We start from the raw sequence: 531,011 nt of genomic DNA on the forward strand, positions 1-531,011 counted from the left end.
TATAGCATAAAAAATCTATTTACAACACCAATAAAGAAGATCGTTTTTCTAATATTTAATTTATTTTACCTCAGAATGAATGCCGTTTACATTTCTACCGGCTATCGGTAAATGTTTATTCATATCTTCCCTCCCTATCGTTCTTTTTTCAAAAAGCGATAACGTGAGTCCGGTGCTGCCCTAGCATGAAACATCAAACACCGTTCAAGCTGAGTGGACATACTCTTACAGGTTCACGCTCGCTTCAAACCCTTCTGAAAGACAACTTGTTTACATTTTTCAACTCATCTCACTGAATAGCCTTTAGTAAACCACAGGAAATGTCGATCATGTTTGCTATTCATTTCTGGAATGGAAAACCAGAAGTGTACCGCGTAAAATATGCACGAGTTTATGCAGGTGTTAGATGACTTTCTAGCTTTGACAGTAATGGATCCCTTTGCGAACATTTTATTTGTATTTCTGTACCAAGAGTTGCAAATACCCTCGACGAGACTCACCTTTTTAAAAGCGCACAGGAATGTTTCCTCAAGATATTTGCCTTTAGATTGCCTTTTGTGTTTGAAAAGTGCAAAAATCATTGATTCATAAAAACTTCATCAAATAATCCTGATTTATGGAAAAAAGTCAAAGACCGGGTCAATCCCAAAATAAATGTGCATACTTAAATCAGCTTCACAGTTCAGCTATCACCTTTATTTCAATAGACGTAATGACGTAAGCTTCTTATAAGATAATTTCGATTAGACCCTTCCTAAGTTTTGTGAAGTAACCGGCACGTTTGAGTGAGCTAAACCATTTTACAAGGGTTGTATAATAGAAGCGCGGTCGGTCCTCGATTTGTTCCGACGGATTTTCTTGCGGTACGTAAAGACATCGCGACGTCGACTTGAAGAATATTCTTATTTATCAAAGAGTTCAGCTCTCGAATAATGTTTGTATAGGCACCGAGCGGGCCGTATGAATAGTTATTGATTTTGAAAATAGTATCCGCTTCGTTTTGAAATATGTATGTTGTAGGATTTTACAGCGCTGATTGCGGTTTGGAATGGGTTGATATTCTGAGTTTTTTATTTCTTGGTCTCCTACATTAAAATTTAAAAGCTACCTATACATAGTTTACTTATTCAAACTACTAAACTTATTTATTTGTTTTTGGGGCATGCTATTAAAATAGCGTTTACAATATTTTTTATTAAAGTACCTACTAATTAATAAGGATAATTGGTTACAAAAAATCACATTACTGTTCTAATTGATATCCCAGCTTATTAAATAGCATCTGGGTATACGGATCTGAGTAGTTCTCTCCCTTTGGCTCCCCCTAATAAAACAGTTCTCCCTACAGTTTTTGTTCTAGAACTATGTAAGTAGGTACGTAATATTTTTCCGCTTCTGGTCGACATGCAGAACTTTTCTTTCACAGCTGTTATCGGTTCTACAAGCAATGTGGCTTAACTAATTCTTTGAGCTATGACGGTAACTTTCTTTCACCAATTTTTCCCTCCCCGTATTTTATTAGTTAGGAGAAGTTTGAACATTGTTCTATATGCCTTGTTGAGTGAGTCAGTTTATGTATGAGGGAAAACGTAGGAAGGGGTGGACAACCCTAATGAATATCAAATCAGTAACAGTGATGATAAAACTTATGATTTAGTGCGGAAAACAAACGGTAACTTAAAAGTGGTTAAACTATTGTGTTCTAGTAACTACGGATGTCGTTATTTAAATATCTTGCCGCCTTTTTTTGTGTGAAATCATCAAATGACGTAACGTACTCACTTATGTATTCGCTTTTTACACTTCCCTTACGTACTGTCCTTTTTAAATATAATTAGGTATATTTCTTGATGTAATTTTTCGAATAAAATTTCAATATCAACTGCAATGCATCAGTGCGGTTTTATGGGTGTTTTTTCACTGGCAATATGGCTATCAATCAATCAAAGGATAATCTCACTACAATGAATGACAATAGCTGTCAAAGGAATTGGCTCGATTGCCGAGCCTTTACTTACAAATATTGGTTCCGTATGCCATTCGGAACTGCAACTGGGAAGCGGTTTGAATGGCCTTGCAAATCACAGAGAGAGCAAGACCAATCCCGATATTCTAGGCACACCCGTAGTTAATCTTGACGGTTTTCAGCTAGGAAGTTCTTTTATTGAGGTATTTTAGACCCTAGCCAAAACTAAAGTGTGGGGTTGATATTTAGATTGTACATAATTTGGGATAGGTTTACTTGTTCAAGTATAAAATCACACTATATGTAGGTAGTCATAGCCAATTGTAATTAACTGAGAACTGTAACACCTGCACAACTCTTCATACATAATGTAAAATAAATTAAAATATTATGATTTAAAAAATGTGCGTGAGACTTATATAAATTTTTATTTTTTATTGTAACTGATATTTCAATATTATTGAATTTTTATTTCAATTTATTATAAGAGAGTTCAGTTTTTATGTAAACTGTCTCGTTAAGTTAGTCTAAACTCAATTGTAGCACTAGACTTATGTAACCATAATAGTTAAGGTAGGTTCATAAAATTCAAGACAAAATAGGCAGTCAGGTGAAGATACAATTTATTTTACAACCTAAGTTTTCTATTCGTGATTCATACGAACCGTACTAACAGTAAGGTGTTAACTAAAGACGGAAATCTAATACATCTGCAGCGTCATAAATATGTAATTAATTTTTTTACACGTTTATTTCAAATATGCTGCTTGAAGAGGAAGAAAGTAGGAGGAGTAAAGTGTTATCTTTCCATATCAATGTACAGTCTTTCTAATTCCCTAATGCTTAGAAAATGTTTTGTTACACAAAATACCATACATTTCAGTTGTAAAAGAAAACACGTTTATCTAAACGCAATCTTTTAGTTCAGAAACTGAATCAGATATTACAGGACGTGCTTTCAAAATAATTACGAGCGCTTTTAGAAGTTTATTTAATAAAGGTGGCGGGACTAGTTACTGATAAGTCACAGGATGCGGGCGTTGGCGTGGGTGCGAGGAACCTGCCAATTACAGGTGCATCCACCCTATTCACCCGATGTTTCAGTGCACTAAACCGCCCTCGCATTCACTCGTACACTATCCAACAAATAAAAGCTGGGGAAACAGCCCAAGAAATACTTACGGGCGAACTCGTAAAATAATATTTTATTTTTATGAGAGGGCTATTTGTCAGTATTGCATTTATGTTACCAGTTTATTTGAAACTGGAAATTCATTCGGTGTATCAAACGTTTGCAATAAAACTATTATATAAACGTTAGCTTTAAGATTACATATATGATCTTCTTACTTACTAGACTTAGACAATGTATTAGTTTTGTGATTGTTTTCTAAAAAAAAGACCCACTTGATAATTGTAAAAATAAGTAAGACACTCTGTTCGTTGTAATAAATCATGTAATAAATAAAAGAGAATGGCTATTATTTAGCAATATTGAAAAACTCATCAATATTACAAGCAGTTTTGGCAAGACCCAGACGTTTCTAGAAATTACCATTTAAATAAGCAGCAGACGCTTTCTTAGGCTAATAAATTAATTCAAGACTATCTAATTCAGGCCTACACGCCTCTTTTAAACTTAAAGAATAACATTACTGAAATAAACTATATTGTTGGAATCTCCTCTCCGTCCCTATATTATTATGCTAATTTTGTTAAGAACTTATTATGCTTTAAGTCCAAAAGTTCAAGTTTTGGTTTCGTTGGCTTAGAATAGGAATGTTAATGTTTTAGTAGACTAAATTAAAATAAAGCTAGACTAAATTAATTGTAACCTTGTTATATGGCACTTAATGGTCTTACTCGTCTCTTGATTTTCATAGCAATGCAAGTAGGTATCTAGCCTCGTTTCAGTATATGTATTCTATGTATTGTAATTTATGTATTTGATAAATCAATGTGTGATGATTTTAAATACTTTAAATTTCAATTATTGTAAAGTTAGTTGGTATACAAAGAAACACAAGTAGGTAATTTAGTTATTATGTGAAATTCGTACATTGTAAATTATGTAGTCTCACATGTCTACTCCTATTACTCACTGAAAGGGGATCGCACACGTAAAGACAAATACATCACATTTGTTGTCGACTGTTCACAAAGTAGTGAAATTAAGCGTAAAACGTACTTAGCGTTTTATTCCGCTGACTTTAACGAATACAAAATGTCGAGAGCGGAATCTGGCCTATTTACATTTTGTTTAGGCCCACCTGACGCCAGCTAGAAGCGCCACGGGCTTGTGTGCCCATCATGACAAAGTAAATATTTTAATTTACACATTGCAATAATAAAATCTCAACTTTAGGATATAAGCATTAAATGTAAGAGTTCAAATGTGAAGTTTTATATATGAAAGGCTCTTATTTTATTATCATGACAGTACTAGGTCAAATTGCGTACAGTAAAGATAAATTAAGTCTAACCTCGTCTGAGACAACGAGAATAAAATTGTCCTGTGTTCTCTAAAGCCTTGAAACAATAAGTATTCATACGGTGACGTCAGCTGTAGGGAATGAATATTCGGCTAGATGTTACACGTGCTTAATGTGTTTTTAATGACCTTTCTTAAAATTTCTTGGAAATTAATATTGCTAAACTTAGCATTTCGCAGCAAACATAGCATCGTAGTAGCTTTATGGTTTTGAAGTACAATGAGGAAACATTATGTATGATCAGAAGATTTGATTAAAAATGTATTTTCCAGGTAAGTACTCGAATTTTCCATTGCATATAGGTGTACTTCAAAATAGCCTCTTAAGAAGTCTAAATGAAACCAAAATGTTGTGAGTGAATATTGAATATAATTCGGGACCATTTTTAACCTTCCAAAACGACAAACTTGATTCAAACAAAAAACAAAGACCAATAAACATGTCATCCTACATTATTGTATTTACTTCAACATAAATGAGAAATGATAACGGTGTCTTCGGCGAGTCTCCAAGAATAAACGACGACTAACAACGAGGGTCCATCGGGAGCATCTAGAAAGGACATTGGGCAGATTGGTATACCCCACCAATAGCGATGTCATACATATCATTGGATAGGCCTTTTTATGTAGAACAACATTTACTATGACAGCTTTGCTGAAATGTTTGTCCGTTCTGAGATATAGATCAAAAACTGGGCAAAAATTAAACTAAAGTTAACTTAATAATCTATTGATATCTCAAGCTTTTAGAGGAAAAACTAAGTTCCACTAAGTGTAAGTCCCCTGAGTCTTACCTGTTGTGCCCGTCAGGGTCCATAATTGTTACTATTATTTAGCATTTCAACCTTATACTGTAGGTACCAACTGGATATATGGACATAATGATAAACCCCACCAATAACAAAGTCATATATATCGATGGACAGGTCTTTTTAACTGGAACAACATTTACTATGACAGATTTGTTCTATTATTTGCTAAATAATAGTAACAATTATGGACCCTAACGGGCACACCATAGGTAGGACTCAGGAGACTTACACTTAGTGGAACTTAGTTTTTCCTCTAAAAACTTGAGATATCAATAGATTATTAAGTTAACTTTAGTTTAATTTTTGCACAGTTTTTGATCTATATCTCAGAACCGACAAACATTTCAGCAAAGCTGTCATACTAAATGTTGTTCTACATAAAAAGACCTATCCAATGATATGTATGACATCGCTATTGGTGGGGTATACCAGGTCCCATACATTTGTGCCCATTGTCCTTTGACCTAAGTTTCACTCGATAGTGCTTTCGGCCATAACTCCTGGTCAAAGGTATTTCGTAACTATTAATCAGCATCTCTCTAGTTGCCAATTATTTTCAGTTTAAGATGAATCTGATTTTGTTTTATTTTTATTTTACGAGATTTATTTAATTCTAATAGGTATAATTTCAATGCATGTAAGCTTGTAATTAAAAGTGTATTTATTTATTTTTTCAAATACATTGTATGGGTTATCCTGAAATAAATGATTTAAATTTTATTATTATTTATTTTTCGGTCTCTGTTCAATTGTACTTTCAAAATCAAATTATGCAATCAAAGTTTGATTTCTTTTAAAAAATTGTTTTGATCTCAGGAGGAACCTGGGTTCTTCTAGATTGCTGTGTTGAGTGAATGAGTAGGTACAATGCGCTCGTCTCTATTACCTGCATGTGAGCTTTTAATATTGAAGCGCTTCATATTGGAACCTTCACCTTTGTATAAGTACTCCTCTCGGAAAATAGGTGAGATGTTTTACTTATAATGTTAATAAAAAAAAGCTACCTTTTGCTGATAGGTAGTTAGTCCTAACAATTAATATTGAGGTAATTTTATCGCCTTGTGATCCATTATTCTTGATCCTAAACCATTATCTCTTGAATTTTTTTATTTACAATTTTATTATTGAAATCTCAAGTTAAGCTGCGATTTAAATATTTTCTCTAAGTCTCTGTAACAAAATGTGATTCAATTGCCCTCTAGACAAAGCCTTGAAACTTATGATAACAGAACTTAAAAGAGTCAAGACCTTTTTAAGCGGAAAATTGGTTATAAAAGAATCCGATTTCAACAAAATTCAATTTACTTTATTTACTATTACACGACACACAGAGTATGTGCTTTTAGAGATTTTGATATTTTATTTAAAAATTCTTAGAACAGAATAGATACAGGGACATACTCCCAATACTACCTAGAACTAAGTAATATATTATGTAAATGCTGAAATGCGTATATAATGTTAGTGTTTAAAATAAATAAGGCCACATTCTATGTAATGAAAAACCAAAGAAGTGCAAAAAAAGTCACTCATTACAAAATTACAAAGAGATAAGGAAATATAAGAAGCTTACAATACTTACGTCTTAACCCTGCTACTTACGGAGGTGCATTTTATCTTAGCAGCATTACACCGTGGCGTTGCAGTGTGGCGCGCTGAGCAATTGGTCCTTAGAGCTGAGTCGTGCCTAACGAACCGTAAGCGACTTACACGATGCAAGTATTGCAATGTTAACTAGGTATTCTTTCACGAAACACAACATCTTCTTAATTTTTCTCTAAGCAGAATAGTGCCTTTTGTACACCCCACATTTGGTTGCATCTTTATGCAGGTTTATTAAGTGTATGTGATAGGGAGGGAGTCTATTTTAAAACTTTACTGCTACTTAGGGATGCTAATGAGATATTATTAAAAAAAATAAGATGACCTAGAATTTGAAGCATGGACATTACTGTACCGACAGAAACTAGACAGTTTACAAGTTATGCTTCTTAATTTTGAACCAAATACGTAAAAATTTGACCAACAATAAACATAAAGAGCAGCGATAAAAACACAAAGTTGTTCAAATAAGTCAGTAAAGTCTATAAGTAAACATAAAGTGAGTGTAGTAAGTGCAACACATAAATAAAGCTCTTCGCCCAGCCGGTGAGAGTGGGGCAGTAAAGGTTAATACAAACTTTTTATCGATTAGCACTTTATCCTTTGTTAGACTTTCTAACAACCAACTAGAGACATGGTAATCGGCCTTTTACAGCTTAGCTGGGATTGTATCTTAAGGCGAAAGGATAGGCCAAACTACAAAATTGACCTCTTTTTGAAACACTTCTACCAGGCCTCTGTCACTCGACGTACTTGCGCGCGATAAATGCCTACCGCTCGCTGGGTTACCGGTAGCCCCACGCGGCTCAGGGCGCACAACAGTCACACGCGCCGCGCGCGCTCCAATATTATTATTTTTATTTCGTGGCATGTTATGCTGTGGGTTTTTATTAGGTTTTTAAGCTACCTAACAAACTGATGGATTATTTTGAATTGTGTTGATTTATATGCGACTATTGTAAGATTTAGAAACATTTTATATTTATGAACTTATTCTATTTTATTTTAAATAAATTAATACTTATGTACTTTATGATTTTAACAAGAGATCATTAGGTACTTATTTTACTTTAGATACCTACTTAGTTATATGAACTGTATTGTGAGTTTTAACTGCCTCGTTGGTCTAGCTGTCGCAAGTGCGGCTGCTGAGCACGAGGTCTCGGGTTCGATTCCCGAGTCGGGCCGAAATCGCTTTGTGGGTTTTAGAAGACTTTCACAAAGCAGCCCGGAGCCTGGAAGTTGGTGATTGATACACCCGTGCATCGGAGAGCACGTAAATGTCGGTCCTGCGCCTGATCTCTCTCCGGTCGTGTCGGATTTGCCGTCCCATCGGGTTATGAGAGTGAAGGAATAGGGAGTGCACCTGTGTCTGCGCAAATGTTTGTGCACTATAATATGTCCTGCGCAATTGGCTGATCTCCTTAAATGAGAACAGTCGCCGTAGCCGATAATCGGCTAGGAGGACATCATCATTGTGAGTTTTGTAGCTCAAAACACATCTCGAGTGTAAGTAGGTATAGTTCTGGTCCAACTTAATGACGACTCGGAACATTACGCGTGTCGCTACGCAGAAACCAATTTTAGGTATGTATCAACACTCGACGGAGTTGTACCATATGGGGTATGGCCAGGCCTCTGTCACTCGACGTACTTGCGCGCGATAAATGCCTACCGCTCGCTGGGTTACCGGTAGCCCCACGCGGCTCAGGGCGCACAACAGTCACACGCGCCGCGCGCGCTCCAATATTATTATTTTTATTTCGTGGCATGTTATGCTGTTGGTTTTTATTAGGTTTTTTAAGCTACCTCACAAACTGATGGATTATTTTGAGTTGTGTTGGTTTATATGCGACTATTGTAAGATTAAGAAACATTTTATATGTATGAACTTATCTAGTAATTCAATTTTTTTTAAATAAATGAATACTTATCTACTTTATGATTTTAACAACAAAGATCATTAGGTACTTATTTTACTTTAGATACCTACTTAGTTATATGAACTGTATTGTGAGTTTTGTAGCTCAATAAACATCTTGAGTGTAAGTAGGTATAGTTCTGGTCCAACTTAATGACGACTCGGAACATTACGCGTGTCGCTACGCAGAAACCAATTTTAGGTATGTATCAACACTCGACGGAGTTGTAGGTACCATATGGGGTATGGCACTTGTGCTCGAAAAATAGTTGGAAACCGCCTTTGATTTTGACGAAAGCTTTACTTAAGTACTTACCTATGCTTACGTATTAGGTAATATTTAGTAATAATATGAACTAAAGAAAAATATTCTTGATATTACTTTTTATTTAAAAACTCGTTTTTAAAAAGTCTATTTTAAAATAAGTATCCTATCGTTTTCCTACTTAAATATTAATAAATTGTAAGAAGCAACCCTAAGCACGGCCACGGCACGGTTGCGGTCACTGAACTGTGCGCTATCGCATTGGAATAACAATCAAGCGCTCGAGCTTTTAAGGTTCATTTTATAATGCAGCTAGGAATTTGTAGGTAGTTGGGGAACTTGTAGGTGCTTATAACAGTAGGTATGGACTTTTTTGTATGGAGTGATTTATCTGTTACGTAGTAACTATTATATAATCTGTGCTTCTACTACTAGACGAATGGACCAAATAATATAAAAAAAAAACCTGATGCGCATAACATATTTCATTTTCAATTTTAAGTTATTATTTTTAATTATGGTTATTGAGGGAATGATTTCCATGCGAAATAGATAAGATAAAACATAATAACATCACAAAAGTAACGAGGGTGCTATGATGAAACAATCATTTAAAGATTTTTTAGAGAAGCGAAAGATGAAAGACTTAGTTTTAAACCAAACGGTCTAAGGCTTAGGATACACAGACGATAAAAGACGATATAATGCAAAATAAATCCTTAATTTTTTTTTAAAAGGGCATCTTGTCAAATACCCTTAAGTATTTTTCTTTCTTTTAAAATGTTTGGGCCAATAGTCGAAAGATTACGGTACATTACGCCATAAGTCGCTCTAATGGCCCTATCGAACTTTGTTTTAAGAAAGTCACGGATTCACAAATAAAAGATGGCCTCAGTTTAAAGCTTATTTTATACGAAATCTCTTTTGTTTATTTCTTTCTTCAGAAGTCGATCCCTTTACATTTACGTGCTGAAAAAACAACCATAGTGCTATGCTTCTTGATTTTGATTGAATTGAAACCATACATTGAATTGTATACTTTTTACTGTTTTATATATTTGTTTACATATCTATTCATGTATGAAAACTAAAATATAATTCAATATTAAACATATACACCCACTCTTTTTTTGGTGGTTTTTTGGTAAAAATAATAAATCTTTTTATTCACAACACTCTAGATTATTACATAAGTAACCAATTATTACATTTATAAGAGCTTCGCGCGAGACAACGCAATTTTATCACATCTTATTCGTTGTTTATATTAAAACCGAAGTAATTTTGGGAGTGTCCAAATGTTAATAATAATAATACAGTCTGAGTAAAAGAACCCGAATGTCCTTCATAACTACATTGGAGATATAAATTATCTTCAATGTAGTTAAGTCTGGGTAGCTGGAACATTTTGATTGCTTTCGTACTAATTAAAACTAAGATAATTTGCGGGAGACGACTTTGACGAGCACCGAAAGATTACGAAATGGATTTAAATGCTTTGCTTAAAGAGGTAAAAGTTTTTTTTACTTTATAGAGGTAACTATTAATCAGTTAAATATTGATATTTTACTTTGCTAGAGCGATGTCAATTTAATCACTTGACATTTACGTTACTAAGGTCTCTTTGAAATAAGGTTCCTAATATTAGAAAACTATTTTAAGCTACAAAATTCAATTAAAAGCATGTTAAACTACTACGCAGTGTCACAGAATTATGTCAACTTGTCTAAATTTATCCGAAGAAACATCTTTCATAATAAGCGGACGTTATATTGAAAAATTAACTCGATCACTTATAGAATAAACAAAACTCTCACAATAGTCCTTGCTTTATTCATTATGATTTGTGAAAATGGCTTAGTCGTCGTAAAATCATTAGATACTTGGTCAGTAAAGTTAGAAGCGACGTTCACCGCCCCGGGAATGCTGGACGAACTCAAATTACTTCAACTACTAGACACCAACTCCTACAAATATTCATTTTAAAGTACCACGTTTATACTTAGAATGATAAAAGTTACATAAAATACTTGAATCTAACATATACTCGTACAAAGTCAGTCAAAACGACATAACTGCAGTTATAAATCTAAGTCCACGTTTAAAACAAACTGGGCACTACGCCCGAGTACATAAAACATATAAAAATATATAAAAGTAGCAACTATAAGCGGTCAGTTTGTTACACAACTTCTGAAAGGCAAGTTACATGCAATCTCGAACGTCAGACGTGAACTAGTTATTATGAACTTGGTTGGCGACAGACAATAATTAATTAATTTGTTGGTAAGGTATTAAGTTAAGAGCGACTTATGCCCGTTTTCACCAACAACCTCTTACCGTTTCCCTATCTAAAAGCTACTTTTAATAAGGACCCCTCCCAATTTGACACCTACCTAAATTCATTTTCACCACACTTGTACATGGATCCCTTAAGTAAGTGACAGATTACTAGTTCTACAAACGATAATGCAAAGTCGATATTTTATCGATAAAATGATTTTTCTCTACTTCTTAAGAAATAAACGTCTATCGAGTATATATTGCTAAAGCCTGTGAGTTTTTTTTCTTGTGATGTTATTTTAATTTAACTTAAACTACATTACGCTATGTTTTATGCAATAAAACAGTAAAGAGGTTTTCTATAGGTGAATTTTTACCTATGTCATTCGCGCGTTTGTCAAATTGACTGATGTGTTTGTGTACATAGAGTGAGGTTAATTTTGGGTTTATTATTGTTGAATAGATAAGTTTATTTTGGCAGAGAAGAGAAAACGAGGATAAACCTTTCTTGCAGAAGAAAAAGACAAGCTAGTGAAATTGCTGACGTCTCATAGAGACACAATATTAAACAAAAAACGGATGGGACCACGAACGAAGCCAAAAACAAAGCTTGGATCTAGTTACAAATAGTTTTAATGCGATAGGAACCGTTTACAGGTAAATGTGAATAATATCTGTGTAATATAATATAAGATATTGCCGTTCAACTGTGTTCCTTGTTTTACTGTCGACTTCATTGTATTTTTGCTCTCCATGAGTTGATGGATTTAAATATGGGGTTAAAATTATACATTTATTTAGTTTCAGGTGGTGCGAGAAATTGGAAAGACGTGTAAAAACATGCTGCGCCCAGCCCACCTCAAATTGAATTGGTGCAGGAGGATGATGATAATGTTTGGTACATCATATGAGGACTAATATTAAAATATTTGTTTACTATCTTTGTTTTAATTTATATATTTTATTATGTTCAATATTAGCCTACTTCTTACCTCCAGAGGGTATCCCCTATCACCTAGGAGATAGGCTCCTCCATATTCACCATTTTCGAATCATTGGTATCTACTGCAGTTTTGGTATTTAAGGCCAATTCAAACCTGAGCGATATTCGCTGCCGCTGTGGGTAGAGGTAGATACCGCACGGGTTTCGCTCAGGTATTTAGTATCAAGTATAGTTACCGGCACGGATATTGAGCTCTCGACGGAAGAGTGGGGATCGCTTTGCGCACTGTACACAAGGCAATAAACCAATAAATGTCTTCTGCGCAGGTTAAGGTCAGGGCTCAATATCCGTGCCAATAACTATACCTACCGCGGCTAGAGCGACCTGAGCGATATTCACTGCCGCTGTGGGTAGAAGTACATACCGCGCGGCAGCAGCGGCATGCATCCCGAACATCAACAGTAATATTATCGCATACCCACTGGGTTTTCTCTGTCGCAGGTGGTAGCGAATACCGCTTAGGTCTGAACAGTCATATTACCGCATACCCACAGGGTTTTCTCTGCCGTAGACGGTAGCGAATACCGCTTAGGTCTGAATAGGCCTATAGATGTCCCGGCCACCGCGAAACTACATCAGTGATTACCAGATTTGCATCTGTTATGGTCTATATATCTATGGGCATGCAGGACTACCTATTTTTGAATAATTCAGCGACCACGACCTAGCAAGTGCATTCATAGCAAGTGATAACCTATACTCTATATCTATACGAATATTATAAAGAGGAAAATGTTTGTTTGTTTAGTTGTAATGGATAAACTCAAAAACTACTGGACCGATTTTAAATATTCTTTCACCATTAGAAAGCTATATTATCTGCGAGTAACATAGGCTATATTTTATCCCGGTGCGGGCAGTAGCTCCCACGGGACGCGGGTGAAACCGCGGAAAAACGGCTAGTCTTATAAAAAAGTCATGATCATCGTACTTATTTCTCAGTCATCTGCTCTTTCACGTAAGATAGGTACGTCTTCTTCTAATGATTATTATTTTACATATCCACAACCTCCACAGCTTCTAAACTTTCTTAAAGTTTACGTTTCATTTTTTTTTTTGTATTTTTTTGCTTTTTAAACATGGTATTTTTGGTGTTACATAACATATAAAGGTACATTTCACTATCCACGGTTCAAAATATGTTTGTATTCTGTAATGATAATGATAGGGGTTGTTTAAGCAGGCATCAATCGGGCCCCCAAGTTGAAGTCAAATTTTAAGGTTATAATTTGACACCTAGGCTTTGGTGAAAATGAAATTCTTATTAAGTGTTCCGTAAATGCTCCCTAAATTTAGGTATTCGTTGGTGAAAACGGGCATAGACTCTTGAATGCATTATATTGCTTGAGACATTGTAACTGTTTGTTGATCAGACAATCACGATTCGGCAATGCCCACCCACCCACATGATTCCCTCGTGTTTCCATAACCATATAAACTTTATTCTCAGAAATGTAATGTTCGAATACACATGATCTTAATGTTCAGAACAACAAAGAAATAAGTTTCCGTTAGACGCCTGTAATAAAATATTTATCTTGTCATATTCATATGTTTACAAGTTAAAATCACTGCACTGCGGTATTCTCGAGTAGCTCTCAAGTTTACTCGGATATTTGAGGCCTCTGAGTCAAGCACCTAGAAGCAACCCTAAGTCAGACTTAGTTTTCTCCGTACAACAAAGCACTTGCGTAAATTTAACGAGCAGTCGAACTAACTCCTGTAACGACTAGGTATAGCAATTACTCGTGAACAACGCTCCATGTTGTTTATCGATTCCACAGTTTGCAATGAAAGAACTATGTTATCTATTTTACATACCGCTAATGAATTCCCTTTTACCGATTCTCATTGTTATCACGCATACTTTATGAATATGTAATCGCCACATTCATGTTTCATATCTGTGGGAAACAGCGGTCAATATACCCTTAGAACTATTTTGCAATAATATTCAAATTTAATCCTCCAATTGAATTGATACAAAAGACAATTAGTGGCCGGGAACCGAATTAATTTAATAAATCTGCCTCGGTAGACAATTCAAATACGGACTAAGCCGAGATAATCGTTATATTTCATTAATTTAGTTATGCCTTCATTACACGATTCGAAGTCCGCACCTATTCTGAATAGAATAATGAAAGTTACAAGAGTAATTCGGAACTGCTTTACCAAAGTGAGTTCAAAAACTGTGAGCGGACGAAATCGTGTAACACGAGGAAAGAGTTGCCCTATTACCGCAAACTTTCACGCAGATCTAGCTTACGGAGTTTACTCAAACGGTTTACGTTGTAAGTACAATGCCGATGAAAATACAAAAATATTTTACTGCTCCATTCTAAATTTTGTTAAGACTTCAAAACTTTTAAAGCTGTTTTCAAGTTGCATTGCGTATTTATGTTGTTGGTGAAATATCAAATGACTTTGTGAAGAACCGGATCGAGTCATCAATTGTATTTTGCGCTGAGGTTCAAAGTGTTACATTCTCTATTGAAAACATGTTTTAGTTTATTAGAACAATGTACCTAATACATTGTTAGTGAGAACAATTAAAAGGAATCCATTGTTAGGCATTCCTTAGATATTTAGGGGCTTACAGCTAGTGATTGTGAATAAGGCAGGGTGCAGCGCACGCAGGTACGAGTACACATAATTATTCACACGGCACAGGGCACGTCCGTCGTTCCGAACCGGCGTAATTTACGGGCGGCCTGATCTGTCGCGGCGGGCGCATCGTAAACCCGCGCACTTCACGTTCAAACTCACTATTTTACAAATGTACCAAAACGTGACGTTTGTTTGTACTCACAATGTTTTATTTTTAATTTATGGACCACTGAATTGTCCGACCGCCAACATGATCTGGTTATATATTATAAGGCTTTACGATTCTGACCCCAGCGTTCAAATGTTTTATGTCGAATCGCATTTACTAAGCTATTTTGTTAAAAACTCCCTTTTGTGTCCGCGCTGTCATTGTCAGTTTAAAAACTCTGCTTTCAATGCAGATACGAATAGCTGGATAGGGAGTTTTTACAAAATAGCACTGCAATAGCGTAAAAGTGCTTGTTTGCAACCGAGTTTCTGATCTACGATTAATACTATAAAATTATTTAAAGTGCGGCTAAAAACCGGTTGAAATCTTTATGGACATTGTGGTTAAAATTGCCATAAATACGTGGTCCGAAATTAATAAAAGTCATTTCGTTCAGGCTCGGTGAAGTAGTTATTATTTCTGAGCGGTTTTATTTATCATCGCCCATAAATACCACTGAAACCGAATTCGGACGCGTGGGTGGGACCCGGACGGCGGTTTCCTCGGTCCCTTTATATAACAGATTTGTCACAAAATGAAATATTCGATGCATTAATATTTATCAAATTTCTACCAGCTTTTATATAAGCGGTAAGCTGGCTGTGCTGCGGGTTATGGACTCTATGGTCCAGATTTAATTTTCCTGAAAGCGTATATTGGTGACCGTTTCCTTAGTTGTTATGGCTGTACGCTCTAACTGTCGGAAAAGTTCCACATAATTCTTGTAACTATTCGCCAGGATTATATGGTAGATGTGTATTCGCCGATTAGCTAAACCGTTCGTTTGAAGTCTACACCAACAAACAATTGAAAATCGTCTAAGAGATTACTCTGTTTGGTTGCTGCAATCCATTAATTCTCTGTAATAGAGAAATGTAGGACAAACGTGCAAACAAAGGTGTTTTAAGTTCACCAAGGTTGTTTAAAATTTTATCATAATATTCCGACCTCCCATGTACAAACATTTTCAAAAATAAGGAGTCAGTAAGTCATAGTTCAAACAGCCAGAACCACTGAAACTAAGTAATCGAATGTTCCAATAGAACTTAACGGTAGAAGTTGGCTAACACCCGCACGCCTTAGAACGACTTTGCTTGTATTTGCCGCTATTAGGAACTATTGGGATGTCATAATTGTGGCTTGCTCATTTTGTCTGTATCAATATTGCGGCAAAACAGTGTTTGAAGGTTCCTTTCAGAATATTGCTGATAAACAACTATTGGGAACAGTTTTGAAACGCAATGACCATGACGATTTAGGCTGCCCGGCCATGTCAGTTAATCGGTGACCTATTTTTTTAGCAGAAAGGTAGAACACACTGATAACAATAGTGCAACGCACACGTCCTACAAAAAGTTGGTCAGAAAGTCCTACAAAAATTGGCCCGGCCATCCGTCCTAACAAAAAGTCAGATATGGGCGGGCAGCCATAACCATCAAGCAAATTAGAAACAAGTTATCTGTTTCAGGCTTCTCACTGTAGTATTTCCCCGATGAGAAGGACAAGTGCCATTCAAAAAGTCGCCAAAATATGAACTAACAAATACCCGCACATCAATTTCCAATTTCGATTAATTATAAGAATTACGGAACTATAATAAACTCGCAATGTTACGGAACACCTACACAAGTTACACGCAATAATTCTCGCAGTATAGTTGATTTATTGTAATAACTATATAAGCAAGTTTTGTCGCAAAACAAAAATTAGGGAAACAAATCGGCTCCCTAGAGTTTCGTTATAGTGAAATAAAATACATTGCAGGACAGAATCAATTATGGAGAAAGATTTGAGAAGCCATGTCTGCATTTATGTGTCGCATTTCAGCGATGAAAAAGCTTTTTAACATTACGATGAGAGCCATTTTATATTTCCTGATGTAATAAATCAAATCTCCTTGGCGTAGTGACGTCCCCCCTGAAGCTCGGAGCCAATACTGAATGGATTTAATTCCGCGTTTCATAGATGAGAAAAAGAACGTTCATCATACCTAATTTCGGAAAGGTTTATATTTGATTGGTTTGTAGATACATTGGAGTAAATCGATTTTGCAACAGAAAAGCCGTATCGATGGATCTTTGTATGTAATGTTTTGGGTATCGATTGCTTTTCTGGGATATACTTCTACCGAATTTTAACCAGTAAAATGTTAGTAGCATACTTGTACAATTTTGACCTTTAATTTTAGAGCCGAAAAGCCGAAATTCGAAAACATTGTTACCAGACCTAGTTTGTTAAAACTGAATAGGTTTTAAGTTCACATAAGTAGTTTCATACCTCTGCGAAGTAAGGCGAAACGTGTTTTAATTCGAAATAGAGTAGCAAGTTGTGAAGCCAACTGGGAGGAACGGATAGCACGGTAGTACGGACGTGCGGGACGGTGACTTTCAACCCAGCACAATACATTACCGTTGTACGTGGCTTTAAGTTGATGCTCTGTCTTTAGTAAGAAACTGAGTTTTATATTGGTTACATTATTTACTGGAAGGTTGCTCTGTCAATATGAATTATGCAGCAAATACATTTTATGTACCTACCAAGTGCATTAAGTACATATTTATAAAGTTGTCAGTTATGTTTCAGTTATGAAACGTCCAGGAAAATCGGTAAAAGGGTAACTTTTTACAAGAAAAGCGTTACAGCGGAAAATTTAATCCGGGAAATCGAGAATCCATTGAGGAAAGTCATTATAAACGTCGATCATCCAAACATTTGAATTATTTCACTTAGTAATCTGCCTTTTGATGTTATTGCAAAATCTACTTAGGTAGGTACTACAAAATCATGTTGTCTTTTGACTACTTACGTCTAATGCCTAATAATTTGTAGCAGCAAAAAGGGTCTGAATTTCAAATAAGAATTAGGAAAACAGACCACGTTTGTGCCTAAAGTAATAATAGGTTAGGTTTTACATCATCCGCGTTTAATCCCTAACTGGGTAGAAGGATGTTTTAATTGAATGTAAATCTACGCGGTCTCACACAGGCGTCGCGCGTCCCTGTAATTCATATCATGTGAGACAGATGGCGCTGTCTGCCGCTGAAGTTGCTGCTGTTAGGATTAAAATTAGGACGTTATGAGTGAGATCCTAAAGGAACTCATTTTCAATGGTTGGGCCACTAAAAGTATTATTTATTCATTAAGATATTATATACTGCCAGCTGTTTGCCGGCGGTTTTACTCGCGTCCTGGAGAAATTTTTACCCGTACCCGGATAGAATATCGCCTATTATGTTACTGGGTAACAAAGTAGCTTTCCAACAGTGAAATAATTTTCAAAATCGGTTTAGTATTTTCGGAGCTTTTAAGGGTACAAAAATGACAAAAACCCTTTATTAATTAGTATAGAATGATACATAAACCTGTATATCCAAACCAGAATTCCAACTTTGCAATCTTTAAAAACTATTTCTAACTGTATACCTACTAAGCTGGTCATGATCAGACAATCTACATAAGTCAACTTGTCATTATTATTGTTCCACGAAACTGATATCACGGCTGCATTTGTCATAATCTTGAGATTAGGGCATGCAATTTCGGTAAAACAAAAATTACCGGTAAAAATTCGGTAATAAAAATATTTTTACCGGTAAACCGGTAAAACGGTAATTTTTGTAATTTATATTAATACTAGCTTCCGCCAGCGGCTTCGCCCGCGTGGTGTGTTGATAAAAAGTAGCCTATGTGTTAATCGAGGGTATCACCTATCTATGTTCCGAATTTCAATCAAATCGGTCCAGCCGTTTTTGTGTGATTGAATAACAAACATACATCCATACATTTTCACAAACTTTCACATTTATAATATAAGTAAGATATAAGTAAGATTTACCCAATAAGATTGGGTAGTCTTAAAGCAAGAACTAATTAAATATGCAAAGTATAAGGTGGTAAACGTTTTTTGTGTCGTGGCCGTAACAAAAAACATGTCAGTACCATCCGTACGCGTTGTCGCCGACGAAATGCAAGAGAAACGGCTGCGATGGTACGGACATGTAAAAAGGAGTGACACCTGAGGACATCGGCAGTGGGAATGTGATACTCAATCTCAATATACCCGGTCAAAGGCGCAAAGGCAAGCCGAAACCGTGGTGGTTGAGTGTCGTAATGAATGACATGAAAATCTGCGAACTCGAAGAGAGATGAGAAGATGTCTATTCAGGAGGATAGAGCGAAGTGGAAGAAGGAAGATACGGAAAGCCGACCCCGTCACAAGACGGGATAAACGCTAAGAATTACTGTAAAGAAATATATTTTTCATTGAAGTGAAAGCCTTTTTTTATGGTAAATCATCAAATGACAGACTCTCTGTCTAAAACCCATGTTTTTTAGTAGGCGTTTTATGGACCAGGGTCGCGGTAACTCTTTCGAACAATCCCGCGGCCCCGGCAGGCCTTGGCCCTGCTGGGCCCCACTGGGTTTGCTGACATCTCCCTGAGGAGCCCGTAGAACAACGCGCGCCGCTGACACGGGTCTGTTGTCTATGCAGACGGTGGAACGATGAGCCACCCGAACTCACCGCCCACAGACCGACGCCTATGGTGGCCGGGAGTCGTCTCTCGACCCTAGGCGCCCGTGGTGTCTTCCTGGTCCACTACAGCGGCTGGGATGAGAGGTGCTACTCGCCATCTCCTTCTCGAGCATGACTGCTTCGCAGAATGAGGCGACGGCTTCCCATTCCCTCTAGCTCCGGACCATGGCTTGAACCAGGGAAGGACGCGAAAGGTCGCCGCTGCCTATTGCCTCGACGACATCGACTTTAATTATCGACGACAACACGGCGGTACCCTTCCCAGGCAGTGCACACCTGGACTGTGTGCTCCACCGTGTCCTCAGAGCTGTCCGCATAGTGGTGAAGTAAAAGCCCTTGCTCAGTAAGGTCATAGACTAGGTAAAATAAGCATTAACTACATTTGTACCTAGTATGAGCTGACAGCTATGAGGAAAAACAGAATAACCGAATGAATACAATTTGTTTCGATTTTATAAATTAAGATGAGAATGAAGATTTGTATCTAACCTAGAGATAGTTAAGGAGCCACATAAGTTTACTTTCCTAAAAAACACCAACTTTAACACTCTTATAATACGTAATGTATGCAACATTACATTATATTCAGACTACATAACAAAGATTTGACGTTAAATGAACAATTGCTATATTTTATCAGAAAAACGTAAAAACCGGTAAATTACCGGTTTCATATTATTTTTACCGGTAATTTAAAACTCGCAAAAATGGGCGATTTACCGGTAAAAACGAAACCGGTTAACCGGTATTGCATGCCCTACTTGAGATGTCTTACGACATTCCCAGTGACGACAATGAGGAAATATTCCCAGAACATCCCGGCGTCTCGGAATAGCTTCGATGCTTTATTAATTGTAGCTCGGATTGTGCTTGAAGAACCTGCTTACTGAATATTATTACGAGAAATGCTTTATTACATAACAAATATTATTATTATGTAAGCACCGAGAAAAATGTGGTGTTTCCACGAAAGTTGCACTCAACGGTTGCAATTAATTTTACCAGGTTAAGTAAAATAAGATAGATTAAGTATTTATTCGAATATTGGTAGTTATTTTCTGTCTTTCTCAAAGGAGGGAATTTTTGTTTGTTGATATCAGCAACGTGTTATACTAGACTTAAGAATATCCCAGCCCTAACAGGGTCCACAATTGTTCATAGCTTTAAGCCAAACGTAACACCTGTAAAAACTTGTGGTAAGCAAAGAAAGGATATGAATACCCTTATGGAAGTTTAGTGCAATAATATAATCAGTTCTCATAGCAATTATCTACACATGTGCTAACTACAAAACCAGGAAGGCCCTTGTGTTTATAATCTCCGTACTCCTTCCTCAGTATCCGAAACCGGTATTTTCCAGATATCTAAGACAATGAGCCATACTAACGCCAAAATGAATGGTTATATTACCCAAACACGCATTGATCAGGTGCACGTGCAAGTGTAGATATTACGTTTTCAATGTCAACATTAGTCTTTAGCCTATCTTATACAGTGCCAATTGGTTCTTCCTCATCATTTAATAGTAATTTATACATGACTATAGTAACGTAGTATTTTTATACTATAATTATGTACCTAAACCTTCTTCGAAAATCACGCTATCGAGTGCTGAAGACCGCTTGAAAATCGATGCAGTATTTTTTCGAGTTTATTGCAAACAAACAAACACATAGACACGATATAAAATATTTAGATTTTAACATATAGGTAACATTGTATATAACTTTCTTCCCTTTAAACTGGTAATAATATATTTGGTCTACGAATCCTAAGACATTCAAAGACGAAATGGTTTACAAGTTATTTGAAATACATTATGTGTTCACACATGTAATAAAGACACTGCTAGCATTTTCTCCGTTGGAGACGATACGAGAAGAGACGATCAGTATGCAGAACAGATTGGTCCTTTATCCGGACTTGTCAGTCACAATGCCGCCGTAGTGGTCAGGCAAGCACGTACACTATTGAAACTTACCTATGCGTATAGGTCACTGACTCAAAATTGCCTGTAGAACCTTTTTGTAAAGCAATGTCATCCAGTTTAAAATTATGGCACATGCACGACAAACAACAAAAGGAAATAGTTACTGTTTTAAATCATATTGTCTCGCAGGTGAACAAACAAAAAACATTATTATTATGACCGCTCAACTATTGTTGGCTTATCATTTTAATATGCTGCGGCACAACTATCTCATAAATACTCATTTCAGCTTTACCGACATAATAAGTAGGTATTTCATTTAAGCAGTCCTTAATTAAATAAAGTTATCCTATGTTTATTAATTACACAAAATAGGAGCATTTCGTTATAAATATTCTCCTAATGAAAATGGAGTTACACCTACATATTTCTTGCGAAATTACTCATTACGAGTGGAAAGTTAGTTCACCAACAGTCCCAGCATTTCTTAACGTAATTTCCTACGTTATTTATACTTAGAATAAAGAAACAGAATGTTCACGTTCGTCGCCTCTGTGCGTAATTAGTGTAAAGCCACAGCTCCGCAGCTGCCTCCCACGCACCGCCGCGTGGTTTTATAACGTCACTTGCGACAGAAACTAAGCCTGTATTGCGTGCAAAGCATGCACTATACCAGCCCTAATAAATCTTTAGACGAATAAAGACTTTCCACATAGTTTCGGACAGCAGCTTTAGTGGGCAACCCTAAGTGCATATAGGATGCCGTAGCCAGCACGCGTAGCCACGTAGCAACGCAGCAAGCGTAACCATGCTCCACGAAAAAGCAGCTTAAACGTTCATTCAGATACATAATTTGATTATCCAGAAATAATTGTGCAACTGATTAATTAGTATTGAAAATACATAACTGATTTTATAATATTCGTTGATCATTTAATTTTGATTTAAATAAATAAGCACATAAGATTCACGAACAGTTATGTTTCGAGAGTCACTTGTTCACTGATTGAACGTTGTCGATAATTGTGCATTGTATGTAATGTTGTCGTGTACGTACAATTTAATTTTGGATTGATATTATCTTTAAATAATATAATGTATTTAAATTATGAATCTTATGTATTTAAATAGGCACTACTTTATTTTTCGAAAAGTTTATGTTGCACAAGAGTGTTTCATTTCTTATTCAAGTTCAAATCTTGAGGTTTAAACAATTCATTTTTTATTATCTGACTATTAAATAAATTAGTTTCATTTAGGTTATCTTTTTATATCTACCTAAACCTTGACTTAAAGGACGTGCAATGTACCATATGACATGTAAACCAGAGTTGGAACGAAATGAATAATAGTGTTTACGTGTTTACAATCCACTGCAGAGTTAGTGAGCGTACGCGGGCAATGTATGTGCCTGCATAGATTTATACGTCTAAGGTCTATTAAAACTTGGACGCTAAAGTGCCCGCACGTTCCTAAGTAAAATGTTAGGAACTAAATTAGTATTCCTTCGCCATTACGTATTCTAAATCCTAATGTTTGAATAAAAGAGGGATAAAACCGTGTAACGCAAGAAGCTTCCATTTTAAACGATAATTCCTCGTGAATCCTCTTGGTGTGAAACTGGACTGTAGCAAAAACTGTAAGTCTTCAACTAAATTATAATTATGTAAGATGTTTGAAAGACTTTAATTATTTCTGACTTTAAAATGTAGCAAAGAAGCGCCGCAGAACCAAAAAAATTGCATACTTTCACCGCCACCGATCAAAAAACGAATGAATAGTTCGCTGACGTAAGACTTGCCTTTTTCGCTTAAAACTTGAGAGTTCACGAAGTTCTTACGGCAAACTTGTAGAAGTTTTTTTCCACCGTGATCGAAGGCGGGCAGTGCATCACGTGTTGGCGGGATTAAGCCTGCAGGCGCGCAAGAAGCCTGCAGGAAAGCCATTAATTTTGTTCAGCGCCTTACAACTTACAGCGGACGCTAAGCCGCCGCCCCACTTTGACTGCATTACAAAAAGAATATTATGAAGTGTCTGCACAACGAAGCCGGATTACAATGAGTCGCCTTGAGCCTCTCCTCATATTGCTCACTTTGCTAAAGATTTCAGTCTTTTAAATTCTTTATCTGGTACTGGCCAAGTTAATAGATTACCTTTTTAGCTTATTACCATATTTCTTGGAACGTTCGCTACAGATCCAGTGCTGAAACTCCTTGTGGTTTGTTTTGTAATTGTGCTACCTACACAATACTAATGCTGTTAGTCATATTCAATCTTAATTATTAAAACTGTACTTAATATTTTGATAAATAAAACGTTATGATTTGTCTTATATTATTGTCACATCTCACCACTAATTGATCTGTGGTCGCTGTGTACAGAGCACGTGAGTGCATGCATTGGGCGCGCTGGTCGTCTCAAGGAATTTAATTTTTCCGTCGGATTCCTGACAGTGGCCGCGGAGTCACGACGTATTCAATTTACGGCTAGCTGACCCATGAATACAGATTTCTTGTACGACGATATTCAATAGAGCCGAGGCGATTGTCCCATATTTTTGTACAGATGAATAGAATGAGAAATGTCGTATTTATTTATTAAAGTTAGGTATATAATGTTTTTTATTTGGTGGAATTGGAATGTTTCTTTCACCACTTGTGCAGTTTGTCTGTTATAATATCATGCCTTCTAATATATTAGAAGCGCCCAATAATTAAATTTTATGTATTTGATAAATACATTACATAAAATGTAATAGGTATAACATAGTTTCCCCACAAATCTTAAATTAAATTACACCACATTAATATGTCGTCCATAAGCGGAATTCAAAGGCTTTTAGAGATAATAATTCTGCATTTAAATGTCCGACATTAGTACGTGTTATAAATGTGGGAAATCAATAGCAATTGATGGCTTCATTTCAGGGAGGAATCACTGCGTGTAATCCGTGGTCCGTCCAACCGCAATGTGCCAAATTATGACTATAGAAATGTATGATAATACCGCACCAAATCCAAACTAAATGCTTTTCATTCAATTACTAGTATAAGGGTGGGTTTTTTACGATAAGATTTAGGTCTTCTAAAAAATCAAGCAATGTTTAAATATTTGGCTATACCAAAAAAATCGGTGGATGTAATGTCGACTTCAATTGATTCGGAAAAAACAATTAAAACTTTTATGTCACATCTACACAACTGTTGGCATCTGTCTACAACGCGGTGTCACTTGAAACTGTTATTTTTGGACCCAAAAAAAAAACTTTTATTGTCTGAACTTTACTTTCGAAAATAATGTAGGCAAATCTGACATGCATGAAATTCTCTTTTATGAACATGTGCTATACAGGAGCAATTCTTTTTAAATAAAATTATATTAGTGTTGTAAGCACGCAGAGGTGTACTTCATTGTTCGCTATTGACCTTTTACTACCCCATAACTTGGGTCCCTTTCATACAGAGAAGCAATAATCCTCAACCGCTCAAGCAGGATAGAATAGTTATTAATACATTGCAGTTCAGGTGAAGTAATCGGAAGCTATTACTCCAGTTAGTTGCACGGCACGCCCATTCCTGCAAGTTTGTTATACGGGTTAGCACTGACACCTCGTTAGTGGTCGCAATCTCAACTGGGGCTGAGGTTTCCTGTTCACTGTAGTTTAGAATTAGACGATTTTTAGCACAATCCCGAAGCTATATTTATTGTGACTCAATCTTGTATGAATCATAAACTTGATTGACGAAAAGGAATCCATATACATAACTTATAGGTTAGACAATTTTGTAAAAGACAAACTTTAATGCCTTTTAAATCAGAATTGTTTTAATAAAATTAATATTTCATGTGAGAAATTATGTCAAAGAAACTGTTTTTACACGCTTTTTATTAGCTTCACCTGTATGTTTGTATATTTGTAACCGACTTCTTTGGGCGCGATTTTGACCCACTTCAAACGGCCAGATTTCGTTCAAACTTTGTAGATTTATTGAGGACCGATGACAATACACTAATTTGATAAAATTATTCCATTTTTAACCGACTTTCCAAAAAGGAGGAGGTTACACATACACATCGATTACTCCGAGGTTTATAGACCGATTTACGTGATTCTTTTTTTGTTCGACTCGGTATAGCTGCCAGTTGGTCCCATAGTCATCAGGTCAGGATCTGATGATGGAAACCCTGAGAAATCGAGGGCAACCTTCGAAAGTTGTAGGCATACATAGGGTAAAAACTTAACACTCAGGTGTACGCCTGAAAGCACTATTCAACTGTGAAGATTTGGAGCTGACCTGATGATGGAGACCAGAGAGGGTCGAGGGAACTCGACAACTGAATATGTAAACTACCTCGTGTTTGGGCTTAAATTATTTGTATTGACAAGACCTTTGCAACAGTGAAGGTTTGGAGCTGACCTGATGATGGAGACCAGAGAAAGTCGAGGGAACTCGACAACTGAATATGTAAACTACCTCGTGTTTGGGCTTAAATTATTTGTATTGACAAGACCTATGCAACAGTGAAGGTTGGAAGCTGACCTGATGATGGAGACCAGAGAAAGTCGAGGGAACTCGACAACTGAATATGTAAAATACCTCGTTTGGACTTATATTCTTTGTATTGATGAGAACTTCCCACTTGTATGGATAGTGATAACTATTCGTATCACTGAAAAGCTTTAAACAAAAAAACTAAAAAGTAGAAAATAAATAATAGTTTAAAAAAAACTAAAAAACACGCTTTTTATAGAAAACCGAACTAAAAATTAGAAAATAAATTTCAATGAATATAAATTAATAAAAGTGTGAATACAAAAAAAATATTTAAAAAAAAGCGTGGGGTGCATGGTGTCAATAGTTATAAACATTTTATTGACAGATATGAGTAGAGTGATTTTCATTTCGATAAGACCTTAAAAAGCACCCCACGCTTTTTTTAAATATTTTTTTTTGTATTCACACTATTATTAATTTATATTCATTGAAATTTATTTTCTAATTTTTAGTTCGGTTTTTTATCAAAATTGTTTATTCGCAAGTAACAATTTTGCGAATGCATCAAATCTCCCTGGCAACAGTTTAGTGCAAACATGAAGATTGAACAGAAACTGAATTTCAAAGTAAATCCTTTTCAAGACTTGCACCTACTTCAGTGATACGACCTGTGAGACATTCTCGCAGCTGAATATCTGTTAGAGAAAATAGTTTTCACGTTATAGCTTTAGAATGCGAAAATATATATTTTCTCTCAAAAATATAGTACAATTTTGTCGTGAACTTATTCCAATTTTTTTTTAAATAAATGAAGATTATAACCATAATTTTATTTAATGCATTTATGGTTAAGTAGTAGCCAAAAATTTACAATACCTACTTACTTTCGATTCGTTCGTTCAAGAATCAAATCCATTATCCGTAACCAGAAGAAAATCGTTCAAACTGTTCAAACATGAGAAGTTTCAATCGCGTTAAAATGTTTTCTTCAAATGAAAAGAGAACTGAAGGAAACTTAAGAAAACAGTTTTTTTCGGATACATTCCTTTATTGTTTTAACAGATTACGACTAGAATAATATTTGACTTCACTGAAATAGCGTTTATGATAATTGTGTTTGACAAACGTAAATGTAGAACCAAAGAAAACTGTTTTCTTTTATTCATTTCTCACTGGCTATCCGAATTGAATCAAATATACTCTTCCTACTTACCCCTAAGGAAAATAACTTGCATGATGTTATGTTGCGTCATAATCTTTTCTACCGAAGCTACCATATCTGCCTTTTACACCTACAACCAGTCACTACATACACTTCTACCACCTATTGTTTTTATAGCACTATTGTTACCGAAATAGCGCGAGCCACATGTACGATTGTGCCCCATGCGCATGTTCACGGCACTGTAATCTCTGATGCATGCAATTTCAAACGTTGTCCTTTTCATTTGTTTTTGCGATCCTTCAAGCGATATTGCTAGCCATAGATTGGGACGCACATATCATAGTTTTACCTTTTGCTTGCTTATTTGCACAACCGTACGCCTACATGCCAATATTTTCGCCCAAAAAAGTTGGACACCAGTGTTCCTACAGTTCACTTAGTTGAAACTCACTACTACCCAAATTGATTTTTGAGAATCTGAAATTGGTATACAGATTCTAAGACCCCTGCATAGGCTTCAATTGGAACGAGGCACATCATGTTATCAAGCGATTGTAGTGATATCGTACACAGGCATCTTAGTAGAGTGATAGAGGGAGCTGAAGGGATAATAATCCACCTGTACCGTCCATTTCTACGAGTAATTTGGTGACACACTGGATTAAATCATATTGCGAGGCCCCAGCAATTAACAATAATGCCTTGTCTCTCACTAATAGGAAATAACTATGTATGTACACGTACATACATATGTTTATGTAGGTACAGTCAGTATCTATTCCAAAACAGGGCTACAAATGACAAATTATTTGGGTTAAGAAATGAAATAGGCGTGAAACGACACAAAGTGCTTGAAACATCAAAGGAGAACAAACGTTGATGAGTGATTTAAAAACAATGGAGAGAGCAGATTTTTTGGTTCTTTGACTTTGTAATTGTCGTGCCATTGAACTGCCTCGCGTTTGTTTGCTTATGACTCATGAAATTAGCACACTGTTGCAAATGAGTCTATACGATCAATACAGCCGTCTATTTCAGACTGGCAAAAAGCAATTATAAACTATAGCTATAAACAATATCTTAGCATATAATATAGTTATGATACAGAAGTACATATTAAATAAACAATGACATCTCAAGTATGTGTTAACAGGAAGTGAACCTTAACAATTTGTCGTCACCCGATTCAGAGAACTCTTCAAAGTCGGAGATACGAAGTATTGGACAACTACTTTCAAAAATTCTATTGTGACTCGCATTTTTCTCAGTAAGGATGCACTTTTCTACATTCACTTTTTCAAAGTTGGAATGACATCGTGGAAGCCATCAGTCTGCTTTCGCGAAAATATCTCGGAAGCACAACAAAAAGAGATCGGTCCACAGCAGCCTTTCTTTTTACGCTTATGTGTAGTAAAAACATTATTTTTAAGTCCACAAACTTTAAACTTCTCTTCATGCTTTCTCTATTATAATTTTTGTCCCAAATTCACCGATAATATATTTTTTTCTTTCAATTTTTAAAGTAAACCGTTGTTATGAAAGGACCTTAGTGTTTACTTTGTGTACTGTGAAAGAGAAAAGTCTTTGGATTTTTTTTAGCAAGTATCATCTTATATGGTTCTCGCAATCAGAAAACATGTAAGAGCGGCGGGATACATACATACATTAGCCCCATACATTAGCCGTATGCTAATGATGCTATTAAACGTTACGCCCAAGATTTTGTATGATGATAAATTGTTTGCTTACTTACGTAAATATTAAAAACCAAGCTCGTACTTGGTTATCAACAAGAAATTTAGATTACTTCGATCTAGCTTCATACATTATTTTACGAAATTGATATTGCTACCAATACATCTATTTTTCATGCTACAAAACCCACTAATTGAGATTATATAGCCGCTTCTTAGTTAACCTGATTAAAAATAAAATATATACCTGGTGTATAGAATTGCAAATAAGTATATAGGTATATTTTTCCATAATGTACTATAAAAATGGCATGTAAAGTAGGACGCGCAGCCGTGACAGGAAAGTCAAGTGGAATGTGGTCACGGTGAATGCTCCAATTTTACATGTAGTAAGTAAGTATAAATTGGTCAACAAAACCCAATTAATTAAAGAACTCACATTTTTGTTTTGGTGTGTAAACTTACATACCAATAACTATGCACCTTATTACAATAATTTTGTTTTAGCCTAAGAAGCCACTTCACCCTTGCTTACAAAGCAAACTATTACAGCAAACTTAACGGTCGATATGTACCAATTCTGAATCCAGTATAAACGAGATCTTTATAAATTATTTTCTAGGTAAAATTAGCCCCATATTATTATAAGTAGGCAGTTTGACCAGCAAGCGATATCGATAGATACGTCTGAGCGTGCGTTAATGACCAGATATATTCTTGTCAGTTTACGGTCTTATCGGAATCGACGTCCCATCCATTATGATTGGAGTGCGGGCTCTGAGATCTGTCAGCAATTTGACGCAGCCACGAGAAATTAGGTTATGCAAATTGGATGGTTATTGAGCCGCCCCGCTTTGTCATTCAAGAAATGTCAAAGATAACACTGTTATAGCCGTCGAGATAAACCGGAGGAAAAAACACAATAAATTATTTTCTGATTTTTCAAATAGATTATTTTTGGGAGGCTCCGTTTTTGTATTTGATTCCTTCTTTAAATTATCAGCGAACATAAACAGGTGTCTGCATTAATATAATGAATGATTGAGTTAAATGAAATATGAGTATTAATTGAGAACTTTTGGCGCTGTATCTACATCTAGATATACACATAAAATGCTCTCTAAGGAAGTAGATGTGTACCCAGTAGGGTTGCAGATATATTTCATGAAGTGAAAACGTAATATGACAGAGGAGTAGGTATTACGCCGGTGCCATTGTCATAAATGTCTACTTAACTAGAGTGGCTTGCAAGGTGAAAGTAGGAAATGCGGTTATTATCGATAAAGTTACTTTATTCTCAAAGCCGCTGTTATCAGGTATTTTAAATTCCAACTGAGGGAAAAGCTGCGATACTTATTGTATTCAGGGTGCTAGGAAGTTTACTGCTTGAAAGGGTTGCCAAGCCTCCGTTGAGCAAGAACAGTAAGTGTTGAAAACGGTAATTTAAAGAGGCATATTATTAAAGTATATTCACCGACACTCAATTTGGTGATGACGACAAAGTTTGATATAATGGTTTCATCGTAGTTATTCATTTGTTGCACATACTTATAGGTGACTGTTTTTTATAATTTTCTTGAAGTATTTTGTTTTTCCACATTAAGCCGCCATACTTATCCACTTGGACATAATGCCTACTTATTCGTGTCTTAATAAGTATGTTCTAATTACCGCATGAATCTCAAGTAATTAACGCCTAGTCTCTATCCAAGAGTTGACAAGACATTGTGTGTTAGAAATCAAGAAAAGGCAGGCGTTTTAGCGCACCGTGGCAAGGTGGCAACCTCATGGCTCCGAACTAAACGGAGATTATTTGCAAGCACCGCACAACTGTGCTAACAACACTAATTAAATCACCTTTCGCTTGTTAGAACTTCACTGTTGTGATAGAAGGTGGAGGCCACGTAAATAAAGAAACATCGACGAGTAAGTAAATATACCTAGCTGTGGGTACCTTTCCAATTAAACAAAGGGTACGAAACTACAAAAGGTGGCTTTATTTACTAAACCAAGGGACTTTGTACTGACTATTTTTATAGCTGAAATACGTTACACTATTTTGTTTTGTTCCAAACGTTTAAAAAAAAGAACTTTATATTTTATTTTCCAGTCCATTACATTTTGGTTTACCTGCAATAAAAGCTCAAAAGTTATATTTTTAACATGAATATTTTTCTGGCAATGATTTTGAATTTTTTACACTGATATAAGCTATGAATTTATAATATTTACTGCAAAACATTTAAAATGTAATGTACCTAAAAACTGTAATTTTAAGCGAACATTTTCAATGAAATTATAACATTTTATTTTCATATTTATTACCTAACCAAATATCCTATTGTTGAACTAAACGATAAACATTATGACTGTATTACATGAAAAGTTTGTTATCCAGTTGCATAAGTTATTTTATACAATGCATCAGTTATAAAAAATAAACAATCATTTCATAAAGGTTTTAATACAAAAATGATAGGTCTTACATTAACTCGCCCACCGCTACAAATGTGCTGTTACAATCAATTTACCTTCAAACACCCGTAATACGTCAAATTGTTCATTCGAATCGCTTCCTTTGTGTTTTTCTAACCTATTTTCTTCTTTGTTATTTGATCGTTCACTCACCAAGAGCAAGGCAAATACAAATTAAAACTATTCGGAAAGTAAATCGACAAATTTTCCTGTTTGGTTAATGGTGAAGTTGAAAAACATATCTTGGAGTGTGTCTCAATGATTGCGGATATTTATATGAACACTTACTATTATTTACAGTGTCAGGGGGTGCCGTGTATCAAGGGTACGGCAAAAAGGCGTGTCTATAATGTGAGCCTCAAGTATTTCTTAACATCGAGTAAGTATCTATTATAAGAGCAAATAGAAATGGTATGAAGTGATAATAAGTGTTTGGGATCTATTACATCTTTTCAGTAATAAAACACAGTCTATCAGTTCTTTGTTTAATTCTTTTCTTAATATAATCCCTTTAGAATTTATTTCGTGCAATGACTATGTGCTTTTATGCGCTATGAAATTGTTCCACTTTACAGGTATCCTCGAATCCATCGCTGTTGACACAAACATTCTAAATTCACGAAAGCATCGTCACAGCTCGTCAATTTCATTCCTGTCTGTAAAATAGCTAACGATAGTACCTATAGTGAGATTTTCATCGAAATAGTCATTTTGTGGCTGTAGAGGGTTTTTACATCATATAGATGTATGTGAACATCAAGCATCGCACATCACCTACCAACCAAAGTTTATTTGGCTGCGCTGTCAACGCCGAAACAAAATATTATTCCTCTTTTATTTGTGTTTATTTTGCCGGGTCCGTTACAATGCTTGCGGTTACGGATTGACTACCCCTGCCTGCAGGCCCAGCAAAAACCTCGAACATTGCACACGGCGTAAACCACGACCCGTCGTATTTTTAATTAAATCCAATTTAAAGGACTACTATTAATATTTACACAATATATTGGTGGTTAGAACTCATTATACCTATGAGAAACATCTCATTCGTAGATAATGAGCTTTAACCGAGCAATCTCAACTGTATTACCTACTGATATTGCCAACCATAAATTAATATTTCTCGTAGTTGGAATTATGAACAAACCAATACTGATTCATAAATTAATTACAAGTTGTGTATTCAGCCAACGACGTAGAAAATAATTATATTACCTAGCTTTATAAAGAGAATAAATGAGAAAGATAAACTATAAGTACATTCTTTTCGCATTTTTAAATCGGAAAAGAACTCCGGCGAAATAATTTGGGAAAGCGAAAAACACTTAATGGCTGGCAAGTAACAGCTATCATTTAGTGTGACTGAACATTTTTGTTCACAAATTATCTCTTAAAAGCCGGTAGTATTGAGCATTAAATACATTTGAATTCTCTTTCGCTCAATTGCGGTTGGTACTAAGTGGTTCGAGACAAGTAGTCTGAGCATCACCGAATAATGTTCTGTGTAAATGGTGGAGGGTTCTCGGCAGTCGGTAGAGCATCCACTCGACAGTACATAACATCATCCCTCATAGACAGATGCTCATAATTATGCTTGTCGTATCATTGTGTTTATAATGAGCGATAACAACGACACTTGTGCCGGAGCCACTCATTCGACACGACTATTCTAGTCGGGATTATTAATTATTGTTGAAGCTTAGTCGTAAAGTGACTTATAACGTAAAAGGACTGTGATTGAATACACTAATATTTTTTATTATTTATTCGGTGTATTATAACTAGGTATGTATTTGTACATTAAATGACCGCAATCTTATCTTCTACAATAATTTGCAAATGCATCTGATAAATCGTCATAACACTGTTACCCTAACATGATTTTCCACCTTTAATGAAATAAACAAGCATTTCATTATCATCACATTTAAATCAGTCAATTTAACTGGGAGCGAGTATTTCGTGTGGCGGGTGGTTCGCTGTTGTACTTAAGTTCTCAGCCAGTCAAAGACGAGGAAATTACGTCTTTGTTTTTGTTAGAATATTAACTCGCGGACTAAGTTGTAAGTCGAACGCTAAATTGTGCTTGTTTAGTGCTGAGACAAATAGCGGTGTCTATTATAAGAGAGTTTAAGTCTTATTTAGCCTTCTAGGGGTGCCCCTACTTCGACGCACAAATAAAACGTAACGACTTGAGTTGAAAGTGTAGAATACGCTCAAAGTGGCCACGTACGACAATCATTTCAATTTTAAGTACGTAAAGCTTAAAGGTGTCTATTGTACTGCGGAGTGGAAAAATAAGAACTAAAACGGCATTAAATAAACTGCCAACTTCAAAGGACAGGGAAAATAATAAATGTGGAGAAAAAATGCTGGGCTTTATTTGCGTTGCTCGTATGTTAGAGTGAAATATTTGTCTATAAAGTAACCGGTCGGGCCGGCTGAATGCTAAGTGCTTCGCAAACGGGCGCGCATAAGCACAGATTGAAAATATAATTCATAAAGCTGAAATATTGTTAAACTGGTTTTTTTCGCGATTAAACTTTTACCTGAGGTTTTTCGTTTGTAATTAATGCACCGCGAACTACTCGAAACGTGAAAATCAAACACTGCGCTATACGAGAGTTTTACAAAGGGAGTTTTTATAATTGGAGTTTAATCGTTAAAATAAATGTGTAGTGAAGTGACCGGCGTAGTCGGAGTAATGCTAGAACTTTCAACTACTTCCTAACATTAAGTGTTTTATAATCGATTTTTCGTTTCGTTACGAGCGTTTGTGAGAAGTTTGCATTTTATAAGTGCTATTAACGATCGGAATCGATTAAGAGCTAGGGCATTAACGAGCACCTTAAGTCGCAAGTAGTCAACCTGAAAAGTAATTTAAGAACTGTAAGTATTAAAAATTTATTGCTAGAAAACTGCGATGTGAGATCGTAGACTCTGAGAATGAGAGGAAATTTTTATTATACCTCTTAGCTGTCTTCAAATCAGACGACGTTACCTAGTATTTCTAAGTCGTCAAATAAACAATTCCCTTTAAAAATAAGGTCTATTTTCAGGATATTATTTTTGGAAATCTATTTTTCCAATTACTTCGCTGAATTCAGCTTTCGAGACTAAGTGATATTTTCATGTCTTTCCTAGAAGTTTCCTGCTGTTTGTACCTACCTAAGACCGACAAGTAAACATATTAAGAGTATTTTCACACCAGCGGATTTTCGTCTCACTTTTTCCAAGAAACATCGCTCAATTCGTATCATGCGATTAATAGCAAACAATTGTAAACTAATCGACAGATTATGACCGCTCGAATTGTGTAACACATACAGGCTTGGTTTTGATACGCGCGACTGAAATCCGCTAGAGTAAAAGTGTGACTTTATTTGTTACACTTTGACAGTTAATAAAAAATTACTTTGTTGTAAAAATTGGATTAGATGGAACCGTTATTGGGAGAACATTAGCATTTTATACAGATTTCTGACGAAACTACTCAGGTAAATATAAGGAAAAAATCTAGTATACCCATATTGTAAACGTGATTTTAACTAAATTTTAACTAATAGTTGGCACTCTGTTAATGAAGTTCCCAGAAAAGCTTCAGTCAGCATTACTCGCTCCAATTTGTATTTAAAACAGACAGGTTGGCCCGCGGCGTTCCCTGTACTGTACGGAGCACCTAATTTTTGGAAAACGGGTCCTCGGCCATGTTATATTAAAGTTCATTATACATTGTTTCACATTATTAAAAGATCACTGCCAAACTCTGGAGTTCGTTTACACAAGTTTTGAATTACACATTGAAAAATTAAAATAAGGAAATAAAAAAAATATATTACTTATTTTCGGAGTCTAAAAAGAGACGTTCCTTAAAATAAAAAGTTACTTGGCCTTCACTACAAACTACAGAGAAACTATTGTGGTGTAACTACCCAAACACCCACTTATACAATATTTACAGTCTAGAAAATACCTGAGTAAGTATCGTTCATAAATGTCAATCGTCAATGACCCGTACAATAACAACGGTTCGGTAATTATGGGGACTGGTTTAAGAAAAACCTTTTACTCTCAATAAACGGAAAAACGCTATGATAAAGTCGAAAATAGTAGTTACTTACCATCCTATGAGAGCACCCCTGTAATTCATTTACTTCGGTTGACTCATACAAATTGCCGAGCTAATATATACCTTCTATGCTTTGTTTCTCGTTTCTGTTTTATTAATATTATTTATGTTGTTATTTTTCTTGTATCAACAGTAGATTGGTGTGTATTCCATTATTTGGATGTTTCTTTCCAATAATTGTTTGCTTAATATTAATCGAACCTTTGATCGTAAGATAAATGTTGTAGTGAACTACAATAAGCAATATAGATATACCGAGAAATATTGTAGTGAATAAGGAATTTAGATCAATAAACGCGTAGTATTTTTCTACGATTGCAAAAATATAATTTATTTAATTAAACTATCACCAACCATACCGACATATTAAAGACTTCCATAGGATACAAATTTAATTGAAAATTGGTGTAAAAAAAACTTCTGACGAGTATACTGCCGTTTGTAGACATGTGTACAAAGTACAGAAATTACACAAATTACAATGTGAAGGTGTTGTGTGTCTTTTAATGTGCGCCATCAAATAAGTAATTCAACCCGTACTCAACGTTTATTATTATGCATAAACTTTTTTCTAGCTTAAACTTCATAAAACTTAACAGAACCTTAACATTAAATAAATATACCTTTTCTGTATTCATTAAAAGAGTAACAATTTTCTTCGACACGAACTTTTAGTATCGTTCGAAGAAGCGACAGTTTAAATAACTTACAAGTAGTTACTTCTGTAATTAAACTAAATTGCAGTTAGCGTTTGACACCGGGTGACCATCGTGACTATGAAATTAACTAACTAGAAAGTTATTACACGCTTTTTATAATTGTACTGCTGTTTACTAATATTTATTCAGTTATGCGAACACTTTGATGTTGCCAGTAGCATAAGATGCAAGAAATAGGTATACATTTAGAGTACACTGCACAACTCCACACTGCAGACTAAGACAAATAGTCTATTTTTTTCACGCAATATCGCGACAGGTTTTGAAGGTCAATCCAGACTATAAAGGGTTGTCGACACCATAACACGACAAAATATAATTAAAGTGACAAGTATTATGATGGGTACACAGTTACTTTTATTTAATGGTAAAACAAAGAAAAGATGTACTTATTTAAAAACATTCTGTATAACTCCCTAGATCAGTCTTATTTTTTACTGAAACCTGTTGAAACGTGGTTGTAATATTTGTAAACGTAGACATGCGGAACACCCTTATCAAGCTATAGAAAATCAACTATGACAGGAAAACGAGTGATCTCATTACAGTTTTCTCTATATTTACGGAAATTAAAATATGTTGAATATCTAATAGTCAAAGTATGTTTATGAATCGCTTTTCCGTATCCCAACCACTTATCGATTTTGTTTTCTCGTTGGCCGATTGAATGCTAACTAAATTTAAAGTATTGAGTTATCCATAAGTTATACTATTGATGTGGGAGGCCATCTTTTACTAAATGTTGTGTAAATATTGCATTATTTTCTTAAAATTATAGGTATATAAAGTAAAAATAGTTTTTAGTAAATGGAATACAAAAACTGAAAGTATACCGACAAAACTATCAATATTGTCAATCCCTTTTTTATGAGTGTACTCTCTGCCTTTGTCTATAGTCCTTTAACAAACGAATAAATTTTACTTTATCCCTGATATCATAATATAAAAGACATTTTGAAATAAGCGTATTTTATGCTACGTGACCACATCTACGCACTTTAAAACCCAGTACAAAAATAGTAGTATTTCTACGTAAAATAACATTATTAGAATTCTTGTAACGCTTCACGCAATATAAATACTCTGAAAAAACGAGAGACCTATCTCATGCAAATCAAAGTAACGAGCCAGTCTTTTCACAAAAAACTTTCATATAAATAGTTTAATCACGTACCCAATTACATGGGCAAGTTGTCCACAAACATGAAAGCAACCGCGACGTCATGACATTAGTTTAAACGTGTAACAGTATTTCATAAGCCCCGAGTAGTTTCGAGACGGTCTCGTGTATTTATGAGCCAACTTGGCGAATCATTCAAAGGAAACGTAAGTCGCATACGGGAAAATTTGCTACCTCCGTGCGTTCGGAGACACACACAATTTACATTAGTTAAACTACTAGCGGCAATCTTAAGTTCAACTTGATTGCCGACTCTATTTACTGCAAAGAGTTTGGTAATTAAGTGCGATTTATGGGCAGGTGTGTTGATAAAGTCAGAAAGTAAGTTAAATACGGTTTAATGAATACTTAGTGATCTTCAAATGTGGAACTTAAAAGAGGACTTTCCAATAAATCAAAAAATTTAACAGGAAGAAAAACTTTTATTTAACGTCAGTAATTAGAAATGCAATTGTTTAAAAAAGTATCGATATTGACACAATACCCAATCTGATTACAAAAAGACTTTATAGAAAGCAAATGAAAACATTACATAAAAATGTTCAGTTAAAAATACACGGGCAGCCAGCGAGTAACTATAAAAAAGCGATGCATTTTCCAATAAAACCCCCATTGTATCGAGATTTTTTTTATTGTCTGTATTTATTGCAGAAAAAAAGATAAATGTTACGGGTAATTACTTCCACACACTTTGTTAAGTGACCATAGTCAGCAATTTATATTCTTTTTCGTTTGCTAGTTTATTTCCATAAAAAATCTTATTTTATAATCGAGTGTGAAAGTACGTGAATTTGAAATGATTAATGATAATGCTGCAACTTTGATAACTCTTATGTATGCGTAACGCTTAGAACAAATCTGTTAGATCTATTATGTGGGCACAGCGGTGCATGCGTTACTTCGCACATACTCGTAAATCAATGTCAAAAATGAAATTCGGCCTTTTTACGATGAATATTAATGAAACTTTGTAGGTTAGAGCAATATTTTATGAATGGACGGCAACTTTAAATTAACCATACATAAAAGCATGATCCTCCGATGGATTTTATTAAAAAATCGACTGATATGTATACCATGGTATTCCTTTTCACATGAGCTCAAAACATCAGTCGCAGATTTTTTTGCCGCTGGCTGTACGATTTTTTTGTGGCTAGTTCCCAGAATTTCATCCACTGGGCTTATGCAACCAGCTGAATTAACAAAAAAGCAAGCGAATATGTCATTGGATGAACATGACGTATATTTTATTAGCAGATTTTTATTTCAATATTTTATGCTCAGAGGAATTCTACAGTAAAGTATTTTTATGAAAAAAATATTTGCAATTTATTATGTTTGGGAATAAATAAGCACCCTTTTGCCTAGTTTAATATATTCAAAATATACTTCGAAACAACTATCTATAGAGCGTGGCCAAAGTTCTGAACTGAGTGTATAATATAGTCGTGTGTATGTTATTTCTCCATCGACATAGTAACACCGTTTAAACACAAATTAGACTTAACTACTTTAGGGTAATCGCTAGTTCAGAAGTTATAATTACCAACTATTTGTGCGTACGAGATGATAGCGGGTCCAGTACCCAGCATCCACTTGATAATATTAAAGCTAGACAAGTTGAATTCATAGGTATTGGCGAAATTTTATGCTAATTAGCTTGTCGAACATGAAAATATTGAGATTCTACTTTTTTTTTAAATAATTACTTGAATGATTTTTGAATAATTTATATAATGGCTGATCGTAGTATGAAAATCACTTAAGTTATAAACATTTTGCTTTCTTGATACACCTGAAGAGTTTGCTTATATGGTTGTACACGCTGAACTACGTAACCACGGGTACGATTTGAAAAATTGTTTAAGATTGGACTAGACTTATCGTGCTAATTACATTTTTATAATGTCAAAGTATGTGCAAACACTAAGTGCGGAGCACGAATGTCGATAACCATACGAATGGCAAGTATACAACGGATAGTCAAGTCTATCGTATATTCACAAACTGGATCTTCTATTCAAGTTCGGAGTTTCGTATTCGGAAAGCCCGGCCGGGATACATCGGGAACTGTTCCGTCCCTCGGCGATACACAAAATTTGTAAAGAGGTTGCCTCCACGATCCTCTCTCAATAGAGCCGAGAAGTAAACCATTTTGCACGAAAAGATAGCCAACTAGATCGTTTCATACAATAACCCCTTCTCGTAAAACCGGCCTAATATTAATAAACCCGATTTTGGCCACCGACTATCTCCAGGATCTTTTAATTAGCCGTATGCAAAATTCAATTGGGTCTGGTGCTGAAATCCGTTTTTATAATGCTATTAAAACCTCTTGGCGACGTAATATTACGATTTGGCAGACATTTGAGTTGCGCATTGAACTTACAATTGCTTTTATTCGTTTTTCATATATGTACTATTTGTTTTAATATTATTTGTTTCTGAAAAATAGTGCAGTTAACATTTTTGCATACAATAGAAAATACCAATCCAAGTGATAAAAAAATCCAATCTCATCTACACTTTCACAAAAATCTTTCCGCCATATTTCTTTCACGGAGACACTACTGAAGGCCAAAAGCGAACCCTAACTTACCCCACTTCTTCAGGAAAAACAAAAAGGGTAGGAAGGAAAATGGCGTCTGCGTATGTACCTATATGTGTGTCTATTGTCCGTTTAATGCAAAGTAGGGACGTGTATAATATCGAATTGCAGGAAAAAGGTATTTCAGTATTGCTAGCCAAAATGGAGATATTGTTCAGGTACTTTTTTTAGAATATTTAAAGATCTCGTACAAGTATGACTAAGACGTGTAATGAAGAAATGATTGTCGTTTTATATAGTTACAGATGGTGGAAGTATTACTCAAATGTTATAAAACTCATTCGGTTCTCCAGAAACTCACTTAATAAAGATTATAAGAAACAACAGTATATAAAACTATAAAAAACAGAATATCGAGTACCTAAAAATATGAGCACAGGTGTACAGGTTTATTAAGAATCCTGATCCTTCTATATATCTTTGTCTATCACTCTCTGTTCGAACTTTATGGTCAGTCGAACTTGACTTGTATGAAACATGCAGGCGGCGGAAACGGTGGCCAGCAATCCAGCATCAATGAGTAATACCTCGCCCGCGCACCCATTAATCTATCTTAATCATATTTCAGGTTGAGTGTGACAGCTGCTGTCATGTTCGCGAAAGATAATACCTAAGCTACGATTCATAGGATTATTATTAGATTAACATATTTTGAGAGAGATTTTTAAACGCTTAGTAGGCTTTTGAATGTAGGTAATATTCAACAGTTTAACTTTTGTATTTTTTTCAATAAATCTGTAATGTCTTTAACACTTTATAAATATTTAAACTTTCCAAAATGTAACAATAAAAACTACTCCATCATCGCTATATTATAAGTACAAGAACCCACCCCTAATATATCATCTTTTGATAATAATTTTATTTGCTATCAAAAGTTTCAAGTCTGCTCAATTATTTTTTATCAAAACTTAAACAAGCGTAGCCCCGGTTATTTGAAGCCACCAAAAGGCTTTTTGCTCACAAAACTTTACCGATTATACTTGAAACGTTCTGTAAAATAAGTGTTAAATTCATGACTAACTATAGCACTTCTGGAAGTAACGTAGTAATTTACATAAAACTATAAAGTAATTAGTCGAGTTCTTTGTGACGTCACCGAGCGAAACGGCTAAAAACAGGTTGTTACGTTCGTAATGCAAATTAGATTTTATAACAACAGACCTAAGTACTGTTTTGTTACCAAAAGCAGAAGTGTCGTTAAGTATGCTGCCATGAATGTACTGAAACCCAAATGCCGCCGACACTCGTATGTGATACGAGTGTATAAATGTTACTACAAGTTACTCTAATTGCAGATATAGCGAACCTTTATCAATTATTTTCCATCCAAAATTCAGGTAACCGCATAATATTTTGAATAAACTGGTTCCGTTAAACTGTTAAAATAATTGCTCTGATTCAAATTCTAGTTAACATAAAATCAGTTTATTAATTCATAGTAATTTATGATTGGAAGTATGAATTCAATCGAAACGTAATGTGTTTACGTCAAATAGTTACACAGCACTACAGGTATTTATAATAGTAGGTAGGTATACATACATTGCATATCGTATCACTTACGTTAAACTCACATCTCACAGGAGGCGAGCTTAATGCCATCAACGGGCGGGATCCGAGCTGCTTCTCAGAAATTTCTGATTGAATAACTAAGGTACCTACATACATGCACCTCAACCTGGGAATCGAACTAGCCCTGCTCACTAATCTGCTGACACTTTAGCAAACTGCAACCATTTAACACCGAATATTCCTATTTCATTTTATTTTTACACTGATTGTATGTAACAAAAATTAACAGCCGCGTTTTGAACATCGGGTCGCTTCGGTCAGTCAAAAATATAACTGAATATTTTTTTATAGGTCGTCAGATATTTTTAGCGGCAATAGAATTCAATTAATCTCACTGTTTCACCGAGTATTTTAGACCTGTCCACCCGTGATTGACGCCAGTCACACAGCAATATTTCAGTACCGAGCATTTTTTATGAATATGCAAAACTGTTCGTAAATTCTTAATTAGAAACTACCGCGTACAACAGAGTTATGGAAATGCAAATAGATTTTATTTTAAATGCTATTTGTTTAGCGCTCCTTACTTAGCTGTAAAATATTATTTATGCAATGAGATGTTTATTTATATTTGAATTATTTTAACATTTAGCTTTGTATTCGTTATTAAAGACAATATAATTTAATAACTGTAATGAAACGAATGTTTTCCCAAATGTGTTGGAATCAGGTTCCGATACAACTGGGTGGAGAATGAGTAATAGTGTTTTACTTGGAGCGACCAACTATCTGAGCTAAACAAACCAGTCTAAACTACAAGTTAAATCAGAAAAACTATTTTATTATTAAAGCAACCCAAATATTTACGTAAAGTGTATTCTTCCCCAACCAACATCTAATGGCCGACAATCGCATCGGCCGTTTAAGTAAACGATCAAAACAATTGTATCCGCTTAATATGTTACCGATTCAATAATTTGAACCGAATACTGTAATTGGAGTTGGTAAACAGTTATTACTCTCACTGGGGTTAATTAGTCTAATTTACTACTAACGAGGGTTTGGGACAAATGGTTCGCCATTTTAAATTTAACTTACCGAATAATGCAATGAGCTGACAAATATTCTCGTTTGATTTCACATTATTTATATCTAATTGAGTTTTATCTCCATTTGTCACGGCGCGACTGTGACAAATTGATATGCGAACGGTTTGGAAATCGAGTTACATCTAGCAGTAACTTATATTCAATGATCTAAAAGCTCTAAGTATCGAATAAAACGCTGTAGAAGTGTTGTTTTCAATATTTTTGAAATGCTGTCATTAAAATACCGTACATCAATATCTTTTCTTTTTTCTACATAATCTTCTGATTTGTGAGTTTTTCTACTTTACACTTTATTGGATTTTTTATTGAATGTATTATAATTTATATATTTTACTATCGAGATATTGAAAGTTTCGGAGCCTCGAAAACCTCAACACAATTCTAATATTGCTAATACTTTAATATTTCTCTTGCAATGCGAAGTGGAATGAGAATGTTTTTATTAGAAGAGATTTATGAGATTTATGCGCGCCGAAAGCGGTTCAGATGTTGCAGCTGAATGCTGGCGACAAGTATGGAATTTAATTTTGTCGTGAGAGCTTTTCTATTTGCTTACTGTTCGAGAATTACCGCAAGTGATATACTGGAGGATATATAAGAGATTTTATCTAGAATAAGATTTCAATCACCCCTACTAACCCATTTTATTACATCGTAAAATATTCAAGAATTCGAAATGAAATCTTATTTACTAAAAGCGTGTTACGGAATATTCTTTTTTTTTTTAATTACGTATTATTTATAGAAGCACCGTGTTGCGGAAGTTTAATTTTATTATTTAAAAATAAGGATAAATAAATGTGTTTTGAACTGGTTAAATAATTTAAGAACGAGGAATAAGCGTATAAGAAGTCCGCTCTCACCAGGAAAAATAAAACATCTATTTCGGAAAAATACACGTGCCATATAGCCATACTATTCAACTTTCCCTCAATATTTGAGGTCGGATTCGAATTAAAATGAAAGCTGCTATCATAGGAGGTTCGATGTAAGGCCTGTTGGAACCTTGCCAAATTAATTTATGGCTACGCAATGTAACATACTTTATCATAACATCATTTAGCAGTTTCAAACTGAGATGCGGAAATAACTTTATTTGTCTGAAAATGAATTCTGCAATGCATTCTGAAATTGTAACTCTAAATGCTACCATTATTTGATTGAATTTGAATATCCCTGAATGGGTTGAATACCTATAAAGTAATTTGTTGCTTGTTTATTAAACGGAAATGTAACTAAATGCTGTTCTACCACTAAAACGAAATTATTTCAAATTGTACGAAATTATAAATACTTTTTATTTTTATTTACAAAACAGCTTTTATGATTTTTATATCTCATTTTGTCGTGCAATGAGAAAATTCAGCTTACATGTTAACGTACCTACGACAGGAGTATCAATGTACCACATCATCACAGGAACGTCAAACGAGCTACGCATTACCGAAAGTGTTAATTAATTAAGCAATTACATGATCGCGATCATCGCTTTATCCGCAAAACCCTGACTGTACGATGACACGTCCAATCATGACAGCTCACCGACAGATTTACAATTAAGCTAGGCACACACTATAACATTTTGTCGCGCGACACGATTGTACAATCACCCTCTATAAGTATACAAATTACAATGTGCGCGCTGCCATACCAACTCATACGTAGCCGGATACAAAATGATCGCGCGATAAAAAATTATAGTGCACGCAAAGCCTTACAGATACATGAAACCACTATTCATAATTAAGTAGTTCGGTATTGATTGTTATGAAGCAATACTGGCAGTTTTCACAGTTTCATCTGTATGAAAATAAAAGTGTCCTTTAATTTTCCGTACGTCCATGTGTGAGTAACCAAATTCGAATATGGGTAAGCGTGGCATTGCAAAGACATGAAATAAATTGATTTCTGCATTTGTGATATTACTGAGAATTACATATTAATATTGTATGATGTAATGTATTTTGAGTCAAGACTGTATTTATTTTGTTTGTCTTTAAAAAAAAATCCTTTTCGGCATCAATATAATATTTTTTTATGAAATTATGTGCAAATTATATTATGATTTTTTAATTTGCTATAATTTATTTTCCTTCATTAGGAGGCAGATTTCATCCAGTGACGTAATCACACTTATATGCAGAATAGCAGGTAGCATCAGTATGCATCGTAATCCGGTGGATCCCGTCGGTAAAGTTTACAGCCCCAGTAAGCCGGCAGGTGGGTAAGACGCTGCTAAGTACGCTACCATTTCTTGTGGCCCGAGCGGTTCCGACCTGATCTGCGCTATGCTATATTGTGAGGCATTTACCGGGATTCAACGTCCTGCAGTTGCTGTGCGTTTGTATTTTAATTAATTTAAATAAAAACGAAATATTCTACAACACTCGTATACACAATAATTGGATATTATTTGAGTTCGTAAAACTAAATTAATTACTATCCCAGAAGTTTACTACATTACAATGCAATGCACTAGAGTTCAAAGTGTTTTTTTTTATATTAATTTTGTTTAAATAAAAAGAGGAGCTCCAACGACAAACGTCAAACATTCCGAATGAATAGGTAATGACTACGATTGCTACAGGTACTACGGTTACTACGGGCTACGCGCTACGAGCTACGATAGTTGCCCAAAAATAAAACTAACGCAGCACGCAGGGATTTCACACGCTTTTAGCGGCTTTTTTATTTCACCATATTGTTACCGTGCTTTGTATTAGATAGATATACTCACCTATTTTTACTTTATTGGAATTTGAACCTTGAGCTTTGTACATAAAATTGAATTTGCAAATACATTGAATTGCATGAATTCCACATAAAATGTGAAGCAAGAACAACATGGATTACTCAATATGTGAATTTATATTTGGCTTGACAAGAACACTGACCTAAAAAATAGTGTTGCCATATAATTCCGCAAAAGAAAATAGTGGGACATAAAATATAGTTATAGAGCAGAGCGCGACAATAACTAGATTTCCTGATAAGCACCGGCAATGTTTCTTGCTTTTACTTCCTTTTGGAATGTAGAAATAAAACGAGTTATCTAACCTGAGGAAATTCCACTACGTTTTGTAGCCAACAGAAATCTGGTTGTATCTTTTTTTATAAGGCCTCAGTTATAACGATGTGAAATACAGATTGTTTTTTGTTTACATTCCTTACTCATTTGATCACTCCCTCAAATTAGTCAGTTGTTTACTTGTAATGAGTGTCGAAGTGTGTTTTACCGACTCTAAACTCATTATGACAGTAGCGACTATACATTTCTTGTAATATTTTGTATACTCTTCAAATTTTAACTAAAATAACTATTACAATTTGTTCACAGGAAAACCCTTTTGCACGCAAAATCAATAAGAGTCCTAAACAAAAGAGTTTTCAGCCACTATACAGTTCTTTGAGGTAGCAAAAACTTGAATTCTCCGTCTGTGAGCCAATGAAGGTTCTTTACAGATTAAGTTAATGAGATTATCCGGCCAGAAAAAGGCGCACTTCTTTAATTTCCTTTGCAACGATTCAACGTTTTTCCTCGTTCTTAAAATACATAAAAGATACATTATATTCAAGCCGTGTTCTTGCAACAATCAAACGAGAACAAAGTGCCTCTTTACCTTACTCTCATGGCGGACCCACTTATTAATGTCGTGGGTTAAAAATAGTCACAAGAATGATCAATGACCGTTATACAAAAGGTTATCTCAACTGTAAAATATCTACTGAGAAGAAACTGTCGAATATAAACAATGGATCAATGGACATGAATGATTTTTGTTCTTTATTTAAACACGTGTACCTTTTATAGTTGACGCTATAAATATATAAGGAAAGAGTTGCTAAAGAGATCAAAACAGTTAATTATGAAGAGGAAACTCTTTTACAGTTTAATGAAATCCTTTATCATATATTTTATTGTAATTTTTATATTTTTAGGGTTCCGTACCTCGAAAGGAAAAAACGGAACCCTTATAGGATCACTTTGTTGTCCGTCTGTCTGTCTGTCTGTCTGTCTGTCTGTCTGTCTGTCTGTCTGTCTGTCTGTCTGTCTGTCTGTCTGTCAAGAGCCTTTATCTTAAGAACGCGTGGACGTATCAAGCTGAAATTCACATGAAATACTTGAGTCTATTGTCCCTTTAAGCAATGAAAAAATCAAACTTCTAAGTTAAAGCGATCAAAAGATACAGCAGTTTTACCGAAACCTTAGACGAATTTCCGTCACACGCTAGGGAATCAAAACCTACAAGGTACTTCCCGTGAACTCAGAATCTTGAAATTCGGCACGAAGCAACGTTATACCTATAGTACAGATATTAAAGTTTTGAATAAAAAGTGAAATTCATATCAAACACTTCTTAAATATAATTGCCTCTAAACTGTGAAAAATTTTAAATCATTCAAAGGTCATTGGGCACCTTAGTATGGAAACCATACCCACGGCGGATACGAACGAAATATAGCACAGTATAATGATAAAGGCTCTGATTTACTATGGCATTAGTCGCATCAATGTGAACCATGGGAATCTAGAGCAAATCAGGTGTAAACATCAAATATTTTCCTCATTTCAATGAGGAATTTTAACGACCACGTTTGACGGATTTGAGAAATCATTTCTTTGTAGTGAAAGAGTATGCTCACCGTTTATTTCCATTGTCATCAGGTCAGGGTCTGATGATGGAAATCCTGAGAAATCGAGGGCAACTATCAGAAATTGTAGGCATGCATAGGATTAAAACTTGATTCTCAGATGTATGTCTGGTGATTCTATCAAACAGTGAAGGTTTAGAGCTTACCTGATGATGGAGACGTGAGAAAGTCGAGAGAACTCCCTAACGGTATGTTTTAGTTACGTCGTGTTTGGGCTTATATTAAACCATTTAAACCATTTAAACCATTTATTTGCTACACATACACTTTACATTTATAGGACAACAAACAGAAGGAGAAAAATGATATGTAGCATATTATTGGTATTGACGAGAACTTTTCACTTCACACTTCTAAAAACAACAAGAAAACTGTTTATTTGCATCGGTCTAGATCTCGGTGGTTAAATAAATATATTACTAACAGCACCTAACATCTTTTTAATTTATTTCTTGCTTTTGTTTTCTTGTTGCTTTTTTATATGTTTGAAGTTGGATTTGTGTGCAAAATGCTACAAAATAAAATAAAGCCGATTTTATAAAACCAAGAAAGGGACAGAATTACACTTTTGTCAAGGCTCTAGAAACGTAAAGCCAGCAGACCCGAATCCTACTCTCTAGAAGTCGTTGTTACAATTCGACAGCTACAAGTCGTCAGGCGGTTTCGAAAAAAACCTGAAACTGGGGCTCGCAAGGTGATTAATCCCTCAAAAATAAAATATCCCATTCCTGCAATGGCTACTTTAACCCAAGTTAGTAGTGAATTCTCATCACCTAAAATAAGCTCCAACACAAGGTTACGTTATAAATTGTAAAGGAGTTCCCATAACTATATCTGATCTTTGCTATCGATCCCACAATGGCAGTCAAACCTATATATGTGGAAAGTCTTCGCCAATACGAATAAAATAAGCCCAAGCACGTGGTAGTTGTAACATACCGTTCAGGAGTTCCCTCGACTCTCTGTAGTCTCCATAATCAAATCAGCTCCAAACCTTCACTGTTTACCAGTACCCTCAAAAATACACTCACATGCCTGGTTGTGACTCGATGCGTGCCTACAATATTCAAGAGTTGCCCTCGATTTCTCAGGGTTTCCAGATTCTCATCAGATCCTGGTCATCCGAATTGGCATCTCCCTTCTTTATGAAAAGTCTTTAACAATAAAAACTAGCATTGCAACCTGTACAATCCTCTGAAACTGCTTGTCTTTTATATTTTTCAAACAATCCTGGACGTTCGTCTCCATGGAATTTTAATAAAATATTTATATTCAAAGAAACGTCATACCATTCTCCACAATTTAAAACTACTTTGATTCATGTCCGCCACTTTTTACAAAGCGGGTCAGATATGCCCAATGACCTTTAAGACATAATTAGTTATTTTCAATCAAACTTCTGAAAGATGACTATAAAATGTTGTATATAAATAACTTTAATAAAATAACTTTTACAAGGTACTGGCCTACTATTTTAGTTATATTATAAAATAAAAAATATTAACTACTTTGACTCTCACGAAATTACCATAACTATGATTGTTCTAAACCGAACGGTTGGCGCGACACTCACTTTTTATCTATACAGGATTTGTACGGAACCCTCGGTGCGCGAGTCCGACTCGCACTTGGCCGGTTTTATTTATTTACACAACGTTCCCTTGAAGCCAGTAGTGAACTACAATTCGCTGCAAGAATGAAGAACTCGTAACAAAACAGTATTGTGTCGCTGCACGACATCATAATGCAAGTATTTGCCAAGTCGCAACGTGCACCTCCGATAATAATAAACAGAATATCGATACATTCCCACCTTGTTAGCTTTATTTATTGCTCTATTACTTACCTATTTGTTGTGTAGAATTATACTGCAGAATTTAAAGTGCCAATATCAGTATACACTGCATACAAGTATGAACACTATTATTTGAGTGCTCGACTCGGCGCCACATATTACTTTGGCTTATTACTTCATATTAATGTGGAACATAAAGTAATGTTCAGACTGCCACCTACATTATCTAGCTTTCTAAACTTGGCGAGGAATAAGGCGCAGCGTGTCTGCACTCAGCTTGACAATTTGCTCTAGGCGGCGACTTTTGAATTAATGTCGTTGCAATGCAGCCTCGCCCGGAAAGTCAACTTTTTATACCATTTTTTAATTTAATCTCTTGCCCCACTGAAGGTTTCCACTTTGCAAAAAAATTAAGAAGATAAATTTAATGTCCTACTATAAAAACAGCTGAGTAGTTTTTAATTGTCACAAGCGGAAAAATAGTCAGTAGTTTTACCACGTTTACTCTTAAATACATTAACTTCCTTAGTGGCACTAATGAAGCATTTGTGTCAAATATCGCTAGTATGCGTGGCGGAAAGCTCTACTGAAATGTTAATCCAATAAGTAACAAGATAAATTTACTTAATTTTCTTAGAAACACAGCGGCTTGATCCGCTTTTCCAAACTCAATTTTGCGAAGATCAAAACGGGAAAGAGTTAACGTAACGGAGCGGCGACATGAATGCTTTCCAAGGGCCATTTCGGCAGATAATGCAATTTGTTACAAGTCGTTCGCTCGTTTGCTTTTATTATTAGTGGCTATTAGGGAGGCTGTAGGTCTCGGCGGCAGTCGCACGTGGATCGCGCGGCTGGCAGCGCACCGCTTCGCCCGGCAGCTGCGAACCGTCGCCGACGCACACCCCGCCCGACAGCTGGCTATTTAAATGGAGTATTTAAGCTGATTGCCATCATTACACTGTTGCTATTGAAAGGGTGCCTCCAAATGGATTGTACTTTAATTTTATTATACAAATAACGGTTAAAAATCGTAGTAAATTCTGTTTACATTATGTTAATTAATAATTCAGGTCCATTAATGTTTGCAATCACTCTTCGGGTAACAAAACACGATGAATTAACGGAGTTTCTTTGTAGAGTCTGCACCTTTGAATTTCACTAATCTACACAAGTTTATACCTACTTAAAAAAGCAATCTCGTCATTAGTTTGTTAATAAAATTACACAAAGTTTGATTGCCTCACCATTTTCTCCTAATCCGACATAAGTCAAAAGTTAAAACGAATACCTTCAAAGACTTAAACATTACGGAGTGATTGATTGAAAATGGAGTGATTTACTTGTAATTTAGTAAAAGTGGAGAGTTCTGTAAATAGTAGGTACAAATGAGTGTTTACGAAAGCGTCGGCAACAAAAAAGACCGCGCAATTTCGGATTGGAGTGGCCATTACCCGCGCCGACTGCGGAAAGAACGCTCGCAATTGCATTGAAAATGTCGCTTTTAATTTTTCAAAATGCAAAGCGTAAATTCGCATTTGTGGCTGGCACGATAACTGCCCGCCTAAAAGCTCCAGCGATGCAAGTCCCGGTGTGGCTTTGTTGCTAATACAAAGCGCTCGCTCACATACAGATGGTTTTGCAAAAACTTTGTCTCATCGCAGTTCCTCTTACCTACATGTTAATAACTCAGCTGTGTGTCACTGCGGATGGTCGCAATCGACATTTGTGGACATGAAACTGAGGCTCGTGACTGTAGAGACAATGTAAGAATACGGACTGAAATATATAAGTATATGGCGCTCAGTGGCGGGCCGGATCCCTGCAACATTCATCTCAATTGTGTGAGCGGCGGGCTCGCGACAGCAGCGCATTCCCGTCACGCGGCACGACGAGGTGGGAACTCCAGCAGCACTCGGGCCGCGAGCCTGCTCCTTTATGCCTCTTGATATATTACGAGCCGCCACATACTGACTTGGTAATATGGCTATGATTTATCCCCCCCGTCGCAGACAATCCTACACCAGAAGACGTGTTGTCGACGCACCACGCTGCCTCGTCCTGAGATTAATATTTCGCCGCTAATATTGGACGTGTAGTTTTTCTTCCACCAAACGTCATTTATTATGTTCTCCCCACTAGATATGTATCGGCTATGACAACCCAATAGAAAGGCTGGTTGACATAAAATATGATTCAAAAATATGTTTTATGAAATAAACATTTGAGTACTTGCTGATTAAAAGAGGAACAAATACCGAGCAAGATGTATCTTAGTATTGTGCTTTTATTCGACGTCTCCAGATTAAAAAGTGGGACGGGTACAATGAGCGGCACGGCGGCGGCGAGATTTGACGGGGGGCGGATGACGTCACAATGCGAATATGATGCTTGGATAATGTCGCGAAGAGCTTCTGCATGAGGTTACTTCGGAAGACTGTGTTGATGAACTACTGCCACTAGATTATACGCATCTACGTCGAAGTAACATTCATATCCCACATACGTCATCAGATAAACCGCTATGTAAAAGAAAATGTAGTATTTTTAATTAACTGAGAACCCTCATGTATTTTAAAGGCAGATGGAACAAGGTAACGCCGAGGTCGAGGTCGGCCGAAGGGCCGTCATAAGGATTTATTTTCTGAACATTACAGTAACGTTCACTCCATTTCTGCGAATTTCTCTCGATATGTACTAGGTATTGCAGTTAGATCTGCGCTCATAAAAAATCTATGCAGTTTATTTCATCTACATTTCCTGCCAGATTTGTTTTACCTTTGTAGTTGAAATATAGGTATATAATTTGAGCAGCGGTCTGTGTAAATCATAATGTAAGTGCTTTATTAATAAATCTATCAAGTAATATGAAGAGTTCAGGGCGGAAACTCCCCGACAATAACAGTGTGAGCGGGTCGTAACGTATGAAATGTGGTAATTTTAACATTATTTGAAAACATTGCGGTGACGCACGCGGAACGGCAAAATTGCTGTTATATGACGCTAACAGCCCCTAAATCCTAACCGAATGGACTTCAATAAAAGTCTCTCAAGTCGACGCCATTACTACAACGTTAAAAAAGTGGGACACGCTCGCGTCTGAAAAGATTTCCTTGCACTGCAATGAACAACAAGATTGCTGAAATATGACCGACGACGAGTGCCACAGATATTATGAAAGATGTTTGAACTTTTCAATTATGTGTCTGCACCCGTCCGTATCTGTGGAGGCCGTTATACGAGAGCTCTCTTTTATTATTTAACGTGTACTAGGTGAGAGAGGAATTTATTAGTTCTGGTTTCATTTGAATAGATGTTTCTATAAAATATTGTAAATGAAAGAGAAGGTTGTAGAGAAAGTGATTTAAAAACAATTTTATAACCATGCAGTCAATTAGACGGAGATACTAAAATAAGGAATTTACAACGGAGCAATTTATTCAACTTAAAAGAAAAATTGCAGGACAAAGGTCCGCCCCCAAAGAAAAGATCCAACTCTCACCGTCACACTATCGTTTAAAGCACATAAATCAAAGTGATTTACATTGTATTCCACAAGGATAGCGAGCTCGAGCAAACCGACCGAATAGCTCCTCGAGGCATTCCGTGCGGACCGTGGCACAATAGTCATGCCTGTGTCTGAAATGACAAACAAGTTAGTTAGCAGCACACAATAATATTGTAGGCGAGTTAGCGGCGCGCACTCGCCCAAGTCTGTCCGTCCTATTTACAGAGCCGGCGCTCACTTGACTCGCGCTTGGCCTCCGCAACGTTCAAGTTTTGCATTTCATTCTCAAGTTAGCGCAATTTGTGTTGCGCACGTCTGCATATTTCATGGTGCCCGCTTTTCTTTGTTAACTTATTTTGCATTTCTCACTCACCATCGCTCAATATGAAGCCGTATCCATTTTTTCTACATCCGTATTCAAAACAAACTAGTGTCAATTACATAGCATTGTTACTACATAATTTCATATCTTTGCCTTTGAATGAATGCTCGTTTGCGGATTTTCTATAGAACATGTGAATTGAAAACAAGGTCTAATTAGCATTCAACTGAAAACAATGTGAAGCTCATTTAAAAGGTCTATTGAAATAGAAGCCATCAGTTCGAAATGAACAATCCTGTCTGTTAACTTTACACAATTATAATTTTGAACTAACCAGTTTGGTTGGCACTTGTCCATTTGATGTTATTCATCTATTGCTGATTAAAATATTTTAACGGGATTAATATTTAATTAATATATCATGTGAAAATGTTTTGATTGTTTGTTGCAGATAACATCATAATTGAATTTGTTTTATAATGTAGGTGTAACGTAATGTTCGATGTAAGTTAGTATTGCTTTTTCAAAATGGCAAAAAATCTGTATATGCAGTTGAAGTGTATGAACAAACAATTGGTTGGACAGCAGGTAAGATGTCAGCACGGGATCTGGCGGGTGCACGGCATGACCGTGCAGTGTCGTGCCGCACTGCACCGCGCCGCGCCTCGCCGCGCCGCGTCGTGCCGTATACACATCGCGCCCGGATGCACACCCTGATTTATAAGCCGATATCCGGCTACACCATCTCTAGAAACTGTTGGCCATCGAAATAAATGATACCCTAGTTTAAAACGTTGAGTTGGGAATGGGTGTCATTGGGTGACCCTCTTTACTAGCGAAACTGTTTGTTTATCTTTTTGTTTGTTGTTTAACTCCAGTTACTCGTAACGTATGTTCTTTACAAAAATAATTGGACAACATGCTTCGGAGTTACTTACTTACAAGTTCTTTTAAATTGATTTTCGGCTTGAACGCGCTTTACATTAAAAAGAATTGTCCATAGATCGAACTTTTTCTTTAGAAGACACTTCTTTAACAAGAGAGAAGCAAAAAAGTTGCAAGTTAAAAAATAGAACTTTTAATTTAATCAGAAGTTGAAATCTTAATGAACGGATCATGGTTAGTTTCTTTGAGAAGGTTCGATATTATGTGGCGAAGATTTCCAATTACTTCTGGGTGCAATTAAGAGGATTCACTTTGCGACTTGCGCACCCGACAGATAAGTGCCTCCATACCGACCGTGGTCATTTATTAGTTTAATTAAATCCACACTCGTCTCATTCCGTACGTACTTTCCTACTTTTTAAGTTTATTAGCTAACCCACACGCTCAATGTTATTTATTTACGATAAATAAACGCCATTAAAGCATACTAGAAGTGGTTATCGTATAACTACATGGTGACAAACTTGCTACATAAAAAGTTTTCCGATTAAAAGATAATTCGTTTTTATGATCGGTAGTGGACGTTACGTACCTAATAATAATATGATGATCGATTCAAGATTGTGATATTTTAGTACAAACATCACCAAAATGGATCTGAGTTGGGAAAACAGAGATAACATCTATATAGTCATTAACATATAATATTATGTCAACAAACTGCTATTAGATTTCAGTCCAATAACCGTACTTGTGGAATCTTCCTTCTTATTATTATAGAACACTTATCAATATTGTACAGATTATTTGAAAAGCTATCCCTACGTACACAGCTACAAAGGTATCTGATAGAAAAACACTCTTAAACACATTTTTTGTAACCTTACAACCCAGAGACCGCTATAAAAATGATTTACGTCTATAACATAAACGAAATAAACTATGAAAATTTAATATCGTTCTAGTACAAAGTACTTGTATAAAGTGATTGTTATCACGCATGAAATGTGGTGATACCCAAAAAATTCCGATAACATTCTCGGCGTCACAAGAAAAGACTTGAAAGGAGTGAAGGCGAGCTTTGACACTAACGGCCCTCTAAATTCTCTCTGAATAGATTAAAAAAACCTTTTAATATAAGAAGTTTTAGCGGCTATGAACATTTTCTCCACGGATAACATTTTTCCGCTGGAATTACATATTTGGTGGGACGTTAAGCTTTTTATGTACCCACAGACGACATTTGTATTTATTTGAATACTTGTGAGTAATTGCTGGGAAAGTTACATTTACTTCGTTTTACTCTTCTGAGGTGAACAAACCTTTATGTAGCGTTTTCGTCTGAAACGACTTTACAAACTGTACGGATGAATAAGGTTTACAACAGTCTGATCAGGCGAGTAAGTAAAGCTCAGATAACACATAATAAACTTTGTTAAATGTAACTAATGAACTTTATCTGTCGCTTTACAGGTGCACATAGATCGAAATTTTTCAATAGAATCTGTAGACAAAGATAAAATTATTGGGACTGAAAAAAAACTTGTCTTGCTTTAAAATAATTATGTGGTTTGTAACTACATTATGTGTTATGTAAACAGTAATTTCCAACTAAAGTTAAAAGAAGTAATAAAACCTCGATTATGCCTAACTACTGAACTTGCTTATTTAAAAAAAAAACAATAATAATAGCAAATCCTGTGTCGTAGATCCTACAGTTAATAGCAATTTATTGATGTACTCGGATACACTGTTGTAGGTACATTTTCAAGGCGAACCATAAAACGTAACACCGCGCTCCATAAAGGTCAAAGGGTCGCAGGCGCGCTGTTACGAGGTAGCACCTGCAAGGACCCGAGGCGACGTATCTCCGACCTCGCTATCTACTCACGTGGAAATCTCACTCCAAATCTATGTCTAAACGCTTAAATCCTATCAATTGGATTTTCGGTGAACAGCTTGAAATTGACTTAGACATTCAGTATAGGTATATTTTGCTTGCGTAATTGTACCTATTTTACCGAGCTAACCCGATTTAGAGCTTGCCCTATTTCGAACCGTGTATGTTGATCGCGGGAAATTGAGTTATCTCAGGCAATATTTATCAACTGGATATAAAATAAGAGAAAACATACGAGAGAAACAAGAAGATCCACAAACAAAAATCAATTAAAGCAAACGTTACCGATAGTTAATAAACACTGCCATTTTATTTTATCAGCTCAGTAATTACACTGTCTAAAACTGCTGCAGGCCAAGCGAAATTGTTTTGATTGACTTTATAAACTAATTAACAACGAGAAAAGAGCTGGTTAAGAGACTATCCGACTTCCGAACGAGTTGTACGATCTCGAGAAACTTAACGATAATAATCAAATATTTTTACGTCGACTTAAGAGTCGGACACTTGAGTCACGTACGAGTCGCACCGGGGTCACATGTGTGAACGAAACTTTTAAAGTATCGAGCGATGCCATCTGATATTATCGAGTTCTTTTGTTGTCATAATGTAAGTAAATGCTTCGCGAATTGTCAACACTGTGACGAGCTCTCTGGACAAATCAAGTACACATATCTGAACTTACCGATAGGTAGTTGATATTTGTCCGAAACAGGTGCTTCAAACTTTTAGAAATTTATCACGTTTTGCCTACACAAATTTAGTGAAAATTTTCTCAATTAATTTTACTCACTGAGAGTTTACTAACAGAGAAAGTTGGGACAAGCCGACCGTCATTATTAATCTAAGTACCGTAATGAGATTCACCTTCGGCTTATAATTAGGAAAAACAAAATTACCCATTTGCATTAAAATGATTTAAACGCTCAAGTTTGCATCGCTTCGGAAGTATCCTTGCTGGCCTTGGGGCTTGGGTCGCTCCTTGTCAAATAATTGTCTTTTCAAAATTTGCTTTTGTGCTTCGCTAGCTTAACTGGTTTCATGTTGGAACAAAGCTAGGCCTGTTTGAAAGATGTTTGTGATGACGTACTTCCAAAGATTAATGTACCTAGTAAAAGTACCTGCAAGTTATTTTAATACGAGTACTGCTATGTTACGTAGTTATTGCCATTATTGCGGGTTGCGTATTATTATTATAACAATAAAAAGTCACTTGGAAGGTATGTTAAGTTGTTTTGGACCAATCTACGTCCTATCCCATAACCTCTAAACATTTTTCTCTGAAACTACAACACGACGTTTAAAACCCATTTCTCGGTACGGTGGGCGGCGTCGTTAATTCGGCCGAGTCCAATAAGTATGGAGTACGAAACAGCTTGCCAAGTTGGGTCAGTAAACCGGTTTCTTTCGGGGAAACGTCGTCAATTGGGACAGTTGTAACCGGGTCACATTTGCACGGGAAACCGATGCCAGCTTTGGATGCGCTAATTTTGACGCGACGCGAAACTACGTATGCATCTTACACTAACAAATTGCATTTTAGTGCCCTACTTTGCGAGCCTGTAAATTTTTTCACTGCAGACTTCTGTCAGCTAAGATGAATAAGTACTTGAACACACTTACGTACGTACTTTCTTTTTTATTTAGAGAGCTTTATCTACCTAGATTCAAAATAACAAACAAATATGCTTTACTTTTTTTCTAACTATTTACTATGGTATAATAATAAAATGTGATCTTATTTTTGTTTTGGCAAACTTTTTTTCTGATATATTTATTACGCACTACTCGGGCAGACATATATCCGTTGTTCTTTTTATAATTGCGAAAAAGGACCTTAAACTTTTCTGATCACATGAGTTTGACAAAGTCACATTAGCGTTTGCCAAGTTTGAACCCGCTTTGTGTTCGAAAAGCCAAGAGGTCACTGAAGCCTAACCTCTGGGCCATCACTACTTAAATAATTAAGTTCTGTCTTATCAATAAATTAAAGTCATGTGTGTAGGTTTCACACCTTAAGGTTAAGTAGCTAAAGAACTTTTAAAATAACTCAGATTAAAAGGCAAGAAATAAATTGGAGTTATTTACAGGGAATGTTACCAAAAATACTCGTGTATTTACGGTAACATATGTTCCCAAATTGAAGGGAAAAACGCTTAAATCACGCATGAGAAAAACGGCTAATAATGTATTTGTCAAGTGAAAAGATTGGCAGCTTAATAACCGGAAGATAAATTGATTTTGAGGAAGGCAATGCCTCGCGAATATTTATCACAATACCGACGACACGCCTACGTATGCCATTGTATGTTTTCCAAAGGTTATGCTGACGAATTTTAAATTAAATGTCAAATTATTAATAAGTAAAAATGAAAACGAAAATTAAAAATTACCAGCACAAATTACTTATGTCAAGAGGTTTATTGTAGTGCAACCAGGTGGAGGCTGTAAGCCCAATTGGGTATATTTTAGCAAAGAAAGGTCATCATACTTCATAAAGGATCAAAAGCAAATGTCACCAATTCTATGTACCCGCGTACACAAAAGGTAAAAGCTTACCTTTTAATTTATGTTCATGGTTCGTCGATAAACAAAATGAATAAACTTTTAGTTAACATAAAACGTTTGTACAAATGATACAACTTTTCCAATTTGGAAAACTTCCTGGTGAACGAACCGCAGACAAATTCGGTGTATTATGCAAAGCTTATATGGCTTCTCCTTTCGCAGCTTGATGGAATAAAGACACTCAAGAGAGTAATTAGTTCGTCCCACTATTACTTAGGTCACCCCTATATTTTTAACTTAATCTCTACCAAGAAGCATAAATATGATTTTACCAAGACTTTGCCTCTTCACAGCTGTAAAGTTAAATTATATTGCACCACAACACTTCTTATTAAATTAAAATGAAAAATCATTTTTTTCAGTTCTGTTAAACATTAATTGGTTTCAAGAAAATAGAGATTCACTTTTCTCAGAATTTTAATTTATTGACGCAGGGAAAGCGATGACGAAGCTTGTCGAATAAATCAAAGATAATCTTATAATTGAAAAGCTATTTCAAAGGTTTGGTATTTCCGAAATAAGCCACAGCGCTGTGTTTAAAAAACAACAGCTTTTTCATAAGGTATGTTCTTTTTAATAGGGCCCCGCTGCCATTCGCGGAACTCTTAATTCCATATTGTTCCTCTTTGTGTAATATAAAACAATGATGGCGGGCAGACTCGGTCTCTGTTTCAGGAACCAGCATTTATATTGAGACGAAATTTATTTAAACGACAACTTACAAACCATATGAGTGTAAAATTCTCAAAATTTATTTAAATTAACAATGTTTATTAATGGATTGTAATGTGTACTTGAAAGTATAGCTTTTGTCGTAAAAATGTTGAAGACTATGAAATATAGAAAATTTCCATGAGAAGTATTCATACTATGTTTTCTCTTATCACGAATACCTTCGCAGCTACGTCTTCTTTAACTATGAAAAGTACTATCATCACACTTTACACTATTGAAGTGTTAAACGCTTGTTTACGTTAACATAACCATTTCTATTATAGTTTCCGTATGTAGTCTGGAATGGATCTTACAATAGTTATAATTTCTTATTAGTGTCATGAGGGGATCTGCTTGAAGTATGAGAAGATTTTCTTTATTTTATACCCTCATAAAAGTGACCATTTCGCACCATAACGACCCTCGGCCCATGGTGGATAATGTGTCGTTAACGCCTGCAAATGTTACTGAGAGGGCCTGCATTTTTCGGTTTAATGTGTTATTTACATAATTGTTTTAAATTACCTCGAGACTCATTCAAGTCGGCCTTATTGAAAACTTAAGTTCTACGTACTATGTTCTTTTAAGTCCATATAGACTCGATTTTTCATTATTTTCTATGAAAGATTTAATCTATAGAAGTATAATACGTAGGTACTTACAGGGTCTTATTAAGACCATCACCATAAAGAAGCACAAAGGTCTTTACCTTTACCCCGTAAAGACCCACGCATATCAAATTATATTTGAAAATCCTTATTTCTTAAAAACAACGTTATTGCAGCCACAACAAAATTCAATCGGAATAGGAATTAGAGGCCCATGCAAATATGAAATTATTCAGGTGCCTACCGTATATAATGTATTAACGTAGCTTTATGGAAATCGAGGCCCGGACCGTAATAATTCCAACGTTTGTTTGTATACATGTGCTGCCTCTTACGCAATATCCATGGAAATATTAAACACAGGACAAACATCACTAGTTTTTTTGTACAACTATCAACATGCTGTTACAATATTTGTACCAAAAAAATCTATAACTTATCATAATACCTATATTCGTATATATAACATTGTTAACATTACCAACACTTCATCTGGCTATATACCCCAACCTGCCTATACGAAGGGTTACCTCAGACGAAAGGGTGAGCATATTGTGTCAGATAAACCTCGGGAGCCGAAACTCGGTCGCCTCACTTCCTGTGATTTGCATATCCATGGCTGTATCTCAAACTGCCGGCACACCTTTGATTTAAAGCGAATATGGATACAAACGACGAATAGTTTCAGCAAATGTCCAAACATTAAACAGGATCCTATAATTTGATTGATATCCAATTTTGAACTATGTTACCCCGACAGTTTGTCGTAAATCTGTCTTACAATATCAATATTGGAACAAATGTTCCTACGATTTATCCATAAAGGGACCTGAACTATCGTTGATGTAGAATTGAAGTGGAAATCGTAAAAATGGGAAACAAAAGGCTATCGTTATTGTTGTTTCAACTCAGTTTCCTTTGAAATGTCAATCTGACAGCTTTAGATAATATCCGCTCAACTCATAGTACAGTTTGATTTTCTTTAGCAAACTTGAATAGTTGAACTACAGCTTTAGGTCATCAATAAACACATCAGTAAATTCATAATAACATTTTCTGATATCAAAAAATCAAAGAAAATGAAACATATAATAATTTTGGAACCAGTCAGTATTTTGCTATTGTGTGTGCTAGTGGAATTGACGCTGAATAAAGAATACGAGAGAGGCTCATTATCAGGTAGGCTGATTATACTTAAATTACCTTCCACCAGAGGTTCCGACCGCTTTGCGGGGTATCTATTTCGCTCAACCAGATAAAAAAGCCTGTCTCGATAAATGAAGTACCTTATTAACGCAGGAAGAATTTTTCATATCGATCCAGTAATACCTAAGATTATCGGAATCAAGCAAACCAACTAACTCTGCAACTTTATAGTATTAAGCACAGATAAGTTAAGAGCTTTTGTAATAAAGCAACATACTTCAATTGGTCTTGTAATATAAATCCCACCCAAAACAAAAATGTGAAAGACTGCCAAGTTCGAATATGGGAATGCTTCGCCTATAAAAGAAGTGAGATCTGAATAAGTACCAAGTTCCATACACATACCTCAGTTAAAAATAGTTACTTTTTAATGATGTTACTTGGCAAGTTTTCATACACCTTGTTATAAACCTACTAAACGCAATGAATCAAGTATTTAATTTTCTATTAAAACTTGCCAAGTAATCATCATTAAAAAGTAACTATTTTTAACTGAGGTATGTGTATGGAACTTGGTACTTATTCAGATCTCACTTTTATAGGCGAAGCATTCCATATTATCGAACTTGGCAGTCTTTCACATTTTGTTTTGGGTGGGATTTCATTTATTTTGTAAGGTTGTTTATTTTATTTTTTTCTTATGATGAGGTTAGTTAAAGAAATGTCTCCTTTATACTATCTTTTAGATTTTTTAATATGTACTATGTTTCTTACAAAGAAATGAACTAGATTAACTATGACTAGATTTACCAACTGACTGACATGACATGTTATCATATATTATGTTCGTGGATCAAAGTTACACATTCGTTATTTTCGAAAGTGATTCACACTTGGCCGTTTTCAGATTTTACTTTACTTTGACTAAATACAAACCTTTGTACCATTCGAAGATATATTATATAAATATAGATAAATTTAGTTCGTTTTAGTTCCTTAGGGGTATAAATTTACACCGGGTATAAAACACCTTCATTATTTTGAAACCGACTCACACTTGGCCATTTTCAGATTTTTCCCTTTACCTTGACATAAAGACCTACCTCCATGCCAAATTTCAAGTCAATACGACCATTGGAAGTGGTCTAGGTTTTTGATGAGTGAGTCAGTGAATCAGTGAATCAGTGAATCAGTGAATCAGTGAATAAGTGAATAAGTGTATAGTAAAAATAGCGATTTTCTGACGTCAATATCTCAAGACCTACAATAGGTATATTAATGAAATTTTGTATTTTAGATAAGTGAGGGGGTCTCAACAGATACTAGAAATTTGATAGGCGTAAATAAAATAGATTTTGAGTTACAGGGGGGTCGAATTTGGCCCGAAATGGTTCGTGTAATATAACCCACGGCCGGTGTGTCGCCTTTTTTGCTCGAACTTGGCGGACACACTGCCGTGTGTCTAGATCAATCGATATCTCAACATAATGTTAGAACACGCAAGCAGTACTTTAACATCGCAAGTAATAAGGGGCTCATGTAACATTGATATTATAGCCCCTATGTGGTATGCCATCAGGACCCAAAACCCTTCACCTTTCTTACGTCAGTATTTTTAAAGCACCTTAACGGCCCTTTATGCGGTGAAAACGATTTTCTTTGTATCCTGAGCCTGTTCAATGAATAAACTGTTCGCCTTCCATATCATCAGTTTAATGTGATAGCTATGCAAATTATAAGCCGGAACATCTTGTCTCAAGTGCGTAACTGAGATTCTACGTATATGCTCGTTTTAGACTCAATGGTTTAGCAAGGGTTTTTGTAGATGGAAAATGTTTGTTCAACTAAAACACTCACACTCACAATGAAAATATATACCCCTCCGATGCATACATAGGTACACTCGTTGGAATCAACATCAACATAGGTAATCAAAATGATTGTCAATTCCATAATGTAAGCATAAATTCAGGTAGCAACATCAATAACTTTTAATATAACCTAGACCAAAAATATTGCTTTGATTGGTTTTTCCCTCAGCTTATATATAACTAAATATATTACGTAGCCGAACTAATTTTGTATACGTTCGGATGTTTAGTTCTATTTTTGGAAAGGTGGTAGCAGACTTTACGCGATTGCATGCTGTGACAACATAAAGGTAGGTACACAATTATTGAAGATCCAATGTCAATGGTTGGATCGAATTAAATTTTGATAAAGGTTCGTCACAGAGCCGTGGCGTGCCTGAACGTGATTATTGTAATAATTGGAACAGCGGGACTGCTCTTGATTATTCGCTTTCAGAATACAAATTAATGAAAACGATAATTATGAATTTACGATTTCAGCGTTAAATTTTTAATTAATCGTTTTCATGTAAACTTGTAAGTGGATCATGTAGTACGGTGGAGGTATGTATTCGCGTAGGTGTGTGGTGTGTATTGAATTATCCATATCGATTTAATTCGCGAAAATGCTTTTGACATTAATGACATTACATTACGTACTACGTAGTAACGTAGTGCGGGACAATGTAAATCGGTTTTAAATATTTTACTATCGCTATCCCAAAAGGGCATTTAGGATTCATATTGGATATATGTAACCTTTCAAAGCTTGCTTCGATTTGAGTTTTATAATTTTTATTACAATCCACCAACGCGAATTCGGTTTACCTAAGTAAAGTTGATAGAAATCGATTTTTAATTCAATAGGCAGAATTCATAGAGTGTATTCATATGCCGTGATAGGTTTTCATACAAAAAGGTTGGACCCAGATGCCGACCTCAAAAAGCTGTTTGAACAAGAAAAGAAAGTCAATAAGTTCAAACAATGTATAACCGTAAGGGCAGACTATTTCCTAAGGCAAGTCGCCAGTTTTTGTCACATCATTAGCCCTGGGGCATCGCTGCCGTCTTTCTGTTCCATCCAACTATGAGGCAAGCAAGTTATTTGGAACAATGTTATCTATTTTCGAAGGCAGCCTATAGTATAGTATGTGGTCCAAAAATGTTGCCCGTTACTTACCAATTTTATTTAAGGGTATTAAAATTCAAAATACACAACTGCTTAGTAGTCACCGTTGCAAACATTAGAGGAACAGCGAGCGAGTAATATTATACATTATGAACAAAAGGCATAACCGCTTCGTAAAAGTACTGTTAAAATGTATCAACTACACAATTCGTAAGAAAGTGCAATTTTGTTCGGATAGCTTTCAGAAGTGGTGCCGGTTCGGAAGCAGGCCCCAGAGACCCGCCAGCCACCGGCCCCGCTGAACATCCTCAACTCTTTATTTTCCAAGATAAAACTTTTTAACTACCTCATCCTATACTCACTTCGCTAAGATCGAGATTTAATTTTAAAATATGAGTTTATTATCCTTATTTACTGTTTTCCCTTACAAGGAAAATTATTTTCGTATTTTTCTAATAGTCTGTTTACAAGGGTAGGCAAACATTATAAAGAATAATTAGTTACAAAATCCTACATTATTTTATTCTGTATTTTTCTTTAATAGCGGTCTGCTCCAGCACAAAACAAAATACAAATTATTAATATCGACCTTTGTTTGGAGCTTTAGGTAACGAAAAAACGAAACAAATACGTATTGTGTATAGTTAACAACTTAACAAAATAAACATTGGCTTAAAGTTCAATACTACTGTTTAATAAGTTCTAAATAATAATCGTGTTTAACTGGTCTTTTGAAGTAACGAGAAACAGATCCAAACTTTATGAAAAACAAAACGAGATTCACAAAGACAAACACCAACAGCGTTTCGTCATAAAGCTAATGAAAATACAACTGATTGTAATGAAACTCGCTACGTTCGCTCATTGAAGTTTCAAGCACGAATTCTAATTTTACGGTTTTCAAGTCGAGAGTTATCATGATTTGTTTTCAAGTTGGGAAACAATTTCTAACATTTATTCGCAACGTATACCAATATAATTTTGTCTGTATGATAAGTTATAGCGTTAAATTGCCTCGAATATAATAGGGTACAAAGTTGGCTGTATTGGATCTCTCCGTTCAGTGAGAAACACGGTGAACAAATCAAGCCGGGTGTAGCGGCCACTCAGCTGTCACCGCAAATTGGATTGACTCCGCAAGATAGAAATATACGAGCCAAGCTCGCAGCCCATACCGCTCCCCACGGTGCATTTGGGGTGGCGACAAGACGAAGCACATGTTATCCACTATTGCCAAGAAAACTCATTAATGCTTTACATTGTTACTACGCGGTGGTACTGGCAACCAATGAATTTCCATAGAATCTACACGTAAAGAAAACACATCGAACAATGTCTTGGCACAGCAAAGTTTTCAATCAGATATTTTATGATAGGTATAAAACTAGGCATTCCTTTTTGTATTAACCCGCCAAGTTCGTGGAACACAAAAATGCTCCCTAATGAGAAAGTTGCTTTCTGGGCACTGTAATACCAAGTGAATATAAAATCGTAATAAAATATTTTATTACAGCAATGCTGCACCGAGCGTACGTGTTAGATAGTTTTGCCTTGTTCTATGTTGGGTCTTATTTACGATGCCCAGAAAGCAGGAGTTCAAACAAATTGTTGTGCAGATCCCTCCGGCTAAACCTCGGTGAATTGTCGACATAAAACGTTATGAGAAAACGCCTTAAACCGCAAAGGCTGCCTCCAATCTCTTGTTGCCGTATTTTGCATCTGGAGTATACACTTCTAAACCGAGTTTGGGGTCCCAAGACTCGGTATTGTCTGCACTGAATGACCATTCAACTTACTTACTGTGAATATTTTCTAAACTTGGAGCGGTAACTTACTGTGGATACATAAAATATACACGCAACGATGCTGTCAAGTGTTAGCTCCCTTCCTTCATTACATTATGGAAATGTTGTTTACCAACAACTATTTATTTTAATTTTCTTGAATGAGTATTCGGTTGTTTTAGTTATAAAGCACAAAGTAAACGATGCAGTATCCTTTGTCATACGTAATTTGATCTTTATGATTTCGAAAAGGATATTTAAATTTGGTAGGATTCCAAGTGGAGTCCTTGCCAACGTTCTCTAGTCTCTCTGGAGTTAATTTATGATGTCGGCCTGACAGTGAGCTAAATGCCGAGGATATAGTGCGAGGTGACGGTGACTTGTGACTCTACCGTAATCGACTTTTGGCTAAAGTTTAGAAATGTTTCAACTTCACTGTGAACGCGCATGCATGTTAGATGCATATTCAGTTTAGACATACATTTTCACACATAATATGTTACATAGGTACCAGAGTCAAGTTAAAATAATTTTACAAAAAAACATACTTTAACAATAATACAATGATAGCCAATATTGAGTTTTTCGGCGAGTTAAATTTACCACCCTGTACAATACGGATAAAAGCCAAGCCATAAACGTTACTTACATTACGTACGCCATTATGGACAAACAAAAACCATCTGATGGTCAGCGCAAGTTTGGCGCAAACATTAAATACACCGCCCTTATCGGCGTGCAAGCGAACAATTTGCATTACATTATACGGGGAATTACGTTACGCTGTACCTACATAATGGTGCGCAATGGTGCACAATGCTGCTCAATGGTCCACGAATTCCGTCCATCCCTCGATTCGTATCCTACAAGAGTAATCAATTTAGTTCATCGTAGGATCTTGCACAACTTGCACCATTGTGTAGATAACTTTACTTGACAATCTTCGAACAATCTGTGAATGCTGCAACCACCCAATACTGACGCCCATTTGTTTTTCTCCAATTCCCAGCTTAACATCTAAATAAATAAATAACAAATCAGCGTAATAAACGACGCTAATAAATCGAAATAAAAAGTGGTTGACTGTGTATATTGGCAATTCCAAAATACAATTAAACAGCAACGCCATCTGTCCGGATCGGGATCACTAAGGCTGGAGATTAATGATTAATCCGGCAACGTAATACTGTTACAGGGTATTATTTATGACTACAAGGGCAATGATGCGAACCAAAGTATCCATTTTCGACAAAGATTTATGTTGCAATCCAAGGTGTGAGTGAAACTGCGAACTATAGACGAACCAGTAGATTTGTCGACGCGCCGCCAGTCTGAATATTCATCACTATCAATCAAGTGCGTAAATAACATAGCGATGAGACAGAGGTCTCGTTATCGCTAAGGAGTTACGGTCTGCCCGAGAATAATAAAACTATATCTTATTCATTCATTAACTGCTCTAGTTTATTGGCGACGCTAAATTTTCTCAAGGTATCGAAAACAAACAGTCCTTATCCAGATAAATGTAATTATATCATTAATTCTAATTTTATTTTATGACAGCAAATAAAATTAATCGGTAACTAGATGACTTCGTTAGGTAATTGGTAATTGCTTATTTTTCATTGGTCTATTTGGTAAGCAAAAACTAATGAATTACATTTTTATATGACTACATATCTACCAGATTATGATCAGATCTAATGTTACTGGCTGATTGTGTAAACCTGTGATTGGCCACAATTGTACAAACTTATAGCTTGTGGCTTTATAGTTACTGATCAATTGCGCAGGAATTTATTGAAAATTATGAAAATATCCTTTGTTAAAATATTTATTTAATTAGAATTGATTGAATTTGATAAAAAATAGACCCAAACCAACAAACCAGTATCCAATGATAGTCGAGTTAACTAAATGAAACCACGAACAGATTTAACGACAACATTCTTTACTGTCGGCTAGCGACGGGATTATAGCGATATGCGTGTTTGTTATGAGTTTAGTTCCATGCACAGCCTCCTGATATCATCATGAGCTGGCTAAACTTCATAATTAATTCATCTACATATTCATATGAGGACAAATATCTCTACAGAACTTACTAATATCATACACTCGTACGCAAAAGCAAATAATAAAGATTTTCAAGACGAAATTGCTCGAAGCCAACTAACGGGGTTTGATAATACTCATATTAATAATTTGTTTAAAACTTTTTCAATTATAATAGAACCTTCTTGTATAATCATTTTAGCTCTGATTCATAAAGAGGTTCTCGTATCAATTGATAGTGGAAAATGTTACTGTTTTTCCAGTATTAGTCCTTGGTATTTCCAATTCTAGACACGAGGATGTGATATAAAACGTATGATAGCAGTTAGGAATCATATTTTTGGAAACGAAAATATCCTATAAACAATCCATTGGCGTAGGTGTTGTAACCAATCCCTTCGTATCCGAATGCCTACGCAAATTAAAATGCTGAATAAATCCTGAATAAAATTTATCCGAATTAAAAATATATTGTGGTATTTATCTGAATGAATATTTTATGAATACACGCTGTTAAAAATATAATAACTAGAGATAAAAAGAGATATAAGTTAGTAATTAAATAATTCTGTTATACAACGGTTTGCTGTCCTTGGCTGCAAACTGCAAAGTACACGCGAAAGTGTTTGTTTATTACCATTGAGAAGTGAAACAAAATACTCGGTGATTGCGGCCCATTAACCAATAATTTTTCACATTTTGTATCGCTGCGGGCTCTTCTGTAATTGACGGAGCATTAATCCCAATTGTGTATGCACAGTTTAATTTTATAAATGTTTTTATTTTTTACGATTTTAAAACAATATACTCGCAGTCGTTATGAAGTTAAACGTTTCTTTTGTTTATTTGAAGCCGCTGTCTCGTGAAGCCTTTCCCCGTTTTTATTTTTGTGTCATTCATTCCAATCTAATAATTGTCTCAGATAATCAGCTTAAACGTGTTTACTACATTTTAAAATATGACACATATGTATGTATATTACAAATTCTAATCTAGAGTTAAAATTAATACAATATTGCATTCAAACTCTAATGTAATATCACCGGTTTTGACATAGTAGCGTTCTCTATTCACACAATGTGCGAATTTAACATCGAATACGTAGGTATAAAATAGCAGCACCTATCTATTATTCGAACACACGACGATATTTGTATAGCTAAAATTGTGTGCCGTCTATGTGTGCTCAGCATTATTAGTTTATCTAAACTCTGCTCTACTGTCAGATTTGTACAATGTACTGATAATTTTCCCTCTATATATGTATTGTACCACTTTTGGAGTGCAGAAAACCCAAGTCAGCATTTAGGTAATTTGTAAGTTTGGTATATCATCTACAATGGTTGAAAATTGATATCTTAGAAAATGTAATGTAAAAGGTTTTCATTATTAGAAGTTATATTAATGGATATAAAAAACTACGTTCCTTATAACAAGAAAAAAACCAATTATTCTTATATTACCGACTGAAAAAGTGTACTAAAGTAAGTTTTCCTAATTTGTCTACGAAGCCCTAAAAGAAGGGTAGGTACTAGTGGTTTTTGTCAGAATTAGGTCCGGAATACCACGTAAAAACTTGAAGGCGTACACTTCACCCAAATTGTTTTAATCACGTTCAACTTGAGTACATACTTATTTTGAAATCTTATTAACTTCGGAATATTCAAACGTTAGTTTACATTAAGTTTCATTTAAAAGTAGTTCATAAATTCATGTAAATGTAACAGAGATAGAATATTATTTGAGAAGTCTTTAAAAAAGAGACGAGTTTCAGTATTCACCCGTTATTTTCTCAATTTCAATTTGTTACAATAAAACCACAGGGTTATTTATCTGCTAGAAGTGTGAAGGGTTTTGATAGAGGTGTGTGGTCTACATATGTATGTTTGTAGGTCTTAGGTTTCACCGAGAAAGGGTCTGAATTAAATTAATAGTGATCGATGGGACGTAAACTGTAAAATACGAGCGCGGAGTAACCTTCGCACTGCTTAAATTGTTTATTCGTGTTCTTTCAGAGTCGTTTAAGAAGTTAAGTCTATAGTTGAAGCTAAGTTACACGAAGTAATTTGACGTTTTGCAAACATCAAATAACAAACTTCTATTTAAGACATTGCTTATTCAGCTTATATTTAGCGATTAATCGTCCATTATACGGAACATTGAATTAAAAGGTAAGACAAACTCTGTTGAAGTTCTGAGCTTTATTGAATTTTATTTGTAAGTATTTCTCCTGAATTCTGTCTTGAGTGGGATTGCAAACACTTAAGTGAGTGTTTGTACATACAAAGAAACACAAACACTCAACCTCAGGAAAAATACCTGCAGATCATAGATACAAATAATACTACCAAAGAGTCGGAGGGGTTCATGGATACTTATGGTACTTCAACAAGTAACATATATACCAATAACGATGTCATAAATGATTATCACTGTCAAATCAATATCCACCATACTGTCATTTAAATGGTCAGTTCTTGGTCGTTACTGCATTGTTTTATAATGTAATTACCTACTATTTAATAATCTTGCTGCTCCGCTCAAATGTACTCGTATTTATACAATTTCCAATAATAGTGTACTAGTCTCAAAACAAATGATACTTAATGTAGGTGAAAACATTTTAACTAATGAATCCTCTTGCGTTCATCTCCAGGAACTACATTAGATAGCATAAACTCAATTATTGAATATTCAGTTTCAGCACCAGCTAGGCGTAAAAAGCCTTTGTTGACTTTCCATCTAAATAATTCCGTTGTATCACCTCAGAAGTTGATTTTGTATAATAACCAAGAATGTTACCTATAATAAACTTGTTGCTTTCCAAGTTTTCTATCATATTCTTATACAGCCTGCCTTATGTACCAGTATGCCATATAAGCCTAAGCTTGATATTGGGAAGGATTGTTTATACATATACAACATTGTACACTAAGTAGTTTTCTCGAATTCCAGGTGAAACAGAGAACCGCGTACCTAACATATTAATAACAATAATGTTGCATTTGTTGCAGTAAGACAGCAATAAGCACTCAATAATGTCTCATGACTTGCTGTGGATTCACTTCCAAAGATCACAAAACAGTATCTGTAAGTCTAATAAAAAGTTTTAAAAAGTCAATTGTTTTTCATAACAAACAAAGTCTAAAATAAAATCTTTTCCGCTTGAATTCAAGTACAGCGACAATAGTGAATCATTTTCATTTTTTTTTGTTTCTCTCTGACACGTAACAGATACCTTAGCCGATTGTCTTTTGTATGAGGAGACCTCGTGCGAGAGGAGTGACGACATTTCTACGTGGAAATAGTGTGTGTGGGGTGACAAGTCTGTCCATGACATCACTTGCAAAGGCAACTGACAACTTAATGTCAAATACTTTCGTCCCCTTCTTCTGCTGTCATGACGACTGTGTAACATAGTAATATGCACTTAATTTTCTTGTGATTTTGTCGTTAAAGGAGCAAAAGAGAACGGTTTTGTTATATCTACAGGTATTTATAAATATTATCCTGTTGATTCATAATAAGTAGTCATATTTCTGTGAAAAGTGGATCATCCGGCTCATTCCCTTATCAATCGGATTGTGATCTGTCTTTTCTTTTGAATCCTAATTAGTTTAATTTTCTGTTCCGTTATTTTGCGAACATTGTTTAATGTTTATGAAGTAGCTTCCGACAGCTGTGACAACTAGGTATGTCCCGTGAGAACTACACCGAACACACAGATAAAAAGTAGCCTGTAGCCTTCCTTGATAAATGATCTATCTTATACTGCAAGATTTCAAATCGGTCTCGTAGTTCCTAAAATTAGCAAACAAATAAATAAACCTTAAAACTTCAGCTTTATTAAACTGCACAGATAAAAAACGAAACACAAAGAATAACATGAAAAGCTCGCAAAAAAAAAAAACAAAACGAGTTCACCACTATCTTAACCCAGATCTAAGAACTATAAGTACGCAATGACCAGCAACAGAATGTACAGAAGTTAGTACAGTTTATCTCGGGAAATAACGTCATATGTAATGTGAAATATTGCTCTGCTTATCTGCAGCGGATGGAAATTGCACCGCTGTTGAGGTAACGGGTGCTGGCTTGAACGATGCACACAGGGTTGGTTCGCCGCGAATCTTAATTTCCTACAAATAAAATGCAAACATATTTGTTGGAGGTAGTCTGCTTCAGTACGGGCACTGATAGAGGATTATGCCAAATTGAAACGCTATTTTAGCTCTACGCTTGCTAGTTAATTTTTGTTTAACTTCATTTTTTATTCTATCTTTTATAGTCTGTACAGACTTTAGAAAATCTAATGTGTTTTATATTGGATGTAGTTAGCAGATTCTTATTTTACAAGGAGAAATAATGTTCATTTTTTGTAATTAAATATGGTCCTACATTTTGAAAATAGTAGCGTTTACATTACTGAAATGCTTTCAATCCCTATCTTCTTCATTAAAACAACATTTAACACTCTACTGCACAGCAAGCACCGTCTTATGAGAGTATACATTTTAAAAGCTCTTCAAGCACCTTACGATTTATACCCGTACTTAACTAATTAGTCATAATTAAAACATACACTGGGGAGCAATTTAATTTCTGAGTCCGTAGCTAAATGTACTCCTAGTTGATTGGATGGCGTTTCGATACCCGCAGTTTTTCTGGTCCCGCGGGTAATTCATTGCCAACGCGACACCTAACTTACCGAAGCCGGAGGGGCCAAAAACTTAATTAGTTCCTCTATAATGTAAATGGTGTACTCGAAGTTTATGTTATTAGCCTTTTGGCAATTTTGACTTGTGACTTTATAATAGATACAATATGATCTTATAATATTCGATTCTGTGTCATAAAAAATATATCAATCAACGAAAAATCATTTGATGCACCATTCTTTAATTACATATTTAAAATTTTTGTAAAGCTTTACCTAATTTTATTAACGCTAAAAAGTAATTTCTGTATTTATGGCCTCTGCATGAATAATAAGAATTTATGCTGAAACCTAAAAATAAGCAATTTTTTTTACCAATATTTGATTGAGGACACCTTGATAAAAATAAAATAAATTTCAAAATTAGTTTCATTTTAGCTTAATGTAACAATTTGAACTTAAAATTATTCGGTTCAACTTGACAGATTTAATTTCCAGTATCGTGCATGGTACGAAATTTAAATGACAAGGTTTTAGAATTGGTTTGATTGCAAGTCACGCACGGCTGCCGCGAATACCAGACCTAGTCATTGGACAGACATTCTGATAGACTGTCATTCAAATTCATGTATTATCTACCTTAAAACTATAATTCTGGTACCAACATTTAAGAATTAGATACCTTTAACAACAAGTACGACTAATTACTTTGAAAATGGAACGTGAATTCATAATTAACAGTTGTTTTAAGAAAAACGCACGTTTATGTTTTCGATGAACTTGGGTCTTAGTGTGCTGACCATGGGTCTTAGTGACCAGTTATGATTAATTTTAAATAACATAAAATGTACCCAACGCCCTAGCAACACTGCCATATCATAATGGTAAATGGCTTAGCCTTGGGATAAAATTATATCTGGTAAAGCCTCACCGTACTTAGGTAGTTTACCTTATAAAGTTTGTGCTTATATTTTCCGGGTCTTCGGGCGATAGACAAAACATTTTTCCCCTAATTGATTATCCTATTAGTATTATCCTAAATTATCCCTATTTTGTTGAAAATCCTTACTTACTCCTTACTATCTTTGCTAATATTAGGTACCTGTAAAGACGAAAAAATTATCTGTCTGTCAGCATTCATGCCAGAACAAAATTTGGTACACAGCATAGCCTAGAGCCTGAGAAATGACATTGGCTAATGATTTTATAAACTAATAAAAACAGTATAAATATAAGTGTCGTTTAAGTTTAAATGTTGGGTCTGATTTCAAATAGATTGAAGTTGACAACCCTATCCCAACCACACTTGATAGGTAAGTGGACCTACGATATGTGATTAGTTGTCAAGTAGAGCTGCTAATATATTTGTTCTAATTAAAATACATTTGATGCAGAAGTTTATGTAGTTCAAGAGTTATTTTGTTACACAGCATAAAATAACTTGCCAAGATATAGTAATAAAAGAATATTCATATAAACAGCTAGCGTGCCTACCGGAACCAAAATATGTCAACCACTCAGTGTTCTTGGAACGACTTAAAACGATATTTCTTTCCAAGAACTTCGTGATATTTATATCTAGATACTTCAACAACAAAATAAGATACAAATAAAGTATTACAAGTTAGTACAGTCACTTCACATGTTTTTATGTAAAAAGTTTCTTAAAATTATTATTTTGTTACAGATTCGATGGTGACAATTGGATAAAGTAAGTCTTGCGCCCGCGTCCCTCTCTCCACCCCCCGTTAAACGTCATGTCAACGTTTCTGTGATCCATTCCTGAATGAAATAAAATTTATCTCCAAACTAAGCTAGATCGCGTCCAAAATTGGATGACAATCAAAAGCAAAGCACTTAACAGGGCTTCTACCCACGAGTAGACCAAATCAATAGAACACACGTGTCACCAAAGTTGGAACGTAAATTAGAGAGCGAGCGATTTGGTTGAGACGCGCCAACATCGCCACTCAGACCTACCTAGTTAATGTCCTCCGCACTTTGCGATGAGAAACGACCACACTAATGGTTTGTTGTCGCAGTCCCAGTACTGTTTACATTCTTAGCAAAGTTGAAAACGTGGAATTAATATGATATCTTACATTGTAAAGGAACAACTCGCCAACTTCACGACACATTCTCTCTGTTTCACATCAACCAAGTTGTGTTTTGTTTCGAACTTATACTCGAATAGAATTTTAAAGTTCGCGCGGACGGCCAAACGTATGGCTAGGTGTAATAAGAACGAATGGTGGCCACGTAAAAGGTTACTTACGGTGAGTAGATACTTGAGTAAAGAATAGCCTCACCTGTTGTGTGAGAGCTACAATAACGCTCTTAACAACTTACAACTTCTATATTTATTATCTTTATTGTAGGGCGCAAATGTATAAATAACGTGTTTTTACTCTAAATGTATGGTCTTTACAACAACAGGAACATTTCAGTTGGCTGTTAATAGCAAGATACTTTGTTACCAGTTGGTTAAGATACTTAGCTTATCGGGAGATAAAATGAACATATGGGGTAATAAGCAAGTTAGAAGGCTATTAACGTAATGTGCCGTCATATCGTCAACTTGTTATCTTGGTGCTCATAAAGAAGCACCTCACCCGCCTCAGTAGGTACCCAAATACAATTCATAAAAATACTCAAAACTCAGGAACGGAATTCCCCCCTGTTTTCTTGTCCTACGTCAAATATTAAATTCCGACACCTCTCATATTAATATTCAAACCCTTTTTTCTTTCTCATTCGATGATAAAATTCTTTGTCTAAAAGTCATTTGAGGTGATTGCACAAAGCTCTCAGGTGTAGGGATTCCCTTTGAATCGAATGGTCTCGTCTTTTAATTCCAATAAGGCACTGGGAACTAGGTGTACGCTTAATTAAAAATGCCTTTCTTTTATTTGAATATGATAATTGCACTAGATATTGCTATTATTTTCCTCTATCAAGGAGTTCCAGTAATAGAACATTTATGTAATGCTTCTTACGCTTTAAAACCAACTCCAAGAAAGGCAAATTTTCGACGCAGTTTCTTAATAAACCAAGGATCGAACTTAACGGTCATACTTCCTTACAAGGAGAATCAAGCGTTTCCATTTTTATCAGTTTTGGAAATGTTGCTTCTCACTGGCGCGGGCGGTGAGATAATATCTTTCAGTCTCCTTCTAGGTCATCCACAAAAACTTAAGCTCTGAATTTAAGCTTGTATTTAACATAATGGATTATATTGTTTTAATCTTAATTAATGTAATCTTTCATTTATATATTTTGACAGTTACTTATACGCTTAGTAGGCTCATAATAGAGTAATCCAAATATTCAATTAGGGCTCGTTTATTTTTAGAACCTAAAGTACCTGCGTACTAACGTTAAATAATGTTATATTTAAAATATTTAACACTTCAAAAAATATATGATCCTCTTAATTTCTTTTGCTATAAATCAGGGAGAGGTCGTATAGGTCGGTTTCTGTTGAGTCATCACATTTTTTATACTGTCACAGACATGAAATGACATTGTTCGATCAGGTGCGGGTGGCGTCGGATCGTAAAGTGTGTGATCGCATCAGGCGCGATTTTAAGACCGGTTCGACGAACGCAGTAAGGGCGCGGGCGCGGTGTGGGATTCTAGAAGGATCTTTATTCAGCACATGTATGTATTTATCAGCGTGATTCTTTTAGAAAAACAAGCCATGTATAAGGTTAACCTACCATACCATAGTTTTGGAAACTAAAATTTTGTACTAAATAGTATATTCTTATTAAACACGAGTATCTTTAAAAAAATGACTACATAACGACAGCTCCTAAGTATACTGAGTCAACTAACAAATTTTGCGAATTGCACTTTTTTGTGTATTTACAATATTGTTATTGTTATTTGTGTTAATACACAAAAAAGTGCAATTCGCAAAATTTGTTAGTTGACTCAGTATACTTTAAGTGTGTTATAAACACAGAACTTACATACCTATCATTTAATATCTTGTATACTATTTTAGGTATCCAAACAAATGTACACAAAGTTTCCCTCAAATCTAGCTTTGCCTTACGTAACTTATAATTACCATTTGCACAAAGTAATTCAATAACGGGTAACCTAATTCATTCTAGTCGGTTAACTTAAACTTGGCACGCCGTTACTTGTAACTTACTGTCGAAACTTTAGTTAACAAGGTAAATATTGCTTCTTTAGTACAAAGGCAGTTTGATCTGTGGGAACAATTCCACGCTGATGTCAAAGCAAGGACGGAATGAGTTTGAAGGCATCTAGGAAGATAAACACATACAAATCGGAACATTGTATCTGCGAATATGTACATTTTATATTAGTAGCTCGTCAACACAAATAAGGGCTCAATCCTCCATACAGAATATGATTGTACATTTATCATTCATCATCCGGAAGCGGCGTCTGACTTGCGAAAGGTCTGAACTTAATAAATACTGCGGCTTCTGCTCAAATATTTGATACCTTTGGAATAAAACATTTTACTGCGTATTGCGGCGAACATAACGTATTAAGCATAGTATATCTAATCGTATCTCACATATCTTGAACTTGGCCGTTCAGAAAGTAGTTCTTGATTTAGTGACGAAGTTTGAATACAAAAACAGCACGCCTCGACATTCCGACACCATTTATTTCCCACTTTGGCTGGTCTTTTTGTCATCGATAAAGGGGCACTGAAAAAGTTCAACTCGTGCATTAGTGTGTTTTCGAACGTGACCAGGAGCAAAACTCGTTTACCAAAAAAAATATTTTATAGGCCTTTAACAACTTCAGTATTTGAGGCTCTATTTAGTTGTTAGGAATAAAACGATCTCGTAACTTCCGCATAATATTGGCGACCTTACATGTAAACACATGAAATGCGATTTCATTTTCTTGAAAGAGAAGTTGGAACTTAAGAATAAAAATCAATGTTTTAGCAAAATGTAGGTCGTATTCGAAACTATAACCGTATTTAGCACGGCTCTTACACATCTCGGGAATGAGATTAGTGCAGCTGTCTGCGCGGTCACGTAGACATCGTGTCGAGTGTCAGCGAGAGGCGATGTGTGGCGCGACTTGCGCCTCGGGCTTATGCCGGTGCACGCGCCTCGCCTCGAACGCCTCGAGACCTCGCGCCGCGCCGCCCGCCGATGGGTTTGCGTTTCCCACTTCCTACAAAATTCACTTGTCAATAATTTGTCGTCGTCGCCCAAGGATAAAGCGTAATCCTGCAGAGAGCATTGTTGTCATGTTTACAGATTTTTATGTTACTTTTACCTGTTTCTTGAAGTTTCTGTTAACTTCAGTTTTATGCTGCACAACATTTTCATAATATTTAACGGTTTATGCGCGATGTATTTTATATTTATAGAAAATATTACTTACATTATTAATTTGAATTACATATCTTCAATAAAAGATTATGAAATCAATCAAAATAGCTTAAAGCACCAATAAGATTTTATAATTTTATTAAGACTTATTTATCAACACAGCCTCAGCTTAACCTCCCAAATACACATATGTAGAATGGTGTGGCCATACCTATTACATTTTCCATTTTGTGATAAAATATCTCGCTTCTCTACTTCTACAAGTGGATATAACGACTGTATACTTACCATTAATGCGAAATGAATGCAATAGCACAAATTCGAGTAATAATACTACCATTAAAATTTAACAGTGTTGAAAATTGGCGCAATCCATTATGGTAAATGACCGCCCGTGATCAAATTGTCGCAAAATGAACATCACTAGTACATTTCATCTCCATTTTATTGGCAATTCAGCGAAGGGTGTAATTTTATCTTATTATAGAACCTCACAGTTCACCGACGCCTATCGGCAAATAACTGTTTACCGAACATCTGTGTAAATACATTTATGTATAAGCATGTACCTACATTGCGAACTACACAAATAACTACTGGCGGAGTAATCAATTAACAGCGCATAGTGTGCTACTGCTACAATATCCTTTCAGATCAGTGCAACTGCCAGTCCAATCACATTAGCCGGATTCATGTATTCCAGATAAAGTTAGCAAATCGTGTAATAAATTGCAAGTAACCGCCATATTAGTCTGGGCTACTTCGCCTCTGGCTTTATCAACGTAAGTAAAATTTTAATATTGAAGCTCCAAGGTAGATGGCTAAAGTTCTGTTCATCGAAAGATGCGAGTTCTTTGTGTATACCTACTGTCTGTCACGGGAGGAAAAAGAGGAAAAGTTGACGTCCAATCTGCTGCTTACTTTCAGAAATGAGAGCGTCGTCGGCCTGAAGACGCACGTAAAACTTTTGTCCTACCTATTTGTTGTGTATTTTTTCTTTGTTGAAACGAATTTTTAATGCAAGCTACTCATCTGAAATTCAGATGTAACAGCACTCATATTATTAACTGAGAGTTAAAGTTTAGTACTTTGAGCGAGATTTGACCCCCAAACATTCACTTAGGCGTCGTGTAGTGAGCGTCTTTTCAAGTTTACGAGCGCAGTTTCAGCTGCGCTATAAAATCGTCTTTACGTGTTAGTTCATAGTGTCACAACCATCTCACACAATTCTCGCTTTTTATGTCATTATTTGATGACTCGTTTAGGTCATATCAGTTGAAGGTACATTTACCTACGTATATATTAAGAATATATCATAATAGAAAATACAATAAACAGATAGGTACTTACAGTTATCCAACACACTCGGCCTTGTTTTGAAGTAGGTAATTCCTTCAAGATGTTCTGAGAAAGTGCAGTTAACCTTTAGCCGTTAACCCCTCCGGTCTATAATTCATGTTAACTTACTTAACATGTCTAAGAATTTTCGCTTGTTCTATGGGTGTGTAATGTGTATAGTAATTAACATAAATTTCCGGTAAGTTTCTTCAGCTTATTTAGTCAAAATCATAACTTTTTGTCCACCAACTGTTTATCCGAGAATACACACAATTACAAGGAATGAAATTATTAAATAAACGCTTCATTAACATTAATTTCTTCAATCAACAAATCATAAACTGCGTAAGAATGTGCGTAGAATCGTCAATTGCTCGGTTTCTCGGTTTGTCTGAAAACTTTGAAGCGGGGAAAGACATCCCAACAAATTTAGGATTATTTGACTGTACGACAATGGGTATTGTCTATCTTTAAATGGGTTGGGCTCGAGTCTGGGACAATGGGCTCATTTATTCCTTCCCTTAGGCGTAGACACAAACTACGGCTATAGGATTAACGGGTTGAACACAAGGAAATAAAATTACTTTTCGTGGACTACAGTACTCGTGAGGAGGTATTTATTCCGTAGCGACGTAATACAAACTACGGGAAATCTATTTCCCCCGCTTCGAGTTAAGTTTATTAATTGCATGAAGTAACCTGAGTATCGGAATTTAAAGTGTAAAAAAGCTGAGACTTTAAATTATGGGCTAAAGTGTTATCTATCTAATAAATGAGAAAATACAACCAAGAGTATAATATAAAATAGCAAATAAATAAATAAAAATAATGGTGATATTTTTGTGATACACATTAGATCTCCGAAACATTTCTTTCTTGGGTATACTTCATACAATATGTTGATATATAGGTATCCTACCCACGTTATGTATGTTCACGACGGTTAAGTAAGTGTCACGCACCTAAAATCTTGAGCAAGCTCAGATGAGTCGTAAAGATAACTTATGTAGAAGCGAGATTCGAAGCGATTGTGATCGCTCGACTCTAGCTCATTTTGATGGATATAAACATTGGAGACGTCGATGTGGACCGACTGATACATATCTTCAGTGGGAACTCATAAAACGCACCTCTTCAGCTAAACCGTCACAATTTCTTCCATCATTTTGAGGAACCCTTGTCACTTCCATTACGTTTCCGGCGTGGGAGGTCGTTCTCAACCGGCCGTCCTTCATTTACTGGAGTTATGGCCTTCTCATATTTCCTAAGTGGCGTGTACTTTAGTCTTGACGAATTTGGAGTCTCAACCAGATCGTACATCACTCTGTGGCGGTGCTACCTCACGAACAATTCAAACAGTTAAACCGTCCGGCAGCGACTTGCTGAGGCTTTACTACATGAATTAATCATGATAACATTGCGAACTCCTGCCATTCGCTCTTATGAGTCTAAGGTGGTAAATATTAGATCACGTTAAACTGCTCAAGTTAACTGTTTGTAACTAGCTACTACCGACCCACTTGGGCCTTTGTTCGCAAGATAAAGACAGATTTTACGGCTTTCCTACTCATCCTTTATAGACTTTCAACTTATACGCTTTGTTATGTGGGTAACAATGAAAGAACGAAAAAGGTTTAGACACACATTCAACTTAATTATCTCTATTCACTTTTTTGATACTGTAAATAGTAAGCCACAAACAAAGACTAAAAAATAAAAATATTTTTACATGTAAGTAAACAGTAGACGGACACATTACTGCGTACTTAGCAAAGCGAGTGCTCTAAAATAGTGGTATTATTAGCCACTCCAGCTCCGAGGGGCTCACAAAAGGCGAAAGTAGTAAGTTTATCCTCTCATACAAGTGAGGCACAAAGACAATAATTTATAGTGAGTCACAGCGAGTACAGGCACTAAGCCGCACCAGATTAACCGACTCAGGCCAAACCACACGCGAATTTAAACATAAAGACCTCTTTGTGCAGCGCTCGAAACGTATTTATCATAACATCCAAATGGAAGCTTAATATTTACTATGCTGCTATTTAAATACCCTGTAATATTAACAATCTGTTAACAGTGTTAAGCGGCCCCTTATTTACAATTATACCAACTTTACAACATTTATTCCGATTTCTGTTGTTTCTTTATGAATTAACGTTGCAAAGCTGTTTCGATATTTTAAATGTTGAAAGCCGCTCAGGTCAATTGGAATTATTTGTTATACTTTGAACATGCTGACTTTAACGAAGTTAAGGTATAATTTAAAAGGGTTATTTTAGCCTTTGTAATTGAGTTCAATCATTAGAGTGACTTTGATGAGCCGCCGCCGATAATGCCAATATTGCCGGCGGCGATGGACCAACAAAGCTGATGCTAATATTATTATTTATTATAATTATGTTTAGTTAGTCACTGATGGCGTCTATTTTTGCTACGCCGTAGCGGATGCTACGACTGCGTAGCCTGATATTATGAGTTAGCGTAGCCAATTATCCATTATTATTGTATACCATACCTATTAATATTATAGTGATAGCTAGTCTATTGACGTTAGTTACGAATATGTTTATTATAATATTCTTGAGTATATTTTTATTATTATTTTTCAAATGAACATAGGTATATTATGATTATTTAGATCAGGCAGAAAAAGTCACATCACATGAAGAATGTTAACAATTTCCTCAAAACATATTGAATACCAAAACCGAACAAGGCAAACATATTGAGTTCACAAACATGAGCATTGAAATATGTAAGTGAAAACCACCGGCAATCCCTTTATCCTCATAAATCTGAAACAATAACACAGTGGGTACAGCCGGTAATACGAATTACGAAATCAATTCCATTTAGGCAGGTAATCGAGAAGGAAGCAATTCTGAGTGATGTATTCGAGGTCGTCCGTTTCAGTGTGTCGATACCAAATGAAACTTACGAGTAGATACAGTTTATTGTTGCCTGACAAGGGTCGACAAGTGTGTAAAACAATTTGCCGAGTGAGTTAATTTAGAAGACGTTACGAAGAATTTTGTTTGCTTCTATAAAACTAATTAAACTATTACTAACTGAATAGTGTGAAGTGGACATGGGTATAACATTCGAATTAAATGGTCTGCTTTCTTAAATGTTTATTGCACCGATTTGGGCTTATATAAATGTAAGACTCACTCTTAGTTCTACATTATGAGATCATGTAGTTGATACTAAAATAACTCACTACAGAATAAACATTGCATAAACTAGCAAGTACTGAAGTTACACCTGACAGGATGATATCAGACTCAAGCGTATAAATGTCGCGCTCTGCTTCGAATAATATCACTTTCAACAGTGATGATACTAAACATAGATACGTACGGTTAGCACAAGAGAGATAGCTCGCGGAATCCGAGCGTTAATAAATAACTACCGAATGAAAAGTTATATCAGAACCACATTTCGTACATAAATTACAATTTCTCGCTAAAGTTTTACGTGCACGAAACTCGTGGTAAAATATATACATACAGTCATACGTACTATTATATTACGTTCTTTCTATACGTTTATTGGTTTATTTATACTTGTCAATACGTATTCATGCCACTCCCAGTTTAATAAATAACCCATTTCACTCAATTCAAACGTATGATTCTTTGTTGTTCTGTAGTAACAAGCTTTTCATTTTTTTTACGGTTTTATTTATTTCATAAAAAAATACACTACATAAATCTACATATATTGGCATATAACCTCACTTCTGAGAATTAATAATACAATACATCAACTTAGGTCTGAATTATTCCATCCAGCCACACTTCAAGATTCGTAAATATAAAGCAATTAGTAATGACAACACACTAAGCTAAACTTCGACCTCAAAATACATAACTCACTGTAATTAAGCTGAAAATCAGCACTTTTCATCTGTTAGAGTTACAAATAGAGACCCAAAACGCAACCCTTCACCACTTCCTGTGTGTTTTTGCAACGAAGAAAAAGGTGCGCACCTACCTCCCCAGCTTATGAGTTTATAATGTAAACACCGCAGAAAGTACATACATATGTATTTATAAAAAGAAGCATAAGTTGGACTCTAATTGGTTTTCACATCAAGCAAGACGACATTCGTTGTAAATCCTGAATTATAATATGTTTCTATTAGATAATCTATACTTCTATACTAATATTATAAAGAGGAAAACTTTGTTTGTTTGTTTGTTTGTTTGGTTGTAATGGATAAACTCAAAAACGACTGGACCGATTTTAAATATTCTTTCACCATTAGAAAGCTATAGTATCTGCGAGTAACATAGGCTATATTTTATCCCTTTGCGGGAAGTAGTTCCCACCGCGGTGAAACCGCGGGAAAACGGCTAGTCTATACATATAATAAATCTGTAGAAAAGTAATTTTTGTACATTGAAGAAATTGACAAAAAAAATAGCCAGCATGTTAAAGGATAACTAACAGAACCCATTTCCATCATTTTTGTCATTTTTGTCTGTTTGTCTGTTTATCTGTTTGTTCGTTCGGGATTCACGTAAAATCTACGAATTCAATGCAGACAATGCTTATATACAAAAATTCTACGTAACTTGGGGTATTACTTAGTTTTTGTTTCATCGAAATCGATTCACTCTATCAAAAGATATGATTAATTTTGTGAATTCAAGATGTAAAATATTACGACACGCAATCTGTTTGTCAAAACTGTACATTTGAATGTTGTATTATATTAGTTGATCGGCCTATTAATAACCTTTACACAGAAAATCACACCTTCATAAGTAACTTCGGAAGAAAAAAAAAATGAAAATTTTGTTTAGCCAAGGTTAAAGTAGCTCCATCTGTGGTAATCTGTGTTAAATAAAATACATAAAATTTGTCAAAGGAGCGAGGTGGTAAATGACAATAAATTACCATACATTCTTTATAGAGGATTATTATTCCAACAGATGGAGTTGTGTATTTTCCGTAATTCACCATATTTCAACACGTAGTGTAATTTTTCGATAGACATTTCAATAGTGTTTGTCAGTTTGCCGTGCCACATCAAAATCCAATTATAATTATTACCTTGATGAAAGGAAAATTAATAGTTCTCAGCCAAATTTAAAACGGTGCCATCTAAATTATTTTTTGAACATTATGTCAAAAATGATGACTTTGGTATAACAATTAATTATCATTTAAAGTTACAGATGGAGTTCATATCAGGATTTTTTCATAAACATAGTTTAGCTTATCTTCCACTAATGTGGTGGCCTTAAAACAAATTACTTTGAGTGAGTAGTATTAAGTAGACCTTAATTATTTTTTCTGATGCAAAATATGTAAACTTAATCCTAGAAGAAAGGAGGATCTGTCTCTCGCAAGCGCTGCTAAGCGTGGGGTAGGTAGGTAATGTAGGATTCTGTAGCTTTAAGAACAAGCCCAGATACAAAGTGCAGATAAGAAATGGGAGCTTTCTCGATTTAATACCATTCACACGTAAAATGCTTTATGCGTCTGAAAACGTACAAATTGCGCGTCGCATACCAGAGACATGCTTACTTTCAACTTCTGATCGCAAATACACTGGTCACGATTACGAACAGTCTCAGTAAGACCCGAGCTAAGCCTAAAAAAACACCTTTTATATAAAACTACGTTTGATGTCATTCAATCACAAAGACAGAATTGTTTTCTGTTGCAAATCCTATCCACCTGTATCCTATCCTAATCCAGCATGCATTGCAGGTGTGCATTGCACAAAAACCAATGGTATCCTATTCGAGAAGTCAAAAGAGTCGACCTGCCAACGTCAGCTTCTGCGCTAAGCAAGTGTTCTTAATAGTACCATCAGAATTACATTCATCGTTGAATGAGGTGAATAAATTTTCAGAAACCACAATAACAGTAGGAGCCAAAGCATATGATCGCTTCATAGAGCTCTGATTGGCCCCAGGTGACCAAGTCAGGTCTGATTTGTTCGTTCATCAGATCTTTGAAAGTGTTTCGGTGGATACTTACCTACTGTCGTCCTGTGTGACACAAAATATGGTATATAAACGTCCTCCGCAAGAGCGAAATTTTCCCGGTGTGCGGTAGTGACGCACAGTATACAACACTTATGTTTCTTTCGATTTGCTGGCTCCACCAAGAAATGACAAATTGCAAGCGTACATTTTGAAAATCTTGGCAAAACTGCAGGTTTCAAGTACGAACACATCTCACAGATACGTACATTTTGCCTATTCGTGAACTAATGCAAACATTTCGGTGGAGTCCCGGCTTAGGCCTCCCCCACATTAGGCGTGCGCGATCCTCGGGCGTGTGAGTAGCGCGGGCGCCGCGCGTGCGTCGCGAGCGCGCTGCGTGAGCGTCGCGTTTTGCTGCCCTGCGGCATTTACCTACAGCGCGCTCACGGCGCGCACGCGCCGCTCTCCTTGACGTTTAACTGCTAAGGCGTTTAGCGGGCGGCGGGGATAGCGGGCGAAGGGGTAAGAACGCAACTCGAGCGCCGCGTGCTCGCCGCGAGCGCGTCGCTTGGACTCTTCACACATGCCGCAGGGCAGCAAAACGCGACGTTCATGCAGCGTGCTCGCGACGCTACTCACACGCCCGAGGATCGCGCACGCCTAATGCGGGGTCAGCCTTACCATAGTGAGTAAGTGCACAAAAAATCCCCGTCATACAAGTGTTTCTCCCCAGTAGTGAAACTATCCTACCCTATGCGCGTGCTGATGATGATGACTCATTTTATCATCCATCCAGCTATTCCCCTACTATGTTGGTGTTGCCTTCCAGTCGCCGAATCTGTTTGAGTACCAATATTTTGCTTGGAGCGACTACCTATCTACCTATACCTAAGACGATATCCATGGTGAAACTGACAGACTTTCTGGCTTCTGATTAGTCGCAGCAGCTGCAGAAAATGTACAAATGACAGCTTTGTCAGACTCAAAGCATATAGACATAGATTATAACTGTTTCCTGTGAATATTACTTACGCACCATACGTAATAATTTTCCAAATTGGCTGACTAGATCCAGAGATATTCACAACGTCACAAACTTTACTTCTTTTGTTCAGATAAATGGTCACATCCACAACACAACCTTGATTAATGAATCTATGCGACTGCTAAGTGCTAATCCTAATTATACTGTCACGTGAAAGAATGCACCTACGGGATAAGTAGTATTTTGACTATTCTATATTGCCTACGCAGACGAAGTTGCGGGCAACAGCTAGTTAGTTAATAAAATTTGCAGAAAGCTTGCATCCGATTTGGATGTGAGATGTAATTCATTGTTATGCAGACACTCGTCTATTATATAACTAAGCTAATAACATTGATTCAAGTACTATTAAACATAATTGGCATTTCATGTGAGAAACTAGCTCCTGAAGTTTCTTGTTACTGTACTTGTGTGGTAACGCAAATATAAAGTTCGTACTACAAATTGGTCCAAGTCCGCACTGCACTGCCGACACAGTTTCTATCGCGAGGCTACACGTCCCACTGAACACTATGCGACTTACTGCATACTCTGCACTGGACTCCCAACTGTTAGGGTGCGTCCACATCTGGCGAATGTGCCGCGAATGCGTTTGAAAGCTGCGCGTGTGCAGCGCAAGCTCTCTTTAGCGCAAACTCATACAAGGCTCAAACAAAAATGCTCGCTCGCTCAGTTAGCGGGCAACTCGCAAACGGCTCGCGAGCTGCGCATTCGCCAGATGTGGACGCACCCTTACGGATAGGGATGAACCTACCAGAATAAATCCGAGAGGCCTTTAACAAACTCTTCGCAGTCACGTGAACAACATAGAAATATTTGGAATTCTTTTCAACGTCACCCGATACAGAAGGACCCTTGAGCACAATGGACTAGTTATAACTCGCGTCATAGAGTCAGTGGACTGCGAAACAGACCCTCATTATTGCGTTATCAGTGTCTAGTGGGACCCGGCACTATGCGGGTCAATCACACAATGCGGATCCAGATATAATAGTGCCTTACCCAAAATACTTTGAAGAAAAAAATATATGGTCGGATTGAACGACGCGATACCCAATACGTGCTTTGATTGTCTTCCTAACAAATTACTGCGTCTACAAAGACAAACAACCCAAGTATACAAACATTTGCGTAACAGATATTTCGGGGTTAATTTATGCTTTTAGCTTTGGCTGACTTTTCTTTAATACATTTTGTAGACGGAGTAAATGGTAATTCCTCCAAATAAATTGTTCGTATGAGAAACATCTTCTTGAGTTGAAATGTCTATATCAGCTTCAAATCACATCAAGTCATGTATATACTTAGACATTTTATTACTGTTAGAGACCACAACAATTGAATCAAGTTACAAAACATTTATAGATCAAAATTCACCTGTGTATAATCCATCATCGAACAAACCTAACATTATATTAATTAGCACTAAGATTGTATATGAACAACAATTACACGTAATCATTACGGGGCATATTTCTGAGAACTAATTGTCCTTATTCAATTACATCTGTTAATAGTTGAAGTAACCCAGCTATTTCTCCAATAACTGGGACCTTCATCTCGTGATTAATGATAATCTACTTACGTATCGATGTAATACGTTACACAGATTATATAAACGTGACTACATGAAACACTACCTTCGATAAACCCATTCATTTATAATAATTATTAGTTTATCGTTAATCAAATTTGTAGAGGGTTCAAGTATTAGTTCTTAATTGCTTTCTATTAAATTAAAATAATCTTGTTACAAACAGCAATTTGCTTTTTGATTGTTTAATGTTTTAATGGAGGATCATTGGATGCTGTCTATTCACTTATACGATAAAACCTCTTAACTGATTTCATTATACGATCATCTTTTCGGATAATTGAATCAATAAAATTAAAACATAGATTTCGAAACAATTTACTAAGCACGTTAAAAATGGTGATGGTAAAATAATATACTGCTATCAAAAAATCGTTTCAATTTATAAAAGAGAATTAGTTACTCATTGTTTTAAAATGACATAAAAATATGATACCGACCTAGATTCGTAGCTCTGAAGTGGATAAAATAATAGCCATTCAGTAAACCTCAATTTCAGGAGCCATTTTAACTAGCCACCGAGACTTTATTACAAGCTACAAGGGTATTATTTTCATATAACTAATGTATAATGAATAATTTAATAAAGAGAAAAGTGAAATATGACGTTGTAAAATTCCGTATTATCTCGGTCAACCGGACGAGGCATGTTTCACGGTAAATGTCGTAGCACACATATTAACTCAAAAAAGGCTCACCATATCAACACGAGGCGGTCAATCTTTTATAGAACTTCCTACTGTAACGCACACTAATCGAAATCATAGCGTAATCGCCTTGCCTCGGGACAATAGGTCGATATGATTAAGACATGTTTCCGAGTTGGTATGTGTGCAAAAACCTTAACACGCGGCTGAGAACGGATTCGTTGTGACGTCATAACGTCTTATAGACTGAGTCACATTCTATCACTATATGAGGCATTTAATGAACATGTTAATGAACTGCGTACTTAAACCGTTATTATTATTATGTTAAGGGTCTGTCTGGTAATATTTACAAGATTTGGTTACCAGATATATATTTGCATTGACGTTACTATTGTATCCTAGAACATAACCTAAGTTTAGACACTAGTGGATTTATCGCTCAGTTTTCCGTGTTACTACGCTAGCAACAACAAACAATTGATAAACAAACAATGGTGTAGAGAGAAACCGAGTGGAAAATCCGCTAGTGTGAAACCGCTGTAGTTGGGATTAGCGTGTAGCCAAACTGTAATTAGGCCATTTAACAGGAGACTTACTTACTTCTTAAAAAACCTCTAAAAACAAAAGAGAACAGTTTAATTTATTATGTTCATTCACAAAATAATACTCAGAGGAGATTATATTGCTCTATAACTTATAAAGGGTAGGACACATAAAAGCTTGTAGACCGGACATTCGCCCTTTTTCGGGACAAGTCATGTTGAAACCGAATTTTGCTAAAATGTGGTCCTATTTCAATATTAAGAACTAGCGAGCTTAGATACGAAGGTGTGGAAGGGTTGGGGTCATTGACCGTGAGATGTAAATTCCCTGAAAGTCCTCGCACAAGATTTAGATAGTTTATCGCTGTTTATGTAAAGAGGCACAGGACATTTTGCTTTTTACGTCACGTAGCTTATATTTCCTCTTATCTATACTTATAGAGATAATATTGTTTTGTTTGTACCCTAAAGGCTCCGAAATTGAACGGATTTGAAAAATATTTTCACTACAGGAAAGCCACATTCTTCCGGCTAAGCAGAGGCTACATTTTATCCCTATATGGACAGCAGTTCTCGCAGGATGCTGGTGAAACCGCGGGAAAACCGCTAGTCATCTTATAAGCGCGCACATGAAGCTAGAAACTTCTGTAAGGAGCAAAGAACTATTTAAACAGCATCTGCTAACTTACATATTACAGTATCAGCTTTCTCCCTCATAGTTCAAGATGTTCACAATTAAGACGAATAAGCTCACCGTTCCATACAATTTTCACACTTTCACACCTAAGCTTGAAAATGAATGTATTAAGCAGGTACTGAAGAATTATTATTAAATAGAGAGAATTGAAATATTTCAGTCATTGTCATTTTATCCTGTTGTTTATATAAATGCATGTTAAAGCTGTGTACGCTTTTAATTGTCTTGTGTGTGCTTTGAATTGTATTAAAGATTTTGATATGCTTTTTTATTTCACAACGAATTACTGAAAATACGTTATAATTCAGTGTAGATATTCTAATAACTAAATCATCGAGCAGTTTGGCCTTATAATCACCTATTAATGGCTATTGGCTATACCACGGTGTGATTACTTATTAAAGGCAATTAGCTCTCGCAATCCTATGCACTAACTAAAGTGGATTAACGGTTTCAGATCATCTAAATTAATAAATACCTACATACATCGAGCTCTTGTTAAAATACCCGCACACTGCAAACTTTTAGTTTTCAAATTTTGTTTGTTTTCATGAATCACTATGAAAATAAATCAAGATTTTTAATAAATATCAATCAACGCGACGGGTCGACTGGCGGTCGGCCGTTTAGTTTGCAGTGTGCGATTACTGTAATTTAAATAGTTTTGTAGAATGCATAAATATATAGCACCTAATCTCTTATTCAATAATAAATTACCTAATTTCTCCAAGCAAGGATAACACGTGAAATTAAAGGTCAAATCGTGAACACTGACTTGATATAACTGAGTAAGCATGGTTAATATTTCACAGTACAATACTCCTAGTGTTTGCAACAAGACATTAACAGGCGAGTATTATTATTTATGACATCAAAACACCACTACCTCTTAATATCCTTTGTTACAAGACTAGCTTCAGGTACTTTTATCTTATTAAAAGTTTCTGAACCTTCATAACGGACAAAACAAGTAACTTTCAATGAAAATTAAACGTTATTCGAGTTTTCTCCTCAGTTTTCCTACAACTGCGCTTATATCACTTGAAGAGTAAAAACTTCAGAGTTGGAAGTAGTGGGTGCACTATGTAAGACAAATACGACGTACAAGTGTTCCGGTGTTGTTCTACTTACGTGTGAACTTCATAAATAAAATGATAACCGACTCTTAATATCTTATTGTGGAATTAGCAAACCATTACCTACCTACCTATTGGCAAAAGGAATACATGTAGAAAAAAAAAAAGTATTCACCTTTCAACTCTAAATGCTTATCAGATCAGATAAGGATCCACTTACTGACAGCCCATACTTATATTTATGTACATCATTCGCTTTTAAATCTCAATAATGTCGTACGTGTCTGACGGCCAAAACAAAACAAGGATAACTCAAGCATGCTTACCGTATAACTCAAGATTTCATTCGTTTCGTCATTACTTCTTTTTATACAATTATTGTGTCGTTCTTAAATATATTGAATACACAACATCGACATCGATAAACAGGCGAAAGTGTTAGTAAAGTTATCGATAAAAAATTTGAGCGCTCACCACTCTATCCACTAGCAAAAATAATTATTATTTTTGCTTTAATTTTCGCACAAATTGTTTGTGTAGCCGAGTTCTGGACGATATAGAATGTTATAATTTAATCATAACATAGAAACAAACGGTTAGAACCTTTTCAGGTATCCAATTATGAAGTGCCTGAGAACATAAATCAGAATTATTTACCTATTCTTATTGTTTTCCAGTAAAACAACCACTACATAGAAACGAAATACATATTATGTTGCGCACATATAAAACTCGCCTTTTTTATTTAGGCATTCTATTGAAAAATTACTAAAATCTTTTTTTAAGAATGATACATGCTATTGGTGGTCACAAGTTATATTATATTTATCCGGGTACGGGTAAGTAGGTATTATTCTCGGGATGCAGTAAAACCACGCGTTGTAACTAGTTTATTATAAAATGCTTACAGCAACTATGGTTTTAATACTGCTGTAAAATTATTTTGCCGTAATTTTTGGTCCATGACAAAACATTGGTTATCAAAAATCAGAACGTGTAACATTGTTTATTGGGGAAATATTCACACGCACGCCTTAAGTATTAAAACGCTTGTTAAAGTGCATTTAGCGTGGGGAAGATGAGCTCTCAGGGTCAACCGTATTGCGGTTAATGTTGACCATAAAACATTCCCGCAGTTAGGTTGTGTGCACCCCGCCCTTGTGATCCCCGCTGATGTATTTACGTACCACGAATTATATGGAAGCTTGTTTACATTTTAATGAAAGGCGTGGGCTTGTAAATTCTCTGTTTATGCCCGCACTCGCGCCTGATCCCACAATTCCTCGTAGACTCGCGCGCTCAGTATTAAAGTTACGTCATGTGTAGACATCATGCCTCTCTAATCAAATACAATATAGTCTCAAGCTATTGACTATTATATCGACTACCATAAAGTAACGGAGTTATTGAAAGGCTCCGCAGTAACAGCGGGTGAACTTAAAATAGAATGCGGAATATCGTGCCCCGTGACCTTTTTTCAGGAATTTTATTTCGAAACCTCAAAGGAAAATCAGTAAGAAGCACATTACCGATAACTGTCGGCTTCGTTTCACAATAATACTGGTTTCCCTAATCTGAATATTAGTCTGTAGCAACGTCAACTATATCATAACGGAAAGGCACTTTCCGTAATGCACAAACTTGCCATTAGAGAACTTCGTAAGAATAAGATTTAAATGGAAGCCTGAGAATAAAGGGTGTTCTTAAATCACTAAGATTAATTTTCTGCGCACATAATTTATATCAGCAAACCAGGACGCGGGTCGACGAGACCATGAGGCAATTTACAAACTCGAAAATCGCGGAAGTTCGTTAATTATTCGGCGGGAGCGGGCTGGGGCGCGCCGGGACTCACGGTTATTGACAATTAAGACAAGGCCCGACCGCTTCACGCGCCTTATTGCTCTGCTTGCGGTCGCCCACTGCTCCCCGCGCCCAGATATTCACTATTCAATATAGTGCACCTATAAACTATAAGGATTTAGAGGGGTCATGCCACTATGCTCTGCTTTACAACCATTCTCAATATTAACGATTATTATGACATCAACTTGATGTAGGCTCTTATGTACCTACCTTGATTACCCTACCTTATCCTGAGATAAATTGTAGCCTAATTAACACCTTCCATAAAGTATACACAGCCAACAAGACATGCGAAATACGGCTTAATTACATCCACGTCGACATGAAATAAGCATTTTCAAAAAACTTTCGTAAAAATGAGTCGTCGTCTCATTCAGTTCCCCGGTTCAGTGTCAGCTATACATTACGCACACAGTAGGCCGTCGACTCTCGCTATGTAAGGGAAGCAGGAAACTGGTTACTGGCGTGCGGTAAACCGGTAGGCAACATTTAGGCTCGACATTCCTACGTAAATACGTCGCAAAAGGCATCAATGGTAGAATATTTATTATTTTTTAAATATCTGGATAATGTATATAGTATTTTATATAGCATATAAATATATGATAATACATAGAGTCGGTAAGGCTTCTCCATAAAAAAAAAGATGTTGAGAAGTAATGACTTTTAAACTGAATGTGGCATTACACTTCCACAATTAGATTTTTGACAACAAACAATTTTAAGAATTCAGTCATAACGTGTCGATCGCCGCTTGACTGAAAAACGCAAATATGAGAGGCGAGCGGCGCTACAAACGCACGAGACACGTAAGTTCAATGTAAACAACTAGCGTGGCTCCGAGAATCCCTCTCAAAGTAGGCCATGCATCGTATTATGGGTGGCTCCACTCTGTATTCATAGCGAATCTGGGACAGCGAACAAGCCAAAATGGCGAATATAAAAATGAGTTAAGTGATAGTAAACGACGCTCTGCCTCCAGATCCGATATTATAACTTCGCTGTCTAATAGATTCTAAAAAGAAACTTAAGACGAACATATTTAGTCTTGCCCTAAAAGTTGACCAACTTCTGCCATTTGTCGGCAGATAGGCTTCGGTAAATGTTATCTGTCTTGTTTATTAGTTACATTTGTACTAAGTATATTTATCGTAATGTGTTGCCATGTCGCTCTCGCAGAGTAAACAACATTATTTCGTTTATATCACTGCAGTGCTCGCATTTGAAATGGTAATCATCCCGTCGAGAGTTAAAAGAACATGTAACAATTCAAAATTATAGGGAGATTCTCAACATTTCATGTACATAATTATCATTCATATGCATACATTTGCCGCGAAATGTGAAGGCGCGCTTCAAAGTACTATTTTAAGCATGGAGCAATAAAATAAATAAGTAGAAGACAATTTTGCTGGGACTGAGCTTAAATCAAATAGGAACGGAACGCACAAGACGAAAGTTTATTACACAATTGACAAGTGAAATCGACGCCCATAAAATGTTACAACGACCGTAAAGATGTGTTTCAAGTTAAGCTAAAACTGTATAATGCCGAGGCAAATACAATGTCTACTTTAGTATGTACTAAGCCTGATAGTTTCAACCCTAAAACGGAATTAAATGAAATTAACAAGTTCACGACGAGACTTTATTAATAAACAGGTAGCGCCTTGAATTACTTACATAGAACGTAACTGCTGCCCTTAAAAAAAAAATACAGTTAATGGTACCAATAAAAAGTTTTTCGCAAACCATGAATAATTCAACTCTTACATTTTGATTTTATAAAAATTGCTCACTGAAAATATTCGAATGTATTGTAACTTATTATTTTGTACTTGGTCGATTCTGCATCCTTGCTGCTATAATGCAAGACTTGTATCATCACAGATCGCACACTAAAATATAAAGCACTGATGTGATTGTTATTCATAATTACATGTGGTTGAGCCCTGGAGTAAAACAGGGCTGCGTCATGGCACCCACACTCTTTGCCATCTATTTTTCAGTTGTTATGAGAGATGCCTTGAAGTACTGTCATGATCAGATACAACTTAATGTTCGTACTGATAAGGGCGTTTTCGATATTTCAAGGTTCAGGGCAAAATCTAAACTGACTAAGATCTCCATCCTCGAAATACTCTACGCTGACGATGTGTGTCTTATGTCTGACAATCTGACATATTTGCAAAAATACGTCGATGCACTTCATCAATCCTGCCAAAGGTTTGGTTTAGTCATAAGCATCGCTAAGACACAAATCCTCAAGCAACCGTCACGTGGACACGAATTGGATAATGATACTATAAAGATAGATGGTAAGCCACTAGAGGAAGTAACCCATTTTAAATACCTAGGAAGCAATATCAGACATGATAACACCCTAGCTTCTGAGATACCACTACGCATCGCAAACTCCGCTGCAACTTTTGGACGACTGAGTGATCGTGTTTGGAGATCCCATGACATAAAGCTGCAAACTAAAATTGACGTGTACAAGGCACTAGTAATGCCTGTGCTTATGTACGGCGCAGAAACTTGGTGCCTGTACAAGTCAGATATTAAAAAACTCGACACATTCCATCTCAGGTGTCTGAGGTCCATCCTTAGAATTAAGTGGCAGGATCGCATTCCCAACACGGAGGTGCTCCGACGGTCCAATATGTATGGAATGGAGGCGTTGCTAATGCAGCGACAACTCAGGTGGTGTGGACACGTCCTTCGAATGGACAACCACCGTCTACCTAAAGCGGTCTTTTACTCAGAGATGGCTGAAGGTAAACGGAAGCGAGGAGGACAATATCTACGCTACAAGGACGTGTTCAAAAGACATCTGAAGGCTTGCGGTATTGACCCTAATGATTGGGAGAGGCTTGCTTCAAATAGGTCATCTTGGCGCAAAAACATCTACCAAAATGTCAAGCTATTCGAAGCAAAAAGACTCGAGGCTTTAGACGAAAAGCGCCAATTACAAAAAGAGAGACCTAAGCCTTCGTACACCTACACTCTCAATGCTGCGGGTCAGTTGTACTGCAGCGCTTGCGACCGAGTCTTCAAATCAAAGCTCGGTTTAGCCAGTCACATCAGGGCTCACGCTAGGAGGTGAATTTGCCATGGGTCGCCGTTATCGAAATCGATAAGGAGCACTATATATAAATCCGTAACTTAATGTTAAAGCCCAGTGAGGGAGAAGCTTAAAAGAAAACAGTTAATATTTCTCTTGTGTACAATATACCTCTATTATTTGAATACTAAATTCAATTTCCTGTAGTATAGAAGACGAAATTATTTACACAAGTAGAAATAACTTGGTGTTTCAATTATTCTATTTCAATTGTCGAATAAAGTCATGATATAACCTGCGCCCGAAGCAAAAAGATTAATATAGACTGGATGAAGCCAGATAGCTGAGTCACAATCTCCACTTTATAAGGACAGGGATGGGTGGTATTGCCTCACGTAATTATGTACCCTACCTACGTACCTACGTGGTCGGATTATCTTGGGTGGAAACACGATTATTTTGTCTTGAAAATGTGTAGATTAGATCGCCCGATCCGTGAATACGTACTGTACGTGGCTTGGACGCATTAAGGTTCCAGATGATATTGCGCAGCTCAGATATCTTGGATAGTGATATAGATTTTAATATCAAGGTCTCACTATTACAAAGAAGTTATTCTATCAAAGATTATTCATGTCTATCATTAAGTATGGCCCGACCTACGAAGCGTAAACAACCAACTATGATAGGGTTAAATTCAATGTATAAAATATTTACGTTAATTAGGGCGTGCTTTAATAAATAATTCGTCTCCGCAACTTTCAATGCATAAATTAAGTCGGTCGATAATGAAATTATAATGATTTCCAAAATGGTTTTTGGAAAATTTGTTCACCGTCCACCCCATCATTAATACTAAAATCTTAATTGAAGTCACGTAGCTTTCGACACGACAAAGTGGGGATTTCATTAAAAATAAATAAAAAGGCACAAAACTTTCTCTTTTTATCTTATTGGATAGGAATTTCTGGAATTAAATTGAATGGTGTCGTGTTCATCATTAATCACGGGGGCTCTGGCTTGCTCGCGATCCTCTCTTATGAACTTTTTCTTTTTCATAAAAAGATATATTCTTGTTTATCAGTTTTTTGTGTGAATATTATGCTGTTTTATTTTGAGCCGTGTAAATGTGTAAAGAGAAATACAAAAAGGAAGTTATTTCGACAAAATACATGTATGTCACATGTTTAAAACATTTTGATGTGAGACCTAATAAATTATGCACTCAGCCGAACCAAACGATACTGGTATTACGCGAGCGCGACGACATCAGCGGCTGCTTCATGTACAATATACTTGTGTGATGTGTGTTATACACATGACATGTGAAATGATGAGCAAATACTAGTTTCAGTTAGGTCAGCAGAAATAATTTATCACTATTCTCATTTGTGTTTCTTTCTCATGTTTATCTTGCAATGACGTACGAATACTTACTCTTATTATAAATGAAAAGTTTTAATCATAAAAGTCATTTATATGTACACCACATCTCGATTTCCAGTAAAGCGGATTAGGAATATTCATTGCAAAATAAAACTGTGTTTGTATTTCATAACCATGATACAATCAGTTACATTCGTAATATTTCCAATATTCACTTATACCAGGATATTGCAAAACTAAAATCAACATTCAAATATTACTATATTCAATAACGTTTTGGTTAACTATGCGATATTGTGTGTTTATTTGGCTGAAACTAGTACTAAATTGAATAACCTATATAATATGCAATTTGTGCTGTCGTAATTATTGTTTGGCTTTTGATGCAATTTATCCTATTACGATGATATTAGCTGTTCAACGTGTTATTGCGGGGGTAGCATCCAAATATTGCGCTGAAGTACACGTGTAATATCAAAGAGGTACGTATACGCTGCAGTTTTTATATCATATAAACAGACAAGCAGACAAAAAATTCAAAATGATGGAAATGGGTTCTGTTACTTATCTTTTAACATGCTGGCTATTTTTTTTTGTCAATTTCTTCAATGTACAAAAATTACTTTTCTGCAGATTTATTATATGTATAGATTGATATAAAAAATTGATAATATAAATTCCAACGTAGTTTATTTTGCAAAAAATTCCCAAAACCTATCAAAAAATCACAAAACCCTTATTGTATACTCAATATTGACTGAGCGTGATTTCTACTTCCAATTTCATATTCGGTGAATTGAATTATTGGATTTTTTATATACGCACATTCCATTTACATCCTCAAACATGTTTCCGTTCATTAAAATTATTTATCTCAATAAACAATAAATACAATTCTGAAATCAATTGTAGTTACATATAACATACTAGAAACCTAAGTTTTTAATTTTCTTTCTGCCTCAGAGAATAATACTCGTAACAATATAGCTTTTTATTAGTTGAACACAAAGTGCGGTCCCGATAGATATTTTCTAATGAATATATTACAATGCTAGATAATGTGGTTTTATGTATTCATGCACAAAAGTTAGTGTACTGGGTAACTTTAGTTTTTGTATTATTACGTGACTTTTGTTTTTCTCAATAGGAAAAATTGACCTTTGGTGTCAACCGTAGATTTTTGTTTTAAAGAATTTAAAGATTCAGTAATACCTACATAGTAACGTTCTTGAGGACGCCTTCTCTAGATTCGTTTGGTACAAATATTATCAAATTGATAGTTTACTGATTGATATAAAATAAACATTTTCTCAAACTTTCTAGCAAGATCGCGACAATTTCATAAAACAATATTTTTCGTCCTTGGTCGGCTATTTTCTATTAATAAATCCTAGCACTTAACACTAATCCCTATTAGACGTTTCTGTCATGACGTTTAAACAATTGTGTCCATTCCAAGACCTTTTAAGATGGTTCCTAAGAATACAGAAATATTTTAGGGATACGAATTCCACTCAACAACAAGCTTCGTTCACAGTATTAAAGAGTCATCCATGTGTTACATCCAGTTTGACTATTTTTGTGATTCTCAAATCGGATCAGAATCTTTCCCCTTGCCAAGTTTACTGTTTATCCTTAGCAACAGCAGTGACAATATACAAGCGATGTGCCTTAGTTTAACGTCGGTTCAAAAATGTGGAGTTTAGAGCTAAGCTTATGCATTTGGCGTGGTACGAACGTGGGTACTTATTTGCCTTAATTGGCGTTATTTGTCAACTGTTAAAACGCATAATTATGATAATCTGGAAAAAAACTATTTTCCAATGTACAAATCCATGGCAGAAGTCAATGACCCTGAAGTGTGATCCAAACTCTAGAGCGTAGCGAGTTAATCTCATCCGAGCGATTGTTCATCAGGACAGCCATGAAACCAGGATCCGTTCTGAGATTATCGTTAAGAAATTCAGTAAGGCGATAAAGCGGTCAATTGTCTTCTCGTGGCTCAGCCTCGTCGAAGGCGCATCACGTAGGGTCGTATGCCGTGATCAGTTTTCAGCGCACCTGCAACCGCCGCTCGCATACTAATCCACAGAAATATTCATATTACGTGATAAAATTACCTTCAAAACTATATAACGAATAAAAATATCACCTAAACATCTTTTGTTCTAAAAGTGTCACAACTTTTGTAAAACCAAACAATAATGTTCCGATATTCATTGTGAATGAAATACAGAAAGGTTTTATGTCTTTTGTCGTATTGTTTTCAGCTATCCGATAAGTAGTAGGATTATCCGTATCAACAAAAGCTTATTAAATATTTTATGACAAAGTTACCTATAATAATATTTAGCGCAAAATTCGTTACTGACAATAAATTGTATCCCGTCTTTTATGTAATTAATCTGAGAAAGGATATTGTTATTTATTCATACCTTTTACAGAAGCACAACTTCACCTGTAGGCAGCTATTCGAGTTTTAAAGTAAAAATTTTAAAACTCTCTACAAATTCTATCTACCTACTTAACTGTTTATTTATTCAATTAGAAGGGATAACCTTTGTTACGACGATACTTGAACCATTTATGTAATTTGATATAGGCTGAAAGAATAAACAAGTGAAAAACTTTTAGCTCGCCTAAAACTGGCGACGTCCTCCTCATTTTGGGGCTTTTTTGTGAATCTTGGGCTAATAATACTAACTAATAAAGTACCTACATACATAACGTAGTACGAAACTGCACGATTATTTTATAGACTTAGTAATACTAGGTAACACATGACCGGACCCTACTAGATATAATTTAACTAAGAAAAACGAAAAATATGGCTCTTGGTAGTTGCAAAGCTCACAGTAAAATAGATTAAGTGTTTTTCCGCAGTCTGTGAGTGTAAGTGAGTGCGCGAGTGACTTTCAGTTGACACAGTTAAATAAAAACACACAATGCTAATGCAATACTGTCTCGCGCTTTGTAAATAGATCTCTCGCAAATTTGTGAGGACATCAAAAGCGACGCGCGTAACCTGTGAAATAAAAGTGAGTGTTTGAAGAGCCGTGAATTATGTAACGCGCAGCCGCCTCGCTGTCTTACCTGCATGGTACTCATTTACTCGCATGCGAGCAAATGGCTCGTAATGGCCGCTTTTTTATACCTTCGCCTTACTTTAAGTGCAAATTACACAAATTAAAAAGATCTTAAGGAGAAACGTTTGACACGTTCTAATGATCTTACTTGAATGTGGTGGGTACTAGGTTCGCATTTATAAAACTTAAAAATCTTAAAATTAATGGTTTCAGTATTTTGGGCGTAATATCAATTAATTTTCATGAGTTCTCATTAAATTGATCTTCAGAAACATTAGTTTCTGCTATAGAGTCAAACTTGACTGCCAAAGTAAAAATAAATCCTACCTACCTGCTTGTGAAGTATGAAAACTTATACAAGTCTATAAAATTCAGCCTATTAGTCGGCAAAAGTAAAGTACGAAGATAAGTTGGTAGAGGTACCTCCTTACGCGAAACATCTTATCCTATGTAATTGCTAGACAACTTCAAGCGGTGCAGAACTGTCCTGATCAGGAAGCAAAAGTCTTTAGACACTTTGCAAAGCGAAGCTTTTTTTGAAATTCTAATGCGTTGCCTAGTCTTTACAACTTTATTTCAACGCGTTGACGGTCTTAAGCGTACCTAGTTGGGGAACACTTTACAACTATTTTATCTTATTGTCGCCGCTCCAGTGTTTTGTATAAGTACGCCTTGCCTTCAATTTGTGTTCTGATTCGTTATTTAAATAATAAATCAAGGTGTTCATCTTTCAAAAGTGAATTTCTATTTGAATTGAAGCCTCCTTTCGATTATCCTCATAACATCGTACATCTAAGTACACTATTCAGTTCTGGTTTTCCTGTTGGTAGAAGCTTTATGTGCCTACTAAACGTTTGTTAGACATAAATGTTTTTTGACCAAAAATAAAACTGGGGCTTTCATCGAGTTTTATATGAAAGTAACTCGGACGAGGAAGATAAAGATACGAACTATTATTTTCCCTCCACCTATCAAATCGGAAACGATGGAAATCATCTATCAAACCTTCACATTTCCAAAATATATTTTTCCTTCTTATATCTCATGAAAGGGGTTACGTCAGGATAACAAATCTGGCAATATAACATCCTTCAGAGTTCAAAGCTCAGATACATGTTTATTTATTTAAGTTAAAGTTTAACAAAGGCACTCGACGACTTAGGTATATGTCTTTTCTAGGAAGCTAAAGTTTATTTTCACATAGTTTAGGTCACTACATGTATACTATATACGTACCTCAACTTCTGTGCTTTGTCATCTATAAATACGTGGAATCGAAATAGTTATCTTACCATCCACATTCGTATAATTTGTCTGCACTCAAGTGTGTAGAGCATTTGAGAATTGGAGATAACTGATATTCGAGTGAAATTCCAAGAAGGCGTGAAATAGTTCCACGAAATATAAAATACCAACCTTACCTCAGCGACCTACTTACTTACGAACATGGAAGAATTTGACGCTCCAGGAATTAAATCGTACGAAATTAAAGATATCTCTTAAAGCTACCCGCGATATTAAGCTCTTGCGGATCGGCAAACACAGGTATCAAAACCTATCACACATTCTCGTTAACAGAATGTGAACACAAAATAAAATCATTACAATTTAGATGAAATCTGTTTAAACCTCATATCGGGTAGGTAATGGAATCGAAGTTTTTATTTTAATACGTGGATGCAGTAGATGCATAAATAATTCATCGAAATCCCGTTCGAGGTCACAGTGCGGCTGGCAAAAATCGGTTTACGAGTGTGGGAAGTGGCGGGCGGCGGCACGGGGCGGGCACGCGGCGGGTACGCGGCGGTAGCGCGCCGGCACAGCGACGATGCCGCGTTGATATAACCCGGTACAGGCGGCACCACCGCGCAAACAAATTGGATGCTTAAAATTCAATTTGAAGGTTTCGCGGTCCGCTTCATTCGCTCTCCCCGTTCGTTACAAGCTGGACTCGCTCACATATACAAATGGAAACGCAATTATTTTGCCGTAACTTGGTATGTTTAAATGTTTATCGCTGTCGAGCACACTGCTTGTTTATATAATGGAAGTTAGCTTGTTTACATCGTAATCAAATAAATTAATAAAATCCTAACTCATCCAAGCGCATAAAACTGCCAAGTACTAAGATATAGGCATTACTTACTGCGTGTCTGTGTTATGAGTAAGCCTGGTTTATATGCACATAATCATATAGTATTCAAACATGTTTTTTTTTTAATTCCCACCCCTTTTCAAACTGGTACTTAACTTAAATTCTATTAAAGTTATAATGAAAATTTGTATAATACAACATCAGCACTTATTGTCGTGCTTAAAATCGCTGTGTTGTTATAGAAACTTCAACAAAACAAACTAAACGAGCTCTTAAAATAAAGCGCGGATTGTGGTGGGACTATCCCGAGAAGAATTTGAAGTTGAAATAACTACTAGACGAAGTTTCCCTTCTTCAGATTCACGAAAGTTTTCGGAATAAATTCAAGTTTCCTCAAGCTGAAAATTGATGAGTACTTCTATGAATTTAAATATTACCCGCATAATTTGAATTAGCATAATAGCAATAAATCCGTCCGAAGCCTTAGTTACGCCCGCTATAAATACCGGAATCCGACCAGCGCTGACAATACAATAAGCATTGACAAACTGGAAAGGGATGTAGGTTGCTCTTAGATACCTACAAAGTTATAAGTTGATGTTCCGTCGTCTCAGTGCCGTCTAGAACTTTTCTAATCCTGTATTCTTCGGAAAACTTTTCCAATATTGCGAACATAACAAGCTTACGTGTGAGCCTAATCCGACAACATCCGAGCAACGAGGGACTGCACAGAGTTTCCATGAGATTAACTAATTTATTCATATTAGGGGAGATGTTCCCAAAACGGGTAAGCTAAGGGAAGATGTTAAATAAAATAACCAAGAACATTACATGCGACTTGTATTTGTACACATAGGGTTGTTTATATAATAAACTTTGGAAAACATAAGATAGTCTTAGTAATCTTCTTCAAAATTCAGAAAAAAATCAAAAAAAATAAACCCCTTCGAAATACCCGCTTTGCCCTCGGGGGGGTCCTAAAACGGGTAGCGCCTTTGGGCAAAGCAGGTAATGAATGAATATATGTGATAAATGAATTAGAAAACGTATCTTAGCCTCCTATTATCCAGGAAATCTTTATCGTTAATAAGTTCCTTAATTATGTTAAACAGTTTTCTTATTTTGATCAGTCTAGATCACTTTTTTACTTTATTAAATGTTACATTTGAAATTATAATCCTACCAGCAGATAATTTTGTTAAAAATCAGAGAAAACATATTTTAATTTCTTTTTCACGCTGTTCCTGTACTTCTTCAGCTCTCTGAGGCATCCTTTGTCTTCGATTAGCTTTCTGTGGGATCAATTGAGGAAGTGGTCCCTCATTTCAAATCGGGTAGTCACCCGTTATGCCCCTATCCGTTTTGCCCAAAAGCACGTTTTAAATTTCAACTACCTTAACCTTAAAATAGTAAAAAAGGAGACCACTAAGTATTCACAATTAATAAGCATATAACATGCAAAATGATAATACAAAACTGCGAAAACCGTATCTTGCACCATATTTGAGTAGTCAGCACGAGCATAATCCGATTTTTTTTAACAAACTCTGCAAAAAACTTTTTTTACATCTAATCTCGAAAACGCTCATTCTAGGCGCCCGAGCCAACTGACCGTGATCGGCGGGGTGGTAGTGCACTGCTCTATACTCACAGGTTCACACTAAGACGTATAATATACGAATGGCAAAGCCTACCCGTTTTAGGAAGGGTACCCGTTTTAGGAACATCTCCCCTACCCGTCTGGAGCATGTACGGATATTTTTAATCCAGGGGATAATTTATGTGTTTGAATAAGCAACAAGTGATGTGCGCTCAGAATTAATGGCCTTTGATTCCGCTCGTCATACATCTCTCTGAATAGTGGAAATAGATTTAGTCGGTCCACCGTGAATTAATCACTCTGGGTGTGTGTCGAGGCAAATTAGACCACTGCAATTCCAAACACACCACCTCGCTTTGTCGCAAAGTAACTGAATGAACTAAATGAATGATCACGCGACGCTACAGCTCGGGAATCAGCACTTTCATTAACTTCCTACCTTGTAGTTCTCTCGGCATTTTCATTTATTCCTAGTTCAATTTATTATTAATCCTAGTCGGTTGCGTGAAAGCAGCCGTGTTGGTTTAGCTCAAAATGAAATACTTAAACTGGAGTTTTTGATATAAATTCAGCCACCAGTTTATTCAGCAATGAATACTCATATTTCATTTCCTTTTGGCAGGTAACTAAAATAAACTACATGGACTTACATCGTAATAATTAAAAACCACTTTGAAATCGTGCAAGTTTAAAGCTGCTTTTCATTTCAGGATGAACGCAACACCAATTAATGTATTTTAAATTATAGTGCTCGGGTTTTGCTTTTATAATAGGATTCATAAATTGCGTTTTTACAAGAAACCATGATTGGATTTCTTGCTAATTATTGTTTGATAGTTTACCTACAGGTATTTCGAAAAAAAAACATAGTAATAAATTTCAATTCTTTATTCGACACCATATTTATGCATTCCATTAAACACCAAATTGTAACAAAATGTTGATGTTCTGCTTAGAATCTTTCAAACTACATATTTATGTTAACCTAATTGTTTATAACAAATCCATAAAATTATAGTGCAACATTATTAAATATGTTATAACAACTTAATTATACAATTCCTCTAAGGATGTCAAATGATAGTTTTTCTTTAAGTATTTGCTTTAAAACACAGTCATAATAATTTAATATCCATTTTTATCGATGTGTAAAAACAATAATTCCCTAGTAACGAGTATTATGCGGGTACTCACAAATAGCATCATAATAACTGATGCTGCAACTATGTATTATTAAAATAATATCAGATATTAAAGAGCCCGTGATTTAAATCTTTTAAGCTCTACAACACTTGAGTTGAAAATAAATACTTTTATGTAAATATCCATATGAACATGCTAGAATATTAATAAATATCGAATCAAGTTCGCTTACAAAATTGCGCCATAAATTAATTACATACTAATTATTTAATTTCAGCATATTTTGTTCTTTTGACGATGCCAAATGAATAAGTTCGTAGGAACCCTGTTTGGCGTCCATTTAAATTTGACTCTTCCACTGGAAGGCCTCAAACTTAATAATATTTTTGCATGGACTTTGGCACATGATACATTTTTGGTATTTCATAATTCGTTAAAATATAATTTAACATAGGAAATAATTCAATTTAAATAACGGTCCCCTACACTAAAAGTCAATTCCAGTTTACCTATATTTTAATTTGTTTTACAATTCATCAATTATACAACAATGTAATAAATATAAATAAAATTTAATTTATTAAAGTTCACATTTTGTCACAATGTGGAAAATGGTGTAAGTTTAAATATTACTCACCATTAGTTAATCATCATCAATTCCTGTGAAGATAAAAATATGGACGAGTACTAGAGAATTATCTAACATTGAACAAGATGAGAGTGTAATATACTGACAGTCGGGAAGTATAAGCGAGTTCAGCGCTTTTATATCAATTTCCTTGAATGCGTAATCATAAGAAAATCTCCTAACACTCTTTTGAAGTTTATGTAGACAGATATATGATTCTTTGTAGATAACGCACGATCGTGGGTAATAGAGTCATATAAAAGAAATGTATTTCACGCACAATAACATTTTAATTGGTGATATCTTGAATTTCGGGCTCTGTCGTTTGATATTTTTACGATTCGATGAAAATGATTGGGGTCATGAAACGAACCCTGACGATACGAATACGTGCTTATCTGTGTTGTACAAACCTCCGGAGAGATACTCAGTGGGGCTTACTTTTAGAGGACCGAAGAGTAGACAATGTCGTCTATTACCCTGATTACCTTTTGAGACTTGGGAACAAGCGTGGACTAATTGCAATTAATGTGTAGAAACACTCAGTGTACTCGTCCATTAAGTAATAAGTTTTCAATATTTACTTATCAAAAACTACTCAAAATCAATACACCTCACTTAAAAGTAACTTTACAAAAAATTACAACATATGCGATGTTTTTTAAACAATTTTTATCAATAGTCATTTTACCCTACATACCTGAAACACTTCGTTTGATATAAGTATGTACAGCTAATGTCGGTTGGTTGTTAAGTCTTTTGTCACTAATTTATTGTTATATTCACATTTATTAAATACGTATATATTCACAAGAGCCTACAATTCCTTCGTTCTATACCCGACAGTAGAAATAAATTATAACTGGCATATTATTACCATAAAAGGCAACTTGTATGTTTATAATCCCTGTCGAGTCATATAAACAACACAGGCATAGAGTAGGACCCGAGCCAAGTTTGCCTTTCACAGTGAATATAGACTAGATCCCTTTCACACCAACATCATATCCCATCATCAAGAAATAGGCCATCAAAATGACTGTTTCAATATATCGCAGACAATAAATTATTATTATAATCTTCAGCCAGAAGTTTGACATAGTCAAACAGAGATTGTCCCATTCAGCTGAAAAATATTCGTGTAACACCAGGTACCGCATCTATTCATGGCATCGGTAATGTGAAAATGTTCTTCCATTATGAATCACATCACATCGAGCGCGACGCTCACTTTACCCGATTTTAATATTCTTACACACTCAATCCTTCGGGAAATGAAAACGTGGTCGCTATTACTACGTCCCAGCACGTAACCATAGAAAAATACGGTCTAGTCACAAGGGCCCCGGTTATTTTATTCGCTCGCACTCTTAAAATAATAAAATTAATTATTAGATACAAGTATATTTACACGTACACCAGATGAGTTCACACAAGTTCCTATGTACACGTTTGAATAGCTTCACACATCACAACTTAGTTCGCTTGTTGACTACGACCTCGGCGGCGGCGTCAAGGAACCCTCATACAGATATCTCCTGTATCTGTACACGCTTCTTCATGATGCCGGGCGGCGCGGGGGCGGCGGGCGCGGGGGGCGCGCGCAGGATGCCGCCCCCCTCCCCCTCCGCGCCCGCGTCGCCCGCGCCCTCCGCGCCCTCCGGCCCGAACTTCACCTGCGTGGAGCTGTCCACCACGCGCGGCTCGAACGTGCTGGTGCGCCCCACCGGGTCGCCCGGCCGCCCCTCCACCTTCTGGATATCGGGCTTCTGAGTGTCAATACATACCACGCTCCCCGCCTCAATAGCGCTGCCCACACTCACGTCAGGCATGGAGCTACGAGCCGCCCGGTGCTTCTCATCGTAACAGCTGTACTCGCCGAATGTCGGTTCACCGCAGTCCGATAACGTCCGCAGGTCAAATTTAGAGCCCACACCGCGCGGCACATGCGCAGATTTACATTCAAAACCAAAACCCTTGCCATCGAACGCGCGCACTTCATAATCGAGCTTGCCATCGTAGTTATCTGACGACGAAGAGCTGCCAGCCTCAGCCAGGTCATCCTTAGACCGACGCGGCCGGGAGCCACGCTGGTGATAGATCCCCGCGAAGATGAGCACATTTAGGAGCAAGAGGAAACAACCCACGGCGATGGTGACGGTGAGCGCGGCCGTGTAGGACTGGTAGTGGGAGGAGGCGAGGCGGCGCAGCAGCGCGTCATCAGGGTGGACAGTCGGCGCGGTGGCGTTCGGCGGGCACTCGGTGGAGGGCGGCGCGGAGGGCGCGGGGCGCGGGGCGGCGGCGCGCGGCGGCGCGGTGCTGCGCGCGCGGGCGCCGCCCTCCAGCTCCACCACGTGCGGCACGTGCGCGCGCGACATCGACTGCGCACGCACTGCGCCTGTACCGTCACATTACACATTGATTTATAGTATGAAACTGAAACAATTAAGTATTTAAAATATACGTGATTATATACCTTCGTAGTAGTTGGCGTTGTCCTCCTGGAAGTGGTGATGGCGCATGGCGGCGTCGGGCAGGTCGGAGCCGGGCCGGTGCAGCTGCGGGATCAGCGACAGCCACAGAGACATCTTGTGCCCGCGGTAGTGGCTGCGCATCTCCGGCTTGCCACCTGTGCATCGCCACACAATTGAAATAAATGAGTCCGACCCGCAGCCGCAGCTGTCACCAGACTGACCCTAAAGTTTCAAATATCCAAGCGCCTAGAGGCAACGCTGAAATATATACTAATGTGTTATTTTGTTGTGTTTACAAAATGCTGATCTTTGCAAATGCTTATACAAGGAAACTTTTAGAGTTACGATATATTTTAGTGTATTACTACGACATCGAATAGTGGAGCTATAAAAGAAAATCGGGGGACCATAAACTAGGAATCCGTATCATATTATTGGATAAACTAATCAGGAAGTTTTTCGGCGACGTAACAGCAATATATGAGGAGTTACTCACTGATCTCCATGTAGAGTTGGTTGATGGTGTCGTACGTGTCCCAGTACGGCGTCTGATCGGGGCCCAGACGAGGAGTCTCGCCCAGCATCGGACTTGGAGGTGGAGTTGCCGATGGGTCATTTGGATTTCTAAAAATAATCAGCTTATTTACTGCCAAAGAACATCATCATCCTCCGAGCCTTTTTCCCAATCATGTTGGGGTCGGCTTCCAGTCTAACCGGATTCAGCTGAGTACCAGTGCTTTACAAGGAGCGACTGCCTATCTGACCTCCTCAACCCAGTTACCGGGGCAACCCGATACCCCTTGGTTAGACTGGTGTCAGACTTTCTGGCTTCTGACTACCCGTAACGACTGCCAAGGATGTTCAATGACAGCCGGGACCTACAGTTTAACGTGCCATCCGAAACACAGTCAATGGTGTCTAAGATATACTTAGAAAGTACATACAAACTTAGAAAAGTTGCATTGGTACTTGCCTGACCTGGGATCGAACCCGCGCCCTCATACTTGAGAGGTTGGTCTTTACCCACTAGGCCACCACGACTTTTTACTGCCAAAGAACGATAATGTAATAATAGCAAGACTCGTGTCAGCGCCTATTTCATATTAATACTACTTTGGGATACAGGACTCGCTTAATTTCCAAATGTTCGATAGACAGGCCATTGATAACAAAGTGAAATCCTATGTAACCTGAGGTACGACAAATACATCGAATGATTGAATGCAACTGTATCACATTAGAAACCCATCTTTCTCATTATCGTTCTAACTCAAGGCTAAGATCCTTGAGCGTCCTCAGCTGTATTTCTAAAGACTTTCCACAATTGCTATGAACGATAGATTGTAAAATGTTTTGTGTTTAACTGGATGAAGGCAGTATAATATTATTTCAACAAACATATAATGTAACTAAAGTATAAAAAAGTTTTCTAGTTTTTGAAGTCTACATAATTGGAATAACATACTTATCAAATTATATTATACAAATTGTTTGTTCGAAACTACTTTTACTAAAATCTTTACCCATATCTGACGAAGTTGGAGATGTAATGGATGCACAGTTTGGACACTCGCTGCTCCTGCTGCGTGAAGTTTTGCTGATGATGCGTCAGAGATATCGGGACACCCAAGTAGTAGGGAAGCTCTTCACCGTGCACTGATCCTGGTCTCTGTACAAAAAATACCATTATTAAGTAATATCTTCTTAGGACTGCTCATTAAAACTTGGTCCTTATGTACAAGTTCAAAGGGCGAAATTAGGGTATGACGTCTTCTCCTGCCCCAGCTGGTCCCCTTTCATCCCGAAACCAACTGCAAATGTGAACTCGAGCTATCATATTTAACAACGCTTGAAACAAGATAATATTCGTAGTAAACTTCAAAGTGCCACCACAATTACGCGTATTATCCTCACCACTCCGCATCAAACTTGACCCCAATCTAAACCAAAAGCCCGCATAGCTCTATTAACAAGTCCATTGAAGTACTAGCACTAGGGTTGTCGAAATAACAAACAGGTGTATAGAGACAGTCCAATTCACCGCGACCGCACGTGCGTCGACACGTTCCGACAACCGCAGCCCTGTCAACGGCTGCTCTAACAACTAACGGCCCTTACCAATATTCTATCTATCTGTTGATTTGCTGACTAGAGATATAATTTTGACATTAGTCCCATACAAGTCATGTCAAATACACCTATCTCTAGCAAGCAAACATCATAAAGATACTATTTATAGATATGTATGGATAGAATTAGGATTCCTGAATAATATCAATGTCAATAACCCAACCTAACACAGGTAATATGAAAGCAAAAGGTTATTGGAGTACGTCAACCTGCACTCAGTCAATTCTGAGAATTTGAAAGTATTTTTATTGAGATACAATGAAATTTTCGCTTCTAGGAATGTCAACTTTTACAAAGTTTAAAGGCATGCACGAAAAACATGAAAAACTTTTTTGAAAGACCTAAAAATAAATAAGTTTTGAAACTCAGAGTCAGTACGTTGTATTCATCATATTGACCGTCCCCGTCAATCAGACGACTTTTATCCGTGTTTTTAGAAATGTTGTTTTCCAAAATATAACTGTTTGTTTGTCCATTCGGCTTAGTGAATCTTTTCAAACCGACTTTATGGCCGACATAAACGAAGATTAACAACTTTGGAGAAGAAAAGCGCTGCGCCACCACCCCGCTTGATAAGCCGTTGCCAAGATCCACGTTATGTTGAGTGTGCATGTCCACTGTATACATACTAACTCGATAATACATTATACAGTTTTTATTGAAAAGAAAACTTTATTAAAAATAAAGTTACATGCGAAAACTTGCAATATTTCAAAGATTTTCTTACACCTGTGCAAAAACACCAATTCTGTTTCTATTTACATAAAAAGTTTCACAAAAGTAAAAACAAAGCAGATCTAAATATAGCTCTGATATTAGCTTACTTGCGGATAATCCTTATCTTGGGAGAGATGGTGGAAATGCGTGAAGTAAGTGGTGCCACCTCGCAGCGCGTGTAAATAGCCCAGCCGGATTAGCGGCGCCGCGGTCCGCCCGTCACTTAGCACCTGTATTCAATTAGGAATTCGTGTGAAAACATTTTTAGAGGTAGAAATGTTGAGCTAAAAAGCGACATTTTTATATAATTTGGCGTTTTGTTTAAAAACTATTTTAAATGGTAATGCTACTAGCCTATTGGGTACTCTCCCGGTTGGCAACGATGAGGAAGAATTATTTGAAGCGATTTATTAGCTGTTTTTATTTTATGTGAACATAAAAAATAATTTATATATGTGTATAAATCAGTTTAAGAAGCCTGAGGTCCGGTTAAGTTAAAACACCCTAACGATTACTAAGGATTTACAATAATAACCAATTTGCAAACTACAATTTGCATGAGCTGAGACAAGCAATGGCGTCTGAATCATAACAATGTCTCGCTACTTATTAGGCGTTGCAAGTATTTTCCAATAAAGCCTTTCAACGCGCCCATCGTGTATTCATCGTGCGAGGGCGTCATTAACTCCCTTTGTACGACGAAGGAGCGTTCGGTGAGTAGCGAAAACCACTTGAGGCTTAAATTGAGATCGTCTGCGAAGCCGACGGCGCCAGGCCGCGCCGCTCCACTAACGTCAACTCAACCGACAGTTATCAACTTTCAGCAGTTTCGTATCGATGATGCTAATCGTATTTTGTTCTGTTTTGTTCACAAAATAGAAACAAAAACAATAAGGAAGTAGGAAACTCCGCGCTCTTTATATTCAGAGGGTCCTAACATAACTGCTATTCTTATATTCAAGCCTACGTGCACGGTTAATATCACATTCTTATTTCTATTTGTGCCAACTGTATTAGCTAAGCTTTTCTCAATTACGTTCGTAATGATGTTTCAGCTGTTTTCCTCTTCGAACGAGGCTTTTAGGGAACAAGTGCGTTTTAGTGTTGCCATGGGCCTAAGTGATGTTTTTGTTTTTAATAACAACAACATTACTTTGTAATAAAATCTCGGTACACAAGGATAATTAACTTAAAATTATGCGATAAGGGTATAAACTCGTAAGAGGGATGCTACAGTTACACGTGGCGTGGAATCAGGGTAGCTTGCGTACAAAGACAAATTGTGACACATTACACTTAGTTTATTAAGAAACACCGGCTAGGTCTGTTGTGAACAATAATACAGGGTGTTAGAGTGCAGTGTGCAGTGAGTTACCTCGAGCGTGGCGTCGCGCACACTGAGCGGGTTCTGCACGGGCTTGTCCCAATCCGTGTACTCGTTCTTCAAGGTCGAGTAGATCTCATTCAGGTGGTAATAGTACGCGTTCCGGACGAATGTGCGAAGAATGCGATCCCGTCGGCTCTCGTTGAAGCCAAACTCCAAGTCTTGGGCGTTAAATTCCAGGTAAGATTCTGCAAGGAAGGCATGCCTCTCATTTGCATTTATTTATCATACGCTTCGGGAGCCTCATTCAATTTATTCTGAAGTATTTAAACGGCATGTGAATTACAACTTCAATACTTAGGACTATAAATACAGCTTGTGCCGTTAAGTTAAATGAAACCCATAAAGCGAAATTAAAATAAATAGTCTAATTCATAAATTTGAATGGAGACGTAATTAAGACAGATATTACCGCCGTACATTACGCCTGTTTATTTGTACAACGAGTAATACATCTGGTACATAATGAAGACAGCATTACATGCGTGAGTACATTTGTGTCTTACGGTAACAAGCAAGAAGTTTCAGATATCATGAAAATGAATCAAGTAGGTAGTTCGAAGCTAGAAAGTAAATATGTATGTAAGGAACTCATGTATATTTTAACAGTTAGGTATATCAAGTAAATTGATTATGTTTGTTACCGGTGGTAGTGAGTCCGAACAGCAGTTCTCTGTGTGAGAAGTCGGCAAGTTCGTGTCCGGCGGCGTTGGCGACTGCTGCTGCGCCGGCGCCTAATCGGGAACTGTCGGTGGGGGGCGGGGCCTGACAAAATAAAGAATTAATATTGTAAAAGAATCTAATACTACAAAATCAGGGTTGAATCTTTGTTTTGTCAAATAAAAGTGAGCAGTATTTTTTTAACATGAAGACAATCATGAAGATGAAGACATTTGTTAATCTTGGCAGAATTATTAGGCTATCGATAAAAATCGTATTTATTTGTTTTACAATAAAATTGTGTATAAAATAAGAAACTCGTATACTCCTAAAAGCATTGATGCAAAAGAAAAAACAACTGTATTTTCAAGATTGTGTTATAAACAGGTAGGTACCTATGCTCATTATGCTAACCTGTGATAATTTTCATACAGTCAGTAGGAACTGTAATAGAATTCAAAGTGTTCTATAACTTTATACAGAAATACATGCAGAAACTTCTGAATTTTAAAACATTTAGTCAGTTTTACCTACATTCAACTATTAAAATAGTTGAACGCAATCGAGTTTACAAAGTTTCCGGAATTTTATATATCTGCCTCACAAAACAGATCTCAACGCATGTGGTATATGAGTTAATAGAAATATTTTATTACAGGTAATAAGGAAATAACTATTCTAGGCTTGAATTGTTAACTTTTAATTCCATACTCATAATAAGGATTAGCGATACAGGTTGGCTGTATAGCCAATGCAAGATCATAACAATAAGATTCAATTATGCACACATAATACCTATTTTCAAAACGTTCTCTAATGAGAATATTTGAACATTAAATTTTATATTGTCAGCACAGAAATAAAAGCTTTTCCTTGTGAAATAAGAAAAACTAAATGATAGTAACAGAAAAGAAAGCTCGTGCAAAATTGGAACTTGTTCATTTAAATAGCAGAAGAAGCCGCATTTTACGAAAAGATAGAAATACTTTAAAATACGAAAAACCTTGAAAAGTGCTTTTATATTAATTTTAAAGTATTTAAACTGAAAAGCTCTTAAACAATTTGTTAGTCACATTATACGTCAGGTGATTGTGTCTATTGTGCAAATCTATGCTATAGAAAATAATTTCTACAGCTTAATAAAATACGATAATTAAATAACCTCAAAACTGAAGTAACGTCCACAAGATTAAGGATAGCTTATGTGGTCGACCATCTTTATACTGTAACGGTTACAAATTTAAAGTCCCTTAGCAACATCTATTTGACCCAAACACAAGGTAGGAATTTTGGGTCAGACACATTCAATCCCTATAATACGTTCTCATAAAATCAAGATGGGTAGCTCTGTATCCCACTAACATTAATTGAAACGTATTAACATTAAGTATCCACTAACATTACAGATAGTGAACTCAAATTAGTATTCGAAGGCCAATAGTTAGGCATCAAATGTTATTCAGGTAGACCGTTATTAGGCCATGCCCGGCAAACTGTGGCAATCATGTGATATTCTAGACGGTTCCATATTCTAATTGGCTCTCGATGTTGATTGAAATGTAAATCCACAATTGTATTACCGTTACATCGGAATCAAAGTACGTCGCTTTAATTTTATTTGGTCAGCTTAATTTATACAATTTAATTAGTGTGTTTGTGTTACTTTGTTAAATATTTTAATGTTTCTCCGTATTTAGGTTTATGAATTCAAAATAAATATTTTTTACAGTTCTATACGATAATTACGCCTACAAACCAAATGTTAATTGGGTCCTGAACAAACAAATATACATCCCAAAGTCCAAATAATGCCAAACAGTAGTACTTATAGCCAAAATGTGAATAAAGACAAAGAGAAACGTTCACACAATCAAGCGTCATATTTTCCGCAACATTGATACTTTGACGCAGGTGCGACGTCAATTTGTTAACGAAAACATCCTGTTAATTTCGTCAAAGGGCTTGTTCGGCCGAAGCCAGTACATTAATTAGCGATGAATTTGCGAATGCGGCGCAAAAGGAAATCGACCGAAATACAGCTCGGCCGAAGTTGAAAACAGGCACGGTACGACGCTGCCGCTCATAAAGACTGATAGATTGAAAACATGCGCGATCTCTAATAAACCAGTTTGTGTGATGAAAGTTTCTATAACTAAAACTAGAATAAAACAATTTGGCATACTTAGTTTTTAATTACGAAGCAAAAAGTGCAATATATTTTCAAACGCTTCGGCATGAAGTATTCACAGTTATTTTATAGTTGAACTTTTGGGAGAGATGCTTAGGTGCAAACCCTACTTGACATTTCCCCTCACATTTTTGTTTAAAGTTATTCCAACTACACAACCTTATCCCCGTTTACCACACATGACAAAATTGTAAAAAAATATTATGTAAGTATTAGTGCATTAGACATGAGACTTACGGAAGGGTTAACGATAACAGTGCCGTCGACGAAAGGTGCGAACCCGGGCAGAAACCGCGGCGGGTCGAGCCTCACCGCTAGCAACTCAGCTAGCGGCTTATTTCTCAAGCACGGAGCCAGGTCATCCTCCAACAAGTCCCCATGACATCCCGTTTGTTCCGCCACCTACACATAGAAAAAAACCTTAAAGATTTGAATGAGGGACTTGAACTTCCTTCCCTTTCCCTTTTTAAAGTGTCACCTTTTTGAATTTCAACCTTCGTTTCCTGAATGCTTCAGTGGCTAAAGAAAAATAAAAAATGTCGCTTTTCCGGCATTCAACAAATTACATTGTACACACCGACGAAAAGTTATCCTTACGTAAAAAATATATAAAAATACTTTCACTTTTTCGCTCCAAATTGGATAAGTTGAATGCAAGGAAACTTTCCTCGTCTGTAATATGGGGTCCTTATTTTTTGAAACAATATCAACTCGCCGGTTACAAACGAAGCTCACACCCGATATTCTTAAACGTAACGATACCTTTCTTTTTATCGTGAGCGGTTCCCTCTGCAGCGCCCATGAACTCAGCCCCGACCCACTTAACAAGATGACGCGCTTCAGTAGTTCTGAAACAGATAACCTAATTTAATTTTGTCATTTTGAACAAGGATCACCCAGATAATGAAATCTTTTATAAAGAAAAACATTTTTATTTCTGTCTCCGTTTCTTGTTTTTTTTTTTAAATATAATGAAGAACTTTTTGAAACAAGTATCCTGTCTTAAACACGAAGATGTAACAAGCGACTTAAAGTCAGTCTAAAATTAAATGGCGTGCTATCCACAGTTATGAACAAAGGGATTTTTTTAATTTGTCTGTTGTAAGTAAATTAAATTAAAGAACTTATAAGAAGAGTCTCAAGTGGGATGTTGACCTTATTTTCAAATTACGCGGAGGAGGATTTCCTCTTGTGCATGTGTGTCTGATGTGACCCTTTTAATCGCATTAAGTGACGGAGGATCTAAACGGGATGGTGACACGAAATAATGAAATCTGCCCGGAGCGGTATAATTACGCACAATGGCTGTCCCACGCGCGTACGCTCGCACGTTAGCGGGCGCCACGCGCAACCCGCGCCCTACGAACCCTTCCTGTTTACGCTGACAGTTCATTAAAAATATTCCTAATTAATTTAATTTTATGACGTTTTGGGATAATTCAATATAATTACGGTCAGTATAAAATATGTGCAAAATATAATACCAGCAACAGTCGTTCCACAATGTTTTATCGCAAGCTGATTTGAAGAATGAAGGTTGATATTTTTAGGATATAAAAACATAACCCTTCTTGTTCGGGCAAAAAGGGACAGGAACCTTAATTGATTTAATGAGCAATTCATACCCCGAGCGACAGGCGAGACGGCGAGGAAGTTCGCAAGCGCTGCTCCCGTGCCGTGGCCCATGAGCGTGACCCGCTCGGGGTCGCCCCCGAACGCCGGCAGGTTCTCCCGCAGCCAGTGCAGCCCCGCCACCAGGTCCATCAGACCGAAGTTACCCTGTGCCGACCCCTTAGCACCAGTCTTTAAAAAACCTTTAACAAACAACCACCACTTAAAAACTTTAAACAAAGTGACATAATACCAACGATAATCTCCCGCAAATATACACTATTTCATAGCATAAAATGTACACATAAATACACATTACGGCGATGCCTTGCAGCTGAGAAATAGTGGCTCATAATGCAAAATATTTCACTGTCGCCTAGCGGAACAAGAGCTGGAAACAGTACGGAACCACTTCAATAAATTATGATATAATGTATTTTTTGCGCGACACACGAACATACTTGCCTAAGAAGATACACTTCAGTGGATAGCAATGCTTATGTAAATACGAAAACTTACATATTTCCTACAATCCCCCAGATGTGTCATCGTTATTCAAAGTTTCCTCTCACGAAAATTGTTCACAAGTGAATCAATATTTTCTATCACATCAATTTCGAGTAGTGACTTGGAAAACAAATATTTGGAATTGCGTGTAGGGTGTATATCATTTTGGTATTTATGTTACGACATTGTCACTTTCGTAAAATATTGTCCAGCAAATTGGATCTACTAAATTGATAATACAAGCTTGAATTTCATTTAGAAACTAAAACACTTAGAACCTACCAAGAATCTACCGTATTCTGTCATAATTTATTCAGAAAAAAATTGTCCTGCACACATTTTTTTCATTAAAATAAATCAATATCAGCTTACGACTTTAAAAACGGCATAAGGAAAAATTTTATTCGTTGCTGTGAAACGCAGAACTTTTGTTTTATTGTTTTCGAAATCGTCTTTTTACAGCTGCATCAAATGTCGCTCGCAGCTGTAAAATATAAAAATATAAGTCCACCTCTCCTAAAATACGATCATAATATTTTAAGGGTATATTTTATGTTTATTTAAAAAATCTTTTGCAACTCATTGTATCGTTTCATGTTACACGCAAAACAAAGATTAGAAATGCGCTTGTCAGCATCATTATGGTGGTTCAGTACAGCTATCCATTTCTAATTTACTATCAGATCTTCTTTTATCTTTCAAAGAATATTTCATATGGATAACTCTATCCAGTATCTATTTATAACCATTCAGAACTGTAATCCCATTAATAGCATCATTATTCGTAAAAAAAGTAGCAGCAACTTACCCAAAACACCTAACCTAAAATTGATGGTGACGACAACGATGTTTCCATTGGCCGCCAGCGTGGTGCCATCGTACGCATTCCCGGAGCTCCATTCATAAGACTCGCCATGCACGAACACCAAGCACGGAAGACCGCCGCTCTCCCCCTCCTCGCCCCCTGCGCGCGCAAACATTCATAAATGCGATTTCAGACAAGCACATACGTATATCATAGTAGCAAACCGCCCCGGCTTCGCACGAGATATTAGTATTTTCCCAGAATTTAATGGATGTTATTATACATATAAACCTTCCTCTTCAATCACTCTATCTATTAAAAAAACTGCTTGAAAATCAGTTGCGTAGTTTTGAAGATTTAAGCGAACAAAGAGACAGGCATATAGGGACAGAAAAAACGACTTTGTTTCATACTATGTAGTGATGCAAACAGTCGTTTTGGGATGCACTAGTTATAAATACGCGCTTCATAGAAAAGTTCTCGCTTACGACGCGACGTGTAGTGCGTTATGAAGGATTTTTGCGAACTTATAAGTGCATCAAGACTCGTAAGAGTTGCGATTAAACGCGTACTTGAATAAGTATATGCAGTTCCCGAACGATCTTATATGCTGGTACAAAACAATTGTCTGAAACGTTATTTTGGGCTCTTGATAATATATTTAGTAAAGGTAAACCTAAATAAATTAAACATGTAAGGAAGAAAACATGATTGGTAATTAACTAACAAAATTATCAGGTAAATAAAAAGTAAATATAAAAGTTGATGCTATATATAGTTTCGCATTTTCCTTGTTTATCATCTTATTTGATTACGATACCCTAAAAGCTCCAGATTATTATCACGAAGGAAGCTCCTCGTGGCAGCTTCTAATAAATTACGAACCGGTATCTGATACTATTAATTAACTATATTATTAGCAAGTAATCTAATGAGAAATATGAGGAAAATTGAACTTTAATATTAATCAATTTCTAAAGTCCAAAACAAAAGATTAAACTCACTGTCTAAATGTATTGATTATATAAAACTTTTAAGTGAAACTAAATAAGAAAAGCCGACCGAAACGAAACTGTGTTCACTATTTCGTCGATTCGATATACCCAATGACTTGATGGCCGAGAGATTCAACCAATACGGATCGCGTAATCTAATTGTTAGGAGGTTTCTCTCTGGGGCTCCGATCGTCTCAGTAATTTGGACAACACAGTCCAATACCACTGCGATTTCGTCGTACCATTCCATATCTTTATTTAAAGCTGCTTAGGAATGTACTCTCCAATATTAGGGAAAACAAACTCATAATTTCACACTAATGATAAACAACATGGTTTCACGCACAAATGGCTAACAAAACCACGGTTTTTGTAACAGATACACACAAAGTAAACACTTTATTCGGTTGAAAGGTTACAATACTATTTAGTTCAAACCATAATTATTTGACCGCAAACAATAAAACTTGTGCATTTTGCAGCTCACAGTAATATGTCAGAATAACAATAACGTTGGGCATTATACTCACGACTCACGGTTATTGATGTGACGAGTTCGCCGGCTGTCGACTGGTGGATATGGGGTGTCTCAGCCTCACTTCCGCACTGCTTGCAGGGGGCAGGATGCACTGCAATGCACTACGGAATTGAGGCCTCGACACCCTCCGCCGCGGATAGACCCCGCTTCCTCTTCCCGATGCATCTTCTGTGTCATCTTACGCGTTCCCGTAAGTGCTTGCTTTCATTTCCACACAAGTGAGTGCTGACGTATTTGCTTATAACCCGGGAAACGTTAAGTGCTCCGCAGCTGAACCGGCCTTGCATAAATTATAGTCGTGTCAAGTTTAGACGGAGGTAACTATTCAAAACTAACCCCTTAAAATGGGTTCTCGGGCTATAATTTTGGTTGGTACATGAATATGTAAGCATTCTTGGCAAAATATATAAGTACGAATTCAAGACATGTGTATCTATTAATTAAGATTGATATCTTATTGACTGAAACTTTTGTATACTTTGTTCCCATTTTATTTAGGCCTGACTACCGCATTCATCGTTATCATCATGTCATCTAAATTCCGAAGTTGTACCTGCTACATGATTGCCTACTTTAAATTAAATGTTCTATTTAGTATAAACTAGGTCGCGCTTTGTTTTCAGCTTATTTCGTCACTCTTTTTTGGTTGACTGAGCGAAAGCCCTTTTACGTTGACAGCATTATAAACTAAGTGGGTAGACGTGCATTTTCCGCACGATTTTAACTACAAAGGTGCTAGCTTTCATATCGAAACATAGTTCCCTAGCGAATGACTTCCCTTGCCGTGGACGGAATTTTTTAAGAAAACCCTTCATGCCAGGCTCGGAAAATAAACAGAACAAACTAGCACTAAAGGCATTATTCGCATAAGTAACGAGCCTTAGATTAAGTAACATTTTGCTTCCATCTACAAAATAAAATCGACCTGACTTTATTTTGTTATTTACAACATGGACTATTTATCGTGGATTTAAATACATACACTGCATAAAGCATATATTTCAGAAAGCCTTTCTAGATCTCTTGAAAGTATCTAACCCAATAAATATCTTTTACTTCGTGATATCCTATAGGTATCAAATAAGTGATTTCTAAAAACACAACTACAATCCAATTATTATTATACAAGAGACTACGTTTGCTACGACGCTACAACGCTACAGTGCTACGAATGCTACGAGTGCTACGGCTACAAATATCATGTTCGCCAAATAAACTAAATTCACAAAAGTTAAACATTACCCTTAATTACCATCGTTATCATCTTTCTATTAAGTACAGTACTTGTTTGCGTATGACATTTTCATTAACAAAGCTAATAAAACGCTTAATAAATCCTGCTCAGGGCACAGAAAACGTATCACATAAAATATCTGGCTTAATACATTTTTAAAGCGACATGTTTAACGGACAGTGAATTAACTGGAAAATGACGTGAATAAATTATATGAATAAACCGCTGGCAAGGATTAATGAGCAGCGAGCCCTCGTCGCCGTGGCCGCTCTATTATGTTGATACCATTGTTCTCCTCTATTAGACAAGTGCTACACGAGAAAGAAGAGGAAAAAGGCTTGGTGCACATTATATAAACATACATAACTGTCGCGTCGGTAATCCCCAAGGATTAGGCAGAGGTATTTCACTACACTCAGAGTTCACCGACTGCGATATGAGAGTGTATGCGAAGAGGGCAAAGGTATCGCCATTCACCGGGCACGTTGCCAACCGCGGAACTGTATTTGAGAATTTCCTAACTGTAATTCTCATATATCTGGAGCATAATCCGCTAGTTTAGGGTACAACCAGACGCTCTCGTTGCGGGTGTCGCACACACTAACATACGACGGCATTCCAAGACGATAATCAGGTAAGCATGTGCTTACAACTTAATAATCCTACAATTTAATTTACCATTAATTGTCACATCTGCATCTATTCAAAGCAATATAGTTTAAGAGTATCGCACTTTTACTTCCCAAGCCTGGCTTCAAAGCTAGTTTGCTTGCAAAAGAACACCAAACTGGCACAATGGTCTCTTACCCTGAAATTCTCAAAAAATACAAACAAAACTTACCATTAACAGGCACATAGAGGTTGACATACAAGCAGTCTTCGCTCTGGTTGGCGAGTACTGGCAGCAATCGCTCGAGCTGTCGGATGCGCGCGCGCGGGTGCAGTAACAACGCGTCATCGCGCGGCGCGGCGGCGGGCGGCACTTGCGGGCACGCCGGCCCCGACGCGTCCGCCAGCCGCGTCGTCCGCCACTGCGACGGCGTCACCGGCGGCATGTATCTACGTCACAATCGTATTATTAATCGTCAGTTTTCAGTTTCAAAGTTTATTTTTTAAAGCATTTTTTTATGTTTTTTGTGTATTTTAAATATTGACAAAAACATGGTTTGGTTTTCGTGTTAGTTAACATTTTATTTCGTGGAAATCAAACGATAATAATTCCAATCGTTGATACACCAATATTCCGATTTGTAAACCATAAATATTTAGATTTCTATGATAACAACCGATTCCCAGAAACACCGACAGCACATATTTTTGTACAGCAAAAATATTTTTACACGGCATAAATACGTAGGTATGTATGCACTCTATAAACGTATAACACCGAAAAATCGTTACATTTCGTTTCATGCGAAATATGTATTTTTAGAATATTTCGGCGTAAAGTTGACTATGTAAGCTGGGTTCCCTTCTCCTGACCATTACACATAAAGCTAAGTATACACTACCGTTGAGACGAATAGTTGTGTTTGTGTTAGAGTTTCACTCGCTGGCATGTTTCAAGATTGCTCAGTTTCAAGTTCAGAGTTTGTATTCATCAGCAGATAACTAGGCGAAATACACGAACTTCGCAAAGTAGTTCATCTTAGCTCATCTACTCTTATGTATATTTAGGAGTTTATACATAAACTTAGACTAATTTATATCTGTACTATATCTATGTAGAATGGGTAGAGTAAAAATAAGGTAAATATTGTCATCACAACTCAAATGAGCTTTTGGCGAGTGTACCTACAAATGTTTCCTTCTAACAATACATTGTTAGTTTTCAAACTAAAAATCTAATCAATATTGACATCTAGCAGCCATTTCTGAATATTGCCATTCACGTGAATTTTTGCGTGTTAAACCACTATTCATAGTTTTTTATTCAATATCTCATGAAGGAACATGTTTAATTTTAAAATTACTTTTCAGCTGGCTTATGAAAAGAGGGGTCGATAATACGACTAACGACTACAAGCACCGCGGTCATTATCAATTTGCAATTTGCATACTTCATTAATCATCTCTTGCATGTCGTAATCGTCTTTGCAAAATGAGTCATCCATAACGATGAGTCGTCGCTTTGGAAAATAATTTGTAGATATTCTTCTTAGTTCTTATCTCATATTACTTGCAAATTTAGAAATATAATTATGCTTACTACAAGGTATCATATACTACGTCATGTGCTTATGTCTACGTAATGTTTGAAAGAGAAATGTATTACCTTAGACTACCTAAGGGCGGTGTAGCATACGGCACTCCGAGGTAGGCCTCGACCTGCGGATGCGAGTGCACGACGATGCCGCGCAGCGGGCCGTACTTGGTGCGGACGACGCGCGTGCTGTACTTGTGCGAGGAGAGTGCGGCCGCGCAGCAGACGAGCCACGCGAGCAGCGCGGCGCGGTCCGCGCGCATCACGCGCTCGCGGCGGGCGCGGGCGCGGGCCACGCGCCGCCGGCTACGCGCGCGCCGCTGCGCATCACGCGGCCCGCCGCCCCCCGCGCCTCCAGCTCATCACACACCCGCCCTCACGCGCCCTCGCACACTGACATTACATACTGTTACGCACCAACATTCGGTAACACTGTTGCACTATTCAAACTACGAACGACACTTACCCGAATCATTGTTTTGTAGTACTACCGAAACTTTTACAAATGTTAACCATTTGCTTAACCTGAAACAATAAAAAAGCTTCGTTATCGATAGGAACCTGAGTAACGCTAAAGTAAAATAATTCGTAAATGGTACTAACACTCGACTATAATATAGTAGGAGCAAATTTTCATGAAATCTCCATTTTAATCAAATATGAGCGGAGTAAGCCGGACCACGGACAATGGAGTAGGTAACGGAAAATGTTTACCTAACGGACCTAACCCGACGTTTGTAATTTAATGTAACACAAACACGACAACAACGTCGCATTTCTAAACGAAATTTGCCGTTTCCGTGGCGGGTCCGCGCCGCGCCGCGCCGCACCGCCCAAACACCGCGCACCGCGAGCCCGGCTCGTGCAGACGTTCACTTCCGCTTCATTTATGTAACCAAAGACTGATTTTCATTGCAATTAAATGTGAACACAATTCAATGGGGTCTTACAAGCTCAAGTGTTTACTTCGTATATATAAATAGACTTTGTTTTATCGTGCAATTTATTAGTGGTTCTAATAGTATTGCCGTGGTTTTTATTGTTTACTTTAATTGAATTCTCTGTACCCTCACACATTATATAAAGAAACATTTTATAAAGTATACAACAAAGTATTTATAAAGTAAGTCAGTGAGGTTGTGGTACTTATGGCACGCCCTTATCCAGTAACATCTATCCATAGCTGTCCAGATTTTAAACGTTCATCAACACATAAAGAACTAAACAATCTTTGCATTGAACGTCACGTTAGCGTCACATAACACGGAGGCTACACGACGGACATCAATTATATGAAAGCAGACGTTTATTGGTGACACAGTGCTGGTATTTACGGCCGCATTTGGTTGCGCAAGTGGGCCACAAAGAGCGTACATTGTAGGGCTGTCAAACATTATATTATGTATATTTTATATTATATGCCGTAAACTAAAGCATATCTATAATAAAAAGGACAAGTTTCTAACGCACTACATAGGTTAATAAAATTAATATATTCCGCCAAATAAACAAGAACATAACCAAAAAGCATATCTCAATTTAAAAATATAGCTATATCCGCCCAAACTATCCCAAATACGGTATCTAAAGAATATATTTTTGAACGTTCAACTGCTCTATTTTGCAGTTCCCAAAACGCTATTTCGAATGTAAACAAAGTTGACAACCCTAGTGGCTAGTGAGGCACACAATCAATCACCCGCGTGACATGCAGAAGCTTTGTGAGCGACCCGCATTTTGTTGCACGCCTATTGATACCATGTCACCGCTGACCTTTCAATCTGAAATATTTTAATAAATATGAGTGTCTTTTCAGCCAGTAAAGGCAAAATTTCGTGATAAAAATCACCCTCCAAAATAGGTGCGACCTTTTAAAATTCATAACGGCTATCCCATGGACATTAGCCGCACCATTATGAATCTTGCGAAAGTCACCGGCATTAACGAAACCATTGCGAATGTTTTCATCAACAATGTGTTGTTACAGAATTGTTCAAAATGGAATTTTTAAATTGAAGGAATCTTTTAAATGATGCCTATTAACCTCAGGAATAAACAGAGCTTTATGTAAAAAAAATGTGAAAAGATCGAATTTTCTATAATTGTCAAAGTCAAAGTCAAAAACGTTTATTGAAACTAGGCTAGTTTTTACCACTTTTTCACGTCAAATAATACAAAAGGACAGCACCCCCAAGACGCCCCCCCTTCAATCTCAGTTTTCAATTGAGTCTCAATCTGCGATTACACACAGGTATTTGTACTGTCACAGTCAAGTAATTAAATCTTGAATATGTTAATAAATCAAATAAATATTAAATGAAATGAACTGATAAAATCGTTAATTATATTTGGGCAGTAACAGACATAATTAATAATGGAAAATATTACGAAATGAACAATGGTTTACAATTACTACATTCCACGTGAAAGCCCCATTTCGTGGAATCGAGGTTGTGCGTCTGATCCCTAAACGTTTCATGAATCTACGGGTTTAATTAAATATTACTCGTTTCTAAAATAGAAAGAAGCAATATTACTGGGTGAACAATTACAGAAATAGATCTTATTAATCTACTATCTATCTGTATCATTTGTTCGCAAAACGGTCATTACATGTTCATTAAAGACATTTAAGTACTTATTTCTAGGACATATAACGAAGGACGTGCTTACTTCATTTCAGTAATAGGCAATTTTAAAAACTGAACGAGAGCTCTTATTGGAAAGCTGATATACTGTTATTAATTGCATATTGTGGAGCTCTAAAATCTCGACGCGACGTTCTATTTTGGAAAGTGTCGGCATCAATCTGCGGGTAATATGTTAATCTTTTTAAGCGTGATCGAGCCCTGGGTGTCACGCTGCGCTCAAGATAACACGCCGATTACCTAGCCCGCGCTCCCGGGATCACTTGTGATCGATCGCCTGCCTACTCAACCGATGCATAAACGTTATAAGCGATAGCGAAAATATTACACTTACTTTAGGGAATTTCGTGAGTAACGTACACGGCGACCGTTAAAGAAAGTATTTTCCCTTTTCATAATTCAAAACATTTCCTTTTAATATTTTATCCCGTGTTCCAGTTAATAGAATGTTAAACTGTAAGTACTTGTTTTAACAAAGTAAAACATTTCAATTCAAAGTATAGCAGAACGTGCTGCGACCTCATAGCACACATTTGTAATTTGTGTTCCAATTTATTTGCCGAAGTTTCAATCCTCAAAGTTAGATTATCTAACTCGTCGCGCAGGTGTTCACAAAGTGTTAATTAATTTATATACACAAGAATTTATTTCGTGTAACATTTCATTGATAAATAATGAAAGAACACGTTGTTAATGACTATGTAGCGTGAATTTTAATTGGAGGGGATAAACTTTTGTAACTTCGTAATTGATGAAATTAACAAGTAACGACATTGAATTGTTATTGGTTTAATTACGTATTTTCATCCGAGTGGGTCGTTTTCAAAATTACTCCAGCAATTATGTTTGACACTTACAAATGCTTAGTTGGTCAATATTCATACACAGCATGTACATACATCACTTACGATTATCTACTTTGTTGGCACTGCAACTACACTAACAATCAGTACAGAAAGTAAATTTGAAAATAAAAGTTGTTTTTATTGCAATTACGCATTGAAAACCTAGCAAAAACACTGATTTTAAAAAGTTCTCGCAGCTAATTTATTCTGCATAAAAACTATCAAAATTCACTATCATATTTCCCTAATTTGAAATAAAAAATGACCAATTAAATGGAACGGAGCGTGCCAAGTCGCATAACGACGGTAAAACGGGAACGGCGTGCGCGGGCCGAGGCTGGACAAGTGGCGAATTGGCGTCATCAATCACCGCCGCCCGTCCGCCGCACAGCTTTAATGGGCACACGCTCGTCTTCCAGCCCCGACACGCTTCTCTGATCAACTCCACGTCGATTACTTCCGCAGAACATTCCGACTAACTGCCCAGTTACGTCATAAGCATTTAGATGCTCAATTGCTTCAATGATCATAAAACGGTTCAGATCCATTTTATTGCTCCAAGTTTTTCTCCTTTCAGTTTGAAATTGAAAGGGAAAGAACCGCATGAAAAATTAAAATTTAGCTAGCCATATTATTGTAAAAGTTCAATCTATACGATCTATCATTAATTCTAAGCACAAATTGAAACAAAAAACAACCAATTTTTATACCTTTGAGAACATGATAAAGTTGAGAACAGAAATATAACATTTTCAAAAATATACGTCAATTCCTACCTCCTACATTTGCATTGCAAATTCAGATGGAAATTCAAAGCGTCTCCCGGTTTAACTTTAACTGTCTACGGGATCTTAATGGACGCAAAAGTGCTAAACCTTGGTAGCTTTGAGCATTCCGCAACAACCACATCGGTTACGAGTTGACGCAATCTTATTTGAACGACTAATAATGTTTATTAAATAGAACTTCTATATACATACGTGAGATGCACAAAATTCAACAAATAGACTTGAGATTGAATGTTCTTTAATTTTTTTACTAAATTATAGTGAAGAAAGAGTGATTAACCTATTCTGAAGGATTGTCTTTTTCCATAAATATGGATTGCAAAAATACAAGTAAAACAGAGTAAAATAAATGCTGTTCCAATTGAAAATGAATATGTTTTATGGGCAAGGGGATTATGATGTATTATTTTCCAACTTACCAACATAAGAGCTACTACCAACAGCTATTATTATTCATGCAAAAGAAACCGCAAAGAAAATGTTATTAACGGCACTCAATGAAATTGCCTCAAAGCTATATTTAGATACGAAAGAAATTCTCCGACGTACTAATCAATATAATATTACCAGAATTCCTAACAACAAAGTTCGTTCCGTTTAAATTCTAGCGTTAGTGGTTACAAAATGTTTCACATAAACAACAAACTTTCGCGAAATTCTTATGAAATAATAAACGGACAGTCATCGAGCGCTCGTAAATCTTTTTTTTTTCTCCTTTTCTTTAGCGAACTTTTATTATTTGTCACCAAATTAGTTTATCATTTAATCAATAAGCTATTAAATTAAATGAATTACTGTATGTTATCTGAAATTGGGATATAAAAGCCGTGCATTCATAGTTAATTAAATACTATTTATTTAGACGTTTCTGTGCTTACCGATTTCTATATTATCAGAATTCCGCGAAATAGCTGTTCTAAATGAAGTGCCATTAATCAAATCTCAAAACCAACGGCCGTTTACATAATTCCAACCAACCGCGGCGCGCCGGCCGCTTACGACCGCTCCTATTGTAGAAGGTAATCCTTGATGCTGTATGAATAGACATGTGCGGATAGACGCGCTTATCGTTCAAATTGTACATCTGCAAATTCATAGAATAATTTATACATATTGTAAAGATTAAAACTACAAAGGTATATTTCAGCAAAGCCGAAGCAATTATGATCATTTTGAATAATTGAAAATGTATCACGCGTTACGCATGTCTTTTCAGTAGATGGACGAGGTGAGACAGGGTTTGCCTCATAAAGGTGGAGAGGCTCGGTCGATATCGGCTGTCGGCTCGAGTGGCTTGTGGGAAGAAATGCGAGGCTATTTGTGCTAGGCCTGCTCTCGCGTCGAGCACCCTCCGGTTCGACCCACCGCCTCACCGCACAAACTAGATTAACCAAGCGACCTTATAGACCCTATGTCCGGAATTACTATATTATACAGAGTTTCTCATAAAATTGAATGGAAAGTCGCTTGTGCAAGTTGAGATAATGATATTAGAAAGTTGGATCTTAATTTTATGAGAAATTTTATACGTAAGATACCTTGATAGCGACTTCATCTCAGTATTTACCTTCATTTAGTTTATGCAAAATTAATACACGTTCTTGAATATTAAAAGGTTTTCCTCGCTTCACATTTCATTAAAGCAAATGTGGAGAGTTATGTTATTTTACACATAAAATAACGAATAACTTGTTAAAACTTTGTAACACGTGAGTTTAAAATCAAAATATGCCCGTGCCTACTTCTCCCTGGCTTTAAGCTATCCGTAATAACGTGTATCATTTTATATCTACGCAGAGTAAGGAAACAAGTTTCCGACCGAGCCCGAGCACGCTATTAATAGAACTCCTCACTTAAATATGTCGGTTTCCCTTGGACGTAAATACCTATTTATAAAAGTAACAGTTCGACGCTAAAAGGTATTTGCTAAAGGTCAGAGTAAAAGGATTATGTAACCCAAACTTTTAATGAAAATCAAATGTGGAGCGTGTCACTGGCCCTTTTAGCGTAATCGGACCTCTGCACGACTCCATGGACTTTATAATCGCAGTTCGTACTGTAACTGTTGTTCAAACAAAAAGAAACATTCATTTGTTTTCCCCATAGTGTGTTTTATCTGAAAACGGATTGAACAAACTGTAAATTGGAAAAACAAAACATTGCTTAGTAAATCCCAAGTAGTTGTTACATTCTCGGGGCACAGACGCTGAGAACCGACACAAGAGCGGGCTGACCAACAAAGTCCGCAATACACGTAAAATCAATTTAACAAAGCCACTTTGAGCCGCACTGACCCTTCCACGCTTATTCACAAACACCTACGTCTGTCTAGTCAATAGTGAAATCTATCACGACTTGCCCATCTATGAGAGAGGATTTACACCTAAAACCATTTTTAAACCCGTTTTGTTCTTGATTTATTTTAGTTTTCTCTATATATAATATTTTCTTTTAAAATAATACTACCACTTTCTCTTATAACGTTGCCATTGAAAATATAAGGGGAAAATTTGATCTAAGGACAATTTTTAATCTAAAAACAAAATGTTTGTAGTAAGTGTCCATTGGTGTTTTATATTGAATAACTTGTATTCGACCATTTACTCACCTAACAAGATATATTTCACGGTACATTACACAAACTTCACTTATAATCAACTTATGAAACTTCTATTATAATAACATAACCAATAGTAGCAGCAGGCAGCATAAACAATATGAATTAAATGAAACGACTTCCCGCCAAAACCGAACACGTTTCTGATTTTAAATGTCACATAAAATTAGACGACGGAATTCGACGTACAGCCTAAATATATATTCATTCTTTTTTGTAGCTTGTTTTTCTTGCCATTATTTCTTTTGTCTTTGGTATAATATAATACTAGAATGACAAGTTACGAATCCCTGGCGAATGAAACAAGCAATTCTTCCTGTTATTTTTACCTTTCAAGAGCCCAAATATTTGAAATGTAAAAACAATATTCTTACCTCAGGATTAAGGTCTCTGCTTTTATATTTGAAAAAAAAAACAAATCTTACGTAACATTTTGTCTTGTGGTTTATACTAGGAGTTTATTTTTGGTTATAAATATTATTTATATTTTATTATGTGTATGGACAAGATAGGTTTATACTTGTAAGAAACTCGGAACTGTCAATACTAGGTATATAATTGGAAGAGCTGGGAAATAGGCAATGGGAAATAGGCAGCTTCTATTGGTCTCCCATGCCAAAATAACGATAAAAAATCAAAGAGTATTCAATAACCCCAGCACATTCGAAAAACGTAGTAGCAAGCAAAATACGATAGGAAACAAACACAAAGTAAGCAATATATCCCATTCAGGGTGGTACCTACATTCTCAGGACTCCAAATACGTTTAAAACCGAAAAAAATGTGTAACAGGTCAAAAACGTTAATATATTGCGCCCTTACCATGACGAAGAAAAAAGTTTTCAACAGAAAACACAGTTTCCATTTCTTTTAACCCTGTAATTCGACACAGCTCAATTAACGCTTTAGCCTTTAAGAGTTTACGAGAAGCCAATTGCTAGAACCCCAATTGATGAACCCATTCTATTACCTAAACATCCATTAAGCGAAACAGACGGATAAAAACAAACTTTATTTAACTTGATGAGGAAAAACAATTAAAAGCTGTAATTACTATTAACCCTTTAAATGCCAGCCCCGAGTTAAGTAGTTCAAGTAATCGTGCCCGCGACGCCAATGACGTCTTCGAGAACCGTAACTTATGTTTGAATTATTAAGAACAAGTTGTGCCGTGATTCCACCCTCACTTAATGACTCACGGTTACTTTAGACGTAATAAATGAACAGGTAGATGGTAGTTTATGGCCAGTTTATGAGAACCTTTTAACAAATTAACCTGCTAACTATTTAAGTGATGTTACTAAACACGTTGTGGAAATAAATGAGAAATTATTTTAAGCATCTTCTTGTGAGAATGGTGGCGACATATGAGGAAAGTAATAAATCCTCTTAATAATAAAACCGCATGGGCGTGTGTTCTCGGGGCGGCGGCGGTAGGTACCGACGCGTGTCACGTTGAGCTGAACTAACCGCGGCTGAAGCTGGACACATTGGGTGTCAACCCTTCACCACTGCGATTTACACTCCACTGAGTATTGTCTGTGATCCCGCTACTTTCTACTAGCAATTTTATAAATCCTATTTCAGAACGGTGAAACTGTTTTGACCTAAATTCTTTGACAGCCAATGTTAAAAATTCGCGTCACTGGATTGTTATTAAACCTTTATTTGGTTACATAATGCTACAATTGACTTTCATGAGTTGGATAGAATATGAATATGGATAACAATTCTGTTAATGTCATGACGATAATAATGTGAGGTTTCAGTATTTATATACACGAATTCATTTAACAAAAGCCATTTAAAGCAATGTAAAATTGGCTAAAAGATTGGAGTCTCCGATCGGCGATCACATCTCTAGTCAATCAGCCTTGCAATTCTCCTAATGGAAAAACTATTACTCTTCCGTCTTCCGGGAACAATAGAATAAAAAAATCCTCCCCGGTAGATACTTACTATGGTAATCTGTGTTACGATGTGTTCCACCGTGTCGGGCAATTTGTTCTACAAATGGTTTTTCTTTGGTTACTTATAATTATGTGGTAGAAACGTTTACGGCACGTTTTTGATGGCATTTTTATTTAAACTCTTAATAAACTTACCTACAATATGAATTCTATATTTATGTGAAATCCTTTACGTATTTTTTGCGGAAAATACATAAAACATAAACTCAATCGAAACTTTAATGTTTATTAGTATTATAATATAATTACTTCTAAAAGGTTGTATTTTCCAGCGTTATTTGCAGTTATTAAGTCAAACGCGGCAAAAATATTGCATAAGAGAATTCTTGTAAATAACCACGAACAATATTGGCTAATGCAGTTTCTTTTCAAGTCTCATCAGATTCACTTCGTTAACAAGGACACTGCAGCCATTGTTTTAATAAGATTACTTCTCTTTTTCGTTCACAATATGAACAAAATAATTGTCATTCTTTTTCTGGCATTACTGTTTATTAAATTATGTTTTTTCCTTTGTATTTTTGAAATGTATTGAGGTACATATAAGAGAGTTGTTCAAATATTTGATGTTCTTTGTTTTTGAAAATGATTATTCTGGTATTGGTTGTATACTTTACGATTGGTATGTTAAAATTATATTATGCAAATACATAGGTACATCTCTATGAAACAAATTGTCAATAAGAAGGAAAAGCAATGAACAAAACATTAAAGATGCGTGCGTATGTTTAAATAAAAAAACTTTTCTTACATTGCGAATTGTACATTTCAATAATAATACGAGTTTATTAGAATTACCATAAAGTTTGACAAAAATGCAAATGGCTCGAACAAGCTTCTGTTGTTACTCTATCTACAGGGAGGGGGGAACACGCAATTCCACCATGAGAAAGTTACACACTTGTATTTACAAAATAAGTATTCGATTCGTTTTATCCCTTATATCATTTAAGCATTCTCTAATGGTTTATTTACGTAGGGTATATTATTTTTAATATCATCACCATAAGTTTTGTGATTTCAGAGCGGTCTAATTTAAGAAATAATATTGAAAAAAAAAACGACAAGTGACATTTTCTATTAAAACTTAATCTCTATTCTTATAATATAAAAGATTAATTGTACTAAATATAACTTAGCCCTCTTATTGCTTTTGACTTAGGTAGGTATACTTCCCGAAACATTAAAAAATTCAAGGCGAACTCTTCGTGATTCCAATGGGACTGGTTTTAAATTAAACCCGCAGAAGTCAGAAAATAATTAAACAAGTTACAGAATTTTTACTTTTTTCAGGATATTACGAATTTGGAACGAGAACAAAGGAAGACAATAGCTCCGAGTTAAACTCGATTAAGCAAATCTGTCAAAAGTACTTAAAAAAACGTTCTAAGCCATTCTCATTCACTTGAATAACTTTATGAAAAATTGTGCAACATAAAAAGGTTTGAAAGATACTCTGACCCCGAACGGATCTTGTATTAGTTTTTACATAACCTACGCATATGTACACACATGGTCGTAGTGCAAACAATACAGGGCAACCTTTATCTGTCCAATGAGCCCCTAAAGTGGCGAGCTTTTCATGTAACAAAAACATTCCGTATTTATCTTATTCTTGTGAATAACAGATGTTCTGCGTCCTTACAATGCCATTTATCAGTGTCGCTTCTGTCTAATCATTCCAACGCACATTTATCACGACAGATATATGTATATATAGCATTCCACAACATCTTACCGTCATCATAAAAATGTGACTAATAGTCCTCTTTTAACTTTTTTATTATTAAAAGGTTTTGTCGTAGTCTCAGTGTACTGTAGGACATTGGGCTAGCTTGATACAAAGTATTATCTCCTCTGACATAAAAGGCCGCGCCACACCTTTTCGTAAACAATTACTGAGGCCTTCCGTATACCGTCTTTAAACGCTACTGACAGATTTATCTTGCTTACAGCCTGTTTACTTACCTGCCCGAATTTATTTTCAATAAACATTTCAGGTTTCGCTCGCATAAATCTCTGTAGAATAGTTTTGTCTTTAGAAAATCTTTAGACATTTAAGAAGTACTTTAGTTAATAATTGAATTGAAACTATGACTCGTACACATCAGTTTCTTTAATAAAATCATAGCAGCACAGCTTAAGTCTTGGTGTATCTGGATAAACTCATACCAGCCACCCGCCGAGTCTGCTACTTAGAGCACTGCGAACGCTACAAAATGGAGTCTTATTTTTAAAATCCCAAGAGTTTTTCGATATACCACGGTACGGCAAGAATTTCATCCCTAAAATATGTATTTTGTTTCGAAAATTCTCTCTTCTTGTTCAGAAAATATTTTACAGTGTAACAAGAAAGTTAATTTCATGTTGAGGAAAATTACGTGCAACTAATTATGATTGCAAGGAATATTAAATGTCATTATTTTAACCCTCTGTATTCTAGTCAACTAGGTTCTTTTTCTTCATTCTTCGAAAAAAACAACCATTGAAATGTTGAACATAATCAAAAGTTAAGTCGACCTTGTTATAAATAACTCGAACAAATCCCAGATAAATAATAATATACGTACTTGTACGAAAAAAGTAGAACTTCCACAAATCCTTATGACTGAAACTAAGTACCTACCTGCTTCATGTAATCCAGTTTCTTTGTCGTCGGATAAACATAGAAAATAAAACTTCCAAATCCCTAGCAATCCTGACGAAATAACTTAAACTAAATGTGAAGCAAAATCTAGAGAAGGTCAACACGGCCTTATACGAAAGTGTATCATCTTAAATTGTCCTTGAAGGTCGGCCTAACATTGTAAACATTAAACGGGTCGCATGACTGCATAAATTGACCATTAAATCATCCTTAGCAAAGTAGTAAATATATGTTTTTCACAATCTCGCTACCAAGATATTGTATCCTGAGCTTTCTACTCGGTGTATAATTTATTACAGCCAGTTTATTCTGCAAACTACATTTTTTCAAGTAACTGGATTTAATTTTGTATATAACTTTGCATAACATTAAAATATACATAGATGTATATGACTTACGGCTGTCATTGAACATCCTTGGCAGTCGTTACGGGTAGTCAGAAGCCAGTAAGTCTGACACCAGTCTAACCAAGGGGTATTGGGTTGCCCGGGTAACTGGGTTGTGGAGGTCAGATAGGCAGTCGCTTCTTGTAAAGCACTGGTACTCAGCTGAATCCGGTTAGACTGGAAGCCGACCCCAACATGATTGGGAAAAGGCTCGGAGGATGCGGTATATGACTTACGTTTATGATATTCACAGCCTACGTGCTAAAGCCAATAGGAACAACAAACATACATTCAAACAAAATAGGTAGATTCGTAGTAGATTATCGGAACATTTCTGGAAAATATCGATTTCCAATCATCCTAAAAAGCGTGCTTCATATTTAACCATGAAATGATACATTAAGAAATGTTTGAACATATTTCACTCTTAAAAATTCAAAGAAAAACCATTTCAAACCACAAACATTTTTATGTTTAACTTCGATATAACAAAAACTCAAAAAGGTACTATTCCTGATTGAGTTCTGATTGTGCGCCGTGAACAATGGCTTTATCAGAAAAAGGCCTTTATTTTTGGGCTAACAATTGGTTGCTGGCATACAATCAGAGTTTATTCAGGCAGGAGGCGCCTAACAGGACTAGAAGTACGCCAATAAGAAACTTGTTATCTTTTATCAATCTTTTATCAAGTCGCAAGGGATTTCGTAAAACCAATTAGGAACACAGTCATGCTTCGTAACAGTATACTGCCAAATTAGGATGCTGGACTTTAGGACAGCTGTCTAAATTAGGTGACATCACGGGAGAAACTGTGTCCTACGTGCCTCGAGCGGAACAACACGATACAAACTAAAACAGCTTCATTGCATGTGCAGCTAAGGTTGCTCAAACATAGGGCTCGTTTACTCGTTATCTAACTTCCAAAAACCGCATGCTCGCTAGTCTAACTAATAACATATTGTAACTTTTAAATGTAACTGTAAAATGTAGTTTTATTGTGAACATTTAGGGTAAACAAACCACGTACTACTCTCAAAAATGTTACTGTATCCGCTGACTTTCGTACATAATACTCTACGGATTCAGCTTCCGTACAGCTGTATCGCAACTCAGCAAACCCTATAATTGTATTTGCAGCTGAATATAGTTGCGTATAGAGAGGAGGCCACACAATGGCGATAAAAATAAACACAACAACACGCCCACGCTCCCGTGGCTTGTTGCTGCGATTTTCAAATGTATATTCAACTTCACGCAAAATTGGGCCCTATTGGTACACATAAACAACAAGTTCACAACAAACTTGCGGCTTAAATTGAATACTCCTACAACTTTGCATTAATTTTCCACTGTGCATATATCCGCATTATACTCAGGACATATTATATTGCTTCTTTATATTCTTTTTTGTACACTGAAAAGTGTGGAAATAATGTAAACACTTTTCAGTTCTTCAAAATCGGATTGCAAGTGAAGGGAAAAGTTCTTTGTTTCCGCAGTTTTGTTGAAATATTGAATTCGGGACTTTTCGAACGTATTACCGTTCATTCATCACACGAAGAGTTTGCTGAAACAAGTGAAAAAATACAAAACGTGTTCCTCTTGGCTCGTTCGTGGTCACTGGAGCCGATAAAGGGCGTAGTGATCTTTTTTCAATTTTTGTTTTACCTCGTAGCAATCCCCTGAAACTTTCGCTTGTTTGCATTTTTATGAAACCAGAGTCACATGATTTAGTTCCCTTAGGTCCCTACATCTGTTTCATGTACATTTGAAACTCATAAGAATCATCATTATTGTTATTTTCAGAATATATTTCACAATGTTGAATAAGTAAATACGGTTTAAAGTCAGAGGATTTTCTCTGCGACAAAACATTTTCCAGCAAATGTGACCACAACGTTGTGTGTAGATACGGTGCAAATTGTATATTATTACAGTAAGTTGGAAGCATCTGACTCGCTCTGCTAATTGTTATGTTATATATAATTATGCTTGCATTACTATTAATTTGTCGAATGTTCCTGTCGTATTATTATTGTGAATTAAGATTCATTTTACATGGACATGTGTTTATTATGTTATTAAACGATGTATGGGAGATTGACACGTTAATATCAGCATATATCTTACATAATCTCTTTCAATAGCTAACATAACTACGTATCTCTCTATTGATTTCCTTTTGCATATTATATCCTATTCACACTTGAAAGAAATGCTATACCTACATACCTACGTAATAACTAATTGATGTGCCTATAATTACCTCTAGGTTCTTCATTTTCTTTACATACTGAAAACCAGATCTTAAGTAAAGATCCATCCAATAGATATCCCGTCGTAGATAAGTACGCAGTGAGTTAACGTCTCAGCGCCAACTAATTACGGCGCAATACAGCAACATGTTTATTTAGGTAGGTACACAAGTTTACACTCTCCCCATCCCACCTTCTTTGTGTTACAAGCGCTTTAGAAAACAAATTCTTATCTTAAATTAGCCAATTACTTCTTGCGGCACTACAAACTCCCTGGCAACAAGCTTTTGTTACATCATTTTTACACGCTTTTTATTAGCTTCACCTGTATGTTTGTATGTTTGTAGGTTTGTATGTTTGTATGTTTGTATGTTTGTATGTTTGTTTGTAACCGACTTCTTTGGGCGCGATTTTGACCCACTTTAAACGGCCAGATTTCGTTCAAACTTTGTAGATTTATTGAAGACCGATGACAATACACTAATTTGATAAAATTATTCCATTTTAACCGACTTCCCAAAAAGGAGGAGGTTACACATACACATCGATTACTCCGAGGTTTATAGACCGATTTACGTGATTCTTTTTTTGTTCGACTTGGAATAGCTGCCAGTTGGTCCCATATTCATCAGGTCAGGATCTGATGATGGAAACCCTGAGAAATCGAGGGCAACCTTCAAAACTTGTAGGCATACATAGGGTAAAAACTTGACACTTAGGTGTACGCCTAAAAGCACTATTCAACTGTAAAGATTTGGAGCTGACCTGATGATGGAGACCAGAGAGGGTCGAGGGAACTCGACAACTGAATATGTAAACTACCTCGTGTTTGGGCTTAAATTATTCGTATTGACAAGACCTATGCAACAGTGAAGGTTTGGAGCTGACCTGATGATGGAGACCAGAGAAAGTCAAGGGAACTCGACAACTGAATATGTAAAATACCTCGTTTGGACTTATATTCTTTGTATTGATGAGAACTTCCCACTTGTATGGATAGTGACAACTATTCGTATCACTGAAAAGCTTTAAATAAATAACCTTTTACAAAAAATTAAACCGAGTTCCCAAAACACTAAAAGCAAAAAAACTAATTTTAGGTGCATCGGCCTAGAAGTCGGTGGCAAAATTAACTTAGTAACATCCATTAGACACCGACTTCTAGGCTTTTCAATTTGCAAAATATGATCTTTGTTAATTTATATAATTTTCATCTATAGTCGATAAGGTAAGAAAATTAATTAAAATTTTCTAGAATTTTTCTCTACAGACGATAAGGCAGGACTCGATGTTAATTTTTATTTCCAATAATTATCTTTAGCCGTTTTCTCTAATATTGACAAATTTTTGTATACTAAAGAGAATTTTAATTCTACAAAACAAATAATAGTTTGAAAACAAACAAAAAAGTAGAAAATAAATAATAGTTTAAAAAAACTAAAAAACACGCTTTTTATAGAAAAACGAACTAAAAAATAGGAAATAAATTTTAATGAATTTAAATTAAGAAAACAGTGTTAAAAATTTCAATGAATATAAATTAATAATAGTGTGAATACAAAAAAAAATATTTAAAAAAAGCGTGGGGTGCTTTTTAAGATATTATCGAAATGAAAATCACTGTACTCATATCTGTCAATAAAATATTTATAACTATTGACACCATGCACCCCACGCTTTTTTTTAAATATTTTTTTGTATTCACACTATTATTAATTTATATTCATTGAAATTTTTAACACTGTTTTCTTAATTTAAATTCATTAAAATTTATTTCCTATTTTTTAGTTCGTTTTTCTATAAAAAGCGTGTTTTTTAGTTTTTTTAAACTATTATTTATGTATAATTAGGTGCTAACGTAATTAATAATATTCTTTGAAACGATCCTAAACGACTACACATACAATTTATATGTGTTTATTCCCACGAAACATGGGTTTATCCCATAGACCGCCACAATCAGCAGTCTTGTGGGATAATACTGTAATCAACATGCTTGGCATGCGAGCTTCTAATTGTGTGTAGCATGATGGCCATGAATATATACATTTATACGTAACAGTTAATTACACCTTTAATCTAAACAAAAACAGTGGCATGTAGAAGCGAATGAATAAAATAATTAACTTATTAAAATCATTCACCTATGTGAGTTTAATAAACGAAGAAAGCGTTGATAATCGCTTAATCTGAATTAATCGAGAATCGCGATTGTTTCCCCTACGTTGTTGATGTTATCTATGGAAATAAAATCCGGCCGGGTAATTACTGGTAGCCGTTATCCGCATCGATACGACCGCGGCGGTACGACCTCCGCCGACTGCGCGCCGCTGTTTATTCGGTCGCACGACTGAACAACATAATGAGTTGGTATCAGCCGAATGCCACCAAAAACGTGCGATTGCTTTGACAGCGATTCAACTGCCTAATGTACCGTGGCGCACTGATGACTTCCACTGACACAAATCAACGGAATTTACTCCCACCAAAATGTACCGTGTAAGTTGCTTTTCTGGAAGTAACCATGTTTATTTTCGATTATAGTAGGCATATCAAAGTCAGAAATGACATCGATCACGTAAGTTTAGCCCGAAATAATAAAAACAAGCGAAATGGAGCCATCGCGACATAGTTTATTGTCATTGTTGTGGAAAGCGTAATGGGGAAAACTGTTCGGTTTTCGGTATCACGGTCATATTTCGGTTAGATTTTTCTGTACTTTATTTCACCAAATACATTTTTGATATTTTGTGAAAGCTATTGATATTGGCTTTCAGTTTCGGGATCGGATTGTTGGTTGTTTAATGTTGCTTAGAATCCATGTTGCGTTATAACAGCCAGTAGTAACATTTTATGTGTTACGTGTGTGTGCGCTGGGTAATTGACACTTTACCGCACAATGCTGATAGGCTCGCGTGATAGTTTGTCATCACGCTGTTAAAATTAGCTTTGGCCGGCAAACAGCCGAATCGATTACTGAGCTTTTAGTATCTAATCAGTGACATTCATTTATCTCTAGTGACTGGATCCAAGCACCATTTACTGAGTAGCCACTTTATATGTTGATTGGGTAATTTAACCAAAGCTTCGCTTGCTTCAAACGATTTCGTCCCTCGATTTAACTTTTTTTGGATAGCCACCTATTTATACTGATGTGAGAGATAATATTAATAAATCAAACTTGAGATTATTGCACGTTTGACAAAATGGAGGATTCATTTTCAAAATGGCGTGGTGTTAGTATTGGTATATGAGTGGAACACGACACAGAGCGGGATTCGAGTTTCGTGTAAAAGGGAATGGCAACGAGGTCAGCGTGTCTTCAGGGCGAGACCAATTAGGTAAGTATGGTACGACAAATACTTGGTGCAACCAAAAAACATCTGTCAAATACGAATTTGAAGCAGACAATGTCCGGATTACTAGCTAGTCGCACAAAGGGTAAGCTAGCTTAGAGATAGTTCTCTTTGAAGTCGCCGGACAGCAAAGGACGTTTGAATAAGCGCGGGTCAAAGGTAAAAAGGGTCGTAGACATCAAAGATAATTGAGAACTTGTTAAAAGATTTAACCGCACCCCGCAGAACAATTGTTGTAAGCAAAATTCTGAATAAATTATATTATTAGACTGCGAGATGCAATTTTAATTGTGCTCAGTGAATTTTCTTGACAAGTTCAGAAGATCAAAGATTTGTTTTAACGTCATTGTTTTAGTTGATGAATTAATAGTTTCATGAATATTAACCGAGCCGATTTAATTTGGCAAATTGTAGCAGACAAAACAAAGGCAATATCTTGAACCCATTTAACGCCTGACATAAGGAAAATTATTTTCTGGATGAAATGCCCCGCGGCCATACGAAGTGTAACTGTTTTACTAACAATAGTGTCGAAGTTTGTTTGGTCAGGGGAAAATAGGGCTGTCTCCGCCTGAGAATTATATTTCCTCTATTGTCTTTGCTCACGATTCTCTGTTATCTTCGATGTGATATTTTTATTAGGAGACGTGATCTGCATACCGACTGTTTATGTAACTCTCAGATATTCTTAAAGTATTTTGATTGTGAATCAAGATTAAATAGATGAACTTAATAACGTAATAATGCCACTGTAAAATAAATACAAAGTTCCTTAAATATTGAATAAACTAACATTCAAATTACACAAATTTACTCAAAACACACAAACTTTCATTGATAAACAATAACTCAGTTTCGTGCGCACATAAGTTCACTCTATTTACCGACTTGCACTAAATAAGCATTGACTGTCTCATCCAACATTAGGTCTCGCCTCTGAGACGAAGGCGTTCACTTAGGGGGAAGACTAATTGACTAATCAAACACAACATCGAATTTAATGGACCCTGTCGTATAAGCTTACTCGCTTCTGTACAATTACTAAATATTCCACTGTAAATAGACATATTTGAGAGATCTATATCCTACATATACGGAACTAAGGAACAGTACAATATGAGCAATATTTATTGCAGAGGTATCAACACAAACCGAGGACTAGTCGTAAACTTTATACACACAACTATAAAATGCACTATCAAACTTTATTACGCTTCAAGCAATCTATACTCGAACGCCCATACTATATTTCATTAGACGTCATTTTAAACAGCTGACTTAATACAATCTTAAATAGTGCTGATAAGATTGGTCTGCCCGAACTTATCCAGAATACATAGTTACAGCCTGGTCCATGTCGACAACGCTCATTAAGTTAAATGTTCTATAGTAAATACACAGATGGGTGTAAGGGAGTCAGTAGCAAGCTTAACGGAACACGGTAGCCGGCGTGTACGGCGGCGGTGTCGTGACTGATGGCTTTCATTAAAACCCTCCCGAATAAACCCGATTATCCCTCCGAGCTCGCACCTGATCTATTCCACCGATGCAGCCCTTTTAAGAATATCTCTTCAATCACAGTTGATGGATATTTTATCTTTTGATAATCTTTTTTGTTTTAAAGTTTACATGGCCTGTAACAAATCTAAGCTATCTACACTAGATGTTGTGGGGGTTCAGGGTGATGGGTGTTCAGTGAGCATCCACATTACTCACTGAACACCCCAAACAGACCCAAGAACGAGATAGCAGTACATCTGTAGTATCAAGATAGCCAGCACTGCCATTAGGTAAATATCCAGTAATTTAGCAGTTAGCTAACCTAACCGCGCATTAAACAACGGAAGCGGCAAACGTACTGCGACATATCTCTACAATCACCTCGTTTAACTAGCTGAGCTTCAGCTGCATACTCACTTACTACGTATACCTACATTTACCAGTGTTTACGTTGCACAGATGCTAACACTTTATGATACCTTTGTGATTAACTAACTGTTTATACTTAAAATAAAAGAGACATTCACTCCGTTTTTACAACTGACACGCTTGAAATAACAGACTCGACAGATGTAATGTAATCACATCGTTTACTACAAAGTCCAAAGCAACAATGTATTGCTCGTCATTCCGAGACAACCGTTGCTTGTTCAAATGTCCTGTAAAACGTAGCACAGACTGTGTCTTCATATTAGCATTCTTGCAATGAACTCCAATATACAATAAGGTATACTGTAATACTAACATCAAAAGGTTTAACAGAGACTCAATTGTTCATCACGTAAATATTAATTTCCAAACAAAGTATCGTACATCAATTAATCAAGGCATTCGTATTACCTCTCAAATGCCCTAATCAGAAGTTTGTTAAGGCGTTTCAATTTCAGGCGTAACTTGCACTCAAAATTTATAGCGAAGAAAACAAGAAACATTTCCCCGCACTCGTTACAAGGATTCCTTCAAGACGTAGCTTCTACCCTCCCTCGTAATAAGATTAAATTTTACTAATGAAACAGAAAATGAAAATTTCTTTAGCAGAAACGGAATATCCTAAATAACTTTCTGCCATTTGTCTTGCTAATGAATGAATTTTTTCTCGTACTTTTTGTCTTGAGACCAATGCACATCGTTTTTAGAATCGGTTTCGTATTTTTTCTTGTCTTTTACTTACGTACATACTTTGACTATATTTCTATTAATGATAGTCATTAAAAATGTTACAGTCGCTGGTCCTTATTAATATATACTAAACACAGACAGTTATTGCAAGAACATGTGAGTTCATAAAATATACCTAGACGTTCACAAATACCGAGAAAGTGTACGCAACAATAATTCTGTGAGTGGTTGTACTAAGTAAGAAATTATTGTATTTTAATTAGGTACTCCTTAAAAAAAGTCTTGGTTTACTCAGATACAAGTACAGAACAGTGGAGAAACAATGGGAATCATTTTATTTTATTTGGATCGATTAAGTGTACCGTAATATAAACCTGCATGTCTAACAATGGTCGGTAGATTATTAGCTCCCTTTTATTACATTGGAGAACAGGGACGTATAATTACTTTTAGGATTCGAAAATAAATATTTGCGACACTAAAAACGCTCAGAGAATAAACAACTACGCAATTTAGATCCAGGGATCAACTTAGGCTCATCCGTCGTGTCATGTAGACGACCCGGCAAAACTGACACAGGCTAATTAATAATTAAAACTCTAGGCTTCGTCATTTTATTTATTCTAATCCCGTATTAAAACAACACAAAAGTACTCCTATAAAACTGATAATGGTCTTCACTGAAGGGCGAGCCAGCAAAAAATTAATATGTATACGGCATCGCGTCACAAAATTAAATGTTGCCAACGTACCAGCATTTTAAACAAATGTAAATGTTCCCCCCAAGGAGTTGTGACTTACCCACAGCTAAAAAGTAACGACCTCTGAAAAGGGTTTTCTGCTCCCAGGAGGATACGCGACTCTAGTTCCGAGCATCGGATTCGGATTTTGCGTAAGAAATCATTACCCGATGTGAACAGTGAGCCGTAAAGTCTAGGTCGCCTCACTCGTGGGACATAACATAAATGACAGCCTGGCTACCCATATAAACGTGCTTTTTAAAATAAATCAATATATTGAACCTTACAAACAAAAGTTCGAAAACATTGAATAAACAAATTATCTTAATGAAATCAAAAACTCTAGAAGCAAAGGCGTTAGAAACACGTACAAACTAAGTTTAAAACACGTTTTATCTCATCTCGGTAAATCACAGCCAGCCAATGTTAAGGAATAAAAGAGGGCGCTCTCATTAATAGACCCTCAAACTCGTTTACCAAACACTAACGTTTATTTCTGTACAATCGCATTCTCGCTGCGCTCTCGCGTCCACAACACTCTCCTGAATTTTAATAGGACTCTAACTTCTTAATTGAAATTCTAAACGGAATTGTTCTTCGTGTCTATCAACATTCAGTTACGGATTTCGGGAGATCCTTATTAATTTTGTTTGTTCAAAGTAATAAACTGTGGGCTCGCTGTACGTGTCGCCGTGCCAAATAATTTTATTATAATCAAAGTTATTACCTGGCGAGACAAGTGCGTTGTTCTACAGCTGTGTCAAGCTAGGACGTACGTTGCAAGGTAAGAGCTTATTTATGTAAAGGAGTTATGTAAAATAGGTAGGTAGATATTTAATGTTTCATGAGGTTAATGCAGGCATACTCTTATATTCCCGCGCAGGAAAATGACACATGCTTAAGTGGTAGCTTTCCTACGTAGTCTATACTACTTTAGTCGGGCGTCGTAATATTAGCTTTTCTTATAATCCACATAAAGCATACCTTTAACTCTAACCTGCTCTCCTTGGAAATTCTGTAGGAATTAAAGTTATAACAGTCGACAGTTCGGGATTATCCGCACAAAACCTAGCGCTTGGCAGCCCTAACCAATATTGACAGAATTACGCTTAACCGCTACGTTTCCACTGCGATCCAGATATCTTATTAGCAGAATTGAGAAGCTGTTTGTATTCAGTACCGACCAGAAAATATTTAACTTTGGGTTAAAGTGAATTGGGTTCAGGAATTGGTGAGAATCGAGCGATTTGAAAAATATATTTGAATAAAGTATTTGTGCCAAAAAGTTGGATGGTTTCTATTGTGAATATATCTCTGGATATGTGGAAACATTAATCTATCCGTCTTGCTCAGCAAGAGACCTGTCCAAGTATTGAGTTAGTTCGATAACTATTTCTCTCAGTAAGTACTTCTAAACTTTGTATACCGCCTCTCCCAAACAATGTGTCAGTAGAAAACATTTTTAGCATACCAGAAAAGATGAGAAATTTTGGGAAACTGTATTCTAGGAGCAAATTTTTCATTAAGAAATTATAATGAATAAAATTATGAACTATTTATTTCTTTGCATATCATCGCGATAGGTTTCAGTCCGCAAGCGATAAAAAGTACGCTCTAGCTTTTGTTAAAATTGTCGAAACGATTTTGTCATTTAAAAAACATTCAGCGTGTGGGAGTACTGTTTGTGACGTCATTTAATCACGGTGACAAATGTACCGTCGCCGGCCGCTCCCGTCAACCACGTATCCCCACAAATTGATAATGCTCGATTGCTCGCTGTACAATATGACTTATCGTTATTCAACGTGTAATTGACAGTAGGATCACGGCTTCAGTATTCCCGGTTTTCCGGCAACTCGTTTTATAAATCTCTTTATTTTTAATTCGCTGAGCGTTAATTCCATCCTTATCTCTGGTATTTTATGTGTTTGCACTCGATTCCGGGCGCCATTTTCGTTTTTGTTTTCTTTCCCTTGTAGTTCTATTTTCAGCATTCGGGGGCTCGTTGTCGCTGTCAAGTTTTGCATGTGCGATCTCTTTTTATACATTGGAACGACTGTTACTTTGTGGGCATTGTTTGTTATCAAGTTGAGCTGTCGATTGCATCCGCGCGTTGAATATCAATGCTCGCAGTCACGAACAGTTTTTCGAAGCTCGATAAAGTTCATCTATTGTTGGTCAAACCCCGTGGTCCAACGTGCTCTTTTATGTTCAAATTACTTGAACTAAGAAACTAGCCAAAACAATACTCTTTACTCTTTTATTACGATAAGAACAACAATTATTTAGAACTTGTTTTATTCTTATCGTCATTCCAATTAGAGAACGTCTCGTTTTAATAGATAGAAGTCACAAGTACGTGTACAAAGAGAAAAAGTGATTTATTTTTCATGAAAAAGAAGGTGAAAGATAAAAAAAATACTTTAAGTACGTACTCGTATTTTAAGTGAATATCAAAACGATTTCTTTCGTAATGAGCCTTCATTGCTGCTGAAGTGGATTGCCTTTTATCGTAGAAACAGAAATTTATTTCTTACTGAGAATTGACTCAGATGTTTAAGCGCCACTTAAAGCTAAAAATATGGGTTGTTCATTAACATCATTTGCAGAAGTGCAGTCGTTATAAAGTATTTTCCAATAATAAGTCCATTAATTATTTTTATCACGGTCACCATTGCGCCGCAGTCAATTGGTCGGTTGTATCGTTTTGCGTCCGTAAACATCGATGAACGTTTACTTTGCTCGAGTTGTTTCTATCAGTATTTGAATGTGTTTGTTACAGAATGTTTCTTTTGAATATTAATATATTCTTAAGATGATTATTATTTTGTTTCAAGTATGTAGGGTGAGCTGAAACAAAGATCTTTTTAATAATGATTATAGATAAAACTCCGTAATATGAAATAAAACACAAATAATTCCGTGAATTCAGACCACATGACCTCGCCAGACAAGTAACGTTTCCATTTAAAACCGCGCGTTAATTAAAACCGAAAGCCTCTAAATCTTCAAGTAAAGTGGCTTAAACCGTATATTTTTAAATGAAACGATCTTTTCAAGTGGATACTTCAAATTTTATTGGATTAGGTACCTACCTACGCATAATGAGATTAGAATCTCATTTCAAAAGCCTTTTCTCTATCGATAACAAAGGATAAGTTTGAATGGGAACGTGCTGTTGATCGATTACAGGCGCTGGGTATCGAGAGGCCTCAATTCGGGTGCCGTGCGCCGCGCTGACCCCATGTCAGGGTGGATACAGGCACAGCCCGGCAAGTCAATTAGACACCTATAGTTTCTCCGACTGTATCGGACGTGACATGCTTGCTTATATGGCCAGCAAAAATAACATCGTCCCGAACAATCCTTAAATAATGAGGCGAAATAAACTGTACGATGGTACAGAACTTAATTGGACACTGACCGCATTCTCAACATATATTTTTCTTATCACGTATCTCGACCGAGATTAATTATAATTTTCAATTAATATGACCATAATCCGTTACCAAATAAGTCTTCCTTGGTACTCAATAGATCACTAGAGTTCTATAAATGAGATACTTTCTATTCCAGGGGTGGCATCTGGTTTCAGCTACGACTAGACCGGGCCATTATTTCCCAAGGGTCACTGAGCAACAGTATTCATCTGTATTGATACCTCCCACCGCCAACTCAGCTTATTTTGCTGATTTTCGCCTTCCGAAGCAGAATCTTGCGGTAGAATTTGAGTATCAGGAAATATATTGCAAAGTACTACATAGTTGCTACGGCGTAGCAGCCTCAGCGCTACGCCAGCTACAATATCGTAGTACATGTGCGTCAGGCGAATATTTCTGCTCAATAATGTTACTTTAGCTTTTAGGAGATTCTCTTTCTGTGAAGAAACTACATCAAAGTTTAGAAATACTAATAAATAAAAACAATAACGAAGAAGATCGAACTCGTCTAAAACAAATATTAACCCAGTCAAATATAAATATATGCAACTTAATCTGTAATATACAAAGATTTTGAGTAGGTACCATTAAAAATTTGCGTAATAGGAAATTTGATAATGGTGTACAGTAACTGGAGACACACACTCGTAAACTCTAGGAATATAAAACTTTACGATGTTCTCGGAGAAAATTTCTTTATTTTATTGCTGTAATAAAATTACTGTTGTTCATAGTTCTTACATATTATATATTCATCTTTTACTTGTGCCACATAGAAAATGTATACACAAAATAATATATGAAATGGTTTTATTAACATGTTATAACAAATTATAACTTGCAAATACGACTTCTACGTACTCATCTTTAGACAGTTCTTAATATTAATTTCTAATTATAATGAATTAAGTATTCGTGGCACCAGTCTCCGAATACTAAAGCCAATAGAAAAGTTTTATCAAATAACATGAAACTAGAACAGAAACAATTATTTGAACTCTTTGCAATAATAAATGAACGTTTTACGAGAACTAAATCTCTTCTCGAACATAAAATAAAACCGTAGAGAATTGTAATCGTTTTTATAATAGATTTCATATGACTTCTGTAATACAGGTTTTATGGTATTTTAATCATACTTTTTTATTATCCTTCTTCCCCAATGGTTCATGTTTTCCTTTTAATTACCTGTTTTACAGTAAATAGCTTTTGGGAAGTCGGTTAAAAAATAAAGTCACAACTCAAAATCCTACCCGCCTACAGATAATGTTTCAGAAGCAAATCAAAAATATCTGAATTATGATAAACAGTGAAGTGAAGTGAAAGTAAAGAGATCTACTCGATGAATAAATAGGGTAAATGTATAAAGAAACCCTATACCTACTCGATAAATATTATAGGTAATCCTTGTATCGCCAAAAAGACATCTAGACATTGGCAGGCACTGTACCGAAAAACGGTGAAGAAAGGAAAAATAGTACCATCAGAAAAGTAGGTCTTTAATAGAGTAATGTGTATTCATTACTCGAGCGATGGGAAATCATGTTACAAATGATACCTAAAGTAACAATAGGTAGTATATAGTAAGGTGGATATGTCGTAAGTTATTCAAACGTCATTCATCACGAGTGTGTTGGCAGAGATCATGCTAGCTTGCGTCAGCATATCCATACTGCGTCAGTCGATGTCTCTCGCAGGACTGACAGGTGACACCGCGTCGCCGGCTCAGGCTTGTGTTACCAATTAAAGTATATTTGAGTTAATATCATGAAAGTTTTTTCATATAAGCTGGGTTCAGTAATTTATTATAATAATGGCCTACTCAAGATATTTAATTCCATCACATCGTAACTGAGTCCAAGGCTCCGTTTAGTAATTAATATTTCTATGTACTTACATATATTGGGGAAAACAGATAAATAGAACTTTATGTGGCTTTCATCAATAGATAGAGTTATTCATGAAGAATGTTGAAGTATTTAATTAACATCTATAAAACCAGTGGTAGGTAGCTCATTGTAAAGTGAACAATGTAGAAATTGCGAAACTGTAGCGAAACCCAAAAGGAACGTAATATATTTCCTTTTCAAATTCCCATGGAATATCATTAATTAGTAACCACCAATTTGTACAAAAGGTTCACCGTTCCGCCAAAAATAACTCAGCTGTTCCCGTAATTTAATTAACAAACAGTAGGTATGACAAACTTAAAGAGTAATTATTCAAACTTTGGGTTACTTTGCTTGCCTTTGTTGAACCGGTTTCATTTCCGCGTCTACATTGATTAAACCGTTTTATTAGAAAAAGAAAGACCGAAAACGTGCGCAGATTCATTGTTTGTTGAAAAGTAATTTTGCTACTCAAATCGGTATAGGGTATTTAATGTTAACAAATTGAGCGAAATAAACATAGAGAAATGAAATAGAGCTCTAAAACATGATATTAGATGTTTGAGTTGAGTATAGTTTTCTAAAGGTACTACAACTATATATGTTATATTGTTACTAGGCCAAAGCAATAAGTATTTTCACTCCGCTCATTTTATGATGAATTCGCGGAATTTTTATATGAGTTCAGAACCATCCAACAGTTGCGTAAACAAACGTAGAAGTTAATCTGGTTTGTAGGCAGTGATCAAATAATTGGCGCGCTCGGGGCTGTTTGCCTCGCCACGCCAGCGCACGGCTCCACGTTATCATAATTGGTCCACCACTCACCAGCCTCCGACGACTCACTGAGCCTCACATGACCGCGCTGCCGATGACCAATACCGCATAATATCACCATCACACTACTGTTCAAACAATCAAAATTAATGTTCTATTGAGCGTGCCGATATCAGCAGCGCTTGCCGTTCACAAGCTATTTGAATACCTACTAACGTGCTTAGAACTCGCTAGATACGATAATACATACTAAAGTAGCCCGAACTACCCTATTGTTCCAGATTTCGTGTGGTGTTTGCGTTAAGCATATAACATTTAGTATCTATCCAAAATGTCTGGTCCTATATCTGGATCATCTTAAACAGGTGTGAGTATAAATGAAGGCAAAATTTAAGCTGGAAAATGTTAATTCCGAAATATAATACTGATTCAGAGCATTGCTGGACATCATACAGATATTAAATGCGCAACTTTATAACAATATATTACCGTAGTGATTTGTAACAGGCGTCATTGCCGGTTTTACGATAATATTTGCAAATTATCCGTATAACAACGCCGTAACAGTGATTTTGCGGTCCACGTGCGCCGTCCGAGCCTATAATAAAATATTTATTATCTGCCGCCGCACCAAATTGATAGTGCTTGTTACACACACACCAGAGTGAGCTGTGGCTGAGCCAAATCTGTAACTAATTTGAATATTAGTCCCCTATTGATTTACCAGTAACCAACCAAGACTGTAATAATAATATACGAACATAATTAGCTCGTGTAAGCAACCGCACCAACTATGTTCTAATCCCGCTTTCATGTGGTTCATACAATAATTTATAGTTGACGTTTACTGCGACACAACCACATCTCACGAACTGTGATTCCGGAATTTCGTGTTATTGAATTCGATATTCATACATATATGAGAAATGTTCACATAGTTTTACAAAATTCTCTACACTAGGTACAAATAATGCTATGCATAGGTAATTTTAGAAACGAATATGAAAAGAGCTAAAAACAACAAAACTGAAACAAAAATACTGGCTCCGACAACGCCAGCTAGCCCAACAAGCCGTTCCTATAATTTCCTCTCTATATGTAAAATTAGTCAGTTTTATAGGTCATAAAATAGAATTATATCTACGCTGCTTCATAAAACCTATGTTTTACATAATTTGTTTAGTCGTTTAGTGTTACGATAGGAGTTCGTAATGTTAGCATTTTGCTTTGTAGAACTACAGAAAGCGGACCGGCCAATGAAATATGTACTAGGAAATTATTTATAGTGTCTGTACTGTATATTTACGTGCTGTACTATGAATAAGTACTTGACTAATGACCGAGAAGTGGTGCGCCTCAGACGGTCAGTTCATTAATTACATTCAAGTTAAATTACTAAAGTACAGGACACTCCGAGCCTGTACAACCAGCCTGCTTCAAGATTGTTACGAACTATTAGGTACACTCCTAATGTACATAAGGATAGACTATGTGCTGCAGCTATTTCACCTATTTACTGTTCTACAATTTTTACTTTGGCATGCCTTATGGCAGGTATGGCAGCTGAAATAATTTATACCTAGTAGTTTATAATACTATCTTTATGAAGTGTTTAAAAAATTGTGAAACCTCAAATATCCTCATACCTCAAATAATCTATATCTCAAATAACATATATCTTTGTCAGGCCGTTACAAAATAAAGCGCGATATCGCTACATGACATTAACATGATGAATTTAGAATTAATCATGTTTAAATAATAGTGTTAGCGTTCAACAGGTAATTTGAATAAATTATTCCTGGAATACTAATATTGTAAATTGTGATCCGATATATTGCTTGATAATATTGAATTATCATTTATCATTGAGTCATAAACCATAATATCGACATATGTACACCGGTAGAAATTTCAACATCAAATCGAAACATGATTAAATAAAACCACAACTATTTAGCGTCTAACTACAGGAACATTAAATTCGTAAACTATTTGATTACATAACTTCGTAAACTGAAGCAATGACCAACAATTATTATCATATTTAAAGATATAAGATCACAAATATAGCACATTTTATATATCAGTAACTACATTGAGCTTTCGTTATACATAATATTACACCAAGACCAATGAAACGGCTGTACAAAATTATCCAAATATGTATGAAGTCATTGAATCGAATCATACAGCTACATCGAGTGAAGTAGATGTACGCGCGACACTCATCACTTAACATCGCACGGTCGTGCGGCAGCAAAAGTAAACCACATTACCGACGCGACGCGGCGCCGCCCGCTCCTACGTTACCAATAAACTTGGTACGCCAAAGGTTCCCAAAATTGTGTTCCGTAAGAAAGTAAACCAGAGATCCGTGTGAGTTCAATAAATGGGCAAAGGTGGTGACAATCTAAACAGCATTGAACAAAACAGCTAAATACATCAAATTGCTGGACAAATCGATAACTGGTTGCTGGAACCAATTACATAAATTATGAGTTATAAAATATATGGACCTAATTAATCGTAGTACCTACATCTAAAAACATTAGCTGCCTCCTCTTCATTAATATGGATTTAAAAATAAAATGTTTTTGGTGGGTGTTCGATAACATTAAAAGTTTGGGAACCCGAGCACCACAAGCCACGGTAGCTCTGCATGCGTATTGACTCATACGATACTCCACAACTCCCAATATCCAGAGCCGTTTTTATTATCTTAGTAGCGTAGACTGTTAGCGATCAAATGGCGGCCCTAATAATGTGAATATAACAATACGTGATAAAATAACACGTAACCTGCGGTTCACTACCTCGATGTACTTGAAAATATCCTATTTCACAGAACTTGGTAAACTTAAAAGTGTTAAAATACAAACCCCGACCTCGGCTCGTATTTTACGATGATTTTAATATCAACAACAAACAGAAATTTGAAACCAATTTTATTGTTACTACCTTGAAAATAAAACTATAAAACAATTGACACGAATGACCAAACTTTACGTGGGACATTAAAGAATTTACGGCGCTTTCAAAAATTTAACCATGATTATGTCGTCGAACGGAACAGGTAAAAGTGTAAAAGTGATGTGCTCGATCAGTTACAACGACCTATAAAGTATACGCGGACTGTTCTAGAATGAAACGTTACTTTATGGAGCAATAAACAGGAGCACTCGTTTAGTGGAACCGCAGACCCAAAACATAAATACGTATACTTGTTATATTTTGTTCTGTTACACACAATTACGCGCGTCCCTTTACCAGAACGTTTTTAACCTAGTAAACAGCAACGACCCTCACAAACAATACGTATGAGTGCGTCTACATAGCAATGTATTCCAACTATTGTTGTTAGAATTCTACACAAGTTATAGCAGTGCTGATATCGCTAGTAATATCTGGATAGTTTCTCTAGTAATAAACGTCGCAAGTTGCCTACTTTATAAACAATAAACAATGTTCGTAGGACGCGTTAAGGAGAAGGTATAGGTGAAACATGAACATCGTCATCAGTAATTACCCCGAGCCCGCACATAGGCTTCCAAACAAACTTCGCTCGAAATTCGTTCTAACAAGATTTCCCCTCCTAATGACTCTCATAACAAATAAAACTTGATTATCAATTGGCCTACTTAAGCAGATTTCTCGAGGAACTTTATCAAACTATGACGAAGGCAACAGTCCCCGGGAAACGCGAATTAAATTGCTCGCTTCGCACACTAATTTGTGAATAACTATGTTTTGTGACATGCTGAATTGCGTTTATATTTCAGTGTGATCTGGCTGTACTAGTATTAGTTCATCAAATCTTTATAGATTTCTCGAGAGCTTAGTATTTATGCAAGATACTTGCGCTAACAAATAAATGTTTATTTCGGGTATATCGTGCGTGTAGTGTACAAAACCATAAACGGTTCGGAATAAACCTGGCAATGTGAAGAGGACGTAAAAGTTAATCATGATTCGTGTTTCTAGGTATTCGGAGAATGTAATATCGCAAGACATGCCTATTCTTATTGTTTTTCTTTACGAGGATCTTTGTAGCTAGCGCAGTAGATAATTATTAATGTTAATAAGCTTCCAAACTATATCTTGACAGCAACATATTCGGTAGTTACGTCTATAATTTTTTAAAAGGAGTTTTCTTTAATGAAAATGGAAAATGTAATTCTTTTGCGCTAATAAGAAAAAAAAACAATCCCTTAATCCATTTGAACCAATCAAAGCCATTATTTATATTAAAATCAAGATTATGTACATTTTAACCGAACAATAATAAAGATGAGGAAAAACAAGAGGAAAGTAAATAGAAATTACTGAATTTTCACAAAACAAAATGGTGGCCCCTCCATGAACGTGCCCGCCATGAAATCAATGGTTCCATGTTTTAAAGCAATGAAGATCCCCCCTCATGGGATAATGTGTGCGGATGCAATAATAATAACACTTCGAGTGACACAGTTTTTCTGCTTATTAAAATGTCGGAGTCTTTAGCTGGAAAAGTGGTAGATTTGTCGCACAAACATGCTACTTATATGGACAATAGGAGAAGAATGTATCCTACATTACGTTGACATCATACATTAAATATAGTTTACATACATGTATTACATATAGATACATTGAATCAGATAGTTTTCATGCAATAGATACAAATATTATCAGTTGCATGCGTAACAAAGCCAGAACATAGTTTAATTAACGAAATTGATTACACAATATGTGCCTAGTGGGCTCCCAAAGTAAAATAAAAATTACTATTTAGAGTTAAAATGCATATCAAAAATGCATGACATTTATTTCAAGTTGTGTTCTCTGTAACTTTTGTAGAGGTACTCTCACGCGTCGGCGCGTCTTAGTTATGCAAAATTTTAACTTAATGGAACAACTTTGCTTGTGACATTGTCACAGCCGGTGTTTTGTATGTGTAGCTGCGGCTCCACTATGCAGATCCCGCTCTTCGTGATTAGCATCGCACTATCTTAGCGACGTGCACCAAACTTTGAACTATACGTGCTCATTCAAAATGTTGTCTTGTATATAGCACTACATAGTCCAAATTACCATAGCTAATGCAAAGTTTTAATACTCCAGGTTCTTTTAGATAGAAAACTTGTGTCATTACAAATTTTCAACTCAACTTGACATAAAAGAACGAAATTGAGAGTTGAAATTGACTTAACTATCTTGTCGAGTCAATTGAAAAATTTGCTTTACCATATTTCAATAGAAGATTTAATTAAATGACCAATATTTTTCTAGAGTGTAAAGAAATATTGCACTGAATTTCAGTAAATAGTAAGAAAAAAGGACTACTATTTCGATTCAACTCGTACTCCCAAGCTTTCCAAATGCCTCACCGAGGTCGAATGTTAATGCGACTTTATAAATCACAGATTGTCGTATTACTTAACCTTGGCGCGCGCACAATTCCAATTGTTTTTAACGAATTTATTAAAGGACGGGTGTCAAGTGGCTTCTAGCAAAAGACGGATTAAGGAGAAAATATATTTTGACTGAAGAAAAGTGTGCGGAGGAAAAAATGTTAAGTGTATTCGTACCGTTATACATAAGACACAGAAGGTCAGTTCTGTTACAGTTAAATTAACTGACATCTTTAACATGCACCCAGTGTAACGAGGTTACGCGAGGGTTAAATTCAGGAATCAATTAGTGCGCGACGCAGCGACGTACCATGCCGCCCATAATTCATAAGACGAGCTGAAGAGTGAGCCCGCGCTATACGTATAATGCCTACCCGTATGAGTGCTATTTAAAGGTGTCTAACTAGATATGAAACTTTGGTTATTTGGTACTCTTACTACCACCTATATTTTCCATGTATTAATGAGTACTTCAATTAATAAACTCTTAATTAAATCCAGGGCAGCAAAAGGCCAACTGTCGGTCAGCTTCATATAAGGATACCGATACGAAACGAGTATGTATAGGTACATGCTTATATTATTCAAAGCAATTAGAACCCGTCCCTTTTTAGTGGCCCATTAACAAAACCGCGGCTCACGAAAATTTTCATAATTCCATTGTTTACCAAAAATCTCCACGAATAATTCTTAGAACAATGGGTAATGCAGTTTAATGTTTGTGTAAAAGTAGGCACATCAACTTAATGATGAATCCCATTATACATTACAATGGAATAGTAAGGTGAGCTACCTACATAAATTCGCTGCTGGAAGCCATTACATCCCAAATTAGTTATAAGTTTTTATCGCGGCCTACGCACTTGCTACGAAAAACCGTAGCACTGGTAGCATAATTTAATGGCTTGAGTTCAACTTTACGGACAATTTATAAAGCTTCCTTTAAATGAGGACATCGGATATCACATTTTTTTCAGAAAAACCAACAGAACTCTTACGAAGTCATGAAATGTGATCATAAATTTTTAGGGAACCTCGAGCCTAGCGAAACGAAGTCGCAAAAATTCTTATCTTTATGGACACAATTTTAAGGTATTCGGATACCAGCCGCGGTTGTATTATGAGCAAGTATAACATCGGAAGCTCCACGTTCATAAATACTGATACGAAGTCTGACAAAGCCTAGCGTTTTATTCATACTCTTTGTTAGTGTTATTTATGAGCATTGATTTATGGACCATATTTTCAAAATAAGCATGGAACGTGATAAATTTAGCTTAGCCTCCAATACAGCTGCAGTCTAGCGTCTTAGGCATTACGATACAATGTACAGGATTTAAAGTAAATAGGTTATAGAAGCATGTCTCACACGAGTCGGGTGACTTGAAAAACTTACCCCATTATTTACGTACGCCAATGCGAATGTGAATAAACAGCAGAGGCACGCGTGACTCGAATGAATAGCTACATAATATTCACAAGGACGATACCGTGAAAGTTTTACGTTCCAAAAATATTTATATTTTATTCAATACCGATACCTCCTCGTAAGATGCTTTGTTTGACCTAAAAACAGGAAAGATTTCGAGCACAAGCGGATGTTTATATTGTATTATAAACGTCGTGAACTTGGGGGCAATATCACACACAATGTATCGTGTGATTCGCTTCGCTTCTAATGCAATTCTAAAAATATATGTGTAGAGGGAGCCACTTCTATTCCAAGATCTCGTTTAAGATTCTCGTGTACGTGACCTCTATGAAGGACAACGCCACTAAACAGGGAATGCAAGGACAAAGGAAAGTTAGTAAAAAGCTAAACGACAGTCTTATCCAGAATTCAATTATTATTTCAAGTACATTGAACATTTTCACGTCATTAATTGTAAAGAGGTAATAGGAACTCGGCAACGTATACAAAATTCAGTGCCTGGAAGTTTTGGGCTTGCTGAACTAGTTATTAAGGTAAGGTAATTAGGACGTCGCATTCATAATAGGTGTGTTAATTTTAGACTTAAATTTAAATTAAATCATCGCATTTCAACATTTATAGATTTGTTAAGAAAAACTTTTTATATGCTTTCTTGTGTACTGCAGAAACGGCTGCACCATGAATTCAAAAATTAAACAAATGCATTTCAAATTCACAATAAAGTTCGACACAGTTTGTCTCATGGCTCCTGTCGATACAATGTGTCTTTCGACAAAATGTTGACAAGGTGAGACGACTCTCGCCAACTTGCGACTGCACGTAATATCTCACTAGTTGAACATTCGATTTTTATTTTTTCCAAAATCGAGTGGCGGTGGTAATATTTGAGAAGTTAATAGGCCTGTATATTGGCGTGATGCTACGTCACTAAATATACCTATTTGTTGCCAACAACCCTTTCGATTGTGCTATAACATTTTATGACTAAGGGCGCTGAATTTATTAGATTTGAATACAATTTCTTACAAAACAAGAATAGTTTTGATTTAGTAATTAAGTTTCATCATCTTCCGAGCCTTTTCCCAACTTTCACCTAGTTAACAAAAGGGACTTTATCAAATAATAAATAAAAAATAACTATATAAATTAAGAATATTTTTTACAACCAATATTTTTTCCTTAAAAAAACAATAAGGTATATCATAACAAAAGCCTTCAAATTAATCTACATAATTTTAATATGATGTTTTTAAATCAGATTTGTTTCTAATTTGCTTAAATTACCATAATCACGCTTAAAACAATATTGATGACTCCACCTGGGAAGAAGATCTTACTGGTTTACCGACCAAAAGCAGTTTGAATTTCGTGAGACTTGAGGTATTAATGTATTGGATCGTAAATTGAATATTTTCGCGTGTACTGGCTTGGTGTGTCGCAGCAGCGGGAGCCACGGTGAGTATTATCGTCCCCGACGCATTCATTATTCAGCTGCGAATGGCGATCGGAAGCAACGCGCCGACCTGTTCGCATATTCCATTCATTCGCTCCTTTTGCCAATTCACTCTTTAACACCTTCTTACGGTTCGATTCACGACCTGAATAAAATAACGAACCGAAACCTCATGAGAGAAGATTGAATGCTCACCACGACGAGCTCGTAATACAGATAGCGACTTTAAAAGCGGACACGGATTTTGTAATAATTAAGTTAACAACGAAACTGGCAGGCGGCCGCCAGCTTTATCTTCGTAGACCCTTAATTTTCTGGTTTCCTCATTAATTAATACTGGATTACGTTCCAAGTGCTATTAATCTACATATATACGATGCTCTATAAAATATTGCGGAATGCACTTAAAAGTCTTAATTAAATTTCAAATACAATGGTTGGAAGCTCTTAGATCTGAGTGTTCCCCACTAAGTGTCCTTCATAAAGTGCCCTTCACAGAATACAAGAAAGGGCTGCGAGGTCAATATTTCCATAATAATTGTAGTGAGAAGGCTGATTGGTAACCGGTCTGGCGCTGTGAGTGCCCTTAGATACTACTAATCTGCCTTATTTAATCAAACAATCTCATAATTTATACAAGCGTAGCATGATGAACTACTTAGAAACAGCCGCCACTCATCCACGTTCCATGTCAACATTAATTCCCTAATAAATTGTTTTTATAGAAAACACAATGTTTCTAACCGAGTACTTGATTACTTACGTATACAAATAAACACATTGAACAAATTACTGTATTGAATTAATTTAAGTGCTCAGGGTCTCTAAATGTTTACGTCAATGCTCACTGTACAGAGCACGGTCCGCTGGGTTACTTGTTTAGTAAACATTTAATTGAATAAAATGCTTTAGGAGTAGAACTGCTAATTCGTTTCACCGCGACCGGTGGGGTCGCAGCACTCTAAGAAAAGGTCCCCGGTCCGCAATACGAACTGGACGGAAGGTCGGCAAACGAATTTTTAAAGTACCCTGTGGTCGTGAGCGACGTGACGCGAATCACGCCGGCCTCCGCCTGCTATCTATTTGTTCGACCAAATTTTCTCAAGATACGTACCTAAACTCGTAATTTTCACACAAAATTGAACCGCGGGTGTCATCGGACGATTTATTTTGTGGACATGCTTGGGGTCTCGTCTGGAGATAAGAACGTCTTCAAACAGATACTGTTCAGTAACACGACTGATGGAAACTTGCCGCTCCCCAGGGCGACCTCTCCTTTATTTCACCAAGTTATAAAAAGTAATGAGGTATTTTATGTCTATGGCTGGTGCGCTCTATTGTTCGAAGTTTTCCAACTGAAACGGGATTCTCAAATAGATTTTTGTCTCAACGTCTTATTAAGTTTATTGCAGATACCGATAAATAAGGATCTTAAGGCATAGCAATCCTGAATTTGTTGAAAAATCCCTGCAGTTTAGTAGCTTTAAACCCCATTTATCTATCAATACCATGAGCGCACAAAGAGCAAGTAGGCAATTTGTCTTTTTTCGCAGCTCCGTGAGGGTGACTCACTGCTCCAACTTGGGCAGAAGACAAGAAACGCTCTGAATTATTTTCAGTATCCTTCCTTACTTGTATTTCTTGTGTTTTTATGCAGACACAATTACTATGGCACTAAACATTAATGTTTATATACAAAAGAATAGATATTGCCACGACAATTATGTGCAATACTGCCAATAGGTACATCTCTCACACAGACTGAATGTTAACAGGTAATCACAAGGTAATACATATAAGGATTTGATATGAGGAAAATTTTCGGTTGATTCTACTTTGCCTTATCTTTGTTAGATATTTATAACTAAGAGAAGTTAAATAAAGGAGCTTACGAGTCCTTCAAAGAAAACAATAACAAGTTAATTTTAGCGTCCGAAGATAACACGCTTAGTCTCAGCGACAAATACAAAAATGGAACTTCTAAAAAGGTCGGTTGAGACACGGCTCAGCTCCGGGACCGTGTATCCCGACACCGACACCGTCCGCTGTCCGACACTCGCGACATCGAGACATTTCGCAAGACATGCGACACACGCATAAATTCTCACGCAAATTTGAACCCGCGACGTTGTTACAACGAACATTTTTAGGCTAACAAGTCCCTTTCCACGTACATATACCTACTACAGAATTTCATGGTAATTTGCCAAATTTCTGTGTAAAGTAAAGCCAAATGAAGCTGAATTGCTTTAGTTGAATAAGTAAAGTAAATAAGCTGGCAAATACCTAACGTGTGACTAATGATACTACTTACAACTACTGCTAATGTCGTTGTATTTCTGTGTAATTTTCTGACATGATAAATTGGTGTTAGTACTTTCTTGTTCCGTGACCTAATGAAACCACCCACATCGTGTATTAATATGGCATATACTGACATAGGTTTGTGGCAACATGTACTATATTCGCATACCTATAGGTTGTAATGCTAGAACACAATAAGTAGTTCGAATTTAAAGAAAATGCTTTTCCTCAAGTTATGATATGAAAAACTGCATACTCTGGTTTAAAAAGAAAGGAAGAAATTGGGATAAAACAAAATGTTTCGTATTATAAATTAAGACATTTATCATAAACTGAATCTCTATTTTCATCCTACAATACAAATCATTCTCATCGTACAAGGAAAATCCGTAAAGAAAAAGGTAATACATAAGTTACATTTTACGACTTAAGTATCAGGGCGGGAATACCTCGAAAGGTTATACTCTTCATTCCTTTAATAAAAAAGCTGCGGCTTAGTTATAAGCTGTTTATGAAGAACCATTCAAATCCATTTCATCTGGTATCTCTGCGATGTAAGTACAGTAAAGAAATCTGCTACCCTAAGTGCCAATAAAGAGTAATCTAATGATCCTTAGAAGTAAATCACGGGAGGGTCGGTTATCAGCGGACAGTAACGGCGGCAATATGTAATTGTAGTGTGATAAGAATAATGAATGGAGACGCTCGCGTCGTGAGGTGGCCGCCAGTAATTAACACAACCGCCGCGTTGGACACGCGAGCGCCGCCGCCCGCACAGATAACCTAACCCTACCCTTATCACTACACGCTCCTTACCGTTTGTCATAAATTTTATCACTCCGATGAGCGGACGTAAGCGAGACCTCTTTTTTTCGGATTCTCTCTTCCACCGAATTAACGACCCGTGAACTCGTGAGCAACGCTCCCAGCGTCTGTTTTATTTTTTCAGTCACAAACACGATCACTTCAAAAGATTACAGGCACCTCTTTTTACTTTGCACCACAACACCAACTTAAGCTTTCAGACATCCTCTATCTATGCTGGTATCAAGCATTTGAAAATTTGGTAAAGTGTGTAAATAAATAAAGTTTCTCACTTTTCAAAAAATATCAAGTTAATGTCAAGATAATAAATGAATTAACGTCGTTACTACGAGTTTTCAATAGTTTACAAGTGATAACACTAGAGCAATTCCTGTGAGAGAGGCGATTTGAGGTTGTGCTCGTGTTGTCGCGCGTTGAATGTCAAACGTTGCGACAGAAGGTTCGCGTCGCGCGGAGGTCCCGCGGCTCTCGGCAGTCGCTTGGCTGGCGGCCGGCTGCGGACTGCGCGGGTGGGTCGCGCTCGCTCGGCTCGCCGCCGCCCGCGCACGCGCCCCGCGGGGATCGATACACCCCGCCCAAACCACCGGAGCGCCCGCCGGGGCCGCCCTCACGCACACCGCCACGCAAGCACCCCGTCGCCACACACGCACACGAAGCGTGCGCTTCTCTCGCGTGCCTTGATTTTTTGAGTCTCCTCCACAGTCACCTCTTAGTCAAGTACAAACTGAAAACTTTCAGATAACTGTAGAGCAGCCCCACAATAGTTTTCAATCTAGTTAAATACACACAAATTGTTCTTCTTTATTGCACTCTTGAGTTTAATTTAAATTATAACTTGTATTTCAAAAACTGATTTCATTATAGAACCAGAAAATTGTGTCGAAGTCGCAAAAACCATTGAATGACCGTTGTAAGTCTCCAGTGTTTCTTCAAGCGGGGAACATCAAACAATATTTTAATATTACTCGGAATATGTACATTCATGCTCGAAAGCGTTCAAGTGCTCGCCCTGCTACTTACATCGCCAGACCGCTCGACTTGTCGACTACACGATATTACATCGTCTAGTTTATCTACGCCATAAACATATCGGTTTACTGTGTACCAAATATAGCAGCATCGAGCATCACCACGTGAACTCTGAATACTTGACACGCAAATTTATAATTTACGAATATATAGAGGTAGAGTTTAAAATGTCAATGAAAAGGAACCTTAATTGTTTCAGCGAAAACTGGAACGAATTAATAACAACAAACCTTGGCAATCATATTTATGTATACAGAACGTAGTCTCACGCCTAAGCTCGGTTAATTCCATTACCACCTTTCTGTTGGTTGCCATTTTCTTTTATGTGCTGCTGTACGTAATCTCGTGCGACTCGCGCCAGTTGGAGGAAGTGACTACATGAAACAAACGCGCTTACATTTTCATGTTTAAGTTGGTAATTGGCTTAATTTATTTACGCTCTTCTCCCCATTCTCACAGCAAAGCTTACGTAATGCCATTAAAATACTATAAAGAGCTAACAATATAAAGATAAGGATTATGATGTATGAAAAAACTAAAAAACATTTTATTGTTCCATCGGCTCTTATATCAAGTGTCACCATCAATTTTAAGGCACACAAAGTGCTCGACCCCACGTCACGCGTTTATTCGATAACTTATTACGATACAGTTATGTCTGTGTTATTTATTTGTACGCGATGAGTTATGACTGTATCTGTATTGTATTAGGAAAGTAAATGTTACAGTTATTTTGTATTAGTGCGTTCCGCGAATCATAGGGGTGGTGTACACGTAGGAAAGCAATCGAAATTTATTGCGCGCTCAATCAGCTCCCGATAACCGCTCCCTCCACCGCCGATACACCGTTACACTAAATCGGATAGCAAGGAATCAGTCTCGTGGAGCATCGCAATCTCAAGATTTCGTTTAGCGATCAAATGCTGAGCTAAATCTCGAGATTCTATTAACTTAAACTTTCAGGGATACATAATATTACGATATATGCAAGAAGCAAAAAACTTAGCTTGTGCAAAATATAATATTTTACAACCAATTAAAAATAATCTTTGTTACCCTATTAATCAGTGGTCCCGATCGCTCGTAATCAGTCTGAGCTAACAAGCATATCGTTAAGCACAGTGCATGTCGGTCTCGTGGCCATTACTTACCGGTTATTGAAGCTGATATAGGATCGTTTGATGTGTACCCAATCTGTCAGGCAGCCGAGCGCCGTAGGTCACTAACAAATAACAATGCATCGCTATCAGATGACGTTGATGTTTTCAGAACGTTTAATCTTTACACCTATCTGCATATTGTGTCTCACGTCTATTGTACGAGTGAGTACTTATGAATATTCATATAAATTAGCTTTTTACTTTTGGACTTCTTTTGTGCTATTTTTGGAAACATGTGATATAATCAGTAGAAGAACTTAAAAAAAAAAACTAGTAATTAAAACACGTCAATCCAAGAATCTGAGCCATACCTAACTGAAAATCTACAAATGCTTACATACATACATCAAACCGGATTAACTCCATAAAAAGTTCATGATGGCGCACTCAACAGTTGAAGTATCAATACGTTAGCATAACACATCTTAGTCGTGGGTAACGTTCCTAATCAAGAAGTTTCATCAAATAAATATCCCAACCAGCTGTCCCGTAAAAATCACAAAATATTCATCTCGGCGGTGAGGAGGCATGCGGGAGGCGCGGCCCTCCGCATTACTCCGACAAAAACCTCCACTAAACCAGAAAAAACTTCCATTCAACTGCCTAAGGAGTACATAAAACGTGATGAAAGGACACCCTGGAGCCGCAGCAATATGAACACTGTTTTTCTTTCGTTCGATAATCTTTTATACAGTATCTCTTAGAGCGAACAGTCTGGCCCTTGTTATTAATTGAGAAGCAACCAAGTTTATAGCCTGAGCTCATTTTACAACTCAAGGTAATACATAACCTAAACTAATTTACAATATTGTGTTTGGTCTGCGTATACCGATTAATTTTAAACGATAAATAGGTCACAGGCTGTTTACACCTATCAGAATAAACATCATAAACACATGAAAACCCTGAAATGTGTTGAATTACGTGTTAGCGTTTAACAAGTTAAACATTTCCAACTCCATAAAACTCGAGTGAAATTCTGTCATAATGATAAAATAAAATACTGAATTAGAGAAATATCATGGAGCTCATTTTTCATACGGCTAAACAGAACACCTGTTACCTACCTGCTTTCAAACAAGGCACAATTGTCATTTAATTTAGACACGCCGTACGTCAGCTGTTGACTCATTAAATAGCTATTTTAACCCTTGATAAAAGAGGATATTAGGTTCAGTCTATTTATATGAGGGCTATTTTAATCTGGTAGGTAAATGATGACAATTCTACACGTCTCAGTTATTAATTTAACCAGATTAAGTTACATGTAACTGAATATTTTGACACTTTCCTGCTGCTTTTTCTTTTATGATCCAGTAATAAATACACCGACGATTTTTTGTGACAATACATTCCATTTTCTTTATTAACAATCTTCTAAGCTATAAAAGTTTTATGTCGTATGAATTATGTGTATATACTTACTTATACTTTTATGTATTCTAATATATCATTCGAGTATGAAGTATAAGTGCTATGAATTATTAAAAGGACTAGATCATTGGTTGAGCGTATAGAAAATGTGCAGAATATAAATAAAACTACATAAATGTGCTTCTATTTTTGGTAACATAAACTACTTGTGTCCCAAAGGATCAACAAACTAAAATATCATCATGAAGGTTTGGTAAATAGAATATATCAGTGTATAGAGTTCAAACATTATCCCAAACACGGGCGGGACGTGACCTGGTCGCGCGCACGCGAGGACGCGGCAACAGCTGCCTGAACTTACGAGGTGAGATGCTAAACATCATACAATACTTTCCAATGCGACCCAAACAATGGAAATCGCTAAATAATGCCACTTTTTCAAACCTTCGATGTTCCAAATGTTTGTAATGTCCCATACATTATATAGTGTCTTATGTTTCGGGGATGTTTTTTTTTTTTTTTTTTAATTAGCCTGTGCTGTCCCACTGCTGGGCAAAGGCCTCCCCCAAAGCCTTCCACTTTTCTCTATCCCTCGCTGCTTGAGCCCAGTCCGAGAGGAAGCTGTCCAAGTCTTCCCTCCAGCGTTTCCTTGGTCTCCCTCTCGGTGGCCTACCATCCTCCGGGATCCACTTTGTGGTTATATTGGCCCTCGGGGGATGTTTGGGAAGGATAAAATATTTTGCATATTTAAATATTGTATAGAGGGTTACGCTTTGGGATCTAGTTTCGTTATAATTGCTTTCCCAGTTAATCACTCTGATCGTGTTCAAGGGTTTCATCTGTCTTATGTGCTCTTGACACTCAGGAAGTTTCCCATTCCAAATCCAAATGTCAGGGATAATGGCGATACATACAGCAGCACATACTTATTCTAGAGTTCATTGCTATCACTGACGCAGGTAAATCAATCCACGCGATACATGTCCGTGTGTCTGTGTTCCAGGGATAAAAATAACATAACTTCGTCCCACATACATCCTCTTATTTATATTCCCAATTGTAACATTCACAGAGTCACTTTGCATACCAAATTCTTCACGCATAAAAATGTTTATTGAATTTAATCAATGAAACCTTGGAATAACTAAAAACTCATTATGTGGCAGGTGTTTGGGCGGACGGCCAATAAAACAACTTTTATTGGTTTTTCTTTTACTGTTTACTTATTCCCTTCTATCGTACTTAAACATATTTTGCTAAAGTATTCAGTGTCACAGAATGTATTCAAAGATTGCCCTCAATAGCATTTTTATACGATAAATTCATCTTTAAAGGAACGGCGCTATCGTAAAAGCAACAACCTAAAAGCATTAACGAGAAAAAAAAACAAAATTGCGCTTTATTTTCACACCTGTAGCTTTAAAAAAAAGGAAGACCAACTAGATGAGAGAGTAATTAATTTACCAGCCTATTTTTAAAATGACGTGACTTTCGTCGGTGAACTCATAAAAGAAAATAGCCGTGAAAACCTTAACGACAGAGATTGCCTTCCATTTTCATTTTCACATTTACGGGTGGGAAAATCGTCTCAAATTTGATTTATGTCTTTGACGCACAAATGTTAAATATGAAAAACTGTTAACATTGTAACGAATGTTAAGAAAAATGGGAGTGGCCTGATTTAGCTTATTTCATAGTAGGTACTACATAAACACTCAAAGACGAGAAACATTCAAATTCGTTCAAGTTGAAAGGATTAAAACATTTCACTGATCATTGGAGAAATCGACACAGACTATCGGTTAATATAGATAAACGCTTGAGCACCTCGCCAGAGTACCTTTATATTCGCTATGCGCATTTTATATCAATCTGCGGAACTAATCCAAGTAATGGATAAACTGGATGTGTTTTTCAACAATAGAAACAATTACGTTCGTATGCAGACGCAATAAAACTGTTTATATTGTTTGGTAAAGTGCCGCACGCATACCGTATTGTTTTACACAAAAATATTTTTGTTTCAAATTGACCACTATTTCAAATAAATGGCCAAACTTTTAATAGCGACATTTATAGCACAGATTCAATGGGCTCACGGCTTAGTGGATGACAAAAGCCACATTAGGCAACTCCAGATCAATAAACAGCATTGGATATTAACTAGCGGCGCGCGAGCGATGCACGCTTGGTGCCGTCACACGTCATTGCGTTTGTTTCAGTGTTCACGAACATCATTCATTTTTCAGTCCATTTGATGTGTATTTCTATCTAAGCCCTTTCATATGATTCTGTTTCGTAAAAGCCTTTGTGTTCATCAAAATTTCGGATCACTAATGAAAGAACGCATGTGATGTCCTAGCAACAAGATACACGTCGTTAAAATGCCGTTTTCAACTAAATAAGTGTATCAGGTCGTTATGTTAACGTTGCAACTATAAAAAGGAGTATTAATTTAGAATGTCGTAAAGGTGAGTTTACGGGTACAATATTTGCGTTGGCGCTGTAAGCATAACTGTAACGTTGGGTATCGCAGCGAGTGCTCGAGCGATATTTGCCGCGTGCTCGAGTCGCGCGCTGTTTGCCCGACAAACACTCCCGGAGCGAGCGCCCCCGCCCCCCTGCGCCGCGCTAACCATCAGGCTATCACCTGTCGCGCTACTTAGCGACAAAGAATTTCACTCATTTCTATTTTTGATGGGTATAGGGATGTTGGTGATTGTCCTAGCTACGCAAAGCTAGGGTGAAGGGTGGCTTGCTTTAAATATACGCATATAAAGAACTATTAAGCCAGAATCTGAAACTCAGACTCAAGGAGATTAGAACAGAAAACCAAAATCTTATTCACGATCGTCGATGTTTTAATATGTGAAAGTTAATACATTTTGCTCGATACGGTAAACTATCTCATACATACATATATTCCCAGCCAGATTCATAACCTTTTCCTCGCGCCAGTGTTCTGGTAAATAAAATATTGTGTCATACCTCATGTGTTGTCCAAATTGGACAATAACTTTAAGCAAACAGCGAGGTGATAACTCGTTATATTTCCGATTCCCTAGCGATGAATACAATGTACATCAATAACATTTACCTACTTCAAATAAAACGTACTAATTACACAAATAGAGGACAGCGTCGCGTTATAGCTGTTAATTTGCAATGCCGCCATTTCCTCTGTTATTACCAACTAATTCTGAATTAAATTCTGAGTCATGGCTGTTGAAAGCAGTTCCTGAATTGTTCCGAACTTCTCACATAGCTTTTCAGTTAGTGCGCATGAATTTCGAGATGTTTTCTTCACACATATCTGTTAATCCTTCTGTGTGTGTATGTCCGCCATATTTCATTTTTGGGCCACTGGGTTATGCGTTAGTCAGTTCATCAGTCACTTTCAGATTAATAGTATAGTATGATATTATTTTTAGTCTCACAATGTCGAATGAAGTTTTGTTTTAAATTATTTTTGTTTAACAACTCAGCACCAAACATGTGACCGCATACGAAATGAAATAACAAAATATTAAAGTTTTTGGCACAAACTCTGTATGTTGTCCTGCGGTGCTCGCGTTGTGCCGACTTCCAGAATAACTTGTACATGTACATCGCCATTTTCATGCTGATTTTAAAATTAAAGTAAACCAACTACACCAGTTTGTTATTCCCTACAAAGAGTATGCCAAGCTTTTGTCTAGTCCTAGGTTTATAGACATACGGTAGTATGTTTGCCCCAAGCAAGTGTTTACTATACGTACTTCAAATAATATACTACATATAAGACAAGGATATACAATATAATAGCTAGTATACTACAAAGGCTGTAGAAACATAAAAAGGAGACAATTAACGCTAAGAAACACTTGATCAGCATCCAGCACAACGCTTGATGTCAATTGTTATTAAAACATGTTTGTCATTCCTCTCGGCGACACACAATGTGATACCTTCGGGAATAATAAGCCGTCTCAAGTAGAATGTTTACGTTCCGGCGTTGTGTTTGTAAGCAATGTGTGCAAAAAATGTAAACCAATCGAGGCGAGGAATGCGTCGCGTGCCACCGCGCCACCGTCACTACTTCATCTCACCGTTTATTTTCCAAACACGACACAACCCAACAACAACTGTGTTCGAATTTTCCGACAACACCAAAAAGGCACACTTGACGTCATCAGTATTCCCACTAAGCGTCGAACGATGGAGGTATTCATTTTTCATTTTCCCATCATCCACTTTTTGTTTTGATTTAATTTATTTTCTCATCGTATAACCATTTTTTGTTCCTTTAATTTGTATCTGTCATTCGTGTTCGTTGGTTATTGATTACGTGTATTGGTTACTAAGGCGCACAAAATCATAAAATATACCTATACCTATAATAAGTCATCGGCAATATATTGATTGTCCGCTTGCTTAATTTGATTGAACACGGTCTACTCTCATACTGAAAATATAAGCGATCACCATTGCTCAAAGCAAATTGGATAGCCATACGCTACAAACTTCACCGAAATGTGAGAAAGGTGAGATTATCCAAGAGTGTATTAGACATTGGCAATGAGTCGAAGATTATCATCGACTGATAGGCTCGTGTTTCACTTTGTCATCGCGTGCATGCAACACTCGAGTCTATGACACGCATTGTGGCAACAAACTCCGGATAGCCGAGCACGAGCGCAATAACCTGGTAAAGCGTGAATACATAATTAATCCCTCAAACTTTCCGTCTCTGGTAAACAGTTAACCAACTTAAAATGTAGGTTACTTTCATCCCGGCTAACTCACCTACTGCAAACTACCCACATTTATGTAAAACTGAACACAAAACTTTCGCACCAAACTTTTCGCTCACGTTTTTTTACAAAACAACGGTTTAGAAAGAGTTGCCAGGATAAACTCGAGTGCTGTTTATAAAAATAATCGAACTCTGGAGAGTTAGTAGTTCCACATACGTGTTGTTCGGCGCGGTAATTATAATATTCACTACGTCGATCGCTCGATAGCAAAGCTCTTGAGCTGACACAACACAATGAGTATGCAATTGCCAGTATTTCACTACGACACGTTTATTTTACTTCCTGGCTCACAATTCGTTATGTAGGAGACAATGAAAGGAATAATTTGCCCATGAATATTAATGAAGCAAGGTTCTCACTCGTCCTGCCGCTTACGATTTTACTGCGTATCAATATAATAGCTTCTTAGTACCTGCCAATAACGATAAATCCATTAGATTGATTTTATCTCGAGGCTTTCTATTTTGAATTACAAAACGAGACGTGGATCAATGTTTTATCACTAAATATAAAATAGAATAGAATTTCTCCATAAAACTTAAAATAAATGAGGAACTACGTTTTTAATTTTTAAATTCAACGTGAGAGCAAATTTAAGTAATCAGCGTGGTATGAATGAGTAGCCGGCAGCCGCGTAGCCTCTAGCCGTAGCGGTAGCTGCGGCTCATAGCTATCGCTAAATGTTTGCTACGTCAACATCGTAGCAGGGACTACGCGCGCTACGATACGACCACGCGACCGTCCGAGCCCAACAAAACATTATTAGACGAATGAACAAGCTCAGTGCTTTCAGCTTTTTAAGATAATTAAGAAAAGATACAAACAAAGACAAATATAATGTGCTGTTTCACAAGATTTAATATTCCGGTCTTTGTATTTATACGAGAGCGTACCTTTACTTTTGTTTTATACCTTAATAGTAAAATAAAACTTGCCGTGTTAAAGTAAGGGTTTGGGCATGAGTGTAGGAGTGAGCGGCAGATTTGATGGAATAATAAAGGGAAGTTTTATAGTGTTTCGTGGGGTGTATAAATCTGTGAGCGGCGGACACAGATGCGTGCGCGATAGCCACTGTTTGTTGACAGCACTGATAGCATCGCCTTATACCTCCACTTTATCTTTTTATGGATGTGCAAATATACATTATATGGAGAAATATGGATGCCAAAGAGGTTTCTTTCGAATTAAGATAAAGGTTGGCCGTCCTTTTTCGATGGTTTATGTCTTGGTATCGAAAAATGATTTGACTTATTACTTGTACTGCAAATAAATATCATAAACATTGAATTTATGTTTTAAATAGAAAGCTGAATCTCATGACACAGTTTATCCTATTATGTGAAAATCTAACTACACTCAGCGGCACGGAATTTGGCCCAAACAAACACAAGTAGATATCAGCCTAGATAGCCGTTGTAAATTCTAATTTCATATGACATATTGTCAGTAATTTCATAATTGTTAATTAAAATACAGAAAAATGTGTGTCTGTTTAACTTTTATAACACTAGAAACAGATTACGTTGTTGGAACACAAAGCAGAAAGTTAAGTTTAAATTCAGATAGAAATTGCCGAAGTACTAAGCACGTTCCAAAAAAAAAAATGATTATGATCGTTTTTTGTTTCTCTTTTATTCACAATTTGATCTGAAAATTACCCTTACTGCAGCTCAAGTTGCTCAAGTAGTGTTGCTAAGACGTCAAGGGCGTACGCAGCGGAAGATGGTTGAAACTTTAAGTGCACCGAGTACATGTAAAAAATATGCATAGAAAATGTATGACTAGACTGGGCTTTACACAAGAAAACCAGAAACTGGCGTTGTAAGGTGTTCGTCGGCGCACGACGACCGATTTGTCGTACGTGCAATAATGAAAAATCGGTTTCTCACTGCGTTAGAGATACGCCAGCCTTTGCAAACAGCAAGAGAAGTCAACGTCCGTAAGCACACAATAAGAAGAAGGATGGAGGAACGGGATCTGCGTAGTCGAAGACCAAATCGAGGCCCGGAACTTCTCCCGCACCATCGCATAGCCAGACTTAGGTTTGCAAGAGAACATGCAAATTGGACGCATGACCAATGGAGTAAAATTTTATGGACCGATGAATGCAGAGTCTTCTTAAGTGCTCCAGACGGCTGTGAATGTGAATGAAGAAAGCGCGGAGAATGGTTTCGTCCCATCACTACCAAGCAAACAGTCGGTTTTCATGGTGGGTCCATCTTGGTTTGGCGAGGCATAAGTTCAGAAGCCCGTACTGAATTATTGGTTGTCGAAAGTCGTCTGACAACAGTGCGGTATATTGAAGGGATCCTTCAAAATCATGTTTTACCATGTAAGGGATTCATAGGAAGTGAAGAATTTCGTTTAATGCAGGACAATGCTCGACCTCACACAGCTCTTTGCGTAATCGATTACTTGTTCGAGGTCGGTATTCAAAAATTAGATTGGCCTGCAAGAAACTCAGCCATGAATCCTGTAGGACATGTCTGGAACATGCTTAAAAAACAGGTCCGAGCAAGTCGTAACCCACCACGAACTCTCAGTGAACTGAAAACCGCGCTGGTAGCTGCCTGTGAGGAGATCTCTCAGGTGGAGATAAAAAACATCATCCAGTGCATGCCAGATCGTATGCAGGCAGTCATCAGATCATGAGGAAGAAACACCCATTATTAAAATTCGACAACTTTCTGTTTTGTTAAAAATGTTGAATTTAAAAGTTTATGGTGATTATTGCGGTAAAGGACTCTGTTTTGTAACTCAATTAAACTTAGTGAAAATCCTCACAATTCGGTTGTTCGTTAGTCATTTTCTTTTGAAAAATGAATAAATTAAACAATTTTAAAATAAAAATTTTTCATTTAAATAATGGTTATAAGACCCAAATGTGCTTGGGCCAGATTCCGTGCCGCTGAGTGTATAATTTCATTGAGTTTGCAACCTGTTTCAGATAAAAGGAGTCAGCGAGAAACAATTAACAAACCCATTCAATAAACTATTCACCTAAAACTCGATGTAAATTGAGGCATAATTCAAATAAGTATGAAGCTCCAGTGTTAGTACCAGCAGGTGCTGACTCGACTGCACTAACAGGAGGAGGGATCAAACATAACTTGAGTTTAACGACCGCAGCGAATGCTTCAAACGTTCACACATAGTTACAGCCACATCATGGACACAAAACTCAACTCGTCATTAAACCTTTACTTTACTTCCAATAACATTCAATCTAAGGGAAATTGAATTTAGAATAAACATTGAATAGTTAATAGATTTTAGACAAGGTATGAAGCAATCATAACCATAGTTACTCCCTCTTTTGATTAGGTGGTCGTCAACGCATTTTCAGAACAGCCCGGAGACTGGGTCCCATATCTGCTAAAGTGTTTACAGACACACATTTTTAATAGTAGCATTAGCTAATTGTGATATTTAATTGTATAAATACGTCAGAAATCACTACTTCTATATTTAAAAGTTACTTTGATTAATTGCAATATGCAATAGCAATAAAAAATCTTCACACAAAATATTTTTTTTATTGCTTTAAAAAGAATATACAATATAAGGACTGATAAGCAATCTTATTACTAAAATAAGGATACAAATTAATGTCAGTCCTCTTCGCAAATTCACACTCAAGTCACATTTATTCTATTTATTCACAATAGCCGTCGTAATGAGCAAACATTAAGGTTTTAAAAATCACATAAATCTGCACTCCCAAGGGCTTCATATTTTCATAATTCAGATAAAACTTTATTTATTACGCTGATTTATTTGTCCATGTATCTGACATTACTCGTATTTTTTTGAAATACGCATTATTTTACCGAATTAATTCACGAACTTTATGTGAAACTTCAAACGATGTGCGTGTTCATACATTTTAATGTGGGCACTTTGATGTATGTGCTCTCGTGAATGCGATCAATAAGGGCTGAAGTGTCGCAGTCTTGTTGATTAGATATGACGTGCTATAGGTGCATTCGTATCGACTCGCTAATCTCGCATAGCGGAGGAAATTACTGGAAGGTCTTTGCACGGCTCCTCTTTTGCTAGAGCTTATTCCAAGCCACTATTCATTCGAGCACGAACACGCCAGGCGGAGGCGTCGTCGCAGACGGCAACTCGACAAAGATCAAAGGAGAGTACTTTTCGATTAAACGCCGCCGCTCCTCATAATTTCTTGAATTTCAAACGGGCACGCTCTGCTACCTTGACAATTTTCAGCATTAACTCTGACAATTAAATTATCTTTAAATAATAAGTGACACTTGTACCCCGATAGTCAATTATATCGTATCAACTTTTATGGCTTTGATTTCAATTTTGTGTCTATAATTAAACCTTCGAACAGTAATCAAAGCTGGTGAAGTTGGTACTTAATACTCCGCCGTTGGAAATATCGACAGTACTTAATGAACAGTTACTTTAACACTAAAACAAATTATCGCTTAAACCTTGGCGAGTAACGTCCAATTAATGCAAAATGAGAAGACGACTCCTATTACGACATAAATTTCGTTCGTACTCCGCTTAATTGAATCACGAGACGCTATGACTTAAATAAACAAGTGACAACTAAATCAATAGAAACATTCATTTACTTATAAATAAATTCGATTTCAGTGAAATACACGTGACATGAAGGAAAGTTTTCTTATAAAAAAGTTTGTATGCCTAAAATATCTACTTCTACGCTACAGATAATAACGTTTCCAAGAATAGGCTTACTATAAATATACCAAACCACTGATAAGTTCTAGTCATATAAAAATGTTCAATTCATAGGCTACGGCAAAAGACAAGTCTGCTCAAAAGTATACTTTTCCAGTTATGTAAATAAATACAGTACCTATCCATTTTTGGTTTTCTATAGTGTGATTTACTGTTTTACAATCTTTTATAATCCTCAAAACATAAAAGACAAAGTACAAAGTAAATAGAACGCCATTTTGTGTTAAAGCCTCCAATATGCAACTGTATATCGGAAGATGATACCATTGGACCTCCACTGCATTTAGGTCGCATATCTTTATACCATCTATAGTAAATAATTCAAGCTGTTGTACATTAAGTAGATACCTTTTAGTACCTGTTGCCGTCCCAGTCGCGAATAGTTTCATTGTATTCAATGCACGCTAGCGTAATTTACGATGCGCTAGTCCCGCGATCTGAACTGAAACCATGCCAGCTGCTCTATTATTGCCTCCTAAAATAAACATAAGTTGGTACCTGGTCATTTATATTCTTTTCTGAATAAACTAATCTCGTATTCACAATGTTCGGGCACACCTCCTAGCAGACTTATTTGTACAAATAGCCGTCTAGACTGTAGCCATAACCTCGCAGTTTTTATTATCATTTGTCTCATTCTCATTACATCTCGACACGGCGAGAATTGTCGGGATGGCTCACAGTATTATACCTCTGCTGTCATCTGCTACAGCTGTGTTTAGCGTTATTTCTATTGTTGTAATTGTGATTCATTTATTCAGCTATTACTTAATGTTGGCATTATAAAGGAAATAGGTAATATTCGTGTTCATTTGTGTATGTTATGTACCGAAGCAAATTTTGTGGTTACTAAAATATTCACATTACACATAATAATCAAGACTATAGACATACGAGTATTATTCGCATTGTTATTGATAATTTCAGCCGTTTAATCAAAACACTAGTAACTAACTACTATTCAAAGTCGTAAGCGTATATTTCCTTACACTAACTGAACTTAATATTTGTATTAAGTAGCGTGCAACAACATCGGCCAGAAGCCACGTTTACATGTTACAAATACCCGATAACCCGATATATGGCGCCACTGGATAGATTAAATACCGAGCCAACTTACCCTGTTAAGGGCGTAACTGCATTATACGTGTATATCTATCCTTAAAGATACAACAAATATACTGTGCTAGTGGATATTATTGACTGAAGGACAATATTTGATGTCAACATCGAAAACAAGATTTTATATCCTTCTCTAACCCAGATATATTTTTACCCAAATTGTCCAAGATTTCAGATGATGAAGTACGTAATAATAGTTATTTTTCTTATTAACTATTTTATGACAAATTTCTCTTTAATAAATGAGCCTACTCTCACTCGCAAAGAAATTGATACCTAATGAACAATAGCCAGCTTTAAAAACTATGTTAGAAAATATTAACGCGTATACATTGACACTTACAAAACTACATGAGGAGGAAGGCGGCCGTTTTTATTATGTAAATAAGTTTTTGTGCTGACCATAGTGACAAAAGCTTTATGAATAGACGGTCCACTAACCAAAGTGATGGACTACCAGATTGGAATATCATAATGTTGAATGGCGTAAGCACAAAGCTTTGGATGGTGCAAAAACATTAATTAAAATTGCATCGTATACAGATGAATGTTAGCATTCACTACGCCGCTCTGACAACTGAATATTTCAACTTTCCGGAAATTATGTTGATTGAAATATAACGCCAACTACATTTTATTAAAAGGCATTTTAATAATGGATAGCTCTGTACCATTATAAAGAAACAAAATAAACACAAAATATTTATTTGATAAAGATACAAATGTAGGTATAATCACGTCGTAATTTTTGAAAGCTTCTTATGCGGTTTTACCTTGACACTTTGTTGTAAACATGTATATTATTACGTAACGTAATTGTGTAATTATATACGTACTCACGATACCACTTGATCTTTTCACAAGGCCGGGGACCTCGCCTGCGGGCGTATCCTTGGCGCGAATCTAGGTACGCATAAAACTCAACTGCTGAAACTTGAGTGCCGAACTAACTCTAAAGTGGAAAGATTGACTTCTGACTGCACGACGGAGGTCTTAGCATCACCCTGTATGTTTATATACGGAGTTTACGTTCTACTAACACTAGTTACTACAACTGTTAGTACAGACTTACGTGCAGTTTGTACTTTAAAAGAACTTTTGTTTCACTTCTTTGCTATCTTGAACCGATCATTCATAAAGCTACATTCAACTGTTAAACTGTATCGATTTTTATAGTAGACTGGTATTGATCGCTTGATGACAAAACAAAGAGAAAATCCCACAGATAGGTTCGCCTTTCCCGGATCATTAAATTTCATTACGGAGTCACCTCCTTCAAACCCTGTGGATTGTTCGAATAACCATAAAATGCTTAAATGGGATCTTAATTACGGATCGAATTAAAGACTAGATAACTGGTATTTTCATTTAATTAAAGTTGACCCAAATAAATATAGAACATTAATAAAAATACTTAATATTAACGCCGTCGAGCATGCACTTTCTTTATTGCGATATATTTTCGGCGTAGAACTTTTATGTCCCACATAATGAATACAAATAATAATTCAGCAATAAAACTGTATCTACAAAGACATAACAAAAAACAGGAACAAGGTCTTCCTTGTGGCGATGAAATAGCGTGACAAACGGAACGCGCACAACCCGGAATCAATCCATCCCGATTTTTTTCCATTTATTGTCGTCGAGTCCGATGCCGACAGATAGAAATACGAGAAAATTATTTTATTTGTGTTGGAAACATTTTTGTATACGATACGATACTTCGTTCATTAGATATATAAATAGAAACGGATTGTTTTCCTGTGTACAAAATTAAACCTAACTCAAAATAGGAAGGTTCGAGTTATTTTCGATGGCTAGCAAATATACCAGCTTGATTGGAAATGTTTGGGTGATATATATGGAAAGCAATAGTAGGCGCTAGCGTCAGGAGGCATAGTTGGTCATTACTGGCAAATGAAGTGAGTGCGCGCAAATGATTCGATGGCCGCCTGATTATGCCGGGGAGGCTATGCTTGATGCGCGCCCTACATCCCGCGCAGTTATGAGCGTACGTTCATTTGCAAACACACGATGCTCTGCGCCTAATGCTTTAATTAAAGCCTATATATTCTGGTGATTTACTTGTTGCGCCTTGAATGATGAAATGTTTGTCATAGTAAAATAATATCACGTATATTTTTTATAAATAGCACTCAGTTCTCAAAATTCGAGTGCTTTTCCCCACACCTGATTTCATGAATAGTTCTTAGTGATTTAGGGTACTAATAGCATGAACATATATTGTTAACGTAAGCCATTTAATTAACGCAGACAGGCTTATATTATAACAGAACCAACTCTCATATGTGTACTATCTACCCGATACATTAAGACAATACGGCTAACCCAATAATACTACACGCAAATACCCTGAACATATAGGATAAGGGGCCTTTCACAGTGATTTGATTTTTAAGATAACATCAAATACATTTTCGCACACCAAAGAGGAAAGTATAGCGTGAAGATTAGCATGTAGATACATCATATCCCTTTCCGCTTTGCACTCCACAACGCGGCCTCGGGCGCTCTCGATATCTTGTCGATATGAAACTGTCGCTCTAGTCGGCTTGCTCAAAATAACACGCACGCACCTATTACGCAGAGAAAGTAAAGTTTGTAACTAGCTCCCCAGTATTTCACAGGAGTTCTTTTAAATAAGATCTTCAGTAAATTTTTCCTCATGAAAGTCTTGTAAACAAACTTTGAATCATGTTTCATAACATCTTAGCAGTAGTAGTACATCTATTTATATTATATTTCAGTAGAAATACTTCGAAATGGAGCGCCTATTCTCAAACTTTGAGGAGTGTGGACATATTGTTTGAGTCCGTAATAGCCGCATATGGCCACACGTCTCAAATAATTGTATTTTCATTCTAATCTAAACGTTATAGATATTTACCTACATAGCAAATGTAGGTAAATATCTATTAAATATATAAAAATCAACTGCCTTTGATTTTATTGTGTCATACAACTGTTTCTTTCGCTAAGGTAATATTTATTCAGTTACATAATGAAAACTAGTCGAAGATGTCTGTGACAGAAATCCATTTCCCAATAGCGGCCGCTTTATGAAATGCAGACAGAGGTGCACTTGATAAATATGTTCCATCTGCATTCGCTTGCCGTTTGCAGTTCACTGGCGAACACAGGTCCAACAATAGCTCCACAAATCACTCGCTTTTATAAATCTGCTGCGAGAGCTCCTCGCGAGCCACCATAACCATTTTGCATTTCATGTTAAGGAGTTAAAAGGTTTTTATGTAACATAAATATTCGTTTTTAGGTAGGAATATAATCTTGCTTATACATATTTTTTAAACTAACACAATTATGTCGACGTGAAATGCAAAGCGTTTCTAATGGTTAGTCCTAGTATGTCCAGTAATAGCGTGCAATAACTTGTATAGGCGAGGTATCCTATCGTTTGGGTTAGCTATGTAGGGCGGTAATAAACGCGTCTGCTGTCAGACCGAAACTAAACTAATGACCAACTCCGTCTTGATTGGATAAATTTCCAGAAATAGAAACAGCCATGTTCCATCGACGTGCGGACCAAGTTCTTCATTTGCGGTTGAACTGGCGATGTCTCATATAATCTCTACGTGATGGGAATAACCCGAACCGACTTTATATCATTGTCGGCTACTGACAATTATTGAACTTAGCCTCACTAGCGGCCAATGCAGCACATTGGAAACTAACTGAAACTGATTGGTCGATTGTGCTGATTTATTTCATTTATTTCTAGGAATATAGTGTGTTAATATCATGCACATTACGTACAATATAAATATAGACTTCGTTAGCGTTAATTATTTTGTTCGCATGTATTACAAAAGCAACACAACCAGTCACAAGACAAACTGCCATGTTTTGTAAAACGTTTTAATGATGGGGGGAATATTTACGCAATCTCAGCAATATATTACAACACTACGTGCCCCGAGATGATTTGCGTGTTTTCTGTAAGTTCGTCCTGAATAAAGGGTCTGAGGGAAAATCTTGAGTGACGCAGGTCCGACAGCGGGGATACATTTTTGTCATTCTGCGCCTTTGCATTAGTCCTCCTGCCAGAGCCATGTCAATGGTCATTCAAAGAAAATACTACAACATGCGACACTGCCGAATGGGACCGCAAGAACGTATACAAAGGGATCCGCTAGTTATTTAGATTGATTATTTGTAGCTCTTGAATTGCGAGCAATGGATACGATAGTTTCATTATAGACGCATATGTTTAGGATAAATTGATTCACTCAACATAAATATTGTGAAGACATAATTTTCTGACTATGAACTATGTTGTAGTCGCTTTCTAGTCTTACAGGATGCAACTGAGTACCAGTGTTTCTAACCTCCTCAAAACAGTAACCCGTGCAACCAAATATCGCTTGGTAAGACTGTCTGACAGACATTTCTACTACCAATATTGGCAGCATTGCCCAGATATATTAACATGTGCGGCTGTTACTGATCTAGGAACTCCTCTGTTATTGTTTATCCGATTTGCACATCACACGTATCCAACAATTACCCGGATATTTTATCCTAATTGTTTATTTGTATAAACCTCAAATTATTTTAGGAAAATTTCATTACGTACCCCTATTTAGGACCTATTCGAACAATTTAAACATCTCGAACATTTGGGAAGGGTTCAATGGGAATTTGTAAATAGGTAACAATACGACCTAAATAAACATTATGGCATAATTCTAACATCCAAGTTAGCTTATCGTAAATATAAGTCCCAGTAATCTGCGCTGGTTCAGCGACCGACGGTTTGCCAACGTTAGAAACGGAAATTATTATTAGCTTTTGTTTATGCCTCTTTTGCATTTTATTTTGCGCATGTACTAAATTTAAATTTTAGAAATTTTGCACTTTCAGAGTGGTTTTTAGCTTCGAATTGAAGAAATATGTTTTTCTGTTTCTAATGAGGAAGAAAAATCACCAATTTTATTCCACGTTTTTTACTATTCATAACATACGTATATCTGACCGATTCATATTTAGCTTTACTTCATATCTGCTCCCTCCGTAATAATAAAGCGTGCGATGATCTGCGAAGACGAATAGAGAAGCTACATGCGTTTGACATGCGGTCGGTAAGATATAGCAAGATCACTGCTGCTAATGTGTGGGGCGGTGTATCGGAGTAATTAATGTTAGAATATTCTACATCAAAATACACCCCATCTTCTCTTGATTTGAATAAAAATACCCCTGAATATATCATTGACTAAACCTGAATATGCAGTGTACAGTTTACACAAGTTATAGTACTACAATTCGTATGTATATAAACATTAGAATTATTGTATTTTATTAATGTGCTTTCCCTTTTACTTTTGATCATCTCAATCGTTATTCCTGACCTTTCAATTGTATTGACTTCTAACAAATCATTGGAGTGAGAGTGAACGGCCATTACATTTCAAGTTTATTTTCGTAAATTAATTCAGTCAAATCCTGTTTCCCTGAATCGAAAACATCAATAGGAATACTTTTGATAAACAAAAAGATATTAGCAAGACGATGATAATACCTATTTACTGACTTCAAAAAGAAAGATTTTTAATTCGAATGTTTCTGTGTGCATTTCACCGTATAATCGTAATCGGAAATGGGTGGCATAAAATAAAACCAAATCAAAGGAGCTTTCGGCACGTTTTCGTGTCTTATTTTCATTTCAATAAGAAGGTATGACGCTTTATACCAATTTTGTTCTTTGCTTTCACATTATTTTTCTTTATTAATTTGTCACACAGATACAAAAATAGAATAGCAAATATATATCTAAGAAGAAAGGATAAATTAAAAAGTTCCATCTTTTAAAATGTATTGTCGTTTTCGGTTGAGTCAAATCTGGCGAGTTGCATGCAATGTGCATTAAGCGAGGAGATATCGCAGCGCAAAGGTTTTAGCAGATAAACTGTCTCTGGTAACCGTCCCCCAGGGTAATCTCGGAGCAGAGTGGCAACACTCGCGGCCCCGCGAGTCACCTTAACACCTGCTTGTCTGCTACAAGCATTCTAAATCTTAGCACAAGCTGCACGAGTAACAATGTCATGATTGTATCACTTGACTTCTTTATTAAACTCATTGGTCTATTCAAAACAGAAATGCGCACATAAATTCTATCTTTATAACCAACCCTTCAGTACTAAACTATGTACTTTCTACATTTCCATTACGCCGTAACTGCATAAAAAAGAAAGAACTTGAATAAAATCCCTCATCTTACTTTCCTTTTAAGGGAGGATCCGAGAGAAATATAACGTCGAAGTAGAAAGATTTTATTGAGAATTATTTGGTTGCGTGGAGGGATGAAGGCGATGATGGCGGCGGCGGGCGCATCGCCGTGTGCTTCACTAACTAAGTTATGGCTGGCCGGGGACTCCGCGAGGCTCGTTTCCTCAGATTTATGTTAACTCGTTTAATTACACAGGGCCAGCTACGATCTCAGAAACTTTAAAAATACCAGAATAATTTGACCCAGAAAACAGTCGATCAAACGAGGGTGCCAATTACTATATTTTTACTTGAACTCACAATTTAATGTCCAGATAACTAAGCATTGAGATGGCCATTTACTCGAGTCGATTTATTAAATAAATGGATAAGATCTTATAGTAGAATTGAGTGTGTATATATTTAACACATAATAAAGTGGGTGTAAGAACCTATAAAGTTTTATGTGAACCGTAAAAGTAGGCACGCTGGTAGAGAGGTCAGCCTTAGATGACATTGTGCTGAGCGGCTAATAGCCTAGTAAATTACTTTTACTAATATTAACAATCACCTTGGTATTACCGAAAAATAAAATATAATCGTTATGTTTATGGTTTACACGTTACGACGCGATCAAAGTATTTTTTGGTCGATATAGAAAAAACTTTTACTGTAAGCTCCTTTTTGTTGGAGACATAAATACTGATAGCATGTTTTATGTTTGATATTCGAAGATATTTAAAATGAAAGAAAGATATAAAATAAAACAAAGCAATAGATTAAAAACTGCAATTGTAAATCATAGAAACGTTCACACAATAGTATCTTTAAATACCATTAGTTCCTGTATCTTTCCGCAGCATGAGCGAGTATGGCGCGCGTGCTAAATCTTTACGTCACCATTTATTACGACTAACGCCCTTATATATCTGCGCGGACAGGAATAAACTGGAAGGCTCTGCCTAGCCCCTCTCGGCCTTTATTCATGCACACGACACTACAAGCACGACTCCTTTCATCTTGTAAAATATGAACCCACTTGCCTTCTGATTTCGTGACAACTTTTCTGACTCACTGGGCGTAACATGAACGGCACAGACAACTGACAGAATACAATACAAAAGCCATCCTTGACATGACCTAATTACAAAGGCTCTTGGCTAAAGGACATTTTTCTGGGTACCTATTTAGTATTGCACACTTCGTTCAGCATTGGTATGACAATAATATAATCGACTCGTGACCTTCCCCGATCCTTCTCCCAGGAAAATTGGTTCCAATCCCGTTCAAAGAGGTCAGTATGTTACTGATTTCCATTTCATTTTATTATTACATACCCAAGTATAAATGTTATTGGAAAACCGTATTACCGCCGAAGCCATGATTTTGAATACGTTTAGTTCTGGATGAGAAATCCGAATTTGAAAGTGTATTTATTATCTGGTCTAAATTACTGAACTAAATGTAAGATTTTCTATCTTAATATATTGAAGCTAAATTCATATAGCAAATGAAAGTAATCAATTGATAGATGAAAATAATTAAAAAGTATCATCAACACAGATCAAATAATCTTTTAATCACTGGTTTAGTAGTTCGGTTTTCCGTCTACACAGCTATATGGCACACACACACATGCTCACACATACACATTAGAAGCATTAACGCGCATCTAGTTTCGGGTTAGTTTAATCTCAAACAAGCAGATCGCGTTACTGCCCAAAGTCCTTTTGTCCTTCAGCTCACATTCCACCAGATGAGTCCTATATATTTGTCTTAGAACGATTTTCTGAACGTATTCTATTTGAGTAGCGATTTTACTGCTTCTAGTTAAATGTCTACGTCGTTTATTTGATAGAGTTCGGTATCACGTTTGTTTTCATTGAAAGGGAGACGTTGTCAATACAATATTATAGTTTATTTATATATCTGCACACTCGTACATCGAGTTGTATCCAGTGATTTGCATTCCAAATGCGCGAATTCAAAACTTGTAAAGACATAAAGTGTGTAATAATTTATTTACAAAATCAAGACAATATATACACGTTATACTATAAAATGCAGACAACTTAGAAGACGAAAGAAATAATTCACTTTTCTGATTATTTTTTAATCACAAATATAAGTTTTAAACTTCAAATATTAGAAAATAAAAAACGATGTCATTACAATCAAATGGCCTTAATTTTTAACGTCACATAAAAAAATGTAGCGTTGTTTAGAAATATTAATCATAAAAGTTTATATATCATCACAAAGTTCGTCATAAAACATCATAAACTGTAAATTGAAAACATTCCATCAGCGGAGATTTATGAAATAGATTTTATAAATACAATGTTCACAAAACAATTGTATTCCTATTTGTATTTTTCTGCTTTCATCGAATAAACTAAAGTTTTGTGCTGCAAATCAATGAACCTCGCATTTTATTATTGTATCAAAGTAGGAGCAGTTCATAGTATCGCCAATAATAACTAAAGAACAATTGATGATTCGTTATCTAATTATAAACAACAAGTATAAGATATTAAGTTATGTGAAAGTCGTACAAGTATCGTATATATTTATAGGGTCACCAAACTAACCTGTAATTATTTTGTTTTAATTGCGCTTTAGCTTGGTTATTAAAAATAATTTTAATCTTAAACCCTAATATTTATCGGTACCTAAATAATAAAATATTTATGAAGAATTGAAGAAAAGATTTATTCATATGACTTGACACTAAACTCGTAAGTTTCCAATGACATGTCGGAGACGTTTGTGAATTTCTATATGCACGACTCTCTGTAAAACTAATCTAGAACATGTTCTACCATCTACAACTCACTTTAGTAAGCATCTTTGACTAATATTTATTCCCTCACACCACCAATTTACAAGCAAAATGAAGCCAAAACAACGCTGTCTAATAACGAACATTTCACTACAATTCCTCTGAAACATAACTACAGCTACAACAATAACAAACATTTATGTAGATGGATTATAATAATCCCCTCGCTTACTTGTAATATGTTGCTAATCGCAATGTAATGTTTAAATAACGGTAGTCGGAGCGCCGTCCCGGAGGTGAGCGCTTCACGGCACCTAAGGGAAATAATAAGGCAGCCCATTCCTGTAGACCTACCGAGCGATCTGTGCAGTCGGATAAAGTAGCAACTAAGATTGACAGCTATTTAGGTAAATACCATTACATTTGGAAAATTCAAACACCCATTCAATCAAGAAAGTGTTTTTATATATCTTTCTTTAGTAACTGAGGACATTGAGATTAGCTTCATATAAATAATGTCACGTACCAATTTATAATCGATCGTTATTATAATCCAAAATTTGTAATAGGTATTGCAATTCAAAATAAAACAGTACAAAGGTATCAAACCTGTAGGGTCGATATGAGGAGTTAAATATCATGCAATGACAACATCAAATCAAAACTGGCAGTGACTGACTTGCACGAGTCGTTTGGTGCGTCTATAATATTGCGTTCTGCGTATTTGTTTACGTTCATTGCTAATTCGTCATTCCAGTAAATATGTAATGGGCAAATGGACTATTTTCCCTGAAATTGCTGTTGAATAGCCATGGTTATGGTGTTCACGCTGTATTGTATTCTTAATGTTGATATTTGTTGAACTCGAATAAATATTGGAGTTACACAGATCGATATATAAACTGTTTACTTGCAAGTAGTTTCTGAAAGTTAGTGTCTGTAAGATTTTATATTCACTAGTTAGTTAAAGTTGTATTTTTCACTTTCACACATATATCTATTTTCATTGGCAGCAAGCATTCCTTCTCAAAAATTCATTCACGATCACTCAATCGACGCATATGGAACTCTGCTTTAGATAACATTTTGATATAGCCACACTATTCCTAAGAGTCGATCTAAACTATTTATATTCGTTTGAGTTTTATGGCAGCAGCCGCCAGATTCGGCTGAAGTCAATCAGATATGCTATCATGACCGTTCACCGCTTATACGAGAACACGCCTCGTCTCCCTGCCAAAGTGTATTATGGCGAGTTCACAACACGAGTGCGATACCAAACTGTTTTCTTTTATTTAGGCATTAATCTAAGAATGAATGAATTTCAGGTCCGTATCTTATAAATCAATCTAAGTTATTTCAATCCTTTAAGTTCACTTAAAATACTTAAATCAACCCCAACAATCGTAGTTCCCGTTAAAATAACTCATCTCCGGCTAAATCATAAAAGATCAGCACATGAAGTACGTAAAGCGTGTTTGCTGTGTAAAATAAAAGCACTCGTCAACTCGGTCTGTCTCAGAAACAACCAGTCAAACATATCCCAGTTGGGGGAGCAATAAATTGTGCAAACAAGTTGTCTGTTACGAGTGCTACGCTGCTGTCGTAGCATCTCGTGCACTTGACTACGCCGTAGCAAGAAAGCGCAAGATGCCACGGTACATACAAACGAGCTTGCTGTCCGAATCAGAAATATTACTTTAATACGTAGAAGTAAGGATGCAATGTGAGGAAACGAAATAAACTCTATTTATTGAATTTTGTACAGTGCAAACTTCTAAAAGCTGCAAACTATAAAAGTATATTTTTCAAATCCGAACAAATGGATGTCACAATGTCCTCGTGCATTAAATGATTCGTGTCCGAAGTGAACATTTCACAGTACATAACGACCTCAACTGATATTTTGTTGTTGTATTGTAAAAAGCAATAAAAAGATCCGGTCGGCAGGATGGCCCCCGGCCAACTGGCGGCTTCGTCGGATTGCGACGCTCTTAACTCAATTCAAGCGACGCTATGACCTACACTAATTCTACTAACACATTAAACATCGACGAGTTTAAATTAGCTCTATTTTATAAATCATTTTCGACAATCCTATTGGTTTAATTAGTCTACCACTGTTGTGAATAGGGTCTTCAGTGGTGCAGATTTCACAAGCAGTGTCAGCGCAGGACGTCTATTACCTGCGCACCGGTTACAACTATTACAGCAATATGTACTGAGCTAAAAGATTGCAATAGTGCACAAGTGTTGGCTATTTGTTATTCCTTCGCCTACCAGCTCCAATAAAAGCCGTTTTCCTCAGTTGCTTCACGCTATTTGCCCGAGGGAAAACCAACGTTTCAGTTCATTTGTTTATTTTATACCCAAAGCAATATAAACACAAAGGAATATTAATACCAATTACTTACTGTAGGTACATGCAGAATAAAAACATAACGCGGTTAATAACTGTTCTTGAAGTAACACTGACTTTTAAAGTAAACATCAAAGCTTCATAATGAAATGCATAAAATATAAGCGCAGGTACACACACCTACACATACGCATTGTTTTGTTGTATATTTTAATAAATCCAACGAGCACAGGTATTCGTTTGTGAGATATTTTCGTCGAGTTGTGAAAAACAAACAAAAATCTTTGCTTATTTACAGAATGTCATGACTACACAATGGACCTTCGAATTATCCGCTATTTACTCGAAGTTGGAGATGTCTTCGATAATATTTTCAAGTGCGGGGATATTCGAGCTTGTAATACAAGCAGGCTTATATTTTCTGCTATTGTTCTAGGAACAATTTCCTGATATGAAACCCTTTGTTATAGTGTGATGCAAGCAGTTGGCTGGCTGCCAGCTCCCCTACATGTTTCATATTTCACTGGATCAGCGCGGCTTACAATAGCTGATGTAACGTTTCTTTAATTTTTGCGCCATGCAAATACGCTGTCTATCGCCCACTCAGCTTTTAAAACGCAATCTGACATACGTGCCAATCCCATTTTACTAGTATTAGAAAATGAACTGTTGAATGAGTTTCAAGTAACAACTTACCTCTCAATTTACAACTTGTCTCTAACTTGATTCGTATCGTTAATTAATGAGTGGATGACGATGTGATTGTAAACCAAAGGATTTTACAAACAAATGGCCACACGCACGCACGCCTATTGATCCTTCTAAAAGTAGGCCACCTAACGAACCATTATTGTGCTTACGATGGTAATGCACTCTTTTCTTGCAAATAGGGACCAAGTGGAGAATTTCTCGAGTCGAGTGGATTCATTAAAGCGAATACTTCACATTCGATCGAGAGGTAATGGCATTGCTTAAACGGAAGACGGTATAGTAACTTGCATAAAAGAGAACCGTTCACAAAGGAAAGGCGGTTTTCAACAAACCGTTGTCCGCTTTAGATCTCTACATTGACTTCTTTATTGTATGTAAGTATTCTTTTGTCTAGCGCTATCGGAACCTTAGTGCTCTACTCGTCCCAAAATATAGCTGCGGGGCGTGTTTTGTCCGTCCTTGACGGATATATTTCTTTTATTTTGTCTGAATACCGAATAGAATTCCTGCATGATTACTGAACTGTCAAATGTTATACGTCCTCTTTGCCTTCAACATATCAGATATTTCATAGGTAAAGCCAGTGGCGGATTTACCAATAGGCCAAGTAGGCCAGTGCCTAGAGCGGCAGATTTAGAGGGGCGGCAAATTTAGCAAATTTTTGTTTTTATTGTTTGTATTGTTTTTAAACTTTTAAGTGTAAAAAAAAATATTTTACATGCTGCTGTTTTTGACCCCCGACGCAAAAAGAGGGGTGTTATAAGTTTGACGTGTCTGTCTGTCTGTGGCATTACAGCAACCGTACGAATGAACCGATTTCAATTTAGTTTTTTTTTTGTATTACAGGTGTTTTACGGGCGAGTGTTCTTAAACATGTCTGATGAAAATCGATTGAGCCGTTTAAAACTTACAGAGGTTTTACGCTTTTAAGTCGGGGGTTTTTTGTTTTGCCTGTCGAATAAACTTATTAGGCAGTATTGTAGCGTGGGGGGGCAGGGGGCAAATGCCCCGGGACGCACGATTTAGGGGGCGGCAAAATTAAACCATAATTTTTACTTAAAATAATAAGTAGATTAGCAATAAAATTTCAGAAAAAGCCGCCCGCTTTGTTCATGTCCTGTCAATTTTCGGGTGCACCCTTTGCATCCCCAAAAAAATTCGCGCTCGCTGCGCTCGCGGCTCCATGTCAAATTTCTAAATTTATCTTTGTTTAATTGTTGAGGTACTCAATTCCGAAAAAAAAATTTTTCGCGCACGCCCTTATGGCTTTTTGTTCAGTTTGGCTTTTTATGATATGTTTACTTCATAATAACTCTTGGGAAAAAATCGCGCTCCCTTCGCTCTCGGCTTCTTATACACTTGCACTTAATTTCTATGCATATCTTACTTTTTGACTTTGCTTTGTTAATTTACAGTGGTTTTTATTTATTTCGTGTCCCTAGGCCTTAGACTACAATATTTTCGCGCTCGCTTCGCTCGCGCTCCTTACGTATGGAATGTGTCTTCTACCTTGACTATTAATATCTTTTAATAAATTTAAACATTGTTATAGATATTTAAGTTCGTTAGTTTGGGTTACTCATAAACTTTTCTAAGCACTTTGATATACATATTAATCACAATCTTTCAATACATAGGGGCCACTTAGTTAATGAATGCACAAGGGCTACACAAACTTAAGCTACATAAGAGACGCCTTTGGCTCCAATTACTTTTTCAGACCATAAACTATAAAAATTTCGCGCTCGCTTCGCTCGCGCCTATTTACATTTGCTTCTTTCCTCTATAGTCGCGCCAGCGAGCGCACTAAAATATGTATAAATCAGAATCTGTTCAGTTCATCGGTTGTAGTGGTATTGTTAATGACAATTGTTAACCTGAAAACCAGATTCCCAGAACCTTTTAAGGGCTGCATGTGCCAATACATAATTGTACCCAAAACTTGGGGGCGCCAAAATTGCCTCCTGCCCCGGGTAGCTGATAGCTACGCTACGCCACTGTTGTAAGGTCAACGTTAAACTCTTCAGTACATAGCGGGTTGCAAAAATAATCTAGTAGGTAACTGACAGAAATATTATTAAGTTTACAATCATCATTACTAATAACGGGATTAAACTAACGTATTGAATTTCAAAAGTCAGTAGGGGCGGCAAAAATTGAATGGCCTACTAGCGGCAAATTTGCAAATCCGCCACTGGGTAAAGCGAATGTTCTCTTTTTTGACATAAATATTCGATTTGAAAGTATAATCCCTTGTAAAGATATGGCAAATAAACTAATAAAATCTTGGGTAAAATACAAGGTCCTTGTAAACGGCAGCCAAGCGATAAGACAGACCGGGGTTAAACAACTCATATATGTACATATTATATTGGCTGACCACGTTGCAGTATTTTTGTTCTTCGTGAAAACTTTTATTCTCATTTCATTTCAATGTGTTTTAAAGCATTTTTTTGCAGGCTGTATTTTTTCTTTATATTTAAATCATAGCCCTAGTCGCTCTCGCAGGAGTTACACATAATATGTACAACACATGAACATTACATATACATGAGCTGTACATACGAACTGCGTACGAAAAATGCCTAACGATCTGAATAAAAAATGAGTGTTTATCAAAACCAGTGAGTGCTCACCCATCCAAATACAAACCAATTTGTTGTTACGTACTTATCGAGCTCGCGATAATATTTGCAACGATTTTATATTTGTACAGAAAAACAACTACCTAATGTTAAAAATATAACAACGGTAATTTAATTTCAAAAATTTTCCTATTTGATAAAAATAAAAATGCATTTAGCGATATGAAAAACGGAGGGTTAACATTTAACGTGAAATATGGATTTAAAAACACAATGGTCATTCACCTAAGCTCATTATCTAAACTGTAAATAGCTATATTGCACTTAATAGTTACAGTTATGGAAACTTATTAGAATGACCTTGTTTTTACTAAGTAGGAGTACGTATATAAGTGTACATTTCATACGAGGAGGGTTGCAAATCACGTATCGAGGGCGCGGCTGTTATCTCTCCGCTCAAGTCATTGAGACAAGCGCCTACCGTGGGAATTGTAATGATGTCGTGTTTTAATGAGCGCCTCCCTTACTATAAAGCCATGGTAAATCATACAGATATCCCTTAACAGTACGTGGTAAGTGTACAGTATGTGATTATTATCAGTTTGCAGCGTCAGCAATCTTAATGTCTAGTGGGATTAGTGTACTTGGATCAACATTGAGTCTGGTGCCTGGTACTTGACAGTGTTGGTGACTGTCTTTAGAAAGGCACATCATGCCATCTCTGGTTGCCGTCATTACAGTTTTATGCTGCCAGGTTGCGGGAGTAAGCCTCTGGCATAAAGCTTAATTAATAAACACACTATGATCAGAAGATCAATCAAATGCTATCAATTACCTCAGTAAGAATTGATTCTTTACTGAGACATAACCAGACCCCTTGAATCCCCAAAATGCACGTAGTTCTAGGTCACGCCAGGTTTGATAACCTTTACCATTTGAAATGCAGTCACTGAAATAAATTGTAGTGCCCACCTTTTCTCTCATATCAAGTCATATTGTTTGGATGTCTGTACATACATACGATGTGATATTGCTAGAAAGTCTGTTCCTACCAGTGAATATTGTAAATGAAATGGTTTTCAACTTGCACACTTTTTTTGAAGCCGCTAGATGATGTCTGAAACACTCTACTATCATCCTAATACATATACTTGATATCTTTATTTGGGGAACAACATATTTCCGATACAAGAGAAGGAGAACCTTTGCCACTATACATCCACAAATCTCCATAAGAAATAAAACCAAGGGTCCAAATAATATATGTTTTCCGGTAAAGGACCGATGACCAAGACCCATGGGTATCGTTAATGTCGTAAATGACCGTATCTATTTTTGGACGTTCGGTTGAGTCGCTTCTTTACTTTGACCCTAAATACCTCTATTTGTTTATTTCTGGTTTATTTAGACGACATACTAATACCTTACTACAATCGCAAAAATAAAAGATTCAAAGGAGTGCAAGAAAAAATGCATAAAATACTTTTATTTATCTATGTATTCTTAATGTCCTCCTAATTTCTCTCGAATGTATTTTTCAAGACTTTAAGTAGTACAAATTACTAAATAGTTACTACGTAGCTATATGTGCCTGTGTTGTGTAATCATGTCAATCAAAAATATGTATCTAAACTTCGTTTATAGTAATACAAAACTCATCAGATGAAAAATATATCTTTACATTTCTACAAGGGTTGCCAAGGGATCTACAGAAAATATTCTTATTGTAACTTATTCCAAATATGAGTTCATTTGTCATGAAATATCAGAGGTTCATAGGAATTCACATAGGATTATATGAGATAGAGCGAATCGGAGACGTACGAATATTGAAATAGGTATTATTCGAATTCAATGGCTTTCTTTGACGTGGCTTTCAATGCACACATAGATACGTAACACTTGTAACGTCATTCAAGATTTATTTCAATCTTCTTCTATAACGAAATATGAAATTGATTAGAGAAGAACGTGCACTAAGAATTTGTTTAAAAGAAAATTCGAGCGTGCCAAATTATACTGAACGAATTTTGCGATGTCAACAATTCTACTTTCAAAGATGGTATGCATATATAAGTACCTACAAATGCATAAGCAGTCGAAGAAGTGGTCGTAAACGGACTATCAGCGAGGAGGAAATAGGGCCATAGCCGCGAACGCACGCACGGAAATGAAGCCGCCCACAGACGCTTCCTCGGCTTGCACGCAGCCGTTTGTTAACTCTCGCCGGAATAGATACCACAGCTTCTGTGCTCCTGCATGTCTAAAATAAGTGAACAAAACATAAAACATTTAACATCAACGCGGCACCGTTCTGTAGCGACAAAAGCAAGATTGAGCACATACATTACATACCCATAGAACGTATACAATACCTTACGAGTATCTTATCAAAGTACCTGTATAACGTTTTACACCAATACTTATAATGCCACGCTTTATGACCGGGCAGCCGTAAACAAGCGTTATCATATTGCGAAGAGGACTGACAGGACGGAATGTCAGATAACTGAGTCATCATCCTCTCATTACATACCTTTCCTCCAACCGTATGCCATGGCATAAATAATAAATATACTCATTCCTTTTCCATCCGATAATTAAGCTGAGCCATGATCAAGCGCTTTTCCAGTATTTATTAGCCAATTTAAAATCGATCGGCATTTAGAAAATTTATTTCTGAGGCTTTCTTTATTTCATGATCAGAGCCGCTTACTCGGGAGTGGTTCAGTTTATATTCGACGGTAGTATCCGTACGGCACATTTGCTTCCAATTCAATTCTGTGCTCGGCTCGTTGCAGCAGTGAATGAGCCATCGCTGAGATTGTCTCCTCGCCCGCGCCGCGCCGTGCGTCCGCCGCACCGCGCGGCCCCGCTCCGCGCCGTGCCGCCCCGCATCCGAGACGCGACAAATACCTTTATGCCTTCACCTGCGAGTAAATCCGTTTATGCCATTATATAACGGTAATGTACGCGTAAATTACCTACTTGTTCCTTGGGGTGCGATGATTCAATAGAAGTACCGCAATTTGAGAGTAAAAATTCTTAGACGTTTTTATTACAGTGTAAATATTACAGAGGAAAGGACTGTTGTAATGTAAATTTAATGGAATGGCATCCATTTATGACCACTCTGTAGATGTTCAGTACTCCCACGATATATGGATTGCACTCTCGTGCCCTACAATAATAAATAGTCCACAAAACAACGTGCTGAAAACTTTTTGCCATTCAACCAAACGTGTGGAAACTGCAGTAGATACCCATTACACCGCTAGTTTACTCCACGAGATAGCTGTACCTACTTCCTATCCTTTTTCTATAAGTTGCAACAAAAACAGGGGCAAAATAATTTTCATTTGCAACGGTCTACTTTCGCAAATAAAAAGTTGGGTTTCTCAAACCAATCTCGATTAAATGTGCATTTTCAATAGTAACGACTTCTGATCTAGCTGGTTCGCGTAGAGCCGAATCTGGTACACTGCCAAATTCGTTCGTCCTGCTGCTGCGGCGATTACTTGCAGGACATGTGTGTCCTCTATGTTAACCATTCTCCTGAAATTCCAAATTCAATTTAGTTCAGGAATACTGTAGGTATATGAAGAAGCAATATGAAGTTTGAAATGCAACATAGGAAGCCAGCGAATACCAATATTGTAGATACTTTTTTATGTTTGGGATGTAATCGTACCACCGAGCCCAGTGAGTGGCTGGACTTAGCTGACCACGTCGGAACACAATCAGTTCAATAGTAAATCTAGATCGGCAGAGAAATAAACCCACTGTCTACAAAGATAGATAGGTTACGCCTCTTTGTGGTTGCCACAGTAAGATCTCGGACTATACCAGCTTGTGCTTAGATATTCTCCGAGAGCTTTCCATAAAATAAATTATTTTACCTCAATTCATTGAGTTTAAAAAAATAATTCATAAGAAAATTAAGACTTACTGCTATTAAAAACTCCGAACAGAAAATCCAGAACCAACAAATGAATCTGGAAATAGAACGTGACGCCATAGCAACAGTAAATCTCCTAAATAAAATATGAAAATTTATATACATGGCGCAATAAAATATATGTACATACGTTACAAAATACGAAACAGTTTATCAGTTCTATTGAGATACAATGTAGGGGACAGGTACTATAGGTGTCTGAAGGCTTCGGAAGGAAGCGTCCAATCAAAGAGCCATTGCAGTATCGTTTCGGAGAAAAGTTGCCAGATCCACTAGCCCACTCTCACCTCGGCAAAAGGAGGACTTCCTCAGACTTCCTGCCAGTACAGATGGATGCCCCAATCAGGTAATAGAGGACCTCTACTTGAATTTAATAGAGGTCTTGCTCTAATGACCAGCAACGGTAACATTACTATGTATAAAAAACCTTCAACAACGATTCTCAGTAAATATTTCAACTTCAAACCCTTTGCTGACAATTTGATCTTTCGCACAATTCCTTACTTTTCCTTTCTCTAAATCATTATGACATAATGATTTATGTGACACAATATAATGAATAGGCACAAATGGGAAGCACCGCGGCTATCAAATTATGTTCTTTGAATTTTACGGCGGCGTGGCAGTAAGGTAAATCAATACTTTAGGGAATTAGCACTATGAAAAATTATGCTAAGTACTATTCATTAAAATGAATTCGCAATTAACTTAACAATTTGGGTCGCTTCATTTTCAACACTTCATTTTTCCTCGTTCTCTCATCTGGATGCAAATAAGCACTTTCACAGCGTTCTATAGCGGCCATTTTTCGCGTCATTGGTTAAAAGATATTTTAAATATCTATATAAATGTCTAACGATTTGATTACTTTGCGCCGTAGCATACCCGTGGGGACTATTTTAGTAGAGACTGTAATGAGATTTTTCGAAACAATAGGTTTTCGGAGACGAAAGAAATTTTAATAAATAATAATCTTCCACGCCGATTTCGGCAACGGCGACCACTTCGACCCTAATGGCGTGCGTGTGCTCTCATGTGGCTGGAGTATCCAATTTTGTGCGTGAAAGTCCGCGCACACTGCGGACATGTCAGGGTACCAGCCACAAAGTTGTAGTTGATAGCTACAGGTGGTCGAGCTTTCAACTCATCTCGTTTGGTATCCAACTCAGAAAGCCGGCGTGCTTCAAAGTCAAAGACTTTGGCTTTAACGCGGCTTCTCCAGTCTCTGCGGTTGGATGCCAGATTCTCCCACTGAGATGGTTCAATGGAACAGCTTTTCATGTGGCGCTTCAGCACATCCTTGTATCGCAGCAGCTGTCCGCCACGTTTCCGCTTGCCCTCCTGCAACTCGGAGTAGAGGATGCGCTTGGCCACTCTAGTATCCGGCATGCGCAGTACATGCCCGCACCAACGAAGCTGTCTCCTCATGAGGTATGCTTCAATGCCACCTACATTGGCTTTCCTCAACACTTCTGTGTTACGCACACGATCAAACCAACGGATATTTAATATTTTGCGCAGACATTTGAGGTGGAAGCGGTCTAGTTGCTTGATGTGGCGTCGGTACGGTGTCCATGTTTCCGCTGAGTAGAGTATACAAGGCAACACAACTGCCATATACACAGAAACCTTTGTGGATATCTTTAGGTCATGGGAGCTGAAGACCTTCTTGTCGAATTTGCCGAAAGCAGCGGCTGCAGCACCAATTCTGCTATTGATTTCGGCGTCAAGGTCGCACTTTGATGTTATAATGCTCCCCAAATATCGAAATTTATCGACCTGCTTCAGCACATCTTCACCAAGCATAATGGTCAGTTCTTGACCTCCGTGATTGTCTAAAGACATCACTTCTGTCTTTTTGATGCTGATTTTTAGACCAAATGTACAGCACTGCTTGTGAAGGTTCGTGACTAGCTGTTGCAGGACTTCAGGGGATTCAGCCACGAAACAGAGGTCATCTGCATACATAATGTCCTGTATATGTGCATGGGACACCTTTGTGGTCGCCTTGAGTCTATTCAGATTGAAAAGTTTGCCGTCAGTCCGATAACGAATACGAACTCCTTCAGGAGAAGAAGTCAATACTTCCCGGACTACAACTGCGAAATATAATGCAAACAATGTGGGAGCCAGGACACAACCTTGCTTCACTCCACAGGTGACGGAGAAGAAGCTCGATTGGTCATCCTCAACCGCTACACAACATTTCATATCATCGTGCAGGAGTCGCAGGAGTCTTATGAACTTCTCTGTACACCCCAACTTTCTCAGTACCTTCCAGAGGGCCTCGCGAGGGACGCAGTCAAAGGCTTTTTCCAGATCAATAAAGCAGAGATACAAGTGCTGTCCCTGCTCTCTACTTTTTTCCTGGAGTTGACGAACTGCGAATATTGCCTCACAAGTTCCTCTGTCTGGTCTGAAACCAAATTGGGTTTCCGGCAGAATCTTTTCAGAGAGGTTCCTGAGGCGGTTCAGAAGTACTCTGGCGAAGACTTTTCCAGAGACAGAGAGCAGTGAAATACCGCGGTAAGAACCACATTCCGACCAGTCGCCTTTGTTCTTATAGAGAGCCCTGACGCGTGATAACTTAAAAGTTTCAGGAACTTGTTCTTTCTCCCACATAAGCACAAACATTTCCCAGACGCGCGAATGCAGTTCCTCGCCGCCGTACTTCAGAAGTTCACCTGGTATAAGGTCTAGGCCAACCGCACGCTGATTTTGCTGTTGTTTGATGGCACAAAGCACCTCATGTTTAGACAAGGCATCATCCAATTCTTCTGCTATTTGAAGTTGAGGCAAACTGTCTATGTAGTGTAGATCAGCTGTTTGATCTACATTAAGTAGCTTATTGAAGTGTTCTGCCCAACGATCTAACACTTCATTTTTGCTTTTCAGCAGACTTTTACCATCTAGCGACTTCAGTGGTACCTTTATGAAGTTGGTGGTACCCAGGAGATTGCGAATTTCGCTATAGAAATCACCGAGCTGATTACTATCAGCAAGCCACTGGATGTATTGAGCCTTGTCTTGCCACCATTTATCTTTAGTGTGTCTCGTGAGTTTACGCAACTCACGATCACTCTCTCTTATAAGTGCGCTGTTATTACTGCGCTTGAGAAGTTCTCGGTGTTTGGCAATAGCATTAGAAAGAACTTCGTCGTTCTCATCAAACCAGTCTTGCTTGGGTTTATTTTTTAGACCTATGGTGTTAATGGCTACGTCAAGAATGGACGACGATAAAGCGTTCCAGTCTGCATCAATATCACCGGTATTTTGATGAGAGTGTATATCACATGCCAGCGTTTCAGCGTATTTGCTTCGGGGTCCCGGATGTTTCAGTTTCTCAATGTTTATGTTTTGAGGCTTTTTCCTGCTAGCCCTGAATGGTCGCCGAAGGCAAAGACGCAGTTTGGTGACAATTAGTCTATGGTCCGTCCAGCAATGAGCACCGCGCATAACACGAGTGACTAGGACCTGAGAGATGTCTCGCTGCCTCGTGATGGCATAGTCAATGAGGTGCCAGTGCTTAGATCGTGGATGCATCCACGTAGTTTTGTGCTTAGCAGCAAGGCGAAACATGGTGTTTGTGATTGCAAGTTGGAATTGAGCACATAAACTAAGCAGCAACTGGCCATTAGAGTTGATGTTGCCTACCCCATGTCTACCCAAAACTTTAGGCCACGCTTCATAATCTCGACCAACTCTAGCATTGAAGTCCCCTAACAAGAGAATCTTTTCTCTGTTCGGTATTTTATGGAGACATTGTGTAAGTTCTTCATAAAATTTATCCTTGATGTCGTCAGAACTACCTAGCGTCGGTGCATAGACACTGATAACATTAAAGAAATTGTCACCGTCTAAGTGAAGGCGCAATGTGGTTATACGGTCCGAGATGTGGATTGGACATTCTTGAAGTGTCTTCACAAGACTATTCTTGATCACAAAACCAACTCCCGACCTTCTTGGTTCTGTTGCAGCAGTGCCCTTCCAGTAGAAAGTGTAGCCACCGCCATGCTCGACTAGCTCGCCCTCATCGGCAAGGTGGGTTTCGCTTACAGCAGCTATATCAATGTTGTAGCGGCGGAGTTCTCGAGCAACTATGGCCGTTTTCGTTCTGGGCAGGCGTTTGTCTCCCGGTCGAGAAGGGTGCGAACATTCCATGCACCAAAAGTCAGTAAAGGTGTTTTAAGTTTATTACTATTGCGTCGACCACGAATAAAAAGATGCGGAAGCAGCCGTGGTTACTGCTATCCAAAGAGTGTTTGGGGTGAGCATTTTTTTAGGGCACCTTTTCTAGCCCCCTCCCAGGCTGAGCAAGGAAAGCAGTGCTCCCCTAAAAAGGGCTGCTTTGTCGCTCTGGGTGCTGCCGGATTCCCTCTGTCCCCCCAGCTCAAAGAGAAAACGACCACGGCATGTACTCACACCCCCAGAGCCGCTAGTGTGCAGGTCTCAGACAAAGCTCAGGTTGCATCAGCCCGAACCTCTCTACCTCAACCTATCGCCACTAGTCTTCGCCAAATCGGGGTCCATTATACGGAAGCAGTCAGATGCGCAGGATATATTATAGTGCTCAAACATACGCGCAAACGCAAGAGCACTCTCTCGTCTAACATCCCTTTATCTGATGGAACGGTGAACCGCTACGATCGGAGAGATGTTAGATGCAGCAGTTTGACATACGATAAACACGATCCCTATCGCTGCCTCTAGGCCTTCCTGCGATGCCTCGGTGTCTTGCCACCAGTGGTGGTCTGCTATTTAGCCAAGACACAATTTCGGGGGATTTCCGATCAGGCTTGGGAGATGTTGTTACCAAGCGCCCGCGCCGACGGTAGCCGCCGCGCTACTGACGACGCTCGCCGCCGTGCTCGGCACTGTGCACGACACTGTGGCGCCCTCCAGCGGACACGCCAGGTACTGTGGAGAGCCTGCTCTCGCACACGTCCGGCGCCGGCGGTGACCGCCGCGCTACTCGAACGACGAAACTACGACGACTCGAGACGAAAGAAATTAATGTTCAGTTAGAGCATGGAACTTAATGAACGACCATTTAGGAAAATTGATTAAAATAGAAAGTTGTAAAGATTTCTTTGATAATAAATCGCTGTTGCTTTTCTAATTATATTGGGTCATTAAAACTACGTTCTTATTCTTCGGGAAAATTCATTTTATTTTACCTAAATCATAATTTTAGCTACGAGGTGTGATGAACTACAAGTCGCGGCCTATGCATGAGATCCGGCCGAAGAGTCGCCACAAAGAGCCACTACAGTCTACAGCAGATTCTTTTGATCTCAACTCTATAAAGCGGAACGTTGAAAATATATTTGTTACAGTTATAAAAGTTTTCCTTTTCTTAGTTGGTTTGCTCTTCGTGCTTAAAATGACAGCACCCAAAAAACTTACGTAATGAACAAAGTCACACATATTCGTTGATAATACCTACCTACTGCTACCTATTAATAGACGCTTAAAAGCTTGAAACACTAATAGTGAGGAAAATGTAGTCAGAACAGGACGACGCCTAACGTCATAGCTACCTATAGCATTTTACCCACCAAATGGAAAGCTTTTAGCTTGTAAACGAATTTCTATAGTATTCACAACGAGCGTGCTGACTGGAGACGCACAACACACGACTAGATTTGAAAAGTGTCTTTCAGATAAAATTTTGTTGGCACTTATGTACGTACGTTTACAATTCCATTGCAAGCTGTTTCGTTATTTCCCTTGGGTTTATGTCGATATTCCGCGACACTGACATTTTATAGTATTCTAAATAAACGTTCGCGTAATAAATATGAATAGTTACTTGTACTCATACCTACATAGAAGATATTCAAAATTCGAAACTATGGGTAGCTTTTATAATGTAGAACACAGAACACGTATTTTTATATTTACATTATTATAGTCTACAAAATACGTCACTGACAAAACAAATGACGATATGCTCGCGTATTGTGAAACGCAACTTGTCCGGAAGAAGGTAATTTATAGCGGGCGAATTTTAATTAAACTCGAATTAAAGCTGCTGTCGACGGAACCACAGTGAAAAACAAACCCCATTATTAACACACGGTACTCTACGTACCACATGCTTCACAGGTAAATGTAAGTTTCAACGTGCGATGCAGTTGAATTTATAATTCGACACATGGAAATGAAAATAAGCTCATTTTTTAATGTTGTGAAATATGAATGAGTGTTTAAGAATTTTAACTCTCGCCGCGAGTTTTAACTGTAGCAAAGCGCGTTACTGCCAACTATTTAATATTTAAGTTTTCATTCCTCTCATCAATTTCAGACAAAGTAACTACAGAATAGAAAAGAAAAAATACCTACGTCAAGTAGTCTGAGGATGATTTTTATGTGAAAATACAACCTATTTGAAAATCTTTACAGTTTATTTTATTGCTTGTATTTATTTCTGATTTTATCAAAAGCTGTTCGAATGATAACCCACTAACCACAACAAAGTAAGAAATATAGACATGGCTATGTTGAAACGATACACGTAACGAGATCCTTGTGGAGTAGCGCGGTCCAAACACCGTCCCCAGAGACAGCGGACCCTTCCGAGGTAACTGTTGTGGAAATATCTATGCCTACTCCATTTGCTCGCCAAAGCTTTTATACAATTTGTACCAGTACGCACGAGTGCCAATATAACACGAGCACGTGGCCCTACCTACTCATCTTATATTCTGTTATCATCTTCAACTAACAAACAGCGATCGAGCCGCTAACATGTTAAAGATTACTTTATTATTTATTCATACATCGGCATGAGCTCATCTCATTTTATCATAAAACCTGACAAATACCTAGTATACCTACTAAAATTCAATGGAAAATTACGAAAATTGATGGTAACTACATACGAACAAGCATAAATTATAATCTAGTAAATAGGTCAGATTCATTACAAGGCCCGTGATAATTGATGACTTATCAAAAGCAAGTAATTTATTATAAGAAAGTTAGGCAATTAGCGCTAAAAACACAAAAACCAGACACGAGGGAGAACGTTATCGACGACGGCATCCATTCCAAAGTTCCATTAGCCGCAGCGGGCATGGGACCGCAGCGTTTGCACCTACTAATGGTACATGCTAGACATGTACGTATGTACGACAGACTCTCGATAAAGAGTTATGTGTAAAGAAAATGTAGACCGTTCCTTTTCATTCCAAGTTGTAATACACTTTGAAGAACTTAATTTAAACTCTTCTATACTTAAGTACATAAACGTACATAATTAGTTACATTTAATCTATACAGCGGCGGCCCTAGCCATTGCGAGGCTACGTGCGGCAGGTCTATGCGAGGCCCTTTGTCCTACGTGAAAAGTCTGTTGTGAGCTAGGAGTTATTTTCTTGTTAATAAAAGAACTTACAAGCGGCGCTACCTTCTAGGTTCGGCTAAAAAAGGATGAAAAAAAGAAAAGAAGTGCAAAATAAAGCACCCGCAGTTTTGAGTTTTGGGACATAAAAGTACTCTAATCATGTTAGAATGAACGGTACCGACAAGCAAACAGCCGCGAGCGTAGCGAGCGCGAAAATTTTTGAGTTTTGGGACATAAAAGTACTCTAATCATGTTAGAATGAACGATACTGACAAGCGAACAGCCGTGAGCGTAGCGAGCGCGAAAATTTTTGAGTTTTGGGACATAAAAGTACTCTAATCATGTTAGAATGAACGATACTGTCAAGCGAACAGCCGTGAGCGTAGCGAGCGCGAAAATTTTTGAGTTTTGGGACATAAAAGTACTCTAATCATGTTAGAATGAACTGTACTAACAAGTGAACAGCCGCGAGCGTAGCGAGCGCGAATTTTTTTAAATTGTTTGTTTAAGGACTCAAATTAAACTCGGAATTAAGCATATATAAAAAGAATCCGTGACTGGATCGAGAGCCAGTTGTTTTTGTTACGTTGGTGTTCCAATTTTTTTGTTAAATTGAGAACTCAAAAAGTAAACGCAGAATGAGAAATAAATAAAGAAAAATATTTTATTTCTTGGACCAGATATATATGTATTTTTTAATTATATTTTTTTTATATGAGTGTGGGTTGTAGCGCGAGGCCCCCCCAAGCGCGAGGCCCTGTGCGAAGGCACAGTTCGCACACCCCTAGGGCCGCCACTGAATCTATACCCACAGCTTTTGACTGCGTGTGTTACGCAGTAATATAAATCTTAGACTGTCACGGCGTGCACGGTGCACAACTTCTGGAGTCGACCTGCTTATTCCAGATACGTATCATCAGGACCGCTAAGAACGGTTTGTGGAAAACTTTTTCTTCTAGCAACGCCCTACAAGAACACAAGAACCAACAAGACGGATAGTCGCAAAAACAAGGAGTTTTAAATTAGTTGATGCTTGCTTGTTTTAAATGTTTTGTTGACGGTACTGGTACTTAGTCCTAATTAGGTCTCACTATTATTGTAGTACCAACGAGGTATTGGAACTTTATTCCTTTACATTCCGAAAAAAACTAAAGTTATAAACCTTAATTAGTTCCAAGGAAGCTTTAAACACACATGAAATAAAGCGACACTCTCCTTTTGCGTATGTTTTCCAACCATTTTGGAAGAAAAGAGGTGATGGGCGTTTCTCCACTGGACATTTGAGGACTGGATCCGGCCCTGTATAAGCACCTCACGAACGATGATACTGTGTCGATATTACATATATCTACATAATGCTTATTTCTAGATATCAATAGGTATAATAGGTAACTATCTAGGTACATACCTTACCTCCTTCCCGAGGAACAGCTGACTCCATTAACTACGCACCTACTGTACGTCATAATGAATTATTTCTGAAATTTGCATAATTATCGAATTAACATTGTTCCGCTTCCAGCTGGAATCATTTTAATGAGGGGAATGTCCTCAGTTCTCTCTTGGATCCTTTTTTTACGACTTCCAATGCTGCTTATTACAGAATAAATTTTAAAGGAGTGCGCGAGGAAATTAAATTTGGCAGCGAGCTATTTTAATTAGAAGCTGAAATGGAAACTTTTTACACAGCATTCGAGAATATGGAACGGGAACCATAAAAGTAATCTCCTTTACGATCTCATTTCAATCTGACTGCAACATTCTGATCTGTTAGTATGTAAATCAGATCTGCAAAATGGAGGCACGAAGTTGAACGCGATCTGCGCAGTAGTTAGGTACAATGTTTACAGGAGTCAGGATGCGATGGGAACAATAAATGCTTCTAACATAATGAACCCTTTTATAGTGCTAAGTAATCAAATCACATTAATTAAATACGGTAAACAACAATGTTTGGTAGGATCCAAACTGGTAGGTACTGAAGGATAGGTACCTACTGCAACTGCACCCCGGTGTTGATTCGTTAATCCTTTCATCCTTTCATCTTTCGATGTTGTCAATGAACTTGGGCCTCAGACAAGTACGTAATGCGTTTATGGAAAAAGGGGATTTGATTACGGATTTATTGATAACTAGAGTTCCACCCGGGGCTTCGCCCGCGTCGAGTTCTGTTATATCGCGTTTCCAAGAGGACTCTTCAAAAGTCCGGGATAAAAACTATCCCATGTTCTTTCTCAATGTCAACTCTATCCCTATACCAAATTTTATTAAAATCAGTTCTGTGGTTTACACGTGAAAGCGTAACGGACAGAAAGAGAGTTCCAGACTTTCGCATTTATAATATTGGTTAGGATAAATATTAGCCTTACCCATTAATGAAATACATTAGTTTTGGTAAAAGTTTATTTAATATGTTACACCTATTTACATTTTCATGTTTTAACATCAAGTGTTTATATTCTAAACCTCGTATTTAGCACCAGGTAATTATCTAACAACAATTCAATAGAATAATGGCTGATGTAAGACATCTAGCTTCACATTATTCAACGTAACTTTATAAACGCTTTTTTTTATACTAACATAATGTAATTTTAAGTCAATAAAATCAGTAAAGATTATTCAAAATTTATTACGGTAACGTGTGCTAAGAAGATTGTCGACTGTCATTGATTAAAATGTTGTTTAAAGGTGGATTTATGTATTTACCTACCCATGCTTCTTACAATAAAACAATAGATCCTAAAACTAAATTATTCTTATATCACACAATATTGCTAAATATAACAAAGCTTACTTTATATCGTTTACTTGCACAACATTAAACGAATATTCTAAGACAATTATAACTAGTTCACAAAATTAAAAAAAAATGCATCATAACTCAAAATGAGCTGGTTATGTACTATAGCGGCATAATCTTCACTCTTAGCGAGAAGAATTTAAAGCGAGGAACGCGAATATCGCACTCACTGGCAGAAAAACCGCCTCGGACGAATGATTTCGTTCATGCTCACAATAAGAGTAGGTATAGTAAAGTACAGTAAATATTACTGGTGAATTGCTATTACGAATCTCCTGATAGAAATGTAAAGTTCTGGTCGTGAGGTGTTATTGTCCGAAGTTGGCTATGCGACTCCACGATGGTCAAAATGTCTGAACAAAACACTTCGTCACACATGCGAAGCTTCAAATGGCTTTAGAAGTGATTGACAATAACTGTTAAAAATATACTGAATCGTCGTCACCGAGAGGCGCGTGTTAAGAATATATTGAATCGCCGTCACCGACTGGCTCGGCATCGGCGCGCATACTCTGGGGCGACTTGATGCAGCCACTGCGGCTGTATGGCGGAGACCGTGAGCATGTAGGTGCGGCTGGTGCTGAGCAGCTCGGTGTACAGGAGCGCGGGGGGGGCAGGTCGGACTGCGTGCAGCGCGCTGGCGGGGTGCAGTGCCGCAGCCGCCCCCGCCGCCGTCACGTACCGCCCCGCCCCCGCCCCGCCCGCCCCACCCACGCCGCGCTGCCAGGCGCAGTTCGTGAATAGACCGCATAGCAGACATTTCAGTAGCTGAAATTGTAATAGGAAAGTTTACATTTTAGATTTTAATCAAATTATTTGTCTGTATTTTATCCTTGAGAAGTTTAGTCAAAATCACGATATAGGTATGCATAATACTTTAGCTTTTCACGTACGTTAGGGTGCGTCCACATTTGGCGAATGCGCAGCACGCGAGCCGATCGCGAGCTGTCCGCGAGCTGCGCGCGTGCAGTCACTGCAATAGTTCGGTGCGCCTCTTTAGCGCAACTCACGCAAGGCTCGTATAGAGCGCGCAAGCGGCGCGCGATCTGCGCGCAATCAGTTCTCGCCCTTACAGTTCCGTATATTGGCTCAGTACTATCGAAGATGGCAGACGTCGCGCGCCGCCTGCGCGCCGCTCGCGTGCGGCGCTTAGGTCGCGCGCGAGCTGCGCGCGGGCCAAGCAGAAGCGGCGCACGAACAAAAGTGCACGCGCGCAGCTCGCGATCGGCTCGCGTGCTGCGCATTCGCGGCGCATTCGCCAGATGTGGACGCACCCTTACGTTACAAACTTTTTATCGTCCCACTCCTGAGCACAGGCCTCCTCTCATACGGAGAAGGACAGAGCATAAATCACCACACTTGCTCAATGCGGGTTGGTGACTTCAGACTATATAGACCAGGTTTCCTCGAGATGTTTTCCTTCACCTTTTTATCAGCCATTGGTGTCTAAGATATATTCATTGTAATCTATAAATATAAAACACCAATTACCTGATCGTAAGCCTGACCACAACTAGACACGGTCATGTTAAGTTTCTGACAAATCGCAAGCAGCTGTTGACGCACCTCGCACGCATACGTCAAGTTCTTGTGGTTCAAATAATTTTCTTTACACCATTGCTGGAAAAATACACACCATTTTAAATAATGTTCAATTGGGCAAAATTAGAAGAATTTTATATGGCCATAGGTTTTTACCTTTTTCAAAGGTGCTTTACAAAAAGCTTTGAACACATTGAGTAGGGTGATGTGGTCTCCTAAAGGTGACAGGAACTTCTGTTTCACTTTAAAAGCTTCTTCCCTTTTATGCATTGGTGTATGGAACACGTTTTCACTGGATAACACCGATATTAAACTTAGTGCCTGGAATGTAAATAACAAATATAAATTATGTATCTTTATTTATCAAGGGTGCATCCAGTCCGTAACAAAGGTTGTGGGCACATCAATCAGATGTGGCAGAAAATTCAGTCTTAATTGTTTTCGAGACAACGATATATAATAAGGCTTGATAGCCTTACTTCCTGTTGTAGTGATCTACAACAGGAAGTAAATAGGGAAACTATATGTATAACTGATTAAATAGGAGGAATACATGAAAGAGGACATAAGAGAGTATCTAAGGGAGTACATAGGTGTACTACATAGAAGGAGTACCAAAGTGTGTACATAAGGATTGCATTCTTCGTGTGCACATATGTCTGAATTGTTTCCACATTCATGTTCCCATACATTTTTGAGTACTTCTTACATTTTCTGGGGTACATACCTCCTCCAAACAATTATATTCCGGCGCACTCAACAGAACCTTTGAATATTTAGGCTCTATTGGAAATGTTGACATCTTCTTCCCAATAACGGTCAGTTTAGGGTTGTTCTCATTGTCAATAGCTCCTGAAATAACCATAAAATATCCAGATATCAGTGTCATATTTTAGATCTGTATTACATAGCAAAAAATTTGAACAAGACTAGTCTTTTTCACACCTATTATTGATTATTACCTAATTCCTTAAGTATGGACAGCGAAGCTTTGACAGACTCTGGTGGCGGCGTGTCAATCAGTGGGAAAGTACTGGGCTCTGCACCCGCCGCTATCAGCAGCAACAGGGTCGATGATAACGGACACCTGGAATGGAAGTCAGTAAGATAAACGACCTAGTAATAGTTTGTAGGGAGAGAACGTAGGAATTTAATAAGTTAAATCATCCTCATCAACATAACCTTTTATCAAATATAGCTTCAAGTCTCATCAAAAGCAGCTGAGTACCTACCAGTGTTTTAGATGGACTGACTGCCTATCTGATCCCATTGAACCCATCAGACTTATTTAATTATTTTTATCACTACTTTATATTCGTGAGTAATTCAAATTGTGAGTTACTCACGAATTTGAGTTTGCTATTGCCTATATCGTGACTAATAAAAGAAAGAAAAGGTACTTGAGTAATGTTTCAAAAATGTTGTCAGACGAATGTGTAGGAACAAAGACAATAAATAAAATTCAGAATACACGTCACTTGTTACCTAAGTATCTCTGGCGTGTGATGGTGGGGGCGGGCGCGGAAGTCGTCGGCGGTATACAGCCGGTACGCGGCGCCGGGCTGCGTGCGTCCCGCGCGGCCGGCGCGCTGCCAGCCCGCCGCCTGCGACGTCGCGCACACGCGCAGCCGCTCCGCGCCCGTGCCGCCAGACCACGACCTGGCAAGTGAACAAGTAATATGAGCGAATGAACTCGAGACCAACGCGAGCAAAAATAATAAATACAAATATGGTTAAAACGAATCTTAATTGTGAGATGACAGCAGAGTATGGAAGGAGAAAACATGCTGAACCAACCCCAAATTTAATTGCCATACCCTAACTAAATGGCGGATATATTTATGATGATCATCAATAATTTTATGACTCAAACTTTGAACTTTCAACATGTAACAGTTTTTTGTTTCAGTAAGGCATGCTAAATAAGGAATGCTCTATACTAAATTCAAAATCATGAACTGGCTGGATAATTTTAGGTTCATCCTTAACCATTATAAACAGTGTTTGTACTTGTCCACTCATGATTTTTTACAAACCAGTTGCTACTTACTAAACATACCTTTCTTTCACAACGCCAGTGTCGATGACGCACTTGATGCGAGGGATAGTGACAGAAGCCTCAGCTATGTTAGTGGCCAGTATGATCTTGCGAGTGCCGGGCGGCGCTTCCCGCCACACCTGCAGCTGCTTGGCGGGCGGGAGCCCTGCGTACAGGGGACATACCCTAATAGGGGGACCTGTAGCTTCCTGGAATGTTCGATCTAGCATAAAAGCGAATACAATGGTAATTATACTGCAAATTGTTCAAAATTATGATATTCATTACTACACTAGAGATTTTTAAAACTTTATACATATAATTTAATAAATATATTATTACCTTTGCTATCTGTTTGATATTGTACATGACCGTCTCAATTTCTTCTTGTCCCGTTAGAAATACGAGAAAATCGTGGCTGGAAAATATTACAAATAATGTTTAGGAAATTTCTTGTAATGGGTGTATTAACTACATACAGTGGTATAAAAGTATGTTTCTCTCTTACTTAGCAGGAGTAGTAGCATGAAGTTGGAATATCGTACACACTGCAGCATACTGATAATCCTCTTGTTTCTTCTTTGAATGATAAATGGTAACTGGAAATGTTCTGCCTTCCAAATATATTACTGGACAATTTTGGAAATATTTTCTAAAGGAGTCAACATCCATAGTGGCAGACATTATGATTACCTGAAAGAAGAAAAGGTTGTAATATAGTGGATGACTGTGATACAAGTACAATAATACTTGCTAAACATAATATTGTAAATATAAAAGAAACTGTGTCATGATTTCATGCCAATACTGAAATAATTTAAATAAAATTTGTATGAAGTAGCATCTTTGGGAAACAGGTGAAACTTCAGGGAGCACGCTATATTTATTACTATACTAATAAGGGAAGAATTACCTTTAAGGGATTTAACTTCTGTTCATTTCTATCTCTCTGTGCTAGTTTGACAATGCCAAACAGTACATCTGTGCTCACAGTACGCTCATGTGCTTCATCCAACACGACTACAGAGTATTTCTTGAGCAAGGGATCTAATATTGCCTCTCTGAGCAACATACCATCTGTTAAGTACTTTACTTTGGTTCTCGGACTAGTCACATCTTCAAACCTTACAGAATACCTGTAAATAAAAGTCAATAAAAATCAGTAAAAACAACCAATAATTACTGAATTAATTATCTAAAAGTCAGAATTCAGATTCTTTACCCAACAATGGATCCAATCTCAGTGTTCATTTCAGCGGCAACTCTAAGTGCTATTGTGATAGCAGCCACTCTGCGAGGCTGGGTCACTGCAATAGCACCATGGCCCTCCAGACGCTGTTCATGAATTAACTGGGGGATCTGTGTAGTTTTACCACTACCAGTCTCACCAATTAAAATCATTGTGTCATTTTTCTTTATCTCTTCGAGAAGTCTGAAAACAATTGTTCATTGACATTAGAGATATTACAAAAAGTACTATCATAGTACATTGTTTTAACACCAAAATTTTACTATGAGTTATACATTTATTATACTTTTTCAGCCACAAAAGAAAGTTCTTGCCGCACTAATAACCGCATAGACGAGCACTGCCACAATCATCTGGCCAAGATGCTCTGTGGCTAGTGATATATAATACATTTATTAATATGTAAGTAATAAAGCTGAGATTAAATAAGTAATTTGAAATAGCAAATACCTGTTCCGAACCATGTACACAGGCAATTGCCGCCTCGCCTCTTGTAAATCCTGTGCAGGCTCATTGACAACCTTATCTTCTTGAACATTATTACGGCCATTTGTTTCAACTTTTATATTGTTTGTTGTGCTGACATTGTTAGACAACTTAATCTTCTTCACTTTTATGTTTTCAACAGCATGTTTTCTTTTCAAGCCATTGGATTTCACACTATTTCCCATGCCAACAGAAGCATATTTTGAGTCCATTTTTACGAGTGTGTCTGGAAAGAATGTGTTTACTATAAAATACATAAACTACATTCTGTTAGTGCCATTTATATGTCATGCTGCTACTAGCAGTAATCTCTTGTAGTGTGAGTGACTTGACAGATCAGACCTATTAGCTTCTTACTTCATGGTAATCAGAACAAGAACATTTGAACATAGAAAAATTTATTCATAAACAGTTGTCCATTGCTGTGATAGCCTCAATAAAACCAGTGTCTTTCTTTACTAGATAATTAATGTTACTTATAAAACTTAAATTACTGATTGAATTGATGAATATTACCTTGCTTGGGAAAATAATATCGCTTTTTACATATTTTCAAAATACGTTATATTAAAGACCAATGATAGAATGGCACACCATTCTACAAGTTCTTTTCATGGTTCTGTATATTACACCTTTAAGAAACAATAATTAACACAAATTATAACACCAAGGCAAGGGGGAAGAACACGTGCAGAAACCATACCATACATTTCATCTTTCTTTTTGTTTTTCAACAGTGACAGTGACACAAACACATAAGACCACAGACCACAGTCATACATTATAGGAATACAGATGTAAAAACACCTGTCGCATTAACATATTCCAGTAGTTAAAACTTTCTAAAACATACATAGAGTTCTTAAATTCTCACGGGTGCTCGTTTCCGTGCAAAAGTGTTTATTTATCAAATTGCTGTGCTGAATCCGAGTAGACACAACTTTCGTATTCAGTTATTTTTCTTTCACTCGCTCAGGTTTTCCTCGTATCTGAATAAAAGATGGCGAATAACGCTAATATCCAACATTGTTGGATCGGTTCACTGTATCCAAACATTTTATTTTGAGAAAAAAGTAACTGATGAAAGGCGTAAGTAAATGAACAAAAATGTATGAGTCTGATATCACCTTTAGTTCCTTCTCAGCACGTTCTCAGCTGTTTGTGTTCCCCACGTGTTTGAATTGAAAATGTCATTAATGTCAATGCATGCATTGCATGAATGTCAGATGATCAGCTGTGGATAATGTCATCAAAGAGAGAAATTGAGCGAATTTATAAATCTGCTTCTTCTGTTCTAGCTCTGGTGGGCAGTAATAATCGCTAACAGCGTGAATATGTTTATGAGTTTTTCGTCATAACGATCTTATAAATAAAGAAACAAAGATGACTTCCAAAAAAATACTCGGGGTATTCCGTAACCAAAAAATATTCGGTGTTCGCCAGTATTCCAAATCCTATAACCCTGTAAAAAAGACGTTAAACGTTTTAGCAAATGATATGCCTAAAATAATGGGTTTCAAAGATAAGCCATACTTTTATCCAGAGCATTCAGATATAGTTATAATTGGAGGAGGCTTCATAGGGTCATCAGTAGCCTATTGGTTGAAAAAGAGGACCGGTGAAGGTTTATCAGTTGTAGTTATAGAAAAAGATTTTTCTGTAAGTATTATTATGGTCCTAAAATGGCTTGAGAACAGAAGACTAATTACTGTTTTTTGTTTTAATTATCTACAGTAATATTTTCATTGATTTCAGTATAAATCGTCTCAAAATAATGTGTCCTTAGGGACACTGACTCAGCACTTTTCCCTGCCTGAAAATATTAATCTAGCCAAATACAGTGCTGAGTTCTTGAGAAACATAAAAGAGCACTTGGGTATGGATGTTGACATTCAATACATGCCCACAGGATCAATAACTTTAGCAAGTGAGGAGTATGCTCATAAACTGGAAGAAAATGTTAGTCAACTGAATGAACTTGGTGTTAGAAATAATTTATTAACAGCAGCAGAAATAAAAAGCCAGTTTCCATGGATCAATACAGACGATGTTAAATTAGGTAACATTAACTTCATTAAAAATCTTCACAAATTGTTATATTAATAAATATTCATTTAATGCCAAAGTAAATATTGACTATAGACTGTTTCATAACAACTGTTGTTGTATGCAGCATAGTCTGCTAGTGGCCTCTAAGCAATCTCAAATATCTACTCACACTGCTTATCTAATACATTGATAAAATAATATTAACTTATATATTTTCAGGATGTATGGCACTAGAAGCAGAAGGAACCTTTAATCCTTGGGCCTTATTGATGGCAACATTACGTAAATCGAGAGATCTTGGAACCACTTATGTAAACGGAGAAGTAATAGGCTTTGAGTTAGAAAAACAAAAAGATGTGCTCATGGAAGGTGTGACTCCTGGAGGATATGAGAGAATAAACAAAGTTATATACAAAACAGAAGATGGAGAAGAGTATGCTATCAAATTTGCTATTTGTGTCTTAGCCGCTGGTCACAATTCTGGAGAATTATCAAAATTGGCAAAAGTCGGGACTGGAGATGGAATTTTAAGTATGCCTCTGACAATCGAACGTAGGTGAGATAAGTTTCATTTTAATTAAGACATAGAATTGACAAGTACATATTGTAATTCGTAATAATTCTTGCAGGGAATGTGATATATATTCAGTTCCAGACAAGGCATCAGAAATAGGCCTTAACATTCCTCTGGTTACGGATACTACAGGACTGTGGTTAATGAGAAATGGCTTAGAAAGTAATCTATTGTTTGGAAATTTACCACTTATTAAAGAGGAAACTAAAAGCGGATCTCAAAATGATTACTTCAAATCAATTATTGAGCCGTCATTACTAAACCGTGTTCCAAGTTGTGACAAAACTAAAGTAAGTAGATAATGTATATCAAGAATATTCTAATTATGGTGATCTAATATCCGATTTTCACATTTTACTGTTATGTACTTATTTTAACAATCATAAGAAGCACTTTAACTTCATTGAAATACAATATTAATAGTTAGTCAATGAAATCATTATCTTAGGTAGTAGTTTATTTGTTATGTATTTGTGAACAAGATTTTTTTATAAATGGAGTACCTAAGTGTACCTAGCATTATGTCTATTAATATTTCAGATAGAGAAGTTCAACACTGAAATTTACGACTGCAATACTTTCGACAATAATGGCGTAGTGGGACCACATCCTTACCACAATAACTTATTTATTGCAGCTGGATTTGGAAAATTAGGTGCGTTAATAAATTATAATCTAAATTATGACAGCAAATTAACCTCGTATGAACGATAGAATCAATTCTTTCTTTCAAATGAGAAAGAACTTGTTAGCAGCAGGTTCTATGTGTTTATTTAATTAACCAGTATAATATTTTTATTTTCAGGTTGTCAACATGCACCTGGCATTGGAAGGGCAATCACGGAGTTAATCATTGACAGTCAATTCACAACTGTTGATTTAACTAGATTTAGCTTTGATAGATACTTACTTAGTGAGAGAATTGTTGAATTTAATGTCTATTGAGATCCTGTTATCTTAAGATTGAACTATAATAGATTATTGAAAGTTTAGGACCGTGTTTCATTAACTTATGGACTTGGACTAGATGCTGATGTTGAAATCACCCATGTCCTAAGAAAACTATTTCCTATACTCAGATAAAAATAGCCATCTTCCTAGACCACTCTTGATCTCCATATCAGTGTGAAGGTAATAAACAGTTTTTTATAAGGTTAGAATATTAAGAAGACATTATTTGAATAAATTAATAAACATTTATTGTTCACACTTAAGTTTCTACATTATTTGAAATAGATTCAAAAAATTATTTGAATTGAGCTGGTGGAGCTGCGAATAACGCACCGCCTTGTTTCGATGCAGCACGGGATGGGGCAAATCCTAATAGCTTCTGTATATTTTGCCTGGAAAATAATAAAAGGGCACATTATATAATGAAACAGACAAAGCAATAAAAATATTGCACGTAACATGAATGGTTTACTAACCAAACACAGGTTCTAAAGTTCATAAAAGGTTAGCTTTATTTCCTCACAAGTTCATATTAAACAGTAATTATGCTAAACTGGCAGACAATTGGGAAAGATCAAGCATATTTAGGGTGAGTTGCACCATTTAACTAAGACAATAATCAAACTACAACCAGATATAAAATTGGCCATCAGTAGTATCAGTGATTTGGCAACTGAAAATAGTTATCATTGTTGTTAAATGGTGCAACTGTTAACTTAGTACACATGTTATAAAAATTACCTTATACTCATTGTGCACAATATGTACAAGAATATAAATGAGCAGTCTGAATAATCATCACCAGGCAGGTTCCTGTGACTAAGGCCTTGTATCCATGATATCGGGTAGAACGGAAGTTTAGCCACAACCCTTCCATCAAATCTGTAAAGCAACATTTATAAAATAAGTAGAAAAGATCTTTAACTTTTTCAGAAATTATATTACTACTAACATGGAAGGCAACTAGCCTTGATGCAGCCCAAACATGGTCTTAGCAGGCTTTGCAAATTCTACATGATACTTAATACTTTTGAATTAAGCTATGATAAATATATTATTATCTTACATGCTGTTAAACATGCTCAGTAGAGCAGTAAATGCGAATCCTATGGCAAACATTGACTTCATCTTAACCAAAGAAAGGTCTCTGTTGTTGTTTTTAAGTCTTTCTTCCTCCCTTTCAATCTTCTTTTTGTGTTGTTTGTCCAAAGAGTCTCCATGAGCTTCCTTTCTCTTTTCAACTGCAAAAAATAAACAATGGTATTAACATGAGAAATCATTCAAAAATGTTTCATTTGCATAGCTTCAGCTACACTCTGATTATAATTGCAAATTTGGGATCGGGAAAAGGAAGCCTCTGATACTGCCCGGCAGACTGATGGCAGTAGAGGCCATCACTGTACTCAGATGGAGTTACCTACATACCCAACTTCAAGATTATGTAGGAGTAGCATTTTAATTATAAACGTCAACTTACGCTTTTTGCTTTGACGCTCCACCTCTACTTTAAGTTTTTGGTACTTTTCTGTTCTATATACCAGTATCCATGTGAGCCCTGAAACAGTGTGAATACAATGTTAGGGGTCACAGCTACGATTAACCATGACTGAACATCAGCTTATTAACGATTAAGCCTTATTTTACTGATGTCTGTGAAACAAGACAAACCTTCTCCTAAAAAAGCCGTACAAATTGAAATAAATACAATGAGCAAAGAGTCACTCCACATGGTAATGCCGCTTGAATAGACAAGTCTTTATGAAAACACGATACAGTAGGCTTCTCCAACTGATTTAATTCATTTATTTTATATTACACACAATAACCACCAACTTAGTCGTAATCTGCCGAACCCTGAAACTGACAGAACTTGACAGCAGCCATGAAGAAACGAAACGTCACTTCTTTTATGTCATACTTCCATTCAATGCTCCTCATACCAAAACAATCATTCGGTCAATTTGGACCCCAGTGCTGCCAATTCATATAATAAAATTATTTATTTGCTGTTTTGCTTATGTCCCCAGATTTATATTTTTGGTCAAATAAATTATCTACGACAAATACAGTCACAAATAATCAGGTATAATCCTGCCTAGCGATCGTCAAAGCATGCAAGATGTTGCCTATTAAAATATGTTAAGCGCTACCTAGACTAACAATCACGGAGACCAAAATGACGAGTGAAGATGTCATAATAGAAAATCTCGAGGAACGTTACTGTCTTCGCCCATATACACCTTTGGAATCCATCCATTTTTCCAAGCGGGGCGCACGGGTATACCTTCCTACTTCCTAGTACAAGGCTAGTAGGTTTTTTGAACTTGTAGAAGGCGCCTGACTTACCTTGCTTATGGCATCTCCACTTATGTATCTTTCCTTATTCAATGCGATTAATTAAATTGCACAATATTGGGTTATAAAAATAGTCGTGGTGGTCTAGTGGGTAAAGAACCAATCTCTCAAGTTTGAGTGCGTGGGTTCGATTCCAGGTCAGGCAAGTACCAATGCAACTTTTCAAAGCCTGTATGTACTTTCTAAAGATATCTTGGACAATAACTGTGTTTTGGAGGGAACGTTTAACTCTACGGTTTGGCTGTCATTGAACATCCTTGGCAGTCGTTACGGGTAGTCAGAAGCCAGTAAGTCTGACACCAGTCTAACCAAAGGGTATTGGATTGCCCAGGGTTGAGGAAGTCAGATATGCAGTCACTCCTTGTAAAACACTGGTACTCAGCTGCATCCGGTCAGACTGGAAGCCGACCGCAACATAGTTGGGAAAAGGCTTGGGAGATGATGATGACTCTGTAAAGCACTTATAATCCATTTGGGCTGATGCAGTTGAAGACCAGTGTTTTACAAGTCCCAATTGACCTCCTCAACTCAATCAAGTCAGCTATCTAGGCAGCACTATAAGGGACAAAGATGCAAAAATAACAGCCGGCTTACAAACTTTAAACTTGATTTAAAATAGTCCAGAGTTGATAATAATTAATTTCATTTTATTTTACTCAGTGTAGGTCAAAAAAACACGTAAACTAAATTCAGCCAGTTGGCTCTGACGGATGTTTTTACTACATCAGTATTTTATTTTTTACGTGGCAACTCTAAGTCAACCCGTAGTTCAGTCTTACTTCCTTTTCCGTTCTCCCCGCTCATACTGTAGTTCATTCATGTTTAAACAATTTTGTTCAATCTCATTCTTCAAGCAATCTCCCCGCTTGCCAGCCGTTTACTCGGATCGAACGTATTAGCTGGCCTTAGCTTGGAAATCTGCCAACTCACTGAATTTTAGAAAGTGTATTCCTTTAATTTAATTAAACTCCTTTCTGTAAGGCTTTAAATGGAACAGAATATTAAATGTAGGAATATTAAAATGAACTACGTATCATATTAGTTGCACAATTACCAAATCTATCTATAATTGTCTCTGCTGTGAATACAGACAATCGTATAAATACGTTTAAAATAGTGTAATTACATGTTGATGAACTTAAAACCTAGAAAATAAGTGTTTCTTCGTGCAAGACTATTAGATTGCTACAATGACATGACGCCATGTTGTTTCTGGAGCACAAGGCGTGGCATTTCAACCATTGTGCAATCGGGTGTCGTGTTATTTTTTGAAGTACTATAGAATTAAAAATAATGGTAAGTTAAATAATGTACCTATTACCTATCTACTATAGATTTACCTTACTTCAGAGAATGAAATACATCCACGCAATATATTTGTAGATATTATGTAGACCAAGAATATACCATGCTATCTTATTATCATCATCATCATCATCGATGATACTTATTCTGCGTACGCAAATAGGTATACAGTTACTGGATTACCTACCAACGAACCTTCTAGAACAATATCACGTGATGTGTGGTATTTTTACACGTGACGTAAGACAAGTCGGCCTTGTAATCGTCCACCATTTTGATTCCTTTGTTGAAAATGAAGCAGGCACTCCGTGGTTTGCATTGCATTGAACTTTGAACACGTACCTTGAATCACATTCATCGCACACTGCCAGTTGCGCCAAATAAAAATCTGACAAAATAATCAATCATAAATCTCCGTTTTTCCCTTTCCAATTGTATTCTCCTATAAATAGCTGATTTCCTGTAGTCTTAATCGGACTTTGAACCTTGTTAGTCCAAGGTTCCAGGTGTCCTTTTTTAGGGTTCCGTACTCACACGGTAAAACTGAGACCAGCCTGTTAATAAAACCTCAATGTCCGTCCGACTGTCACCAGGCTGTATCCCATGTAACGTGATAGCTAGACAAATTGGAAATTTCACTGATAAATTCGTATTTTGCTGTCCAACATAAATTAATATTTATAAACAAAAAACTAGCAAGCAAAATAAATATTTTAGGTAACACCTGTGCAGATAATGTAATTTTATTACGGAACCCTTCGTGCGCGAGTCCGGCTCGCACGTAGCCATTTTGTTTTTTTTTTTTATTACAATCTCGTCACACTGGTTGACTTCGATGTATTCCTAATAAGAATTTCAAACAGTTGAAATATAAGTGAGACAAGACGAATTGTTTTTAACGTAGATATTAGTAAAGTAAATCTGGATAATTTATTACGTAATCTGCATGTACGGTTGCGCCGGGGCGCTGCCGAAACCGCGGGTGTGATCGAGTTTTTCAACTATTTAAATTCAACACCTACTTTCACATTTTACGTGCTTGTTATGTATTGCTAGCTTTTTTTTACAAGTGATCGCTCTATCTCACTTCTATCTGTGACGCCTTAGCGGTGAACAAAGAAATAACTCGGACGGTCGTGTTATTTCTATTGCAAACTAAATAAGTATGTTATGCTCGGTTCCTATAAACAATAAACGATCCGATTGTTCTTAAGAAAAACTTATCGGTTATTTTTGTAAGAACCGGGCTTTACACAATTAATGCAGTTGATCTTCGCTAGGGTTTCAAATAATAATAGCAAAAAAAGTGGAACGGTTACTAACAGTATTGCGAACTTGGATAGACGATAGATTTTTATTCGTAATATATTACGGGCCACTTGCTTCTCAGTAATGCCGTAGGTAACCGACATGTACGAAGCGAGTAGCTATGCGATGATTAACTTAACATTCCATAACAATTCCTTAAATCGTAAACATTTTGACGCGAAAGCCGTGCAAACTCACTTCCACTTTCTTATATCCCCAGCTACTACTGACGTTTTATGAAAGTAGCCTTACGATATAATCTTAAGGCTACTTTTTAGCGAGCCATGCGCCATATTTTGTTTTTTTTTTTTTATTATAAAACTGGTTAGGATTATAAACTCATGAATGCGGTTTCACCCTCTGCAGAATTAACTTTATTTTCCAAGTAAATAGTTCAGCTGTTTTTTTTTTTTACCGCAAAACCATACACGGACGTTTCCTTTCGGCTCAGTTGCAATAATGTACTGTTTTTTGTTCCAGCCGCGTATTGATCCAATTCAATTGCTGAACTGCCTGAGTGTGCTATTATCACCTAATGGTGGCATCAAAAGCAGAGACGAAGTTCAGAGGCTAGCTAGGTAAGTCTTTCTACTTTTCTATTACAATTCGAGCAAATCATATCATACTGAAGATGTAACAAAAATACATCAGTTGAGAAATTACTTTTTTTTTCCTTAGAGCTATATGTATAAGAAAATCTACGTTTGTCGCGAAACTATATTGCGAAAATATGTTTAAAAAAAATGATTGAGATGTGAAAGATTAGTACGCTAATGAATAATATAATGACCCTTTGTTACCTAAATTGACAATTTGATTAAATGTATATTTTTTCCTTCCAGCCTAATGACTAAGTTTTCGAAGAAATTGGTATCCAAATGTATTTACATACAAATACTAAAATGTACTGAAACTGAGTTACTTGGTTTATTTATGGGTTCTGGTGGCTGGGTTTTAGTACACATGTGGTTGACTGAAAGTATAGTCACAAAAAACTGGCCGCTGGTAAAGGAGTTATTGGAACTGCTTTTACTATGCCCTGTTGACATAGATCGCTTGAAAACTAACAACTGCCCTAAGTTAGTTAAGGAATTATCAAAGGACGACAACCACTTCGGTAAGAACATTCATAATACTTTTGCCCACGAACGCGCGTATTTAGAATATTAACCGTTCGCGTTCCCTTGTTCCGAGAAGGAGTGAAATTGAAATCATCGAAAATCATGAAAATCGGTTCAGCTGTTTTCGAGTTTTTCACAAACATATATTTATTTAAGAAATACGCCACTAATGACTGAATATACTATAATGGTAGTCGTAATGACTTACGTTTTATTTCTTTTCTCTTATGAATTATAAAAATAATATTAAAATGTTCCTATTACCTATAACAATTCTTTTTTTTACAGCTATAAGAGCCCTAGCATCAAAGTTAGTTGAACAGTGGTTAAAAACTGTTAAGGGCGAGCAAGTTGTTCCGGTCCAGCTTTCTGATATACCTCAAATAATAACAGAGGCGCAATCTGACGCCGAGGCCCTGATAAAATCTGAGTCCAATGTAGATCATGAAAATAATGTCAATAACATTGAAATAAAAAGTGAAGAAAGGGTGAAATTAGAAAAAAACATTTCTAATAATGTCGAAAATGATAAAATCTTGACTGATGTACAAATAAAAGAAGAATTAGATAACGAACCTGAAACATTGCCAGTTCTGAAGATTAGTTTAAAGGATGGAAAACAAGTCATATCGCAAGTAGATGATGATAGTGAAAGTAAATCTGAAATTCTATCTGATTCTGAAAAGTCTAAATCAAAAAGTAGCAGTAAAGATAAATCAGACGACAGACGTAGTAGTAGTAGTAGTTCTAAGTCTACCAGTTCTTCAAAACATTCAAGTAGGTCTCATTCAAGTGATAAACATAAAAGTCACAAAAGCAGTTCTAGCCGCCATAACAGTAGTAAAGATAGGCCGAAAGATAAAGACAGGAATTCTTCTCATAGCTCTAAATCGAGGACTGAAAGTAGCAGTAGGAAATCTAGCGATAAGTCATCGTCTTCCAGTAGCAAATCAAAAGAAGATCGAAGTTCTCGGACATCTTCCGACAAAGATAGAAACAAAGGAAAAGAAGAAAAAGGCGAAAAGAGTAAAGAAAACTCACTTAACAAATCAAGTGAGAAGTCAGATGATAAAACTCCATCAGTTCATAAACTTGGCAAAATACCGAAACTGAGTGACGCTAAAAAAGAAAAGCCCTCGATATCTATAGAAGTCAGAAAACCGGACGAACCTAAGCCAAAAACGGTTAAAACATTCAATTCTAAATTTAGGAAACATGGACTTGAAGAAGAAGTTAAGCCACCACCGTCGCGTGCAGCAGTCTTAACAAAAAAATCGACACCTGTATTGCCGCCAACAGTATCAATACCAAAACGACCATCTCCAGTTCATAATGATCCTCCTCCAGAAAAAAAGCCAAAAACGGTAGAACCCGTTGAAAAACCCGGTGCAATCAAATTAATTCCTCCTAAACCAAAACGTAAGTATTTTTCTATATCTTTCATATTTGATATATTTCTAATGTTTTCTTTTTTTCCAGATTTACAGGTGTGGTGGCAAGGTGTTCCATTAATGTCACCAAGTGTTTTCAATTGTTTAGGTTGCATTAACGTCAGTGGTAAGTCTAAAATGTATAACTTAACGGGTTCAAAAGTGTTTTTAATACTTGTAAAGTATTTTTTTCAAATAAATATTGAAATCAATATCTATGACTTTTTCCGTTTTATGCTTAGTTCAAGTTTAATATCCTAAATTTGTTAAAGACTTAGTCGTGATGTGAAAATACCAGCGCACCTACACTGGATCCGTCCGGGGGCCTCGCCGCAGCGCTGATGAGAACGACGCTCCAGGAGTGGTTCTTCAGCAATCCATGTAATCAGAAACAGAACAGAATAACTATAACAGTAGACGACTACGACATGATTTTAGGAGATTTACGCTTCATACCATATCTTTTTTATAAAAAAAAAAGAAATTAAGATGCACAAGATTCCATAATTAGGCCTACAATTTAGCGTTAGTTAAACAGACCAGTTCAGAACTAATATTTCCCGAGATTTATGCCCTGTCGAAACTTATGTCTAGAACAGTAAAATAAGCAAAACACCCGCTTACTATGATGAAGTACGCTTCCCGTAGTCGATTAATCAGAAACCAAAATTCGACTAGTTCTATTGTGTGACTGAATACCCGAGTTAGACCCAACATACATTAGAAATTTTCTAAAGCAATAATATTATCAAAATTCAATATACTGCTTGCGTTTTCAATCAAAGCCCAGATATAAACAACAGCAGACACCCAGTCACTTTCGAATAGTTGAAAGGAGTCTGGTTTAATGAATCTACAAGCCCGATCCATTATATGTCGGTGGTTCTAAAGAATCATTGATTGATGTTATAGTTACTATACAATCAACATGGTTGTCTTGCTGTAGATTTCGTTATACCGATCCTGATCAATAATAATTCAACCAGTCAACGTCATTCAAAAAGTTTGTTTTTATTTATTTGCAAATTCTAGATTAACAATTTGATTATTTAGAATATCTATGTAGTTAGGTATTTTTCGTGGAATCACAAGTGTGAATTTAATTTTACAAAAATACCGTTCAAATCTTTAATAAGTACCTAATTGCCCTAGAAAGATTTCGGTAAAATATGCTTATGTAGCTAAATAGGTACTTAACGCAATCACCACATATCATTATCGCCGATTGCAAAATATTTGATATCAAGCGAATACACGCAAAGGAAGTTAATACCGCATCTAGTAAACCTGAAAAGAAATCGCCGTCTACGACTCCGTACCTATATATTTTTGGCCTCAGTACGTACCTAGATGGCCTATCGACTTGCTTGCTACACAAGGAAAAATAAACCTCTACAGATACATTGCCAAGCTTCCAATTACTTTCCGGAAGAACCATAAGATTACTTACCTACTAATAATATCTAGGAAAAAAAATGCTACATAACATACAATGTACTGCTGTGCTAAAGTACAACGTAGCTTTACAAAAAGACTTATAATGTAACCCTGAATATAAAGTTTAGTAGGTAATGGTTTTTTCCGAATCAGTTAAATCACAGTAAAAGGTTTGGTTTTATAAAAGTTGATAAACCTTTTATTACTGAAATGGTTCGGTAGGTTCCTACCTCGCTACGCAGATATACTCAGTTCCTAAGTGATGAATAAGTTTACCAATGTAGATTAACTTAGGTATATATCTGCGTATCAAGGTGCAAACTAACCAAACCTACGTGAATGTCAACTACTGATCGTGTGAACTGATGCAGATATTCGCAAAATGCTTAGCAGAACAAAGTCCGATTAAGAAATGACCGTCAGGCTATACATTCTTCAAATGGGCATAGGCAAGGCATGCGCCTTAGATGTAGCTGGCTAAATGAAATTAATCACAGAACATGAATATTTTGATACTCTATTTACACAGTACCTACCTACCTAACCTATTTAAATTGATAGCAGATAAGAAAAAAATCGCGTCCCGAAAAAGTAGTACTTATTGCACACAAATTTATTTTCGTAGAAAGTAGCCCTAATGTAACCCGTGGCGTTCGTCACTTCCAGCTACGTAAAGAAACCCTTATTCCACGGTAGTAACCTAATTACGTAAATAGGCAAGGTAACTAAGCAGATTACCTTTTCTATATTATATTCTATTGTATAGATACCGCCATTCAGTATATAAGGCATATTAAAGATAAGCTGGTGAACTACTAAATAATTATCCTAACATATAAATAACGTAAGTTCTAGTATCCGAGATAATTAACTGTAATATTAGGGAAGAGACCTGTGTCCAAGTAAAGGTTTTAAAAGGACAGTGTGTTAGTAGAATGCAAGTTTTTTCCACGTGTTTATGGTATAGTTAGGTACCTACCGCATTTAGAACGGTACGTACATAAAGTTTAGGACAACACTATCACAACAGTGTTTGAAAACATCAAATCTGGTCTGATTAACTAAATCTTAAAGTTTTTGAATTAAAATTACAATGTTCAATGGTTAACTCTAACTCTGAACTGTTATCCTAAGAGTGACATTCCATCAAAATGTTTCGCACTCGTTTGTTGGCCAATATTGTGCGTGCACAAAAGGGGTGTTACGCACAATATTGTTTATATTTGCTTAGATGAGTCGATCAGAAGATACATTTGTACTGTGTGCCACAGTGGCACACTCCGGTGGAATTTCACCATAATACACACCCTCAGTGGTGAGTAGACAGGATGGCAATTTTTAATGCAAAGAGTTAATATGTTAACATCTTAATAAGGCGAAAAGTCCAGTTGTATAAGTCTATTCACACATAAAAATAACTGTTTTGTGGACAGATTGTGCTTAAACTTTTATCTGTGTATACCTGCACTCATTTCGATTTCAAACAACAACTGTTTGTTGTATGAAGTTGCATTTTTTCCTAGTTATAGATTTTTATTTAATAATAACTGATGAGTTACTTTGATTCTGAAATCTCATGCTATCTCGTAGTGAGTGGAGTTGTACCTACCTAGCTATTATCGAAATATCTAGCGCATGATTATTATTTATTGTTAATAAACACGCGATGTGTATATAGGTACTTTACGAGTAAATTATGATTAACCAGTTAGTTTCCAAATCCGCATATTTATTTGAAAGTTAATTTCCTACATCTACTTTACTCAAGCATACGAACCATACAGACAAATCCCTTATATTGCGCTATTGTTTTACATTTTTTTAAACCCGAGCTTTGCGACTGCGATTTATAGGTTACCTACTTATCTATACATTTAATTAGAAATAAAGATACGGCCATGAATTAGAAATAAAGATGCAAAACCCTGATTTTTCGCAAACATGATTTATTCGAATAAGTATACGTAGGTAGTAGATACGTCATATTAATGCGTGCCTATTCATGTTTCAGCAATTTTTTGTTTATGAAGGATAATACTACTTGATACTACTTGCTTCAGATCAGTTACATAATTTACAAAATATTGCTTTAAACTATAAAAAAATTGAGTAGGCGTAACTAAAGGCCGATACCGAAATAATCTGTTTACACAAAATCGATTAAATTAACTACTAAATTAAATAAACTATCTTCTTAAATAATGATTTCATCGACTACCTACCTAGCTAATTGTTATTATTGTATTTACATTGTTATCAGCAGCATTTTGTTTTAACTCGTGTCAAGATGTTAAATACACGTACATATTTGAGTAATCACCTGTTTCTGCCGACTATGACTGTGTGTCGTTTCGCGGTTATTAGGAATGTTTATGACCATTCAACGCCAGTGTAATCAATCCCTTAATTTTGGTGCTCAGTCCAACTAAAATCGTAACATTTTTTAAGCGATTTCATAGTGTCATAAAAGCTAATAAATCGCCTATATAACAGTGTGTTGTTTTAGGTTAGCACTGTACGAAACGAATATAAAATAGTGTACATAGATTCAGTCGGCAGGCAGCTATAATGCTTCAATATTTTAGCTGCTAGTCTGCACTGACCCGTGGAAAATCTTCTGCCATATCTTCCCGGTAGTACCTTTATGTATGTACGATGGTCTTAAGTGAATTATTCTAATGTATCTAAGTACTCACTTAATTTTATGAACGTTATAAAAAATGGGTAATCGGTGGCAGGCTGTTCATCATTTAAACGTGCCTAGGTAAAAACAAAAATTGGAACCGCGATCGGTCGGTACTGGAATACGCACACCCTAAAAACCCGACTACCCTGACTCTAGCGGTTTCATCCGCTTGCCGGGGGAACTACTGCACGTGCCCCGATAAAATATAGCCCATTTTAATCGGGAAAAGTGTTGCTTTCCAAAACTGAAAGAATATCGGTTCAGTTATTTCGGAGCCGGACAAACAAACGAAATACAGTATTACGTTTATTAGTAGTAGTTACAGTAGAATAATTGTTCCGACAAAGCAAACATTTCAAAACTATAAATTGCCGCCTACCGCGAAAATCGTAATTCGGTAAATCCATTTAAACATTTGAAGTGTCCTTACATAATTACTTAATTCTTTATTTATTTAATTGATGAATTAGCGAAAAATCTTGCATGCAACTAACTGGGACAGTGGGACAGGATTATTAAATAAAAGGTCAAGGTTCCGAGCGCTGCGGATGTTGTCTCTGTGTGACGATGAATGTGTGTTTTCCTCGCACAAAAGTGGCCACTGTTAGATGTTTACAACTCATCCCGTTAGCTATGAGATAGATCTGAAAAATACATCGAATAGATTTATGAACTGTTACAATAAAACGAAGAGATTAATTATGTTTTTAAAATTAAAATAGTTTCTCAGTTCACCTACACTTTCAATAAAACCATTTAAAAACCCAATATAATAGTTAGTAGATAAAACTAACTTATAGATGCCACAAGGTGAGTTCGCATCGTTTTTTTTTTCAGTAGTTCCTCAGGCATCATAAAACAAGAACATGATATAAAGCTCAGCAATGACTGTTACGTCTGTACTTCAAGAGTCTTATTTTTATTTATCCCAATGTACATGTAGTTCATGTGTCAATTATTGTTAGCTATCTACAGGCTCGCAACTAAATTAAGTAGTAGTGTTTAAAAGTTTTCGATTGCCTATGTACTCGTAAGTAGCTGCTATTCTCGATTGCGCCACGCGAAATGACTTTCACTATCTGTTTGGTTGTTGAACTCAAGAATTAATGACTAACTAAAGGGGTAGTCCGAATGAATTGTAGTTTTTTTCCTGACTGCGGTATTTTATTGCTAAATCTAGTTATTACTTTTGTAGATAATTAGGCTTTATTTGATGACTATTCCGTTGCATGCAATGTTTGTTTGTTTTTGACAAGTCTGCTTCTTCAGACCGGGTCGTGTGTAGGTAGATTCGTCACGTCTCTAGGCGCAGCATCCTACGATTGAAAGATACCACACGACAAAGGGTACCAACCCGATTTGCTTATTTATTTTCATTGTTGTACCTTATATGTATGTTATACCTACGTGCCTCAAAGGCATTTCAACCCGATTTTGCCCCGTTAACTAGCTGTTAATCGACTGTAATAGCCAGCTTATCTTGCGCTGGATCTACTAAACAAATGAAATGGCACGATTAAGCGAGCTAGGCACTAAATCATGGAAGTTTAGATTATGGTGGACGATTGGCTTAACATGTATCTATGAAGCCAAACGGAGGTAACGCCTCGTACAAAATGGCTATAAGCGTAATGCTATGACCTTACAAACGTGTCTGTCTTAAAATCCATAAGCAGTAGGAACCACGTCCTTGAGTCTGCCTGGCCTTTATATTAGGATAGGGTTGTCTACAACGTATACATTTCAGTCTACGAAAATGTTTACTGATTAGAAAGTCAACAGGAAAAATAGAATATATTTTATACTTTTGTTTCGTTAGTAGATTTGGTAATAAGTAGATGATGTATATATTCTTCTTTATGTAGGTGTTAATTGCTAAAACGAAAGACTGATATTACAATTGAACCCGTTAAGGTATATTTTAGACTTAGCTATCTTATTATTTTTTTATTGTATTTCGATGTTTCTACAGGTGCAAAATGCTTTTTGAATTATATTTATCTTACAATATGTTTTGTTTTGTTTCAGCAATAATGTTGTTAGAAAGTGACATGTTCATGGATGCGCTAAATGCTTCAGCGACGAACAAAAGAGATCCAAAGAAAAGAAAACGACGTACAAGTGGATCTAAGGATGGAAATCCAGGGAATGACGGATCACCACCACACACTCCCACGAATATGAGTAGTCCAAGTAGTGAAAGCAAGTCGGTACCACCACGATTTTACCAAGACACACTCGAAACAGAAGATAATAAAGAAAAGGTTTCAGAGAAAAATGCGGATGCAACTGAAAACACTGAAGAAAACGTTACTAAGGAAGATAATGAAGATAAAATGGATACATCGGAACCTCACACTTTAACCATTAATGGACTTAAAGGAGTATTGTGCTACCACAAAAGAAAGGGACCGAAAAAAAGTATTAAGTGGAAACCAGATACTGAATTGGAGGAAATCCAATACTTTGAACTTGATGAAACGGAGAGAGTAAATGTAACGAAAACGTTTACAGATATGAAATACTTAGAAAGGATACACGAAAGAGATGCATTCCAAAAAGGAAGAAATCTCAGTAATGATGACGTCATGGAGGAAAAGACTAATTGGCGGCCGCTAATACCTGTTGACGCCGATGGTCAAGTACAGGTAGAGCATGGTAAAAACAGTAAAGAAAAAGATATTCAAGCAATACGACAAAAAGGAACATTACAGCCTCTTTATTTCTCCAAATCTATGATCCCCGACTCTGCATTTGAGCCTGATCCAGAAACGCATCCTTATACGGAACCAACGATTATACCTCTTGATGACGTCACCGGTAACCAAGATAATATAAGTGATTTTAGAAATATGCCTTGGCCTGAACCTAAGGGTAACGCACCACCGTCGTCGGCGAACATGAATGTTCCCAATATGTTCCCACCGAACATGAACCAATTCCCTAATTCTTTTCCAAACCCACAATTTCCTGGTGTGCCAGGGTTTCAGGGTAACATGGTTCCTGCTGACTGGCCAAGTGGAGTACCACCGCATATGATGGCTAATGGCATGCCAGGGCCCATGGCGCCTGGAGGTATTCCGCCCGGTAACCTACCGCCGGGAATGATGATGCCTCCAGAAAATATGATGATGTCACCAGAAATGTTTGGAGGACCGAATCCTATGTTTCCTGTACCACCAGAAGGATTTAATATGCAACAAAATATGTTTCCAATGGATTTCAATATGTCTGGACCACAAGGGCCTCCACCTTCAGGCCCTGATGGTTTTCCTGGTATGGGAAATTTCCGTGGAGCCATGCGGGGCCGTGGCAACGGCGGACACTGGCGAGGTAAAAACGCTGGAAGCTGGGATGGCCCTCAGCGCGGAAGAGGAGGTGCTCGTGGTGGCCGCAAAGCGGTTTGCATTTATTTCCAACGAAAAGGATCTTGTCGACAAGGCGACAATTGTACATTTTTGCATCCAGGTGTAAATTGTCCATTTTAAGGATAGGTTAGGTGTACCTACATTAGGTTTGAAGAAATTTTGTAAATAAAAAAAGTCATTAAGATAGTTCCAGTTTTAAGCGTTTACGGCTGGATTAGCATTTATACAATCCTGCTGCCGTGCCGTAGATATTCCCTACAGTTTAGAATAAACACCCAAAAAGACTGCTTAATGTAAATAGTTATCTAAGTAATAGTTAAAATATGTACATAATGTAAAGATATTCATAAGTGTTTATACGAAATACAAAGTTAAATAATTTGAGTATATTTATTTACTTTCATTTCATCCAATCATTACATATTACGTACCTGTATTACATTTTGGTAGGCACTTAACTAAAGGTTTTTGTCTAATATAATAATAAAATACGATAACAACAGTTTAGAGAGTTATGCATTTACATAACTCTCTAAACTGTTGTTATCGTATTTACTTACATTGATTCATTGTGTTTAGAGAAATACCATCTCTCGACTAAAACGGATTATATTTTATAAGTTGTGTGTGGCAGATGTATCTATCTGCGAAGGATGAACCGATTATAAAGACACTGGTGATCAGTAATAGAATCAACTCGTCTGTTTTTTTTTATTACCTATATCAATAAAACATTCAGTACCATTACTATAAAAAGTCAGGTTTATTGTATGGGAACTTTCTAAAATGTTATTCTAGTATTCGGTATTTCGTGTAACGGCGACAGAAATACATCTCTGAAATTTTTTACTGTCTGACTATCATGGTACATGAGATTCAGTCTGGTGACAGACGGACAGCAGCGAAGTCTTAGTAACAAGATCTCCTGTTCTACCGTTTGGGTACCTACCTACTACGAAGCGAAGCTACGAAGTCCTAAACAAACCGGCCAAGTTCGAGTCGGACTCACGCACGTAGGGTTCCGTACCATCCAAACTAATATTCTATATATATTTATGGATATCGAGCAATAAAATCACGTTTGTTGTATGACAGCCCCCACAAATATTTATTTTATTCTATTTTTCAGTATTTGTAGTTATAGCGGCAACAGAAATACATCATATGTGAAAATTTCAACTCTAACTATCACGGTTAATGAGATACAGACTGGTGACAGACGGACGGACAGAGGAGCGAAAACAATAGGGTCCCGTTTTACCCTTTGGGTACGGAACCTTAACAACACTTCTCTATGGTAACCAGAGAGCTATAAACTTTGAATCTGTCAAGGTACAGTATAGGGCTTGGCCCAGACCTATCGCATCTATGCTGGCTGTTCCTTCTGTCATCCTGTTCGAGCAAATATGGCCAAAAGCGTGCCTTGCCTTAGTGTAGGGTTCCGTACCTGGGCATCTTTTTTTTAACGACACCAAAAATCATCCCTCCCGCTGTGGGTTAGCAGCGGTGAGGGAGTGTCAGGCCTGCTGACTAAAAAACCGTCGTGTTTAGTCGTCGTAGGCCTATTATGTACCAGGGCCGCGGTAACTCTTTCGAACAATCGATCTCCATAACCCAGTTAGCCAGGCAACCCCGTGGCAAGACTAGTTGTCAGGCTTTCTGGATTCTGACGACTGTGACGACTGGCAACGATGTTCAAATGGCAGCCGTACAATGAACCACGACGACGAATTTTCTTTGGCACCACGACAAAACAGTTAAAGAAGATACCGGGTTCCTTTGACCCTTTTTTAGGCGCCAACTAGACCGGTATTTTTTTACAATTCTTGATATTTCGTATTGCGCAATTTTATTTATATTCTGTTCTAGTAAAACAGCATAGAAACGGTAGGTCTGGGCCCAGCTTTAATAACAACACAATCAGCTGATTTCTCTGACTAAGGAAATGAATGGAGCTGCTAGAATGTCATCCACATTTATAAACTCTTTTGCAAAAAAAACGGGCACCTATGCGAAATCTTGGTTTTGAGGACTTCACGTGTATTTCAAAGGGTTTTAATGACTGTAGGATGTTACAAGCATCAAAAGGGCTAGCCAAGCATGCGTGAGAGTGTATTCTAAATTTGAATTTCGTAGATTTCCTAAGAAACTGGTTCAACCTTGTTTTGGACTAATTCCTGATAGACAGTTCGTAGGGGTTTTGAAAAGTTTTTGACGTGATTTTCGGAAAACTGATAATGCAGTTTTAATTAATGATTAATGTACCTTTCTGTTAAATCTAAATATTTTTGAAAAACTATCCGTATTTGATAAAATTTTCACCTGCTCTAAATGGTCAGTGCTGATGATTGATGGCAATGTTAAGAGTTTCGGTATTTTTGTGTAAAGCGTTCTATTGTTGAGATATTGTATCCACGCGGTTTAGAATATCCCTTTCTCATAAATAAACACAATTTAGAGGAGTATCAATATTTTGGCTGCAACGAAACCAATTTAAAGTTAGCAGTGCCGTTCACAAGTCGGCTCCTATCAGACTTTGACATTTTGAAAATTCTTGAAATTCTACAAAATACAGAAAATAACGCATAGACTGTGAGCACGAGGTCTTAAGGTCTCGTAATCACTGATTTTTAAATAACCTCGCCTCTTGAGAAACCCCGTAGACCTCTAAAGATCTATGAGTCTGAGCGTTCAAATATCGGGTTTTCATCCCACCGACATTTTATTCAATAAACCTATCTACTCCAAGCATTTTTCTGCTTAAATCAAAACAATAATTGGCTAACTGATCATTTAAAAAAAAAACATACGTTTGGCCAATCATTTTAAAGTCATAACTCCATTTCAGCAAAATCATCGTTTAGTAACCCGACACCTACGGAGTTATCGCGAGCTTCAACGCGGCAATAATTTGACTTTTTGGATAGTTTTAACCCTTCTCATTATTTTTCATATGGTTATTTTTGCATTTATCGCGAAATTCTTTCTACCAGGAATTAGTCCAAAACAAGGTTTAACCAGTTTCTTAGCAAATCTACAAAATTCAAATTTAGAATACACTCTCACGCATGCTTGGCTAACCCTTTTGATGCTAGTAATATCCTACAGTCATTAAAACCCTTTGAAATACACGTGAAGGCCTTAAAACCAAGATTTCGCATAGGTGCCCGTTTTTTTTGCAAAAGAGTGTATTTATAGTGTAGAAGATGAAATCAGAAATACTTCTCGTTCTAATGTACGCATGTAACAGGTGTTTTAATTAATAATATAATATATACATCTTAACGGTATGGATGCTTATTTAATTTAATATACCCATATTTATGTATATTTTGCAGTACCTAGTAGCAGAAGTAACTACATAATATAATACTTATTAAAATTTGCATTCACTTAATCAGATTTAATTTTGAAATAGTTCGTAGTACATGGTAACAAGCCTATTTGTGTTATTTAAGACTAAATTACATTTTCTTTCAAATTAATTTTAAGTTTTATTACGTTAAGGTCTGTGTTAGATCTTCAGTATACGATACGATGCATGAATAATGTATACAACTGGCGTCAATAAATAAATACAGAATCAAACGGAAGTTTTTCTTTATTTATATCAATCAGAACGTAATTACCAGTTTATCTACCATACTTAACCATTGTTATCGATTTTAGGAAGACTAAAATTATAAATCATCGTTGAACGAGAAACTAACGTTTTTCTATGTAAATCATCTAAGTACATAACGTCCTTGTAAATCGTTTAAATATCGTATGGTCGTCACAGTACCGCTGCGACATACGCTACTATGAGTGCCGACAGATACAACCAACACAAAGACTACTAAGAAGATGTGATAGATGCGCCATGTTTAGCTGAACTTAAGGTAGCTGCACTTATATTCACATGTTTTTCGTAGGTATGGTAGTTCCATTAGATTCGTGAGGCTGATTGACACTGACAGACCGATGTGACAGACGGACATTTCAAGCTTGACTTTGTCAGGTGTCAATTTGTCATACTTTGTATTGTTTCGGACGCAATCGGAGCTTGTCGTAGAGTCGTCGTAGAGAAGCTGGCTGGCTGGAGTAGCTGGGTCGCACCTTCGAAGAGAGTAAGGACAGCCAAATAGATTAGAAAACAATGTTTATTTTTATTGTAGGTATTCAAACTTCTGGTATTCTTGAAAGTCTTTATTAATAGTTAAAGAAATACAATCACATTTTGTTAGGAATTATAACATTGTTCTCACTGGTTTTTACATCATGACAAATCACACCACCGTCATTCTTTTTCATAGACTAACAACCCTACATTTTTTAAATGTCATAGACTATAAATTCCTAACACCTTCTCCTATTTTTAATATATGAACATAAAAAATACCTTATAATTACTTCAGAGACACCATCAGTTTTCAAAACATTAACTTAAACAAGTATTCAAAACATTAACTTAAACACTTCTAATCATAACACTCAATAATTCACACAACAACTTTATCGCAATGAAATTTAAATTTTTCTTTATATAGTGGTTTCGTCAACATATCCGCTATCTGATAATTTGTAGGACAATATATAATATCTAAATATCCTTTCTTATAATTTTCGTGTATAAAATAAAATCTCACATCTATATGTTTAGATCTCTTGCTGAATGAACCTGTTTTTATCAATTGGATAGCACTCTGGTTATCAATATTCAAACTAATCTTAATACTGCTACCAATTAATTCACTTATAAAAGTCTTTAAGTATAAACACTCTTTAACGCAATCTGCTGCTGCTATATATTCAGCTTCAGTTGACGATAGACTTACTATCGGCTGTCTTTTGGAGCACCAAGCTATAGGTCCACCTGCCAACATTATTATGAACCCTGTTGTACTTCGTCTGGTCTCTGTACAACCTGCATAATCTGAGTCACAATATGCATGCAATCTTGTAATATCTTTCCCAGCATTATACAAAATCCCTTTATCTCTCGTTCCATTCAAGTACTTCAACACCTTCTTTACTGCTAATATGTCTTGCCTTGATGGATTTTCTACCTTTTACTTGCTTCATTCACAGCTTGACTGATATCTGGTCTTGACCTGGTTGACAAGTACAATAATCCACCAACTAGTTCTCTGTATGGAAAATTTGACGTAGCCATCTTAGATTCATTTTCCTTTCCCACAATGCATGGAGTATCTGCAGCTTTGGAATCATACATATTATATTTTCTAAGTAATTTTTCTGTATAATTCTGCTGATGCAACAAAATGCCTTGTTCTGATCTTTTATTTCAAAACCTATATAGTTTTGAGGTTGTTCATATGTTTTAAGATAAATTCTTTTTCCAATTGATGCAAGATCTGTAATAACTTTTCCTTGTCTTTTGATATGGCCAAACCGTCATCAACATATATAGCCAATATTATAGTTTTGTCTTCGTTAAAAAACACACACTGATCTGACTTTGTAGCTCTCAGTCCAAGTTTCCTTAAAGTTTCTGTAAATCTTTTATTCCATGTCATTGGTGCCTGTTTTAGCCCATATAGTCCTTTCTTTAAACGACAAATTTTATTAGGCTGTCTTTCATATCCTTCAGGAATATACATAAATATGTCTTCCTTTAACTCGCCATACAAAAATGCTGTTTTCACATCAAAAGTTATCATTTCATATTCCTTTGAAGCAGCAATTGCTATTAATGATTTTATTGCTGATTGACTTACTACTGGACTATATATTTCTTGATAGTCAATGCTTTGCTGTTCAAGCCTCTCGCTACAAGTCTTGCTTTGTAAGTACCATTTTCTTTTACACAAAATACCCATTTACTTGACAATATCTTGTGTCCTTTTGCTCTTCCTATATCAACTATTTCCCATGTATTGTTACTTTCCAATGATTCCTTCTCCGAATTTATGGCCTTCTCCCAATTATTCTTTTCAGCAGACTTCATGACTTCATCATACGTAAGTAATACATAATCTTGCAGGTAAGCTGGTTTTCCGTTGTCGTTTTGTATTTATAGTTTCTATAGTTTCTATCTCTGCAGTATTACTTTCTTTATTTTCATCATTTTCTACTTCATCAATAATATCTGATGTTGTCTTCTATTACATTCCTTTGTTGTTCTAACTCTTCTATTTCATAATAACTGTCATCACTTTCTTCTTCTTGATTTATTTCTTCTTCATTATTACCTGGTATTATTTCTGTTATCACCGAACTTCCTGTTTCTTCATACTTTTCTCCAATTTTCTTATTATTATTAATTATAACAATATCCCTTGCTATTTCAATTCTTCTTTCTTCTTTATTCCACAATCTATATCCATTATTAGTATATCCAATCATGATTAACTTTTTGCTTCTTGGATCTAGTTTCTTAATATTTGAATGTAATTGTTTAGCATATACTATTGAACCAAACTTGCATATATTAGATATATTAGGCCTTTTACCATGCCACATCTCATAAGGTGTCTTATTCTTCAAAGATTCACTTGGTAATCTATTTATAATATAAGTAGAACAGTATACAGCTTCACCCCACATTTCTTTATCTAACCCTGAATCAAATAGTAATGCTCTGGTTTTATCTAATAAGGTTCGATTTAGTCTTTCTGCTTTACCATTTAGTTGTGGTGAATATGGTACTGTATAATCTAGTTTTATTCCTTTTCAGTACACCATTTTTAAAATCATTGCTTGTGTATTCACCTCCATTATCGCATCTTATGGTAGATACCTTTTCTGTTCTCTCTCTTTCTGTTTCTTCTATATAATGTTTTAAATTTTCTTTAACTTCATTTTTATATTTAAGCAAGTATATTTTTGTAAAATGAGTATAATCATCCATGACGGTTAAAACATAACTATAGCCATCATAAGTTTTGTTTTCGAACGGTCCACATACATCAGTATGTAATAATTGAAGTGGTCTACTGGCTCTGTTTCTTACTGTGTTAAATGGGAGTCTTGTTTGTTTAGCTTGTGTACAGATTTCACATTCGTCTATTTGCCTTAATCCATTTATTTTATTCCATCTGCCACATCTGGTAATATATCTAGTATTTTCTTTCCTGGATGTCCAAGTCTTTGATGCCATTCTAAGGCAGTGCCATTTTCTTTCATTAACAGTGTTTTTCTTGCATATTATTATCATCCAAATTAATTTTATATAAACCGTTTTCTTTTTCCTGTTAATATTAATTCTGACTCCTTATATATTTTACATTATCTTTGGTAAATATAACCACTCCTTGATTGTTTGTAACTGCATTAACCGATAATAAATTTTGTGATAAGTCAGGAACAAGCAGGGTATTATTAAGAGTGCATTTATTGCCAATGACTTTACCAGTCCCTTTCACCTCTATTGTTTCTTCATTTGCAGTCAAAACAGATGATGGTTTACATTCAAAAAATTTTAGTATGTCTAAATTTTTGGTCATGTGTGCAGTACACCCAGAATCTACAACAAATTCTTTCTGTTTTGTTCTTGAATTTCACCATTTGTAAAAATGCCTTTTCTATTCTTTTGTTACTTTTTTCTTCATTCTCATTCTTATTCTTATTTTTGAAAAACAATTTTCTTCTTTGTGATTAAATTTTTTACAGATTGAGCACTGTTTATTCTTAAACTTACAGTCTTTATCTTCATGGTTGTCCCTTTTGCAGATACTACAGGCTCTACAGTCTTTCTTCATGTGCCCTGTTTTGTTACATTTGAAACATTTTATTGTATTAAACTTTTTCTTAGATGTAGATGAAGATGTAGCTTGAAATGCTAGCTGCTTGTCACTGTCTTTTGCTTTCAACATTCGATTTTCTTCAGCCAGAAGTCTGTTTGTTAAATTTTGAAGGGTTTTTTTATCGTCTGCCATGCATTCCCAAGAAGTTATAAAATAGTTTAAATTATTTGGTAAACAGCTTAGTATTTTGATATGACCATTTCATCATCTATTTTGTTCCTAGCTGATTTATACGAAATTGTAAATTTTCTATTTCGCTTATTAATTGGGAAAGCGATTGACTGTCCTGTTTCTTATATGTGAAAAACTCTTGTAATAGGGCATCTTTGTTTCTTTGCTCAGAACCTTCGAATATTTCACATAATTTTACGTACATTTCACGTGCACTGTTGCAATTAATTATGTGACCTTTTAGTTTCTTATCAATACTGCTTATGATAATTCTTTTGCACCTGAGCATCTTTGATACTGAAGTCACTTTTCTTGTCATCTTCTTTTATTTGTGCAATTGTTTTTGCAAGATTTGCCGCTTTTAAGTGTATATTGAATTCAAATTTCCACAATAAAAATGTTTCCGCATCTTTTAATTTTTCTATCTGTATTATCTCAGGTTTTTCCATTTTTTAGTTTTTCACCGTTTTTTATTTTCTTCCTTGTTATTACTGTTTTTTAGTTTTTTTCACTTGTTTTTCATGTTGGGTTTTTCATTACCCAATCCCGGTTTTTAATTTTTTCTTCTCGGGCGTTCTGGGCCCATAACCTATTGTAGGTATTCAAACTTCTGGTATTCTTGAAAGTCTTTATTAATAGTTAAAGAAATACAATCACATTTTGTTAGGAATTATAACATTGTTCTCACTGGTTTTTACATCATGACAAATCACACCACCGTCATTCTTTTTCATAGACTAACAACCCTACATTTTTTAAATGTCATAGACTATAAATTCCTAACAATTTTAATGTTTTAATTTTCCAGTGTATATTTTTCATATGTTTAAATCAATAATTTACAATGTGCTAAAACAAAAAAATATCAAAGTTAACAAGATGCAACGCTGGTTTTTTTTAGACGACCCGAAAAAACCCAAATACAAGCGGCCAAAACAAATGGCTGTTAAACCACCTGAATCCGTAGGCGAAGTGAAACGGCAGAGATGGACCTTCACGGTGTCTGCACCAGATGTTGGACCCAAAGAGAAAATGTTCATAACAGGCAGTATTCCAGAACTTGGTGAGTGGGACAATAACAAAATAGTCGTGCTCGACCAGGAAGAAAGTACGGATTTGTGGTGTAAATCCATAATAATTCCAAACACCTGTGATATACTCTACCGCTATGGTAAATGTATTGTAAATGAAGAAAATCCTGATGATATTATTATTCGCCAATGGGAAACCCATCAGCTGCCACGAATTCTAAAAGAATCAGTTCTTCATCCTTATACTGATACTTATGGTGAACATCATGGTAAAAAGACTGTTTCTTCTGGTTGGCTGACTGTTTCAACATTATTGCAGTTTAAATTTGTGAACAATCCCCTAAAACTGCACAGCTGCCTCTCGAAAAGAATTATGAGAATAAAAATAACTCCAGTGAAATTGTCTTTTGGGACAGAAGGGCAGACAGATGAGTCATCCCTTAGTATGGACATGGGAAGTGTGGCATCAGGAGTGCTGGTTGATGTGTCTACACTGCACAATGACCCAGCTCTTTGTACCATGAAGCCACAGGAGCAGTTTGGAAGAGATTACAATCCAGATGATGTGTTATTGATTAATGTGACAGCTCCTGATATTAAAGCTCTAGCGTACCTAGTTGATTTATATTCATACAGCAGTCGAGCTGGACCAGAAGATCCCCCATGCCATGTAGGCTATGCGTATGTGCTGCCAAATATGTTTAAGTCATCTGAAGGATCATTGGATCTGCCTGTGACTTGTAATGTGAAACATCGCCCATTAGGAACAATGAATATTGGTTACTTAATTGTTAATCCTATGCCTGAGCAGCTTTGCGACCTGAAGTTTTCATTAGCTAAATTTTGGGATCCATCCTGGACTGGCTTGGAAGTTGGACATAGAGGATTGGGCGCCAGTTTTAAAACCAAGGAGTGAGTAATTTGAATATTTTATCTTCTATTCTTAAAAATATTTTAGGAAAACAGCTCCTTCAGGTCTCTGTTTATATCCCGATAGTACCTGTATTTCGCTGTTACATTTCCCTTCTAACATACAATTCAAAACGTGACTCAATCCAGAGAACAGGGTGGTTGTCCTGCCACCTCTTTCAGTTAGTTTTTAAGCCATAATACAAACTATTATTTTCAGTGGAGATGCAATTCGTGAAAACACCATTGCCTCACTTAAAAAAGCAGCTGCTAGTGGTGCAGATTTGCTAGAATTTGATGTGCAGTTGAGTAAAGACATGGTACCAGTCATTTATCATGACTTTTATGTTTGCATATCTATGAAGCGAAAGAGAGAAGTGGAGCATACAGAAATGTTAGAGGTTCCTGTCAAGGATTTGACTTTGGAACATTTACAAAAACTGAAGGTATGCTTTTGTTATTTATTTATCTACAGAGTGCTTGCTATATCCTTGTAATATTAGCTAGGTGGTAAAGGTTCTATCTTAAATTTTGATGATTTCTAATCTGTTTGCAATGTTGTAAAAATAAGACTATTAAAACTAATCATAAAAGTTAACAGTATGGGTGAGAAGTACAGTTTATGTAATTTATTACATGTAATTTATTACATAAACTGTACTTCTCAAAAAGAGACCTATGTATTTAATTTTTATGTTTGCCTTTGCTATGTTTTCGGTACCTACTTTACTAGAATGGCAATACAGCATAAAGCAGATAGAACACCTCTCTCTTTTTGTACCTTCATGGAATCAAAAGTCCTTGCAATTTTATTTTACTGTAGTCAAACTCAAAAACGTTTATTCAAATTAAGCTGATAAATCAGCTCTTTTCGAACTTCAAAAACAAAAGACAGCCCCCAAAACGCCCACCCTTCACCACTTCACTTCACATGTGTTTAGTTAGATACCTATTGGAATTGATACCTATAACTAGTTTACAAAATTCGATTACCTAAGCGGTAAGACCTTGCGTAATCACTGAAATTGCAGAAACAATAATTAAAATTACCATCCTCAAAAAATATTTCAATAGGAGTGTCAGTTTCAAATTATATAAAGTTATAGGCTGGCTTTCTCTTATCTTGAATTATGTAAAAAGACACATTTAAATAGCTGAGTTTATTCAACATATAATTTGTGGTATCGCAATACCTTATCTGACATCTAAGTCCTAGATTACGAGAAGAATATGTTATGAGAGACATCAGCGGTCACAAGAATAGGTCCCTTTTGAAAAAGTCAGTTCTTGAATGTATAATATTTTTTCTCTAATAAATGTACGGTACTCGACAGTTCGTGGTAGGTATAGTAAGTGAAGGTACATAAAAAAATATGTCTAGCAATAATTTCGATATGTTCCTAATGTTATTTGTAGGTATACCACTTAGTTGAGGGCCGTAATCAAGAAACATTATTTTTCGATGATGAGTTAGAAGAACATCAACCATTTCCTACGTTAGAGGAAACATTGAAAAAAATTGATCCACATGTCGGTTTTAATGTTGAGTTGAAATGGACAATGGAGCTTAAAGATGGAACCTTCGAACTGAACAACCCGTTCGATATGAACACTTACGTGGATAAGGTAAAACGCATCAAATCATTTATTACCACCTATTTTAATAATATTTTATGTTTATTTCATTTCTTATTCATTTTTATTTTATCTCCTGTCACAATAGGACGGACAACAAAAAAAATACAATGATTACAGGGCCCTTTGGGCTCTATAAAGCCGAGGGTCCCGCGATAATAAGGACAACTGATGTGTCCTGCTTGTGTCCCCACTATAAAATTATGTTGTAGGTAATTAGGGGGAAGGGGACTTTTTGTTGGCGGCTCGTAAGCCTCCAGTGAGTTTGTAGCTGTTTCTTTCTATACTAAAAACGCAATGCAGCTGAAAACAGTGCCAAAGTTTGCGTTCGATTCGCAGCTTTGATTTCTGACTTGAAGTTTAAAAAGTGGGTCACTCTCATCTCTCATATTAAGGGCTGTTAAGAATAACTTACGATTGATCTGTTATCAACGAGCCGGGTCATTTTCTCTTGGCATCAAAGACTAGTGTACAAAATCTAGCTGGCTAATCGATAAAACTATTTAAAACTGCTATTTTCAGGTCTTAGAAGTAATTCTAAAGCATGCCGGAGATCGTCGCATTGTATTTTCCTGTTTCAATCCTGATATTTGCACGATGGTCAGATATAAGCAGAATAAATATCCCGTCATGTTTTTGACTATTGTAAGTATTTATTTAAGGTGACTTTGTTAGCTGCTTTGTTATTATGTTCAGAGATCTTAGATGCGAATTGTATATTGCTGTATATTTTCAGGGTATTACAAAACGATATGAACCATATCGTGATCCTAGATGTTCCAGCATACCACTTGCGGTACAAAGTGCAGTTAGTACAGAAATATTGGGGATTGTTGTACACACTGAAGATTTGCTCAGGGACCCTTCCCAGGTAAATATACACTTAATAAACAATTATACAATGAACTAGTTAATTATATTTTATTAAGCATTGTCAGAATTAATCAACTTCGAAACATTTGTTTCCAAGTGGGCCAAGTATCACGATAGATTCTAATATTTCAATATCATGTTTTATCGAAGTAATACATTATTATTTGATATGTAGATAAGATGAGATAGTACGTGTGAGATTATTATGAAAAATATGAAAAAAGCATTGCGTGCACAATACAGCTGTGACCTCGATCTGTAGATCTGTTTATAAAACGACGGTTGCACGTGACGAGTCACAATGTCGGCTAATGTCCGCGGGACTATACTTACGTATGTGACGTATGCCCGCGTCACAATAGCTCCGTTTTCATATGACACGATAATCCAGGAGCTTTGTACTTCTCCCCTTATATTGAAAAATATGAAGTACCTTCTATGGTAGCTTATTTTTGTTGATAGAGGGCTAATAGCACGAACGAGCTTTTATGATTTACAATTTTATTATCATATGTTTTGATCATAATCACTCACACAAAATGTACCCATAATAAATTTTGTGGAAACCCGTACTATGAAGTCTGAAGTAACCAACCCACTTTGAACAAGCGTGGTGATTAACGCTCAATCTTTCCTGTTGGAGAGGCGGCCTGTACCCAGCAGTGAGACGATAAAAGAGTCTGGTGATAAAATCTTGAGCAACTGTACTATTAAAGCCCGAGTTCACCGACAACATCGACAAAAGTCTGTTTTCTTAAAACAATTTCTTTAAATTTTTGACGTTCAATTTTCATAGCAAAACAGTATTTTTAAAAGATAAAAGACGTTTATGATGTCGGTGTAAACGGGCTTAATGATGTGTAATATTTTCAAATGGTTTAAATATTGGCAATCAAAGAAAAACACACACCTATACGTAATCTAAAACTTGATGTTATCAGGTGAAATTAGCCACAGACGCTGGTTTGATAATATTCTGTTGGGGAGACGACATCGACAATAAAAGCGTCGTGAAGAAGCTGAAAGATATGGGTCTGCATGCAGTCATTTATGACAAACTGGACCAGTACACGACTAAAGAAGTCAAGGTAATTATTTTTTTATTTACACTTTCATAACTAGGAGCATTCGTTTCTACAATGTCTAGTATGACATTATTTGAGTAGATAAAGTAGTCTTTCAATAGTGGTTCTAACTGCATCTTGTTACATAGTTGCTTTGATATTCACGTAGACAGTAGATTCTTGCATTATGTATCATGTATGTGTTCTTGCGTAGGTAGTAGTAGTTTGACGATAAAATCGAAGGCGAGTTATTGTGTAAAATAGAAATTATTTTTAATTTTGGAAATGTTGCGATAGGCTCTGAATAAATGTTTAATTCTCAATTTTATTCAGGAATAAAAACATATTTTACTTCTATTTTTTACAGTCTGGAATAAACAAAGATAAAATATTTAATATGAATAGGAAGTTAATTATTTACGTTAATTCCGTAATTTCTACGAACGGTTTCGATAAAACCTATCTACGTATGAATACCGGGTTCTTTAGACGAGTTCAATATATTTTTTTATGAAATGCTTCAACTAACTTCATAGTTTTCTAAACAAGCTATTTGTTCAAAAATAACTAGCAGATTATATGTTTCTACTGCTCACACATTGAGCCGACCCTGTCAGTCCCGTCTCTCTAAGCACCTAAAATAATCTGCTGATACTAATTTTAGTGCTTACAGTGAGCGATTACAATGGGGAGCTATGTTTATGTGGTTATATTTAATTGTGTTGTGGCAATAAACAGGAGAGCATATTCCTGATGGAGGCGCGCGAGTCGCAGCGTGACCTCATGGAGCAGGCAGTTCTCGACGATCTCCTCAACCTTTCCAAGCCTTCTTCTTCTTCGCACACTGGCATGGAAGTAGAAAATCAACCAGTCTTTGATATCTCCGTCCGCGAGGCAATAGCTAACGCATCTACTGTTACCTCGCTGGAATCAATCATGTGCCCCGGGGATCTAAGGGAAGATGGGGACATCATCTCCCCAATCGATAAAGAGTCACAAGTGAAGGAACAACAAAACAACTTCAAAGCAGTTTACCCATACCCTTGCAGCGACTTGTCGAAGCTGATGCCCAAGAAAAAGCGCAGACACTAAATTGTTTTCTTGAAGTCTCTTTTCAAGATATATTTGCTCAACTGTATTTTGCTGTTTAACACACCCATCATGCTATTTTTGTATTCAAATTATTATGTGATTCAATAATACCTATAATAGTATAAATAAGTCTTGAACAATTTATTATCTGTCAGTATAGATGTTGTGTTAACTCAGTACCTACGAATTTAATTATTTTACACTAGATTTAGGTACTGTTTTCATAGGGGTTTCTTCATTTTTATAGATTTTAATCCTTTAAAAATAAATCTTCATATTGACATTGGATAAAAAAAAAACAAGTGCGGGTTAGCTATAGGGTGCGAAAATTCTTCGGCGAATTTATCTTTTATACAAGCTGTTGATGTGCATCCTCATCACTATACACATATTTTTGGAGTATATACTTATCAACATGTTTTTGCGCGATGAAAAAAGCCTTGTGATTGAGAGTGATATGAAAGAATGCAACGTGTAGGATTAACCTCATGTTCAAAATGTCACTACTACCAATACGTACCAATTAAGTTATTCAATGTATCGATGACCCTTAGAAGTTTTGTATTATCTAAATTAAAATATAACTGCATCTTTCAATAACCTTTAACTGCGGATTTCAATCAATAGGTACATCCGTGTTTTTGTTTAGGGTTTGAAATTTACACACATAGTTAATATGAAGCCTTATGTCAAAATAAATTCTCTAATCTCATAACAACGGACGGATTGCATTGTTTATTGAAATGAACAGTTAGCCAATTTTAGGATCTCTTGTTTCAGGAATATTAAAAAATATACAGGTTCCATTGAAAGCAATTCTAGAAATTGCGAGTAAATAATTTCTGTGATATTTATTTACATATTTATTAAATCAATCAGTCCTAGCGCCAAGTGACGGCACGATACCTGTTACAAAATGAAAATTTTACGATAAAATTACAAAGTTAACTGTTAACTTTTTACATATTAAGCTAATATCTACCTACTATAAAACTGCTCTCGCTTAAAAATACCAATATAATGATATCATGCCGTCAATGGGCGCCAGGCCCAAGTCAAGTGAAAAAATAAATGTTAACCATGTTTAGATATTTACTTGAACTTTTATTAAATAGGTACCAAAGCCTTATATTTTATTTAAGTATTTTACCTTGTATTTTTATAATTATTATTTTGAAATAAATTGTATCTGTGATTCAATTCATGTTTTTATCAATTTATGAAATACCCTTATACCCGAAATACCTTATTCGTTTTCTCACTACCGACCAGGAAAGAATAATTCGATAATGTTATTTGAATAAATAACCACTTTGTCATACTGAAACTGACTGACCAACTTTTAGACCAAGTAGGTAGTACACATTGACAATTCTTATTGGTAAGTGTATGATAAAAATGTGGGCTATGAAATATCCGTGACCAGTTTCATTTTCTTTAACATTACAATTTTAAGAATATACTTATGCGTGGACCGACGTTTTGAAAGACTCCTCAACGCCGGGATGATTGGTGTTCGTTGGTGGAGGCCTACGTTCAGCAGTGGACGGCAGTTGGTTGTTACGATGATGATTTGTCATTACCTATATTAATAATTGGATTATTATATTTTAAGACGTATTCATTATTCGTTTTTGTGACATGTCTGTGCGAAGGATTGCGCAGAATCATCATAAAGGTACTGCTTCTAAGTTTATCAACCTTAAGATTTAATGAAACTGAATTATAATAAAGATATAAGTTTAATTAAGTTGGCTAAATTTAAACAGTTGGTGCTAAGGTCAAGCAATATATCTGAACTCAATATGATCTCTAAATTTCTAATATTAATATTCCCAAATTCAGTAAAATTAAAATTTGCTTCTGTAGAAAAGCCTTAAAAATTGTTCTTTTGCTGGAAAACTGCTTCTCTTGTTGTGAGTACCAACTATCTATTCTGATGATTGTCTTTCGACTTACCAGCTCAAATGCGTCTGCGTTGGGATATATCGCCGATAGGTGCTGGAGAACTAGCCCACTCTGCCTAACTCGGCTACATGAAAATGTAATAAAAGTCTGGAGACTTAGTTTATCCGTAGTCAGGGATTTGCACTTTCTAATACTTATATTTAAACTGCATTTCTCATTTCCTTCACTTCAAATCAAATATTCAATCAATATAAGCATGGCTTTTAGAATTTCAATACCTTGACTTTGTAATTACTTTTTATTATCTAATACTTAGTTGCTAGTTTCTCGTTTTTATTCGATTAAGGTTTAAGACAATAACTTTAAATCTTTGTAAATATAAGGCTAGTTGCATGCATAGTAGGTATATGGCTTCCGCCGGCGGACACACTCGCGCCTGATGGCAGCTACATCGCACACCTGATAAAAAGAGTACCTAACCTATAGCCTTCCTCGATAAATGGGCCATCTAACATTGAAATATTTTTCAAATCTTCCCGATGCGATGGTGTGAGATTATTGCGCTCGTGCAAACAAACTTCAGCTTTTCTATAATATTATTAGATATACCTACCTACATTAAATAATTTATGTGAGTACGAAAGTAGGTACCTAACGAATCCAGGTGTTATAGGAGGAAACTGGAAATCTCTGTATGCTAAGGCATATTTGTCAGATCAAGTTAAAGGTTGTTATTCCCAACAGATTAGATCTAAGTAACTACCTACACTGTGGAATTATATAGCTTCATATGCACTAGAATAAGTCTTATTATCCCGAGTTGATTAATTACCTTTAATAATATGCTTATACAAATAACAGAAATGAAAATCGCCGAGAGTTTCACCGCTACGCATGCCTCTCCGGTACGCCTACCAATTACAAGTATAAATATTTTTATAATGTAATAATGTTTTTGCATATCCTATGTTTAAGAGCCAATTTTTAATATAATTTATAAATTTGTGATGTTTATCGAAGCAAAGTATTTAAATAATTGCTGTACCGTTAGTGAAGAGCTTCTGAATTACGACGTAGGTCAGTATTTACCTATAGCTTTCTTGTTTTTATTTATTTGTCCAATAAATCGTTTTATTCTAGACTGAATTTTATTTTATTATCTGCAAGTCTAAATAAATTTCGACAAATCGGAGCGGATAAGGCAGTGCGTATAATCTCATCCACATGGAACTATTCTAGAAAAACAAAAATATTATATGTGTGAAATATAATAAATTATGTATCTATTCATACCAGCTATCAGCTCGTTCCTAGTTGGGTAAATAGGGTTAGCTTTCAATCCGGAGGATGCTCTTGAGTAGATACCGGGATTTAAACAATCCCTTTTTTGACAATACACAGAGCCCCTCTTTTCGCATTGGGAGTTAAAAAATAAAAAATAAAAACTTTAAAAATATGTATATATTATTCAACATAATGTAATTACATAAAAATAATAATATGTAGGTAAGTAAAGGTATACTAATTAATATATTTTAGTTCCTATTACTTCTCATATTTAGGACGGAATAAGTTTACATTAATCACAACATTACGAATACCTGTTCACTTACATATATTTTAGTACTTAATCATGTTTATATATAGTATGCTATTGCCGCGTTCCTATTGTAATAGCAAATAATACACTGTCTCCTCTTTATTGAAATATACATCCCTCAAAATCACGCGAGCATTATTTACAATATTAAAAAAAAAACGGAATGTAATTAATGTAGGTATTTTACTTATACACTTTTTAAACTGGTAAGTGTAATGCTTCCACTATATACCCTTACGATCGTAAAATTATACTCTTTACCCTTAATGCTATTTACTTTTAAATGATTACTAACAGGATCTAAAAAAATAACCATTCGAAAATAATTAGCTCTGAAACAATTTCACACTTTGAGCTTTGGTTTTACATAGAGTTCAGCACACTGATGATGTGTATAAATTAGTTCATTGAGAAGTTGATGACTAGGCTGTGCAACTGTGATTTCATTGTTTCCAAATCTGTGTCTAGGTATTAGCATTATACATTTTGAGACTCATATATTTTTACAATACTTACTGGTAATTTTGGCAATTACCACAATAATAAAGTTTTTATTCTTGTATTTATAAAGGTAATCGATATAATATGCCATAAGGTAAATAAGTACTTTAATAAATATGCTTAATTTCTAAACTTGTAAAGACTACGACAAAAGCAGATTTTTTCCAAAACTAAAGTATATTCCAATAAAATTACTTATTTCTGTACAACAGTAAAAACTTAAATGTATGGCCACTAGAAACAAATACTTGATAAAACAACCTAATTATATAAAGTATAAAACACAATTTGAATAAAATAAGCTGAGATTTAATTTGAGATTAAGGTTTATATAATAATGCATCTCATCTTAAAAATGATATTGCTGTTAAGTAAAATGATAGAAATTGAGCATTTCGTGAGATAATAATAAAAAATAAACATCTTTGTTTACCCAAACTTTGGCCGAATTCGTAAATAGACTTATGGCAACTCTTATGATTTATAAGAACAGCTCTCATCACTAATGTATATTATGTGGTGGTACACCATGGTGGTGCTACCACGTGAAATTCTATGTAAAAAAAAATTAAGTCTAGCCACATTCATAAATATTCGTGCGGGTAACAAGACATATGAGGCATCCCAGAGCGATGAGAGCGCTATTCTTTAACCATTGCAGTATGCGCAATATTAGTTAAGTGTACCTTAATAATATTAAACTACAATAACATATAATATGTAAACATATAGATATTTAAGTACGTTTTTCTTTATTTCTAATTATAATGATATGTTATTAGTACTAAATGGACGGACAGATACACATAGGTACTTTGATATGAGCGAATGCTTGAAAATATGAGTTTATTTACTTTGAAGTTAGTTAATAAACTTGAACATTTTGGTTAGGAAGAGTAAAATATTTTGCAATACCCGCAGGAGGTTTGACCTTAAGGTGTTCTTCTATAAACTGACAAGGACATACATATTTCTCGCCGTGGCGACCAGGCACCAGGCTGCTGAGGTTAAGTCTATTTTTAACAGCCTGTGACCCCCAGCGGCCAGCATACCGCAGATATAGAAGACACCCCCTTTCCTGAGGAAGAACAAATTTTAATTATAAAAATCTTAAGGTAAAACATTAATTTATGGTTTTGATACAATAACAAATCTGAGGACTTGCCAAAAATGTTGATATTTGGTCAATCAAGACCGCGACGCCTGAGCCAATCATTGCAGAGCGGGCAACAAGCGCGTGTATCTCTGGGCTCTTTGTTCCGCAATACTTCCTCAACATATTGACAAGGGCAGAGCGCCTGTGTTAAATGACGCGGGGCGGCGGGGTTGCCGCCTTCCTCGTCAAGAGTCCAGTCGAGCCGGCGGCGCAGGAAGTCTTTCCCCCAGCGCTGCAGGTACCGGAGGTACACTTGCTCTGCCATACCCTGCACATTCGTATGCCTTGCTTACCCACCAAAAACTACATATGTGACTACCAAACTAGTTGTGTTAAATAAAACTAAAGCGTTAAAGAGGTGTCTAAATACGCTAACCAGCACAATTAACTGCCCACTTATTGGTTTCCAGATGGTTGGATTTGCGACGCTTTACTCATAAATATTGAAAGCCTTCATTTGCAGGTATATTTATCTCTTTTTATAAGCAATTTTATGAGCACTTGACCGTGATCCAGTCGTAAATTAACATAATGACATTTTAGCTGTTAAGGATTACGTACCGAAAGGAAAAACGGGAACGTATTGATAAGGCTTTGGTGCAGCATTAAACATAAGTACAAAATCAAGGCCCATTTCGAAGCATTTGTTAGTATCGACCATTGTTATAAAGAAATGGAAGGTCGATTCTATCAAGACTTATATATTTAACTACTATATTCATGCATGAGCACATTTTTATGGATACAGCTACAATACAACAGTATTTCCAAATAAATATATTCTATAACTGTTCCAGCTGTACGTAACATCTGCACTAATATGTGGAGAGGAAACATTTTTTTGTGAAATCAAAATCAGCTTTTACTGAAAGTTCACACTTCCCGAGTAACATAGGCTACATTTTATCCCGGTTCGGACTGTAGTTTCTAAGGAACGCGGGTAAAACCGTGTGAAAACGGCTAAAAATAAAGAAAAACGATGTGGGCGGTTGATTGTGCCTGTGAATAAAGTTACCGATAATTAGGGCTGCCATTTCGAATTTCGCGAAACCCGGACAAATATTTAAAAAACCCGGACATTTGGCGTAAATCGCATTTTTACCCCGGACGACTCCGATTTTTTTTTTAACAAAACAAGACCTAGTTTTTAATATTACTATTACTACTATTATATACTTAAATTCGATGAGGTGCTTCCTTACATGTAACGTCATGGCCATATCTAGCTCAAGTAGTAGGTACCTAGTATTGAAAGATTATGACTTAATATTTCGAAGGTCATAAATAAGAAAGCTCATATGGAAACTAGGAGTTAGCTTCTTGTTAGTAATAGGACTTAAAACGGCGCTACCTTTTTGATAGGTTACTTGATGGTGATTAGGCACTAAAGCACCTAAACTTGTATAATAAAAAAAATCCGCAAAGTGAAGAAGCCGCGAGCGAAGCGAGCGCAACATTTTTTGAATATTGGGATATTAAAGTAGCTAAACGTAAAAAAAGATAGTGTCAAGAAAGGAAGCCGCGAGCGAAGCGAGCGCGAAAATTTTTGAGTTTTGAGACACTTCGACTTCTGCAGTCTGTGTGTCGATTGTAATTCAACTCGTAAGAAAAATGTCCGGGTTTTCCCCGGACACTTCTTGAAACCCCGCCCGGACGTCCCCCGGACGGCCTCCAAACGAGGACAAATCCGGGGAAACCCGGACGGATGGCAGCCCTACCGATAATGCTATTTTCTAAATAATCCAAATTGCTGTCTACGTGTATTCAAGCATTTATAATGGGCAACAGCAATCGGATCCATTATTTAAATTGGTCTCGTAGTCATGCGTGTGTTTGGGTATAGCTGACTTTCAGAATGCATTCATTATGTATACAGATGTTTACTAATAGAAAACCAGTGTCAATTACCACAGACTACGTACACATAATGTATAGCTACAGTACTGTAATATAATAAAGAAAATATTAGCGCCCTTTACCTTGCAGAATATAAACCAATCCAAATAGAAGGCTGATATAGAGAAGTTGTAGTGTTACTACAAAAAAGTTAAACAGATGTCTGAAACATGTCCCAATTCCATTTCAAAATATTCTTAAACACGTGACTAATGTCTGTTTAAGTTTTTTATACAACATTATTCGTATTTTTAATCAAGCCACATATATACAAAATAAGAGTGAATAAAATAAAGTAAATTAGACAAAACCACTAGGCATTTATGCGCTATTTTGTAGCATGTTAGAATAGACTAAAACAACAACCCAAAGGTTTGTGAGCACCCTTATCTAGGAATTCATTTTTAAGTAAAAGTGAATAGATAACATTACAAGGCAAGACAACGAGCGAGGTTAAACCAAGATTACCAGTGGCCTAATCATTTTAAATATTAAACGATATTATGTGCATGGTGCATGTGCATTGTGCATACCTTTTCATGATAAAATTAATATTGTCAGAATGTATGAAATCCATTTTATCAATAAAAACTATGCACACAATATCCTTCAATATGCAACTACTTTTGTGCATCTAAATGGAATTCTCAAAAAATTAAACTGTTTTGTAATAATGCGTGTCTCTTTAAAAACTTAACACAGTTAAATAAAAGTAAAAATCTCCCTATCTCATGCAAAAAATGAAGCAAGGGAAAGAAAGCTATGTTGCTTTTATTATTCAATCAAAATAAAAGCAAAACTTGAGTTGGACAAAGATCTCATTATTTATAGTATCAACAATTTTGACAACAGAAATCAATTTATTTTGATTGCATAATATTATATAGTGTTTGTTAAGCTGTTACAAAAAACCCTTAAAGCGGAAAGGTGGAAAATGTTAAAGAAATAAATCAATTTATCACCGAAGAATTACAGATTAAGTTACAAAAAATCTGCCAGTAGGTAAAAGAATGCTACATTATCCAATAAGAGCATAAGCTATATATTTTCCATCAAAAGATTTAAAATGAATAGTTAACATTTGTTTTGTTTTGTCATTTTTCAAGAAAATAGAAATGTAAAAAACCATAATAATAAGTTGCAAAGAATAATTCTATAAACCTGCCTGTTCCATAAAAACAGGGATAAAAATATTTTTGGCATTGAAAATACTTTAAAATATTTTTTTGGGTATTTTTGTAGCAACTTGTATTTAAAAATCTCTATAGCCGAGTACCAACACCATTTTTTTACACAACTTTTTGGTTATGAAAAACCTTATTAGAAAGCAAAATATCAATGTTCCAGAACATGGTAAAAAGAAATGTTCCTCATACTTATTCATGCACTATCATTTCCTAGTAAACTCATAGATGGAGAGGTGCTGTTAGTAATTTAGATAATGGACATTAATTCATAGCATTAGAATGCTAAGGTATGGCATACAAATAAACTTTCAACTAAATGCAAATAGTACTAGCTCAAACGCAGTTCAAGTTAACTATTTGTGTACCACCAATATTCATTATTCTGACATTTTCTGATGACTATAATTAGTTTTGAACTAGTCTCTGGAAAGCCATAGATGACTTTTGTAGCTGTAACTTTTAATGGAAAATGAATATTCTGAACTATTTAAATATACATACCTGTTTTCTGGACAACCTGGTTGACTGTGTTCCTTGGATTACAATATCATTAGTTGGCACATCCAGTCTCTGTTCCCAGCCCTGCATTATTGTTTTACCTTCTTCACTTTCAATGAACTGTTGTATGTGTGCAATACATGGTCCAGAATCAAAGTAAATAAAGCATAGATTTACTTTATGACATGAAATCTTTCCTCTATCATCAAGTGCTAGGATCAATTTATGTTTACTTAGCAGTTTGTTAACTCTTGCTAAACATTGTTCCAATCCTTTTGATAATCTCAACTTTATCCACATGCACAGGAAAATTGCAGCTGCGTTGAGAATCAGCCATAACACACCCAATGAAAACAATATCAGTCCAGTCAGGCCAGAAAACAACAGTGCTAGCAGCACAAGAAATGCAAGCGTTATCCAACAAACAAGCACACGCTTGTAGCATATGTTATACAATGTAAAACGAGCATCGTTAATAAGCAGTTCCATTGCATGAACATACTCCTCCACTGTCAGCTGAAATTTAACAAAACACATTAAACATGCCAAAACAAAACAAATCATAGCTAAATGAACATAACAAGGAGCAAACTTACAGTTAGTCCCTGAGCCATGAGCTCCTCTGGCACTAGTTCTGGCCGAAAGTGTGCTGCTGTCACCCAGGGCCATTTCGTGTTCACAGGCAGCAGAGTCACAATAATATCACCATTAGCTGGAAATAATAGGAATCTCATGTAGGAAGCTCATAGGAATTCATGACATTATAGCCATATACTAAGGTACTTACAGAATCCTTGACGAACATTAACAAACTCGACATTTTTGGATAATGTACCTAATGATATGGGCTCAATGTTTTTATCTCCTCTTTCCAAGTTTATATGTACGGTTTCCGTTTTCAGTACTGCAGCAGACTGAGCTGTTGCAGAAGTACTCGCTCCTTCTGGGGAGGAAACACTTGGTGGCACTTCGTTTTCTGCGGACTTTGGAGATTCATCGTCGAATTTAACCCATCCTTTTCGCACTTTATCTTGATTTACATTGCCATTTAGTTCATTTACTTCAGTAATTTCAACATTACTCATATTGCAATTATATATATTTATTTCGATTGATTATTAGTTTATATAGAACGATCTTTAATCTTTCCAATTTGTAATATCACTTTGAGTAAATAAACTCTGGCTGCAGTGTTTTTGTACTAAATAGGATATACTTTATTTCCAATTACTTATTGGATTCGAATTAAAATTCTTAAATCTAAAAGAAATCGGATAATTTAGATAAGTAAGGCAGGGCAAAGAGGTATTTCAGACTAAATCTCATATGTCATGCCTTGTCGATGTCAGATTGTCATGAGTTGTCATGTCAATGCATTGTGGTCTTGTATCACCAACACATTCATTTGTTTTGTAAAATATTATCTATGAAAGAATTAGATAAATTCTTAAGTAGTTCTCACAGAAAAATAAATATGAGCAATTAGCAGACAGATGATGAAAATGAGATGAGAATGAGCTAGATGATCAATTTACCGCCTAGACGTTCATCAGTCTGCTTAACATGCAACTATACTGGGGGCGGCTTCCAATCTAACTGGGTGCTTGCATGATTCATGTGAATACCATTGTTTTACGTGTATTACATGCATCAACTCAATAGGTATGAACTCCTCTCCTCAGCCCTTTAACCGGGCAACCCGATACTCTTTGGTAAGACTGATTTTCAGGCTTTCTGGCGTCTGAGTGCGAATTTTCCAATGAGGGCTATCGCGTATGAAATCGCTGCTAGAGGCGCTTGTGTAGCGTGAGGTCTTCGAAACGTCAAATGTTACTGTTTAATTAATATTGCAAATATTTTAAAAATACTTTAGATTAAGAATGACAAATACAGATTACGGATCTATAAATGTCACTACTTTGACATATTTTTTATATTTCGGCAACTTATGTCCGCCTTTCTTTTATAAGCAAAACGGCACTGCGCAACACTGCGGCATCGCCAATGCGTTTACCCTAAGGTTCTATTATATTAAATATGATCTTACTAGCTTTTGCCCGCGACTTCGTTCGCGTGGAATGGTGACTTTCGGCAGATTTTTGGTTAGACCAATAGATGGCGCTATATGTCCGGAATAATTTTATTTTTATTTTTTTTTGTAATAAAAACTATCCTATGTCCTTTCTCAAGTTTCAAACTATGTCTGTACCAAATTTCACACAAATCGGTTCAGTAGTTTAGGCGTGAAGAAAAGACAGACAGACAGAGTTACTTTCGCATTTATAATATTAGTAGGGATATAATCATCTAATGTAGATATAAGTTTTGGCGCTCATAGTACGAACTTTGATAGCCGTAGTTTAGGACCTCACGCTGTAGTGGCGCCATCTGGTGAAACAAATAAAACCTTTTAAAAACGGTAGCCCTCATTGAACATGAAAACATTGCGCAATTTGTATTATTACTATCATACAAATCCGGGGGGCAGTGCAATTTTGATCCAGTGGTCACAAATTGTGACTACAATTCTCAGATCCGGCCGAAATGCACGATTCCGCTATTTTACTTAAGCGACATACGATTCACAGTCGACTGAGATGCAATCCCGACTCAATTACGATTGAAGCGTATGTGGCATTCCGCTATTTTTTCCTTCTTGTTTTTATCCTTTTCCGTCATTCAATAATGAATCATTTTGTCTGCAAATGATTTAGGATTGCAATATGATTGTAGAGCAATCTACCGTATAGATCGAAATCACCAAAATAGCAGACCAATCGCAAACCAATCGAATGTCGTTGGAATACGATTGGTCTTTTATTAGTAGCAGAATGGCCGATATGGTTAAAACTGCTATTGCGATCATATTGAGATTCAATTTGTATTCAATTTTGACATTATTAACTTTGGAGAATCGGGCCCCTGGATATTGCTGGGGATGCTGTGATCCGTCCGTGATATGATATACCCCTGTCTCGGATCGGAGTTAGATCTTAGGCTCTTTTTTCCCTAATCCTATGTAGTTAGTGGAATAGAGATTACACCTATGTTTGCTTGCACAAATGCTTAATATCATCCCTACAAAGATAAATAAAAAAATATAGGTACCTACCTATATTCAAATATCCGAATAACCGTCTTCCCTTAAAGGCAGAGTTTCACACTCCGCTTTTTGGAAAGTCGGTAAAAATTAATACATTATTTAGTCAGCTAGGTACTTACTAGGCACGTTAACAGGCTTCTTTTTAGTTAAATGCGTAAGCCATGGTCACAAGGTCAATGTCCTCTCTTGTCTGTTACGTAGTACATACCTTGGAAATACCTACCAATAAAGATATTTTGAAATGTTTACGATTAGGGTTACATTATCCTTAGGAGGTTTTGAAAGTGATCGGCATACTTAATTACATAATTATTTTATAAAAAATCTAGGCAATGTCACCGAACATGAGGAAAACAGACAGTTAAGTACACCTACACGCGCTGTCCTATGCCTTACCTGCTTGCTCGACTCTGAAGTGACCGAAATGCTGTTTGACCGGTTCTCCTGCTCGCACTCGCAGGCTATTATCTCTCGCAAATTCTCTCCCAGCGGCCGATTGGTTCGCCGACCATACACGTACCGTTTGACAAACGGTCAGATTTTTGTCCTCATGTGGACAATCTCAGACGTGGGTGCTGCATAAGGTACACAGATACGGTTTACAGTACCTAGTCGGACTTGTGCTGCTGCTATTTATTGTGTTCAAATAATAATATCTTTAAAAAATGTTCATGAAATCATGTATTTTGGTCCGGTTTAAGTAATGTTATGTGTTCATATAACATTTGTGTATTTGTTGTGACTTTGTGACCCGTTTAGATTTTTGAACCTTGGTGAAATAATATATCAACAATAATGATTTAAAATCATGAGTCGTGTTTCTTCTCAAAACATGGAATCATTACCGAAACAGTTTGTTTCGGCGATGCGAACTTTATTTGACATTATGGATGATAAACACACCGGTTATGTTAAGCTCACGGATATTGAAAATCGTTGGAGGGACGATCGCACTAGAGGATTGCCTCGCGGTGTTATAGAAAGCTTGCAGAAGGTCGCTTCTCACGATGGCCTGCTAACATTCGAGAGATTCTGCACTGGACTAAAAATATGCCTGTTGCGTAACCAAGTAGAAATATCTTCTGGAAAAGACGATAGATTTAATGACGACGTCGAAAATAATGGTTTGCATACTCCAATGGTTTCTCAATCACATCGACCACCTTCCGCTCCTTTATTAGATGTAAATGACACTCAGAACATAGACCGAAATTGGATGGTTATGAAAAGTTCTGAAAATTCACAGCACAGGACATTAAGTATGCCTCAGTTAGTAGGACGTAAAGATTTGTTGGCTCAGGAATCCCGGCACCTCGGTTCAATATCTATTTCGAAACATGATGGGCCTCGAAGAATTTACGCACCTCCAAAACCGCCCAGACTTGAAAAACAATCTACCGAAAGAAATGAAACATCTAAGTCCAGCTACAAATCGGAGGAGGAAACTGTATTTGACAATGAGGAAATATCGGGCGAAAAAATTGATTTTGAAGAAATGTCTCGCGCCGTTGAAGAACAGAGTAGAGGACTCGGTGATGGGAGATCAGCGAACGAAACACAGTCGCAAATGCGGCGCGTCTCACGGCGACGGGAACCTCGCCGCCACACCTTACATAACGGAGTGGACTACAACCTCCTAAAACGTATGAAACAGATAGAACAGGAAAAGGATGTTTTACTACAGGGCTTGTCAGCTGTTGAAGAAGCTCGAGAATGGTATTTAAAACAATTATCAGAAGTACAAGAAAAAATGCGTTACGCCGGTAGAATGGGTGCCTATGTGGTAAGCAACTAGCTGGCACTTTTATTTTTACATTTAAGCACAATTTCGAATTTTGACAATTTATTTTAACAAAAAACACAATTTATTATTTAAACGCGAAATTGAGTTTTTTTGATTGTCATACTTTTACTGGTAAACTCACTGAACCGATTGAACCGTGATTCCCCATAGGTAGAAGGATTAAAGACTGCTTTACATAGTACGGGTGTGGGCAGTTTTTCTTCTGGATGTAGGCTTTTGTGGAAACAGCTAATTAAAGGAATACGAATTACGTGGAATAACAGGATTGTTTTCAAAGTGTCTGATAGATTGGGGAACCTGATCCCGGTAAATCTACTTACAAAGTTACAAAGTACCTACCCGGTAAAAAAAAAAAAATATTAATTAAAAAAAAAACACGATTCGCGCTCACTGATGATTTCATACCTTTTATAATAAATCTTTCAGGTACCTTCGTGGCTTTTTTATATATTAAATAATTATAAATAATAAAAATACTTTAGGTATAGACACCCTAAATTTAAAACAATATAACTCAGACCAGCTGGCTTATTCGCTAACTTTCGAATTCTTAGATGTCAACTGGCCTCAGTTGTCATCGGAACTTTGATGTCAACCGATAAGTTCAAAACATTGGTATTCTGTATCGCATGAAGTGGATATCGGTGGATATCGTTACACGGTTGCTGACGCCAAAACTACGATGACAATTTGACAGCTCTATTTTTTATCCATTATCCATTATGTCCACTGGGCTTACGGAATCGCAATATAACGTTTATCGATACAGAAACAGCTGTCAAAATGAGTCATGGTGGATATCAGCCTGATGACGTCATCTCATTTGGTAACTGGCGTTAGCGAATAAGAAAATAGCTGTTTGACAATTTACTAATGTACACTTTAGCAATTGATGATATCTGCGAGCTGTCAGTGGAGTTAGCGAATAAGGCTACAGTTTATAACTCGATTCCTCGGGTTCCGTCCCGCAGTACCTATTGGCGTGATTCGAGAGCACGACAGACAGACCGAGACCCCCGCGTCCCGTGGGACTACTCCGCGGACCTGGATAAAAGTAGCCTTCGATAAGCTATCCAACTGTTTTTTTGAAATCAGTATAGTGATTCCCGAGATTAGCTCGTTCAAACAAACAAACAAAATCGTCATATTAGTAGGTACGTATAGGTAACATAGACACGCACTTATACAAAGTGTTAATATTTATTATCATATTGTCATCAAAACTATGTATACAGGTATAGGTAATATATTGTCGACCATCTAGGGTATTGACTGTAATTCTATGTATCCGACACAATTACTTAATTAAATAATTTCTCTGATTTCCAGGAACCTTGGAGTGAGGCTCACCAAGAACGTTTAGAGTTGCTAAAAGCGCGAGTGCTCGAACTGAATCGACAATTAGGGGCATTGGCAGCCGGTTGGCGACATGGGCAGCTCTCCCTTCACATGAACTTAGCACTGCCAGCTGCCTCGCTCTCCGCTACGGGGACTACTGCTACACCCAATAATGCGACAGTTCTACGATCTCAAAATCGTATGCTTGCAGAGGTATGTATACCTACCTTTATGTCGCAGTAGATAGCTGTTTCACTTTCCCAGTTTGAAAAAATATAGCCGGCTCGGACGGACGGCACACATTTTGCGAAGCACACTGCGCTTTGTAGTATTCTGCATAGTCAAACTTCAACTGTGGAAATTTTCTTCATTGAAATAGAATCTAAAATCAATTAAACCAGACAGATTTATGTTTTTACCTACAAACATTATTGGTAGGGCCGCAGGTCCCCACCCTACCCCGAATATGGTGCCAGTGCCTCTGGCAACCGAGGTTTTGCCTATGCTGCTCACTCAGCCAGTAGATACGCGAAAGCGGGTATTATGTGACAACCACAGTCAAATCAACTTTACCTGCTTTTCATGTCACCGTTTAACGTATCAACACTTCATGACCAAAAAAGTCTGCGAATTTACGCGCGCGAAAGCAGGAAGTGCTACTATAACATTTAGCAATAGTGACCCACCATTACAAGAAGACATAGACCTACAATATTATTGAGCAATTCAAATGTTAGTCGCTGAAAATCATTGCGCAATCTTCAATGTCAGCCCTAACCGTGCACAATATCGTAAGATTGCGCAATTTAAATGGCCGTCTAAGCGCCTAAGGTGCTAAAAATTAACTGGCAGTAAGAGTTGGCAATTAACAATTTGTTTTGCATTATTTTGCAGGAAGTCAATAGGAAAAACGAGAGAATAACTGTTTTGGAACGAGAGAAATCAGCACTGATAAGAGAACTGCTACTTCAAAGAAACAGATCAAAATTAATAGATACTTTTACATAACAAATTTTCAAAAATAATCACACACTTATTTAGTATAGAATGCAATGATAGAAAAGAAATTCACTATGGCAAAGTATTTATATGTTATTGGTTCATCCTGCGAAAAATATGGTAGGTACATCCATGGGCACCAAAAATGTCATTCATAATGTAATGTGTAAAAAATTGGTAGGTACCTTCTCAGTGTTCATCATTAATTTAAGAGCCCAGCTCTTGTCGGTGCAGCTCCTTCCATTTACACCTATCTAGCGCCAACTCCTGAACTTCCTTATACGTCACAACCTTCACCTTTTTCTCAGTGTTACTCAAGAAAAAATAATAATTTTATTACATGGAAAAGCTTGAAATATCTTTGCTAAATCACTTTTTATTCTAAAAACAAAATTTTGTTCAGTTGGTTATACTTAGAATGTATGATGTAACATATTTTTCTTACTATTTTTATTTAGTTAAGTAGCTAATAAAACAAATTCATATATTTACACTATACTAATTTGGCTTGTACAAATTAAAATATTAACATTGTTCAATGTTCTAACTAGTGTGCCATATTTCTATAAAACGTTGTTGCTAGTAAATGTTTCTATATGTTGAAAAATTTATAGTATCTAATCAATAATATTAAGTTTGAAATAACAACTTTTACCATAAAAGATAAACTTCTTACTAAATGAGAGCTAGCTAAATGAGCTGGTGATGCCAATATGTGTGTGTACTAATAATAATAGTCTGCATACCGTCAGTTACCCACGTGTACGTGGATTTACATATAGAAGGTGCTGCAAGGTAATGCAAAGGTGCTGCAATTGTAGGTACTGGACTCTCATTTGCTACATAATCATCTTCACATAATGGGAAAATGGATTGTCTTATAAATACAATGTATTCAATAATAACACTTGAAGAATCAATATCTATTATATTGTAACTAAAATTATGTCAGTAAACTGCTTTTAAACAGAGTTGGATGTTTTATTGTAGAGTACTAGAGTGAATAATCATATTCCCTGAATGGTACATCATAAGTGAGATAGCCCTGGTCCCAGGCTCGTTCAATTGCAACTAGTAACTCTTTATGCTTCTTTTGGCAGAGGCCAGTTTTGTAGGCATCTAATATCTGGAAATAGAACAATGCACATGAGTAAACAACCAAACCATATAATCAGATTGTAAGTGATGTCACCGAGTATAAAAAATATGTATTGAGAAATAAATATTGCAATTCTGAAATACCATAAATCTAATATAGTCCTACCTGTCCAGTGTATTCCGAGACAAACTGTTCTAAGAGTTGTGTATTCCTATGATCTAAAACTAAATATTCATCTCGACAAATAGGGCAAGGATTTCCGGTAGATATCACTCCATTTCTTACACACGATTTTCTTGTTTTTCGCGGAGCAACACCACCCTTGTGGTTGCGTCTGTACAAGACCCAAACTGCATTATCGCCGTACGTTTGCTGGTATGCCTTACTCTGCATATACTTTATACTCGTTTCGACGGGTATAATTTTGGTTCTATCCTTCGTGGGATCAACCTCTTTTTGGTTCTCATTAGATTCTTCTTGTTGATCTGCATAGAAGCGAACACCAGTTCTAAAATCAGACACAACTAATTTTCTAACCAATGATCGAAGGTTAAATGAGAGCGCCATAGCCTGTACGGTATAATAGGAGCACAGGTTCTTCTCAAATTCTGATTTATGTATGTGTATTTTAAGAAAAACACGGCTCAAAACCTAACCTCAACTAATAAACTAAAAGCATAGACAAATATTGACAATTTATTGGTACTGTCAAAAGACCATAGATAAGAAGTTAAGACCAAAAAGGATGAATGGAAAAATCAAACAAAAAGCAAAATTAATTATAATAATTTCCGGGTAGTCAGAAGCCAGTAAGTCTGACACCAGTCTAACCAAGGGGTATTGGGTTGCCCGGGTAACTGGGTTGAGGAGGTCAGATAGGCAGTCGCTTCTTGTAAAGTACTGGTACTCAGCTGAATCCGGTTAGACTGGAAGCCGACCCCAACATAGTTGGGAAAAGGCTCGGCGGATGAAACTCCACAACTTTGATTGAATTTTTTTTTATAATCTATGGCTTAATAAAAAGTCTTGCGTGTCTGTGTGTCATCAAAAAAGTCTGAGAAGTCGTGGTGAAATAACGGCCGATTTTTGATTTGAAACGTCAATTTAATTTAATTTACATAGTCGTTTGTGAGATTTGCTTAAGTTTGTATTTGTTTACGAGTTCCTCGATTTATTCAGGTAACTTTCTTTTCTTGTTGAAATCAGAAATTAGGCTTGGACAATAATAAAATTTAGAGAGCTCATTACTGTTTTTATTCCAGTGTACCGACTAAAATAGCAGATTCGAGTGAGGATCGAAGGTTTTGAGATGGCTGAATTAATGCCTTCGGAAGTTGGTATCATGTGAGTAAAGGTTCAGTCAATAAATTTGATGGTCATATACTGTAGTAACTCCTTCAAAATAATATTGTTTAAGTTCCGTTTTGTTACATAGTTGTTTCCATGTACTAAATGAACAAACAGAATAATTTAAAATTAAAATAAGTATGGCATAATTATAAACTTAAATAAATAAAAACTTTCACAAAATCATTTTTTTAGCATATCAGGTATGCAATATTGCTTTAACTTATTCAAGTAATTATTCCAATCAGTTGACTTTTAACTTATTTGATAGAAACTAGGCTCCTCAAATGCCCACTGACCAAATTGTAACTTAAAATGATACTAATGTACATAAATATTTAAATATGTACTTTTTTACCATCACAACGATAAGACAGTATCAGTTTGTATTTTATTTTCAACACTGTTTTATGAGTTCTACCTGACGTAATGGATTGGAATCTAAAGTAACTAATTTATCCAAGGATCATAGCGCCATGAAAATTGGCAGTGGTATGTTCTGATAACATTTACAATAAAATTTTACTGTTGAACTGATATGATGGGTGGATATGGAAGATATTGAACTATACTTCATGATGGAACTCATATCATAGCTGTGTGGAAGGATTTAAAAATCTTGTAATATACTTTGATTTGGACGTTTTAGTTTTTACATGCATTCATAAAAGCATGTTTTTAAACTATGATTTTTTTTTATGTTTACTAGACACTGAAAACCAAGAAATAAGAAATTAGTTCGGCGCGCTCTCGCTCAACGCACGGACGTGTTAGTGCTAAATACTGAAGTGAAAGTTAACCGTGACGATCGTACGATCGTACGATCCCCTTATTGTAAAAATGGTGCAATGTAAACAGTGCAAACTATATTTGTCCCTCACTAAAGATGAAATAATCAAATGTAAAGGAGAGTGCAAGGGAGTATTCCACAAGAAGTGTGCAAAAAATTCAAAGCAGTTCCAACAAAAGGATTGCTGTGATGAATGTGCAACGAGTGATAATACATCCAAACCAACTGAGCATGATCAGGAGGACGTGTATCGCGATGCAGAGGATAATAAAAAAACTGTGGAAAGAATGCTAGAAGAAATGAATAATAAATTGGATATTATACATAAAATGGAGAAAGATATAGAAGAAATCAAGAACACGTAGTAGTTTTACTCGAAAAATATCAAGAGATGTTTGAATTTAAACAGCAAGCAGAAAAAAAAATTAAGAACTTAGAAAACCAGAATATTTACTTAGAAAAGTGTAATAAAGCATTGGAAGAAAGAGTGATTGCATTGGAACAAAAAGGGAAAGAAAAAAATATTGAGCTTGTAGGATTGGAGAAACGAGAAAAAGAGGATTTAAAGTCGGTTATAGTTACAATGGCCAAAAAGTTAGATTTGAACCCAGACGAGATTGAAGAGGTTAAGAGGGTAGGCGTAGAAAAAGTTTTGGATAACAAGCCGCGATCTCAGCCAGTGGTCATTAAATTACGTACCAAAACAGCGAAAGATCAATGGCTAAAACTACGTAAACAACGCATTACGAACAATGTCGTGTATGGAAACAATAATACAAATTATATTTATATAAACGAAGACTTGTCAAAGTACCTACGTCAATTATTCTGGTCAGCTAAAAAAGAACTAAAAGCAACATATAAATATATATGGGTACAGAACTCACGAATTTTGGTGAAAGCTAATGACAGTCAGAAAAAAATACACAACATACGATGTGAAAATGATATACGTAAGTTACTTGAGACGGCCACCAAGAATGATTCTCAATAACATTCCATAAGTAAGACCTGGGATACACTAAGGGATTTCTCGATAAATAAAGATTCGATCCTCTACAGTTAGAAATAAATGAACAAGATTATGAATTTCATCAATATGAATGTATAAAAGAATGGAGTACCTATATGTTAAACAAAAATAGAAAAGTGATCGATATAATACATATTAATATAAGGTCCCTAAAAAAACAATTCAATCAATTAATAGTGTTGATGAATGCAAATAAATTTAACATAGACATAATAATACTAACGGAAATAAATATAAAAATTGAAGAACTAGCATTATTTAAAATTAATGGATATAATACACTTGAATACACAAGAAATAACAGGAGAGGAGGGGGGATATTGATGTATATAAAAGAAAATTTAAACTTTACGGAAGAAAAGTCGTACAGCACAGAAGTAGAAGTTGTGCACGGAAAAATAGACCTGCACAAGAGTTATTCACTACACATTATTGGTATATATAGACCTCCAAACAAAAACAAAGTGCAGTTTATTGAACATTTGGAAAGCATTTTAGAGAATATACCCACTCAAGAAAATGTTATCATCATCGGAGACATGAATATAGACTTATTAGGAAATAAGCAGAATGCATTAATAAGTAACTATAAAAATACTCTGTGTAGCCACGGCCTACAGATTGCGTTGCCAACTACAACGATAACGAGGGAAGCGATAGTTGAAGGACAGCTACAGACATCGTGTATTGACCATGTGTGGGTGCGAGTCAGTGGCGCGGCCAAGTGCAGCTCCACGCACACATTTGCATGCGGCTTATCAGATCATCATATGACAGGCGTTAGGATTGAGTGTGAATCGTGCGTAAAGAAGTTAAACAATAATAGTGTTGGTCGGGCTGTGTTGAATAATAAATTAGTGAAAGAAAAACTTGTCGGTGTTGACTGGACGGACTATATGCAGATAATATGCCCAATATTGTTGTATAGTAAACTGTGTCTGGTTTTCCGCAGCATTTACTCTGAAAGTATGGTTATGATCAATCAAAATAATAAAAGAATAACACAGCCGTGGGTAAGTAACACGTTAATTAATTTAATTACAAAGAAAAATGAACTATTTAGGATCTGGAAGGCTGAACCGTCAAATATGAATAAGAGGTTAGAATATACGAAATTACGAAATAAAGTCAATAAGTTAGTAAATGCTGCGAAAAATAGGTATAGAAGGCAACAATTAAACAAATGTAAAGGTGATGTTAAAAAAATATGGGATAACATTAACTTATGGATAGGTAAACAAAAAGTAACCATTGATAACATAATTAAGAAATACTTAGGAAGGACTGATAACATCTATAATATATGTACAAAATTTGCATATACTTTTACACAAGAAATTTTAAAAATAAAGCATACTTGCAGCATTAAATTCTTAGATAGAAGCACATATGTAAATAAAAATATAGTAACATTCAGATTTAAAAGAGTAACTCCTGAGCATGTGAGTAAAATTATAAAAAGCTTAAATAATGATAAGGCTCCTGGTATGGACCAGATTAGGGTACAGGATTTAAAAATTTTAAGTGATGATTTTAGTAAAGTACTGGCCAGGTTCATAAATATGTGTGTAAAAAAAGGAATATACCCCGATAATCTAAAAAAAGCCCTGATTAGACCTATTTATAAGCAAGGAAGTCATCTAGACTACACTAATTACAGGCCTATAGCTATTTTATCAGTTGTTAATAAAATTGTAGAGAAAGTAGTAGTGAAACAAATAAGTAATTTTTTAGAAAGTAATCAAATATTAACTGATTGTCAGCACGGATTCAGGAAAGGTAGGAGCACTAATACTATACTGACATTATTTACAGATTACGTAAATGAGAATCTTAACAATAGGAATCAAATACTAGCACTTTTTATTGACTTTAAGAAGGCATTTGATACGCTGGACCACGATCAGTTATTACAAGCTATGGACGAGTGTGGTATTAGTGGGCCTACTAACAAGTTCTTCTCTAGCTATTTAAAAAACAGGACGCTCTGTACGCTGGTAGATGGTACCAGCGGGGCAGAGGCGACTGTCACACTGGGTGTGCCCACCGGATCCGTATATGGACCGGTGGGTTACATAATGCATGTAAACAGCATGGTTAATGTAGTGGACCACTGTAGGGTGTTTATGTATGCAGATGATACATGTATGTTAGTAGCCGGTAAAAACATAAAAGAGATGGAAGTGCAAATGCAAAATGATTTTAATAAAATAAATAAATGGGCTCACGATAACGGAATAATACTTAACGCTAATAAAACTAAGTGTATGCATATACATTCACCCTACAGTGGAATTGTAAGACAAACTTATGACATAAACATAGTAGGGCACTCATATGCATGCCTACACAAAAACAGTGTGTGTCAGTGTGAAAGAGTGGAACTTGTAAGTACTTTCAAATACTTAGGATTATTAATAGATGAAAAATTTAATTGGAAACCACAGGTAACTTCAATATGTAATAGATTAAGAATACTTCTTTGTAAATTCCATAACCTCAAGAGAATAGTAGATAAACGAACTTTACTAATGGTCTATTATGCACTTGCTGAGTCATTATTTAGTTATGGATTAAGTTGTTATGGATTAACATTTAAAACATATGTAGAAGAAAAAAAGATACAATTAAGATTCCTAAAAATTATAGTGGAAAAAACAAAACAAAATGTAAAGATGACTATGACAAAATATTTAAAGAATGTAGTATTATACCAGTAGATGAAAAAGTTAAATATTTAATAGCACTAGAAACATATTATATGGAGGAATATAAAACTAAAAAAATATATAAATACAGTGTAAGGTCGAGCAAGAGGGGTAAGTTGGAACAGTCAAAAGTGAATAATTATTATGGGGAAAGAACTAGAAAATATTTAGTGCCTAGATTATGTAATAAGTATGAAGAACTGAGGGAAGATAAAAAAATAAAATGTAAATTAACATTAAAAAGAAAAATTAAAAATATGCTTGGTTACTGGAAAGGGAATAAATAGTGTATAAATATAAATATTAAGTTATATACTATAATAGATAAAACATAGTAATACATAAGGGAGTGTGTATGTAAATGGATATTTATTTAGTATTCGTAGACATTCTACATGTAAGTAATTATGTTAATGAGCGAAACGCCTGCAAACTGCTGCAGCAGTTTGGCGCTTATTAGTTATAGAAACTGAATTGTGGAATGGAATAATAAACAATAAAAAAAAAAAAAAAGATTAATATGTATTACAAAATACAAAAAAAAATTTCAGTGACTAGCAACAGCTGTTACTAACCACATACTCTTCAATGGAAAGTTCTTGTCAATACAAATCATGTAGCTTATATATAACTTATGGAAAACAATTTTATATTTTAATTTCCCCCCTACCAGTCAAAGCATTCACCATCACTGTATTTTTCGCTTTAATAAAGTATAAAATATACTTCTGATTTTACTTATCATACTCTTAAATAAATAAATATGATACATAATCTATACTAATATAATAGAGAGGAAAAACATTGTTTGTTTGTACCAAAACCAAACCAAAATTATTTTACTGTTGGAAACACTTAATGTTGCTACATACACTCTTCCCGCATAACATAGGCTATATTTTACCCCGGTACGGGCAGTAGTTCCCACGGACCGCGGGTGAAGCCGCGAAAACGGCTAATTATGAATAAAAAGATACCTAAATGAAATAAGCTTCTTTTAATATTAAGTGAATTTTATCTATTAAAAGTCCTCATGGAACAACAGATTTTAACTAATATCCAAAACGATACATAGGACTCGTTTGAACAACACCCGGCTTGTAGGCGTAACGTCGTCGTAACGATATGCTTATGCGACCTGTTTGTGGGTATGCAAAAGCCCTTTCTCTGTCGCGTGCGATAATTTCAATAGCTGCTTTGCTTGTTTACTTTATTCTTATTTTATAAAAATGATGCACCTAATAAGGTAGGTAGGTACTGCACAGTTAAATTACGCTGTCATTACGCTGCTAATCTTAAATAGCGGCATCTTTCTAAGTTAGAGGTCGTCGTCTAGCGTAAATCATTGTAGGAAGTAAGGCATAAATTGAAATTTAGAACAACCGCACTTAATGGCGCCACCACTTCTATTTCTGTATATCGTACAGTTCACAGTATCCGCCTATACTCCATGTATCTCTGTCTTGCAACGCAGCATCCATCTCTCTCTTTTCCTATCCCCTTTATAATACATATGTACCAAAGCGCTGACTATCTGCGTAACACGCTGGGCTACTCCCGATGATATGCGATCGTTCCCGAATGCCGCTCGAAGTCCCACATCCTTGCCGTCCTAAATTCAGTAACCTATCGTGAACCACGTCAAATATAAATGAAAGTGATTTACTAATTACGCCATTGTTTATTTACTATTTTGATGAGATATTTTGTATTACTTATATTAGTGAAGTTTTAAAGTAGGTACAGTTGTGTTACTTACGCAGTATAACATTTTGTTATCTGTTAATTGGCATTCGACATAAATAAGTCGTCTTCGATTTGAGTTAATTATACTTACATCGTGTTGTGTTCACTATAGGACTTGTACCTATGTGTAGTGTTATTGTTAGTGTGTTCATTTAATTAAATGGTGTAGTTATATAACAGATACCCATACAATGGCAACATTACCGAGAATGCATAACTCTAAACAGGCAGCTGGTATATCATCTCCTTTTAGGTAAGCTTAATGTGGATTAGAATTGTAATTAGAAACATAAGTTTCCCTGTCGTACCTAAGTTATTACGTTTTGACGTTTAAGAACCTGTTGAATGGCTTTTGAACCCAAAATAAAATCCAAACGTAGATAGTGTTCATAGTTTTTATCGACGATGGTTACCCTCTACTGAGCTAGCATACAAAATATAATGTATTATCTTGTTAAAATTGATAGTAATTTAAAGAAAAGATTTATTGAAGGGAACTTAAATGATTTTTTTACCGGTGCAAAATTAGGAGAAACTTGATGAATAGTTGGAGTCTTGATGGATATAGTTTTTCGGTGGTATAGGCCCAGGCAGCGCAGACTAAGAAGAGCGCAGCGGATACGATTTTTAAAAGATACTGGAAAATCTACTCTTAAGTTATCTTAATAAAGTGCATAATATGTTTGAACCTGACAAAACATGCTCGCGCATCCTCGAAAGTACGCGGTATATCCCGAACGGAACCGACGGCTTTAAGTTGATTTTCGAATGCTATGGCTCAGCGCAGACCGAGAGGGACCACAGCGGAGTGGAATCCTTGCGGTCACATTATTTTACATAAGTAATGCGGTTTTAAGTAAATTTCATTTAAAAAAAAAAAACAATACAGTGCCACCTGTGTGAGCTGTTTGACGCCATATTTGTTTTGGTGACTAATAGCGTCGCAGTGGAAAAAAAATGTTCTAAATTCAATCACCTGACTGATGTTATGTCCGCTCTGTTCAAAAGGCTATGTTACCATCCGCTAACTAGTTGGACGTTGAGTGATGGTTGTTCAATCAACGTTCTGTCTAGTGATTCGATTAAATGTAGTCAACCAGGGCCCCGATTCTCCTAAGTTAATAATGACAAAATCGAATAGAAATCGAATCGCAATATGATCGTAATAGCAGTTTTAACCATATCGGGCATTCTGCAACTAATAAAAGACCAATCGTATTCGATTGACATTTGATTGGTGTGCGATTGGTCTGCTATTTTGATGATTTTGGTCTATACGGTAGTTTTCTGTACAATCATTTTGCAATCGTAAATCATTTGCAGACAAAATGATTCATTATTGAATGACAGAAAAGGATAAAAACGTTTATTTCAAAGAAAAAATAGCGGAATGCCACATACGCTTCAATCGTAATCGAGTCGGGATTGGATCTCAGTCGAATTGAGTCGAACGTCAATCGAATGGCGCTTAAGTAAAATTAGGAGAATCGGGCCCCAGAAAACTGCGAAATGCGCACGGGGCATCGTGCGTATGTCGCGCGGCTTTTATTTCAATAAAACCGGCCAAGTGCGAGTCGGACTCGTGCACGAAGGGTTCCGTAAATTACAGTTAAATCAACCTATCTCAAAAACTATAAGAGATACTTTGATCAAACCAAAAATCGTTGAAAGAGTTAATTAGCATGCATCACCTCTATTTTTTTTAGAATTTTATACCTCGTAGTTATAAAAATAGAGGGGGGGGGACATACTTTTTACGACTTTGAGAGCTGATATCTCAAAAACCGTTCACTTTAAGAAAAATGTTTTTTAGAAAACTTTATATCATTTTAAAAGACCTTTCCATTGATACCCCACACGGGTATGTACATCGAAAAAAAAAATTTCATCCCTCAGTTACATGTATGGGGGGCCCCACCCCCAATTCTTTTTTTTTACTATTTAGTGTCATATTTTTGTAGCGGTTCATACAACACATATTCCCATCAAATTTCATCACTGTAGTACTTATAGTTTCCGAGTAAATCGGCTGTGACAGACGGACAGACGGACATGACGAAACTATAAGGGTTCCGTTTTTGCCATTTTGGCTACGGAACCCTAAAAATCCGCTACACTGGGCTCCTCTCGGTATGCCCTGGCCTTGTCTAGTAAGACATCCCGTTAACTTTTTTGTGCTAGAAAAGGTGCACTCACAAGTATTTAAAGAATATTATATTATAGAAACACTGGCCGGACGATTCTCAGTCGCTACATTATGATTACGTTCCATTGCTAAAATTAACTTTGAACAAACTTTTAACCAAGCCTTGCTCCTAGAAACAACACATATTTAATATGCATTTATAATATGTACCTATAACTTTGGAAATTAATTAGGTATACCTACTACCAGTTCGGACATTGCTCGTCATATTATTGTTTTCGGCATCAAAATATTGTCGTGAATCCTTGGGCTCAAATAGGTTTCGTTTGATTCACAGCACCAGCCCACGGAAACTACAAGAAATGGCGCTACCCCCATCTGAAGGGCATGGTACGTACAGTCCTTAATACACTCAGCGGCACGGAATCTGGCCCAAGCACATTTTGGCCTTATAACCATTATTTAAATGAAAAATCAGAATTTTTATTTTAAAATTGTTTAATTTACTCATTTTCCAATAGAAAATTACTAACAGACAACAGAATTATGAGGATTTTCATTAAGTTTAATTGAGTTAAAAAACAGAGTCCTTTACCGCAATAATCACCATAAACTTTTAAATTCAACATTTTTAACAAAACAGAAAGTTATCGAATTTTAATAATGGATGTTTCTTCCTCTTGATCTGATGAATGCTTGCATACGATCTGGCATGCTCTGGATCGTGTTTTTTATCTCCACCTGGGAGATCTCCTCCCAGGCAGCTACCAGCGTGGTTTTCAGTTCACTGAAAGTCCGTGGTGGGTTACGACTTGCTCGGACCTGTCTTTTAAGCATGTTCCAGACATGTTCTACAGGATTCATGGATGGGTTTCTTGCAGGCCAGTCCAATTTTTGAATACCGACCTCGAACAAGTAATCGGTTACTCAAAGAGCTGCGTGAGGTCGAGCATTGTCCTGCATTATACGAAATTCTTCACTACCTATGAATCCCTGACAGGGTAAAACATGATTTAGAAGGATCTCTTCAATATACCGCACTGTTGTCAGACGACTTTCGACAACCAATAATTCAGTACGGGCTTCTGAACTTCTGCCTCGACAAACCAAGATGGACCCACCATGAAAACCGACTGTTTGCTTGGTAGTGATGGGAAGAAACCATTGTCCGCGCTTTCCCCATCCACGTTCACGGCCGTCTGGAGCTCTTAGGACAACTCTTCATTCATCGGTCCATAAAATTTTACTCCATTAGTCATGCGTCCAATTTACATGTTCTCTTGCAAACCTAAGTCTGGCTACGCGATGGTGCGGGAGGAGTTCCGGGCCTCGAGTTGATCTTTGAGCACGCACATCCCGTTCCTCTATCCTTCTTCTTATTGTGCACTTACGGACGTTGACTTCTCTTGCTGTTTGCAAAGGCTGGCGTATCTCTAACGCAGTGAGAAACCGATTTTTCATTATTGCACGTACGATAAATCGGTCGTCGTGCGCCGACGAACACCTTACACTCCACTTTCTGGTCTTCTTGTGTAAAGGCCAGTCTGGTCATGCATTTTCTATGCATATCTTTCACTTATACGCGGTGCACTTAAAGTTTCAACCATCTTCCACTGCGTACGCCCTTGACGTCTTAACAACACTACTTGAGCAACTTGAGCTGCAGTAAGGGTAATTTTCAGATCAAATTGTGAAAAAAGAGAAACAAAAAGCGATCATAATCATTAATTTTTTTTGGAACGTGCTTAGTACTTCGGCAGTTTCTATCTGAATTTAAACTTTCTGCTTTCTGCTTTGTGTTCCAACAACGGAATCTGCTTCTAGTGTTATAAAAGTTAAACAGACACACATTTTTCTGTATTTTAATTAAGAAATACGAAAGGACAGACAATATGTCATATGAAATTAGAATTTACAACAGCTATCTGGGCTGATATCTACTTGTGTTCGTTTGGGCCAAATTCCGTGCCGCTGAGTGTATTATGCTTTCCATATATCACATAATATGCCTTTACGCGTTGCTCTGCTTTCTTGGCTAAGGGTTTGAGATCTATCTGTTTTTTTTTGTGTTTAGTAATTATTTGATCTCACAAAATAAAAATATTCGTAGTGTACTAACATAAAACCTCATTAACAGATGTTACCACTGCAAGCGGTATTAGCATGAAACAATACGAAGAACAACTCAATGGCTTAAGAAAGGAAAATTTCCATTTAAAACTGAGGATATATTTTCTTGAAGAGAAATTGGGTACCGGAGCTCCGCCAGCTGTACAAGTAAGTATGCAGTTGTACTCGCAAAGTGAAGGTTCGGAAAACGGACGGATTTACGTGTGTTAGGAATACGGCCTCACACCTCATGAAATCCGTCTCTGAGTTGATCGCGAAACAGACGGCGGAGGATTTTGTTTTATAATATGAAGTAACGCCATTATTTTCTAGCTTTCTTTGTAATTTGTAGGAATGTCTAATTTAATGTCCATGTTAATTTCTAGGGACTTTTGGAACACAATGTTCGCCTTCAAGTGGAAGTGGAAGAACTAAGACGACAGCTCACTGATAAACAAGAGCTTCTTGCTGCAGCTGCGGAAGCTATCGATGTTTTGGAACAGCAAGTATGTATTGAATGACAACAGTTCCTTACGTTATTTCAATATGAGAAGTAATTCAAATAACATCTTTGATTTCAACAGGGTTCTATGTCAACTGACAGTGTGGAAATATCTATGAATAACAGCAATATTGTAAAAAAAGAAATCACCTCACATGATCTGGTAAATTTAAATATATATAAAGACATATCTATGTACAAAATATATTAAAAATATGTATGTATGTTTAATTAATTGTTTTACTTATTTCAGGAACCTGAAAAGAGAGAGCCAGTCGATGATACGTGTGCGGAATCTGAATCCGCCGGGTACGTGAAAAATAATTTCCAAAAATATAATTAAGATTCTTGTGTTTGATTCATTTGAAAAATAATATTTATTTACAGGGATTATTTGGCTGTTACGGTTAATAATGAAGATTTAGTAAGTATATTGAATACTTACCTACACTTAACATGATTTTAAGAGCTTCTCTAATTGCGGGCGCTATTATGAATACAACAATATCTAAATTACAGGATGAGCTCGTAAAATTACGTAGAGAAAACAAGAAGGCATTGCAGATGATCAAAGGATGTATGAAAAAAATTCAGCAACAAGACAAAGAAATTAAGAAAGTGAAATTAGTAAGTTTTGACCATAGTTACTACGTAATTCTACATTTGACCTGTACCAAATCGTTTTGAAAATGCAATAATATGAATATTTTTTAGGATAAGGAATTGGTATATGCACACGTGAGTGACTCACAATTAGAGAAATACGAGGAAATCTTGAAGTGTAAAGATGAACATATTAAGGATTTGGAAGGCAAAGTCAGGGATTTGCAAAAACATTTTGAGAAAAATGAAAATATGGACGCGGGGTAAGAATATATATCACACCTACACCACGAAATAACATTATTTACTGTATCTGTGCTTTATTTTATGCAATCTTAAATTATTTCAGAAATCTTCAACAGCTGCTTACTAAAAGGCTACAAGGATTGGCATATTTCTTGGATAAACTACTATCACACAAGTATGTATAACTCTCAATGCCCTTACTGTAGAGTGTAGATATCTCTGAAACTTTGTTCACTTGGTTTCTAAGCTAATGGAAACAAAATGCTTCTATGATGATTCTGTCTGGACGTTAATTCTCTATTTATTTTAACAGATGTGTGCTTGGAGAGGATAAGAAAAAATTGGCTGCGAGTATATTAGAACAAAGTCTTGCCTTGCCCGTAGGTCTAGAATTAGACGAATCTATGGCACCGGAGGAATTCACTATGGACGAAAGCAATTTGGATATATCACAATCGCTAAGAATTGAAGATCTTACTATGATGTTCGGACACCATGTAGCATGTAGTGATGATAACAGATATTCGAGCCACCGAAAGGCCTTAATGAAACATTTCCCTCAAGCGGATGTTATATCGGAGTCTGAATGCTGGTCAGAGCCAGATAGAAACGTGTCGCTGGCTCGGGTTGGTTTGTGCGATACAGGTGTCGGATTACGTGAATCTAGTACTGACATAGGTAAAGTTCGCTCTCGGCGAGCTCGTATATCGTATGGTTCTCGATCAGAAGACAATAAACCTTCTAGTGAAGCATTGATTGAGGAACTGAATCACTACACCAAGAGAAATGAACAATTGGAGGAAGAAAACAATGACTTAAATAATAAACTGGAGTTTTCAAAAGAACAAATCAATGAACTGCTTACAGAAAATCAAGAATTAAAACAGAATATAATTTCTCAAGAACTAAGTTTCACTGAAGCTAATAAAACCATAGATGAGTTAAGGACTAAAGTGACGGGCTTGGAATGCCGTCTCAAAGATGTTGAACAAAAGCTCTCAGAGTCTGTACAATCAATGGAAAAAATGCGTTCAGAAAGACAAGAGTTGGAAGCTACATTTATGGACACAGAACGTTCCCTGAAGCGTGCTGCTGACGAAGCCACAGTGCAAGCTTCACAAGCAGCTTTAGAAAGAGCTCGCGCCCAACATGACAGACTACGTATAGAAAGAGAACTAGAAGAAACACGCGAAAAGCTTTCTAATGCACTAGAAATAAATTCTCGCCTTGAAATAGAAGTAACACGCAAAATGGCTTTAGAGCCTAATAATAAAGTAGCTATTGTACACGACGCTCATCATTCTGAAGAAGAACGACCAACTTCACCAGATCAAGGTATCGACAGTGATAGGCTATCGAGCTTAGAACAAAACGATCCAGTCGCTCTCTCACCCCGTAAGTTTTATTATTATCTTGAATGTATTCTTCTATGCTGTAACTGTTAACTTCATTCTTGTTTTGTGATTAATCGAGTGAGAAACAGCCACCGAGTAAATTAAACATTATAATACACAAGACAAGCGCCTGGAAAAGTGTTTACTGCAAACAAACAAATAATAAAAATCCTCTTTATGAGCCATGTTCTGGCTCATAAAGAGGATTTTTTGATAGTTTGTACATTATCCGGTTACGGGAAGAAGTTCCCTCCGCGACATTTCGAGATAAAAATAACTTTTTTACCTCGACGTTTTGTTTATCAATACATTGAAAATCACTTTTTTTATCTAAATATTATTAACATTGTTTCCAGGCTCTTTATACGAAGAGAATGTCACATTAAAGCAGAAGCTCGCGAGGACCAAGGCCACTCTCGCTGAAACTCTGATGCACTTAAATGCCGCCAATATGCGTAAACGAAGTGTTCAGCGAGCTATTTGTAGAGAAATACACAAAACTCAAGGAGTACTGCGAAAAGCCCGTGATCAGTTTGAAAATCAAGACCCATTCAAATAGATCAGAGATTGTAATTTCTCTGGGACCCTTTTCCATCGTTGCACAAAAAGTGATGACAATGTAAGATAAATGATTTTGTTTATGTGTATAATTATTTATGTAATCGACAATAAGATGTGTCAGGTTGAATTGAATTTTGTATCTTGACAAGTATTGAATAATTTTGTAGGTTGTTATAGTTTACTTACACTGCTAACGACTATTACTATAGGCAGTTATAAATGCATAAGTTAACCAAGGAAAGAAAACGTTAACTAGCTTAACAGTACAATAATAAACAAACAAACTGTCATTCACTCAATCACAATCTAGTGTCACAAGTCTAAGTGATACTTTAGGCTTCAAGTTTTCACAAATACTGTGCGAGGTGATGATAAATATAATTTGAAAAAAGATCTTTAAATTGAGTTTTAGCTTTTTTATATAGGTATTGAATTATTAGACAAAATTGTCTGACCCCATATTACTACTGATGACTGAATCAAAGACTGTGATTGAGTTAATTTTAAAAATTAGTTGTAAAACATGTAGGTATTTGAATGAATGTTCACTACCAAGAACGTGTACATGAGTTTTGTAAAATATTTATCGATAAAGTTGTCTCTATGTCTAACAATTATTTTATTTTGATTAAAATCCTAATCTAAATATGAATTTTATGACTATACTAGCTATTCCCCCTGTTATCTCCCACGTTGTTGGAACAACTTCCTGCACTGGATAAAAAAGCATATAAAAATCTTATTCCCCAGCAGTTTTAAACCAGCGTATTGTACGCTCGGTTTTCCGGAGCCACAGAGTTCATTAAAACTACCGGTACCTCTCGGAATGTTTTGGTCGCGCGTATCCGCCTGCCACCTCAGCATGGCGATTCTATCTCTATTCTTCCAAGAAACGACAAAGCTCTTTCTTTCCCACTCGACATGTCTTCTACCCGAGCATGGCGCGAGCTGTAGACTCGCGTTTCTATCAAGAGAAAGACTTTCCATAGCAACGGATAAGTAGCTAGTGATGGGTCGTTCTGCGATGAATTTACGTTTAGTTAGCCAAAAAAAATGTGTCAATGCACTATTTTTCACGCATGAACCTATACATAAACTCACGTAACTCAAAGTAACAACAAAACGTATTCATCGAACTTATTTTTTATCTGTGGAACTAAAATGGTTCATGTTTGTTTGTTTACAAAAAACGATTATTGTTGTTGATTTTAAGTATTTAAATATTGGTGATTACTGCGTGCGGCAAGGAAAAAGTAAGTAGATTTTGTGATTAAATAAATAAAGTACTGATTATTCCAATAGTTGTGTGTAATTAATCCAAACGAGCATAATAATTATCCATACATACGATGAAAAGAACAAAGGAAAATAACATAATAATCTCAATAAATGGTGATTGGTGGCATTGTCTGATGAAAACTTTGCCATGCACAGTTCAATGCGTTCCTCACTGTTATCTTGCTTCCTATATTATTGTCCGAAGTGTTTTACTTTCGTCGTTACAAAACCTGTTTATTTACAGCGTACGAAGTCCCATCCAATAAACAGAGAAGATAGTATCCCGATCCATTGGGAAAAGAAGGCCACGATAAAGAAGAATAGGTCCGTATTCAAACGCTGCTGAAAAAATATGGAAAAGAACGAGTTCTTGGCATACAATGTTGACACGAGAATCATTCTATTAGTAAGTGTCTTTAAATAATATTCATTTACTAGTAATAGTTCTCCAGACTTGTTGGTTTCATTCTAGCAAAACTCTCATGCTTTGTTTTCAAAGTATAATTATGGCAATAATAATTATAGTACCTATTTGTTGCTTGTGCGATATAAGCAAGAACTCTTAAGATAAAAAATAAAATGAGACAATCATTTACACAGAGGTAAAGGTTTATTTACATAAAATTAAGGCTACAGATAAAGTCATTTATTCAAAATAGGCTGAAAATCAGCAGCAGAAGCCGTGGAACAAACTCCCCAGCAACTCAATTCTGTCTGTATGGTTTGAAGAACTGTTGGTTGATATACAAAGATATTCATAATAGTTGCTCTTCTGTGAGTTGCAGCTTGTAGTAAGCTACCGCTAAGGTCATTAGTGTGTCTCTCTTTCTGCCTTTCTTCGGGAAGAGTTGTAGTATAGGCACCCTGCAAAAAGAAATAACTGTTTGGTAAAGAGTTTTTACAAGAATTATTTTACAGTATAATAAAAGAATAACATACTGATAGTGACACATTATCAGCATTCTTATTGATGTCATGAGTCAAGACCCTAACGCATGACTAGAATCCCCTGAAAATGAATGTTAATTTAATTTTGTGTTCTTGTTTCAGATTACAAAAAAAGGATGCTAAATGACAACTGGGTTGTCAGTTTACAAATTATAAATTCTTGAAATGATATCATTTAATAAAGAATGTGAATATTAAAATCATAATGGTTGTTTATTTAAAATGTCATTTTTTTCTTAGCAGATAAAACTGTCCAATTCTAGAGTCATATAGCTCATGCAGTTTGTTCTTAATGAGAGAACTATTGAAAATTGATTGTTTATGAACTCTGTCAGGATAATTGGCATTTATGTTCAGTATTTTGCACTCAGTATCTACAATCTCAAATAGAGGTTATATCTAATATTAGGTATCATCATCATCATCATCATCTCAGCCATAGGACGTCCACTGCTGAACATAGGCCTCCCCCTTTGATCTCCACAGATACCTGTTGGAATATATTAGGTATACTAACCTTGTATTCACTGCAAAAACAAATTGCTTAAAAAATTTGCTAACAGTGGTTAGTAATGTTGTTAATGACCTAAGCAGGACCCGAACAAAGAACCTGCAACAATTAAGCTTTGTTAAATATTATTCTTCTGTTTAATTATTTTCTTGCAATGAAGGGCAATACCTACATAATAGACAAAATAATCTTAGAAACAATAATAAATGAATAGATCTTTCTATATTTAACTTATCTATAAGGACGAAAACTTTGTCATATTTTTGGTTGGAAAGCACAACGAAATAAAATAGACTGTAGGTAGGTACTTACATTGATATGAACAGGCAGACCCTAAGATATCCTAGGAGACAGATTCCGCACAAATACTGCACCATCTCTGCACATTTACGTTTTCAATGTCGAGAGGCTTAACACTCGTATAGCTCGTTCTTTGAGCTTTACACTGATTCTTCTCAGCATAAAAACTGACCACATGACGACGGTAGGACCCGACATACTTTGTAAATGCTTTTTGAGATCTTAAAATTATAATAATATTCTTGTCTACTCTTGTCTAGGTCCGATGAGATGAGATGTAGAGTATTTGACATTTCATATAGAAAGTTATATCTACTCCCAAATGTCAAAAGTAGAGAAAATATAGTCGTCATGCTCGACGCGATAGACACATGTCGACGAAGAAAAGAAACATTTCTTTTCTCGATGTCAAACATCGCCATGCTCGGGTCGATAGAAATCTTTCTTCAATCTGTCATTTTGTCGATTCTCCGGTAGACAAAAGCTGTTTCTATGGCGGTCATGCTAGGCCCGCTGGTTTTGCAACGCGAGGAAAATCTGCCAGTGTGATAACCATAGATAAAAAGAGTAGTCGATAGATTAGCAATCGTATACATAATGACTACAGAAGGGTAAAAAAACGGGCGTTTTTGCCATAAATCAAAAATACAAGATTACATTTCATTCAATTTTCGCGCCTTTTTATAGATTGCCAAAAAAATATTCAATTTAAATTGCTGTTTTAAAATCTTACTATTCTGTTCGTACGTTGTGTTAGTGAGAGTGAAGAGACAATAGTAATTTCAACAGATACCAGTTCGCTTATTCCTAGAACCGACATCAAATCGTTAAAATGAAAATAAACATAGTGAATCCTGATTTAAATGAACTGGGTTACGTTATAGCTATTGCAAACATAAAAGATAAGCATGATACATCCGCACCATCGGATTACCATTGGAAAATACTGAAATGCAGGTCTAGCAATAAACCTGAATTATTTTCTTGTGAAATTACGGTGCACTTTACAATTTATTATGGCAATTTGAAAACCCGATCTTTTACAGAATGATCATCTTCTCCAATTCATCAATATTGGCTTGTCCTGACAAGAATGATGTTAAACAAGTTCACATCATTTTTAATAAGGCAGGGGACGATTACGATAAATTAATTTCGTTATTCGTAAAGTTTTCGCTAATTCAGGTAAGTACCGTCGACATCAGTTATTTTTAGAAAGTTTCACAAAGGTTCGTCTCCTTAGAGTAAACAGTAGATTTTCACACTTGCACTACTTACCTATATGCAACTTTCTACTAGAATCAATTAAGCCAACATACCGCTAACATTTTTTTAATAATAAATAGGGACATTTCTAATATTGAGATCTTGGGGCGTGATTCTGATTCGAAATATAGATTTGGCCAAAAAATTGTTTGAAACAAGCCAATAGGCTAGTTTCCTAAAAAATAATAATTAGTCCGTCTTGTAGATTGTCCAAAATTGAGCGATACGTATTTTTTCTTTTTTAAATTGGATCAGAACTTGTTAAGATATAGCGTGTTAAAGTTGAGTGTGACGTCACAAGTTGCTACAATTTTCAGGACACTGTGACGTAAAAGGCCCCCACTCCTAATTTTTGAAGTGTATTATCTTTGTCATTTTATGTTTAATTAAAAGAAGAAAAATTACGTATCCAATATTTTTTGATTATCTAAAAAGCGGACTAAATATTATTTCATTATTTCGACCCTGGACACTACCCTATTTGGGTGCCGTCAGCGCCTTAAGTATACCTATTACAATTAATTGAAACCATTAAGTGCAGAAATGCTAAATATATTAACCGTAAATTGTACTTTTTGCAAGTTCATCTATTTATCTACCTACCTATTTTTATAGAATGGTGGCATAAGATCGGCTACTCCAGAGATATACCAAAAATGTTTTCATTACACCATGACTGCTAGAATTGCACCTGTGTGGAATACATTGCAAGATAATTACCTCATTAATAATAGAGATTTTCTGGTTACAAGGGGACCTCAAGAAGCAGTTAAATATTGTATTGTCGTTAACGGTAATTAAGTCTTAAATTTTGATTTCATAAAATAAACGTATTAGATCCTACCTACAATCTTACCTGCGTAAGTGAACATTTTCTACTTTCAGACACCTTCACCGTTATTGAAGTTAATGCCGTTAAAATAAACTTAATGTTAACTGAAGAAGAATTTCTGCCCGGGGAATGGATAAGAGTACTGCCAAGGTAGTATCTTAGTCTTGAAAGTTAATTATGTGCTTAGGAACCTACACCTGCCTACTTACACCTTTTGTTTGGTTAGTGGAAAACATGTACCCACGTGATGACTTCCCTCTTCTCTGAGGGTTTCTTCCAGCGGAACTCCTCGAATTAGACTTTTTCTTCACACTTCACCAAAACGCTCTAGGCTTAGACTTTGAGATCCTGATTTCGGCGGAAGCGACCCAAAAAAAACTGTATAGATTTATGACGTGACTTGTGAACGTGAGTTGGCGATCTTATAATATTGCCTGTTCCAGCTTGAACAAGGCTATCGTCGAAGATAGTTATAAGGATTTTTCTCAAGGGTCAAAATTCAAATCCTATAAAAATTTGCGTCGCCACTGGAAAAATATAGTAAGTTGTGAACAAAAATTATACTAGCTTAGAAATACTTAGAATGTAGTTACCTCGGGGATGCATAAGGTAAACTCCACTTACTAACAGCTTTGTCCTGTTCACAGCATGGATATCGACTACCCGAAAATGAATCTGCTTATTACTCGATCCAATTTTGGCGCGGAGAACCTTTGCTTTATCCAAAACAATGCGTTTTGAGAAATTTTCCTATTGTTATACCGACATCACAGCCGTTAGAAGTAAGTACCTTTGTATGCATATGGCAGTTAAGTTACGCCGTATAGTAGAATAAAAATATGAGAAGATTGTTACTAACTTTGTATAAAAAAATCACCTACGTCCCCAGAAACTAATAATATCAAGATTTGTAACTTGTCTTACAAGCAAGATGGCCAATGTTCTCGGTACGAAACTGATATTTAAACTTGAAGATATACAGCCAGAAGACAGCAAATCTCTTGTGAGTATCGATTTATACGGGCCGAAACTTACCCAAGATTGCTAAGTTATTACAGTTCAGGGGGCCGATTCTCCTAAGTTAATAAAGTCAAAATTGAATAGAAATCGAATCGTAATATGATCGCAATAGTAGTTTTAACCATATCGGGCATTCTGCTACTAATATAAGACCAATCGTATTCCAACGGCATTCGATTGGTTTGCGATTGGTCTGCTATTTTGGTGATTTTGGTCTATACGGTAGTTTGCTGTAGGTAGGTACAATCATTTTGCAATCGTAGATCATTTGCAAACAAAATGATTCATTATTGAATGACAGAAAAGGCTAAAAACGTATATTTCAAAGAAAAAATACCTAGCGGAATGCCACATACGCTTCTATCGTAATCGAGTCGGGATTGGATATCAGTCTAACGTGAATCGTATGTCGCTTAAGTAAAATTAGGAGAATCGGGCCCCTGCTCATGTCCGACTGATCAACGTAGCTATGCTATTCAGATCTTAGATTTTAGCTTAAAAATCCTAATGCTTGTTATGAAAAAACTTTAAATTGAGTGTTTTGGTTTTAGGCTCCAAAAGATTGTCTTCTAGAAACACAAGCTGTAAGCCTCTGCACACCTACTCAATATTCTAGAAGTCAGAAATGAACCAGCAGCCCTAATTATTACGTTCTGATACTTTTTTTGCAATAAAAAGCAAATTATATTAATTAAATGTCTTTATTAATAAATTGAATAATTCGAAATAATATTTTGATCAGTCATTGTCTTCTTAAAAATAAGCAGTTGGTATTAAAAATTATAATTAATCAAATGATATAAAGTAAGATCACGATCACAAGAAGCAAGTAGGTAGGTACAATTTAGATAAAATTATAAAAATAGGTATAAACAAAAAAAGTGAGGGGAAAAGTCAGTTTCAATAGCATCACGAATGCACAAATTGCAATTCCACGTCAAATTGTATCAAATCATTATTTTTACTTCACATAATCTTATAACTTTTCATTCAAAGATGTCTTTACGGTAATAAGTGAGATGCAGTTCGATATTTACACATATAAGATAGGTGCTCGAGCCGAGCGAGCTAAACGAGACGAATCAAACTAATTCTAAGTCGGCGGATAATAGCCCTAAAAAAACAGAAATCAAAGACGAAATCAAAAACTGTGTAATATTATGAATTGTTTAAATTAATCGACCGTTTAGAGATAATGTTGAAGATTTAGTTTTATTGTACCTAATATTGCAAAGTTTCATTGAACGTCTGTGATGTACTTATGATTGGATTGGATTCGTTCGGGGCTTTTAGCTTGCTCGGATATTATCTCTAGTTGTAGTTACACAATATACGAATTTTGGTGTTCGATACGTTACCTACTTCTAAATCGTTATGATAATAAGCATCAATTAACGTCAGTTCTAGGCGATGATGATGGAAGCAATGTTCCTACTCTTGATGGTGACAAAGATGACTGACTTGCTGTTTGATGAAAAAATCTGGCTACTGACGGTGATAAATTTCTTTGTGTATGATATGGAGACAGGACTGCAGACTCCTGTAAAATTTCACATAACATGACTAATTATTACGGTTGAATGAGCAAAACAAATACAAATAAGTCCTTAAGACTTAAATCTGTTATTTCGTAATTTGTGATTTGTATTTGATTATTTTTATTAATGAACAAAATAGGTAGGTACATTTGTTACCGCTCGATGTTGTCGTGATATCCTGGGTGAAATTGTAGTTTCATCACGGTCATTTTGATTTTGTATCGTTGGAATACTCAGCAACTGTGTTAATTTGAAGCCTTTTGCTAAGAGTTCTACAGTTTTACCTGAAACATTCAATTCATATTTTCTAAGTACCTACATACATACATATATATAACTTGCTAATGTTAAAGTACGTCACTTAGGACACTCACTCAGGTCACTTATAAAATAATACCTGTTAGAGTTGTTGGAATGTTTGTGTTACATCTTCCAGTAGATAAAATCTTTTTCAATGCCGCAACGTTATTGAAAATAATAGCTACGGCTGCACCATCAGCAAGTTGAGAAGAATCACAACAAGACAGTAACGATTTCCATTTATCCGTGTCCCAATGTTCACCTGAATATACCGCTAATTGTAAAGTTGAAGCACCTGTAATTTTCATATAGACTTGTAAAACGAAGATTTTATTATTCTTTCTTGAAAAGGAGTACCATAGTACCTACGTGTCGAATTTCAAATATCTCTTTTGTTTTTCATTATAGGTATGTATTGTTAACAGAACTAGAGATTTTTAATAACTCACCAGATTCACTTAAAAGATGAGGATTTGCTCCAAATTGAAGTAACGTTTCGACTATGGTAGGACAGCCGTACCGAGCTGCTAGCCTGATTGGCCACCCCCCTTCGAAATTAGGGTCTAAACCAGATTGTAATATTTCAAGGAATTCCTCTTCTTTTTTACAAATAATCAAATTTTTAATCTTGTGAATATTACTTTCCATGTTGTCCAGAGAATTAATTACATACACTGTGTATTTTTTAACTACCCGCATATGTAGGTAGGCATGTGCCATGAACATGACATTTTAGTTATTATTCTATAAGCTTAGAATATTGTATCCAAAGACAAGGATTTCGAAATGTAGTTTATTAAGATTGCATGATATGATTATAGCTACTAATAATTTAATATTACAATACTTTTATTGTAATATTCCTCAACGCCATTTTAGGTCTCGGGGGCCGTTTTATTAAAACTTACTAAATTAAACTTCAACTAGCAATACTGGTTTTTTGACAATTTAATATTGTCATTGTCATGTCATGTCATTTGTCAACAAGGTAAGTAAGCATCCTGCCCGATCGGGCAAAACCAACCAGGCAAAACTGCCAAAACAAAACTGAAGAAGATAAATAAAAAATCGAATAAAACCTGTGTATTTGTGAAGTTTACTAAAATACAAGATTAATTAAAGAAGTCCAGCACACTTGCATTCTGAAAACAAAATAACTCTAATCCATCCATGTTTTGTAAACATGTTACATGTATTGCAGGTTCATCATTAACTAACTTGTTATGACCAACTTATGTATAAATATGGGAAGGTAAGGAGCAATAATTAACGTGCATTAATACTCTAGTAATACGGGTTACTGACCCACTGACCCGTCTTTGGGGTGCATTGTATTCCTTTTCCGTTAATTTCCAGGCACGCAGAATGGAGAAAAATTGCCAAAAGAGAAAGAAGAAAACGAATCCGTACTATTCAAGCTAAAGAAAGAGGTAAGCTGTTCTTTGTTTGTATCTATTATTTGAGTTTAAAATAACAGAAAATAGAGATAATAAATCATGGCATACATTGACTTTTTTAAGTTTTTTCAGTCAATTTGCCAACTCCAAACTTAATCCAAGACACCTTTAATCATATACATTGCAGGTTCATTACCTTTTTAAAGTAAACTTTCATACTATTTTGTTTTTCTTCAGATAAAGTAATGCTCTCTGACTTTTACATGAAACAACAAGAACTTGAGCTTGAATTACTACTTGAACAGATTATTAAACAGAATGAGGAGGAAAATGAAAAATGGATGAGGGCTGAACTTATTGCAAATACACGGTGGAAAAAACTTTTGGAAGAAAGGGAAAGGCATAAACAAAAACGCCTAGAACAGGAAGCTAAACTTAAACTGGTCAGACTCTTTTATTTTACTACTTTCAATTTATTAGAATCAAAATGTTGTTTAACCGCTTGTTTGTCTCATGCATTTCTGCACTTTGACATACAGCAGGATAATAATAACCAGTCTACTACTACAAGTTTTTTTTTCAGGAATGGGAATTAGAGCAAAAACAGAAACAAATTGAAGAAGAAAGGATTGCAGCTGCAAAAGAGGAATTGAAAAGAAAACAGGACATTTTCATGAACAATTTAGACAAATTCTTGTCTGGAGACTCAGATGAACCTCCGGCTGAATTGAAAGTTATGCATGAGACAAGACCTGATGCTGCATTATGTCCATTTTTCTCCAAAACAGCGTGTTGCAGATTTGGTGATCAGTGCTCTAGAAATCATCAATACCCAGGCATTAGCAAAGTATATCCTTTTCATGCATCCATTACATGACACTTGACTATGATTTTTTCCAGGAGTAATCTTACTAATACAATTGACAAATACTTTTTTTTAGGTGTTATTAGGTACAAATTTTTATGTTCATTTTGGGCTTAGTAATGCAAATCTCAATGAATATGACACAGATATTATGCTTGAATATGAGGACAATGACACATACAAAGAGTTCAAAGAATTTTTCTATGATGTTCTATCTGAATTTGAAAAATTTGGTAGAATTATACAGTTTAAGGTGGGTAATACAAACGTGGTAATGAAGTTACATATAATTATGTTTTTTTTTTTAAAGCATGTGTGTGTGCAATATTGAAAAATTTGGTAGAATTATACAGTTTAAGGTGGGTAATACAAACGTGGTAATGAAGTTACATATAATTATGTTTTTTTTTTTAAAGCATGTGGTAAAACTACAAAAACTCCTTCATCAAACAATTTAATCCAATTTTGATCAATGTCAATGTAGATAGTTGACATACAGCTCTTGATGAGGTGTTCTGCTTGATACAGCTAGACTGTATCTAGTAATAACCGTTTTAACAATTTGCCATTGTCACATGATAATTAGATATATACACTGTCATTGGTCACTTAAGAATTATTTGTTATTTTAACTATTGCTACTCAAATTATCTTCAGATTTTTACCATATTTTAGGCTGGATAAATAGTTTTGAATAAAAGAGGTTTGTATTTTTTTTATTCTTTCAGTGGGTGATAGATAATCTCAATGGATGATTTTTTAAACAATAGAGCATTTCTATAGAAATTAAAATTCACCCCCAAATAGATTCATAGATTATTCTATAATATGCATGAATTATTTGTACTCATAATAATAGAAAGCAAGATGTTTTTTAAAATAACGCCTATGAATTCATCTGTCTGCAGGTATGTAATAACTACGAAAAGCATCTTCGAGGAAACACTTATGTAGAATTTGCTGAGTTGCGATCTGCTGTGGCGGCATACCGATCTCTACACACTCGCTGGTATGGTGGCAGACAACTCTCCTTACAGTTCTGCCTCATAAGTTCATGGAAAAATGCAGTATGTGGTAAGTAATATGGTGATGGTGACCAAATGGAGTTATTACTTATTGCTCACAATTTCGAGACCTTCTAAAAATATGTATTATGTACAGATTATTTATGTCTTATGTTACAGGTCTCCAGTTACGAAGGCGCTGTCCAAAAGGACGTGCATGTAATTTCTTACATGTATTCAGAAATCCAAATAATTTGTTCAATGGTTACAATAATGATGTACCAGATAAGTCAAGGTTAGTGAAAATAATATATCTGGTTCAAGCTCCTGGCGCGATTCCACGGGCGCCAGGTGTCGAGAGACTGCTCCCGTCCACCATAGGTGGTGACTTTTGCGTGGCTCACCGTCCTTCCGTCTTAAGACGTCAGATTCACGTGGTCCTCAAAGAGAGCAAGCAAAACTCGGTGGCGCCGAAGCCTGCTTGGGCTCCGGGATTGTTCGAAAGAGTTAGTAGTCAATAGAATACTTAAAGGGCCCTAGATAGAATATGATGGGTTCTAGTCAGTAAGAGTCTGACCCTCACGCTTAAACACTCTTAAACAATGAGGGTTTTTGAAATTTTTTCTGCCACCGGGTGGCGCCACGTATGCGTCTGGTCCAAACAGCTGTCAAATAGTATGGAATTGTAGGTGCCGAACTTATTGTTTATTGAAATTCTGTTATATTGGAAGTGTTATTGATTTTATTATGGACTACGGTCAGAATAAGGTTTCCGAACTAAAAATTGAGCTAAGAGAGAGGGTGCAAAAGTCACTGGTACTAAGGAAAAGCTTGTTGAAAATTTTTTTAACACAATATGATTTAGTTTTTTTTATTTACTCAACCGCAATAGTAAAACAATAATGCAGTGCTTTAATTATAAAATAAAAAAACACTAAAATCGTTCACTATTCATAGTAAAGATAAGCACTTTGACAGTTATCTGGACCTGACGACTCGGTGCTGCCACCTCGTGGACGCCATTTTACAAAACCCTCATTAAGTATCCAGATAAGGCAGCAATAGTAAATACAATTATGTATCTGATGTGACTGATATTTTCATTTAAAATGAATGTTTTACCATTACGTGTAAAATTATTTTTAGATCTTCCCGATCATCAGTGCGATCATGGCGGTGGTCAGAATCTCCAGAAACGGATGTTCACAAAAGAATAAATTCAAGTCGCTCTGATAGAAGTAGTAGTATTACAACTACAAGTGATAAAAGACGCCGAAGATCTAGATACAGTGATGATGATGATGATGATGATAACCACCACCGCCGTCATTCACCTCGACGAAGTAAGCGACGATAGCCACTTCCTTGACGATCAATTAAATTGCGCAATATTACGATATTGTCTTTATTGACTAAAATTTTAATTGCACAATATTTTTATAGAAATATTGCACAATGTTACTGAAGGACTATGAGCCGCCTAAGATTCTGGAAAATAAATGGTATTTTTTAAATAAAAATGTTTTCCTAATTTTACCTTTTTTTTGTTGTCGCTGGGCTAAAAATGCTATTACACATCCCCTTCCCGAAAGAGTATGTATGTGTGACTATGTATGTATGGTATGTGGGACTCCCCGGTAAAGTCGTTTCCGGTATACCCACTAAAAAGAGGCCCAGCGGCACTCCGACCCCGCCTGAGTGGAGGGGTCTGGGAATCTATGGCGTACAGTCCCCCACCGGCAATTGCCCGCCTTACGGCAGGCCCCTCAGACCTCCCCTTCCTAATTTTACCTGGCTATCCTATCAATATTATAAACGCCAAAGTTTTAATGTATATGTGTGTTTCTTAACTTCTTTCCCTGTCTTTAATGTAAAAACAGTGAAAACATATTGATTTTGACCGTAATATAATTAATACATATTGTATGTCAGAAAAAATAGGATTTTAATCATCGAGCTTAGAATTATAAGGAGACGCCGTTTTGATATTGACGTATCTATAGTTATATAAATATGAAACAAACTATGCAACATAGTTCTGTCTCACTCTTTCTAAGCAGATAAGTGTATTTGAAAACAGGGTACGTATCTGATAAACCAATCATTCTCAGAAGGTGTCTTCCCTGACTTGCTAAAAATATCCATCATAAAACCAATACACAAAAAAGGTGACGTAACGGACTGCACAAATTACCGTCCAATAGCCCTTCTGCCAACCTTTTCAAAAATAATAGAAACGGCAATTTCAAAACGCCTTTATTCATTCTGCGAGAAATTTAACATCTTTGATGAAAATCAATACGGCTTCAGAAAGAACAGATCTACCACCTATGCAGTATACCGGTACATCCAACAAGCTCTCAATTACATCAACGATCGAAATTATGCTATAGGTATTTTGCTTGATATGAGCAAAGCGTACGATAGGGTCTCGTATAACATCTTGCTTAATAAACTGGAAGGTATTGGAGTCCGAGGTGTAGCCTATGATTGGTTCTCCTCTTATCTCAACTCTCGCTCACAATTTGTTGAAATTGAACACCATAATTCACAAACCGGTGAAATATCACATGTCCGATCAAAAAAGAATTATATAAAGAACTCTATCCCACAAGGCAGTGTACTAGGTTGTATACTGTTCTTATTATACATAAACGACCTCCCAAAAATCATAGATTCAGTAAGTATCCTATTTGCTGATGACATATCAGTGATATTTCCGTGTAAAAACAAATTAGAATTAAACCCTAAAATTAATAAAACCCTTTCTGAAATTGTAGCGTGGCTTGAAGACCATAACCTTGAAGTTAACTTCACTAAAACCAAAATTATGCAGTTCAAACCATATCAGAAACGTCCAGTAATAATCAACTACACCCACCATAACACAACAATAGAATGCGTTGACTCTTTTAAACTATTAGGCTTACACATAGACACTAACTTAAATTGGAAATGTCACATCCATAACATAAGCGGGAGACTATCCAGGTTCACATATGCTCTACTCAATTAAAAAATCGACAGACCTAAAATCAGCAATTGTCGCCTACTATGCATATGCACACTCCTGGCTTGTGTATGGAATAATACTATGGGGTAATAGCACGAACGCAGATGTCCTATTCAAACTGCAGAAGAAATGCATTAGAATCCTCGCAAACATCGACGGAATGGATAGCTGCAGGCCACACTTCATTAAACTTGGCATACTTACATTAACATCTATGTATATTTTGAAATCTGTATATTTGTCAAAAAACACATTCATTTATTCTCCTTAAATAAAGACCATTACTCACAACCTCGTAACCTAAGAAATAAAAATTCACTTGCTCTACCGACATCAAATCTATCTATATTTCATTCTGGGCCCTATGTAATGTGTATTAAGATTTATAACAAAATACCAAAACAATTAAAAGAAACCTCCAGTTTCAATATATTTAAGAATAAATTAAAAAAATACTTAATCCGAAAATGTTATTACAGTTTAAAAGAGTTTTTCGAGGACAGAACTAAACAGTAAGATAGTGTGCAATATAAAACAATTCAAATATAATATGTTAGAGCAAATAGAGGTAGTATAAATATAATGATAGTATAATAATAAAGGTATATATGAATATAATAATATATATAAGTAAATATATAAGTTGTGCCTAAATATATAAGATTAACTAAATAGTTTGTAAGTAATTGTATATTAAAATTGCTGCGCCCTAACAGGGTATCATGTATGTACCTCTACATTTTATAACACCTTGTAACACTCATGATTGCAATAAAGATTTGAAGTTGAAGTTGAAGGGACAACAATATTTTTGTGATTGCGTAAAATGGTGACATTTACTTTTGAAATCCTTCTGCGTGCCATATCTGGCCATATATGTCATGGTAGTTTTGCTGTCAAATAGGTGCTCTTCGTGACTTATTTTTGCTATTTTATAGAATATCACTCGTGTTTACTTTTAAGACTTTACTATTTCAATAGTGAAATAATCAACGAATATGCCTATGTGTTGTATTGTGAAGTGTGGTGCTAGGAAGCACCAAAATCAAGCTGGATTGTCTTTACACAGGTTAGGAACCTATTTTTGCTAGAAACTACATAAAATAATTCACATTTTATAAAAAATATGTTACGGGAACATGAATTGATGGTGAAAGTACTTATATTTTGGTTTATTTCTGTATAAAAACCTATATTTAGAAATAAATGTTGTTTACAATAACATGTTATATTGGCATAGTGCTGTGCAGTTGTCATAATAGTATCGATATAATATCCACTTAATAAGTCTGCTTTTACAAATTTTAACATCAGAACTTACTGTCCCTAAGACACTGAGCCCTCAGAGTTGTGTATTATTTTCAACAAAACATCAGTTAAAAACATTTTGATTAAAAAGGCGTATTATAAAATTCAGGATTTTAAAGACATATTTTATTGAAAATAATATGTTTTGCCTTTTTATTTTCACATGATGCTCCTACGGCGACCACGGGCACGGCAGTGCTTCCGCACAGACGAGCAAATCGGAATGCAAGCTGCAATATTTGCTTGAGAACTTAGTTACCGAGTATAGATTTCGAATTGTATAAATATTTTTTTCTTAGCACTAAAATTGTTTTGTACAATCGATTAATACATAATTAGCTCCATTTGCATTATATAACTTTCTCATGAATAGCTTGAAAACGATTTTAAATTATTGTATTTTTTTTAAGAGAGTATCTCCTTATGGCGTTTCTTGCGGATTCTTCTTCATAGGACCGAATCTTTGGCACCCTGCAACTAGTCTGACGTGAAAGAACTTTCATAGGGCTATTTGAAATAATAAATAATTACTTTGCCTGTTTTTTTTTTTCAAAGGTGTCACCCTACTGAAATGACTCCTCCCATTTGGTTGATGTTGTTGAGGTTATTAGTATCAGTGAAGTTAATGTGATAGTTAGTTCTATGACGAAGAGATTATTTATACTCGGTTATTTTTATGCACTCGTACATACTTCTAACTAGAATACAATATCGATATTTGTTGAATCCGGTAGCGGTACAACCCTAGTAATGGCAGCCATTTTAGTTACGACTGCAGACTGACAGTAGGTGTGCACGTTTTTTTCGTGACATTTCCTGTCCCTATAGTTATATGTCAATGATTTTAATCCATGCCCATGGTTTTTTTTTTTTTTTTTTTTTATTCTTAGGAAAGCTTACAGACTAATGACAATTTTAATAACTTACTATATTTCTAATTTGCTAACAACAAGCTTCCGCCAATAAAAGACATAATATAGTACTTATAACTATCGTAGACCTCATATAACAACAGTTTTGGAAAAAAAAGAGTAAACATTAACAATTAAGTGATACAATTTTTTTTGTAACATTAAAGTATATATAATTATGTAGGTATAGTTTTTGGCAACGCATTAAGGATATTAAAGATCAACATTTATAGACGCGAGTCAATCTTTAAAAAAAATATTCGCTAATAAACGTTTCACTGTGAGAGCTTTTGTGCAAAAGAGATCTACATCCAAGTCTTCTGGCATATTATTGAATGCATGTGCTGCACGCGAGAGAAAGCTATTTTTTCTATAGTTAGTAGAAACAGAAGCAATCTGCATAAGTGGCCTACGCCTGAGCCCTAGAAGGTTAGTACGCAAGTGTAACTTGGATAATAGTTCAGGACAATCGATCGACCCATTGGCTATATTAATGAAAAATGAAATGTCATTAATATCACGTCTGTAGTGTAACGGTAGAAAGTGATATCTTTTTTTGTTGGTTTGGTTGGACAATAAATTCTAGGAAATTCAGAACTTAATTCCAACGTGAGTGAGTTAACCGATAAAAATGTATGGAAACACCGAGTTCATTTCCTGCTCAAAGACTTTCTCTATGTAAGGCATGGTCATGAAAAAAAAGAGAGAATGACTGTTTCCAAGTCTATTCGTTAGACTGACAGTGACATTGACTGACAGACAGAATTCTTGGTTTTCGGCTGAGCTAATGTGTTGATGCATAGAGGAAAGTAATATATCGGGTTGTGTTGATGGATGATAATTTGTTCAGTTTCCTCGGCACGTATTTTGTTTTATACTCTTCCAGCATTCGATACTTTATTATCCTAGAAAGTTCATCCAAAAATAAAATTATAAACTAATGTTCCGCTAAAAATTCTGTCGACAATGATTTTAAGATCATTATTTTCTGTGTTATCATTAAGTTCTAATAATCTAACGAGTAATATCCACAAGCTCACTTCTCCCACAACATGGAAAAGTATATTAAAAATATCACCATCACCATGTGATATTTATATAAGAACTATTGCGGTGTCAACTACATCATATAAAGGTAGAACGAGGGCAAAGGTGAAAAATGGTAAATACTTTAGTCTAAAAAAGCATATGCATAGGTGTGCTGTTGAGCACTCTTATAATATTATATGCATTGTGTTTTAGATTTTGATTCAACCAAAGCAAGGATAGTCTTAGATCTCAACTTGAAATCACCAGAAGATGCTTTACCCTTTTATAAATTACCACTAAGAACATTAGTTCACATACACAACACTACAAAAGACGATGTAAAAAAAGGATTTTGTCAAAATAGACTTTATTACATTTCATCACGTCTTAAGGTAGGTAATACATATCCATTAAAGATAATATCATCTTATACATATATGCACTGTGCCAGAATATGAGAGGATGAATAATAAAAAAATATCTGTGGTATCACTCACATCCAAAGAGAACTATTCCTACACAATAAATAGGCTTTAACTGTGCCTAGTTTCAATCAATAACCTCTTATCAATCCTATGCATCCGTGTCAAGTAGTAGTTTGCGCTGATGGCCAGTTTATGAACCAGATTAATTAGAAAGATAAGTTTGTATGTACTTTCTAAGTATATCTTAGACACCAATGACTGTGTTTCGGATGGCACGTTAAACTGTAGGTCCCGGCTGTCATTGAACATCCTTGGCAGTCGTTACGGGTAGTCAGAAGCCAGTAAGTCTGACACCAGTCTAACCAAGGGGTATTGGGTTGCCCGGGTAACTGGGTTGAGGAGGTCAGGCAGGGCAGTCGCTCCTTGTAAAGCACTGGTACTCAGCTACATCCGGTTAGACTGGAAGCCGACCCCAACATAGTTTGGGAAAAAGGCTCGGAGGATGATGATTAATTAGAAAGATAAATTTTGAAATATTGTCATAAAAAACCATTAATATTACTAATAAGGTTCAATTTTCGAATAGTATTCGATTAGACTAAATTTATGTGCTTTTGCCAGGTACCACCGTCAATGCTAAGAGAAAAGCTTGTTAAGAGGACTTTCATTTATAGCTTATCATTTGATTGGATTGAGAAAGCATTAGATGTATTACTAGGTAAGAAAAGGTTAGTCATTTTATGGTCTTAGAATTCTTCAGACTTTTTTTCAGTTTATTTGGAAATAGTTCCAAAAATCGGTTTTTAAATTGTTAGTACTTATAACAATTATTTTTACATTTTACACATAATAAACTTCCTGTTTATACTAATAATTTATTATTAATTTTGTGCTTGTCCCCAAGCTTCTGTCAATATAATTAGAAGTAAAAAATAATAAAAAAATCTGCATTATGCACAGCCTGAAACATTATAGAGATTCCAAATCAAATGAATAAATATGTGATTATAACATAAAAATATGTTGAAATAAGATAAAATATTTTATTATTATATTTCAGAAATGAACGTGGCTGCTGATCGAATAATGAGGGACTTGTGGGTTTTGAAGTATCACCATGAAACAATTCGTGAAAGACTTGTAAGGGTAAAAAGTATGGGTGTAGAAAATCTATATCCATGGATGGTGAGATGTTCTGAAGATATAATGAATAGGTGTGGCTATACCTATATTTCTACTATGTATATTGTAGCCACATAATAGATTTGCTCACTTCATGAAACATGGAATTCTTTTCTGGGTAGATTAAAAAAAGAATAAGTCTAGGTGCCATGAATTACAACAATTTCATGAATTGAGTGAATCTTAGATATTGCTAGAATGTATACATGTTTTTTTTTTTTCAAAGTATTGAGTCCTGTGTATGCAAAATAGTTTAAAAATGTTTCAGATTTTTAACTATTTCTCAAGAAACAAAGGACATTTTGGGAGACAGTGTATCAAAACAAACTTATCTTGCCAACCGTCTTAATGTCTCTGTTGACACTGTTCAAGAAATGTGTTTAAAAATACCTGCACTGCAAACCATTCGAGTGACAAAGGTACAGAACTAAGACTACAATTCTTTAGATTGCAGTCAGTTACTGTCTTATTAACTGATGTAATTCTAGTTTATTTCTAGGTGAAACATTTTCTGGATTTTCTTATTACTGAGGGCTTTGATGTAGAAGAAATAGCCAATAAGCCTAGAGTGTTATCGGCGTCTCAGAAGACTGTAAAGCAGAGGCTTGACAGGCTCCGTGAATTGGGGTTAAACCAAATAAATTTAAATGTACTCTGTAGGAGCAAGAAAGATTTCAAAAAATACTGTGAATCAATTGAATCGTTATCGAAGGAAGGTATGTCATATTTATAGGATATGATTCTATGATTTTTCATTACCCAGCAAATAATTTAAGCAAGAGTTGCTGTACATAATAATGTGTTCCAATTGTGTGTATTTATTAAGACTACAAATCACATGCTAAAAAGAATCTCATGCAATGTAAAATGTCCAAGTGTGTGGGTAAAATCACAGAGTACTTTTTATATTATGAAATAGAGGTCCAACTCGACTACCAAACTAAGTAAGACAAGTGGCGCCTTCTGAACGCAGGTTTAAGAAACTATTTGTCAATATATATACATATAGCTACATAAAGCAGTGGTTACTGGGTCTAGGTAGATTTTTGTTTCTTTTTGTTTAATATTTATAAGATGTTTTTCAATAAATAAAACACTGATAACCTTTAATATAATTTATTTTTTTCTTTTAAAACATTTCATGTATAATTTTTTCGCTTTTAGCTTATAGGAATCCGTATCATCATCACACTCTCTCCTATTTATTAATATTTTATTAATATCTTTACAGTAATTGTAAATAAAGAATCTGCAGGATATATTGATTAAAAAGTCTATTAATTTTTCTTTATGAATTTCACATTTTATGAAATCGAATTTCAAATGTATAAATATTAATGTTTTGATGAAATCTTTTAAATATTTTTTTTCCAAACATTTTTTAATTATTGTGTAATTTATATCCTGCAGATTCGAAACACAATTTAAGAGAGAGTCGCTGGGACTGCAAAGCCATTTTTTATTAGCATACTCTCTATATTTTAAATAATCGTGTTCCTGATCGGACATTAAATTTTTTTTACATTCACTACAACCCTTGAAGACTTTCTTCTTAGCGGTTTTAATAAAATAACCGCTAACATATTGTAGCCCCCCAATTATACGGGGGTCGCTTTTGTCTTCAAGGGCTGTAAATTCAATGTCCGGAATCTCAGAGAGCTCACAATTTATTTGTTCTTTGCAGGCCCCGCTTGTGATGAGAACTTCATGCAAAGCGTGGCAATTATTTTCTGGCGATTCTGAAGTGACAGGATCTGAAAGGTCATTAACATATTTGGTAAGAAATGTGTGCCTATTATATACAAACCAATTAAGCTGATGATCATTACCATCATCATGAATGTAGCAGTTCATATTGAGTAACCATTATTTGAATCATATTGAATTAATTAAAGCCAGCCCACTACTAGACAAAGTTACTTTTTCTTTTATATAGTTTATAATATCAACTAGCGACCCGCCCCGGCTTCGCACGGGATAACAGTATTTCCCCAGTATTTAATGTATGTTATTATACATAAAAACCTTCCTCTTGAATCACTCTACCTATTACAAAAAACCGCATCAAAATCCGTTGCGTAGTTTTAAAGATTTGAGCGTTCATAGGGACATACAACATGACACATGACAGAAAAAGCGACTTTGTTTTATACTATGTAGTGATAAGGATGTTAACATTTTAGGACTTATGCATATGACATATAAATGTAATTTAACAAACTGTATTTCATCAATCACTCTTGTCTTAAGGGATAGGTTTATAGAGAGGCTAGTTTACTTTAATTGTTTGCAAAATTATAACTCAGGAACAACAAAAATAATTCAATTTAAGATGATTTTAAGGTAAATTAGCACATTTATCGAGAGAGGCTACATTTTATCCGCGCATGAAGGAGTTCCAGGACAGAATATGTGTAAAATAATTGCTGATTAAATGCTTGTATGTAGGATCACTCACCAAGATTCTCTTTCATTTGTACATCTTCAATTGAACCTTGTGAGTGTATATGTAGATGCGCAGGTTCTGTAAATAATAATATTCAGTGATTAGTATATGTTATTATTACATCATTTATTGCTAGTGTCTATCTATCAATTACACTATATGCTGTCCATGGGTGCCGCATATTATGCACAAATATGTTGACATTATTGAAAAGAAACAAGTATTAAACAAAACAAAGTAATACAAAAGTAAATTATTTCAGACATGGTAATGGTTTTGTATGCCTAAGTGAGAGTAGTAGAAATCATAATTGACATGTACCTTGAAAACTAGACGTTATGGATACCACATATTATGTTTGGAACATTTGATCTATGATTCATTACCTATTCATTCAGTCAAGAGGGTACCAAAATTGTGTAATGCAGTGCTATTTAAGTATTACAACAAATTAAAAATAGCAAAGGATTTTTGGTAAATGTGACATTCAAGTTACTCAATTTCAGCCTAATTTGTAGGAATAAATGATCTTTGAAATAACTTCACTCAAAATGGCTGGACCGATTTGGTTGAAATTTGGTATGTAGATAGGTGATACCCTGGATTAAGACATAGGCCACTTTTATCAATACACCATGCGGACGAAGCTAAGTGGAAGCTAGTACATACGTAATGTAAATGTATGTATGTATGTATAAAAATGAATTGCTTGTTTATATGTATATGATAAAATATACCTTTTGATGTAGACGGTCCTGAAATCTGAAGAGGTCTTAGTGCTCTTTTTTCAATGCTGAATTTCGAGCAAGATAATCCTGTAAACAACGATAAAATAATATGAATTATAAATATAGTAAATTTTGAAATGTAATATAGAAACTCTTGTATGACATACTGCGTACATACAGAAATTGTGGCTCCAAAGAAATCTCTATTCAGATGTTTTAGACTTACTGCAGCTTTTCATTTTGTGATTTGGAAAGTTTACTTTAAACTCAAATAACATGACTGTTTATTTCTTTCTAACATCAACTCTAGAAATTTGAGACTTAGGTACTCTTTAAGGTAAACAGGTACCTTAATTTGGGTATTTTACTAAAACTAACCTGGCATGTTTTTTGTAGGTACAGCTCCTTTGGCAAGTCGGTTATTCCGGCACCAATATTTTGGTTCGAAATGATCATTACAGACGCGGCGGTATTTGAAAATATGGTTATTTTCAAGTTGCAAAATGTCACCACCAATATGAAAGACCCATGTATTAAATAGCTGCCTATCCTTATCTGGATTAGGGAATTTATGTAAATACCCGTAGTGTCTGAAAAAGGGTAACAAGTTAGAATTCAGTGGAGTCGTGACAAAATGACGACTATTTGTTTTAAGGATGTTGATAAATGCTTACCTAAGCCATTTGTACATCCGGGAACACAACACTTTCTATTAGACATGATAAATATTAATTATCACAAAACGGGTCAACGAGTCCTATCTCAAGCACAAAATTCACAAGATTTCGATCACCTCAAGCACAAAATCGACACGGCCGAAGGAGCAGAGGCTCAACTTAACGGACTTAGGTGGATAAAGCACTAATAGGGATAAAATCTGGAAAAACAAACAAGACACCGAAAAGCACTTCAGCGCAAACCGGCAGCCAAATTTGTTTGATTGACAATTTTGCATAATGTTGCATGTAGAAAATGGATTTAATGTTGCCAGTAGAAAATAAATTCTTGAATTTTATTTTATTTCTGGCTAATTGATAATAAACATTAAATTTTAGTAATTGCTTCAATATGCAACTCAAAATTTTTATTATTTATTTTTTTATTTTAGCTGAAAAAAAAGATAGGGTAAGAGTAGAACCAATAAAAGATGTGATAGCGCCCTCTTACACACCTAAGCATAACTACTACGCAATCGCGCATCATCGTCATTACAAATAACGCCATCTATATTTCAGTTTCTTTAATATCTTACATTATAATACTACCAAATTAAAATGACACTTCCATGTAAGGACCTCAATGTATTTACTGTCTCACTTCATTTTGCAGACCTATAATGATACGTTTTCTCGTTTGCCACTATTAAGATTGTCACCCCTGGGTAAAATCTAGTCAAGTGTAAGGGCTTCTTCACATGTACCTACCACAACCACACCACGCCACAGCGACAAAATGTGGTTAAGCTGTGACTGCGTGTGAATAGTTTCGTAGCGGCTTTTCGCAGTTGCGTTGTGGTACCGACAAAATGTCGATGTGGTTGCGTTGTCACATTCATTGCGATGCCGATGTGGTAGCCACGTGTTCATGTGTAGATATATTATATACTAGGTACCTTGATGGAGGAAAGATTGTTGTTGCTACCCTTCTTTATCCATGTCGTGACGATGTGGCTGCTGGGTTTGCCGTCACGATGTGATCGATAACAACGATAAAATGTGGTACATTTAAATTGTAATATTAATTTTCAATACAAAATATACTCCCAACCACATGGCATCTTTGCGACTGTGGTGACATGTGAAGAAGCCCTTAAATGCAACATCAGTGAGTATGCTCTTTAACACTAAACAGCTTAATCAATTTGCATTCAATTTAGAGTAGGTACTGAGACAGAACTCTGAGAATGTATCGAGGACTTTTAAACTACAAGGAACATCTAGGTACTTGAAGCGATATTATTTTAAATTCGCAGCTGCAGCCTACATGAACTTGTTGTTTGTTGACTTTTAGAATTTTGCTGAATATAATTTGAACCTTTTCTTTTACAGGAGATGCTACCGTGAAAGGTTAATAAAACAGTATTAGGATAGATATTTTGTAGAATCAACCAAATAAAACAAAATTATATTTATAAATAAAAACCTTTACAAAACCTTCACATGATGTTGAACTTTATTTCACTAAAACCAACATTTTATGATACAGAAGTTACTAACCTTTCCCACACAATTCTAAATAATTTTTGAACAAAAATAAGCTATCTAAAAAGTCTGCTAGAAGTAGTCTAGTGACTATTGTATATCTAAGCTAGAAACATGATTTTAATTTCACATACCAATTACATACTACATACAGGTTATGTTATTGGCATTGAAATAATATCAGCCATACATATTTCAAAAGGTTTGCTTTATTTCTTTAAATAGAAATTAAATGAAGTTAAAAATTAGTGTAGAATGTATGAATGCATTATTTATTAAGCAATTTGTTGATGTTTTAGTTTGAAGTTCATAGTAATTAAAATATATTTATAAGGTATCACTAAATTTTATTTTTCATATAATACATATTATTATGGAATCCAATAACCCATAAGTGGATTAATACTATTCTAGTGCCGAATTTGAGCCAACTAGCGCAGTTGAGACAGCTTGTACTCAAATTAACTAGCTCTTAATGAAAATAACAACACAATTTTAAAACCACCAATAGCAATAAGACCTATGAGGTATCACAGGCAGTTTTTTTTTTAAACTGAACATTAATTGCAATTGTATTTATTTTGGATATCTTACCAGCCTACAGTCAATTTAATGAAAAATTAACTGCATCAATTTACACTACATAAAACATTACCCACAATACCAAACATTGTGACTTTTGCTAACAACTTTAATTCTGCAACAAATTTAATAAAAGGCAGAGGAATATAGTTACTCCAAAGTCAATACACTGCACGCAAAAGTCAAATAATTCTAGCATTCTGTGAACTAAGTATAACAGTATAGTGTATACCTACTTAGTTTAATTTATATAATAACCTATGATAAAATTATATAGTGTGAGGTTTGAGTAAAATCCATAATATTAATGTGGACAATTGAACTACTGGTGGGCACACTGCACTCCAGGCCCAGTGTGCATATGTTCTTCATCATCACTGGCATAAGCTTCCTCTCGTCCCCTTCCACGTTCACTGGCTGTGTATTCCATCAGATTAACTTCCTCTACGTCTTCTCCAGTAGGCATTACAAACGCTGGGCGGGGTGGTAGTACAGTTTCAATTTGTTTCAACTGCTCTTCAGTAGCAAAGTTATTTTCAGGGAAAACAACATCAAACTTTATGTAAAGATTACCTTTCTCAAATGGATTTTTAAATTGAGGCATCCCCTCACCTTGAATACCTTTTAAGTCTCCAGGTTTGATGACTTCTCCTGGTGTGTGTCTAACAAGTAAATCCCTGCCATCTAAATGCTTAATAACAAATTCAAAACCACACAATGCCTCAGTAAGTGTAATTTCATGTTTGATTACCAGGTCATCACCAGTCCTCTGGAAAATATCATGAGGCTTTTGTTGCAGCACAATAATCACATCTCCAGGCTGGGTGTCAGGCTGTTGATCACCCTCTCCTCTAAAGAAAATCTTTTGGTTTTCACACATTCCTTTCTCGATGTGTACCTCCAAGATTTTGGTTTCATTTAACACTTTCTTACCTTTGCATTTTGGGCATTTATCTTTATCGTTAATAGTTTCACCCTGGCCGTGGCAAGTCGGACAACGAGACTGAAATTGACGAGTCATATGTGGTGCAATCTGCTGATAAGACACTTTGATACCCTGTCCATGGCAGTCTTTACAGGTCACGACAGACCCAGGTTTTCCACCAATACCTTTACAGGGCCCGCAAATCACATTTTTACTTAGTTGTAATTTGGTAGTTTTTCCCATGTACATATCCTCTAAAGAAACTTTAAGGGGATGCATGGTATCTTCACCTCGAGCGGGACCACGACCTCTGCTACCGCCTCCCATTCCGAATATATCACCGAAGAAGTGTCCAAACAGATCATCAGGGGGGAATCCGCCGCCCTGGCCACCCTCCTGCAAGCCTTTCAAACCATACTTGTCGTAAATTTGCCTCTTTTTCGAGTCCGACAAGACTTCATAGGCATAGCTAATTTCTTTGAATTTATCTCCTGCAGCAGGATTTTTATCAGGATGGAATTCTTTTGCCAACTTATGATAGCTCTGAAACGAAAAATTAGAGATTTTAGATAAAAGACGATGATCAGAACAATGGACAAAAATCATGCAACCAATACATGACATTACATGTGCGATCTGCTCATTGTAGAAACTTAAAAAATTATACTTACTCGTTTTATTTCAGATTCACTAGCACTTCTAGAAACTCCCAAAATCTCATATAATTTATTATCAGCCATTTTTCCCAAGATATAAAGGAAAGAAAGAATGAGGAGTAAGCTGTGATTAATGTGCACTAGAAAAGGTTTTTAATTTTTCAAGCACAAAGGTCGTATCTACATTCAGCCTACGACTAACGCAGCGCGCGGTTACACTACTATTATCGATTTAGTCTATGGAACTTACTAAAACAAAAAAATCGTTATTTCCGTTCCAAACATTATCAAAAATGTATTAAGAAATAACTTTGTTAGTGTTTCTTATTGTACTTTAGACTATCTTTGTGACTCATAGCATCATTATGGATCAAAAATGGACATAAGAGTTATCGTGCACCAGCCATGTTTTGAACTTTCACGAAAATCCATCGGCTTATTGTGAATTTGTCATGGTAGCAAAAGCACTCTAATTTTCAAATATATCATAATACCACGACAGAAGAATCGTACAGTTTTTTTATGTAGTAATAAACTTGCGGTTCTTATTATTATAGTGTAACATATCCACTAATCTGTCCTAGAGACATCACTACACAGAAAAAAAACACTTCTTCTATTCGAAAAAATCCGTATGCGTATGACTTTACGAAATAAATTCGCTAATAACATTAGTTTCACTGTTTCATTTCAACTAATAGTGCTTTTTAGCCTATTTCTTGTACCTATTAGTACTTGGACCATAATTTTCTTAACTATTTTATTTTCGTTTGACACTTACTCATTACTAATTTGCCGGTCAATATTTCTCTCCTTTTCCTAGGTAAATAATTTCAAAATCCTATGCCAAAATATGTATCAAAATATAAACATGTATCATAAGTGTTACAAGAAAACATAGATCCTATTTTTTAAATGGTTTTATTCTCCTTGATCAATAAAACCATAGACTATCAATAATTTCGAACGTTGTGTGGCGCCAAATTTAAATTTATTTTTGTCACAGAAATGAAAAAGAAAAGGAAAATACCGTTCTGCGGGAACGGTATTTGGATGGAAAAAGTCGCGGGGAAATAAAAATCCTTATAAAAAATAACCTTATAAAAAGTTTTTAATATAATTAACTTTAAGATAATTGTGTTTTGCTAAAGGATAACTAGTGTTTTGATCTCTAGCATTGTCTGGCAGGATCAATAGTTCCCTATCATCGTTATTTTATTGTGCTCTAACTTTTTTACTAAGTTTTTTTTTTTTTGAATATTCTGTATATTTTTCAATCTTTTTAAGGTGAGTATAGACTACAACATTTTCTGGAGCATTTCTGTGTAATGTAACGTTCTAGCGAATGGTACAATACAGGCAAAAGCTCAGTCTTCAAAGCATTTCCATGCAATGTAACGCTCGAGCGAATTCTCGGCGTTATGTTTAAAGTAAATGCTCGCAGCGAGTGTGGATTTACCAACATTTCGATGTACTTGCGTTCATGTTCATTCTTTATAAAATGTCGGACCTACGAGTCGCGTGTGCTGCGTTTATCTTGATGAATAATATTACAAGAAAAAAGAAAAATAGAAATAGAAGATGGTGGCAATAGTTATTTGTTATAGGTACAAGAGTGCAAAGTTGCTTTTTAACCGCGGGCTCAATTTTGATGATCGAGAAAGATTAAGAAAAAGAGAAAGATAAAGATTAGAATCTTTTCTTCGCTTTCTCGGTCATCAAAATTCAAAATAATTAGAATCCTGAGCGATAGCGAGGCAATCAAAAGAGCACAAGGTGAAAAATCTTTGCACTCGAGTGCAACACATAACTTTTCATCCCACCTCATCGAGGAAATTACTAAATGCAAAAAAACAAAATGGCGCGCACATATGAGTATCAAATTAAAAAGAAGTAGTACCTATTAAAGTTCATTTACAATTTAAAAACTCGGTTTAAATATGAAATGAGGTTAGAAATCTATGTGAAAACAATAATAAAAATTACTTAATTAATTTAATAATTATTTAAGCAGTATTTTATTTGTTTAATATGTATTTGTTTGAAAAGTCTTATCAAGATTGTCACAAATGGAGCACTGTAGAGTATTGCACACGATATTATAAATTCAAATCACTTTGCCGCTCTAGAGGATAAAAACGGCTTTTGCGCTCAGATATCAAAGGATAAAACTACTCTTTCCGAGATGGTGGGATGAAAATGAACATTTACATACAACTCTTGGCTTGCACTTGGCTGGACGAAATGTTACACCAATATGCTCATTGGTTTGTAACAATCTGGGGCCCGATTCTCCTAATTTTACTTAAGCGACATACGATTCACGTTCGACTCAATTCGACTGAGATTCAATCCCGACTCGATTACGATTTAAGCGTATGTGGCATTCCGCTATTTTTTCTTTGAAATAAACGTTTTTATCATTTTCTGTCATTCAATAATGAATCATTTTGTCTGCAAATGATTAACGATTGCAAAATGATTGTACAGCAAACTAACGTATAGACCAAAATCACCGAAATAGCAGACCAATCGCACACCAATCAAATGTCAATCGAATACGATTGGTCTTTTGTTAGTAGCAGAATGCCCGATATGGTTAAAACTGCTATTGCGATCATATTGCGATTCGATTTCTATTCGATTTTGACATTATTGTCATTGGCTCCCTGTTAACTAAACTTGTGTTATTTCTAGTTATTTTAGCTGTAAGTCTTCCATGTTACATAAATAAATAAATAAATTAACTTAGGAGAATCGGACCCCACTGTAGGATGTAGGTACGTTAACTCGAAATATTAATATTTTGAATTAGGTACTTATTTAATTATAAGTCTTTATTATTCTTTTATTTTTAAACATATAAGTTACATTTTTTAATATTAATTATAAAAATAAAAAAACAGTAACAAACATAATTACTTAATTAGCCGTTTCGCGTGGGTTCAGTCTCGTAAAGGGGTGCCATAATAACTTACGTTAATTTATTTATCATTAATTTTGACGTAAAACATAATAAAGTAAGTTGAGCATCTTGAAAAGGGTTTTTTTACGAGATCACCAGAACCTTGAAAATCTGAGTCCAAAACAAAACAGTGTTTTGTTCATTGTTCAGTCTTGTAGAGAACTCATACCTATAACCTTTGCCAGAAGTCAGTGTTTTTCTTGTTTCATTCGGCCCAGCACTCTCAGTCTCTCTCTGGGAACAAATTCAATTTAACTGTAATAGTCGCCTTTCGTTTTAGTTGAATGTGGGTCTGTCAATAGCCTAAACGTCTTTAAATAAAATTGATGCACCATGTACCTATTTATACCTATGTACATAAAACACAAGGTCTACAACATTCACTCGCTGTAGTTATAGCAGTTATATAGGAGTTGTGGTTGTAGAATTAAAGGCACCTTTGTAGTTATGTGGATTTATTGTATCTTCACAGTGTTTACAAAAGTTATACTTTGCACTTTAATAATGTAACTACAATCCTACAGTGAGAGTTAAGAAGGACACGTGGTATCGCAACTTAGTCTCCCTAGACACACTCTTAAAGACTGCTAGGCTATCGAATAAGAGGGTGCTTACTGAATACGAGTGGACTGCGGGGCTATCGCACTCGGATCCGTCTAGTTAGCGAATGATCTGGTAGGCCTCGGCTGGCCTTTATATAGTCGCCGCTGCCGTTGTTGTCGTTGCTGTCGAAGACTCGGTGACACGTTGTTTGTATGTGTGCGTGCGCTGGCGGTGATGCGTCATTGTATTGAGTTGTTTACTTGGTATGTTACATTCTCCCCCTCTGGTACTCTGAAGTCGTCCCGACAGGAGTACCAGGATCTTTACGTGGTCTGCCTCGTTTACGAAGTGGTTTGATAGGTTTAGGCATGTTGTCATCTCTCAAATTGAATTTTGTTAATGCTGAGGTATGATACTTCCCAATAGGTTTTGTAGGTGTATCAGGATGCGCTACTTCATATGTAGAGGTACCATATTTCTTCAATATAACATAGGGACCATCCCGACGTGGAGCCAACTTTGCTGAATACTGATTTTCAATATTACTGATAGGATGAGTCTCTACCAGTACTAGGTCACCGATCCTATAACCTGGATCTTGTCTTCGTTTGCTATTAGCCTTAAGTCGATTTGCTTCTAGATTATTCTCAATATTCTCTTTTGCAAACTCTAAATCTTGAGCAAGCCTTCTCATAATTGGTGTAATACCTTTTACAAAGTTTTCAGATTCTACTATAGAGCTTAAATCATGTGTTAAATCATACACTGTTCTAAGTTCACGACCAAATGTTAGATAAGCTGGCGTGAAATTTGTAGTTTGGCAAATAGCTGAATTCATTGCAAATCGTATTGCAGGTAATGTATCTGGCCATTGGTGATGCTTATCTTTAACCATGATAGCAATTTGTGTCTTCATATCTCTGTTCTTCCTTTCCACCATGTTTGGTTCGGGGTGGTAAACTGGAGTATACACTTGTTCAATTTCCAAACAATATGTGACTTTTTGCATAACTGCTGATATAAATTGTACACCATTGTCACTAATCATTTTCCGTGGTAACCCATAGCGTAGAAATATTTCATTTATTAAGACCACTGAACAATTTTCGGCGGTAGCTTCCTTTAGAGCGAATAACTCTACCCATCTAGATGCGGTATCTTCCACAATAAATATCCATTTTTCACCTAAAGGTCCTTTTGGCAAGGGCCCAAACAAATCAATTGATAGTGCCTCAAATCTTTGATAACTTGGTGAAGACTGGTATAATCCAGCAGGCTTTTGATTTGAAGGTTTGTACTTTTGACAATCAGTACATGTTTTGATGTGATGTATGATGTCTTTTCGAAGTCCTTTCCAATAGAATTTATTTGTTATGCGTTGAAATGTTCGTTCTACACCCATATGTCCAGCAGTTGGAGCATCATGGAATGATTTCAGAATATTTGGTATTTCATGTCTTGGAACTAATAACTTTGCGTTTTCATCCTCTTGTTCGGGAATATAACGATACAAGACTCCTTTATGTAATAGAAAACCTTTTTTGGTCCACTTTATGTAGTTCTCAGATTCTTCTCCTTCTAATGTTTCAATAATTGGTTTTAATTCTTCGTCTTTTAATTGTTCTTCTCGCAAATGTTTTTCATTCAGTTTTGGCAACTCTAATTCTACACTACATATCATACAATTGTCGTTGTGATTTGTACACGGTGGTCGCGATAATGTGTCCGCAACTACATTAGTGCGACCTGGAGTATATTGTATTGTAAATTCATATGGTTGCAATTGTAGTGCCCATCTTGCTAATCGACCCGTGGGAGTTTTAAGACTCATCAACCATTTTAAGGGCTGATGATCAGTTATAGTTATAAAACGAGAGCCTTCTATATAACCTCTAAAACGGGAAACTGCCCATACTATGGCTAATGCTTCCTTTTCTGTCACTGTATAGTTGCATTCAGCAGGAGTAAGCAACCGACTTATATATTCGACTGGGTGTTCATTGTCACCCTCCCCCTGCACTAAAGCTGCTCCTATAGCATATTGACTCGCATCTGTCTTAATAATGAAAGGTAGGTCTACATTTGCCTGTTTTAATACTGGTGCAGTTGTCAACGCAATTTTTAGTTTATTAAATGCTTCGCGTTCTTCTGTAGCCCATCGCCAACTAACTTTCTTTCGTGTTAAATTAGTCAATGGTCTCGTTATTTCTGCGAACTTGTGTATGAATCTGCGATACCAGGATGCTGTCTGAAGAAACGATATCAATTCTTTCAGATTTCGGGGCTCCTGTAGATTTAAAATGGCAGACACTTTCCCTGGATCGGGTTTTATGCCTTCAGGCACAATAAGATGTCCTAAATACTTTACTTCAGAACAACAGAATTTACATTTCTTTCTATTTGCACATAGTTTATATTCTCTCAGTTTATCAAATACTTCTCGTAAGTCTGTCATATGTTGGGAGAAAGAGATAGATCTTATTATCAAATCGTCAAGATATGCCAGTACAAAGTCCACTTTTAGTCCCCTTATGAATCTATCCATTAATCTTTGAAATGTTGCGGGTGCATTGCGTAACCCGAACGGCATTCGTTTAAAACGGAAAGTTCCAAACTGAGAAACGAATGTTGTCTTGTCTTGGTCTTCTGGTCGGACCCTTATTTGATGGTATCCTGACTGCAAATCAATCGTGGTCATGTACGGCATAGCCTTTGCTTGATGTAGCAAGTCATCAATGCGTGGCAAAGGATATCTATCAGGTTTCGTAATTTCATTCAATTTTCTGTAATCAATACAGACTCTAACGTCATTTTCACCCTTAGGTACAAGAATAACAGGTGATGACCATGGGGAATCACATTCCTCAATAATATCGTTTTTAATCATTTGATCAAGTTTCTCTCGTAACTGTACTAATCTAGTAGGTGATAATCTGTATGGTTTGATACTAATAGGCGAGTGATTGCCTGTGTCTATACTGTGCTGTGCAAATGGAGTTGGATTTGAATTTTCTTCAAATATATCTTTATATTCTAATAACAAGTTATTGAGGATAACTCGTTCATTGTTTGTAAGTAAAGTGCCTTCATGGGTTTGTAAGGAAATATCAAGAGAATACAGTTTAATACGGTTTATTGGTACATAATTAATACGTGGATCAATACGAGAATTATCGTCGGCTGGTTCCCGTGGGCGAATCGGACGTGGCGGTGTATCCAATTTATGTAACCTCCATCTCCCTTTTTTGTTTTCCGGTGGGCTACATGGGTCCCGGAACGGTGACGGAGTGTCCTTCAATGGAGTGACCATGGTTAATTCGTGTGCCCATTTTAGGAATTCCGGCAGCGATTCTTCTTCATTTTGTTTCTCAAATGTAATCATTTTAGCGGCTTTCAGTGGTATGTTTACATTCTTCAATTGCAGGAAGCTAAACATTACATCAGGGTCGTCAATAAAATGCCATGACCTCTGTGGAAGATTCAGTACTATACCCGCTGATTCCAGGAAATCTATGCCCAGAAGAGTTCGATTATTGTTAGCTTCGGGCATTGCAGATAATGTTATAGGTCGTATACGTTGGCCTATAACTACGTCTACTCTTGCAGCCAACAAAGTTGTTGTTTTCACTGTGCCATCCGCTAATATAATCTCTGTGCAATTTTCTTCAAATATTGTACCTTTTTGCACTAACATTTTATATAATTCGGTACCGGCGATACTTATTCTCGCAGCTGTATCGATATATGCATATCCAGTTTCACCTTTTATAGAAATTTCAATGGTAGGTATCTTAGTATTGTTTTCAACTGTGGCTTGAATCTTACAGAATGTTACTGGTTTTGGCGGCGTTTCTTTGTTTTTACACGTCACACAATTACTTCTCACTACACCAGGTGTACCACATCCGTAACAAGTTATATTGTCTTTGCGTTTTGCCAATTCACTTGTTTTCATTTCTGACAATCTTTTGCGGCATATTTCCATATTGTGACCTTTCTTTCCACAATAAGTGCAACGTTTTATAGGTTTACGTTCACTTAAATTGGTAATTTCCCCGGCCTCTTTTTCTAAACTTTCGAGAAGACGTCCTTTTTCCAGTAAATCACCAAATGTTTTGATATCATGTCTGGCTATCTCTTTCTTGTAAGATATCTTCAGAAGTCCATACACCATATCAAGATGTTCCTCTTCCCTTTGACGTTTCGCTGGTAATTGTGCTAACAGGGCTCGCTTTTCACAGACAAACTCGTCGATGCTTTCATTATTTTGTTTCTTACTAAAACACTCGATGTATATTTCATGTGGCTGTTTCTTTGGTGCAAAAGCCGACCTTATTGCCTCAAGAGCTTGATTCCACTTCTTTATTTCGGTTTTTACGCCCATCCACCATGTAGCGGCTTTATCGGTTAACAGAAGTGTAAGTCCCTCTAACGCGTCTTCGTCCGATATTTTCTCGATCTTCTTAAACACCGTAATACTTGTTATAAACTCTTCCACTTTGTTATAACATCTTTCTCCATTGTACTTGGATTTGCATTGAGCAAAACTTTTAACTGACATTGTAGTTGATGATACTTTAGCAAATATTTCACTAAACTGTTGCATCTGTTCCAACGTAATCGGTTCTGATTTTGACATTTTATATTATTTGTGTGTAGGTAGATACCTCACTTATTATTTCGTTTATAAAATTATATGTGGGTAATCCGTGCACACATATGTGGGTAGTTCCAATAATATGTGAGTATACTTCAAATTAATTTCTCAACCTTCTTGTGGGTATCTTGAAAAATATTTGTTGTGCGCCAATATAGGTGTTGTAGTCTACAAGATAACGTTTGGCGCTAATGTAGGTCAACATATATTTTATCCTGTGGGCTATTTTATAAAGTTGGGCGCCAATATAGGAGTTGTGGTTGTAGAATTAAAGGCACCTTTGTAGTTATGTGGATTTATTGTATCTTCACAGTGTTTACAAAAGTTATACTTTGCACTTTAATAATGTAACTACAATCCTACAGTGAGAGTTAAGAAGGACACGTGGTATCGCAACTTAGTCTCCCTAGACACACTCTTAAAGACTGCTAGGCTATCGAATAAGAGGGTGCTTACTGAATACGAGTGGACTGCGGGGCTATCGCACTCGGATCCGTCTAGTTAGCGAATGATCTGGTAGGCCTCGGCTGGCCTTTATATAGTCGCCGCTGCCGTTGTTGTCGTTGCTGTCGAAGACTCGGTGACACGTTGTTTGTATGTGTGCGTGCGCTGGCGGTGATGCGTCATTGTATTGAGTTGTTTACTTGGTATGTTACAGTTATCTATTTTATTTTACTGTAACTTGTCTGTTCAGTACCTAACTGTAAAGCAGTTAAATAAATGACATATACCTTAGATTACAGTTAGACTCGTGAGGCATCTATCTCCACAAGGGCGCCTGAGCGACCACCTTTAGTTGTCATGATACTCTTTTAAACATTAGACACCATCTGGGGCTCAATTCTGCTAATTTTATTCAAGCGACATACGATTGCTATCCGACTTAATTTCGACTCAATAACGATTGAAGCGATATGCTATTTTTTTTTTACAAGATTGGCAAACAGAAAAGGAGAGTTCTGTATTTTTGCTTGATTACTCAACGTCAATATCTCCAAATGAGTGAATAACTTACATGCTCGTTGTTGTACCATCAGTACAAATATTTTGTCATACATACATAACACCAACCTACCTGACGTCATACAGTGAATATTTAAAGACGTTATTTATCCGTGAAAGTTTGCCCCGAGCACCGACTGTCTCGCGGCGCTCCCCGCCTTCCGAACAAAAAAGTGATGTTCTATTGCTGCCGTGAATAATGTGGAAGATAACAGGAATATTTAGGAATTTCATAATGTGTTGGTATTGTTTAGTCTTATGACATTATTTCACACCTACACCGAGCTTCCGAATACGAAACATTGGTCCATCTTACTTCGGTGTTAAGGCTTGTCACGTCGTGTTTGCTTAGATAGAGAATTTGCTTGGAAAGTGATAATGAAAGTGTAAGGTTTATGAGTAAATCAAACATGTTTCCATACTTACATAACTTTGTTGCATAACTTCTAAAATTAATTGTGTGCCCTGCTGATAGGTCCGTACGCGAATGCGTGTATGTATTGATGGCCATCAGTCGGTGATCCATGGTTACGTTATTGCATTTCACGTCCTTAAACGGACGCAAGTCTTCACATTGATGACCGCAGCCTGTGTTATGAACTCACAATAATTATTTCCGGGTCATATATTGTTATGTGATCTCGTAACATATGATATGGGTAACACTTCATCATTACCTATCATTAGCTGCCCATTTTTTTGTAGCACCAACTTAAATCATTATTTCAATTTTATGAAAGTTGCATGAAAACGAGTTTTATTTTCAAATAAATTTAGTCATTCATTAAGTTTCTATTTTAAAAAATATAATTTAGCTTTTTTGCTTTTCAGTATTTAGACATTTCTTACTCGTAATAACAGACTTTTCTCATTGTTACCAACAGTAGGTAGGTAGTGATATTATGTTCATAGTCAAAGGTACTTTGTAAGTATTTTGTCTCCATTAACGAGCTTGCAATATCAAATCGAAACCCATATCGGCGTTAATAACATAAGATTAGCTTTTTATGTCGTTGAGGAGCGCCCTTTGACTCTGTGTTGTCTCCTATATTAAATCACTTCTGAACCTTCATTATGTTGAAGTGTTGGTAGTTATGTCTAATTGACTGACTTCAAAAGGATCCCACCTCTTTAAGTAAACTTGCTAATTCCCATGTTTTCAGACGCGTCCCGGGGAAAATCCTTCCCGTTACTATAAATATACCGAATAGTCTAGCTGCCCAACAGTTTAAGATGTTTTAAAACAAGTTCAGTATTTACAAAAAAAAAAAAACAAAACAATGTTTCCTTTTCATTACCCATGTATTTTATTTTTATAAATATTGTAATTGATATACCTAAATTATTTTATAGTAATTCATATAAATTATATGAATTTGCGTAAATAATTATATAACATGTTATGTCAAAGACAGATAATACCTAGCTGTTTACAATCCCGAATGCAAATACTATGCGAATTAGTAAAATTTAAATCAAATTTCGCATAAATAGTAAAAGGTGGAATGTAACTTCTGTGAGGGGCAGGGGGCACGAAACCTCACGGTTTGGTCATGCGGCCTGAGTGCGATGCAGGCGCCCGCGCCGGTCGCTGCGTTGCGCAATATACAGCACTCAACGTTCATCTTCTCCAAGCCTTTCGATAATAACCTCGTGGGTAATTATCTAAGTCGAGGATACCACTGGGGACGTTTCGAGAATGTTACAAGCCTGTAAACTGAGCAGTTAGCCTCTATTTTGTAAAGAATCAAATCTACGTAGGTAAGCGTCTACCTACATCTTGACTGACTGGTACAGGTTAGATTAACTGGTTTACTTATCACAATGTGGGTTTAACTTTAGCCATCTCTTAACAAAAATACCCCCATTTAAAGGAAGATCTTTGTCTAGCATAGAGGACGTTTTTCTGCTGAGACGACTTAAGACTTCTTTAGACGACGAATAAAAGAGTCCAGAGTAGGTACCTACGTGAGGGAGTACACAGGAGGAATACTTAGCGGAATACTTACATAATGGGAGTACATTTCAGTACATACATGGGGTGGGTACGAAGTCACTATTAAGGTAATCTGTGGTAGTATAGTAGGTAGTAGTATTGGTTACTTATATTTTTCTGAAAGACGTAGGTTCCGTAAATGTCGTACTTTTTCTGCAATCAGTACTTATTATAGGGAAAGTTACAAATTCAAGAACTGTTAAAATAAGTAAATATTCTTTCTGTTATTATAGAATCATGTTGAAGTTTCGTTTAATATAAACAAAAAAAAAAACGTATTTCACATTGATCATGAACTTCAGGTAGGTACTTAGCAATTCGTTATAGGTAATATCTTATGTAAAAACAAGTTAGCAAGTATTAACGTAATCAGTTGCAAATGATCCGTTAAGTATGACAACTTTAGTTCTCTCCGTTTTATTATACTTTCACTCGTCGGTGCCTATTATACCTACGTGCATAAGTAAATATATCAAAATATTCAGAAACGCGACCTCGCATCCGATGCTATTGCACAAATGCATTGGATGTTGCATACATGTAAATCACATGTTTGTAGTAAGAAGGTATGCAGTTGCAAAATAGGTATAAATGGTAACTCTATACATACTTTGGTAGACAGAAAAGATTCCTTTTTATTGACAAGTATAAATGTTAAGATGTTGCACATTTTTTTAACGAAATCAAAAGATTATTAGGTTGACCTGCAGTTAGGAAATCATTATAGTTTCACTGGGGGTATTATAAGTATGCAGGAAGTGCAGCTTAATTAATACCTACGTAATATTTGACATTTAATATGAAACATAATTTACTTTGTCATGCATATGTAAACGATATTTTAATGCACCACGCTTCGGTTGACCCGCGGTCGTCGCATCATTATGCAGCGCGTCTACCAAAGCTCTATGCAAATGTTGCCAAAATTTCCGGATGAATTTCACATTAGTTTTTGAATGTATGTATCATGCATGACGTAAGTAGAATAATATAGTTTCCTATTATTTAATCGCTATCTATTGTAAGGTCCTCTCATTTCCTGAGTAAATATTCGCAAACTGGATTCTGGGGCCCGATTCTCCTAATTTTACTTAAGCAAACAAACGATTCACATTCGACTGCGATCCAATCCCGACTCGATTACGATTGAAGCGTAAGTGGCATTCCGCTATTTTTTTCTTTGAAATAAACGTTTTTATCCTTTTCTGTCATTTAATGATGAAAAATTTTGTCTGCAAGTGATTTACGATTGCAATATGATTGTAGAGCAAACTACCGTACCTACCTACCTAAGTATAGACCAAAATCACCAAAATAGCAAACCAATCGCAAAGCAATCGAATGTCGTTCTAATTAGTAGCAGAATGCCCGATATGGTTAAAACTGCAAACGATTACCTAATCTTTTTGTTCCATTTTGACATTATTAACTTAGCAGAATCGGGCCCCTACTTATTGTAACTGATTTAATACGATACGTATCTATTCTACCCGTAATATGTAATGAGTAGTGAGCGTTTGGTGTTCCACAGGTCTCGGTTCTCGGACTCACACATGTTGCTTTGAGAAGTTTGAGAGATTTCTTTATTGTTCGCTTTTGTATACTCTCACATCCTCAAAGGTAGATAAACATTGTATAGAATAACAAGTATTCACATATGCATGTTAACAGAAGAATAAAAACGAAAATAAAAACAAAACATGTTACCTATTAAGGCGAGTGGTGCTGCAGGATCCGCAGGGTATACGCATGATTGTTTAAAGTCCATCGAGGTAACCGATAAAAAGTTCTTTCAATTCAATATTTTTAAGAGCATTACTGTATCATAATAATTGTTGTCATAACACAAACTCCTTCTGGTCAACAATTGTGGGCTTTTTTCAGTATCTTAACAAATAGTGGGTTGTCTTTGCCTGTACTTATTATAGTTTATAGGTAAACGGCATAGTGGCACTCGCATTGCGGTCACCTATCCGCTTGCTTAATGGTAAGCGTGCTGATTTTGCGATGTGCAGTGAATGGTGTGTGCGACATAGTCATGCATGGTGTTCCTTAACTTGAGTCAGGATATAAGGAAGGAGGCGTTCTCGGTTATCGATAGGTCGGTGTCCTCAAATGCATTGTACTCAGAAATTAGAATGTTTTGAAGCAGAAGGAAGAACTTTGCAGTTCAGTAATCGAAGGAGAACCTGTGCCACTTTCAAAAAATCATGGATTTAATTAAGCAAATAAAGCTCGGTACGAAGCTTGGAGAAAAATATTTACCCAAGTCTCATAGATTTTGCTAAATCTGGCGAAGGTTAGATATCTAATAATGTGGTAGGTAAAGTTCAATTTAAGATTGTAAAATCATATCGTTGATTTAAAATTGCCAAATCACCAATATATAATTCACAAGATTATGCCAAATCTAAAGAGCATCGTCATTAAAGATGGTTTACAGTTAAATAAACTCAAATCTTACAACATACTTAGGTACTTAAATTTGATAAACAAGGCCGTATTTGAAGTGAATCTTGGCTAAAAGAAGTCTGGGTTTACAATCTCTATTCAGAAAAGAGATATTTACAATACATATTTACAATAAAAATCAAAAACTATCCTAGTAAAACAAACAACTAAAAAGCGTCAAAAAATTCGTCCCCATCGCTGTCAACTGGGAGCGTGCCCAAGAGGCTGGCAGCATTACCTCGTTGGATCGCCATGCTGATTCTTTGTCCGAGGTAATAGCCAGCCTTCTGGTCACGAGAAGCGTCAACCAGCCGCCTTGAGAGATCTTTAAATAGAATGTGGGCATTCGGACCCCACGACCCGAGGGTTTCAACCCCAAACGGTTCGAAAATATAGTTTCCGACAAGGCCACTATATTTCCGCCGCTTGAGGTTCTCCGCAGCCGCAGCGGCAGCAGCAGCACAGCACGCAGAACTTGGAAGGTGTGATGGCGCAAGAGTATCGACACAGGTTGCGTCCCATACTAAAGGCCTACCCATCTTCCAAGGGAATAACGACATGCCGTCTGGTCTCTTACCGTCGTCGCGTGCCAAGCCGTTTGGTTCTAATACAGCTGGTACCCCGACGGCAACAAGAGCCCGACGAATAATGTCATTGATGTTTGCATGCCGGGCAATACGGCCCGCACTGCGGCTGCACGACAGGCCGTGGTGTCCGAGGCTGGTGACAGCCTCACCACAGTGGCAGCGATGAGGGGAGCAGCACGGTGCTCCTATACGTAAGCAAGTAGCGAGGCGGAAAGTTGTATCGTCAAACATGGTGCCAATATTTGACGACGGTAGTGCCTGAAGCCAAAGCCCCGACTCCCATCTACAGCCAGTAGGCGCGCTCGCTCAGCAGGAGTAATTGCAGGGTTACTCTGCAGAGCGGCTCATTCAGAAAAATAAGTTCTTATATTATGTCCTAGCTATGTTTTTACAATGTCAGTAGGTGATGGCTCCCAGCGTGAAGGTTCTATTACCCTCTCTACATATATTCATACTCGCCCAATAAAGCTCCGACGCCACAATAATACTCAAATTAATCAATTTATTTGATTTGTAATTGTGTGCGGTACTAGTATTTGTTATGTAAACTTACTCGTATCCGGCTACGACCTCCAGAAGGTCTTTAGGTTCTGTGTGATGAAGAGGTGCGGCGAAGCGGGTGGGTCTTCTCTGGTATTGGAAGTGAAAGTGAATGAATGTCGGAGGCTTAATTAGAGAGGAGAGCTGCGGCTGCGTCAGTCCCTCCGACACCGTCGCACTATACACCTGTGCACCGCGTACCGACACAGACGCACGCGCACCCGCTCAGCCGCACGCAAGCGCATCATCTACTTACTCCGTTCGACATTATTTCAGAGGTACGCGCTGCCTTTATCAACGCTGTCATTATTGTATTAGGAAGTGATATTATCTTATATTTTTGTTGTGAGTGTTTTTTCTACAGCTTTGACAATCATAAAGTTTCGAATATTAATGCTACCATCAGAAAGTTCTGCCTTTTCGTAGTGAAATCGTGATTATACCGCTCCTCGGAAAAATATATATTTTAGATATCTTTGTATTTAATGTACACCTAACATAATAATATAGGAAATAATTCTCAATGTAATAGAACAATAACTAAATTAGCACATGATAATCTTGAACAAAAAACATTGATGGCGCCTAAAATAAGATAATAAATAATTTCCTGCTGCTTCAAGTTTAATACAGCAGGAACACTTACACACTGTTCTTCTGAAGCGGAGAAAAAAAACTGAATGAAACCGCGCGCCGAAATGCAAGCACGAATTTTTACATAATAATTTTCTCCATGGCAGGTGTCTAACCAAAAGTGATTCATGTTTGCCAAACAAAAACTTGTGAAGTTACATAACAAAGTTTTCATTTTTTTGTTAGACAAACTTCGTGACTAAAGCAAGTCTGTGATGAGGTGAACGAAGCGGCTCTCCGTTACCATAATAAAATGCGTCCTAAATCGACGATTTCTCGCACTGAGTAGCTCTTCACGCAAACATTTAAACTCGCTAGCAAGGGGGTCAGTGAGGCGGGTTTTGCTTTCACAAATACAACAAAATAAATTCACCTCACGTATCGATTGTCCTCAAGCATTCATGCTCTGCATAACCAAAAGAAAGCGAACTTGCAATACGGGCTCACCCGTGACTACTTTCGTCAAAACGAGTGGTTGGTACCAGTGTCAGTTTCGCCGACTGGATGCCAATGCAGGGAACGCATAACAAGTTCACACCTTCTCGAAAGCACCGTGTTTTTAGTAGACTCAGCCTTATCTGCACCAATTAAAAATAATTTAATGAAATAAATGCTTATTTTAAAACAGAAACCCATTTACTTGTACAGATGAGCCGGCACGTGTGCCTGGCGGCTGTCGCCATGATGGCTGTACTCTGCGTTGCTGATGCCCAAAGGCGTCTTGCATTACCAGACCCAAGAAGCTGTGCAAACCGTAAGTATACGACAAAACACTAGTACGGTGTCAATAATACACCAAACCTACATATACTTAATACTAACTATCATGAAAGTAGGGAGTAGCCTACCAAACTCGTTCTCTGAACTGTTATAGCGTGTGCCATTGTCGATTAAGCAACAAATCACGTTCGCACGTAGCAAAGAGTCAATTTAGACCGTGCCATCTGAACTCGTGGTGCTATGCATACTCACGCATTGAGCATGAATGAAAGCGGTAGATAGAAGAGTAGTGGTAGATTAAAACAAAAAAAAAATAACAAGAAAATGGCACAGGGCTGTTAGAATAAGAGCGGCGCAGTTTTCAAGCTGAAAAGGAACTTAAAGATATTTTGCCACCTTCTGCTTATAAGACATGTGCGTGCAAAGTAGGTCGCCGCATATTGCATCTCACGCACCTCTGCAACGCATTCTTGCTTGCAGCTTAATTGCTACGTACACAAACCCGTTTTTTACTTTTTATGGTATTTTGACTTAGAAAAATGCCTTTTATCGTGTCCTTCTTTGATGAATACGAAGTTTACAGACCAATTTTTTTCTACTTAACAAGCTACCAACCAACCAGTACCAATGTTATTGTTTGTATTAAGTGTTATGAGAATAAATCGATACAAGCCTTGTACCTATAGTTCACCAAGGTCTATACCTGGATATTTCTAGAAAATCGTGTGTATTCAAAGCTCTTAAGCGTGATGTCATCAACCGTGTTGTTACTAACGGATAACATCTACTTGTAAGCTGTTGAAGAGTTTACAAACAGGTTGCTTGCAAATTATCTAACAACGAGTTGGAAGTAGTACTTTACGGGAGACGGACAAAGCTCCAACTTTCAACTTGAAGTATTTCGAAGATTGGAAGTCTGATCGAAAATAGTCCTGACTAAATATTCTAGATAAATCTATAGATTTAAAGTATAGGAAATTCTAAAATTCCAATCAAATTCATTTACCTAGTATCTAGTAGTCATAAACTTGGCATCGTTACCTACGTTAAGGGGACAGCAGTTTGTATTTACCAAGGATTAGAGAAGTTATGAGAACAACGGCGCAATGCAATATTGAAAAAAAAAATACTAGGTACCGAGACCTTTCGAAAAAATATCAAAAGACTAATCATAGGAATACCCATACCCTACTTAGTAGGAAAAGGAGTAGGTAACGATTAAAATCATAAGATTTAACCGTAACTTCAAAACCGCCAGTTATCCAGTACCTACCTTTATGTACATATTATTGTACATACATGTATCTGCAGTGGTTCACCTTCAACGTAATGATTCTCCTTTTAAGTAAAGAGGATTCTTAAGTCGGTAGGTGCTAGGTGTTTCTAGGTCTCCAAGTACCTGATATCATCCTCAGAAATCTATAAAAGGATATGAGGAAGGTTCCGCGATCGTGCAGACGTTCTTTGTTAACTTGATGGCACAAACCAAATAACATGTTTTTTGGAATAGTAGAATTTTTTAAGTTACCTTCATGGAGTACACGAACAGCTCGTCCCGATGCGATGGGAAATCAGTGAATATTTCGCAATTCAGTGCCCGCATAGTAGGCGTGGTGCGGCCCATACGATGTCATTTGGGAGCGCACTTGCAATCACAATCGAACGATGTATTCATGGCAGAATCCCTCACAAAGCGAACAAAGATTCTTTGTTAGTTTTATGTTACCACATATTGCACGAATACGTCTATTAGTACCTGCCAACCTAGGTAGGTAGGCACCTAGGTACTTAAAAATATCAGGACATATTTATTATCGCCATAAGTTTACCTAATACTTAATACATATTTTCGAAACATTTCCAAAACAATCTTAATTTGAATACTAGCGTAACTTTTCTTAAGTTGTTTTTGAATAATTTTGCAATCACATAAAATGAGAAGCTAGACACGTCGGTTTCTTTCACAACTTTCTCTGCTCAGAAATGCGAAATAAATAACAATGCTCGTTTTACATGTTTTGTAGTTACACGAACATAAACAATACCTAATCATATTTAAGTTTTCTTAGAAAAGGCCCGAGAACACATGCACCTATTGACAATTACGTAACTGCACTTCCACGGGAAGTAACGACTCCTATAAAGTCATAATACAGACCTCTACCGATATGTAAGACTTTAATTTTATCTATTCACGCTCATACATTCTCCGTTATGTAACGTGACATTCCTAAAATTAAGATTTTTTACGGAAGATAGAACGGTTCCGGTACACAAGATTAAATCATACATTCGCTGAATGACTGTGTCAATAACTTCTACTAATGTGTATTTCATCTGGTAGGTAATTAAACATGTGAAATTACACATGAACTTTCTAGTTACGAAAGAATCGCTTCATTTAACGACCTGACGATGGGCTCATTTTGATTGCACACTATTGGAACGATAATGTCTCGAATCAAAGCGAGAGTTGTAATAAATTACCCCGAGCATTATCATACCTACTTATATTAAATTTTTGTACACATTATAAAAATAAAATTGCCAATCAAGTTTCGGGGATCGAACTTAATAACAGCGTCGTGTAATAACTATTTTTTTCTGCTGAATTTATGTACCATGGGAGGAAACAAATGTTTAATTTAGGTATAACTCATTTATAACCATGAGTTATACCTACATATTTTTGATTACCTATATTTTCTCAGATGATAATAGAACACCTAATACTTCTATAGATATATACAGCAATGGTTGTGTGAATCAGGACAACGTGCGGTGTTGTGCAAACGCAAACTTGTGAACGACAAGGCGTTTTAGATAAACACCATTTCGAAATGCTAAAGTCTGTCGTCATCGTTTTTTCAAAAGGCTTTTGTACAAAGTTTAAGTAGGTAACTTATTAAATGATTTTAGTCCCAAATGTTAGGTACACTGCCCCACCTCCACTCCATGACCATTTTAATGGATTTTTTTATGTTTTCACTTATCCAGGAGTACGTCACTCAACCTACCGCGATGCCCGAGGAGTTCTTCACTCGTATTTCTTCAGCTGGGAGCATGCCCCAACACGTAACCTGGAAGTGGACTGGCTTGACGCTAGAAACATCTGTCGCCGTCATTGCATGGATGCCGTGTCGCTGGAAACCCCACAGGTATTCTCAAGCATTCAATAAGAATGTATAAGTATTATCTCCCTGAAAGAATTTGGCTGTGATTATAATAATAGGTACAGCAAGGTTAAAAAATAAGCTCTCTCTTTACCTTCTGACAATTGCAAAATAAAGTAACGTTCACATGACTGGGGCAAAGTTTAGAACAATTGCACTATTTTATCCCAGCGAATGTAGATGAACCTTGAGATAATCATCTTCATTAACCATGTGGTCATTTAACACGAACAACTAGGTCGATCGTGATTATATGTCTCTATCCTCGCCGTGATCCATCGACAAATTGTATAGTATACATAGATGAACCGTTAGGTTAGCCTCTATCTAAGGGTAATTTAATTTTGAGAAGCAATTTGTATTTCGTAATCATCGAGTTCTATGCTTCAAACTTCAAAAACGTATTTCGCAATGATGACTCTTGAGAACTCACTCTTCAGATTAAAACGATGCGATGTAGTTAGGTAGATCTATGTTGCATGAAGCTAATGGTCACATCGTGGAATTGCCCGATTTCATCATTTTCGTAGATTGCACTATAACATAACCCAGATTTATTTAGAAATAAGGTATCCGAGTAAGCATGTAGTCATTATCTATACACATTATCCACATTAATTATTCCATTTGTCTAGCACATGGGAACCTTAGAACAAAGGAAGACATGTCTGCAATTTTGTCATAATATAATAAAAAGTAATAGGTTCTAATGTAAACATTCAACACATTGTTTTGAACAGCTCTATCTATTGTTACGGAGTTCATCCGGGTTTGTTTATCCTCAATAGAAGATTGTTACTTGCCTATGCAAGTTTTCTCTCAACACTTCCTGCCGGTCGGAAGATGGCAACGAACGCGTACTTATTTACCATGTCTATTGTTATGAAAGCATGACAAATACTCATTGCAATATTTTCTTTGGGATTTTACTGAAAGTACCTACGTAGATACTTATAGTTGTAGAGCTTTGTTATGGATCCGTTGTTATTAAAGATATGGAGTGTGTGGAGATAGTGTTTCCTGCAATTTCATGTGCGTACCCTGATAACGTACCTATGGCCTATACCTATCACTTGAGGATAGTGCAGCTTCATGTTCCTTCCTTGATCCTGTAGTTTTGGAGCCTTTAGAATACCTACAAACAAACATTTATTTTTCCTTTTTATAATATTCAGTTTCCTAATAGTAGGTAGCAAATCAGATATATCGAAGTTTCTGCATTCATTGAGGTATTATACCGTGTCATCCATATTCATTAGGATAGATTGATACGATTTGTAGAGCGTTGAAGACAATGTTCGCGTGAAAGGGGTGCAACGGCCGAGTGCGTGACGTCGAGTGCGCAGGCGCTCGGTCCGGCAGCTCCAGCAAGTAGCACGTGGCACACATTCCTCCCGCAGCCGTGTTGCCCACTTCTTGTGCCGGACATACGCGACGGACGTACACTTCCCGCCGCTGACATTAACACACATGACACCATGACTTACTATCTGTACCCATACCTGTTAGCACCATTGTTTATGCAATTTATTGCAAATCCAACCACTACTGTGAATCGGTCATTGATCGCCATTGTCTGTGTTTGATCTGGGTAGATCAGTTATAAACTTGGTAGCTTTTTAAAGAAATTTTCAGGCGTCTAGATGACATCTTTATAAATAATCAAAGTCATCAGAAGGAATCTCATAAATGCGTTATGTGGCAAAAACGCGTTGAGAGGCTTATCGTCCCTAAAATTAGGTCTTCTTTTTGAAAATGTTTAGATATTTTTTTGTATTCGTTCTAGATAGTAACGGCCTACCTACTTCGGTACTTAGCTAGGTACCTAGGTACCTACGGCTGACAAATTGCATAACCATTGCTGCAATTGCATAATTACAAATTACGATCGAAAAAGAAAGTCCGTCGTCGAATACCTGTCCGACTGATTGAACTTTCTTGAGAGAGCAAATATTTTTTTGGTAACAAAAATCATGTCAAAATAAGAATTATCTGTGAAAATTTCAACTGTCTTGCTATTACAGTACACAGAACAGTACCTACCTACTGTATGTTCTGGCAGGACAGACGGTACATAGGCCTATCGGCACAGTGAATTTTCATCGCGCTGTTTTATTCTCCCGAAAATAAAACACGCATGCATTGCGTTAAATTTTCACAGGGCAATAACTCTATGGAGATAGACTGTTAATTAAATTGGTTAAAAAGGATCGTTATATAACTTTTTGTTGAAAGAAAGTTAAATTTCCCCACGTTTTCCGTAACTGAATTCTTGATTAGTTAGTAATAAGTTTAATCCGGAGAAAGTAAATGACGTTTATCGGTCGGTGTGACCTCATCAGTCCGTACGGTACTTTATCTTTTTAGTCATTATATGATGAGTTTTCCTACTAAGTTGCGGTAGGTTGATCTCGACTTTACGACATGTTAAAATCAGCAAATATCTGCGCAGCCGCACCTTTTACCCTTTGTAATATATAATAAGGGCGGCCCTAAACATACCTTAACCTACTTACCGTTATTTTAAACTTTTTCGTTCTTTTTGTTTTAGGAAAATGAGTTCGTAAAACAAAGGATTGCACGCGGCAACGTCCGGTACATTTGGACCTCTGGTCGTAAGTGCAACTTCGCCGGTTGCGACCGCGCTGACCTGCAGCCCCCCAACGTGAACGGCTGGTTCTGGTCGGGCTCCGGCGCTAAAGTTGGACCTACCACCCAGAGGAACACCGGTGACTGGTCCTACACTGGAGGATATGGCCAACCTCAGCCTGACAACCGTGAAGCCGCCCAGGTTAGACAATATTGATAACCATTTATATATTTGTCATCTAAGTGCCTACTAGTAATTAAATACTTAGGTATTTTGAATCTGGAAGTTTAGTTTAGCTACCATAATATAATATCATTATGAATGAAGTAGGTATAAAGATCAATAATGCCATGTTCTTATGGTTGTGGTCCATAGAGTCGAAGTTTATAAATTTGAGGGCTTTCTTTAAAAATAAAAAAGTATCGAGTTCATTGGCCGAGAAACCTCAGAGAAATCGCGGTACTGACATAAAACCTTAACGACGCTAAGATTTTATTTATGTATTTTTAAGAATATTTTTAAGAAAAATGCAGACGGATTTGTCTCCTACTTATGTGTTACAATATGAATATATGACAATGCTAGGTATATTACATAATGTATAATGACATTCTTACCTTGTACAGGGCAACGACGAATCGTGCCTGGCGATCCTGAACAACTTCTACAACGACGGCATCAAGTGGCACGACGTGGCCTGCCACCACGTCAAGCCGTTCGTCTGCGAGGACAGCGACGAGCTGCTCAACTTCGTGCGCTCGCGCAACCCTGGCCTCCGCCTATGAAACTCCAATCGTATTGCACTCTCGCCTTCTAAAACTTTAGATGGCTGACATTGTACAAAACCAAGTGTCTATCTATTATTAAGTTATTTATTAAATTAACAAATTGTTCACAATTTGGATATTTTACTCAATCGTAGCCATAATTTACATCCTCAATACTACAGAGTGAAATAAAGTGAAACAAAATGGTCATAAAACAAGCTACAAGACCTACTTCAAGAGTTCTATGCTATAAGGAAAAGACATTTAAAAAATTACCTTATGACACCCGTCTTCCGTGGGGAGCTAAAAATATTAAGATTGTAACTCTTAATATCGGTTCTCTAGCTAGACTTCATTAAACGCGCATTTAGAAATCATAGGCAATGCCTCTACAAAACACTCTGGCGCTACAGTTGTCGGTTTTTAATTTCGTCAGTCATCCCTCGATACCACACACTACTATTATTTCACTCTCAGTAGATATAAAAAATGTAAAAAGTATTATTTTGCACGAATAGGATTAACTCTTTAAGTGTTAGATTTAATAAAAAATCAAATACAATGTCTATGGTTTTATTGAATTCAACCAATAGGTACAGATAATTATAACACAAGTATTCCAATCCTCATATTAAAACCCGCATTCATTTAATACTCAATTTACAAACAAAAACTTAATTTTACAGGACACTTCAAACAGTAAATCAAAAGGTAAAACGCTCAAAATTTTTAAGAAGTACAAAGCTAAAATAACACATAAAAACAACATCGCAGATATAACTTGATACATAACACAATACATCTCGATACATTTCATAGTACATTCACAATTAACAAAATACATGATTGGAAATTGGCTGCCAATAGCCGAATAAAACTGAGCATAAACAAGTCACTTAACTTACAAGAACATAAATACATTTTGTAAACGCAAATAAAAGCTTATAAAAACGCTTCAACCATCAGCTTATTTCCGTTTTCAAGCTTTTTCTGGTAATATTACATGAGTAAAAAATATTCTACCCTTCGAGCTCGAATCGATTGTTCGCAGCTGTCAAAGGTACTAAAAGCCCCATAGAGCTGAGTTACTTTGACTTTGAGCTGTCCATAACTTTGGCCCAAGTCGAGAAAGTATTTAAGCTAACAGCCATGTTCACTCGTACACTTCATTCCTATTGCTTATTTCTACAGTTTCTTCGCTATCCGCAAGTTACTGATGGTATTACTTAAATATTCTTGCTGACGGAAATAAGATTGGTTACGAATTGATTGTATGGTCGCGACATGGCTGTCAGTAGTTAGGACCAAAGTTATGCCCTAAGATCAAAGGTCTAGTCTGTACGATTTTAGCACAACGTATGCCTTGCTTGAAGCAGGTTTCTTATTACAAGTAAGACCAACCAAGGGATTTAGTCTTACTTGTATCACTGAGAAGTTATAGATTGGTTCTAAGACTTACTGCCTAACTACCAGCCACTTAGCTGAAGTACTTTTTTGCTATCTAAGAATTATTGTATCTTTGGAAAACCTAATTACACCCTCTGATACATAAAATTGGTTTCTGGGAAGCGACTCGAAACATTATAATAAAAATATGTATTTATGAAGGGATCAAATAAAAAGAAATTTATTTTTAAAGGGATCAAATAACACAGATTCCTGCCATGTCATAATGCAATAAAACATTTCGTCACACATTAAACTCGGTACAATATGCGGTATGTGTTACCTAATCACGGTAACTATTGGTATCAAACATCAGTAAACACGCAATCTTTTCAAAAAAACGTGAGAAAATCAGTGATTGTAAATCTGTCTACAATGATAGGCAGCTTTATAAGGCAGTTTTTTTTACCCTACTGAACCAATTTAATTCCTTGACTAATAAATGAACAAAAGAAGAGTGAACTATTACTGCAATCCTTACTGACTGAAGATGATATGCTCATTTACTTACTTTGAACGAGGCTTATATGAGTCTGCTTCCTACCAACTTCAATAAACATTTACTGGGAGCACAGAATAAATAAGTAGTATGAACAGAAAAAACAAGGGTGCAAATCTTTGCCTCAAAAAATCTGAGTATTAGTTCAAATTCCTAAGTGTTAAAAAAACTTTCACGTAATACAATATGAAAGCACGTCAATTTTTCCTAACATAACTACAAACACAGCCTAATATTTTTAAATTATTTCATTCAGTCAATAATATGTAAGGCAATTCAATAAGACACAAATATTTAAATAACTATGACCTAAATTAACTAACACTTACCAAATAAGCAAAACTTATTTTGCCATCACAAAATATGATAAAAGATAGCATCGGTTCATTTTGTTTCATAACAATTAGTTCAAGCCAAGACTATCATTTAATCACATTTTGCAATAACTTCCATAATTTTGAAAGATCTAGCTAGCTATTTCGATTTTTATTTTCACGTGATCCACACAAATATGCGAATCAGTCAAATTAGTATACTACAAAAAACACAAACTTCAAAAGTAAAATACAGAATACCCAAACAATACTGGGAAAGTCAAAAAAATATATAATCTAATTTTACATTATAAAATCATAAATAAAAGGTCATTAGATAAAAGGCCTGTGCCCATCGGTGAGACAATACATAGGTTGCTGATAATGTACTAACCTAAAATAAAACTGCATCTTTTGGTGTGACAAGGTCCTAGGAAGGCGAGAGCTGACGTCATGGCGGCGAGTGAGAGCAGACGCTAGGAAGGCAGGCAGCTGACGTCATCGAGTATGGCGGCCAGCAGCGGCTTGTCGCGCAGCGCGGCGGCGAGGTCGGCGCGGTCCCAGTGCAGGCGCAGGCGGCGGCCGCGGGCTGGGCCTGTGCCCGCCACGCGCAGTGCACCCCGAGCTTCCAGCAGCGTGCACGCAGCGCACATCTCGCACAGGTCTAGTGGCGCCAGGTTCCGTGCAGCAGCCACCCTGCAACACAAGCCATACATGTTAGATTCCAATTTTGTGGCTGAAGCCGAACTTCAACTTCAATTTTCAAAGTAAACAGTTAATTTAAGGACGCTTGCTCGGTTTCTCGCAAATATCAATGTTTTTTAGGTACCATTTTGACACATAAGCAGTTACAATTTTGACAATATTATGGTATTAAATGAAAGGTAATTTATTCATCTCCACGTTAAATGCATTAGAATTACACAGTCCCATACTTTTTTTTTACACAATTTCGTTTTCACCGCCGGAAGAATCATAAAAAAGTACAAAAAAAGGAGTCTGAATAAGTACGTGTAACCCAAATGTGGAGTTGATTTATAACTCCCAATAATAAAAAAATCACAGCTAATGTATTTTTCTACACCTTCAGCTATTTTTTTTGGACATACATAAACCACTTTATAATTTACAATAAATTATAAAATCACTCTCAAATTTCTTCATACATTTTTTCGCTATGCGCACGTCTCGGACCGTCATTCCGCGCCAGGGGCTGGTCACTGCCGTACTTGACTAGATTTCGGTAAAAAATTTAGAAAAGCGCCATCTGCAATCCTCTTCCTAAAGTATTTAATATCTTCAAGTGATAATAGATGGCTCTTTAATCAAAAATTAACTTCCATAAAATATCACTAAAATTATTGAAATCTAAAAATTATTTTATATATTAGTATTACGTAGGAAATCTATCAATTATTTTTATTAAATCTGTACACTATTTTATATACATAAATTATTTTTCTATAATTATTTTTTTGGTTGGCAATAAACCGTGCCAACTGCCAATGCTGAAGTTAGAATTTGAATTTTAATGGCGAGTACAGTACATACAATTTGTGTGTTAAGTTTTCGTCCATTTAAGTGTTTTCTGCTGTTGACTTGCGTTGATTTGAGTTTTACTCATCCGCTGTGTTTTCGGTGAATTAGTGAGTGAGTTGAGCTGTGCTCCTCTGTTTCATTGTTTCACATAACTTGCGAAAAGACGCCATTAGTGTTTAGTATTATTTGCGATAAAGACGCCTTTTGTGATATTTGTGAAATAGACACTGTTATTGTGTTATTAGCGATTAGAGACGCTTGTTTGAGTGCATATAATCATGCCGAGGCGGTGCGAATTGGGATGTTCACACAACCCGGGTAAGTGCTTTCTTTATCAAGTTCATAGTACCTAGGGCCCGATTCTGTTAATAGTATCATTAAGTTATTAATATCAAAATTGAATAGAAATTAAATCGCAATATCAGTTTTAACCATTTCGGGCATTCTGCTACTAATATTTATAAGACCAATCGTATTCCAACGACATTCGATTGGTTGCTATTGGTCTGCCGTTTTGGTTTATAGGTACATATTACCATATTATTCTTAGTCTATATTGCCATATTGCCTCAAAGTCGTGGTGGCCTAGTGGGTAAAGAGCCAACCTCACAAGTATGAGGGCGTGGGTTCGATTCCAGGTCAGGCAAGTACCCATGCAACTTTTCTAAGTTTGTATGTACTTTCTAAGTATATCTTAGAAACCAATGACTGTGTTTCGGATGGCACGTTAAACTGTAGGTCCCGGCTATCATTTAACATCCTTGGCAGTCGTTACGGGTAGTCAGAAGCCAGTAAGTCTGACACCAGTCTAACCAAGGGGTATCGGGTTGCCCGGGTAGCTGGGTTGAGGAGGTCAGATAGGCAGTCGCTCCTTGTACAGCACTGGTACTCAGCTGAATCCGGGAATTATTCCCAATAGTCCCTCTAGCGCTGTCCTCCGGTGACAGCGGGTCTTCCATCACGGGTGACAATTTGTGCCGACTGTTCCTTTGAAAACTGACTAGAGGGACAAATGGAAGTCTATTTCTCAGTTGTCACGGGTGATTGCTACGGTTCCTTCTTCCTTCCTAAGAAAAATGTAATTACCATAGATTTCAGGTTTTTATTTATTATGTTACATAGAATCACATAAAAAATATATATATTATTATTTTAACTAACACAATGTCAACAGGCTTACAAAATCGATTTTTTATAGTAGTTAATACTACTATAAAACAAAAACAACATTATGTTTCCTATAATAGGCACAATCACAGATAACTTTAATTAATACTAATCACAGATAATCACTAATGGTTAAGTTAAAAGTGCTTATTAGTCGCATGCTTATTTGTAACACAGTTTGTAATCTTGTTAAATTAAATAAAATTAAGAAAACGATTGGTGTTAATAGAAATTAATAATATGTGATGTACCTATTAAAGGAAACACAATGTTGTTTGTTATAAGAAATAAAACCTGAAATCTATGATAATTACATTTTTTCTTTGGAAGATTCTATGTAGCATAATAAATAAAACCTGAAATCTATGGTAATTACATTTTTTTCTTTGGAAGGAAGAAGGAACCGTAGCAAATGTCACCCCGGTGACAACTGAGAAATAGACTTCCCATTTGTCCCCTAGTCAGTTTTCAAAGGGAACAGTCGGCACAATTGTCACCCCGGTGATAACTGGAAGACAATTCCGGCTATCACCCCGGAGGACAGCGCTAGAGGGGACTATTACTACATAGTATAAAACAAAGTCGCTTTTTCTGTCATGTGTCATGTTGTATGTCCCTATGAACGCTCAAATCTTTAAAACTACGCAACGGATTTTGATGCGGTTTTTTTTAATAGATAGAGTAACTCATGAGAAGGTTTTTATGTATAATAACATCTATTAAATAATGGAGAAATACTGTTACCCGTGCGAAGCCGGGGCGGGTCGCTAGTTGGGAATAATTCGAATCCGGTTAGACTGGAAGCCGACCCCAACATAGTTGGGAAAAGGCTCGGAGGATGATGATATTGCCATATTGCAATCGTAAATCGTTTGCAGACAATATGATTCATTATTGAATCACAGAAAAGGATAAACACGTTTATTTAAAAGAAAAAATAGTGGAATGCCACATACGCTTCAATCGTAATTGAGTCGTGATTGATCTCAGTCGGATGTGAATCGCATGTCGCTAAAGTAAAATTAGCAGGGGCAGGATTCTGCGCAATTTTTTCTTTGAAATAAACGTTTTTATCCTTTTCTGTCATTCAATAATGAATCATTTTGTCTGCAAATGATTTACGATTGCAATATGGCAATATAGACTAAGAATATTATGGTAATATAGACCAAAATGGCAGACCAATCGCAAACCAATCGAATGTCGTTGGAATACGATTGGTCTTATATTAGTAACAGAATGCCCGATATGGTTAAAAAAGCTGTTGCGATGCAATTTCTATTCAATTTTGACATTATTAACTTAACAGAATCGGGCCCCAGAATCGTGCTCCTGAAAGCTCCTAGTCATCCGGATAAACTTGTCATCACGGGAGATACCAACTCAGTCAATTATAAGGTTGGGCGTTTAGAGAAACACAGTTCCTTACGAGTAACCATTTATTACTGAATCCCATATGAAATGATACATGATTTAATAAGATAGACATACATAGATAGACACGCGCACACATACATAGGTAATAGGTATTCATTCATACATACACTATACAATATCAGCATACAAACTTCATATTTTTGTAATTTATTTTTCAGGTGTGACACAACATCAATTTCCACACCCAGAAAAGAATCCTGAGTTATTCAAAGCCTGGGTTAATATAGTTGGTGGAAAACTGGAGACTGCAGATGATATCAAATTTTACAGAAAGCGAGTCATCTGTGACATACATTTTGCAGACAAGTTTAAGAATCGCAACAACCGTTTAAATAACATAGCTGTTCCTACTCTCCATCTTCAGGGTAAGATTTAGATCTTTATTCTTGAACTAGATCGCAATGCCACCTACTGAGTTAAAATTGCCATTAAGAAAACAAAATTCTTAATTATTCACAATTAAACTGAACTGAAATCTTTTAGGCCACCTGTTTGCAGTATATTAATATTTAATTGGATATAAAATGCAGTTCATTCACCCCTTAACCAACTCGGTGAAGGTTGTTGTTTAGTGGGATCTTAGACTTGTTTTACTATTTCCAGGTGCTCCATCACAAGATGCTCATATGCCTCCTGCAACTCCACATATACCAACTGAACTTCCTATGCCTGAACATAATATATGGAATCTGCCTTCTACATCAAAGCAAATAGTCACTGGTACGTAAATGCTTGGCTACCTACATTCTCAAATTATGTTTAACTAGCTGCCATAATTAAATACTGCATTTTTTTTATAATAATAATCCCCCCCCCCATGGGGCCACCTTGACGTGATGGGGGAAGGCATGAACGCTTAAAGAAGTCAGTAAGAACTAGACGACCCTGTGCCAATTGGTAAACATGAGGTACCATCAGAAAATATAGTCATAACACCTCGGCTAACCCTTTCCAACTAACGGTCCCAACTTCCCAACTAACCTTCCCTTTCCCTTTACCTTCTCTTCAGTGTCTGATAAAATATATATCTTATTACTTTAAAATATGTACTCTGCAGTCACCTTCTCTCTTTCACCTCTTAACTTTTCTTTTTCTTAAGTTTTAAAACATTGCTCCTAATATAATTTAATGCGACTACGAAATAGAGTAATAATACCCCAGGCGGGTACCGGAGCTAATCGCGATGGAGAATCCCGCCCTTTGTATTCTGGGTGGGGCGACGCTTTTAAATTTCATTTTTTCATAGATACCTTTAAGGCCACCTGTTTGCAGTATAGTAATATTTAATTGGATATAAAATACTGTTCATTCACCCCTTAACCAACTCGGTGAAGGTTGTTGTTTAGTGGGATCTTAGACTTGTTTTTACTATTTCCAGGTGCTCCATCACAAGATGCTCATATGCCTCCTGCAACTCCACATATACCAACTGAACTTCCTATGCCTGAACATAATATATGGGATCTGCCTTCTACATCAAAGCAAATAATCACTGGTATGTAAACGCTTGGCTACCTACATTCTCAAATTATGTTTAACTAGCTACCATAATTAATTACTGCATTAAGTAATATGTAACTGTTGTGTAGTCATTACAAACACACTTCAACTTGATTTATTGTAATGACAATTTAGGTTAATAATCCTCATGTAACTCACACTAGTAATTTTGATGTTTACAATGACAATGGTGAATTATTATTATTTTATTTTCAGCTGCACCTCCCAATGCGTGTGTTATAGCAGCAGAACATAATTATTGCAGTAAACATGGTATACAACAAAGACGGAAACTTAAAGGAGACAAAAGTAAGTGCCAATGTAGTTTATACCATAAGATATCCAAAAATGTTTATACATAGGCTACTTTTATCTGGGTGTGGAAAGTAGTAAAGTAAAAGTTTTTTTTGCAGAAAAACTGAAATCAACTTCATCGCTGGAGAATGAATTAAAGATTTCAAGATTCCAAATGAAGAATTTAAAAACCGAAATTATTCGGTTACGTAAACGGAGTAGTAGTTTGAAAGAAAGATTAGCCAGCGTTGATAAAATTAGCAATACAAATTGTTTAAAAAATAACGAGAAATATGACAACTGCAGCAAAATATTCACAAACATGCAGTACACCCAAACTCACAAGAGAGCTCGTGGGCGGAGGTTTACTTTAAAGGAAAAGTTTTGTCTCTCCATGTACAAAAGAGTCCCAAGAGTTATACTCTTTTATATAAATACTTTACATTGCCCTCTATAAAATCATTAAAAAGGCTTCTTGCGAAAATTGAAATAGAGTCGGGGCTAAATAAGTTTTATTCATAAAATGAGAAAGACTGTGAAGGAATTAAGTCCAGAAGATCGCCTCTGCTGTCTTATTTTGACGAGATGTCAATATCGCCGCAGATCCATTACGACGGATCTAAGGATAAATTAAAGGGATTCGCTTGGCGTAGTAAAATTGCTGACCATGTTTTAGTTTACATGGTCAAAGGATTAAAGAAAAATTTAAACAGCCTGTTGCATACTTTTTACAAATTCTGTTAACAAAGCAGAATTAAAAGCCTTGACTATAAAAGTCATTAAATATGTTCAGGGTACAGGGCTTAATATTTTGTGCACAGTGTGCGACCAAAGCACAGTAAATGTCAGTGTAGTGAATGAAATTATTGAAGATAGTAGAATAAAATTCATAAAAGAAAATAAGGAATGGAGACATGATGTAATGGAAGTAGGGAAATCTAAAATTATCCCATTATTTGATGTCCCTCATTTATTGAAAGGGTAAGAAACAATTTACTTACGAAGGACTTAAAATATTTCGACTTCGAAGAAAAGGTTGAAAAGACGATAAAATGGGAATATTACCAGAAAATTTATGAAGCGGACAAATTACATGGTGAATTAAAAATATGTCAGAAACTAACTGATGAACATATTTATGTGGAGAAAATAAAAAATGAAGGTCAAACACGCAACCCAAATTTTAGCCGCAGTGTTGCTACAGCTGCAGAACATTTATCTGCTAGGGGCGATTTATCTAATGAGTGCCGCCAAGTAATTACATTTACCAAAATGATGGACAATTTATTTGATTCCTTAAATTCAAGCTCATTTAATATGATACATGGAAAAATGTATAAATGTGGTGTTAGAAACAATTCTCCTCATCATGAATTATGGGAAAATGCCAAAAAGGTATTAAAATCAATAAAATTTATTAAAGTTAAAAAAGAAAAGGAAAATAAAATAAGATTAATTGAAACGAGTTCGGTACCTTCAATAAAAATTTTATACGTACTATTGAGGGCATGCAACAGTTGTGGAAAATATTATCCCAAAAATATTTATTTGATACAATGATGACCAGAAACTTTAACCAGGACCCACTGGAAAATTTTTTTGGGAACATTAGAAGTTTTGGGGTGAGGAATACGGCACCCAACACAATTAGCTTTGAAGGTGCCTATAAATCACTTCTTTTAAATAATTATAACTCACCCCATTCACTTAACGCTAACTGTGAAAATGATGACAATGATTGTCTTCAGACATTGAGTTTCTTTTGGAAGACAAACTTTAGAAAACACTTCTAATGTTCCCAGTAATGAGGTTCTACCATTTCAGCAAGAAGAAAATGACGAAATTGAGGTGCCTTTTATAAATTTAAATTCTGAGCCTGCTGATGCTGGTCAGGCCAATTATGTATGTGGGTGGGTGCTGGCTAAATGTTTTAAAAGTTGCTAAATCATGCAGGCACTGCAAAACTGAACTAACTGGCGACAGTCAATTAAAATCAAATAGTTATATAAGGGCAAAAGAATATACAAAAGGAAAACATTGTCTGTTGTATCCCAATATAGTGGCGGAAAAGTTTTAAAGACATACAAAATATTGTAGTAGAAATTTTGAAAAGAATGTGCCAAAACTAAATTAAAAGAAAAGATAAAAATGTTTTAGACATATTTGTGGATTATCCTTTCACCTGCGATATCCACAAGATAGAATTAAGAAATGTTTTTGAAAACATTACAATAAATATTTTGGTATATAGTTGGTGCCGCTCAATTAATCGAATTTTATCAGGTAAAATCCAATATCGTGATGAGGATGATGAAACTAAACTTTCAGCACAAATTTATTACAATAAACATAAACATAAGTAAATATGATTTTTATTTAATTCCAGGTCGCCTACTAAGTACTTTCTAAATGTTCCTACATAACGTTGTTCTGTTGAGTTGTAGTAATCTGTGTTGTATTTCCATATTTCAATAAATAACTATTTTCTACATTCTGTGGCTATATTTTGTAAGTACGTACGTATGAACAAATTCCCTAGAATATCTATAGACGGTTATTCGTCATCTCGACACACTAAACTCACCACGAATGTGTCGAGTTGGTGAAACTCAAAATTTGTACATTTATCATGTCGTCAACTCGCCACGTCAAGATTTTAATTCGTGTCCAGTTAGTGAAACTTAGATTTTATCACTTTTATGTTTTCGCCAAGTTTGGGAATCAACTTTTCGCGTTTCAAACGTTTGCAAAATGGACGTTCAGTGGCCGATGATGTTTGTGACACAATGTATCCAGTTGGCGAAAACATAAAAGTGATAAAATCTAAGTTTCACTAACTGGACACGAATGAAAATCTTGAGTGGCGAGTTGACGACATGATAAATGTACAAATTTCGAGTTTCACCAACTCGACACTTTAATGGTGAGTTTAGTCTGTCGAGATGACGAATAACCTGTAGACAATACTGATGTATACATGTGTGTGAAATGGGATGTACGCACACATAAACAATTTGTTTCGGCAGACGATACCAGATGGCGCTTCAAAAATCGTTTGAAGGTTGCAGAAAAAAATCGAAGTGGGTTCTCTATTCCCAATCTATTTACTATACTCTATGTTCCGCGCTCAGACGCGCTCGTGGAAGCACGGGTGTATCGCTTTGTCGGAAAAAATAAATACGTAAAATCTATGATAAAGACTGTAACGATTTGTGTACTGGGACTGAAATACGTTGATACTTTTTCGGATCAAAACAAAAGTAAGTACGGCCATCATGTTGTATGATGGCCGTACTTACGTACGTACTTATTTTTAGAATTGTAAAATATATACCTATAATAGATACCTATTAAAATGACAGTAATATTTTTTTAATTCAAAATGGCGGGCATATTTTTTTAATAATTTGATATTATGAGTAATCAATTAAAAGATTTTTGGGGGTTGTGATTTTGAAAATGTGTATTTATTTCATGACGGCGAACTTTTTTTTTATGAATAAGTAAATTTTTTACAGATGCCACGGCCTAAAAAATTTGGATATAGACCAAAAAAAAATGTTGGAGTTAAGAAATAAAATAATGACACATTTTAGGTATTTACCCAACTACGGTAAAGCTAAAGAAGAGTTATGATTTTGACAGGCTATGTATGTATGTATGAGTGTGTGTATGTTCATAATTAATGTTTTTTAATTTATGTTATATAAATTAATGTTTTTAAAATTCATAATTAATGATGGAAACACGACAAATGAGACACGACAACCGTTTTTAATAGTCTGCATCAAGACCGCCGTCACAAATCACCGATCCTCTCGAAATACATATAGAGAGTTGCTACCTAATTGCTACCAGCTACCATTAGTTGCTACCAATTGCTACCCTCGTGGTTTTAAAGATATTCAGCATCCTAAGGTGACAGCCATTCTGATATTTTTTGACTTTTGGATTGACTTTTGGAAATGCACCTCAGAGGGTTTTATAATAAACAAAAAAAGCAAATGGTATTACCAAATTCAGGACCAATTACGAGTAACTGGTCAAAACCAATGCGTATTTGCCGTATGGACTGGCAATGATAAAATATGCATTTGTGGAACGAGACGACCAGTTCTGGAAGGAAAACATGGAAGGACATTTAGTTAAATTCTACAACACCTGTTTACTTCCAGGACTGGTTGACCCAAGATACACTAGGTCTATGAGCCTTAGGGACCATAGTTCACATTCAAGAAAACATTACCCTCCTTCTTTGGCAGTCGGGTAAAAAATATTGACCGTTAAAAATAAATCTTATAAATATGTTAATTTTGTCATTTTGTTTTTATATTTTTTTGGTTGTTAACTTTATTTTTATTTTATTATATTTTAATTTCTCACAACTGTTTTTATTTTCTTCCAAAATACTTATGTATAGAGGGGTTACTTAGTGCTCAATACCCCGGTACTCATTTAATCCGATGCCAAACACATCACACAAAATTTAAAGATTATCATATCAATAAGCGTGAAACCCTTTACAAACACTAAGTTACAACTAGTTATAGTCGAAAAAAATTATTTAATATAAAAAATCTTGCAAGTATCAAATTTTGTTGAGTGATGTACAAAATCTGGCCAACAATGGCTTGTATGTGTGTGTGAGCGCAATGTCGTTGTGTTGCCGCTAGTTTACCTAAAATTGAGCGAGTGAGAAATGTAAAAGCGTCCTTAAGAAGATCGGACGTTTATTTTGTGGGTGAACTTTGGCCAAAATTGTAATCGGGTGTTCGAAACATCCTTATGGATAAACAACAGTTACGGAACTATACAGGATTGTCATAGGATAAGAGGTACAATACTACTTACTTTTTGTAAACATCATGCAGCTTTCCCATGACAATTTCTTTCACCTTCCCTTTGGTCAGCATTAACATTATACTACAAAGTATTAGCTTTTGTTGTAGCGGGAACCCATCGTCGGCATCTGACTCAATCTTCTTAGATCCTCCGTACACGTCGTTCAGTACTTCTAGTACTTGTTTAAGCTCCACGGTAACCGTGGAATCTTTCATCATATGGTCAACAGATTGATTATCCGAAAATTTTGTTCTTTTAGCAAGATCTATAACTCTTCGGCCTATGTCTAAAGCTCTCCTCATGTCACCAGATATTGCTGAGATTTTTGCTGAAACGAAGAATAGGCATGTGAACTTACTAACACTACAAAAATTATGTATCTTTGTAAATATAATTATTAGTAAAACATAATTACCTGCAAGCATTTGCAATGCGACGGGTGAAAATACATTGGTTTTATCTTCATTGGCTAGTACATTGGTAAATATGTTGATGATCTGTTGCTTGGTGTATGGCGCGAAGTGCAGCGTGTGCGGTCGCAGCGAGCAGCGCGCCTGCAGCCGCGGCAGCGCGCGCTGCGTGAGGTCCAGCGCGTTCGCGACGCCCACCAGCACCACGCGGGACGCCGCCATCGCCGGCCACTCGAATATCGTGTACAGGACCGACTGCCGCTTGCTGTCCAGTTGGTCTATCTCATCTAGGACTAAAAGTCTGAAAAAAAAATGCGCATGAGAGATGCGGTAGAGGTATCCGATAGCTTTAGTCTTGGACTTAACGCGCATAACTATTCAATCTAGTCTGTAAGTAGCTATAATAATACGTCGATACACAAATACAGAATTTGTGAAGTGTAAAATATTCTACTTACGTCATTTTATGTTTCTTTTTCAAATATTTTTCAATGGCACTAAAACAAGCTTTCTCGGTAGATCCAGACGTGGGCAACTGAAGTTCCTTACAGATCCTGCTATAAATACTAGCCGCTGATTTCATCATCGTGCAGTTAATGTATACTTGTTTGTATCCTTCCTTGAACTGTAACCAATTAGTATTTTTTATTAATGTTTAAATATATTAACGAAATGCTCAGTAACTAATGCGAAATACGAAACAACGAGAAGTAATTTTACTAATAAACACAAATCCCCAAGTGAGATTATAAATATCTAAAATAGAATTAAACTACTATGAGTACTCCAACATCCATACCTTGGGTAAGTTCAGTATGTAGGATAAGCTTGCAGTTTTCCCGGTGCCCGGTTGTCCTGATATATAAAGAGATCCAGACTCCTCTTTTTCCAAGTGTTCACTTAAGAAATTGTCCAACCATTCAATTTCATTCTCTCGACTTGTTAGTGGTTTCAGAACTTCCTTGTCGCTGAAATACAGAGGGTGACTTTAGAAACATGATAAATATTTCAAAAATTTGTTGGCAAAAACGTAGGAGTATAATTTAGTCCCCTATAAACTCTCTTATGTGATCCCTCTACATTCAACTATATGTAATCCCTTATGCCCCTATGAACTAATTAATCAGTCCTAACAACAATCTGCATGATAGACAATAACTATTAGAAATGGCGACTTATTAGTAGGTATTTACCTTATTTCCACAGTAGAGACTTTTTTCACCGGGCTATCTTTTCTTGTAATTTTTTCAGGAGAGCAATCTGAAAAAAAAAAGGTTATGAGTTCCAATCACAACAAGGCTTGAACGTTAATATCTGAAAATCATTATCTGTAATGATTGCCGTAGCATCTTACCTTCATCGTTATTTTTCTTTAAGTCGTGTTCTATATGCCTTTTCAATTTTCTGTCGCTACTTTTCCTAATGTTAAGTGTATCCTTATTTTCGTTTGTAACGTCGTCATCATCTACGTACACCTTCTTACGAGGCCGGAATTTAATCGTCGCTTGTACTCCAGCCATCTGTAATAAAGGAGGATACAAATAAAATAGGCGTATCATATATCTATGTTTAACGGAATATATTTTAAATTTATATACCTCTGACGGCCTGCTCTCTATCCTTTTAAATAGAATCATGGAAAAATACCATACGGATTTAAGACAGAAATAAAAAACTTTCATCTTGGGATCTTACGTTTATTTTAAAAATTAAAATACATTCCCAACACACCTTTTGAGTTTTACAAAAAACATTATTATTATTATCTTGATTTATTAGATACATACATATAGCTGTATAAGTAAAATGTAAAGAAACAGTAATTCATTCATCTTTTCAGCTTCCACACAATTAATTCAAGTTAAAACTTATATGTAACATATTTATATTTGTATTGACAAACAAATTACAATGACTTTTGAGTGCTTTTTAGCTAGCGGATTTCCTGCGCAGAAGCACCCAATTTGTAAAGATTTAGGCCAAATCGAGCCTATACGCGAGCACAATGTGTTGTGAAAACGGTCTTACATTCGAAATGGCTCATAGGTACGCAAAGTAGGTCAATAAAGGTGAAAATGATCAATGAATCAAATCACCTTAGCCATTTTGGAAGCTAGCGTCCCAGGTTAAGTACGACCTGAATAATTAATAATAAAAAGCGCATGGGTACTGATTAGATATTGGTTCAATATCATAGGAATCCTGGTAGGAAAAAAACATAATTCCCATAAGTTTCATTTCGTTAACTTTGGATATGCAAACAAGTACCCATTAAAAGTTAAAATTACAATAATATCTTTATGGTGATGGCTAATCTAGTATATGATTACTTCCAGCACTATTTCGGCACAACACTCAACCTAGTTCCAGACTGATGTTCACACATTTTTTTTTTAATGGAGGGCCACTAAGTTCTTTAAATTAAATAATTTATAGTAGGTAGCACTAGGCAAACAAGGTGAATAATTATTATAGAACCAAAAGTATAATAAAACTTAAACATACAATTCATCAGATCACATGCAATATAAAAATATTAGATATCTTGAATTTACAAATATAAATTACAATTGATGTTATGTACAAAATTAATAATAAAAACAATTTTTCAAACTCTATACAGTCTTTCTTAGAATAATTCAATCAAACGTCTGTAAACAGAAAAGTAAATTCAATTTAACGATTTAACCATTGTAATGCAAATAATAATAACACAACACAGTATGTCATTTAATTAAAAATATATTTAAAAACAGTTCCAGATTAGCAGAATCCAGTTTAGAATAACTTAAATCTGAAGATTTGCAATGGAACTTCACACTTACTGTTGTTATTATAGTTTATATTTATAGAGATAGTGCTAATTAGAGTGTTATTAGCCAAAATATAGTATTCTTACAAAATAATGTACTATCAATGTAAGATATATAGTTACAAATTAAGTAAATAACTGAAATAAATCGAGTAATTAAAGAAATATCACACAACAGAACATGTTTAGGGATTCCAGTCCCAAATAAATAATATTTATTCACAGGCATAGTTTAAACCAAAAGTTACTGTTTGTCTTTATTATTAAAATCGTTTTGAGTTTGATGTGCCATGTTAGTTGACATACTGTTAAATATATCCATCTGTCGTTGAGCCTCCAGCCAAGCTTTTATTTCTATTTGACGCCTTAATAACACTTGGTGGGGGATCAGTTGTGGTCGCGTTTGTGACATATTATGATAATCGGAAGCGGCATTCATAGGACTTATTTTCTGATTTGCTGCTAAAGAAGGTCTTATTCCTGGTAATTTTCCTGCAGAGGGCATTGGTTTCAGTCCAGGTTTGGAAGTCCCTGGTGACGCCTTCGCTATATCATTACTTGCAGAATTCAAATTCGAAAATTGTGTACTTGTGATCTGATTTGACTGATTAATATTTTGCTCTGGAGCTGAACTACCGCCCTGTTTTTCTTCTGCTATTACTAATTTTGGAGAAGAACTAGGCGAACGTGTTTGTGACCTAGGAGAAGGTTGAGCTGTACTGGGAGACATATGAGGTGCAATTTGAAAACCTGGACTTGAAACAGTTGAACCTCCAGTGTTAGTTGGTTTTATTGGATTTGATTTGGGGCTACCCATATCTTGTCTGTTATTTATCTGAGAGCCAGCTGCACCGCCTTTGTCCAATTTTAACTGATTTATGTTTGATGTTGAAGGAATTCTTAAAGGACTAACGCCTGATGTCATTGGTCTATTTGTAATACTATTAGGAAAAGCATTGCTTGTTGGCATACTCAAAGGCAGGCCTTTTGTCGGAAGATTTTGTTTCTTAGCCAAATTATCTATTGACTGCATGGTTTCAAATTGTTTATGAAAGGTTTGTTGCTGTGCTAGCTGATTTTGGATATTGTGAGGAGTGGATAAATCTAGTGCAGCACTTGGCTTATTCTCCAGAGTAGGCATATTATTGGTACTTGACTTATTGAGCGGATTGCTAGACTTGTTTGCAGCATTGATAGATTTTGGAGTCGCCGGCACAAGTTTAGGAACCTGTGCTTTGTTTTTAGGGAGCTTGGATTTTTTGTCTGATGATAGGCTCTGTAATTGTTGCTCAAATGTCTGCTGGAAAGTAATTGGAACTGAAAAATTTCCACTCTGCTTTGGTAACTTTGCATCAGCAATAGGCTTTAGGTTAGGCACTGGACCTTTAGCAGAGCTTTCTGATGTTTTAGTTGGAGGTTTGGATTGTGCTGGACTATCAGTTTTACTTGGTTGGTTTGACTTCATTTCATTATCTGGTTTTTGTTGCTTTTTGGGGTCTGTATCAGGTAACTTCAATATTTCAATATAGTTATGTACTGGTGGACTTGGAACTTTGTAGGAAGTATTACTAGCACTAGCCAAATTCTTATTTATCATACTCTTTTTGGGGTCAGGAATTACAGTTTCTCCAGGGTTTCTAGACTCCAATTTCTGATCTGTTAGTGTAATAGACAGGGATGACGGTATATTAATTTTGCAGGAATCAAATAATGATTTTAATGGGTCTCCAGAGGGCTGTGTTCCCATGATTGGAGAACCGAGTGAGGATTTAACCTGTGATAATATTTTACTCCTATCTATAGTAGGATCACTATTATTGGCCAGTAGGTCCATTCTTACTTTGTTAACAGGTTGGCTTTTGTTTTGTGATGACATTGGTACACTAGGTTTTAAATCAGGCATCTTTTTGACTGGAGGCTTAGGTACTTCTTGTGGCTTAGAGTTTAAGGTTGGTTCAGGCTTTGGCATTTGCAGCTTAAGTGGAGATATTGTCTTCCGAGTAGCTGACTGCTGCTGCACATTGGAAGGAATCTCATTAGGTGGTTTGCGTTTAGGAGATGATATATTTTGTGGAACAGAGACTGGTCTTTTGACTCCTGGACTTTCTGGCTGCTTTGCACTAGTCATTATCTGTTTACTATCTTTAGGGGGAACAGCTATTGATGGGGTTATGGTTGGTGTAACTGGTACTTGTGAATTTTTAGAAGAAACTTCACCTTCTTTTCCCCTTATAGTATTATCCGTAATTTTATTATTTTGACTGGAGGTTAAATTTGAAACGCTAGGAGTACTACCAACAACATTTGTAATCTTTGCCTTTTCAAGTTCAATTTTCAATTTCTTCAGCTCTGGTGTATGTGTGGCTGTATGATTTTTTCTTTTTGAAGATTCTCCTACCTTATCTTCTACTTTTGGAGAAATCAATTGATTTTTAGGTAAGGTATCATTAGGAACAGTTTGTTCATCAGAAGATTTAACAGGGGATGATTTGAGTGGCAGCATACTTTTAGCAGTAAGTTCAAAAGAATTCAAGAATTGAGATTTTTCCACTTCATCATCATTTTTCTTACCAGATGTTTCACTATTTTTGTCAACATTTTTATTTTCAGTGTCCTTACTTTGTTTCCCTGTTTTTTCATTCTTCTTAGATGTATCAGTTCCATGACTTACAGAATCATCAGGCATGGGACTATCAGTTCCTGAAGAAGCTTCAGATCCTTGATCATTCAAATGTGGGGCTGGGCTGCTTACATTGGTGTCTTCTGTTGAAGCAGGACTAGACTTCCTATCTCTCAAATGACAAGATGCTGGCCCCTTTCGATTGATTTCAAACAGCCTATTTCTAATAGCAACATAATCTATGATTTGGTAGAAAAAACGCATTGGCTCATTTCTTTTCCAATTGTATATGTACGCTATGTCCATCAAAGTGTAATAATCTGGTAAAGGAACTCTTTTGTACAAAATATCAATGGCAAATTGTGTACTGTCAATATCAAATTTCATACTTAAAAATTTCTTCAAATGGCTAATATTGACCACAGCAGGACATTGCAAAAACCTTCTAGGTGCTGCAGATACAGGTTGAGGCTCATTACTGTCAGATGATTTGCTAGATATGCTGTCAGTGTCAGTTGCATCAGCGTATTCCAAAGAGAAGGATATAACATCTTCAGGGCTGAATATTATTCTTTCAGTGTCTTCACCTCTTTGTTCAGGAGTGGCAGATGCAGCAGGTCCAGGTCTTGAAGAATAAAACTGCTGACGTCTTTCCATTTCCCTTTGAAATAGTCCAGGTACAAGTTTGTACACAATATCCTGAAGGGCTTTATCTAATTTAATGTTAGGCTTTGCTGAATTAATCATCATCTCACAAACAGGGCAATAACTCTTCGCACGCAAGTGTTTGATGATACAGCTTCGACAAAAGGAATGTAAACATTCCACAATAGTTGTTGCATCGATGTAGTAGCCTCTACATAGAGGACATGTTATGTGTTCGTTGACTTCACCTAGCAATGTTCTCTGAGGCACAACTGCAGTATTGTTCTGCTCTGCCATTTTTACAACTTTTTTATCCGGTTGCTTATTAGACGTAACCATTTTCAGGCTCCACCGTTACTTTAATATTAATTTATGAGCACACGTAGCTGTTAACCGTTCAGCTAATGAACAGAACATTATTTAATGTTTACGATTAAATATCACTACCGCACAATGTTCACGACACTTTATATATTCGAATTACTCATTTCATTACAACAATCAATAAAAATGCGAGCAAAGCTTTGCTCTTAAAGTGGAAGACCTATCTTCGTCGCATCGCATACAAATGTCGCCATGAAAATCCATAATGTTGGTAACATTGTTTTATTTACCATTGAATTTCAATTTAGTGTTTAAAATATAAGAAATTAAGCTTGTTGTATAGTGCTTACGTGTGTCTGAAAACACTTACCGTGTGGGTATCTAGGAAGAAGATATATTGTCACTGAAATAGTATTTATTTTATTGAAAAAACTTTTGGCGCGAATATTATGGGTTCACCGTGGACAAATGTCATAACTTTTTTTTAAATCGGTTTCTTTATGTTGGTAATATTATGCCTATTTTTTTAAACACTTTACATATGCAGCTTTTAGGTGAAATAGGACTATAGTAAGGAGGATATGATAGACATAAATATAAGATATGATAGGATAGAGAGAGTTCAATTAAGTGATTCTTAGCGACAAATAACTGCTCAGTTTCTTATTTCGTTTTGCACAAGGTTGTTATAGGTCTAGGGGTCGCCTTAGAAATTGTGCTTTGTTGACTGACTATTTTTAGTGCACGATATTTTTATTGTAATATTGTACAATGCTAAACATTTTGTGCAATAATACTCACTCAGTCGCGTGACATTGCATAAGTCAATTGATCGTTGAAAGAGCACCTTAATAGGCGTCCCCATCAATAGGGGTTAGGGCTATCCGTCTCGCAAACTGTCTCGCAAACTGTTTCGCAAACTGTCTTTCTCTCGACCGAGAACACACACGGGAGAGATTCGATGCGAATAAAGACCGCACTTCTTGCATAACATACAATCATGTTTGTTTACTAAGGGCCAAGTTCACCAACAACGTCCTTAATCGCTTTTTAAAAGTTAAAGTTTCAAAGATTTTTTAAAAGAAAAACAGGAGTTTATGTCGTCTGTATACATAGGCCCAAGTTGTGCATTCAAGAAATATTTAGCGTGCTGTTTGTTTAAGACTATTTGCTTATCAGTACAAAATATGGAATGTGTTGATTAAAAGTAGCCTATGCGTTAATCCAGGCCCTATCTACGTACTAAAGTTCAACCAAATCGGTCCAGCCCTTTTTGCGTGAAAGAATAACAAACATATATATATCCATACATTCTCACAAACTTTCACATTTATAATATTAGGAGGATAGGAGGATTAGCATTTCTTGTGCACTATGCTTTATATATTCTTTTCCAACATTTTTTTTACTATGGTAACATTAATACACTCTGTCAACTGCCTAGCAACTTTGGGCAAGTCCTTCTTTTCATTCAACGGAGTCTCGGACACAGACCTAAATCTGCATCGTGAAATTTACTTTTAATCACGAACTCCTTTTGAAGGAGGGAAGTTAAAACTTTTCCCTTTTAACCATGAGAGCTAAGGTATATAACTATTTAAGTTTTTAAATTCGTCTTAATAAGTTATTTCAACAATTCATCGTCTCCGGCTAAACCGCGTTTTGATTTGTGGTGTGTTTAATTGTTTCAGTGGCGTAAGAAGCGCATGCGAAGGCTAAAGCGCAAAAGGAGGAAGATGCGTGCGAGGTCCAAATAATCTGGTAAGTAAATTTGCTCAAATACTTGGTCTTGAATCTTGAAGCGATCTCCTACCGGCATTCCCCTTGGGAATTTGTGCTAACGCATTTTTTTATAAACATGCCTTCGATCTTTAGTTTGTAAATATATGCTTAAAGCTCTTGACTGTAAACGCACTGACATAATACAGATGAACTATTGTTCTTAGTGCTTTATAGATAAAGCTTGTAAAGTCGTTTTAGGTAGTAGTCCCAAGTCCTTATCAAAATGTTGAGAGAGGAAACTGGTGGGAAAAAGTCATCAATTTTGGGGTTATAAGCTGTTAAAAACCATGTGCCAGAACTTAAATCCTTAGTTGACATGTTATTAAAACAAGTAAATTGTTAAGAACACATGTTAGTAACTAAACACCTGTGAACTTGAAAAGGCCCCTTGATATAAATAGTTTTCAAGACTTGTATTTTATAAAACGGATCTACACCTAGTATCTATCGGATAAGAATCAAAATTTTGCTTTAGAATTTATTCTACCTACAAGTTCAATCCAGGGTTATGTTTTTACTAATGCATGTGTTGTATTACTTATTGAACGTTCCTAAGTCCTAGACCGTAATTTCACACGAATTCCTCCTTTCTTTGGTTCAACATAATGCCTTCCAATGAACCCGTCCACCCTGCTCAGGTACGCCTGCAGACTGGAGTGTGTGTAGGAATAAACCTGTGCAGTTTTTTGAACCTGCACAGCCGACCTGTACTGTAGCATGTATGGCCAGCATATAAGCGTGTTGAACCAAAGAAAAGGAGGTCGTGAGCAAGCACTCATTGTATGCAGCCACTAGAATTTAGTACATTTCACAAAAAAAAAAAAACATTTTCTTTACACATCACCCATGTGTTAACTAAATTGGTTATCTTTTTTTCTTAAATAACAGAACCTCTTGTTCAGGAAAACAATTAAATGCAAGTAGTGTAAAATAGATTGCAAATAGGTACTGTGGTACAAGGATCTTCCATCTTCCACAACACATATGGATTTTAACTCCAGTTTATTCCTTCAGGTCTATCGATAGCAGACTATCAAATTATAAAAATTACAGTATTTTAACTAAAATGTATTGATGTAAATAAAACCTCTAAGTACTATTGCAAGCACACTTTTGTGAAGTTCATTGAACTTAGCCTGCTACACACTAGATTTTTAAACTGTTGTGCAGCCAAATTGGTTGCCAAATTATTTCAGATTTACTGAAGTCTGATATTGATATCAGATTTTACTTATGTGTATCAGTGTATAGTATTCATTATGTTTTACTTGTCTGGATTAATTTGTTACCAAAATGGCTATCAAAGTAAAACTAAATTTTTCATTTTATATAATAACGCATGTCTGATGTCACCCCTCCGAGGCAGTCGTTATCTTATTATAAGACAAACGTAAAGAATTGGAGGGAATAGAACCATGCTTACTCCACCCTGTGATACAATATTGTATTAACTGGACTATAATAAAGCAAACAAATTAATACTTCTCTACTAAATTAAATACTGGGCTGTGACATGCACTGTTGTTATAACACCACCTAGTGTTGAAAAACTAAATTACATTGCTAATATTTATTTTATTGTTGCAGGTACGCAAGTGGATGTTAGGGTCATCTAATACTGCTAGTGTATCAAATAAAAGCTAAAAAAATCACCTCTATCTTTCATTTTATACCTAATAATTCACATTCACGGCAGAACCATTATAGCGATACCGCGACATCCCGTGCATTGTAGCCAAGAGAGAGCGTGTACGAGATTCACAAAGAACAAAATCAATATTATCGAATGTGCAGGATGAACGAACCACCTATACCAGCGTTGTCAGGTTTTTATCAGGTTCGCCTGTCGGCCTTTGACGTGGAATTATAATCACGACTGCTACTGGGTAAGAATTCTCTCTTCGAAAACTCTTGCCCTTCCAGGCACTGGTAGTCGAGGGTGAATGCACACGGTAAGGAATCTGAGTTTAGAAATTGGGTTATTCCCGCTCGGTAACACCCTTTCGTCAACACTGTTGACGATCGGGAAAAAAAAGTTTCGTTCGTTCAGTGTTGTTGACGAACGCTGATATTTATTTTTAAAATATGGATTATTTTGAAACACAATTAACTACAAAATAAAAGCGGCCTTATCATGTGCATAATAACCATTTTACACTAAAATAATTAGTGTGCGTTCGCGCAGCGGAATGTTGTTGAATTTAAAGATTTTAATTATGCAGATAATTAGTGTAAGACGTCCTATAATTGTGTATGGTAAATAAAAATTTGTGTATGCAGCCATTGTGGAGAAATTCACCAAAAACAGATTCCGCTGGGCGAACGTTGGCGAACGTTGTCCTGGCGGAACTTTTTTTAATCCATAGACTTTAGAAGAAAAGAGATGTGTCCGAAAATTAGTGTGTATTTGTGTATAATTGATTATGTATGAATGAAATCAGTGCATGCATAAACTTCGGAGAAATTCAAGTTTCCGCTACGCGAACGTTTGGCCATTAGCTAGTTTTCATATAAAGCGCTTACATAGAGAGCTGTAGATTTTTACATACGTTGTTTTGAATTTGTTTATATTTGTTTAAAAAACAGATTTAGAAAAAGTTGTAGGGTTTAAAAGATAAAAATATAAACGTAAAAGACACTTATTAGGTCTTAGTTCTTAAATTATGCAGTTTGGGGTGTGTGCGTTCGCGCAGCGGAATGTTGTTGAATTTAAAGATTTTAATCATGCAGATAATTAGTGTAAGACGTCCTATAATTGTGTATGGTAAATAAAAATTTGTGTATGCAGCCATTGTGGAGAAATTCACCAAAAACAGATTCCGCTGGGCGAACGTTGTCCTGGCGGAACTTTTTTTAATCCATAGACTTTAGAAGAAAAGAGATGTGTCCGAAAATTAGTTTGTATTTGTGTATAATTGATTATGTATGAATGAAATCAGTGCATGCATAAACTTCGGAGAAATTCAAGTTTCCGCTACGCGAACGTTTGGCCATTAGCTAGTTTTCATATAAAGCGCTTACGTAGAGAGCTGTAGATTTTTACATACGTTGTTTTGAATTTGTTTATATTTGTTTAAAAAACAGATTTAGAAAAAGTTGTAGGGTTTAAAAGATAAAAATATAAACGTAAAATACACTTATTAGGTCTTAGTTCTTAAAGTATGCCGTTTGGGGTCTAGATTTTCACGTTTACACAAACCTTGTAAGAGTCTCCAACATGTTGCCAAGTATCAATGATGTTCCGTTAGTAATTAAAAAGTTATAGGATATTTTATCATGAATAGATCACTGTTTACAAAGCAGTCGAATATCACGACGTTCTAAAGGAATTGCATGGTAAAATGTATGCCAATAATTAGTTTAATCATTCAACTATTCACTTGCAAAATTTCATGTCATTAAATTCAGTAATTAAAGAAAGACAATTATAATACTGACGGAGCATCGAAAACCTATATAATCCGACCAAGTTCGGATAGCTACAAAAAAGCGGCAGTGCCATATGTCTAAGCAACGTTCTTAACTTGGAAGGTTAGTATTTATTAATATGGAACAGTTGCGTACACAAGCGTTAGGAAAAAATAAAACAATTGTATGTCTTGATTGATAAACATTTTTTTAATAATAATGCCACTATCTACGATAAAAATAAATCTTCAATTAACAAGTACTTCTCTATTTAAATATGAGTGTACAAAAATATTTTTATTATTATTACTTACATAAATTACTTAACTACGTGATTAAAAATAACGTTAATAAACGTTACGTATTTTAACTAAAATGTCGTAGATAGTGGCGTTATTATTAAAAAATATTTTTCATTCAAGAAATGCAATTGTTTTATTTTTTCCTAACGCTTGTGTACGCAACTGTACCATATTAATAAATATACTAACCTTCCAAGTTAAGAACGTTGCTTAGACATATGGCACGGCCGCTTTTTTGTACCTATCCGAACTTGGTCGGATTATGTAGGGTTTCGATGCTCCGTCAGTATTATAATTGTCTTTCTTTAATTACTGAATTTAATGACATGAAATTTTGCAAGTGAATAGTTGAATGATTAAACTAATTATTGGCATACATTTTACCATGCAATTCCTTTAGAACGTCGTGATATTCGACTGCTTTGTAAACAGTGATCTATTCATGATAAAATATCCTATAACTTTTTAATTACTAACAGAACATCATTGATACTTGGCAACATGTTGGAGACACTTACAAGGTTTGTGTAAACGTGAAAATCTAGACCCCAAACTGCATACTTTAAGAACTAAGACCTAATAAGTGTATTTTACGTTTATATTTTATCTTTTAAACCCTATGACTTTTCTAAATCTGTTTTTAAACAAATATAAACAAATTCAAAACAACGTACGTAAAATCTACAGCTCTATGTAAGGCTTTATATGAAAACTAGCTAATGGCCAAACGTTCGCGTAGCGGAAACTTGAATTTCTCCGAAGTTTATGCATGCACTGATTTCATTCATACATAATCAATTATACACAAATACACACTAATTTTCGGACACATCTCTTTTCTTCTAAAGTCTATGGATTAAAAAAAGTTCCGCCAGGACAACGTTTGCCAACGTTCGCCCAGCGGAATCTGTTTTTGGTGAATTTCTCCACAATGGCTGCATACACAAATTTTTATTTACCATACACAATTATAGGTCGTCTTACACTAATTATCTGCATAATTAAAATCTTTAAATTCAACAACATTCCGCTGCGCGAACGCACACGTTTGGGGTCTAGATTTTCACGTTTACACAAACCTTGTAAGTGTCTCCAACATGTTGCCAAGTACCAATGATGTTCCGTTAGTAATTAAAAAGTTATAGGATATTTTACCATGAACAGATCACTGTTTACAAAGCAGTCGAATATCACGACGTTCTAAAGGAATTGCATGGTAAAATGTATGCCAATAATTAGTTTAATCATTCAACTATTCACTTGCAAAATTTCATGTCATTAAATTCAGTAATTAAAGAAAGACAATTATAATACTGACGGAGCATCGAAAACCAATATAATCCGACCAAGTCCGGATAGCTACAAAAAAGCGGCCGTGCCATATGTCTAAGCAATGTTCTTAACTTGGAGGGTTAGTATTTATTAATATGGCACAGTTGCATACACAAGCGTTAGGAAAAAATAAAACAATTTTATGTCTTGATTGATAAATATTTTTTAATAATAATGCCACTATCTACGATAAAAATAAATCTTCAATTAACAAGTACTTCTCTATTTAAATATAAGTGTACAAAAATATTTTTATTATTATTACTTACATAAATTACTTAACTACGTGATTAAAAATAACGTTAAAAAACTAGAAAATAAAAAAAACTGTTACTTACCTATAAACCTACATAGGTGGTCCCGGTCATATTAGACTAAAATAAAAACGTGGGGCCCATTACCTAACTATTGCTGTAATACTTTCTTCTAGAGGTATAATAGATGTGGATTTCTACTTACTATAATCGTAACTGGAGATTTTAACAATCAATAATCAGCCGTAGCGGCTTCACGAGCGAACGCCGAGCTCACAATCTACCAAAGTATAAAGATATGCTTTGCCATAGGTAGGATTTCAGAGGGCCCCCACGTTTTTATTTTAGTCTAATATGACCGGGACCACCTATGTAGGTTTATAGGTAAGTAACAGTTTTTTTTATTTTCTAGTTTTTAGTATGTAATGAAAATGCCTACCGAATATTCCTCATTCTATATTTGGGTCAGCAGCGATGAGGGAGTGCCAGACTCTTACTGACTAAAAACCGTTGTTTCGTCGTAGGCCTTTTATGTACCAGGACAATCCCGCAGCCCAGGCAGGCCTTGGCCCTGTTGGGAACCGCTGGGGTTGCCGACAGTATTCTACTTGAGTTGCCCTTTCATTTGATACCCATATTGAGGGGGTTGTGGAAAAAATATGTAATCCGCCATTTTGTACCGGCGGCCATCTTGGATTTACAATGTTATTGATATTAGTATATTGTATTGTCATCGGAATTAAAGGTGTGTACCAAATTTCAGATCAATCTGACAACAGCAAGGTACTTAAATTTGAAATACTAAATTTGACCCAAGAAAGAATAAATAATAAAACAAACAGGGTAAGCTAAATAAAACCGTTTAAAAAGTTACGTATTTTAATTAAAATGTCGTAGATAGTGGCGTTATTATTAAAAAATATTTTTCATTCAAGAAATGCAATTGTTTTATTTTTTCCTAACGCTTGAGTACGCAACTGTACCATATTAATAAATATACTAACCTTCCAAGTTAAGAACGTTGCTTAGACATATGGCACGGCCGCTTTTTTGTAGCTATCCGAACTTGGTCGGATTATGTAGGGTTTCGATGCTCCGTCAGTATTATAATTGTCTTTCTTTAATTACTGAATTTAATGACATGAAATTTTGCAAGTGAATAGTTGAATGATTAAACTAATTATCAGTGGCGGCGTAGCATCGGATGGCACCCGGGGCGGCTACCTATAGAGCACCCCAAAAATTTTTGTATGGATTAATTTTAAATGCATACTACATATTCCTGCCATCAGTGCCGTGTGCAATATTTTTCGAGTTTTTGGGACACAAAAATACCCAAACAAATTCAGAGAAACCAGCGTACAGCGCAAAAGCCGCGAGCGCAGCGAGCGCGAAACTTTTTGAGTTTAGGGGTACAAAAGTACCCTAGGCAGTTAAAAGAAAGCATTGCAAATGTAGGAAAAGCCGCGAGCGTAGCGAGCGCGAAATTTTTTGAGTTATGGGATACAGAAATATCCAAAGTAGTTAAAAGAAAACACCGCAAATTTTGGAAAAGCCGCGAGCGTAGCGAGCGCGGAATTTTTTGAGCTATGGGATACAAAAGTACCCTAGGCAGTTAAAAGAAAGCACTGCAAATGTAGGAAAAGCCGCGAGCGTAGCGAGCTCGAAATTTTTTGAGTTATGGGATACAGAAATATCCAAAGTAGTTAAAAGAAAACACCGCAAATTTTGGAAAAGCCGCGAGCGTAGCGAGCGCGGAATTTTTCGAGTTTTGGGTTACAAAAATACCCAAACCAGTTATAAGAAAACATGCAAATTTTGGAAAAGCCGCGAGCGTAGCGAAAATTTTGAGTTTTGGGTCAAAAAAGTAATGAGTCAATTTATTGTGATTTTGGCGCGAGTCGGGTGCGCCAAGTATGTGAGTGGAAAAGAGAGGGGTGACACTCGGACTGTGTCACCCCTCTCAGTCCCGTGGCGATGTCTCGGGCCGGGCTTGCACTCTGTGAACCTAGGCTTTGCAGATTACAAAAACCCTCCGTGGATGGTCCCTTTTGCCCGTGCCATCCGGGTCATGCAGATATGTGCCGACCGAGATGGCACCCCCCTAGACGTGGTACCCGGGGCGGACCGCCCCCTCCGCCCCCCCCTTACGCCGCTACTGCTAATTATTGGCATACATTTTACCATGCAATTACTTTAGAACGTCGTGATATTCGACTGCTTTGTAAACAGTGATCTGTTCATGGTAAAATATCCTATAACTTTTTAATTACTAACGGAACATCATTGATACTTGGCAACATGTTGGAGACACTTACAAGGTTTGTGTAAACGTGAAAATCTATACCCCAAACTGCATACTTTAAGAACTAAGACCTAATAAGTGTATTTTACGTTTATATTTTTATCTTTTAAACCCTACGACTTTTTCTAAATCTGTTTTTTAAACAAATATAAACAAATTCAAAACAACGTACCTATGTAAAAATCTACAGCTCTCCATGTAAGCGCTTTATATGAAAACTAGCTAACGGCCAAACGTTCGCGTAGCGGAAACTTGAATTTCTCCGAAGTTTATGCATGCACTGATTTCATTCATACATAATCAATTATACACAAATACACACTAATTTTCGGACACATCTCTTTTCTTCTAAAGTCTATGGATTAAAAAAAGTTCCGCCAGGACAACGTTCGCCAACGTTCGCCCAGCGGAATCTGTTTTTGGTGAATTTCTCCACAATGGCTGCATACACAAATTTTTATTTACCATACACAATTATAGGGCGTCTTACACTAATTATCTGCATAATTAAAATCTTTAAATTCAACAACATTCCGCTGCGCGAACGCACACGTTTTCTCCTTCCATACTCTTCTATCCACCCGCGCCGTTATCTCACAAGTAATATTCTTTCTATCATTAGCTATCCATATCGATTTCTCAATTTTTATTCTGTGCCTCATTCTGAAATTTATTAAAAGTTGCAAATTCTTTTTTCAAATTATCTCAATAAATTTGATAGACGTGATTCATTGTCATATTTTGATGTTTAACTCAAATAAATGATTTTTATTTCGTATACACATGGACACATAAATCTACACCACAATGGGCCGAATGAGCGGAATTAAATGGGAAAAAGCCACACAATGTCGACCTGTTCACAACATAATTTCTTCAGATTTCCCTAAATACAATCCTCAACCGTGGAAGTTCATGGTAAGTGGCAATTTCTTGCAGCAGATCAGCAGATTAGTGTATCCATCTACCCACTGCAGATAATTTCTTGAAGCAGAATAGTGTACCTACCTATCTACTACCCACTGAGGTAATTTCTTGCAGTAGAATAGGTAGTGTAGGTACCTACCTATCTACCCACTGTAGGTAATTTCTTGCAGCAGAATAGTGTACCTACTTACTTATCTACCCACTCTGTTGGTAATTTCTACCCAACAGAAGAGAAAACTTTCGGATATATTATTTTAATCCTTGTTTCCACAGGAAGGTAGAACTCGTATTGAATTCTTACTCTCATATGAATACCAGAGGATGTGGATGGAAGAAATTGAAGGTTGGAAAAAGCGAATGTATCCTGAAAACACTACGGTCAACGTTGATATTGTGAAGCGTTATGTTTTGACTTTCAAAACAGATCATCAACCTCCGAAGCCAGAAAAAAAGAAACCATTTAAAATGAAAAAGTAAATACAGATTTTGTGAAATAGGTACAACAATATGATAAAAAACCCCATGCAAGTGCGAGTCGGACTCGCACACATTGGCTGCCTTACCATCACATAGGTATCTAAAAACGAGCAAACAATTACGTTGTTTGTTTGTACGAGAGCCTTCGAAAATGTTTGTTTTATTCAAATTTCCAGTAATGGTGGTTACAGCTGCAACAGAAGTGCACCGTCTGTAAAATTTCAACTTTCACAGTTCATGAGATGCCTGGTAACGGACAGACAGATAGCGAAAACGCGCACCTCACACTACCTTCACTCATGGGTACCGATTGCTAATAACAATGACTTCTTTTTGATTCCAGATATGAAGGTATAAAAAGCAAAACTGAAACTAAACGTCCCTTAGATGATAAAGCAATGAGGGAACAAGATTCTGCCAATGAAAAAAGAAATGTCAAGACGGAAACAAACTAAAGTAACCAATTTGAGTATTGTATTTAACAATCCTGTAGACCATAGTCGTAAATTGATTGCAATATAAAAACAATACTTCTTAACAATCAGCCTTTTATTTTATAAGTAGCTGCTCGTTCCGGCTTCGCACGGGATACCTAAGTCAGTTTTTTTTGGAATGTTTGGTTTTCATAAAAAAAACCGGATTCCGTATCTTTATTTGTAATCTTACAACACTGCCGCCGGCATCTAGGTTCTCTCCCTCCATAACATATTTGTATTACATACTATAAAATATTCGCATAATTATTATTCAAAGGGTTAACAAAATAAAAATGAAAGTATCCAGTTAGGATTCATTTATTTCCATGCAATAAGTAATTGAGTTCCATTCATGTATAACATTAAAACTACTGTGAAAGTTCTTGATTTATAACTATTTATTTTTGAAACTTGATCAGTTATAAGCTAGGTATAACTAGATTATTTAATTCTACTTGATGATTGAACACAATACCCAATCTTAAACAAGGGATTAAACAAAATACATTCTTAGTTTACATTTTCACGCATTATTTTCTTTGTTATATACAGATAGAGTAAATATGTTCAGATTACTTTCATTTTGCAAACAGCAACTTGAAATTCTTGTATCTACTTACACATACATAAATATAACAATCATGTATTTCCGACTCAAAGAAGATGAAAGAGAATGGACTCTGTTCTGCTCATCCAGGACACAACATTAAAATTCGAATTAAAATAAATCAGCTATCAATTCTATTGTTTGGCAGGGTATTTTTAACCAGATAAATGTTTTAGTTATTATACATTTTTTGAAAGATTTTCGTATTTTTCCTTTCACTTATTTAACAACCTTCGGGCAGACAGGGGGCAATACATTAAAAATCCCGAGGTAGTTAGTTATTTTCTAGTTTTATTATTAAGGGCCGATTTTTCAATCATCAGTTAACCTCTATCTGAGGAATAAATATGGCGGTTTGACATATTTTCCATACAAAACCTGTCAAAACGTTAAAAATATTCCTCAGATAAAAGTTATCTGGCGATTGAAAAATCAGCCCTTAATTACATAAAGCATGTTCACACAACTAGGCTTGTGGGGCTAACAATCAAAAAATCACTTAACCAAATCAGTCATTATTATAATAATTAGGTACTAGAGTTCTGAACGCAACACCATTAATGTACAATTGTTACAAGTTCAATGTGCCCGACAACATACTTGTTCACAGTTTGTCGTGATAGTGTATGGCAGTCACATAAGTATTTAAACAGAGCACTCCTTTTATCTGTTCATATAAAGGAAAAAATAAAACCAAATTTTTTGCCAAAAATCAATCACTCTTTCAGAAACATTTACATTTTTAATGTGGAATGATGTATATGTGTTCAGCTAGAACTATACTTTTTTAATTCTATAAAGTACACATACAAATTTATTAATTTATGCATAACATTTGTTGATTGTCAAAATTGTTTTATGAAACGGAAATAAGGAAATTAACCAAATTGAAAGCTGAAAGCAGTTCCCGGGAACCCACCGCCTGAATGAAAATCGAAATGCTGGCCACCGCGGTTGAAGAAAGTCTGGTATACGACGTTAGGGTCAATATCTGAAATATAAACAAATAAACCTCTAGAACTTGACTATAATAAACACAAAAAACTAAATTATTAGGTAGATAACAATAGCAGATAGCTGCTTCACAAACTCAATCTTTTTTTTAATGTGCTAACCAAGTGGCTTCTAAGAGATATGGGATCATCTTTTTGAGAACTGTAGTCGATGACGTTCCGAAACTAAACTCCGCGCATGTGTCCATACCCCTTCCCCTAATCCCGCTACACGCTGATACCTAGAATTGATTTCTACGCGCTACTTCTGCAGCCACTAGCGCAATATTCCGTGACGACAAAAACTATGACTAGGACTATAAACGGGTAGAGTACGCACCTGCCATGCCGGAGCCGTCGTCGTCGAGGTCCTGGCCGTGGTCGTAGCGCGCGCGCTTCTTGGGGTCGCTGAGCACGCCGTAGGCCTCGCCCACCTCCTTGAAGCGCCGCTCCTGCTCGCGCCGCTCCGTGTCCGGCGCGCCCGCGTGGCGGTCCGGGTGGTGCACCAGGGCACGCTTCCTGATATAACATTCAACTTTTATAAATACTGATATTTTTATTTAGCCGCGAGGGTTCTCTGATCATATCGATAGAAAGCGCTTGGCGCGGTAAGTCGTGGATGGGTTGACCATCTATGTATTATGTATGTCATAGCCACGGAGGAAGGAAAGATGAGCAGAGATGAAATAAAGCAGGTAGGTTAGGAGCCTTTTTCTAGGTCAAAGACATATGGTGGGCGTGACCAAAACGCTCGATTATGAGTCAACTCACGAGGCATTGGATATCTGTCGAAGATTAATGGTTTTCGCTGTCAGTTTTAAAAAGGGTTTTTATGTTCCCCATTAACTTACCTGTAAGCTTTTTTGATTTCATCTTCAGATGCACTCTTATCAATGCCAAGTATTTTGTAGTAATCTTTGCGTTTCGATTTCTTAAGAGCTATTTTCGCTTCATGCAACAGTTGCTTGTTTTCCTTGCTCTTATCAATCTTATACAGTTTTTCATAATCTTTGACAGCCTCTTCAAATTCGCCGAGTTCAGTGTAACATTTAGCACGTCGAAGTAGAGCTTTCACGTAGTTTTCATCTAATTCAAGGGCAGCTGTGCAAGCCTCAGCGGCTTCTTTAATCTGGTTCAGTTTTGCACAAACTGTGGCTTTGTTGAAGTACAGCTTGGCATTGACAATTTTATTGTTTTTGTCAATAGTCAAAGCTTCATTATACAGGCTCAAAGCTTGCTGCCATCTGCCCATTTTGAATGCCTCATTACCTGTAATGACCATGAAACAAACAGTTAAATCAAGTCAATTTGCATTGTTTGATTATTTATGAGTGTGTAATGAAGTCATGGAAATCGAAAATATGTGACTTGTATACAACTATTACAGGATTGTCTTGTAATTTATAAAAGTGTCAGTTTACCTTCCTCTTTCTTTTGCTTGAGCAGTTTCGCCTTTTTGTAAGTTTCCATAGCCTTCTTATGATCTGGAGCAAGTCTTAAAACTTGTTGGAAATGCTTGAATGCCTGTTCATCTTTATCCTGAAAAAATGAGTTTTTGTTTAGTTATTGATATAAACTAGATTTATTTCATACTTGTAAAGAAATGTTTGCTACCTCAAAATAAAGGCAGAGTCCGCGCACGTAAATAGCCTCAGTATCAAAACTGTCGAATCTTAACGAATCGTTTGCAATTTCTTGAGCCTCTTGACAGCGCCCAAGCATTGCTAAACATTCTGCTTTTGTGAGCTTCGCCCTGGAAATAATAAACAGTATTAGATTAGTGAAATGCTTAAAAAAAAGAATAGAAACAAGTGCAATAATTGCAACCACTATAAACCAATAACAGCTTCAAACAAGCATATAAATAGTGTACTTAACTATCAACATGTGAAATAAGTGCACATCTTAACCTTATGATATATGAATATGTGAGCTGCACTCACTATGAAACAGTGTTTTATTAAACTAGCGACCCACCCTGGCTGAGCACGGGATTTCCCCACTATTTAACAGATGTTAATATACATACAAACCTTCCTCTTCAAACACTCTATCTATAAAAAAAATCGCATCAAAATCCGTTGCGTAGAGATTACGATACGGTTTAGAAGATTAAAGCGTACGAAGGGACAGAGTGAGTTTGTTTTATACTAGGTAGTGATATGGACTCACTTAGTGCAAGAGGGACTGTAGTCAAGACAGCGGTCCATGCAGAAGACCACGCGACGGTAGTCGTTGGCCTCCATGGCGCGCTGAGCGTCCTCGTGCAGCTTGCGCAGCGTCTCCAGCGCACGCCGCTCGCTGGACGCGCACTCGGCGCCGCCCAGCTCGATGGCTCGCCGGACCGCCTGCTCGCCGCCCGACAGGTCTCCTGATAACGTACATTGAAGGGTTACATTCACTAATCGCTCAAACTGATGAGTACTTAATGCCTATAGAAACTTTAAGTTTCTAGGTGCCTTAAACTTTTTCCGTCTTACCACAAAAACTTTTAAACGTCAGTTTATGCCTTGTCTAAAAAAATGACAAATAATGATGTTGACATATGGTTCATTTTGCAGCCAAAATTTTATTAGACAAGTGTAAAACAGGGTTTAAAGATTTTGTAGTAAGGCCCTTTATATTCAATAGTATTTAAATATGTCTAATTTTCAATTTGAGTCAAAACTGAAAGGAGCAACAAAGGCTTAAAGTCTTGTTTTGGCTGAAAAGTTTCAGTGAGAAACTAGTAGGTAATTAGTATAAATGAGATAAATGCAAAAATTAGCTCAACTTGAACGCAACTTATACTGAATAAATATTGAAACAGATGTTTACACATTACAAATTTAAATAACTACAAAACCTCACAATGCTTGACATATTCACAAGGCTAGACCACAACATTAACATGCTAACATGATTAATTCTCTTATCTTCATTTCCCACATACAAACCAATAAATAGGTAAGGTTCCCCGCAAGACTGATAAGTACTTGATTAAATCAATGAGCCAACATGATGTTAGTATAAACACTATTCAGTACTTATACAATGATGTAATTTTCAAAACAATTAGTGCAAACCTATCCATCATACTGCAATCATATTAGTTTGCAGCTACTAACAGTTTAGCACTGAATATTTAACCTTAGCACATAAGGCAGTTAGTATCTAGGTCTTAAGATGTTGCTCATCATATCCTTGAATATTTTGTGTCAAATTATAATTAAAGGTCATAAACAGATAATAATTACCCAATGCGATGCAACATTTGGCCATGCGGATATAACCCTTTGTAAATGTAGAATCCAGAGTGACTGCTTTCACAGCATCATCGAGGGCTTTCTTGTACATGCCCAGCATCATGTAGCATGCAGACCTGTTGCCGTAGTATGCTGCATTCTCAGGGCACAGTTGTATAGCTTCATCGTACATAGCCAGGGCTCCCTTGTAATTTTTGAATTTATACAAATGATTACCACTTTCCTTCTTTTCTTCAGCCACCCTAAAACAGTTACAGAAAGACTTTTAAGGCTTGGACCAAAATCTCAAAACAAAACAAGAAAGGCAGGCCATCATTCACTGCATTACAATGTAATCACTATTGTTATCTAAACTTTGCAGAAAAGTGCATGACACATTCACAGCTGATTGATGCTGAATCAGTCTTAAATGAAAATTGTCATGAACATTCAAGCCTTAGCAATGCTTGGATGAAAGTCAGAAGTTGCGACAGTTATTTATGTTGCTAGTAATGCGTCAGAAATGCAAAATATATGGCTTTGATATCATATGCATATCCATGCATCCCACACACATGATCAGGCTATTGTACCTTATGTAGGTCATGTCAATGCAACCCCTTTGTTAAGACTTGGTTTATTTGCTAATGTAGAAAGCAAAGAAATATGCTTCATACTTCAAAATTACTAAGAAATATGTTCAAAAAAACATGAAGGACTTTGGCATATTTTCACATTTATAAGACTTGTATACATTAATATATAATTACCTTTCGGGACTCTTCGGAACTAAATTATCGATTGTTAAATCCAAGTCCACTACATCTGAGTCTGCCATTTTATATGTTTTGTAATTTTTCAAGTAAAATCCAATTATTCAAGAATTTTAGCCCTCTTTATTTTGACGACGAATCCACAAAAGAACTGCACAAGGTTGCCAGGCTTTAATCCCGATTACACTCCTAGCAAAGCGCAGTGTGGTAAGATTTAAAATATGTATTTCCCCTTTCTTCCATCAAATACGTTTATCAGACTGACCAAAGAGTAAAATAATAATTGAGACTGACTATGACTGTGCTGTTTGCCTAATACACAGACACCCATTTCTGATCTGTCAAAGTTGCGTCTGTCCGATAATCTGCATCCAGCTGCAGATATGTACTTGTAATGTCAGTCGTGTCCAAGCCAATTCCTGTAAGTCTGTAGGTGGCCTTAGGGAACATCTGTATCCATGACATACACCAAGACGCTTGTAGATTGAGCTTTCAAAATGTGTTATAAAATGTGATTACTGGTATAGGTAACTATACCAGTAATATAGCACTAGCTAATATAGCAATAGCACATTTGCGGTGCAAATTGTTAATGCTTGTTGTAGCTTGGAATCCAGTAGAAACCAGCCCCTGAATATTCTTGGCATATTCACATTGGCAACACACGGTGACTGTCATCGGTTTGATTGATTGTTCCGAGTTCCGAGTGCGAGATACTTGTCAAAAAACTTGTTTCGTGTCGTGCTATGCTATCGGCCGTGTTGTGGTTAAACTGAGTTTGTATCCCAGAATTTAATATTTATCTTTAGTATATTATAAAACTGGTGTTGGCAATAGCATGATACTTTTGTAGGGTTCTAGCAAATGAAGCGAAAATGGAGGAAGAGGCCATATCTATGAGTGATGTTTTGCATAATAACGGTGATATCGAATGGCAACCACTAGCTCTTACTTTAGTAGAATACCCAAAGGGTAAGTGAATAAGATTGATTCTGTATCTTATAGCTATTATATGCACTACTTTTGATAACACATTTCTATGTTTGCAGGAGACTGGCTTGGAAAGTTCTTCGCACTTATTAGCCTGTCCCCATTTGGTATTGGTGCTGGGTTTGTTGCCCTTATTTTGTTTCGTCGTGATCTTCACACTGTAAGTAGTGTAGTTGTATTAATTCAAAATGTTTACTTTCATGCCTTGACTCCTGTCTAATATCCTGACTGGGGTTATTGTCTCAATTTATTTATTTATCAAATATCTACTAGGTTTTGTATGCCAAGTGATATGTATTTTGATTTTAATTATTTTTTAACTCTATTCAAGATTTTATGGTTTCAACAAGTAATGAGTTACCCGACTTCCCCCTAAGCAAAATATTACATAGAACATTAGCAGCAAATAAACAGTAAGTGGTACTTAAAAATGCATAATTACCCATACATTAATTTTTTCAGATAACTTTTTTTACTGGCACATTGGTGAATGAGGTGTTGAATATAATATTGAAACACATAGTATGTGAAGCCAGACCTTTGTCAAGAGGCCATCTATACAATGAATATGGAATGCCATCATCACATGCTCAATTTATTTGGTTCTTTAGTATTTATGTTCTATATTTTGTATTAATCAGGTGAGTTAAACTTTTTTATAAATTAAAAGGCAAGATAGGCTTTAGATGTAAAAATAACCCTGCAATGGGATACCTAAAATAATAGCAGATTGAAAATGCAAACTGCAAATCTAATCTTCCTGTTTGATGAGTTTAAATAAGTACTCTGCAAGCCATATTTCTAAAAGCCATATTCAACATAAATCTTATATGATCAAATAATGTTGCATATATACTTTAATTGCCTATGAATTGTTACATACCTTTTGTTTTATACCCAAGGCTGACCTAAAAAATGTTTTAATTTTCAGATTACACCATATAAATAATAATAGTATAATATCAGCATTATGGAGGGTGATTATAGTTGGCGGCTGTATGTTCCTAGCGTTGCTAGTAAGCATTGCTAGGGTATACTTACACTATCACACTACATCCCAAGTTGTAGTCGGTGGAATAGTTGGATTTATTTTTGCAACGCTATGGTTTGCAATAGTTCACAGAGTTTTCACACCACTGTTTCCACAGCTAGTATCATTGTAAGTATATTTTTTATATAATCATCAAAATATAGTATAACAGCACTCATTTAAGCTGCTTTTAAATTTGTTTTTTAATTAATATTATTATATTCATACAAAATTACTTCAAAGTATAAGTGTTGTCTCGGTATTAAGACTTTTTTATTGTAACTAAGTTATTGTTGCCCTGAAATAAAATTATTATTGGTACATAATAAAATATGTTATTATTATTTTTCAGAAAACTATGTGAAATGTTGATGATAAGAGATACAACGCTGATACCCAATGTACTCTGGTTCGAGTACACGACGTCGCGGCAGGAGGCGCGAGCGCGCGGCCGCAAGATGGCAGCTCTGAAGCCGACGCAATGACGGTGCGCGTGCGCGCGCGGCTCGGGCGCCGCCGTGCGGCCGCGCGCGTGACGCCTGGCGGCCGCCGCGGCGCTCGCGCTGCTCGGTGGCGTGCTCCTCACTAAATCTGATCCTGCTCGCTCCCTCCTCCCTTAACTATGGACGTCTTCATTTCATGCATAACATCTCAGTCGGCAGAAAAATCGTTCCCAAGAGGAATTTGGTGAATACTAGCTTACATAATACAGTTATTTAATAATGTTGTAATCTTAATGATGCAATAATAATTGATTTTAATGTTATATAATAGTGTAATAGATAATGTGTAGGGTTATTTCTGTTGATTTTAATTTGAGGTGTATTGTACATTTTGGAATCTGTAGTATTGACGTAAAATTACATGGGATACTTCTACATGATTGTGCTTGTGGTAGTGTTGATGTGTCAGAACTAGTGTAGTCTTTATTTTATGGTTCTTCTTAAGATTTTGGTTTGATCCATTAGCTGTCTACTACACTCTCCTTATCAGACAAAATGTTACCTACTTATGGCAGCTTAAAACTGACTAGAATTCCAAGTTCAGTCACATCAACAATAACATGTTTAGACATACATTGAGCCAAGTGTTGTTACATTAAAAGTAATCAGTTATAGCAAAATATAAAAAATGATTACATTAGGAAGAGTATTAAATAATGATACAAAAACCTTCTCACGGTTTCACACGGTTGTGTTAAAATGTAGGTATATTTGTATAATCACTAAAAATCTAGTAAAGATAAGCCTTTCAATACTTATTAAATTTGTATTTTTGAATAATGTAATAATCATGCTTCTAAAGATACAAAATACTAATCAGATAGTAATCAACAAATTTTCATTAGTGCCTACATAGACCATGGACTCGCGAGATTAACATAGTACAATGGATATAAACACTTTTGTACTGAGTTGACCTTTATGAATGTTGTAAGTTACTTAATTTACTTATGGGTGAACTTCGCCCTGAAAATATATTGATTATAGATTTTTAAGAATATAATCGAAAGAAATCATAGAACCAAAGAAAGCCACGCTAGCTTGGTAATACAAGTGACAGATTTCCAGATCAAACACAGTAAATTATATACAAAATATATAGGCTTTAGCCAATATTCTATTAAGCATTCAATCCATAGCACTTTGTTGAATTGGCTGAAATTACTCGATTTTTTATATCTAAATGTTTGTGGGTAAATTAAATATTATGTATATTGCCTAAAATATTTCTATATTATATAACATAAATAATATAATTATTATGAACAAGTTTGAATTTCAATATTATAATTGTATAAACAAATTGAAACTAGAGACAACCTGCAAAGGAATCCACAGGCATATTTAATAATTTAAATTGCTGCTGATCTATTTAAATAAAGTTGTAATTTTATAGGGATTTCTATAAAGCATACAAAAAAACTGACTATAAAGAATGATTAATGACGCTACTTTTGTTGAGATTAACACTAAATGAATATATCTTATAGAATAATAATAAACTACAAATTTTATGATTTTTGATAGTTGGTAGGTAATTATTATTACCTAAAAATTAGTAAACAGATGAGGCCCTAGCCAGAATCATTTTTTAAAATATGTATTTGTTCTTTGTATAATTAATTGTATCGCGTTAATGGATGTATATTATAGAATCGACTTAGGTACACCTTGTTTACAATAAAAAGTTATACATGATAACTAGTCTACCATCCTAAACCACAAATGAAATTAATATTGCCTTAACAAAATACGCTTAAATAAATAAGTATAATGTTGCAGTGAACAGTGCCTGCTTGTATGCGCAAACATAAACCAATACTGCTCAATACAAACTGGTATTTATGTCATTAACTCATTATAGTTTTTAAGATGTTAATACAGTACAGAGCTTTCTTGAAATACATAGTAGCAAGTGGTTTGTGGGTGGCATTATGAGTCCTCACTCATAGGCAATTAATTTCTCGTGACAAAATAGACATTTTATAGATTTATTGTATTTTTGTAATGCAGTAGTGATTTATAATGTCGTAGTCATGATTAGAGCCTTTGGAATTTTGAATGTAGCAGTGATAGTATAATAGATACTTATCGACAGCAAGTGCGGTATCTGTGTATCATGTATCTGACTGAGGCTAGGATGCGAACGCTGAGCGGCATGGCAACATCACGAATACGATAGGTGTCCCTCACATTTTTTTTATTGTGTTTCAGATTATTTCTTTAAGTTTATCTAAATAATTATTTTAATATCTACACTGATGAGATGAACTTCGAAACTAGTATGTGGGAAAGTTATTTTTATTTTAATTGATTTTGCATTTTATTTTTGAAGAGGCTAATGTCAGTATTAGCAGGTTTAACAAAACTCTTGATACAATCTCATTTTGATGCGGAAACCATACCCATTAAAATATTTTTGATGTTTCATATCTGCCAGAGTTATCGATGCCACATTATTTTATGTGATGTCGTCAGTGTCGCTTGAACGTGTCGTATCCCTAGATAAAGCGCCCAAGAGTTACAGTATAAGTGGAACGAAAATAGCTTTTTTAATATAGCGTGCATAGACGGTAACTTTATTCTAAATTATTAAATAGCAATAGATTTTATAGCCTTATATACATAATACCAATATATTATGACTTTGTACAAACAACTAACTTAATCGTCATTTAACCGTATCGCTATATCCAACTCGACATCACATTTAAGGACTCCTTTTTCTAGTACAATGGCAAGTGGACAAAAAGTAATTATTGTAATTCTTCATATATTATTAAATTATCTTTAAAATTACACTTATTATGTAAATGACATTGTTAAACAAAACTAACAAATATATAAATTATTTAAACAGGGCCTGATTACGTGAAAGCTTTCGTGGTGACGTGGTTATATGTTTGAATTTTATAATCATTCTAGGGTATGTCTCGAAAAGAATCGTTAAAGATTATATTATTCTAAAACAATAAAATGTAAATAGGAATGAAACTACCAGGATCAGTATGTATAGATATCTATGTATGTATAGTATATTCTTAATAAATGTGTTTTGCTCATGTGTTCGTAGTGATAAGGATTAATTTTCTTTAATTATTGTACATGTTACTGATTTTTAAATATCTATCTATAATCTGATATGCAGCTACACATTTGCGATATAAAATTTTGAATGTTTGACAGTAATCTCCTTATTTTTGTGATGTGATTGAAAACCCAGAATTGAAGTTGTTTGTTATTGCAGTCTTTTTCTAGCATGCGGTTTCTGATTGTGTACTTATTATTACAAAGACTCACTGAAATGTGGTAAGGAACTTGAACCAGATTTATAATGCTAAAGGGTGTCTTTGTATATCTGTACTTAGTAAACCATAATAAATATGCGTGTATACTATTTATAGGATGAAAACGCACTTTTCAGAATAAATAGAACCTTGTTTTGTTTACATAATAAATACACATAATAATATTTTCAGTTCTCAATGTTCATAAACTGAAAGCGCGACACAACGTGGCCTTAACATTTCTGTGATGCAGATTTACCTACCATTTAAATGTATAAACTTCACTTAACTTGCGAATTTATGCTGAAGTGTGTTTTCATCACAATAAATGATTATTTAAACAACTTTATGTAACCTGAAATTTATTTTTAAATGAAACAATGTCTAGTTATAGATTTGTATAATGATATATAGTTTCACAATATTGTTTTTTATATAAATCGTTGTATGATATTATTTTTCTTGCTTTACTTTTTATTACAATCTTCATTTCTGCAAAAGGACGATGGTGTAAATCCAAGTATTATTCTAGGTAATGGTGAAAGCTATACAACATAATTATTCTTACTTGATGAGGTACCTGCCGTTTATTACATCATGTGAGCTATATTCTTCTGGGGTTGATTGATTTGTGCTTCCAACGTGTTTCCTTTTCTTCTTAATTTTATTTTCATTCCATTCGACGTCAGCGATTTCACAGTCTGCTTCATAATCGCTTGATATACCTTTTTAAATAGTTATTTTGTAATAACAAACTTTGCAAATATTGTTATGTAAAGAGAAAGACGTAAAAATTGAGTGAATATTTTTTATTGTTTGTTGATATTACAGGTAAAATTGTTAAAATTACTTACAGTTGCTAAGTAGTCCAGAGTTTACAGAACAATATGAATTGCTGTTTTCAGTCAAACTTTCCATCCATTGCTGTAAACAACAATACATTATAGAATATAATTGGTATTTTTATTTCACTGTATCCTAGAATGACATCGAGAAGTATTCCTCCGCGGGTGTGGGTTTGATACCCGCTGGAAAAGTTTTCATGCTTTTTTATCACATAAATACAATAAATAGTAAAATGTGCATTTTATGATATTTTTAGAATTTATTCCGACTAGGTACCTATGTAATGTTCGTACCAGACTGCATCAGCTTTAAGTCCACGTTACCTCAACAAGCTTTTTTGCATCAGTTGTTCATGTCTAAAATACTTACACGATTATAAAGTACACCAAACTTTATAAAAATTTAAGTTAGGTTCATGCCTGACCTAGAATCGAACCCAGGTTCGCTCAACGGTTTGCCATCCATTACCTATTTACCGGTGGTTGTCTAGTAGCTGCATAGTGTGCTCGATTTCCGGGTCGGGCCAAATTGCTTTGTTCATAAAACAGCCTAGACTGGAAGTTCGTCATTGTAACACTCGTGCATTGGAGAGCACGTTAATGTCAGTGCTGCACCGGATTTTTCTCCGGTCGTATCGGATTTGCCGTTCCAGCGAGCTATGCTTGTGCTTTCTAATATTTGTACTGTGCGCAGCTGGCTGATCTCCTTAAGAGAGAACAGCTGCCGACAGTCTGACTGGACGCCATCAACATTTGTAACACGAATGGGATATGGCACAATGGTATACTTACATAAAATTACTACCTAATAAATTATTGCTGTTCTTCCGATAAACAGATGATACCACGGTCGGTGGATCGGAAACTAATTTAAAACTTTTTATATAGGAAGAGCATATCTACGTATCCACTGCCGCGCGTTAGTTACCTTATCAGGCGGAATCAAGCGGTCCGCTTTTTTCATAAAGGTAAAATTGGCTTTTTGACCAAGATCAACTAAATGCCTTGTTACTTCAGTCGTTGACATAGCTTTGGTGAGCATGCCCTGTAGGGTTTTAGGATCTTTGTCTAGTAATCCAGGAAACATTATAGCTAGTGGTTTCATTTGAGGCCCATCTTCACATTCTACCTAAAAATAACCAGTCATTACGAAACAAGTTAAATCTGAGATATCCTTTATAATCCTAGATTAATAAGGATTTGAAACTATTTACAAGCTGTAGCACTTCTTCCTCATCAGATACATTTGTAGAGGACCTTGCGGTGTCCGACTGAGACGTCTGCAATATATCTACCCATTCTGAGTCTTTTGCCAACAATGCACATAAAGGTTGGGGTTGATGTTTTACAGTTTCAATTTGTCTATTTCTTGGTGTCTGTAATTTAAAAGTAGTGTATTTAAACAATAGAATCTCTCCTTAACTTCATATTTCAGAAAAAATAAAAGATTTGCTAAACCAAACTATTACATAAACTCAGTTTTGTATTTGTGGACAAAGAGGTGATTTATATCAATGATCCTCCAGCTCCATCCTGCCTAAATGGAATCTGCTGATTTCACACAGAGCCTTACCATGCACCTTATATGGGGTGTAATACCTTACAATCTTAAAATTCATATAAAAGTAATGTAACATAGTCATGGTTATACTTACAGAAGTTCCTGGATTTGTGGTTGCAGAAGTATTTTGTTTAGGTCTTTTGTATTTCTTATTATAATCACCATAGAATAATCACTGCTCATTTTGTTGATACCATATTGTTAAATGTAAATTGGCTGTTTATAAACAAGCTGTAACTTATCTGACATAACAACAATCACAGGCATATCACAGGTTAGAAAGTGATTGGCAAGTAAAGAGTATAGTTTTGTTGGTGGATACATTTATTATCTGTATAATTACAACTTTAATACATGAAGGTAGGTCAATAGTTTTAATTGTTACTTAAATATCCATCATGTTATTGTTTTATTACCTTGTATGGAAAACTAATAAAAAACATGTGTTTTACACCTAAGAGTAATCATCATCCTCCTCGTCGTCAATTCTAGGTCCTGGGGGAGGTGGGACGTACGGCTGTGGCACTCCTTCAGCTCCCACTAGTCCCTGTTGCTGTAACAACAACCACTGTTGTTGTTCTTGTTTTGCTTGTTCTTCTCTTGCCTGGAAATAAGGAATACATCATAATCTACTTCAAGAAGTAAGGTATAACTCTAATTTTGATAGTCAATATTGAAATTGAACAGACTGGGGCTCTAGGCAGCAAAAACTTCTTGTAACCAAATGGTACCAAATTATTTGAATCCTTACCTTAGCAAAAAGTTCTTGTTGCTGTCTTAATAGTTCCTCCTCTGGTATTCCAAGATTTTCAAGTCGAGTGCTTTGCCTTCTTCTCTTAGCAGCTACAGCTTTACAATCTTTCAAAACAGCCTCTGCTTCAAGGGTATAGTCACTAAAACCTAATCTGTCCAGGGCTGCAAGAAATTAATATAAGGCAATTACAATTATTCCGTCACCTTTTTCAGCTTTGACTGACTACAAAAGTAATTTACTAAATTACCTGTCAGGACATGCTCCGCATTTATGGTTTTCTTATTGCTTTGATTGCAAACTTCGTTGGCCTCTGAACTCAGCAAATGTATGAACTCCGTACAGCAGTTCAAAATAAGTTCTCGTGACTCAAAAGCTACTCGCACGGAAGGGACCAATTCCTTTATCATTTTATTGATGCTTGCCCTAGGGAGAGTCAATTCGTCTTCCTCCGAAGGTGGTGGACATAGTTCTCTTTCTGGACTTCCCATTTTAAGCGTTGTTTTGATTTAATTAGTTAAACACTAAATACAATCGAAAACTGTAACGAAATCGCTAATGAATACTTATTTTTCGCCACTACACCATTGATATTGTTTGTGAAATAAACACGAAATATAAATAAATGTCATCCGTCATTAGCTGTCATCAGTGTCATCCATAGTTTTTATTTTATCTGCTCTTAGGGCAGGCTAAAGTCTTTCGACCATACTGCCTAGTCTTTCGTATTTTTGTCATCCAAGCGTTTGTCTACAGATTATACAGATAGTTCACGCATGTGGCGTTCGCGTTCCAGTGAGTTGTTTTTAAACCGAAATAATATTAAACCACACTGTTGGTAGCTACATACACTATCACCGGTTGACATACTTGGCTACATTGTAACCGGGTACGGGAAGCGAATGAAAAACCACGAGGAACAGCGAGAACCGTATAACTTATTTAAAACTGGCTATGGCAAAAGAGATTACGTGTTCGCCCAGTCCAGTAAGTTTAAAGATTCTTGATAATGAGCCATAAAAAAGTTGTAATGTCATTTTCACCTTATGTCAACGTCGGAAATACGACAGATGAGTTCTGACAGATTTTTCAGGTTCGGCAGTAGTGGAATCATATTTTGTTAATTTTACAGGATTGCACCATTATACACAAACAATCAAAGGAAATTTGCAAACATGGTGTTTTATTTCACTAGTAACGTAGTATCTCCAGCTGTTACTCTTTTCATGGGTGCCGACAAACATGAAAGTAAGCATACATATCAGTATCATAACTTAAACTGCTATTAGCTCACCGAAGTATAGTTCCAAGCTCCTCAGAATTATATGAACGCATACTTCTACCTGTTGCTTCCAGATGAAGACCTTATAAAGTGGGGTTGGCCTGAAGACGTGTGGTTTCATGTAGATAAAGTGTCATCAGCCCACGTATACCTTCGACTGGCTCCCGTAAGAATATTATTGAGTAAATAATTTATTTTGGTAGATATTTTCCTCATTATTACCAGAAATAATATTTATCTTTTAGGGACAAACTATAGATGATATACCTAACTCAGTTTTGGATGATGCGTGTCAGTTGGTCAAAGCAAATTCAATTATGGGTAATAAAATGAATGATATTGATATTGTGTACACAATGTGGTCAAATTTGAAGAAAACAGCTGGCATGGAGGTGAGCAAATAACTTTTTTGACTTGATTGTAAGTTATTTAAATAAGAGTTATGGGAACAGCTATAGTTTCAGTGGTTTTTTCATCAATAAAGGTGCAACTAATGTTTTGTATATTAAGAACACTGATTAATGCATTTTATTCTTATTTCAGGCTGGCCAAGTAGCATTTCACAAAGATAAAGATGTCAGAAAAGTGAGAGTGGCCAAAAGATCTAATGAGATAGTTAATCGACTGAACAAAACAAAGAAAGAATCATTCCCAGATTTAAGAATAGAAAGAGAAACTAGGGACAGATTAGAAAGAGAAGATAAGAAGAAACTTTTAAGAGAAAAGAAAGATAAGGAAAAGGAAGAAGAAAAAAGAAAGAAGGAGGAGGCAGAGTTAAGAAGTTACTCCACTTTAATGAAACCAGAAAACATGTCTACTAATTATGATGGGAATGACTCTGATGACTTTATGTAAAACTGCAATAATATAAACATTTACAATACTTTTTAAAACAGAGGACTTTTATTTATATTCTTTTTGGGTATCATTTGTTTTAGTTCCATGAGCCACATGGTTGGGCCTCAGAATATTAAGCTGTTGTTACTTCCAGCTTTTATTTCTGAGATCTTCAAAGAGTAGTTGGTGTCTGAATTTGACAAGACTTATCAAGGTGCAGCTCTGATTGAATAGCTTATCATATTTACCTTTTTTATTTATTCTATATCTAGCAAGACTAACTTAATAATGGAAGGAACAGCTTCAAGGAAACAGTTGAATAGTTTTTAACCAAGTTTATTCCAACGGAACTTAATGATTCAATCACCCATTTTGGGTATTCACAATCTGTGAAATACTCACTAACAAACTTTTGGACAAACTGGGGAAATGTCCCGTTTTCAATATTTTCTCTCATGGTTCTCATTAGGTTCATCTGAAAAGATCATATTATCATTACATCTTACATTGTTGAGTCTGGAGCCGAAGAAGTTAATAATTAAAAACATGACTATGTATTTCAATAACAATGTGTCTGAATACTCTAAAAAGTAATAAGTTGTTCTTTATGATTCCATCCTAAGCAAGTAGCTCTAGGCCTATTTATTTACACACCAGGTCACATAATTATGAATCTGGTCAGCTGTCTATGCTAATATTATAAAGAGGAAACCTTTGTTTGTTTGGTTGTAATGAATAGGCTCAAAAACAACTGGACAGATTTTAAAAATTCTTTCACCATTCGAAAGCTACATTATCCCCAGGTAACATAGGATATATTTTATCCCGGTACGGGCAGTAGTTACCACGGGACGCGGGTGAAACCGCGGGAAAACGGATAGTTATATTTAAAAAATAAGGATTAATAATTAACAGTGAATTTCATTACCTGATAAGCAATATTATGCACTGAGAGAAGGTGACAGGCAACAGTTTCCACTGTCACAATGCTATGTAAGTATGCCCGAGTGTAGTTTTTGCAAGTTGAACATGTGCAATCCTTTTGAATGGGATTTAAATCTGCTTCATATTGTTTTTGTTTCAAATTCAATTGACCATTTGAAACAAGAGCACAGCCAAATCTCTGTAACATAAATGATCTACATTGTACAAAAAAGTAAAAATTCAAATATACATGTTTATAATTTAATGAGAATGGTACATAAAGATGTAATTATTATTTACAACTTACTGCAGTACGGGTAGGAAACACACAGTCAAACATGTCTACTCCAAGAGCAACACAGACTACAAGGTCTATTGCCAGACCAACGCCCATCAGATACCTGGGCCTATTATTGTCAAGTATTCCTGTGCTCAAACTGACCATCGGCCAGAAGTCATCTTTAGCTTCACCTCCACTAAAATGAAATAACAAGTTCAATAAATGATATATCATAAATTAACACTCGATGCCCAGCACCCGGGATTCGAGTTGAACCATAGTTCATTCCTTATGCCCGCAACCTGAATACCGAGTTGTCGCTATGTGTAGCTATAGATGCATGTGCTCATGCCCAGGACCCCAATAGCGAGTCCATAGCTAAGTAAGCTGTAAGGGTTGTCAAAAGTAAATAAATGAAATCGTTTGCCGAAAACTTTTTTTAAAGTTAAAACAAAAGTGCATCTATCGCCTTTTGTGCAATAACGAGATTTATGGTTCTTTATCTCTGGCCCGTAAAATGACAAACAAAGCGCGTCGGCATGTTTTTTGAGATTACGAGTATTTAAACTAAAAACTAGATACTTATTTTCTTTGTTATCCTATGCAGGTGTTAAAACAAAGCACGTCGGCGTTGTATTGATTAAAAAAAAAGCTTACAGAAACATGTAGATAAATCATATTAAGTAAATCTGTTCTAACATAATGTACGTTAAAATTAAAAAAATAGTCTCTTTAACAACATAATAAATTAAATAACAAGACAGGATTTATTTTCTTTTTTCTGATCAAAAATGCACAATAATTATATTCTAGTAAATTATTTTGGGTAGCCCTACGCTCAGTGGGCGGAGCTTAAGTGAACCCGGACGCCGGGTTTTCGGGCATAAGGGTCCCGTTCCGATACAATTGCGCTGTTGGACTCGAATACCGGGTTGTTATGTAATTATGCAAAATATTTTTGGGCATGTGGATAGGAATTGCATAGGTGAGCTGGGCAGCGAAAGTGTTAATAAATGCTAGGAAACAAGTTGTCAATATTTAAAACCTTCTTTACCTTAAACCTCCAATGGCAAATCCATTGACATCCTTAGTCATGTGTTCTTTTGCACTCTGAGATCTTAATTCTGGGTTTAGCAATCCTTGAACTATAGGAAATATGCTTTGTTCTGTAGGCCTCTGATGTGCAGCCAGACAGCGATCTAGCCATCTGCTTGTCCTTTCTGTAGCTTCCTTTATACGGTCATAATCTTGGAATGTTGTCTGAACAACATCGTCTAACTGCATAATGATGTCAGCACCTAAATGTCAATCATTATTTTAATACATTTTATAACCAAATATTGGACACAACTGCATTACAAGAACATACCTATACAATTTTGAATTTCAATAGATTTCTCTGGAGTTAACATGATCTCAGAATCATCGTAGGGTGATCTAAATTTGACACCCTCTTCAGTTATTTCAGCTAATTTGAGAAGTGATACCATTTGAAAACCTCCTGAGTCGGTCAGCAGTGCCCTGTTCCAACCCATGAAGTTATGAAGTCCACCAGCTTTTGTCAGGACTTCTGTTCCTGGCCTATTCCCTAAATGATAGGTATTGCCTAGAATTATTTCGCAATCCAAATTTTCAAGTTGATCAGGTAAAAGTCCTTTCATAGTTCCCTAAAATCATAATCTTGTTTATTAATAAAACTTAACTTTTTGTAAAAAATAACACACAATATTTGTTCATTCAAAGGTTTCCTACCTGCGTTCCAACAGGCATAAATACAGGAGTTTTAACTTCGTAATGAGGCAACTTCATCAACCCAGTGCGAGCTTTGGATACTTTACATTCTGCTTTTACATGAAATGATAGTGCTAGTGATTTTGCACCCATTTTAAGTTTTTTTTTAGTTGGATCCTCCAAAGTGTTCTCAAATTTCGAGAAAATTAGGAACCGATAAGGTAAATAACCAAATATAATAAATAATATAGAGCCACTTAATTCAATACCACAATATATTTAGGTCTAATACATAAATTATTTAGTTTTACAGGGAAAAAATATTAATACATTTGTATCATGTGCGGATACACAACACAACCCACAGAGTACTTTTTATATTATGAAATAGAGGTCCAACTCGACTACCAAACTAAGTAAGACAAGTGGCGCCTTCTGAACGCAGGTTTAAGAAACTATTTGTCAATATATATACATATAGCTACATAAAGCAGTGGTTACTGGGTCTAGGTAGATTTTTGTTTCTTTTTGTTTAATATTTATAAGATGTTTTTCAATAAATAAAACACTGATAACCTTTAATATAATTTATTTTTTTCTTTTAAAACATTTCATGTATAATTTTTTCGCTTTTAGCTTATAGGAATCCGTATCATCATCACACTCTCTCCTATTTATTAATATTTTATTAATATCTTTACAGTAATTGTAAATAAAGAATCTGCAGGATATATTGATTAAAAAGTCTATTAATTTTTCTTTATGAATTTCACATTTTATGAAATCGAATTTCAAATGTATAAATATTAATGTTTTGATGAAATCTTTTAAATATTTTTTTTCCAAACATTTTTTAATTATTGTGTAATTTATATCCTGCAGATTCGAAACACAATTTAGAGAGAGTCGCTGGGACTGCAAAGCCATTTTTATTAGCATACTCTCTATATTTTAAATAATCGTGTTCCTGATCGGACATTAAATTTTTTTTACATTCACTACAACCCTTGAAGACTTTCTTCTTAGCGGTTTTAATAAAATAACCGCTAACATATTGTAGCCCCCCAATTATACGGGGGTCGCTTTTGTCTTCAAGGGCTGTAAATTCAATGTCCGGAATCTCAGAGAGCTCACAATTTATTTGTTCTTTGCAGGCCCCGCTTGTGATGAGAACTTCATGCAAAGCGTGGCAATTATCTGCCTCACAATTTGTCCCTGGGGCATGGACACTAGATAGGCTGTTTATTAAAGGCTGCTAAATGCTGCTTCAAATCCATCTGGAGTAGGGTTTACGTTGCGGCATCCTTGACTCCTTATCGATCCAAAAAATTTTCTATTGGATCCTGATTCAGATGCCGCAACCAAACCGATGTCACTCCGTACTTCGCAGCAATTTTTTAAAAGCAGTTCTATTCCTTCTAGTGTCCATACCCAGTTACTTAAGGTGGGAACATACTCCACATTCGAGGTTTTACATTCACAAATTTCATATTTTTAAAAATATTTTGCCTCCATCCATGTTTTGTGATGTATTGAGTTCGGCGTCGCAGGTCCCAGCAGTGGTTTACTGTGCTTCCTTTTCCCGAAGCTTCCGTTAATGGAGTCAAAAAGTTTGTCAAAAAACAAGATGACGTCCGCTGTATTTTGCGCATCTTGAGAGATTATTCCTTTTCTGCAAAAATAAGAAAAAAAATATTAATAAATATTCCTCACACGTTCTTACAACGCAATCTAGTCCCAAACAAAGCATTGCTTGCTTGTAATTTGGGTACAGCAGACAACCAATAAATGAACTTATATAAATATAAATATTTTATAAATAACATAACATAGTGTACATATGTAGAAACACCCACACACATAAATGTTTGACTTATGCGGGAATCGAACCCGCGACCTCCTGTGGCAGGCAGATACACTGGCTACTATGGCATCTAGTCATCAATAAGAAACTTGTTATTATTAAATCTGAACTGGGAGCAGTTTTTAATTTGTGAAAACTTTTACTATACAATCTTCCGCCCGCGGTTCTACCGCATCCCGTGAAAGCTACTTCGCGCACCCAGATTAAAAGTCACTTTTAGTCTTCCTCAATAAATGAGCTATCTAACGGTGAAAGATTATTTCAAATTAGACCTGATCGACCTTGGTGATTGGATTGGTTCTTCAGATTAGCATGGTTAAGAAAACATACAAACAAAAAAATCTTCAGCTTTATAATATATAAGTATCGATAAAATAATGCAATGTGAAAACATTATGTAATAAAGTTTATTTACCTGCTAGGTAGCCCATATTTGATGCTACAGTTTGGCTGAATAGTTGCGTAGCAAATTTAACTTTCATCCGTGGAATTTTACTGGGAATGCAGTGGGAGTCTGTTAATTTTGGCACCAGTCTTATGCCTTTGTAGCCTGGGTTTTCTTGGTGCAGTGCAGTTATGTGTTCCCACTTTGCCATTAGCATTTTGTTGTCTTTTTTATATAGTAGATTTTCGTTATTAAATTATTTCTTATACATTTCATTAAGTGAGGTGGGTCATACAAGGGAATGATTTCCTGTTTATTTATTAAAATAATATTTCCCTCAGGTTCTTCTGATTTTCTTAACAGAATACCTCTTGTTTCTTGTAACAAGAATTTAATGCAGTTAACATTATTTGTTCCTTGGTCGCACACTGTTGCTACCACATTAAGACCAGCATTTTGTAGTTCTGTGATGACAGCCTTTAATTGTTTTGCCAGTTCTGGTCCCTTTGTGGCAGACTGAGAAAATGTGTATGCAACGGGTTGCTTATAATTTTTTATAAGTCCTCTTATCATAAATACCTGCGCATGATCTGCATACTCAGGCAGTGTCTCTTGCCCATTGGTTACAAACCCACTCACTCTGTCCTTCCTTTCATTGTATGCCACATTCGGTTTTAGTGACATTTCGTCAAAAGAACCACACATAATTTGTGCTCTGGTTTCATTTTAAGTGTGGCTTTTTTTATTTGTGCCATCAAATTTTTATTGATACCAGCATTTATATCTGCCATATTAATTAATTTTATTAAAATTTGGCGTGATGGCAGGATAAAGATTTTCCTCAGGAATCTGTATCCTTTTGGGCTTTGCTTGAGGATAGTCAAAGCTACAATTTTTTCCTCTAATGTGAAACGCCGGCCTTTTTTTTCCTTTTTGTGCTCCCTGAACTGCAGCAAAGTTAAAATTTTTGATGTGCTAGACATTTTGTCTAGAGTTTCTAAAATTGAGGGTTTGTAGTAATATTTTGCAGGGCCTTGATCTTGATTGCCTGCTTTTTAACCTTGCTACGGCATTTGCTGAGTTTCACACCAACTTGCAGCATTTTCTGATACAGAGCACGCTCAGTTTTCGTAACAGCAACCTGTTTTACCGCCTTCTTACTAACACATTTAACTTTGCGATGCACTGAAAAAATAATAAGAATCATATGAATAAAAATTGCAGAATTTAAGAGTACATATGAGTGAGATAGCATCAAAGCTAGTTGTGTGTGAAAGTATCCCATGATTGAAATATGTATTAAATCTATAAATCAGTACCTAGTTAATAAACCATGATAGTGAGTGTAACAAGCAAACTCAGCTTTGAAGTTATTAAGTTTGATTACAATTGTGTTGCTTACCAAGATCTTTCACCACCTCAACATTTTCTTCTTCACTATGAGGCTGTCTATCACTGTGTACAGACTGAGATTCTGAAGTGACAGGATCTGAAAGGTCATTAACATATTTGGTAAGAAATGTGTGCCTATTATATACAAACCAATTAAGCTGATGATCATTACCATCATCATGAATGTAGCAGTTCATATTGAGTAACCATTATTTGAATCATATTGAATTAATTAAAGCCAGCCCACTACTAGACAAAGTTACTTTTTCTTTTATATAGTTTATAATATCAACTAGCGACCCGCCCCGGCTTCGCACGGGATAACAGTATTTCCCAGTATTTAATGTATGTTATTATACATAAAACCTTCCTCTTGAATCACTCTACCTATTACAAAAAACCGCATCAAAATCCGTTGCGTAGTTTTAAAGATTTGAGCGTTCATAGGGACATACAACATGACACATGACAGAAAAAGCGACTTTGTTTTATACTATGTAGTGATAAGGATGTTAACATTTTAGGACTTATGCATATGACATATAAATGTAATTTAACAAACTGTATTTCATCAATCACTCTTGTCTTAAGGGATAGGTTTATAGAGAGGCTAGTTTACTTTAATTGTTTGCAAAATTATAACTCAGGAACAACAAAAATAATTCAATTTAAGATGATTTTAAGGTAAATTAGCACATTTATCGAGAGAGGCTACATTTTATCCGGGCATGAAGGAGTTCCAGGACAGAATATGTGTAAAATAATTGCTGATTAAATGCTTGTATGTAGGATCACTCACCAAGATTCTCTTTCATTTGTACATCTTCAATTGAACCTTGTGAGTGTATATGTAGATGCGCAGGTTCTGTAAATAATAATATTCAGTGATTAGTATATGTTATTATTACATCATTTATTGCTAGTGTCTATCTATCAATTACACTATATGCTGTCCGCATGGGTGCATATTATGCACAAATATGTTGACATTATTGAAAAGAAACAAGTATTAAACAAAACAAAGTAATACAAAAGTAAATTATTTCAGACATGGTAATGGTTTTGTATGCCTAAGTGAGAGTAGTAGAAATCATAATTGACATGTACCTTGAAAACTAGACGTTATGGATACCACATATTATGTTTGGAACATTTGATCTATGATTCATTACCTATTCATTCAGTCAAGAGGGTACCAAAATTGTGTAATGCAGTGCTATTTAAGTATTACAACAAATTAAAATAGCAAAGGATTTTTGGTAAATGTGACATTCAAGTTACTCAATTTCAGCCTAATTTGTAGGAATAAATGATCTTTGAAATAACTTCACTCAAAAATGGCTGGACCGATTTGGTTGAAATTTGGTATGTAGATAGGTGATACCCTGGATTAAGACATAGGCCACTTTTATCAATACACCATGCGGACGAAGCCGCAAGTGGAAGCTAGTACATACGTAATGTAAATGTATGTATGTATGTATAAAATGAATTGCTTGTTTATATGTATATGATAAAATATACCTTTTGATGTAGACGGTCCTGAAATCTGAAGAGGTCTTAGTGCTCTTTTTCAATGCTGAATTTCGAGCAAGATAATCCTGTAAACAACGATAAAATAATATGAATTATAAATATAGTAAATTTTGAAATGTAATATAGAAACTCTTGTATGACATACTGCGTACATACAGAAATTGTGGCTCCAAAGAAATCTCTATTCAGATGTTTTAGACTTACTGCAGCTTTTCATTTTGTGATTTGGAAAGTTTACTTTAAACTCAAATAACATGACTGTTTATTTCTTTCTAACATCAACTCTAGAAATTTGAGACTTAGGTACTCTTTAAGGTAAACAGGTACCTTAATTTGGGTATTTTACTAAAACTAACCTGGCATGTTTTTTGTAGGTACAGCTCCTTTGGCAAGTCGGTTATTCCGGCACCAATATTTTGGTTCGAAATGATCATTACAGACGCGGCGGTATTTGAAAATATGGTTATTTTCAAGTTGCAAAATGTCACCACCAATATGAAAGACCCATGTATTAAATAGCTGCCTATCCTTATCTGGATTAGGGAATTTATGTAAATACCCCGTAGTGTCTGAAAAAAAGGGTAACAAGTTAGAATTCAGTGGAGTCGTGACAAAATGACGACTATTTGTTTTAAGGATGTTGATAAATGCTTACCTAAGCCATTTGTACATCCGGGAACACAACACTTTCTATTAGACATGATAAATATTAATTATCACAAAACGGGTCAACGAGTCCTATCTCAAGCACAAAATTCACAAGATTTCGATCACCTCAAGCACAAAATCGACACGGCCGAAGGAGCAGAGGCTCAACTTAACGGACTTAGGTGGATAAAGCACTAATAGGGATAAAAATCTGGAAAAACAAACAAGACACCGAAAAGCACTTCAGCGCAAACCGGCAGCCAAATTTGTTTGATTGACAATTTTGCATAATGTTGCATGTAGAAAATGGATTTAATGTTGCCAGTAGAAAATAAATTCTTGAATTTTATTTTATTTCTGGCTAATTGATAATAAACATTAAATTTTAGTAATTGCTTCAATATGCAACTCAAAATTTTTATTATTTATTTTTTTATTTTAGCTGAAAAAAAAGATAGGGTAAGAGTAGAACCAATAAAAGATGTGATAGCGCCCTCTTACACACCTAAGCATAACTACTACGCAATCGCGCATCATCGTCATTACAAATAACGCCATCTATATTTCAGTTTCTTTAATATCTTACATTATAATACTACCAAATTAAAATGACACTTCCATGTAAGGACCTCAATGTATTTACTGTCTCACTTCATTTTGCAGACCTATAATGATACGTTTTCTCGTTTGCCACTATTAAGATTGTCACCCCTGACACAACCCACCCACCATTGACATATATTCTAGCGATAGACAAGAACATCCATACAAATAATTTACCCGCTTATGTCGTCTGTTGACATCTCGTTGACGTATTGTGACATGTAGTCATCCTCATTGATGTTAATTGCTGAAGTGTCGCTCGTATTTTGCCTACATTTTTCATTACTCAAAAAGTTTATATCTAAGTGAATTCAAAATCATGTAATATATCAAAAAGTTTATTTATATCTAATTGAATGCAAAATCATGTAATATATTAAAACCAGGAACTTATTTTTAGAGTTTTTAATATTAATTACGATGTTTTTTTTTCTTAAGAGGGCATCACACATATCACAAATTTTCGCGAATTTAATTATTTTTTCTTGAAAGTAAGAACATACCATGACAAAGTGAAGTCTGTTTTCATTGATATTTTACCTACTGCCAGTTTTATGGCACATCTGTTTCTGCACGATTTTCTTAATCCATAATTTAAGATGGCGGGCGGGAACAAATTAATGCATATTTGTAAAATTGAATTATAAATGAAAAGTATGATATACAAGCGTTGTAATAGCATGAACAGCGTGTAATTTTACTAACTTGACTCTCGAATAGTTTATATGTGTAAGTTTATACCTTGATATGTATTTTCTATTTTTTAATTGTCGTTTCATAGACATCCATCTGACGCAGGCGTCAAAATCGCTCTGATTTGCCATTTTGGGCACTGCATAGTCTGCACTGCAGTTCAGTGTGGTAAGCTTTTTGTTCGGAACGTTCTATCTAGTACGTAGTACATATATATCGATGCCACCCACGATAAGACCATAGATAAATAGACAGGGATGATTTTTTATTTTATGTAGGCTAGAGTATTTCGACTATACCGCCTAGTCTTTCTTTCATATGTAACTAGGGCTACCATCCGTCCGGGTTTCCCCGGATTTGTCCTCGTTTGGAGGCCGTCCGGGGGCCGTCCGGGCGGGGTTTCAAGAGGTGTCCGGGGAAAACCCGGACACTTTTCATGTAAGGAAGCACCTCATTGAATTTAAGTATATGTTAATAGTAAATGGATTACAAAAATAATCGTACTTGTTCGGGGAAAAAATGCGATTCACGCCAAATGTCCGGGTTTTTTAAATGTTTGTCCGGGTTTGGCGAAATTCGAGATGGCAACCCTATATGTAACCCACTGAGGTCTTAAGCTTGGGTTTCCTAGGAAAGCGGTGCCGTCATATAGCGGCCGTCTTATTACGGACGCAAATAGACGGTCGTTTTTACGGTGATTACATGTGGAAAGTTCCACGGCCGTTTTAACACACCGTCATGAACTTTTTGTTAGTTGTATCATACTTACTAACCTGTTTTATTTAATATTTCTCAAATTTCACAACACCAATTCTGTTTTAGTTGACTTTTCTATAATCTTTACTTTTTATGTTAGATATTGCCTTCGTGGTTTCGAACGAAATCTATTAAAATTTCGTCGATCCGCTGCTCCAAGAGTTGTAACAAATTTTTGACGTTGTTCCGAAAAAAAAAACACAAATACGTATTAAAAAAGCTTCACCGCTTTCAATAAAACGTTCACCAAACTATCTGACACCGTCAAGACGGCCGTCATGCAAATGGCGGCACCGCTTTTTGAAGTTACGGCGTCAGTTACCGCTCTCTAGGAAACCGCTCCATTTTGTTTACATAGACAACGTTCTGGTGATGTCTTTCACCGCTGTATTACGGTCGCTATATGACGGCACCGCTTTCCTAGGAAACCAAAGCTTTAGGCATATCATAGACGTACCTAAACCAAGAATCTCACTATATAGGTTGGGTATAGAGAACAAAGTCAGGAACATTCCTCAATTTTCAGAATGTGTTTTGAAAATTGTGGCCATACATTAAAGTAACAAGTGACAACATTCCCATTCGGCTACATAGTAAAAATCCGTTCAGTTCATATTCAGTCACAGGTTACAGCTTTATGCCAGTGCCACAGCTTTATGATTTTTTAATTATGAACTTTAATTAACTGGCATAGCGCGCAGATTTTCTTCACAGAACACATATACCCTGACGATTTTCTTGATGTAATAATTTCCCTGTAGTCCCCTGTGTGTAGGACACCCCCTAGACGTTCTATTCAACTGCGCAATATTATGAATGGTTCTAGTTTATAAACTAACCATGCAGAGTTAATATTTTTAGAGACTGTTTTAAGTTTACTATTTTTATTTTGTCTAGCTAGGGCATAGATGTAATATACTTAACTAGGGTCACTCAGACATGTGTGTTCTCACCTTATTGTCATCATTTATTTATTTTCTAACATATTATTTACATTTTTAAATATTAAATATAAAAATAAAAAACATTTAAAAATATAAAAAATAGGTTGCCACCGATAGCGGGCACAGGGTCCAAGGTACCGGTTCTTATTGTTCTCACCTTTATTGTTATCAATGTTGCGACCACAGAGTATATTAGTATTTAAATTATTTTTTTAGTTAACGCCATCTGTTGAACAGATTAAGCTTATATTACCCACTTTGTTAATGCAGCTACATATAGCATTTCATACCGAAAGTGAACTCTATTGCGTTAGACTTAACGGAGTACTAACATGCTACAGTATACTTTGCAAAAAGTTGACTTGGGATCAGCGATGAGAACGATCATAACCTCAACGATTTTCCATTTTCACGCGAATTCGTTTTAATTTTGCGACGCATAAGTGATCTGTCTAATGAAACAATTAACGGAGGTGAAATCCTTATTAAATTTCCTTGGAGCGAAGCCTATCATAGTGTAATAAATATAAACCAAAGGCAATCGTGTGTAAATGTGATGTCAAGATTTTTCAAGATGTAGGCTGTGCAGTAAGGAGTGACTAAATTCTGTAATTCGTAAGTTGTAACAACTTTTTAAGGTCAAAAAATGTTTTTTTTTTCTAACTATCTCAAAAATAATGTAAAGGCAACGCAAATTACAACAGTGTGCAAAGCGGTTCCTTTAGCTCAGTTAAGAACACCTGTGATCATTGATTTTGATGACCACGGTTCGATTCTGGGTAGGAGTGTTTCGTTTTTTCTTTTTATTTATTTTAATCCATTTATATTTTGAACTCGTTTGTACTATTTCATATTACGTTTAAAATAAAAAAAATACAGGAACTGCAATAATATTTAAAATTATGTAATTCATACATAGTACCCAGTTTTATTTTTTAATCAAATAATTTTAATTATATTATAGCAATTACAGTTTAGAAAATTTGCACTATTTAAATGGCATAGCTATAATTAATTAATTTTTTAGGTTTATATTAAGAATTACATAAAAAGTTTAATGTTTAAATGACATTAATAAAAAAATATACGAATTTAAAATGGATACTAAAAGTCTTCATTCCAAACATCCAAAAAAAATGAAACCCAGTAAGGACAAACAGGAAGTGTTTGTGCTAACTCCGGACATTTTGAAAAAACTGGGTATCAACATAGACAACGCAGATTCAAGCCAAATAATCCCTCCGGATGTGAACACAAACAGTTTCTCAAGTAAGTATTGTTTTATTTTGTTCCCACGGATTTATATTTATATGAATATACCTGCAGTACTTTCTTTTCCAGATTCTGAAATATCAAGTGCAGAAAATGTACCTGCATCAACCTATAGTCCAAAACCATCTGATACTTCAATTTTAGAAACTGCGAGTTTGATGATGAAGTCGGTTTTTTTGAGCCCAACTTTTATTCCCACCGTTGCAAATGTAACTGCAGGTGAAGTTGAACTTTTAAGCAATAATAATATAGAGGAGACTTTTATGGCAACTGATTCAGTTGAGCCACAAACTCCTGTTTTGATTCCTGAAGTGAATAACAAAGGTGCAGGTGTACCTGACTCAATTGATATTCTGGAACAATGTTACACGGCAGGTCTAGATCAATATAACACCACTCTAAATGGAGAACATATAAGTGTGTCTGAAACTGATGAAGGGTACTTAGATAAACATGTTGATGGAAATAAAATACAAGAAGATAATAAAATGACACTTAATGAAATTCCCAGTGATATGGGAAATAGCGTAGATAACGTGGATGGAGCATATAATGAAGACTTGTTAAAGGATCTTTGCAGTAAAGAATTGATTGCAACAGGCAGAAATTCTCCTTATATTTCTTCTAATGATGTTGAAATGGTAAATCCTGCCCCTAAGCTTGCACCTAAAATAAACATAGTCTCTGAAGAAACCATTGCTCTGTCAGAACTTAGAAAGCTCAAAAGCACCCAGTTTTCAAATACAAATACACTCACTCCAGTTACTATTAGTAGTATAGTTGACACAAAAATGAATAATGCTTACAGAGAAAATCTTAATAATAAACATTTAAATAATTATGAGATATCACATTCAAAAAAACTTGGAAGTGAAGAGAAGGTAAATAAATTAAATCCTAAGCTTAGTAATGAATCCATACCAACAAATCCTACACCTAGTGATTTTTTACAGGGGATTGATACCGAAAAAGAAGTGATAGGCATAGGTGGGAATTCCCCTCCACAAAAGGAATCATGTGACAAAGTCAGTAAAATCTCAAATGAAATTATAGTAACTGACGTACTACCTGATTGTCAAATGAATGGTCATGACAGTTATGCAGAAGACAATACACCTGCAAATTTGAAATTAGTTAATGATCTTGATATAAATGGAGACGCTCTCGTTATTGATAGAAATTCAAAGACAACAGAAATTTGTAATGGACGGATAGATGACGAAGTAGCGTCTAATAAAAAGGAAATTCTTCCTGGAATTGAATGTAGATGCGATAATAATAATGAAGGAAAATCTGACAAGCAAGAAGAAACAGTAATTGAAAAAACTAAGACAGATAGTGTAAATCTAAACACTGAAATGAAATCTAATCGCAAGGAAAGTAGTAATTTAAAACAAAGTTTTGATGAAGATTGCAGTGTAAAAAACAAATCTACTCAAATAAAAGAAAACAAGTTGGCTAGTATGTTAATTGAAACCAAAAATCTCTCAGATAGCAATGCAGATAAAAAAATAGACAAAGTAAAGGAGATAGCTGCATATTTAAGGAAATTTTCTCACATATATACTGATAAAAAGAAAACTAAACTGGCCCTTAAGAATGATGTAATGAGGAAAGAAGCAATAAATTCCAATATTAATACGACTGAATCAAAATTATGCATTCAAGGTGTTGAAAAGCCTGGTGGAACAAATATTGATAGTGTACGCACTAGTGATTGCAAAGTTATGAAAACTTACACTAGGCGTAATCCTGTGAAGACAACTAAATCGCACACATCTATAATACGTAAGACTGAGACAATCATCGTAGATGATGCCCAGGAGTACACACTCCATGCAGTAAACATTTTAACACCAAATCAAAATCAACAGTTTTGTTTATGTTTTGATTTTGGACACCTATCTTATTACGATAGTGATAATTTGTATGAGCATATACATTTCTGGCGCCATAACACAGCAAATTGTGACATGGATGTAATATTTTCCATTTACAATGATGAGATAGAGGTTAAAAACGAAACGTTAGTAGATACAGAGGAGAAGACTGATGAAAACGATGAAACATATAATGTTTGTTGTAATGTTTATTCTAAAGAATATTCGGATCATTTAGATAATTGTGATAATGATGCTGTGCCATCCTTAGAACCTGGACATATTACTCATGATTCGAAACATGCTGATGCTGTGGATACTCCACAAGTGTCTGTGTTGAATAATGAATCGCCGAAAGCAAATTCGCCGAAAGCAATTTCTCCGAAAGCAATTTCTCCGAAAGCAATTTCGCCGAAAGCAACTTCGCCGAAAGCAAATTCGCCGAAAGAAATCGATCAAGCTCAATCTACAACTAATTTAAATGTAGTTGATGTTATAGAAGTTATGGATGAAGGTGAGGTTGATAAAGCGGAACTAGACAAAAGTGTGAACATAAAAGATTCAGATAAATCTTCCAATACTGAATGTAACGAAAGAGTCGAAGCTGCGACAGCTACTGCATCTGAAAGTGACTGCATTAATCCCAGCAAGAGCACATCGCGTCTTAATTCAACAGTAAGTTAAGAAAATTGCAACAATACTGTTTTTTTTTTCTTTTTAATTGCATGTATGTTAAGTTTATTTTTATTTTTTTAGTCTGATTGCGCGGTAGAGTCGTCAGAGGCAACTATGACAAGTGATGTTCACAGCAAGGTGTGTGTACATTTTTAGAGCTTCGGCTTTGAATGCCCCTGCTTTTTCTTGGCGATACAACACTCAGCATGCAGTTTGTCTCGGTTTCATTCTTGTATCCTCGTGCAATCTTTATATGAAACGACTTTGTTCAATTTCAGAAGCGCAAATTATCGTCATCAATATCGATAACTAGTGGTGAGCCATCTCTTAAGAAGAAAATTAAGTGTGGGGTATGCAACGGCATATTCTCTGCAGCGGAATGGGAGAGCCATGTTGAAACTCAGCATGATCTAATTGCTTGGAAGGCGGGTACTACCCTTGTGAGTGGCATTTTATTAATTTCTTTTTTGTTTTATTAGGTACCGACTTTGATTTCAATGTGTTCTTTCTTAAGTTAAGAGCAAGAAATTGCCTTTTACCTAGCCTAGATCTGAATAGGGTCGTGTTCTTAAAAAATACACAGATATGGGGTGTTTACGTGTGTCGTCTGTTTTGCGTAGTGTTTTAAGTGTTTTAGTGTGTTTCAGTCAAACAGCTGTAATGCGATGGGTTATTAGTTATTACTTTTTTTTACATCGACGTGATCCGATCAGTTTGCCAAGAATTGTGCGAACACATTAGTTACGTATTAATTATTTAATGTAATTTTTGGTTGTTACAGAATTTAGATGACCCCGAATTGAAGAAAAAACTCAAAGAAAAAATTAAATCGGTTGGCCTACTGAAGTGTAGTTTATGCAACGTGGAATTTAAAAAATTAAATCGGTTCATAGAACATGTTAAATACTGCATTCAGAATAAGGTATGAATTTTATTTTTTAATACTTAGAAAGTGAAATAGAACAATTTATCGAGAGTCACAACTACATATTGCAAGTTTTTTGCAGTCTGTATATTATTATATATTTTATTTATTAATTAACTTATTTTTTTTAGGGAAATCAAAAACCAGAGAAGCCTGCGCGCAAATCAAGAATAGTAGCAGATGAGAAAGTAACTTGTGGTGTTTGTCAGAAAACCCTGTTGTCTTCCAATTGGCTAGAACATAGCGGTAGGAGCCACAACTACTTGGCTTGGATTGATGGACAAGATACTTTAGTAAGTAATTTGTTTAGTATTTGCAGATAATAATCATATCATTTTGCTCTACGGACTTTACCTACTTGAAATAAAGCTCAAAATGTAAAAAATCCTTTTAGTTTTGGAAATAAGATGAAATATGATACATACAAGTGTAATTCAAATGTTTTCACGGTTTTTAGAATGTGGAAAACGAATCAGACGTGAGGCAGCACCTGCAGAATATTATTCGAATAAATGGAAAGCTGACTTGTTACAAATGTGGCTTGTCTCGCAGCCGTGTGAAGTTGTATCTAGCCCATGTGAAAACTTGCGACGGTACTGGGGTGAGTAGAAATTTCTATGATAAACTGAAAATATCAAACGTCAATTTTAAGCCATTGTTGTGTGAGACTTGATATAGAAGTATATTCGGCAGCAAAAGTACATTAATACCTTTAAAATAAAAAAAATACCTATTATTGCTGACCGTACATGCCACTTTATTTCTAAAAAAAGTTCTAATATTATTTAATTGCGATAAAATCCGTAAAAGTAGTTTTATTTAAATGTCTATGTATATTCGCGTAAGTGTCAGAAATCAATATTATCTATTTTCGTATCAATATCGAAACTGACGAAGTCTGTTATGATGTTTTCAGACATCCTTGGATGAAACCTCAACCACTATTGAACTTGACTGTTCAAGTATTCAAAACGAAACCGTGGAAGAATCTACTGAAACCGCAAATGTAAAATGTGGTGTTTGTCAAAACGATGTGACGGACTCTGAATGGCTAAACCACATAGCCAAAGAACATACATATTTGGCCTGGCGCGAGGGAGAAACACCTTTAGTAAGTTTCATATAACTTATCTTATGGTTATAATTAGAAAGAATGTTACTTAGGAGATGACGGCAGATAGAAAAGTATGGAAGGAGAAAACATGCTGCGCCGACCCCAAATAAGGGCAGGAGGATGATGATGATCTTTTATATGATACTAGAGACCCTTCCCGGCTTCGCACTTGATAACAGTATTTCCCCAATATTTAATGTATGTTGTTATACATGCAAACCTTCGTCTTCAATCACTCTATCTATTAAAAAAATCGCATGATAATCGCTAGCGTAGTTTTGAAGATTTAAGCGTACAAAATGACATAGGGACCGAAAAAGCGACTACTTAGTGATTTGTCATTTATTTTTCACTTCCTTTGAGGGGATTTGCAGGATCTTTTTCTAATACATGTTGTTGGGATTTCAGAATGTGGACGATGAAGAATTAGTGTGCGAATATTTGAAGCAGCTAATTAGAGAGTATGGAGGCTTGACTTGTCACAAATGCGGCTTAGTGCGTAAACGCGGTAAATTGTATTTGGCGCACGTTGAAACCTGTGATGGAACTGTAAGTACTTACATTGTAGCTATTACAAGCCTCATCTCTTTTTCTATAATTCTTAAACTATCCTCGTGAATATCTCACAGTATCAATTTTATAAACTACCTGAAAATTCAAACGCACAAACAAACTCAATCGAGGCTTTTCTTCTTTAATAATTTATGGGCTAATGGATTTAATTTGTGAAGATCACAATTTAGGTTTAATAAGTACTTACAATATTTTTAGGGCCAAGCCGATATTTCGTTAGTTAATACCACTCTAAATACTACATTAAATACTACAACTCAATCGACTGATGTATGGATCGAAGTGCCAGTCGAAGGGGAAGAGAGAAAAGTGGTGAAATGTGGAGTTTGCTCTCAAGAGGTGCCTATCGTAGACTGGATCAAGCATATAGGCAAGGAACACGACTATTTGGCGTGGCGAGACGGATCTACACCACTGGTACCTAAATGTTTCTATTTTATAGAATTTCTTAAAAAAAACAAGGCACTGTCTTCTAAAAACTTGCAACTTTTATCTACACTATTATTGTAAAGCTAAAGAGTTTGTTGGTTTGAAGTTTTGAACGCGCCTGATTTAAAAAGTTATTTCAGTGTTAGAATACCCTATTATCCAGGGAGGCTACAGGCTTTTTATCCTGGTCCATTCATTTAAAATCCCTCTTGACTGAATTTCATCATATTATGAGAGTAGTACTCTAATGTGATAATATTAAATTATTTCAGGACTTGGAAGACGAGCTCGCAGTAAAATCCCACCTCCTTGATGTATCGAGGCAGGCTGGCGGCCTCACGTGCAACAAATGCGAGAAAATTATAAAGTACCCCAAGGTTTATGTACAACATATAAAGGAGTGCAATACGGTAAGCATGACAATACATAGCTACTTTAGTTTTTACATATATTTAATTTACTGAAGATAGGTACTGAAGGTCGACTACCTCAGAGCCGTGTGGATTGATTGATCCTAAAAGTTCCTTGGCGCGGCCTGTCTGTGGATGGGTAACCATCTTGTCATGACAACTTCCGTTTTTCGGAAGGCACTTAAGAGCGGTTTATTATAACAGCGACTTGAGAAGGCGGGTTTTTATTCTATTTCTTAATTTCAAAATATCTTTTACAGGGACCACTCGACTCTAGTAAGTTAGACACTTCATCATCAAGCAGGATTGATTCATACAGTCAGAATAAAGTCAAAGATGAGATACTGACTTGCGGTGTGTGTGCGAGTAAGGTTGAAAGTGCTCTATGGATAAAACATATAGAAAAGAACCATCATTATATCGCCTGGGTAGATGGGGAGACACCTATCGTGAGTATTTATTTGTAGCTTATATTTATATCAGAAGAACATATAGGCGTTTATTTAGGCTGTTGGCGTTGGCCAAAGCTGATTACGGTATATGTTGGTCAAAAGCTTGAAACTTAATTGTTGTTAGTATGTGGTCTGCAGATGGAATGATTTAACAAAGAAGCTATACGGCCGATGCACGTATAGCAAAGTGCGTCACATAATGCCGCTTCATCGGTTTTTCATGTCGCAAATATGTCAATAAATTGCATTCTATTCCAATCATATCTGAAGAAGACAATCCCACCACTATATTTGTGCTGCCCCAAGTGTCGATATTTACATATCGATATTTTGAAATCGATGTTTGGGAACATTTTTGTGAATGGAGCTGAATACTTATACAATGCATTTAAAATTAATAGAATTATAATATTCATCAGCTATCTAGAGGTATATTTTTCAATTGTCCATTACAGGATAAAGAAGACTCTGCAATGGTACAAAAGCATTTGTACGATTTGTCCAAGATCTTGGGTGGTTTGGTGTGTACGAGCTGTGGACTGAAGAGGAAGTATGTCAAGTCCTACCTGGATCATATCGAAGTATGCGACAAGAGATATAGCAACGACGATACTGTGTACTCGGAACACGGTATGTTATGGAATTTGTTTAACTATATTGTATTAGTATTTTGTTTAATAACTATGTAGATTTGTCCCGCTACTTGTTCGTGAGGAATAGCTACTTTTTGCAGATGACCTATTGTCAAACATTGATGTACAAATGTACAAGATAGCTGTTTCTCACGATTTTATTCGACACCCCGATTAAAAGTATTTCTCTGCCAATTTTTGCCCCTTTATGTTCATCTGAATTCAGACCATTCTAGAAATTCTAATAAGTGTCTGCTTGAAGAATAACTCACGACTTACAGTAAGGTTTCGTTTCAGAAATTGTTGAATGTGCTAGATGTGCTGAGAAAGTGCCACAAAAGGCTTTTCGGAAACATGCGATGAAGGAACACTATAACATTGCCTGGGCGGTTGGAGACAATCCTATAGTAAGTATTGAACCTACATTGATAATTTTAAATCCAAATAAAACATATTTATATGCTTTAATCTACAAGTGTGTATAGTTTTTTTCTAAGCACACAATAGAGATTGCCTTAGCGGATTATTGGGAAAATGGTATAAAAATTAATTTGACTGTAATGATTGTTTTATTTTTCAGGACCTAAATAATCCGTATGTTGTTGAAAGCTATTTGAAAGAGTATCACCACGCGAACAACAAATTAGTTTGTAAGGTGTGCCGTAAAAGCAGAGTGTCTTATGTCGGCTTCTATGCTCATATCATAGCCTGTGGTAAAACTGAAGAGGTTGGTATTACGAAATAAAAATACTGATAAATTCAATAAAATCAATTAAAAAAACCGGCCAAGTGCGAGTCGGACTCGTGCACGAAGGGTTCCGTAAATTACAGTTAAATCAACCTATCTCAAAAACTATAAGAGATACTTTGATCAAACCAAAAATCGTTGAAAGAGTTAATTAGCATGCATCACCTCTATTTTTTTTAGAATTTTATACCCCGTAGTTATAAAAATAGAGGGGGGGGGGACATACTTTTTACGACTTTGAGAGCTGATATCTCAAAAACCGTTCACTTTAAGAAAAATGTTTTTTAGAAAACTTTATATCATTTTAAAAGACCTTTCCATTGATACCCCACACGGGTATGTACATCGAAAAAAAAAATTTCATCCCTCAGTTACATGTATGGGGGGCCCCACCCCCAATTCTTTTTTTTACTATTTAGTGTCATATTTTTGTAGCGGTTCATACAACACATATTCCCATCAAATTTCATCACTGTAGTACTTATAGTTTCCGAGTAAATCGGCTGTGACAGACGGACAGACGGACAGACGGACAGACGGACATGACGAAACTATAAGGGTTCCGTTTTTGCCATTTTGGCTACGGAACCCTAAAAATTAGAGGTATAGGATTAATGTTATATCTAAGTTTTTTTTTTCTATAGTGTAGTGTTTAGTTTTATGATTGATATACATATTTTGTATAATTTATTGGTATTCAATTAATTATGTTTTACCTAAAACTGTTAAAGTAAATGTTACCTAATGTGTTTCGGTGCTAAAAAGCTTGATTAATATTTTTACTTTTAGGAAACGGATATGTACAAAAATGTTTGCGATTTATGTAACAATAAGTACCTGATTATATACAAAAGTCAGCATATGACCATGCATCGAGAGAAGGAGTATGCTTTGGAACGCAAGCAGCTCGCCCTTAAGGAAGAAGAAATGAAGAAAGAGGAACCCTTGGAAGTCACGCCGACTGGACGTAGAAGGGCTGCTGAAAGGTGAGACTTATATTCAAATAAACAAGGTTTATTTTTGAATGCGAAATTATTTTTATTACATTGGTTCGTTTCGTTCCAGGGCAAAGACCGTGATAGAAAAGTATAAGAACTGCCTAGAAGATGTAAGTTGCTTTTTGTAAAACCTTTACTAATATCAAATTATTTCTCCCTATATTTACACTTACTAATTATTTGTTTTTATTTCTTTAGGGTAGTTATCACTGTTCAAAATGTGGTTTCAATTCGGAAATTGAAAGTGAACTGACGGATCATGTATGCGTAGAAAATAAATGGGTTGACGCATCAGACTCTGATGATTCGGTTAAGTTAGAAAACTGTTCTGACGAAGAATCTGAAGAGTCGGACGTTGATTCTAACGTGTCTGACGAGGAACACCTGGAGCGCGAAGAGACTCCTATTAGGAAGAAATTTTCACCAGATTCAAGTTATAAAGGTAGGTTATATACGTTGTAAGTATATATATTCAAAGTGAAATTTCTCTTCACATTTTATCTTGATTTTTGCTTTGATAGTCCTACACGCAACGTAATACTACAGTGATCCAAAATTAAGATCAATGAAAAGTAAAAAGACGTTTTCAAATTCGACTTAAAGATGCCGAGGTATATGCCTCCTTTGTATAATAATTATGTTGAATTAAAATTTCAGAGAGCACAAAAGTAAGTCGAATACCATACCAAATAAAGGATATTAGTAAATATATGAAGAGAAGCGCTGAAGAATTGTAAGTCCATTGCAATTTTGTTACCTTGCTAAACAAACTTGGTCATATTTTCAAAAATATATAATGAATGTTATTTTATTGCAGTTTTAAAACTTATTTAACAGAAGAGGAACTATTTACGCAGTGGCGTTATTGTGAAATAGAGGAAGTGAATGGAAATGAGTTGGTTAACTTCATGCCACCTGTTGAAGAGTCCTGCAAAGTTAGGTTCGATGAGACTGATGATTGGAAGACATTTAAACGACTTGAAGCTGAAAGACTTAAAGGTAACTTCTTCAACTACTAAAGGGTTCACAAAAATTTTAATAAATATATTTCTAAGTGGCCATTTAATGCTGCGGGATTGTTTGAAAGAATTACCGCAGCCCTGGTACATAAATGATGGGTTGTAGTCAGTAAGAGTCTGACACTCCCCTCACGCTGCTAACCCACAGCGCGGAAGGAGTCACTTGATGTTTTCCATTAAAAAGTAGCCATTTAATGCCACTTACAGAAAAAAAGTATCAATTCGTCGTAGAAAAGTTCATTTCACAATTTCACATGTCATTCCCCTCCCCCCCCAATGATTTCCATGGAACTTCCAACCACCTTGTATAACAACACCATCTGTCATCCCTAGACAGGGTAGTAATGTTCGTGGGCGCCAGTATCCAGTGCATGCGCTGGGCCCCCGCGACATCAGCAGCAGTGTCGCACTACCTGGCCGTGGCCACGCATCGCGACGCCGACACGCCGCGTGTGGGCGCCGACGTCACCCACTCCGGTCCTGGATTGCTGCAAATTTGGGATTGCGGGGATGTTGTAAGGTAGGTTAATTTTTAGGGTTTCGTACCCAAAGGGTAAAACCTATTGTTTTCGCTCCTCTGTCCGTCCGTCTGTCCGTCCGTCTGTCACCAGGCTGTATCTCATGAACGTGATAGTTAGAGAGTTGAAATTTTCACAGATGATGTATTGCTGTTGCCGCTACAACAACAAATACTGAAAACTATAATAAAATAAATATTTTTCCCATACAACAAACGTGTTCCTTTTTGCTCATTTTTCTCTTCTTGAAAACTAGCTACGATAGCCTTATTTAGGGTTGTATGTCGTATTTGAGGTAGGATGGATTAGTCAACCATTCTGCCATGCATTCTTTCTATTTAACTTGAACTTTATTCGTTGTAGAAAACAAAAAGGATTTGGAAATAAATAATTAGTTAATATTGCTGTTCAATAAAGAATTATCTATCTATAATTTTCTTCATATTCCCTTGCTGTCTTAGCATGTTCTTCAAAATGGTATTGTTAATTTCAGGGATAAACCACGGTTTGCATTAGGCCTTGTACACGACTTCGGGACAATATGGTCGATAGACTGGTGTCCGTCCGGAGCGAGGGATGCGGATGACGTCACTCTCGAACCGAGCCGAATGCATAGACTAGGCTTATTAGCTGCAGCTTGCTCTAACGGCGCAGCTTATATCTTCGCTGTGCCTTATCCATCGTCTATAACGGAAAAGTAATTATTTCAATATATCCTGCATATTTTTTACTAATTTATTGAACAGGTTATTCTAAAATATTGTTTTGTTTGCAGGGAGAATCCATTTTATAAACTTAAGCCGATAGTGGAATTGAGGCTAGCGAGTAATGAAAATAGAAAAGTATATCAAGCTACTGCCGTCAAATGGTCTATGGTAAGAAAAAAAAAATTATCCATAATGTGGCTTTTAATTTTTTTTTTACCAATGTAAATATTTAATAATACAATGGCTAAATATATAGTAAACATGTAATTAATTTTCAGCAAAAAGGTCATTCTCACGTAGTGGTCGGATATGCGGATGGGACGACTGCATACTATGACCTAAATGGAGATTCGCCATTGCTGCGGACCACAGACAACAATATGACAGTATTTTATCCATTTCACGATGAGCGCGTTCTAAACTCTTGTATAGAAGGTATGTAGCAATTGGCTAATTGTATGTTTAAGGCTGGTAGAACAACCGCCGCCACGGAACGTGGCCATCGAACGGCTAGGAAGCCATTATAATATTTTTAAGAACCAAAGGCAGTTTTATTTAACAAGGAAATAACAAGAAAGAGTTTTGATATGAAAATTAACTAAAATTAATCAAAAGCGCGGCAAAATCGCATTCGCGTTAAACTATAACATGTCTTGTTACAATGACGTTCGAAAAGGGAATACTCCAAGCTGAGTTGCCCGGCTGAATAGCGGGGCAGTCTATGGTCGCTCGTTTCTGCTATCCTTTATTTAACCACTGGCAGTTAACAATACAATAAAACATTTATTTCCTTTATCAGATGTGGACATATACCCTTCCGCCGCGGGTATGCTCCGCGCGGGCGGCGCGGTGGTGGCGGGCAGCGCGGGCGGCGCGGGCGCGGGCGCGCTGCAGTCGCACGTGCCCGCCGCGCGCGTGCTGCACCCGCCGCACTGGCCCGCCGCCATGCTGGCGGGGACGACTGTCTAGGTATGTACTGTCAGTGTAGCTGCTCTATATACCCTCCGCGCGGGCGGCGCGGTGGTGGCGGGCAGCGCGGGCGGCGCGGGCGGGCGCGCTGCAGTCGCATCGTGCCGCCGCGCGCGTGCTGCACCCGCCGCACTGGCCCGCCGCCATGCTGGCGGGGGACGACTGTCTAGGTATGTACTGTCAGTGTAGCTGCTCTATATACCCTCCGCGCGGGCGGCGCGGTGGTGGCGGGCAGCGCGGGCGGCGCGGGCGCGGGCGCGCTGCAGTCGCACGTGCCCGCCGCGCGCGTGCTGCACCCGCCGCACTGGCCCGCCGCCATGCTGGCGGGGGACGACTGTCTAGGTATGTACTGTCAGTGTAGCTGCTCTATATACCCTCCGCGCGGGCGGCGCGGTGGTGGCGGGCAGCGCGGGCGGCGCGGGCGCGGGCGCGCTGCAGTCGCACGCCCGCCGCGCGCGTGCTGCCGCCGCACTGGCCCGCCGCCATGCTGGCGGGGACGACTGTCTAGGTATGTACTGTCAGTGTAGCTGCTATATACCCTCCGCGCGGGCGGCGCGGTGGTGGCGGGCAGCGCGGGCGGCGCGGGCGCGGGCGCGCTGCAGTCGCACGTGCCCGCCGCGCGCGTGCTGCACCCGCCGCACTGGCCCGCCGCCATGCTGGCGGGGGACGACTGTCTAGGTATGTACTGTCAGTGTAGCTGCTCTATAGTGGGCCATTCGATAAATGAGATGAATCACGGCGTTTTTCAAAGATACTTAGTCTTCTTTCTTCTGCCCTGTTCCCAATTTTACTTGGGGTCGGCGCAGTATGTCATTTTCTTCCATTTTCCCCCGTCACTCGTCATACTGACACTCACTCCCTTCCTATTCATGTCATCTTTCAGGCAATCCATCCATTTCAAAGATACTTAGTATGTTTCAAAAAGTACTTCCTACAATATGGCACTAGCACCTAGTTATTGCCGATTCTTAAGCACCAAATGATGCTCCAAAATCCTCTAATATCCTCGTACACTTTTATTAATGAAGCTTTCTACTTCATATTTGTAGTGAACCAATCAGTGAACGAGCTGGAGTGGTGGGGCGGCGGGCGGCGGCTGGGCGGGTCGCGCTGCGCGGCGGGGTGCGCGTGGAGCGGGCGCGTGGCGGCCGCCGCGCCGCCGCTGCTGCGCCTGCTGAGGCTGCACCCCTGCTACCCCGACGTGCACAAGCAGGTAAACAAAAAACCACCTGGATTAAAGAAAAACCTTATACTTTTATACCTCAGTCACAAAAAAATTGGACCGTTTTTTTTTATAATATTTTTTTTTCGGAATTCCGTCAAAGTCACCTAGCCGTATTTAAACTTGGCGCGTGGGTGACTGGTGTTAAAACCGTGCTGCGCCCTCACACACGCAAACACAAAGCATACGCAACGATCATTCATAAATTTCATTCATAAAATTGGGTTACTTCTACTACACTTCTACACTTCTACTACTACAACAATACAATGACAATAAGAGCAAGCTATTTCCCGTCTACTGTAATTCCAATCGATTACTTACGTATTTTAGGTCCTCCTCCTGAAATATTGCACAAATGCAAATCAACACCTTGTATAATGATGTTCCATAGAATTAAAATTTCAGTTATGAATTAGATTTTTTTTTAATACAGGTTATAGGCTTAATCGAGATGATTCCGCTGGGAACTAAACGGAAGCGGCAGAACGATGAGCTGTCTATGATCGTAGAGCCGACCACATACAGCGAGTCGGTGAAGAAGTATGGCATCGAGTACAAACAACTCGCCATCAAGAATAGAGTGAGTTTCCTTCTTATTCAACTACAGATGCCAAAACATGGAGGTAGTAGAAACTGTAAAACTTTAATAGATAATCAACTCTTTATCGTATATACAAGGTTCAATGTAGATTGGGAAAATTGTAAGGATTTTAGTAATTTAGCAATCTCTTCATTATATGTGCTGTTACTAATTAAATATGTTTTAACCTATTGAATGCCGCTAATTAGAAAACAATAGAAAATTAATTGTGTCTCGCGTGGATCCACGTCTAAAACACACGAAAGGTTAAAATGAAATTGATTCTCCTCCTCCTTTCTGGCTCCAGCTCGATTCAAACAAAATATTTTTAGTGTTTTTTTGTGATGTGTGTATTTTAATGTTTTAAAACGATATTTATCGCGTTCGAGCGCTGTTCTACAACAAACCTTTTGTCGTGTTGACAAATCGTATCAGTTAATTCTTGCTAGAAATGCATATCTAAACTTGGACACAAGAATAAAGACATGCATTTCTAGCATGAATAAACTCAGGAAAAACTAAATTGGAGCCAAATAAAAGTCTTATATAACTAAATTGACGTGACATAAAATTAAAATATTTTTAATAATTAAATAATTGCTGTTATCCCAACAGAAAATACAACAGAAGTTGTCGGCGACGCCCCGCGACGCGTACCCGGAGCGCTACCCTTTGTCCGACGTGACTGCCTTGCAGTTCTGTCACACCTTCGAGCTGCAACACAAGCTAGCCGTGGCGATGCACGCTGGCCTCATCTTCATCGTCAACGTATGATACTTAATTTACTATTATTTTATATGTAAACATCAGTGGGATAGTTCTATAAGACTTTAATCGGGTTCCGAATCCAATCTCAATTATGTATCATGTAAGATACTTACATGATCTTTGGTTGGATCGATTTCTAATCGCGAGTATTTGCTTTTCAATGTTATTGAGGTTGAGTTTGGATTGGACGTATTTTGGATAATTTTTAATATCGATATTTGGAAAGTATCAATGTGATACCTAACGAATTGAATTGGATTGGAGCTTTGCCGTTATAGGGGTTGTCGGCGTAAGAATATACTTAAGAATATGTGAAACATTTTTATCGATATGATAAATAGTAACTTATAAGAAAACATGAGTAAACTGTGCTCTGCAACCTTGTACATGTCTACCATATACATATATCGAATTACTTTAAAGAAGGGCCAAACTTTTAATCTCTAATGTCACAAAAAATATGTAATGTTAAAAGTGGCTATTCACATAAATGTCTATGTATCAGACATGTCAGAACAATGGAAGAAAAGCTTCAACACTAATCTTATCTGCCAGTTTTAAATATGTACTTTATATTAAAATTAAAAACTAAAGTACCGTGGTTAAGAACAGTTAAGAAATATCCTTAGATTTTTTAGTTTTTTAGACTTTTAAGGGCCTTGCAGAGAGCTAATCACAAAATTTTATACATAAAAAAATACCAAAGAAAATATTCTCAAACAAACGGAGTTTTTATCGTAATGCATTTTATAATAGCAGGCTTTTATCCGCAATTGCAAATTATTGAATGGGCTTTTTCGTTACAATAAAACGATATAATATCTATTCAGATCTGTCAATATATCATAGATTTGAAGAAGTGAGTACATAGTTTGTGTTTCTGAAATTTATATGGAGGTAGAGCACAAAACTAAGGCGGATAAAATCGAAAAAAAAAGTACTGAAATTAACCTGAAATTTTTGGATTCGATCTTCAATAAAATAAATGTCGAGCAGCAAGATAACAGTTGTCATCTTGGATGACTTAAGTTCTTTAAAGAAACCTGTTAGGTACGAATAAGAGCGCGATGAATAAGCGTTCTGTTCGAGGTGAGATGATCAATATATCCTAAGATTGACGTTATCTATATGACCGATTGTGTTGTTTGTGATCGATGTTACGGCTTAGATGTGAAATAGTAAGCTAGGAAACACCCGTAGGTATACTCAAAGTTAGTGAATTCGTTGAAGAAATTAATAAAGGAAAACAATCAATTTGGAAGAATCGGTTTGATATTTGGTATAAAAGTGTTAGGAATACATAAACTAAACATATAAATACATGTTTATTGAGGAAAGCATGGTGAATTCTTGTTGATAACATGTAATGTTTTTGTGAAGGAAAGAAACAAAAACTCCATTCAGACAGCATAGCTGTGTGCTAGCTAGAATTTTTAATATAGGAAACTATAAAATATGTAATATATTATATTAATTAATTTACTGTAGTATATGTATATACATAGTTTCTTTTAAGATTTATTACGTATTATGATAATTCAATTTTATCCCTTGTTTTATTCAATGTTATTTTATCTTATAATATGTCTTTATGTATAAGTTATGTTAAAGTGGTTGTTACTTTGATTCCGTTTTATATTTCACGCACATACAAATGAAAGTTTTATGTAATAATAAACAACATGTGTATTTATTAGTTTACAAAATATTGTATAGAGTTTTTTATGTTATGTATAAACACATAAATATGTAAATTTTATTTTTGTTACGTATAAATAGGGTTTAGTATGTAAAAGGTATGGAAGTCTCAAATTGCTGGTACTTTTCTATTATTTGCCAGTTAAAGTATGTGAAAACTGACGTGGCAGACAAAGTCTTGAAATTAAATGTTTTTCTTCATCTACTTAGTTTTCGCCGCAATTTTTAAAACTACTTAGTGTGCGTCTGCGTCTCTAGTAAATGATGCGTTTACAACTCACACGACTACTTTGTTTTTTTTAGAAGATTACTAGATAATAAGTGGTAAAATGCATTATCCGCTATCTCTTGGATTTCACTTATTTTCTCTGCAAATAATATTTTTACCGTAATATTCGTACCGTTTTTCAGCGTAACTACGCCTTCCTTTAGACTCAATGGAATTCATGAATACGGATTGTATTGTCGTGTATTTTCGTAAGTTATGAGCAAAAAAATCGGTAGAAACATGCTAGCATAGCTAACTTATGTAAACGAATGGATCGGAATTGTTGAATTTTATTTGTTTCACTATTTTCCTCTATGGTTTATTTATTACGATTTGATGAAGGATTAAGGGGAGGCCTACGTTCAGTAATGGAAGGCAATGGGCTGATATGATGATGACATTTATTAGGGTGAACAAATGTTGGTAGATTTTCATGAACATCACATTAATTATATAGGTATAACGTATATATTTTATTCTGCTATGAGGATTCGAAGTCATAGTTTCGTTATCCTGCTAGAAAATGTGTAATCATTAAAACTTCAAATTGCCATTTTTATAATATAAATGTGTAAGATTAATATAATGTGGCAGGTATTTATGTCAAACAAACCTTGTAATTAAAGTAGCTGTAGTTTATTTATTCTTAGGCAATATCAGAAACTTTATATCGGATTCTACAGTGATATTATTATTTAACTTCCTTGTATAACTTGTTTGATTGTGATATGCTTGTTGCAATAAAACTTTTTAAATAAATATGCTTTTTTATTATTTCCTGTAATTTAATTGTAAGTTGACCTACCTTTATATGTATCTGATATCTTATCAAGATCATAAACATGCTTGATGAAAATCGGTTAAGCCGTTTAAAAGTTGTGGGCTTGACAGTGGGGAAGGAGCGTAAGCGCTCCTAATTAAATTTTGTTGTAACGATTCCCGAATGCAACGATTAAAAAACAATAAAAAATACCCCTATTATTTCAAAGGCCTCGGCTGGCTCTTATGAAACGTCAGACACAAGTTGCAGTTTAGCAGTGGTCAGATTCAGTTTCCGTATTTTTATTTAGGCTGTAATACCTTCACTCTTTGATTTATACAACCTCTGTGTACTGTTTACATTTCACAAAACTTGAAGTATCATTCTTCTTATTTGTATTATACTGAAAGGTCGAAACTAAAACAAAGCGGCTGCAGAAAAGGATATTTATAAAGAAGTTTGGAGAGATTCTGAGTTATTTGTTATCATATTATTTAGAAGAAAGGAATACATTTAGACAAGCTAATCTTATTTACATTGAAGGCATCTCATTGTTTGCAGACGAAGTGATGCTCAATTATTTAAAACATTATTGTATGAAGAGCATCGTCGTGTTTGTCGGTACTATTGCAGAGTTTGTCAGCGTTTATTTTATCGTGGCCGTCTCGTCTCGCGTCTCGATCGGCAGAGAAGCGAGCGAGGTCGCGCGCTACCCGACTGCCGCCGCCAGTGAGACACAAACCGCTGAGCGAACGGAACGCCTTGCCGACTGTTCCCCGCTGACGCGCGTATATCACGATAACATAAATTCTATTCAATATTTTTTAATATCGATTTAATTACAAACAAATATTTTATTCGGTAATAATAGACATTATAAAAATAAAATAAATCGAAATTAACTAAACAACTGCAACTTAAGGCGATGTTTATGTTTTTCGGGAAACAAAAATATGAACTGAGGAGATCTTAACTGAGACTTTGATTTGAGTAATTGGATAGTGAGAAACTTTGTAAGATGATGATGGCTAGTGCTAAACTGGTGAGGGAGTGCAGCTCTGAGCTGAGCTCGGACGTGCGCTCGCTGTCCGTGGCGTCCTCCACCGAGGAGCAGGACTCCACCACCACCGACTCCGAGTACACCGAGGAGGAAAAGGAGTACGAGCTGGACGACCTGCAGATATTGAAAACCATTGGTGAGTCACTTTATAGAAATTATTGCATTAATTTATAGTTCATATTATAAACACAAGACTAATCGCAACCTACTCTAATTAATAAATTCAAGTATAACGATCTATTCATCAAATTAATGTGGATTTAAGTAATTTACAACCACCTAATTTATTATTAAAATTCACAAATCATAGCGCAAAAGTTTGCAAAGCTAACTAAACACTTGATGAGATTTCCATGACTCCAGTACTCTAAAAATAGTAGAGACTCACATTTTGCTAATTTTACAAGATAGTCATCGTCATTTAAAACCTTCCGATATAGTAAAAGTGATATGAATCATTGCCTGTCTCTGCCCACGTGAGGTAGATAAATATGAAAATGTCGTTGTCTGGAAAATATATATTTTCTATGAAAATCAGTTAATATGGTACTTATTATTGGCCATTTGTAATTGTCACATAACTTTAAACAAATTACATTTGGCGTGTCGGACGAAGTCGTCACTTGTTTTGTATCGTTACGGTGTTTTTCAGGACATGGTTCAGCTGTGTGTCTGTCCGTCTCTCTAAATGATTTGTTGAGAATCACGAACACGGGGAGTCGTGATTTAAATTGTCGCTCCAATGACGTATGACGATGATATACGATGAATGATGATGATATTTCTAAAATATTTTATACGATATTTTTTGTATAAATTATGACCTGCCGTTATTTGAGAAAGTAAAACATATTAATATTCATTTCTGAACATTCTTATAAACAAAACTTTTTCCTCAAAAGTTTATCACATACCTATCATTACTATGAAGATAAAGTGTAAGTTGTTTTCAAATTAGATAGATGATTTGTTTGCAGTTTATTTAAACTCAGTATTTTCCTGTACCTACGTACTCAACAATTTCTACAGATCACTTAAAGGCTTTATAATTTCCTGAAATAATTTTCCATAAAAACTTATCTTGCAGTTTTGGTTGTTGCGAAAACAATTGCCGATCGATGCACGTGGTAAACCTTTTGTATTGTTCACGTGCGTTCACAGTGCTTAAACTTTTATAATTGTTAACATGGAAATGTACCGCGGATTAACCAAACATCTATCAATTTTGTCAGCGGCTCCGATCTTTAAAATAATTCAAAGAGTTACGTGTTAAATAGTGTTACATAATAGTATACTGTAAACACATTAATATTCTGTCTGTATGTCTGTCTTACTTGATCAGACACTTTTAAATTTCTCATTTCGTCCGAACAATACAATGTCATGAACAGAATCGCTCTTATTCTCTCGGTATTAAGACTACTTATGCTGTAAGTGATTAATCAAAACCGCGGTTTTATTGTCTGTTCATGTAGTTGTATTTCAAAAGATGTCAAAAGACTATTTTCTTGTCGACTATTAAAGTGTTTGTCGTAATTTACGATTAGAAATATGGTAGAAAACAGGTTTTTTTCAAGTTTCTTTTTCCAGCATCAAGTGTGAGTAGCTACTCATATCGAAAGCTTCTCTCGATGTCTGTCAACTTGTGATGGATCGAGTGGAAATTGTGCATATTATGGAATATTTTCACTTAGCATTTGTTCTTGTCTCGCAAAAATAAAAGACGTTTCTTTAGGCGTACCTGCTTACCGATTTTTTTATAATTTCTAAAGGAGACTTATGTTCCATTAAAAAAAAAACCCTTACCATTGTTTATAAAAAAGTTTAATGTTGTAAATTAGTTTCTGATCCCTTTTATTTCTATACTTTTATTACATCCGAAACCATAACTCGTAAACTGTAATAAACCTTTAAGATAAATTAGTGATTTTACCGGATATTTATTGCAATATTAACAAAACAAAAACAAATAGATCAAGGACGTAATGAGTATGTAATTATTGATACCATTATCGCTTAGTATAATATGAATGCAGGTGATAACACCTCGACCCAATTCTAGGAGCGGGGAATATGGGCCAAGGGTGATCGAGCCACCCGTGACCCACTAGGACACGGCCCGGGTATGTTGGTACATTTCCTCTATTATATGCATATTATAACTTACTAAATTACTTGACTTGAAAACAACGGAGATAAGGAAAGTTGACACCATCATCATGTGGCCCATAACATACAAATATCGCTGTGCAGAAAATTAGAAGTATAGAATTTTTATTATCAATCAATAAAAAAATGAAAATAGGTAATAGCAAAACGATCGATTAATCTGTTATTATTCTTAACTTTACCTTATAGTTAAGCTCAATCTATAATAAAAGCAGGTTCGGAATATGTACCTGACTATTAATATCAAAGCCTCAAGTTGCTGCAGGAAATCACAAATTACTGGTTTGAATAAGTCACCGTAGAATGCTCTACCTAATAGCTGGAATATGAATGATAATGCTAAAACTACTGCCTACTTGTTGACCTAGATACATGTTTAACACACACAGGCAATAGAGTTCATTTGGGTTCCAATATTTCAACACTTAAAACACAGGAGCTCAGTAAAACTCATTGACACTATATGAGAGACAACTTTGATCTCATTACGTAGGTAAACAAAGAAATGGAAACGAAAATCAAAGAAAGTGTAAAAGCCATCACACACGCTCGCTATTCTAATCAGTATTCTGGAGGGAACTAAAGATTTGTATTGCACTCATATAGACAAATGCTGCAACGCACTATAACATGATGCAAATGTAATTGGCAGGTTGTAGAGAACGTTACCTTTAACAGCCGACGTAACATCTTACCGCAAAATTGGAGTGCCTCAAAAAAATCACAGAAAGGAATGTTACAAACGATTCATGGAATGTATTGGCATGTACACTTGTACAGCTATCAATACTCAGCGTCCGGATTGTTGAACGAAGTATGTGCTGTTGTTATTAGCACGCTGTTAGGTGTTGCTGTCAATCAACTCTCTTGTAAGAATCCATTAACTGCGGACATATTAAGAGAAGAATTTATTTATTAGCTGCCAGAAATCGCATGGTACTTCTAACGACTTAAAGCCGGATTGTTTCGCTTTGTTCGGTTGTAATAGAATTGAAATACACGGACGGCGAGATATTTTAAATTAATTGCGGAATACCGCCCCGCAATTTCAGGCTTTAAATCGGGAACAACAAACATTTCTGAGAAGAAAATTCATAATAGAAATTATTACGAAATAAAAATAAGTGTGTCGTACGAGTGTTATTGTACAATTATACGCTTTGTTATTACAGGGCGGGCAGTAGTCCAACCGAAATCATTACGAGGTGCGAAATACATGTTCAGTCTAAAGATCGGAATGATGCACAACTTTGTGCACTAGTTAATTGAACATCTTAATTTATTATTCTGCGATGATTTGTGAAGACTTAATTAACTCTTGGACTCTGAAAATATACCATACATATGTTATCATGGTGGCGGATCTTCAGCTTGCTTCATGATTAGTTTTGAAATAGGTCATTTGTGACTACGAGTGTACGTGTTCGTGATAAACCTCTGGCTTACCTATATGACTATATATTGAAGAATCTAGTTACGTTTGTAACAGTTACGAAGGTAAACAGACTGTGGTTTCAAATTAAATTCTCTAAAATGAAATTGGACCGTGGAGGATGGTATCGTATGCCTTACACATCTAAAATTGTTTATACGACGTGGTAGACGGTTAATTGTAGAGGTGAAACAGAGCACGAAAGTCTGTCGAGTAGGCAGTAGGTACTTGGCGCTAGATCTAGTTTGTGCATTATCCTCGCGGTGCCATTCGGTGCTCCAGTTACCGTGCTAACGACTCCATCACGCGTCGCCCGTGCGCCCGAGCCACCGCAAACACACGCTTTGAAATCTAACCATCATAACAAATGAGATGACGGATACTGCCACACCATAATATAACAAATAAACTATGCTCACTTTTCACTTATGCAGTTTCTGTTTTGTTTTGAAAACGAATATAGGTACCTAATAAACAACAACTGGGTTAGTGTGCCGCACTCAACCAACAATAATGCTACCCAGATATCAAATAAATAGTATAATTAGAACACATTCAAACATTTTTGCTTTACACGTGCAATGTAATGAGAAAATGATTAAATAAGTTACACAATGCACATGCAGTTCACCGTTCGCTGATTGTAGAGTTTGAGATTATATCAGCAAGTATAGCTAAAGAAAATCTAATATGTATATGTGTATAACTATACAGCTGGTTACTGTTGTTAATCAACAGTACATTATAGCCGTGAAATCAGCGAAATGAGCCGTTCCCATACTCCATAGTGCGCTCGTGAGCAATTGAAAGTAGGTACTTTTGCGTGAAGTAAATTAAGAAAAGAAAGTTGTTAAAGAACAATGGGGTAGCCGGAGTGGTGAGACGAGAGCGCTGGACCAGACGGAAGTCAGACCAGTCACACCACACTCCTAAAAGTTCCCAATGATTGCTAACTAACGCTTATATGACGTCTCTAACGAGCTTTCATGGACCGTGAATGACTATTAGAATCCGATCATGCTGTTTTACTGCAGTTTTAAATCTGGAAATCAGCGTCACTCCAGAAGTATGCATGCTATTTTCAGGAGACCGAGTTATATTTTTAACACTCCATAAACATAAATTGATGTAAGAAATCAATACTAAATACTAATAACGAATCATAGATCTAAACATAGATCAGACTATTTTATTACACTGATTGTAGTAAACAATTTGCGTCCGCGCGGAATCCATTCTTACAATAAATTGTAAGTTTTCCGGATGAGCCAATCATCGGGTCTTTACTTCAGTCTCTGTTTATTAACTTTACGACCATGAATCTCGGGAAATACAGCTTTCTAAGACATCAAACTTCGTGAAAACACAAACATGATCTTAAATTAACATTTCTTTAAAACCTCGTTGAATAATGCATGTATATTGTATAGCCATCATGAAAGTGCCAAGGTATGGCACATGGATGCACTGACCTTGACCGGTTTTCAGCGTGTCGTTATTAACCTGTCATAATTATTAATATTCATGTAAACTGGGATGCGGGCGAGGTCGGGGATAACACGAGGTGCGTCGTATTGTCTGATAAATCTGCAGTTAAAATCGACGAAAAGACTCCCACTACCTGCTTCGTTTACATATTGGTTTAGTCTGTCTGAGGGGCGAACTGAGATGTGGAAATCTTAAGGCTTTACTTAATAAATATAAGTATGTCTAAGATAAGCGTAAGGTATCCACTACCCGTGAGTAGAATTCTAAAAATATTCGTTAGATCAGTGCATATTTGAATTTGTAGTTTACAGAAAAAGCTAATCCAAACTTGTAAAAAGATTTGTTGGTCATCAAGAGATCGGTTCAGACGTTTATGGGTAATTAACTTGTTCTTTTTTCGCTGCGTAGATTATATTGTTCACGTTTTACCTTTAGAAGCGCGTATACGATAGGACTGTTTATTGGTGCATTTTTTTACACAAATGTTTGACTTCTACTGGCTGCTGGAGTGAGTCCAGCAGACGTAGAACTGGTTTGTGCCAAAACATGTGCGTAGAACATATGTCTGGTAATGAGATAGACACGAGAAGAGATTCCGTGGCACATGTGACAGCGCACAGTGATTCACTCTAAGGCCATAAATCGAAAAATGTCATCGGCTTATCCCCATTAGATCAACTTACTAAGTGATTAACAAGTTAAGAAGCTTCCGAAAACTCTAAATACCAGTGTCATAAGGTCAACTTATTATTCACTTTTGTGCATCGGAAGTTAGCGCATCTCGAGTCTAATTATCGCAACGTGTGAGTCATCAAAACTTAACACTTTGTTTTTGAGTGTCACTATTCCAAATCAAGTGTTTACGTATGGTGACAGTATGGAGGTCCAAGACCAAGGTATGTACTTCTATTATCAACTACTTTTTTATTTTTTTTAATGCGTTTAATATTTTATTTTATTTTTTTATTGAAGGTAGCGTTTTTGTAGATTTGTTTGGTATACTTTGATTTCATTTGGACCTATAACTTTTTGCTGCTCAGTGCTGCACTTGAGGCAAATGTTTTTCGAATAAAGAGGATGTTCTTATAAAACCATATAAGTTTCATCTGCATCTTTCTGCCCCTTCTTGGGTTAAAGGAGTGTCAAAGTATGCATGTCCATAGTAAAGAAAAAAACTTTATATCTTAAGTTCAGCTTTCATGTTGTTTTAGGTAAAGTTTTCAAATGTTCTGTTTCGAGGACGACTATTTTTGACATTTGGCACTCTAAAGAGGGTAGTCCAAATGAAAAATGCAACATGTCCTGAATACTTTTACAGAAACATCGTGCCTTTCGGATGACATCGAAAATATCAAACTAGAGACTTTAAGTAATAAAATTATGAATGTATGTAAACGAATTTCTTATTATTGGGCAATATCAAATCGTAGTAGGTCTAAGTTTATAGAGAAATATTCAGATTGGCTGAATGTAGTTGAAAATATTGATGTAGAGCGAATTGAGTTACATGTATCTCAGAAGTCTGACAAAGTTGAACCATCAACTTCTTCATTCAGATCCCTTCCTAACAGGTTTACGAAAGTTCCCTGTCAAAAACAAAAGGTGTACTATCAAAAATTGTACTAGATTTGTTATCTGTTTGTAGTAAATACTTTTGAGCTTGAATGTATTCTGGTATATTTTGTGTTTTGTGTGTATTTGCAAAAAAGGTTGTTCGTGTATTTTTGTTGTTTTATTTTATTCCTTTATGGTTGGTTTTAATATAAATAACCATTATTTATATAGATTTTTCATTAAAAGTCGCAGTATGACATGTTCTAGGTTTATCGTCTAAAACAAAATTACTGCGAGACATTTTTACACCTAAATAGTAATGATATATTTTTTAATGAATGTGGATATGTTATAATTTTAATAATTTACACTTCTCTTAACATATTTCAACGTTTAAAATAAATTAATTAAAAGTATTTGTGAGTTTCGTATTTATGGCCGCCTTTGTATGGAGCGTGAATCACTGTGCAGCGGTGCGTGCTGGGCTGCAGTCGTGCACAGCTCGCATGTACTTTCTCCCCACGAGTCGGCAAAGAGCAACCGTGACATTGCGTGCTTATCGGTTACACAGTAAAAACTCGCTGGAAATAACTAATACAATACCCATTCGGAATTACAAACAATGGAGTTTGCGCTGCGGCTGTTTGATAGCCTCTTGCTTCATTTTAAATGGTTTGCGATTATAAATTATTTTTACTACTTGGTACTCGTGGTATTGTACTGTTACGTAAGCTAACTTGGTTTTAGAAATATAAGTAGGCTGCGTGCGAACCTAAGAAAGCTCTGAAGAGCGTAATTATGATGCTAATATGTTCATTTAATATTTGAATTTAAAATCTGGAATTAAAGAATAACTCAAAAATAAATATGTATAACTAATTCAATTATTTACGTAAATATTCACTTACATGCTATTTTTGGTTAAGAAACATGACGTTAAGTGCGCCGGAAAAAGTAAAGTGTAAAAAAAATACATTAAACATAACATTGTATCGATCGAAGACAGGTTTGTTTATGCAACACTACGTAATCGATAAGATTTTCGGAACACCAAAGAGCCCGCTGAGAGACACGAAAAAAGTGAAATGTTCTCTAGAGTCAACAAACTCGAAAGCGGAGAAGCGCAGGCGCAAGCAATTTAAGGCGAAGTAAGTATTTGTTAGCGGAAACTTGATTGCCGACAGATTTCACAACTACCTATTCCTGTATCTCACAATGTGACTAGCATGCTTCGCCGCTTCTGATTTGTTATTCTAGCCTCGTAACAATAAACGGTACTGCATGGTTTCATTACATTGAGGTGTACTAATCAAATTTGTTTTTGGCATAACAAGATTAATTAGGTAATAGTTCCGATCAATACCTTCGCGATTACGTATTATCTTTACGAAACTAATAGACGACCTAATAATCTAATTTAAATAACCATAACCGATAAAAGTAAGCAATGGAGTATAGAAAAAGATTTTTTCTTTTTTCCGTGAAGGCGACCTACTTAGCGGCATCAGGCCGAACACTCCCACGCTTCTGGGAAACGTCCATTTGCTGTTTTGACAATTTAATAAAACGTCAAAAGTGACATGAGTTTCCAGTGGAGTTTTTCAACTTATTAAAATATTATCATTGGCTTATTCACTCCGGTTTTTCTGTGTTTTCTATGATAGTTGACAACATGTGTGATATTTGTTCCCCAATTCGAAAATGACGTCAGTGATTCACTTCACTCTCGTTTTCTTCTGCGAGCTGCGCCGGAGTTGGTAGTTCATTGCGTGTACAACTTAATGCTACTAGGCGTACTAACAGGTTTAACTGCTTTTTAAACAATAGCACATGGGTGGTATAGAACTTTTCAATAAGAGAACTAATAAGTAGGTCACGGATGTTTAAATGACAATTAATAATATCCAATGTCACTTACTGCAGTTACTGTAGCTAACTTAATACTATATACCTATACTTATGAAAACGATTTTGCTAATTTGTAATTTCCAGCTCATTATTTTGAGATAAAAGCGAAGATGGTACCTCTACCTATAAACCAATTTCCGGGATGTTCTACACAGAAAAGCGTCAATTTACAGATTTTATGGGATTTTTACGGCTGATATCATGGGTTATTAAAATATAAGGTACCTACTAAATAGTGCTATTTTGATTTTGAGCATTTATTTACTTACGCTTTGCGTAATTATGCCGTAGTGTTACGGTGTATTTTCTTTGATCTTGAGCACTATAAAACAATGCTATAAAATATGAATTTCACATATTTACTACAAACATTAGTCGTTCCAGAGTCTATAGAGTTATATGTTATTCTTGGAACAGCTATGGCTATCATCAGACTTGAGTAGCCTACGTCTCATATCGGTCATAACGTACGAACCGACGTCAATAAAATATATAGAAAGGTTTTTATAATAATGCCTCATAAAACGACCTTAGTGTGGAATCTCAAGCTGAAACAAAAACAAGACGTTTTTAGTTTTGAGGCGAAGAAATATTTATAAGATAAAAACCTACTAATAACTCTGCAGCTTGTACTTTAACGACATTGGGGACATATAATTGAAGCTGTTATATTCATATGAAGTCGAACAATAATTAATCGAATGAAAATCTTTTGATTTCCTCTAACAGTTAAAACCTAAGTACATCGCCACAAACTGCAAGTCATGACTACATTCTAGATGACTATCGAAGTTCAACTGATTAACAATGCCACAGGTTAACGTCTTCCGTGTACTAAATTTAAATAAACTATTTCGGTTTTACTTGGATGTGATAAAAAATAGATTGTTTTAATACGTAATTGATTTAAGAAAACCCGCAAAAGTGATAGTGATGTAATTAAGGTTAACTTTTAAACTATGTTCGTAAGTGATCAACTTTTTTTACAATAGGATGTTATTCATCAGATTGAAGGTATGAGTTAGCAATGGGTTTTATTAGATTAATGTCACGGGTAAATGGCTCTAGAAGGTACAAGGGTGGATTTTGTTTTGGTGGTCCTGATATTACCTTCCACTCCCACAGCGAGATAAATTCTAATTCGATCATACTATTTTATCTCGTCATCCAAAAAAACTTTTTCATAATTTTAATTAGGTCGGATTCAAAGATGAGTTGACTTGTATCTTCTAAATTAAAACATAACGAATGCTCTCAATTACAGTAAGTTAGCAATAATAATACGTCCATCATATGGAAGGTTTATTATTTTTCCAGTATCGTAGCGACTTTCTTAATATCGGTCGACGTGAACATCTGACGTTCGACTTGAAAGGTTTCGCGATGATAGAATAATTCATCGTGCGTCAATGGCCACATCACATGCCCGGGTAGATATAGCCAGATTACTTTTACGATATTTAGATTATTATTTCAATGACTGATATAATAATATTGTATATTTAACCTTTGTTATGAGAGATTATTGTATCGGATGCTGCCAAAACGTGGCGCTCGGTCGGAAGTTAAGGAAAAACATTTTACAATGTTTTGAAGATTGTACATTATCCCTTGACGTCAGCTGTATCACGGAGCTTGTAGTCTTTAGATTAGTTAGAAGTTCTTCCAGAAAGTTCCACTGAAACGATACTTTTATTGACTTCTCAGTGGTAGTAGAGATGTCGATGCAAATATAGATTTTTGTACTTACAATTTGCATTTATCTAGAGTTAGGTACACAACTTTTGATTTCATTTTATTATTGTTATAAGCTTCTTGAGCGAAGAATTGGAAGATGCAACAGCATTTAAAACATCATAACATCAAAGATTCACGAACTCTTTTGATGCATTGGTATAATCAACCTTTGTATACCATTAATAACAGTAGGATAAAAAGATGCTGAACAAAGCAGTTAGTAAGCGGAGTGACTTCCGATTCCGCTAGAGATGCTCTGCGTTGCGTACGTAGCACAAAAAGCGCGTGTTTAACTAGCGACGCATAGTAAGCCGTCATTAGCGATTACGTGCATCGCGATCAAAGACCATTGAACCATTTGAACTTGCTCCCCATGAATATAAAATACCTTTTATGTCCACACGCATTAAATATTCATTGCTTACCTGCAAGATATTAGCATACCGATTGGTGCTTCGATCAAAATCGCTATATTCTTGTATACAGACTTTATTAAAGGTTTTCAGATGGTGCGAATCGAGCTTACCTCTTTGATGTACCCATCATCGCAATAATTTGATGTTCCGTCGGATATAAAACCTCAAATATATGGAACCCAGTCAGACGGTTGCCGCTTATATCGTACGAGCGAAAATATACAAATGTTTTTGCAACAAAACATAAAATAGACGTAGTTAAAGTCTCCGACATATCTGTTTCATTGCCAACATAATTTCTTTATTACAAACAACGATAAATTTGACGTAGTTGAACGTTTAAAAACGTATAGTTCACTTATTACGTATGCTGTAGTGATTAATATTTGTCGTGATCCCAGCGCGCACGCGATTCAGGGAACACGCTTGAAATTCATGTTAAAACCTTTGCCTTCGTCACGAAACGCTTTGTTTCCGTATAAAAAGTATATTAAATAGTAAAATAGGTTTATCGGCGGCTAATGGAAGTTTTCAGTGTTTTTGTTTTCAATTGTATCACGTTAAAAACTGTTATAAGAAAAGCTTTGAATTAGAACAGCATAAGTAATCGTGGCTAGTAAAGTATATTGTAAGTCTTCACTTCGGGCTACTTACCTACTTAATAACATAATCCAATGAAAATGGGTAAGCCTGGCATTGTGTTGAAGTCTCTTAAAACATGCTCAGTGTTAGACAAGTGTGTAAATAGACAGATAAATTATAAATAAACCACTAAATAATGTAAACTTGTACTAGAAACCAGTTAACCAACATCCACTTTAAAGTTGATAAACTACCGGATTTGTTCATTTTCTTTCCTGTTTCGAACATCATGAAAATCGCTGGAAAATACGAAACTATTATAAAAAACGTAACTTCATCTGTTAGCATTTTGCCTTCGCAAGTGTAATATTGTCAGGTTCCGGTTTTTGCAACAATCACAATGGTTTGGTAACGCTAAACTGTGACTTCAATTGTTTTATTCAAGGATCTGTAACTGTTGCAAACTCTAGGAAATTACGAGACCGCATTCATGGTGACGATGTAATTGATACTCATTTAAAACAAGTATTTTTTATATACACATAATCCCTAGATTTTTTTTTAGTCGCGAACTCTAAAAATCTTTTCAACGTAAATTATGCCCTGTACAGTAATGAGGAAGTCAAAACGAGATCGATAAAGCTTTTATTGCAGACATATTAATGTATAGCAATTAGAACAGTGGTTACACAGGCTCTTAATGTGTTTCACGTTCAAGCAACATTGTATGTAGGCATGCCCGAGGGCAAAGTGACTTCACAAACTAGTTTACAGAACGATTCTTGCTCTTATGTCATCGGACGTAATACTCGCCTCGTGAATGCATCTGTTTATTAAACTTGAGATATACTTTTACACTTTGGCAATAACTACTTACAGTTTAGAAATAAATTCTCACAATATCAGATCGTTTAACATGGTCATAGTAACAGGTATGTTTAATAATCTCTGTTATTTAGTTGAATTATTTTTTATTGCGTTCAACTTACCTATGTACATTTGAAAATTATTTAAATACTTGTTTCTAAATCTATAACAAAACTATTTGGTTTCTAAGCGCGTGCAGCATTGCGACTTTCAGAATTTAGCGATTGGAACGTAGGTACGATGGCAGTTTAACCTTCACAGAGAATTGTAATCTATTCTTAGGTCACCATTAGCTGTTCAAGTAATTATTGGCCGGTTATTTTATCGGCTGATTCTAAATGTAATCTAATGCAATATATTTCTCAAGTCAACGACCTATATCATGATAGGCACATAGTTACAATAAAGCCATCAACACAGATAGTTGTTAAAATGACACGTCGTATAAATATTACTTCTGGCCACCTACGCTTGTATGTTTGGTGTAGGGCGTCATGACACTCGGTTTCCGTCGTATGATGCGAGTATGGAGACAGACTCATATACGCCTTTTCTACGTAAAAACTCGTGCGTGACAGCAAGAAAAACTTTGTACATCCTCGGTTAGCGTTTAGTCAAGAGAGTTCATTCATAAATTAAACTAATGGAACTGGTGACACTTTGGATTTAGTCCAAAAATCACAACTTTGACTTTCATCCTTGACACGAGGTAGACCGACTCTAAATTATTACAAGTAAATCAGCATATATCTAGCATCGGTTATGGTTTAGCAAAACGACCGAAGTTTATTTTAGATCACGGTATTCTAATAAAACAGAACTTATAATGAGCTGACTGTGACTAATGACACCTTCGTTTCTCAGAATCTGCAATATTTTAGGTCGGTGTTGACCACTTAACGAGAAGTATATTTTTTTAAGTATTTCAACCCGATTTTTTCCAGAATTTCCAGCTTAATAAGATCATAAAGATATTTTTGGTTTTCCTTGTACACAGGAGTGTTGTGTCCCAGTTGGGTGTCAGGACTCTGTTTATGGGACTACTTCTAAAAATAAGTCGGATGGCTGTCGGAACCAGCAGTGTACCAGCTGCAGAAATGACTCACTTAATTTCGAAACTACATTCTCAAATGAAACAAGTTGCTTGTGGTCAAGATCGTTTTGAACAATAGTTAGAGGTGTTTTGATCAGAAAAATATGTCTATTGTTGCGTATAACGATTTGTTTGTGAACCATTAGCGAAATAAAACGCGGTGGCATGGTGGCAGTCCGTCAATGCAAATATACACATGATCGATACTTTGTTTGCTTATTCATATTCATACACAAGGGCTTTGTTACCTAGCAAGTTGTATGTTACATTTATGGCACTTTCTTAATCTTTTAGAACCTTCGATTATGTTCAGTCGACAAATATAATTTTTCTAGAAGTTTCCGTACAGAAACTTTTCCAGCTTCGTCGCCCAGATATCAATCGTCATTCATTGTGGCGCTAAACAAACGCCCACTTGCCTAATTCAGTTACAAATTGGGAATATGAGACTGGATCACTTTACATTTCTGCGTGCGAAAACTGATTAGCAACTGACATAGATTTTATATTTATCTTACTCAAAATTCAAATGCAAATAGAATGGAAAGAGTTGACTTCAGTTTTTGCCGTATGTGTGTCATCAGAAATCGCACCTCCTTACAGTTCTCAAATATTAAATGAAGAGTAATTTATTTATGAGCAGTTTCACGGTAATGACACTGCAACTGTTGCATAGCGAATTACACACTACAATTTCATTGTAGCAGTGCATTCCAGCGGCTGATCTTGGTTTTTATGCTGATGATTTTCTGTTACCTTCAGGCGAAGGTCCTCGTGGATCTCGTGGGCTGGTCTGGTGACGCCATCACGTCATCCACCAGTGCGTCGTTACCCGCACAAGATTAATACTAAGACTAAATGAATATAAATAATAGTGTGAGTGTCAAGTGGTCTCGACGGGAGGGACAGCTGTGCACTGACGTCACGGCCTGTGAAAACACCTTTCAACTCCTGTTCTCTTCAACAATGATTTATATAATTTAGCAATCTTTCAGACACGCGTGAACACGACTGAAGAGGTAAATTAATTTAAAGAGAATGATTGAGTTTGTTTTATAAACACTGTGTTTAAAAAATAATCGAATGCGATTGTGAGATAGATTGAGACTCTTCTTCTTCTATGGAGTAATTAAGATATGTATCCAGCTGTCTCAAATAATTATCGAAAGTAAGGCGATGGGGGCAACAAACTAATAAAGATAAAACTGTATCAAATAGGTGAGAACTTCAAACGTCCTCTTTTTACATTGGAAAGCCATGCGGCTGGCAGAGGACATAAGTTTGGAATCAATTTGTGGAGACATTTGCGTCACATGTGAATAAACGATCGCGACCGTGACGAACTGGGGAAGCGGGAACAGAAAGAAATACGAGTAGTTAAGTGTTTTCCCCAGACTTGTCAACGCACATCGCTGACAGAGTTAATTGCTAGACTTTGGCATGTCACTACGTTTTATATTAGTTTTTTATTTATTTATTTCAAACTTTAGAAAAGCACACTGAAAAACTGAAGTCTGAATTGTTATTCTCGCATTTTGCGTTCAATTTTTTTGCTGATTCACTCTTATAATGCGTTTCAGATTAGGTGAAGTAGATTATTACCGGTTTCTATTGCACAACAAATGCCAGTTCCCATAAGTTGAATATAGCACGAGTGTTTCTTTTGTTCAGTGTTTTGACAAGTCCAGATATCCTTCAGAGTCGTTTAACGATGGATTGGAAAATATACATTACATTAAACATTTTGACTTATTAAAAAAATATAAATATACTTTGCTCCTCACTGAATCCCCAGACAACCATTACACGCTTAATTAATACTGCGAACAATATTAGACTTGGCGAACAGGGAAATGTTTAAAATAGTCCACGTAATGGGCCAATGTAGGTAACGAATGCACTTACCCGAAATTGGAGCAAGGTTCATTCTCAAATAAATTTTATTATTATGGCCGTAAAGTAAACCAAAATATTTTGGGTGATTGACTCAATATTTGCGTATAATATTTTAATATCCAGGTTTACAACTAGTGTAAAACTTCGATGCTTTATTGAACGTTTAACGAGTTGTAAATTTTAGTGCGGATAAATATTGATAAATATCGGTCGCTTATATAAGATGATGAGCAGTTTATTGACCTGACTTGTGTTTCGCTGAAATAGAACTAGTTCATGCTAGAAATGATACAGTAAGAGTGCTTGGAAAAGCTTGTAGTAGGTATAGCAGTTGGCAATAGCACTGCACTTGTATAAGATTCAATTGTTCTGAATTGGTTATGCGTAATAAATAAGTTGGTAGTAAATACGTATTTCAATTAATGAGTGGTTGCATGGTTGAACTCCAACATGTATAAAATATTTATGCATTGTCAGAAAAGTTTTTTTTTCGTTTAATATATTGCGAAAGAACTTTGATCCACCAGTCTCAATGTATATGTACTTTATACCTTATGATACTTTCTATCTGCTAATGATTTTAAGATTGAAATTAGAATAACGTTAAGAGATTAACAAAATCTTGATACACGTGTCATTGGTAAGGTCAATATACTAGACCATTGCGCGCGCGCACTCTTTTCTACCAGTTTAGATGTGACGTTATATCAATTAATTTCGGCCGCCATTTGAAGTGAAAATCATTATAAATTATTATCTGATTTAAATATTAGAAAGTTTATCAGAGTCAAGGCAAGGGTCGAATACTTGGGCCATGAGAGAATCACAAGTTAAATAACAGGAAAGTCATGAATAAAATTGAAGAGGTGCATGTACTATCTGCGATTTGTTGTACATATACTTAACTCACCTATATCATTGATAAATGGCTCCAGTGTATACCCACGTGAAAGTGGCAAGGCATGCAAGAAATAGATGATGCGCTACACGAGTGCGCTCCTACATACGGTGCATTAAGGAAATGCTCTCTCCCTTTCGTTTACAAACATGTGTAACATATCAAAATTATTACGATTTCTATTTACAATCTCCCGTAGTAGGTTTCATTGCCAAAATCGTGCCGTGTTTTCAGTTAGACATAATATTTATCAGCCTCTGTGCGACACCTGTGTCGTATCTATCATCGATTGTGTAATCTCTGTATGCACTAGGACTTGATTTGGGTACGTAGGTAGGCATATTTTCTGTTACGTAAATGTCACCTCTACATTTCTACTTATACTATTGAAGATTGCTCTATTTTAAGATGTAAGTAGTACAACGAAAGGTGCATGGGTCGTCTTATAACTTTTAACACTATTAATCATTGTTGACAAAAATCCATTTTCTATTTAGCATACAATTAGGGTAGAGTGACGTAAAGGCCATCAGTCTCAGGCGTGCGTTATGCGCAGACTCAGTGAAAGTGGTCGGACGAGTGCGCCCGCGCCGCGGTTCAACTGTGAACGAATAAATTATTCGCAGCGCCCTTCACTGATACCATACGTCTAGAACGTCACCCGTCATGGATTTGTATAAGCCATCAATTACTTACGTAACCTAAGGGTCTCTCCACAGTAATGACAGAAATGCTGTCATCCGCCTTTCTTTGGAATTCTACAATGTCATAAATGCATAAATTATGGAACCTGTCGAGCCAGGCAAAAGTAGAAGAGAAGCGGAGAGATTTTATCATCTATAAATGTTGGTTGTTTTGCTCAAATTATGCAAAATTTAAATCAGTGCCTCTTGAACTAGAAAGCTAAATTTTCGCCTACTTATTCAGTTTTGATTTATTTGCCAGACCTGACCTGATGCTCCAGCTACGAGCGTCATGGTACGATGGTAATTTTAGTTGCACTAACACTTTAGTTAGAATTTACTACATAAAGATAAAGTAATAACTATAGTTATAAAAAATATAACAAGATTAAACAAAGGGGAGCATAAAGCAAATGATGCGAAATCTAGAGAAATAGTCACCAAGTGGAATAAAATTAAGTTAATGTTAACTGAATAAAAATTCTGCGTAACTTTCTAAATATCTCAGATTTATAAATGGCATTGCTATATATTTCTTTCCAGTGACTAAACTGTTAAATCTAGTTTTAATAAACTTGTTTTGGTTGTATTAAATATTCATTAACTGCATATTTTATTTCAAATAGGTATTCATTTTACATTCTATTCATACTTTATAATATGTATGATTTTTAATGATAATAAGTAATGCCATTAAACCCCAATACACCTATTAGCTTGACGGATATTAACTCAAGTACCTATAAATTGTTTCACACTTTGATTGTTCACATCAATTCAAAGAAAGCTCCTTTTCTTATTTTGTCTAAATAGAGGTACATAAATGTACATTTTTGTATTCTTAGAGCTTTCTCATACTTAATACAATTTATTGCAAATATGAAAGCCATTTACGCTGTTAATGAAAAGAAACTCTTAAGTGGCTGAGTCTTAAGATAATTTGCCAAACATTAATTGAACTGAAACTAAGTTATCATCGAAGAACTAAAACTTTGATTTTCATGAAAGAAATATTTCCTTTGACATTCAGATAGACAAAGATCACACATTTTTTTTTTATTTCAGAAATATTTTTGAGCACTGAAAATATATACCTAGGACATACAATTATGTTTTATGTTTTAACATTGTATAGAAAGTATTATTGTATTTTTTTTATGGGCTTCGGTACAAATAAAAATATAAACGATCCATTGCGATTGTATTCATAACGATAACACAGACAAGACATACGAAATATTTTACCATAATTCTGTAGTTTATAGACAAAGATAGCGAGGACTCAACCGTTGTGGGTAGATACATATAGTAGATATGCATCTCGTGTATTTCAGTGACTTCATAAAATAAGTCTAGTTCATTGACCTCACTTAAAGCCGGACTACATCAATGACACGCCTAAACGCATATTATAAATTATGGCATAAATTAATTAAAACATAAACGATTTTTAGAGAAAGTCCGGTTCAGAACCAAATTATGTGAAACGGAAATAGCAGAACTTGTTTTCTGTGATTGTGTCTTTAATTTTTAAGCAGATATTCAAATAAGCATTTGATTGTCTAATTAGGCTGAATTTATTATTTCAGTTAACTGTAAAAAGTTAACTATACCTACCGGTTAAAAGTACGCTCTGTATTTAATTAGGCAACAAAATTTAATGAATGATTGAGTGATGAGTAATTTCCAATTATAAAATGTGGATTATTTTAGCACTGTACAAAAAAAACAAAAGAGACATTTGACCGAAGGTATTGGCCGATGAAAAAGTTAGAAAAAGACACACGTTTCTGACAAATTTCTTACAATTACGTAAGTAACTAATCTCATTTATAAATCTTTGCGAATAGTACATTTTAATTACATTGTAAACATACATAGTAATGTACATAATGTAATAACGTGTTTTGTTTATTTGAAGAGTTAAGTGAATAATATTTTGTTTTCGGTGTCTTGTTTGAATGCGTTACATTAGTACGTACCTATTGTTTAGTGATGTTAGTGTACATTTAATTGAAAATAAAATCACTTAGTATCTAAACAATGTATTGAATAAATGCATGTGGCTGTCAGCTGTGGGATATAAAGCTATTTGAGTTATCCTCATACCTTACGCAAGAGATTTTAATGATTTGAGATTTAAAAGATTTTTATTTCAAATTGAGTTAGAGATTGCACATATATGTATAAGAAAGAAGAGTGATTGCATTATTCTATTATATAATGTTAAATTATATATTTTGTTTAAAAGCCTCACAGCAGATATTTACTCTTAAACATTGATCTTCAAAACGTAGATAAAGCAGCCATTGCTAAGGTTTCCGATGAGATTATTGAAGCCAAATCTAATCCGCCTTTCTAAAAGATTAGATTTTATGCGACACAAGTAATGTATTTACCAAAGAAACGTATGATTTCGTTTTGATAAGTGAATCATTTTTGTCAGCGAATACACCCTTGGAGCTTCTTCACGGGCAAGACGCACTGGGTATACTTACCACTTTCTACATAAGACATGTTTATATTAAACACCTTGTTATATGATGAGGCGCCAAAGCCGTGATAAAAGAATTCAAGTAAACACTTCGAAATTTTATCGGTACCCTAAGATATTTTGGTATATAAACTGATAAAATCTTATTAACACTTGAGATTTTATGACTCATCTGCACAACGATACACTTGCAATTTCTTTTAAACAAATGATCAAACATGTTACTTATTATCGCTCATAAAATTAGTAATAGATATAAATAATAATATAGTTGTATTTAACCTTAATGTTCATATTTACGGTGATGGGATTAGTACCCGTGTTTCCTTTATAGCGATGATTATTTTATAGCCTCTGTTCCCATGTTTCGAGAAGTTGGCTCGCCTGAAACTTGCGCAAGAGATAGCAGAAAATAAATTGCGTGGAAACTGTAAGATGGTACGTCACGCCACGCAGTAACTAGTGTTACGCAAATTACAGCCCCAATTTAAGATATCGGCCGACCTTCTGACATAAATAGTATACTTTGGTTCCGATGGGTACCTTCTGTAACCCGTTTACTGAGCCTATTTTCATCCTGAATCAAATTGCGATCAAGCTGATTGAAACAATTATACACGAACTGTTTACTGCTCTAAAACAAATTGAAGGTAAATGCCCTTAATATACACAGCCTGAATAATCGGGCGTGATTTGCTGTTAAGTCTACTTGTCTTAGTTTTCGATAAACATTATTTTTGGGTATTCCCTTCTAAAAATGAAAATTCAGTCGACACTGCAGAAAATCCTATCTCGAAATAGCATTAGGTACGAGCGGATCATCTCAATATATCAAACAAAAAACTTTCCACACGCAGTCAAAAAATAATATTAATATAAACGAAATACAGATAATAAAGTTTTTAACAAGGTATAGAAAATATTATACCTAATAATATTTTGAGAGATCACAAATCCGAAAGAGATACAACGTTTCATAAATAGATGTTTCATAATAAGTGAGTTGGCTCAAGGCGATGAAAAGAAATATAATATGGTTTGTATTAGTTACGGGACAAACTTGATTTTATCTTACAAACGTAATTTTGTTTCAGTCTATTTTTATAGTCAAGAGGCAGATGACCTGAAAATGTCTACTGATCTACTAGATAATATAAATAAAATAAAAAATATAAAAGATCATTTATACCTAAAAACCTGAATATTAATGATGCTAAAATGTAAAGAAGTTTAAGCAAATTGAGCTGATGAATTTGAACAAAGAGCACAATAAAATAGGTTTTTGATCGCGTGGTTTCAATAGGCCATTGTTCTGAACTTTGCACGTTGAATGAGCAATGACATTGATATTGAATTCTATCGCATGCTACCCCGACCCGTGAATATTTAAAGCAGTATTAATACAAAACTTTATTAGATGGAACCAAGTCTTACATAAGTAACGCATGAGTTCGATGACCGAGTTAATACGTAGGTAATAATTACGCGATTTTTACAGAAAGTTGAACGGTAGCTTATATAGTCGCAAATTAATTTTAGTTTTTCTTTTCAATTTCAATTCATGACATATTCTGCCTATCGCCAATTTATTGAAGAAAAATTGCCGTTAAAAAGAAAGATAAAATAAAAATTAAAGTGTATAGGTATAGAAGAATATGAGTTAGGCGTCGAATTACTCCTTCGCATCACTGTCCTCCATTGCATTTTCATCCATGACATTATTTTCGAGTGTCAATTTCAGTATTTTTTTATGATTACAAGAAATATATAAAATTACACTTACAATACAAAATATAACTTGAAAGACGTGTTATTCGTAACACAATCATTGCGTTTGTTATGACCGCCTGTTACGTTTTCATTACCTACTGCTAAATAAATATGTTTATTATTATGCTGTTTTCACGTTAATTAAACATGGAAAAGTTTTAACAGCTCACTCACGAACTATGAGAATACCAGAATTTGTATGAATATGTAATGGGCCGAATATATGTAGACCCTTGAGAAAGACATTGCAAATTTTTTGTCTTAGGACGAAAATCTGTGGAAAACATAAACGATAAAGAGTAATAGAGGCAATAGTGCTTATGGCCAATGGTAAAATAGTTAGAGACCTCAACCATGAGGGTCTTGTTTCGTAGTTGGGTCAAGGACTGGATGCTGACTGCCTGCGTTATTTCGAGCACATGTTTGAGTATTTTCTCTCTCGATCCTGGTTTTAGCTATAACCCTGATCCATTTACCAGGGGCATTATTAAAAATAAATTAAATGCAAATAAAAGTAATTGTGTTATAATCATAATTATGCGGCAAGTTGCTGTGACTCACGCCTGAGCTTATAACAAGCTTTATTTTTATGCTTTGGTTCATTGTATTATTCACCGCATTAACGAAAGACCTTCAATGACACATAGAACAGTCCTTGGAAAGAATGTGTGAAATAATAAAACTAACATGTTGCTACTTTGGCATTCTTGGAAATTTATATGAAGCCATACGTATAAAGTTTAAGCTGGTTAGACAGTAGGTCGATGCATGATGTAATATGAATAAGTACAATAAAACAAAGTGGGTGTCCGTATTGTAAGAAGCTAATAATGTATTACATCAGATGATTATTTGATACCATTACCTTCGGGTGCCGAAATCACAGTGATTTGCTAATGATAACTACGCTCATTTGTTTAACGCAATACTCTTTAAAATGTAATTAGGTAACGCCCAGAGATTTTTTTACTGAGCTAATCTTTGAAATGTTCATCATGTAGAAATAAAAGATGGAAATACATTTTTACGAAACGAACATCCTTACGTGCACTAATTAACTCAATTAAAATCTACTTACAGGGGTCAATTAACGGTCACTTATTCCGGGAACATAATGAAATGATATTGAACGTGCTGCATTAATCTAGGATTTTACGTAAAATCTAATTATTGACACACAGCATGTATTTTTTACGCCTTGAGAAAACCTTGTGTCTAGTTTTATTTACATTTGTTTTCAATAACGATCCTCTGAGTGATCTGAGTTTTTATTTAGCATCAAATGTTTCAGCTTCGAGTATTAAGCCTTCAAGGACTATCTAAAACATTCTAGTCATTGCATTGATCGGAAAAGCCGAGTGACTAACTGAATATCGAAAGACAAAAACACGCTGATACATTATCGATGAGTGAATTCTGTTTAGAAGTAATTTATTTTTCAATTTGTTTACGCACTACCACGAACGCATTAAGATCATTTACTTCATGTTTGCACTTATCTCTACTCATACAATTGACTCGGGAATCTCCGTTAGTGATTCATTTATTTATATCATTGTACTTGGAATTGTTTTCATCAAAACACGTTGGGTTTATGAGATTGTGTTTTCAGTGATTTCCCAATTTAACAGAATGATAACCATGCAGTTTGTTTCAATGAAAAGCGCAGTAAACATGTTGCTTTTGACGCTGTTATTGTTTCCAATTGTTATTTTGAATCCTGCGATGGCTGGTTATTATTATGAGCTCAAGGAGCAGTCATTGAAACGGTTTATCAAACCTTGTAGGATAAGAAAACAACTTCATACAATATGGGTTGCAGAAACACACTGACTTTTAATTTGCTTTGTTTAAGGTACTGGCACGTTTGGTCGCGTGTGCCTGTGTCGCGACAAAGCTGCTGATGAGTATCTGGCAATGAAGATATTGTCCATGGCTGACGTCATCCGCCTAAAGCAAGTGGATCACGTCATGAACGAAAAGAACATCCTCGCCGAGATCAATCATCCCTTCATAGTGAACCTGTAAGTGCATCAATACTGTGAGAAAATTGTCTTGTCCCCGTCAATCATGTGTGTGATGCAATTCATTTTCTTGGTGTTTATCCAAAATGTCTAGACTGATGCGACACGTCTAAAGGGTATCATTATTTGAGCGGGATCATAACAACGATGTTTACCATTGGTAACACTTGGACGTTTAATTAAACGTGCATGGGTGCATGTGACGCACGTCAATTATGTGAGCACCAAATGTCGGCATTGAGCCAATGTCGTTACTTACTCCTGTTTGCATTTCTAAAGTTCCGCCTTCCAGTGACCACTATGCCGATTACAAACACACCTTTAAGACCATTTTTGCTGTATCATTTGCAGCTTTGTGAGGAAGTTAATTCATTATCATAATTTAGCGAGGGCGCTATTAAGAGTGCCCCAAATAACTTTTTTGTTCGACTCTCGAGCTTTTCCGTGTTCAATTCATTTAACCCAATAACCTGTATAATTGTGCCAGGTACCGACTTTTCTTTAATATGTAAGAGAGTTTTATGTATTGTTTGTTAAGTAACACGAAGCTAATTGTAATCAAATTAATGAATAATATTGTATGTCATACGAAAAGCGCTTTCCATAACGCTAATTAAATTGACCGTCTGATGATGACATATTATAAATTCCTATATCTTTACTAAAAACTATGTACTCTTTACCTATATTTATCTATCTACTTTACCTAAATACCTATTTACAAGTATATGGGGGATATTCCGGCGCCGTGCAAGCGCCAAGTATGAATATCGCGAGCCGACAAATTTCTCAGAGCGAGCTCCTCTAATGACGGTCTGGCAAGCATCACCATGTCACTTGTGATCAGAACACCCATGATATATTGATTTACATGCACTTCAGTACCATAAATCACACAGTACTCGAACGTGTTGAAATGCTGTTATTGTTTACCAGCATTTTTAATCAGCTGTAGAGTATAAAAAAGTGTCCTAATTTAGTCCGACTTGACGTCAGAACGTGGAACGTGGAACGTTCTCTATTTTGTGCTAATTTGTAACATCATGAAAGCTGATTCTGATTTTATAAGTCTCGTAATATACAAGCTCAACTGTCTTAAAGAAAATAGAAAAGCCTCTATGTAGCAACCTTCTTGCTATTAATTATGTTCAACCTTGAGAATAATTGAAGTTTTATTTTGATAATTCTCCATACAATTTACTTTTGTACTTTCTTTTTTACTTTAGATGTTCTTCCTAAAATAGCGTTCAATCAGTTGGATTATTTATTGCGCCTACTTTGACTATACATAGGTTAGGTGTACACTGACTGCAGTTTGTATCTGGCACGCATCTGTAACTGCAATTAGCTCAAGGAGCTTAATCTAACTAGTCATTACCAAGGAGTTCCAATGTCTTTGAGCTTGACCTTCGTGCTGTGCTGATGATGTCACTGGTGGTTTGCAGGCGATGGTGGACGCATGACGACTCCTGCATCTATATGCTGTTCGACTATGTCTGTGGTGGAGAGCTCTTCTCCTACCTGAGGAATGCTGGCAGATTCAGCAACAGTATCGGTAATTATACTTATATATTTATTATGGTTACAATAATGTGCTCATCATTGTACATGTTGAAGTTAGTTTAGGGACAGCTACTGAGGAATTAGGTCAACAATTTTTTTGGCCTGGGATACAAGCTTAGAAATAAGTATACTTAGTTAGTGATAATTTTCATGTGTGTAGTGATGATTTCTTTAAGTTTTCACCCACATTAAAATGATGTAAACACCCAACTTATAACAACCAAAACAATAACGCTAATAACGGCACTACGTTCAGTTGTCACAACTTTTCCTTTGAAGACTGGATCAGAAACAAAAAATCAGTAACAATTTCGTTTATTAATCGCTGTAAATAAATAAACTGGAGCGGAATAAATAAATAAGTGTTGGAAGCACGCCAACACAACGCAGGCAGTCGTACCATGCCGTACGTTTGTGCGCACGATGCTGCAATCACCCACGATGTCCACTTTCCACACTATTTTATCGTACAACTATAAAAATGCGTACTCAATATCATTCTTTAAATTCACGTCAATAAAACCCAAATTCAAACAAAGCGATGTGTCTCTTGTTGCCTTTTATTGAATTAGTTTGACGAAGTACTGAAACGATACTCGCTTTTACATAAACTACCGCTGTTAATGTAAAGGCGACAGATGTTTTTAGTGTATTTGAATATTATTTGTGATAATGGTAGTCTAGAGCTGTGTTGCATAATACCACATTTGATAAAGAAAGTGTTTATTTTCTAATTTGAGTTACATTTAAGATTATGCTCGAACTTTTGCACGCTGCCCGTTTATACTATTGGGTTTGTTTTTATTTTGAGAACTACTTTTAAGGAAATTCCTCTCCATCATAATTAAACTTTTTATGAATTTAACGGTCTAAAACCATATGTGTTGGATGATCTCAGCGAATCCTTTTAAGGTTGAGGTCTCTGAATCACTTTAATAAAGCTCGTAAAGTATGGAGGGCAATCGATGGAAGATATAGAAAAAACTGTTCTAGTTTAATACGATTCTTAGAGAATTGATAAGTTAATGTAATTAATTCAATCATATAATTATCTTATCATTACATTATGGTTGGTCTTATTTTGATGGATCGACTTTCGTGTAAAATGGAAACGAATTAACGAGGATATGTATATCAACATACATATTATAATAATGAAAAGCTTTGAACAGCTTCCGTTGTTAATTACCTTGTTTTGTTAATGACGTTATAAGTCACACGTACGGACAGAACAAATAGATATACCACAGTGTAGTGAAGCAAAATTGCAAAAACACCGAAAAAATACACGGCAAACGACCGCTTCGTATTTCTGGAGAAAAGACAAGACAGAAATAGGGGCTCATGTGGGTTCAGTGACGCGAGGTGCGCTGTAACTGTCGGGCTTCGTAGATTAAATAATAATACCACTACGTGGTAGGTGCCGTGTGCCCTGAAGGTGCTCCAGTCCATTTTTCATGGTGGTCAGTTTATAGCCGTGACGTAGAATGCTGACAATAAAAATGTCTGTGCCATTTGGCGACTGCTGCAGAGCCAGACATGAAGACGCCCGCGCCGCCCGCCATGCCTGCGCCTGCGCTTCTGAACGATATACTATGTATAAATAGCTAGGTTTTCTCCCGCGATTCTGCCCACGTTCTCGTGTGTAACCTATTTAGCTTCCGGGGTAAAAAGTATCTTACTATCAATAAAATAGAAAAAATATATATTTGCAAAAAAACTAATTACTTAATTCAGATAAATATAATTTCCAAAAAAATGTGATCATGACAAAGACATAAAAACTACCTTCTAGGAATTGAGAGTGTAAGTTATTAATGTGCAAAACGGTACACTTTCTATGTTTCTGGTTTATTAATAAATACTTAGTGACTAAATACATAATTATATAGAATCGGTATGCATTTTGCATTTACACACTTTTTTAAATTTACATAGGTAATTTTGGAAAGTGGTTTTAAAAATATAAAAATAAATCCATCTGATAAGGCAAGACATCGTTCATAAGTGTCGGCAGATAAAGTGCACTTGAAAAACAAAGTTTCGTTGTGCAACATTGATAAATTGGATTATTTTTTAAAGCGATTGAAGACAGATTAAAAGCTTTTCTTAAGTCCATTTCGAAAACATGTAACGATGTTGACGAGACGAGAATTGTGCCAGCGAAACTAATTTCTGAACTAAATTGCATTTCAAAGAAAAATGTTTGCTACTCGAGTAGATGCTGTGCGCTCTATAATTTGAGGTGAGCTTAAGTGACGGCTGCTCTGATTTAGTCAAAGTTTAGAGAAACGAGCGCAACATTATTATTTTATTTGTTTTAAAATGTGGAGCAGAGTTTTTTGTCGGGGTTATAGTTTGGGTTAATGGGTTTATTAGATGAGTGTAGTCACGGTGTGATGTCATGCGGCGAGCACAAAGCGCCGCGCTTGACACATTTCCGCGTGGCACCATGTCGCCCACAACGTTGGCGTCGATGCCTTATACAAGAACTAGAATAAAAACTGTTCATCCGAAAAAAAGTATGATGAAATCTCTATAACTTCTAACGTGATAGAGTTGTTAGCATTTCACCGTAGAATTTACGCTTTCAATAAAAGGCCAACTGCTAAAAAAGGGGGGCCACCGACGATTACAAGGAAAGACTATCGATAACTGAGGAAAATGTACCTAGACGTTTGTTCATTTTCCAAGTTTCTCTTCTCAAACGGTGATGCGCCTCCAAAAGAAAAAAGTTAGGCAGATAATGACTATAAAACTGTGAAATTCAAATACAAATAAGCAGCAATGATAAAATATTGCAATAAGTGGATATGATCAGTATCTTGCACGCAGCTCCCACGCGGTGCGCGCTGACGACGCGCCTCTTCCAACTGGCATTGACTTTACACACGATAAAAATAAACGTGATTTGGCTAATCCTGGATACAATCTAACATGTTTATGTACGTTACGTATGCATATAACTCTGTAATTATAAGTTTTAAGAATCGTAATTTTCAAGTTTATTAGTTTGGGTATAGGAGAAGGGCATGTCAGTTGAAGTGGTTACATTCCTCGATTTTGAATTGAGCTATTTACGCTAGGAAAGTCCATATATCCTACCTATCTGAATGTCTAAGAATTTTAAATAACTTATTTTCTAAGATTTCGTAACTATGGGTCCTTAAATACACTGGTGTATTTAGGAAATCAATCAAGAAATCAAATAAGAGTTATTTTAAGACTATTTTACTAATTGCAGTAAAACGTTCTATGTGTCGGATACTTATGTTATTATTTCTCAAATATCTCGTTCATAACGAAATTCTGTCATAAATTAAGCTGATTTCTCTAATTGTGCGGTGTAAATGTGCCATTTTATTTCACATCCGGTGCATGATTGTTTTATATGAAATAATGGGGGCTATATATTTTCATAAATGTAGGTATATTCCTCTACGAGTGCTGATTTAGTGCTCGTCTTGGTCATAGCATAAACAAAAGAGGATCGTTATTGCCACGATAATAGCGGACATTCGTGAAATAGAAATAGAAAATAGTACGTAGGTATCTGTTAAATAATACCTATGTGCGAAAGACAGAGAGATATTCGACAGCATTTAACGAGTCAATAAAACGGAACCATTAAACAATAAACGGTTGAAAACTCGTAAATATTGCAAAGAGAAAACAATAGAACATGCGTTGTTTGAAGGATAAATACTATAAACATGTCGACGGAAAAAAACTTAATCGTTATGGATATATCGGTGAAAGTTTTGTGGCAGATGTGAAATTAGGAAGATACAACTGTACAAGAGTTGATATCATCGCTCCTAGTCAACTTATAAATGTATAATTTAGAATCAACTTATAAAAGACGTCCGAGTTTAAAGTTTAAAATTTTGACTAACATACTTACAAATGTTAGTGTGATATAAACTAGTAGTTAATAGTGTTTATTTATGAAAAAGCGATATTTTAAAACACGTGGGTACAATATCTAAACAATAGAACGCTTTACACAAAAATACCGAAACTCTTAACATTGCCATCAACCATCAGTATAGCCCATTTAGAACAGGTGAAATTTTTATCAAATACGCATAGTTTTTCAAAAATGTTTTGATCTAACAAAAAAGTGCATTAATCATTAATTAAAACTGCATTATCATTTTTCTGAAAATCACTTCAAAAACTTTTCGAAACACCGACGATCTTTCTGCCAGCAATTAGTCCAAAACAAGGTTTAACCAATTTCTTAGCAATTGTACAAAATTCAAATTTAGAATACACTCTCACGCATGCTCGGCTAACTCTTTTGATGCTAGAAACATACTACAATCATTAAAACCCTTTGAAATACTCGTAAAGTCCTTAAAACTAAGATTTCGCATAGGTGCCCGCTTTTTTTGCAAAAGAGTGTATTTCTAACCAGCTAATAGGAACCTAAATAGCTAGTTGCTAGAATTAGACAAAGAATCTAAATAGTTTTGTGTAAACGCGGTCAAGTAATTATTGTTTTCCCTCAGTTGTCGCGCCGGGAAAGTCACGTTAGCTCTGTGCATTTTCTTTTTCCTTTACATAAGCTCGTCGGTAACACACTCGTAGATTGATTTTATGGAAACCATTTTCAACCTGTCGTAAAATATTGTTTTCAGAAATATACAGTTTTAATTGTAGAATCCGTTCTATAGGTCCAATACAAAACGAGGTCAAGCCATTTTATGGGTCGAAGTCGTAAAAATCAATGCACTTTATTAATAGATGTTCTTTTAACAGGAAACTTCTACGCATCAGAAATTGTGTCAGCGTTGGAATACCTCCATGCTCGAAACATTGTCTACCGAGATTTGAAGCCGGAAAACCTACTGCTTGCCAAAGACGGACATTTGAAAATAACGGACTTTGGATTTGCGAAAAAGCTGACCGACAGAACATGGACCTTATGTGGTACCCCAGAGTACCTGGCACCAGAAATCATTCAGAGCAAAGGACACAATAAAGCCGTCGACTGGTGGGCCTTGGGTGAGTTCAAATATAATCATTTTCGTTATTCATGGAAACGGTATCATTTTGTGAAAATCACGGAAATAATTATATTTCCCTAACAACAGAATTGCTTGAAACAAATATAGTATTTCGTTGTCATAAATGTCATTGCGGTAACAAAATGCAAAAACGGGTCCCAGTCACGCTATCAAAGTCTTTGTATTCGAACGTACCGTTTATATTATCAACAATATTAAAAGCCAAACTTTACTTAGCAGACGTTTGAATTTATAATGATTGTCGAAAACATTTTTCATTCTGTTTAACTAAGCTCACTGTAACAACTCTCACGGAAATGCCGTTTCGCCAGGTTTTATTTGCTATTGTTGTATTGTGCGTAATGAAAACTGTTCCAAGTCTAAATAAAGCCTTTATAAGACAAGTCTGCAGCAGATAAATATCAGTCGTTGAATGCATGCGAACTAAGCAATTAATCTAAATAATAAGTTCATGATTCGTTACTAATTGACACTGATGCCTATAATAATTTGTCAAATATTTTATACGCTTGAAAGTTTCAGTACGTTCGCGATTGTTTGTACTTTATATTTGTTCTTATGATGCGTCTCTCGACATATTATTATGGTTTGTTTATTTATTTTATAAGCGCTGCTTCTGCGGCACCGTAACACCAGATTGTTTACATTGTCATTATTTAGTGTTTCGTTGATTTAGTGAAGTCTCTTTCATTTGTGTATGGCGACTGCGTGCCAATTTATATTCTCCATTATTTATAATGGTACACGTTGCTTGTATCTCGTCGTGCCGTGCTTGGCATCATACGCTATTACATTACTACAATAATACTAAATATACTTGCCACTTTGCGAGTGCTCTAACAATTTTCCAATATCAAGTTACTGTAGTCTAAACATAACATGCAAAACTGTATTGTAGTTCAGCTCTTTGTATTGTATTCTATTTTAATGTAAGTAGCAATATTTTGAGCGCTAATTACTGAAGTCATTTGTTAGTGGCGTCGCTTTGTGTTCTCTGTAACACTTATTACATTTAAACATTGGGTGCTATCCATTAAGCCAATTGCAATTTTCTTAGCCACATGGTAATTATTGAATAGTATAAAATTGCTACCTTACAACGTTGGCACACATTTCCAATGCGCATAATGTATACCTTTACTATTTAATTAAATAAAACATTAATTAAAAACCTTGACATTAATAGTCCCGTGGGAATTGATTTAACGACTATCACAGCACAATTATTAATCTGAGAGCTATTTATATCTGTTTGGAATTCGTCTTCTTAATTGTATCCGTGTTATTACCAGTCGTAACTTTATTTAGAAGATGTACAGTTTATTGATTAGAAGTATATTAATAATTTTTATGTGTTTTATTTTCAGGCGTGCTCATTTACGAGATGTTAGTGGGTTACCCGCCGTTTTACGACGACAACCCGTTCGGCATTTACGAGAAGATCCTGAATGGTCGCGTGGAGTGGCCGCGACACCTGGATCCCGTGGCTAAGGACATCATCAAGAAACTGCTCGTGCAGGATAGGACCAAGAGGCTGGGCAATATGAAGGTATGTACTCACACACACATTTTTTCAACTTCTAATATTAGTTTTGAAATCTTATCGGAGATTGGTGCAAGACGGTAAAAGTAAATATCCTGCTTATCCAACTAAATGAGAGGTCAATCTGCAAATGAATAGTAAGATACAGATAAAGCTCGTAGATGTTAGTTTTCTTGCAAATTAATTCAAAATTCTTCAATAAGTGTTCTGTAAAAATATTTTCTTCGGGGCTAAATTCCGCTCGTTCTATTTCGACTTTCCATTGAAAACAGTTTTTATTGCTAAAATATTATGTGCTACAACCTCGGTTCACGTGTGAGTGCACGTGGGGTTACGTTACTCAAATTAATTGCCTACTTACATACAGTGTTTTGTTTCCTTGCCAAATTGAAATACCTTCGCCATTTCTTTTTCGTTTTTAATGAGTCCCGGATTTACGATTCACGTTACTCGTGCAAATCTCCGTCTGTTTCAAACAAATATATTTCCATTATAATACTTCATTGTACTTTATGTATAGTGAGTTCAATTCCATTAGTGATTGACACATTTTTCCTTGTGACAAAATGTTGACATACTAATTCCATGATAATTTTAATACTTCAAGTATCCACATATTATTCAGCATCATAAAGCGTAGATTTTGTTGCAAAGACAGACTGGCTGGCCGTGCTTTACGCTTACGCAAACTGAAAATACTTCAGCCTTGCGCTTGACCTGTTTCGGCAACAGTTTGGGATTATATGTGTGTATCGTGTATGTTTACTGAAAAACCACATGTCAAACCGAATATTAGCGAGAACAATATTATCAAAGCGTGGCACATTCATTTGTTTTAAATTATACTAGAAGATAATAACAACCTCAAACCAACCCATGACAATGATAAATGCAAATGTCGTAGTGGATGTTGCTCCACATTTCTTTCGGCCATGCACTTCAACTGAAGTGGATGTTATCCAAAAGTGAATTTATTTAACTTTTGAAGTTGGCCTAGCTCCAGCTATTTCCGAATTTTTCTACTAATCTACAGTAACGCATACATTTTTAAATGCATTTTTGATTTGAGAAAATATTTTTATTTGACGATGCAACAATGTACAAAGAAATTCGTTGTTATATCTAGTATCCCATTAAAGGTGATTTTATAACTGTTAAGTTACAAAGTGTTAACATTAAAAAATCATCTTCGTCACTCAAAATTATGATGCTAGAGGATTAAGTCTAAAATAAAAACAAATAAAAACACTTTCTGTCCACGTACTTTTGTCCGCACTGTTGGAAAGTCGAAGTCATATTGTTTATGGTGCTCACAGTGCGCTATGTTATAAATATCCCTTCCTCAGCCGAGCCTATATGGTCACGGTTATAGCGAGAAATCGGGATGCCGCGTTCCCAATAAAGTGTCGCGCTATCACGCCGCGAATGTATTTTTAAACGTTTGCAGTTAGTGGTTGGTTGTTTTCACCGAGCTTTTTGCCGCGATGTCGCCGAGATGTTTAGAAAGTCATCAGTCAGGTGTCCGCCGGTGACTTCAAAAGCCACTGCCCGTCGCTGACTTATGTCGCGACGCAAATACGACACATCACCGATATACTCGCGATGCGCTAGAAAACTGGGCGCCTTGTTAGCCCCGGTGCTTTACTGAATATGTTTACTGATTGCATCTTGTGATATTGGTCGCTGATTTTGACTATGATTATGCTAGAATTTTAGGTAGCTATTAACACGGTCTTACTATGAGTTGTTTTTAAGAGAGGATTATGTAAGAATTTAGATGAATGGATTTCGGCATAGATTGACTCGATTGTACTCTGGTTCTGGTCTAGCTACATAGATTTTAAAGAAGAACGTAAATTCAAAGACATGGCCATTTCTTAACAAAACATCGTTCTACGATATACTACAAATAATAGCTTAAATAACCTCTAGAAACAGTAATGATACTTATTACGAAAGCTGTTTAATATGAAAGTCGCGGAGAGTGGGTAATGTAGGGGCGACCTTTCCAACAATATAACTTATTAATTTGGAGTAATACAACGATATAGCCGCAGGTTATAAGGAGTTATGGGACAATTCCCGTTGGACTACGAAGATATTAAAGCGAGTGGCCTGCTTGGCATCGCCGTACAATAATAAATTAAGCTCCGATATGCTCGCTAACTCTAAATCTGAGAATTTACGATGTCTAACGGTTGAAGAACGTCGCGAACGCCAATAATAACAAAGTTGCTCTAATTCTAGCCAGCCACAAAATGCGCATTATGGTCGTAGCCAGTACCGCAGATATGATTGATTGATATTTCACCGATACTCATAGCATACATTTCAGTAATTGAGCCGGACGGTTGTTCGATCTTTGTTCTCGTTTTCTTTGTATGTTTACTTTTGTTAATGCAATGTTTGTTTCACTTCCAGTGCGGTACCGAAGACGTCAAACGGCACAGATGGTTCAAGCACATAGACTGGGCTGACGTCTTCATGAAGAAGCTTCAGGTATACATTAGTTATTAGATAATTCTGTTTATGTTCCCCGATTATCATCAGATCAAACTGTAAAATGGGAAACGGAGATTTCAATTACACATTATTTAGTCGAAGATGCTGCTAGAAAAACACAATGACGAAATCTTTGTTTTATGTAGAACAATATAAAAGATTTCGGGTTCAATATACTTTTGCGCAATGCTATCGAAGCACAATTTAAGAACAGATTTAAATTAGGTTGCGAGGCCGACAGAGATTCACGGAGTTTACGTTACCTTATTATTATACTTTACGTTGATACTACTTAAATGCTTATTTATGATCCGATTTAAGACATTATACAGAACAGTAAATAAATTAAGCTGCCGATTTAACTAAACATGTATGTTGAATCAGATGGTTGACCCCTCTTTATGTTGTCCACAGCCACCGATAATGCCGGCAGTGTCGTACGAAGGTGACACCTCCAACTTCGACGAGTACCCTGAGACAGACTGGAAGTCAGTCCGCTCACTAGACTCCGACGAACTCAAGCTGTTCGCCAACTTTTGATGGCCCAATCCTACACCGTCGGTTTAAATAAGTTAATAGGTAAATATCGCAAATGCGAGGAGAACAGGTCGCCCAAATCATGAAACTACTTAAACAAAGTATTTTTTCATATTATATTTAACACTGTAAGTTAAGTGTAGATATGTATTGTTAGTTATTGAGGCCAAGAGCGCCGTCGTGTTTGCAGAGTCGATAGGAAACCGTCCGTATTTGAGTAGTGTGGAGTGAATTTGTATTTAATATGTAACCTATTTGATTGTTTAATTGTGTTAAGCCCGCGACTGGCTGGAGCCAAGTAGTCTGAAAATTCTTTCCTACATAAGCAAAGGATTAATTTAAAATCGAGTACATTGCACGGGATACGAATTTCGGCAAAAAATCATTCCGAAGTTGAGTCATGCGCTACCTACTTTTCAAACCAAAATTAGGAACAACAAATAGGTATGGATATATGATATACATAGTTAACATTGAAGACACTATTTTTATTGTAATAATTACTTTTTTCTTCACTGGATAATGAGACTCTTGCCATGGTCAGAGGCCATCTTTTTCACAATCTACAGTGTTATTGGCTTCGGTCAGCCTTAAATCTTGAGAAATATGCGCATTTTACAATTACATTTTGACAAAATCATTCATCAATTTTAACAGCTTCTTTTGTTCATCTAATTTCATTGCATTGTATGAGATGGATTGTCAAACAAAAGTTATTGTAAACGCGAGCGTGGAATACTTTGTGTGTGCATTTATGAAGAATGATTGCAGTATCTATAACTAAGTTATTAGTGGGTTTATAAAATCATAATCATTAATGTAACAATTACATTTTCACCCTTAGTTTTTGTGTATGGACCTAAACCTATGTATATGTAATGTATATGCCTCTGTCAGTCTATGTAGAGACTTAATTAGGAAAGTGTAAATATTTATTCATAAGTTAATGCATTACATTTCCAATGCTTTCTAGTTCAAATGTTAGAGTTAAGAAGTAAACTAGGTCGCCATTAATGGCAAATAAATGTTTGTGATTTTGAAAGTATGTCATAGTATTTCCTTTAACTTAATCAATTAGAAATGTTAAGAAGTAATTTAAATATTTTAGTTCTGTTTTACGAATACATTGTTTAAATATGAATCTTGTAGCGCCATCTAGTGAGTGAGGTTTAAACTATAAGTCAACAATATTTGCTTTGTTCATGAATAGGTAGATCTAGATCATATGTTTAAATCTGAGACTTAGTTTTTCTCCTATTTCATTCATACGTTGGTTTTGCCACTGAAAGAAGATCTCACACAATTTATATTAATAAAGAAAAGCTAAAGCATAAAATGTCACTATTGTATTATCTATTTATTGTCATGTTACTGTTACATACGGGCCATACAGTATTTCTGTGATCTTTTTAGTCTTGACAAAGATAACTTATTGACATTGTTTACTGTAAAACAATTGTGTCATAAAATCAATGCAGCCAGTAACTAAAGTAAATTATGAATGTGGTGCTAACTCAAACTGACATTAGGAATACGAAAACAATAAATACATAGAATACAACCGTTAAATAAATCGCTATACGATTTACCCACTGACTTAAAAATTATCCGTAGCGGATGGTGAACAACTGATATAGTAAATTAACGTCGTTATTGCAGCAATTGAGCTCAATAACACCACAAATGCATTATAGTATTCTACGGTCATCTAGAAAATATGTCACTTACTCAGTTTCTCAGTTTCAAAAATCTAGTTCAATCAAAAGAAATTGAGGTCTCCTAAATCGGTTTGGGTTAGCAGCACAATGTTTAAATTAATGTAACAGGGTTGTAGATAAAATTTATAAATGTAAATACACAAAAATAAATGTGTTGTTTAAAACAATTGGTGTGTTTAATTTATTCATAGAATATGTCTAGAAAGATGTTCCTTATTTTTTTGCATAAACAAATTATAGATAATGTCATAATTAATAACCTAATGAAAACTGGAAAAGAACTGGCGATAAGTTGCTGAAAAAAAGTGGTACAAACTTACCATGAGAACCACATATTAATATTTTTACAAGAAACTTCAAACTATAGGTATTTATTCTAGTTCTTTAACGAAAAAACTTTTGTAAAACAAAAGAAATAGGTTGTTACTAAGCATGATATCTATGCATTCTATTTTCAAACAATTAAAATATTTGGAATATTGTTGAAACTGGAATGAGTTAGTGTAAACAACCACTCGGAGTAACAAAAAATGTGTCTATGTAAACAATTCAGGCTTATGATTACCGAAATATGAAATGCAGACGATATAGTTATCGACATTGTTCAGTCAACTTCTGTTATTCTTATGTTTTTATGCTTCCAGACCTTTAAAAAATCCCATGGAATGACGGTAACCTCCGGCTATATATTGCGTGCCCATCTTCTTATAGAATTGTTACAAGCTCCAACAAATATGATATCTTCATGGTTTCGACACAGTTCTTGGCACCGGGTCTTTCGGAACATAGCATTGATTTTTCAACAGCTAATAAAATAATTTCTAATAACATAATATTATGTGCTGCCAGTAGCTGTCCGTTTTATTTATGAAGTTATAGAGGACATCGCCATTTGCGCTATCACCACTTCACATTTATCTGGGTGTTAGTGGTAAAACGATATGGTCACCGATAATTTTAGTATATTAGTGGTCAAATGTGTACCGCAGGTGTAATGTAGGTTAAAAGTTTTACTGCGTTGATAATATTGTATTCGTGTGATCTTGGTCTTGATGGTCCTCTCTATATTTTTCGTTGAGGTAGAATTTTAACTGATCTACTGTAATATTACTTAGGTACCTGCCTAATCGTCGTCCCTTTAAACCTAAGCAAAAGTATTTTTTTAAATGTCATTGTTATCATCTTTTAATAGACTTTATTATCTTTCTGGTGTAAATATCGATCCACGATTTCAGCGATTAGACTTTACTCAAAATTGATAGTGTTGGCGCAAAAACTTATATAAAAATTATACAACATAGATTAGACAAGGGTGACTCAAGAGTATCCGCACAATGCAAACTTTTAGTCGGCCGATAGTTTGCTTGGGCTCATAAATGGCTTGGAATGAATGAAAAAATTAAGCACATTTCAATGATCAGGTTTTAGGATCAGGATTTAGTCGGTATCAGGCAGGTTTCAGTCAAACTAAAACTTTAATTGAAATCAAGCCGGCCAACTGTTTAGTCTGCAGTGTGCTAAAACTTATTAAAAAGATAATGTTATTTATAAAAGTTAGGTAGGTACCCCAGCCGTCGGTATTGCCTGTGGATTAAACAGTAGATAACTAATCAAGTACCAGTATCAATTATCGCAAAGTCGATATCATTGTAGAGTTGTATTAGTTCTTTCAGTGGTAGGACGTTTGTGAAAAATGTCTGTGAGGGCGTTGACTCCTGTGCTTGCGGAAAAAGCCCGCGTTGAGCTGAATGAAAACCCGAACACGCTGAAGGATGATCTTCAAAATATTAAGGACTGGTTAGCCAAGCAACCACATCTAAATGCTAGGATAGGTGAGTGTAACAATATCCTAAGCTTTCCGTTATCTTTTGAAAGTAGCATTATTAGCCTATGTAGGTAATACTTATTGATCAATATAATCGTTTTAATTCTGTCACTAATCCTTTGAGTTTGGACAGGTGTGATGAAATGAATGTTGCTTCGCTAGTGTACACCTACCTACAGTGTTATGTTGACAGGGCTCCAATTTAAATTAATGAAATGCGATTCCATTGATTTTATGCGGAAGAGTTAAAGAACCGAGTTGACAGCTGTGATACGCACCTTAAACTTGCAGTTAATTTAATTTGTTTTTAATAAAGAAAAGTTTAATGAAAGTAAGACAGTCTGCATTATGGTTTGAATTCTATTTAGTTTTGAGAAAATGTGAGTCTGTGCAATTTGGTGTTTCCTCTAGCACAAAATAATATCGACCGTTTACTGGAACACAACAACTTCCTTAAGAATCACCTGATTTCTAGTTAACGATATTGAATAACACCTGAAATCATTTAAAAATTTAATCAGTTAACTTATCAGTACTTACTCATCTAATACGATAAACTGGCTATGATTTTGGTTAGCTTCAATCCGAGTTAAGCTTTAAATTAAAAATATCAACATTTTCACTTCAAAATAAAATATAGGTACCATAAATCTGCCATTCAAATCATCGCTCATTTTATCAAGGCACTTAAGGCAATTGTATATATTTTTTCAGATGACCAATGGTTGGTTGCGTTCCTCCGTGGATGTAAGTTCAGTTTGGAGAGGACAAAAGAGAAGTTGGATCTGTATTACTCTGTCCGCACCACGGCGCCTGAACTGTTTCGCATAAAGCACACCGATCCTCTCTTTGACGAAATCCTGAGTTTAGGGTAAATGCTTACCTACTGCATACTATGCTACATGTATCTTTAAAATCTATTCCGTCTTGGTAAAACGATGTATCGTTTTCGAGTAAAACTTTTTCAGGAGAGACGAATTAAAATTATACTTTCCGATGTAGGTATATCAACATGTATCTGGAATGTATGTATGTTTTGTATGTGTCTGGAAGCCGTCCCCAACGTAGTTGGGAAAAAGGCTCGGAGGACGATGTATACATGTATCAACAGGGAAGAGTATTCAAAGACTGACAAATATAACTCATCGTCATATCCTAGCATTTTGGACCGCAAGAAACTAAACCAAGTTTCTAATTATTTTTCATACTTTCAGTGCATTTGTTATACTGCCAAAGCCCCCGGCACCAGATGCTCCGATGACATCCATCATCAGGCCAGCGAAGTATGACCCAGCGAAGTACAATATTCTAGACATCATGTCAGCTACCAACGTTTTAATGAGGGTAATTAAATTAGATAAAAATAAAGCAAAGAATAGTTATTTGTTATACAAGAGAGCAAAATTGAGTTTTAAATGCGGGCTCAATTTTGATCACCGAACAAGCGAAAAATTCTAAAATTGAAACACGAGCGCAGCGAGTGAGAGTAAGAGACGACAGGCCCGTGTCGGTACCCATTAGGGTAAAAGCCGACGCTGCGAGATTGTTCCAAAGAGTTGCCGTGGCCCTGGTATGTAAAGGGCTCAAGAAGGAACATGATGGGTTTCTTCTGCAACTTCTTTCAACCGTTTCAGATTCTCCTGGTGGACGATGATAACGCGACTGTCGCTGGCGGTCAAAGTATTTTAGATCTAGAGGGAGTGACGATGGCGCACTTCTTGCAAATGACGCCGGTCACCATGAAGAAGATGGTCGTCTTTGGTCAGGTAATCATTGAAGTAAACTAATTTTGAGTTCATGGAGACTTCTCTACGGACGGAATAACTAAAGTGTAGATACCAGATAATTTTAAAGATCTTAAAACATTTTTATTATGAATTTGTAGATGTGTAGACTTACCCCCTTACTTATAAAATCTCTAATCACCTTCTAAGCAACATTTTAACTAATCACTACTTAAAGTCTTAAGTAGTGATTAAATGTTAGTTAAGACATGCTTAGGCAACGTTTATAAGCAAGAATTTTCTTAAACAGCCCTTAAGTATTACTTATATTTAATTCACGTCTATAAGTAAGGCTTTATTTTTAAGTTCTTCATGCATAATTAATTCTTTCAGGACGCATCACCAATGCGTATGAAAGGAACGCATTATGTGAACACACCACCTGGGTTTGAGACTATCTTCAATGCAATGAAAAGTTTGCTCAATGAAAAGAATAGGAATAGGGTAAGTTACCGAACAATCCTATGTCATATGATGTTATATTATCAAAAAATGGATTGAATCTAAGTAAGCCGTGTTTATATTTGTAGCTCTACGTCCACAACAAGAATTATGAAGAATTGTACAAACACATACCCAAAGATGTACTGCCTGCTGAATACGGGGGTAACGCTGGAACAATAGACGATATTTCAGGTACGGTGCTGAACCAAATTACCTTCTTTTTGTAGTCGGATAAAATAGTTCGTTTATTAGCAAGTAGTCTATATTTTTCTTCTCGGAGTATTTTGTAGACGAAGAACAAACTGAGTCTTCTTTTTTCAAAATAATATCTTCTAACTCAAACGTACTTCGGGCCATGTCATCTGCCTAGAATTTTGCCAACTGTTGGGGTCCACTTCTAATCTGGATCCAGCTTAGAACCGATGTTCTACAAGGAGTGACTGTTTGTCTCACCTTCACAATGTTGTTACTTTAGGTGCCATTTAAGCAAAATGAAAATACTAAATTCATTATTGCCATGTTGTAATTAAAGATGTCGATGCACAATCGGGTGTTTCAGTAATTTGAATCGCCTTCCTTAAACATGTATTTATTTATTTTTGACAGAATACTGGAGGAACAAGGTGAAGCAGTATGATTCCTGGCTGCAAGAGGACTATCAGTACGGCACTATTGAGTCGAAGCGTCCTGGCAGACCGAAAACTGCTGAGGATATGTTCGGCGTTGAAGGATCCTTTAGAAAACTTGATGTTGACTAACGTAATTGTTCTTATATCTAAAATGTTGTGTACAATGTGGATGGGATAAATGTTAAATATTATATTAAATAATCTTTATATATGAATAGACTTTACGTTTCTTGTAAATAGAGAAAATAAACGATATTAGATAACGTATTCTGTGATTTATTTTACCTGCTTAGTTTATTTAAAATAGATTGTGAAATAATAGGTTCATCTAATCTAACTAGACATCAGAATTCTCAAAAATCTAAAAAAGTTGTCTAGTGGCCTGATAAGCAATGGCAAGCTAATCATGGGGCATTTTGGCATATTATGGTTGCGATTTTTTGTGAATTCAAATGCAAGAACTCATTATTGAAACTAAAATGTTTTATTCCAATTATTACAAATAGATACGATTGATGTTAAAAGAATGTTATTCTCAAATGTTTAACTCACGGATGTTAAAAGAATAATAACAGAAATTAGAACTACGTTTTAATACAACATAGATTAGACAAGGAAGATTAGGCGAGGCAAACTTATGAACCTGATAATGTTATAAAACTTGGGCGCCTAGCCAACGGTATTGCACAGGTGGATTAAACGGCAGATAACTAATCAAAAGCCAATTTCAATTATCGATAGTGATATTATCGATATCTTTTTAGAGTGGTTACTGTTCTTTGTGTGGTAGGACGTTTCTGTGCAAAATGCCTGTGAGAGCATTGACTCCCGTTCTTGCGGAGAAGGCTCGTGCTGAGCTGAATGAGGATCCAGCTAGATTGGAAGCCGATCTACAACATATCAAGGATTGGTTGGCTAAGCAACCGCATATCAATGCTAGAACAGGTGAGTTGTTCTACATGTATCACAGCAACTAATCCGATAGCAAAGTGATTTTTGATATGATTTTATAAAACTTCGTGGATCACCCACGAAGTTTTGCTCCACAATTTTTACTACAGTAAATATTTCTCAGATGATCAATGGTTGGTTGCGTTCCTCCGTGGATGCAAGTTCAGTTTGGAGAGGACGAAAGAGAAGTTGGATCTGTACTACTCTGTCCGCACCACGGCGCCTGAACTGTTTCAGATGAGACACACGGATCCGCTTTTCGACGAAATACTGGGATTGGGGTAAATATTTTGTATCTACGCACTCTATCACTATTGTAAAACTTTGTCATGATGATCAAGCATTAAAGAACATGCCATTTAACTCTTTTATTTACGGAAAACCGCTTTACGATGCAAAGATAAAAACTAGGCAATTTCAGGTGTGATAATTTATATCTAAATCTTTTTACAATCATAACTGAAAAATGTTTGTAACATTGACTTTCAATAGTGTATGATTAACTTGAATGTTTATAAATATCTGTATAAATTTATGATAAGGGTTTCTGTGATACGTCTGTATGATAGGACTAAGAGTTGACAGAGATATCGAAAACTCACCAAGTACACAAAAACTTGTAAAATGTGACTTAGCAACAATTTGTCTATAACACTTGTTGTATATTTTCAGTGCTTTTATTATATTGCCCAAGCCAGCAACACCCGATGGTCCACTGATAGCCATTGCCAGGCTATCGAGCTATGATCCCAACAAGTACAATATTGTGGATGTCATGGCAGCCACCAACGCTTTGATGAGGGTATTCATTTCACATTTATCTTTATAGAAAATGTGACCAAATTGATATAAAACTTTAAGATAACTGCAAGATGGACAATATATTTCGTTGATTCATTAGTAATGTTTTTTTTTAGATCGCGATGGTTGAAAATGATAACGCGGTAGTGGCTGGTGTTCGGAATGTGATGGATTTAGAGGGTACCACGATGGCACATTTCATGCAAATGACGCCTGCGCTCATGAAGAAAATGGTGGTCATAGGACAGGTAAAACGTTGCTAATATATTTACCTATGCTATGTCATATTGCAATAAAATATCATCATCATTTCCCGAGCCTATCCCAACTATGTTGGGGTCGGCTTCCAGCCTAACCGGATGCAGGTAAGTACCAGCGCTTTATAAGAAGCGACTGCCTATCTGACCTCCTCGATCCAGTTACGCAAACCAATACTCCTTGGTTAGACTGGTGTCAGACTTACTGGCTTCTCTCCCGTAATAACTGTCAAGGATGTTCAATGACAGCCGGAAGCAAGGATATTCCTATAAAATATATATCTCGGAATTTAAATAACTTTTTTTATTTTTGCCGTTCCAGGATGCATCGCCATTCCGTATGAAAGGTGCTCATTATTTAAACACACCATCGATATTTGAGACAGTCTTTAATGCAATGAAAGGGCTGCTCAATGAAAAAAATAAATCAAGAGTAAGTTCCCCCGTTTTTATTATTCTTTACATTTTATAACAATATTATATACTCTAGTTTACTAAATTGTTGTTTTTTGTAGCTTTTCGTTCACAACAAGAATTTGGACGAATTTTACAATTACGTTCCCAAAGAAGCTCTCCCTGCTGAATATGGTGGAAATGCTGGCACAATAGACGAAATTACAGGTAAATTGCAGCACGATTCAATAGTAGTTTCTCAAAGCCATATTTTGAATCATGGAAAATAAAAAATAAAAACTGTTATACTTCCGTTGTTTTTCAACCAGAAATATTAATAGCAATTTAGAACACGCTTACTTTTTGTAAATAAACGTACATTTTCAAAGTTACCTCAATTTTTTTTACTTCAAATAGTCCTATGAAAGCTCTATCGAAACGTCAAACTAGTTGCACTAATAAAAAGATGATTCTACAAAAAGGTTTTACGAATATTTCCAGCCTACTGGAGGAACAAGGTCCAGGAATACGGGTCCTGGCTGGAGGAAGACTTTAAATACGGCACAGATGAATCAAAGCGACCTGGCAAGCCCAAGACTGCGGAAGATATGTTCGGAGTTGATGGCTCTTTCAGGAAACTTGATTTTGATTAACATACTCATAATATTGATTTCAAAATGTTTTGTACAATATATTGTTATAAAAAACATTTTCATTTTTTTACTACAAAGGTTTCACTACCCACAAGGCGCTTCTCATATGTACAATTTCATCTCAATCAGTTAGCGCAGCTGATAGCGTCAAATCTTAGCAAACAAACCTCTCTTTGCATTTATAGTTTATCTAAGGACTTGGCCAAAGTTCACTATAATAACTCAAGGACCTATAGCAACTTTCCAAATGAGATCAGGAACAGCCAATAAGCTGACTACTTACATTTACTTTTCATTATATCAGCATGTGCATAATACAATGTTTAAGGACAACAGGCCATCCACTCTGTAGTTTTCCTTAAAGCTTTGTTATAAATGTTTACTACATAATGCAAGATTTATCTCGATAACAATCAGCAATCTAACCCTTATAATTACGTCAGACGGTCAGGGTCATATCAAAAATGTTGAAAGATTTTTTTGCCATTTCATTCAAAGTTGGAAAAAAAATCTAAAAATATCTAAATTTTCTATTCTCATCTGTTGACAAGAACCTAAGCTGTCGCGTTACTTAATGTTACTTATTTATAAAATCAACTTGCCTTAAATCAGTTTGTTTGTTATACTAAATATCTAATAGTAGGAATATTGATGTTACCGGTAAATACCTATAATTTGTCATATTAGGAAATACGAAAATAGTCAAAATACTCATTTGTGTACAAGGGCAGTTTACTTTGGCTATCTGGGACTACGGACTATTTGTGGAAGGTCATCGACTTACTGAGGATTATGCGATAAGAAAAAACTATGATTTGTAAACATACCTAGTATTTGTAGTTATGATAATGAAGTACTTTTAATGAGCAATAAAAAATTAATATGCCATTAAAAATGGTTCAATGTAAAACTTTCTTGATTTATAGTTACAGTCCCAACGAGGTGTCATTAACTTAAATAAAAAAAACAAAACAAAGTGTTGTTGCGTTTGTTTTGTCCATACTCCGAAACAGGGCGGACGACTGTATCGCATTTAATGCACCGACCTTGTGTCTTAAATAATATTTTACGTAAACATATTTTGGACCTTTCTACTTTGAAAATTAAGGCTATATTTGTTTGAATGTGAGAAGTGTGCTTTTCATAAAGTTTCAAATATTTTTTGTACAATGTTGGTGAGACCCTTAAGTGCTGAGTTAGATCATAAGGCTGCAGTGGAATTGAACGAGACTCCGAAGAAACTTGAGGATGGCATAAATCACTTGAAAGACTGGATTAACAAACAGCCACATTTGAGGGCGAGAACAGGTAACTTTTGTAGATTTTAGGTAATTCGTAAAATTATAATCAAAGATACGCGTTATTTTTTATATTATTTACACTAAAATATATGCAATAATGTAAAGAGTGATAAAACTTTTAATAAGACTCTTAGCCCATTTTCAGTTTTACTGATATTAATCAAGTTTGGGTATTCAAAAATATAAATAAATAATAAACGTACTTATTACGCTAAACAATCAAACCTTATTGATTTTTATTAACCTTGTAGATGATCAATGGCTCGCAGCTTTCTTGAGGGGATGTAAACACAGTCTAGAGCGAGCTAAAGAGAAGTTGGATCTATATTACTCATTGAGAACTCTGTCACCAGATTTGTTTGCTTTTAGACCTAACACTCCAAGATTTAAGGAGTTGGTAGAAACGGGGTAAGTGCAAATGTGACTATTAATAAGAAGATACGAGCTGTGACGCAGTGACTGTTCAAGACAGCGACTGTAGTTTATTTTAAGTTAAATACTATCAATATGGACCACTCCGAAATTAGGAGGCTTGTTAACCCCTTCAAATATTTTTAATCCCCTTCAAACGTTTGTATGTATCAAACTTCTGTACCTAGTCTTAATCGCGAGCGATCATACAGCTTAAGTTTTTTTGTAATGTCCACTTTGAGTACTTATCTTTTGTTTATTTGTTTTCAGGGCTGGGTTAGTGTTACCGAAACTGGCATCTCCCCTAGACCCGCGGGTTGTCATAGTGAAACCTAGTCTCTATGACCCTAACAGGTTTACGCCGATAGAGTTCTTTTCATTTGCACATATTTTGCAGCAGGTATGGAGACACTATTTATTTGTATTTTTTTTATTGTGATGAGCATTCATTTTGCTGATAACATCGTTATGTCTACTTACTTAATTTCATCCATTGGATCTTTCATTGACCTTAAAAAATGTTAACCGTAAAAAATGTCATATATTCTGCAGATAAAGTATTTGGAAGATGATGCCTTTATGGTGAATGGAATGATCAATGTCATTGACCTTGAAGGAATCACTATGGCTCACTTCCTACAATTGACACCATCTGTACTCAAGAAGTTAGTCATTGCAGGACAGGTATACATTTTACTATTACGTTATGTGTTTATATATTCTAAACAGTATAATGAGAAAATTAAGGATATAAGAAAAATATATATTGAAACTTGTACTTGTTTCGGATGGCACGTTAAACTGTAGGTCCCGGCTGTCACTGAACATCCTTGGCAGTCGTTACGGGTAGTCAGAAGCCAGTAAGACTGACACCAGTCTAACCAAGAGGTATCGGGTTACCCGGGTAACTGGGTTGAGGAGGTCAGATAGGCAGTCGCTTCTTGTAAAGCACTGGTACTCAGCTGAATCTGGTTAGACTGGAAGCCGACCCCAACATAGTTTGGGAAAAGGCTCGGAGGATGATGATATATTGAAACTTGTACACTATTTAAATAATAATCTAATATTTCAGGATGCTTCCCCTCTAAGACTAAAGAGCCTTCATATAATTAATTCTATACCAGCTTTTGAAAAAGTATTCAATATGGTGGTAAAACTTCTCAACGAGAAACATCAGAAAAAAGTGAGTATACCTCTATAAATATGTCTTTATTTTTTTATTCCAACTCAAATTGAATTTAGGTATATATTTTAAATTATGTACTAGTTATGTATAAGTATAAGCAACTCGGGATACTTTTCAGGTCCATATGTACAGCAAAGACTTTACGGTGCTTCAGAAGTACGTTCCACTTGAAATATTACCAGAAGAATATGGAGGTCAAGGTGGAAACAGAGAGAAAATCATAGGTAGGTTACCTTGCGCTATGTATCATACATTTGTTCAGGCTAAATTTAATAATTAACAGACCCGTACTTTGAAGTCAATATTGAAGTGTCTCTGAAAAATGTTTTTTTCCGTTCAACATTTGAATCATCATATTTAAAGTCACACAAAACATACAAATCTTATTTTCTTTTGTTTTTTTTTATTTAACAGATTTCTGGCTGAAGAAAATAGATTCATATAGCGACTGGTTCGATGAAGATCTGAAGTTTGGCACTGATGAAAGCAAGCGGCCAGGCAAGCCCAAGAGTGCAGAGCAAATGTTCGGGGTTGAAGGATCTTTTAGGAAACTTGATGTAGATTAATTGAGAAATTTTAATATTTTTAAATAAAGATTACATTTAGATTTATTAGGTACACCTAATTAGGAGATTGGCGAAGGCTATTATATAATACCCTTAGGTTGTTCCGTGTTTACTGCAATGGCAAATAAGGTCCGATCTTATTGATATAATAAACTTTGATCTTATAAAAATAAATTAATAATTGGAAAATTTTTGTATTTGTTTTATTACACAAGTTGCGTTTAAAAGTGATTGTGTTATTCAAGGCAGCCAAACGTATCCGGGTAAGTCCTGACATAAATGCAGTCATATTTTGAAAGTCAACAAAATTGAGCAAAATCAAGTCGTAATTTTTGTTTTTTTCTCCTAATGAAGGTCGAAGGCAATTCTGTTGGTATTATCTGTGTCTATATTATTAAGGTAAAACGGTAGTCTGTTTGTTAAGGGAAAAATTATTTCAGTAGTAGATAGTACCTTTGTACCTGGATACCTTCTACTCTGGGCAAACCGTTTGATCACGATTATTCCTATATTTAACCTACTTCAAAGTTCTTTAGGTCAAATCAAAGTTTTGATGTTCACTACTGGTGTGCTAACAATATGTATTCGATTATTAAAAGCTACATCGTGTGCTCTAAAACTATCCTCAAGTAAGACACGTTACCCTGAAGAGTTGGCTGCCTTGATGCCTGTGTAATAATGATACCAACGTTCAACCTTTGCTATTAAATGAGTATGATCGTGAAATCTAAGTCACTACCAGCCAGTACTTCTACTAAGCCTACGCGCACTCTACAGGCTGAACGAACAGTCAGCCGATTGTTGGCCCGGAGGCGGTGGTAGGAAAAATATATTTTATAGAAAAATCGTGAATTCAATCAAAGTTAATCAATCGTTCTGATACTGAACGATTACCTGATCGTGTGTATACTTTAATTTATCTTCATACAGATTTATTAGCCTAAACCAACTATCGGCCGATTAAAAGTTTGTAAAGGGCGCGTACTCTAAAAAGTTGGAAAAATCCAAAAAACAGTAGGAATTCCCCATAATATTTGCAATGACAATACGAAACAACTTCAGATACCATTGTAGTTGAGCAATTATGGTAGAATTGGAACATTGATTGTGGTTGCCGTATGATTGGATAATATTTAGCGAGTCAGCTTCGTAGCACCGCGATAATGATAACAGCCGTGCTCTTTATCTGTTAGTCGATACGCCGCCAGCGCTCAAACTGTACCTGGGTAAATCTTACTTTCCATTACTTTATACAAACAATGCTTATTGTTTAGTAATTTTATTTATTTTGTAGTCAGAAATGCATCTGTTGGTTATTTATTACAGATCCTAAATTCAAAGAAAATCAATATTTCTTATCGATAAACTGTAATCAATGTATCAATGAATGGAACCATTGTTTCCAAATTCATAGAGCATTATGTATAACCTGTGTGCTAATCCTGTGTACTTATTGTTTTCAGTTCTAGAACAAAATGGTTCGTGAACTGACGCCGGGGTTGGCAAAAATTGCCAAAAAGGAACTGAACGAGAACCCGAAGCAGGTTGAAAATGACTTGCAACTACTGAAGGATTGGATTTCTAAGCAGCCTCACTTGAAAGCAAGAACAGGTACTAATTAAATTATCATTATTACTATTAGAAATATCTTTAATATTCAGATAAAGGAAGATGAGTTTGTTTGTTTAGATATGTCCTAATCTTGATTTCAAGATTCTCTGATAATACGCTTATGGTATGAAGATGTAAAATCAGAAGTTTCAAGTGATTCTTATTTAAAATAATATCTTACCCTTGAAGTACATTGCTTTGTTATTCCACACTCAATGAAACCGATTGGTTATCTACTCGTATTGGTTATCGTAGGTACCTCGGGTTTATTTGTACTTAAACTCGACAATAAAACTTATGTGCAATTATCTCTCCTTTATGGTCTGGTCTTAGCTATCTGTCTAGCGTTTTTTTTTCATTGATTGCAAATTATTTTTATGTTGATGTGTAGTCTCAAATTTTTTGGAATGTATTGACGCGTTTGAACCTTGCATTTAAAACCTGTCTGGCAAAAATAAAAATGACTTTCGACTCTTATGACGGTTTTGTCCTGTTACATTAAGATATACCTACCATCTTCCTTAATTGAATATTCGATAACCTTATTCAATTTTAGTATTTATTCCCACCAAGCTTACGAAGTCAATAACGTTTTCATTTTTAGCCCGAGCTAAATTTGTACCGCTTACGTCAATTAATTTGATTGAGCCCCAATGAAAAACCCTCCGAAAAACCTAAATAAAAATAGCAATAACTTTTATTGGGATCTTAATAAGGATAATTTTGGGCTTTATATAAAATTTATTGTTGTAAATATGACTTCTTTTAATATTTCAGATGATCAATGGCTCATAGCGTTGTTACGAGGATGTAAATTCAGTCTAGAAAGAGTAAAGAAGAAGGTGGATTTGTACTACACACTAAGAACCACTGCTCCAGATATAACGTTGAGGATAAGACCAACAGACCCAAAGTTCTTGGATTTTTTTAGGCTTGGGTAAGGAAATAACTATAATAAAACCTTTTACCTACCTACTTATATCTAATTATGGGTGATAGAGATAGAGATTACCAGTCTAACCAAGGGCTATTGGGTTGCTCGGGTAACTGGGTTGAGGAGGTCAGATAGGCAGTCGCTAATTGTAAAGCACTGGTACTCAGCTGAATCCGGTGAGACTGGAAGCCGACCCTAACATAGTTGGGAAAAAGGCTCGGAGGATGATGAGAGATAGAGATTACAGTATCAGTTATTACCTACCTAACCTTTTCCCTAACTATGTTGTGGTCGGCTTCCAGTCTAGCCGACTGCCTATCTGACCTCCTCAAGCCGGGTACCTAACCGACCCTTGGTAAGACTGGTAGTTAGATACTTATTACCAAACTTGTTTTAATTTCAGAACATGCTTAATACTACCGAAGCCATTAGACAAGCTATACCCCCGCGTGATCCTCATCCGAGCCGGCCGCTTCGACCCGGCTACTCACAACGTCGGTGATCTCATGTGCATGCTCTACTATTTAGTGCAGGTAGGTAATTATCATCATAATCAACAGTAGTGTGCTGCTGAATTGAAACAAAATTGTGGTTAAGTGGTATTGAAGGTTAAGGTGTTACTAGACAGTAGACTAGATGGTAAAAAGGATTGTTCGACGTGGATTGACAGTTTCGACTATATTGATCTATTGTATCAACTATCAATGGCGTCCATTGACGGTTGATTGATAGGTCTAACAACTTTACGGCCCTTTCTAATATTCTATCTATCTGTTTATTTCCTTAGTACAGATAGAGTTTTTCATTATAGCTCTTTAAAAAAATTGACAAATTCCTTTCTTTAGTCAGCAAATGACAGATATGTAGATAGAATATTAGGAATGGCCGTTACTGTTTCTTTGATGTGATAGCATAATAAGTTCTCTGTCTCGTTCATAAGTTAAAAAAAGATTTTTTATGTATATTGTTGATGTACCTTATTAAATAAATAAATAAAATAAATAAGGTGTCATGCTGAACTATTCGTACGTAATTAATACAATAGTACTTGGATTATTGAAGTAGGTACAAAGTACAGTAGGTATTCGTCCCGATGGCACGCACAATCTGACTTCTGAATGTCTTATAGATAACAATAAGATTGTGTCGATACAATCTAAGTTATGTACGTACTCACAATTCTATGGAAATGGTGTTTATCGAGAAATACAAAACAATGAATGATGGTCAGAAAATTTAACAAGTCAAGTTAACAAAGGAAGGAAATATGGAGAACATAGTAATACAAATAGGTACATTATAAAAGTACAGGTAAAGGTAAATTATATAAAATGTTTTCAGATAATGGTGGTAGAAGATGATGTAGCCTGCGTGATGGGTACTAAGATTGTCACAGACTACGAGGGGGTTACAATGAGCCACTTCGTTCAAGCCACTCCCTCCATGCTGAAGAAAATGGTCGCAGTTAGCCAAGTACGTATAATACTGAAAGCCTAGAAGCAAGGTGTAATAATAGATCTTGTAGTTAACGCAGCTATATTGAATCCTTTTAAATTTAAGTCAAACTAGAGAACGTGAAAAAGTATTTTGTATATAATACATATTAGATTCATCAAATCTGTGTTTACATTTTGTATACGCATGTGCATGATCTTTATTTAATTTAACATCGTAAATAAAAACACTACTGATTGTGCAAAGGACCGAAAGAATAAACAATTAGATCCTCCTTGGATTACATTATTTATTTTGATTTAAATTATCATATAAATGCTTTATACCTCTGTTTTAGGATTCCATGCCTCTCAGGTTAAAAGGAAGTCATCATATAAACTTGCCAGCTGGAATTGAAAAAATATTCACGCTCATACAAGGGTTTTTAAATGAAAAGGCTAAACAAAGGGTAAGCTGTCATTTTATTCAAACTCATAAAATATAAAAAGAAAAACTCAATTTGTTTATGCATTAATGACACTAAACATGTTTTTAATTTTGTATAAAAACTTTTTTAGTAGAAAAATATGATGAAGTTACCTGGTGCTGGCCACTTTAGACCAAAAAAATCAGAAGATGCCATTAGACTTTTTTTTATTTGTTTACTTTTTATATCATTAATGGTGTCCATTATTTTTTTGCTTTGAAACGGCTAGTGTTTTAATATTTTTGTGCAATAGAACTTTTTTGTTATTTTTCGTGCTGATACTTCGAAGTTGCTGCATTAAGTTTTCTTTATACTTTATGAAGTATTTCAATAATGGTACTTGTTTTCTTTAGTTGGTAATCAGATGTTTTTTGTTTGTAGCTGAAAATACATAAAAATGTTGAAGAATTGATGGAGGACATCCCCAAAGAAATAATTCCACCCGAATATGGTGGGAAAGGCCCTACTATTGCGGACATGACAGGTAACCTCCTAAGTAACAGACTCGGTTTTTTAAATACGGTTTTTGGCTTCAGACAAACACTGACATACATTTTAATATCAATGCACATTGCCTATACGCTTGATATTTAGAGAAAAAATAAATTGCAAAAAACAAAACGATAGCAGAACTTTAAAAAAAGCAAAAAATATTTAGTAGTTGAGCAATTTTCTAAATGAATACTTCTTACATGTTTCAGAGCACTGGGTCTCCAAATTCAAGGAATACCACGATTGGATGAAATTCGAGGAACAATTGGGGACAGACGAGTCCAAAAGAATTGGACCTCCTATTGACGCTGACATTTTGGAGGACGGGTCCTTTAGGAAACTTGATATAGACTGATTTTCTATTCGTACTTAAATAATTGTGAATTTAGGACATACAGACATAAATTAAAATAAATGTTGAATCTGAAGCTTTTTTTCCACTGAAAATTTTATTTAGAAACCCAATGGCTAAAACTGATGCAACTGATTGAGGACTGAAAAAAAAGACTGAAAGAAAATATTAAATATTTCGAAATAAAACTATTAGTCACACACATTCACTGGAACAATCTAGTAGTTCCTAATTTAAATTAAAGAGCAACGCGCATCATAATATCTAATTTACTATAGAGATCAATCATCGTATGTGGAACGTATGAACGTCAGAAATACGTCAGAACACGATATTGCAGACATAAAGCCGTCGTGGAGAAGGCCGCCTCATTTCGAATGGGTTCGTTCACTTCGCCTGCGTAAGGAGAATAAATATTTATATCTGGGTGTATAGTTTCATTTCAGTTGCCAATCGGCTGATGAGCATTTGAGTATTGAATGTATTTATCCTTACAGAAAATACATCATCATCATCCTCCGAGCCTTTTTCCCAGCCATGTTGGGGTCGACTTTCAGTCTAACCGGATTCAGCTAAGTACCAGTGCTTTACAAAAAGCGACTGCCTATCTGACCTCCTTAACCCACTAGTTAGACTGGTGTCAGACTTACTGGCTGGTGACAGAAAATACACCATCAATGTTAATTAATTTAGACAAATACTTGTGGTTGGATTATTCCTGCCACTTACTGATAAGTCTGGTTCTGAAGATTCGCATAAGTACGATATTACTATTTTAGCTTGATTGCAAAATTTACGATAAAGATTGTGAGAATGGACTAAGCAGTTTGATTGAAGTTCTCATAATCTTTATTACCCGTATCATTCACTGTAAATTCTAGACTCATTATTATATGATCTAGTAATTAACAGGCGACGTTTATGAGCTGTGTTAAACTAACTTTAATAATAGGTCGTGACAGCAAATCCTCTTTTGTGTATGCAATTGTAATGGCGTTTACCGACAGCGATTCATTTGTTTTCAAACACTGAAATAGGTTTTCCTTCTACATATAGGTACTTACTAGAGCATTTATACAAAAGCGTGCGAGTTTCTGTTTTACAGTCTAGGTGTTAAAGACTAGAACACAGGCTGAGGTGACGTAGGCACGGAATAGAACGAGCATAATTCAATGTCATTGAGATAGTGCTCCGTAACAGTTCGGAGGCGAGATCGGTTCAGTATTTTGCCGCTAAAATGCAACACGCTTCTCAAACGAAGATATTTTGGAAGTAGGGTATCAGTTTCTATTAACATTCAGTGCTGTGTAGTTGATAAAGTTGTTACTATAGAAGGTAGGTTGGAATAATTTTGTTATCTCTTTTCCTCATACAGTTTTGTGAAAATGTTTTTTTTTCATTTGATCATTATCATCTTAAATTAAAAACCCTTGTTTTGTTGTTGATTGTGGGTTGTTGACTGTGTTATTTTTTTATATGACTCAGTCGTGTTTATTATTGTGTTTGGTATCGTTATAATTGAATTGTTTTTATAAGTTTTAAATGTAAATATTCTTACGTATCCACTACGTAAATTACCTTATATATTTAATTTTTTTTGGTCAACGTGTAGACACATTGTTTACCGAATCTTTAGAGTGCTAATTATGCTTTACGTCCTTCTATTCTTAGCTAGACTGAAACCCATCAGACATATATTTAATAAGTTAGAAATATATAATTCAATCATTTATTAGTAGAGGTGTCAAAGATTAATAATAACAAGTAATCTATCACAAAACACAGCAAGTATTTGATACATTGTACCTAAAGAAAAGATAGAACTAGGTATAATATTTTCCTATTGGAGTTATCAATGAGTCTGACTGATAATTCCAATTAGGTATTACACCATATTTGTTTACTGCTCATGTAATCAATTTTAATCGATATTGGGTAATGCGAATTAGGCACTCAGATAATTAAAATACCTAATTAAAACCGACATCAAAAACAATACTCATATTTTAATAGTTTTCTCAGATGGCATTCGAATAGTCAATATTACCATTCATGAGGATAAATGCATTTGTTTAGTGTTTTTCAAGGTGACAAAACAAAAGACATTGAAATGCATGTATTATGAAATTCTCTGGTAATACCAGAATCAGATTTCGATCCTGAACTTTACTAGCGCAGAAATAGTGTTGAAAATTAATAAACTCAAACTCCGGTAGATTGTTAGACCAGAAATTAAATAATATTATTATGCTCTTTGCTCGTAGATTTTAATGACTGAAAGGGATGCTCCCGGTCTATATTTTCCAGTCAAGAAAATGAAATAAGTTCACATTTCATTTAATAACAATAGAAAATGGTATCGTCTCAAAAGGATTTCAGTGTGTTGGCTTTATACGCACGGTCGCATTCCAAAAATCCGGGGCTCCATACTCCCGTGGCCTGGTGGAGCCATACAAAAATAATAACTTAAATGAGACTTTAAATGACATATTTGAAACGTCCTCATATAAAATATCCATGCGATACCAGTAATTCTTTGTAAAACTGTCAATGGATAAGTATTTTCATTCATATTTCGGTCTGTTTCTAGGTTATACGATACTTGTGAATGATTACTGTCTTAGCAGCAGGTGTGAGTAATCTGTACCTAAAGTTAATTTTTAATAACACTGTCATAATTATCTTATCAGTGATGGAGTTATTACTAGTAGGTACAGCCTTCTCGATGCAATAACTTTTATGTACTCGTAGTATTCTAGTTACGACATCCGACCGTGGTGTGTCTGTCAAAAATCAAGGGATTTTTTCCGGCACATTTGTTTGTGCTTAAGGTAAACGATTTAATATACTTATTTGTGTTAGAACATTTAATAAAGATAAATTGAATGTGTAACTAAATAACTAAAGGTGCAATAAAAATTGTCTTCAATTTTTTAAAGGTTCAATGAACCCGTTTTATCGCGATTGTTTTTGACAAATATTTGTTTAGTTTATGAACTCACGAATCACCTGATAGTTTTTTTCCTTTTTTGATCTTCTGAAAATTATCTGAAAATTTTAAATCTTAATAAATAAATTACGAGTGCTATTTTAGGTGCACATATTTGCTGTGGTAGAAACTTAGTGTAGTAATAACGAGTGACTATTCATGTGAAAACCATAGAGATCAAAACATTTTTCCTTCCTCTGTGATGAAAAACAAAAATAGGAATAGATACTTTATTTGTAAGTGACCTTGACGCTAGTTAACACCTTTATTGCAAAGTTAATTAACGAATATACATAGATAAGTACCCACTGACATTGTGTCTCACGTCAGAAGAACATGATCGAAATAATTGAAGTCTGTATAGCATGCTACTTTACATTACATTACTTAATATACAGTTTGTCACTGTTAGGTTAAGTCAATGACTCTTATGAAATTTTCACTCTAGCCAAGACCTTGTGATAAAAGTGTAAATATTTATTTAATATTGCTCGTCATTCTTTTAATATTTTATTTTATTTTATATACTAAAGTCGAAAAAGTCGTGGTGGCCTAGTGGGTAAAGAACCAACCTTTCGAGTATGAGGGTGTGGGTTCGATTCCAGAGTCAGGCAAGTACCAATGCAACTTTTCTAAGTTTGTATGTACTTTCTAAGTATACTTAAACACCAATGGCTGATAAAAAGGTGAAGGAAAACATCTTGAGGAAACCTGGACTATAAAGTCTGAAATCACCAACCCGCATTGAGCAAGCGTGGTGATTATGCTCAATCCTTCTCCATGTGAGAGGAGGCCTGTGCCCAGCAGTGGGACGATAAAAAGGCTGTAACAATCTGTAACATTTTATATACTAAAATATTTGTTTAATTCCTTAAACGCTTAAATTTATTATCATACATCATACTAGAGTAGGCGGTATCTACATACCTGAAAAAAATACTTTTATTATACTTGACTGATTGTCTATTTCTTTCAAATATTTACAAATATCTCACAGGTGTTGAAAACTAGGTTCGAAAATTTCATTGCTGATTACCTAACCAGTGCGGTTAATTTTATCAATGATTACCCGTAAGTACTTATTAAACATTCTGTCCGATACTTTAATTAACTATCTTAATTAAATACACAAAGAAGATGGTATTTTTATGTTAATTAGAAAAAAAGTCACTGTAATTACCAGTTTAGTTTAAACAATTTGCATTTTCTGATTCAAATTCAAGGTAAGGCAAGAGATACGTACTTACATTAACAAATAAAATAAAAGAGAAACATTTAATAGCACTTAATTATTGAAAAGGCCGATAATTAGGCAATTGCAGGTCGAGTACCTACTTATGAGTTTGAAGGCGTAGGACAAGGACTGAATAGCTATGTAAATAACAGATCAAGAATTCAGCTTTCAGCCAAATCATGAAGCTGAAGAGCTTGTTTACTTGAACGCGCTCCTACTCAAAAACTAGGTACATGTCCGATTTGAAAAAATCGTAAATCGGAAGACTATAGGCTAGGTACTTTTATCCGGGTTCGTGCATAAGTCCTCACTGGATGAAGGTGAAACCGCTGGTAGAAACTAGTTTAAAGTTTTATACATTAAGCAGAAAGGCAAACGCATATAGCCACGTAGGTAAACTTAATTTAAAGCAAAGAGACTTCTAACTTATTTTGTATCTAGGTACGGCAAGAACGATAAAAATCAAAGAAAACCCCAGCATTTCATTTCAAACAATATGCTGGAGCTGTGTAGGTAATGTTCCAAATTCAAAAAACGCGCCTGCTTTTGATTTGATTTTGTTCTTGTTTTGAAAATAATCACAACATTTCCACGCATGTTTGATACGTACATTTTAAATCAATATCCTGTCCATATCAATCGGTAGGTTTGGTACTTTTCTATAGACTCGTAGGCATTATAGATAATTTTTATATTACATGTTGGTATTAATGAGACACTCAACTTTCACGCAGATAAAGCATAGATCGATATTATTGTACCTATATTTCAACCTTGAACAAGTCCAGCGAGCGTTGTTCTTTTATCAAACAAATCATTTGATAGGATGCGATATCATTACCTACTGTAATTCATGAAAATGTGAATCATAAAGATAGCTCCCCGTTTTTCCTCAACCATTCAGCTACTAAGTACCTAATTATCTTTGATTTAGATCTGACGACGAAATCGATGTTCGAAAATGACGGTCAGGCCGCTATCAGCCGCTCTGTCGAAGAAAGCCCAGTCAGAAATCAATGAGAATCCTAAGAGAGCACAGTCTGACCTGTTAGCGTTGAGAGAATGGCTCAAAAAACAACCACATCTACAAAATGTACAACCATGTAAGTATCATTTACAGCACTTCTCATGTAAACTGCAACAATTTTTGCTGTCGTTACTACGTGCGGTAGCGACATCTATGTGATAGCTCCCGCACTATGTCAGTACGAAGAGCAAATAAATGATGTGTTGTTGGCAACAGCACTTCTTGTGTTTCACTTCAGTCTATAGTTCTATAAGCGATGCAAAGATGTCGCTGCAAGTTCCATTTTTGTATTGTGGTCTTTAATTTCTCACCAGCTTTTAGGAAAATGTAATCAAACGATCATGGTCATAAAGACGAAGTAAAACTGTATTTATAATAAAATGAATTAATTTTCAGCGGATCAATGGCTCGTCGGATTTTTACGCGGCGGAAAATACAGTCTCGAAAGGGCAAAAGAGAAGTTGGACATGTATTACACTTTAAAAACTATTGTACCAGAGTTTTTCGGGGACAGAGATCCCAACGGACCTAAGATTCAAGAAATACTTAAACTTGGGTAAGAAAATATTTTTACCCCAGCGTCTAATCAATGCTGACTAAATGAGGAAAGTGGAACAGTGGGCACTTTCGGCTAAAATGTGGTTTTGGAAACGGCTCCAGCGTTCTACTTTTGTTTTTGTGCGAATACATTTATATTCTAGCAGTTGGTATTTGAGACGGCTGGATAATCGAATTTATTTTATATTACTTCCAGAGTTTTCCTGCCTTTGAAGAATTGTGTTGATGAAGCTTCGCCACGAACATGTATAATGAGGCTAGGGGTGTTCGACCCCTCTAAATATCACCTTTCTGACTTAATTAAGGTGGCCCTCATGGTGACCGAGATATTAATGCTCGAAGATGACAATTTCTCTGTTGCTGGCGAGGTAGGATCACTTTGCCGACATTCCGCTCAGGATAGGATTATAAGGGTCGTGTTGAGACCTTCCTATTTTTATATTAGGGAATGCACAAGGAATGTATATTTTGAAGGAAAAAATAATATACGTAGATGGTCCATATACATTTCATTGGTGATAGCTACTACTGTGTGTGTTAAGCTTGATTTTCAAGATAGATCCCAAAGAACTCTTGTGATGTAACTCCTCGAGAATATTTAGGACTTGAAAAATAAAAGATTCTGTCTGATGTGTACACTTAACTTTTATTTCAGGTCGTAATAGTCGACATGAAGGATGTAGGAATAAGTGTGCTCAGTCAATGGACGCCAGCGTTAGCCAAGAAGGTCATATCATGCTTCGAGAAGGCGCTGCCGGTACGCGTTAAAGGAAACCATATCCTGAACACACCGACTGGATTCGAGACAGCATACACAATATTTAAAACATTTTTAGGAGAAAAATTAAAGAAAAGAGTAAGTCCCAATAGCACCGACAACATAACTGCCAGTTTTCTTAAAACAGTTTTTATACTACGTGCAAGTTTCAGAGTGGTTCTAAGGAAAACTGACGTTTATGCTGTCACTGAACTTAGGCCTAAGTATCTTATTGTCTACAATTAGTTGCCTATATTCAAAGTAATAATGTGTATTAGTCATATTGCTTGGTATTTTTTGTATACAAAACTATCCAACTTCTAAACGGCTGTTCGTAATATTAAACAAGTCGATTCGAAGAAGCCCATTTAACAAAAGCAGGCAAGTAATAACAACGTTGTTTTCATTTCAGATTAGTGTGCATAATCAAAACTATGCAGCTATGTATAAAGTTATACCAAAGTCAATCCTTCCTGTGGAATACGGAGGTACTGATGGTCAGCTACAAGAACTTACAGGTAAACATCAGTAAAACCTTTTCTGATCTTGTTTATTGTTTTCAACTTAAAAACATGATCATGATTTGAATTTGGATTTCGAAGCATTCTTCAAAAGGAGCAGAAAAAACAAAAGAACCTCTAATATTACGCAGGGACTGGCTGATAAATAGGCCTATCATCCGCCGTATGTTATAAAAACAAAATTGTTTAATTTTTAGGGCTCTATAGAAACAGCCCGGCCCAATCCTTCGGGGAAATGATGATGTTATCATAGAGTTGTGTAAATAACAATTAGTTTCAAAACAAATTACACTCGGCACACAATTAATATCACGAGTACATTGTACTGTACATACATGTACGACCTATGTTCCGAGAGCGTCGACTAGAAACTCACACTTGACGTAATTTTCGCAGATCACTGGAAAGCTAAAGTAGAGAGTTACCGCGACTGGTTCTTGAAACAAGAGGAGGTGCGTTCCGATGAGTCCAAGAGGCCTGGGAGTCCCAAGAACTCATCCAATTTGTTCGGCGTAGAAGGATCCTTTAGGAGCTTAGACGTCGATTGAGTCATGAATAGTTTAAATTAGATTCGTTGTAATTTTTGTATTGTACAAATAAATACTTTTTTTACCTTAAATGTTTTTTTTTATATCCTACAAGTTATGAAATACACGTGTTATCCCAAAACAAGGCTTAAAAGGCGATTTTCATTCCAAAATATCTATTTCCAAGATGTAATTTGAACGCGAACACGCGTATTTGCTACAAAATGAATTAATTTTGAATGGATTCCTAAGTCTATTATCTTTATTTACAAAATAGGTCAAAGCGTTTACGTTTCATGGCATGGTAATCAAGTTTTCTCCGTTGATTTTGATCTAGAAAACTTGCAGAAATAATAGCGTTCTCAGTTATAATTCAACGATGCATTTTATAAACAAGTATCATGCTTTGGAAGCAGGTAGCATGTTCGATAAAAGATAATCGTATTACTAAATGATTTAGCATACGACTCATTCAGCGTATAAACTAATTAAGTCCTTAATATGCCGTCGTAAGTGTTTATACACTGACAAGTTTTTAATTAAATTAAATGTAGGCTACTTGTTGAAATTATAGGCGGCTGCAGTAAATAACCTTGGCTTGAGGCTCAAAACCTTAATTAATACGATCTAGCACAACCGGGTTTAGTAACCCAGACGATTGCTTATTGTTGTAGTGAGTTGGCAATCAGACAATAACAACAGATATAAGATAAACAAAGTTCTGTTATAAATGATTTTGATCCATTAGTTAAACGAAAATAAAATGGCTTCCTAAATTACTATACAAAAAGAAAGAGAAATAGAATTGTCAAAATAATGTTATTGTTATCTTTAGTTTGAATTATTTCTTAATTTATTTTATTCTACAAAAGTCTGTCTATGAAACGCGGGTTCATATTGATGTAGCCGCTGCAGTTAAAACACTAGTAGTATCGTAATGTTTGAGCATTTTTAATACTTATGATTTGACGCAAAAGAACTAAACAAAGATAATTTTCTACAGTAGATTAAAATTCGTCCAGTGTAAGTAGAACTGCGCGTTCCGTTTCCAGCTGGCCGTCTGTGCTGTATGTAGTGGTGTTTTATGAAAGCGGTGCGCGGTGTGGCGCGCGCGCCGCTGTCAGTCGTGTTTGGTTATCAGAAGCGCGCGCGTGTCGGAGCTGCGCAGCGCGGACGGTTTGATATGAGCCTGCTTACCCGTGCCCGCGGCTTGTGTAACCTTGTGAGTGCCTGCATCACGCCATGACACAGGAGGACTGCTACACCCAGCTCGACTACGAGCTGCAATCGTCGTCGGGAAATGCTTCCGACGAAGACGGTGTTATCATCAGAAAGGACAGATCCAGTGTTAAAGACATGATTCTCCGTTTCGAAAGGACCAACTTAAATCCTTTCGGTGGCTCTAGAGAATCGTTGGAAAAGTGCAAATCACCTTTGGGAAGTTTAACAAGTGTAGTTAATCCTATTCAATCCCATTTTCAACATTTGTGCCCAGTGACAAAGTCTCAGGACAGAAACTCAAACGTATCGGTGAATTCTATTTTATCTAATGCTTCAGAACATAGTTATGAATCCAGTTCATCAGGTTTTATCTCTGATAGAAAACCAGGAGACATACTTGTGCCCCATAGACCTGCCCCACCACCTCCGGATCAATTTAAAGACGATGAGGAAGATGAAGCCCCCTCTCCGGAAAGGAAATCGCCCGTCGCTGAGGAAATCACGTTTAAGGAAAGACGGTATTCCTTTACTACGCCTTCCTCGTCTCCTGTTGTCCAAAGGCGTTCACGACAGCCGCCTGTCATTAGGAGAAAATCAACAGCAGGTCAAGGACATCCCGGGGAAAGGCATTGGTCATACGGGGTTAAGCAAAGTGATTTGGAAAAGTTGCTCAGACTCAAACGATCGGATCCATCTGATAATGAGGAAGAAATAACTAGTCATCAAATAGAAGAATCGTCAGAAAATGAAAGCTCTGATAGCAGCGATTCAAGCGATAATTTAAGTAATGGAAAAGAATATGTACTCAACCAAGACGACGGTAGACTGGAAACCTTGTCCAACGATTATTCTACGGATACTTTGATAAATGAAGAAAACAGTGATGAACAAAGTGAAAGAGGTGACGATGCCTCGGTTTCTTCGGGTGACTATGGTGATCGTGTGAATTATGACAATGTTAGTATTAAATCGATTTCATCTTTCGACATGGTTCCATACCAGAAGTATGATAGTATTACTGTGTCTTCGGACGAGTTCGGCTCTGAGGTGTGCCACGCACCAGACTCAGAGTTTCTTACTGTGAGTGCAGTGAACGAATGGTGTATTTCCAAGTCTACCGAACCGGTATTGATGCCGGTGGAATCGAAAAAGGAGAAATATCGCAGGTGAGGTCACTCGAGTTTTTTCAAGATATCGAGGAAAATATTTGCGATATCGCTAGCTGGCTTTGTCACAAAATGATAAGATATCGTTTTCCTTTAAGTGCGTGTAGGTATCGTTAGTGCGACTTTGTTTTAGCCAAACTCACGTTTTGATAAATTATTAATTGGTTGTTTGCACAGTTATATTTCTTTGGTAGTTGCTTATTACGGTGTAATTACAATAATTTACACATAAAAATGAATAAGAATGCTTATTGCATACAAACTAGTACATATACTATGAGTACTGTGTGAGGTTTCACCTTGATGTTTATTCATATGGTGCGAGGCAAGTGGGCAGGTGGCTTATATGTGTAGGTATTTACCACCAGTAGCCGTTGATGAGATTTAGATTCATTCATTGCCATAGAAACATTTCAATATATCGATAGGAGATCTAAAGTAGATTAATCACAGGTAATTACTGCGGGGCTTATGCAAATAACCAAAAATTCTATTCGATAAGAACACATTCGTTTATTGATTGTTATAGTTGTCACACCAATAAAAGATAACCTGACAGTTAATTTATAGTCTTCCAATAATACCGTTCATAAAAAGTGAATTATTATTGATCTATTTTTGTTGGTGATTCGCGAAGATTCTTGAAGCATAAATTGCATGATAAATAGTCGTCAACGTAGGTGGCAAGGTCACTCCATGTTGTTCTTGCGCTAAGCATGCCTGATTATTTTGCTATTGTAATTAGTAACGGCTTTCTGTCTACGCTGCTTTAAATAAGTTGATGTCATACTGTCGTTTTTGGGATCGTAAAATTATTAGTTTTATGTCAAGGGCTCCATTAGCTCAGTATTTTTTTTATTATCGATAGGCACGTTTATGCATGAACTACGCTGAATCTTGACCAATGACCGTCTTTTATACCGTAAGATATTCTGACTTAATTGAATGTGAAATACCTACTTAAACAGCCACCAAATATTATTCACGCTGACATTGTGCATTGATTGCATAAACTCGGTTGAAAAAAGAGAATTTAAGTTTCATAGCCATCGATTTCATGAATGGTGTGTAACAAAATCAATATTATCAATTTACAGTTCTTTGTTGACTTTCACCGTTTAGTTTTAATTTTGCTCATGGCGAGCGTTAACGCTATTGTGTTACAAAAGGCTGTGTTCACTTACAAATGTACATTCTATGTTCCATTTTCTAATTAAAATACATAGGTCTCGCGCAAGTCTCGCGTTTTCTCAAAAATTTGTATGTGTAAACGTAAAAATACAGTTTAACATTGTATTGAAGAAAACAGATAAACAAAACAAAAGAAAAACGGTTTGAGAAGTATCAAGATTTGTTTACACTGCAACATATCTACTTAAATATATGTATAAAGTATCCTTTCTTACCTTAGGTTTTTCCTTAACGTTGCTTTGTAAAACAATTTTATTATTAGTACTAATATACAAAGTATGTTTACGCCTTATCGATGATGTAACACAAACTATTGACGGGTGTCGCGTTTACTAATTCGTTGTATGATTATGTTACGTGCCTATGAGTTGGCAATGTACCTATCGGAATCATAACTGCTACCGAAACGGTGCAACTGTTTATAAACATAGTAATTTAAATATGATGCTCATTGGAGATTAACATTTTACGTGTGAGTAAATTGCAGAATGTATCATCGTTGGTAGTATGTTTGTAATTAGAATGAAAGAATTTGTTTTTAAATTACTTTTTCAAAATTAATTAAGATGTAAGTAATATTTTCATTAATCTCATTTGTAGTAATTAAATAGTACAGAGTTTGGTGTCACAGGACAGTGACTCGTGTTTGTCACTGGCTTTTAATGAATTTTGCCATTGTTTTCATTCACGAGTACCCAAATACAGCTGGCAACGAAATTGAATCGAAAGAACTGGCTGCTCATTTGTAAACATGAAAATTGAGGACATAATAATCGATTCACGATATAAAATAGACTATTTATAGCAGTATTTGCCTTTGAAAAGAAACGAGATACAATCAAAGGATTCAATTGATATCGAAAATGTTTTCATTTTGACAAAATAACGACTTCCAACGCTTGGAACTTATGTTTGCTTATTTAGTTCGGTAACCTGATCAACGTAATATACCTGTACTAAATAACATAAAATTTGCTTGCTAATATAATAACTATATTATGAAATTATCGCAGATTATTTGGCTATCGAATGCTATATTAGATGAGGTAGGGTTTCACTAGTTTGAATTGGAAGGTAATTAAGTCTGTGAATTTCTCTGTCGATCTTCCAGCTTTTAAGCACTTGTGTATGATATTTCCTAATTAATCATCTGTTAGGCTATAGAAATATAGAACTATTGTTCCTTTAAACATAAAGAGAAACAAGTATGAACCTTTTAAATGCTTATGTGACGAGCCGTCTCCTTCCATGGTTTTCAGTGATAAAACATTACTAAAATAGATATTATATGATAAAATGTTTTGTCATATATGCTTAAGTATCTATTGCGATAACTAAATCTTATCTAGAGGTACTACGGGTACCGGAAGCCAATGACAGCCCTTTTCCACGTGTGAAAACTTGTTAACGTGAAAACTATGTATATTACCTGAGCAAAGTAAATTATATACTTATACGAGTTTTCAGAGATACTGTTAATAGTTGTAGCATGTTATAATATTTTGGAGTTCTGGCCGGAACTGTTTTAATCTGAAGGTCGAGCTTAATATTGTCGGGTTTCCCTTATACCTATATTCCTCTCATATATCTTTTCAGTATTAATGCTTAATTTTTCATTTAAATATAAAAAATAATATCTTTTTTAGTAGGTAAGTAGGTGATGTGTCATGCATTTGTAGTCTCTGTTCCCTTGTCTCAATATAATTGATACCTGATATATTTGGACCAGACCTTGTCCTAAAAGTTTTGCTACTTACGCAAATCAAAACATACCATCTATATTTAGTAGTGACTTACAAGGCTTCTCAATTCAATATCTATCAATTATGTCTGTTTGTTGACGTTCTTGTGAAACCTTTTTGAAGTAAGGTAGGATGAAAGAATGTGCCTAAACTCAAAAGGTACCTCTAACGAACTACATAATCGCACTTTCTGTGACATTTCAGTCTAGTTCAGTTTTTCATCCCACTCACTTTATCCAGTGATAGTCCACCGATATTTAATGAGTAGAAATTATAGCTAAACCCCTATCAGGTACATATTAGATTACATGTGATTTCATTGACTAATATTATCGAGATAACGTACAATTTTTCGTGGAATATCGAATCCACCACTAATGTAGTTTAGTGTTAGCAATATGCCTCCGAAATAATAGCTGTCTGTCATCTTATTTATATTAGAAGAATAGGGATTATTTTGCAGCTACAAATATAGATATTTTTCTTGGTTATTATTACCATGATTTTACGTAGATACAGAGCGTTACCTGTACTCATCATCATTAATTTAAGAGCCCAGCTCTTGTCGGTGCAGCTCCTTCCATTTACACCTATCTAGCGCCAACTCCTGAACTTCCTTATACGTCACAACCTTCGCCTTTTCTTTAATTTGCTTGATGTAGCTATATCTTGGACGACCCCTTCCTCTCTTTCCTTCGACCTTCCCTTCCACGATGTTTTTGATAAAATCGTCGTGACGTATAAGGTGTCCTATCATTTTTCCTCTCCTATTCTCTATAATTTGCAATAGTTGCCTCTTAGTTCCTACTCTGTTTAGTACTTCCTCGTTAGTAACTCTTTCCGTCCAGCTAATTCTCTCCATCCTCCTCCAGCACCACATCTCAAAAGCCTCCAGTCTGCTTATATCCTGCTTAGTTAGCGTCCAAGTTTCACAACCGTATAACGCAATGCTCCAGATGTATGTCCTTATGAAATTTTCTTGTTTATATTGGATCTAAATAAATATTTTTTGCTGTAAAAGGCTTGTTTGGCCATTGCTATTCGGCATCTGATATCAGCGGAACACCGAGAGTCCGATGTTATGTTGCTTCACAAGTACTTAAAACTTTGAACTTGTTCTATTTCTGTGTTATTAATTTTACCTGTACTAAGACAGTCTTATTTTTTTATTGTGCCTATTAACGTTCTATATTTAAATCTGTCAGTTCCTCCCTATGCAATGGCGATCTACTCTATGATGATAAGGAGTTACGACCTTCTTCCTCATTTTCACAATGAAAATGCAGCGAGGCCTGTCCACTGCAACTTTCTTTTTCTAATGCCTTACTTCCTTTCTGTTGTGTCCGAATATTTTTTCAGTCTAACAAGGTTAGAATTGTTTTTTCAGTATCTGATGTTGATTCATTTCTGTAAAGCTATGGAGGGTGAGCGAATTATTACGTACTGACTGACATGACATTTACCTATAAAAAAAACTATAATAATATGACGTACCTCATGAATATATAAAACGTGTTACGTTTCCTTCAAAATAGAAAGAAAAGACGATCAGTAAAGAATTCATACCATTAAATATTCATCATCAGCTAATTTGGCAGGCTTGTGACGTCACAACGTGTGTTTTATATAGCTGCGCAGGCGTCGGCGTGGATGCCAAGGTTGCTCCGGTATTTACGTTTTGTACACTATTTACGTATAAAGAATACAGATACGATTCTCAGTTGTTACATTTATATCTCTCGACTTACTTTGAATCGCGGAAAAATATCAAGGTCTCTATAAAATACATATCTTTATTTCTATTTATACATATATTGTTCATGTAACTGATAAAATTAGAAGGTTATTAGATTTTTACGTGCACGTTATAAGTAGATACGATGTTAACACGTTTGGTTTATAGCGTGGTGAAATCAGTGACTCATACGTCACTTTCGCCAATATTGACGATCGCTTCGATGACGTTTGGTCCAAACAAGCGACGATTACGTCATTACCAAATGTGGATTCCCCGCACACCATTTTTCCTTCTTCTATTACATGTCTGATAAGAAAACTAGATCGACCTATTAGTCATAGGGTGCTAAAATATGTCTGTTCTTGATAAATGGATTAAACAAAGATTAAATGAGGAAATTATGATAACCGATTTAAATATATCGATCTGTGTTTACCCTTACTGAATCTGGATTTGTAAATATTAGTATTATAATATCTATAAAAAATTACACACAAATAATGAGAAAAAAAACTGGCTGACAAAATTATAGTCTTATTCTAAAAAAACACGGTTTTGAAGAGCATAACAATTGTCATCGTGCAAAATACACTGTAGATGTTTTTCTTGAATCACTCTTAAAACGCAGCCAAGTCTAAATAAGATAATGCACTAATGCAAACGTCATTGTCATTACAAATCGTCACTATCTTTGTAACTAATGACAAAGGTCATCGATTTTAGCCACAATATATCGGGTGTGTCGTTCATAATCACATTAAATGAAATGCGTTAATATACTGGTTAATATATATCGACTAACACATAGAAAAAATAAAAATAAAAAAAATGAATTTTTCAAACAAAGTAAATAGAATAAAAATGTGCGAAATTTAGAACACCATATAAGAGTCAGTCATTACAAACAACTGAAATTCTCCCTTGAAAACTGACAGCCGTCAACTGGTCAAAACATTCGATACTCCTAACGTTGTAAATTATAAAAACGAAAAATGACTCCTGTGGCTAAACCACTGAATGGATTAGGTTATTTTTTTTACAATTCGCCATAGAATATCATAAAGTATATGTGATAGGATTTAATGTGATTGTGAACGACACACCCTGTATAAGTCAATAATTGACAAGCCGACCCCAACATACCTAGTTGGGAAAAAGGGCTCGGAGGATGATGAATTGACAAACTATTTTTGAGATACGAGTATTCTAAATTCTAAAAGCAATAAACAAAATGATCAGAATTTCAAGTTTAGAATCTATCATTTCTATTGACAAAACAAATACCTGATTCTGCTTCTCAAGCGAGCATTTAAACAATTTGTTTGTTTTTTAAGAACAACAGAGCGATCTTTGCATACTTGCCAGATCTAAATATTGTGTATAAAACATTGCTAAACAATTTCAACAAGTGACCATCGATTATCGCAATTATAGAGTATGTATCGAATGGAACGATAATACAAGGAAAAATGTATAACCGATTTGTATAAAAATAGATAATGTTTTATTATTCTCACCTTGATAAATATAGATTAAATGAATAGTACTAAAACTGAAGCTTCCTGTGACGAAATTCTTTCAGCAGTTTGAAGATTTTAAATATCAAGAACCTATGTTGCAATGTGTGTTCGTTATCACAAGTTTTTTATTTCGAAATCAATCATTACTAAGGACCTTGATAGCTTCTTAATTTTGACAGATAGCCAGTCACTTACGAATACGTTTGTAAAATTGAAGTGTTGCGTAAATTATAACCTGTATTTATTTAAACATTCAGATTCATCTACACACTGAACTGTAAAAAAGTAGTAAAAAATCTTACTAGAGATCATTTTGCGAGTGACTTAGCATTTCACTATTTGCTATTACATTTTAGCGACGGAAGATGTCCATTTACACTAGATAAATATTTGTCTTAAGTTCTTAATGTGTAATAATATATGTGTACTTTATTTATCACTATGTACTTACTCTTTGGACTGGGTTTTGCTAAAACTGAGGTCACGTATTTAGGAACGTTATCAGTAGGAATTGTTGACCTTTATCCATATTTGGGGCAGTGGGAATACCCGATGGGTTTCATAGGAAAACAAAATAAAAAAACGCACAATGTAGCTGAGGGATTTCAGCGGACCATGATTTTAGATATATTATTTTCTACCTATTGAAAATATTTTTTTTCTGTAACTAAACAAAATGAAAAGTTGCAATCTAAATGGACCTATGTCTCGTCTTGTAATAATTGCAAAGGATCTATAGTTTAAGACGATTTATTAAGCATTGTCTCTCTGTAGAACTTCTGGGATAATATGGGAATAAGAAAAAAACAAAACGAAACATGTAATACAATTTCTATTCTGAAAACTTCAAGGCAACATTATGAAATCGTGTAGCATAATATTGCTTAAGCATTTCGATTGTTGCTAATTGTTTCAATGACAGCCGTCAGTAGCTGTCCGAACTCATAATGTAGGAAGCGATAAATTTTATCATTTGCACTAAATATCCCCAAGTCCTATAGACAGTGGAACAATCTTGACCTGTTTGATAAAGCGTGATAAATATAATTTTAGAATCGCTTCTACCTTGTATTGTGCATTCATAGAAGCGTGTTTATCAGGGGAATACCGTACATATTCTAACAAAAGAAAAGCTTTTTGCATAATGCGTAGTATTTTTGGCAATGTAAACAGTTTTTTATTTAAAGAGTACAGTCAAAGTGTTGAATATTTAAATTACACAATCTGATAAGACTTACACCGTATTTATGATGAGTTGAACTCGTCGATGGAAGTATACAAAAGATAACGAAATATCTCTGTTTATGGTAGTAATTTAGTTTTAACAGGAAACACAGCCCGAGTTGATTATTTAGGTATTTTTGCATAACAAAAAACATAACATTATGCAATGAATAAAGATTATACCGTTTTATTATCATCCTATGTCGTACACAGGATTACAAATAAATGGGATGCATATTAAATAATAACAAAAAAAAACATAACATCTAATGTCATTCAGGGACTTCACTCTATACAGAATGAATTATAATCCCCATAATCATGTGTGTTTAGAGTATCATACCTATATCAAGTTGAATGTTGGTTGGATATAACAAAAATAATAACAATAGGGTGTCAATACTGAATTAAGTCATTGTTTTATTGATTGTCCCTTCGTTGCTGTTTAACTTTGAACAAATGTTTGTTGACAAAAGCCATAATTGACCACGAAGTCCTCAATCCTGAGTAACGTCATTGTTTGTTTACAGACGGCTGACAGAAAGAGTGAATGAGCTGGTACATACAGAAAACGTCTACGTGGAAAGGTTAAGGCATGTCGTCGAAGACTACATTCCGAACATGAGGAAACCCGAACTATCTCCCACCTTCAGAGGACTGGAGCCAGAAATCTTTGGCAACATCGAAAGGATATTCAGGTTTCACTCTGAAGAGTTCCTGCCGGCTTTAAGAGACTGCGAAAATGATCTCAGGAAATTGGGACAGTGTTTTAGGAGATTCGTAAGTGTTGTTTATCTTTTAATTCCTTAATACAAAAGAAATCATAATTGTTTAGGACTGCCGATTTTAAAAAGTTGGAACACGTCCATTTTGCCATACAAAAGCCATGTGATGATTGTAATGATTATCCTGTTTTCGTTTTATGAATATTTTTAGTTTGGTCATAATTTGCCTTATCCGCTTGAACGCGTCAATACATTAGTATTTTTAATGACCATCTATTTTTATACCGACAAAATGCCGTCAATGGTCACCCTGTTATAATTATCCCTCCTAACTAGAGTAAATAGTCAGCGTAATGACCGATTAGGAGCAAATCATTATAAAAACATTGGTGTCACGGACTGGTGGAGCGCGTGATTCTATGCCTTTACACTCCACCGCCGTAATAAGATCTTCTTTCTTCACAGTTTTGATTCATAGAAATGACTAGAACGCGGCAACTTTGAGTAAGAACGGGCCTTATTTAAATGGACTTACGATATCTATCAACGTGTTTAGCAATTCTTCACAGTAACTCAACTTCTCGCTACATTAACCTTTGCTCTGTGATAGTTTTAGACTTCGATTGTTTTCGGAGAAAGTACTGGAATTTCTCTCTATACCAATATGTACAGTCGGTAATCAAAAATAATGGCAGCGGTCATTGTACGTGATGTGATCGAACCGAATGTAATACAAACAATGCAGCTAAGAGCAGATTTATTCAATGATCACGTTTTTTTTTTCTATTTGCAGGAAAAGAGGTTCAATATGTACGTAATGTATTCTAGGAATAATAAGAGAGCGACGAGACTAGTATTTGAACATAAACAGTTTTTCCAGGTGAGTCTCATATTTTGTTATTTTTCTTTATTATTTTGTTGTTTGTACAAAAACAATGGGGAATCACATATTTTCAGGATATTATGTACATTATCACCGTTTTACATGGGGCTTCCCTGTTCATGAAAAAAAAAAAAACTCTAATCTTTAGCCTTCCCACACAGAAGTACGATAAACAATCATATACTTTTGAAATGAACTCATAGTTATTTGAATTTTAACATAGTGGGCCGGTATGATTTATGTATGCCGTAGCTATTGAGTAGGTGGTATGTGTTACCGTAAAAAACCGATTGAAGCATTATCGGTTGGCCGCATGCACGCATCACGATGGTCAATGGACGTCCAGCGCTATTTCCTCATTTCTGTTCAGTGTACGGTGTGCTGGACGGCGGACCATGTTAGACAACCGCCTAACTGTTGCCGCTACCGTTATACTTGCACATTCATAGGCATTACTCCGCCGACGTAAAAAAAATAATACTCCGTTACGAATAAACACTCATTAATTATACAGATGAATTTAATTCTCTCAGCGCAAAGCGAGCGAATGTTCTAGAATCGTAAGCTTATTTTTCAACCAAGAATTTTCTTAATATAACTTTTTTCTTTGACCAAAAAGCTAAACGTCGAGACATAAAAGTCTAAGTGGAGTGAAAGTTTGTATTTTATTATTATAATTGTCGCGCGCCATTTCCCTCCTGTGAACCTTCTCAGTCTACTTGCTCGGATGAAATTCTGCTCCAGTTATCCCACACCTCGATCGCGATCACATATCATTCGACCCAAATTACGCATGAAAGCCGGTGAAAGGCTATAACTTATAAGTGTTAACTAAACATAATTTACACCTATAACAATCTATTGAGTTACTTTTTAGTTGATTTATATCTAATTTCTGTGTTTCAGGGAATACAATTAGAGTTAGGTGATCGGCTAGATCTCTCAAGTTACCTCCTCGAACCAGTGCAAAGGATACCAAGATACAAGTTGTTCTTGGCGGATTTAGTGAAAACTTATACGAATTATGAAAATGAGAGGTGCGAGTCTGACTCGAGGATATCCAAATTGAGCGTGGACAGTGACGAGACTGGCGGCAGCAATGGCGAGTCGTCAGACAGCGATGAAACTCCACTGGAAAGTTTGAAGCTCGCGAAAACTATGGTTGAATGTGTTCTGACAGCCGTCGATGAAATCATGGCGTTGGAGAATATTACGGACTGTCCGGTAAGTGAAACATTGTTTTAAACGAGGCAAAATTTCTTGGGTTATAAATAGAGACATGTAAATCATTATCGTCGATAACTGAAATGTTGATAGTAAGATATAAGTAAATAATAGGTACCTGCAGTAATCTTGTTAGTCATATGGTACACACGTTGTTTGCCACAGGCGTTGGACAATGTTCATTATCTCGGATTTTATCTCTACTTATCTTAAATATAAGTACGCTGGATGATAATGAAAATCATTGAGACATTTTTTTACGAAATATAAGCTATACAACTGGCTGAAGTTTATTTTTATTTAAACGCTTTCACTTTCTGATAACAGCATGAACTAGGTAAATAAATGGGGGCATAATATTATATTATAAATTCATAATACCCAGCTGTGTTAAAATAACATGCTGCCATAGGTTCTATATTAAGCCTACAACAGTTAATATTGATGGAATGGTGAATACTAAATTCGTTGAGCAGATAATTTTGGTGACGTTGACCCTGTTATTCCGTGGAAGGCTTGATCTGTTACAAATGGGTTGCATTCGGGGCTATTTGCGTCGGGTAGGCTTTATTCGAATGGGACAGTATCGATCGTCTCTGTTGCAGGTATATTTGAACCTGCTGAACCAGGGCCGGCTGCTCCGACAGAACGAGTTCTACGCGATGGACACGGCGCGCCGTCGCAGACAGCTAATGAGGATATTCCTCTTCGACAAACTCGTGCTCATCACTATTGTGTATAGAAAGGTCAGTGTATTCTGTGTTCTATGCTTACTGCTACATAGTTAGACGTTTCTGTGCATATCAATATTAGACACAAATAATAATTATGATATTATTTTTTTAGTAAACGATTTGGAACCTGTTTAACTATAATTACGGTTTATTTGGTATATTGATTATTTCACCCATAGTTATCTACGTCAGAACAAAAGTCATTAGGGTAGCGGTAGCCCAACATTTATAAGTTTTAAGTAATGAATTAATTAATACATAGTACCTACAATAATAGCTCCATTATTATAGTAAAATCCCAGAAATAAGGCTCAGTCTGAAAACGTATTGTACAATAAATGCCAAGGTAATTAGCCTTAACGGTTATGTAAATGTGGCAACATTAAAATTGCTCTACAAGGAATCAATTAATACTTACCAATAGGTCAATTTTGAGTTAAGTAATTAAGTGGTTAATTCATTTCATAATATTGCTTGGCTTTGTGCTAGAAAATACGTCTAGCGTTATTGATGGACACTCTTGTCTAGAGAAAACTTTGCAGGCGTCGTAAATTACGATAGGTATAGACTTCTGATGGACGTATATGCTAATTAATAAACGTCGTATATGAAAATTATGCTAAATATAATGTTAGAGCTTCATTGTAGTTTAGCATTGTTAGTTTAAAATGTAGGTAACAAAACGTCGAAACCAAAACGGTTTTTCGATAACAATGTCAATATTTTGTCAATCCTTTAAAGTAAATACGCGATGTGATGTCATGTATGCATACAACTTCCGGATAGTGACGCTCAAATTATCAGTAAACAAACAAAGTACAGTTACGAGTAATTAGCAATGCACTCAGTTCTCAACGCATTCGTTGTGCAACGTCAATTGCACTTTTTGCGATTGGATTTCAGATTAAACAATCGACTGGCAGACAAGAACTTAGTTTCAAAACAACAGTTTCAAAATAAAATTGATAATGCTTGTTCTTTTCTCATATCAACGGGAAAGTTTTAGATGTTTTCAATTGAATTTATTCCGATATTATTTACGTGTTGTTTTAGTTTTCATGAGTTGTTTGCTTTGTTTTTCAAAGATTTTCTTTTTTTTTGTTGTCGATGTTTGATATAAAATGTTGGTAGAATTCTAGACGTAAATTCGTAATAACAAAACTATAAGCAATTTATGTCTGCATGTAGTAAGTTATCTAAAGGTTCCGAGTTAATCATACTTGACCTATATTTTTGGCAAACGAATAATATTTGCTTACAACTGAGATTATATAACGCTTATTCCTACTTCATATCGTGGAATACTGAAAGAAACCTAATTATATGTTTTTACTAGAACTATGATATATGCAAAAATAGGGAAGCGGGGTACATTTTAAGTACTAGATGTTAAAGTAGAAAGATTTGTAGTAAAGTGACCTTGAAGTAGTTCTAAAAACAAATGATAATTGATTGAATCAATATTGATATTAGACGCAGTCAATTGACAACAATGAAGCGATATTCCTTTGATATAAAGATAATTACATGAACCTTGTTATGAGAACTACAATAGAAGGTACTCTCATTGAATCAGCAATCGTATTAAAAAATATTGATTGAATATTGACCCTGATTAGTTTACTAACAGACAAAGTAACACATTAAGTATTAATTTGTATGAAAGTTAAAAAATAACAGGAGTTTGCAGTATAATTATTTCTTGGTGTAGACAGATAAATTAAATAATATTTAGACTAAATAAAACAAAGTTCGGATGAATCATAATTTATGAGTCACGGTTTATCAATGTAACAATAAAATTATTATAATTACCCCAGTCTGCCCACTGTCCACTGATATGATAAGGTAGCTATTTCATGACGAACTGTATTTTGTACCGTTTCAGACATTTTATTTGCTTTTCAACCACTTTTTTGACTTCACTGTGGTTTGCGACAAATAGAGGGTGTGACTAAGTACATATTTATTTCCATATCGTAATGACTAAGACTAAGTCGTATTGTAGTATCCGCTCCATCAAAGATAAAGGGAATTAACCTTTGATTTCTAGATTGCCTATTGACGTCAATATTTCTTGTAAGTTTTGCTATACTTAAGTGCGTATTATGAGAAAATGAAACTCCATAGATACAAGACATAAAGCTTAACAGATTGTTGTTTATTATAAAAAACAAATCTTGGTTTATGTAAGTACGTATTAAAAACAGCGCTTTTTTAAGATATTTTCGTCGAGATTCGCTAAAACAATAAATTCAAGTATTGGCAGAATCAAATTCCTTTACACTAACGTTGAAAGCGCTTTATTCAATACTTCAACTTAACCCAAGACGCCTTTGAAGCCGTTTAGAAATCAGTCAAGGGGTGACGTTTGAAAGAAAGATGACTCGCCGAATATTGACTCGAACGCGGCGAATTTCAAGACGAAAACTAAAGAGGTTTACATTCACAATTGCTCGTTTCAGTCTGTTTTACAAGCAGTTATTTTTTTCATTCTTCTTTTAATTTGGTACCATTCGCTGCCACTTAACTTGCATCATAATGAGATATTGTGCGTCGGAAGTTACGAAGTGTTTATTACGCAGACGCGACGCAGTGGCGTCGTCGCCGACGGAATTATCTGTATTCCATCATTCACATTTCGCGTACTGCTTCATAGTTTGATACTCACAAGTTTGTATCATCGTCGAGTGTCTTCAAGTTAACATAACAAAGGATTGTATTCGGAGCAACTACTTAAATATTTTAGACTTATCTCTGCGTCGAAATAACGTCAAACAAAGCTGAGATTCTCTCCTAAATCCAAGTATAACGCGTGTTACAAGACCATGACATTATGAATGAGTACCTATGCGGTCATTGTCATGGACTTGCTGACGACTCTGAAACAAAAGTGTACATTGGACGCGCAAAAACAAATAGTATGAAGATATTTTTGTAAAGTTTGTACACAATAGCAATTGTAGTGGTGAGAGTTAAATGACCTTGCCAATGCTACGGAACGACTAATTTACCACGCATCGACGATTTCAGCTGTTTGACGGCACAGGAAATACGTAATACTGGGAGACCGTCCCATTGTACGCATCATACAAATATAGCCATAAATACTTGATATCGCTAAATTCAACCAAAGCTAATGTGACCTTTTGTCCAACGAACCAATGACTCCGATTTACATTTTATATGAAAACAAACTTGACATTGATATTCTGATCTTGATATTAGTTTGAATTTGAATAAAACGAGATTGAAAATAAAATATTTAATGCAGCCCGAGCTGTGAGAATTCCAATTTACGTGTCCTTTTGTGTTTTTCATACCCAATTTGGTTTTATGATGGCAATTAATTTTTAGTGTAGTGGTAGTGGTCTGTTAATGATCACATTTTATTTGGGTTTAAAGACAAACCTAATTAAGTAACTATGAGTTAAGAATTAACTACTTACTTATCTAATATACTAAAAGATCCTTTTGATATTTTCCAGCAACCCAGAGTGGAGTACTTTATATACAAGGACGACATACCGGTGGACGACTTGGGCATAACGGCCAAGGAGCATGATCAGCACAAGTTCACGATCTGGTACAAGAAGAGGAACTTGAAGTCATACAAGTTGGAGACGCACGACCCCGCGATACGGAACGCGTGGGTCGAGGGCATCACCTCGTTGCTGTGGGAGCAAGCTATGCAGAAGAAAGGTAATAGCTTTCATTATTTCTAAACATCGTTCTATTAGATCGAATGATTTTCTTAACGCAGCGTCAGCTTCCATAAAAGCAGCGATAATTAAGGGTATACCTAGTGGATATAATATAATTTAATGGGAGTCAATAGACTCAATATCTGGGTGTTCTCGAACCAGTGAAACACCCAGCGGCAAACGTCGTTGCACTCATAACATTATAAGGCATACTGTGCGAATCTGGTTTCGCTTGGATATTATAACCTCGGCACAACATGAATGAAAGAACTGGTTGTGTTTGTATTGCAAGTGCACGACCAGTTACCATTAGTTAAACTGGTCATGGATCCATGGTATAGCTTTGCCCACCGCTCTGAGATTCATGTATGAAGGTTGTTAGAGAAATAATTGCACCGAGGCTCATACGATCAAGTACCGCAAAACTAGGCCGTACTTTATCTGTATCAACACTTACAACAATATGGCTGAAATATCGTAGCCATCTAGATAGCGTGGCATTGTTTTGGGGCAATTTATCAGCATTGGTTAAAATGTAGATGTTGTTCGTCGATTAGCAACGATACGCGAACATCAATATCAGCGCACGTTGATAAGGGCGCAGCGCTGAAACAATGCACTGACTAATGATGCAATTTTAAGCACCCGCTATTGTGTGATGAGCAATAACATTCAAATTATATTTATGTCTGATTACACTACGTTGTTTGGTATGAAAACGCACTAGTGTAGTTTATTTTCTTTGGTTTCGTCATGATGTGTTTACGACTACTCGTAAATATTGTAGTTGTCTCTGTAGTTCCTTATTGTAAACTATAGGAGTTTGTCGCGAAAACAAAACATGTTCAATAGTAAACTTTGCAATGATGAGTGTAGCGTTATGCAACGCAGCAGGGTGTGACATAGCGAGTCCGTCCTAACTCGATGGACTTATATCACCGTTGCGTATGATCGTTTTGTTGTTTTGTTTATGATCATTCACATCCTCAATGCTTCAATCAGTAGAAAATATTTTTATCTATCACAGTTATTGGTTATAAAAACTAGATCTAAATTAATGACTAAAGAAGGTTATTTTTATTAGTTCGACAACCCGACTCTTCATTGGGTGTATCGTAATTCAACATGATCTTTAAACATAAGTTATAAGTGTAATATCAATTGATAGAACATTTATGTATCTTGTATTGAACCGATTGATTATACATCTACTTGTCATCATGACTACTAAACATTCAGGCATTAGATAAATAAAAGAAGATTGTAACATTAACAGCAAGAGGCCATTTCTCACAAAGACTTTCTTTGAGTCCATGTGGCACGCACACCAGACAAACTAATTCCCGCATAGTTAATGCGAACAAACTTTTTAATTGATCGTCATCTGCTCCCCGTATTATACGTGACGGAAGGAGCAGGGCTCTTTATCACAGGCTGACGCACGCGGGGTCGACGACACAGTTTTTTATTGGACACTCGTTGGCAAGTTGCATGTGCAGTGTGTTGCGTCTCGTCTGTGGGAACGCCAGGAACTCGACGTTTTTCTTTGACGCCGCCGTTGTTTTGTAAATGCAAACGAATATGCAACGATCGCTCTGTTTGCACGTTTGCGCAAAACAAAATTAAGTATCGGTTGTACACTTAACAACACGTTTCACACGTTCCTACGATCCTTATCTTGGTATTCTTTATTCCTCTTTGAAGAACGTCCGTATTATCTGACTTGAGCAACCTTTCCTTACGGATAATTAGATAGGAGTATCACAAGGGAATGCTGCGACGAAAGTACGATCGTTTTGAACTCTCGCTGTTACAATGCCACATTTCTCGCTGAGATTACACCGATAAGCGTAAACTGGTGTTTAAATCTTTCTGGTAACGCGTTTCTTTGTTACTCGGAGCTATTTAGCGACAATTGCTATTTCCTCAAATGCACAATGGGCTTTTGTCTATTGCGATCTAGCATTGAGTCGGAGCAGCCGAGCTGATGTATATGCGGATCATGTATGTTGTGACCGAGACAGTGGCGTTTTATTGTCGGGGTTCATTTTGCGTCATTACGTGAACATTATCTAAACTATCGGCGGAGGTGACGGGCGTTCGATCGAGTTCTATTATTGTTGAACAGTTCAGTTTATTGTATGATAACGTAGTTTGAGCTGCCGCTGCCGGCCGATGTCCGCCATTATTGAATTTTGGTTTAACAACAATATCGGTTCTCACAGTTCGTGGTGGATACTTTGTTCGCGCATTAACTACCGATACTGCGACAGTTTTAAAATTCTATTGAATTACTGCCTTCATGGTGGAAAGTTTATAGTACACGACGTACATTATTGGATACCACACTATTTTCTAGATTTCTGTTATGCTTATTTAAAACATAATATTACCTATATCTGATCGATATAAAGGTTTCGCGTTGTTAAACCAAATTGCAATGCATTAAATAATATGCGTTATTTTACTTTACCTTCAAACTAAATCATAAATAAATGCTTATTAAATATCAACTGATATTCATTAGTTGATATGGCAGTTATCAAAAAAAAACTTTAATTCTTCATTAATGATTACTGTATATTGAAGTAAGCGGATCATCAATGGCGTCAATTCAGACGATTAGCAATCGTTCTTAGCCAATATCTATTGACAGAGTATTGTCACTGGTGTGACTATCATTATATACTGAATATGCTGTAAATGGTTTCGTGGAATCGTTGGGTTTATCTGCACTGTTATCAGTATCGCTAACTCAGGCAGGTGTGTCGGTGATAATACTCGTACTTTGTAATAAATCTGAAATTGTCACTAATGTATCGACATCATTATTATTCAGCTTGAATGTGGATGGTCTAAAGAAACGATGGAAGGAATATGTGGAAGTCGACATCCCAAGAAAGAATGTTTCTGTGAGATGACGGCTGATGTAAGAGTATGGAAGAAGAATGCTGCGCAAACCGAAATGAAATTGAGATAAGGACAGGGGGATGATGATGATAATATACGAATATGGTGCGTAATCATGGTAGATCCGGAAAGTAATGATTGGAAAATGATTTGTGATCGATTTCTCATTTCTGACCACATGATATCTGAACGGGTTGAGCTGCGTTTCTTCTTGTTCTGTGGTCAAAAGATACTAATTAAAGTTTTATGTGTTTATGTATTGGCCGCGTGTTGGGGCAATGCCCCGATATTTTATGGATAGTTGAGACCACTTTTAATTCCTATTAATAAGCCAATAGTGGCCTAAGAGGCCACGTGTTATAAGATAGTCTAAAGTCTATAATTAAGTAGGTATTTTTAATTTTTCCTTTCTGTGAACTGGCGAAGTTGGTCACTAAGGGAATTTACAATGGCTTCTAAATGTTTTAATTATGACTCAAATTGTTATCACATTAAGCTTGATAACCCGCCTCGTTAACGAGGTAAATAATATATTTACACCATTTATAAATTCATGACATACCAATAAATTATTATCTGAGATATGCCTTCGACGTGTAATCTATTGCTTGTGGTTAGTAGATAATAATATAATAATGTATGTATGTATAATGTCCATCATGTATAAATGGCCCTGTTCTGTTTTGTCGACCTTAATTCCTTAAATATCTATTTTTATTATTTCGAACCGATGAAGAGAAGTTATTTGAATAAGATTCATCAAAATTATTTAAATGGCGACCATCGCTTTAGCTTTGTTTTGACAAACGAGATGTCATTTGTCTCATTGGAGGAAGTTTGAGTCAAAAATTTATAAACGTTGTCGTCGTAAATTCTGCTTCCTTTGTAATTGTATTTTATTTTTTATGCCAATAAAACATTTATTTATTATTTATTTATTATTCTAATGTTTTGTCCCATTATTTGACTTATCTAATATTTCTTTGATTGTTATTGGTAATTTTAGGTTAGGATATTAAAAATACCTTTTTTTACATATCACCTGTTCAATAAACAATTTATTTCAAATAATACGAGTGTTATTTCTATTTTCCAGAACTTCTTCTGCAGCAGCGAAACAAAAGAATATCGATGGTGTCCATGAACAGCGAGGAGTCAGCGGAATCAGAGCGGAATGATGATAAATGTTAGTATACCTAATATACCACGGCTTTTAGCATACAAACCAGTCTAGAAACGGCTTTTGGACATCGAACTTTTGACGTCATAAAGTTAATGAGCCCATTTCTATTCAAGACTTGTAAAAATGAGACATCTTGACAGAACCACGTTATTTTTGACCTATTCAAATATTTTGTATCGCATATATTCCTCTGGTCCTAAAAAGTCTGGAACAGACTGACAGACTGTCGGCAAGGAGACAGATGGACATGGCCATATTGTTTCTATAAGGGATCCTTATTCACTGAGGGATACTCGTTATGTCACTGTCACTATGACAGCACACACAAGGCATTGTTTACCGCAACTCCTAAGTGTGTCAGGACTATCAGGGCCAATAATTAGCAATCAAGGATGGATTAATGGGACACTGGATAACTGTTACCCAGCTTATTCAGCTAATATATTCGACTTGTTGCATAGTTTTGCATGTGAGCAAGTTCTAGGTACGATCAACTGCGCATGAGATTGTTGTGACTTTTATAAATGTGTCATTATTATGGGAATCGTTCTCAGCAAAACATTGGAACATTTTGTAGGTACTTTTCATAGGATATTGCACTGTTAATGTTGTAAATAACACTGTATGTCACCACTCACACTGAGAACCATCTCTGCTGCAGGTCTATTAGATGGTTTCGTTGTCGTGAAGTTGCACCAATGAATTGCTTTGTAGGTCAGTAAAGTTTAGGCACGCTTCCAAACATTATACCTAATATCTGTTCAGCTTTCGTTTTCTTTGCCTTCGCTTTGGTGGATTGTCGGGAAACTAGTACATTATATGTATGAATATAAATAAAATATTTTCTCAAAAAGTGCAGAAGTGCACTTTGTTTCGACGGAGTCAATAATAAACAGCTATCAAAGGTCAACCATGCATGTCACTTCATAGATTTTTGTCGCACATGACAAGAACCATTCAATAAGAATATTGAAAGACAATAGGAATGTCTGATAAAAACAAATCATAATTATGTTTAATAAACATAACTTAACTAACTATCCATTTAAAGGTACCGTACCTATAGGTATTTTTTGACATATATTTGGCCAAAGCAGAAACCTAAATTCCTCTTCTCGTAAAGCAAATAGACCATTTACGTTATATCTAGGTAATAGAGATCCAAAATACCGGACATCTTATCAGCCATTTTATCTCAATCGTGAACTCTAGGCCTCAATTCGACGTTTCTAGAATTATTGCACGGCCTAAGCGATCGGCTCCAATTAGTTATAGTCCTAGAATTGACCAGAAAATAGCTTTTGCAGACTTACCTTCGAGCTTTGATAAAAAGCTGATAAATATAGGTATACCTATAAGTTTTATCTTACGACAGCGGGTGAGCTATATGTACTTCTTTGTGTAAATGTACTTACATGCATATTGTGTTTGTGTGCTTGAGCGTAATACACACACATGTATAGCTCACCCGCTTTTGTGCGGTAAAATATCTATACTAATACTTTTGCGGATATGTCTTCATTATATTGTTTGTAGTCTAATATGGATGTGGTGAAATATCTGTCCCATGGTGGTAGCTATTAAGCTTACTCATTTGTTCAGTTAACTCTTCTCGTGCCTGTTCTTATTTCTCATGGTGTTTCTCCTATTGGTGCTTGACTGTCAATTTGTTCCTTCCAGATAACTCTCTGCGTGGAGTCCCAGGTGAAGTGAAGAGACTAGGGCTGGTAGACAAGAAAGTACGAAGAACAACTTGGTACTGTGAATGAGTTCCACCTGATTATACAACTATGATTCACCTGACTTTCCTGCAGAGGCACAGGAATTACCTCCCGACAGACACGAAGGGAACAGTGTGTGTATAAATGTGGAGATGTAGCTCAAAAATGTACGAACAAATTTTAATGGAGTGATACAAATATTGTCAGAATTTTTAAGAAAATATTAGCAAAGTTCTGATGGACTGATACAGATACCATTGAATTCTTGTACTCGAGATTGTAAATTATCACAATTTAGTAATTTATAGATTAAAACTAAACCAGCTTTTGTATGATACGATAATATGCCTAGGTAAAGTAGTTTTAACGCAAATAACAAAGAAACTAGAACTGTATTTGTAATGTTCGAGTAAATTTTCTTGAAAATAGTAGTAAAGAATTCCGCTAATTTTAAAGAGTACAGGAGTAAAACTTAATATTATAGTGTAGCAGATAAATCCAAAGAAAGATTTTACGGATATAGAAATAAACGTTCTAAAATTGTTACTTAAGATTTATTGAAAACAGCAAACGAGAGCAGAACTCTTGCAGGATATAAATAAGATATAGCCAAAGCAATAGAAATTTTACGATATGTACGAGAAATGTGATAAAACGTTATTCGAAAATGTATTATACTTTATGTTATTATGATAATTTCAGTCATTATTTTATGGGACGTATATCGTTACAGTGTTATTTAGTGTTATCCTTTTTTGTAAATAAGTATTATTGTATCAATAAATAAATGTACCTATATCGTCCAATGTAAAGTTAATGTAAATTTTAATTTAATTACACAAATATTAAATAAAATTATTATTTCCAGAATGTTTTCGGTTATTGAAAATGACCCTTGCATGGGTAAATTATTACCCTATTCTAGAATATACATTTGAAATAAATACGAACATACACAAAATAAAGGGTATTAAGTATTCGGAATGTCAACTTATGGTCAAATGATAGTACTTCTAATTAATTATGAGTACAATGTCCGGACACCGGTGTCCTGTGGTGCTCTGAAACTGACATTAAATATCTTTTGTTTCCTGATAATGTCAAGTGGAATGCTTCTGTGGACATTAATGGGTGTTACTACCTTTTATTACGTTCTAGTCACGAGTGGCTTACAAGGATTTACAGTTGACACCGAATTGTAAATTTGAGGAAATTGTAGAATGTTATTGGAGGACGAAGCAAGCATATTGGATTTTGTTATTCAAGGTATGTAAACGATAAAAAGCTGTAATTTTCTCAGATATAGGAAAGAAAAGAATCTTTTAATATAACAATAAAAGTAGCTCATAAGTATTATTCAATTGACCGCCTGTAACATTGGGATACTAATCAAAATTCATCTTTGTTTTTTACAAATGAAAGAGTAAGCATATAAACAAATGATTTACATAACACACATATTTTCATTTGAAAAGCGAACTACATAAATCTGATGCTTTGACTCGGCATAAAAATAGAAAAAAAACCTATCCAATAGGAAAATATTTTCTAGGAATAGCTGCATATTTTTCACATACCTAACATTTTAGCGTGGGATGTTACATCATCGATATCCAGAGTTATATTTACCTATGTTTTTTTTCAGGCTTTTACACTGTAATTTTAGTCATGAAATCACTTTCTATCTACTACACTACACTTACTATCTTTTCACTGTTTGCAGTAAACACAAATCACTCTCAAATAAGTAAAATAATGACATTACTATATTTAAAACTCTAACAGTTCCATCAATATGGATGGTCCTACTAAAGTTTAGACGGATGACAAGGTGAAAGGTAACGAAGATGTTAAGAAAATGGAGTGCAGTTCACCTCTGACATAGAGTATATACTCAGGTAGGTAGTAGGTAGGTAGTACATGCAAAACAAATGAGCGCGCAGTGCAGTTCATTGCTCCTACTATTTCAACAGGGACATATTTAACCAGTGTACCTCGCATGAATCTTCTCTGTTTCGAAAAAATCGCAAAAGGTTCCACTTTTTCAAGGGTTAAAAGTATGTATATTATTTTTTCCTTTACTTAAACACTATGATAGAACTGATGTTACATACAAAAGCATAAACTAAAACAAAAAAAAAATCCTGAAAAAGGACTTCACTATAATAGCTAATTATATAAATTTTCCTGTTTCTTAATTAAATAAATAATTGCAATGCTTTATGCAATCTGTAGCTCTTAAAACAATCTCATTAGTCGTAAAATGGAGTAATGAAATATATTTACCTGAAATCCGCAATGCGAAAAATTATGGCCACGGCTGCGAAGTGGGGCGGAATATTCTACCTGAAGGCTAAATTTTATTGCCCCGCGCTGTTTTCGAACAATTGCATTAATAGTGTATCAACGGAGCGCCTCTCGACTTCTTTACGGCTATGGAGTCGGGCGCCCGAATACAATTAAAGTTTTAATATTTTAACACCGTGAAATCACAATTTGAACTGGAGCCGTGAACACAACTGGCATAATTAAATACATAAAATAAACTAATTTTGTACTCACTTGCTATTTGTTTCCTTGTTTTCACTAGTTTTTACCATGTTTTTTTTGTCTAGGCGTGTTAAGCAATAGAGCACTATTAAAATTGACGAGTTTTAAAATAAAGATTAAACAGTTGACTTTTAACGTAGGAAGATATTTAATGCAGAAAACACAAATAGATCTCAATTGGAAATAACAGCCAATAAATAAATATTTAAACTTACATCACGTGTATCTGAAATACAATAAACAGAAGACAGTACAATTTATGAACAAAGTTTATTTAGCCAACACCGATTGGTGCTGAAAATTGGCTCGTTGGTACAAATATACAATTCTTATTATTTTTTTGTGTTCCAAACAGCAGTTTCGTACAAAGAGCAAAATGACGTCTGAGCGGATGGGGTGGTTTAGTGCGCCATTTCTCTGAGCCCGACTTGTTTCGACAGGAGTTCTTTGGCGGCGTCTTTAACACTCCCTCGAGGGTTCATTTATATATTCGCAACACGGAGGCGGCAATAAAACTGCGTTATCCTGGTCATTATTTAGTCATCGCCCGGCCTCCTCTCCTACTCTACGAAAATAAAATGCATTCGAATGACTCTTGTGTGTTCGCTGCAATTTCATGCACCATCAAATGTACCGACAGTCGTAACTTTGTTTATGATGTTTATATTGAAAAACTTTTATATGAAGCCATGAAAAAATATTTGGAAGTTTTAATATTAATTTTATATCAGTCGTATGCTTCATAGCGCTTTAATGTCTGTTCTCTTTCTTAAACCAAATACCAACGTCATTAAAGTTAAATTTAAAATTACCTTCGCAGTTAAATTGTTGTTGTTATTTGTATTGGTTTCGGAGCAGAGTACAGAATCCAGACTTATTGTAACATTATCGAGAATCGTTAGTTAGGGGACTGGTCACGGCCGGTTACGAGCAAGCCATTTTATGAGGCGGCTCTGGGCGTCGCCGCTAAATCTCCTTATTTATCCGGGAAAACATAAACCGAGGTCTCAGCAAAAATTAATTGGCTCCCACGCTCCTTCTTGGCACATTAACTATTTCAGGGTTTATTGTTTTACGTGTTGTTTTGTAGCTCATATTGATTTCTAGAGGAACAATATTATTTTCTGTTCCGACATGTTTAGAAGCACTTCATTTTGATATTTCATTTTTGCAGAGAACTGTACTCTGAATTATTCAAGACCTGGCACTGTGTGTTGTATAGATAATCTTCAGAGCATGTGTTATCCAGACTACTTTACTTTTTATTTTTATGACGGGACCAAATTTGGCGTGTTGCTGAAACGACGGATCATAACCGTTGGACACAGCAACTGTTTGCAATCCTATCCGTAAACCAGGCATTGTTTTGTTCACAGACAGCTCGAGGTAAGAGTGAATGCCGACTTTATAGCTTGGACATACGGAATGTTTTCCTGTTTCTAGTGTCTTGTTGTGGTTGCATCCATTGGGACCTCTCCTTACTCACGCGTGGCGATTTTATTTTAGTCGCTATAAAAAGAGCTTGCTTTCACCTGGCACTTCTTAAAGCGTAGCTTGTGGTACGAGCGGACACACTTCATTAAAGGCTGTGGTATTTGTTGCGTTATAAAACTTTGTAGTTTTTTATTCGTGTTCTTTTCGCCAGACAGAAAAACTACTTTAGTGCTGGTCGAAAATAACCTTCGAACTTCGAGTAGTGGAATTTTCAAGTCTCAAATAAAAAGGAATGGTTTAAAATAAAACACGAACATTTGTTGACTTAGTTTAAATTCGTGCTTACACGACACGTTTCATATAGAAAAGAACGCAACAATGAGCATGAAGTAAAGATCGCACATGCGACCGTTCGGTGCATTGCCAACAACAACAGATGAGATTGGAGGAACTCCAGAAGTATGCACCTGCCTAAACGTACACGACGAATACACTATTGTCGGCCAAACATTTAGTCTCCAATGTTATCGGATATATTTTATTGATATTTCACTCAGTTCGTTCTCAGATTCCTTTAATATTAGCTCTTCGAAAGTATGAAGGTACCTACGGGATTTTATTTGCTTACAAAAAAGTGTTCTCTAGCCAAATTTCGCCGAGCCGAGGTTAAGGTACATATTTTTATGTATTCGGCCGTAAACTTGGAGTATAGTTTTATGGATATGTTTTTCAAAGTGCGACGAGTTTTAAGAGGGATTTCTTTTTCGAGAACAAGCCTGTCGGTCGTATCATAAAGCCCTTTTGTATTCACATTGGCAAATGACGTGGGCGTGTTCACTTAGTCAGGTGTCGTTGTTTAGACACCATATCACGGGCTGCAGTGATCCATTGCGATGGCCGCGTAATCCCGGCTAGAGGCTTTGTCTCACGTCCATCTTACTTTTATTACCGTGCCTGCATCGCGAAATAAAACAAAATTGGCGGGAATTTATGGGCCACAGCCCCAACATGGCTAGTGGGGTGGAAAGTTTTCAATTTGAAACGAATAACTTGTTTGTCTCGTGTAATAAGGAGGGTTTTGCAGCGGGTAATATGGGGCTGCAATGGCTGTCGCGGGCTTCCTTAAAACTACTTTCTTGGTTTTATTACCTAAGTGTTGTGGGTGCGCGTAACTCTCTTGAAGGTGTGTGTTTATATAGCAGTTACAATGTTTGCCATAAAACTACACCTACAAGCAATAAGCCGATCGGAATTTGGGCGAAGTACTTACTGGAACAAGGAGTGCCTTTTAGGGCTCGTTAACTTACAAGAGGGTTTATGAGTCAAAAAGCAAATGATATTCAGAGTACCTAATATCGAAATTCATTTAAAACCAATTGAAGCCTAAGTAGTTATATTGTATTTATCTTAAAGCAAGCAAATATTGAGTAACAAGCTTGGTTCGTAACCACAAACGGGCGCAGCACGTACAATGACATTGTGGCGTCTCCCGCGACGTTTACCGACCATAACGTTTCTTCTGGCAGCAAATTGAATGTTAAAGCACGTTACCTGCCCCTAACTGAATAAGTTATGAGCCCGGAGCTATTTATTGGTAATGAAACTTGAATGACCTCGGGCGTGTAAACTGCCTGCAGGATGGAATTTCCGTGTTTACACGACTCCGCCAACAGTTTATTCCGTTGCGCTAAGTGCCACTTCCAAATGTACCGCTTGAAACGACTCAAAGATATTGTTTCGGTTTGAAAATCAAACATTCCAAATATTGTACTGGCGGGACAGAAATGTTCACTTTTGTTTCGCAAATAAATCTGACAAGTTTTATAGCGGATTTATCGATTATACTGTGTGGTTTGTTAATTTTGATTTTCTTTGTTCAGTTTATGTTTGGACGAAATTGGGTTTGAGATTAATTACAAAAAAAAATGGTGTAGTTTATTGAAAAAGTTTCAAAAAATCATTGCTTTTGTTCTTTAAATATGTGGAACTTCATACAGTATCATACTGTTTAGGAATAATTTTCATTGTGTTTAAATTGTGGCCAAATATTGTCGACGGACCTCTTTCTTCAATTTGAGCGTTCCATTGGACGTCACAGATATCATGGAAGTGGTGCAAACGAGCTATTATTTAAAGTCCGGAGTCTAGATCTTGAAAACTTGCTCGGAACTGACAATGAGTTGTATGAATAAATTTTTCTGCGACATTTAACACAGAGTAAATCCAACAGTTCCGGGTGAGGTTTTTCTAGGAACAATAGGATTGGGTAAACAAACCAAACTGAATAAATTTCTCGGAGAAGCAAGTCTCACCTAAAGTTTGTGAAGAATGCCAGTTACTCAGTTAGTCTCGATCCTAGCCAGCAAGTAGAACTTTCTATTTTTCGATTGCTCGTGTTACTGAGTTGGCAAATGTAGTTTAGCTAGTAGTTCACGCTGTCGCCGCTTCACAACTGAATTTCAATGCTAACTTATTTTGCATTGTGTGGATGTAACTACTAGACGTTGGTCACAATTCAATATATTACCCACTCTATGCAGGTAGTCACTTCGGAAAGCTTTTACGAAATTTTCAGACAAGGAATTTTGTGTTGTTCAGAAGTATACGAAATAAAATGTCAATTGAAGCCATACAATTTTATTTACTTAAATGATTAACGGAAACTATTTATTTACTTAACTTACTACTTACTTACATATTTACTGAAATAATTATATAACTTACTATGAGGAACCACGATTTAGCCCGCACAAATGTCGCTCAATTAGCTGAAAGCTGCAGTCTTTTTCTATCAGATCGCATCTAATTCGTTCGGTACAGTCGACTATCTGTACTGTAACTGTGTAGTGGTTATTATCTGTCTAGCCCTGTCTTTCCCAGGTCACCTGTAAAGTGAGTAGAAACAATACATTTACACATAGGTATTAAAATAAATATTACTGTTTCTGTTAACGAAACAATTGTAGTGGGTAGGTATGACCGATGAGTTCAAGGTGCCATTAAAAATAATTTTATTTTCTAGCCGGCCTGAATTCTTTAGAGGCCAAAGCTAACATAAAATTCTGATTTATAGCGGTTTAACAGAGAAATGGTCACAGTTAACTAACTGCATTATAACTAGTTCAGAACACTGAAAACTTCAAGGCTGTGTTCGAATAATTTAGCTAATTTATTTAGAAACTGTTGTTGCAATGTTTGGAACAATTGTAGTAATAATGTATCTTGTAGTAGCCAGCCGTTGTTGCGGAGGTTGTCGAGACAATGTTCTTGCGTCATTAGTAACGTCTCAGGCGGCGATTATCAAAGCAATCAGCCGTTCTGCAAACTGTTACCATCCGACTGGCTGGCGATAGGGCTAGCGGCCTCTGTCGATGCCTTTTTTCAGTTTCCTTTTTCATCGATATCGAGAGCGGCGTAAATGAAATCGAATTGCTGTTAGTATTTCCTGGAAATAAATTTAAATGTTATTCCGATTTGGGAGATAAATAAAATAACGAATAGGTCTGATTTTCTGTGTTTTGTATACAATTTAGGAGGGCTTTTAATTCGTTTACAAATATAGCAGAACTATCAAAATAAAATACTTTTATCACCATTGCTATGAAAGCAATCTCCGAAGAAACTAATTTCCATTGTATCGATAGTTTTGTTATTCGCTTATAAGCATCACTAAGGCAATTGACGAGTGTTTGCTCGAGTTTGAGCGGCTGCGGCGTTGGGCGGGCGGAAGTGGTCGAGGGCTGTTCCTAGTTTAACTGTTGCGTCACTTGATTGTCGCCGCCGACCGTCGCCAAGTACCAGCCTCTCACTGTATTCACCCTGCCGCTCACGAGCCGTTTATATTTATTATTTTAATAAAAACAGCTACATTTGAATCTTGAAGCTTCACGAAAAGTTGTTAAAATGCCATCGAGCCGGCCGACAGGAGACAAAATGAATTGTGAAGATCCACTTTTTCTTTGTATTTTTTTCTGAAGAATCGAAAGCCGATCTGTCTGTTGATTTAAAAGACCCCAGCTCTTGTAATTTAATACCGATATCGAATTACGGGCAATCGACTTAACATCTTGCATTTACATACTAAATAAAAGAAGGTAGATATTAGGAGATTAGAGAGTTAAGTGGTGAAAATCGGGACAGTAAAAGTGATTTACATTTAACTGAGAGCAAGGAATATATACTTCGAATTACTAAAGCAATTCGGTGCTTAATTCGTAGGCCAGGCAAGAAAGATGGGCGGCCAACGCTCCCGGCGCGCCCGGCACCCGACTTTAATTACAACGCAGGTTTATTCACTCTAATTTCGGGAATTTTGCATTCCCCGCGCGAACCGCGGAAGGGTCAGAGTAAAAGAAAATGACATTCGTTATTCTATTACGTTAGGCAAAGGAGCAAAGAAGAGCTCTGTAGGCACTGGTAATTACTTTTGTGTTGGTATTGTATCAACAGGATCTGTTTTCGTAATAGTAATCTGTAGCGGGCGCAGTCCGGCATTGTGTCGCGCGTCCCGCCTCGCCATGCGGAACGACAAGATTGCTCCTTTTTGTTGTTACTCATGCTTCTCTGCAATCAGATAAAGGATTCCACGATTTACCTAGTGTAGTCCGACTTTTGGTAATGTACTGTCGTATTTTTGTTTGATGTTCTTCAAATAAGGTACCCAGCTAAGATTTGTATACAACTCCGTTCTGTGAATTAGCCTATTTTGAGAGACGCACACTTTAAGATTCAAATGCGGGAAATAGTTTGTTATTTTAACTGAAAAGTTTTGGTCATCAATCCGTACAACACATAATTATCGTAAGTTTTGGGCCATTAATGGCTGTTCCTGGAGCAAGTTCTGTGGGTATGTAGGTCAAGAGGCGTGTGTCGGCGCGTGCGCCGCGGCGTGGTGCGTCGGCCGAGCATCAGCTCAAACGGGCAAAGTTTTCTCCTCTCGGTCGTTACGAGGCGCGAATTGCCCGCGTTACAATTACTGCGCGGCCCGCCATATTTATGCCGGCGGTAACCAAATTGCCCGATATTATTCCATCCCATTGAGTGCGAAAAGCGCAAATTAAACCGATTTTATATTGGACGATTTTCCTCGAGAGCGGGGGCGAGATATGTTCGTTGTTAGATAAGAAGCCGAGAAGATTGCGTTATGAAATAAGAAACGAATTGCACGTTATAAAGAGTTGCTTTCGAATAAATATACAGCCGCGGTTTTTGATTGCGATTAATTTTGTAAACGTGGTAGGGGTTTGTTAATGAGCCATTTCTAAAGCTGTTAATTGAATATGCGCAATTTGTTATGTCCGATTTTATTTAATGGAAAAGTTCTGCACTCACAAATCTTGGCGCATAAATAAGAAACAAAGTCTCTAGTTTCTTAAAAATTGATATGAGAAAGCTGATTTTACAACGTTTCAAAAGTTTTATTTAATATTTGTATCACTTAACGATCTTGTTGTTGTGCATTTGTGCAGTAGCAATAAACATTTAATTATGTTTTAAATAAAAGTATGTTGGGGCTCGCAGGCCGTCGAATAAACCGCGAAACACTACTAAAATTTTACAACTGAGTTGCTCCCCGCTTCGCGCATAAGCGAACTGTTAGAAGAAAATGGAAAAGCAACCGAAAGATATATCTCTGAGGGGCCCAGATATTTGGGAAACTATATAGCCTAATGAAAGCGAACGAGGGCGGCCGGGCGCTAACAACTAATTGGCTATTCCGAAAACTCATTTGAACACAAAATGGATTCTGTATTTAAATTTCAGCATTCCGTAAAACAACGGCGAAAGTTGAATGCATAAGGCATTTTGGTTTCATGGATTAACTTGCCATTTATCTAGTGTAATGCATGCAGTTCACTTGTGTCGCGCGAACAAACATACGCAAGCGTGTGAACTAGCAATGTTTAGCGTGTTGCCTTTGCATATGCATATACTCTTCAACAGATACGATAACCTGGCCAAACGAGATGTACCTACCTCTACTTATATATTTTATTTAACTGAGTATTACATATTTTATCATAGATACTTTCCAGAGATTCAGAAAACGGAGGACGTAAGTCGTTGTAGGAGTAATTTTGAACAATAGCAGTCTAATATTGAAAAATAGCGCTAAACTCGATATTGAGTTCATCCAATGTCATCATTATTCAGCAGCACAGGGTACATTCGTACTGCTTCTGGGAAATCCGACGTCTGGCTCGGCTAATGACGGCTGCGCTCTGAATACTGAGCGGCCGGTCTCCCACATGAACCGACCTAGCACTCTATAAACATCCATCTAACTCCTACTACTGCGCTCCAACTTATGACAAATACTTCCAATATTTGTCCCTGTAAGCTGAAGCACAACTAAAACTTATTATAAATCAAATAGTTCACTTTCTCTGTCGGGTGAAATTGTGTTTTGTTTAAGTCGTTCGCTCCGCGTGCGTTTGCTCGGGTGGCTCGCGACATATTGTCTGAGAACTCCGCCGACGCCTCTCCAATAAATAAGCAGGTCACATATTGAAGGGGGCAGAGGGGGAATACAATTGTAACTTTCCTGCTCCGGCTTACGGGAAGGCAAAAGTTTAAAAAATACAAGTTTCCTTGCCCCCGGCTCGCGGGCACGCATGACAACGTTCGCACGTACGCGCCGCCAAGCCTTGCGCATCTCTTTAAAATTGTTTTACTTACCTTTTACAACCCTCAAAGTAATTACTTCTTTAGAAAGTAACTAAAAATAAGTTTCCAAAGTATAATGATTGGTATGCGGTAACCATCCCCGATGGCCATCCCCCGTAACGTTTGTCGGAATAAGAATGAGAACCCATTAAAATATCCAAAGATTTAGTGCATGACAAGCAGCTACTCTTTCAGAAGTCCGTTTCTCCACGAAAAAATGAGCTTATATTTGGATGATCCTTTCAATAATTTAACGGGCGATGCGAACAAAAGCGGTTTGAAATGGAAGCTTATAAAAGGCCGATGTTAAGTGATCGATCAGGGGTAAAAGTTGTTAATCTTGTCTCGCGCCGCCGAAGTTCCGGTCGGTAAGTTCTGAATATTACTTAAAGAGAGGCGACACAACAAGCAATTAGTATGCAGCAGGGCCGCGTAACATTTTTTCACATTATGCTAAGTCCCGAAGAGAAACTGTAGGAAGTTCAAGGGGAGGCAGGGGGGCACTCCAGCGATTCCCAATAATTCATTAGAGCGACCGTCGTCACGGGGTACGAATTAAAATTAATGATTCGCGAGGACAGCAGCCGCCTTCGAAGGATCTCATTGTATTATCTAGTCACTTTTTATCTGCAGAGATAATTTAAACTTGCCTTCTAACAGGTGTCGCAACGACTTTTCTGTATTAGCGATTGTAAGAGGCTAATAAATTCTGAATCGGGGCATTATTAGCATTTTTATGTAGTTACTTTGGTAGCGTATCGTTATGTTTAATCAAGGGAATTTATCAGATAAGTCAAAGAGGATGAGGATTATATTATAAGCGTGCCAATTATACTCATATCTAAGAAAACATGTAACATTTCCCGTAATTTTCCGTCTGCGTCAAAGTTGTGATTCTATGAAATCCCTCTAAAACATTCTGATCGCGTAAGTAACGTATACGTACTGCGACAAACATTATGCAATTAGGTATCATCATTGCTTCGGTTCAATTTAGCTCTAATATCTTTTGATCCCGTGTTGGGATTTGCAACGACATTGTCGCGGGATGATTTGATGAGAATTCGGGCGACAAGACGCGACGCGACATACAAGTCGAGTTTCCAGTTTCACGTCACGCGCGCTTGGCTCAAATAAGGCTTACTACCCCTGCTGCCGCCGCTCCTCACGCCTAGTATAAAGTAGACTGTAGAATACCTAATGCATCTACGTGTTAAAACTATTCGGCTTTCTTTACCATGTTGCTGAGTAAACTTAGCTAACAACATTACTAAAAAGGTGACAACATTGACGTCTGAATTTCAATGATGTACAACAAACTAGTAAGAACACTGTTGGAGTATTTTTCGCTACATTTTGCTCTTTACAAGTAAAAGAATAACAAAGTCTCAATTGGATTTCGCCCGGAAGCAAGTGGAGTGTTTAATGGAGCTTGTAGGCGAGGGGTTAGCGATCTGTCACTAATTGCGAACTATTATAGACTTTGTACAAAATATGTTATTGCGGCGAAGTACATTAATAAGATCCGAACAAAGTTGTGCAATTTAGCTCATCTCGTGTCGATACAATTAAGAGCTCCATTGGCTGTGCTGGAAATATAGACATCTGTGGGAATCCCATCGAAAAACAAATTCGTTTACTGAAATTTTTTAGAATACTGGCACAAATCGATAGTTTTAATCCAGTGAACTATTTGATATCACAACGTAGTAACGTCACGTCAACGTGTTACGTATTAGTTGGGACAAAATGTTTGCGAACAAAATATATTTACTTGAACGAAAAAAGGAATGATAACGTGACTTGCGGCTAATCGGCTGACATCTCAACTTTGTTGTTCTTATTGGTGGTGTGTTCATAAGCCCAGGCGGCTCGGGTCGAGCGTCGGCCGAATCCTAAGCAGCGCCGAGAAGAGCAGCCCTAACAAATTGACGACAATATCTGTTGGCAGTTCCCTGTCACCCGACGCTGGTTATTAGTGTTGCCACACGATGGAACGCCGCCTCGGCCTCGGCCTCGGCTTATGTACGTGTATTATTATTTATGTGCTCAGTATTACCTCCTTTGAAATTATTGTAATGTATTGTGGAAATGTGGATAGCGTGTGATAAATGTTCGCTTTTATTAAAAGTTTATTTCTATTTTTTTAGATAGGATTAAAAATGAGTTGCGATGCCAGAAAATCAAACTGCATTTTATTTTGTGAAATCCACACCAGTTTGAGTTGCAAAACTAAAACAAACAAAAGTTTTAAAATGCCACACAAATACTTGTTGAAATGCCGCTTGTCCAAACTGCATTTGCGGCAATTCCGCGAACACGCGTGCGGCCCGGGATGTCCGTTTTAATTGTCCGTCAGTCGTTAGGCCTCGGTCTCACAAGCACGTACAACCAGCCCATATATCACGTTGATTACTCAAAGTGGAAATATCATATTTTTATTTCCTCGCGCCGGAGTAGATTAAGGTTGGGGCGAATTAGCTGACTGGTGGAACGTCGTAGGACTCGTAATTAATGAAGGGGTTCGCTTTTAAAACAATTGTGCAGATGTGTCATATAATTTGGCGAGGGATCAGAATAAGTAATCTTAGCAAGTGACTTAGGTATTTTTATAATACGTAAGTAATGATTACCCCATCATAAATTATTCAAGTTTATTTTTGCAATAAATCACTACAACAAAACCAAATTTACCTAAACCGACAGATTGCGTGCAATTAGGTACCGAAATAAGCTACTTCCATTTTAAAAACTCTGATATATCTCTAATACTTTATTAATTTAATAGGAACGAACCATCAGTATAATAAATGGCAACAGAATTTAAGGCTTTGAAAAAATATATGTGCGTGACTCGGCAGGCGCCGTGAGGTCGCCCCGCCATACAATTGTATAGTCCTAGAAAAGGTGACCAGACAAGCTTGAGCTTAGAATATACACCAGCTTACTCTTCTGTACTGTTTATTCACTAAACTTGGAGGGGGCAAGGGGGATCGGCTTTGGCTGGTGGGTGTATAAAGTGGCTAATATGAGCAGAGCACGCGTATGGAAATTACAGTGGAATCAATCACGAACCGCCCAAACATGCCCTATAGATAGCACAAACAATGCTTTTCTTACCTAATGGTTTCCCATAAAGATTCCTATCTTTTATTCTTCTCAATATATACTAAAATCTGCGATATTCTCTGTTAGTTATTTCTCATATTACTTTTAAGAATGTACAAATATTGATATTACTGATTGTGTATTCATCCCAATTAATTAGACACGGGGAACAATCCGAATTAATTAGACACATCAGAAAGTCAGAAATATTTTTCTGACTTTCTGATGTGATAATAGAGATAAATTAGGGAAAAATATAACGCTTCTATTACGCATATATTGTTTTACTGAAAGGACAGCACTGAACAATTTACTTGTTTGACAAATTGATGTTCCAAAACTGTACAAAGTAATGGTAAAGTTATACAATATGTTTGAAATTAGCAACATGATGACAGGACTGGTTTCCGTGTGTATGTAACCCATTTCCATGGAGAACGCCTTAAGATACGTGACCGTAATGTTTTTCCTATGGTAATATGTAGTCATATTGAGCACACATAAAATCAGATAATAAAATACACATCAGAAAATTCAAAATCACTTACGTTTCAGGACGAAGCCGGCAGGCGGTGTCCTAGCATACCAATAAAAATGTAAATGCTACCAATAAAATTTTGCTTTTGAAGTAGTCGGGACTTGGTCGACGGCTTTGATGTGGTGTGTATGTTATAATCAGGATTGTTTGTCAGTGGCCTCCGTCCTCTGTCGACCTCGGCCAAATCATAATAAACAGAATTTCCCAGAGGACTGAGCGATATCTGATAGGAATCATTGAATTATTTCTGAGAGTCGGTGCGCTCTCCAGTCTCGACTACGTATTATTTTTTGTTATTTATCAATTTGCAGTAGCACTTATCTAATAAGGTTTCTTTGTTCGCTTTATTGGAATTCTTGCTAATTGCTCTTTCTTCGTTCTTACTTTTTATAATTCGCTGGACGGAGTGCGGCAACGGCTGGTTTAACTATTCTATTACTTAAAACATTCCGATTTAATTTCGCGACACAAGCTGGATACAAACGTTATACAGTGTTATTGGTAAAGTAAGTATTTCGCACATCTGCGTACAATAAACTTATTCATAGAATAATATACTGTAGATGTTCAGGGGTGGAAGAATTTCAATATGTATAATATTATGCAGGTTGATTCTTTGAGCTCGGGTCGGACAAGGAGCATTTGAATAAACCGATATCGCGGGAGCCGAGCAAAATATTGTCCGCCAGAGGTCGCTGTGTTTAGCCGAAACCCGGAAAATATGTATGTTTTGCCTCCAAGAGGAGCTTCGTTATTAGATTCGAGATATACGAAGATGTTGCTACGTAAAATATTGAGAAATATACATACGTTGAACTATTGTACGCATTCATTTATACAAACAAATAGGTATAATAAAATATTATTTATATCACTTGCTATGAAAGCATGTAGTTTCTCTTATTGGAGACAAAACATCTAAATAACTCCGAACTCAGAAGATTTATCAATTACAGAAATAATAATTTATTTTATTAGAAACAGAATAGATATAAATGAAATCCGTTGAATTTCTTTCTGAAAATGAGATATAATTATGTCTATTGAAACGTTTTATTCGATTAGTCCAGAGCGGGAAATCATTTTGTCCGATGCCTTCAGGATTATTAGACCTCTTGAATAAATAAACACGAATTGGAAAAAGTTATATAGAAAACGTTATCTCCGTAGTAATAAGTGAAGGAAATAAACATTTCAAATATGGGCGATAGTGATCGGGTGTGACGATCGTGGCAGTGCGTAATCCGTGATCTGTCCCGCTCAGCAGATGTATGGGGCGATGAGTCGAGTCCTGCCATTACACGCTGTACTCGCACTTACATTAACGCTCTGCCAGATGAAAGATAAACATTTGACGTGAGGATGGGGCGAATCCGTATTCTCGTCACACGGACCGGGTTAATTCAATAGCTGATTGGATTTGGGGCACGCTGATCTAGAGCCCCTTTTATAACTCACGACGCTTTCGACTCTCTGAATATTTATATACGACATTTCAACTCCTTGGTTGAGTTAATTTTTTATTCGGACTTTTTTAACCTTTTTTTTATGAGCGGATTTAAAGGTTGACTGTATTTTTATACTGTATACTTTTTTATTTCAAGCTGAAAATGGCACGTCGGGTTCGATGGCATTGTTTACTTTTCACAAAGACTAAAACGAGCATTGGTTTCAATATTAGTTAATACCCAGTATTACGCAGTATTCAGCTCTTTCTGAAAACTGACTAAGTACTATGTGTATTTATGTATTAAAGATGCAGGTGAAATTACGGATTGAAAACTGCCTGGAAATTCTGTAGCGTACTTATACTATATTTATGTTTGGATTAGGCACATGAACCATTCAGTAAAAAAATACCTGAAAATATAGACAACATGAATAAAAAAATACATCGGTCCAGGAATACGAGTCGTGAGCTGTAAAAAGGCAGTGTAAGTATGGGCCGTCACTTCGCGCGCTTTTATATTCCATCTTGTGTTGACACTGCATTGTTCTGCGGGATACCCTATTTATCTGCTGATTTGTTTGCACCACGGCGCGCCGGGCTGCGACGGCGACGTACGGCCGACGCTCTGGGGTAACTCCGCAGTAATTGAGATGAGAAATGCGTGACTGTTGAATTGTGTTCATTTACAAATAAATTTGTTCACGCAGAACGTGTTCGTGATTCTGATCCGTCACCTATACGTACTCTGTGGCTGCTATCGGAGATTTTCATGTTTATTAGATTGGGTGCTCCGTTTGTTTGTTCAGTTTCAAACTGAAATTAGATGGTTTGAATTTACTTCTCAAATATCAAATCTTGTTAAATAAGGGCAAGAACTCCAAACTTTGGTGGTGTTTACTCTTTTAAGCCTCAATTTTGAAGATAGAAGTAAGTAGTCACTTTCTTCAAAATATCTTTAACGTCTCAATAAGACCCGATCGTCTTGTTATTTTTTATAGACATACTTAGCAGCAGTCTGCGTAGGTATGGCCAATTAGCTTTTTTGTTGTTTTCTTGGAAACTTCAGAGCTGATATTGATAAATGATGTGCCATTCGATTTATAAGAGAAAACAAGTTCATCGACCCCATAAACATAAGTGCACTGATTGCTTTACAATTATTCCTGAAAATCGTGATTGATACTTTTTTTAAGTATCGGAAAATTCCGAAGAAGAAATATTTTTTGTTACCTTCAAATAATTTTAAAAAGACGCATCATTAACTTTTCGGATACGTGCAAAAATGTGTGTATATTAAATAAAATGTCTCGTTTTAAAAAGGACAAAGGTGAAGCGTCGAGTACAAATTGTGACCTAAGAAAACACACGAGGGAAGAAGTACATGTATTTTTCAATTCTAACAGATACGTATATTCGTGAGTGACCTTGTGTGGGTACATGAGGGGTGGTTTTACGATCGCCTTTTCTCGTTTGTGCCGAGAAAGGTAAATTTTGGGAGAATCTATTGGACGTTTTGACTTATTGCACAATTGAAGAGTATTTTGTACTTTGTATAGGTATTCAGAGGTGTGGCAGGAATATTAATACCCACTGTGAGGGCACACTTGTATTGAGTCACTTAGTGGCTGTTCAATTGACAAAAGGAGGACCAACATTGTATTTTCTACTCAAGAAAATAGTCAGAAAGCCTCAAGTTATTCTGTTTGTATAGAAATTCTAGTTTGGGAACACCAATCTGTATGTAATTAAGCCTACCTGGATTAGAGTAGGGTCGCTCCCTGATGTTAGCGTACGCAAACAACTATCTTTACGGAATACCTAATTTCATCGTTTGTTCAACAGGTAAAGGTGGCTATTGAAACATTTGTAATTATTATTTAGAATCCCTAATTACTTATCATAATACACCTATAACCAATCCAGTTCTAAAACTCACTCCGTAACGATGTAATCTGTGAAAATTTACGAGGAAAACATTTCCCTGTAGCATAAATCTAATACACTAAAATCCGTCCCTATTATTTCAAGATGTACCATAAAATACGCACATAGATGTACTATGACACATCACAGCGGGAGGGGGTGGCGGAGAAAGCTGTGCGGTGTAAAAAAATCCCCTAATCTAGTAAACAGGGGCTAAATGACTCACTTCACTGCGGGCGCCATGTATTCGGGGAAATTTGGGAAAATTCGGGGGACTTAATCTTTACGGGATAAAGTAAAAGGAGACATGACCCAGGTGCTAGTCACACCGCCACGCGCGTAAATTGCTGCCTCTTTGTCTTTTTGTAATGTTACCTACAGGGGCTCGCCTGTTAATTAGGGGATTGGGGGCCGTTTTAATTTTAATAATTGGTATTAATTTTGTGGCTCCTGGTTATTAGGTAAATCTGCTCGTAGTGTGATTAGAATAGTGCGTATAGTGGGTCGGACTACGTTTCGGTTAGGAATGCTTAGTATTAGTGAATGTAAGGGTGTGTTTTGGCTGGAGAACTTTAAAAGGTAGCATATATACAATTAATTTAGTTAATTTGTTAGAGTTGTGATATTACACATTCGCTTCTTTTCATAGTGACTCCGTGAGTGCACTTGTTTACTGGAAGGAGATAGTTTAGTTACAAAGTAAAAAGAAAATTATATAACTTCAGCGATTTTATGAAAATCCTTTTATTGTCAACTGTTATTGATTTAGGGAATTTTCGATTTAGGATAAGCAGAAGCTAATTTAAGTATTTATATTACGAGGATACAATATTCATGACAAAAAATATAAAAAGTGTGTAAGCTTAAGTACCATTTTAAAATTCACCTACGCCAGTAGATACCTCACGTACGACCCGTTTTAACACCTCAGCACCACCTGTCGACCTGGACCATAAACTTTTGAGCCTCTAAGACAAGAAGCCGTTAAATACAAAGGAGGATAAATCTCGAAGTTAACATTTACAGCATTACCGGAACGGTTTTTCATGTTTAAAACACAGCATTAGGTGCGGGGCGGCCGGCCGGCGGCAGGCCAGTGCTCTGCTACGTGCGGCGTAATCGCCGCGCGCGGACCTCTCTCAAACACGGAAAACCGTTCAGACAACCCCCTCACCTCCCCTTGCCCCCTCCCGACCCACACCCACCACTTTTACGATGAATCTTCGTTTCTCCGCATCAAGAAGTAATTTTAGTGTTCCTTTGCCGATTCAATGATACCACTCGGCCTGATTGGTTAAGCCCCTCTTTGATTTAATTTCGGGTTAAGTTGCCCTGTGGTCGGACCCTGCGGGATTTGGATACGTTTAGTACGGCGCATACGGATATTTGTATCGGCCTGTTATACTGGTTTAACGGCTTTACGACTCAGTTTTGAGAGGGCCATTGAGTTGATCAACTCAGGTGGAGTTTGTTTTCCCGTTTGGTCACGTAGTTTAACTCTGTCGTACGGACGGTTTCTGCAAATTGAAGAAACATGTGTTAATTGCGTGTAGGCATGGTAGTAAATGAGTCAATTTGTCTTATTCATCAACTGCATCACGTACTAGGTATATATGTAATATCTTAATCTATAAAAATATTTTAATCCTTACATTTCTGCATGGAGTGCATTCTGGGCAATTTGCATGTTCACTAATTGGCGTTCAGAAACTTTAGTGCTCGATCGCAGTGCTTATACGTTTAATGTCAAACGTCAGTTTAAAAATAGAACTGTAAAAGGTCAGAGCGGTATTTTTTGTTTATTCCCTTTTATTTTTTAAAGCCATTAGCAGTCACTCTGTGTTAAGGAGTATTTATAGAAATATACGAAATACCTTGACAAAATTGTCTCTGCAAGCTTTTCCTGCAAATACAATCGAGTCTTATTTAATTTGAAGGCTTGCTCTTTTGTTTGTAGAAACCTTTGCGTAATTTGTATCGACATAAGACAAAAAGAAGTTCCTAAGTAGATATTGTTTTTTGTTGCAGGTAAATATTCAGTTTTTTTTTTCAAAATTGATGCAATATTATAAAGTACTCCCTTTTATTTTAAACTACCTTATCTTTACTCAAGTGACTTTTACAAATACAAATGTAGCTACACTAAAACAATAGGCTCCTTGATTGATGGCCGGCCAAGATGTGAAACGGCTAAAAGGGCCTGTTTTTGTGAAACAAAATAGGGAACAATATTTTATTATTGTTACAATGAAGAGTTCTCATATGAATGAATGGACCTTCTTATATAAGCAATTCTGTCAAGATGATTTACAAAGTCGACCACATATTTAGTTACTTAATACATGGCCATTTTTTATTCCTTCAAGTAAGTATATACGAATAGGAATGAATATTTTTGGAAGTGTTCTATTTATTTACAGTTAGATGATCACTTAAAGGGCTAGCCTAAGGTATAAAGAAGCATTATGTATGTTTAAAAATACTAATTTCTCTCTTCTAATCTTAAAAAAAAAAACAGCAGAACTCCTATCCTAGATTGTAGGAAACCATTAAGTTCATGTATCAAACTTATGTCCAATATAAGTAGTGTATCTGCGCAGCCGACGCCCATTTGGCATGGGTACAATTAGTACAACAAAACTTTTCTAGAAATATTCTGTAAAGAGCCTTGAAGACTTGCCAAAGTAGGAGACGGCGCTTTATATAGCTGATGTTAGACGAAGTTCTGATGTTCTGATAAGCGGGTTAGCAGCTTCAATTTGTCTGAACAGTTTGAGGTCTGAATGAGCGTGACTGAAGATGTTTTTCAGTAAGTCGTGGTTGTAAGCGGGCGTTGACAATGCCAGGATGGTAAAAAGGAAGGAACTGGACTAAACCAAATTCCCTCACTGCATTCTATTTTTGTGTAAATAGAAAGTTAGAACTAAGTTTAACTAAAAGTAGAATTAGTATGAAACTATTTATGAGTAGCTTCTTGGGCACCCGGATAAAAAGTAGACTCATTTTTACTTCATGTAGCCAGTAGGGCAGTCTAACACTGAAATTATTTTTCAAATCTAACAAACAAATCCTACTAACAAATCTCTAGAACTACTCTTCAGCATTATATTATTAGTATAAATAGATGTACACTAATGATATATTATGGAGGCTTTTTTTTTCAGTATGTGTATAAATTACCATCGATTCGATATTACTGGATAATATATTCACCCTTAGCATATATTAATAACATTGGTCATCGCTATTATTAATCTAAAGCTTATCCATGAACCACAAATGTATCATTACTATTTATGTAATATCGTGATAATGCAGATCATACAATAACGTTATAAAGCTGATGGTGTTATTTAAAAAAAGTGAAGCAGGCGTTCAACAAGTATTTAAGAAAATTTTCTATATGAGTATATATACCAACATAAAAAAGAGGAAACATTTTTTGTTTGTTTATACCTCAAAGGCTCCGAGACTACAAGATCGATTAGAAAAATTATTTCACTATTGGTAAGCTACACTATTTACGAAGAACATAGGCTATATTCTGTCCAGGTACAGGAAGATGATCCCACGGAACTCAGTTGAAAACGTGGCAAGACGGCTAGTTGTTCTTAAACCCATGTCAAAAGTCTGTACCTACAGCTTTTTCCTAAAAAAAACTACCTACTACGTTGACTTTTGCTACGAAAATTCTAAAATATTTTTGTCAATTATTTATAACTTAAAGCGAGCATAATATTTCAGCCACGTTTGTGAGTTCAATTAGTTCATAAAAATACTTTGCTGTGATAAATGGATAGACGGAAGGTTCGGAGACAAAAGAAGATTAATATTCCTCGTGGTCGCCGTACCCCGAACGAGTATACGTCCAGCATATTTGTACAACACAACCTATACAAAACATTATTTATTTTAATATACAATACTAAATTATTAACGAATTTCTAAGCTGACTCACTATACTGCACATTGTAGAATAGTTCAACTGCAACCCATATCATAAAAAAAATTACTGCTACAGTCAAAAATTATTCTTTTTCTATTATTCTTTTATAAACTGGTTGCTGAGAAGCTTAGTGTTATTTAAAAAGTGTATGTTTGTGGGTGTGAGTGTAGTGCGAAAGGACATAAACACCAAAAACAGCAACCATCCGAGGTCTGAGTGGAGGATATATGGCAGAAGAGGTGGGTAACTTTGACATTTCCCACTGTTTTTGGAACATGTTTAGAGAGTCAAAAAAAATAATTGATTTGGATTTTCCGTTGGCCAATTGCTTGCCAACCATTCAAAATATACATATGTACGATTGATGTAACTTCTGAATATAGTGTCCATGCGATTGTGCTGTAGGCACGTATGTATAGGCGCATTAAAGTTGTAGGCTGTATGGTGTAGCAGCATGAGACATGAGCATTAGGTAGACACGAGTACATGCGAGGGCCGCGTGAGTGTACGCTTCGGCGCAGCATCGCGTCCACCGGACCAGTCGTCATGAATACGTAATACAAGGGCAGGACGCGAATTCTTTCGTTTATTATTCAATCATTCGTTCGGCGCGAGTCGGCTTTAATTTCATGGCGGGTGGGCACGGGCCCCGAGCGAAGGCCCGGCCTCTTAGTGTGGAAACGATCCCGATACTATTGTTGGAATTATGCTATTAATTAGAACATCGTGGCAGATTGTCGGAATTTATAGGGCTGCCTCAACCGTTGGGAACTTGTCTTTTAACTCGTGCCGCGCATAATTTTGGCCGGAGTTTTACGAGATTTTGGATTTACAATTGTGTTTAGGGTCATTTTCTTTTAAAATGTTGTAAGATGTAAAATAATTCTTTAAAATAAGTATGTTTTCTACAGTAATTATATGATCAACCATTTCTTATGATATGTACTTATCTTAAACAACAAACCATATGAAAAAGTAAATGAAATAGATATGCAAAGTAAGCAGAAGCACTTTCCTTACTTGTCTGTCCGTCACCGCTGAGTACTGTGAAAAAGACAATTCTTATTCTAAAAGGCGAAGCTGGTGAGGATGTGGAGGAGTGCGTGCCCGTTTTGATTGAAACCACCGGCGCCGCCCCGACGCCATGGCGGCCGACGCCGAATTGAAAACGCAAATTTAGTGACACATCTATTAACGAAAATTTGAAGAAGGCACCACCAGAAAATAGGATCCGCGAGGGAGAAAATTTCGTACAATTGTAGCAATATTTTATGCTGGTAACATTCTTATTTTAATAAACAGGTGTTGCCATTATAGGCGTGCAGGAATTTCCTACTTACGTAACTTTCATTAAGTGTATTTTTGTTACTATGAGCTCACGTTATTTTCTCGGTGTACCAAGTTTGTTTTACATGTCTCTGAATTCAAGAAAAAGTATGTTTATTTTTATATAAATGCATGCGTGAGGTACGATGGGGACTAGCGGGGTTGGCAGCAATCTTGAGAAATCATTTTTACGACTATCAAAGGGAGAATAACATTAAAATTCAGGAGACGGTCACGCGACCTTGTACTGTCATGTTCCTTCATGCCGCACCGTGTAAGGGTCTGTGTAAAAATGCCTTCTTTAAATAAAACATGTAGATACGTATGCGAATTGTACACACATTCTGAGAGGATTTTATCTAAGATCTTTTTTGATATTTTGCCATTTGCACTTGCATGATCTGGAGACAAATATTTTTTGCAGAGAAATATTTGCATGACACCACTAGTCCTAACTTATGCGTCTTTCTTCAAATTCAGTCATAAAGAAATCCTTCACGTAACGTCTACCTCGCACCTGCTCCTGAAAATATTTCCTATAATTTATTGAAAGCCAGCGCCCTGTCTCGCGCTCGTCTATGTAAGTAATGTGTCGCAACAACGCGTCTGGGCATTCGGACGGTCGCATTCACACACGATTCAAATAAAAAAGTCCGCCATCACTCAAGTATGCGTCGCCATTCACTCGCTTGCCTAGAAATTTGCTCCCTCGACCCATTATAATAATGTGGACATGCTAGATGAAAAATACTATAGTTGTGCACTACATAGTCTAGACGGCTCTCGTGTTAGCGGGAGATACGGCGACACAGGGCCGAGCTGATAAAATCTTAAGTGAATTACGTTTTACATGAGCTCCGTGTCGTATCCATACAATGTTGAACATGTCAGCGCTGTAAGGTTAGCGTGATGTGAGATCTACACGGTCCTTGCAAATGGACAGGAAAAAGACGCGGGAGGAATGCGTGGGTGCTTTTAATTTAATATCGACTGACACCGAATTGGAATCGAAAGTTTGCCAAGGACGTGCCCTGCCGTTTAATCCGTACCGCCTGTTTGCCGCTTTAATATTTATTGCCTGCCTACCGGGCCGGGTACTTATTTATAAATATGAGCTATTAAATTCCTATGAAAAATCATGCACGAGGTGACTGCGTAAGGACTTGATGAAAACTTAGAAAGTTATAGCGACATATCTTCATACATTTGTGTAACAAATTAAATTACAAGATTTTATATTACTGACAAGAAATCTTATTAGTGCAGACTTGTATCGTTATTCTTGAATAAGGTTTCAAAGATAAAGATGAAATAAGACATCGTCGAGTAAGAACAACGCAAGATTTAAGGAGCAAAAAGATACGTTAGTTTCTCGTTTCCCGTAATTGAACCACGTACGGCAGCATAACTTCGTACAAAATATCTCGTTGAAGACGCTCGGTTGTGCTGCGAAAAATAACGTACGCATTTAAAACAATAAAAACATTCACGTCTGACGGAGCCTGAGTGAATTTTCGCGGGAGGAGGCTCGCGGCTCGGCGCTCCAAGCTGCGAACACGCGTATTTACCGCTACTGGCCGCAAACGAACTAGGTATGTTCCCAAAGTTTCCATGGAAAATATGGATATGGCATGTCCATATTTTGTAATTGAATTAAAAAAATGGTGATTCAAGAAATAGCTTTAGACTTTATTGTTTATTGGTTTATTAAATTTGGAAGTTATTTTTTATTAATCCTTTTAAAATAATATATAAGCAGTAATACTTTAACGCAACTGTACTATTTTAGGGTTCAAAAGAGGCGAAATACAAATCCCTTTGGAACCTAAAAACTATCATACTCATATTAAAAGAAATGGAAAAGAAAAGTCGAGTATGAACGTTTAATATTTCGGTTAGCTAAGCAGATCCATACGTTAGGAACAAAAGCTAATTTCAGGCAGCAAGTTTCTGTTAAACAATAAAGCACACCTGCTAGACACTTATATTCTTATCTCCCCAGTTGGCCGGTGTCAGTGGGGCAAATTTCATTTGGGCAGTCCGAGGCCCGGGCTGAAGTTCGCCCCAACTTGCAAACACGTGTTAACACGAAGCGTCTTTGAAAAACTGGATAAGCACCTTATTTATATGGGGCCAGCGTACGATGCGACACAAAAGAACATGATGATATTACTGTTAGCCGGCACACGCTAATGTCATGTACATAATGTTATTTATCAGCCACGAATTACTTTGCCTTTTTATGCCTAAAAATGTGGGTGGAATGTGATAAAAATTACGAGCCCTTAGATGTGGGGGAAGTAAAGTCAAGATATACGCTTAGGACGTGTTATTACCAAAGTCGGGCTCAGCTCCATGTTTAGTCTTTTACTTCTGGTACAGAAAATACAAGAAATAAATGTTCACTTTATTTATTTTATAAATAACTCAACAGTAATCGTTCAGAGTAAATACATATACCTATCTCAATTTATATTTCACCTTTTCATACAAAAGTAGCCAAGTAACACATGTCGTGTTGAATGTATTTTCCTAACAGGCAAGTTCGACATATAACTTGTACACTTGTATGAAACAGCCACGGACGTGGTACGGCAGATATTAATCTTTTCCATCGCAGCCGACGGACTCACAACTATTTAACTTTCGATACAACATTTTGTTTTTAGGATACTGAACAATTGTTATTTTGTGTTCATAAAAATAAACTAGTGCTATGGGAATTATTTTAGTTTACGAACAGACTGTTACTTATATATTTGATTTATTTTATTTACCCAGCAAGTTGGTTTTCTCCTCGCACGTACTAAACGATATTTGGCGATCCCTAAGACGAGCCGTTTGTCACGTACGTGACGCCGCGGACAAAATGGAAACTTCACTGTGTTGCCGAAACGGACAAATAAATACGTAACTGTTTTCTGAAAAACTGTTATTGCCATTTATTTTTTACTCTTGATATTTGAAACACGCATTTTGGCGCTCTCCCGTGTGACGTCGGCCCACAATGCAGCCATTGGTTTGTTGCGGAGGCGTTTTAATCTTGGATACGGAACCTTTTGTGCAACTTTGTAGTTTTAATGGTAATGCATTCGACACAATCCAACACTAAAAGTTTTACAATTCCCTGAGTGAATGAATGTTATCTCTGTACATTTTTCATGCTTTGTTCGTTCAAGCAGTACAGAATGGTTAATGGACGCACAACTTTTATTTGGGTGCACCTCCATATACTTAATAGTGTAATACGACTAGAAATAATTTTGAAGTACGGGCGATTTTACAGTCGATTTCCAAATCCAATGCAGATCAACGGTACAGTGGAGGTTTATTTAGCGTTTCAACCATGCAGCGATACAAAAGCTTAACCTAGCTAAATCCCAAAAAGTAGTGACGCGGATTTGGATTCAATCGAAAATAAAAACAAAATTTCCGCGAAAATGTAGCTGTTGCCGGAATATAAAGTAGTTCAAAAAGAGTACCATTGAAAGTTCAATTTTCTGTGAATAAATTGCGTTAGGTAAAGTAAATTAAGAAAAAACTTTGACGTCCTTGGAGTTTGTCGTGTAGTTTTTTAATTTTTTCAAGTCACGTTAGAGGCAAATTCTTGAGGAACCTTAATGTTTACCTTGGGTAGTATAAATAATTTGGTGTGCGTTTTAATAAGGGTTATGAGTGCATCGTTGGTCGGGGGAGAGCGACGCGGCTCGGCGCGGCTCGGCGGCGGCGCGGCGGCCCAGAGTGTTTGCACAGAGATTAATGATGCGATACTGAGCGCACTATGGGGCGAAGGTACTCGACAAAAGGGCCTCTTACTTACTCTTTGGTGACTATGAAAAGTCCCGCGAAGAAAACACCCACCTGCAACGTGGAATGTTTTTCAGAAAATCGTATAGGTATTTTTCATGAATCTTTTGAGTTATTAAGGAAACGTAAATTCTCATTGAATATATCAATCATAAAGACTGCGTGTGTTACAGTTTGTTTTTCATAAGAAAGCCAAACAAAGACGAAGGTTTCTCAAACTTCTAATTCATGTAACTTTCCTAAGTCCATAAAACAGTCGTATCTGTAAGCATTACGTATCCACGACAGAGATGAAAATAGGCTCATAACACGAGCAGCATTAGAAGCAGACTACAATAATTCAATGACACTCATAGCATCTCAATGAAGGGGGAAAATGAAAAAGTCTATTGGAGAATAAATCATAAGTAAATGAGATATTGTGTTTCTGCGACGCCCCGGCGGTATCCAACTGAAATGGAAATCACAAATGATGACAAAGCGTAACGTAACGTATATTAATGTCACCTATAACGCAGCCTATGTATGGTACATGACGTTTTGAGAATGAGATTACGATCAATTTTGAGAAAAAAGTTGCTAGAAATACTTATAACTCCTGTTGAGTAGTGAAACCTTTCTGATTAAGGCCGAAATATTTTTTTTTACCGATGAAAAAACAAAAATGATTTGTAATTGCATCAAAACTAAAAGCAAGTGACACCTTACTATAGGTATATATTTTTTTTTATTTTAAACCAATTTTTCAGAGCCAAGTAATTCCAGAGTCAGGAAATTCTTTAAATACTTAAAAGCTTATACGATTTGTCGTTCACAAATTACCAACTAATTAGGAATTGACTAAGTAATTAACTTACAAGTTAATTTAAAGCTTGTAGGTAAACATAACAAATGCCGGAAAAAGAAAGAGATAACTGAAAAATATTTATATTTCAGCATATCCTTACAGATATTTAAATTACAAAACGGCGTATTAAACTTTCCACAAAGTTTTTACGATAGATTGACACTGGACATGCAAATTGTTTGATTAACGACTCGTTTATTTAAATTCCGTATAAGATAATATTCGGAACTTCTGCTAAAGTAAGCTGCTATAAACATACACCATAGGTTAGCGCCAGACTGTTTGAATAACAAAGTACCGATCATATATCAAGATTTCATTCCTAGAAAGATCTGGAAGAAAAACATCAAATTTTGTCCACTATTTATAACATGTGTGGGATCATTATTTGTACGGTAGTGACTCCATTTACAGTGTATCCAGTGGTTTCATGAGTGCTCTAGATTTTCAATATTCGCCTGTTGGTCGCATCATAAATCTTAGCGCGCAGACGTTCTCTGCGACAACGTGCATTCCCGCTCCGCCCCGCCTTAATATTTAATGAAAATTGTTGGTTTAGCTTAATTTCCTTCTCTCTATGTATATACTTCAAGCTGCATGAATAATATTTATTTAATACAGCTCAGTTGTATTATTAATTGTTTTCAGTGCAATGAAACCAAAACCAATTCACCTCGTTACTAAAACACAACGATTAGATAAAAGGTGCGATAGAAACACGCAATATAGATGAAAATGCAGTAATAATTGAGCAAGCAACGTCAATGTTTAATCCGGCGGGAGCGCAACGGGCCGTTTATCAATCGGCCCAAAAAACAACATATTTCAATATCCGCTGATTAATATCCGCTGCCAGTTCGCCGGCCGAGGCAAACATGAAATTTATGTACTGCGACCGAGCGGTTTATTTCATTTTGCTTTTTAAATTACGAATGTTTGGCGCGACAATTGGCCGCGTGTCGCCGTCGCTCCCATCTGTTGCGGCCGACAATTAACATTTGCATTAGGATTTCATTTCGCTACCTAAATCTGTATTGTGCGATAATTTCACACAAATATATCCTGCCCTTTTATTAATGTGACGCTTTTTCGCACATTTAGTGTGGCGATTAAACGAATAGTTATGTTTCAGTAATGAGTTTCGCAACTCCGTACGTGCTCAACAAAATGCGAAATTAATTTGTAAAGGCGTAAGCCTCGCCACCATATTAGCATAAAGACGTAATTGATGGGTAAACTAATTTAATGTTACACAGCAATTATGCTAAGACGCTCATGGTTTACAACGCCATAAAATGTACTTCCGGTCCCCGAAACTGCAACGGAAGTAATAAGCAGTGCAATACTCCGAGTCATAAATTAGAATAAGCAGTTTTAAGTGAGGAGGGAGCCGCGCAGCCTCCGCCTGACGCGCAAATCATATACTTAATATTATACACGTTCGATGTGTTCTACTACATTCAGGTGAATAACTTGCGCGTATATTTGAAAACATAAACAATCCCACAACAGCGATGGCGGGAGTCGTAAAAATGGAACTCGAGAGAAACTTAACAGGAAACTTTTATTAAAATAACAACATTAAGCCGTTAATTTGTTTGTAAAACTGCGCAGACGGTAAAAATTACTTATTCAGAGTGTTGAGACCGCGAAGGCGAGGCGCGTCGACTTCTTGGCAAATGTCGCGCCGCTTTTCTATAATTCAGGACGGCGGAGCGTGCGGCGTGCGGCGAGCGCGCTCAGCCGCCGCGTCGCGCCGCTCGTGCCGCGGCCCGCGCCCGCTCGCATCAATTCATGATATTCATGTCGTTAAAGCTACACTTTATGTCACCGACATCGACAGCGTGTCGGAACACTCTTGAGAAATCAGTTTTACATTACAGACCATTCCTGAAAAGTTAAAAACTACCTAGTTCCAGTTTGTAGAAATGCTGAACTTATTTAACTGACGACTTGAACAAACTTGGTGTTAAAATAATATAATAAGATACTTCGAGGCGAACATTAAACTCATAGAAATACAATAACTTAATTGAGATTCTCCGGGCACTAATAGGTTTTCCTATGTTATAGAAAATCCACTTTCTCGCAAAGTGAAGAAGAACGCTCGTGTTCCGGCGTCGATGGGCTAACAAATGAAATTAATGCATTTCTCCAGAGAAATAAAATGTCATTAGTTTCGCCCGATGAGCTCGCCTCCACGGCGAACATTCTTATGAAGACGAAGTTTATTGTCTCCGATAGTTTTCACTATATCTACTTACTTATAATACGTACTTAATATTCTGACAAGTACTGCAATTTTGTTGTCTATTGAACATTTAATTTAAATTCTTTTTAATGGCTTCAAATATTGATGGTTTCTATCGATGAGAATGATTAGTCTCGGCTCGTCTGAAAGAGGTTTGATTACGTATTTTAATTAATGAAGCAGTCTTTAGGATTCGTCGATGTCATTTTATTGAAAGTAATACATGAAAAGGTTTTCGTAGACCCATTGGCTAAGTCAGTCTATATTAATGTGCCAATAACAGTAGAAATAATACCAGATTCGTAATATTCTGGCATTTTTCCATTAGAAAATCGTTATAGGTACATATATAAAATAATGAGGGTCACATTATTGGCCAGTATCGGGTTTTTCGGAGCACACTAGGCTATACAAAAGATAATATCGTATTTTAAGTGGCATGTAAATTACGGATTTGAGGCAAAGCACAAGTACGCGTTATTGTGAGGCCCAGTTACATCCTATTTTATTTCTAAATCCTATTTTGTGTCCCACGCATAAATCGAGCGCTAAGGCGTCTACACTGGGTGAGCATTTTCTTATTTTCTCGCAAACGTGCCAAGAACTGTAAGTAAGGATGTTCTCGTCCTTGTTATTTATATATAAAAATGTTTATAATATATTTGAAATAGAAGTGAAATCAAAAATGTTATGTCTTGCCTTCTCCAGTTCTTGTGAGATCGAGTTTCCATTTGTATGTTTAGTAACGCGAGTGTAACGAAATTTTGCAGAATTCAAGTCGAATTCGATATAGATTGGGCGCTGGAGTGAGCTCTACGGCGCTAAGTTTTCTAGCTTCCTTGAAAATATGAAATTCTCAACTGTAACTCGGTATTCTCCGAACTTCAGACCTAAGTAGGTAGTAAGGAAGGATATTGGTAAATATATTCCGTCCCCCGGTTGGCCTAAGTCACGTGTGTCTAGACATTAAATGTCTTCGCAGAATTAACTGAGTAGACATAATAAGAGATAAAAGCTGAGCACTCTTTCTACGAACAAGGTAGTGCTTTTTGAAAAACGTGTTTCGCTTGTAGAACACGGGTGTAGATTGTGAAATTGGACCACTGCCATTGCAGTAAAAGTGGAAATAAATCGACTGGGACGCATTTGCCAGCGAATGACCCAGATCAAAAAAGTTACTAATAGACAGACTGAAACTCATTTAAAAAAAACTATTTCATTTTAATGTTTATTTTATTGTTATAGAATAATGAAATCTGTTTTATTTTCTACTGCAGTATTCCTCATAGGTAGTAGACGAGTATAACGTTCGGCGCTTAGCACGTAAATACCCAGTAGGCACATCGGCGGGCCGGCGGGCGCCTAGGAACTTCAGTAATTGTTCAATTACCTATTACAACTTGCGTGGGAAGACTGACAGCTGACCCACTGCCGCCCCGCGCACCTACATATGTACTGCACACGATTCACTGGAAAAATAGAACTGATTTAATATTCAACATTCTGTTAGGTTTAATAACAGGTAATAGTCAATAGACAGTCTTCAATCGTAACGACATAATCCTTAGGCCGTTAACCCGCCCCCAATGTGGTCTTTGATCGTGGCCTCCTTTTTTATTGTAATTGGTTCAACAATATTTATCCCTACCATTGACCATACAGGAATATTTCCGCTCAAGTGGAACATATTCATATATAACATGACAACAATACAGATTACAGTCTTTATTGTTTCTCTAGGCTGTACCAATGTTTAAGGCGGGCTTTACGATTGGAGGCAATTCTTCTAATCCATTAGGCTGTCTGATGTTCAACTTTTATGCGGGTCCTACCACCGAATGGTGTTATCCTATGGGGAAACAGTACAGACGCGCCCACGCTATTCACCCTACAAAAAAAACTAATTAGAATATTAGTAAATATTGAAGACACCGACAGTTGCAAACCTCACTTTCAGGAACTCAAAATCTTATCCCTACCCTGCCTCTATATATTTGAAATTTGTAAGTTCGTGCGTATGCACCCGGAATTCTTCACAAAAAGAGAGGACATACAAACAAAAATTTCTTTAAGGCATAAAAATAGGCTAAATTTACCAACGTCGCGTCTAAAAATGCACTCTGATAGTACTTTTGTCATGTCCATTAAAATATATAATAAACTACCGGAAAAAATAAGAAATTTAAATAAAAATACCATTTTTACCAATAAACTAAAAGATTTCCTTATACGCAAATGCTACTATAGTATAAACGAATATCTAAATGAGAAATAAAAGCTATACACTATTACACATCTACATACATACTTATATAAACAAATTAAAAAAAAAAAAAATACAAACCGTCCCATTAGAAAACCTAATATATAATAAAGAAAATTACGAAATAAACAAAATAATAATTATATTTATGTATATATAAATATAAAAAAAAAACCAACTTAAAACTACTAACTACTTAGCTAATAATGATAATACATAGAATATAAACACACAGTGCTCTTCCTCCTCTCTCCTACTATTGTTTGCTGTGCCCGACAGGGTCCATAATTGTGACTAATATCTATAACCTACCAACAACCTGTAATACATTATGGTATGCAATAAAGAATTGAGAATTGAGAATTGAGAATTGAGAATGTCTCGCGAAAAACGAGTAACATCGCTCAAATTATTTTCAGTGGGGTTTTTACGATAGTCGTATCTTTTTACACGCACATCATGTGTAGATATGCGCACATAATGTTTAGGTGGGCTACGACGTACGGCTAAGTGTCCATAAATTGAATTCGTGCGTCGAATGCATTCTTCTCGATGAGTGCTTTTGTCTCATTTTAAAATTTCATTCGATTCGATTTGGTTAAAAAGCATTCGTAAAATACCCTTTGTGAAAGTGTATTAAATTGTCAGTTTTAGTAGAAGCGACGTTAGTGAAGCAATCGAGAACATTGGGTAAGTTCGACAAATGATAGCGTAATGTCGGCGGGTCGTGTCGGCGACTAGCGCCGCCGTGTCTGGCCTTCGAGACCATTGACTTCCCTTCTTGCAAATGAAGTTGGCTTTATTCTTTTTTTAACAAGCGGTTTTTTCTTCTAATTAAATAATATTTAAGGTTTTTGAACTGAATTCCTGCGCTGTTGTTCATTTATACCGTAGCACATAGTAACACGATGCCTGTTCATGTGTTCAAAAAGTGTACCTAATGATAGCCAGAACGCATAAGTTTTAGCTTATCAGCTGGATAGAACATAAGATCATCTACAGACTGAGGTACCTACCAGTTCTTGTAAAAGTATCATCTAGATTCTTAATTTTTCTTAAAGTTTTCTTGAAGAATGTAACACAACAGATTTTTATACTTTAACTTCATACAGTTTCGTACCAACATTGTAAAGCACATTCTTCTTCATCTTGAACTTTGGGTAACTTCAGTTCGTTAAACATAAAGGAACATTGTAACCCTAATTTCATCCGAAAAATCTGGTGCAACGTAAAATGTAACAAACATAGTTAAAAATTCTTCAAAAGCTTTGCAAACTGTATGTTTTATAAAATGGGTCAGTTTTGTCAATAAAACTGCGATGTGGCATTGTGTGGCATGATACAGTATGTTATTCCCTGGTATGCCAGTGTTTTTGGCAGCTGTCCGTAATTACAGTGGGAGTATGGTGACGCGTGGTATCGGTGACGTGCGATGACGTCACAGCCGGATAGTTTCATCGATTTCCATGAGTCGTCTGATAACAATTGAGTTGTGCGTCATCCAATCTCCTGCGAGCCGGCGTCCCGCCATATCGGCCGCCGTTAATTGTCCAACTTGATACAGTTAATACAATATATCTTTATGTGAATACGATCCTTGTTATTAACGTTGATTGCTTTGTTATAATGCATTGGTCATATTTCCTGAAGCAGATTGAGAAGGGTTTTTTATCGGTTATTTAATTGGAAAATTATATTGTTAATGATTTATCTCTTTGTTCAATAGTTTTATATGAAAATAATTAGCAATAAAGCTCGGCATTATTAACATCCATCCTACAAAATGACACAACATGTTTACGATAAATTGATAAAGGCAGAAAAAACTATTTGACGTCGACGACGAGGAATGTATCGGCAATTAATCACAGTATATTCTAGCTAGTTTTTCCCCAGTAATAAACTTACACGGAGACTTGTAATAAATTATTGAGAAGCGCCTACTTTAATCATGACAATATCTATTGTACCTAATGAAATAGAGAGCTTTTGGGTCACGACTTCATGAGTAAGATTGGTTAACTTAATAATATTTAATGATTTCTCAGTATTATCTTTGCTACAGAATACATGTTTTTTTTCCTACATGCTGCTGTTGAACTTTGACTTGCTAGGTATATAGCCACCAAAAGCAGAGCAATAAAAACAACAATATGGGAATGAAATGAAATGAAATGAAATGAAATGAAATGAAATGAAATGAAATGAAATGAAATGAAATGAAATGAAATGAAATGAAATTGTTTATTTTGCAAGTTGGACATTACATCACTTTTACACGTCATTTTAAGAACGCTGAGGCCGGCATTTCCTAACTGACTGATCCCTGAGAAGAAACGCCGAAACAAACTCAAGGGTCATAGTCTCCTTTAAAGTCCAAACATGTTATAAATGAAATAATTATGTGTGAGTGTCACCATGTACGCGGTCTGGAATGGCCTTTTGAGGAAAGAGCCACATCAGGCTGGAGCTGACCAGTCCCAACAGACGGCACGCATGCATCAGTCGTCGTGTAGCTCAACCATATCTTAGGGATTTTCTTAACCATTATATTACACATGTATTGTTCAAATATTAGGAAGGCAGTGACGGCAACCATCCCAGAGATTGAGGAGCGACTCCAAAAGTCTTTGTTTCATAATGACGTGTCTGTTTCATGTGGATAATTTTAGTACGCTTCATTACTTAGCCGTTATTTATGCATAGCTAGTTATTAACCGAAACGGCTTGACATTAACGCTCACGACGCTAGGGACAGATTCCAACTCGGAACATATTCATCGTTTAGAAGCGTGAAACAGCCCTATTAAATTAGTAATTTAGTATCGTGTAAAACAACAATCATAGGAAAATTCATTTGGTTGAGTACGTAGGAATCTGTAAACAGATAACTAAGCATTTGAGTAAACACGATAAAATCCAGAAGTTAATAGGCTTTCGAATCGTTATAATAAATTTTAAGTTGGGGAAAAATGCAGATTGCGTAAGTGCACATAAAAATATTGGGGAGCGCGTAGACGCGTAGCGGCGGGCGGCGGCGGGCGGCGAGCGTCGTCGCGGGCCAGGATCCGGACCTAGGCTGCACTATAAACTCACTCGTGCTGCGCTTGGCTGACGTCACGTGCCATATTTTACACACTTAAAGCTGTTTGTCGTGTCATACCATTATACGCCATGTAAGGCCCGGACTTATTGCCAGCACGGAGGAATAACTCAGTTTAAATTGTTTTCAGAGTAACAACTAAGAACTGCTTTATTGCATTACGTTGGTATGCTTTTCATTTGTGTCCCATAATAAAATTATACTAGTATTGAGAATTATTAGTCTATTTGAGACATTTTCGACTATGTGTCTGTACTTTTATCTTAATGGTAGCTATTTACGTTGTTCAATATTTCAACGATGAGATATGGCGGGAGCAATGAAATTTTATTTTCTCTAGAGATGCTCTGACCTTCAACGCGAAGTCGTTTACTTTAAATGTCGCTGCAAGGACAGTTTACCTTGTAAATACTCAAGTTATTTTGAAATGGCATTTTGTAGTATGAAATAAAAGGAGCCGGGTAGCAGTCTGTCTCCGGATGAGCTTATTTCCAGAAAGATTAACTTAATTTCATAGCAAAAATAAATTCTATATTTTTGAATAAACTTTTTATAACCAACTCGCTTTACGAAAACTGTTGAATAGTGTGTACTGGATTATAAAGCTGAAATTATTCAAATCACTTGCTAAAACCATGTGTTCCAATAAAAGTATTCTCCTAGAAATCATTTCTCGATAACTTGTGACTTCTAGTTAACCATTCAAGTGAGCTAGTAAGTGGTTATCTCGCTGCAAGCTGTGAAGTGATTGATAGTTGAACTCTTCTATCAATCACCGATAAAAATATGCTAGATAGTTCTGAAGAGGGTCACTTATGTATGCAAATATGCTAATTGAGACAGTTTTGTAGATTAACTATTTTTTTATCTTATTTTTGAGTAAAATTTATCTATAAATATTGAATAATAATAAAATGAGAAAACCCAATAATATAGCATGTGCGATATATAAAAAAGTCATAGAACATAATAATCGTATAGTCCTTGTCACATAATAAGTACATACGTATACCCCCTAATAAAATGCGTAAATAGAATTACTTTCCAACAAATGAGTTAACCCGATATTCGCAATATAATAGCGTGATATTAAACGAACGCGTTAATTAGGCTTTTGTTTATAATCGCCATTTTCTTGGCAGCGTGTATTGTGTTACAGTTTTAAGGCATCGTTACCTAGCTTCATTGTTGCTTCGGATAACGCAAATGAGTACATAGCTTTATGTTGGGCAGAGTTTGTGAGTACCCGCCTTACACGAGACTTGCTGTCTTATGTTTTGATAGGTTTTAGGATGCAACTAGATGATTAAATGAATAATAACTTATAAAAAAACGTTCAAAGGTAGTATTACAAATTAAAGTAGCTTTGTCTTGAAATTTTTTTTGAAACATGTCCACCGGCATGTAAGAAATGTGTTTTGTCTTATATGTACCTTTCAAGATTAATATGAGCATGGATCATATATATCTGTTAAATAAGTATAAACGTAAGAAAGAAGCAAACATGCTTACTAATATCAAATGGAATGTTAAAACTGTTCTGTAAAGATAAAGTTAAAAAAAATCAAAAGTACATGAATGGAGCACAAAATAACTCATTGGATAGGCACGCGTTTTTTTATTATTATTTGTTAAGCCTAGTTATTGTTCGAGTTAAGAATAAAGCTGAAATATCAAAATGTTAAAATAACCCATTCAGTTATTTTTTCTGAAATATTCAAGCACGGATTGCATAAAAGAGTATGAACAACTCAATAATTTTTGCTAAAAAAAATGTATCGAATTTTAAGGCGATATAAAATTGAAAAAAAGATATTCACTTGATTGGAATAAACTTCTACAATACATTGTGAATGTTTTATGTGGTGAATTTAATGGTTTATCACAAACATTCATTCAGCATTAAAATGAAAAAAAAAAAACGGAAACAAAAATATTTACAATGAAAATTAAAGCTATCTTAGTAGGTAAAACTAAAAAGCGTCAAAAATATATCCCCATCGCTGTCGACTGGGAGCGTGCCCAAGAGGCTGGCAGCATTACCTCGTTGGATGGCCATGCTAATCCTTTGTCCAAAGTAATAGCCAGCCTTTTGGTCACGAGAAGCGTCAACCAGCCGCCTAGTTAGATCTTAAATAGATGAAAGGAAACATTTCGTTTTTCAGTGTTTATTATTAAAGTGCTATTTCTACAGCATGCATATTTGAGTCACAATTGACAGCTATTTATAAACTCTACACAACGTAGTTTAATGCGTTCGCTTTGCATATTATTAATACTGTGAAATGTCTACTGCATTCCATATGTCGATGCTAATAACTTGGCACTTGAATTGTGCCATAAAACCGTGAATGGCATATGAAATAAGATGCAATTAAAATTTCTGGATATTAACTTGCAAATAAAAGTTATATTACAATGAAATTGTTTACGGCATATTTAATAACATCTACTGTTTTGTTGATTTCACTTGAATTGGTAAGTAATAGAAAAAAATCTTACCTACAAACATCCGATTTGAGAGCCTCCTCCTACTTAGGCAAGTCAGTAAAAATATGAAATTATTTGGAAGAATTAATATATATTACGAGAGAATTGCCGCTTATTTAGCTTTTGCCGCAACATATAGGTATCTAGCTTCCTGCATAGGCAAACTGCTTGGTCTTAATGAGCCACCTATCTAGCCATTGAATTAAATCATCCTCATCTGCTTTTTACTAATCAGACCTTTAGTACATTATTTTCCGCAAATAAGTTGAAAGTTTCAGCCAGTCTCAAGTTCCAAACATAAAACATATAAGTATATAAGAGAAAAGGAGCGACGTCGGGTCGGGACCCACTCGTCTCGATAACATCGCGTTTGTCTAGCACTACCATTCACTAGTTTCTTACTTTCAGATCTGTCATTCTGAAGTATCTTATAGTGATATCTTTTATTCTTTGGCTCAAAGTATCTAGTGTTGTCTGACTTGAAGAATGAACTCGTGGATTAGATAGTTTTCTTTAATTGTTTTAAAGTGATACAATGATGGGTTTGGTCTATGAACGCCAGTCGTTTCATAAAAATGACACATTACTTAGAGAGATTCTTCTACGCTGTTCTGTAACATATTCAAATTATGCTAGTTCTGAAATGATGTTATTCATCAACTTTTAAGTATTTGTCAATGTGTCACTAGAAACCTTTAAATGAACCAATTTGTCTCAGCCGTAGGGACTCCGCTGTTGAATTTGGGCCTGAACATTTTCAAAAGAATAGATTGAAATGGCCACTAAATATAAAAATGTGTTAAAAAGTTTATTTTGTATGAACTTTAGTCACAGTAACACACCTACTATATACTGAGAAAAATCTTAAATTAGTCAGGATGTAGTTACATTGTAGTTCTTAGAAACTTAGCTTATTTTATTAACCTATTAGTAACAATTTTCTAGATAAAACGATATCCCATATTAATCCTTCCTCGAACATAAACAAGCAAATAAGCGAAAATGAATTAATTATATGAATTTCAAACGAACTGTGCATAATCTCTTTATTAGTCATACCTTATTATCATAGGTACTGGACCTATGGTAATGAGACGAGGTTGTGTGGTCCGGTTTGCAATGCATAATATTATGGTCGACCTTGACATGTTCTAGCGTGAATTCAAGGTCTAGCACTAAATATAGCAAATAACTGGCTCGGTTTTAAATGGCGAAATTAGCACATTATGCATGGAAATGCAACTCTGACGGTCAAGGTTCTTACAGACTCAAAGTCAAAGGTTTTTAGTTAAATAGACCTATTACAGGTTCATGGGCGCATGGTTCCGAGGAGTGAGTCTTACGGAGAAAAACCCGCATAAATACACTTATTTTGCTTCTATAGAAAGCCAATTAAGGACCAAATACTTAAAGATATTTTTATCACGTTAATATTGACATAAAAATAAGTGGAAAGACTTGAAAAGTCAAAAGGCATTCCAATACAAACATTTGAAACAGGACCAATGTCATAAGAATTGAAAGTCAATCGATATTTAAATGCGAAACGCTACAAATCCGACAAACGGTTCCGCCGGAGAGCGACAATACACATTTTCCGAGTGAATTGCCTCAAGTAGACGGGGCGAGAGTCAAACATCAAATAATAACATAATAAAGGGATAATTCCAAATTTTTTTGCTTCAATTTTGTACGCGACGTAAATAAAGGAGCGCAGTGTTACCGCTGTCAAATCAGGCCGCAGGGATGGGATAATATCAAAGGTTATTGTCGATAAATTTCATAATTCCTCTTAGCTTAAGGCTTACTTTAAGATTTGCCCTTTTTTTCTCCGCTCTCTCGTAGCTTCGCGGCTTTATATAAATATAAAAGAGATTTTTAGTATTTTCTTAAAGTATAAAACTTTAAACGCTAAAAGCAATATTCTAAGTAAAATATACAGTGATTCTTGTTAAAAGATTTAATATTTATATTTTCCTTATCTTTCTGTCTAGTAAATAGGAAGCAGTTTCTATGAAATTTAATTATTGCGCTCATTTTTATTTACTTATTTACTGGCTGCTTATTAAAGCAAGATATATTAAGGGTGTCTACAAAGCACTGTGGGGTCTCAGGTAATTAATGTTTAATTTATTTAGTCTTGAGTAACAGTTTTACTATTTTGAAGGTTTTAGAATTCTAGTATTATATTCAAATAAGACTTATGATTATTACGAAAAGATAAGAAAGCACTTTGTATATATCAAGCCTAGCCTAAGCCATCAACTTTGTTGGACACAAGTCATGCGTTGTTTGGTCTAGTAAGCACACAGTATATAGGCACGTGCTTAAGTGTGCAAACATAACCTTTGCATGTGTGAGTGGGTGACGCATTGATTGGGCGTAGGCGCGTACATCCTTCAATACTTTTATTGATATTGCTTGACATAAACGTTTGCTAGCGAATAAGTAAAAGTATTTATAAACTTTTTATTACCTTGAAGTATTTATTAACTTTCTATTTCATGTGAAAAGTGCCTCGTGCACATGTTACAAAGTTTTCTCGGTACTGCGTAGGCGTAACTGAGTGATGCTGCTACGACCACGTAGCAAGCGTAGGTGGCTACATCAAAGCGTAGCGTTTTCGTTGACACTACACAGATTTTTAATAGTTTATTTTTGTTTTAATTATGATTCGGTTTTCCAGTTAATTTTCGCATGACATTTACCAACTTTATTTTCAACCTTAACAGGATGCACCATAAAATCGTTTATAAACAGAACTGCTACCTGTGTTTTTAAAATGTTAACACTGGAATTCATAAAAAAGCCTTGTGTAAAAAGTCGAATTTTTGCAAAGGGAGAGAAATGTGCAAATATTTGTTTAAAAAAAATACATCGTTTATTTAAACATCGAGTAGCTGTCCCAACCCTAGTCCGCTTCATGCAAATATTTCGTACGTATATTTATATGGGAGTATTTTCTTCTCACCTTTATTCGGTAACGTTGTACAGAACGTTACACCGCAGGCTTTACATGAATTTCACGGCCAATGTATGTTATTAGATACACCTTTATACCTCGCGACTCAGAATGAGGGTAGCAAGCAAATCGTATTGCTTTACGTCTGAGCGGCTTGTTAAGGGTGTTTAAATTATTTTACAGACAAAAGAAGATTAAAATAAAAAGATTATGATTGTGTTGTGTTAGGGCACCGTTTTACTTTTCAATTTTGTAAAGTTTATCATAATATATTGTTCTGGTGAATAAACATCAAAAGTTCTACAAAATCCGCTTATTGCCTTAAAGAATATTTTAATAAATCTTAGTTTTGTCTAAGAATTGCTCCCAAGACTCGTTCGGATAGCAACACTACTAACAAGGCATCTTTGGAAAATTCTGAAATCTTAACTCGGCGGTAATTTTTCGTTTACATTTTCATAGTGGAAAAGTTTAATAAATATAGGAGCATTTGTTGCTAGTTAAGCAACATTTACGAGTGGGGTCGCTGTTGAGCAGTCACTTTACTGCACCAGGTTTTATGTTATGAACACACAAACGTGGCGGGGCTGTCTTATTTACGAATAATAAAAACAAGGAAAAGCAATGAATCTCTGGCCACTTCATCTCGTCGCTTTAATATTTTACGTGACCCCTAAAATTTGGGTAACATCTCGTCTGACGGCCGGGCGCACTTTTCATTAAGTTCTGATTACCCTCAGAGAGTTCCCGAGACGTCATGTTGGGGAAGATCTGCGAGGTTTTTGGCGAAGTGCAAAAGTTTTATGATATTATGATTACTTGCATGAGACGAGCTCCGGCGGAACGTGACGTGGCTGCTGCCGTGATCACTGCAGACGCGATACTACTTTGTTTTACTAGTTTATAGTGCAGCTTTGTGACGCAAAGTGCTGCCTCAGGTATTCGTCGGGCGGGTTACTATCAAAATATTAAACTCATACGCCGGGTGTGTGATTTATTAAGATAACAATATTAGAGACAGCAGATCCCAGAACACACAAATATACTCAGTTTACTTTGAGACCAAGAATAACATTCATCTCAATAATAAAATCGTACACAAACAATACCGTATATCTACAGAATAAAGCAATAGCGAAACAAAAGCCACATCTATTTCCCTCGTCCACTAGTCTTTGACAAGAACACGGCGAGACGGACCGCTCATAGAGAGTGCGATACTCTTTCCTTATTACGCCAGCACGTGTTAATTACCGACTAGTACAATTTTATGACCACCCCCTATATCGCACTTCACTGTTTCTATATGCTTAAGCTGTTTTCTTACTAAGCTGGACCGAGGGAGATGAAAAATTTAGTGCCCAGTGTACGACATTCTTATTGGACTTTTGAAAGTTTCGAAATGTTAGACTTCTCGGGTTTCGTTGGATTAAACGGGATTTTATCTTGGCTTTATTACTCCTAATTATGATAGGTTTACGAATTTATTATTTATTTAGTTAGTTGTGTATTATTGTAAGAAAAACATTTCAGATATTTTTTACATGACATGGTAACAAGTAATATGATATTATAACAATTGAAGACACGATTAAATGTGAAGAATTGAGGAAAATTTTGTAAAAAACACGACGGCAAAACACTTCGTATGCCTGAAAAACTATTGTGTATTAAATTACAATACAGCCTACCATAGAGTATTGCCACAAAGCCGATTAAGAGAGGAAAACATTCTGTATTGTTCTTTTGATCATATAAGAAACAAGATACATAAGCCTTCGAATATATCTTCAAGCTTTATGTTACTAAATATTAACCCACAATAAACTTGCTTAACACGTACACAAGCTCAATGTGAATAAATAAAATGAGAGGTCAGAATATCTGTATGGAACTGAATAAATAATAGCAAATAACATGGGATTTAAAACGCAAACCCAACTTATTTGTATTAAATCAGGGAAAACGATACACGCTATATCTGATTCTACATTATTGTTCACTTATATCCAACGTCAAAACCCGAAAATATTGTCCATCGAAGACAATACAAATGCAATATTAATATTTACCTTTGCATCGTCCAAACAAAGACTGCATTCATATTCACCCCACGAAAACAAGTAGATAAAAATGCAAACACGCGCAATTGTGTCTCAAACGAACAGAGGCGGGCGTACTTGCAGCATTCGGGGGAAAGTATTCCGGACAAAAATGTTTTCCCGGTCATATGAATTTAGATCGGCCGCCATATTACAGGGAAGTAAAACCATCGGGAGACAGGTAAATCGAACTATTGGAATAAAGGGCACAGGTGAGGCCGGGTCGGACGCGGCGGCGCGGAATGTACCGCGTGTCTCCACACTCATGTGAATTTAAGAGGAGCACTCCAATAAATGTACAGAACAACTGTAAACGTCTTTTATATTTTGAATTATTTGTCTGCGTGTTGAAGTATGTTCGAGGATAAATTTTCTTAGCGGGCGGTCGGCGAGTGGCCGCAAAGGCGTCTTGATGCGATTTCCGGCCCACTTTTAACGGAGCTTCCTGCACGATATAAATCCAAGTTAGAGCGCTCTCCTAGGGACCTGCTGTCGTTTCAGCCGGATGCGCCGTCCTCGTTTTGCAGATTGGACCATATTGCCTATTATACTTTGTAAAGACAAAATATTGTCAATAATTCCATGGGGAGGGGACACCCATCCAAGTTGTGTAGGGTATTTGATTTTAAATTAGTGAACACTTCAGAAATGAAAATGATATACTCAAAGTTGATTGGTGATTATAATGTGAAATATCCATTTGAAAAGAACACCAATGGTACTTTCTCATTCTGTTTGATAAAAAAAGTATTTTAGCTGTATCTAGCTACACAGAATTATTTATGTAAGATCTCCCCTAGGTCAATTTTACTGGTATTCAAAATAGTAGGTATACAGACCTACCTAAAAACTATTACTCGGCAGATCCGTAATGACCAATAACAAAAACTACACAACTTTAGTCGTAAATTCGTCAGACACAACCGAAATCCTATCAGAAACTAATTCTAATACAAGCAAGAAATGAAAGTTTTATTTAACTTTGATGGCTTCAGAGCAAACTTTAAAGAAAATCCGCAAAGTTAATCACATCCGAGCGTTTCTTCTCTTGCGGAATAAAAATGTTTATATCAAATAATTTCTTAAAATTCGCAACAAACGTCGGCTAAGCGAATTAGACCTACGTTTTGGGGAACACAGGGTTTATAAAATGAAATTTTCTTAACATAAAGTGGCTGAGACGATGTAACGGCGGTGAAGTGAAGCAGAACTCGGCCTGCAAGCCCCTCATGTTTCTTAATAAATTATGAATATTTACCGGCACGTAACGCTTTACTGAGACATAATTATTTTAATCTGACTCTAAGACGGTCATTTTGGGGAATTGATGTCAAGAGAGGTTGTTTTAGTTTATTAGACGGCTTGCGCGCGGGGATAGCAATTTCTTGGAATTGTCCTTCAGATGATAAATAAGATACATTTTATTAGGAAATTGTTACTAGAATCAAATACTTAATGGTTTGTTTTCTATTGAATTTCAACTAGTTAATAAGCCTGTTAAACAATGATAATTATACACACTCGAAACTAATGAGTCTCTTGTTAAATATTTAAGCTGATAAAATGTTTTATGTTCACAGCGAGAGTAGCTGTAAAATTAAAGAGACGAAAACATAATGTGTTATAGTGTATGTATGAGATGTTTTGTTTGTTATATGTATATTTTTTTATCGTCTCGTCGGAGGTAGTGCAGCATCTACGTAATTTAGCGCTCCCCAGGTGCGGCCCCGGCTTGTGGCTTATAAGTACATCGAGATTTTAATTAAGAAGGTCTATCATAATCCACATGAGACTCTGGAAAAAATAACACAATCTCTTTATCCCATTTTAACTATTCTGGACTCGGATTTGTGCTTTTTAAATTTAAATATACCGTTTCTTTTTTTA

General features: G+C 35.9%; 35 protein-coding genes and 4 long non-coding RNA genes across 55 annotated transcripts; 25 read left to right on the forward strand and 14 right to left on the reverse strand.

Annotated features, from left to right (window-relative positions):
* Positions 1–11,365: 11,365 nt before the first annotated feature.
* On the forward strand, positions 11,366–12,280 carry LOC135117029 (uncharacterized). 2 transcript variants are annotated; one of them, XR_010276596.1, is made up of 2 exons: positions 11,366–12,000; positions 12,145–12,280. It is a non-coding gene; the product is annotated as an uncharacterized LOC135117029 (long non-coding RNA). The 2 variants fall into 2 exon arrangements; XR_010276597.1 differs by having other exon boundaries at positions 12,151–12,280.
* An 82,076-nt stretch (positions 12,281–94,356) lies between these two features.
* On the forward strand, positions 94,357–95,487 carry LOC110380857 (putative uncharacterized transposon-derived protein F52C9.6). Its single transcript, XM_064035078.1, has one exon. The coding sequence runs from the start codon at positions 94,357–94,359 to the stop codon at positions 95,485–95,487; it is 1,131 nt and encodes a 376-aa protein (XP_063891148.1).
* Positions 95,488–104,485: 8,998 nt separating this feature from the next.
* On the reverse strand, positions 104,486–123,107 carry LOC110375435 (neuroligin-1). The gene is made up of 13 exons (XM_021333537.3): positions 122,902–123,107; positions 121,468–121,685; positions 117,863–118,018; positions 116,562–116,750; positions 115,699–115,784; positions 115,174–115,338; positions 112,733–112,853; positions 112,080–112,276; positions 110,812–110,934; positions 109,381–109,526; positions 108,354–108,481; positions 107,860–108,012; positions 104,486–107,781 (listed from the first exon to the last, which is right to left on the reverse strand). Exons 1-13 carry the CDS (start codon positions 123,090–123,092, stop codon positions 106,907–106,909), a joined length of 2,748 nt encoding a protein of 915 aa, XP_021189212.2. The 5' UTR covers positions 123,093–123,107; the 3' UTR covers positions 104,486–106,906.
* An 80,705-nt stretch (positions 123,108–203,812) lies between these two features.
* On the reverse strand, positions 203,813–210,295 carry LOC110375436 (ATP-dependent RNA helicase DHX33). Its single transcript, XM_049852082.2, has 13 exons — positions 210,058–210,295; positions 209,506–209,767; positions 209,029–209,238; positions 208,720–208,942; positions 208,315–208,499; positions 208,149–208,224; positions 207,828–208,015; positions 207,254–207,427; positions 206,731–206,855; positions 206,496–206,620; positions 205,925–206,089; positions 205,718–205,846; positions 203,813–204,994 (listed from the first exon to the last, which is right to left on the reverse strand). Exons 2-13 carry the CDS (start codon positions 209,751–209,753, stop codon positions 204,707–204,709), a joined length of 2,136 nt encoding a protein of 711 aa, XP_049708039.2. The 5' UTR covers positions 209,754–209,767; positions 210,058–210,295; the 3' UTR covers positions 203,813–204,706.
* A 458-nt stretch (positions 210,296–210,753) lies between these two features.
* LOC110375437 (FAD-dependent oxidoreductase domain-containing protein 1) lies at positions 210,754–213,156 on the forward strand. The gene is made up of 6 exons (XM_021333541.3): positions 210,754–211,200; positions 211,297–211,600; positions 211,810–212,146; positions 212,220–212,454; positions 212,705–212,819; positions 212,970–213,156. The coding sequence occupies exons 1-6, from the start codon at positions 210,925–210,927 to the stop codon at positions 213,107–213,109; spliced, it is 1,407 nt and encodes a 468-aa protein (XP_021189216.3). The 5' UTR covers positions 210,754–210,924; the 3' UTR covers positions 213,110–213,156.
* Positions 213,157–213,337: 181 nt separating this feature from the next.
* LOC110375438 (calcium load-activated calcium channel) lies at positions 213,338–215,006 on the reverse strand. Its single transcript, XM_021333542.3, has 5 exons — positions 214,784–215,006; positions 214,593–214,670; positions 214,182–214,356; positions 213,857–213,997; positions 213,338–213,507 (listed from the first exon to the last, which is right to left on the reverse strand). Exons 1-5 carry the CDS (start codon positions 214,842–214,844, stop codon positions 213,411–213,413), a joined length of 552 nt encoding a protein of 183 aa, XP_021189217.1. The 5' UTR covers positions 214,845–215,006; the 3' UTR covers positions 213,338–213,410.
* Positions 215,007–216,294: 1,288 nt separating this feature from the next.
* On the forward strand, positions 216,295–228,514 carry LOC110375419 (serine/threonine-protein phosphatase 1 regulatory subunit 10). Of its 2 annotated transcripts, XM_021333511.3 has the most exons (5): positions 216,295–216,766; positions 218,564–218,661; positions 218,926–219,200; positions 219,493–220,623; positions 226,786–228,514. In XM_021333511.3, exons 1-5 carry the CDS (start codon positions 216,764–216,766, stop codon positions 228,243–228,245), a joined length of 2,967 nt encoding a protein of 988 aa, XP_021189186.3. In that variant the 5' UTR covers positions 216,295–216,763; the 3' UTR covers positions 228,246–228,514. The 2 variants fall into 2 exon arrangements, with proteins under 2 accessions (XP_021189186.3, XP_063891393.1); XM_064035323.1 differs by lacking the exon at positions 216,295–216,766 and having other exon boundaries at positions 218,528–218,661.
* Positions 228,515–232,093: 3,579 nt separating this feature from the next.
* LOC110375482 (glycerophosphocholine phosphodiesterase GPCPD1) lies at positions 232,094–245,697 on the forward strand. Of its 5 annotated transcripts, none has more exons than XM_021333607.3 (8): positions 232,094–232,234; positions 236,946–237,987; positions 238,205–238,430; positions 239,401–239,610; positions 240,142–240,264; positions 240,356–240,490; positions 241,434–241,580; positions 242,295–243,848. In XM_021333607.3, the coding sequence occupies exons 2-8, from the start codon at positions 236,984–236,986 to the stop codon at positions 242,646–242,648; spliced, it is 2,199 nt and encodes a 732-aa protein (XP_021189282.3). In that variant the 5' UTR covers positions 232,094–232,234; positions 236,946–236,983; the 3' UTR covers positions 242,649–243,848. The 5 variants fall into 5 exon arrangements, with proteins under 5 accessions (XP_021189282.3, XP_049691783.2, XP_049691784.2 ...); XM_049835826.2 differs by lacking the exons at positions 232,094–232,234; positions 242,295–243,848 and adding exons at positions 244,304–244,326; positions 244,611–245,697 and having other exon boundaries at positions 236,909–237,987; XM_049835827.2 differs by lacking the exons at positions 232,094–232,234; positions 242,295–243,848 and adding exons at positions 244,304–244,326; positions 245,418–245,697 and having other exon boundaries at positions 236,909–237,987.
* Positions 245,698–245,999: 302 nt separating this feature from the next.
* Positions 246,000–252,743, reverse strand: LOC110375484 (transmembrane protein 268). Of its 2 annotated transcripts, XM_021333610.3 has the most exons (5): positions 252,182–252,743; positions 251,991–252,106; positions 251,398–251,910; positions 247,823–248,081; positions 247,596–247,735 (listed from the first exon to the last, which is right to left on the reverse strand). In XM_021333610.3, exons 1-4 carry the CDS (start codon positions 252,477–252,479, stop codon positions 247,842–247,844), a joined length of 1,167 nt encoding a protein of 388 aa, XP_021189285.3. In that variant the 5' UTR covers positions 252,480–252,743; the 3' UTR covers positions 247,596–247,735; positions 247,823–247,841. The 2 variants fall into 2 exon arrangements, with proteins under 2 accessions (XP_021189286.3, XP_021189285.3); XM_021333611.3 differs by lacking the exon at positions 247,823–248,081 and having other exon boundaries at positions 246,000–247,735.
* Positions 252,744–254,829: 2,086 nt separating this feature from the next.
* On the forward strand, positions 254,830–258,840 carry LOC110375420 (suppressor APC domain-containing protein 2). Its single transcript, XM_021333512.3, has 3 exons — positions 254,830–256,280; positions 257,631–257,852; positions 258,534–258,840. Exons 1-3 carry the CDS (start codon positions 255,306–255,308, stop codon positions 258,645–258,647), a joined length of 1,311 nt encoding a protein of 436 aa, XP_021189187.3. The 5' UTR covers positions 254,830–255,305; the 3' UTR covers positions 258,648–258,840.
* Positions 258,841–259,551: 711 nt separating this feature from the next.
* Positions 259,552–260,434, reverse strand: LOC110375421 (small ribosomal subunit protein mS40). The gene is made up of 2 exons (XM_021333513.3): positions 259,903–260,434; positions 259,552–259,764 (listed from the first exon to the last, which is right to left on the reverse strand). Exons 1-2 carry the CDS (start codon positions 260,302–260,304, stop codon positions 259,633–259,635), a joined length of 534 nt encoding a protein of 177 aa, XP_021189188.3. The 5' UTR covers positions 260,305–260,434; the 3' UTR covers positions 259,552–259,632.
* Positions 260,435–260,757: 323 nt separating this feature from the next.
* LOC110375422 (centrosomin) lies at positions 260,758–275,568 on the forward strand. Of its 4 annotated transcripts, XM_064035199.1 has the most exons (13): positions 260,758–260,916; positions 261,000–261,081; positions 269,845–269,897; positions 271,645–271,784; positions 272,003–272,122; positions 272,201–272,281; positions 272,372–272,427; positions 272,506–272,542; positions 272,638–272,745; positions 272,833–272,984; positions 273,071–273,142; positions 273,281–274,362; positions 274,718–275,568. In XM_064035199.1, exons 2-13 carry the CDS (start codon positions 261,047–261,049, stop codon positions 274,918–274,920), a joined length of 2,139 nt encoding a protein of 712 aa, XP_063891269.1. In that variant the 5' UTR covers positions 260,758–260,916; positions 261,000–261,046; the 3' UTR covers positions 274,921–275,568. The 4 variants fall into 4 exon arrangements, with proteins under 4 accessions (XP_063891269.1, XP_063891270.1, XP_021189193.3 ...); XM_064035200.1 differs by lacking the exons at positions 260,758–260,916; positions 261,000–261,081 and adding an exon at positions 263,293–263,920; XM_021333515.3 differs by lacking the exons at positions 260,758–260,916; positions 261,000–261,081 and adding an exon at positions 266,942–267,614.
* A 219-nt stretch (positions 275,569–275,787) lies between these two features.
* LOC126055843 (uncharacterized) lies at positions 275,788–277,354 on the forward strand. The gene is made up of 3 exons (XR_010276565.1): positions 275,788–276,175; positions 276,445–276,606; positions 277,251–277,354. It is a non-coding gene; the product is annotated as an uncharacterized LOC126055843 (long non-coding RNA).
* On the reverse strand, positions 276,605–278,171 carry LOC135116998 (uncharacterized). Of its 2 annotated transcripts, XR_010276567.1 has the most exons (4): positions 277,972–278,171; positions 277,666–277,758; positions 277,140–277,209; positions 276,605–277,064 (listed from the first exon to the last, which is right to left on the reverse strand). It is a non-coding gene; the product is annotated as an uncharacterized LOC135116998 (long non-coding RNA). The 2 variants fall into 2 exon arrangements; XR_010276566.1 differs by lacking the exon at positions 277,140–277,209 and having other exon boundaries at positions 277,972–278,158.
* A 445-nt stretch (positions 278,172–278,616) lies between these two features.
* Positions 278,617–281,769, forward strand: LOC110375467 (uncharacterized protein C18orf63). Its single transcript, XM_021333576.3, has 8 exons — positions 278,617–278,916; positions 279,006–279,144; positions 279,841–280,018; positions 280,111–280,207; positions 280,501–280,597; positions 280,705–280,839; positions 280,947–281,060; positions 281,629–281,769. The coding sequence occupies exons 1-8, from the start codon at positions 278,792–278,794 to the stop codon at positions 281,704–281,706; spliced, it is 963 nt and encodes a 320-aa protein (XP_021189251.3). The 5' UTR covers positions 278,617–278,791; the 3' UTR covers positions 281,707–281,769.
* A 217-nt stretch (positions 281,770–281,986) lies between these two features.
* On the reverse strand, positions 281,987–283,762 carry LOC110375468 (uncharacterized). 2 transcript variants are annotated; one of them, XM_049852255.2, is made up of 4 exons: positions 283,365–283,762; positions 283,013–283,210; positions 282,772–282,899; positions 281,987–282,617 (listed from the first exon to the last, which is right to left on the reverse strand). In XM_049852255.2, the coding sequence occupies exons 1-4, from the start codon at positions 283,639–283,641 to the stop codon at positions 282,465–282,467; spliced, it is 756 nt and encodes a 251-aa protein (XP_049708212.2). In that variant the 5' UTR covers positions 283,642–283,762; the 3' UTR covers positions 281,987–282,464. The 2 variants fall into 2 exon arrangements, with proteins under 2 accessions (XP_049708212.2, XP_049708211.2); XM_049852254.2 differs by having other exon boundaries at positions 282,763–282,899; positions 283,365–283,649.
* A 125-nt stretch (positions 283,763–283,887) lies between these two features.
* Positions 283,888–287,681, forward strand: LOC110375466 (U2 small nuclear ribonucleoprotein auxiliary factor 35 kDa subunit-related protein 2). Its single transcript, XM_021333575.3, has 8 exons — positions 283,888–284,167; positions 284,272–284,345; positions 284,550–284,755; positions 284,896–285,159; positions 285,254–285,430; positions 286,086–286,251; positions 286,362–286,476; positions 287,328–287,681. The coding sequence occupies exons 1-8, from the start codon at positions 284,139–284,141 to the stop codon at positions 287,536–287,538; spliced, it is 1,242 nt and encodes a 413-aa protein (XP_021189250.3). The 5' UTR covers positions 283,888–284,138; the 3' UTR covers positions 287,539–287,681.
* A 4,518-nt stretch (positions 287,682–292,199) lies between these two features.
* On the forward strand, positions 292,200–299,381 carry LOC110375487 (transcription termination factor, mitochondrial). Of its 2 annotated transcripts, none has more exons than XM_064035248.1 (7): positions 292,200–292,575; positions 292,656–292,834; positions 293,489–293,585; positions 293,928–294,081; positions 294,318–294,468; positions 294,549–294,765; positions 295,734–295,869. In XM_064035248.1, the coding sequence occupies exons 1-7, from the start codon at positions 292,380–292,382 to the stop codon at positions 295,790–295,792; spliced, it is 1,053 nt and encodes a 350-aa protein (XP_063891318.1). In that variant the 5' UTR covers positions 292,200–292,379; the 3' UTR covers positions 295,793–295,869. The 2 variants fall into 2 exon arrangements, with proteins under 2 accessions (XP_063891318.1, XP_049708440.2); XM_049852483.2 differs by lacking the exon at positions 295,734–295,869 and adding an exon at positions 299,272–299,381 and having other exon boundaries at positions 292,203–292,575.
* Positions 295,150–298,094, reverse strand: LOC135117011 (uncharacterized). The gene is made up of 4 exons (XM_064035250.1): positions 297,898–298,094; positions 297,602–297,813; positions 297,233–297,310; positions 295,150–296,573 (listed from the first exon to the last, which is right to left on the reverse strand). The coding sequence occupies exons 1-4, from the start codon at positions 297,912–297,914 to the stop codon at positions 296,500–296,502; spliced, it is 381 nt and encodes a 126-aa protein (XP_063891320.1). The 5' UTR covers positions 297,915–298,094; the 3' UTR covers positions 295,150–296,499.
* Positions 299,373–301,790, reverse strand: LOC110379402 (dnaJ homolog subfamily A member 2). Its single transcript, XM_021339074.3, has 2 exons — positions 301,603–301,790; positions 299,373–301,474 (listed from the first exon to the last, which is right to left on the reverse strand). Exons 1-2 carry the CDS (start codon positions 301,669–301,671, stop codon positions 300,329–300,331), a joined length of 1,215 nt encoding a protein of 404 aa, XP_021194749.1. The 5' UTR covers positions 301,672–301,790; the 3' UTR covers positions 299,373–300,328.
* Positions 301,791–316,445: 14,655 nt separating this feature from the next.
* LOC110379400 (uncharacterized) lies at positions 316,446–324,342 on the forward strand. 2 transcript variants are annotated; one of them, XM_021339069.3, is made up of 5 exons: positions 316,446–316,606; positions 317,610–317,715; positions 320,679–320,839; positions 323,406–323,645; positions 324,071–324,342. In XM_021339069.3, exons 2-5 carry the CDS (start codon positions 317,610–317,612, stop codon positions 324,227–324,229), a joined length of 666 nt encoding a protein of 221 aa, XP_021194744.1. In that variant the 5' UTR covers positions 316,446–316,606; the 3' UTR covers positions 324,230–324,342. The 2 variants fall into 2 exon arrangements, with proteins under 2 accessions (XP_021194744.1, XP_021194745.1); XM_021339070.3 differs by having other exon boundaries at positions 316,484–316,673.
* A 426-nt stretch (positions 324,343–324,768) lies between these two features.
* Positions 324,769–344,347, reverse strand: LOC110379420 (polycomb group protein Psc). The gene is made up of 8 exons (XM_064035079.1): positions 340,719–344,347; positions 339,014–339,179; positions 338,853–338,919; positions 338,459–338,627; positions 338,118–338,284; positions 337,665–337,960; positions 337,259–337,577; positions 324,769–327,166 (listed from the first exon to the last, which is right to left on the reverse strand). The coding sequence occupies exons 1-8, from the start codon at positions 344,073–344,075 to the stop codon at positions 326,947–326,949; spliced, it is 4,761 nt and encodes a 1,586-aa protein (XP_063891149.1). The 5' UTR covers positions 344,076–344,347; the 3' UTR covers positions 324,769–326,946.
* On the forward strand, positions 327,232–332,864 carry LOC135116975 (uncharacterized). The gene is made up of 6 exons (XM_064035059.1): positions 327,232–328,327; positions 330,772–330,978; positions 331,217–331,333; positions 331,992–332,108; positions 332,330–332,422; positions 332,527–332,864. The coding sequence occupies exons 1-6, from the start codon at positions 328,288–328,290 to the stop codon at positions 332,862–332,864; spliced, it is 912 nt and encodes a 303-aa protein (XP_063891129.1). The 5' UTR covers positions 327,232–328,287.
* Positions 344,348–345,482: 1,135 nt separating the features above from the next.
* LOC110379414 (uncharacterized) lies at positions 345,483–347,494 on the forward strand. Its single transcript, XR_002429736.3, has 3 exons — positions 345,483–345,645; positions 345,752–345,821; positions 347,430–347,494. It is a non-coding gene; the product is annotated as an uncharacterized LOC110379414 (long non-coding RNA).
* A 5,804-nt stretch (positions 347,495–353,298) lies between these two features.
* On the forward strand, positions 353,299–355,388 carry LOC110379411 (uncharacterized). The gene is made up of 3 exons (XM_021339082.3): positions 353,299–354,361; positions 354,644–354,843; positions 355,191–355,388. The coding sequence occupies exons 1-3, from the start codon at positions 354,251–354,253 to the stop codon at positions 355,300–355,302; spliced, it is 423 nt and encodes a 140-aa protein (XP_021194757.3). The 5' UTR covers positions 353,299–354,250; the 3' UTR covers positions 355,303–355,388.
* Positions 355,389–355,625: 237 nt separating this feature from the next.
* Positions 355,626–361,106, reverse strand: LOC110379406 (dnaJ homolog subfamily C member 7). Its single transcript, XM_021339077.3, has 8 exons — positions 360,917–361,106; positions 360,159–360,409; positions 359,095–359,293; positions 358,537–358,675; positions 358,344–358,461; positions 357,774–358,191; positions 357,263–357,441; positions 355,626–356,921 (listed from the first exon to the last, which is right to left on the reverse strand). Exons 1-8 carry the CDS (start codon positions 360,982–360,984, stop codon positions 356,809–356,811), a joined length of 1,485 nt encoding a protein of 494 aa, XP_021194752.1. The 5' UTR covers positions 360,985–361,106; the 3' UTR covers positions 355,626–356,808.
* A 506-nt stretch (positions 361,107–361,612) lies between these two features.
* On the forward strand, positions 361,613–367,683 carry LOC110379407 (dolichyldiphosphatase 1). The gene is made up of 5 exons (XM_049852480.2): positions 361,613–361,891; positions 361,969–362,069; positions 362,372–362,550; positions 362,841–363,068; positions 363,292–367,683. The coding sequence occupies exons 1-5, from the start codon at positions 361,795–361,797 to the stop codon at positions 363,422–363,424; spliced, it is 738 nt and encodes a 245-aa protein (XP_049708437.1). The 5' UTR covers positions 361,613–361,794; the 3' UTR covers positions 363,425–367,683.
* LOC110379409 (uncharacterized) lies at positions 367,115–368,991 on the reverse strand. Its single transcript, XM_064035251.1, has 4 exons — positions 368,789–368,991; positions 368,503–368,703; positions 367,584–367,653; positions 367,115–367,454 (listed from the first exon to the last, which is right to left on the reverse strand). The coding sequence occupies exons 2-4, from the start codon at positions 368,677–368,679 to the stop codon at positions 367,294–367,296; spliced, it is 408 nt and encodes a 135-aa protein (XP_063891321.1). The 5' UTR covers positions 368,680–368,703; positions 368,789–368,991; the 3' UTR covers positions 367,115–367,293.
* A 450-nt stretch (positions 368,992–369,441) lies between these two features.
* On the reverse strand, positions 369,442–370,525 carry LOC135116535 (protein Dr1). The gene is made up of 3 exons (XM_064035249.1): positions 370,137–370,525; positions 369,887–370,050; positions 369,442–369,739 (listed from the first exon to the last, which is right to left on the reverse strand). The coding sequence occupies exons 1-3, from the start codon at positions 370,375–370,377 to the stop codon at positions 369,590–369,592; spliced, it is 555 nt and encodes a 184-aa protein (XP_063891319.1). The 5' UTR covers positions 370,378–370,525; the 3' UTR covers positions 369,442–369,589.
* Positions 370,526–370,936: 411 nt separating this feature from the next.
* On the forward strand, positions 370,937–372,061 carry LOC110379413 (coiled-coil domain-containing protein 25). The gene is made up of 4 exons (XM_021339084.3): positions 370,937–371,134; positions 371,243–371,334; positions 371,414–371,560; positions 371,712–372,061. The coding sequence occupies exons 1-4, from the start codon at positions 371,062–371,064 to the stop codon at positions 372,021–372,023; spliced, it is 624 nt and encodes a 207-aa protein (XP_021194759.1). The 5' UTR covers positions 370,937–371,061; the 3' UTR covers positions 372,024–372,061.
* Positions 372,062–372,267: 206 nt separating this feature from the next.
* LOC110379412 (queuine tRNA-ribosyltransferase catalytic subunit) lies at positions 372,268–375,833 on the reverse strand. Its single transcript, XM_021339083.3, has 6 exons — positions 374,962–375,833; positions 374,579–374,876; positions 374,264–374,507; positions 373,237–373,405; positions 372,934–373,128; positions 372,268–372,480 (listed from the first exon to the last, which is right to left on the reverse strand). Exons 1-6 carry the CDS (start codon positions 375,091–375,093, stop codon positions 372,283–372,285), a joined length of 1,236 nt encoding a protein of 411 aa, XP_021194758.3. The 5' UTR covers positions 375,094–375,833; the 3' UTR covers positions 372,268–372,282.
* Positions 375,834–384,030: 8,197 nt separating this feature from the next.
* On the forward strand, positions 384,031–402,382 carry LOC110379419 (uncharacterized protein). The gene is made up of 30 exons (XM_064035080.1): positions 384,031–384,376; positions 384,789–385,030; positions 385,103–387,588; positions 387,670–387,726; positions 387,867–388,028; positions 388,370–388,510; positions 388,645–388,806; positions 388,971–389,114; positions 389,430–389,624; positions 390,036–390,176; positions 390,399–390,617; positions 390,902–391,039; positions 391,300–391,488; positions 391,947–392,121; positions 392,421–392,530; positions 392,704–392,850; positions 393,661–393,857; positions 393,937–393,979; positions 394,068–394,311; positions 394,527–394,602; positions 394,687–394,868; positions 395,222–395,408; positions 395,900–396,103; positions 396,182–396,281; positions 396,392–396,548; positions 396,913–397,076; positions 397,610–397,760; positions 398,132–398,295; positions 398,741–398,887; positions 399,503–402,382. The coding sequence occupies exons 2-30, from the start codon at positions 384,859–384,861 to the stop codon at positions 399,659–399,661; spliced, it is 6,813 nt and encodes a 2,270-aa protein (XP_063891150.1). The 5' UTR covers positions 384,031–384,376; positions 384,789–384,858; the 3' UTR covers positions 399,662–402,382.
* A 554-nt stretch (positions 402,383–402,936) lies between these two features.
* On the forward strand, positions 402,937–439,162 carry LOC110379404 (cAMP-dependent protein kinase catalytic subunit 3). The gene is made up of 7 exons (XM_021339075.3): positions 402,937–403,577; positions 426,284–426,452; positions 427,898–428,007; positions 432,780–433,025; positions 434,416–434,597; positions 437,013–437,090; positions 437,508–439,162. Exons 1-7 carry the CDS (start codon positions 403,400–403,402, stop codon positions 437,631–437,633), a joined length of 1,089 nt encoding a protein of 362 aa, XP_021194750.1. The 5' UTR covers positions 402,937–403,399; the 3' UTR covers positions 437,634–439,162.
* Positions 439,163–440,984: 1,822 nt separating this feature from the next.
* Positions 440,985–444,297, forward strand: LOC110379418 (alpha-tocopherol transfer protein-like). Its single transcript, XM_049852215.2, has 7 exons — positions 440,985–441,180; positions 441,888–442,044; positions 442,388–442,517; positions 442,808–442,939; positions 443,291–443,401; positions 443,488–443,593; positions 444,008–444,297. Exons 1-7 carry the CDS (start codon positions 441,042–441,044, stop codon positions 444,157–444,159), a joined length of 927 nt encoding a protein of 308 aa, XP_049708172.2. The 5' UTR covers positions 440,985–441,041; the 3' UTR covers positions 444,160–444,297.
* Positions 444,298–444,771: 474 nt separating this feature from the next.
* LOC110379417 (alpha-tocopherol transfer protein-like) lies at positions 444,772–447,141 on the forward strand. The gene is made up of 7 exons (XM_049852214.2): positions 444,772–444,975; positions 445,106–445,262; positions 445,654–445,783; positions 445,899–446,030; positions 446,362–446,472; positions 446,555–446,660; positions 446,934–447,141. Exons 1-7 carry the CDS (start codon positions 444,837–444,839, stop codon positions 447,083–447,085), a joined length of 927 nt encoding a protein of 308 aa, XP_049708171.2. The 5' UTR covers positions 444,772–444,836; the 3' UTR covers positions 447,086–447,141.
* A 1,037-nt stretch (positions 447,142–448,178) lies between these two features.
* Positions 448,179–450,585, forward strand: LOC110379416 (alpha-tocopherol transfer protein). The gene is made up of 7 exons (XM_021339085.3): positions 448,179–448,393; positions 448,638–448,794; positions 449,068–449,197; positions 449,350–449,481; positions 449,870–449,980; positions 450,102–450,207; positions 450,398–450,585. Exons 1-7 carry the CDS (start codon positions 448,255–448,257, stop codon positions 450,547–450,549), a joined length of 927 nt encoding a protein of 308 aa, XP_021194760.3. The 5' UTR covers positions 448,179–448,254; the 3' UTR covers positions 450,550–450,585.
* Positions 450,586–451,618: 1,033 nt separating this feature from the next.
* LOC110379405 (alpha-tocopherol transfer protein-like) lies at positions 451,619–456,286 on the forward strand. Its single transcript, XM_064035327.1, has 8 exons — positions 451,619–451,775; positions 452,013–452,160; positions 452,938–453,097; positions 453,498–453,627; positions 454,436–454,567; positions 454,887–454,997; positions 455,397–455,499; positions 455,717–456,286. Exons 2-8 carry the CDS (start codon positions 452,025–452,027, stop codon positions 455,860–455,862), a joined length of 918 nt encoding a protein of 305 aa, XP_063891397.1. The 5' UTR covers positions 451,619–451,775; positions 452,013–452,024; the 3' UTR covers positions 455,863–456,286.
* Positions 456,287–457,024: 738 nt separating this feature from the next.
* Positions 457,025–463,564, forward strand: LOC126053533 (alpha-tocopherol transfer protein-like). 2 transcript variants are annotated; one of them, XM_049835788.2, is made up of 7 exons: positions 457,025–457,194; positions 461,017–461,185; positions 461,506–461,665; positions 461,864–462,035; positions 462,323–462,523; positions 462,837–462,942; positions 463,342–463,564. In XM_049835788.2, the coding sequence occupies exons 2-7, from the start codon at positions 461,044–461,046 to the stop codon at positions 463,491–463,493; spliced, it is 933 nt and encodes a 310-aa protein (XP_049691745.2). In that variant the 5' UTR covers positions 457,025–457,194; positions 461,017–461,043; the 3' UTR covers positions 463,494–463,564. The 2 variants fall into 2 exon arrangements, with proteins under 2 accessions (XP_049691745.2, XP_049691744.2); XM_049835787.2 differs by lacking the exon at positions 457,025–457,194 and adding an exon at positions 458,540–458,690.
* Positions 463,565–464,554: 990 nt separating this feature from the next.
* LOC110379401 (FYVE, RhoGEF and PH domain-containing protein 3) lies at positions 464,555–487,228 on the forward strand. Of its 2 annotated transcripts, XM_064035119.1 has the most exons (9): positions 464,555–465,859; positions 473,805–474,054; positions 474,793–474,879; positions 475,789–476,106; positions 476,712–476,852; positions 480,329–480,542; positions 484,551–484,640; positions 485,299–485,351; positions 486,318–487,228. In XM_064035119.1, exons 1-8 carry the CDS (start codon positions 464,715–464,717, stop codon positions 485,337–485,339), a joined length of 2,286 nt encoding a protein of 761 aa, XP_063891189.1. In that variant the 5' UTR covers positions 464,555–464,714; the 3' UTR covers positions 485,340–485,351; positions 486,318–487,228. The 2 variants fall into 2 exon arrangements, with proteins under 2 accessions (XP_063891189.1, XP_021194747.2); XM_021339072.3 differs by lacking the exon at positions 485,299–485,351 and having other exon boundaries at positions 464,557–465,859.
* The last annotated feature ends 43,783 nt before the right edge of the window (positions 487,229–531,011 follow it).

Source organism: Helicoverpa armigera, chromosome 6, assembly GCF_030705265.1.
Source record: "Helicoverpa armigera isolate CAAS_96S chromosome 6, ASM3070526v1, whole genome shotgun sequence".
NCBI lineage: Eukaryota > Metazoa > Arthropoda > Insecta > Lepidoptera > Noctuidae > Helicoverpa > Helicoverpa armigera.

Excerpts from the sequence above, each read along its gene's own strand:
- LOC110379406 (XM_021339077.3), bottom strand. The coding sequence starts at position 360,984 with ATGGCAGACTCAGATGTAGTGGACTTGGATTTAACAATCGATAATTTA. Across the intron at positions 357,442-357,773 it reads GAAATCAAAAAAGCTTACAG|GAAGCGTGCCCTGGTGCACC; the intron begins GTAAGTTAATGG and ends ATGTTATATCAG. Across the intron at positions 356,922-357,262 it reads CGACGGCTCCGGCATGGCAG|ATATTGACCCTAACGTCGTA; the intron begins GTGCGTACTCTA and ends TTTATATTTCAG.
- LOC110379401 (XM_021339072.3), top strand. The coding sequence starts at position 464,715 with ATGACACAGGAGGACTGCTACACCCAGCTCGACTACGAGCTGCAATCG. Across the intron at positions 474,880-475,788 it reads AACATAAACAGTTTTTCCAG|GGAATACAATTAGAGTTAGG; the intron begins GTGAGTCTCATA and ends TCTGTGTTTCAG. Across the intron at positions 480,543-484,550 it reads GCAAGCTATGCAGAAGAAAG|AACTTCTTCTGCAGCAGCGA; the intron begins GTAATAGCTTTC and ends TCTATTTTCCAG.
- LOC110379405 (XM_064035327.1), top strand. The coding sequence starts at position 452,025 with ATGGTTCGTGAACTGACGCCGGGGTTGGCAAAAATTGCCAAAAAGGAA. Across the intron at positions 453,628-454,435 it reads TGCTCTACTATTTAGTGCAG|ATAATGGTGGTAGAAGATGA; the intron begins GTAGGTAATTAT and ends AAATGTTTTCAG. Across the intron at positions 454,568-454,886 it reads AAATGGTCGCAGTTAGCCAA|GATTCCATGCCTCTCAGGTT; the intron begins GTACGTATAATA and ends CCTCTGTTTTAG.
- LOC110379420 (XM_064035079.1), bottom strand. The coding sequence starts at position 344,075 with ATGGTTACGTCTAATAAGCAACCGGATAAAAAAGTTGTAAAAATGGCA. Across the intron at positions 339,180-340,718 it reads TTAATAATAAAGACAAACAG|ATGGCTGGAGTACAAGCGAC; the intron begins TAACTTTTGGTT and ends CCTTTATTACAG. Across the intron at positions 338,920-339,013 it reads AAAGAAAAATAACGATGAAG|ATTGCTCTCCTGAAAAAATT; the intron begins GTAAGATGCTAC and ends TTTTTTTTTCAG.
- LOC135116535 (XM_064035249.1), bottom strand. The coding sequence starts at position 370,377 with ATGGGAAGTCCAGAAAGAGAACTATGTCCACCACCTTCGGAGGAAGAC. Across the intron at positions 370,051-370,136 it reads TGCGGAGCATGTCCTGACAG|CCCTGGACAGATTAGGTTTT; the intron begins GTAATTTAGTAA and ends AATTTCTTGCAG. Across the intron at positions 369,740-369,886 it reads AACAAGAACTTTTTGCTAAG|GCAAGAGAAGAACAAGCAAA; the intron begins GTAAGGATTCAA and ends CCTTATTTCCAG.
- LOC110379418 (XM_049852215.2), top strand. The coding sequence starts at position 441,042 with ATGTCTGTGAGGGCGTTGACTCCTGTGCTTGCGGAAAAAGCCCGCGTT. Across the intron at positions 443,402-443,487 it reads ATGAAAAGAATAGGAATAGG|CTCTACGTCCACAACAAGAA; the intron begins GTAAGTTACCGA and ends TTATATTTGTAG. Across the intron at positions 443,594-444,007 it reads AACAATAGACGATATTTCAG|AATACTGGAGGAACAAGGTG; the intron begins GTACGGTGCTGA and ends TATTTTTGACAG.
- LOC110379416 (XM_021339085.3), top strand. The coding sequence starts at position 448,255 with ATGTTGGTGAGACCCTTAAGTGCTGAGTTAGATCATAAGGCTGCAGTG. Across the intron at positions 448,795-449,067 it reads AAGGAGTTGGTAGAAACGGG|GGCTGGGTTAGTGTTACCGA; the intron begins GTAAGTGCAAAT and ends ATTTGTTTTCAG. Across the intron at positions 449,482-449,869 it reads AGTTAGTCATTGCAGGACAG|GATGCTTCCCCTCTAAGACT; the intron begins GTATACATTTTA and ends CTAATATTTCAG.
- LOC110379402 (XM_021339074.3), bottom strand. The coding sequence starts at position 301,671 with ATGGCTGATAATAAATTATATGAGATTTTGGGAGTTTCTAGAAGTGCT. Across the intron at positions 301,475-301,602 it reads GTGAATCTGAAATAAAACGA|AGCTATCATAAGTTGGCAAA; the intron begins GTAAGTATAATT and ends TTTTCGTTTCAG.
- LOC110379417 (XM_049852214.2), top strand. The coding sequence starts at position 444,837 with ATGCCTGTGAGAGCATTGACTCCCGTTCTTGCGGAGAAGGCTCGTGCT. Across the intron at positions 445,263-445,653 it reads GACGAAATACTGGGATTGGG|TGCTTTTATTATATTGCCCA; the intron begins GTAAATATTTTG and ends GTATATTTTCAG. Across the intron at positions 446,031-446,361 it reads AAATGGTGGTCATAGGACAG|GATGCATCGCCATTCCGTAT; the intron begins GTAAAACGTTGC and ends TTGCCGTTCCAG.
- LOC110375438 (XM_021333542.3), bottom strand. The coding sequence starts at position 214,844 with ATGTGGAGTGACTCTTTGCTCATTGTATTTATTTCAATTTGTACGGCT. Across the intron at positions 214,357-214,592 it reads GGAGCGTCAAAGCAAAAAGC|TTGAAAAGAGAAAGGAAGCT; the intron begins GTAAGTTGACGT and ends TATTTTTTGCAG. Across the intron at positions 213,508-213,856 it reads TTGTGCACAATGAGTATAAG|GCAAAATATACAGAAGCTAT; the intron begins GTAATTTTTATA and ends ATTATTTTCCAG.
- LOC110380857 (XM_064035078.1), top strand. The coding sequence starts at position 94,357 with ATGGCACCCACACTCTTTGCCATCTATTTTTCAGTTGTTATGAGAGAT.
- LOC110375435 (XM_021333537.3), bottom strand. The coding sequence starts at position 123,092 with ATGCGCGCGGACCGCGCCGCGCTGCTCGCGTGGCTCGTCTGCTGCGCG. Across the intron at positions 121,686-122,901 it reads CCGCCCTTAGGTAGTCTAAG|ATACATGCCGCCGGTGACGC; the intron begins GTAATACATTTC and ends ATTGTGACGTAG. Across the intron at positions 112,277-112,732 it reads GTTCGGACTCACTACCACCG|AATCTTACCTGGAATTTAAC; the intron begins GTAACAAACATA and ends CCTTCCTTGCAG.
- LOC110379404 (XM_021339075.3), top strand. The coding sequence starts at position 403,400 with ATGATGATGGCTAGTGCTAAACTGGTGAGGGAGTGCAGCTCTGAGCTG. Across the intron at positions 434,598-437,012 it reads AGAGGCTGGGCAATATGAAG|TGCGGTACCGAAGACGTCAA; the intron begins GTATGTACTCAC and ends TTTCACTTCCAG. Across the intron at positions 437,091-437,507 it reads TCTTCATGAAGAAGCTTCAG|CCACCGATAATGCCGGCAGT; the intron begins GTATACATTAGT and ends TGTTGTCCACAG.
- LOC135117011 (XM_064035250.1), bottom strand. Across the intron at positions 297,311-297,601 it reads ACCTACAAAAAACATGCCAG|GATTATCTTGCTCGAAATTC; the intron begins GTTAGTTTTAGT and ends CGTTGTTTACAG. Across the intron at positions 296,574-297,232 it reads AGGACCGTCTACATCAAAAG|AACCTGCGCATCTACATATA; the intron begins GTATATTTTATC and ends TATTATTTACAG.
- LOC110375420 (XM_021333512.3), top strand. The coding sequence starts at position 255,306 with ATGAGTCGTGTTTCTTCTCAAAACATGGAATCATTACCGAAACAGTTT. Across the intron at positions 256,281-257,630 it reads GTAGAATGGGTGCCTATGTG|GAACCTTGGAGTGAGGCTCA; the intron begins GTAAGCAACTAG and ends TCTGATTTCCAG. Across the intron at positions 257,853-258,533 it reads AAAATCGTATGCTTGCAGAG|GAAGTCAATAGGAAAAACGA; the intron begins GTATGTATACCT and ends ATTATTTTGCAG.
- LOC110375468 (XM_049852254.2), bottom strand. The coding sequence starts at position 283,641 with ATGTTCATGGCACATGCCTACCTACATATGCGGGTAGTTAAAAAATAC. Across the intron at positions 283,211-283,364 it reads TCATCTTTTAAGTGAATCTG|GTGCTTCAACTTTACAATTA; the intron begins GTGAGTTATTAA and ends TGAAAATTACAG. Across the intron at positions 282,618-282,762 it reads AACATCGAGCGGTAACAAAT|GAGTCTGCAGTCCTGTCTCC; the intron begins GTACCTACCTAT and ends GAAATTTTACAG.
- LOC126053533 (XM_049835788.2), top strand. The coding sequence starts at position 461,044 with ATGACGGTCAGGCCGCTATCAGCCGCTCTGTCGAAGAAAGCCCAGTCA. Across the intron at positions 461,186-461,505 it reads TCTACAAAATGTACAACCAT|CGGATCAATGGCTCGTCGGA; the intron begins GTAAGTATCATT and ends ATTAATTTTCAG. Across the intron at positions 462,524-462,836 it reads GAGAAAAATTAAAGAAAAGA|ATTAGTGTGCATAATCAAAA; the intron begins GTAAGTCCCAAT and ends TTTTCATTTCAG.
- LOC110379419 (XM_064035080.1), top strand. The coding sequence starts at position 384,859 with ATGGATACTAAAAGTCTTCATTCCAAACATCCAAAAAAAATGAAACCC. Across the intron at positions 388,511-388,644 it reads AATACTGCATTCAGAATAAG|GGAAATCAAAAACCAGAGAA; the intron begins GTATGAATTTTA and ends TATTTTTTTTAG. Across the intron at positions 395,409-395,899 it reads GATTGCGGGGATGTTGTAAG|GGATAAACCACGGTTTGCAT; the intron begins GTAGGTTAATTT and ends TGTTAATTTCAG.
- LOC135116975 (XM_064035059.1), top strand. The coding sequence starts at position 328,288 with ATGCCGAGGCGGTGCGAATTGGGATGTTCACACAACCCGG. Across the intron at positions 328,328-330,771 it reads GGGATGTTCACACAACCCGG|GTGTGACACAACATCAATTT; the intron begins GTAAGTGCTTTC and ends TTTATTTTTCAG. Across the intron at positions 331,334-331,991 it reads ATCAAAGCAAATAGTCACTG|GTGCTCCATCACAAGATGCT; the intron begins GTACGTAAATGC and ends TACTATTTCCAG.
- LOC110375467 (XM_021333576.3), top strand. The coding sequence starts at position 278,792 with ATGAAAATAAACATAGTGAATCCTGATTTAAATGAACTGGGTTACGTT. Across the intron at positions 279,145-279,840 it reads TAAAGTTTTCGCTAATTCAG|AATGGTGGCATAAGATCGGC; the intron begins GTAAGTACCGTC and ends CTATTTTTATAG. Across the intron at positions 280,840-280,946 it reads CGACATCACAGCCGTTAGAA|AAACTAATAATATCAAGATT; the intron begins GTAAGTACCTTT and ends CTACGTCCCCAG.
- LOC110375484 (XM_021333610.3), bottom strand. The coding sequence starts at position 252,479 with ATGAGTAATGTTGAAATTACTGAAGTAAATGAACTAAATGGCAATGTA. Across the intron at positions 252,107-252,181 it reads TAATGTTCGTCAAGGATTCT|CTAATGGTGATATTATTGTG; the intron begins GTAAGTACCTTA and ends TATTATTTCCAG. Across the intron at positions 251,911-251,990 it reads TCATGGCTCAGGGACTAACT|CTGACAGTGGAGGAGTATGT; the intron begins GTAAGTTTGCTC and ends GTTAAATTTCAG.
- LOC110379409 (XM_064035251.1), bottom strand. The coding sequence starts at position 368,679 with ATGAAACCACTAGCTATAATGTTTCCTGGATTACTAGACAAAGATCCT. Across the intron at positions 367,654-368,502 it reads GCTTGATTCCGCCTGATAAG|CAATGGATGGAAAGTTTGAC; the intron begins GTAACTAACGCG and ends TGTTGTTTACAG. Across the intron at positions 367,455-367,583 it reads CTCTGGACTACTTAGCAACT|GTATATCAAGCGATTATGAA; the intron begins GTAAGTAATTTT and ends CTATTTAAAAAG.
- LOC110375482 (XM_021333606.3), top strand. The coding sequence starts at position 236,924 with ATGCAACGCTGGTTTTTTTTAGACGACCCGAAAAAACCCAAATACAAG. Across the intron at positions 237,988-238,204 it reads GCCAGTTTTAAAACCAAGGA|TGGAGATGCAATTCGTGAAA; the intron begins GTGAGTAATTTG and ends TATTATTTTCAG. Across the intron at positions 239,611-240,141 it reads TGAACACTTACGTGGATAAG|GTCTTAGAAGTAATTCTAAA; the intron begins GTAAAACGCATC and ends TGCTATTTTCAG.
- LOC110375487 (XM_064035248.1), top strand. The coding sequence starts at position 292,380 with ATGATTTTAAGATCATTATTTTCTGTGTTATCATTAAGTTCTAATAAT. Across the intron at positions 294,082-294,317 it reads TCTGAAGATATAATGAATAG|ATTTTTAACTATTTCTCAAG; the intron begins GTGTGGCTATAC and ends AAAATGTTTCAG. Across the intron at positions 294,766-295,733 it reads TGAATCGTTATCGAAGGAAG|GCCCCGCTTGTGATGAGAAC; the intron begins GTATGTCATATT and ends TGTTCTTTGCAG.
- LOC110375422 (XM_021333515.3), top strand. The coding sequence starts at position 267,553 with ATGGCAACATTACCGAGAATGCATAACTCTAAACAGGCAGCTGGTATA. Across the intron at positions 271,785-272,002 it reads GAGCTCCGCCAGCTGTACAA|GGACTTTTGGAACACAATGT; the intron begins GTAAGTATGCAG and ends GTTAATTTCTAG. Across the intron at positions 272,543-272,637 it reads CGGTTAATAATGAAGATTTA|GATGAGCTCGTAAAATTACG; the intron begins GTAAGTATATTG and ends TCTAAATTACAG.
- LOC110375421 (XM_021333513.3), bottom strand. The coding sequence starts at position 260,304 with ATGGCGCTCTCATTTAACCTTCGATCATTGGTTAGAAAATTAGTTGTG. Across the intron at positions 259,765-259,902 it reads TCTCGGAATACACTGGACAG|ATATTAGATGCCTACAAAAC; the intron begins GTAGGACTATAT and ends TTCTATTTCCAG.
- LOC110379411 (XM_021339082.3), top strand. The coding sequence starts at position 354,251 with ATGGGCCGAATGAGCGGAATTAAATGGGAAAAAGCCACACAATGTCGA. Across the intron at positions 354,362-354,643 it reads CTCAACCGTGGAAGTTCATG|GAAGGTAGAACTCGTATTGA; the intron begins GTAAGTGGCAAT and ends TTGTTTCCACAG. Across the intron at positions 354,844-355,190 it reads AAACCATTTAAAATGAAAAA|ATATGAAGGTATAAAAAGCA; the intron begins GTAAATACAGAT and ends TTTTGATTCCAG.
- LOC110379413 (XM_021339084.3), top strand. The coding sequence starts at position 371,062 with ATGGTGTTTTATTTCACTAGTAACGTAGTATCTCCAGCTGTTACTCTT. Across the intron at positions 371,335-371,413 it reads TATACCTTCGACTGGCTCCC|GGACAAACTATAGATGATAT; the intron begins GTAAGAATATTA and ends TTTATCTTTTAG. Across the intron at positions 371,561-371,711 it reads AGAAAACAGCTGGCATGGAG|GCTGGCCAAGTAGCATTTCA; the intron begins GTGAGCAAATAA and ends TTCTTATTTCAG.
- LOC110375436 (XM_049852082.2), bottom strand. The coding sequence starts at position 209,753 with ATGGACTCAAAATATGCTTCTGTTGGCATGGGAAATAGTGTGAAATCC. Across the intron at positions 209,239-209,505 it reads GTGTACATGGTTCGGAACAG|ACTTCTCGAAGAGATAAAGA; the intron begins GTATTTGCTATT and ends AATTGTTTTCAG. Across the intron at positions 204,995-205,717 it reads GTGGTCAGGCTTACGATCAG|CTACTGAAATGTCTGCTATG; the intron begins GTAATTGGTGTT and ends TTACAATTTCAG.
- LOC110375437 (XM_021333541.3), top strand. The coding sequence starts at position 210,925 with ATGACTTCCAAAAAAATACTCGGGGTATTCCGTAACCAAAAAATATTC. Across the intron at positions 211,601-211,809 it reads TACAGACGATGTTAAATTAG|GATGTATGGCACTAGAAGCA; the intron begins GTAACATTAACT and ends ATATATTTTCAG. Across the intron at positions 212,455-212,704 it reads CAAGTTGTGACAAAACTAAA|ATAGAGAAGTTCAACACTGA; the intron begins GTAAGTAGATAA and ends TTAATATTTCAG.
- LOC110375466 (XM_021333575.3), top strand. The coding sequence starts at position 284,139 with ATGACCAACTTATGTATAAATATGGGAAG. Across the intron at positions 284,756-284,895 it reads AGGAAGCTAAACTTAAACTG|GAATGGGAATTAGAGCAAAA; the intron begins GTCAGACTCTTT and ends TTTTTTTTTCAG. Across the intron at positions 285,160-285,253 it reads AATACCCAGGCATTAGCAAA|GTGTTATTAGGTACAAATTT; the intron begins GTATATCCTTTT and ends ACTTTTTTTTAG.
- LOC110379407 (XM_049852480.2), top strand. The coding sequence starts at position 361,795 with ATGGAGGAAGAGGCCATATCTATGAGTGATGTTTTGCATAATAACGGT. Across the intron at positions 362,551-362,840 it reads CTATATTTTGTATTAATCAG|ATTACACCATATAAATAATA; the intron begins GTGAGTTAAACT and ends TTTAATTTTCAG. Across the intron at positions 363,069-363,291 it reads TTTCCACAGCTAGTATCATT|AAAACTATGTGAAATGTTGA; the intron begins GTAAGTATATTT and ends ATTATTTTTCAG.
- LOC110379412 (XM_021339083.3), bottom strand. The coding sequence starts at position 375,093 with ATGGGTGCAAAATCACTAGCACTATCATTTCATGTAAAAGCAGAATGT. Across the intron at positions 373,406-374,263 it reads TTTGCCATTGGAGGTTTAAG|TGGAGGTGAAGCTAAAGATG; the intron begins GTAAAGAAGGTT and ends ATTTCATTTTAG. Across the intron at positions 372,481-372,933 it reads TGCATAATATTGCTTATCAG|ATGAACCTAATGAGAACCAT; the intron begins GTAATGAAATTC and ends TGATCTTTTCAG.
- LOC110375419 (XM_064035323.1), top strand. The coding sequence starts at position 218,543 with ATGTACTGTTTTTTGTTCCAGCCGCGTATTGATCCAATTCAATTGCTG. Across the intron at positions 219,201-219,492 it reads AAAGGACGACAACCACTTCG|CTATAAGAGCCCTAGCATCA; the intron begins GTAAGAACATTC and ends TTTTTTTTACAG. Across the intron at positions 220,624-226,785 it reads AATTCCTCCTAAACCAAAAC|CAATAATGTTGTTAGAAAGT; the intron begins GTAAGTATTTTT and ends GTTTTGTTTCAG.
- LOC110379400 (XM_021339069.3), top strand. The coding sequence starts at position 317,610 with ATGAGCCGGCACGTGTGCCTGGCGGCTGTCGCCATGATGGCTGTACTC. Across the intron at positions 320,840-323,405 it reads TGTCGCTGGAAACCCCACAG|GAAAATGAGTTCGTAAAACA; the intron begins GTATTCTCAAGC and ends TTTTTGTTTTAG. Across the intron at positions 323,646-324,070 it reads ACAACCGTGAAGCCGCCCAG|GGCAACGACGAATCGTGCCT; the intron begins GTTAGACAATAT and ends TACCTTGTACAG.